Below are 576,716 nucleotides of genomic sequence, written 5' to 3' on the forward strand. Positions count from 1 at the left end.
ACACACACACATATATACACAAACACACACACACATATATATAAATTCACTTAAAAAACCATAGGTTTCACACGTTATAGTTAGGTGGATATTTCACTCGTAAAAAAACAATGAAATTCCCCCGTTATAGTTAGTTGAGATAACTATAACTTGCGCGCCCGCAATCCTCTGCTCATGACGTCACATATTACATCACTCATGACATGGTCAGTGGCATCACTCATGACATCACTGATTACATCATCCTTGTGATAGAGTGGCGGTCGTGCGAGTTATAGTTATCTCTAACTATAACGGGGGAATTTCATTGGTTTTTTACGAGTGAAATATCCACCTAACTATAACATGTGTGAAACCTATGGTTTTTTAAGTGAATTTGCAAGGTTTTTTAAATGCTAATTCCTAACTATAACGTGTGTGAAACCTATGGTTTTTTCAGTGAATTTGTACGGTTTTTTAAATGCTAAGTTATGTATGTATTATTATTTTTTTTATATATTTATTTTCCAATAAACTACGTATTAAATATATATTTTTTTAATGGTTTTTCACGGAGCGTGCACCCCCGCGATTTACATTTTTTTTTTTTTTAATGTTTTTTCTGCCTTCGGGGTCCTTCAGGGACCCCCTGACAAAGGCTAGGGGGTCAGGAACTCTCTACCCTGCCCCCTTTTCACGTTCGCCACCTTCCTTTTCCACTCTCGCACTGAAAACAAACAAAATGGCGGCCGACACTTTCTGATTTCGACCGATTCAAACGTTGACTGACATGTAACAACGAATCAGAATTACGCTTGCGCACGTTAGGGTGCGCGCACGGTGCACGCACGGTGCGCGGCTATAGATATGTATGTGCTTTTAAATGCAATTTTCTCAGGAACTACTGAACAGATTGACTCCATATATGCAAAAGGCACATCCCTGACCTGAGGACTACCTCTTTGCCAAATTTCAAGTAATTCTGTTCAGCCGTTCGGGCTGTACCTTCGACTAAAGGTCCTATGGGAAAATGCATGGGGAAAACGCGTTTTGGGACCCCCCTTATTTCTCGGCCCCTGCTTGACGAATCCCCCCAAGACTTTCAGGGTAGGAGCTGAGCGGAGCGCCCCATTAGTTTTGAAAATTTCACGAAGATTCGTCAACCGGCGCCAAAGTTATTCAAAATAGAATTTTCAGATTTCCTATGGAAACACGGTCCTAACTATAACTATCTACTGGCGACCGCCAGTAGATAATATACACACACACACATATATACACACACACATATATACACAAACACACACACACATATATATATATAAATTCACTTAAAAAACCATAGGTTTCACACATGTTATAGTTAGGTGGATATTTCACTCGTAAAAAACCAATGAAATTCCCCCGTTATAGTTAGTTGAGATAACTATCACTCGCGCGCCCGCAATCCTCTGCTCATGACGTCACATATTACATCACTCATGACATGGTCAGTGGCATCACTCATGACATCACTGATTACATCATCCTTGTGATAGAGTGGCGGTCGCGCGAGTTATAGTTATCTCAACTAACTATAACGGGGGAATTTCATTGGTTTTTTACGAGTGAAATATCCACCTATCTATAACATGTGTGAAACCTATGGTTTTTTAAGTGAATTTGCAAGGTTTTTTAAATGCTAATTCCTAACTATAACATGTGTGAAACCTATGGTTTTTTCAGTGAATTTGTACGTTTTTTTAAATGCTAAGTTATGTATGTATTATTATTTTTTTTATATATTTATTTTCCAATAAACTACGTATTAAATATATTTTTTTTTTAATGGTTTTTCACGGTGCGCGCACCCCCGTGATTTAAAAATCTTTTTTTTGTAATGTTTTTTCTGCCTTCGGGGTCCTTCAGGGACCCCCTGACAAAGGCTAGGGGGTCAGGAACTCTCTACCCTGCCCCCTTTTCACGTTCGCCACCTTCCTTTCCCACTCTCGCACTGAAAACAAACAAAATGGCGGCCGACACTTTCTGATTTCGACCGATTCGAACATTGACTGACATGTAACAACGAATCAGAATTACGCTTGCGCACGTTAGGGTGCGCGCACGGTGCGCGCACGGTGCACGCACGGTGCGCGGCTATAGATATGTATGTGCTTTTAAATGCAATTTTCTCAGGAACTACTGAACAGATTGACTCCATATATGCAAAAGGCACATCCCTGACCTGAGGACTACCTCTCCGCCAAATTTCAAGTAATTCTGTTCAGCCGTTCGGGCTGTACCTTCGATTAAAGGTCCTATTGGAAAATGCATGGGGAAAACGTGTTTTGGGACCCCCCTTTTTTCTCAGCCCCCGCTTGACGAATCCCCCCGAGACTTTCAGGGTAGGAGCTGAGTGGAGCGCCCCATTAGTTTTGAAAATTTCACGAAGATTCGTCAACCGGCGCCAAAGTTATTCAAAATAGAATTTTCAGATTTCCTATGGAAACATGGTCCTAACTATAACTATCTACTGGCGACCGCCAGTAGATAATATACACTCACACACACATATATACACACACACATATATACACAAACACACACACACATATATATATAAATTCACTTAAAAAACCATAGGTTTCACACATGTTATAGTTAGGTGGATATTTCACTCGTAAAAAACCAATGAAATTCCCCCGTTATAGTTAGTTGAGATAACTATAACTCGCGCGCCCGCAATCCTCTGCTCATGACGTCACATATTACATCACTCATGACATGGTCAGTGGCATCACTCATGACATCACTGATTACATCATCCTTGTGATAGAGTGGCGGTCGCGCAAGTTATAGTTATCTCAACTAACTATAACGGGGGAATTTCATTGGTTTTTTACGAGTGAAATATCCACCTAACTATAACATGTGTGAAACCTATGGTTTTTTAAGTGAATTTGCAAGGTTTTTTAAATGCTAATTCCTAACTATAACGTGTGTGAAACCTATGGTTTTTTCAGTGAATTTGTACGTTTTTTTAAATGCTTAGTTATGTATGTATTTAATTTTTTTTTATATATTTATTTTTCAATAGACTACGTATTAATTTTTTTTTTTTTAATGGTTTTTCACCGTGCACGCACCGTGCGCGCACCTCCGTGATTTTTTAAAAAAAAAATTCAAATGTTTTTTTCTGCCTTCGGGGTCCTTCAGGGACCCCCTGACCAAGGCTAGGGGGTCAGGAACTCTCTACCCTGCCCCCTTTTCACGTTCGCCACCTTCCTTTTCCACTCTCGCACTGAAAACAAACAAAATGGCGGCCGACACTTCCTGATTTCGACCGATTCGAACGTTGACTGACATGTAACAACCAATCAGAATTACGCTCGCGCACGTAAGGGTGCGCGCACGGTGCGCGGCTATAGATATGTATGTGCTTTTAACTGCAATTTTCTCAGGAACTACTGAACAGATTATCTCCATATATGCAAAAGGCACATCCCTGACCAGAGGACTACCTCTCTGCCAAATTTCAAGTAATTCTGTTCAGCCGTTCGGGCTGTACCTTCGACTAAAGGTCCTATGGGAAAATGCATGGGGAAAACACGTTTTGGGACCCCCTTTTTTCTCGGCCCCCGCTTGATGAATCCCCCCAAGACTTTCAGGGTAGGAGCTGAGCGGAGCGCCCCATTAGTTTTGAAAATTTCGCGAAGATTCGTCAACCGGCGCCAAAGTTATTCAAAATAGAATTTTGAGATTTCCTATGGAAACACGGACCTAACTATAACTATCTACTGGCGACCACCAGTAGATAATATATATATATATCTACACACACACATATATATCTACACACACACACACACATATATATATGATCAAGATCGCTGTGGGTTCGAAACGTGTCATGCTGGTGATGTGGTGCAAGGGAGCGGAATAAACTCGATTGCACGTACCTGTGGTCCGTCCTCCGTTCTTGAAAACGCCGGGAGAAGAAACGGGGTATGGAGTTTGCTTCATATATATATATATATATACACACATATATATTTTTGGGGAGAGCAGGGCAGCAAATTCTTGCTGGTATCCCAAAAAAGAACTTTTACATACTTGAAACTTCATTTTTTATTCTTCATTGACCGATGTTAGTGCTGACATCTTAGGTCAGTCAATAAAAAGTAAAAGAAAATGTTGCCCATGTCATTCTGTAGCTGATTTTTACCGGTGCTGCTTTCCTTCAACCTAAAGCGTTGGTAAAGCCAGAAGGCCACAAAGGCAAGACCTGCCAGCTTTGCCAATGCCTGTTTATATATGAAAGAATTGCTTCTTAGAACTGAGAATGAGTGTGTTTGCATGTGAGGAAAGGTGAATGCGAGGATGAGTCAATGTGTTGCCGGATGTATGACTGTGTGCACTGAGGTATGAGTTAAGGGAATTGACTAGCCATATGCACATGTACCTGGATGAGAAAGTGAGCAGCAGAGGTAGGAGGAAAAAGCAGACTTCTTCCACAAACGGGACCATTGTAACCGTCAACATCCTAGTCTTGGCCACCCATTCACTCATGCATCCTCTTACCTAGTCATCAAGCAAAGCACTCATTTATTAGTCACACTATAATCCTTTCACGTGCACACACACCCATTCTTCCATTGCAGCTCCCTTCCATGTTTTCACTCATTCTTTCAACCATACATGCACTCACTCAGGCATGGATTCATGCACTGATGCATCCTTGCACTGATCACACTCCCCTTCCTCCACCCTCCCTTCCAGGCACTCGCCTTCTCACCTCTACACTCATGCAATAATCATTTTACTCATCTATTCTTTAATTCTATGTCAGGACCGGAGGCTCCGATTATGCTTCTCAATCTTTACTAGGAAGCTCACAGCAGCCAATAAAAACAGAGATAAAAACCACGTGACAACCATAGAGTCTCGTCCATATAAGGTCCCTGTCAGCACATAGAGTCCTCTTTCTTTGCTGCTCCGCAGCCAGTTAAGTACCTTGTGTTTATTCTCTCTTAAGTGTGGTGTTACTATGGTTATTGATGCGCTTGTATGCCGCGGCTATTGTTTCTGTTCTATGATGCGCTGTCTTTGATGCGCGATCGCTGTTAACGCGATTTGCGTGGTACGAGGTGTTCACCTCGCTGATGTTAATTTCGCTGCCGGTTGTCTTTCAACTAGTGGGGTATTGACGCGCTGCGAGCGCTTACCCGTGTAGTCCGTTTGCTTCGGTGAGTTCGTTTTCCTCACGTCGCTCGGGTTTCGTGGAGCGGGAGGTTCAGGGGAGCGGGGACGCGCGTCTGCCTGACGCGCAGTCCTCTTTTACTGATTGTGTGAGCCTGGGCCAGCGCGCATGCGCGGCGGCCATTTTTGCCCACGAAAATCATTCGGGCTTAAATTGAACACCGGAGCAGCGTGTTGACTGCTTATGACCCCGATTTATACCGATTTTCGGCGAAAAGGCTCGCTTTTTTGGCTCCCCAGACACCCTTCTGTTCTGCATTCAGTGGGGCTGTATAATTCAGCATAGGCTTTGCCTAGAGTGGGGTTTTGTTGTGCAAGCCCTCCCTCCCTCCACATCTAAAAATTAACATTTTGAGTCACCATTGGTGGCTGTATTGGGGCTTGCCTGGGGTTACCACTCCCCCTGATCTCCTGTGTGGGACTCTTGATTGTGAACTTGACGGACATCACAAGCAATCCTCAGGGTCGTTAATTGCTCACTCTGTGGCAAATATGTCTGAGTACTATGAAGAGGATTATTATTATTATGATGATGAAGACCCTTCAGGGTCTATGGAATATGACCTCGTGGAGGCATTGGACGCAGGTGTGCAGCATTCAGTCAATTCGGCTTTGGTGAGAGCGATTGCGCCTTTGAAGCACCATCTTTGCTCTTACGCCAAGAAACAAGGCTGGCTTCCATCCTCAGCTTCCCGTCCTACACCTGGGGGTAAGGGAAGAGCGAATCCCCACGCTGCGGATTTCGCTAAGCTCGCAAGATCAATGGCGGAGCAAGAGCGTTCTACTCCTAGTAGAGAGGCGACAATTACAGAGATCTCCCAGGAGGATGATGGTCAGGACACCACACCTGACCCTACCACGGATGAGGATGAATCCCCTCGCCCTTCCAAGAAAGCAAGGAAGGAAAAGCATTCTGGTCCGTCCACATCACCTAAGGTTCTCACGTTTGAGCCAGCGGACATTATCCACCCTAATTCCTCATCCTGGCTGCCACCCCAAGAGGTGGCGGAATATGTCCAGACCCATCTACGTCAAGCGTTTGACACGGACGTGCGGGCACGACTGCGGTCGGAGTGCCCTCGGCCTGAACTGGCGGATAAGGTGGCGGCTACCCCGGAGGTGGATCCGTCCATGTTGACTTACTTGAAAAAGTATTCGAAAGATCCTAAGAAAGGCTTGGACAGGTCCTGGCGATCCTACCAAGATAAACTGCTGGACGTCATAGGCCCTCTGACAAAGATTCTCGAGCTCGGCTTTAGGGCCAAAGAATCCTCCATTGCAATTAGTCCTGATGAGTTGATTGGCTGGGCGCAGCGGGCAGTGTGCCAACTGGGCAACGCTAATTGTGCATTGTCAACGGAGCGGCGCAGGTCCATCCTCTTAAAGTTGGATCCCAGGCTGGCCGAGTTATCTACGTCTGAATCGGGTCCACTAGCTCAAGGTCTCCTTTTTGGTCAGCCTTTTCTAAAAGAACTGACCAAGTTTGTAGCCACATTTAGTGGGCTTGACAAGGCCCAGGGTTCTTTAAAACGGGCTTTCCGCCCGGTTTTTGGCAGGGCCGGACGCTTCCGGGGGCGCTCGTTCGGCCGGGGGTATAACCAAGGCGCCCAACGTGGCCAAGAAAGAGGAGGTTATCAGGACAACACAGCCAATACCTCCAACTTTTACCCCTCGCGACGTTCCAGAAACAGGTTCCGCAAAGGTGGCAGATTTGGAGGAAACTCCAACAACCAACATGATGCCGGAAACTCAGGTGAGCCTCATTCCCTTTTCGGAGGTGACATTGGGGGGCAGAGTGGCATGTTTTCTAAGCAAATGGCGCGAGATTTCGCAAGATGCATGGGTGTTGCAGACGGTACAGGGGTACAGGCTGGAGATGTACGCCTCCCCTTTGCAACACTCCCGCCCCCCCCCCCCCCCCTCTGTATTTTTCCCGACAAGATCAGAACTTTATCACGGCAGAAATCAATTCCTTGTTGCAGAAGGGCGCGATTGCGCCCTCCGTGATCCACCCTCACGGTTTCGTGAGCACTGTCTTTCTCGTAGAAAAGAAAGGGGGCGGTTCCCGCTTGGTGTTAAACTTAAAAGAGTTCAACTCGTGGATTGTTTACAGGCACTTCAAGATGGAAGGGATCCATCTGCTGCGCGACCTTTTCCAGGAGGGGGACTGGATGGTCCGTTTGGACCTGAAAGACGCGTATCTCTCCATTCCCATTTTTCCCCCCCACAGGAGGTTCCTGCAGTTTGTCTGGGGAAAGGTATGCTACGAGTACAAGGTCCTCCCGTTCGGTCTGTCGTCGGCACCGTGGTGCTTCACGAAGCTCCTGAGACCAGTGGTGGAATCTCTCAGGGCCCGAGGAGTCCGCCTCATAATATACCTGGACGACATAATTGTTTTGGCGTCCTCCCCTCAGACGGTCCAAACACACCTCAATTGGGCGATAAACCTATTGCAAGGCTTAGGGTTCATTGTCAACCCGCAGAAATCAGTGTTAACTCCCTCTCAGTCCATCGAATTTCTGGGGTTTACGATCAATTCAGTAACGTGTCAACTCTTGCTGCCGATGCCGAAGGTCAGGGCAATCAAGAAAGAGTTGCGGTCCACCCTGCGCAAGCAGACGACGTCCTTGAGATCGTTAGCCCGCATAGTGGGGCTCCTGGCTTCTTCCATCCAAGCGATCTTCCCGGGCCCCCTTCATTATCGGGCCCTTCAGAGGCTCAAGATCCGCCATCTCCGGAAAGGTCTCAGTTACTCAGAACAGATACCTCTCTCAGAGGAGGCGAGGCTGGAGATGGATTGGTGGTTAAACCACATGGAGGCCTGGAACGGCCGGGCGCTATTCGGATCGACCCCGGACGTGGTAATCGAATCGGATGCCAGCCGGTGGGGTTGGGGAGCCCGGTGCGGCACGTTGTCCACGGGTGGTCGCTGGTCGCCGGAAGAACTTCAATTGCATATCAACTGCCTGGAACTGTTGGCTGGTTCTTTTGCGATCAGATGTCTTTCGCCTCAGAAAGCAGATTGTTGTATCCTCCTCCGGATGGACAATATCTCGGCGGTACGTTACGTCAACAAGCTGGGCGGTACCAAGTCGCGAATGTTGGCGGAGATCGCCAAGGACTTCTGGCAATTCTGTCTGCAGAACAGAATTTCGGTTGTTGCGGAATACCTGCCCGGTTCCAGCAACCAAGTGGCCGATTGGAATTCCCGCCATCTGCAGGACTCCAGCGACTGGATGCTATTGCCCACGGTGTTTCGGCGCCTGACCCATCTTTGGGGCCCTTGCCAGATAGACCTTTTTGCGTCCCGACTGAACAGACAGGTTCCCCAGTTTTTCAGTTGGAGGTCGGATCCGGAGGCGTTAGCCACGGATGCATTCCTGCAGGAATGGCCGAGGTCCCTCTGCTACGCATTTCCCCCGTTTCTCATGATCCCACGGGTTCTAGCGCGAGCAAGAGCCTTTCAGGCGGAACTCATATTGATCACTCCTTTATGGAGGGCTCAAGCTTGGTTTCCGGTGTTGCTAGACATGAGTTGCGCGATCCCGATTCTTCTTCCCCAGTTGCAGAACCTATTGCTGGACCCTGTTCAGAATCCTCACCCTTTGGTGGCGTCGGGCCAGCTTCCTCTCGTTGCTTGGCGGGTTTCAGGGACAGGTGGAGTGTCCCGGGCCTTTCACGGGAAGCTAGTAACTTCATCAAAGAAGCTTGGTCGGCCAATACCCACAAGCGATACTCCTCATCTTGGAAAAGGTGGTGTGATTGGTGCGCTCAACGGGACGTGGATCCCGCTAAGGCACATGTGTCTTTAGTGGTCAACTTTTTGGCCTCTATGGCGTCCTCCGGGTTAGCGTACAGGACGGTCAACAACTTTCGGTCCGCCATATCGGCGGGACATTTACCTGTAGAAGGTAAACCCATTGGGGAACATCCTTTAGTATGTAAATTGCTGAGGGGAGTCAGGATGGTGAAACCCCCTTGCCCAAAGTACTCTCACCTGTGGGATGTTTCTCTTGTCCTCAGATTCCTGGAATTCTGGCCATCCAATAGGTTCTTGTCCCGTAAACAACTCTCGGCTAAGCTGACTATGCTCTTATGTCTCGTTTCTTGCAAACGGGTTTCTGACGTCCGAGCGCTTGATTTAGCGGGGCGTAGATTTACCCCGGAGGGGGTGTCCTTCACTTTGTCTAGGAGAACGAAGTGTAACACTACTTCAGTCACGTACCCGGTTTTTCCTAATAATCCTAAACTGTGTGTGGTGCAATGTATTAAGGATTACGAGGTGAGTACTGAGGAATTTCGTGCTAATATGCAGGGGCAATTGCTTATTGCTTTGCAGAAGCCTTTTCGCCCAGTGACTCCAGCTACCTTATCGCGGTGGATGCGCTGGCTCATGGGCGAAGCAGGGATTGATATCTCCAAGTTTGGGGCCCACTCTGCGCGCGGAGCCATGGCTTCCAAAGCATTTGTAACGGGTGTCAGCCTGGCAGATATCATGAGTGCGGCTGACTGGTCTAATGAGAATATTTTTAAAACGTTTTACTATAAGCCTATTGTCAATGTTGCTTCAATGGTGGTGGCTCAGCTTTAAACAAGCATAATCGGAGCCTCCGGTCCTGACATAGAATTAAAAATTTACGAACATTCGTGACAAGAATTTTCAATTCTATTAAGGACAACGGAGGCGAGGATTATCCCACCCAGAGATACACATTGTTGGTGTAGTGCTATAGATTGCATATTCGCATTTGAGATTATGATGCTTTATTTATTTGATCATGCTATGTATTTGCATTGCTCTGTGTATTTTTTCCCACCCTAATTTCTCGTGATGTACTGCTGTTGTTATAGCAACCTCGAGCGGTTTTTACGGGGTGTTTCCTTTCTTTCAGGTAATGACAGCAAGTAACCCTGACTATGGTTTATCGGCGATGGGACGCTTCGCAGTTTGTTGTTCCGCTCTCAAGCGAGTTGTCTGGACCGGGATCCAGTGAGAAGTTCGGCCCCGTTGGGCGCACAGTTCGTTGGTGGGAGAAGGCCCTAGCTATCGGTGATCCTCAAGAACAGGTCGTGCATGGACTTATCTACTGTTACAAAGAAAGAGGTCTCTATGTGCTGACAGGGACCTTATATGGACGAGACTCTATGGTTGTCACGTGGTTTTTATCTCTGTTTTTATTGGCTGCTGTGAGCTTCCTAGTAAAGATTGAGAAGCATAATCCTCGCCTCCGTTGTCCTTAATAGAATTGAAAATTCTTGTCACGAATGTTCGCAAATTTTTAATCCACCCTCAGTGATCTACACGCCCATCTCAATACACGTTCATTAAAAAAAAAATCCCGAACTATTGGCTTTGCCAGGGTTTGTTAACAAAGCAATGAGGGGAGAAATAGAGGGGGGATGTTTCTTCCACTCGCCTGCGTAAACAAATTACAGTAAATAGAAAAACGTTTCCTTGCCTTCCGTTGTGTCATCACAGAGAAGGTAAAACTCCCTGGCTCAGTTTCCAGTTGTTTTTCTTTTAAACACAGGATACTTCGAAGACGCGCAGCAGTAAACAGACACATTAACAAAGAGAGAAATGCCTCACTTCCTGGATACAAGCTGCCTCGCGAGCCCCTTCACTTCCTTCTGGCCTGTGGGGCCTGAGGCATGAAAGAACAAGAGGAAAAAGACATGCATTTACGCCTATACGTTTCCTCATGTGTTTGGAGTAAATGTCTTAACTTTTAGGAATTCTCAAAGAATTCAAGGAGTACTCCAGAAACTCTGCAACAGTGGTCTTTACCGGGCTGCGCCCACAAGCACATCTATTTCCATATATGGAAATGTGCCTCAGACGGGCTTGTGGACGTACAAACCATTCTTCCATTTTCCCCAATGAAGAAACCCCACCCTCTGTACCCAAACTAATTGTAGGGGTGTACCATCAGCAATTCTACTCAGAAAACAAATGTAATCATAGAATTAAACTAAAAGTATTCTCCGGTCGGGAACTACCTACAAATTGTAGATAAATATAAGATATTCGGATGTGTGAGTTTGTGGGTGTTCACCAACATCTGCAGATGGACCTTCTTAGGAACACCCCTAAATTTGCTCCCAGCCATAAATTTGCACACAGTGAAATTCCAAAACACTGATCTGATCTGATTGATGGGCAAGAATCAGGAATGATGGAATTCTAGAACTGGATTTTGCATTGACAAATTACATTTCTTGAGCTCCTAAGTTACATGTAGGCGGACAAAAACATTTGCGAAATGGGCCCATGTCAGATAGAGGGAGGTGGAGGAAGTGCAAGTAGGTAGAAGTGCTCCTCTGCAGGACTGTGAGACCCCACCACATGCCAGAAAAAAATGAACAAGACCAGATGCACAGAGAATTGTAGTGCTGCAGCATTTGCACAGCTTCAGAACACTGTAAGGGATGTTACAGACTCCCCAACTCCAGGGAACCGGGGGTCTTTCAGACGTTGTAAGAGACAGAGGTCTGGAAGGGGCCAAGAAAGGTCCTCCGGTAGCCTAGGCTACTAATAATTCAATTGAAGTGTTAGTCAAAGACTGGAGACAATGTAGACAGTCCCATAGGACTGTAGAACTTAATATATGTTAGGACACAAGGTTTTCAATGGCAACTCATTTATTATCGTCATAAATAGAGTATCATATACGTAAGTGATAGATCCAGTGCTCACACAGAATTTTGAAAGTGCGTGAAGTGAGGGGAGTGATAGTGAACATTTAAAAATACATTGCATTGAAAAAGTGACAGTAAAAATCTTAAATCAATTGAGTACAGAAATGAGGTATTTTTTTAAGAGGTCGACGGCGTTTCGATCACATATACTTGAGATCATCATCAGGACATAGTAGTATGAGCAACATGAATCTGAGAAAGGAAACAGAGTTTCAAAACCTTGGTCCCAAGTGTATGTACAAGCTGGTCATTTTTCACAGCTAAGGTAACGGGGGCCACTATCATGAATGGGGCCATGCATGTGTATCAGTATGTTAAAACAAGGGGATGTCACGCTCGGTCTGCGGTTAGTGTTAAAGGCGGCAAGGCCAAAGGGGCCAGAGCTGATGACGTAATTAGCACTCTTAACAATAAAAGGTGACTTGCTCTATGTGACATGCTTCATTCCAAATAAAGGTTTTTTAATCAACATAATGTGTTCTTGTTTATGTTTGATTATTATTGTTTGATTATTTTATTGGTTGCTGCATATCACTCAGGCATATCAGAACTATATTCTAGAAGGCTAATAGAAAGCTTCGGGAGACAAGAAGTGCACAGAGGCATCTTCCCAATGGACCAAGACAAGAGAGCTAATGGTGTGAATTATTAGACTGCAATATTTGAGTGAGCCCGTTTCCCAGCTTAGGTATAGTGGACGGCGGTTCCAGAGCTTTGAGTCTTGAGTGAAGAGGGATGGTCCTCCAAAGCGCCTCGAATATAAGTGGAACTCTTTTTAGCACGTATAGAACAGATGTCTGGGTTCCTCCATGAATAGAAGGCTACAGGCCTTTGATATTGTTGGATAAATTATTGTAGTTCTATCGTTTTATATAAAATGTCACTTTCCAGTCTACCTGGTGGTAATCAACAGGGTCAGACTGGCCTGTAGGGCAACCTGCCAGTGCCTGAAGGGCTGGCCTGACAGGTCCGTGTATGAGCGGTTATTTTGGCTTTTTTATGGACCTCTTTTATTGTCGGTTGAGTAAGTTTTTACTGTTGATTTCCATGATATTACCACAAACATTACCTGCAGCAACCACAAATACGCACAGTTTCCCATACCTTGCAAAACAACTACAAAGTAGCCCTGGGCGGAGCTAGCGTAGTGCCTCTATGCGTAGCTCCACGGAGTTTGGAAAAATCTCTGTGGAGCTACGCGTAGCTCTGCTCCGCTCCCACCCCGCTCCCAAATGCTTTAAAAAGGTATAAATAAGGCACTGTCCTGTTTTTCTGCATCCTCCCATGGCTCGCCGCTCCCCTTCCTGCTCCTCTCGCATCCTCGATGTCCTTCTTAAAAAAAAGAACACTATGTTGTAAGGCTTACTCGTGCGCATGCGCACGCGCAACACGTACAACATAGTGTGTTTTTTTTAAAGAAGGACATCGAGGACGCGAGTGGAGCAGGAAGGAGAGCGGCAAAGCACGGGGCACTGCAGACATGCAGGTAAGTGCCTTATTTATACCTTTTTAAAGCATTTGGGAGGGGGAAGGAGTGGCTAACTCCGCCCCGCCACAGAGGTGGAGTTTAGCCTACCTCTGCATTGGTCACGGAGTGCGGAGTAGGCAAATCTACGCAAACTCTGCTGGTGGAGCGCAGTTACCCGCCTAGGGTTACTACAAAGCATGTTTTTAGAATTTCAAAACTGCTTCGATTTGCAAATCTGCACCACTTTTTTAGCTATCTGATTTGCTAACCCGGGGAACTTTTATTTTGGTTTCAGGTCCTATTTTCTGTTCCAATATGACCCCGGTAGTCAGTATGAAATAGCAAGACTGCAGTACTTAATTTGAGCTGGTTGTTGCAGGTGCGGCCCACCTCACTCATTTATGGAGACTGGGATTTATTTTTCATTAGCAGACTTTGATCCAAGACATGAGAGAGGAATGCAGAAGAGAGGCAATGTAGGTGGAAGAGAAAGATGGAAAAACAGTAACAAAGGAAAAAGGAAAAAAGCAGTGATGAAAAAGCTCTTTTATGAATGAGATAAAGGGGAAGGGAGGGCATGGTTGGTGGTGGTGGATGAAAATGCATGAGGTAGGATCAAGAGTTGACAGCTTTGGTATTCAACATCTTGACATTTCGTAACGCCAGCTTCTGAGAAAAATGTTTTGGGCCCTGGCGATTATTCTTTTTTCAAATTAAACACTACAAATCTTAATAAAATCTATTAAGTGGTGAACCCCTACATTTTCTGTGTTGATGGATATGCAGAAGTAATTGTTTTAACATGTTTGATCCTGTTGGCTCTCTATCTCGGCAGCAAACCTTTCCACCTCCATGGCTGTTGCCACCTTCAAAATGTAATCTCACTTATTTTCACCCAAATTGAACAGGTGTCAGGAAACTCCAAACAACATTTTACCTACCAGACCCCCTCAGTATTTTGCTGCATGGGATGGTTAATTTTGCAGCAACATTTAAAAAAAACTTGTGATCCCAGACCCCAAAATTTTCAGTACCTTTGCAGCAGGCAGAACATGTGCGCGTCACAAAAATACCGGTCCTTGGAGTCTGTCACTGTTGAAAACTCTAACAAGTTACAGATCATGACCTGGCAGATTGCCCAGCAGCACTGTGCCTCGAAGCAGGAGGGTGTCTGATTCCAGAGGGTGCACACCTAAATTTAAAAACTCTGCTCTCTCTTGCATCTGACAACCAATATTCCAAAGGTGCACAGACAGCAGGGGGCGAATGGAGTGGCGGGGACACAGGAGACTTAGGAGCATCCTGGGGCTGCTAGGGAGGGGTGTTTCCAGTGGCAGCTCCTCCGTAATGGCGGAGGAGTGTCACCCCAGCATATGAAAAATAAAATGATCATAACAGAATGTAATTATTTTATTTTTCACTGTGAGCCGGCTCCACTGAGGTTAGTACGAGGCCATCCTCAATGGAGACCAGGAGTGGTGGGCAATGTAGGTGCGCATGTCGGTTTGATCCGGCCAACTTAGGACGGCCAAACCGACATGCGCACTTAGATTTCTCTAACCCAGCTGTGTTTCACATCTATGTGGAGAAAAGGCACCGGCTCCATGTGTCAGACCAGCCTGCTCAGGCCAATCCTGGCGCTTCTCTCATGCTTGTTATAGCATGACAGCAGCGTCTGGATTGGGTGGGGAGCCTGTGCAGAACCAAGAAGCTGTGAAGGAGCACTTATGCAGCAGCCAGCAGCGGCAGTGGCAGGTAAGTCCTTTTTTTATTATTATCCCCTGCGTTGTCCCACCATTCTTTATTGGCAGCAGCTGCTGCTGCTTCATGTTTCGGTCACAGGAGAGAGGAGACGCAGGAGGGGGTAGAGGATGTAGAGGAGCCAAGGGGCAGCAGGGCGAGGAGGAGTGCCACAGAGCAAAGGGAGGGGGCAGGGAGGTAAACAGAGAGCTGGACGCGGCCTTTCAAAACAGGAGGAGGGCCCTGAGCATTTCCAAGGTGTTTACAGGCAGGCAACAGAGGAACCTAGCACCTCTGCCCAGCCAGACTGTTGCTCACCTCCCTTTTTATTGGTGCGTCATAGCAGTGGCATAACGCAAATTGATGGGGCCCGTGCAGAATGTGATGAGGGACCCATGCGTCTAACAGATTGCACAGATATTCATTCGTTTTGGGCTCAATGGGGACCCCTGAACGGTTGGTCCTACCTTACACTGCAGGGGCCTGCTCGGTAAAGCAGAGTGGCTTTCCCGAGCATTTAAACTATTTCTTATTCCATGCCATTTCACACGTTCTGCAAGGCATGGTTTATAGGGTGAGGTGGCCCCCTCCAAAACAAGAAACCCTGGGGGCCCCCTACACCAAAGGGGCTGCGGGGGCCTCCATTATCCCCCTGCAGAACAGAGCAGAGCCAAAAAACAGGGGGATCAGCCTCATTTTTTAGACTTACAATTTTTGCAGACACTCTTGTAAAAATCATGGGATTTTTACAAAAGTGCCGATTTTGCTATTGTTTTTGGTAATCGCAAAATCACAATATCCTGAGGGGGGTCTGCTAATAGAAAATCTGAAAATAATGGAAAGGGTCTTAAGTTTTATTGGTGACCAGAAGACCGTGTGTTGTATTGTTTCCTCAAGCGTAAAATAACTCAAGATTTTAAAACGCGAGAGATAAACAGACATATGACCACGAGAACACACATTGAACTGTCCTTGTTTTTATTTGAATCATCTATTAAAAATTCTTTCGAAAAGACGAATTCCTTCAGTTGCAAATTAAACACAGAGCCCATTTATCAACAATGCCAATGAGTCTCATTATGTCACCCACGCATCTTTTTTTAATTTTTCATATGATTATTGCGTGACACAACTACATACTTTGAAGTATTCACATCTAACAAAGCAACTTTTATTCTTTTGAAACATTTTACTCCCAAAAAATCACTGTGACCATATGTGTGCCCTCCGTAATTACCACACTAAGCAGTATTTAAAGAAATAAAATCAAGTGGGTCCTGAACATGAATCTACCCTAGCAATGATAGGGACAATCAGTGTGATGCATGAAGAACAATAAAGCCTGATGAAGGTCTTTACAGTTCTTCACAGTGAATTGCGAAGACTTTTAACCGTAGATTACTAATTTAACCTGTCAATGTTTGACAAGCATGAGACCGCCAATAGACCCCATCAGTGCACCAACAATGGACAAGTGACTTAGCTTCCCACGTAGCATTGACTCCACCTCTCCGGTCATTCATTGAGGCTAGATACAGGACCAGGACATTTTCTCTGCCTTTTGCCACAAGTTAGAGATTTACTCTAGTCCAGAGCAGGAGTAAATACAGTGCCATGGTGGGACTGACCAGGGATCACCCCCAAATGTATGGTGGTGTTATAAGGGAAGAGGTTTCTATATGGGACAACGATGTTTTCTCCATGGAGAAAAAATGCAAAGTGCAATTCAATTCATGGAAGCCATTTTTCACACCCATATTTGTCCATTATGTATAATTTGCACATTAAGTAGGACATGCCATCGCTTGTGAGAAAGTGGGAATCTTTTAAAGTTTTCTATGAGCCCTCAGGACTGACAGAGCTATCATGCTCTTGGATACCCCTATCAAGGCCCCAAAAATCTGAAATTTACTCCAAACGCTGGAGGAAAACTAACATTACGGTAAGGCGCACGTTCACCCAGAAGGGTATCTTGGTGCTGAATACCAGATGTTCATTGTTACCCAACTCAAAGGTACTCATTTTATCTACCTTAGAAGGATGAAAGGCTGTGTGGATGCCGGGACTCGAACCCGTGACCATGAAGTCTAACACAGGCCACCAAAACGGGACACATTAGACCATTAGGACACCAGACCTGGCATATCTACAGGAGTACATTTTCATTTTTTTGTGTAGATCGCTCCTACAGCCTTAAATTAGGAGAAAGTAGCATGGGATTTACCCAGGTGGTATCCAGGGGTTAGAGAAGGCCACACACCTCTTGATGCGTATCCCCTCATCAGAAGAAGGCCTAACGCAGTGTATTGAATAACAACAGATAAAAAAGATAAGAGGTATTGCCATTTTTTCTTACAGTGTATCACAACTGTTTCAGTCTTGTCTAAATCAGGGATTTTACCCGGATAAATCTCAGAAAGCAATTAAGAATTTTTATAATTTTTTTCCCTATATAATAACTTTACTCCCATTAAAAAAATGTACTTTATAAGTATAGGTAAGAAATATTTTTTCCCTATGTCAGGTACACGTTGCCTGCCCAGGGCTTGCAGCAGGGCCCAAGACTAAAACGTTCTGTTTTTCTATGAATCACATACAATTTGCTTGCCCAATGTACAACGTTAGGACTTTACACATTTAACGCGAAGAAATGCTTGTGAATTAGCAAAGCGCATTAGTAAATGGCACAAGGGGTTCAACCGAAATTGTGTACGGATGGTGTTACTTAGATTTCTCTGAACGCTTTTAGACTAACTCAAAAACTGATTTAAAAATGTATCAGAAAAGTACCCGTTTAGGTTCACTTCGATGTCTGAAATAAATTCCAGATTTATTTCAGACGTCGCGAAAATTTTCAGAAGCACTTCAGGGATTCCCAGAAATACTCCAGAAAAACGATTGTGAGTTGGTATTTACGACAATATGAGGGCATTTTCGCATTTGTAAATGGACAAAGATTGTATGTGAAAACGTTTTTGTTTTTTCCTTATATGGGAAACCGTTCCTCTACATTCTCACCAAGTTTAGGGATGTGCAATGAATTCCCACTCTGACTCCGGAAACTCATTTACTACTTCCCGAGACAGGAGTGGATCTCTCACCCGCTCATTGTTTTCAGGGTGGAAATGGCATGTGGCAAAATTTGGGGAAATCCCACTAATGTGTGGTCGATATTTTTTATGATCATTAATTCACTTTTTGTGAATTACAAACGTGCTTTTGCACTCGTGAAAAGGGCAATGTGGGAATGTATGTTGAATGTACATATTCAAATATATTTTTTAACTCAGGCTAGTTATCTTTAGAACCAATGACTCGAGGTATCTCCTTGCTCATTCAATGATTCAGTGTACCTTGGGTTTTAAACAGTGCAAGACTGTCCTCTTGTGGCCACATTGGAACACTACTCATGCATTTTCTTTCAATTGAGGCGAATTTATGGACGAATGGTGGATGGGTAGCTTAATTTTTCAGGCCAGATCAATCTCCTAACCTCCTCCTGCTTCTTCCTTCTAAAAATCCTGCGCAAGATCATTCCTTTCATTCCATAAGAATTGAAAAAACTGCTCTTTTTCTTGGCATTGACAAAGGACTATCCAGTCCTTGCAGAATGCTGCAGCGCAGGTGCTGCTACCTATCCGTAAATTTCACCCTATTTTCAATAGCATCAGGGACCTCCACTGGCTACCGGTCCAGCAAAGAATTGAATTCAAGGCTCTCTGTCTGGTGCATAAAGCACTATACGGTGGAGGGCCTCAGGACCTACAGAAACTCTTTTCCTGGCAGGTCCCATGACGGGACTTAAGATCACAGGCAGAGGGCTGAATCAGGTCCCTAGAATTCGAAGGACAACATGGGGGTGGGGTGGGGGGTTGAGGGGGGAATCTCTCCCATCGGGCAGCTAAGTTTTGGAATACGCTGCCGGTTGCAACCAGACTTTAATCTAAAAGACTCTTGTTCAGGAAAATGCTTAAGACCGTGCTATTTCTGCCAGGTAAGGTAGTAACTATTCCCCCATTCAGGTTGAGGGGCTTGTTAATTGTTTTTAGCACCAAGACGCCTCGGCATTCATTACACTTTATAAATGTTTACTTACTTACTTACAATACTTAGCGGCAGATATACCAAGATTCACACAACACAGGGAAGTGATCAGAATTGCAGAGCTGTTTTGCGTGAAGGGGAAAGAGCGGGAAAGAGCTGAGAAGTGCACAAAGCCCTGTCTACAAATGTTAGTAGACAGGGCTTTGCTTCAAAATCATAGGGTGGCTTCATGGGAAACCCCACGTACCACGCATGGTATGCCCCCTTAATGGAAATCAAAGCTAGTGCTAGATTTACTTTAGGGCTACTTCCCAGTGTAAATGAAGTTTTGGGTTAGAAAGTAAATCCAAAATCAAAGGGCATATTTACAACAGAATGGCGGAGCGCGGCTTTAAGCCAAAATTGGTACGCCGTGCTCCGCCATTCTGAAAACGGAGGGATGTGTCGTATTTACAATGATACGGCATACCCCTGCGTTTTCTCTAGCGCTTGCACTAAATTCAGCTGAGCGCGGCTGTAAGCTAACATTGGTAATGCTGCCCTCCGCCATTCTGAAAACGCAGGGATGCATCATATTTACAGTGATACTGCATACCCCTCCATTTGCTCTAGCGCTGGCGCTAATTTCAGCTGCCTAACGCCAACACCATAGTGCAAGGGTGCCTGCGTTGAGGGAATGATTGTTTCTGTGCAGAAAGGTGTCTCTTCCTGCACATATACAATCACTAATGGTTATTTGTAACTCCTATGTGTCCTGCATTGTGCAGCACACATAGAAGTTGCAAATCGTAAGTTTTTAGTGATTGTTTATGTGCAGGAAGGGGACACCTTCCTGCACATAAACAATCATTAATGGCGATTTGCTGTTTCTATGTGTGCTGCACAATGCAGCTCACATAGAAACAGCAAAAACGAGGTGAAATTAATAATTTCTCTTCATTTTGCTATATTAAGATCAGGTTATTTTTGGGTCTTCATTTTGGCACTGTCCCATATTTACACCACCCTTGTAAATGGGGACGTCATCAAAATCAATGGGTGTTGTGGCGGAACGCTCACTGCAACATCCCTTGCCCGCCCCTTTCACGCTAAGTGTAGGATAAAAGGGGGCCTTATTTACAAGGCGGTGTTAAGCCACGTTAAGTGGCTTAACCCCACTTTGTAAATAAGGCAAAGGGTTTATCACCACAGTAACATCACAAAAGGTGACTTTCCTGTGGTGATAAGCCCTCATAAATATGCCGCCAAGTTTGCAGCCGATTGCATCACTTTTGTTACGCAAGGCTGATGCAAATTTATAGTAATACTGCCGTCTTCTTTTAAGAGAGCAAAACATTTCCTGTGGAGTTGTAACTTATCCCTGCACAATAAAGAATTGTGTTTAGCCTTCTTATGATACATTATCTAACGCTTGTTATGTGGGACCTGAGACACTACTTTTGTATTTTTCATTGAGTGCCTGACACTCTACTGCCTATTGCTTACTGAATACTCTCATGAACCATTACAAGACGCAGGTCCGCACCACGAGTCTTGGAGTGCTGTACCATGATTGGCTCTTCTGGTCACACGTCACATTCAGCTCTTCCTTGCCCTCTAGCCAGGTTCACACTATAAGAGTTCCCATGAATAGATCCACGTGTACACATGCATAGTGACCCAGATGGCAGGCCATTGAAACACATAACCACAAAGCAGGAGCTATGGTAGTGCACTGAAGGGATACCAGAGGATAGATCAGCAGCAAACATCTGCCACAGGACCAGGGGCCAGGAAGGAGGGTTACGGAAGACTGCAGGACCGATAAAGGATCAGCCACCAGCCTGAGAGGTAAGGTATTACTCACTGGCCGTCTATACTGTTGATTGGAAAGTTAGCGCTGGCTTCCCATGGGAGAGCTGTGGTCAAGCCGCTAATTAAAAGGCTTAGACGCAATATAATATAACATTTACTGTAATGTGGTGTTATAATGTGATATGGACTTGTAGTACTGCTCCGCCCATCAACGTTGCTTCCCATCCCCCTTAAGTGCGATCTCCAGAATCAGGCTCTTCTAACCTAGCACTGCATATGGGGTACACTGAACCCACTTCAAACTGACCCACCCACAAGAAATCCAACAATCTCTCTGGTAACCCCTGGAAGGACTTAGCTAGACACTGACGAATCTCCAGGGGCCCCCATATTCTTGTGCATCCAGTACCTCTCATTCTTGAGAAGCAGAAAGTGCAGATTAAGGACCTGTCCTTCTAATCATTCCATGATGCGGCTTCTTTTCATGTTCCTCTCTGCAATGCCTTGCAATCATTTTTTCATGGGGAAAGAAAGCAATTGCCTGCCATGCCTGCGTTTTCTTTTTAAATGTATTGCATTCAGTAGCTGAATCAGACAATGTCTTCGTTTCTTCAGAGAAGATATTGGGAAATATATTTTTGTTCGACATATTTGCACCAGTTTTTCCTCTGCTGTCTCTTCTCTCATGATGAGAGTTTTAACTACTACAAGGAGGTTTTTCTAATCATATCAGGGCTGTTCGTCACATAGCAAGGATTTTTATGACTAATGTACTTGTTATAGGTTGAACTTTTCCAAGGATTCCTACAATATGTCATGGATGGGCCACTCTTATTCAGGGATAACCAGCATATTGCTAATAATGCCCATAAATATTTCATTAATTGGCTACCATTACATCAGGGATAGCCAGCATGTCACCAAGAATTCCACAAAATATATCAATTATGGGCCACCATTATGTGTGGAATAGTTAGCATGTCACAAAACAAGACCATACATATGTCACTGATGGCCATTATTATGTCATAGATAGCCAGCATGTTTCCAAGAATGCTATTACATAAGCCACTGAGGGGTCACCAGTGTGTCACCCATAGCCAGAAAGTCAGCAAAAATTGCCATAGATGTCCCTAGGAACAGTTGAGGCCCATGCCACCAGACCTAACACACACATACAGGAACATAGACACACGCTCACTCACAAACATTTATGTGCACATGCACTCAAATATGCACATTTACACCCATGCTTACTCAGACATATTCACCCATGTATACACCCACAAACACAACATTCTTTCCACTTGAACAGTCAGCCAAAAATATATCCTTTTTGCAGTGCCGCCTTCCGACTGCCTCTTAGACTCACTATGGGCATAAGAGACTGATGTAACCTTCAAGTTCTAGGCACAGCAGTAGGGGTGAAGCAGACCAGTTTGCCAACCTCATCTCCATGACTAGAGGAAAACAAATTCCAAGTGAGCCTAAATGTCGTCATACAGAATTGGGCCCCCGCCTAAACATATCCAACATGGCCCAACACCTCCACTTCTCCCACCAGTCTTCACATCCACCTCAGACCTCTCAGACTCATGCTGCCCTTGTCAGGGCCCAACACTATGTACTGCAAGTGTCAGACTTGGTCTGTCACTGAACCCAAGTCTCCAACCACAGGAATAAGTTTGTAGGTCCACGGAGCTATTCCAATAAGAGTTTGCAGAGAGTTAGAGCAGTCGTGGAATTTTGCAGTAGTTTTGTTAGATTTTACTCGAGTCTGGTAGGATTTTCTGGGAGTGTCATTAAACTCTCATGGGACTTGTAGATCTCGTGGGATTTGAAGAAGGAGCTGTAAAAGCGACATCTGTTCTGTCATGCCCGTTTAGCTTTGAGCCATCATGAGCAACAAACACCAGTGCGAGAGCAACCGACATATAGACAGTTCACTTACCTGGGGTCTAGTGGCTCATCATTCCATCTACAGCTGTGTCTTATTCTTCCTTCTACGAGATCCTGGTATTTTTCTTCCTCTGCAAACCAAAACAATCTTCAGAAAAAGAATAATGGGTATGTTGAGTTTACTAGAACTAACTTAAGGGAGGGTACACCCAATTCTCCTATCTTCCACCTTCTGTAGAGTGGTATGCCTGAATGTTAACAATATCACAAGGAAGTGTGAGGATGGCACCAAGGTAAATTAGTGCCCACGCCAGATTTTTGGATATATATCTATATATGTTCACCAAAAGCGGTTCTCCTTCACGGACCACCCACACAGCGGCACAAAGAACAGACAACATCCAAGTTTCTTCAAGCAATTTTAATGACCCACAAACACTAGAGCTCCAACCTTGCAAAAATGCAACTGGCGCATTCCGGCCACCAACTCGGTTAACTAACATAAGCAAAATATTTTCACAGTTGTTCAATTCTGCTACAACCATTTTCTTAAAGTGCATTTTTATATATCCAATATTTATCTATTTCACCATGTGCAAAAAATTGCCCAATTCTCCTACACCTACAAATGTGGATCAGTGGGACTGCAATATCCCACTGATCCACATTTAAATTCATTCATTGTGGATAAAACCAGATTATAATTGTCCCACATGATTTTGCATGTAGTACACAAGACATTATTAGACCTCTTCTCTCTAAATTCTCAGGGGTCATAAGTACCTTTAGATGCAATTAACCCGTTTCACATTTCCTGGTCAATTATTAATCAAATTAAAGTGCATTCTGCTTATAAAATGCACCATGAACATCCTACTAATTTCTACTTATTTGATCCTTGTATTCACCCCTTCATTACAAGTGATCTCCTCAATCCCCAAATAAACTGCCAAAGTAACGGCTACTAAACCTTGTTGGGGGTTCTCATCTTTCAAATTATACGTAACAAAATCTGGTATAAAACCCATCTAAAAGTGCACTGTGCTCGTAAAGTGCATGTTGATAAGATCTAACCAAATTCTCATTGGAAAGTGGGCATATTTAATAACCTCAATGTGCAAATGTGCTACTAAAGTACATATATATTGAGTCACAAGGACCCCATTAACACACTTCTCCTGAATATTACAGGAGAATGCACAAAAAAGACTTACATCATTATCTTGGAAAGGGCATAGTGCTTATAAAGTGCTTTTAGGGAGCCAAGTCATTAGGGCACCATCACTCCAAATCTCATATGTGGTACAAGGAGATATGTTGTTCATCATCACAACATAAAATAATCAATGTATGATTCTCTAGTACTTCACAGGAAATCATCGTAAAATTACATGGATATCCACCCTAAATGTCATACATCTCCAAATTAAGGTGCATAGACCATATACAATTCATGGGATTATGGTGGTATCTCATTCAATATCTAAATCACAAATGTGCATATAGTTCGGCATCAGTATTGTGGCCCCAAGTAGTCTCTGTTCCTATTGACAGTATCAGTCGAGATTCTTGCTTCCTTAGTTCTTTTACTCAATCTCCTCCCATCGGGTGGGGCCGAACATGCTTAATTCCACAAAAGCTAAAGTTGATAATGATCGATTGTGAAACTGTTCAAAATGGTTTGCCATTGGGTAACTCCTATCACTATTCTTTATGGCCCGTATGTGCTGCAATATTTTCAATTTCAGCTTATGTATTGTGCTACCCACATATAACTTATTTCAGCCACATTTAAGGGCATAGATTACATAATCTGTATTACAAGTGATACGATCACTGATTTTTACTTCATGCCCCTCAAACGTCCAATAACTCTTGTGGTTCGAGCCATATTTGCATGCTTTACAGGAGTTACATTTTACAACGCATCCCACGTTTGATGAAAGCCAATTTTTTGATGTTTCTTTTTTCAAATAATAACAGCTGGAGGTCAAAATGTCTCCCAGAGATTTTGCTTTTTCAGAAGTTATCCAAGAGCCCTTATCCACAATATCTGTTAGATCAGGGGTACTCATAGTACGACCCGCGGGCCGCCAGCGGCCCGGCAAGCCTTTCCTGGCGGCCCGCGGACCTTGCAGACATCGTACCAGTGTTTTTTGTTTTTTTTAACAGTGTCAGCAAACACAGACTCTGCTCTGTGGGGGCCCGGGGATTCAAGCGATAGTCCGAGTGGTGGTGCTGGGGCGCTAAGAGGTGAAATACAACAAAGCCTTGTTATCATGCAAATGGTCTCTTAAAGACCTCTGAAGTACTCGGGTGGGGCTGTGTGTGTGCCCTGGAAGGGAAGCTGCCTCAGCTGCTACACAAGAGGAGGGGGGGGCGAGGGGGGAAGGGGAGAGGTGACAAAGAATGACTAGAGAACAGCAGGGTGCGAGAGTCCGGTAAGGGGACAGAGAGTGACAGAGGGCAGTAGGGAGAGACAGAAACAGACAGAGACAGATAGAGATAGAGACTAACAGAGACAAGGACAGACAGAGACAAATAGGCAGAGACAGGGACAGACAGATAGAGGCAGAGACAGATGGAGAGGGAGACGGAGAGGGAGACGGAGAGGGAGGGCGACAGAGAGAGAGGGACACGGAGAGAGAGAGGGAGACGGGGGAGTGAGGGAGACAGAGGAGGTAGGGAGACGGAGGACGGAGGGAGACGGAGGGAGAGGGAGGGAGAGGGAGAGAGACGGAGAGGGAAGGAGAGGGAGAGAGGGAGGGAGAGAGGGGGAGGGAGACAGAGAGGAAGGGAGACAGAGAGAGAGGGAGACAGAGAGGGGGAGACGGAGAGGGAGAGAGACGGATAGAAGGAGAGAGGGAGGGAGATGGAGGAGGGAGGGAGATGGAGGAGGGAGGGAGATGGAGGAGGGAGGGAGGCGGAGGGAGAGGAAGGGAGACGGAGGGAGAGAGAGGGAGACGGAGAGGGAAGGAGAGGGAGAGAGGGAAGGAGAGGGAGAGAGGGGGAGGGAGACAGAGAGGGAGGGAGACAGAGAGAGAGGGAGACAGAGAGGGGGAGACGGAGAGAGACGGAGAGGGAGAGAGATGGATAGAAGGAGAGATGGAGGGAGACAGAGGAGGGAGGGAGATGGAGGAGGGAGGGAGATGGAGGAGGGAGGGAGATGGAGGAGGGAGGGAGACGGAGGGAGAGGGAGGGAGACGGAGGGAGAGGGAGGGAGACGGAGAGGGAAGGAGAGGGAGAGAGGGAGGGAGAGGGAGAGAGGGGGAGGGAGACAGAGAGGGAGGGAGACAGAGAGAGAGGGAGACAGAGAGGGGGAGACAGAGAGAGATGGAGAAGGAGAGAGACGGATAGAAGGAGAGAGGGAGGGAGACAGAGGAGGGAGGGAGGGAGATAGAGAGAGGGAGAGAGAGAGATATGTGTATGCCGGGTCTGGTGGCTCAGTGGACGAAGGCGTCCGCTGCAGGGACCTGTGTTCCACCTCATGGTCACAGTTTGTTTTTGTTGCTCTAGCCCGCCCCCTCCCCCAATGACCCCGCCCCCAAGGTGCGGCCCTCGGCCACAAACCACACTGTAAATTTGGCCCCCAAGAGAAAGTTTGTGAGTACCCCTGTGTTAGATGTTCATCCTTTTTTAGAATAATGCCATTTTTGGGGAGAATATTCTTAATGTTTGATTGCGCAGTATTGTACTCCAATTTCATGACATTTGTCTTTTGGATTACTGTCCCATGAATATAACACTTGATCTATTGTTTTTTCATCAACACTTTACCTGGCATTATCCAAAACACTACCCGCTTAGCCCTTAGCATTTGACTATATGGTATGCTCCACTTTAGTGCGTTTGGGTGTCCACTATTAGCGTGTAACAGGGAGTTGGTCCCTGTCGGCTTCCTATGAATCCTCGTCGTAAATAAATCATTTCAACCGTCAAGGCTATATCCAGAACATCACAGTGGACTCCACTTCGAGTACTTGTAAATGATAGATTTAATTAATTGTTGTTCAATATTTCTAGGTCGACTTCACTGCCTTCCCATAAGATGAACAAATCATCTATGAATTGGGTCCACATTGTGATCTTCCCAGTAAAGATGTCATTCTCTTGGGCCCCGGTACCTCCTTCTCCCACCACCCCATAAGCAAGTTTGCATATGTGGAGGCAAAGGAGGTGTCCATCGCCGTTCCCCGTTGTTGCAAGTAGTACTTGCTATCAAAGATGAAAACTTTGTGCGTGAGACAGTAATTCAACATTTCCAACAGCATTTGTGTATGGTCATATCATTCTATGGGGCGATTTCAAAAAGAATACGCACACCAGAATCCCTTTGCCATGCTCAATCAATGTATATAAAGAGACTATATCTAGTGTTACCATTATATATCCATGTTTGCATGGCATTTAATCTTATTTTTTCAAGAAATTTGTACTATCCTTTAAATACGATGGTAAGCGTCTTACATATTCCTGCAGGAACAGATCCAAGTACCTAGAGCTGTTTTCTAATAGGGAGCCACTAGAGCTGCCTATGTGCCTCCCTGGTGGATTCGTGGTGCAGTTGTGAATTTTAGGTAGAAGATATAAAGTGGCAATGTTTTAATTTTCCACTTTTAGGTATTGCAATTCATCCCAATCCAGGAGATTCAAGTCATACCTATATCTTAATTTCAGATGACATCCTTCTCTAATGCCTTTAAAGGGTTTCCATAAAGACAGGTGTAATGTGCCCTGTTGCTCAGTTGTCTCCTGACTTCTGATTCATAAGTACATTGAGCCATTACGACAATGATTCCCCCTTTAACAGAGGGCTTTATGATCAATGATGAGTTATTTTTCAAATCATTAATATCCTTTCAATCCTTAAAGGAAAAGTTACCCTTTTTTGGATGATAGTGCCATTTTCTAGGGAGGTCAGCAGTCGCGGCTGCTACCTCCCACCAGCAGTGGGGGAGGTGGGGGGCAGACTTGCAATTAACATCCCCTGGCACTGAATGCAGCCTCAAGTGTGCTAAGTTGGTTTGCAAACGGCAAGGTCTAATGTCCTGCGTCAGTTATCCTAAAATAGACAATGAGGATAAATAGATATTCTGAACGTTGGCATCTGAACATTTTACACTGTATGCCTTCATTGTTTCATGTATTGTGTATATGTACACTGGGATTTGTACATTCTCACCATGTAAATGTTGTTTAATGTAGTTTTAAAAAAAAATATTTAATATATGTATTATGGCAGCAAATTGAAAAAAAAGGAAAGAAAATTGCTTGATTGGAAGTAACGTAGGGTATTTGACAAATGAGTATACTAAACTAGAGATTGTCCTTTGTGTTGTGTGTGATTTCTTTTAAATTATTTTGTTTTCACATTCCTGCAAAACAATTTAGCACACAGTGGCTGCCAACTCCTGGAACGGTGGCATGCACAGCTCTCTCCAGACGTCTCCAAGTGTGGATGTTCACTCCCGTAAGCTTGCCATACCATTTTATGTGCTTAGTCCAGCCTACCAGCACTGAATGGGGACCCAGGTGACAGGCGGCAGTGCTGAGGGGGGAGATCTACTATACAACAGAGGAAGTATGCCGTGGGGGTGTGATAGCTCAAACTCTGATCTGCCTGCTGGGTCATTCCTGTCCGCCCTTAGCCAATCATTGATGTTCACTAGCTGTGAGGCCCAGTAATATAATTTAATGTCTGCCCAGCCCAGTCCCCTGTTGAACGTGGAAACCGTCACTTTGTAAAGGACACCCTATGAGTTTTCACCGCCCATAGGAAACTGGTGATGTGGGTCTGCAGTTTGGAAAAGAAAGTGTGCAGCAATTGATAGGGGTAATGCTGCAGTATGTACAGGAAGCAGGGAAGGGACATCGACAAAGGTAATTTAGACCATATCCCATATCCCCATGTCTCGACCCTCCCTGGCTAGTAGCAGAATGATATTCAGTTCTCAGTATCGCTGCTGGTTAAGAGTCACCGTCATGCCTAAATATCTAAAACTGTCCTCCGACACTGTAATCTGGAGTCCACCTCGCTCCCGTCCAACCCCCCTCGGAGAGGGGGGTTGGATCAACTTCCCCCAGTTTATCCAAAGCATCGTCATAAGTGGTCTGGATTTCCATGAGCCGAGGGAGAGGTTTCCTTGGCCTGTGGAGTAAGAGAAGAGAAGCAAGTTGTCAGTGTATAATGATATGCGATCCTCCGCCCCCCCCCCCCATCCTCTCAAATCCACTCAAACTGACATCCATTAGGATGAGCTCATCCAAAGGCTCCAAAAACAGGGGGGGGATCAGCAGTGGGGAGAGCGGGCACACCCGTCGATTGTCCTTCTCTAAAGTGAACCTCCAAGAGCACGCCCATCACACAGACCTGAGCCCACAGATATGTGTAGGAGTTGGACACCCACCGACAGAACCGGGGACCAAAAGGCATCTAGTCTAGAACTTCAAAAAGAAAGTGCCAGTGGACCGTGTCAAAGGCCTTCTCTATATCACCTAGTAGGAAGGCCACATTGCCGGCAGCTCTCCATATCGTACAAGGACCATATGCAGACAACAGAGGCAATGTTTGGTACTCCTCCCCAGCATAAAGCCATGTCTGGTCAGCACGGATCACCAAGCCTATTGCCGTGACCAAACATGAAACCAACACTTCAGCTAAAAGTTTTATCTAGAGCTCTATAAGGGAAATGGGGCAATACAACACACAGTCCATCTGAGTTTTATCTGGTTTCAGTATCACCGTGAGTGTAGCTCCCCTAAGGTCCCTGGGTGAGCACATCGGCATACAGCTCCATTAAGTGTGGGATCAATAACAAGGAATAGCACTTGTAAAACTCTAACAGACACCTATTAGAGCCCGGGGCCTCTCCAGAGGGCATTGAGGAGATAGTCTGCTGCACCTCCTCTGCTGTGAGGGGGAGAGACAGCTCACCACTCTCTGAAGCCAAAAGAGCTCACACTGGCAAGTCGTGAATAATGGGGAGGGCCCTTTCCTGGATGGGGGATTCCCAACTAGTGTACAGAGCCCAGAACTGTGAAGCCAAACCCCCCACTATGAGATACGTGCTCCAGAGCATCATACCCTAAGAATTGAGCAGCATGGAACCTAGACTGCATGGACAATCCACCGTCGCCAGTCAGTATATTAGCCTGCCGGCCTTATTCCCCCATTTCATACACCCACACCTGAGAGTGGAGCCAGCCAAGCCTCATCGAATCCAGCAGCTTCCATTGAAGCGTCAGGTGTGCCTGGTTGAGACTATGCTGTGCAGACTGTGAGGGGGAGGCCTGGCCCTGCTGTTTGAGGCTGGAAATCTCATCCTCTGTCACGTCCCAGCGTAGATAGTGGGAGGAACGCGTTAGGTATGAATGAGAGTGTGTTTGTTTTAACTGTTTCACTGGGGACTACCTTTCCCATGAGTCTGTGGACCGTGTCATAGCAATGAAGGCAGGAACGTACTTAAGCACAGACCACAGACTGCCAGGTGCTTGCCAATCAAGTACTTCCGGATCGCCTGTCATCGTTACCGGTTGTGCGGACGGAGGTCCGCGACTCGTATTTCCAGTGGATAACAGTGCCCCCAAGGAGTACAGGATACGCTGCGAGCCCCGCCAACTTTCCTTCCTTTTTGACTGCGGTATCGTCAAACGCGCTGTGACCGAGTCTGGAGCCGACGCTCGGCTCCTTCCCCCAAGAGCGGGTACCCGTGCGCGCGCTCCATACGGCAACACGGAGGAGCGCGTCGGTGAGCCGGCGCTCACGCCCGCCTTTGTGACCTGTCCTTCGCTGTGACTTCGTATGTAGCAAAGCGAGCCAACGCTCGTCGGAGAGCCGCTTGAAAGGCTCGGATACGTCTTAAGTTTCTTTCTGTTGTTTTGGGGGGATTTGAACAGCCACTGCTTCTCAGAGGAAGTCCTGCCAGCGCTCTCGGACTTCAGGGGGCACACACTCAGCGACGCTATCATCCCTTCCAGCAGGGGGAGACCTAGTGGACATCGCCTTGGAGCGCTCTGAATGCCACAGAGGTTCCAAGCTGTCAAGTGAACTGTCTCCTGCTCCACGGACCTTCCACAGCTAAGTGCCATTCCTGTTTGTGTGTACTGTTACGGGCATCGGTGCGTGCTTTACGCAGGTGCCTCACTCATTAGTTCTCTTGCCACAGTATATCTTGCATTAAGAGGTGTGCAGCAGATCCGCCACGTAAGTGTGCCTTCCTGCGTGCATAATAGCGCGCTGCCTTCCTGGGGGGTTGTTAGCTTACGTGTGTGTTGTGTCTTTTTGTTTCACTGCAGGGAACACGGGGTAGGCAGCTGGAGGTCCTGAACTGAACTGAGGTCCATGCTACGCGTCTCCCCCCCGGGTGTGATTTCGCAGCTGCACGTTTTTGTTTCCTTTCATCCTTTTTTCCCTTTCCCCTGTTATGGAGCAGTCTGTTGAGTGACGTCTATACCTCCTCAGGGGCTGCTCCGTGAAGGGGATAGGGTTACCACGCATCATCCCTCGCTCCCGCTGTATCCGGCTTGGAAAGGTTAGTGGTCTGACAGATTGGCAAGCCCACGATTACCTACAGCCTGAGCAATGGAGGCCTCCACCATACTCACGTCAGTGTTAGAGACGCTGACCGCTTTACGCATGGAGGTAGACGCCTTTTGAGGGGAGAGTCTTGAGTTACGGAATGAGCTTAGCTCTATGAGACGGGAGGTGGCTGGTTTATCCCGAGAAGGTCCAACGGGGAGCAGGGGAAACGGATCCTACATTAGGGGATGGACTCTACCTACTCCTGCAACAAACCACGGCACTGACCCTAGACGAGCAAACCATACGCTGGGTGGGAGCACACAAGACACAACAACACCCTCAGTGCACCTGATACAGCCTATGCAGTTGCCCCTTGCTCCACCCAAACGGTTCTTTGGGGATCCGAAGAAGTTTGGAATATTCCTGAGTCAGTGCAGGCTGCACTTTATGTGCAAGTCTGCTGTGTTTCCCAATGACCAGGCCAAGACGGCCTTTATTATGTCCTACTTAGGGGGGTAACGCCGCTAGCTGGTCCCTTCCTTTGATAGAGAGGGACGACCCAGTCTTGTATAATTATTCGGATTTCTGCTCCGAAATGCGCAAGCTATTTGACAGAAAAGCGCACCACCTGTCCTTGGACCGTGAGTTCCTCACCCTTACACAGGGCTCGCAAGATCTCCTCACCTACATTACTAACTTCAACCGTCTGCTCGTAGAAACCAATTGGCCAGTGGACAAACGTGCTTCCATGTTCTACCAAGGACTCAAAGGTGTACTGAAAGACGTGTTAGCGCAAGTTGTGCACATGCCGGACACGTGTGAAGAACTGATTGATCTCACAGTCCAGTTGGATCATTGGCTCCAAGAGCGAAAAGGGAACAGATACCGAGCGGAAGTGAAACCCTACTACTCACGTCCCAAACTGACTGCAGAAGAACGCTCGCACGCCAGCGATGGAACCGAACCCATGCAGATCAGTGGGATACGTGGCCCCTTGAGACAAGAGACACAAACAGAGACTGTGCCTCTATTGTGGAAAGCCGGGACATTTCATTAAGAAATGCAAGACGTGTTCTCGACTCGGAAACAAACCTAACCCGGGGGTCCAGGACCTGCTGGTGGTTGGGTACTCCGCCGGAGACTGGGGAAACTGACGCTCTCAAGCAAGAAGGAGACCCCTTGTTTGAGGCCCCAAGAGGAAGAGGTCTCTTCAGCCGCGACTAACACGATCTAGACTGCAGTGGCCCACCTGAATATTTGTGTGTCTTTGGAGCTACCCTCCGGTGGAAGCATAGCGGTTCACGCCCTGTTGGACTCCGGGGCTACTGGTAATTTCATCGACCAGCAGTACGCTCGGGAGATAGGCATTCCTTGCATCAAGAAGGAGGTGCCCGAACCGGTGAAGGCCGTGGATGGTTCTGCGTTAACATCCGGCCTAATACGTTTCCACACCCATCCTCTACTAATGCAAGTGGGTGTGCGTCACTTCAAGTATATCCAGTTTGACCTCATTGATGCCTCCCACTTCAAGCTGATACTGGGGATGCGATGGCTCATGTACCATAACCCTTTGGTGCAATGGACAGCTCGTACCGTCTCTTTGAACTCCAGTTTTTGTACGGAACACTGCACCAAAGACATGGTGGAAGTCACGGACCCGGTTGGGAGTCCTGCGAGCCTACTCACCATGGGGGTCAGCAACAAGACCGTATGTTGTGCCTCTTCCTTACCTGAGGTATACACACAGTATCGTTCCGTCTTCAGCAAACAAGAAGCAGGACGGTTGCCTCCGCACCGGACTTACGATTGCATGATCGATCTCGAACCAGGAGGCCTTATACCCTGCAGTCGCGTGTATGCTCTGACAGAAGCAGACACCTCGTATTTACAGCAGTACCTGAACGAGTTGCTGTCCAGTGGATTTATACGCCTATCATTTTCCCTGGCCTCTTCGCCGCTCTTCTTCATACCTAAGAAGGAAGGCGGCTTGAGGGCCTGCATCGACTATAGAGCCATCAACAGGGTGGCTATCAAAAACCGGTACCCTCTACCCCTGATACCTGTGTTGCTGGACCAATTGAAGGGAGCCAAGATATTCACCAAGCTGGACCTAAGGGGGGCTTACCATCTTGTGCGGGTGCGTCAAGGGGATGAATGGAAGACCGTCTTCCGAACGAAGTTCGGTCTATTTGAATACCAGGTCATGCCCTTCGGGCTCTGCAACGCACCCGCCGCCTTCCAGTACTTCATGGATGAGGTCTTACGAGGGTTGTTGGATGTGTTTTGTATTGTCTACATAGACAACATTCTTATCTACTCCGCTTCTGCGGAAGAACACGTCCGACATGTGTCTGCAGTCCTGGAACGGCTACAACAGTTCGCTCTATACGCCAAGCTGGAAAAGTGTTTGTTTCACGCCACAGAAATCGAGTTTCTGGGATACATCATCGGGCCTAATGGCCTTTGCATGGACACCAAAAAGATACAAGCCATCGTACTGTGGAAATCACCCTCCAACGTGAAGGCCTTACAGAGTTTCCTAGGGTTCGCAAACTTTTATCGGAGGTTCATTAAAGAGTTCTCTCGCATCATACAACCCTTGACGTACTTGCTAAGAAAAGGTGTTCCATTCCTCTGGACCGACGCGGCCAAACAAGCCTTCCAGAGCCTCAAAACATGCTTCACTCAGACACCCAGATACTGCTCTTCCCTTTGTGGTGGAGACGGATGCGTCCCATTATGCCATAGGAGGCATACTCTCCCAACGACATCCAAGCACGGGACAACTACATCCAGTATCCTATTATTCGAAAAAACGAACATCTTGCGAAATAAACTACAGCATCACAGACAAAGAACTGCTGGCAATTAAAAGGGCGTGCGAGGAGTGGAGACACTATTTGTTAGGGGCCAAGCACACTGTAGAGATCTACACGGACCACCGCAATCTACTGTTTCTAAAAACAGCCAGAGCCCTGACACCTAGACAATTGCGCTGGTCGCTGTTCTTCTCGGACTTCGACTTTACTATCAAGTACCGACCCGGACCCCAAAACGGGAAGGCCGATGCCTTGTCGAGGCCGGTTTCAGCCCCAGATATCGAGTCCAACAGACGAACCTTCTGTGATATTACATAAGGCGTCCTTTCCGGAAGTGATCTTGGCTCCAACGACCACCCAAGACTTCTTGAACGACGTACGAAGAAACGTAGAACAAGTCGATATCCAGGCTTGGATAGACAAAGACCCCACGAACCGCACGACCCACGACAATTTGCTATACCACGACCACAGGTTATTCGTACCTGGGGATTCCTTGCAACGTCAAGCGCTACAGTGGGTACATGACTCCACGTTGGGTGGGCATCTTGGAACACTAAAGACCATCCAAGCGATGAAAAGGCATTTTTGGTGGGACACTCTACAGGCCGACACCGCTGCATACGTCTCGGAATGCTCCATATGTACTCAAGGGAAAGCCCGACATAAGAAGCCAAGCGGACTACTGCTACCCATTAACATACCCCCACACCGTGGCATACGCTGTCCATGGACTTCATTGTGGACATGCCACCCGGTGCGGGTCATAACACTATATTGGTGGTTATAGATCACCTGACCAAAATGTGTCACTTCATAGCCCTGACCAAATTGCCTTCGTCGGTGGAGTTAGCCCAAGTATTCCTTCAGCATGTTGTACGCCTACAAGGAATCACTGCAGTGCTCATTACAGATAGAGGATCCCAATTCACTTCCCGGTTCTGGAAGGCACTATGTAGCATCATGAAGGTGGATGCCCGTCTGTCAACTAGCTACCACCTGCAGACCGACGGCAAAACCGAAAGGCTGAACCAAACGCTCGAGCAATACCTCAGATGCTTCACCTTGCAACACGAAGGGGAAAGGAGAACACTCCTTTGGACAGCAGAATTTGCGTACAACAACGCCGAACATACCTCGTTAGGTTGCTCACCATTCTTCTGCCTGATGGGCCACCACCCGAACATGTTACCCTTTGAGTTGCCTGCTTCCTCCGGTCACCCCACCATCCATGACCATAATGCACATCTCTATAGAGTTCTACAAAATGCCAAAACACATTTAGGCAAGGCTCAAACCCGAGACAAGAACTATGCTGATAAAAAACGTACCCGCGAGCCTGCTTATGGGGTGGGAGTATGGCTTGATACCAAGCACCTTAAACTAAAAGGCAATACACGACTGAAACCCAAATACATAGGGCCTTACCTTGTTAACAAAATAATCAACCCTGTGGCCATTAGGTTGCGACTACCCCCTTCCTGGCGTATGCACCCGGTTTTTCATGTGTCATTGGTACGATCTTGCCTACCACAGACCAGACTACCTCCTAGGCCCCCGCCTATAGATATTGACGGGGAAGAGGAGTACGAAGTGAATTGTATACTCGATTCCAAACGAATGAGGGGAAGAGAGCATTACCTCATCGATTGGAAGGGATATGGGCCTGAAGACCGATCCTGGGAACCCAAAGCCAACCTGCACTGCCCTGACATACTCAGACGTTTCCACGCGAGATTCCCCGCAAAGCCTGGCGGCCCCTTCGGGATGCCGGCCATGGAGAGGGGGTTCTGTCACATCCCAGCGTAGATAGCGGGAGGAACACATTAGGTATGAATGAGAGTGTGTTTGTTTTAGCGGTTTCACTGGGAACTACCTTTCCCATGAGTCTATGGGCCGCGTCATAGCAATGAAGGCAGGAATGTACTTAAGCACCGCCCACAGACTGCCAGGTGCTTCCAAACAAGTATTTCCGGATCGCCTGCCATCGTTACCGGTTGTGCGGACGGAGGTCCGCGTCTCATATTTCTAGTGGATAACAGTGCCCCCAAAGAGTACAGGATACGCTGTGAGCCCCACCAACTTTCCTTCCTTTTTGACTGCGGTATCGTCAAACGCGCTGTGACCGAGTCTGGAGCCGACGCTCGGCTCCTTCCCCCAAGAGCGGGTACCCGTGCACGCGCTCCATACGGCAACATGGAGGAGCGCGTCGGTGAGCCGGCGCTCACGCCCGCCTTTGTGACCTGTCCTTCGCTGTGACTTCGGATGTAGCAAAGCGAGCCAACGCTCGTCGGAGAGCCGCTTGAAAGGCTCGGATACGTCTTAAGTTTCTTTCCGTTGTTTTTTGGGGATTTGTACAGCCACTGCTTCTCAGAGGAAGTCCTGCCAGCGCTCTCGGACTTCGGGGGGCTCACCCTCAGCGACGCTATTATCCCTTGCAGCAGGGGGAGACCTAGTGGACATCGCCTTGGAGCGCTCTGAATGCCACAGAGGTTCCAAGCTGTCAAGTGACCTGTCTCCTGCTCCACGGACCTTCCACAACTAAGTGCCATTCCTGTTTGTGTGTACTGTTGCAGGCATCGGTGCGTGCTTTACGCAGGTGTCTCACTCATTAGTTATCTTGCCACAGTATATCTTGCATTAAGAGGTGTGCAGCAGATCCGCCACGTAAGTGTGCCTTCCTGCGTGCATAATAGCGCGCTGCATCCTGGGGGGTTGTTAGCTTACGTGTGTGTTTTGTCTTTTTGTTTCACTGCAGGGAATTCGGGGTAGGCAGCTGGAGGTCCTGAACTGAACTGAGGTCCACGCTACGCGTCTCCCCCCTGGGTGTGATTTCGCAGCTGCACGTTTTTGTTTCCTTTCATCCCTTTTTTCCCTTTCCCCCGTTATGGAGCAGTCTGTTGAGTGATGTCTATACCTCCTCAGGGGCTGCTCCATGAAGGGGATACGGTTACCACGCATCATCCCTCGCTCCCGCTGTATCCGGCTTGGAAAGGTTAGTGGTCTGACATCCTCCAACCCTAACAGTTCCTATTTTCTGCATCTATTATGCCCACCGATGGATGAAAAAGCCAGGCCACTGAGGACCACCTTAAATGCCTCATAGAGATTTGCGGGGAACGATTCTGTACCCTTTTTAAGTTTGAAATAGTCCGTAATATTTCCCCTATCTCTTTCGCAAAGTACCCATCCTTGAACCACCAGGCATTCAACTTTCTCAGACCCCACTCACCCTGTCATACACCAGTAACCACCAATTATACCAGGGAATGATCAGAAAGCTCCCTCAGAAGAATCCGGGACTGAGGTAGGCAACCCACTTCCGAGGCAGGCATCAGGAAGTAATCTAGGCAGGAGGAAGTGCCATGGGAGGGGGTCAATAAGTGTACTGCAACTCCAAATAAAGGTGCAACCACCAAACATCAACCAGGCCCAGCATCCTTGCCCAGGAGCGAAGGCGCGTAGAACGCGTGAGCCCCGGGGCAGATGTTGTGTCTGCCACCAGATCCATTACTGCTCTGAAGTCCTCTCCAAGTAATGGTGCGGCCTCTGCCAAATGTTTTGCCCACTGCCTCAAGCGACCCCTCTAGGAACTGTGGTAAGGCATACACACTCCCCAGCATCTATGCTGTAGCATCCTCCCAGCCTGGGTATTCACCAATGACTACTCCACACACAGAGCTTAGTATAACATGCCTTTATTCTCTTGCTTGTAGCTGCAAACTCAACATTCTAAACCTGCATTCACTTCACTACGCTAATTATTACTTCCCAGTTCTACGGAGTCCATCAGGAGCCACAAGGGTTCCGTCATTACTACACTGCATCCCCCATCTAAGAAATACAAAATATATATTTTTTTTACAAATATATACCAAGTCATAGCTTTTCAATCACTCTTCGTGGTGCTTTGATCACACTTTCTGACCGTGTCTTCGGAAACTGGGAACAGGCAGTACATGACTGGCATTGGTGATGTAAAAACGGCAGCAGTCAGGGGTTCTTTACTTGTCCTGTCAGACCCAGTCTCTACACTGACATCAAGGCCTAACGATTGATGAGCCACATATTTGAAATGCGAGGAATCTCGTGTAATGGACTTTCCAGAATGTTGTGCAGTCACCATGTGTCCTTTGCTGGTCACAACATGAAATGTTGTAGCATCAAAAGGAGCATCAGGCTTTCGGTTTCAATGCAGACGAACAAGCACCCGATCTCCTCTAGTGAATGTAATGCCTTTTGAATTTCTACCCTTGTCTCCATAGGCCTTAATTTTGCTCTATGATCCAAGTCTTTCATGCGGGTCTCTTCCTCAGTGTTTGATCTTCTGTTGGTCCATTGTGGTAACTTGGTCGTCATTGCCCTCCCGAACATTAAGGTTGCATGGCTTTCACTTGTGGTCGAGAGAGGGGCAAAACGGTAAGCTCAAAGAATCGAATTTAAAACAGTCTTAAGGTCCAGTTTTTCTAGTAGAGCACTCTGTACAACTTTCTCAAGAGTGCTCATGAAACATTCGACAAGGCCATTGGCCTGTGGCCAAAGACGTGTGTTCTTCTGATGCTTCACATTAAGATGACTGAGAAAGTCTCTGAATTCTTGACTGTTGAAAAGTGGGCCATTCTCAGCCTTTGAGATTGCAGGAACGCCCCAGGTCATGGTGATGCTGTCTAATCTCTCAATGACACGTTCTTGAGTGATAGATGAGAGATCTTCTATCAATTGAAAACGGGAGTATTCATCAATGACCATCATCAGATGATATCCGTTGTAAAGAGGACCAAAGAAGTCAACGGCATTTCTTTCCCATGCATGTGATGGCAAATCTGACATGTTTAAGTGGTGTTGAGTGGTTTTTAATGACAGGCAGTTGCATAGATGACAGGCCAATTCCAAGATGTCTTTCATGGGACACTTCCATTATCTGTTGTCGCAGACTTTCCAGAATGATGATTCTCAAACCTCTTGGAATAATACCTACCTGAGTAACGGACAGTTCATCTTTGACATTTTTAAACTTCTGGTATTCACTGTCCCTGGTAAGAGGTCAAGAGTACTGGAACCATACTGATGTGTAATAATGTCTTTCAGTTTCAGCATGTCACTATCTTGGCTTATGGTAGTGACAATTTGTTTCAATGAAATAGCAGCTGAGGGGCTGGATTTAACGATGACATTTATGTAGGCTTCAGCTATCTTAAAAGGGGGGCCTGGACACTGTAGAGGCACTCATGAGAAGTAGTCGGTAGGGTTCTGATCTTTCCCTGGACGATGGTGTAGTTCTTTTCATGCAATCTACAACCCCAACGTTCAATGCAAGGAGGCGTTTTTGCCTTTGGATTGCTAAAAATAATCAACAATGCTTGATGAGCTATCACAAGCGTAAAAGGCTTCCCATACAAGAAAACATTGAAGTGTTCACAAGCCCACACCACTGCTAAATTTTCATTCACTGATTGTGTGATTGTGAATAAACACTTTCAGTTTGGGAGAAACTTTGACTTGCATATGCCACAATACATCTTTGAGCATTTGGGTGTCTGCTGTGCTGGGGGAACAACCTTTACAACGCAACTTTTACAACGCACTACACTTACAACGCATTTTTTACAACGCACAATCCATTACAACGCATGACATTACAACGCATGACACTACAACGCATTTTTAAAAACTACCTTTACAACGCATTCCATTACAACGCATACTACCATTACAACGCATACCATTACAACGCATAATATACCCTATACTATCCAACACTTACCCTACTGTTGCACCCCCTGGAGTTAGAATAGTAATTTTTACCCCTATACTATCCAACACTTTCCCTACTGTTGCACCCCCTGGAGTTAGAATAGTAATTTTTACCCCTATACTATCCAACACTTACCCTACTGTTGCACCCCCTGGAGTTAGAATAGTAATTTTTACCCCTATACTATCCAACACTTACCCTACTGTTGCACCCCCTGGAGTTAGAATAGTAATTTTTACCCCTATACTATCCAACACTTACCCTACTGTTGCACCCCCTGGAGTTAGAATAGTAATTTTTACCCCTATACTATCCAACACTTACCCTACTGTTGCACCCCCTGGAGTTAGAATAGTAATTTTTACCCCTATACTATCCAACACTTACCCTACTGTTGCACCCCCTGGAGTTAGAATAGTAATTTGTACCCCTATACTATCCAACACTTACCCTACTGATGCACCCCCTGGAGTTAGAATAGTAATTTTTACCCCTATACTATCCAACACTTACCCTACTGTTGCACCCCCTGGAGTTAGAATAGTAATTTTTACCCCTATACTATCCAACACTTTCCCTACTGTTGCACCCCCTGGAGTTAGAATAGTAATTTTTACCCCTATACTATCCAACATTTACCCTACTGTTGCACCCCCTGGAGTTAGAATAGTAATTTTTAACCCTATACTATCCAACACTTACCCTACTGTTGCACCCCCTGGAGTTAGAATAGTAATTTTTACCCCTATACTATCTAATACTTACCTTAAATGCAATTTAATATTATGCGTTGTAATGGTATGCGTTGTAAAGGTAGTATGCGTTGTAATGGAAATGTGTTGTAAAGGTAGTTTTTAAAAATGCGTTGTAGTGTCCTGCGTTGTAATGTCATGCGTTGTAATGGATTGTGCGTTGTAAAAAAATGCGTTGTAAGTGCATGCGTTGTAAAATTGTGCGTTGTAACGACATACATCCGCTGTGCTGTGCAAGGATGGTGCCTAATCAAACACGGCTTGCTTCAACAACCTCAGTATGAAGCTTTAGATCAAAGTATGCCATTTCAACATTCTCAATAGCTTGTTTTATTTTCTGGAAGCTATTCTCGCATTCATGTAACCAGAAATAAGAAGCATTCTTTTTTGTCAAGTCTCTTAAAAGCGCACTGACAGTGGCAAAGTCTCATATGTATCTAGAGAAGTAGCAGGCCATGCCAAGGAATGACAACAACAGGGACGGATCCAGCCCGGGAATCCACAGCGAGGTGACACAATGCCAAGCAAAGGAGGAAAAAACCAATAAGTTTTGAAAAAAGAACCCTCACCCACCAACCTAGTTGAAGACATGTTTCATCTTTGGGTTCCCAGCTGGGCTGCTGAATGCAACCCAGCTGTGCTACGACGACTGAATTACAGCGGATTTTTTGTGGAGGGGGTGAGTTTTTTGGTGCAGTTTAAAAAATGCCTCAAGGATCCTCTGTCAAGGTAGAACGATTTTATTCCTGAGGTCCCAGGACATGGTTGAAAAAGGTAGGGTGGATATTATAAAGACTTAATTGGTATTCTGTATTCAAAAGAAATGGTCGACATGTTTCAGCCTTAACAACAAATACAAAGGCTTTCTTCAGGACCAAGAAAGTGAATTGCGACCAAATTTTAGTGACCACGTGAGTTATATCAGCACACACACTAAATTGTGCTGTGAGTGCAGGGGTGCAGCCGTACTTACGATTCCCACCGTCAGGTGTATAATAAGGGTTACGTATTTTAATAATTATTTATGATCCCGGTGGGGGAGGACACCTGTAGTCACACAATCGTCAAGGTCTGGAAGTCATTCTCTTTCAATTGCCTTTTTTGTTTGACGCATATCCACGCAGATTCATACACCTCCTTCAATGTCCTTTTTGGGTACTACCACTATGAAAGAAACCCATGAAGTTGGACCGGTGGAACACTCGATATTGTATTTGAGTAAGGATTCAAACACAATTCAAGTTCTTTTTCAACAGCTTTCTGTGAGTGAAAGGCAATTTGTCTGTGTCTTTGAACAATAGGACGGACATCGTCTTATAAAAAAACTATTTTAGTCCTCATATTTGACAAAGGCTATGAGCGAGGTCTTCCTGAAGGTCTGCAAGATCTGGGCGCTAAATACCTTCCAAGATCTATGCTGAGGGGAGTGAGGCCTTTTCCACTCACAGTTGATAAAGAATCTGGTGGTATCCACCACAGATCTCATCAACCCATTAAGCTTGTCTTAATCCTTGGACAAAAAAACAAACAAACAAAAAAAAAAACAACGATGTCATGCATGCAAATAGCAGGAATCAAGAGAAACAAAGGGGGCCCACATTTTTTCTTTCTTAGCTAAACCCAATTGGCAGTCTAGTCGTGCTATATATCTTGCAAAGATTATCCAGCCCACACATGTAGGGGGAAGATCAGAGACCCATTTCACACAAATATCCCTGCGCGCAATAGTCATTAAGATAAATAATAGAGATCTGATGTGTTCCCCCCTGTTATTTTTATCCACCCCAAATATAACCAAGGGAAGGCTTACCTCAAATTTGCAACCCAGAAGTTCTTCTAATACATTACCCACTTCTTGCCAGAAGATCTGGATGACTGGACAGTGCCAAAAGAGATGTAAACCGTCTGCATTTTCCAATTGACATTTCGGACAGCATCTTCTTTTTGTGCCTCCCATCTTGGCAAGTTTCTTGGGGGACCAGTAGGCTCTGTAAAGGGTGAACAAGTGATTCCTGCTAAGTGGATCTGAAGTTACAGAGGCCCAAAGTGTAGCAGCTGATACTTGCCATGCGTTTTAGCTATCTCAGCCCGGCAGGTCCAGCTTCCAGATTTCCTTGGCTAAGATCCCAACGTTATCATCTCCTTGAGCTAATACCCAGTACCACTTGGAGACCTCCTTCTTCTACTTTTGTGTTTTCAATAAGTCTTTCTCTGCCTCTGACTCCGTACCAAGGTTTGGCTGCATTCGTGACCAGCTGACCAACTGGTAATACTTAAGTCTGGATAATTTAAAATCTGTTTTCTGGCTTAGTTTGGACCATGTTAATATCGTGCCTTCCTCCATAAGTTGGCCCCATCTTAAAAAGCCTGAGTTTACCAAAGTACACTAAGTCTGCTCATAATACTTAATAAATTATTCAAACAAACAGAGAAAGCGCAACAAACCAAATTCTAACTCACCATGTATTTTATTTTCATGTCAAATGGCGAGGCAAACAAATTGCTATACACTCTACGTTAATATTTACGTGTACGGGTTGCTCCGAGTGGAACGTGCGAGAAAGGAGGAGTGCTCAAGTGTGGAGTGATGAAAAGGAAAAGAATTCAAAGACTGGTTGTTAATCACCGTCCTTTATGGCCTGGCCACGTTATAGATAAGCAATTTGCAATTACAATTTTTTACATAGAGATATATTCCCATGTGGCACGTTGGATATGGAGGTTGGGGTCCAGGCCTTTTATTGGAAGGGTCACCAGTATCCAGCCAGCCTAGGCGGTACTAGGATGCTGACTCCATGCGGCTCAAGCCTTGGAATTTACTTCCCGCTTGAATGAGGATCGTCCCAACTACGCGGACCACCCTCTACCCACTGTCCAGATTGATCGTTTAAAATAATTGAAGATTACACATCAGTGTACACGCGAACCTACCTAGGTTTTGGCAGTACGGCCACAGGATTACTTGGACCGCCACCTTTTGGAATTGGAGTCGATCCACACCCCGCGAACCACAGAGAGGGGCACTACGGAGGCCCATCACCCTGCCCTGGGTTACCCTACTCCGTTCTGAAGAAGACCCGCATAGCCAAGGTCTAACTTACCCTTATGGCCCCAAGACAGGTCGAAACATTGACGACCTTCCAATAAAAGGCCTCGACCCCAACCTCCATATCCAACGTGCCACATGGGAATATATCTCTATGTAAAAAATTGTAATTGTAAATTGCTTATCGATAACGTGGCCAGGCCATAAAGGACGGTGATTAACAACCAGTCCGCCCATTCTCAATTGTACCACTGTTTTTTCCTTATGTCACTACTTTGAATTCTTTTCCTTTTCATCACTCCACACTTGAGTACTCCTCCTTTCTCGCACGTTCCGCTTGGAGCAACCCCTACACGTAAATATTAACGTAGAGTGTAAAGCAATTAGTTTGCCTCGCCATTTGACATGAAAATAAAATACATGGTGAGTTAGAATTTGGTTTGTTGCACTTTCTCTGTTCTTTGTTTGAATAATTTATAATGTATTATGAGCAGACTTAGTGTCCTTTTGCATGCTCGAGAAATGATTTACTGAAATACCAAAGGGTTACTGATTGATCTCCTTTTCAAAAATAAGGTTTAGGACCACTGTCTTTTGTACCAGACTATACCCAGGTCCAAGACCAATTTGGGTGACCCCATTTTTTGTAATGCCTGAGTTTACCAAAGACAGAGCTAAATTATCCATCATACATGGTGGTGTTCCTGGGGAGTTCCAGATTGGAGTCATAGAATTATAGTAAGGAATCCCTAGAATTTTTTCAACCTGGATCCAAACTTTACAGGCTGCCGTTAGCGTCTTAAATTAAATATTTTTAAAGAATTTTACATGGGCAAATTTAAACTAAAATCCTTTGCTAACTTCTGCTAGGTTGCTTATTATAGCTCTATATCTCATTGGCATATCCTTAGGAGTCATCAGTAATCACCTAGAGTTTTTCAAAACGAAAGCCAGGGAGTGCTATGCCTTCCTCCAGTTTTTTCTTCCTAAGTTTTTTCCAGGAGATTCTCACACTTTTATTCTTCCATCTAAAACTGCTAAGTTGGCCATGAATATTTTAAAATCAGGGGGACTTAAAAAGCAGAGGGAGAGTAATAAATATAAATGTATATTTATGGAGGATTGTCATTTTGAGAGTGGCAGGAAATCCCAGTTTTTCAAAAGCTTTTTAGTTTCGTGCATAAGTCGAGTGAAATTTACCAATGCCAAGTGTTCCAGATCTTTTGTTACTCGTACGCCTAGATATAGGACGGACATCTTCATTTAAGCTCAGTTGAACTTTCATAGTCTTGAGCTTTCCCAACCCATGAAACAACAAAGGGAATTGACTTACTATTTTGTGATGAGCATTCATGTTATAGCTCATGCATAACAGTCCCATATCAGCAGCTGCTCTGAAACTGAGTAAACAGGCGCATGATGTTGTACTTTGAAGTACATGAATGAGTGCTTGTACTTTGGTTTTCATGTGTTTCATTGTTACCACAAATTAACCTTTACTTTTTAGTGGCATCAATGCAGCCCACATATGCACTTTGGTTTTGATTGCTTAAGTAGGGGCAATGGAAACAGTTCATTATATTTCTCCTCAGGCATAATTTTTATTGGCACACTATTATCGATAATGAAAGGTATTGAACAACCATTGACTTTCAGCATGATTTTCTGACAAAGTTTGAATGATTTTGGTTATCTGTCATGTCGACTTCTCTTAGACCGGTATTTTTCTTTACATGCAGCGAGTCCAAAATGCGCATGTTTGTCTTAGGTAAACATCGACATGGCACAACCATGTTTTCACTTTCACTTGGCATTGATACAGAAGAACTGTTTGACGAAGATTTAGATGTCGATTGACTTTGTTTGGTGTCGGTTTGCCTCAGCTGATGTGGTCACTGGGCCTCATGGGCGTGCGTTGAGCATTCGGGTGACCATATTGTCTTTTATCGCTGTGATACACTTGCTTATCCTTCGCCTTGCAAACCATTAAAAAATGGTTCTCCTTTCCACAGCCTTTGCTGATTTGCCCAATGGCGGGGCATTTACCTCTGAGTGGAAATGGGAACCCACACATGAAGCACAACTTCTTTTTCTGTGGAGATGTCACTGAATCAATGATTTAATCAAATCAAATGTCTCTATCCAGGCAATCCACCTGTTGCCAATATTCAGCTTTTTGGTGGCATCGAATGGAGGTGGTGGTTTCAAGAAGGTGGCTGCATTGTAACCATTGGTGGAACTTACTGTTGTGGAGAGTAAAGCTCTTTCTGACGCTTCTTGGTGATCTTGTTTATGCAAACCATCTCTTGGGCCTTAAGATGTGCTGGCCTCTGGATCATCTTTGGTTATGACAGGAAATGTGACTCTTTCTTGGTCTCCATCGGAAAAGCAAACTTTCATGATTCTGATCACCGCTCTCGGCTTTCTGAACTTTGGAGACCTTGGGTGTTGTTTTGATCCCCACTCTGCAGTTTTGGTGGGATGCGCTTCCGTGTATGGACAGCTCTCCAAGCACAACCCTGGGTGCTTCCGCTGGAGTCACTACCTCCAGCGCTGTGGCATGATGACTCTCTTTAATCAGTTCTAGTAAGAAGATGACTGTTTCTTGTATCACTTTGCCTTTAGGCGTCTCTTTGTGCTGTCTGACACCTGGTTCAAATGCCTATGGCATTATCACTCCATGTGATGTACGGGTTTGAGTTGCATAGTAGCACAATACCTCTCTTTGCGGCCTTGCCAGCAGGTTTTCGGCCAACGAAGTGTAAATGTTTCAGTGATGCTTTTGTTATCTTTAAATGCTTTATGTGGACTGGAATTGCACTTTGACTCCACATCCGCACTTCGACGTAGGCACAGGTGGCACACACAAGCAGTTTGCTGGACTACGGCAAACTCTGTGGGAGAGCACTGTCGATCTGGTTACTTATTGCACCCTCATCGCCAGTTGTACCATCCTCCCAGCCTGGGTACTCGTCAATGACAACACCACACATGGAGCTTAGTATAACACGTCTTTAGTCTTCTGTGTGTAACCACAAATTCAACATTCTAAACCTGCATTCACTTCACTATGCTCTAATGCTTACGTCACAGTTCTATGGGGTCCATCAGGAGCCACAAGGGTTTTGTCATTACTAACTCACACGACACTACACATGCCACACCATCAAGCGTACACGCAGGATCCCAAATCGCTCCAAGGAGTCTGTGATCACCTCCCGCACCACCAGTGGGAAAGACTTCTGCAGCAATATGGCCACCCCTTAGGTCACATTGTGTAGTCCGAGTGGTAGACTCTGGAATACCCATGAGGCCCCAAAAATTCAAAATGAGTGCCCAGCAGGTGCATTTCTTGAAGTAGAAGAACCGGTGGGTGGTGCTGTCAGGTGTAGGCCAGAACTGCCCCACGTTTTATCTTATCATTGAGGCCATTTATGCTCCATGTGACTATAGTGTGTTCCTATGTGGAACCTATGACTGTGTCCATGCTAATTTCAACCTATAATACCAATAATAAATCTCTGGAAGACCGGAAGGGGGCCCTATGCCTCGAACACACTGAAACACATTACTCTGCAACAAACCCAGGAAACAACCCATTTGGGGTTCTGCAATTGGCAAGAGCCAAATGCCACCACTCCCTCTCCCTACACTCCCCACCCAAGAAGCATCTGTTGTCCAACTGTATAAACAACCACCACCTCCCTCCCACAGAACACAAATAAACAAAGACCGGGGGAGTAGGCTGTCCCTGACACTTACTATGAGTCAAAATGTTCTGTCAGCCAATGGAGCCACTCAAAGCGCCCAGCTGTCCACACTACCAATATTGTTCCGCCTTGACCTGCATCCTGGGTCCACTCTACGGTGGAGGGCAGCCAATGTAGTATGAAAGGTCTTATTCTTATCCTCTTCCACTGACAGCCCCCTCCACCTCTGAAACACTCTTCACTGTGTTGCGCAAGTCTTGGCTGAGGAGGGACAAGTCCATGCTAAGCTCGGATGGCCTGCAAAATCAATGCCGTGGAGTATGGATGGGTCCCATCCAGCTGTGGACCTTCCCCGCCACACTCTTTCCTGTCCACTGCGGGCTGGGTGAATTTGTCAATTTTCCCATGGACAGGGTGGGTGGGGAGGAGTGCCTTGTCCTTGCCCATAGCACCACCCTTAGTCTCTCTGTTCAGCTATGGGCTCCGATAAGGGTCCCAGCGGGCCAAAGCAGGCTGGGGGGAATGGGAATGAGGAGATAAGATGGGGGGAAGGGCAGCAAGAACGATGGACACGCAGAGTTTTACTATACCCGTCTGTAGCCCCCAGATAAGTCAAAGTAGGCTCACAACTCCAGTTAACAGCATCCACTGATATTCCTGTCACACTGCTCTCCTTGGGGTCTCCAGCCCAGTCGTCAGCACTGCAGCACCCTGTGGCCCTCAAGGCCCGAAACACCGGTCAGAGCCCCACAGGTCACTACGGATGGGCATGCGCAGATTCCATGGACCCCACTTAACGTCCCCTCCTTCTGGCGATGAGTATCTGCCAGTTGGGCACCTCCAAGATGCTCTGTTGGGCCCTCCATGGGTACACCTGTCCTTTGTGGCTCTCCCCAGGCTACCATTTGGCTTGCCTCTGTCGGCACCCAGGAGCTCAACTCTGTTGCTTAGCCTTCAGCAGGCACGCCCCGGCCCCCCTAGCCACTCGACTTGCCAATGTCGGATGATGTAGGGGGTAATGAGGGGGAAAGATGGGGGAAGATTGAAGGGACCCATGATGCGCTGCCCGAAGCAGGCCCCCCAAGGCCTCCGCACCACCTAGCAACTTTGAGTGGGCCCGCCACTCTGGGCATATCCTGGCACTCCAAATCACCAGGGGGGCCACCCACCACAGCCACCAGCCCTCGCTGCCACGATTACCGCTGGCCCCGAGCGCCACACCCAGACCTCCGCTGTTCCCTCTGTTGCATGACCGCTCACATGCCGCTCGGTCTGACAGAGACCCTGGGCCAGGGCCTCTGTCACCGCCCTACTTCCAATGTTGCTTCAGGCCCAATAAACGGCAAAGTCGTCAACCAGGGAGACGGGACTTCCCTCCACTGTCTGAACCCCAAAGTGAAAGGCACAACGTGCTGGATAAGAGCGGATTGTGTCGGGCCGGCAGCAGAGCTCAAAACTTTGCTGCTGCTATCTTGGCATCTTGGCATCTCCTTGTGTTAGCTGACCACTCCCCCCCCCCCCCCCCCCCCCCCCAGGTACAGTCTCTTTCATAGATTAATCTCTTTCTGGCATTGAAAAGCTATTGTTACACTTGTTTCTAGGACTACTGGACTTCGACAAATTGAAATTAACCTCAGACTGAATTTGGTCCTGACAACCATTTGTCTGGAGGCAGCCATGTAAGAAAGAGAAGTAGGCTGGCCCTGGAACAGTATTTTCCTGAACACTATTAGGCGTTTATTCAGAGAAAAGTATGACATCCTCTCACGGTCAGACTGGGGTGGAAAATAAGCCCAGGCATCAAATTAAAAGAGGCCCCCATTAGCAAATCAGCTAGGCAAAAACGTAGCCCATATTTGCAAACTAGGACAGTTTTAAACTTGTACAGAAAATCTATATAGGTTTTTTGCAAGGTATGGGAGACGGCGTGTATTTATGCTTGGTATAGGTAATGTTTGTGTTAATAGCAAGAAACAACAATAAAGACCGACCCATCAGACTATAAAACAGACGCCCAAACAGCCAGAAAACCAGCCTATGCACTCACCTGTCAGAGCAGCCCTTCGGTCGATGTCAGATTGCTCTATAGATCAGCCCGACCCCGTTTCTTGTCCTAGTAATGCTGGACCACTCTGGTTACCTATAGGAATACTCTGTAGTCCCGCATAACTAGTCTTTGGTTTGAACTGCTGCTAAAATCTAAGTCAGGGTCAGATTCTTTAATCTCTAAAAAGAAAAAAACCATGAGAGGAACTTTTACTTAACGTTAGAAACTTGGCTGGAGCGAAAATTCCAAGCCTCTGATATGTATGCAGGTGCAGTGCATACCGAACCAACATCACAACAGTATAGTTAGAAATAAAGAGCTTTAACGTGTGCAACAAGCTGAAGTAAAATATTACAGTTTAACAAGATAGAAAAAAAACGTTTATATCCAATCTTGGTACCATTAGATCAGGCTCTCCTAATGACCCTCTACCGGCTTCCATAATGCAATTACTCGACCCCGCCCACCTCCAGGTGATCATGGACGCCCTTAATTGCTCCCTCACAACTTCTACTGTTCCTATCACCTGGAAACATTCCATGGTTGTTCCCTTGTTGAAAAAGCCTGACGCCGATTCTCAAGTATTGTCTAATTTTCGCCCTATATCTCTGATTCCGATTTTTTCTAAGTTGCTGGAAAAACACATACATACGCATCTTGTCAAATTTGTGGAAACCAACAATCTCCTTCACTCATCTCAGTCTGGTTTTCGTGCTGGTTTCTCCACTGAAACCACTCTTCTTGGAGTGTCAGAATGATTGCGCCACCTATTGGACTCTGGTGAAACAGTAGCGCTCATTCTGTTAGATTTAAGCGCTGCGTTTGATACCATCTCTCACCCTATCCTAATTAACACTCTGGAATCCTTTGGTATTTGTGGTTCAGCTCTTGACTGGCTATCCTCCTTTCTCACGGATCGCACTTTTCAAGTGTTTTCTGCCTCCGATAGTTCTAACACCTTCCCTTCACCATTTGGAGTCCCTCAGGGCTCCATTTTGAGTCCGCTGCTTTTTAATTTATACGTTAGGCCCCTGGCCGACATTGCTGTCAACAGTGGCCTAACTCTATTCACCTACGCTGACGACTCTCAAATTATTTTCTCACTTTCCAAATCTGATCCCTCCTCTTCTGTTTCTACTCTTCAGTCGGGCCTACGCCAAATTGCTGCCTGGATGAACAATAATTATTTAAAGCTTAATGCAAATAAAACGGAGGTACTTATCCTAGGCAAACAGAAAGATCTTTGGGGTGCACGTCACTGGCCTAATGAGCTGGGTCCTCTTCCCCGTCCAGTTGACCACGTCCGTAATCTAGGATTTTTCATCGACGACTCTCTGAGAATGCACCACCACGCCACTAAAGTGTCTGCCACCTGTTTTGCTATTCTAAAGTGGCTGCGCAAAATTATTTGGATGCTGCCTAAGGATACTCAAAAAAACGTCGTCCATGCCCTTATCACATCCCGCTTGGACTACGGTAACGTTTTGTTTTTAGGTGCAAACAAGACAATATCCCGCAGGCTGCAACTCGTGCAAAACTCCGCTGCTCGACTTCTATGCGGAATCTCCAAACACGCTTCCATCTCCCCCCACCTTCATGCTTTGCACTGGCTCCGTATTGATAAGCGTGTTGAATTCAAAGCCCTTTCCTTTATGCACAAAATTAAGTGGGGCTGTGCACCCAACTACCTCCAGTCTCTTGTACATCAGTATGCTCCAACTCGCACTCTCCGCTCCTCCTCCCTTGAGAAATTTGATGTGCCTCGGTTCAAACTCTCTAGAATGGGTGGTAAATCTTTCGCTGTTTTGGGCCCCTCTCTCTGGAACTCGATTCCTATTGCCTTGCGCAGAGAGCCATCCTACTCCCACTTTCGCTGTGCCCTCAAAACCTGGCTTTTTACTCATTAAATCTTCTCCTTTCAGCATTGTCGTCCAGGCGCCGGGAAACCCTTTTTGGGTAGCTGTTGCGCCTTACAAGTTAAATAAATAAATAAATAAATAAATAAAAAACCAAAACGTAACCATGATGGACAACAGGGTCAAATACCAACTGCTAAAAGAAAAATAAAACCCATTAACATTCAATGGAAAACATTATTCACAATCAAAACGATTTAAAAAAAATCAAAATCCATGATAAACACATTACCAGCAAAAGTGATAGCCAGAACTTGTTGCATTGAACTTCAAGAGGAAATGTATATTTCTTCGGACACACAAGTATTTGCAAGGGAGTGTTCGCATCGATCTAATATTTCTTTCTCATTGTTAAGGGGCCACCATATCTCCTGATAACTTTCTACTATTGAAAATGTACACTGTGTAAAACTAAGGTGTGACATACTTTTTGTTTACAAATGAAATTATTAAATCATTGTCACATCATGTTATGAAACACAAAAGCTCATACATTAAGTATTGGCTTTAATCTAATTATGAGAGGCGACAGGATTGCATCGGCTCCCTAGGAAAAATTCACTGCCTATCATGTTTTTGACTTAAACATAGACTACATTTCCTCCTAATATATAACTTCATATTTCTTAATGAGCTGACGGTTTCTCAAATCTGCACTATTTTGCGCTGGGGCTGGCTACTCGAAAACAAGCATTAGCAACACAATGCGATTGGCATGCCTGTAATACACAAAATAGACACATGATGGCGCCAAAGTTCCACGCATACAAAAAAGTGAAGCAGAAAATGCGGTCCCTTCACCTGTGACCTAATAGAGTCCATTAAATGTACACATTTGTAATATGCAATGGGCTGGCAGCATCAACCTCTTCAGCGTGCCACCAGATAGATATAGCTGTGTGTAGTCAGCCGGTAAAGTAGACCTCTAGTTTAATGTATATCTCTCCGATTAATATTTTTAAAAGGGAGACAAATATATTTGCTACCTCTTCTATTACATCTATTAACATATGGTTCGAACTCTAAAGCATCTTTGAAGTTCTGATGAATGACTTGCCTGAACGTTCCATCCACCTAGACTACCTGTATTCTAAACATGTACCTACCAAGCTTACAGTGCATGAACAGTTTGCAATGGACAAGAGTCTTGCAAACTTCTTGAGTTTACGGACTACTCAGTCATGACATTTGTAGACAGAAAAAGTGATTTAGCTCCTTTTATGATAAAGTTATTTCATTTTGGAGCTTTAAGATAACAAGACCTTCACTTTAATACATTCATAAAGGGTGGGACTTGACTCAGTTATTGGCCCCTATGGGTGATAACTGAATGATGTCATACTGTAACTATGTAATATTCCTACTGATTCACTAAAGCGTCTGTATGCAAAGCATCTTTGGTGCCAGATGAGTGACAAATAAATTGCTATTTTTCATGAAAATTCAATTTTCTGTACCATTGCTGACTGTTATTCGATCTATTGTGCTAAAAACTGCCATCATCAAAAAATAAAATAAAAATCTCAATGTTTGTTATCGTCACGGTGAGGATATAAATTACTACGCAGAATATATGCACAAAGAGAGAAATCTGAGCAGCGAGACAAAATCTAATTACAGAAATATAATGTAAATCCATCTCCCATGACATAGAAAAAGTAATTGTACCTTGGCTTAAATGTATATGATGCTTGTATGACCTAACGGAAGACTATTTTAATTTCTTTTTTAACACTGCCATCTTGTGGTCGTTTTGTATTCTACTTTGAACGTTTAAAAGATTTCCGAATATGTAATAAAGGCCAAGTCCAGAGTCACAAAGCCCGCAGGCCAAGTAATTCTGTGAATTTTCAGACTGTGGACCGTCCGTCACCCAGACAAATGTTAGGAGCCACAAGTCAGAACAGTGCTCAAGTGTGGAGTGATGAAAAGGAAAAGAATTCAAAGACTGGTTGTTAACCACCGTCCTTTATGGCCTGGCCACGTTATAGATAAGCAATTTACAATTACAATTTTTTACATAGAGATATATTCCCATGTGGCACGTTGGATATGGAGGTTGGGGTCCAGGCCTTTTATTGGAAGGGTCACCAGTATCCAGCCAGCCTAGGCGGTACTAGGATGCTGACTCCATGCGGCTCAAGCCTTGGAATTTACTTCCCGCTTGAATGAGGATCGTCCCAACTACGCGGACCACCCTCTACCCACTGTCCAGATTGATCGTTTAAAATAATTGAAGATTACACATCAGTGTACACGCGAACCTACCTAGGTTTTGGCAGTACGGCCACAGGATTACTTGGACCGCCACCTTTTGGAATTGGAGTCGATCCACACCCCGCGAACCACAGAGAGGGGCACTACGGAGGCCCATCACCCTGCCCTGGGTTACCCTACTCCGTCCTGAAGAAGACCCACATAGCCAAGGTCTAACTTACCCTTATGGCCCCAAGACAAGTCGAAACATCGACGACCTTCCAATAAAAGGCCTCGACCCCAACCTCCATATCCAACGTGCCACATGGGAATATATCTCTATGTAAAAAATTGTAATTGTAAATTGCTTATCGATAACGTGGCCAGGCCATAAAGGACGGTGATTAACAACCAGTCCGCCCATTCTCAATTGTACCACTGTTTTTTCCTTATGTCACTACTTTGAATTCTTTTCCTTTTCATCACTCCACACTTGAGCACTCCTCCTTTCTCGCACGTTCCGCTTGGAGCAACCCGTACACGTAAATATTAACGTAGAGTGTATAGCAATTCGTTTGCCTCGCCATTTGACATGAAAATAAAATACATGGTGAGTTAGAATTTGGTTTGTTGCACTTTCTCTGTTCTTTGTTTGAATAATTTATAAAGTATTATGAGCAGACTTAGTGTCCTTTTACATGCTCGAGAAATGTTTTACTGAAATACCAAAGGGTTACTGATTGATCTCCTTTTCAAAAATAAGGTTTAGGACCACTGTCTTTTGTACCAAACTATACCCAGGTCCAAGACCAATTTGGGTGACCCCATTTTTTGTAATGCCTGAGTTTACCAAAGACAGAGCTAAATTATCCATCATACATGGTGGTGTTCCTGGGGAGTTCCAGATTGGAGTCATAGAATTATAGTAAGGAATCCCTAGAATTTTTTCAACCTGGATCCAAACTTAACAGGCTGCCGTTAGCGTCTTAAATTAAATATTTTTAAAGAATTTTACATGGGCAAATTTAAACTAAAATCCTTTGCTAACTTCTGCTAGGTTGCTTATTATAGCTCTATATCTCATTGGCATATCCTTAGGAGTCATCAGTAATCACCTAGAGTTTTTCAAAACGAAAGCCAGGGAGTGCTATGCCTTCCTCCAGTTTTTTCTTCCTAAGTTTTTTCCAGGAGATTCTCACACTTTTATTCTTCCATATAAAACTGCTAAGTTGGCCATGAAGATTTTAAAACCAGGGGGACTTAAAAAGCAGAGGGAGAGTAATAAATATAAATGTATATTTATGGAGGATTGTCATTTTGAGAGTGGCAGGATATCCCAGTTTTTCAAAAGCTTTTTAGTTTCGTGTATAAGTCGAGTGAAATTTACCAATGCCAAGTGTTCCAGATCTTTTGTTACTCGTACGCCTAGATATAGGACGGACATCTTCATTTAAGCTCAGTTGAACTTTCATAGTCTTGAGCTTTCCCAACCCATGAAACAACAAAGGGAATTGACTTACTATTTTGTGATGAGCATTCATGTTATAGCTCATGCATAACAGTCCCATATCAGCAGCTGCTCTGAAACTGAGTAAACAGGCACATGATGTCGTACTTTGAAGTACATGAATGAGTGCTTGTACTTTGGTTTTCATTTGTTTCATTGTTACCACAAATTAACCTTTACTTTTTAGTGGCATCAATGCAGCCCACATATGCACTTTGGTTTTGATTGCTTAAGTAGGGGCAATGGAAACAGTTCATTATATTTCTCCTCAGGCATAATTTTTATTGGCACACTATTATCGATAATGAAAGGTATTGAACAACCATTGACTTTCAGCATGATTTTCTGACAAAGTTTGAATGATTTTGGTTATCTGTCATGTCGACTTCTCTTAGACCGGTACTTTTCTTTACATGCAGCGAGTCCAAAATGCGCATGTTTGTCTTAGGTAAACATCGACATGGCACAACCATGTTTTCACTTTCACTTGGCATTGATACAGAAGAACTGTTTGACAAAGATTTAGATGTCGATTGACTTTGTTTGGTGTCAGTTTGCCTCAGCTGATGTGGTCACTGGGCCTCATGGGCGTGCGTTGAGCATTCGGGTGACCATATTGTCTTTTATCGCTGTGATACACTTGCTTATCCTTCGCCTTGCAAACCATTAGAAAATGGTTCTCCTTTCCACAGCCTTTGCTGATTTGCCCAATGGCGGGGCATTTACCTCTGAGTGGAAATGGGAACCCACACATGAAGCACAACTTCTTTTTCTGTGGAGATGTCACTGAATGAATGATTTAATCAAATCAAATGTCTCTATCCAGGCAATCCACCTGTTGCCAATATTCAGCTTTTTGGTGGCATCGAATGGAGTTGGTGCTTTCAAGAAGGCGGCTGTATTGTAACCATTGGTGGAACTTACTGTTGTGGAGAGTAAAGCTCTTTCTGGCGCTCCTTGGTGATCTTGTTTATGCAAACCATCTCTTGGGCCTTAAGATGTGCTGGCCTCTGGATCATCTTTGGTTATGACAGGAAATGTGACTCTTTCTTGGTCTCCATCGGAAAAGCAAACTTTCATGATTCTGATCACCTCTCTCGGCTTTCTGAACTTTGGAGACCTTGGGTGTTGTTTTGATCCCCACTCTGCAGTTTTGGTGGGATGCGCTTCCGTGTATGGACAGATCTCCAAGCACAACCCTGGGTGCTTCCTCTGGAGTCACTACCTCCAGCGCTGTGGCATGATGACTCTCTTTAATCAGTTATAGTAAGAAGATGACTGTTTCTTGTATCACTTTGCCTTTAGGCGTCTCTTTGTGCTGTCTGACACCTGGTTCACATGCCTATGGCATTATCACTCCATGTGATGTACGGGTTTGAGTTGCATAGTAGCACAATACCTCTCTTTGCGGCCTTGCCAGCAGGTTTTCGGCCAACGAAGTGTAAATGTTTCAGTGATGCTTTTGTTATCTTTAAATGCTTTATGTGGACTGGAATTGCACTTTGACTCCACATCCGCACTTCGACATAGGCACAGGTGGCACACACAAGCAGTTTGCTGGACTACGGCAAACTCTGTGGGAGAGCACTGTCGATCTGGTTACTTATTGCACCCTCATCGCCAGTTGTACCATCCTCCCAGCCTGGGTACTCGTCAATGACAACACCACACATGGAGCTTAGTATAACACGTCTTTAGTCTTCTGTGTGTAACCACAAATTCAACATTCTAAACCTGCATTCACTTCACTATGCTCTAATGCTTACGTCACAGTTCTATGGGGTCCATCAGGAGCCACAAGGGTTTTGTCATTACTAACTCACACGACACTACACATGCCACACCATCAAGCGTACACGCAGGATCCCAAATCGCTCCAAGGAGTCTGTGATCACCTCCCGCACCAGCAGTGGGAAAGACTTCTGCAGCAATATGGCCACCCCTTAGGTCACATTGTGTAGTCCGAGTGGTAGACTCTGGAATACCCATGAGGCCCCAAAAATTCAAAATGAGTGCCCAGCAGGTGCATTTCTTGAAGTAGAAGAACCGGTGGGTGGTGCTGTCAGGTGTAGGCCAGAACTGCCCCACGTTTTATCTTATCATTGAGGCCATTTATGCTCCATGTGACTATAGTGTGTTCCTATGTGGAACCTATGACTGTGTCCATGCTAATTTCAACTTATAATACCAATAATAAATCTCTGGAAGACCGGAAGGGGGCCCTATGCCTCGAACACACTGAAACACATTACTCTGCAACAAACCCAGGAAACAACCCATTTGGGGTTCTGCAATTGGCAAGAGCCAAATGCCACCACTCCCTCTCCCTACACTCCCCACCCAAGAAGCATCTGTTGTCCAACTGTATAAACAACCACCACCTCCCTCCCACAGAACACAAATAAACAAAGACCGGGGGAGTAGGCTGTCCCTGACACTTACTGACACTTACTATGAGTCAAAATGTTCTGTCAGCCAATGGAGCCACTCAAAGCGCCCAGCTGTCCACACTACCAATATTGTTCCGCATTCTGGGGCCACTCTACGGTGGAGGGCAGCCAATGTAGTATGAAAGGTCTTATTCTTATCCTCTTCCACTGACAGCCCCCTCCACCTCTGAAACACTCTTCACTGTGTTGCGCAAGTCTTGGCTGAGGAGGGACAAGTCCATGCTAAGCTCGGATGGCCTGCAAAATCAATGCCGTGGAGTATGGATGGGTCCCATCCAGCTGTGGACCTTCACCGCCACACTCTTTCCTGTCCACTGCGGGCTGGGTGAATTTGTCAATTTTCCCATGGACAGGGTGGGTGGGGAGGAGTGCCTTGTCCTTGCCCATAGCACCACCCTTAGTCTCTCTGTTCAGCTATGGGCTCCGATAAGGGTCCCAGCGGGCCAAAGCAGGCTGGGGGGAATGGGAATGAGGAGATAAGATGGGGGGAAGGGCAGCAAGAACGATGGACACGCAGAGTTTTACTATACCCGTCTGTAGCCCCCAGAGAAGTCAAAGTAGGCTCACAACTCCAGTTAACAGCATCCACTGATATTCCTGTCACACTGCTCTCCTTGGGGTCTCCAGCCCAGTCGTCAGCACTGCAGCACCCTGTGGCCCTCAAGGCCCGAAACACCGGTCAGAGCCCCACAGGTCACTACGGATGGGCATGCGCAGATTCCATGGACCCCACTTAACGTCCCCTCCTTCTGGCGATGAGTATCTGCCAGTTGGGCACCTCCAAGATGCTCTGTTGGGCCCTCCATGGGTACACCTGTCCTTTGTGGCTCTCCCCAGGCTACCATTTGGCTTGCCTCTGTCGGCACCCAGGAGCTCAACTCTGTTGCTTAGCCTTCAGCAGGCACGCCCCGGCCCCCCTAGCCACTCGACTTGCCTATGTCGGATGATGTAGGGGGTAATGAGGGGGAAAGATGGGGGAAGATTGAAGGGACCCATGATGCGCTGCCCGAAGCAGGCCCCCCAAGGCCTCCGCACCACCTAGCAACTTTGAGTGGGCCCGCCACTCTGGGCATATCCTGGCACTCCAAATCACCAGGGGGGCCACCCACCACAGCCACCAGCCCTCGCTGCCACGATTACCGCTGGCCCCAAGCGCCACACCCAGACCTCCGCTGTTCCCTCTGTAGCATGACCGCTCACATGCCGCTCGGTCTGACAGAGACCCTGGGCCAGGGCCTCTGTCACCGCCCTACTTCCAATGTTGCTTCAGGCCCAATAAACGGCAAAGTCGTCAACCAGGGAGACGGGACTTCCCTCCACTGTCTCAACCCCAAAGTGAAAGGCACAACGTGCTGGATAAGAGCGGATTGTGTCGGGCCGGCAGCAGAGCTCAAAACTTTGCTGCTGCTATCTTGGCATCTTGGCATCTCCTTGTGTTAGCTGACCACTCCCCCCCCCCTCCCCCCCAGGTACAGTCTCTTTCATAGATTAATCTCTTTCTGGCATTGAAAAGCTATTGTTACACTTGTTTCTAGGACTACTGGACTTCGACAAATTGAAATTAACCTCAGACTGAATTTGGTCCTGACAACCATTTGTCTGGAGGCAGCCATGTAAGAAAGAGAAGTAGGCTGGCCCTGGAACAGTATTTTCCTGAACACTATTAGGCGTTTATTCAGAGAAAAGTATGACATCCTCTCACGGTCAGACTGGGGTGGAAAATAAGCCCAGGCATCAAATTAAAAGAGGCCCCCATTAGCAAATCAGCTAGGCAAAAACGTAGCCCATATTTGCAAACTAGGACAGTTTTAAACTTGTACAGAAAATCTATATAGGTTTTTTGCAAGGTATGGGAGACGGCGTGTATTTATGCTTGGTATAGGTAATGTTTGTGTTAATAGCAAGAAACAACAATAAAGACCGACCCATCAGACTATAAAACAGACGCCCAAACAGCCAGAAAACCAGCCTATGCACTCACCTGTCAGAGCAGCCCTTCGGTCGATGTCAGATTGCTCTATAGATCAGCCCGACCCCGTTTCTTGTCCTAGTAATGCTGGACCACTCTGGTTACCTATAGGGATACTCTGTAGTCCCGCATAACTAGTCTTTGGTTTGAACTGCTGCTAAAATCTAAGTCAGGGTCTGATTCTTTAATCTCTAAAAAGAAAAAAACCATGAGAGGAACTTTTACTTAACGTTAGAAACTTGGCTGGAGCGAAAATTCCAAGCCTCTGATATGTATGCAGGTGCAGTGCATACCGAACCAACATCACAACAGTATAGTTAGAAATAAAGAGCTTTAACGTGTGCAACAAGCTGAAGTAAAATATTACAGTTTAACAAGATAGAAAAACCAAAACGTAACCATGATGGACAACAGGGTCAAATACCAACTGCTAAAAGAAAAATAAAACCCATTAACACTCAATGGAAAACATTATTCACAATCAAAACGATTTTAAAAAAATCAAAATCCATGAAAAACACATTACCAGCAAAAGTGATAGCCAGAACTTGTTGCATTGAACTTCAAGAGGAAATGTATATTTCTTCGGACACACAAGTATTTGCAAGGGAGTGATCGCATCGATCTAATATTTCTTTCTCATTGTTAAGGGGCCACCATATCTCCTGATAACTTTCTACTATTGAAAATGTACACTGTGTAAAACTAAGGTGTGACATACTTTTTGTTTACAAATGAAATTATTAAATCATTGTCACATCATGTTATGAAACACAAAAGCTCATACATTAAGTATTGGCTTTAATCTAATTATGAGAGGCGACAGGATTGCATCGGCTCCCTAGGAAAAATTCACTGCCTATCATGTTTTTGACTTAAACATAGACTACATTTCCTCCTAATATATAACTTCATATTTCTTAATGAGTGACGGTTTCTCACATCTGCACTATTTTGCGCTGGGGCTGGCTACTCGAAAACAAGCATTAGCAACAGAATGCGATTGGCATGCCTGTAATACACAGAATAGACACTTGATGGAGCCAAAGTTCCACGCATACAAAAAAGTGAAGCAGAAAATGCGGTCCCTTCACCTGTGACCTAATAGAGTCCATTAAATGTACACATTTGTAATATGCAATGGGCTGGCAGCATCAACCTCTTCAGCGTGCTACCAGATAGATATAGCTGTGTGTAGTCAGCCGGTAAAGTAGACCTCTAGTTTAATGTATATCTCTCCGATTAATATTTTTAAAAGGGAGACAAATATATTTGCTACCTCTTCTATTGCATCTATTAACATATGGTTCGAACTCTAAAGCATCTTTGAAGTTCTGATGAATGACTTGCCTGAACGTTCCATCCACCTAGACTACCTGTATTCTAAACATGTACCTACCAAGCTTACAGTGCATGAACAGTTTGCAATGGAAAAGAGTCTTGCAAACTTCTTGAGTTTACGGACTACTCAGTCATGACATTTGTAGACAGAAAAAGTGATTTAGCTCCTTTTATGATAAAGTTATTTCATTTTGGAGCTTTAAGATAACAAGACCTTCACTTTAATACATTCATAAAGGGTGGGACTTGACTCAGTTATTGGCCCCTATGGGTGATAACTGAATGATGTCATACTGTAACTATGTAATATTCCTACTGATTCACTAAAGCGTCTGTATGCAAAGCATCTTTGGTGCCAGATGAGTGACAAATAAATTGCTATTTTTCATGAAAATTCATTTTTCTGTACCATTGCTGACTGTTATTCGATCTATTGTGCTAAAAACTGCCATCATCAAAAAATAAAATAAAAATGTCAATGTTTGTTATCGTCACGGTGAGGATATAAATTACTACGCAGAATATATGCACAAAGAGAGAAATCTGAGCAGTGAGACAAAATCTAATTACAGAAATATAATGTAAATCCATCTCCCATGACATAGAAAAAGTAATTGTACCTTGGCTTAAATGTATATGATGCTTGTATGACCTAACGGAAGACTATTTTAATTTCTTTTTTAACACTGCCATCTTGTGGTCGTTTTGTATTCTACTTTGAACGTTTAAAAGATTTCCGAATATGTAATAAAGGCCAAGTCCAGAGTCACAAAGCCCGCAGGCCAAGTCATTCTATGGATTTTCAGACTGTGGACCGTCCGTCACCCAGACAAATGTTAGGAGCCACAAGTCAGAACAGTGCTCAAGTGTGGAGTGATGAAAAGGAAAAGAATTCAAAGACTGGTTGTTAATCACCGTCCTTTATGGCCTGGCCACGTTATAGATAAGCAATTTACAATTTTTTACATAGAGATATATTCCCATGTGGCACGTTGGATATGGAGGTTGGGGTCCAGGCCTTTTATTGGAAGGGTCACCAGTATCCAGCCAGCCTAGGCGGTACTAGGATGCTGACTCCATGCGGCTCAAGCCTTGGAATTTACTTCCCGCTTGAATGAGGATCGTCCCAACTACGCGGACCACCCTCTACCCACTGTCCAGATTGATCGTTTAAAATAATTGAAGATTACACATCAGTGTACACGCGAACCTACCTAGGTTTTGGCAGTACGGCCACAGGATTACTTGGACCGCCACCTTTTGGAATTGGAGTCGATCCACACCCCGCGAACCACAGAGAGGGGCACTACGGAGGCCCATCACCCTGCCCTGGGTTACCCTACTCCGTCCTGAAGAAGACCCGCATAGCCAAGGTCTAACTTACCCTTATGGCCCCAAGACAGGTCGAAACATCGACGACCTTCCAATAAAAGGCCTCGACCCCAACCTCCATATCCAACGTGCCACATGGGAATATATCTCTATGTAAAAAATTGTAATTGTAAATTGCTTATCGATAACGTGGCCAGGCCATAAAGGACGGTGATTAACAACCAGTCCGCCCATTCTCAATTGTACCACTGTTTTTTCCTTATGCCACTACTTTGAATTCTTTTCCTTTTCATCACTCCACACTTGAGCACTCCTCCTTTCTCGCACGTTCCGCTTGGAGCAACCCGTACACGTAAATATTAACGTAGAGTGTATAGCAATTCGTTTGCCTCGCCATTTGACATGAAAATAAAATACATGGTGAGTTAGAATTTGGTTTGTTGCACTTTCTCTGTTCTTTGTTTGAATAATTTATAAAGTATTATGAGCAGACTTAGTGTCCTTTTGCATGCTCGAGAAATGATTTACTGAAATACCAAAGGGTTACTGATTGATCTCCTTTTCAAAAATAAGGTTTAGGACCACTGTCTTTTGTACCAGACTATACCCAGGTCTAAGACCAATTTGGGTGACCCCATTTTTTGTAATGCCTGAGTTTACCAAAGACAGAGCTAAATTATCCATCATACATGGTGGTGTTCCTGGGGAGTTCCAGATTGGAGTCATAGAATTATAGTAAGGAATCCCTAGATTTTTTTCAACCTGGATCCAAACTTTACAGGCTGCCGTTAGCGTCTTAAATTAAATATTTTTAAAGAATTTTACATGGGCAAATTTAAACTAAAATCCTTTGCTAACTTCTGCTAGGTTGCTTATTATAGCTCTATATCTCATTGGCATATCCTTAGGAGTCATCAGTAATCACCTAGAGTTTTTCAAAACGAAAGCCAGGGAGTGCTATGCCTTCCTCCAGTTTTTTCTTCCTAAGTTTTTTCCAGGAGATTCTCACACTTTTATTCTTCCATATAAAACTGCTAAATTGGCCATGAAGATTTTAAAACCAGGGGGACTTAAAAAGCAGAGGGAGAGTAATAAATATAAATGTATATTTATGGAGGATTGTCATTTTGAGAGTGGCAGGAAATCCCAGTTTTTCAAAAGCTTTTTAGTTTCGTGCATAAGTCGAGTGAAATTTACCAATGCCAAGTGTTCCAGATCTTTTGTTACTCGTACGCCTAGATATAGGACGGACATCTTCATTTAAGCTCAGTTGAACTTTCATAGTCTTGAGCTTTCCCAACCCATGAAACAACAAAGGGAATTGACTTACTATTTTGTGATGAGCATTCATGTTATAGCTCATGCATAACAGTCCCATATCAGCAGCTGCTCTGAAACTGAGTAAACAGGCGCATGATGTTGTACTTTGAAGTACATGAATGAGTGCTTGTACTTTGGTTTTCATGTGTTTCATTGTTACCACAAATTAACCTTTACTTTTTAGTGGCATCAATGCAGCCCACATATGCACTTTGGTTTTGATTGCTTAAGTAGGGGCAATGGAAACAGTTCATTATATTTCTCCTCAGGCATAATTTTTATTGGCACACTATTATCGATAATGAAAGGTATTGAACAACCATTGACTTTCAGCATGATTTTCTGACAAAGTTTGAATGATTTTGGTTATCTGTCATGACGACTTCTCTTAGACCGGTATTTTTCTTTACATGCAGCGAGTCCAAAATGCGCATGTTTGTCTTAGGTAAACATCGACATGGCACAACCATGTTTTCACTTTCACTTGGCATTGATACGGAAGAACTGTTTGACGAAGATTTAGATGTCGATTGACTTTGTTTGGTGTTGGTTTGCCTCAACTGATGTGGTCACTGGGCCTCATGGGCGTGCGTTGAGCTTTCGGGTGACCATATTGTCTTTTATCGCTGTGATACACTTTCTTATCCTTTGCCTTGCAAACCATTAGAAAATGGTTCTCCTTTCCACAGCCTTTGCTGATTTGCCCACTGGCGGGGCATTTACCTCTGAGTGGAAATGGGAACCCACACATGAAGCACAACTTCTTTTTCTGTGGAGATGTCACTGAATCAATGATTTAATCAAATCAAATGTCTCTATCCAGGCAATCCACCTGTTGCCAATATTCAGCTTTTTGGTGGCATCGAATGGAGGTGGTGGTTTCAAGAAGGCGGCTGCATTGTAACCATTGGTGGAACTTACTGTTGTGGAGAGTAAAGCTCTTTCTGACGCTTCTTGGTGATCTTGTTTATGCAAACCATCTCTTGGGCCTTAAGATGTGCTGGCCTCTGGATCATCTTTGGTTATGACAGGAAATGTGACTCTTTCTTGGTCTCCATCGGAAAAGCAAACTTTCATGATTCTGATCACCTCTCTCGGCTTTCTGAACTTTGGAGACCTTGGGTGTTGTTTTGATCCCCACTCTGCAGTTTTGGTGGGATGCGCTTCCGTGTATGGACAGATCTCCAAGCACAACCCTGGGTGCTTCCGCTGGAGTCACTACCTCCAGCGCTGTGGCATGATGACTCTCTTTAATCAGTTCTAGTAAGAAGATGACTGTTTCTTGTATCACTTTGCCTTTAGGCGTCTCTTTGTGCTGTCTGACACCTGGTTCACATGCCTATGGCATTATCACTCCATGTGATGTACGGGTTTGAGTTGCATAGTAGCACAATACCTCTCTTTGCGGCCTTGCCAGCAGGTTTTCGGCCAACGAAGTGTAAATGTTTCAGTGATGCTTTTGTTATCTTTAAATGCTTTATGTGGACTGGAATTGCACTTTGACTCCACATCCGCACTTCGACATAGGCACAGGTGGCACACACAAGCAGTTTGCTGGACTACGGCAAACTCTGTGGGAGAGCACTGTCGATCTGGTTACTTATTGCACCCTCATCGCCAGTTGTACCATCCTCCCAGCCTGGGTACTCGTCAATGACAACACCACACATGGAGCTTAGTATAACACGTCTTTAGTCTTCTGTGTGTAACCACAAATTCAACATTCTAAACCTGCATTCACTTCACTATGCTCTAATGCTAACGTCACAGTTCTATGGGGTCCATCAGGAGCCACAAGGGTTTTGTCATTACTAACTCACATGACACTACACATGCCACACCATCAAGCGGACACGCAGGATCCCAAATCGCTCCAAGGAGTCCGTGATGACCTCCCGCACCACCAGTGGGAAAGACTTCTGCAGCAATATGGCCACCCCTTAGGTCACATTGTGTAGTCCGAGTGGTAGACTCTGGAATACCCATGAGGCCCCAAAAATTAAAAATCAGTGCCCAGCACGTGCATTTCTTGAAGTAGAAGAACCGGTGGGTGGTGCTGTCAGGTGTAGGCCAGAACTGCCCCACGTTTTATCTTATCATTGAGGCCATTTATCCTCCATGTGACTATAGTGTGTTCCTATGTGGAACCTATGACTGTGTCCATGCTAATTTCAACCTATAATACCAATAATAAATCTCTGGAAGACCGGAAGGGGGCCCTATGCCTCGAACACACTGAAACACATTACTCTGCAACAAACCCAGGAAACAACCCATTTGGGGTTCTGCAATTGGCAAGAGCCAAATGCCACCACTCCCTCTCCCTACACTCCCCACCCAAGAAGCATCTGTTGTCCAACTGTATAAACAACCACCACCTCCCTCCCACAGAACACAAATAAACAAAGACCGGGGGAGTAGGCTGTCCCTGACACTTACTATGAGTCAAAATGTTGTGTCAGCCAATGGAGCCACTCAAAGCGCCCAGCTGTCCACACTACCAATATTGTTCCGCCTTGACCTGCATTCTGGGTCTTCTGGTCTTGTCTCCGGAGGGCCCACTCTACGGTGGAGGGCAGCCAATGTAGTATGGAAGGTCTTATTCTTATCCTCTTCCACTGACAGCCCCCTCCACCTCTGAAACACTCTTCACTGTGTTGCGCATGTCTTGGCTGAGGAGGGACAAGTCCATGCTAAGCTCGGATTGGCCTGCAAAATCAATGCCGTGGAGTATGGATGGGTCCCATCCAGCTGTGGACCTTCACCGCCACACTCTTTCCTGTCCACTGCGGGCTGGGTGAATTTGTCAATTTTCCCATGGACAGGGTGGGTGGGGAGGAGTGCCTTGTCCTTGCCCATAGTACCACCCTTAGTCTCTCTGTTCAGCTATGGGCTCCGATAAGGGTCTCAGCGGGCCAAAGCAGGCTGGGGGGAATGGGAATGAGGAGATAAGATGGGGGGGGGGAAGGGCAGCAAGAACGATGGACACGCAGAGTTTTACTATACCCGTCTGTAGCCCCCAGATAAGTCAAAGTAGGCTCACAACTCCAGTTAACAGCATCCACTGATATTCCTGTCACACTGCTCTCCTTGGGGTCTCCAGCCCAGTAGTCGGCACTGCAGCACCCTGTGGCCCTCAAGGCCCGAAACACCGGTCAGAGCCCCACAGGTCACTACGGATGGGCATGCGCAGATTCCATGGACCCCACTTAACGTCCCCTCCTTCTGGCGATGAGTATCTGCCAGTTGGGCACCTCCAAGATGCTCTGTTGGGCCCTCCATGGATACACCTGTCCTTTGTGGCTCTCCCCAGGCTACCATTTGGCTCGCCTCTGTCGGCACCCAGGAGCTCAACTCTGTTGCTTAGCCTTCAGCAGGCACGCCCGGCCCCCCTAGCCACTCGACTTGCCTATGTCGGATGATGTAGGGGGTAATGAGGGGGAAAGATGGGGGAACATGGAAGGGACCCATGATGCACTGCCCGAAGCAGGCCCCCCAAGGCCTCCGCACCACCTAGCAACTTTGAGTGGGCCCGCCACTCTGGGCATATCCTGGCACTCCAAATCACCAGGGGGGCCACCCACCACAGCCGCCAGCCCTCGCTGCCACGATTACCGCTAGCCCCAAGCGCCACACCCAGACCTCCGCTGTTCCCTCTGTTGCATGACCGCTCAAATGCCGCTCGGTCTGACAGAGGCCCTGGGCCAGGGCCTCTGTCACCCCCCTGCTTCCAATGTTGCTTCAGGCCCAATAAACGGCAAAGTCGTCAACCAGGGAGACGGGACTTCCCTCCACTGTCCCAACCCCAAAGTGAAAGGCACAACGTGCTGGATAAGAGCGGATTGTGTTGGGCCGGCAGCAGAGCTCAAAACTTTGCTGCTGCTATCTTGGTATCTTGGCATCTCCTTGTGTTAGCTGACCACTCCCCCCAGGTACAGTCTCTTTCATAGATTAATCTCTTTCTGGCATTGAAAAGCTATTGTTACACTTGTTTCTAGGACTACTGGACTTCGACAAATTGAAATTAACCTCAGACTGAATTTGGTCCTGACAACCATTTGTCTGGAGGCAGCCATCTAAGAAAGAGAAGTAGACTGGCCCTGGAACAGTAATTTCCTGAACACTATTAGGCGTTTATTCAGAGAAAAGTATGACATCCTCTCACGGTCAGACTGGGGTGGAAAATAAGCCCAGGCATCAAATTAAAAGAGGGCCCCATTAGCAAATCAGCTAGGCAAAAAAGTAGCCCATATTTGCAAACTAGGACAGTTTTAAACTTGTACAGACAATCTATATAGGTTTTTTGCAAGGCATGGGAGACTGCGTGCATTTATGCTTGGTATAGGTAATGTTTGTGGTAATAGCAAGAAACAACAATAAAGCCCGACCCATCAGACTATAAAACAGACGCCCAAACAGCCAGAAAACCAGCCTATGCACTCACCTGTCAGAGCAGCCCTTCAGTCGTTGTCAAATTGCTCTATAGATCAGCCCGACCCGGTTTCTTGTACTAGTAATGCTGGACCACTCTGGTTACCTATAGGAATACTCTGTAGTCCCGCATAACTAGTCTTTGGTTTGAACTGCTGCTAAAATCTAAGTCCGGGTCAGATTCTTTAATCTCTAAAAAGAAAAAAACAATGAGAGAAACTTTTACTTAACGTTAGAAACTTGGCTGGAGCGAAAATTCCAAGCCTCTGATAAAATGTACGCAGGTGCAGTGCATACCGAACCAACATCACAACAGTATAGTTAGAAATAAAGAGCTTTGGGGGGGCGTGGCTTGGACGCCGAAGAAGATGGCCGCCTAGCACGGGAGCTCCGCTATGCCGGGACGATGTTCCGCGATGTCCTGCGCTCTCGAAACCGTGACATGAGCGTTTGCGCTGAATTCCAACGTTGGAGCCTGCCGCCTGTCTTTTGAGGTCTGCATTTTGGATTTTGGTGCCTGCGTGCGTCACTAATGCCGCTTTTTCGATCCTCCTCAGTGCGGCCGCCATTTTGTGTATCTCGGAGCGCTCAATGCATTCACACAGTCTGACATAAATGCTGCCTGCTTACTTTCCTAATGTATGTTTTCCACGCATTTTTGAAGCCTTTTTGAGGAGACACAGGAGTGGTTTCTGCACAGGAATGCTATGGAGGTTTGATATTTACTTCTATTTTACCTGCTCCTCCACTTGGTTTTACCAGCTGCGAATTTCTACTGAGGTGATATTTTATACCCTTTTTTGCGCTATGTGTGGAATGGCTGTTTTTATGGCGCTAACTTGCTTTTGGGCACTACATTTTATTCTTTGACTTGCCTTCACTACTTTTTTGAGGAGATTCTTCAGGATTACGTTTTTGAACCATGTGAAGTGGCACTGGACTTCCCTTTGTTATAAATGCCTTCATCTGGTGCTGCGCTCCTATGAGGTTTGATGATAGCTGTGGTGGTTGCTCGTGCACATTTTTTGTTCAGCTCTCATGGTTTTTTTGAATAAAATCCACTCTCACCTCGGCGTTTATTGAAGCGCCGCACCTTTTTCTGCCTCAGCTTTTTCAGCAGGGACTTGAATGTTTTTTGCGACACTTCGCTCAGTTCAGTCTTGACCTCACATCTGTGCTGCCTATCTGCACTGTACGGTGCCCGCCTGTCAGGGTCAGGAAGTTTCTTTTTCTTCTCTTCCTCCTAGCCTTGGTACATTGGGTTACCTGGCCCCTCAATACCTATGGGCAAGTTACGTAATCCGAAGTTTGTTTTTGTGCCCTCAAAAAACGCCTCTGCGACGTCATCTGCCTCCTCCTCAGCTGCTGATTTGTCTTCTACTCCAGACCAAATGGCGGCTTCAGCTCCTAACCGTGCTTCCTCCTCGCAGTCCTCTTCAAGTAAGGTCTCTTCTCCTTCTACATCTTCTAAACGCTTGAAGCAGGATTCTCCTCCTCCGGACAAACCTTCTTCTCCTATCTCTCTGGAGTTACTCCTGGAGGAGATCCGTGCTTTACGCCCATTTGTTGAGGAGACTAATAACAAAATGCAGAACTTTGAACTAAAATGGTCAACTATGGATAACAGAGTTTCTTCGGTGGAACAGCAGGTTTCAGAGATCCAAGTCAATTCTCAACGTATTGCCTCATTAGAGAAGTCCGTCCTTGCCCTCCAGCGCCACACTGAGGAGTTAGAAAATAGAAATAGGAGGAATAATCTGCGCATTTATGGCCTTCCAGAGTCCCTGGAAGGGGATGATCCTGTTTCGTTTTTCTCCTCCTTCCTCCTGAAACTTTTGGATTTGCCTGCCACTACCTTTCTTAGCATCCAAAGAGCTCATAGACTTGGCCCTCGCTCCTCCACCTCACCCAAGCCTCGTGGAGTTATCACTCTCTTCTTAAAGTTTACAGATCTTCTTCTGGTCCTTTCTGCGGCTAGAGCCAAGCTTCATGGTTAGGTCAGAGGGTTTTTCTTTCCCAGGATGTTTCAAACGCAACTGCTGCAAGGCGGAAGGAATTTTTGAACCTTCGTGCCCCTCTACGCTCTCTTGGAGCCAGATACGGCTTATTCCACCCTTGCATCTTTAAAGTTACTCATCAGAACCAAACCTGGACTTTTCAAGATCCTGCGGAACTTAAAAACTTTATTCACATTCAGTCTAATGCTGGCATGGATACTTCTACTGCTTGTGGTTGAATGCTTAACTCTTTTTTTTTCTTGCAGGTTTTATCTAAAAGGTTTTTGCATTGCTTTGTGTCTTATTGTGCGTGTCTCTTAGATCAAGTTTTTTTTTTTTCATCTAACAGATTGTTGTTTCTTTCTTTTCCACGCATGTTGTTTTATTGTTTTTTCCTCCATCTGATTTGTTCACATCCTCTTTTTCTTCATCTAGGCAGACTGATGTGTTCTCCTTCACTCCATACGGTTTGTCTTTTTCGTCTTCCGTCCTGACTCGGTGTGTTCTCCTGGTTTTGGGTGGTCAGTCTTCTCGAATCCTTCCACAACCCCGCCACCTTTTCTATGTCCCCCTCAGGTATGTTACCTTCAGTCATCCTTTTTGGATATGTACTGTCTCTTCTTGTACTTTTTTTCTCTTGTCCTTTATCTCTTTTCTCCCTCGTCTTTTTCAACCTGTTATTCTCTTTTGTCTCTTCTTTATTTGTATCATGTTTTTATCTTTCTGTTTATATTCTCCCTTCTGTTTCTACCTCCCTGCATTTGTTGCGTTTTTCCTTTTTGTTAGTATTTATTGTCTTTGATATGATATCTCCTTGCGTTTTCATTGTTGCTGTAGGTACTGTTTCTATTCATGTTCTTTTGCGTTTAAATTCAGAGTATTTTCCTTTTCTCTCCCCTGTACTGGTTGATCAATTCCGATTCTCCTTTGTTTCTCTTTACCTCTCTCCTTCTTTTCTCAACCTACTTTATCGATACTTCTCAAAGTTTTCTCCTTTTCGACTTGTCTTTTGCGTATGCCTCTTCTTCTTTACCTCTTCTATTCTATTTGATTCTATGTTATTTGTTAATTCAAAGTTATTACCTGGAATGTAAAAGGTTTCATTAACCCTATTAAGCGGCAGAGAGTTTTGTCCCATTTGGCCTCCTACAATCCAGATATTGCTCTCTTGCAAGAAACTCACCTTAATGATGTTGAATCTCTGAAGTTAAAAAGAAGTTGGGTGGGTACAGTTTTATTTTCACCCTCTGACAACAAAAAGAATGGAGTTGCTATCCTCTGTCACAAGAGGCTTAAATGTACGGTTCTGTCCCAGGAGACGGACTCTGAAGGTCGTTGGATACTGGCCAAATTACTGCTAAACTCTATCCCTTTGACTGTTTTTAATGTCTATGGGCCTGTACAAGCAGACTGTTCTTTTTGGCCTTTGATTACAGAGAAATGTGTTCAATATAAGGATGTATCATTTGTTTTTGGTGGTGATTGCAACCAGATTGTTGACCCATTCCTTGACCGTAAATCCACAGTCCGTTTCACACCACACAAACCCCACAAACAATTTCTTAATACTATTTCACAATCACACCTTATCGACTCTTGGGGTCTTTCACACCCTGACACGTTGGATTATTCCTTTTTCTCTCCTCCTCACTCATCTTTCTCTCGCCTTGACTATATTTTCCTCTCTAAATCTTTATCTCAGAATGTTCTGTCTTCTTCCATTGAACCTATTGTCATCTCGGACCACGCTCCCATCGTGACAGATTTTGACCTACTCCCACCACATCCTAAACCCTCCCGTTGGCGCTTTAATAGTGCACTTCTTACAGATCCCAATTTTTCTTCTTCTTTTCGCTCTTTCGTTGAGGAATTTTTTTCTCTTAATTCAGACCCTAGCATTTCTTCCCACACTCTGTGGGATTCCTTTAAAGCCTCTGCGAGGGGTTTCATCATTGACTTTGTCTCTCGGAAGAAGAAACAGTTTACTCAAAAGCGGAAGTCCTCCCTGGCCCATATAAAATTTCTGGAGCACCAGTTCTACACTTCTTCTGATAAACTTATGTCACCAGATCTCCTGCGAGCTAAACTAGAATTCAACAAATTAACTACGGATAATGCTTCTTCGATTCTTCTTCGCAGTAGTGCACGGTATTACGGAGGTCGCAATAAATCTGGTAAGCTCTTGGCCAATTATCTTAAATCCCGTAAGGAGCGCACTCTTATAGACTCTATATATTCTTCTGCTGGCAGTCTTCTCCACAAAGACAAAGAAATCCTTGAGCAGTTTCAATTGTTCTATCAGAATCTCTATACCCCAGAGTGTCCTCCCACTCCTTCCCTTATTCAGAGTTATTTTGAGAAACTCCCTAAACCGTCTAATTCTCACCTGAATTTTCCGGACCTTGACCTCGATCTCTCTCTCCATGAACTCTCTGCAGCCTTGACATCCCTTACTAAAGGCAAAACCCCTGGCCCTGACGGCTTTCCTGTGGAATTTTATTTGCACTTTTCAGACATTTTACTACCTAAACTTTTAATCCTCTTTCAATCATTTTCCTCATCTGGCAAGGCTGAAGGCACTTTTCAAGATGCTACCATCTGTCTGATCCCCAAAGAAGGTCGCAATCACCAATTTTGTAAAAATTACCGACCGATTTCGTTAGTTAATGTAGACTACAAAATCTTTGCCAAATTACTTGCAATGCGCCTAGACCCCCTTATGCCTCATCTCATTGGCAAAGAGCAATGCGGCTTCGTTAAGGGCAGGCTTACTTCGGACAACTCTCGCCTTTTTCTTAACGTCCTAAATAAAGCTCCCTCACTTTCAACCCCTCTTGCTGCTATCTCTGTTGACGCAGAGAAGGCCTTTGACAGGGTTGACTGGTCTTTTTTGTTTGCTTCATTGCGGTGGCATGGCTTTGGTCCCAAATTTATATCCCTTATCTCTCTCCTATATTCTGCCCCCAAGGCCTCGGTACTTGTGAATGGACAACTCTCTCCATCTTTTAATCTTCAGAGGGGTGTTCGCCAAGGTTGTCCTCTTTCCCCACTTCTTTTTGTCTTATCTCTCGAACCCTTTTTATCCTCCATTCGCAATAACACTTCCATTTCTGGTTTCCCATATGGCTCTAATCAGTTGAAACTTTCTGCCTATGCGGATGACATCTTATTATTTATTTCTGATCCTGAGTCCTCCGTTCCCCCCTTGTTATCCGAGTTTCACTCCTTTTCTTTGGTTTCCGGTTATAAGATCAACTCGGACAAAACCGAAATTCTCCCTCTCACCTCATCCTGCCTCCCCCATCTTTTCACTGCTACTGGTTTTGCCTGGAGTAGCTCCAAGATTAAGTACCTTGGCATTCTGTTTTCCAATTCCATCTCATCCTCGGTTAAATTGGATTTGTCGGCAGTTATTTCCAGGATTGATCAGTCGCTCTCAGCCTGGAATCCCCTCTTTCTTTCCTGGTGGGGTCGTTTGGATTCAATTAAAATGATGATTGCCCCTATTTTAATTTATACCTTCTCTATGTTACCGGTTCATATCCCTACATTTTACTTTAAAAAAATTGATTCTCTCCTTTCTCGTTTTCTTTGGAAAGGTAAGAAATCCAGAATTTCTATTGCCACCCTCCGCAAGCCTAAATCTAATGGTGGGGTTAACTTCCCTGATTTCCGTCTTTATCATAGATCCTTTTCTTTACGTCAAGCTTCGAGATGGATCTCATCAACTATTTCTCCTTTTACGCCCCTTTGGCTTCTCATTGAACAATCTTTACTATTACCCTTCTCCTTTGCTGAGGTGATGCGATTCTCTGCCAGGAATCCTTTTTCTCTTTGCCCCCTATTCAAACATACCTCTTCTCTTTTAAGTCCTTTGGTTCTTCCCTCCGAGGTCACACGTACATCCTTCTTAAATTCTCCTATTTGGTATAACTCTCTTATTCTTTTCAAAAATAGACCCATTTTTTGGAGAGCATGGAGGGTAAAGGGCGTAATGTGGGTCAACCAACTTTTTGACGGTGTATCCCCTTGCTCTTTTCCACAATTTCAACTTTTATTTCGGTGCCCTCGTTCCTTTCTGTGGAAATTCACAACCCTCATGGCAATTATCCTTGATCGTTATTATTCTCTTCCCTCCTCATCATCATCGTCACCTCCTCCTTCTCTTCTTAATATTCTTGCTACACTCCCTAAAGCATCTCTCATCTATAAATCTTTTGTATCTCCTAATCCTAATCGTGTCAAATCTAAAGTGGAGCTTTCTTGGGAATCGGATTTTTGTTGTACTTGGCCGATTGCTCTGTGGGATAAGTTGTGGTCCAGATCTTTAAAAATTTCCCGCTCTGCTTCTCTTACTCAATCCTTATTTTATCTGTATCACAGGCTCTACCTTTCTCCCCTTTCTTTATCCCGCTTTTCTCCCTCCTCTGACTCTAAATGCTGGACCTGTGGCTCTTCTGATGCTGACCTTTTTCACATGTTTTTTCTGTGCCCAGTTGTTTCTACCTTCTGGGGCAAAGTGTGGTCATGCCTCTCTCGTATCTTCCCTCTCCCTTCCTCTTTCACAAACTCTTTTCTCTTTTTGGGTAGCCTCTCTGATTCCTTGAATCTCCCTGCTCATCTACACGGTCTCTTTGACCTGACACTTGCGCTTGCCTTCCAACACATTTCTTCAAACTGGAAATCTCTAGCTTCTATTTCCTTACAAGACTGGTGGAATTCATTATGCCACTTTCACAGATTGGACGTCTCCTTTGCCTCCACTTGTAAACCTGTTCGTAATGTTGATTTTTTCTGGTTGCCTCTTACCACTTATTTGGACTGCTTGGCCCTAAAGAAACCTATATGTCTCAATGCAGAAAATTTTAAACCTCCTTGAACGTCTAGAACTCTCTCCTCTTGCTTTCCAGTATGGGTTTTGTTTAATACTATTGCTTGTTTTATGATGGTAATTTTGCATCGCTGATTTATACGATTTGAATATGTGTCGTAATTATTAGATAATGTATGGTCTATATTATGTTCTTTATGTCTTCCTTTCCCTTTCCCCCTCTTTTCCTCCCTTATCCTATCCCTCCCATTGCCTCCCTCAATGTTAAAATTCTCTTAAAATGCTTTGTAGGTTTTTAACAGTGATATTAGCAGTGTTAAGTTTTTCAATGGTTTCTGTATTATTGCAATGTATGCTGATATCTTTCTTTTGTTATCAACTCTTTAATAAAAGCTTTCAAACACAAGAAATAAAGAGCTTTAACGTGTGCAACAAGCTGAAGTAAAGTATTACAGTTTAACAAGATAGAAAAACCAAAACCTAACCATAATGGAGAACAGGGTCAAATACCACCTGCTAAAAGAAAAATAAAACCCATTAACATTCAATGGAAAACATTATTCACAATCAAAACGATTTAAAAAAAAATCAAAATCCATGAAAAACACATTACCAGCAAAAGTGATAGCCAGAACTTGTTGCATTGAACTTCAAGAGGAAATGTATATTTCTTCGGACACACAAGTATTTGCAAGGGGGTGTTCGCATCGATCTAATATTGCTTTCTCATTGTTAAGGGGCCACCATATCTCCTGATAACTTTCTACTATTGAAAATGTACACTGTGTAAAACTAAGGTGTGACATACTTTTTGTTTACAAATGAAATTATTAACTCATTGTCACATCATGTTATGAAACACAAAATCTCATACATTAAGTATTGGCTTTAATCTAATTATGAGAGGCGACAGGATTGCATCGGCTCCCTAGGAAAAATTCACTGCCTATCATGTTTTTAACTTAAACATAGACTACATTTCCTCCTAATATATAACTTCATATTTCTTAATGAGCTGACGGTTTCTCAAATGTGCACTATTTTGCGCTGGGGTTGGCTACTCGAAAACAAGCATTAGCAACACAATGCGATTGGCATGCCTGTAATACACAGAATAGACACATGATGGCACCATAGTTCCACGCATGCAAAAAAGTGAAGCAGAAAATGCGGTACCTTCACCTGTGACCTAATGGAGTCCATTAAATGTACAGATTTGTAATATGCAATGGGCTGGCAGCATGAACCTCTTCAGCGTGCCACCAGATAGATATAGCTGTGTGTAGTCAGCCGGTAAAGTAGACCTCCAATTTAATGTATATCTCTCCGATTAATATTTTTAAAAGGGAGACAAATATATTTGCTACATCTTCTATTACATCTATTAACATATGGTTCGAACTCTAAAGCATCTTTGAAGTTCTGATGAATGACTTGCCTGAACGTTCCATCCACCTAGACTACCTGTATTCTAAACATGTACCTACCAAGCTTACAGTGCATGAACAGTTTGCAATGGACAAGAGTCTTGCAAACTTCTTGAGTTTACGGACTACTCAGTTATGACATTTGTAGACAAAAAAAGTGATTTAGCTCCTTTTATTATAAAGTTATTTCATGTTGGAGCTTTAGGTTAACAAGACCTTCACTTTAATACATTCAAAAAGGGTGGGACTTGCCTCAGTTATTGGCCCCTATGGGTGATAACTGAATGATGTCATACTGCAACTATGTAATATTCCTACTGATTCACTAAAGTGTCTGTATGCAAAGCATCTTTGGTGCCAGATGAGTGACAAATAAATTGCTATTATTCATGAAAATTCCATTTTCTGTACCATTGCTGACTGTTATTCGATCTATTGTGCTAAAAACTTCCATCATCAAAAAATAAAATAAAAATCTCAATGTTGGTTATCGTCACGGTGAGGATATAAATTACTACGCAGAATATATGCACAAAGAGAGAAATCTGAGCAGTGAGACAAAATCTAATTACAGAAATATAATGTAAATCCATCTCCCATGACATAGAAAAAGTAATTGTACCTTGGCTTAAATGTATATGATGCTTGTATGACATATCGGAAGACTATTTTAATTTGTTTTTGAACACTGCCATCTTGTGGTCATTTTGTATTTTACTTTGAACGTTTAAACGAGTTCCGAATGCTGTAATAAAGGCCAAGTCCAGAGTCACAAAGCCCGCAGGCCAAGTCGTTCTATGAATTTTCAGACTGTGGACCGTCACCCAGACACATGTTAGGAGCCACAAGTCAGAACAGTTGACCATAATTACTGGTAGATGGTTTGTATCTATCTTTTTCAGGCCAGTCATGTCAAACAACAGTATATTATTAGTTAGCATGACTCAATAAGCGTAACATTCTTCCATACCATAAATTCAATTTGATTTCAGTTTTTATAAATCATTTATTTTGGTTAAAAACATAAAACATGTTTAATATAAAAGATATAATAAAACTAATTTACAATAGAATAAATATTGACCAAGCTATAATCCCTTCCTGATATTTATAAAACTAGACTGGGCAAGCCAGAGAATAAACAGGAAGAATCCAAATATTTTGCAATTCACACATGTTACATAATACGTATTATGCAAACTAAAACAAGACTCTTTATAAAAGGAAAATGCATGTCTAGCTATTTTATTTGTAGTCCTTTCATTTTTTATATAGGCAACAATACTATTCATGCTGGGATGTTCATAGCATAATTGTAAGGCAAACACAAAACTGCAAGTTTCAAAATGCAAACTTCTGTTGGTTAAAAGCCTGGACTGGCTGAAGATGTCCCACAAGACCCATAGCCACTAGGAACCTATAATGAGCAACAGCATCTACTTTCAACCTGCAATGACTGTGATATTTCACAATGTACACCAAGCAAATGCAAAACAAGATTATTTTATATTTTAACACCGCACTGAATAACTAAACGTGCAACATTTGTGGCAGGCGGAAGCTTCAGTGGAATGTTTTGGGATCACGTTAGTTTTTCAAACAACAGAAGATTTAGCCTTGTCAGAATGAAAGAAGTGCAGGAGTTTATTAATACATACTTGTTCAATACTACAGCTACAATCTTATTGCATAAATGTAGTAGTTCCCCTGTGGTTAAAAATGGAATCTACACGCTGACAATTTGACCTTTTTGACGTATGGACTTTGAACCTTGGAATGTTGAGAGCTTAATTAAAGAGAATGGAGTTGCACAGGGCCAATAATGGTTGGTATAGGCCTTCTAATCCAACTTTCCAATGTTGGTTTGTCTGCTTCTCCCTTCGCAACTTAGAGCGTTCTGCCCTCAGTAGCTAGAATGTTCTAATAGCTGTATAGCCCTTTTGCCTTGGTCTACACTAGGTCTTATGGGCCCGCTCTCTCATTATAGGTCCTTTCCTGTGGCACAGGCCTACAACTCAGGTTTAGGGCTTTTAACAACTGGTATGGCCACTGCAGCTATTATGGGACTATATGGGCAGGTTTCAGGGCTAGCTCTGTGATTTTCACAGGTCCAGGTTCACTGATGAGTTTGTCATTTAGTCATGTTTTGAGTGGGCTTCAAAGGCTCCCCCTTTGTGCATTAACGCAGATATCTTGAAACTACGCCCTGTAACACAAGTTTCTTTACTACTAGCAGTGAGTGCTGATGGGCCGGAAATGGGAGATGGGTGTGCTGGGGCATGTTATACCCATGGACGACAACTCAGCAAAAGCAAGGGTGGCGGAAGTGACATCACACCCCATTTGAACTATACATCCACTCACACACATGCATGCTTACACATTAACACACATGCACACACTCTCACATAAACACACACTCACCTGCACGCTTACACACAACACGCATTTAAAGCATGTTTTACTTACCTCAGCTGCCAGGGAGGGTTATAATCTAGCTAATTGTACTCCATTTTTTATTAAACCAATAGTGATTAATACGAGGAGGAGCCTAGCACGCATCCAAGATGGTCGCGTGAGCACAGGGCTCCCCGGACCGTCGCTGCTCCTCGGAACTTATCCTGACTCTATCCTGACTTGGTTGACGGATTCTGGAAGATGAACGTTGGCTGAACCCTAAACTCTTTTCAGAAACCAAATCGGACCTGGGAGACCTGATCTATGGTGGTTTGAACTTTTGAGGCCCAACTGATGGCTGTGCCCGGTGCGAAGGTGAACTGTGGAGCCGGGGCATAGTTGAACAACAACGGCATCGGGGCTGTGCCGGCGGCCGTCTCATCACTTTCGGTTTCACTTTTGGATCTCTGAGTGGCTGGACAGTGGAGTTGCTTTGTGCGGCTGGGTTTTTACTCGGCCTTCGCTTCGTGCCTTTGCCTCCGCCTGAACCCAGTGTGCCCATTGACTTTGATCCTCTCGCACCGCCACATTGCGGTCCCTGGTACGGCTTGTGTCGGCTTCGCCCGTGCCACTTTGACGCTTGCTCGGTGGTCCCCCTCGGCGAGCGTGGTTCCACATGGGAGGCAGAGGGGATCCCGAGAGGCGTAAGACCAAGACATCCCTACGTGGGGGACCGGTCCAGACCAACAACATGGACCGCTACACTCAGGGTAAAGGGTCCCCTGGGATGGCCGGTGTTCTCCCGGATGACGCTGGGGGTGTTCTGTCCGCCCCTCCGGATTTGTCCCTGCAGGACATCATGGGCGCCATTAATGGCATCAAGGAGACCATCGCTCAGCAGTACGAGGCCTTGGCCCGTAAAATCGACACGGTGGCCATTGATGTTACGCTAATTCGGGCGGATCTCTCTAAGACCAATGAGAGGGTCCAGTCGCTGGATTTGCGGACGTCCACCCTTGGTACGGATGTGTCGGACCTGCAGACTGCTCTCGGTGACCTCAAGTCGACCAACGACCTGATGGCCCGGCGGCTGGAGGACTTCGAGGGACGGGCTCGACGCAATAACATCCGCGTCATAGGTGTTCCGGAGACCTCCGACAATCGCCCGGTGGATCTTATGGTTGAGGAACTCATCCTCAAACAGCTTGCCCCCGCTGGCCTGAGTAAGTTCTTTGCCATGGAGCGGGCCCATCGAGTCCCAGGCGGTCGGCCGCGACCGGGAGCTCCCCCGAGGCCTATTGTCGCAAAACCTTTTCACTACAGAGACCGAGATGCGATTCTGCAGGCCTCACGGGTACATGGCCCGGTCCGATATGAGAACTCATCCGTTAACTTTTTCCCGGACTTCACCCAACTGGTCCAGAAACAGCGGATGGGTTTCCAGGGGGTGAAGCGCCGTCTCCGGGACCTGGGTCTTAAGTACTCAATGCTTTTTCCTGCTAAGCTCCGAGTGGAATACGAAGACCGGGCTACCTTTTTTGACTGTCCTGCGACTGTGAGTGACTGGCTGGATTCTCTGCCGGACCGGGGTGACCGGCCTGGGCCTTCTGGTGGTGCCGAGGGTGGCGGGCCTCCTTCGGAGTGACTTTTGGTCCTTGACTTTGACATTTTGTTTTGTTCGGCTGGGTTCTACTTCTTTTGTACATTTTGTTTAATTATGATCTATGTTGGGGGCGGGCAGGGACGGGTCCCTTTCCTCCTCCGGGGTCTTTTCGTAGAATGGGGTTTGTAGGGCGACAGGCACACTGCAAGTTGGGGTGGTTTTCTGGACCGCAGGGGTGCAGGGTGGGGGGAGTTGAATTTGGGGGGGGGGTTGGTGGGTGGGAGGGGTTGTTTGGATTTGTGTTTTTTGTTTTCAAGGCGAGGTATTGGCTCTGTTTCAGTTTCAGGTGTCGCGCTATTTGCTGGGGGACCTTTGATCTATTGGAGGGGATGGGGGGGACGGGTTGAGACTGATGTCTTGGAACGTCAACGGATTGGGGGATCGTATCAAACGGGGTGTTGTGCTGCAGTATTTGCGTCGTTTGACTCCTGATGTGGTATTCTTACAGGAGACGCATCTGGTTGGTAATGTTTGTCATGCCATGAACAGGGGGGGATACCGACTCGTGGCCCATTCCGGTTTCACCACTGGCTCTAGAGGGGTGGGCATTCTCCTACGATCTTCACTTCCGCTAGAGATCACCAGGGTTGTCCTAGACGATAGAGGGCGCTATGTAGCTCTGATTGGGAGGTGGGAGGGACAGTCCCTTTCCTTGGTTTCGGTTTATGTTCCCCCGGGCCTCCAGAACTCCACTTTCTCAGACTTGGGTCGTATGCTGCTTGAGCTTCCTGACAGTCTTTTGCTTATGGGTGGGGATTTTAATTCGGTTGTTTCGGGTGATTTGGATCGCCACCCGCCCAGGGCCCTCCCTGCTGCCCAGGCGTGGCTCGGCGGACTCTTGGATACCTTCGGTCTGGTGGATTGTTGGAGGTTAATGCATCCGACACAGTGTCAGTACACATTTCACTCTGGGGCCCATGGGAGTCTCTCCAGATTGGATTATTTTCTTATGCCCGCGGCCCAGACTGCCCGGATTCGAGAGGTCAAGCACTTGGCCCGGGGTATCTCTGATCATTCCCCACTGTGGTTGCTTTTCGACACCGGGATGCGGTCCGCTGGGCGGATCGCCCCTATTAACCCTTGGTACTTGCGAGACCCCAAGATTCGTGATAGCCTTGTTAAGTCGATTGATCAGTATTTTCTCGAGAATGAGGGGTCGGTGTTGTCCTCAGTGTCCCTGTGGGAAGCCTTCAAAACAGTGCTCCGCGGGCATGCCCTATCCCAGATAGTGGAGGCTAAGAGGGTTAAGAATGAGGCGGTGGTGAAGCTGGAGACTGAAATATCGGGGCTGGAGGCGGCTTTGGAGACGGGTGTCACTCAGGATGGGCTTCATGCCCTCAGCTTGAAGCAGTTTGAATATAAATCTCTTGTCACTGACGCTGCCAAGAGCATGTATAGGGAGCAACAGGGTAGGTTGTATGATGCTGGGGACAAGGCGGGTAAACTGATTGCTTGGTTGGATAAGAAGGAGAGAGTGAATCGTGTGGTCCCAGAGCTTCGGGTTTCGGGTGGAGTGTGTGTGACTGACCCTGGTGAGATTGTGGAGTGTTTTGCTGACCACCTCCGGGCGGTGTACTCCCCGGTGTCTGATAGAGATGAGGATGACTCTCGTCTCTTGCTGCGGGATATTGCCTTGCCCGGCCTATCCGTCGAGGACTGTGAGCAGATGGATGCCTCCCTGTCTGTCGCCGAGATTGCTACCGCGATTCGTTCCCTTCGCTCGGGCAAGGCTATGGGCCCCAACGGACTGCCGATTGAACTGTATAAACTACGCCCGGATAAAATCGCGCCCTTCCTCCGTCGTATGTTTCTGGAGTCGCTCGAGCGGGGTTCCTTTCCCGACGACCAGCGTCTGGCTACTATAGTTGTTATTCCCAAGGACGGTAAGCCACGAGACCGCTGTGCCTCATATAGGCCTATCTCCCTACTAAATGCCGAACCGAAAATCCTTGCCAAGGTTCTCGCTAATCGCTTGCTGGGAGTTATCTGTGATTTGATACATCCGGATCAATGCGGCTTTATCCCTCATCGTAATACCGCTCTCAACTTGCGGCGTCTACATGGCGTCCTCGCTAGGGCGGAGTACTTCTCTGAACCAGCCATATTGGTTTCCTTAGACGCCACGATGGCCTTTGATACCATCGAGTGGCCGTTCCTTTGGGCCGTATTGGTGAAGTTTGGCTTTGGGGAGGGATTTATTGGTTGGGTGAAGCTCCTCTATTCTGGTCCAATGGCTCAGGTGGTTGTCAATGGGCGGGTTTCTCGGCCCTTCGCGCTCGGGAGGGGTACTAGGCAGGGGTGCCCGTTGTCCCCTCTGCTCTTTGCTCTCGCCTTGGAACCGCTCGCTGCCTGGCTCCGCTGGGAGCCCTCGATCAGAGGGATCCGGTGGGCCCCGGGCTTCGAGGATCGGGTCTCGTTGTACGCGGATGATATTCTTCTGTACCTCACCTCGCCGCGGAAGTCGCTCAATGTGCTTTTTGATGTCCTTACTTCCTTCGGGAGAAATTCGGGTTTGATAATTAACTGGTCCAAATCTTGCGTGTATCCTATCTCCGGTGGCCTTCCTCTTTTGCCGCCTCGGCTTCCGATCCAAACATCTCAATCCGGCTTTAAATACTTGGGGGTATACGTTTCGTTGGATCCGGCGGTCCGCTATGAGCAGAATCTCCTGTCTCCCCTCCGGCGTTTGAGGGCGGACACGGCTCGGTGGTGTAAGTTGCCCTTGTCTCCACTTGGTCGCGCAGCACTGTTTAAAATGATGTCCCTTCCCAGATTTCTTTACGCTCTCCAGAACTCCTTCGATATCATTCCGGCGGCCTACTTTAGGGAAGTGGAGAGTTTGCAGAGGAAACTGGTTTGGGACGGTCGTGCGCGTATCGCTTTGGCAAAGCTGACTCTTCCCTGGTATGACGGGGGCATCGCGCTTCCTGACATTAGAAGGTACTATTGGGCCTCCCAGCTGTCTGCCATTAACCATGCTACGTACGCTCCTGGCTCGAACCCGGCATATGAGATGGATAAATTCCTGCTTCCCGGCGGTAACTATAACAGAGCGCTTTACTCTCGATCTGCCGGAAGGACCCTCACGGGCCCTACTAGGATTGCGGTACGTGTGTGGAAGGCGGCGAATGTAGCTGTGGGCTGGAGTGAGCGGTTAACGTGTGCTACTCCTCTATTCGCCTCTGAGCGCTTGGGAAGCCTCTGGACAACGAAAGGCTTTGAGCACTGGGATACGATCGGCATTAGCAGAGTGGGGGACCTATGGGTTAAAGGCGCGGTTAAATCCTTTGCGGCGCTTCAGAGCGAGTACGAGCTTAGTGAAAGGGAGTTCTTCCGCTATGCCCAGGTTCGGCACGCCCTACTCTCGATCTTTGGGGAGGGGACCACGGTCCCTGTTTCTTCGCCTCTCGAGGACCGTATACTCGACGGACACGTCCCCGACAGTACTATCTCCCTGATTTATAAAAAACTAATAAATAATCGGGCTGATCTCTTGGTGCGTCTTCGGGAGGCATGGACGGGAGATGGGGTGGAGTTGGACGACGAGGACTGGCAGTCTGCGCTGTCATCCCCTAAGGAGGTTGCCATCCCGGCCCGTCTCCGTCTGGTCCAGCTTAAGATTCTCCATCGTGTCTATGTGACGGGTCCCCGTTTGGTCTCGATGGGGTTTTCTGATGACGGGCTCTGTAAGCGTGGCTGCGGGCTCAGTGCCACCTTTCTCCACATCCTCTGGGAGTGCCGCGAGGTGGCGGAATATTGGCGCCAGGTGCATGATGTTATGAAACGAGTCACTGGGGTCGCTCTGCTGCCGGAGGTGCGCCGATGTGTTCTGAATGTGTGGGAGCCCAATGACTATAATGCGGCCCAGGCTCGGTGGGCGGCCCTTGGGAACATGATCGCAAAGAGAGATATTGCGCAGCTTTGGGGTTCTCAACGGCCTCCCACCGTGTCTGTATGGAAGGAGAACATGGACTGGTGCATGTTCAGGGAGAAGACGGTGTATGTGGCTCGTGGTAAACCGGGGGCGTGGGGTAGAATCTGGGGTCAGTGGAATGTGTATCGAGGGACTATCTGTTCTCCCCCCCTGGTGGATACGTCTGAGGTTGCCTTGTCCCCCTGATCCTTGAGGGTTCCTTGCTTACTCTGTTCATCTGAGTATAGATTTGGTTTTCCCGTGGCCCCCCCTCCCTCTCAGACCCCCCTTTTATTGACCACTCTAGGGTGGTCCTATGTGGAGTTCCTCTGCTATGGTTAGACGCCCTTTCAATGTTTTTCGCCTTGCTTTTTGTTTTTCTTTACTTTGGTTGATAGTTATGTAAAAAGGGTGTATCCTGACTTCCTTTATGTGCAGCTTGATCTCCTGTCATTTAGCGGAGCCCCTGCGGGCCTGTCATTGTTTTTGAACTGCTTGATCATTTCTGCATACTAGCGGCCGGCCCAGGAGGTTGTAGGCCCATGCTTGTACCCTTTTTCTCTGCACAATAAAATTTTTGTACACAAATTGGTCGCACACTGCTCGTCACACCAGCAAGTTGCCCCAAAGGACTGTGGTAAATGAAATGGCGACGGCGGGTACGCCTATGCCACGATGTGTAAAGAGAACAGTATGTGTTGCATTTAGCCATCCCTGGACACGTGTTTCGAGGTAGTTGCCTCTCGTCAGCAGGGAGTAGGACAGTGTAAAGGGGTGCCGTGTGGACTGCCAAAATGTAATTAAAAACAGGTCAAGTACCTCTCATGGCGCGCAGGTGCAGATCCAAGGCTCGTCAGCCCGTTAGCTCAAGGGAGCCGTAATAATTTGTACACAAATTGGTCGCACACTGCTCGTCACACCAGCAAGTTGCCCCAAAGGACTGTGGTAAATGAAGTGGCGACGGCGGGTACGCCTATGCCACGATGTGTAAAGAGAACAGTATGTGTTGCATTTAGCCATCCCTGGACACGTGTTTCGAGGTAGTTGCCTCTCGTCAGCAGGGAGTAGGACAGTGTAAAGGGGTGCCGTGTGGACTGCCAAAATGTAATTAAAAACAGGTCAAGTACCTCTCATGGCGCGCAGGTGCAGATCCAAGGCTCGTCAGCCCGTTAGCTCAAGGGAGCCGTAATAATTTGTACACAAATTGGTCACACACTGCTCGTCACACCAGCAAGTTGCCCCAAAGGACTGTGGTAAATGAAGTGGCGACGGCGGGTACGCCTATGCCACGATGTGTAAAGAGAACAGTATGTGTTGCATTTAGCCATCCCTGGACACGTGTTTCGAGGTAGTTGCCTCTCGTCAGCAGGGAGTAGGACAGTGTAAAGGGGTGCCGTGTGGACTGCCAAAATGTAATTAAAAACAGGTCAAGTACCTCTCATGGCGCGCAGGTGCAGATCCAAGGCTCGTCAGCCCGTTAGCTCAAGGGAGCCGTAATAATTTGTACACAAATTGGTCGCACACTGCTCGTCACACCAGCAAGTTGCCCCAAAGGACTGTGGTAAATGAAGTGGCGACGGCGGGTACGCCTATGCCACGATGTGTAAAGAGAACAGTATGTGTTGCATTTAGCCATCCCTGGACACGTGTTTCGAGGTAGTTGCCTCTCGTCAGCAGGGAGTAGGACAGTGTAAAGGGGTACCGTGTGGACTGCCAAAATGTAATTAAAAACAGGTCAAGTACCTCTCATGGCGCGCAGGTGCAGATCCAAGGCTCGTCAGCCCGTTAGCTCAAGGGAGCCGTAATAATTTGTACACAAATTGGTCGCACACTGCTCGTCACACCAGCAAGTTGCCCCAAAGGACTGTGGTAAATGAAGTGGCGACGGCGGGTACGCCTATGCCACGATGTGTAAAGAGAACAGTATGTGTTGCATTTAGCCATCCCTGGACACGTGTTTCGAGGTAGTTGCCTCTCGTCAGCAGGGAGTAGGACAGTGTAAAGGGGTGCCGTGTGGACTGCCAAAATGTAATTAAAAACAGGTCAAGTACCTCTCATGGCGCGCAGGTGCAGATCCAAGGCTCGTCAGCCCGTTAGCTCAAGGGAGCCGTAATAATTTGTACACAAATTGGTCGCACACTGCTCGTCACACCAGCAAGTTGCCCCAAAGGACTGTGGTAAATGAAGTGGCGACGGCGGGTACGCCTATGCCACGATGTGTAAAGAGAACAGTATGTGTTGCATTTAGCCATCCCTGGACACGTGTTTCGAGGTAGTTGCTGGGGTGAACCACTCAAGAACTCCATCAGAGACCATCAGTTCAACAAGTACTTACTTGCACCCACTGGGGTGAACCACTCAAGAACTTCCTGTACCAGCTTCCCTTGGGGCGACCCGGAGGAGGGGCTAGCGGAGTGCGGTCCATTGCGGTTGTTTATAAAAATGGCTCACTCGAGCTTTGAGCTGACGAGCTCCTGGACGACGCACCTGCGTGCCTGTGCGGGCACTGAGGCCCTTGACGGTTGCTTGGCGGCCCTCTCTTCCACCCCTAACTATTTTCTCTACTGAGGAGGGAAGTTATCCCGAAACCCGAGCCATGTCTCGGGCGATATTTTATAACCCGGGACATGTATCGGGTCTAGAGATCATCAGTTCAACAAGTACTTACTTGCACCCACTGGGGTGAACCACTCAAGAACTCCATCAGAGACCATCAGTTCAACAAGTACTTACTTGCACCCACTGGGGTGAACCACTCAAGAACTTCCTGTACCAGCTTCCCTTGGGGCGACCCGGAGGAGGGGCTAGCGGAGTGCGGTCCATTGCGGTTGTTTATAAAAATAGCTCACTCGAGCTTTGAGCTGACGAGCTCCTGGACGACGCACCTGCGTGCCTGTGCGGGCACTGAGGCCCTTGACGGTTGCTTGGCGGCCCTCTCTTCCACCCCTAACTATTTTCTCTACTGAGGAGGGAAGTTATCCCGAAACCCGAGCCATGTCTCGGGCGATATTTTAAAACCCGGGACATGTATCGGGTCTAGAGATCATCAGTTCAACAAGTACTTACTTGCACCCACTGGGGTGAACCACTCAAGAACTCCATCAGAGACCATCAGTTCAACAAGTACTTACTTGCACCCACTGGGGTGAACCACTCAAGAACTTCCTGTACCAGCTTCCCTTGGGGCGACCCGGAGGAGGGGCTAGCGGAGTGCGGTCCATTGCGGTTGTTTATAAAAATGGCTCACTTGAGCTTTGAGCTGACGAGCTCCTGGACGACGCACCTGCGTGCCTGTGCGGGCACTGAGGCCCTTGACGGTTGCTTGGCGGCCCTCTCTTCCACCCCTAACTATTTTCTCTACTGAGGAGGGAAGTTATCCCGAAACCCGAGCCATGTCTCGGGCGATATTTTAAAACCCGGGACATGTATCGGGTCTAGAGATCATCAGTTCAACAAGTATTACTTGCACCCACTGGGGTGAACCACTCAAGAACTCCATCAGAGACCATCAGTTCAACAAGTACTTACTTGCACCCACTGGGGTGAACCACTCAAGAACTTCCTGTACCAGCTTCCCTTGGGGCGACCCGGAGGAGGGGCTAGCGGAGTGCGGTCCATTGCGGTTGTTAATAAAAATTTTATAAAATTAAAAAAAAAAAAAAAAAAATAGTGATTAATACACTGTTATTTACTATTAGAGTAATAAAAAAATGATAAAAAACAAGGAGATTGGAGCCCCAACCGATCTTCATAAGGACGAGGTGCCCCTTTGTTTCTGGCAGACGGGGACTTCCCTCCAGTGTCTCAACCCCAAAGTGAAAGGCACAATGTGCTGGATAAGAACGGATTGTGTTGGGCCGGCAGCAGAGCTCAAAACTTTGCTGCTGCCATCTTGGCATCTTGGCATCTCCTTGTGTTAGCAGACCACTAACCCCCCCCCACACACACTGCCCCCCCCATTCCCCCCCCCCCCGGTACAGTCTCTTTCATAGATTAATCTCTCTCTGGCATTGAAAAGCTAGTGTTACACTTGTTTCTAGGATTACTGGACTGGACAAATTGAAGTTAACCTCAGATTGAACACTATTATGACTTTATACAGAGAAAAGTATGACATCCTCTCACGGTCAAACCGGGGTGGAAAATAAGCCCAGGCATCAAATTAAAATAGGGCCCCATTAGCAAATCAGCTAGGCAAAAACATAGCCCATATTTGCAAACTAGGACAGTTTTAAACTTGTACAGAAAATCTATATAGGTTTTTTGCAAGATATGGGAGACTGCGTGCATTTATGCTTGGTATAGGTAATGATCGTGTTAATAGCAAGAAACAACAATAAAGCCCGACCCATCAGACTATAAAACAGACGCCCAAACAGCCAGAAAACCAGCCTATGCACTCACCTGTCAGAGCAGCCCTTCAGTCGTTGTCAGATTGCTCTATAGATCAGCCCGGCCCCGTTTCTTGTACTGGTAATGCTGGACCACTCTGGTTACCTATAGGAATACTCTGTAGTCCCGCATAACTAGTCTTTGGTTTGAACTGCTGCTAAAATCTAAGTCCGGGTCAGATTCTTTAATCTCTAAAAAGGAAAAAACAATGAGAGGAACTTTTACTTAACGTTAGAAACTTGGCTGGAGCGAAAATTCCAAGCCTCTGATAAAATGTACGCAGGTGCAGTGCAAACCGAACCAACATCACAACAGTATAGTTAGAAATAAAGAGCTTTAACGTGTGCAACAAGCTGAAGTAAAATATTACAGTTTAACAAGATAGAAAAACCAAAACGTAACCATAATGGAGAACAGGGTCAAATACCACCTGCTAAAAGAAAAATAAAACCCATTAACATTCAATGGAAAACATTATTCACAATCAAAACGATTTAAAAAAAATCAAAATCCATGAAAAACACATTACCAGCAAAAGTGATAGCCAGAACTTGTTGCATTGAACTTCAAGAGGAAATGTATATTTCTTCGGACACACAAGTATTTGCAAGGGGGTGTTCGCATCGATCTAATATTTCTTTCTCATTGTTAAGGGGCCACCATATCTCCTGATAACTTTCTACTATTGAAAATGTACACTGTGTAAAACTAAGGCGTGACATACTTTTTGTTTACAAATGAAATTATTAAATCATTGTCACATCATGTTATGAAACACTAAAGCTCATACATTAAGTATTGGCTTTAATCTAATTATGAGAGGCGACAGGATTGCATCGGCTCCCTAGGAAAAATTCACTGCCTATCATGTTTTTGACTTAAACATAGACTACATTTCCTCCTAATATATAACTTCATATTTCTTAATGAGCTGACGGTTTCTCAAATCTGCACTATTTTGCGCTGGGGCTGGCTATGGCTACTCGAAAACAAGCATTAGCAACACAATGCGATTGGCATGCCTGTAATACACAGAATAGACACATGATGACGCCATCGTTCCACGCATACAAAAAAGTGAAGCAGAAAATGCGGTCCCTTCACCTGTAATCTAATAGAGTCCATTAAATGTACACATTTGTAATATGCAATGGGCTGGCAGCATGAACCTCTTCAGCGTGCCACCAGATAGATATAGCTGTGTGTAGTCAGCCGGTAAAGTAGACCTCCAGTTTAATGTATATCTCTCCGATTAATATTTTTAAAAGGGAGACAAATATATTTGCTACATCTTCTATTACATCTATTAACATATGGTTCGAACTCTAAAGCATCTTTGAAGTTCTGATGAATGACTTGCCTGAACGTTCCATCCACCTAGACTACCTGTATTCTAAACATGTACCTACCAAGCTTACAGTGCATGAACAGTTTGCAATGGACAAGAGTCTTGCAAACTTCTTGAGTTTACGGACTACTCAGTTATGACATTTGTAGAAAGAAAAAGTGATTTAGCTCCTTTTATCATAAAGTTATTTCATTTTGGAACTTTAGGTTAACAAGACCTTCACTTTAATACATTCATAAAGGGTGGGACTTGCCTCAGTTATTGGCCCCTATGGGTGATAACTGAATGATGTCATACTGTAACTATGTAATATTCCTACTGATTCACTAAAGCGTCTGTATGCAAAGCATCTTTGGTGCCAGATGAGTGACAAATAAATTGCTATTTTTCATGAAAATGCAATTTTCTGTACCATTGCTGACTGTTATTCGATCTATTGTGCTAAAAACTGCCATCATCAAAAAATAAAATACAAATCTCAATGTTTGTTATCGTCACGGTGAGAATATAAATTACTACGCAGAATATAGGCACAAAGAGAAATCTGAGCAGTGAGACAAAATCTAATTACAGAAATATAATGTAAATCCATCTCCCATGACATAGAAAAAGTAATTGTACCTTGGCTTAAATGTATATGATGCTTGTATGACATAACGGAAGACTATTTTAATTTCTTTTTGAACACTGCCATCTTGTGGTCATTTTGTATTTTACTTTGAACGTTTAAACGATTTCCGAATGCTGTAATAAAGGCCAAGTCCAGAGTCACAAAGCCCGCAGGCCAGGTCATTCTATGAATTTTCAGACTGTGGACCGTCACCCAGACAAATGTTAGGAGCCACAAGTCAGAACAGTTGACCATAATTACTGGTAGATGGTTTGTATCTATCTTTTTCAGGCCAGTCATGTCAAACAACAGTATATTATTAGTTAGCATGACTCAATAAGCGTAACATTCTTCCAAATTCAATTTGATTTCAGTTTTTATAAATCATTTATTTTGGTTAAAAACATAAAACATGTTTTAATATAAAAGATATAATCAAACTCATTTACAATAGAATAAATATTGACCAAGCTATAATCCCTTCCTGATATTAATAAAACTAGACTGGGCAAGCCAGAGAATAAACAGGAAGAATCCAAATATTTTGCAATTCACACATGTTACATAATACGTATTATGCAAACTAAAACAAGACTCTTTAAAAAAGGAAAATGCATGTCTATCTATTTTATTTGTAGTCCTTTCATTTTTTTTTATATAGGCAACAATACTATTCATGCTGGGATGTTCATAGCATAATTGTAAGGCAAACACAAAACTGCAAGTTTCAAAATGCAAACTTCTGTTGGTTAAAAGCCTGGACTGGCTGAAGATGTCCCACAAGACCCATAGCCACTAGGCACCTATAATGAGCAACAGCATCTACTTTCAACCTGCAATGACTGTGATATTTCACAATGTACACCAAGCAAATGCAAAACAAGATTATTTTATATTTTAACACCACACTGAATAACTAAACGTGCAACATTTGTGGCAGGCGGAAGCTTCAGTGGAATGTTTTGGGATCACGTTAGTTTTTCAAACAACAGAAGATTTAGCCTTGTCAGAATGAAAGAAGTGCAGGAGTTTATTAATACATACTTGTTCAATACTACAGCTACAATCTTATTGCATAAATGTAGTAGTTCCCCTGTGGTTAAAAATGGAATCTACACGCTGACAATTTGACCTTTTTGACGTATGGACTTTGAACCTTGGAATGTTGAGAGCTTAATTAAAGAGAATGGAGTTGCACAGGGCCAATAATGGTTGGTATAGGCCTTCTAATGCAACTTTCCAATATTGGTTTTTCTGTTTCTCCCTTCTCAACTTAGAGCGTTCTGCCCTCAGTAGCTAGAATGTTCTAATAGCTGTATAGCCCTTTTGCCTTGGTCTACACTAGGTCTTATGGGCCCGCTCTCTCATTATAGGTCCTTTCCTATGGCACAGGCCTAAAACTCAGGTTTAGGACTTTTAACAAATGGTATGGCCACTGCAGCTATTATGGGACTATATGGGCAGGTTTCAGGGCTAGCTCTGTGATTTTCACAGGTCCAGGTTCACTGATGAGTTTGTCATTTAGTCATGTTTTGAGTGGGCTTCAAAGGCTCCCCCTTTGTGCATTAACACAGATATCTTGAAACTACGCCCTGTAACACAAGTTTCTTTACTACTAGCAGTGAGTGCTGATGGGCCAGAAATGGGAGATGGGTGTGCTGGGGCATGTTATACCCATGGACGACAACTCAGCAAAAGCAAGGGTGGCGGAAGTGACATCACACCCCATTTGAACTATACATCCACTCACACACATGCATGCTTACACATTAACACACATGCACACACTCTCACATAAACACACACTCACCTGCACGCTTACACACAACACGCATTTAAAGCATGTTTTACTTACCTCAGCTGCCAGGGAGGGTTATAATCTAGCTAATTGTACTCCATTTTTTATTAAACCAATAGTGATTAATACACTGTTATTTACTATTAGAGTAATAAAAAAATGACAAAAAACAAGGAGATTGGAGCCCCAACCGATCTTCATAAGGACGAGGAGCCCCTTTGTTTCTGGCACTGATTTTGCCAACTCTGAGTCAGTCAGTCGCAAATGCAGTGCTGGGGTCGCAAGGGGCAGGCTAGGGGGGCACAATTGCAACCCCTGAAGCACATGAGTGACCCTGAGGCTCCCTCCTCATCCCAGGGAGTTTCAGGTGTAGCACACCACTGCTGTTTATCAGCTGTTCTTCGCTGCTGGAGCTTTCTCCAGGCTGAAGGGGCAGGCACACACTTGGGTGTGTGATGAGTTATGCACCATCACTGTCTTGCCTGTGCCAACCAAAACAGGTGACTCAGAGGGCACATGAATCAGCTGTCGAGATCTGTGCTCACCCTAAAGTTTAACGTTTGAAGTCCTACAAAGATAGTTTATGAGTTAACGTGACAAGGGGGTGGTTTGTAACCTGCAAGTTACAGCTGCTAACAGAGGCAGTTTGAGGAACGGACGCAGATATCTCTAATTTTGATAGTATTGCTAAATAACGAAATCCACTTGGATTAACATTCTTTTTGCCTATGAAAGATTTGAATCACAGTAAGATAGTTCATGAGGTTAATGTACGTGTTGCCAGTCCCACCTCAATTCGCAGTACAAAGACTTGGGAACTGCATCTGTTGCAGAGATCTGTATCCAGCGTGCAGGCTATTCTTTCCAATCCCAAAGGCTCAGTTGGTGTATGTGCCTGCTGCAGAGAGCCCTGCCAGTTGTGAGTTCAGAGCCAGAGGTTGGTGCGCAGCAGCCCGAGCTGCCCACTTGGGTGGGAGCTGGAGATCTGGGTTCCTGCCTCGGCGACGGCTCAACATCCGCGATTCTGGGCAAATCACCCCGTGCCCATGGACAGCGCGGGGATAATCTCACAGGTGATAAGCTGCGCTATATAAATCTACAAATTTAAATGAAAAATTTAGGTTGTATCTCAAATAGTATAGCTGAGTAAGTTAAAGCGTACATAAACAAAAGGATCCACCCACAGGTACAGTAAATCAAGAGTCTCCCGTTTATACAATATGTATCCCACGGTCGTGGAGAATACACATCAGTTTTTAAAATACCCCTCACACACCAAAAGGGCCCTTGGTGTCATGCTTCATCATAGGGGTCTTCCCGCCCCTCTACGGGACGGGGCGTGCTACGACCTACGTATGCGTGGGAGCACTGTTCTTAATGAGACTACTATGTGTAGTGCAGGGGTGTGCAAGGAAGGGTCAGGAGTGGATGGAGAGTGATTTAAAAAATACCTGGCTCTCTGGTCTAGGAAAATTTATTCTGCCGTCTAAGCTGGTATTAGTAAAAAGGTGGGGGGGAGAGGAGGGTGTATGCCTCAATGAGCTAGGCCTCCTACTGGTGTCGACATGTTTCGAAGCTTCCCCATGCTTCTTCATCAGGACCTTAAGGATCCCTTCCTACGACGCACTGTGATGTGTTAAAAATCAAAATAGTGAGTGAAAAAAATCAGAATGGAAGTAAATAGCCTCCAAAAGTTGGTAATGCCCCAGTGGGTCTTAGATACTCCTATTAACTTGCTGCAAAAAGAACAGTATCCTCATGAGCTCAAATACCGAGTGGTAGGAGTGCCAAATAGGCTGCGCCTCCAAGGATCAGTGTCCTGCCCAAATAACCACCCCGGTCGGCTCCGTCCGTGCTAACAGAGGCAGTTTGAGGAACTGATGCAGATATCTCTAATTTTGATAGTATTGCTAAATAACGAAATCCACTTGGATTAACATTCTTTTTGCCTATCAAAGATTTGAATCACAGTAAGATAGTTCATGAGGTTAATGTACGTGTTGCCAGTCCCACCTCAATTCACAGTACAAAAACTTGGGAACTGCATCTGTTGCAGAGATCTGTATCCAGCGTGCAGGCTATTCTTTCCAATCCCAAAGGCTCAGTTGGTGTATGTGCCTGCTGCAGAGAGCCCTGCCAGTTGTGAGTTCAGAGCCAGAGGTTGGTGCGCAGCAGCCCGAGCTGCCCACTTGGGTGGGAGCTGGAGATCTGGGTTCCTGCCTCGGCGACGGCTCAACATCCGCGATTCTGGGCAAATCACCCCGTGCCCATGGACAGCGCCGGGATACTCTCACAGGTGATAAGCTGCGCTATATAAATCTACAAATTTCAATGACAAATTTAGGTTGTATCTCAAATAGTATAGCTGAGTAAGTTAAAGCACCAGCTTTACAATTCCTTTTGTGTCCTTCCAGTCACAGATCTGAATAACATCAACACAGGACCCGATTTAGAGTTTGGCAGATGGGTACTCGGTCACAAATGTAACAGATATCCCGTCGGTTCACAACTGGTAGCATGTATTGCCCCTAAAAAAGGAATGCCGAGAGGGATGCACCATTGCCATCAATCTTCGACAACCTTAAAAAAGAAACCCACAGAATCTTTAATTGTAGCCCAGGTGGTCTATATCAAGAACAAGCCACTGAACTATGTCCTGGGAACATGGAAGGGGCAGAAGAAGGGGAATTACTGGGTAAGGTGCCCAATGCCTGCCATAGTGTCAGACCCCTCAGAATGTGCTGCTATATGGGGAGCCACAGGCAATACTGACCTGAAGAAATACAAGCAGCATTTCAAGCACCACTAGAGACCTGCTACTCCTGCAGAAGAAGGGAAATCATCCAGTACTGACCTGAAGAAATAAAAGCATTATTTCAAGCAACACTAGAGACCTGCTACTTCCGCAGAAGAAGGGGAATCACCCAGTACTGACCTAAAGGAATGCAAGCAGCATTTCAAACATCACTGGAGACCTGCTACTTCCGCAGAAGAAGGGAAATCACCCAGTACTGACCTAAAGAAATACAAGCAGCATTTCAAGCAACACTAGAGACCTGCTACTTCCGCAGAAGAAGGGAAATCACCCAGTACTGACCTAAAGAAATACAAGCAGCATTTCAAGCATCACTGGAGACCTGCTACTTCCGCAGAAGAAGGGAAATCACCCAGTACTGACCTAAAGAAATACAAGCAGAATTTCAATCAACACTAGGGACCTCCTACACCTGCAGAAGAAGGGAAATCATCCAGTACTAACCTGAAGAAATACAAGCAGCATTTCAAGCACCACCAGGGACCTGCACCTCCTTCAGAAGAAGGGAAACCATCCAGTACTGACCTGAGGAAATACAAGCAGCATTTCAAGCACCACAGAGACCTGCTACTTCTGCAGAAGAAGGGAAATCACCCAGTACTGACCTGAAGAAATACAAGCAGCATTTCAAGCAACACTAGAGACCTGCTATTCCTGCAGAAGAAGGGAAGCCATCCAGTTCTGACCTGAAGAAATACAAGCAGCATTTCAAGCAACACTAGAGACCTGCTACTCCTGCAGAAGAATGCAAATCATTTAGTACTGACCTGAAGAAATACAAGCAGCATTTCAAGCAACACTAGAGACCTGCTACTCCGGCAGAAGAAGGTACATCATCCAGTACTGACCTGAAGAAATACAAGCAGCATTTCAAGCATCACTAGGGACCTGCTACTCCAGTAGAAGAAGGGAAATCACCCAGTACTGACCTGAAGAAATACAAGCAGAATTTCAGGCACCTCTAGAGACCTGCTACTCCTGCAGAAGAAGGGAACTCATCCAGAAACACGTGCCCAGGAATGCACAGCAATTCCAGCACTGACTGCACTAACTGGTGGTGAACACTCCCTTGCATATCATTTGCAAAAATGACCATGAGTTGCATTTTCCAGGATGAAATGTGTAACTTTAGCAGAGATGTCAGCAGTATACCTCCCTCTTCCCCCCCTCCACTGCTAAAGCATTTCAAGCACCTGTAAAGAGACACTCTACTTCCTGCTGAAGATGGGCTATACCAGCAACGCATGTCTAACTATGCACAAAAATACCAGCACTGGCTGCACTACCTGATGAGGACTTCCTTAGTTTTGAGTAATGCTAATTATCATGAACTGTATTCAGCAGAATGCATTGGGGACAGGGGCTACTGCCATGTACCAAGGGTGGTGTGGAGGGGCGGAATGCAAAACAATTCAGTAATAATAAAACACACTTACCTTGAGACGTGACGCACCGGCCTCCTCCACTGGTGGTCTCTCTTCCACAGGGCCCAGCCAACTCCCCTAACCAACCCTGAAACTGCTCTCACCAGCATTAGAGCAGCAGTAAGATTGGTAGGAGCGGCCTCACTCAGCGCTCTCAAGAGCACTGGAGGCCTGTGCTTTCTCTAACCCAGCTTTCTAAAACAGCTGGATTAGAGAAGTTTAAAAGGCACATGGCTGGCTGGCTGTCACAAGACGGCTGGACAAAGAGACATGCACATTTTAAAGCGCACAGTTCCCTGCTGCCACTCGGCAGCACTGGCCCCGCCCAGTCCTGTCACTCAGTTCAGGATGGGTCGGTTGCTGAAAAATAAAATGGTAATAAAGAAACTTTATTACCATTTTACTTTTCAGCTCTGGCCTGGTGCATTTTCATGTGTGGCGACACTCCTCCGCTCAAATGGAGGAGCCACCCTGATTGCGGATCTTTTGTAGAGATGCCAGCTGTTTGCTCTCTCAACACCCTTCACTGGTAAAGCTCCTCCTGGAGGAATTATGCTGATGAGTCTTTGGAAGCACCTGCATGCTGTGGAGTGGTACTGGCCTAATGAAAGACAAGCAGCAGTTCAAGCTGCTTGTAAAGAGACCTGCTACTTCCTGCTGAAAAATTACCCAGCTACATGTGTCCAGGAATGCCCAGAAATCCCACCACTGACTGCACCAACTGGTGGTGAACACCTCCTCATTTATCAGTTACTGCAGAACTGCACTTACCTGAATGCAATGGGGAACTTTTGCTGAGATGGTTGCAGTGTCCCCCATTTTTATAGTTTTGGTAGATCAGTGTAGTATCTTACCTTTTCCATGCAGTTCTCGACACCAGATAAGACGGTGTTGAGATGCAAGATTTCCTCTCATAGGAAGTTTCATGTCTCACTTAAAAATTATTTCATATTTACATTCAATGATGTAAAACTATCTGTATGTTTATATTTAATTTACAGGACATGAGGAGAGTCATGTGCATTGCAGTTGATGAACTTAAACAAGTGGTATGCCAAACCTTCCCATTTTTTAAATTCCTTAAACTAAACTGTTCATAAGTCTTTCTGAGTGATAATTGTATTGCATGCCTTTCATTGCTAGGAATTTACACTCACATGACAAATGTCACATGGCAGTGCTCGAATTTTCGTATCCTGATGAAGATCCCCTTCAAGGGAAGGGTCAAAACTTTAGTAGGGTTGTCGAAGACATGAGGTATTTGATATTCTATGTTATGAACACAACTAACTTCTAGTTAGTGATGTTTTGAAGTGTGTACTCACTGCAATGTAAACTTGTGTTTCATTTAACCACTTTGTCTATGTTGCGCTTCATATATTGATTTGTGTAAATATTTTTACTTAAATTAAATACCGGTAGTAACAATATTTTTATGTATGCTTTAGGTGCGGCCCTACCTTTCTAAATCACATGGACCGTGCTGGGCAGGCCTCATATCAAAAGAAAAGCATACAGTAAACTCCAGGGACGGCTCCTCCGCTAGCTAAGGCAGAGAAGCTTTGCCCCACTGCTCTCAGAGAAGTGAAAAAAGGAAAAATAAAATGATAATAACATTGTTATTATCATTTTATTTTTCGTAGCTCCAGGGCTAGGTTAGGGCGGACGGGGCTGGGGTCACAGGGGGAGAAGTGGCGGACACACTCTAAGTGTGCATGATGGTTTGCCAGCCGTCTTGAACCAGCATAACAGTCATGCACACTTTGCATGTTCCCCACCAGGTTGTAATGCGCAGCCTGGTGGGCGAACATGCACAGGCTCATAGTCCCTGTCTGACTGCTGAATCACGGTGCTCAGACCAATCACAACGCTGCATTGTAGAATTGTGATTGGCTTAGGGGAGCCTGCGTGCTTCCTGCTTCCGGGACTCACCAGGAAGAGAAGCAACAACAAGAAGACGCGGGACCCAAGAAGGGAACAGTGCCTGTCATAAAATAGCATGACTGATAGAGATAGTCCAGGGGAAATTGTGGTTCAAGTGTCAAACCGGCTCTGCAAGGAAACACCTACCCACAGAAAGAAAAACGTTGAGGACCATGGCAGGACCACCACAACAAGTTACGGATATATCTTCGAAGAGTCGAGATGCTGAGAAGTGCTGTGGAGGAATTAGTGATTACAGACACTGAAGACATGAGAAAAACAACACAGGAAGAAGGGGAAGGAGCCAGAACCAACTGAGAGTCTTTCAAGGGGAGGGGCCAACCAACAATTCACCCTTAGTGAAAAAATGAGATGCAAACTCTAGGACTGACAACATTCTGGGCAATCAAAAGCTAGAGAAGGAAAAAGGGTCAATCAGCAGAGGATGCGAAGAGGCGAGAGGAGGCTCAGGTGGAACAGAGAGCAGGGGCGGGGGGCTGATGGGCTTCCTTTCTCTTTGTTGCAGCCAAGATTGCGTCCAGGAGTAATGGGAGAGGCTTTCTAAGGGATCGCAGAGCAGTGGATGGCGACTGAAGGGCCTCTCTTTTCTTTGCTACAGAGACTCCAGAACAGAAGACTGAAACTGAAAATAGAGTTGACATAAGAATTGAAATCTGCATCATTGTAGAACTCTTTTGAACTGATTCAATAAAAAATGATGTGCGTGAAAACCATACAGAGAGTGAACCTATATTTGAACCCTTAAGACTCCCCCATGACTTGAGGCACTCCTGTGTTTCTGACCCCTCCTGGCACTCTTATGTCTATATATTTGTGCAAATATCATGCTGATTTACTTTCCCCTCCCTCCTTCCTCCCGGATCACTTATCTTTCCTCCCCTATCCTGTGCTATTGCACCTTTCCTCGCCTTCCTCCAGCCTGCCAGTCCCCTGCATTCCACCCAGCTGTGCTGAACCATTTGATTGCTTCCCCTTTCTGCAGCTTTACTCTCCACCTATATTAATCTTTCCCATCTGCTTCTATCTCCTACCTTTCCCTCCTGGCTATGTACTCATTTCCCCCTCTCTTTTTTGCTTGGTTTGAATTACACAGTAAAAATGTTGTGGGAAAAGGCAATGTCCTCATTATGTTGGCTATTTAGGCTGGTGCCTTCACATTTTGTGCGGATGCCACATCAAGTCTAAAGGGAGCGGTAACTCACGAGGAAGGATCACTGACAAAACATTGGCCCCTCTCCTTTGTGTCACTCTGGGGCTGTTCAAATCAAGAAGCTTGGCTTGTGTCATCTTCTGATTTGGAAGCACTTGGTGTTTGTTACTAGTTACTATCAAGATAATTTCTTAAGTTCCCGCCTGGACTATGCCAGTGCGCTGTATGTGGGGATCCCGGCATATTCCCTTAATAAACTTCAAGTGGTGCAGAATGCGGCTGCTCGCCTTCTGGGAGAGATAACCTTAAGGAATAGCATGCGAGGTTATCTACGCTCTCTCCACTGGCTTCCTATGAGGGCTCGGGTGAAGTTTAAATCTCTCACTATTGCCCACCGTGCTCTTCACGGTCTGGGGCCACTCTATTTGCAGAAACGGTTCTCCTTTTATGTCCCAGGGAGGCTACTGCGCTCCTCCGCTCTTAGGCTGGTAAAGGTTCCTCGCTTCTACCGGCACCGACTAGGTGGTGGTTCCCTCGCCGTTCTGGTGGCCTGGGCTTGGAATGCCCTACCGCTGGCACTTCACAGTGTGGAAGATCCGGTGGCTTTTAAAAAATTGTTAAAAACGTATCTTTTTGTCTGAGTTCTGGTTATGCTTTCAGTTTCTCTATGCTCGCGCCGGGACACTCCTTGGAGTAGCTGTGCGCGTTAGAAGACTAATTAACATAACATAACATACTGTGATATGAAGGAGGTTGACTGTGAAAATACAGTTTACTTGCATTGCTCTCCACACATATTGACTCCAGAAAAATTACTAACAACATATAATCAAGGTGAGCATACATAGGGAAGTGTATGTTTACTATTCGTTTCCCTTACCTTCAAGACATGTTAGAGGTAGCTATTCAAAAAAACTCCATATTTCGGTGGAACATCTATGTAGAACTAACTAACCCGTTCTAGAGTGGGTCCCACATGAAATGAAAGATGGCATGATTGACAACAAAGGTGAACTCTTTACTGTGCATATGTACATGAAAAATCCCTAAGCATTCCAATTTCACCTCCGCCCACAAGACGAAGATCCGCTGTTCTACTGACGAGATGCAATGGATTGGGGCCAATTAATTTATTTTTCATCGTAACTTGAAAGATTTCAAGAGATTGGACATTTGAACCCTTTGCATTTTACTGATAAAAATTTGATAAAATTACTGTTATTGCGAAAGGATGCAATATTATCAACTTAACTGTTTAAAAAAAGGGATCTATTATTAAATCAAGAGTTTTAACAAACAAATCATGAGATGGTATTCTGGAAAGCATAAAAAAATGATAAAAAGTTAAATTTTTACATGCACGATGCTCATCTTCCCTGCACATTTTGAAAAAGGTGAAATATCATTACTGCTGCTGCCTGTCCTGATTTTCATAGAGTATAGGACGCTGTTGAAAAGTTCCAATGGAATAATAATAAGAAGCCGATAAGGTAAGTAGAGGTCTTTATTCTGGCCATCCACTCTCCAGAGTGAAGGGTTCACCAACATTCTAAAGTGAACTCTAAGGAACATACCATAGTGGCTTGAAAGGAGGGGTGAGGGGAGGACTGTACCAAAAGGGAGAAGGGGTAAAAGAGGGAAATGAGAACCAGATTACAATACATCTCCCTTCATAGGGAAGGGTGAAACAATAGCATTAAAAAGTGAGAACTAACAGCATATAGAGTCTGTGAGCTGACAGCATTACCAAACTAATCAGCATTTACCAGTCTGTCCCCGCTCCATGTCTGCCCATTCTCAAGGCGTACCACATTTCTGCCTATTTTTTCCAACCGTTGGGAAGGATAACATTTGCTCTGGCCAGCCTGAACAGGGGTAGGTTTCTTCACCATTACTCTCTTGTTGATTCTGAGGTTGTGCTCTTTTACCCCATGTCTTTGGTCATACCAGTTTTTGTAATTAGCTTGATGTTGCTGGATTTTCCTCTGACTTTCCTTATCGCTGTTCTCAACTTTTTTTCCCCCATCCAGCCAGAGAGGGTTCATTTTGTGGCCTGGCTCTCTTCCTCTTAGAGCCAAAAAAGGAGAAATTCCGGTGATGAGATTAGGCGCGGTGTGGTAAGCCCATATGCATTCCCTGAGAGAATCATCTATATTGTGGCCGTTAGTGATGGCAAGTTGTATATGTTCTTTTGTCATGCGGTTCGTTCTTTCCACTAAGCCATTCACTTTTGGGCAGTAAAGTGCAGATTTTTCAAGCTTGATGTTTAATTCCTCAAGGAATTTCTTCATCTCTTGGGACGTAAACTGCACCCCGTCATCAGTTACAAGAACAGCTGGTATACCTTCATTTGAGAAGACAGTTTTTAAGAACACGGTGAGACTGTTCGTTGTTGTAGTGGATGTGAATTTGACATTTACCCAGTGGGAGGTGTAGTCTACCAAGACGAACATAAATTTCTTTTGGGACCCCAATGTTTCCATTTGGTCAATTATATCCATAGCAAGTTTGGTCCATGGCACCATGGGTACTTCCACTGGGGACAAAGGGACTTTATGTAGGATCTTAGTTTTGTCGCTTCTTGCACAACTGATGCATTCTTTGACTTTCACCTCCACCACTGAGTCCATCTTAGGGAGCCAGAAATTGTTTCTCACTTTGTTTTTTGTGATGCTTCTTCCTAAATGTCCTTTGTGTGCCAGGTCTATTATTTGTTCCTGAGATCATAAGGCTGCACTATTTTCTTATTGCGATATACTTTATCGTCAGTAATGGTCAGTTTGTGTCTTACTTCCCAAAATTCTTTCATATCTTCATCAACTGCATTGTATTTTTCCGGCCAACCATTCACTATTAATCCTTTCAGTGTGTTAATTTTGTCGTCCTTTCTCATGCCCTCTTCCCATTCTTCCTGAATGGCCCAGAAACACGCCAAACCTTCACTCTCAATAACTGAGTAGTTACGTTCTGTTTGACTCAAGGTGCGAGATGCGAAGGCTATGATTGTCTCGCCACTCTCCCCTTTTTGTGATAATGTTGCCCCTAATCCTTTGTTAGAAGCATCTGTGCTCAGTATGGGTTTCTTCTTATGGTCAAAGGCTCCCAGGGCCGGTGACGCCATGATTTCCTTCTTCAATTTGTCTACCATCTCACAGTGCTTCTCCTCCCATTTGAATTCTTGTTTTTTCTTTAACAATTCTCGTAACCCATCGCATTTCTCTGAAAACTGAGGAACAAACTCAGCCATATACTCAATAAGGCCCAAAAAGACTTGAGTTCCTCTTTGTTAGTTGGGTATGGGCCATCTCTCACTGCTTGAAGGAAACTGTGTTTAGGCCTAAACCCTTCTTGGGGGATGGTGTGTCCCAGGTAGTCAACTGATCCTACTTTAATCTTGCATTTGTCACGCTTCACCATCAGCCCTGCGTCTGCTAAACTTTTGCACACAGTTTTGAAAATAGTATCATGTTCTTCGGCAGATGACCCGTAAATCAATATATCATCTTGGAAGCACATGGTGTTCGGGATACCACTGAGCACCTGCTGCATCATTTTTTGGAAAACTGCCGCAGCAGAGGCAAGTTCAAATGGCATCCTAACAAACATATATGCTCCAAAGGGAGAAGAGAATGCTGTTAAGGGTCTAGACTCAGGGTGTAGTTCTACCTGATGGTATGCCATTGACAAGTCGATGACTGAGAAAAACTTGGCATTCCCCATGGTACTCAACATTTCATTTATATAGGGGAGGGGAAATCTCTCACCCCAAATATTGTCATTCAGGCTGCGCAGGACAATGCAGAGGCGGATGCCTTCCCCGTTGGCCTTATGAGCTATGACTATGGGTGCCAACCACTCAGACAATTCGATGGGTTGTATGACGCCCATTCGGCTCAACCTGTCCAGCTCATTCTTAAGAGGTTGTCTCATGAGAAGAGGAACAGGGCAGATTTTATGAACCACAGGCTTAGCTCCCTGTTTGACTTTTATCTTATGTTGAAAGTCTCTCAAAAGTCCCAGTTCATCTGAGAATAGTCCCGGAAATGAATCACATATTTACACCAGTCAGAGTCTTCCACTAAAATAACTTGATCTCTATTGTTGGGGTCAAGTATAATGCCCAACTCCTGCTGGTGTTGCCAGCCAAGAAGATTAGACCCTTCTCTTACCAGATATACTTTGCCAACAGTGGAACTCCCTTTAAAAAGAATGTGTGCTTCTATCATACCTACCAGTGGAATAGGATCTTTGGTGTAGCCCTCGGGAGAAATGTCAGGTTTTGTTATTTCTGTACTTAGTTCTCCGAAGTATCTTTTATAATCAAAAATATTTAATAAGGTAAAGGGTGAACAAGAGTCTGCAAACATTTCTACAGGATTGTTGTTGAGTAGCACATTACATTTAGGATAGTCAGGTCTGGAACAACTACTTACACCTTTCACTTGAAATACAAATATCTGTGGTTGTGCACTCTCTACATTAACTGCCTTGACTTGGCTGTTGTCCCCATCCCTACAAACTCTGTCTAAATGGCCTCTCCTGTTACACTTCTTGCATGTGACACTACTGGCAGAACAGTGTGGGCTGTTGGCCAAATGATTATTACTTCCACATCTATAACATTTTAACCCAAGGTGCTCTCTCATAGGCTTATTGTAGGATTCCCCTCTGTTCTTTATTTTAAGAACGTTACTGTTAGACTCTTCCATGTGTACAGAAGCAACTACTTCTTCAGTTACTTTTATTTCCTTCATGCATTTGGCTGTATGCTCAACAGTTTGAGCTAGGGAGATTGCTTCTTCAAGTGTGGGTTTTTTGGCTAGTAACTTCTCCTGTATCCGACTGTTGCTCGTGCATCTGACTAACTGATCTCTTATCAGAGAGTCATTGAGTTCGCCAAAGTGGCACAGTTGGGTGAGACCTCTTAAAACTGCTATGTAGCTCTTGATAGATTCATTCTTTCCTTGCACACGGTTAAAAAAATTGTGGGGCTCAAGAACAACATTTATTTTGTCCCCAAAATGTTTTTCTAACTTCATAAGAGTAATGTCGTACACATCTAGGTCATCATCCTCCGGTTCTGGTAATGTCTCATACACCTTGGGACCCCTAAACTATGCAGTAAAATGTGTTGCTTGCGTACTGCCGAGAACTTTTCTCCTCCCATGGCAATCAAAAAGGACTCAAATAATTTGGTCCATTCTTTCCAGTGAATCTCTGGTTCTCCACTTTCACTTAAAAAGGATGGTGGTTGACTAATGCCTGGGATTCCCATACTGAGGAGAATAGGAGTGCAAAAGTGGAAAGAGGTAGAAAGAACTTTTGGATGGAGAATCTAAAGAGAACAGTAGGAAGGAAGACAACAATAGCAGGAGAGAGAAAAGAGCGAGACAAATACCAGTACTTGTGACAAAACTCAAACAGAATGGAGGTTCAATGATGCCAATGTATACTCTTAAAGTGCGGAGGGTGAAGGACTTAAAGGAGAAAATGAAAAAGACTTGATAGTAGCCGTGACCAAGGGCACGGCTCCCCTGTGGAAGATGGAGTATAGTGTGTATTACTGTGAGGAATGCGCAGAAAGTCAAGATAGTACTACAATACAGGTGTGCGTATCACCGTGACAGGTGTGCGTATCACCGTGAGAAGAATGCACTAAGGGTCCGCATGTTAGAGGACAGAGAAAAAAATCAATGGAATGCGTTGTGCCAAAGAAAGAAGCTTGATAGGTGTGCGTGACACCGTGAAGGTAAACGCACAATAAGTTTGTGGTGTGCGTATCACCGTGGCGGGAACGCACAGAAGGCTGTATAACTGGGTATGTCTGAGGTGACACGCACTGAAGGAAAAAGACACTGTCTTGGCGAACGCTGTAGTATGAGGCAAGGGCAATGGCGGCAAGAAACACAAAGAAGGCCTTACTTGGTGAAGTGCAGTACTGTTAGAGATTCCAAAGGAACGGCTTGCCACAGCGTGTCTCGGGCTTGTGCAATGCCACTTAAGGAGAACGGTGCAGAAGGGTTGAACAGCAGGAGGGAGCACCGTGCGGCAAGTCGGGCACTGAAGAGGCTGGTGAGCAGATGAACCAACCAATAGGGCTCTCCTCAAATGTGGCAGTAAGGAGGCTGGGGCGCCGGAAGCAAAACTGAGGGCTCACGGACCACAGCTGACAGGATTTCCTCACCGCTGACAGGAAGGTCTATACAAGCAGACACCGAAGGTGGAACAGCTGGTAACGGAGTGGAGGGCTCACTGAAGCCTTAGTCGTGGCCAAGCAATGTACATCAAACCCGGACAGGAATTCATTGATGAAGTAACTGATCTGATTACCTCCCCGCTGAAGACAGCTTTTGCTGGATGACACCGAAAAAAGGAAAGGCTGGGACGGAGTAGGAAGCTGCCTGAACAGTAGACGGTGGTTCAGTAACACGCGTAGAACTCCGGTGAGGCTTGCGTGAGAGGGCAGTGTAAAGTCACCTCAGCGAGAGTTCTTCAATGCAGCCAGGAGATGAGGGAAAGCAGCTTGCCACGCTTATTTTCCCTTACGCTAATTTTCCCTTCCATAGGGGATGCAGATGTAATGGCAGATTAAGAACCACAGCCAAGAGCAACTGACAGGGTTGAAAACTGGTACAGATGAGTACTGAAAATTTCTTTGGAGAGAGTACAGAAAGGGGAGATGACCAGACCAGCTACCCCCTGCGCAGGATCGTCGCCAGTGTTGAAAAGTTCCAATGGAATAATAAGAAGAAGCCGACAAGGTAAATAGAGGTCTTTATTCTGGTCATCCACTCTCCACAGTGAAGGGTTCGCCAACATTCTAAAGCGAACTCTAAGGAACATACCATAGTGGCTGGAAAGGAGGGGTGAGGGGAGGGCTGTACCAAAAGGGAGAAGGGGTAAAAGAGGGAAATGAGAACCAGATTACAACAGACTCTTTTTTTTTTTTTTTATGAGAGATGCCTTAAGTGTGACCAGTATGCCCAGACATGGGTGCCATACTCACTATGCCATTGGATTCAGTCTGCTCCTCACTGACCAGACCCTGATAGGCTGAAATTGGTCTGGGGTTGCTTGTGTTCCTGTCTAATGGAGACATGGCCATCAGGCCAGCCTGAGTGTTTACTATTGGAGAAGGACCAGGTTAGATTTGCATATTGCTGCTCTCAGTCTGTCGTGGCATGGTGCCAAAAAGGAGAATAGACTGGATTGCAACCCAAGTAATTACCTGTAGCTGAGATTAATTCAAGCATTCCACCTATCAACATTTTGTTTTTCCAGACAACTTGTGGCAAGTTGTTTGTTGTGACTTGAAAGGGTTGTTTCTACACCTCGGTCCAGGACTGTGTCATAGGTCTTTAAGTAAGGCAGTGTGGCCGGACTTGACATAAGCTTCCTACATTTTAAAGCCATTCTTAGACAACAGTGGAGCTCAATGATGTTCTGAGGTGGGCTGGCCATGTAATGTATGAGTCTCAATTCCTGCAGCCTCTGTGGGACTTGCCTCAGTCACTCATGCTCTTCCGCCAGCCATTTTTTCCAAACTGTGTTATGTAACAGACACTGGCAAGATAACAATACTAAGCCATTTGTGTCTTCTCAGGCAGACGAATGTTAAAAATGTGGTGAAGTTACAGGTTCCCTCATGGGTGTATTTGGTTTGAGTAGGAATTTCAGGAATAACTTTCAAAAACAACAATGGTGAAAGTTCAGCAGGCAGCCATCCCTGTGATGGCTGTGATTCCTACTGGGTCGCAAACTGCGGCCTACCTCATTAATATTCATCAGAAAGATTGATTTGAGACCCACAAGGAATCCCTAAATAAAACTCAATGAGTTTTTTTTTTTGGTAAGCAAATTTTTATTGATTTTACAACACATAAAACAATTCAGCCAATACACGGAAATCACGAGTTTGAATCCATTCACAAAAGCAATGTAACCCCCAATCATGAACCCCGTAAAAATTACATAGACAAGATTTGGAACCAGGTTAATCAGGACCCTCCACATTCCCCAACCACTACCCCTTGGCTTTGAAAAGGGCTTTCTCTTGGATCGCGCACCAGTTCACCCCTCTATGCCACCTCTCCAGGGCTGATGGGTCAGGGCTTTTCCAGGCTGCAGCTATGTCACACTTGGCCACCATCATAGCTGTATTAAATAACTTGTCACTCCTGGACCCGTCCAGCCCATCAGTGATCCCCAGCAAAGAGTGACATGGATCATGAGGAACCTCCCAGCCCAGTACCTCTGTTAGCTCCACTTCAATAGATCCCCAGAACTGTCCTAAGCGGGGGCACAACCAAACCATGTGGAGGAAGTCGGCCGCGGAATGGTTACATCTCGCACATGACGCATCTGGGCGCAAACTCGCTCGGTACAGGCGTAAGGGAGTGAGGTACGCAGCGTGTAAGTAGTAGAGCTGAATCAGCTTGAGTTTAGCAGAGACGGTGACTGTTCTGGGGGCCATAAGGGGATAACGCCAATCCACCTCGTCAAGGGGGCCCACCCAGTTCACCCATTGACCCCCCAACCTATCTAGGGATGTGGGGGTGTTGTTAACTAGGGTGCGATAAATGCGGGAGACCCCCCCCCCTTACCCAAGTCTTCCAGCATCGTCTGGGCCTCAGTGGGGCTATATTCGGGGAGCCTTGTGTCATCCGTAATATGCATGTGGAGGGCGTGTCTCAACTGCAAATATTTATAAAACTGGGACGAATGTAGGGAGTAGCGAGTTTGTAGCTCCTGGAAGGACAGCATATGGCCCCTGGCCCATACATCCCCTAGCTGGGAGATGCCAATAAGGTCCCAAGTTTTAACTTCCCCGTCCATCGAGGGTGACGGAGCGAGGCCCGCCAGGCCAACAACACAGAGCGCATCACATCTGGCAGTCGGGTTGGAATGGGCCCCCCATACATCATGGCTTGGATGTCCGCAAGCCCCAGGTCACTCAGTTCAAGCCTGTGGCTGGGTCTGACCGGCCCCCATTGAACCACTCGTGGACTACCAGGAGACATACCGCCAAAAAATACAGATACAAGTGTGACACCCCATACCGTCATCGTAGGAGGGAATCTGGCAAATAGACAGAGCCATGCGTGGCCGCCCTCCGCTCCACAGAAACTTGGTGATTAGACTGTCCAGTTCCTGAAACCAAGTCCTGGGAAAACAGAAGGGGATATTCTGCAGGACGTAGAGGAATCTGGGGATGATCATCATTTTAAACAGGGCCACCCTCCCCAGGGGGTTCAGAGGTAGCGCTTTCCATTTAAGGAGGTCATCCTTGGCCTTCTTAACAGACGGGGCCACATTGAGGGACCAGCCCAGCTCGGGAAGCAGAGTAATCCAAATCTCCAGATATTTAAAGGACTGCCTCTGGAGTGGTATGGTAGACAGCCAGTCAAAGCACTCTCTAGAGAGATGCAGGGGGACCAGCACTGATTTCCCGAGATTTAACCGCAGCCCTGAGGTCTGCTCGAAAGAGTGCAAGATCTGGAGGCAATGTGGCCTGGAGGAGGCTGGGTCGGACAGGAAGACAAGGACATCGTCCGCGTATAAGGCGATCTTGTCCGTGACAGTATTGGGCCACTCGCGTCCACGGAGGCGGTCTTCAGCCCGCACCAGAGACGCCAAGGGTTCCATCGCCAGGGCGAATAGCAAAGGAGAGAGGGGACATCCCTGCCTAGTGCCCCTGGCAATGGGGAAGGCCTCTGACAGTACCCCCCGTTGAACAGCACTCGCGCTCTCGGTGAGCGTACAGGACCCGAACCACAGAACGGAAGTGGGGCCTGAACCCCATCTCAGTCAGCACGCCCTGCAGGTATGTCCAATCCACCAAATCAAATCCTTTTTCAAAGTCTATGGACAGGAGTGCCAAGTATGGGGTAAGCAGGTGCCGGTGTGCCAGAGCTAGTTGCAGCCTGAGGAGGCAGTGGCGGGTCCCACGCTGAGGCATGAACCCACATTGATCCGGGTGCACCAGTAAGGCCAAGTAGGGTTTCAGTCGTTGGGCCAGAATGGTGGCATATAGCTTGATTTCGGTGTTGAGGAGGGATATGGGACGATACTCTGCACACATTCGGGAGGGAGGCTGGGATTTAGGGAGAACCACGATGGTGACAATATCCATTTCCGACGGAAAGGAACCTCTCTCCACGGCTTCTTTGAATAAGCTGACCAGGTGGGGTGTTAGGGTGCCTTAGTATGCTGCATAGTACTCCTGCGGAAGGCCATCCGGATCCGGGGTCCTACCCGGGGAAACCAGGGTTATCACCTCTTCAATTTCTTCCAATTTTGAGCGGGTGTGAGGAAGGCACACCCTACCCCGGTCAAGGAGAGCTGCAACGGACAGCTCGGGGGTGTGTGCTGTGTACAGCCTCCGGTAGTATGCAGCAAAGGTATTTGCCGGTGCCACGGGAGCACAGTGCCCCGCCCCAGTTGCATCAACCACCTCTGGGATGATACGATTCGCCCTGGGATATGTGGCCAATCTGTGTAAGATCGTGCCGTTCTTGTCCCCCCAACTGGAAACTCTTGCTACCGGGGACCTCCAGAGGAGCTTGGCCACATCTAAGGACAGTTGTTTAATGTCATGATGGCTAATTGTCGGGTCTGGGCAGCGTCCTCTGACCTGGATAACAGCTGTTCCAAGCGAAGCGCCTGCGCTTCCTTGGAAGAGATCTCCTGCAACTGTGATTGCCTCTGGAGCTTCAGCTGACGTTTTGCGATACCTTGTATGGTCGCCTTCCCTGCCTCCCATAGGGTGCCCGGGGAGGCTACAGAGCCCTTGTTGGTGGTTGCAAAGTAGTGTTTAAGCTCTTTCCCCACCGCCTGCTTGAAGTCTTTATCCTGGAGAAACCAAGCGTTCATCCTCCATGTTTGGCGGGCTGAGGGAGGGGGGACCCCTGTGCTCCAGGAGTATCGGGGAATGGTAGGAAATGCCTCTGGGCAGGATGCGGACGTTGAGAATCGTAGAACAGTTGGGCGCGGGGACAAAGATCGCATCAATGCGCGCTTGGGTGTGGTGAGCCGCGGAGGTATGTGTAAATCGGGTGCTGCGTGGGTGCCATGTGCGCCATGCATCGCAGAGCCCCAGGGACTCAGACCAGTTTTTCAGTTGTTCGCACTCGCCGCCCGGGTGGCAGATGAAGGCTCCGTTGTGTCGAGGACCAGGGCTAAGACTGCATTAAAGACACCCGCAATTACCATATTGTCAGCGGGCACCTCATGTAGCAGGGCAGTAGTGTGTGCGAGTGTGGGCGCGAGCATGGAGGGGGGGGGGGCATATACCGAAATGAGAGTGAGAGGGGACCCAGCCAGTGATCCGCAAATTGTCACAGACAAGCCTTGAGGATCATGTATCACTTGGGAGAGGACAATATTACTTGTGATTTCAGTCATGGTAGAAGTTGAAAGTTCTGAAGCCTTCTTCCACAGGAGTGTATATGCTTACTCTACTCAAAGGTGTGCATAAGTCGGGAGAGGAGTTGGCCTAACGGCTAGGCCGGTCGACCTTGAATCTGGGGAACTGGGTTCGGGTCTCGGCAATGACGCTGAACATCCTGTGATTCTGGGCAAATCACTTCATCTCCCAGTGCCTAACAAAAATGAATGTGTCCTTATGTAATTCAACTGGAGCTATGTAAAGCGCTCTGATACCCAATTCGGGTCAAGCTTGCGCTATATAAAACTCTATAAAAAAATATATATATGAACTCATTATAATATTTACATCCACGGGTCATTAACCTTCACTCTAACCCTGATCAATATTAAGCATTCTATCATATTCATATTAAGTACATGTAAGTATCCTAAAATGTAACATCTAAAGCTAAGTATGTTGAACTTAACCAATGTTACATACCTAATTGTCATAATTAAATTAAAGAAATGAACACTTACCATAAGGCTAATGTTGGGTCTAATCCGAGTCAATTTAAATATTTAATTATATTAATTTAATCCAATGACATTTAAAAAAAAAATAAGCAGCCATTACCCTAACCCTATTCCTTGGTAAGACCTTAATATTAACCATAACCAAATATAGAAAATATAATATCAATTAAATAAAACTACATTCAATTAACCTTTACATGAGGTAATGTTGCCGACTGTAATGGCAAACAAAAACGAAGAAGTGGAAATTGTCGAGGTAAATGATATTGCAAAGGTGAGACAAGGTAATGTGCTCGAGCTAACAGTATGTCTCCTGTGTGTGGTTCTACACCGGCCTGTTGCCACTGTGGTCTTGGTCATGTAGGAGAATTCCACCCCTGTTTCTGCTTCAGGGCCGTGAGTCTTCTGACTTACTCGTGGACCGGGGGTATGTAAAGCATTCATGTGAATACTGTTGGTGCCACAATCAAAAGTAAGGGTTATTTTGCCTAATTTACATCAGTTTTCTCCTACTGGAACCCCTCCCTCTCCCAACCCAACAAAGAACGGGTCATGTTTGCAGGTACCACTTGTCGCTTAGGGGTGCTGACGGAGGCAGCTTGATTTATGGTAGGGCCTACTCTGCTTGTTTGTATTGGTGTTTTATTATAAGATGATGTGTTTCGTGTGCCTGTAAGAATACGCACAATTCTAGGCAGAGCTTTTCTGGACCCGCAGATTTAGGTGGTGCGAGTATAGGAGTGTGAAAGACCTATTTATTAATCTCCTGACAGGCCGACATCGAATTGATTTGTTGCTTTTCAAGTGGCCACAAGCCTGCTACTGAAAAGCAACAAGCCCTCTGGTGTGCTTGTTTGGTAATTTAATGCCCGCTAGTCAGGCATGACGTTACTTGTACAAGATGGCTCGCCATTGTCACCGGCCCAGTGTCAGATGCTCCAAGTGGAGATGACTTGTCTCGCGCGGGTTAATACATGTGTTTCCAGTGCTTTGAAGGACAGCTGCCAGAAATTGCAATTTTCTGAATGTATAAAACATGTCATGCAGTAGGTACTGGTGCTTCAGAGAAGTTTTTTCTACTTATGAACTTTATGTTCACGAAATAATCGCACAGTGCTATCTTCAGGTGAATAGTTTAGGCACTTTAAACAATTGCTGTGCTTTTCAGAATTAGTTGTGTTGCCAAGGAGCAGTAACTGTTACCTTGCTTTTCGGTTCCCCCAGTTTTGAGTTTGCACTAATCCTCCTGTTCACCTTGTGTATTGTGCAGCAACCGAAAGACAAGAAGGCTAGTGCTTGCAGAATGCTTATGGGTTCTTATTCCAACAATTCTGGCATTTTTACTCGTAATATCAAATAGGTTAATTGCAGTTAAGGACCTAGAAGAAGCACAAATGTGGAACTGCTAATGATCCAGAACTTGGCATGTAGACTATTCCTAAATAAAAAAAACACAACCACGTCCCCCGGGCACTGATGCCCCGCCTTTATATTCTGAAGCAGTAAAACAACCAGTTCCAGGTTTTGTGTCCCATACATGCAGCCTTTCATTGCTACTCATAAGAAATGGTCACACACTACCCATGAGAAATCTGTTATCCAGAAATGCTGCCTGCTCCTACTAAAATAACCCCAGGTATCGGAAGCATTGATTAAAGCTCTGATAGATATGGTCCTCCTGTAAAATTAGCTAGACTTTGTTTATGAGTTCATCTTCTTTCAGTTCAGTAAACACTTTAAAAACCAACCTCTTTAAAAAGGGCCTGTGGCACTTTCTTGTCTGAACCAAACACCACCCTCGATCCCATGGATTGGGCAACTCCATCAAATAGGAGGACCCTTCCAAGATCAGATTGTAGGAATCTCCCAGTTAGCTGTAATTCCTGGACTGAACAGAAAGAAAAGACTAGCTAGCACCCTGGAGTGTCTGAAACGCTGCCAATCCACCCCGCTGCTCGCCGTCCTTTTTCCCCCGCACCCCCCCAGTACCTATCATGGGCGCCAATCTGAGGGATAGCCCCGGGCGCCAGAAGCTCTAGCTACGCCTCTGAGACGAGCCTTGAGGATCATGTATCACTTGGGAGAGGACAAATGGCAGTGTACGCCTCAGGAGGATGGCAACCCCTTGTGATCCCCTAGAGAAGGCGGAGTTCCATACCCTATCATAGCCATAGTGAGCTAAGAAGGAGCAGCAGTTACCTATGAGGTGCGTTTCTTGAAGCATGAGGATATCTATGTGGAGACGCTGCGTGTACCGTAGGACTGCTGTGCGTTTGTGTCGGTCCAACAAGCCATTGACATTCCACGACAACACGTGGAGAGACGCCTTGGGGGAAGTGTTATCTGTCATGGTAGGCGTTTCCTGGTCTAGGCTGAGAGTGTGGCTTTGGGTACACAAACGCGCTTGGGAGCCCGCGGTGGTGTGAGCGTTCGCTTGCTACGGGGGCACACCCATCCCTCCCACTGATAACGTGTCATTCCGTGGTAGCTGAAACAAGAACCAACAAAAAACATAACAACGTACAGGGAAAAACTTTCCCAAACCCCTCCCTTACCCCCACCCTACACTTCAGGAACAGAAGCATCTGTCGACCCCTCAAAAGCAACACCCCTGTAAACGGGGCGAACAACCAAACTAAAACGCCTGGGAATGGGGAAGAATGGAGGACCCCTCCTCGTGATCGGATGCATGTTTACAAGACCATCGGGAAGTTAGGAACAGATCTGAGTCAGAGCGTCATCTCCGGCAGCGGAGCAAGGCCCGGCGGGCAGAGACCGGTTCAAGCAGGGTCCCTCCAAAGCATCGGGCTATAGGAGAGGTCAGTGTCCGGGAGGTCAATCACGGAGGATCAGGATGCAGCATCGCTGCCGTCCAGTCGGCCAGCGGAACCAGAGCGCCTCCCCAGTTGGCTCTCCCTCTTCGACCTGGAGTGGCTGTTGTGAGTGACCCGGTAGGGAGTCCGAGCGGGCCCACTTACGTGGAGGCTGAGGAGCAGAGGGAGCGTAGTGGCCAAGCCCGCCCCCGCATCCCCCCCACCCAGGGCACAACCCTCAGCCCGCAGAGGGCGCTCTTCCATCACCCATGTCCAGGCCTCCTCCGGGCTGTCAAAAAACAGTGTCTTGTTCGCAAATACTACCCGCAGGCGAGCCGAGAAGAGGAGCCGATACTTAATGTTAAGTGCCCTCAGCTTCTGCTTGACCTCTCCGAAGGAGCGACGCTGGCCCTGGACCTCACGGGTATAGTCTAGGAAGATCATAATGGCGCAGTTTTCGTGGAGGAGCCGGTGTTGCTTACAGGCTTCAGACAAGATGATGTTGTGATCCTTGAAGTTAAGAACGTGCATTATGATCGGGCGGGGAGGAACACCCGGCATTGGTTTGGGGGCCAAGGACCGATGAGCCCGCTGTATTGCAAACCAAGGGGATAGGGATCTCCCGGGGATCCACGACCTCAGCCACCTCTCCAGGAAGTCCACTGTACGACCCTGTTCCACTCCCTCCGGAAAGCCCACCAGGCGGAGGTTGTTGTGTCTGGACCTGTTTTCAGCGTCCTCCGCCTGGCGGTGCAACTCCTGAGTATGAGAATGAAGACGGGCCACTTGCCCCTTGAATTGCTGCATGTCATCTTCCACAGAGGAGATCCTGGACTCTGTCTCTTTAATCCGGGCGTTCGCGCTGCAAAGGTGCTGCCTGATGAGAGTCATGTCCACCCTCACTTCTGGGATCTTGCCCTCCACCGAGGTCTGGGATGTGTGAATGGCCTGGAGGATGGCGGGCAGTTCAGCGGACGGAGGAGCCTCCTGCCCAGCCTCTCCCCCCGGGGTGGTGAAGCGGTCCATTTTTGCCTGGGTGGCAGGGACCTTCGTTGATCTGTCCGATCTACCCATGTTCGGCCCCCGGGGAGGGACGGGTTCTAAGGACCCCCCAGCCGGGCCCCACACTGGAAGGTTGATGAAGCAACGGAATCGACCCAGGGAGCAGTCAAATGCAGGCAGCCGATGTGACGACCCGGGACAGCCCAGTCCACCTCCCAAGAGGTGCAGACAGCGTAGAGGAGCCGGAAGGAAGGGTCGCGCTCAAGGGCCAGAGGCTGGACCCCCTCCACTGGAGCCACAGAACGGTCCACCGGGGCAAGAAACACAGCAGATGAAGAAGAGATTCAGGAAGGGCACCAGATCCCGGACGGGGGGAAGGGGTTCGATGCGTACAGTTGCCCCCTGGGATGTGTTGGCAGCCCAAGGGGAGACTGGGAGTCCCACGAGTCCTGCTTCAGAGACTATATTCGCAGTCCCACGGGAGCCACCGGACCTCCGTCTACAACCACAGAGGAACACCGCCGCCCGAAATGGCGGCCGAAGCGCTCACACCCATGCCCCGGGTCCAGGAGGGTAAGCCAGAGGGCTACGCTGCCACCATCGCCGTTCAAAAGGGGGCCAGCTCCCCCACCATCAAGTCCTGTGCGGCCCGCCAGGAGCGGGGGGCGAGGGAGGAGGGGTGGAAGGAGCCACACCAGCCAAAGGCCCCCCGCGCCCCACCTGCTGCCCGATTGACAGCCGACCCACACCCCCAGACCAGACACCACCATGCCCCCACTCCTTACCTGCAGGCCTGTTCAAAGGATTGCGACCTCCAGCAGCCAATGACTGGCAGCACCAGCAGCAGCGGCCCGGGCGCCGGGCCCAGCGGGGCTCAGATGGGGCCTCCTCACGTGGACTCAGGCAGGGCCTCCGGAGTCAGCGACGTCCACCCAGCGCCGGGGGGCGACAGAAGAGCACCTCCTACAGGAAGCCGCCCCTCGTGGCAGTCCCCAGCACCAGCGATGACCAATTTAGCTTTTTAAACGGCCACCTCCCTGGTCAGCATCCCCGCAGGTCTAGTCTTGCCACTCCGGTGACACTGGGCCAGATAGCAGGGGGTGGTGTGAGGGCACCGCCACCAACAGTGCACGTAGCAAGCACAGGGCAAGGCCACAAGGGCAACAGGGGATCACCTCCCCTCAGGCTGTGTTCCCGCCGGGCCGCAAGAGTCACAGCAGTCAGGCAGAATACAAGGCCGACAGGGCCACCGAGAGCCCCAGGACCAACAGAGGCTCACCAGCACACCACACCGTGGAGTATGTCCCAATACTCCGCACTCCTCAGGCCAGGCAACAGGAAGGATTCAGCAGTGCCCTCGGGAGCACCACAGACGGCCAGAGAGCACCGAGACCCCTCACTGCGCCGCGGCACCACACACACTCCAGCTCCACCTCGGGGGACCGATCAGCGTGGGACGACAGCGCCAGGCCTTCAGTGTCTCTCCTCAGCTACGCAGGGCCACTGACACAGCGCCGGCAGGACCCACAGGGGAGGCGTTGGTGCGCCCTGGACAGAGGGGGGACCCGCCATGCAAGGAGCCCCCCCCACAGGCAGGCGGGGCCGGTCACGGACCGGCAGAGGATCTGGATTCCACGCGGCCACGGCCACCATCTTGAAGAGCTCAGCCCAGCGGGTCCGGGAAACAAGATCAGCCCTGACCGCTCCAAGTTCAGCGCCACACGATTCAAAAGGAGCTGCAGAAGCCCCCAGGCATCCAGTTACGGGGCACAGGGTGTTAAGTGTTCCCGATGGCGTCGGATGGTCGAGCGGATGACGGAGGGGTCCGGAGCACACCTAAGGTGCGACTGCCATCTTGACGCTCGTAGCCACACCCGAGTTTTATACATTAGGAATACCGATTTCCTAATTGCGATTCTGAAAGAATTCCAATTAGGAAACTGGTATTCCTAATGTTTGTACATCTGACCCTTAATCCCTCTGTGCCTAAAACTGTGAAATGTAATGTGTGTAAAATGCATTTGTAGTCCCCTCTTGATGCACACAATCTTGTGGATCATTTCACGAAATGTACAGGGCTCTATTGCTACATGGCTAGGTTTGGGCTTTATAAATACAAATACATACGTAGACATCAGATGCACCAGCCATGTACTTCAACTCGGAGCAACCATCGCAGGAGCTTCCACTTCACTTAAAGCCTGAGCCAAATGTGGTGAATGAATGTGGCTGGCAGCATCATCTTCCATCATGTCACCATCTCTATTTTCTGAACTTGTGCAACACTGAGCGCAGGCTATGAGCTCAGTTAGGGCTGTCACTTTACTTGACTATCTAACAACGGGGCCTTCATTATGTAGTGAAGGCAGCAATTTAGATACATACATTGCTATGTTAGCATAAGCGCGTTAGATGTTAGAAACACCATCTTGCAACTTTTTGCTGCTTTTGCACACGACACTACAGCGACATGTTATTATTTGAAAACTGCTTGCTTGCCTTTTCTTCACACGAGAACTGTCTGTTGTTCACATCCCTAGACGTGCACGACGACCTTGGTCTGAACATTGTGTGCAGAAACACACTGAGCCGCTAAACAATGTATGTTTTTGAGTTCAGGTTGATCGGCCCACTCTCTAGCCATAATACGCACACAGCTGCAAATACCTGAAAGTCGAGAGCCTTTAATATTGCAGTTTGCATGCATTACACACACATTCTGGAGAAGAACTTTTCCAGGCGCAGAGCAAGGCTGATCCTGCAATGTGATTCACCTAAGCTGATCTTTACGGTATGGGGTTCCCCATTCAAACCTAGAGACCTTCTATTAGTCTAATAATACTAGCTTACTAGTGAAGGGAAGGTGGCTGTATTCCACTGTCATTTATACTATGATTTCTCCCTTCATTTTCTATGGTATTGTAACAATGCTGATGGTTTTAATTTTAATCATTTGTCTGCTTATGTTAGCCAAAGTACTGCATCTTAGGACACGTAGTTTATAAAATAAGCCTTTTAAACTTTACAGTGTCTCTGATTACTCTTGTTGTGGACTTATATGAGAATAATAACGAACAGGTATTTCTGATTTCCACCATTCCTGAGAGTACTCTAAGTCGCTTGTTCTGGGTTGTCTATACATTGGGACCTCCGAGAGAATACGGATAACGAATGGGACACTGATGCTAGTCGGATTGGGGTTCTGGGTACTGAGGTGAGATTTTGGTACACCACAATTCACTGAGGTCCTGGTTTCCTTCGCATAGTTCTGTGCATGAGCAGAATCCCTGCAACATGGCGCACCTAACGTTTGGTCTTCTGATTTGAAATGCCTTAGTAGTGCTAATACTAGTCCACAACACCCTCACTCTTGTTTCCGGATAACGGGAGTGACGGATTTAACCTACCTATTAGTACGATAGGTTCTCTCAGGCTTGTTAATTAAAAAGGTTTTTTTCTGAACCCTTGTGCTACTGTAAAATCCATTGTTGTTCTTCTCTGTGTCCTTATGGCGGTCGATATTGCAGCACATAGCCGTACACCTCTGCGGCGTCATTTGACGCAGTTTGGGGTGCCGGACGATGGGATGGCTGTTATTTTTGTGGTGAGTGCCGATGCGTCCTACCCTTATGAGTTGTTTTACTCTTGGGTGACGCTGCCGGGAGTTAATGCGGATGATGGTACATTTCATTCCTATACTCACACGCGCCTCCCAGTAAACTACACGCCATATAGGACGCAAGAAATTCCTATTTCGGCCTGGCAGCATCGCATTTGGTTTAATGGTGCCCTTCCCCATGCGGTTAAACCGGTTAGAATGGGCCCTTTTTCAATTCCAGGGCCCACATGGCCGGCGCTGGCCGGATTTAAACCTCATCCCCGCTATTTGAATGTTGCGGTGGATGAGTTGTGTCCTCCATACAGCCCTGTTTACAGTATATAGGGCTTTAGTGCAATACGTTTCGCGCAATGTGCAGGTGGGAGCACCTGCTGTTGCGGGACAGCCAACTGGCCAAGCCGCGGTTGTTATTAGTCCGGTCATGGTTAATTCGGTAATGGGCAAGCGCCCTCAGAATAAGGACGATTTGCCTTATTGGCTTGCTGAGAAATTTGACCAGTTGGAAGCAGTATTTCCGCACTCTACTCCTGTGGAGAAACACAGGATCCTCACCATTAGTTTGCAGAAAGACTTAGTCCCTGAGGTGTCCGATTGTGACAACTGGGGTAAGGTTTTTGCAGCGGTCTACTCGAAATGCTTCGGCAGCCCATCTATGGCGGTGCTTCCCTCCGTCATTAAACGTGTTCAAGATCACCACGGTCCGGAGGCGGCCGTCGAGTTGGGAATGCGGCTTGTCGGTGTGTTCGACATAGTTGCCTCTCTCGTCCTTGGTAATCTCAAGGGTGATGCCGTACAATTTCAAGTGGCTAATGGCTTAACCCGCGTCAATGAGCTCGATATGCCCCGAGAGTTGCCTAAAATTATTGCGGAAGCCTATAAGACTATTGGCCGCAGTAGTTTGGGGATTAAGCCAACTATAGTCATTCCTGACTTGATACAGCAGACTAAGGTGAGCTAGTCTGTTAAAGACGATCATCCAACTTTTCCTAAACAAAATTGGCGAACAAAGAAACAGGGGAAGCTGCAACAGAAACAGGGGTCTCGTCCTGCGTCTCCAGTATAGGCGACTGGTGAACGCACATACGATTTGTGCGATCGCACTAGTATTAGGTCACCTGATAGATTTCAGGTTACTGAACAACGTTCTCCTCATTCTTCACAGGAAACATCCGTCTCACAGTCCGGTGGCGGAGAATGGGGCAAAGGACGGGGTGCCCAACAAGGACGTGAGCAACACCGTCAGCCTGACGGTAAAGGCAAGCAGGACGAGTTTGCACGTCAACATCCCCATTTCAGAAGAAGAAGGTTGCTGCACTAACAGCGAGGTATGCCACAGATAGTGAGAACGCAGCTTCGGAACCTGACATGGGCACTAACGCTGCTCGACAGCGCAGCGAAGGCTACAGTAGTGCGGCAAGCACTGCGTCCATATCTGGAGGCGACAGCAACTGACACGTTAATTACTGTAGAAACTGCTGACACTAGAGTGGCTCCCTCTGACATCCTATATGACATAGTCCTCTTAATTGAAGGTGACATACAACGTACAATACAAGGGATTTTTTGGGATAATCTGACCTCTTCCTGTGACATTCTCTTGGCAGAGGCGGATTGGCCCGCCGGCGTTCATTTTAGATGCTCCTAGAGGGGAGGAGGTAATCCTCCCGTCCTTTGCGCACACAGTGCCAAAGGAGCACGCTGAAAGGTTTGCCGAAGAGTGGGCTCAGGTGCTTGCACCGGCTTTGTATCGTAATCAGGTAGGCTGGGATAAATTGTCTCCCAGCCATGAGATTCCCTTGCGGTCTATGCCTCAACCACAACCCCAATATCCCATGCGCCGCGAAGCTAGATCTCATGTCGCGGAAATCCTTGAGCAATTGGAATTTCAGGGAGTTATTGAAACATGTGTGTCACCAATGAATAATCCTTTATTCACTGTAACGAAGCCTGATGGGTCGTACCGCCTAGTTTTGGATTACCGGCATTTGAACTCTCATTGCCGGACGTGGGCGGTACAGAATACCCACAGTTCTGCTCTCGTTGATAGTCTCGTGAGAAAAAGGTTTAAGACCACTCTTGACATATCCAATGGCTTTTACAGCCATAACCTGTCCTCTATTAGTAGTCAGTGGACAGTGTTTACTTCTGGCGGCAAACAAAAGCAGTTTAAGAGATTAGCCATGGGCTATAAAAACAGCCCTGGCGTCTTTGCCGCACGTGTTGTCTCTCTGTTAGAGAGCATTGACCCTGATGCGTACTCGTATGTTGATGATATCTATCTCACAGACGACGAGTTGTGGCCGCATCTGTGTCGCGTTGAACGTATTATTGTTATGTTCGCAGACTTCGGTTACAAATTGAACTTTGCGAAGTCTCACATTGCAGAGTATACAGTGTTGTTTTTGGGCTACGAGCTCAACAATGAGGGTCGAGGATTAGCTCCTCACTTTCTGGAAAAGTGAGCATGCCTGCGTGCTCCTACAACATTGAAAAAATGACAGTCTTTGCTGGGCTTTCTGAATTTCGGTCGTACGTACATTCCCGATTATGCCCAGCGTATCAAGCCACTATATGCCAAATCGAGCTTGCTGCCAGAGCATTCAGCTATTTTGCAATCTTTGCAGGCTGATCTTCTTGCTTCGAAATATTTACTGACACGTGATAACCACACTAACCTGGTGATAAGAATTGTGCCAGGAGCAGTGGGTTTCACGTACTTAACATTCAAAGAGGGAGATACCGTCCCCATTGCATACAAATCACACTTGTACACTTCGGCTGAACTGCGCTTTTCCACGGTTGAAAAGGTTTTGACTGCGGTGCAGATGGTGATTCTTAAAGAACGAGCGCTGTCGCAAGGAAAACATATGTTAGTGGTTACACCATATCCTGCTCTAGAGGCAGTGACGAAAGACAGTGTACCTAATTCTAAAGCTTTGCATCCGCTTTGGATACAATGGGCCACTTCTTTGACATCGCCAGATGTCACCTATATCTTCGGTGCCTCATTGCAGACTCAGGAGTTTTTGCAGTATGAATTCGTTCATCTGGCTCCTCTGTCTTTGCGCCCGCTCGAAGATTACCATTGTGTCATTTACACAGGCGGTTCGGCGCAACCGGCGACGGAATCGAAGCATGCCTATTCAGCAGCCTGCGCAATTGTGGCGGGTACTTTCATGAATGGTGAATTCCAGTCTGATGTCGTGCATACGCAGTCATTGGGTGATTGTACTGCACAGTTGGCAGAGCTCCGTGCTCTGGTGCTTGCACTGGAGTTTGCTGATCCTCGGGTTACTACTCTTATAGTGAGTGACTCGGTTTACTGTGTTCAGTTCAAAATGAATATCGTGACTCCAAAGGTAGCACAATTAAGCATAAAATGCTTTGAGTTTGAGTGGCAGAACTTAAACAACATCTGCCTCTCGTGAATGTAATTCACACTCTTGGTCACCAGCGAGTTGGTGTCCACGCTGTCGGCAACAGCTTAGCTAACGAGGCAGCGAAAACAGCAGTGGCGACATATCTAGTAGCAGCAGTTACAAGATCCAAAAGTAAGATCGATGATGACATTTTGGCAGCTATTGCTGCTACAGAGAAGGGAAGTAATTACCCGAGAGGTTTTCACTCTCAGTACCATTATCACTTAAGTCCTGATAACGTCCCATTAGTGAGAATTAACGACGTTGGTGACAGATTGATTCCCAACGCGGACTGCAGGCCGTCCTTGATAACAGCGGCTCACAAGGGTATGGCCTCTGCCCTTGCCGGCGTTGCAGCAACTGTTACTCTGTTACAACAACGTTACTGGTGGCGCGGGTTATATAAACAGGCCCGCACTTATGTTCTTGACTGTGACATTTGCCAGCAGATTAAACTTTCAACTGCTGCGCGCCCACCACAAACTCAGTTGTACATATCTAATAAACCACTTGGGTGTGTTTATCTAGATCACTGTGGTCCTTTCTCTTCTGATACTGTGTATAAGTACATCTTAGTTGCAGTGGATTTGTGCACGTTTTCTTTATGTATGGCCACAAAGGAGTGCTGATGCTCAGACTGTCATAAGGGATTTGCATGTCTTTGTGGGAATTTTTGCGTGTGGTACCTTTCATTCTGCTCAGGGCCCTGCGTTCGCCTCTAAGGCGTACAAAGAAGCCATGAGATCCTTTGGGGTCCAAGTCAAATTTTCGTCTCCATACCGGCCTGAGGGTAATAGTGTAGTGGAACGAATGAACCGTGACTTAAAGCAGTCCTTAACAGCCAGGGTTTTAGGCACTGGCCGGAACTGGTTAGCCCATTTGTATAACGTTCAACGTGCACTTAATAATCTCCCTAGAAGGTCTCTGGGTGGGCGGACCCCATACATGATGCTCTTTGGCATAAAAATGTTTGTCCTGGACCTTGATGGTCTAGATATGGCGGCGTCTGCCGCACCCTTTGACGTAGATGATCACTGTGCTGTGTTACAGAGTCTACAAGAGACCAGAGACAGTCTCGCGAAGGAACACTTGCCCTCCACATCTGATGCTGCGCTTCAGATTCCGGTAGTCGGCCGGCTACCTCGAGTTGGTGACCTGGTCCGTGAGAAGGTGGAGAACAAGAAGGAGTTCGGCCCCTCTTATCGTGCCCCGGTTCCAGTGCTTGGCGTGCAGGGTACAAGAACAGTCATTTTACCTCCACTTCCTGGTCGCAAGGATAACAGGTACATCTCCATTGACAATGTCAAACTACAGCGAGTGGCCGATTCTTCTTAGTATGACTCCAGCGGTCTCTTGCCCTGCGATGCTGAGAAATTCTGTTTTGGCTCCGGCTTCTACCACCATGCCTGATATTGCCATCGAGATGCATACAGTTACTGCTCCTTTGTTGCTACCACCAGCTTGTGGTCTACCTGAAGATACTGAGTATGCTTATACTGCAGATGTAACATTGCCTGTTTTACAATCAACCGCAGTTACCCAGTCACGTTTCTCCTTTGATACTAACTCTAGGACTACCAGTGCCCCATCAAAAGTTTCTATTTTTGCTGTTTGGTTTAAAAGACATTTTTTGATTCCCCCTTGGACTTACATTTGGCGGATGCTCATATGTATTTTTTTGTTTATGTCCATCGGATTTGTGGTGGTATTTTTTCGTCTTGTGAACGGACACTACCTAAAAGATAGATCGACAATTAGACTAATTGATGGAACTTTGGCCCCCACTCCTCATCACACATCATGAAGAGAGACCAGACTTTTGTGAATATTACTGCCTGGCCTGTATTAGATGGGATTGCGTGGGATGCTGTTAAATTTCAAATTCATGGACCCACTGAGGTTATTAATTTTCCGAATGTGTTTCGTGTTTCTATGGGTGATGTGGTTAAACAAAACATCCGCTCTGATGATTGGGACGTTCAGGCCATAGAAGCACTGTTTTCTGATTTGAAACATTATGCCGCTTTTGATGCTGAAGATTTGTATTTAGATACTGCTAATTACGGGGAGCTGTTTTGCTATCAACATTATGGCAATCATTTCCTACATAAAGCCAATACGTATCGTAATTTTGTGAATTATACGCAATGGGAACATTGTCCAACGCCAATGCTAGGCAGCTCCAGCACATTGGTGAACAAATTTGCCTATTTTATTGATTTCAGTGTTTCAAAACCTGCCGCCTTTTATTTTAAAGTGGCAGCATAGTCTGCCTCGAAGGTTAGGCTGACACACTAAATTATTGTATTCCAAATCCTTTATGGATCATTTGGCGGTCAGGGGTTATGATCTGTGGAACGCTACTGTTGATCTTAAATCTGTTTGGGGTTCTAAACCATGGCAGGTACAAGGAACAGAAGCTTTGCATTGTGCCTGCCTCATCCCGAACCACATATTATTTTTGAATTCAACTAATTTTCAGACCACCTGTTTTGGATTGGCTACTTCTAAAAAGCTGAATTCCCCCTCTATTCCAGATCTGGGTGCTTATCCAAATTGGGATAATCATACAAATCTGTCCCTTGATGCGTTGCAGTCATACATTACTAACACATCATTCAATATTTGCAAGTTAAATTCGGAAGGATGGTTAACTTGGCAGACAAGCTCAGATTCCTGTCAACATCGGTTTTTGGGTCTGCAGCCTGGGTATATGCAGGTTCACGTAGAACCCCGCTTTGAATCTTCTCATTCTGTTACTACCTACTCTGTTGGGAAGTTATGCCAATCTTGGCTGCAACATTCCTCCTTGGCATCTGTTAAACTTCATTTATCTAAATTACATGACAACATAGATTTGAATGATTTTGTTAAGGGTCCTGTGGGTGGCAGGTCCAAAAGATGGGTGTATGCTATTTATAACGAGGTTTGGAAGTTATCACAAATTCAAGCTGCTTCCAGATTGAGAGCTATTGATCAAGCCAATTTGGAGAAAGTACTAGCTGTTATAGATAATAGCATTAACACCCTTTCTTCCAGAATTTACACGTTAGATAATATTGCTTCATCTGTCGTTGATATTGTGCAGGATGATATGTCTGTTTTGTATCATGGTCAGAATCAATTGCATTCTATAATGCAGTTTGCTTGGACTTTGCAAACGTTAAAGGCTGGGAAAGTCCCCTGGGACTACATGAATACTTCATCTTTATTCCTTCCCTTTAATCTAACTGCGAAACAACAATTCATGTCCATGAAAGATGCAACATACTCATTACTGCATATTGAAAAGTTAGAACCTTTGCCTTTCTCAGTGGCCGAATTGAACTCAGCTGTGTGGCTTATCCATGGGTTAATCACATTGCCATTTCCTTTGTTTAAATTCAGTTCGTGCATGAAACATTATGCCCTAGGCAGATATGAACCGTTGGGTACTGCTTTCCTGCATGACGTTTGGTCACTCCCATTTACATACAGGTGCATGAGAGAAGGTAAAGAAGTTTATTTGAAGGGTGAGGAATGCTCTTTCACACCTTATCACTCTGTAGTCTGTAGGCACATCCAAGTACATGGCGCGTGCAATGTGCAAGTGCCTAATTTAGCATGCGTCCTGAAAGGGATTCCAGTGCCACCTATTACACCCTCTTTCACGTTGTTAGCTAACGGTAGTTATTTGCTTTTAAATAACGAGGCTTGCTGTGGGATGCTAGTGGGAATTCCTTACATTGTGACTGTATCGCAGAGAGTAGTCTGCTGTAAAAATGTCCTTTTCCCACCCCCGCATGGGCGGCTGGATGTATCCATCTGGCCTTCCATTCTAACCTTGAAAGCAGAGTTCAACAAGATGAGCAGAATAAGGGCTCTATTGTCTCAACAAGAAGTCGCTCTGACTTTGTCCCGTGAAACATTTGTCCTTCACGTAGCCAACATCCGCACCGAGGTGCAGGCGCTTTTGAATACTGATCTCCCACTTCATTTTGATGCCTGATTCAAACTATATTTAATGCCTCGTCAACAATTGGCTTGGTGCATTTTTTCAAAATTTTGGGCTCCGGCCTCGTGACCTCCTTCCAAACTACTTTTGGTGTGATACCGGCATTTTTTCATTCTATTTTTTCCAGCGTCTTTGGCGGGCTCCCGTTGATTCTCGCCCTCGCGGCTGGTGTGCTGTTGTTGGTCTGCTTACTGCGCAATGGCTGCACAATTTGTATCACGAGAAAGCCTGTCCCGGCTGCTCCATCTTCGTAACCGGATGCTTGAATATTACGGAACTTTACCACTGGCTATCCTGAGCATAGCCTATGGATTATCCTTCCGGTTTTCCTACTTCACATGCGTACAACCTGTTTTTCATTGCCTAGATTGTCCTTTCGAATGGGCTCTGGATTTGTGCTTGTCAAACTCGGTGTCTCCTGCCCCGGATTATGATCGACTGATGAGTCCATTAGTGGCTCATGAGTTGGGCTGTTCTGGTGTCAGGATTATGGCCTGTGGAGCGGCACATGGGGTCCTAGGGAATTGGGTCATAGGAACCGCAGCATATGACTTCTTGGCAAGAAGTTATCTTGAAGAACACGCCAGTTGTCCTCTGATTGTGCTCGAGACCCCAGTTGTCGAGGAACATGTATGTTGATTTACCTTGTTCGACTGGATGACGGACACTTTTGCAAATCGTTCCAATGACTTCTTCTTGGAAGCTGTCACTACGTACTGTGCTTACACATTGATGGATTAACTTGAATGTCGTCCAGCTTCCCTTGCACAAACCACACATTTTTTTGTGTGTTCCAACATCTGGGCTCATTGAGCCTTTGCATGATATATTGACTTACCATTTTCTTTTTTTCCCCTTCATTTTGGTTTTTTTTAACGTTTTTTTTCAAACTTTCACTCCTCTTTATTTGGATTTCCAATACATGCACTTGGTTCCGCTCTGTCGAACTTGAACTCTGCGTTCCTTTTTTTAATCCCTATTTGTTCATGGTCCGATCAAGGGGGGGTGTAGTGAAGGCAGCGATTTAGATACATACATTGCTATGTTAGCACGTTAGATGTTAGAAACACCATCTTGCCACTTTTTGCTGCTTTTGCTTTTGGGACTTTCCCAGCCTTTAACGTTTGCAAAGTCCAAGCAAACTGCATTATAGAACGCAATTGATTCTGACCATGATACAAAACAGACATATCATCCTGCACAATATCAACGACAGATGAAGCAATATTATCTAACGTGTAAATTCTGGAAGAAAGGGTGTTAATGCTATTATCTATAACAGCTAGTACTTTCTCCAAATTGGCTTGATCAATAGCTCTCAATCTGGAAGCAGCTTGAATTTGTGATAACTTCCAAACCTCGTTATAAATAGCATACACCCATCTTTTGGACCTGCCACCCACAGGACCCTTAACAAAATCATTCAAATCTATGTTGTCATGTAATTTAGATAAATGAAGTTTAACAGATGCCAAGGAGGAATGTTGCAGCCAAGATTGGCATAACTTCCCAACAGAGTAGGTAGTAACAGAATGAGAAGATTCAAAGCGGGGTTCTACGTGAACCTGCGTATACCCAGGCTGCAGACCCAAAAACCGATGTTGACAGGAATCTGAGCTTGTCTGCCAAGTTAACCATCCTTCCGAATTTAACTTGCAAATATTGAATGATGTGTTAGTAATGTATGACTGCAACGCATCAAGGGACAGATTTGTATGATTATCCCAATTTGGATAAGCACCCAGATCTGGAATAGAGGGGGAATTCAGCTTTTTAGAAGTAGCCAATCCAAAACAGGTGGTCTGAAAATTAGTTGAATTCAAAAATAATATGTGGTTCGGGATGAGGCAGGCACAATGCAAAGCTTCTGTTCCTTGCACGACACTACAGCGACATGTTATTATTTGAAAACTGCTTGCTTGCCTTTTCTTCACACGAGAACTGTCTGTTGTTCACATCCCTAGACGTGCACGATGACCTTGGTCTGAACATTGTGTTCAGAAACACACTGAGCCGCTAAACAATGTATGTTTTTGAGTTCAGGTGGATCAGCCCACTCTCTAGCCATAATACGCACACAGCTGCAAATACCTGAAAGTTGAGAGCCTTTAATATTGCATTTTGCATGCATTACACACACATTCTGGAGAATAACTTTTCCAGGCGCAGAGCAAGGCTGATCCTGCAATGTGATTCACCTAAGCTGATCTTTACGGTATGGGGTTCCCCATTCAAACCAAGAGACCTTCTATTAGTCTAATAATACTAGCTTACTAGGGAAGGGAAGGTGGCTGTATTCCACTGTCATTTATACTATGATTTCTTCCTTCATTTTCTATGGTATTGTAACAATGCGGATGGTGTTAATTTTAATCGTTTGTCTGCTTATGTTAGCCAAAGTACTGCATCTTAGGACACGTAGTTTATAAAATAAACATTTTAAACTTTACAGTGTCTCTGATTACTCTTGTTGTGGACTGATATGAGAATAAGAAAGAACAGTTATTTCTGATTCCCACCAATCTCGAGAGTACTCTAAGTCGCTTGTTCTGGGTTGTCTATACATTGGGACCTCCGAGAGAATACGGATAACGAATCGGACACTGATGCTAGTCGGATTGGGGTTCTGGGTACTGAGGTGAGTTTTTGGTACACCACAATTCACTGAGGTCCTGGTTTCCTGCGCATAGTTCTGTGCATGAGCAGAATCCCTGCAACAATTATAGTCCTGTTTTTGTTTCAAATTGAAACAAATATCAAACAGCAAGTCAGACCTATTGCTTTTGCATACAGAAATAAACACAGGATTATAATGAAGGGGTCCTTGTCATCCAATCTTTGTTTAGCATAGAAACAAAAGCAGGGCTATGTTGATGGCCTACTTTCTTTTTTTGTAAAAAGAAGATCAAATGGCAAGGAAGTCAACATTGTATTCCTACTCTTCCAGACACAATGTTTCTTTTTAAATTCCAAAACAAACTGAAATCTAAGACAGCACATATTTAGATTTGAGTTATTGAATTTTGGATTTGTTCAAAGGTTGGTCTCTGAATAAATAACCCTTCTAGAAAATGTGGATTGACTGATGCTTAGCAGTTTGTTAGATACTCTTTGATTAGTAGGTCAACAGCTTCTGATACCCCTCAGCAACCAAAAATCCAGTGAATAATCTTTCATTAAAACATGATACACCGGAGATCAGAAACCCATAACTTAACACACAACCGAATTGGATCAATGTACAGCAGGCAAACTGGCTGAACATGACATTCCTAACACCCTGTGACCAGGCAACTTCAGTTCCTTCCCAAACCCACCTTAACCCAATCTGCACCTATAAGCATTGAAGTTCAACAACCCTCCTTATTGGCAGTTCCCAGGGGCGTAACACAGGCCCCCGCAGCTCCCACGGTGCGTGGGGGGCTCCCAACCTCCAGGGGGCCCCCTCAGCACCGCACTTCAGCCGGAGAACTCCAGATTGAGTCCAGAGGAGGCCCCTCCCCGTACTCTGCAGGGGGGCCCTCTCAAGTTTCGTTACGCCTGTGGCAGTCCCGCTGCAGAAGATATAGTCCCATATGCAGTTTGTCCGTTTGTCCTGTAAGAGACACCCTTTAGAGCCACCAGTTCATGTATCCTTTTACTAACTGTAGATAAAAAACAACTAAAGAGATAATGTCTCCATCTTTGAGAGACAGATTCCTAACAAAATATTGTTCTACTGTTTCTGGTAGAAGAGCCAAGAGACTTCTCAGGAGCGGGACTGGTGGACAGACATCCACCTAGAATTCTGGCATTACAGTGACCAAGAAGGGAACGTCAAGGGTCATAAACAAGACCTGTTATCTTCTCTAGCTCAGTATTTAGTCTAACATTTCACACAATAACATTTCACACAGCAACAAAATTGGTACATAGAACCATGGGGCAGAGTGCATAACATACATTCAGATCAAATAGTTCTGTTCAAGAGTCATTGCGCCAGTTAGGACCTCGCTGGTGAAGAGAGAAAAGCAGCTAAAATTTAAAAGAACGTCTAATAAAAAATGGGGCATGCAGGCAGGAATTCTACATCGCAATCTGATAAGTGCGACAGTAATTACTTGCACCCGGCTACTCGCAGAAAGATGGCATTTCAGAGCTTGTATAAACTCCTGGTGAGATGGAGATACTGGACTGCTTGGCAGAATTGTGATCCAGTGAAAAGGGCCTACAGCCCTTAACTGTTCATGTGGGGTTAAATGTTCCCATTGCTCAGCCCTTCCCATAAATTCCTAGAATAAGTGTAAAAGTTTGGCTATTTTTCACATCCAGAGACAAATTTATCATTGTATGCATTACCCTTGCATCACACATGGTGACACATGGGCAACTCAATACCCAAGGCCACCTTCTGTGGCCCTGTGTGCCTTGCTAAACGAAGAGTAATGCAAGGCAGCGCAAGTCGCTGCCTTGTATCACTCAGCCCTGGGAAGGTGTTCCATAGGTGGGGCCCGGCTGTTTCCATGCATACACCCATGGATTTTGGCGCATTCCTAGATTTACCAAGAATGGTAAACCTGGGTAATGAGTCAAAATATTACGCCTTCCCGCAGATGGTGGAATGATGAGAAATATCTTTCTTTATCGTTGTAATTTTTTCTCTTTAAGTGTGCTGCATTCTGCAATCCTTATAAGAAAAGGCCTCTAAGGATTATTTTTGTGCAGGAAGGTGTCCCTTCCTGCGTAAAAATACCCCTGCCTGTAACCAGGCACTCTTGCACCATGGCACAAGAGTGCCTGTGTTGGCTTTGGGCTGAAGATTGTGCACCAATACAGGCAGAGAGTAGGAATGCAGCATATAATGGTAAATATGGCCCATTCCTGCCCTCTTCCTTTCACCCAGCCCAGCAAGTTGTCTTTCTGAGTTGCATGAAATATTGATAATTAGAACATTGGAATGTTGGGAGCTCGATTGAAGACAATGGAGTGCTCCCTGCTTTCACGGGCCCGCAAAGCAACATTGCAATGTTGTTTTCAAAGGCCTCTCGGAGCCTGAGGGAATTTAAACCCCTCGAACTCCGAGAGGCCTTTGTTTTATTTGTTGTAACATTCTGCCCTCTCCTTCGGCTCAGGCCTTTAACGCTGGAACAGACCTTTAATAGCCGGTATAGCCCGCTATGGCGGGCTATAAGGCTATAATATCGCCCCCAATACGCATGCTTACCTTGGCTAGTTTGGCTCAGGCACTTATGTGGTTCCAATGCCCGAACAAGCACGTATAGTTGCTTCACAAAGTCAAAGACAGGAAGACGGAGAGAAAGTATGTAAACAGAAGTTTAGAGAAGAGCCAGATGAAGGAAGAGAACGGGGAGGTGACGGAATAGTCTGAGGTGGCAGAGGAGCTACACAGCAAGGGAAAAGGAGTTAAAGAGTCAGAGAAGGACAGGCGAATAAAAGGGAAAGCTAGTGAACAATAGAGAAAGAGGCAGATCCAGAGTTAAAGTGAGCTGAGGTACAGTGAAAAGAAAATGTGAATGGAAAGAAGGCAGGAGGAGAGAAAGAAAAAGGTCACAAGGAGCAAAGAGAGAACAGAGTGAGAGAGACAAGTTACGGAGAACATTGATGTCTTTAAAATCCCATCAAGTTTTGATTGTCTAGTAATACCCTTTCCAAATTATTTCCACACAATTTCATAATTTATCCCACAACCCTTCTTGGAAAGTGATTTTAAAAGCTCATCAGTTTTTTGATAGCCCAACTTGATTTTAAATGCATACTTTTGCACTCCTTATTTCATTATGTGATATCCCCAAAATCCTGCAAAATCACCTTTAAATTACTATTAAATTTGGGACACTGTTCCTGTCCCAGTCTACTTTCAAATGCATACTTTATAACTTGGCATCCCAAAGAAGATCCCTTAAGGTCCCCTGTATAATGTTTGTCAAGTTTTGATAAACGTTAATGGTCCTACATAGTCCGCAAATGCTCCAAGCTAACAAAGGTACCTGAGTGCTGTCTAATAACATGTGTCCCACAGTTTGGAGTGTGGGATGTTATGGAGGGGGAGGCCCACGCCAAACTAATAAGCAGAGTAAAGATAAGAATGGGAGCACTGAGAAAGATATGGCACTCTTTACAAAAGGAGGGTTCATGGTAAAGACTGTTTATTTTTAGAAGGGTTATTTCTTTATTTTATTGGATTTAATTGCCTAATTCGGGTAGGTCCACTTGTTTGCTCTGGTCATTGTATTTGTATGTTTTGGAAATGGTCGTCTATGCTTTCAAACAAAGCAAGAGATTTTCTATCTTAAAAGCATCAACTTGCTAATTTATCTGATGACAAAAATAATTTTCTTTCCGGATCGTCAAAGACCCTTGTGTCAGTTTTACAAACCTATACCTTGGTTTTCTGCCCGTGTCTTTAGAGCGAACAGTAATTCCTGCAAGGTTGTCCCCGCTCTCATCTGTGAGCACCTGGTGGAAGAGCAGGCACGGTTACAAGCACAGTCTGTGCCTAAAACTCACTCTTATTCAGAGACAAGCATTTGCAGACAGTAACATGGCCAGACATACACAATCCAGTACAGACACAGGCACAGTTAGAATTCTATCCTACAAGCAGACCGGAACAATCAGTGATGGGCACAAGTACAGGCATAGGTTGGCACATGCAAGAATAAACAGGCACCCTAAGTACAGGCAAAATGACGAGCATTGATAGGAGCTTTCTCGAGAGAGTACCAGGCAGGCAAGGTGACCAGACTAAGTTAGAGGATGCTGCCCACACCACCTCAAGGACATCAAGTCGCCTACAGAAGTTCCCAAGTGAGCAGGACAGACATCAATCTCCACTGCAGAGGTCATCCAGGGCTTTCACATAGATGAACGACCTGCTACAGTGTAAACAGCCGCAGCAGGTGGGAGTCACTGAGTCGCAGCCTGTGGATGTCTCACTGCTCTCATGGATATTATGTAGCCTTCTTCACAGCTGTAGCTCAGCGTAGAGCTCACAGCATCTCACAGCATAGCAGTTCCATCCTTTCTTGCACACAGCTGCTTCCTAAATAATACCTGATGAAGGCCCTAACTGCTGCATTTGGAGGTGACCGCCACGCTGCTACACATAAATCTAGAGCCTTGATGCTTCTTACGTGAACTCCTGAGAGCGAGAGAGGTAGGGCGCCCCAGATCGAGGTGCTTATTGCCTGTCTGCAGGCGATGTTAAAGGGGTTCCTGGTGGTGTAGACATGAATCAGGCGAAACATTCACACTCATAACCTTCGAATTGATAAGTTGAGAGAAAAGCCAATCACAGTGTCAACTCCAGCATGCAAAAAATAGGATCAGTATGCCATGACTACACCGATGGGCACCTCTGCATGATGCACGCCGTTAAAGTTGAAGCTAAGCATACTGTACCAGCGTGCCTCGGGCTAAGCTTTTTGGATACCAATGCAACAGGTTATCACTTTCGGAGGAGAAGCTCTACAGTGCAACAACTAGTCACTACAGAGTGATTCAACATGATATTTTGCTTATAGTCTCATTCCTCTATTTGGTCACCAAAGTCTTTGTGATTCGCAATATCATGACAACATGTGGTAGGTGATACTTTATTCCATTTATATTATCATTCGGCATGCGGGGAGGGTCAACTGTTCCTTACCCACAGAAGCTCGGAATCTATACATGTTATTGAAGCAAGCAGAAAAACAGGAATATATGAAAATCACCAGCAGCCATGCAACAATCCTGAGGAAGTGGGCAGCTGGGCTGTGCCTAGGGTCTGCGAACAGAGGGATCAGAAAGCAAACTCATGAATTCAGTTAATGAGGAGATTAAAGATTGGAAACTCTTTTTAGATGTCTGAGTGCAGGAGACAGGCCTCATGGCTGGACTGTGCATAGCAAACAGGCAACTGGACCAAACGTTGCAGAACAGCGACATGCGTTGAACAATGCATCCTAAGCTCCTCTATTTTTGAGAAGCAAACACTTCACTGAAATATAATAGTTCTAACATCGAGAACATGAGAAAATGTCACGTTGGCCCTGCAAGTCCTTGAAAAGAGGAAATCCTATTGTGGGAGCTCAGCTGGAGCATGGAAAATTCTGCAATTACTGAAAATTATGATGTATTTTAAAAAAAATATTCTTCTTCACTTCTTTTTGCTGTCTTCGCCACGAACTTTTAAGATGCACTCCACGCCGTCCCGGGGTCTCAGGGTACTGGTGTCCATGATTCTGCACGTCTGCCCCGGCGCCAAAGTGAATTCAAACCTTTGCAGCAATTTGGCCAACACTACCTTGGCTTCCATCTGAAAAACGAAAAAACATATTTTAAACTGTTGCATAAAGTTTAATACTGCCATTGTTTTTTGGCGGTCATAGTGTCCACGAGGCGACGTGACTAGAAGATTCTACAATGGCATATAATAATGGCCACTGAAACTGCACGGGCTAACGCCTTGGGTGTTATTGTCCAACCTAATGGTATCCTTCAAATGACCTTGACTGGAGGAACTCCCTGCCAGCAGTCACACCAAGTGACCAATCCTGGAAATAGAAAACAATTACACAGAGAATCCCCACACCTTGAGGGAGGGGAGGAAGGGTAGTAAGGGAGTAGAGTCGGGGCCAAGCGGCAACAGTCAGCCAGCAAAGATGATGTGACCTACTTCAGAATACATTACAAGAGAGGGTAATGACCTAAAGTGTACACTCCAGAGATGTATATCTGTCCAGCACATTTCGTGGTATGTTATGTACAAGACGCTTAGGTGGGTAATGCACATGCTGGTGAGACCTGTCTAGAATCTCGGGCGACAGGCTTGAATCATCATGGAACATCTTACAAAGTTAATGTACAGCTACAGAGAATTACACATCACACCTGGATACAAGATTCACATTCCACGTAACATATTACAGTGGGCTAATGCATTTGTTGAAGAGATTCTATGCAACCTGAAGGTCACAAATTAAAATCATGGCAAAACTGATTAAAGAGTTATGCACCAACTGCAAACAGCTGCTTGAAGCCCGCAAGGCATAATTTTAAATTTGTGCAAGTTTGAAGCCAGTTTTATTTTTTATTCTAAGGTTAATAGAGCGATTCTACTGGGTAGTAATAGCTGCTTGCTAATTAGTGCACAAAACAATTCCATTTCTATTTTGCGATATGTAAATGCTTATGAATATTGTTATTATGCACACATGACATTCCAACAGAAATTGCATAGATCTACCTTTGTTACATAGATACAGAGTTTGAGAAAGTTAAAATAATTTCAAATCATCCTATCTCTCTTCCTATTGCAGTGTGTCATCCTGACTGTCTTCCTGTTTGCCCTAGTAGGGCAAGAAGATTGGGGCCAATGTGTGGGTGACAACGGGGCTCTGTTTAATCGCTAACAACTGCTACCAGCGAGGAAGCAATGCGACTCTTCCAGCACTGGTGGTGACTGAAAGGTTACATGCAGATCTCTGTGGCATGCTTTAGACCTGCAGATCAACCATTCTCATACTGTATGTTTAATGCTGAGCCTGTCTGTGCCAAAGATAGGTCTTCTGTGTCTTCTAACAGCCAAAAGGACTGTTTCAAACTACTGTATCATGACAGAGGGTTAGAAAAGAAGATAGCATAAACACTAGAAGAGGTGGCAGACCAGGGCTGAGGTGAACTCAGCTGGACCACAGGAGGATTGATTTCCAAATTGATTGGGGCTTCTGATGGGACAAGTAGCGCAAACTGAGGTATGTCTGACAAAGCCAGGAAAGAGCCTCTTGGGGAAATATTTCTAGACTGAACCTGCCTCAGCCCTACCAGTCTTCTACGGACTGCAGACACATTTGGAAGACTCAGCAAAATGTTGGTGCTCGTGCGCGATTTGCAATTGCATCATGTCAGTGACAGGTCCCGATCAACTTTAACAGATGTAAAGAATTCTTCCCCATTGGATTATCTTATGCAGAATGTACAAGAAAGCACCATGAGTTGTCATGTTCAATGTATACAGCACTGCCCCTTTGGAGGAGTGGCTGATAGGTAGTAGTATATAAGGGGTAATATCCCCATGGGGAGAAGTATTCAATGTATAGCTTCTGTGCCCATAAGTAGTGCTGAATGATATCTATGGAAATGCTTCAATGATAATGATGCTTGCTGTACTGGTAGTGATGTACAGGGAGTAAGAGTTGGTTAAATGTCTAGTGATGTACAATGTATAAGAGGAGGTACCATAGATAGTATTGGGCAATACACAGATGTTGACCATATGTAGGTGTCTGCCAAGTACACGCAACACCACATAGAGATCTTCCACTTCTGCCAACTAAACCCCACAAACTAGAAGCGCCAGCAGGGATTGGTCGAAGAAACAGTACGCAAGACCTGAAATGTAGAGCCAGTGAGTCAGTTAGAGGCTCAGGACTGAGATGGAGAAGACAGACAGTATGTGCAATTCAGTTAGCTCATACCTGTGAAAACACCTGTCCGAGGCAAGAGCGGGGACCCAAGACGAATGGAAAGTAACAGTAGTCAGGCCTGTGGAAAAATGCAACATGATATATGAAAAAACTCATTACTGATGAATACAAATAAAATAAATAATTACTTGTTAAACCCACGAGTGACAGTTGCATGTGAATTTAGCGTTCCTGAAAAGTGTAGCTTAAGTTTGCTGGAAACTGAAGAGCTGATACCAGCACGAGGCTCCTCACATTAACTGCCCGTATGAACTATTTATGTAAAATAAATGCAAAACTAATATCTCCTCCTATTCCACTTTAGTTCATTAGCGTACGACAGGTACGTTCTGAAGTAAGAAGATACCTACAATAGGAAGTGTATAGCACTACTCACCTGTAACAAATTATAGGGAGCAAGTAGTGACATAATAGTGCCACCTACTCTTCATGCTGCTGTGTTTCAGGGCTTCTCCTAACACAACCTCACCGTAGAGCAAAGAAGAGTCCTGACAGGCAGCAGAAAAGCAGACCGGTTGTGCAGGCTAATGCCTCATTACATACTGACTGAGCGCCAATCTATCACCAGCCGCCCAAGCTCCCCTCTCCCAAGCGCAGGTCTCCTGACCGCCCAAGCACCCTCTTTCCGCTGCCTCCTCATCACATACCTGAGGAAGTGCGACCAATAGCCAGGCTTTGCGCACTCTAACCCAGGATCACCGCCATACATAGCAGAGGCCAGCAGGGGCCAGCTCACCTCTCCTGTGCACAAATATGGCCAGAGCTAAGTACCAGAATTCAGATTTTCAGGCAGAAGGTTGCATCCCTCCAGATGAGAGCAGATTAGTCTGGGCATTGGGAAGTTTTCCCGAAACAGCAGTATTTTAACTCTGAGGCCAAAGTGGGGAACTTGATATTCAAAAGTATATTACTTTGCTTACTCCTGTGTATTTGAGCGTGGCACACTGGACAGCTGCTGAGCTGCTGACTCTGGTTTTAGTTGGGCCCAGTACCTGAAGATGCTCCAGGCCAGTGGCACTTAACAGGGACCACAGGGTCATGAATGTGACTCTCTGATCCACTGGGAGCTAGTAGACGCCTTTGAGACTGGGGTGAGGATATATTGTATGTACTGATTAGGCACCTTCTTGCAGCATGATTCTGAATCCTCAGCAATTTCTGAATTTTTGTATCAACCCAACTGAGATGGGGAGACGTTTATGCTCAATTAGTTTGCCAATTTTCTGCTGAAAGCACCAGGAAAGGGACAAAAACTGGGCTGATATTTTATGAGTTTGTGAGTTGAGCACAGACACCCAGAGTCAACTCGACTGAGACTTTCAACATCCTTCGTATTGGCCACTGAAAAACCATCAGATGGTTATGAATGTTGGCCACAAACGTCTTAACATTTAAGTCGGACCTTGATGTGAAAGGATATCTGGCGAAGATTGTGCTACTATAAAAGATCAGTGCCTGTATTTGTTGGAAGTTGGTTGACAGAAAATCACTGCTATGCTAAAAAGGCAGTTCTTCATCAGTTCTGCATCAGTCGAGAGGTGGCAATTTATACATCCCATCTTCATAATTCTCAAATACATAAACATCGCACAAACCACTATACATTTTTACCAAATTATTATTTAGGTCAAGTTCATGCTTATCTCTCTTATGGAACCCATGCTACACCCACAGTGTGCCAGAGAGAAAGCCCCTAGGATGTCATTGCAACACCTCAACACAACTTGCTGACGAGCAAAAGGCCACAGTGGTAGAAGGAGCAATATGGAACTGAGAAATCTGGAATAGCTCTTTTCCCTTGAGAGCATAAGTGATAAACACCTCAAGTGTGGTAGCCAAAACACCAGTGAAATCTGGGCTAATGTGATATGTACTTAGCAGAGTTTCGCTTACTTGGGAGCATCCCGATGAAACCTCTCTGGGTTGAACACAAGCGGGTCTTTGAAGAATTTCTCCATCCTTCCCATGATGTAGGTGTTGAACTGTACAAACACAAAGGATGCATATATTAAGTTTCCATGAATGCTTTTTGATTCAACATTTTATATTTGCCTTCTTGTGGCTTTGACAACTTCTCTTACGTCTGATATGGGTTTCCCACCTCTTTACATGTCATTTATTCTCATCGAGTTTGGCTGCAGCTTTCTGTGTGACAAAGGCACAGACAGAGAAGAGTCTGCCTGCTCAGATACACGAGTTGGAGCTCAAAAACACATCAAAAACACAGAAATGCGCCCTGGGCCTCAGTAGCAAAACGAAATATTGCGCAGTTGTGGGGGGCGGCGTCACCCCCCAAAAGAGTGAAGTGGAAAACAGACATGGACTGGTGCATGTTTATGGTAAAAACTGTATACACAGCACGGGGTCAGCTGTTTGGAATAAATGGAATGTTTACAGAGGAAGTATATGTACCCCCTATCGTTCCCTCAATCGAAGATTCTCTCATATGCTAAATGTGTTGTCTCCTTATGCTAGACCTATTACCAATTGTCATGTCCAGAACTGTGAACGCGGATTTGTCTTGATTCCTCGCAAATGCCTCTGTATTGTCGAATTTTAAATGTTTAATAAAAAGAAATGTTAAAAAAACCCACAGAAATGCCATTCAGTAGAGCAGAGTATTATGGTCTGTTTTCCTCCTCTGTTTAGGAAAGAATGTAGTGACTTCATGTTGAATTTCTGTGAGGCAGTGCACCGAAGCTGTGGAGCTGTCTTGTCTCTGGTGTGGGTTCCTCATGACTAAGTTCACTTTGCTGTTATCCGAAGACACACAGATCCCTTTCTGTGTTTACACACACATGACCGAAAGTTCAATAAAGTACAGGTTAAACTCCTAATGGTCAAGGCATACGGGAACATGGAGATTAGCCTGTCAGGTTAGTGTTCTGGTGTTCCAGCATACGTCAGAGTCCACATTCTTTTCTCCCGCTGTTCCGGGTCGTCTTGGGTTTGGATGTACAAGAAGGTGCATTTGCAGTGACTTTAGGCTAACTCTCCACCTGGCCTTTGTATTCCCTCATGCTTTTTTCACTCTCTTTGGTTTCCTTTCAGTTCTTTACATTTTACCCTCATTCAGTTAATGGGTAGCTGTTTGGTGTTGTGTTTGTTCCCTCCTCTACATGTTGAGAAGCCTTCTGTCTATTGGTCTCCTATCAGATTGCAAGGATTTACCGCAATCTTCCTCAGCGATCATTAGAGCATCTTTGCTGGGTGTAGAACTGAGCAGAAATATCTTGTGGTCCCTGCCTAAAGAGCACAGTTACACTATTCCTCTACTCAACATGCATGTATGTTGCCTTACTAGTAAAGGCGGTCATGTTCAAAACCCTAAACGCACCTATCGAACACTAATTCCCCACCCGGCTTCCTACTTCAGTGATTATCACTATATAGGACCCATAGAACCACCTGGACAGCCATCCTTTCTCCCTCTTCCCATTCGCTTATTTGCCTTCTCCATCTATGGTATAAGGCTGTATATTAGTACCACTCACAATGGTTAAGGAAGGGTTTGGATTACGTTGTATTCAACCTGCCTGCATTTTTTGCCAGCTGTCTGCATTTTGTCCATCTATGGCATGGACCTAATCGCTTTACATGGCTGCTCCTTGAAGTCACAAGGAAAGCACTGTTGTTACACAGAGGTCATTGGATAGGAGTACATTGTTTATTAGTATCACTCAAAATGGTGAAGGAAAGGTTGGCTTTACAATGGATTCAACCCACACTCGGACCATGGCAGGATTATTGTGCATAACAAGTGGTGACGAGGATCATTGATATGTTCAGGGGGCTGATGCCTTATGGAGCACCACCAACTCCTGATCTCTATATTCCTGGCTACGTTTTTAATGTCTGATTACCAACTAAGTTTAAATTAGCAGAAGGATAGTTGTACCGCCGTTTACAAGACTGAGGAGGAAAGGAAGAGTCGTGTAAAAGTTCTAAGGAAATCTTCGGTGTTAGGTACACAGGAAATAAAGCTGTTCCTTGATTGGTTTCAAGAGCGTGGACGGGATTGGATGCTCTCCATCAGTGACGTGTGTAAAGGAGAGAACTGGCTGGTAACCGGATGCTAGTGGCATCCCACACAGGCACTCATTACATGTGTGATATAACTACACTTAAGCATCATTGCACTGGTAGTCCTCTTATATGGCACAATAACTGAGGGAACGCTTTCAGGAAACGTAGTGTGTCATGTCCTCAGTGGCGTTCAACTTACCGCAGCTACTATATATCACAGGGAGACACTAAAGTGGGTTTGTGGACAATACAAAAGTTGTTGGTGTACTTTGGGGGAAGCAAGCCCAAGTGTGAACACCTGTTAGTATTTCAGAGGGAGTATTATGTGAAGCCGTTGAACAATCATTGTTAATTTTCCTATGCACCTTCAGAGAAGGAGGTTATTTTGTTAGTTTGTTACTTTAGTTATCTTATTGTTTATTTGAGCTACTTCTTTTAGACTTTTTTGTTACTGGCTTTCACATGTGAGAATGCGCCTGAATAAGTGATATTAGCATCTCAAAGAGGTGAGGATTGTGTCATTGTTGATATGTTTCCTCGGGTGCTTGAAGACTGGAGAGAGTTACTTTGAGATTGTCTGCCAAAAACTATATTAAAGGGATTGGCACAGCCAGTGGTGCATACAGCAAGAAGCGTTCCGAACCTGATGAGAAAACCTGTTAAGGAGGAATTGATGATGTTGAAACGTGCGGGTGTGATACAAGAGACTGAGGCATCATAGTGGGTTTGGCTGCCAAGGAGAAGGATTATAAAGGCATCAGAAGGTGTGTGGACCTCCACAAGCTGAATACAAATGTATGAACTGATCACCAGCCCTAACCTTATATATCAACATAAATTAGTTACTTACCTGCAACTCTAGTTCGCCAGTATTGTTACCTTTCATATATTCACATGCTTGAATCATTCCCTGTTGTCAGGCTGGGAATAACCATTAACCTTAAAATAGCAATAAACCGTGTTAAAATGGCCATAGGCCTCAACAATTTTGTTTGTTTAGTAGCACACACACCTAATTTGAAGCAACTTTAACTTCAAAGTTTTCTGTTGCAGCTCCCTCAAATAAAGATGGTGCTCCTTTCGGAGTGGGCAGATGGGTGGTTTCTGAACAAACTCTTCCGTCTGGCCGGAGTGTACAATCTGCATCATCCAACAGTCCGTTGTTATGGACTCACATGTGGGGTCAAAAAGGGAAGTTCTAGGCCTATCCATTGCCGTGGGGGAGTTAGGGAATGCAACTTTGAGAATTCAAGCCATTTTTGGTTGTCCTGGGAGAGAGGCTAAGTGGTGCTCTTTTTCCGCATAGAAGATCTGCCATACCTTGCCTATTGTTTCTGTTGAGTGTATAAACTTGCTCATATCTGTGCTGCTTTTGGAAGTAACAAAGGCGGCCTTGACCCCTATATTGATTGAACCCTCTCCTATAAGTCTAAAATATTTGTGAGCCATAAAAAGGTGTGAAGCCAGAACAACGATATTGGAGCTCTCACAGTAATTTTGCTGCATCTGTATTTGTTTTTAATATTCTGCGAGGCATCATCAACTTGCTTATCAAAGAGGGTGGTTACATCAAATGGCAAGTCTAGAATTTGTGCTTGAACTTCTGGGTGGAAGGCTTTTGTTCACTGCCAAACCACACATCATAGAACAGCCGCTACTATCAGTTGCCATAAACCTGCTTTGGCCTCTTACCCTCTGGTACAAGGTCAATTAGTGGTAAGATGGCATGCCACATCTGGCCATTAAAATGACCTAAGATTGTTAAGGTGTTTACAGCTTTGATTGATGTAGCCACCGTGGACCATCTCAATAGCCGAAATTATCACTGCACTCTCCGCCCATGTCAGGGGGTAGAGAGGAAGGTGTGATTGCTTTCTTTTTCCTATGCTAAGCCGCAGATACTATGACAGAGTTTTGGTTTGGATGGCCAGTGAAGAGGGCCAGAGCTGTGTCTGGAGCAATGTACTTTTTCTCCAAATGGTTTCCCACTTCTGACACTGTGATTGGTGTTTTCATCAACTCTTACACCTTCTGACCAAACAGATCTAGTAAAGGTATGTACCTCATCAGTTTACGTGGCAGCTCCTGGAAGCCACATAGATGCACTGCTACTTACAGAGGTTATTGGAAGATAACATTTATCAGTCACTCTCTCCATTAGCACATGGAAATGGGCTATGTCGTCTGGAGGTGAATCTTGTTGGACTGGTGATTTGTCACCTTGCTTAGGTAGGACATAATCATCCCACTTTGTGACAGCTACATCATTAAGTAATTTGCCCTCTTCCTCCGTATGTGAATAGGGAGAATCAAAAGAGTCATTGCCTCTTATATCCCAGTCATATGATGAGAGTTATTTGGAAGGTGGTCCGCCAGAAGTGATGGTGGTGGTGATGGAGGTTTTGGTGTCAGGGGTGGCAGCAAAGGGGGAGTGGCAGGGGTGGTGGCGGAGATGGTGGCAGAGGTGGGGCAGGAATGGGTTGACCAGCATGCTGCTGAGATAGTAGTCTTTGGAAGGTATCCAGCACCTGTTGCAATGTTGTTAAAATGTCATAGGTACTTGCAACATCTCAGGTTCTTCAAAGCCAGGACAAGGGGTATTTGTTTGATGAGAATGATCAGTTACAAAAGTCTGTGGCTGCTAGTCTTTGTCCTGATAAGTGTCCTCATCATCCATGGCAAATTCTGGGATGTAGTGGACATCTAAGTGCAAAGGCTAGCAGCAGTCTCCGACTACATCTGGTCACTGAAACATCCTGTTCACTGAGTTCAGCCTTCACTTCAGAATCCAGAATTTGCGTGGGAAGGCTTGCTGGCACTTCAGTAGGTGAAAAAGTGTCTTGCATGGAGAAAACTGTCATTGACGGTTATCAATATTGAGGTGGGCGCAGATGGGGGTCTACGTCGGTAGTGGGGACTTTACTGACAACATCAGTGATGAACTCGGCATCAAATGGGTGCTATTCATCGCTAAAGGTTTGGTCATCGGCAATGGTCTCGACGTCGAAGGTGTTGCCATCAATGACGGGGATCTGATTGTCAATGATGGTATGTTCCTGGAATGATAAGTCCTGTGGAAGTGTAGTTGAAGACTATGAATGTTTCTTGGACATCGACAATGACGAAGTCACCAACGGACACTGGAATTCAGTCAGGACATTTAGAGAACTGGATTCTTGCACAGATATTTGTGCAGGTTCGTGTCTATCATCTATGGAACTTTTTTCGGAGGAAGCTATAGTCGCATGTGTAGAGGAGGCTCAGGTGCTTTTGGATGCAAATCCAACTCTGGGAAATCTATGTTTCCTTATTGTTTGTGCAGCCTTCATGGAAGTGCTTGGAGAAGCATGTTATTATCCCCAGAGGAGAGCGTATTCCCCTTCTAAGCAGAGTATTTTTTCATTTCCAATACACAGAGGCCCAACGTCCCCTTTCTGTCCTTTAGGGTTTTGAAGACACGGTTCTATATATTTCTCAGTGTGAAGGCTTTTGAGCTGGTTAAAGGCAATAAGTACATTGCTCATGTGGGTCATCAATGTAGATTTTCCTCTTGACCACAGGTAGAACAGGATGATGATGATGATGTTGAATTTGTAAAGCACAGCAATACCCTGAGGAGTCTAGGCGCTACCCAATAGCATATGCAGATTTAACTCACAAGGGTTGGAATTCAGCCTTAAAAAGACAGGTTTTTAGGCCCTCTGTGGTGATGTCATATTATTAGATGACTTGCAGAATTCACATGTCATCCAGAGTGTTGGCAGACTTCTGATGTTCAATGTTCTGAGATTGTCAGTTACCACCTGTGCCTAAGCCATACCAGGGACGGCTCTCTGTATCTCCCAATAAACCTCTGCCAACAACTCTACTCTGCCTCCTCATCTCTTCACTGGCGACAGAAGATGGGATTTGGAACTACAATTCAACTCACTGCAATTCTACTTTAATGTGAGTTCCGATTTCCTCTTCTTACTGTTCCCACCGGAATCAACCTTCTCTCTACAAGTCAACAGTGAGTATTTTTTTTTATCAATTATCAAGGCACTTGCATTTGGGATCATTTTTACACAGAGAGCCGTACCCTTTCAAGCCCGAGAACACTGCTTCATTGAATTTTACAGCGTTTTCACTGTTATTTTCCATGTACTCACACGCATTTGCGTTCGCATTGCACTGGGAGGAAAAATAGACTTTACTTCTATTCACGGAGAAATCACACAGAGCTACACGCATTTGCGTTCGCACCGCACTCGGAGGAAATATAAACTTTACTTGAATCTTACCGAGCCAAACTGCGAGACGCTCTCGCGCTTTGCTTCGCTCGAGCCATCTGCACGCTCTTAAAGCTTTCAAGCGCACGACTCAGCTCTCACTGGCTCGTGGGTCCGTCATTGTTTTCTTCCTCCACTGCCTTCAAGTCCTGTGACGTACTGCGTGCCAACACTGAACGTCTACACACGCTTATACGGTGGAGCGCAGCGTACAACGTCAAAGCTACAAGAGCTGTTTGTCCCGTTTCGCGCTGACGCGCACAGCATTTGCGTGTCAATTTCATCTTCGTGTAACAACTTTCACATTGCGCTAACGCGCACAGCATTTACATTTCAGATTCCAAGATCTCTGCAGCTTTTCAAACCAGAGCGTGGGAGTCATTTTGTATTACGCTGACACGCACAGCTTTTGCGTGTCAATTCATATTATTAACAAATTCACTGACACGCTCAGCCTTTATTTCACGAGTTACTTACACTATATTAATGCACATAGTGTTTGTGTGTCGATGTCTACAATTTAGCTGATACGCACAGCTTTTGAACAAAAAGTTAATTTTAGCACAAAGTTTCTTCTTAATCACAGAATTGTCGTTGGATTTATTTCCTTTCTTTTTCTTTTCTTTGTCTCTATCTCTTTACACTTTTCTCACAAAGTGTCATTAACTGTTTGAACACCATCTTCACAAGGGAAGGGTATCTTGAGGATAAAAGATCTACCCCATATATAAGGTTTGAATTTTTCTACACTCCAAACACAAGCTAGGAGCTCTTTTTAATTTACAGAGTACTTCTGTTCAACCGGACGGAGAGTTCTGGAGGCAAATCCGACTGTGTATTCCTTCCCATTAGCATATTGTGAGAGAATAGCACCTAGACCATACTCAGAGGCATCAACAGTAATTACTGTTTGATTTCCTTCTTTGAACGCTTGTAGAGCAGGCGCTTGAACTATATGATTTTTGATAGATTGAAAACCTTTTGACATTCGTCAGACCATACATAGTTTGCACCTTTCTTAAGCAGAGCTCTAAAACACTCTGTGGTCTTGGCAAAGTCTTTCATAAACTTTGAATAGAACTCACAAAGACCTAGGAATGACATTAGTTGTTCTTTGTTCTGAGGAGGGGGAGCATCGACTATACTTTTTATAAGACCTGGTCTGGGTTTGATGCCATGTTCAGAGATTACGTGGCCTAGATACTCAATCTCCCTTACTTTGAAAATGCATTTACTCTTTTGCAGGGTGACACCTCTATTTGTTAAGACATTGAACACTTGGTCAATGACGGCATCATGTTCAGCTTCGTTTTGAGTAAAAATGAGAATGTCGTCTTGCAAAACTACTACGTTTGGATTATGTTTGAACATTTCGGTCATTAATCTTTGGAATACGGCTGCTGCCGATGCAAGACCAAAGGGGAGACGACAAAACTGAAAGACACCATCTGGAGTGACAAAAGCTGTGAGATGTCGGGACTGAGGATGTAATTCAACTTGATGGTAAGCAGCTTTAAGATCAAGTTTTGTGAACCAGGAAGAGGACCCTACTCTTGCGATAAGTTCTTCAATACGCGGAAGGGGAAAACCATTGACCCAAATAGCTTCATTGAGGCTCCTCAAATCAACACACATCCTCAAATCCCCAGATCTCTTTTTTGTCAAAACAATGGGAGAAAGCCAAAGGGTGGACTCAACTTTCTCTATTATGCCTTGCTCACATAAGGATTGTAAATGCTTATAAAGATCACTTCTAATACTTACAGGGACATTGCGAAGTCTATGTTTAATTGGTATTGTACCTTCTTTGATCTTGATAAAATGTTGTGACAAAGTGTTAGTACTTGAAGGTACTATTGAATCTCCTGTTCTCCCTCCCGGCAGAGCCTGGCAAAAAATCGGTATGGACTTTCTCGGTCCATTTCATGTTCTTCCTTCTAGTTCAAGATATTTCTTAGTTCTAATTGACCATCTCTCTAGATGGGTCGAAGTTGAACCTATCTCTGTACCAAATTCAAAAAGTGTCATTAACTGTTTGAACACCATCTTCACAAGTGAAGGGTATCCAGAAGAAATTCTCACCGATAATGGTGTGCAATTTGTGTCACATGAAATGACTTCGTTTTTGCGTTCCTGTGGCATAAAGCACACCAGAACTCCACTCTATCATCCGCAAAGTAATGGCAAAACAGAAAGGTTTAATAGAGTTGTGATAGAATGTGTACAGGCAGCCTTTAGATTTAAATTTTGTGTTTTTCAAGCTGTTAAAGATCTTGTTTGGTCATATCGCACCTCATCTCATGTTGCAACAAACTTTTCTCCGTTTGAACTTATGAGGGGCAGGAAAGCGTCTTGTCAAGTGTACCCTTTTTGGATGGTAAAATCTTTTCATCAGGGCAGTGATATGAAATGTTTATGGGAATCTGCATGGAAAAGATCAAGTGAAGTCTGTTCTAAATCTTGTGAATCTTCAACTAGAAAAGATTCTCACAGACTATGTACTGGAGATTGGATTAGAGTCAAAAATCCAGTTTCAGTGAGGAAAGGATTTTCCAAATTTCTTGAGTCACAACAAATCATAGACATACAAAATAATGCTGTTAAGTTGTCAAATGGTAACTGGTGGAGCACTTCTCGTATTGCAAAGGATCCTTCATTCTTTCCCAACACCAGTGAATGCAATCAAAATGTTTCAGGAGGGGATGGTGTCAGGAAAAGCACTAGAATTTGTTGTAGGCCTCGAAATCTACAAGACTATGTTTAATCCTTAATACTTGTTTAAAAATGTGTTACTTTCTTAGTCCTCATGTTCCAGTTGTTCTCCTTATGTTTCCCTAGGGTTTGTTTTATTTAAAGGGGGGAAGTGTGGTGATGCCATATGATTAGATGACTGTCAGAACTCACATATGTCATCCAGAGTGTTGGCAGACTTCTGATGTTCAATGTTCTGAGATTGTCAGTTACCACCTGTGACTAAGCCATACCAGGGACGGCTCTCTGTATCTCCCAATAAACCTCTGCCAACAACTCTACTCTGCCTCCTCATCTCTTCACCCTTTCTAAACTTTAGTAGGTTTTTCTCTCCGCAGAGGGAGGTTGGTAGAGAGTTCCAGAGTTTTGCTGTTGTGGTGGTAAAGCACTTACCACCCCACCTGGCCTTTTTCACTCTAGGGACAATCAAATTCCCAAGCTCGGCTGACCTAAGGGGCCTTGCAGGGATAGAAGGTTTAAGATGATTTGCCAACTGCATTGGCTCCATATTTTTCAGGGATTTTAAAGCCATGCAGAGAGATTTAAACTGGATCCGCCTTGCTACCAGCAACCAGTGAAGGTGAGACAAAGCTGTAGTTATAGAGTCAAATTTGGGGATTCCTAGGAGTACCCTAGCTGCAGCATGTTGTACTATCTGCAATGTTTGTATGCTGGTTTTGATGCGCTGGTAAGCAGTGCCTTGCAGTAGTCCAGTCTTGATTATATCAGTACAGATACCACAGTTTTCCTTAGTTCTAGTGGGATTGAGGGAAGTATTGTCCTAAGAATTTTATAGATAAAGAAGCAACCAGTTGTGGTGAAATTAATCTGTGCTTCTAAGGACAACTTAGTGTTCATATTGACTCCTAGGTGTTTAGCTTTTGGCACTGGCGCGGGTAAAGGGCCGAGCTGAAAAGGCCACCAACTATTAATCCAGATGAGAGGGTTGCTGCCGAAAACCAGAACCTCCGTTTTGGGGGAGTTTAGTTTCAGACAATTGTCTGTCATCCAATTTCCTATATGGCTCATTCAATCATGAAATCTAATGGCTGTAGAAATGGATGAGCCGCTCACTGAGACAATTATCTGAGTATCGTCAGCAAGGGCAAAGCCATAACCTTTTTATCAGTTTGGCAAACGGGTGATGTAAAGATTAAAAAAGCATAGGGCTCAGGGAAGATCCCTGAGGGACACCACATGGCTACGAAAACTGCGGAGATCGCCCAGACAGAAAGGAACCTGGCAGGGAGAGGGCCTTATCCCTCATCCTGATGGAAGCTTAGAAAGTCCAACAGCAGCTCATGATTAACAGTATCAAAAGCTGCTGATAAATCTAGAAGGATCAGGGCAGCGCTCCCTCCGCCATCAAGCATCTGTCTGAGCTCCTCAGTAGCCACAATGGGTGCCAACTCTGTGCCGTAGTGCGCACATAAGCCAAACTGAGAGAGGCTGAGGACTGAGGATGTGAATGGAATTCTTTTCGCTCTGTCATGCGTGGCAGCAGGGGACAGATGCAGAGTTTTCCTGACTCAGAAAGATTAATTTTCCTTAAAAACAACTTACAGTACTCTGAAAGTAGGGCAGGTTCAGTCCCAGGGCAGACCAGAAAGCGATGTGAGCATAAGGTCACCTAGAGGTTAGAGTACAGCTCTTCTCGAGGACTGGCTCACATATGAGGAACAGCAGAAAGCTGAGCTATAGGGGCCTCCAGGGGGAGTAGGAGAGGTGACATTGCCATCTCATTGGTTGAAGTTCGGGTTGCTTGAAATGAGGTGGATGCACTACTAAACATGCCCTGTTGTTGAGGCCTATGGCCATTTTAACACTGTTTACTGTTATTTGATATTATTGGGGATTCCCAGCCTGACAATGTGGAATGGTTTAGCATGTGACTAGAGGAAAGATCCAATGCTGAAGAGCTGGTACAAGTTTTCAGAATTATGAAAGTGCCATCTGTTACCATTAGTTCATGTTGCAGGAGGAATCGAGAAATCTCTTTGAATGTCATTTGGGCTCAAGAGGGTTCCTGAGGCCATTGTGGGAGTAATATTCTTTCAGGACAGAGACAGGAAAAGTCATGATAAATCGGTGACGGACATATTAAGAAAATTGGAGAAGATCAGACTAACAGTGAAGTGTGAGAACTGTCAATGCGGTGTGGGTTCAGAATCACATTTGGGGCATATGGTTTGAGATGAGAGAATAAGTCTGAAGGTAGATCTAGCTGAATTAATTATGGAAGAAGCAGCCAGTTTTTACTGACAAAAGAACAAGAACATGTCTGGTACTTTCTGGGTCTTGCGGAGTATTATTCAAAGTTTGGTCTTAACCTTGCAAGCTTTGTTTGATGCTTGACCATGATTAAGGGCGACACATGATGCACACATTTTAGCCAAAGTTGAGGCAAAGATGATAAGGTAAGAATCAAGCAACTGAGGGCTGATTTGTTCAGCCAATGCTGTAAGGGATGACGTAGAGCAAGCAACCAAGGAAATATTGATGTGAGATTGGGTAGCAAAGACTAAAGAAAGGACTCATGTAGTTCAATGACAATAAATATATAAATCAATGACAAGAAACCAAGTCGAGAGATGTTCTGCCTGTTGTGTCATAAATCATGACAATATGGATAAGGTTATCTTTATGGTAAATCTGGGACTCCTCCCATTAACAATTTGTGTACAGCTTGTCACACAGAGCCTGGCTCGAAAACTACTTCCATGGTTGTTAATTTCAGAGCAAAGCACAACCGTGCAATGTGCATCAAAAACAGAATTCCTTGATCACCATGTTTAGGTACTTTTATCTTCTTGAAAGAATGAGCCAGTTTGTGAGTCCTGTGGTTCAAGGATCGGCGCAAGGATACTGATAATAGGGAAGAGTCTGCGGATTAAGAGTAACAGAGTGATCATAAAGGTAACTTTATACTGGCTGACAAACAACACTAACAATACATTCCCTACCTTGGGATGTCTCTGAGCAGGTCTTAAACTGGTAAATGAGTGGATCTTTAGAGCTTTTTGAATTCCACAGCAGGAGTGGGGCAACAAAAAAACAAAAGTAAGTTCAATGACTGTGGCTTCTGTTTAGAGAATTGCCAACATCCTTTGGACTTAAGTTTAATGCTTTAAGGAATCTGAAGATAAAACGAGTTGCTAATGTTACCATCCTGTGTGGAGAAGTTCCCTGAAATGGCTTTTACTGAAGTCTCTGACACATTACAGTGATCAGATATTGAATCTGTGTGATTTTTTTACCAAAAGTGTGAATTCTTAATCAAAAAGTCTTCATAGCGGTTTAGAGAAAGTTTTCAGTTTTTTCCATTCATCCTACAAAACCTCTTTTACTGTTGTATAAAAACAATTAATAAATGGTGAAGGAATTGGAAGCAAAAGGTTTTGCCAATTATAATGTGTATGTTTAGTGCATTGATCTTAGCCCACAAACCTAATTGAAATCTACTCCAATTAGCACAGTTCCTTTCACTTGTTACATAAACCATGCCTACATTTTCCTTAAATCTATCTTGTAGACTCTATGCACAAAGATACCAGGTTAAGTAATCTCTCCTTAGAATATTTTATTTTCCAGTCTTTAAAGTGGGGTTGGTAGCAACAATATGTAAAAATGTAAACTTCAGATTTACACCAATTTATTTTATTTCCTGATAGTATTCCACAATTACCTATTAACTCCAACAAGTATATGATGGTCTTCCAAAATTACTCATGAACTAGAACGAGTACATACCATTTTGTTTCTGGATTGCACACCAAAGCAACATGTCAATATCATCCTACATATGTGTTTGAAATTCTCCCAAACTGGAATCTTGGTAAAAGGGGATACTGCCAAATAAAATATAGTCAAGGGTTCTCTGGCTAACTTAAAAAGAAAGGGCAACAGGGGGCATCCTTTCCTCATGCCCCAAAAACAAGCAACATCGCTCTGCAATTAAACCATTGTTGCACACTTTTTCCACAGTAATTGTATGTATGATTTTAAAGAACCGTAGACTTTAACAACGGATGTTTGTCTGTTCAGCCTCTTCAAAGTCACGTCAGCAGATGAATACTGACAAAAAAGTTATTCAAGTCATCAGTTACAGGATGTAAGGTTTCACCCATAGAAGTGGCCCTAAAATCCAGCAAAGTGGGGAATGCCCCAGATTAGGGGACTTCTGGAAAGCAGAGGGGAATTGTCTCACTGAACTCAATAACTTCCCAGGGCCACCTTAGAACTAACTAACATACTAGATATATGGGAAGAAACACTTTTACAGAAATATCAGAAAATTCTGTACAGACTGAATCTTATGGTGGCAGGGAGCAAAATGGCCAGACAATGGGGTGTTATACATGGCCTGGAACTGGAACAATGGAAAGCAGACGTGAATTGATGCAGGCTGGCTGAAAAGCAAATGTATGAAGGGAGAAAATGTCTGATAAAATTGGAAAAGATATGATCAACATGGAAAGCATACGGGGACTGATGTGAACGGTAAAGTGTTGAATGACATGGACGCTATTGGCTCCCAGTGGAATACTTCAAAATAAATCTGGGTTCAGTATCTGACATGTCTATAATGTGGGAGGCATTTAAAGTGGTTATTAGTGGATTCCATAATTCTAAACACAATGGGGTACCCCCCTCCCTCATGGCGCATATGTTCGAATTGGAATGTGATAATAAAGATTTACAGCACAGCCGGCAATTTACATCTGATTCAAACACTTTTGCAGATATTAGATCAAAGATCTCAATACAATGAAGTGGGGTGGTGACGGTTCTGGGAAAAAACATGGAGGCTTGCAGATACGGAGAGGGTGAACATCCAGGTAAATCCTTAGCCAATTTTCTTAAGAAGCCTTGGGCAGCAGGAGACACTACATGCATTAGAGATGAAAGGGGTGCTGAGCATCTCAAAGCAGTGGGGACAGTACGAGAATTCTGCTCCTATTACACCAATCTTTACGATTCCTCTAAACATGCAACTACAGATTAGGTTGCAGTCTACCTGTACCTCTACCAATTCATTCAGACATTGCGTGGCTGAATGAATTGTGATGTGAGTAGCGGTGTCAACCATTCTTAGTTGCAGAAATCAATGAAATGATCGAAGTACTCCACACTGGAAGGGCTCCCGCTGACCTGCCAGCAGAATTCTACAAAGAATAGCAAGATACTAGCTCCTCATCTCCTCACCCTGTATGCAGGAGCATATGTGAGGAAGGTGCTCTCCCTGACACTGTGAGAAGCTTTGATCATTACCCTCCTTAAGCCCGATAAACCTCTGGAAAAACTTGAGTCATACAGGCCTCAGTCTCTCATTAATTGGGAAGTGAACATATTGTCCAAGCTCATCGCTAGCAGACTTATCCACCTGGATAAGCCATGGCTGTCCTGGGTAAGAAAAACACCCAAAGACCTCCATGCACAGGGAGATAATCTCCCTGAGAATCAGGGCACATTCTTTTTAGCTTTCAAGAAACAAACTCCTGCTTTTAGTTTAGGCTCCATTTAGATGAAGGCAGGCAGCTTGCCAACAGTGGCGGCTCCTCCGCTCAGGCAGAGGAGCGTCGTCCCACTGCTCATTGAAAAGTGGAAAATAAAAATAAAATGATAATGACAAGAAGTTATTATCATTTTATTTTTCTTTGCAACTCCAGCCAGGTTAGGGCTAGGGACCCCGCCATCAGAGGGAGCATGAGTGGTTTGCACTCCCTCCCTAAGTGCGCATGACAGCTTTGCCCCCGTCTGGGGCTGGTCAAACCATCATGCATACTTGGCAGGTTCTCCACTGGGCTGTGTTGCACAGCACAGTGGAGAACATACCCATGCTCCCAGCTTCATTAAAGGCACTGAAACTTTGCTGAGTGGGTAGGTACCATGTTTGTTGTGCCCACCTGGAAAAAAAGGATAGCGGGTTCTGAAGATAGTCCAAAAACACTGAGGTCCCGTGCGGCACTTTTGCGCCACTAGAGTGTCACTCTGGTGGCGCCATGCGCCGCAGCATATTTACAAGGCTACGCAAAGCCACTTTACGTGGCTTTTAATAAACTTGTAAATATGTGCCCCTTTCGATCAGAACCCACACAACACCCATGAAATCTGAAGAATTCCCAGATTTATGAGAAATTGCAAACCTGGGAATGCGTTACATTCTAACGCCACCCCACATGAGGCGCACCAAGAAGAAATGTTTTCATGTCTTCTTTTTCCCCCTCTTTTTATGTGTTCTGCATTGTCCAGCCCACACAGAAAGAGGAAATCGCCTCAATTGATTGATTTTGTGCAGAAAGGTGTCCCTTCTGCACAAAATCAACCAGCCCCACAACGCAGGCACCCTTGCACCATGGCGCAAATGTGACTGCGTTGGCGCATGGCAGCTCATTGCACCAGTGCAGGGGAAAAGGACAGGAATGCGCTGTATCTCATAGATACGGTGCATTCCTGCTCTTTTCTTTTGACGCAGGGCAGTGCAGAAAGATTCTTTGCGGCGTTGCCCTGCGCCAAAACCTCGTAAATGAGGCCCTTAATCTGTTCATTTTTACAGACAGTATAGAAGGGGAAACGGCATTTACAACGCAGGCTGATCCACGTGTGCCATTTCCCTACAAGCGTAAGAATGCTTGCCTGAACCACGCATCTAGCTTAACCATGCATATGAGTGGTTAAGGCAGATAGCGATCTAGTGTCCAAATTGGCGGGGAGAGGAAGAGTAAGTGTTGGAACAGGAAGCTCTGGACGTGGACAGGTAAGTGGGGCTGGATTTGGGGGGGTGTATTTAGGGGTGGGGGTCGGTTTTAGGGCTCTGGGCAGGGTGCTGGGGTCGGGGTCGTTTTTGGTAGGACGCACGGTTTAGGCCTCAGGGCAGGGGGGAATGGGTAGTTTTAAGGGCAGGGGGTTGGTTTTATGGCTCAGGGCGGGATGGGAGAAGTAGAAGGATAGAATTTTAAGGTTTAGGGTGGGGAGGGTCGAGGTAGTGGTAATTTACCATGCATATCTCTTTAGAAAACATGCCTTTACAGGGAAATTCATTGTAAAGACATGCATGGTAAGGGAATGCGTGGTTAAGATGCATTCGTTCTTAGGACCACATTCAGCAATGTGTGCTTCTGTCATATAACCATGTTGAAGTGTAGTAGACATAATTTAATTTAGTACGTTTTACAACTCATTCTTTAAACTCTCAGGACAACAGGTGCATCTCTTGGGTTGTCAGTTCAGACAACCACTATCCATAAATGCAGTCTTCAAAAATACAGTGGATAAGAATTCAGGTTGGAAATGTCAGAACTTGTTTTTTCTTCCGGAGTTTCAGAGCGCTTTACACGAGCACCAGTTGAGTTACACAAGGACTCATTTATTTTTGTTAGGCACAGGGAGATTAAGTTGTTTGCCCAGAATCACAGGATGTTGAGTGTCATTGCCGACACACTAACCCGGTTCCCCAGATTTGAGATTGCCCGCCCTAGCTGTATGGCCACATCCTTTCTCCAGTAACACAATAAAGTCAAATTTAAATATTTGGTAATGCTTCTAACCTACAAATGATGTGTGTATCACCCTAACTTACAGACACTGAAACACCGCCTGGAATGTGAACTCCTTCAATTACTGCATCTTCTGCAAGATAACGTGCTGTGCCAGCGCCAGGTGGGTACAACCTCAGGCTCTCCTTCAGAACCTATTGACGTAAACGAAAAGACAGAAAAATAGCTGTGAACAGAATTAGGAGAATCTGTTACAAGGTTGCAAGAATTTATCACAATGCTATGTAACTCTGTCCGAATGAAATGTATCACACTGGCAGGGATTTATCACAGTGACCTTGGAATCTACCACAAGGACATGGAGATTTATTACAGCGTTGTGTGAATTTATCACATGAGCATCATAATCTATGACACGCAAAATTGGAATCTCTCTTTACAGTACAGGACTCTATCTGGACAATAAGTGAATCTACCACAATGCTTTGGGAGTCTATCATAGAAGAATGGGAATCTTGGCTGTAGGAAACGTGCACTAGTATGTGTGATTATTCATTCCATTATGGAAATACATTGCAAATGTTTAGGGATATGGGAATCTATCACAAGAATAAGGGACTCTATCATCCGACACAGGAATTCATCACAAGCTTATGCTACTCTGTCACAAGGATATGAGACTAGCCATCCATTTTCTCAGCTTCCAACATGGTAGTGTTTTTCTGTATCTCAAAGTGGCTTGTTTAGATGAAGGAATAGAGAGAGATTTTTAATATAATGATGACCATGCTGGCTATGTTAAACAGGCAACATCTGATAACAGCAGCCGTGGTCTGCCTTCGAGCCACACTGGAAGGACCATGTAGGGAACGAGGGTGGGTACACCTGGCAACCTTCATCCGCCTATTTAAACTGCAGCTCCCTCTTGGCTCCCAGGTTCTGGGTCCAGCTAAAGGAGCAACAGCATTTACTGGGAGACACAACTGCAGATGGCTCCGTGATACAATCACTCTGCACTTAGTACATTGAGGCTGTGTCCATGGTGCAAGCCCGTCTGTAACAGGAGCTAGTGTTCGAGCAGGAATGAAGGCAGATTGCTTCATTGAGACAATAGCTAGGGGCAACAATTATCAGCATGTTGTAAAAAGATGAATACATCTAACATCTCTACCGTGTAATGCTACAACATCATTAACCTTAGCGATAGGCATTTTCTTTTTTGTTAAAGTATTATAAAGTTTCACTTTGGTGCAGTCACATCACAATTGGTGATGAGTTATATCAGTACTGGAGACAGCAGTCGATTTTAAACCCATAGGCACTTTCTGTGTTCCGTTGCTGGATCCAGCCAATGGTTGCATTTTTCTGGTCAGGCGATGCAACCGTTCTATTAGTTGGAAATTAGGATTATCGAGAGAGGAATATCCTAGCCCTTGGGCAGAGGAGGAGAAAGTGCTCATACTGTGCTGACCTTTATTAAAATGACTGTCTCAAGAAGAAAATGTTCAGATCTTTCCTGGACCTTTCTTGTTGGCTGTCTTGTATCTCAAAGAGATGTCAATACCATTCCACCATCACAATTCAGAAGATTCCATGTGAGTGAAGAAATCTCCAGGAAAATTACTTCTCTCATAAGGATAGCAGGGTGAAGGTAATTCTGCCAAAGCACTGAAGAATGCTCCAAAGGAGGAACTGACATTTCTTTCATGAATCACAGATTTTCGCTAATCAAGCACCTTCAAACTAGACCATTAGAGTTCTTATTTTGACCAAGCAAAAGCGATGAATTTCTAGTACTGAGTTTTCAGTAAGTGCAGACCAATATCCAAGAAAGCCCAAAGTATTATGCAAAGGGGTTAAAATGTTATTTTTTATTGTTTTTTTTGTTATTCTTTGCTGTTCTGGGAGCAAAGCTTACCAGGATGAAACATGTCCTTGCTACCTGGTTCTAAAGTCTCTGCAGTTTCAGTATTATAGTAGACCTTGAAGGGATCTATAATCACACTAGTTCAATTCATGATTTGGTCTTCATTAACGGGACTGTCTCCTAGAGGGAAGTAGTTAGTAGGTCATGCTCTTGTCCATAGCATTGATGTCCGACGTGGTGATGAAGGTGGTCTCGGCTGGAATACTGATCAAGGGGTGTCGAGGAGGTGATTGTCACGAGGTGGGTGGACTGCCATTTATCATCTTTTCCTTGACTTTTGCCTGTTAGGGTACGAGGGAGATAGGCCAGTAGTTGGCTGGCGTCTGCATCTACTGAGAGTTTCTTGAGAAGGGGGAAGTACTGTGCCGTGTGCCCAGGCATCCGGGTAGGTGGCTGTGATGATTGAGTTGTTCAGGATAGGGATGAGGGCTGCGCTGATGGAGTCCAGTCCTTTGATGAAGACATGGAGAGGGCAGGGGTCATATGGTGCTCCAGATTGTATGGATGGCATGGTTGTTGCAGTTTTTTTTGTTATGTTATGTTAATTGTTTTCTAAAGCGCTCAACTCACCCTGGGGCATCTCGGCGCAGCCTAGAAAATAGTAGTCTGAAGATAAAAAGCCAGAATGAAACGAGGAAGCCTATTAAAACAAAAAGGCTTTCAGATGTTTCCTAAAATACAGTAGCTAGAGATTTTACGCAGGGCCGGAGGGAGCTCATTGCAATATCTTGGCGCAAGATATGAGAAGGCTCTACCCCCGGTGCGGGTCAGGCGTATTCGGGGAACCTGAAGGAGACCCAATGTGCTAGATCTAAGTTCCCTGCAGGGGGAATATTTTAGAAGTTTCTTTTGCAAGTAGAGAGGGCCTCTATTGTTCAAAGCATTATATGTGAGACAACAGATTTTAAAGAAAGATCTTTTTTCCACTGATAGCCAGTGCAATTCCCTAAGCAGCGAAAACGAGGGGGAGCCTGAAGGACAATTAAGGATCATTCTGGCTGCGGTGTTCTGTACTACTAGTAGAGAAGAGGGGTGAAACCCCGAAACCGGTCCTAGGATGCCTGATTCCGGTCCAGGGAAGACATGGCTTGGCAGTTCGGGCTGGACTGTTCCCATGAGGCACAGGGTCAAGACTGATTTGCATATGGCCATGTCTGAACTGGGGTGGTGTGGTGAGCAAAATATCGATGGATTAAACCCAGATCTGTGACTGGGGGTGAATGTATTGCCAATGTGCAACATTCCGTCCATCATCTTGTGTGTTTTGCTGTTCACCCTATGTGGGAAGGGTATGCCCAGACGTGGGTACCATGCTCACTACCCCACTGGAGTCAAGCTATCCTGGCTGAAGAGGGGTGAAACCCCGAAACCGGTCCTAGGATGCCTGATTCCGGTCCAGGGAAGACATGGCTTGGCAGTTCGGGCTGGACTGTTCCCATGAGGCACAGGGTCAAGACTGATTTGCATATAGCCATGTCTGAACTGGGGTTGTGTGGTGAGCAAAATAACGATGGATTAAACCCAGATCTGTGACTGGGGGTGAACGTATTGCCAATGTGCAACATTCCGTCCATCATCTTGTGTGTTTTGCTGTTCACCCTATGTGGGAAGGGTATGCCCAGACGTGGGTCCCATGCTCACTACGCCACTGGAGTCAAGCTATCCTGGCTGAAGAGGGGTGAAACCCCGAAACCAGTCCTAGGATGCCTGATTCCGGTCCAGGGAAGACATGGCTTGGCAGTTCGGGCTGGACTGTTCCCATGAGGCACAGGGTCAAGACTGATTTGCATATGACCATGTCTGAACTGGGGTGGCGTGGTGAGCAAAATAACGATGGATTAAACCCAGATCTGTGACTGGGGGTGAATGTTTTGCCAATGTGCAACATTTCGTCCATCATCTTGTGTGTTTTGCTACTTGTAGTTTAGCCAGTAATGTTTCTCCCACTTCCGCCAGCAAAGCATTGCCATAGTCCAGACAACTAATTACCATAGCCTGAACTAGGGTCCTGCGATGGAAGGTGGGCATATAGGGAATGATTTTTCGAAGCAGTCGAAGACTGTGATAGCATGAGCTGGTGGTAGCCGCGATGTGGTCCTTCATGGTCAGAGCCTGGTCCAGCTTTAAGCCTAGATTTTTTACAGATTGTTTGGGAGTAGGAGCTGTACCCAATTGAGTGGTGATGCTGGGCCAGATGATTAGGGTGGTCCTCTGGATGTTGGTTGAGATGGGTAGGAGGGCAGTAAGGGTGTCAACTTTGGACTCTAAGATGCTGTACATTCTGGTGATCTTGTTGCTGAAGAATAGGGACAGCTGGGACCAGAGGTCCAGAGAAAGGTTTACGCTGGTGGAGCATGCTTCTGGAGAGGTGAAGTTTTTACTATGTGGAAGTTTTTCTTGGCACTGTTGGTGCTGTTTTGGACGCGGTCGGTAAGCGAGGAGCATTTGCTGGCTGTGATATGCTGATGGTAGTATCTGACAGTGGATTTATAGGTGCTCTTGTCAGTGCCATTGTGACTTTGTCTCCATCTGCGTTCAAGTTGCTTGTAGTGGCGCTTGGTGAGCCAGGCTCTTCTGTGAACCAGCTCACTTGTGGTTTGGTTCTCATGGCTTTGTTTGCTTTGAGAGAAGCTAGGATGTTTGCACAGGCAATGATCCAGGCATTGAAGTTAGAAATGGGTTCCGGGAGATTGTTGTTGTGTTGGCGGTGTAGAAGATCAGAAGACCATGACACTTCTGAGATCTTGTTCCAGTGCCATTGTGAAGATTTGACAACAGTGTTTCTCCAGTGGTTTGGTATGAGTATGTTGAAGTTGATGATGGTGTGGTCAGACCAGGTGATTGATATGGGTTGTCTGCTGTGGAGTTGCTGAAAATGTTGAATATGGTGTCTAGTAGGTATGTGGAGCCTTCCACTCATTGGGTGAGTTAGAGGTTGGACAGGTCCTTGAAGAGGTTGGTCGTTTTGGGATATGTGAGGTCTTACAGGTGGTAGTTGAGGTCCCTGAGAAAGATTAAGGTGCTCAATTCAAGCATCAGAGGGTGACAAAGTCCACAATGGTGCTGACAAAGTTGGTGCCTGGTCCATTAGGGCGGTAGACCAGGGTGCCACTCAGGGAGCAGTTGGGGGATATGAGGAGTTTAAAGGTAAAGTGTTCCATGTCACTTGTTGTGCTTTGTGGTAGAGCATTGGATGAATTCCTTGAAGATGATAGTGATTCTGCTACCAGGTCAATTTGTCCTGTTCTGTCCTGTGATCTCGTAACCGGGGATGATTGCCATGATAATGACGGGGGCTGACAAGTAAGCCAGACAGGTATTGTGATGAGTATTTCCAAAAGTGTTTCTCATCCTCCTTGTGCCACAGAATTCAAATCATGCCTCACTGAGGAGGCTTAAATAGGTCGAAACCAGTCTGGAGTTGCTTGTTTTCCAGTCTGAAGGGGATCAGACTTGGCAGTTCAGGCTGGAATATTCATACTGAAGCAGGACCACAACTGATTTTTATATGACAGGTTTCTGCCATGGGAGGCAAAATCCAATGGGCTGAAATGCAGCCAGAGTGATCACAAAAGACTGAGAATAATTAAAGCATTCTACCAATCAGCTTGCTGTTTGTCACATAGAAATCAGGCAAGCCAAAAGGGACATTATTCAATTACAGTTCTCAGAAAGCATTCTTCAAAATCTATAAGATCAAATATATTGTTTTTATCTCTTAAGCATACTAAGATGCTATACAATACCCTAGCAACAGGGTCAAAAGAACAATTCAGGAAATTATTCTTTGGCTTAATTACTACAAATGTAACGTGCAGTGGAAGATACAGCAGTACTACAATAAGTAGTGAGCCAGCACTGGAACATGTGAGTAGTTATAAGGTCCATTCTTTTAGTGCGAGCTAAGGGTTTACCTAAGAGAGACTTTTTTTTTAGCATTCCTGTCTGGAAAGCGTGTGGCATTCATACATGATTGTAGGCCAATGTACTATAATGCTCATGTTTAAAGCCTTCCATGACCCCTGGCAAGAGCTGATTATGACGCAAAGAAAAAGCTTGGTTTCTCCGAATGAACCCCTGTCGTCTGTTATTTAGAATCACAGTGTTGATGAATACCCTATACCTTTGGAACGTTTTAGACTGCAATTCAGATATTGAAATCACTGCACAGAACCTTTACTTTGCACTGCTGTCTCCCTTACTGGCTTAGGAACTCACTACCCCTTAAATTAAATGGCCATTTATGCTACCCATCAGATCGAGGCAGAGAGAGGACAGGATGTCATCAGTAGAGCAGTGGCTCAACGACTAGGTTGCTGCTGTCAAGGTGAAATCCCTGAAACTTGCTCTCATTTGAGATTAGGAATCCATAGGAGCACAGGCTTCAGTAGTAGGGTTTGACCGAGTTGGTCACTAACTCAACTCTAATAGAACCTGCTCTCCTGTATGAGAAGGGAAATGTGCAGTCAAGTACCAACAATGACTTAGAGTAACAGGGACAGGGTAAAGATAGGCAAGTAAGGAGTTTTTGCAGGGCCTCGGTCAGCAAAAGTCGCAGCATCAAGCACAATCTATTTGTATAAGCCTTGCTAGATGTTTAGGCTCTAAAAGGTTTGTAAGCCCTGCCCCTCGCCCTTCTGATGGGCCTGGTTGAAAGTAACAGGGGAGGTGTTTTATGGAGCAAGACAGCAAGGTATTGATGTTCCTTTTAGGAGAGACAAGAGAGGGCACCTGTATGAGGACGTTGGAGAAGGATGGCAGACCAACCAGGTTTTTTCTTTTTATGGGAGAAGCTGTGGATGGAGTCAGTTCACCCCAGATATTTCTAGGGTTGAGGATAGTAGAGAGGTGTGAAGGAGTTATGAGGGTTCATTGGGAAGAATGATAAGATGTTGAGTACTTGTTATCTGTTTGCCCTAACATTGTGGTTGTACGCGTGTCTATGATTGTGACATTTTACCAAAAATCTAAAGTGATAAAATGCTCAGGGCTACGTTGACCCAAATGCCTCAGTCTGAAAAGCATTCTTTGTAGTAAACATCTTAGGGCCTTTTTTTATATTGGTGATAAGAATACTCCGCCACAATGCGACAGAGTACCATTACCTCCAATATAATGATCCACTCACGGAATTTAGATGATGGCGGATCATAGCTTGGGAACGGCGGAGCCTACCACATCTCAGCAAAGGACCAAGCTTCTTCGATGGCCTGACGGAGTAGGGGCCATGGGAGAAATGATGATATGTATGCTCGCCCAATTTAGATGGGCAGACATATAGCTGTTTTTACTGGGCATCACCACCAGGAAAAACCCTAGCGGTAAGGGGCAGTAAAAAACAAAAAATGCCCCTTTCACCACAGGAGATGGTACTCCTATGGTGAGGGGAGCATTGCTTTTTTTTATATTCAAAAACAAAAACCTACTTTGGGTATATGTTTTTAAAAATAAAAAAAGTTTTGAAACTTTATTGTATGCTTCATCATGTTTGACGGAGTCATACAGCAAAGTTTCAATACATTGTGAGGAACCGCTTTGACGTCAGTTCCCATCAATGGGTGAAATGTCCGTCAGGCTGATGCTACAGAGGGCTGGGGGAGATGCCACGTGCATAAGGGAGAGAAATTAAAAGAAATCTATGGTGTAGCAAATAGGGGAAGGAAAAGAGATACACAAGAGGGCAAGTGATGCAAGAAGGAGAGCTTCAGGCTCCAGCGAGATTAAGAGTGTATGAGCACCATTCTATTGGGATGTTAGGACATTTTCATTTCTGTTATCCTCAAGAGAATGGTGGGTGTTTAGGAGTGTCTTTGTCACCTGGTCCACTCCTTGGTAAAACATGTTTGTTGCCTGCATTCATCTGCTTCTGTTTTGTTCCTGGATGCTCTCTCAACGTGTTCCTCAGTGTTGGTATGACTACAATCTTTGCATTTGGATTGTCCTTTGGGATTGAAAAGGGTTTGCTCTTGTTAGTCACGGAAGGGAATCTCTTTGCCCATTTTGCTGTCTTCAAAAAGCCTTGTTTGGTACCTGTTCTTTTTATGGACTCTAGAGTTGGTTTTCTTGTTATGTTCTGTATGAGTTGGCTTGAATGGACTTTTCAAAACTACTATCATACTTATGCGTTTCCTGTATCGAACAATAAGTATGTATCATATGCGACTAATTTAGAGTTATATAAGATCTCTATTGAAAGAGTTTTAAGGCTCTCCCATTGTGCCAATTGTTTTAATTTTTTTGTTCCACTTTTAAAGGAGTCCTAGTTTCTGTGGTGGATTATAAATTGTGGATTGGCATTCATCGCGGGAGTAAATGGAGTTTTCCAGCATCCCTAGAATGTCTCATCTTGACTTGAACTAGGGTGATGTGGTATAAGTTTATGGGCCCATAATAGGTGCTTTGTTTTGATATTGAATTAGCTTTTGAAGAAGCTGCTCAAAGGTAATGGGAATTGTAAGAATCTAGGGTAGCAAGAGCCTTTTTTAGTTTAATATGTGTGCAATGTGACTATGTTCCAGTGTGTGATACATACGCTTAAAAAGCCTACTGCTGGATCTTATGTTACTGCAACACTCTAAATGCAATTCAATCTGTGAGAGGATTGACAGAGTAAAACCTTAGCATCAAAGCAGAACCATTCAACGGAAGATTAAACAGTGTAGAAATAAAGTCTGTAAGAATGGATTAGGGTTTCTACCTTATGTGCCATCTTTATACAGTCCACAACCCTGAGTATCCTTTGGCATACATGTTTATATGATTCAATTATGCTCCATTCAGACAGTCTAATGAATGGAGTCCAAAGACACACTAGACGTCAGTTGAAGACTTGGCTTTCTAATGAGGTATTTAATCTCTCGCTCGTAGATTCTCTCCCTTTTCTGACCTGTTAGTGCCGGGACACTCTATCGAGTAGCTGTGAGCTTTATATACATATTTTTGATTGTATTTGATGTTATGCTCTGGTGTGCCTAACGCAACCTTGTGTTATAAAATGTCAGTACCAAGTTCAATGTTGGATCTATTTGTACACGAGCAAGCGCTCATTTTTGAAGAGGTTCATTTAATGTTGGTATCATTAACAATGAAGAGTTACTTGTTGGTAGAGCATGCAGAGACCGAGGGGGTGGCCCAGGTCCAGTGTCTCAATGGCCAAATGGCCTAACAGCAATGCCCATGATTTGTGGGAACAATTTACAATAACATAATGTCAATTAGTTTCAACAGTAAACTGAATAAATTAAATCATCTGTGAAATATTAAGGACCCCACTGGTAAGAGACATTCTCCTGCTGGCAGTGATCCAGTCAGGCTACGCATTGGTCTTAAACACACAGCATTCTTCTCATCATAAATGAAAGAGATCCCTACTTACCTGAGACATGTAATGAAACTTCCCCAGGTCTTCAAAATCAACGTCTCTTCTTAGGCCCAAAACCTCATCTACTTCTTCTCTCAAGCTGCAAAAGCAATCAGACCAGCGTCAGCTTCATCCACAATTAACGAGTAAAAGAGGCCTTTCTGTATTTCAGTTGTCCAATGAAATATAGCTTGTACTGAAGTTTGGCGTGAGCCGAGGCAGTTCAGGGAGCCTGGGAGATGAGCTCAAGTTGGTGCCTCTGCCTTAGTATTACTTGAAACTCTATTTTGTGCAAATGTCCTCATCTCCCTTCAGCTCTAAATATGGCCTATAAAATGGACTCCGAGGTGGAATTCCATTACATAAAGCACTATGACTCATTGGCCCAGCAAACTAATACATTGTACGAAAATGTAACAGCCATGATGTAGGTCATTACATCACATAGAACTGCGTTGGGAGTCGCTGCATCACAACCACTACATCGCAAGTCACTACCTTGGAAGTATCATAACATAGCTGGTAAATAAATCTCTATATCTCCTCCATTGATTTCACAATCTGCCCAGCACAATAGAGGCAGTGAGTGTCCTCAGACTCAGGTCACCCATAACAAATGCCAAAAACACTGCAACGAAAGACACTCATCACTCCAAGTCATGGGTATTTGTAAACATTTCTCAAGGGGCTACAAAGTATGGTATATGAAGTGACTGAGGGCCGCACTGATACCAGCAAGGTGTAGGTGGGGGTGAGGAATGTGTGTAAGGTGGGTGTAGGGGAAGCAAAGCATGTACATCTTGTGGCTGAACTGCACAATGGCAAATCAGAAAACCTGGGATCAACCCCAGCTTCCCCACTTCACCGACTTGTCCGATCCTTTGCAATTATATTTTTGACTTTCCCTCCTTTTTCTTCATTATCACATGGAAGAGAACCTCAAAATGCATGATTTCAAGACGTGTGCAGTACAAAACCTTGTCTTGAGTTTGATTTATTACATTATAATGTTGTCCATGTTTAATAGTACCCCAGGCCACCTGTAGGATGCACATGACAACTGACTTCCCTCTTAGTTCACTATTGGCATTGTTGTCTCGGTGGGTGGAAGCAAGAATGTTTCTAAATACATGTTTGAAAACTTTTAATTAAAAAAAACCTCAATTCGATCTGCTTTACTAAGGCGAAGCACTTCTACATGTTAATGAAATACACTTTTAAAAATTTTGAAGAGACTTTATCTTATTTTTACATGTTTGTTCTAAGATGTCTTTAAAAATGAAGGAGTAGTTGCACCTGTAAGACATCTTCACGTATGTAAAAGAACTTTTCAAACTTATTCTGGTTAGCCCTCTGGACGCACAGCTCAAAATCGATAGAGCACATAGGGTGGGTCCCCCCCGCTCAGACTCTGCTCCCCCATCAGACATCCTAGTCTGCATCCAAGACTTTCGCACTAAGGAGGAGATCCTCCGCAATGCCAGAGCGTTGCACCCGATTACGTTTTGGGACCAAAACCCCATTCTTTATCAGGATCTCTCCGCACTCACGCTTCAGAAACGCAAGACATTTTGGCCTATTACCTCAGCTCTCGGCCAGCGCAACATTGCTTATTCTTGGGGTCATCCATTTTGCCTCATCTTTCGCCATGACGGCAAGTTTTACCAATTGCGCTCCGTGTCAGAGGCAAGCTGGCTGTTGGGCATAGATATCCCAGGTGACAGAGATGGTAGCGATACCCCGGAGCACGGCAATGGAGAGACTCAGCCACGATGGAGGTGACAGAGGAGACGCCTCCGTCCCAATCGGCCGGACCCCGAGGTCATCAGGAAAAAGCGACATGCCACGCTGGATGCCCTACCCGGACTACTTGTCAAATCGCAGGCCTCGTGAGCGGCACTTGGGCCACTTGTTTGCTGCCTTGCAGGCTACATTACAGGCGGTCGGCGGGGGAGGGTGGATGTCTTCTCCAGCAACGACATTACCCCTGTGAACACTGACTTCTGGTATTCCACGGAAGACGGACTGCATTTCGGACTTCAGACCCGTTCAGGTTGTGCCATGTTTTTGAGGTACTTTTCTTTTTCTCTTTTCTTTCTTCTTGCTTGGGGTTCCCTGTCCATAGCCTCCTCGGCCTTGCAATGCCAACGTGATTGCACTGTGCGCTCCCTACTGTGGCACCCTGAACACTACATTCAGTTCTATCCCATCTTCAGAGACAAGCGGCAGGCTCAATCACAGATCCTTCTAGGCGCCTGCTGGACCGTGCTTTTGCGAATCCTATTTTTCCCTCTCAGCTTCCCTCCTTGTTTGGGATCCCTGCTCACAGGCCCCTGCGGCTTGCGCCACCACAATAGCTGCCACGGACGTCTATGGTTGATGCCAACCAGACCAGATGTTCAGCTCTTCCCGCCACTAGTCACGTCCCTGGCCCGGACGAGTTTTAGATGTCACCTAACACTCTTAAAATCCTCATGCTAAATGTGAGGGGGCTCAACAATCCAATCAAACGTAGGGTGATCATGTCCTATCTAGACAGTACCGGTGCTGACGTTTGCTTCTTACAGGAGACTCACCTACTCCCCAAAAATCAACACCGGCTTAGGTCCCGGGCTTTCCCCACTCAACTCTTCTCCTCCAGACCCACCAAGACAGCAGGGGTAGCTATTCTGGTTTCCCGATCCTTTAGAGGGAAGGTGTTGCAGAAAGAGGCAGAAATCAAGGGCAGAGTACTCACTTACCAATTCGCGGTGGGCGACCACACGCTAGTCATAGGGTCCATATACGCAACCAATGAAGGTCAGGAACGTTTCTTGCAGGGTGCCCTGAGCAAAGCCATGGCCACGCCCATACATAAGCTTTTATTGGGGGGGCGACCTCAACCTAGTTTTTGACAATGACCTGGATAGGTCAGCGCAGTGCACAGGTCAGGTGGGCGCTCTCTCGCGCCGGGCTAGCCAGGCTGGATTATCTGGGCCTGGTGAACCTATGGCGACGCCGACACCCCTGTCTTCAGGAATATTCTTAATATTCTCACGCTCACAGAAGCCTATGCACGACTTTACTACTTATTAGGCTCTAGCGCGCTTTGTGACACCATAACAGTGGTTGACATTGTCACGGCAGCACTGCCGGATCATGCGCCAGTAATGGCTGCCCTGACATTGCCCCCGTCCCAACCACCCTCCAGGTGCTGGTGCCTACGGGAAGCTCTTCTCCAGCTCAAGGACGTAGTTGACCAAATACAGCGTACACTTGACGACTACTTAGCCCATAACGACAATCCAGACACACAGATGTCCACGCGGTGGGAAGCCCTGAATGCGGTTGTAAGGGGTGAGATAATAGCCATCTCATCCGCAGACAACGTGGAGCGCAAGCGTAAGAGAGAGGAACATACTCAAAAGGTTCACAAATTGGAACACATGCACCAACGCACTGGGGCCTCCCGAATCTGGTTCTACTATACGCTGGCCCCTGTATTGACTAGGCTTTTCAACTCCTTTGCGACGTCAGGAGCCATCCCCTCATCAATGCTGGAGGCTGCAATCATAGTCATCCCTATACCGGGGAAGGACAAGTCTAGCTGTGGGGCATATAGGCCTCATTATATATCGACCTGAAGCTGTACATTGGGATCCTGGCTGCTCAATTGTCGCCCTATATGCCGGGGCTGATAGACCCGGATCAGGCCGTGTTCTTCCCCCAGCGGCAGACCAGTGACAGCACTAAGAGGTTGCAGCACCTCATAGAGAAGGCCACGCGTATCCCAGGGGAGTATATGCTTCTTTCTATCGATGCCGAAAAGGCATTCGACCGTGTACACTGGCCCTATCTTGAACAAGTATTGATTCGCATAGGCCTAGGCACAAAGATGAGGACGCGCATCACCTGCTACCGCTCTCCTACAGCATCGGTAAGGGTCAATGGGCACACCTCCACTCCATTCCCCATCAATAGGGGCACCCGGCAGGAGTGCCCGCTGTCGCCCCTGCTATTTGCCCTCTATATGGAAACGATGGCGCAGAGGGTCCGAGAAAACGCACAAATCACAGGCATTCGCTTTGGAAGCGATGTACACACTATAGGTTTGTACGCAGATGATTTTCTTGTCACTTTAACGGACCCGGTGACCGCCCTCGGCACCTTCCTGGGGGAATTAGACTCTTTCACAGGCGTCTCCGGGGTTAAAGTTAATATAATGAAATCCACGCCTTGAACCTCTCACTTTCACCTCTGACCTTGGCATCTCTCCAGAGTAGTCATCCGATACAATGGTCTGACAGGTCAGTGCAGTACCTGGGAATCCATCTAGCCCCTACGTTGCAGGCTATAACGACAGTCAATTATGCCAAACTACATGCCCAAATCCGCTCAGATTTACAACGCTGGAAATACTACCCCATCTCCTGGCTGGCACGAATCGCGACCATTAAAATGACGATACTCCCCAAAATTCTTTACTTGTTCCAGACACTCCCTCTGCAGCCGCCCAATGGCTGGCTGAGCCGTGTACAAGCGGAACTCTCTCACTTCATTTGGCAGGGTCGTAAACCGAGACTGAAGAGAGTTGTCTTTACTTTTCCTTCCGATGATGGAGGCCTAGGGGTCCCGGATATTGCACTCTATTACAAAGCGGCACAACTTCGGTAGCTGGTTGAGTGGAGGCGCACGGAATCAGAGAAGCATTGGCTCTTCCAGGATTGTGCCATGGCTGGCACTTCTCTTATGAAGATCCCCTTCCTTAGGAAGCTGCAGAGACCCCCCCAACCTCTACGCCTCACACGCCCTATATTATCCACATGGGACCAGACCTGCAGGAAACACAACTTGACGACCTTCCCTTCCCCTCTCACGCCACTCCTTGACAACTACTTTAGCCCCGGGGCAGAGGAGATATCCTTCCCCCTGTGGAGATCTGCAGGAGTTTGCCCCTTGGGTGAACTATTTGACGCCGATGGCTTCATCTCCTTTACACAACTGTGAGCGGATTATGGCTTCCCGGAATCGGAAAGGCTACATTACCTGCAGCTGCGACACTGGGCACAGCATCCGAAAGTGAAGCCCCATGCCCAACGACGCCTTACCTCCTACGAGAGATGGCCTATCACTCGACCCTCTGACAAGAAATTGATCTCAGATCTATACAAAATGCTTCTCTCACAATACACGCATACATATCACGCTGGCCGTGTGCGCTGGGAGAGGGATCTCGGCCGAGATCTCAGCACTAAAGAGTGGGAGGGAGCGTGTTTTAGGGCACGTCACACTGCAAGTCACACAGGTCTCACTGAAACTCTAACTAAACTAGTGTATTTTTTGATATTATACTCCAGAACGCCTTCACTGGGCCGACCCCGCACATAACCAAGACTGTTGGAGGGGAAGCGGGGAACTTTAGTAAATCTCCTATGGGAGTACGAGCAGTTACAAGGCTATTGGCCTCAAGTATTGGACGAGATTGACAAACCCTGGATACAGAACTTCCTAGGTTCCATGCCTATGTTCTACTGGGCGTCCCGACCCCACTTACATATCCCCTGAGGTCTAGGAGGGGGTGGCAGATAGCGATTGTACTGGACAGAGCCACTCAAAACATACTAATACATTGGAGGTCCACCCGCATCCCCACACACACCGGGTGGCTCCAACGGATGTGGCACGTTCTGGGGATGGAGAAAATCTTGCTCACCCTGGCAGGGAAGGGTTCGACATTTAGTGACCTCTGGCGGCCATTCTTGACACTCCTAGCCCAAGAGTTCCCGGGAGCTGACATGCCCTAGATACCTTCGCCTCCTACGGCTGGCCCCTCAGGGAATGACTTCCGAGCAGGCCCGGCCTTAAGGGTGCTGCTGCGCAACGACACAGTGACAACTAAGCTATAGTGGACAGGAAGGGGGTGGTAGGAGGCTATTCTTTCATCCTTTCTCTTTCATTTCTTCTCTCTATCGGGATGGGGGTGGGTTCGTACTGGTTATTTGTTGTTAATTTACTATGCCACTATATGCACAGATTGCACGCTCCGAGTTCATTGTAACTCGCATGTGGTGCATGATTCTCATGTAGCCAACGGCCATATGGGCAGGTGTGTTATGAATAATAAATAAAAAGATTTAAACCTGAAAATGAAGGCGTTTCTAAAGTTAAGCGGATCCAGATACTTTAGTTACTCTCATTTCTTTAACTGCTGGTAACATGTAAATAAATGCTTGCCACTTTATTTAACATCATTCTGATTGTTAGTGCTCAGTAAACACTAGCCCAGCACCGCTTTTGACCAGGGGGCAGCATGTAAAGGCCAGGAGGGCCGTAAGTGGCCTTCGGGCCATACTTTAAGTATCACTGCTCCAAGTAATGCTGCTGGTGTTTATTTAGTGCCCACTGACCCAAACCATAGGTGTGTTCATGGTAAGAGGTGTGGTGCAGCAGCCAGAGTGGCTGACTCCGGACCACAGGGGCTCACGGTTCGATCCCCGGCACCGGTGCCTGGTTAGCCCAGCACCTTGTGACTCTGAGCAATATCTCACTTAATCTTCCTGACCGCCCAAGCACAGGGATACCCCACCTGAGGTTGCTGGGTGCTTTACACATGCTGGTAATCGTCATCTTGCCTTTGCATCGTATATAAACCATGTTATTGATAACAAGCAAAAGAAAATGCAACCAGACTGGAATATGAATTAATGATTAAACATCAGAAACATGCAATACACCAACAATTTATTATGATGAGAAATAATCTGTCTTGGCCACAATATCAAACCTAAAAAAGTTGGAAGAGGAGGCGGGACTAGTGATCAAACACTTTGAATTGATTGTAAGATATCATGATATGTGAACATTTTGGAGGGATCAGGGTCTGTTAGAACAGTAAGCATACTTAGATCATAAAACAGAGAAACAACAGGATGACCACTGTTTACCTTCTGCTGAAGGTTCACAAGAACGCCATGTATCCACCAGGGAGACTTATTATCTCCTCAGCGCTGTCCATTCCCAGCCAGTGGCTGGTGCACAATGGTTAAAAGAGAGTGCTAGGCCTTTGGCCAGGCCCTTTGTTTTTTTTTTAGAAATCATGGATACTTAACAGGATTTGAGAATCTGTGACAAGCATCAAACCATTAAGTTTGCCTTGAGATCGCAAATAAGATTTCTGCCTTGTGAATCCCCGACACATAAAATGGTAGTGTGGGACTACAGTACCAGGAGAAGTAAAGCGGTCCCCAGCTGCCATTCTAGGTGTTGGGGATTCTTGAGTCAGAACACCGACTCACAAAACCATGACTTTTTGTGCTTTAAAAAAAAAATACTTAAAGAAATGGGCCCCGTTGGGGGTCTCCCCCACTGTGGCCAGGGGTCTGGGTGTGACTACCCTGCATCCTTAGAGGCATTTTATTGTCATAAGTGCAGAACACATTGACTGTGTAAAAGTCCTGTAATGGCTGCTGCAAGAGATTTTTTTCTTCTGTGGCAGGTCTTGTACCATGGATCGAAAAGGGATGACGGGAGAAACGGCTCCAATCAGATTCTTTTTTTCTTTTTAATTCACTGATACTTGAATAATTGGCAAGTCCCAAACGGCAGAGATATACAAAAGTGTTAACCCTTTAAAACCTACCTACTAATTTCACCTCCGTACACAGTCTTGTAGCCTCACTCACCATACTACATTAACTATAACTTGCCCTTTCCCCATGCACTAGTTATACACTTGTATGTTACATTATTTATATTATGTGAAATCATGGCACTCACAACAACCCTTATCACATCTTATATAACATAATTTGTCATAACACAGTGCATGGTACAGTGATGAGTTATAGTTAATGTAGTGTGGGGCGTAAGGCGACAAGACTGTGTTTGGATCTGTGTGACATATTAAATGGAAGGTTGTGTGTAAATTAGAAATTTAAGTGATAACTGATAGTGGGTAGATTCTAAATTTAACCTATACCTTTAGAATTTCTTATGTTTGTATATTTTAAGTTGGGTTTGTATAGAAAGAATAAATAAGTTTTTCGTAACCATAACTTAGCTTTAACCTTTGGTTTTCCATTGAATTTAAATGGTTTATATGTTTTAATAAAAATGTGTTTCAAATCGTACTGTCGAGCGTCATTTAGTTGAGCGTTGTTAAGTGAAGTGTCATAGAATATTCAGGCACATGCATCAATGTAAAAACCGGTCGCAAACGGGCAGATTCTCAGAATCTGCTCCTTTGCGACCGGTATTTTTGCATTTGGGATGCATCATCCCAAATACAAAAATCGCTATTTAAGGAATCTCTAAATTGCGATTCCTTAAATTGCGATTGCATTTAAGAAATCCCAAATTGAGATTCCTTAAATGCAATGCATGAAAGTGAAAAAATTAGCGATTTCGCTAATAGGGGGAGCAAATTACCATGAAGTTGAACTTCATGGTAATTTGCTAAAACTTTGAAAAAAGCACTTTTGTGCATTTTTCAAAGTTTCATGTTGCGCACACACATGCCCTTAGAGCATGTGTGTGTGCAACATATGTGCACAGATCAATTTCAGAGGTGCAATAGGGTGTCATTTTGACACCCTTGCACTTGCATGAGCAATTTGCGAGTACCTACTGGTATTCGCAAATTGCTCATGCAATCTCCAATTCATTCCTATGGGCCTGGAGGCCCATAGGAATGAATGGGACGGCATTCCTTAATTGCGACTCGCAATTTGCGAGTCGCAATTAAGGAATTTATAGGAATCGCTATTTTTATAGCGATTCCTACATGCATAGGCTTTTGCAATTCCTTAAAAATCGCAATTAAGGAATCGCAAAAGTCTTTGTTGATGCATATGCCAGATTGTGGAGGACAGTGTCATGGAATGTACTATCATAGAGAGTAGTGTTGTCCAGTGGAATAAAGTGGAGCAAAGTAGAGTGGAGTGGTGTGGTGTAGTGTGCAGTGAAGTAAAGTGTTATACAGTGGTGTACTGTATAGTGGAGGGTCTTGTTGTACAGTAGTTTGAACAGGAGTTTCTAGCATAGTTTGACTGTGGTCCGTTATCTGCGCATTGCTGTGTTCAGGTTTACGCTCTTAAATATAGGTAAGTAGTCAGGGCCGGACTGGGAACCAAAACCGGCCCTGGCAAAGTGCTCGGCCGGCCCCTCGGGGCTTGGGGCTGCCGCCGAGCTCTTTGCCAGGCCCGGTTTTCGGACGATTTTGTTACAGGGCCGATTTTGCAGCTATGCTGCAAAAACGGCCCTGTAACAAAAACGGCCCCCAGGGGCCCAAAACCGGCCCCCACCCGTGCGGCGCACCGGGGGATTGCCCGGTGCCCGCTACGGCCAGTCCGGGCCTGTAAGTAGTAGGTTTTATTGTGGTTCACTACCTATGACCACTTTGTTAGAGTACAATACATACCTAATGTCCTACTATGGATAGTCTTTACCTGTATCAAAACCCTGACAGCCACTAAAACTACATTGTGAAATGAAGTGGATAGGAGTAGGAAACTGGGTACTGTTAACACTGTTTCCTCTATGGAGAGAGTTTACTCTTAACCACACTGTTTGCAGACAGTGAAACTCTCATGAGAAATACACCAGAGTGTAATAAAAAGTATCTGCTAAGAACAGTATACACTCTATATAAAACATGTCCAAAGAACATCTATTTACTTTAATTAACCACGGTCTGAAGGTGCCAAAGATCATACTACCTGCAGCTTTCATACTGTGGTGAAGACTTTACATATAAAACATCTTCTAAAGCAAAATAAACACATTACATAGGTTAGTACCTGATGCTCACAGTTTTCTAACTTACTGTACAAATTGTCATGCCCAGATGAATCAGTCAATAACTCAAGGCTGCTTACAATACATAATATGTTTTGCATAGAATGTTTGCGCTGTAGAACCAAAAACCTTTTGTGGAACATGCTGAACACAAGTTGTCAATTGTCACACAGAGTTAATCTTCAATACAAAGAATTATAATGTGTTCAATACCTCCACACACCTATGATGCATTAGGAGCACATGCGTTTTGTGAAAACCTATGTCCATTAGCTGGACACAGGCTGTACAAAATTAGGTAGAAAAGCAATATGGTAGTTATCAGCCACTATGTAAACCATAAAAAAAAATAACGGACACACTCATTTGATGATGTCATCAGTGATGTCACCAATGATGTCATCAATGATGTCATTTGAGATGTCATAGAACATGTCATGAGTGATGTATGTATATGTGAGGTCATAACCAGTGCATGGCAGGGCCGCAATTTATAGTTAGCTCTGTTAACTATAGTGAATTTCTGTGTTTTGTTTTAGTTCAAAACACTAGTGTTGTCACTGACATATTCACCTAACTCTAAAGTCATTTTATACTTTGTTTTTTTCCAGTATATATATATATTACCTTCTGGCGGTCGCCAGTAGGTAGATATAGTTAGGACCTATTTTCCATAGGAAATTCGCAACATTCTATTTGGAATAACGTTGGCGCAGATTGACGAATCTTCGCGAAATGTTCCAAATTTTGGCCAGCTCCGGTCCGCTCCTATCCTGAAAATTTCACGGTGATTCGTCAAGCGGGGGCTGAGAAAAAAGGGGGGTCCCAAAACGCGTTTTCCCCATGCATTTACCCATAGGACCTTTTGACGCAGCTACAGCTTGAACTGCTGAACGGAATTACACCAAATTTGGCAAAGAGGTAGTCCTCAGTTCAGACTTGTGCCTTTTGCTAAAATGGTGTAAATCCGTTCAGTAGTTCCTGAGAAAATTAGAGGTAAAAGTACATATATATCTGTGGCCTCGGAGGATCCGCGCACCCAGCGCGCACCCTGCCGTGCACGAGCTGTATTCTAATTGGCTGTCAACACTCCAGATCAGGAAGTGTTGGCAGCCATCTTGTGCCTCGGTAGAACCGAGGCACAAGAAACCTATAAAACAAACCCGAAAAACGCAAAAAGGGGGCAGGGTAGAAACACCCTGACCCCCTAAGCCTGCTTAGGGAGTCCCACAAGGACCCCCAGGGCCAAAAAAGCATTTTTTTAAATAAAAGATTCGCGCACCCAGCGCGAATTTCGGGCGAAAAAAAAAAAAAAGTGTGGAGCTCCCGTGCTTCTTTGGTAATTGGCCAAATCCCTGGGGCAGAATTAAAAAAAAGTGTGGGGGGGTCCCCCCACACTGCCCCGGGGACCGCCACCCCCCGGGGCTCAAAGATAGCATATGCGGGGGGGGCTCACGGCCCCCCGCAGCCACCCCCCGGGGCTTCTTGAAAATGGGTGGGGGGGCTCGTAGCTCCCCCAGCCCCGGGGACCGTTAGCCCCCGGGGCTTGAAATAATTTGGGATGGGGGGGCTCTCAGGCCCCCCCAGCCCCGGGGACCGCCACCCCCCAGGGCAACTTGTCAATGTGGGAGGGGGCCCCCCTCCTGGAGCCTTGAATAGGCCCGGGGGACCGCCACCCCCAAGGGCCGGCTCCTGCAGTGTCCCGGGGTGCCCACCCCCGGGACACTGTAGTTTGCAATGACAGGGCAGGAGTCGTGAACTCCCGCCCTGTCATTGCAAACTGCTTTGCTTCATTGAAGCGAGAGCAGGGAAACTTGCTCTTGCTTCAATGAAGCAAAGCTGATTGCTTTTCCACATGGGGAGCAGCATGTTAGCTGCTCCCCATGTGGAAAAGCAATGCCGACTCCCGCAAGATGCGAGGAGCCAGCTGGTACCGTGGGGGGATTGGGGACCCCCCCACAGCCCCCAACAGAGGCCAGGCCCCGGGGGAGGGGGTCCCTGGGGCCATAAGTGGCCTGGGAGGGGGGCCACGTGGCCACCCTCCCAGATTAAAAAAAATACAATTGCCGGCCCCGGGGGATGGGGTCCCCGGGACCTTAAAGTGGCCAGAGGAGGGTGGCTACGCAGCCCCCCTCCATAAAAAATTATAAAAAAAAAAAAAAAAGGGCCATGCCCCGGGGGATGGGTTCCCCGGGGCAAATTATGGCCTCGGGAGGGGGGCCACGTGGCCCCCTTCCCAATTTTTTATTTTTATAAACAAAAATTGGGGAGAGGCCCTGGGGGATGGGGTTCCCAGGGCCAAAAAAATGGAAAAAGAAGGGGGCCTACACAGCCCCCCTTCTAAAAAAAAAAAGAAGAAAAAAAAAAGACCGGGATCAGGACGGAGGCCACGCCCCCTCCTTACACCACTCTGCAAACGCGCCCCCTGGCGCGTTTGCAGAGGGGGAACTAATTCCCCTTGAATACTGGGGGTCCCTGGGGGCCAACTAGCCCACCAGGAACCTCCAGTATGCGCCAGGGGGCTGCGTTGCAGAGCGGTGTAATGAGGCCACGCCCCTTTTTACACCTCTCTGCAACGCAGCTCCATGGCGCTTACTGGAGGTACCTGGTGGCCTATTTGGCCGCCAGGGGACCTCAGGATTCAAGGGGACTTAAACCCCCAAATTAAAACGCGCCACGGGGCGCGTTTGCACAGTGGAGAAGGTAGGGGGTGGGGCCTGAGGTGATACTGTGCAAACACGCCCTGTGGCGCGTTTTAAGTTGGGGAATTCATCCCTCTTCAATCCAGAGGTCCCCTAGGTGCCAACTAGCCCACCAGGCCTCTGAATTGAAGAGGAATTAATTCCCCAACTTAAAACGAGCCACAGGGCGTGTTTGCACACGTCACCTCAGGCCCCGCCCCCTTCCTTCTCCATTGTACAAATATTCCTCTAAAATCAGCCGAACTACGAATTCCGATTTACTCACCTGTTATCAGGAGAGAACCCAGTGCTGCATCTTTTAGCCCAGCACTGACCGTGAAAAGAAATTCTGAGCTTACTTACCAGTAACTTGTATTTCCTTCCATAGGAATCCATTGTGTGGTTTTCACCAGAAAAGTTTCGAAGTTTCCAATTTTGAAACTTACAAATATTCCTCTAAAATCAGTTGAACTACGAATTCCGATTTACTCACCTGTTATCAGGAGAGAACCCAGTGCTGCATCTTTTAGCCCAGCACTGACCCTGAAAAGTAATTCTAAGCGTACTTACCAGTAACTTGTATTTCCTTCCATAGGAATCCATTGTGTGGTTTTCACCAGAAAAGTTTCTAGACTAAGTGTCTATTTTCACAAACTAAAAATATTCCTAAAAAATCGTCTGTATGTCTTAAACACATTCTTTCAACTGTTTACAGGAGATTGGCCAGTGCTGGATCCAGGATCCACCACTGAGTAAGAAAAAGTAATGATAACACTACTTACCTGCTAAGTGAATTTTCTGCCATAGGATAACATTGGTGATTCTATGTGAACTTTTCCAAGTGTCAACTTTTAAAATACAATAATATTCCTTAAAAATCACTACTGTAACCAAAAGACTTTTACTCAACTGTTTACAGGAGATGTCCAAGGACTGAATCTAGGATCCAGTTCTCTGGTTAGAAAAGTAATCCATAAAGTAACTAATTGCATTTGACTAGAAATTCCCATTGAGCTCAATGTTGCATTGTGTTTGAAATTGTGTTGCCCATTGCAACAACTGTAACTACTGTACTTAAAAGTTTATTGCCTATTTGCAAAGTATTTAAACTAAAGTAATTCATTCTGAGAAAGTATATTTTGTATTGTAATGTATAATGTAATTAAAAAAATAAAATATCTAAAAATAAACAGTTCACAAAATGTAGTCAATAAGTATCAAAATAATCAGTATAACAATTAATACATTAAAAAATTTCATTTACAAAACCTTTGAAATTCACCGAAAAAACCATAGGTTTCAGGCCTGATATAGTTAGGAATTAGCATTTAAAAAACGTTTGAAATTCACTGAAAAAAAAACATAGGTTTCAGGCCTGATATAGTTAGGAATTAGCATTTAAAAAACCTTTGAAATTCACTGAAAAAACGATAGGTTTCAGGCCTGATATAGTTAGGAATTAGCATTTAAAAAACCTTAGAAATTCACTGAAAAAACAATAGGTTTTAGGGGTGTTATAGCTAGCTGGACATTTCACTCGAACAAAACCATTGAAATTCCTCCGATATAGTTAGTTGTACTAACTACATCTCGCGCGCCCGCAATCCACTGCTGATGATGTCACATATTGCATAATTCATGACATGGTCAGTGACATCACTGATGACATCTCAAATGACATCAGCTCTTTTTTTTTTAATTTGGATAAAGTTGAACAGCATAGATAATATCTTCTATAAACTTATAAACAGTTTAAAATGTTTAAGGGTTTTTCACGGTGCGCGCACCCCACGATTTTTTGAAAAACAAATAAATGTTTTTTTCACCCTTCGGGGTCCTTCAGGGACCCCCTGACAAAGGCTAGGGGGTCAGGAACTCTCTACCTTGCCCCCTTTTCACGTTCTCGACCTTTCTTTTTCACTGTCACACACAAAATGGCGTCCGACACTTCCTGATTTCGACCGATTGGAATGTTGACTGACATCTAACCACCAATCAGAATTACGCTCGCGGACATTTGGTGCGCGCACGGTGCGCGCATATAGATATTTATGTACTTTTAACTGCAATTTTCTCAGGAACTACTGAACAGATTGACACCATATATGCAAAAGGCACATGCCTGACCTCAGGACTACCTCTTTGCCAAATTTCAAGTAATTCTGTTCAGCCGTTCGGGCTATACCTTCGACTAAAGGTCCTATGGGAAAATGCATGGTGAAAACGCGTTTTGGGACCCCCCTTTTTTCTCAGCCCCCGCTTGACGAATCACCCCGAGACTTTCAGGGTAGGAGCTGAGTGGAGCGCTACATTAGTTTTGAAAATTTCACGAAGATAAGTCAACCGGCGCCAAAGTTATTCAAAATAGAATTTTCAGATTTCCTATGGGAACTCGGTCCTAACTATAACTATCTACTGGCCGCCAGTAGAATATTATATATATATATATATATATATATATATATATATATATATATATATATATCCGTAGCTTGCTGCAAGAGCAGCCCCCAGGCCTGCAACGTTGGTGCTGTCAGTGGCGGCAGCAGCCACTGTGATATAATCCAAATCTTATACTCCAATAGAATCCAGGAATAAGAAGACAGGAAACCGCACAAATCCTTTATTGTGCGCTAGCTTTAGAAGGACGACGCGTTTCGGCGTTTGCCTTTGTCAAGTGAGAAAGATATATATATATATATTTTTTTCGCGTTTCGGCTTTGCAGCTACCGTGAGAAAGGCTGCAAAGCCGAAACGCGTCGGTTGACAGACTGGCTCTGTTCGTGAAATAAACTGGAGAAACAAGGATTGATGTGTGCGACTGAACTTTGTGGGAAAATTAACTTTGGCCTTGGGTCCGGCCCGCAGTCTGCACCCGCTGTTGAGCGATCTGGCGCCACTGACCTCATTGCTGTTGAAATTGATATATATATATATATATATATATATATATGTAGATAGAGATAGAGATATTTATTTCAGAGTGGCGGCAGCTACCCTGTAGTTATAGTTAGGGTTACCAGAGAAAGGAATTCTGCAGAATTTGGGTTGCTAATAACTTTGTGCTCATTAGATGAGGCCAGTGCTTAAGTTGAGCCAGTGGTTTCTGGTGCTCGGCACTGTCACTTAATTGTCAGCACCGTCTTTAGTGACAGTCTACCACAAGTGTGTTTCATATGTCAAAATACATAAATATAGCCTGAATTGTATCACTTGTAGGAGTGAGATATGTAGTTGTGTTGGTACTGTCATTGGCAGCCCTGGGAGGGGCAATGGGTGGTGCAGGCTGCCGTAGCCTCCCGAGATGGGCCTTGGCACGTACTTTTTTACAAATGAAGCTCTGGATGAGGCACATTGTGCGGGATATTTAAAGAGAAAGATTCCAAAAAGGTAATAGAAATGTGAAGAAAAGGGAAACGGTGCGACTCATAGCAAAAGAACACAGGATTTCCTGCCATAAAGAAGCCTCTTAGAAACACCACAAATTCCCGGAAATTAACTAGTCCATAAATAATCACCCCTGATTAATGTCAAACTGAACTCTCAGAACCGTTTTATGATCTAGAAAAAGAGGGCAACTGCCCAGTGCCCCTACCTTTCAAATGCCTCCCTGGTAAAGTGGTAAGGGCAGTCTAAGCCTTCTGTAATTTACCTTCACAGAAGTTTAGTGCACATGCTCGACCTTAACTCTCGCAATCTGAGGCAGCGGGTTGTAATTACAATCACAAAGGACCTTTCTGCTTTAGGTCTCTCGCCTTACTTCACATTACATCTTCTACTTCACCCTTCTCTCTTGATCTTTCTCTCCTTTCACAGCTCGCGCCACCTCACCAAATTCTACCTCACTACTCTCTCAAAACACCACTCACTAGGCCTCTATCATGACCTCAACTCTCTCTACTGCAGTCTGTGCCAATCTCTACAACCCTACTTTTAACTCTACCTCTTACAACCCTCTCTGTGTTTAACCTCCCCCCGCTCACAAGCTCACCCCAGTCTTTCGACTTCACCTCTTTTCTCTCTAAACATCATTTTCTTTCTACCATTCAACTCTTCTTTTACCTTTCTTTGGCCCTCACTACTCTCTTTACCTGACCTGCCTTTAAATACCTCTTCTGATTTTACCCCTCTCTGGTTTACCACTCTCCCTGTCTTGCATAGTTATACCTTTCTCACTGTCTCACCGATGGGTGTATCTCTGCCTCTACCTCACATCTCTTTCTATTTTATCATTCATGCCTTACCCCTCAGTGTACCCATCCCTCTAACCCTCTCATTCTAAACTTTAGTCTCGCTCTCTGTCTTACTTTGCTCTTATCTGCACCTCTCTCTCTTCCTACCTTTTTAAGTTTCTACCACTCTGTATAACTTGGTTTCTTTTCACCTTTCTGTTTATTTTATGTCTTCTCTTACCTCACCTATCCCTCTACCACAACTCTATCTCTAACTTCCGTCTCCCTCAACATCACCTCTCGTGCTACACTGCTCTCTCTCCAATATCTCTCTCTCCCAGTAGAATGGCATTTTTGTATAATGCAATATTTATGTAAGACTTTATTTTTGTATTTGATATTCTGACATAGAACCATATCCAAGCAGCTTGAACTTTCGCTGTTTTTGCGTACCCCATTTCCCCATGTGGAAAAGGATATACCACAAGTATGTGTTATGTCTACAGTCTTTGTATAGCGATATTGACTTAGGCTGTTTGCAAAATGTGTTTCCACAAGCAAAGGAACCGTCAGGATAGGTGACTTGAAACATTGCTCTTGGAAACATGTAAATAGACGTAAGAAGAGCTAAGTGTTAATATGTGATTGTAGATAGGAGTGAGTGAGGAGTGAGAAAAATTAGGAGGAAGAGCAAGGTGGAAGATAGAGTTAAGAACAGCCAGTGGCGAAAGGTATGGGGAGGATAAAGGGAATTAGAGAGATGCATGGATGTGGTGAGATAATGTGATCAAAGTGAGGTGGGGACAGAAGTAAGAGGACAAATGGCAGATGTAATAACTGAGGTGGGTGAATGGAAAAGCACAGAAATGCAGGTGAGCGAAGCAAGTAAAGGGGAGGGGCAGAGAAGTGAGAGTGAAACAAGTGGAAGTTAGTGAAGATGGGAGAGAGGGATGAGAAGAAGTCAAAAGTAGACATGATAGCAAGAATGGAAGAGAAGGAGGTAAAAGTAAGACAGAGAAGTGTAGAAAGAGGTGAAAGAAGTATAAAAGGTGCAAGAATAACATATTTAGTACATTTCTCTATTGGTCCTGGTATATGCTATATTCAAATGCAATTCAAAATAGCAATCATGCAAAGTATAACATTTTTGCCAATATCATCTTCAGTGTCCATCAGCCCCTATGTCTTCATTCCCATTTCCCCCAACATTCCATCTGAGATTGCTTCCATATGCCTTTGTCAGTATGTGTTTAACAACCAGCCTCCCCACCCCAACAAACTCCCCACCCCCCTCACTACCACCACCACAGAGGATGGTTTCTCTTCTGCATATTACCGGATTGCTTCCTGGTATTCCTTCCTGATCATCAAAAGCACCACAGGTGGGAGGACTGGTAAGTCACAGATACCAAGTGTAATATTTCAGCTGCAAACTCCTTATATTATTGCAACGTTGCTAATAGTCTTCTCCCATGTTATTCCGGAGGCGGTTCTGTTCTCACACATTTTTACCTACCTTCCTGGTTCATCACTACGGAAGGGGTCCTAATCCTGAATGTTCAAGTACCGGGCACTGTGCCATGGACAGAGGATCATACTCGCCCTGGAGTGTGCCTTTCTCTTCTTTATTCCGCATTTCCCTTACTGGTAATAGTGGTTGGCAGTATATTTGGCAACATCAGTATATTTGGGAATGATGTGGAAGAGAGGGCAATCAATCAATCAGGGAGTTTATAAAGTGAGCTACTCACCCATGAGGGTCTCAAGGCGCTTGGTGGGGGGGTGCAGCTCTGGATCAGTTGCAGAGCCAGGTCTTGAGGTCCTTCCTGAAAGTATGCAGGGCAAGGGAGCGTCTGATGTTCACAGGGAGCTCGTTCCAGGTGTTGGCTGCGATGCAGGAAAAGGCTCTCCCATCTGTTCGGTTTCTGCGGATGCGGGGGACCTCTGCCAGGGCAAGGTCGGCGGTGCGGAGGTTCCTCTTGGGTACGTGGAAGGATACTCTCTCGTTGAGGTATTTGGGTCCGATGTTGTGGAGGGATTTGTAGGCGTGGGTGAGGTGTTTGAAGATGACCCTCTTCTCGACGGGGAGCCAGTGGAGGTCTCGTAGGTATTGGGTCATGTGTTCGTGACGCGGTGTCTCGAGGACGAGTCTGGCTGCGGCGTTCTGGATGGTTTGGAGTTTGTGTAGAAGAGTTCTGTTGATTCCGGCGTATAGGGCGCTGCCGTAGTCCAGTCTGCTGGTTATGAGCGCGTGGGTGACGGTCCTTCTGCAGTTCAGGGGGATCCATTTGAAGGTCTTACGGAGGATGCGCAGGCAGTTGAAACTAGTGGAAGCGACGGCGTTGATCTGGCGGTTCATGGAGAGGGAGGAGTCGAGGATAATGCCGAGGTTTCATGCGTGGTCTGTAGGGGTGGGTGGATTCCGGAGGGAGGAGGGCCACCAGGTGTTGTCCCAGGCGGAGGTGCAGGGTCTGAGGATGAGGACCTCGGTCTTCTCCGAGTTAAGCTTGAAGCAGATGTCCTTCATCCATGCTGCAACGTTCTTCATTCCTTCCTGTAAGCCGAGTCTGGTGTCTTCTGGTTTCTTCGTGAGTGAGAGGATGAGCTGGGTGTCATCGGCGTAGGATAGAATGCTGAGCCCATGCTGTCTGACAATAGCGGCAAGGGGGACCATGTAGATGTTGAAGAATGTGGGGCTGAGCCATGATCCTTGGGGTACTCCACAGTTGATATCGGTGAGTTCGGAGAGGAAAGGAGGGAGTCTGATCCTCTGGGTTCTGCCGGGGAGAAAGGATTGGATCCAGTCGAGGGCGGCTCCTTGAATCCCTGCGTTGTGAAGTCCGGCTGCGAGTGTGCGATGTGAAATGGTATCGAAGGCTGCAGAGAGGTCTAGGAGGATGAGGGCCGCAGTGTGTCCCTGGTCGAGTAGCATGCAGATGTCATCAGTGGTGGCAAGGAGGACGGTCTCGGTGCTATGGTTGCTGCAGAATCCAGACTGGGAGGCGTCTAGGGTGGAGTTCTCTTCGATGAAAGCGGTCAGCTGGGTGTTTACGAGTCTCACGGTGACTTTGGCCAGGAAGGGGAGGAGAGAGATGGGCTGGTAGTTTTTCAGGTCCGTTGGATCAGCGGTTGGTTTCTTGAGGAAGAGTTAACCCTCTGACCGCTTCCAGTTGTTTGGGAAGTTGCCGGATCTGAAGGAGGTGTTGATGATCCGTCCTGGTTCGGGTGCGAAGGCGGCGGCGGCCCTCTGGAAAATGTGCGGTGGGCAGGGGTCCGCTGGGGCTCCTGAGTGGGTTATCTTCATTGTCGCGGTGATGTGTTCGAAGGTGGCGGGATTCCAGGTCATGATGTATGGCTTATCGGCGGCCGTGGGGGGGGGGGTGGTGATTTCTAGTGCCTGTTCGCTGAAGTTGTCGTCGAGGACCTTGATCTTCAGATGGAAGTAGGAGCTGAGCTTGTCGCAGAGTTCCTGGGAAGGTGTGACGTACAAGGCTTCGCTGGGGGGTTTTGTGAACTGCTGTATGACGTTGAACAGTTTCTTGGCAGGGCAGGGACTCATATTGGACTCATCACCAGCCAGAAACCTGACACTTTAGTTATGATTGCTCTTGGATAATCCAGAGCTTAAGTATGAATTAAACAAATCACGTTTTAATTACTATTTAGCTCCCTTTATCAGGAATGTCTGACATTCAATTACACATGGTCCACAAGTATTGGATCCATGGTAGATTTTCATAATAACTACCGACAATCTAAAAGACCCAAATGACATTCATTGTTGGCAAATGCACTGCCTGTGGCTGTCCTGAAAATCTGACATGAATTGAATCCTTGTGGACCAATATTGGATGTCTTTGAGAGATATATATATATATTATATATATATAAAAGTGAATACAATTTTTTGCCTTGATGACATGGGGAGAGGTGTGGTTCAGCGGCCAGAGAGGCTGACTCCACAGCGTGGGGCTCATGTTTCTATCCCCGGCGCCGGCTGCAGCTCAGCTCAGCATAATGTGACTCTGGGCAATAGCTGACTCCATCTCCTCGACGGCCACCAGCGCCTGGATTTCCTTAGGGGTGATAAGTCGTGCTTTACAAATCTGGAATTATAATTTTACCTTATCAGACAAGCCAAATGGATATCAGCAGTAAAACATTCACTCTCATCGGAGAAAATGCACTTATCAAAGTTCAAAACGTAGACTTTTGTGAAAATATATGTCCCTTTTGACAATAATGATAGTTATGGGGGTGTGGCCTGAGTGACCAAGACCTGCTCCTGTCGCCTAACTAATTATCCAACATCATCTGGCCTGACAGCGCTCATTGGAAGTATTGTGAGAGAGGGGTGGACTGGTGTGCTGACCAGAAAAAGACGAACTAAGAGGCACGGGGATACCCCCGAAAACATGATAAGCTATGGGGCGGTTGGTGGGCACATCATGGACTAACAGAGTAACGATGTTGACATTTGATGATGCATGTACTATGTCTACATATCTGATTCATAATGTGGTGGTACTGATTGATTGTTGGTGGGTGATGCTGCAAACTGATACAAAATGGCTATTAAAAAAAATAATGACAGTTATAGTTTAAGAACGAGAGTCATCTTTTTATTCAGGTGGTGTCGCCTTCTTTGCACATATACTTTAAAATATTTCTCTCAGACATGACAAAGACTTACTGAGCCCTTATTTGTGGGAGCCTCGCCAGTTCCATGATTGTGAAGGCCAGTTGGTTGGCTGTGGTCTCCTGACCTGTGTGATTTAAAACATTCAATCCAATCATTAGTGGGATCTTTTCAGATGGAAAAATCGCCCACATAGTAAAATCAGTGTTCTTTGCTAACAGCAAAAAGTTAAAGATTATTTTAAAGCACAATTTAGGCTATCTATCCTTTTTGTAAAAGCCCAAATGTCAATGATAATGTCATTGCTTTTTAGTTTGGCACTAGGGGAACAACTATTGCATTATTTCTCCATGAAAATGGGTCATATAGCAGGAGGATAAAAGATTTAACGCATATCCTTGTTCTGCCATGCTTCTTTTGCTTTTCATGCAAGGAACAGCGACCACTAGTGTAAGACTGGCATAGCAACCTTCTTTCAGGCAAAATTATGTTTTATTGACATCATCTTATAGTAGAAGCCACTCAAGAGGCACACATTCCTAGCAAAATGAGATGAAGAAGTTCATTGATTGCAATTCTTTGTTATGTAAATAATTATGAGGAATTCAGGAGGAAGTGAAGATGAAGTTATGCCTCCTTTCTAGGGTTCCACTAGTCATGACAACCCAACTAGGATGGTCCCCCTAAGCACTTGGTTGCCTTGCTACTGGAGCAGGAGGGGACAGCCATCAGACAAGAAGAGATCAGGTCTCCATGCTTCAGTTTGGATACGTTGATCTTCCTCACTGGCCAATCCTGTAGGCAAAGTCACTGTGACTCTGTGTTACTTTCATCACTGTTGACACCAATCTCCCAGGTTACAACACGTTCCATTCATCTACCTACCAAACCAAGCTCCCGCTCCTGGCGAGAAAAAGCTGAAGTTGCTAGAATCCTGGATTGGTGGCTGAAGCCTACAAACCCTGGAGCTTGAGTGCCAATCCCCTCAGTGCTTCAGAAATGCTGTTTGCATACACAGAGAATCTTGATTTCATAAAAGACAACGGATGCTAACATTATGCGATAACCTGTTATTGCTGCCTGACATGCAGCCCTTTAGAGAACTTAAAATACATCATAAACAAAACATTACAGTTTTAGAACAGTCAAGACAGTATATAACTCCGTGTCACTAAGTATAGTCTTCTTTTAGGCTGTGACTAAAACCAAAGATGCTCCTTGTCTTGACTGAAAATCGTTCTTCCTGCAAATAAATATCTGAAAGAGAGAAGAAACCAAGTAATACCACAAAAACTCTTTCTGAAGTCAATAAATATTTACCTCTGAAAAGAAACATATGAAGTTAATGATACAATCACAATAAATCATTGTTTGCAACCTTAATTATACATATGAAATGAAACCAAATGGGAGTGGTGGGTTGGATAATGTTAGTCTCTGTTGTCTTTTATGGGATCAAGATTCTCTCTGTAAGTAAACTGGAGAATTACTGTTTCATTACAAGACCTCAGACTACCATTATGCATGTTTAAAGCTCCTCAGCACCACACTACTCACATGCTCCACTGGTTTAAGATAAAAGCTCGTAAACGTGCTAGCACTTGACCAGTCTCCCCCTTTCAGAATATCTGCAAGTGTACCACCTGCACAAAACACTTTACTGGACATCGCAACCCCAGATGAGTGTGCCCCAAACTCGGATAATTCAATTCCTGCTTCGGACATTACTGCTCTTACCCACAGTGAAATAGTTGCTGTTGAAACTGCCCCATAGGGCTTTAAATAGGAAATTAACAACTGATCCTCACCATCTGGTCTAAATTCCAACATTCTTTGCTAATAAACCCTCATGTAACTCACTACACACAATTTCTTGCAATCTTTAAAAAAGGGATAAAATATGTTTTCAGGCATGGTTTTAGTTCTTTTCCAAATCTCAAAGTACACCCCATCCGGGTATTCAAACCTATTAAATACTTCTAATGCCTTAACATCAGAGACTCTTCTAAAAGAGATTAGACAGAGTAGAGTTGCAAACTTCTGCAATATTTGTCTCCTAGAAAGATATAAATTATCAGGCCAGGAGACAAAAAGGTGAAAAACAAGATTAACATTATCATACCTTGTCATAGGTGGTCACCTAAGTCTTATCCCCATCATTACTCTGCAAACCAAAGTATCGCTACCAACAGCAAAGTCATTTACCAAGGAATGTCCTGCCGAAACACTAGATCTATAACGGTTAACAGTTCTATAAGACCAGCCTGATTTGAACAACTCAGCAAGGTAGTTTGCCATGTCTACTGCAGGAGCCTCTACGGGATCCAAATTAATCTGCAAGCACTAACTACACTACATCCTCTATACTCCTGTGTATCCTTTCCAGGTACCTGGGGCCCATGACTCATCCAATAGATTTTTAGCCTCTCCCAAAAGGCCAGAGTATCTACCAAATTTCCTGAAATCCTCTGAACAAGAAGGTTCAAGTTTCCGTCTACCACTAAAGGCTGCTCCTATCCTTCCTGCCCTAACAAACGGCCTAGACTCCCTGGATTCAAAAGGAGGACCTCTACTGCTAGTTCCATTACTTCAGGGTAACAAGCTTTCAGTCGGTGTTGTCCCTAAAGAATCTTGAGTTCCAATCTGCTCGCTTGTTTCGATGACCTGGGATAAACTGCTTTCAAGAGAATTTTGTGATCCCAACAAAAATACCAAATGCCCTCGCTAGATCTGCAAGTTGTTTCGATCTTGCTCCCACTAGAGGATTGATATATGATACAGCTGTGAAATTGTCCATCCGGATCAATATCACGCTGTTTGCTAAAAGAGAACTGAAACTCATCAAAACCTTCAGCCCTGCTAACATTTCCAAACAATTTATGTGTAAGGATAGCTTCTCCTTGGAACATTTCCCCCCAGTTTCTACATCCCCTAATCTTTCTCCCCAACCAAGGTTGCTTACATCTGACTATACAGTAATTTACGGAACATTCCCAAATATTGCTTTGCTGTTCCAGCTCTCCAGGTTGTTCAACTACCAATGTAAGTCCTTTCGAGCTTCCTGGGACAGGGGAATTACATCTGCATACCAAAGACATTTCCGCAAACCTAGGGATTTCAGTCTCTGAAGAGCCCTGTAATGCAAAGGACCTGAGGAAATGGCCTGAATGGAGTATGGCAAAGGTCCTAGCACTCTTGCTAGACCCCTTGTAGTCACAAATTCCTTCACCAGAACCTGAGCTATCTCCTTCTTGATCTTTGCCATTTTTCCCTGAGAGAGACAAAGCTGGGTCAGAGTAGTATCCACCTGAAATCCCAGAAATTCAAAATTCTTGTTAGAGCCATGATTGACTTCTCCAGATTGATAATGAACCCTAAGGCCTTTAAGAGATAAGTTGACCACTTCATGTGCTTCAGCAATTCCCCCTGATCCTGAGACATCAGTAACATGTTGTCTAGATAAATCAATAAACGTACTCCCTTCTTTCTCAAGAAAACAACTACAGGACGCAGTACCTTGGTGAAACACCAAGGGGCTGATGATAGACCAAAGGTAAGACAGGAGAACTGGTACAAAATACCTCTCTAGCTGAACCCTAAATACTTCTGTGAATCTAGGTCAATGGGAATTGTGAAGTAGGTGTCTTTCAGATCCAACTTCACACACCAGTTTTTTGCATGTAAAATGTCTTGCAGAGGATGGATCTCCTCCATCTTGAAGTGCCTGTAAATCAAAAACCTGTTTAATTCCTTCAAGTTTTTTGTGGGTCGCCAATCCTTGTCATTTTTCTTCATTAGGAAAACAGTATTTACAAAACTGCTTTCTGAGTTTGTGAGCTTGAAAATTGCCCCTCTGAGCAAGGGGAGTAGGGTTAAATATTTCCCCACCGAAGTGTTTTTGATAGCCTTCGAAGTTGAAGGTTAGTCCAAATCGTCATCGAGGAAATCAGTCTCAAACATCTCCTGTGGATCAAAAACATACTCATCCATCTCATTATCTACCTCATTATCATATATATAGTCATCATCAGTATTAATACTGCAGTCTTTTGTGCCATGAACCCTACTCATTCTATTTGTGCTGCGAGGGAAACCCAGATCAATTTCGCCAACATGGTCGCTCCTGCTAATCGCGACGCTATGGACACCACGTCTGTTGTAGCGCTCAGGCTACCCAATGTGTGTTCCTCACCCATAAGGTGTTTGGATTCTTTAGTCGCTTTACCTCTTTTTTTAATAACCAAAGGGGTCTCCTCCTCAGAAAAGGAGAATAAAATCCTCCTCCCATCACCTGCCAGCCCACCTCACCTCTATTGTTCCAGAGGGACACGTGCAGCTGCTGTCTCCTTGGGGTGTCCAACTGCTCTTTGGCTGCCGGTCCTTTGACCTGCAGTAGGATCTTCACTGTGGGCTGGGCATGGCTCTAGCAGCCCGGCCAATCCACACCTCCTGGGCCTGCTCTCCAGCGGGTCCGAATGGGGCAAAGTATTCTTGCGTTGGGTCCTTCGGCGTGTATCTTCCCAGCGACGACGTCAGGGGCATAGAGCTAAACCAAAAGCTTCACCATGGGCTAGGCCGCTGGCGGTCCTACCCGCCCACACCTCTCTCACCTCCTACCTGGCAGATCCTGAAGGGGCGTAGTCTTTTTTCGTGGTGGACCCTCCGGCTTGTACCTCTCCGGCAAAGAGATAAGGGGCGTGACGCCAGAAACCACGTGCTCCACGGCCCTGCAAGGCTTGCTGGGCTGCTGCAACTCCGCTGCGTGTCTGCTTTTAAGCGGCCTCCTTCCAATCACCAGAATGCCACACCCAGCAGTTATTTGATTCCTGGGGAGCGGAAGAGGGATATTCCCCCCTTCCAGCAGCAAGTTTTCAGGGCTGCCGCTCATCACCCAGCTCGCCTCCACTCCCACCTCCGCATCTTCTCGACAATCACCGCAAGGTGGGCTCAGCATCCGCTCCTCTGCCCCACCAGGGGCAGCTGGAGGATCCCGTGGGAGCCAAATTGCTCACCAGAGCACCACACCCTAACAATTGTTGAATTCCTGGGGAGGGGTAGAGGGATAGTCCCCCCCTTCCAGCAGCAAGTTTTCGGTGTTGCTACTCAGGCTTGTCGCATCCCATGCAGCGGGCAGACTCCACTCCCAACTCAGCTCCTTCTCGGCAATCATTGCATGGTGAGCCCAGCATCCACCTCACTGCCCAACCTGGCAAAGGAGGGTGATCCTCCATGAGCCAAGTCTGCCAATCCATGAGGGTGGTCCCCTCGGATGTAGATGGATTTATCGTATCACGGCCGAAACACAAAGAAGCTCGACCACTATCTTCGGCTACCAAGCCACGTCCCCAACTTAAAAAAATGTTAAGCACTGTTAGAAACGGGGGTTCCCGGTAGGCTAGGGCACGCGCCAGAGCCAGGCAGAAACCCACGGTCTAGTCAGGGAGAGGGAGGTACACCCTGAGGATAACCCCTGCTCACCCCCTTGGTAGCTTGGCACGAGCAGTCAGGCCTATCCCAGAGGCAATGTGTAAAGCATATGTGCAACACCCACACACAGCGGCGACACACTAGGCACACTACAAAAGAGACTCCACACAAGGTCATATAAAAATAGCCTTTGTATTCTAAAAACACATTAGAATCACAATCACAGTTATATATATATATACACACTGTGCCAACTGGCACCAGGTCACAATTTACAGGGGATTATGTACAAGGCAGCACCAATCGGGTCGCTGCCAGAACCATCACAAAGTACAAACAGTAAATGTAAAACCACCAGCAATAAAGGTATAACAGCCAGTAGCTACTGGTGAATGAATGAACCTAGCACTATACCATGATAGGTGTAGATCACATTTAGATCAGGCATAACCTAAAACCCCTTAACCTGATATTAGGCATTCACATTAGCATTAGGTGTAATCATAACGTCTCATAGGGCATAAACAGTGAATGCAAGACCATCAGTAATAAATGGATAACACTCAGTACCTACCGGCAGGCTAATAAACGTAGCATCAACACCCTATGCGAAAAATAAACATATCAGGCATACTCATTAGGCATAGAAATACATTATACCACAATCATGGGGAATAGATCACATTTTGGCCAGCACCAGCACAAACACACTCCCACTAGAATGACCATAGTCCGTACACACATAATATCACCATTCCCTTGTAGGGCCCCCCTGGATATGTAAAGCAACCATGCCCCTCGCTGTAGCTGCCCGCTTCTGAGGCGCAGCTGTGTCTCAAAAACAAGCACTGGCGAGTGGGAGCCCCCCTTTTGGGGACTCTAATGTAAGAATGCCCACTCCTGGGATGCAGCTGTGTACAATAAGGCAAACAAGACCCTGGTACTAGCATTAGGCGGGGTGGAGCCCCACTCCAGGACTACTAAACTCAAAATGTCCCCATCGCGGCGCCACTGAGGAAACTGGCCCCAGCACTGGGGAGGAACTGGTCCCCAATGTTGCAGCAGCCCTCTGTCAAGCGGGGCAGCTGTAGAACCAGCATGGGCACCACGGGACCCTCAGTGCGACCACAGGGGGCGGGCACCGACAATGTGCCCCGATGCCATCCCCCACCAAGCTAGAACTGAGCCCCACTCACCGGGCTCTCTGGAGGACTCTGCAGGTCTCCAATAGGTCGACCATGTGCCCTGACAGGTCCCGCTCTTGGGGCCCCTTACAGGCTTCACCAGGGCTCTCCTGGTGCCGACCTCGGCACCATCGGCGCACTCAGGCAGCCCCGCTCACTGGGCTGGCTCAGGACTCCCTCGGCATCTCTCCTCTCCTTACAGCGTGCGGGGCTCCCACAGCCCACGGGGCTACCGCTCAGGGAGACGCCACTTCGGGACCTGGCAGGCACGCAGGGCTCCCACCGGCATACGGGAGCCCTGCTCAGGTACTGACTCCCATGCTTCCTCCTCCACGCAGCCCGGCTCTCTTGGTTTCCGGCGAGCTCTGCTTCCGTGGTTGGCCCCGCCCACCATTAGGCGTGACCCCCGCCTGATTTAATGGTCACCGCGCGATCGTGGCAGCCATGTTCCTTCAATGTCCTGGGTCGCGGCGGTGATTTCTTGGCAACGCTGGGTGGGAACCCACTAAAAAGATGATTTCCCATGCGGCAGAAATGCGGGGTGGGCAACCGCGAAGGATGGCAATACGGGGTAGGCTCCCGTTACGTTAAAGCATAAAGCGATGTGGGCACGCGCTCTTCCTGGTGCAACGCGGGGTGGGCACCCGCTCTTAAAAATAGCATAAAGCAGGGTGGGCACCCGCTCACAGCAACGTAAGTATGGTGAAAATGCGGGGTGCGCACCCGCTCTTCCTTGAAACGTGGGGCTTTCCCTGGCATACAGGAGCCCCACTTGAAATGTGAATTCTTCTCCTTGGGGGCACAGAAACGGGGGTTAGGCTCCCGCCGTGGTTAAAAAGGTGTCCACATGCGGGGGGTGCTCCCGCTAGTTTCAGGATAAAAGGGGGAATCACACACGCCGGGATTCCCTCTCACCACGTTGGCAGCACAGCGCTGCAGGTCACCAGCGCCCCTTATTTAAAACTGCAGGCAGAGAGAAAAGTCCTTTGGGGCTGGAGTCCAATTGTAGCGCCCACGAGGTGCTAGGAAATAGGCACAGGCTGGGCAAAGGTCAGCAGGCAGTAGGGCAGCTCAGCCCAATGAAGTAGCAGTTCCTAAGAACAGTCAAACTTAGCAAGGTGGCAATCCTCCCGGAGCAGCAGCCTTTACTCCAGCAGGGTCTCTTCCTGGGTCCTGTAGAAGGCAGAGGGGCAAAGTTGGGCACAGATGCCAGCACGCAGGGTTCCACGGCGGTTCCTCCTGGCAGAGTGTCCCCTCCCAAGTCAGCACACGCACAACACCCACATGGGGTCATAGCCCTGCGTATGGAAGGGAGTAGAAGCTTCTGGAAGGGTCTAGTGGTTGGGGTTTCTGGAAGGGTCTTGGAAGTTCCAGTCCCAACTGGCACTGGGGGGGGGGGGGAGGGGGGGGGGGAATTGTTAGTAGGGGGCGGAGCTAGCACTGTACCGGACAGGAACAGACCTATTCAGGGACAGGGGATCTCTCCGCCCACTACTCCAGTAGCAGACCTCCCATTCAGCCTGACCCTGCCTCCCTGGAGCCACCCACTTCTCACCAGCCCGGTCACTTCTAGAAACAGACATGCAGGCAGGCACACAGCACACAGAGATGCCAACTTCTAAAAGTGGCATTCCTAAAATAGTAAAAATAAATCTGCGCACATCATTGCGCAGCATTTTTCATTTCCATGCCACACATACCAAACATGCCATACTTATTTTGTTTTATTTAGGAGTTATCCCATAAGGGGGAATTCCCAATGTTAGCCTATGGAGGGCAGAGAGCACACGCACTCTGCACTGCTAGCCAGTGCTAAAGTGCCCAGAGTCCTAAAACCACCAACGCCATGTTAGAAAAAAGGCTAGGTGGAAGGCAAAAAGTTTAGGGATGACCCTGCAAGAAGGGCCAAGTCCAACAAGCACATAAACATGTTATATTGTTTAGAAGTTACTACTCAATTCTGGTTATGGCACACTAAAAGGATTCAGGGTGACATAGACCGGCGAAAGCAACAAAGCAAGGAATCTGCTCCTTTTATTTAGACTTACAGAGCCAAACACCTAACAAAGGGGATCGCCTATAGTTAACAGTATGCTGAGATGCTACTCAAACATGCAAAAACTGCGCTAACTCCAGTTGCCAGTGTACTCTCCTGCCTGGGTTCGTCCCTTGCAGCCTACCTCCTGCACAGACCTCACAAGTATTGTTCTCCAAGGAACAACTGAAATGGATTCAGAGTGGAAGAGTACAGGAGGTTTTTGAAGGGGTTGAACTTTGTTGTGTTGTTCAAACACATATCAGGGAAAAACTTGTAAAAAAGGGAGCATATTCGAAGCAGATTGCAAGATTTTGCACTGAAACATTCATTTGCATTACAAGGGCACAGTGGTTTGCATAGTATAGTGGATTCATCAATTCACCAAGGGAAAATGCAGGCAGTATCCATTCAGGGGATGTGCACCAAACCAAGAATCCCGCCTCCAGCTTATATGCTTCCCGGTTTTCTGAATCTCCTTAACCATCTCTTGAAAGACCCTGGTGCCCTCACTAGGGACCAGACCTCACTAGTCAATGACTCACTGAGCACCAGACTAGGTTTCACCTTTCATGAACAGTCACTTCCTGAGGCAAAGCCACCAATGAAGTCTCCATAAAGCCAGGGGCACAATTAGGGTTGCAATTCACACGGGGTGCGACCTGGCTGGCAGAGGGCTCCAGATAGAAGTCCATGAAACACACCCTTCAGCGACAGTGGGAAGATTTCCAGACTCCTCACAACACCGCCTAAACCAGACAAATCTACAAGAATTGTGATGTAGCAGCCCCAGCCCCTCTGACCTACCCAATGCTGGCATACAACGCACAATGTGGCAAATTAGGATGATGCAATCCCACCAGGAGTATCGGTGTCCACAAGGGGCCACCCTTGCAATCCCATTAAACACATTGATCAGGTTGTCTACCTTGCTCCTTTCAATTTCTCTGACTGAAAAAGCCAGTGGGTGAATATCCAATATATATTTTAGGTAAAAATCTTTTCACAGAATGTAATAAATGTATGATTCTCTGCGTGCAAAGATGAACTTATATTCATCACACATTTGCAGACCTTCCTGAATATCCCATTCTCAACCCATTGCCAATATGTAAACTTACGCATGGCTGGCAGATTCAGCTATTTAATCAGAACAAGGCCAACGTAGGATGAAGCCAATTACTTCCAATAACAATTTACCATGGTTCAAGCATGAGAGTGGGAAAAATAGGGCAATTTAAAACCCTATATACTTCTCCCTACACCTAACAAGATGGCTGCCAAACCATATTCAGGATCATCCAGAAGGGTTTTAAGCAAGATCTGCTCCTCTCTGGCTAAACCCCAATCGAAGGGGAGTAGAGAGTATCCCATAAGACCAATTGAGTGTCTTTAAACAAATTAGCACTTTACCTAACTGCAAGAGTACTACAAATATAAACTCGCCACATTATTATTACCACATACAGGGGCTCCCTCCGTATCTTTTGCTAAAATTCAAAATCCTATCACTATTATGGATACAATTTAGCTTCCTTGGGCAATTGGCATCCCACCATAGGCGGACTTGCAACAGGTACCCAGATAATCAAATGCATTTACCTTTTCAAGGAAGGTAGGGCCAGATGTACAACAGTAGGAATACCCATTTCCTAATTGGAATTCGCGCCAAATCGCAATCAGGAAATCGGTGTTCTAAATTTATTAAACTCATTGAGTTTCAATCAAGGATTCCTAGTGGGTAGCAAATCAACCTACCTCATGAATATTAATGAGATAGGTCACAGTTTGTTATCAGGAATAACAGCCATCACAGAGATGGTGTTCTGCTGAGGTCCAGTCTCTCACGCAGTTCTGCTGAGGTCAGCAGGCCACCATGACTGTGATTGCAATTTAATACAAGCATTTGCAATGCAATAGGTCTCGCATTAGTTAGTGACAGTTTGAGCTATTGGTGTAGCAAATGAAAAACTTTGTTAGATTTATTTTTCTGTCCAAAATTATCTCAGCAGTAGCATAAGCAATATTTGAAATTCCACGAAGCAAGGAAAGTGTGCAGTACCACAGGCTGTTACTATGACTCCCTGTGGAGTTGTAAAGGGACCGCTATTAGCCAGTCAAGGTACTATGGGACAATATCAATACATTGAATTATAACTACATTGGGTATAACTTACTTTATTACAAACATATATACTAATAATGTGCCGCCCAGAGCATGCTTTTTTCAAGTAACTGGGAAATGTATATACACTTCATCTCAAAGTGGCCAGTCTGTCTTCAGTAAGCTCCATAAAGCGAGATGTACAAGTACAGGTTCACCTTTAGGGGGGATCACGTAGACATGTACCAAACTAATGAACTATAACGATCGATACAGGCCGGAAAAGCCCCAACACACCACCCCACCCAATGATGGAGGGGTACAAACTTAAGCAGTTACGTGCTGGTTCAAGCTTTCCCATTTCTGGCTAATGATGTCCAAGTAGCCCCCTTTTCAATGGAGTTAGGTAATGTTCTTCTAGGCCCTACGCTTAACTTGGAAAGTTAAAATGCAAGATCTGTAGCGCACACCTTCCCATGAATGACAGAGCCGCTGGAAAAAATCGACACACTAAAGGGACATAACTTATCAATAGAAGAGCAACAATATGGGCGGACTGCTTGAAAACATGAGTACTGTGGGCGGATCAGTAAGATGGAGCAGATACTGCCAGCAGTGGTGAAAAATAGTGCTTATTTTTTTTCCTAACAAAATTAAACTATAAAAGTGTTGTTGCAACACTACAAAACAAACATTGGCATAGACAATAGGTCTCGCATTTGGGACCTTATAAGTATTTAGTTATGCAGCACAATATCCTTGGTGCAACAACATCAACTGTTGCATGGCTAAACACTTATAAGGTCCCAAAGGCGAGACCTATTGGCTATGCCAATGCTTGTTTACTTTGAACTTCTCAGATTTTATTGATGAATTAGAAGCTGTCTGACAGAGGATTCCTGGTCATTTGGCTCACACAGTGCAGGCCTGTAATTTAATAAATAACATTAACAATGTTATCAGAATGTCTTGAACCCATGACTAAGACAGGATGAATCAAATCTTCAAGAAACATTGAAGATGTATACATCAATCAGATATCATCAGACTGCCCCAACATGAAATTTTAATTTCTTGTGTACTTTTTTTTTTAATCTAGCTCACCTGGAAATCTAAAGTGCCAATTTCACACTAGGCCAGCCTTTTCCAGAGCGGGTGACCCAGGGGTGAAGCTGTCCAAGTCGCAATTTGTTGAGATCTGCATAGTCCAGAATTATTTATGTTACGTTACATTACATAGTACAGATGGCATACTGCACTGACTCTGTGCTCGCTGTAGACCTTGGTCTCCAGAAGATAGACGCTTTAAGAAAACATCAAACATAAAGTGATCTTCCTGGCATTAATGTCCTCTAACCATGTACACCTCAAGATGGGTATTGGCTACAGAGAGAATTCAGTGGTAATGTTCTCGGTCTGATGTGCCTAATGCAGAAACAGTCGGAAACCATGGTTGTGCAACAGAAGAAAAGCAGCAAACATTCACTAAGCCAGACTTCTTTGGCACACACCTTGATGGGAAATGCTTAACCGTCTTTTCGTCAGGTGTGGGATGCGGAGCATTCCACGTCCCCTCTTCTGAGTGGTGCTAGAAGCCATGATGTCCGCTGCCTGACTTACGTCCAGATATGCGACAAACCAGTGTTAACAACTTGGGGAGGGGAGCTGAAAGTTTCACCTTAGTTGCACTGTAACACATCAAAGCCTCAAAAAAAGAGAAGCCAAATGACCCCCACATACAGACACATAAAACATACTGCAAAGAAAGATGGGGGATTTGGTAAACAGAGGCAGCACTCATACAGCTGATCTATGGTACCTGGCTCGCTGTGCACAAGTTCAAATAAGGGAAGTGTCTTTAAATGTGCGGTATTATGACTATTCGGGCCCAGAAGAAATTCAACCACAGGATAGGTCCCCTGAGTGAAAGACAGGAAAGCCACAACATTAGAGCAAGCTCACCCCACCCTCCGAAAAGGATTTTGTTGACCCTTTATTTTAATTGTTTTCATCAAATACAAGCAGTACACATTGCACTGTTTATTTTCATAATCGTTCGAAATGCTGTGTACCAAGAATGCATTGTTTTCTGTGCTGATTATTGGATTACTTCCATTAATAATATCATCCTGGGTGTCTAGGTCTAAACTGGCTCTTTGAGGGCCACCCTCCGAAAAGGATGCCTGCATGCAGAAGCTTCCACACAATGTGCCTACCTCTGAGGGACTTCTGTAGGAGGATTATCCAATGTGAACTGCACCCTTGGGGTTGGGCAGGAGAAGGTGATGTGGAGATAATAACAAAAACAAGCTAGCTAATCCCTCGTTTGAACATACTCTGGCAGTCGTGGTGATGAGGGACGGAGTATACTATGTAAAGTGCACTCGAATTGGAGTATCCCCGCTGCCTGTTGGCAATTGTTAGCGCTCTGCAGATATTCCGAAGTGCTCATTGGCTGTGGAGACAGCGCGTGCCACATGTGATGTTGGTAAATACACAGTCGTCCTGTGACGTTTGACGGATCTTGTGCGGGTTGGAGTAGGCCGATCTGTTCTCTGGTAGGTGAGTGTCTTAAGGGGAGGTGGTCAGGATCTGGCAGTTAGACGTTAGACTGGTGGTGACAGTTTGCCGCGGCGCGTGCATGCCCTCCTACTTTGATGTGCGATTGTAGGGGAGGGGAAAGTTCTGGGTTTGACTCCGAATGGTGAGTTTGAGTGATGGTCGGACACAGGAGCCAGGACATGGTTTTCCTGCAGCAGCGGTCGATTTCCGACTGACAGCCTACTGTGAACTGAACGGCCAATCCCCGTTGATTGTTTTCTTAAAGTGCTGTCCACGTTTCTGTAGCTCAGCGTTGTCGGTAAATGACACACGAAGCGGGCTTCTATAGTGTTATGTTATCTGTAGTGGTGTTCCACCCTCCTCCCAGTCAGTGGCGTAGCTAGGGGGGGGCGGTCCGCCCCAGGCGGCATTGTTTTGGGGGCGGCGGCCACGCGTCACTGGTGGTCCGTGGCTGCGGCCTTTATAATTTATTTGGGGACACTCACTGACACTACTGTCAGTCACTACAGTGTTCCCAAATAAATTATAAAGGCCGCCACCACGGGCCACCAGTGACGCATGGCCGCCGTATTAAGTGCAACCACACATGCTTGTAAGCTGCCTGCAGTGCACGCACCGCGGTGCACGACATACCGCGTTTGTGGGTCCCGTTCCAGGGCCGTCAATCTTGTAGCGCGCAAAAGCGCGCTACCAATGACGGCCCTGTAAATGGTGCCGTCCTGCCCCCAAGAGTGTTTCTCTGCCTGTGGCCGGGTGTCCCAGCACCTGCTGCGTGGGGGACGTGCGAGGCTGCGTGGTGGACGTGCGAGTCTGCGCGGCCTAAATAACGTGGTCTCGGCCGCCGCCGCCGCTTCCGCATTGGGGTACTGGTAGGTTCGAGGCTAAGTTACGATGCAGCAGGCGCACGGTGAAACCATCCTTCTCGGTTTCTAGTTAATTATCACACATCTTCAGAGGCACATTGGCCTGCCTCCTTCTAATTGATGTGACCCTCTGCACTTGGAAGCTGTGACAGGGAGACCTGGAAACTGAGCAGGCCTTGCGCAAATAGTTGGACCTGGACACCTGGAAAGAAGCACAATCCTACGAGCAGAAATCCAGGTACTGTACTTTGATGCCGCCGTGAGAGCACATTGAGAAAGTGTGGTGTTTTGATTGTATAAGGATGCACTTAGATCAGAGGCGCAACTAGAGCCAAATTTCGGGGGGGGGGGGGGGCTAAGAAAAAATTTCGTGGGGGGGGGGCTGAATCTGTTAAGCCATAGGCAGAGTGGAGCTGCAGGGGCTCTTAGAAGGGGTGAAACACCAGCGAGGCCTCATTAACATGCAAATGGTCTTTTAAAGACCTGTGAAGTGCTCAGTGGCGTAGCTAGGGGGGGGCGGTGGGGGCGGTCCGCCCCAGGCGGCATTGTTTTGGGGGCGGCGGCCACGCGTCACTGGTGGTCCGTGGCTGCGGCCTTTATAATTTATTTGGGGACACTCACTGACACTACTGTCAGTCACTACAGTGTTCCCAAATAAATTATAAAGGCCGCCACCACGGGCCACCAGTGACGCATGGCCGCCGTATTAAGTGCAACCACACATGCTTGTAAGCTGCCTGCAGTGCACGCACCGCGGTGCACGACATACCGCGTTTGTGGGTCCCGTTCCAGGGCCGTCAATCTTGTAGCGCGCAAAAGCGCGCTACCAATGACGGCCCTGTAAATGGTGCCGTCCTGCCCCCAAGAGTGTTTCTCTGCCTGTGGCCGGGTGTCCCAGCACCTGCTGCGTGGGGGACGTGCGAGGCTGCGTGGTGGACGTGCGAGTCTGCGCGGCCTAAATAACGTGGTCTCGGCCGCCGCCGCCGCTTCCGCATTGGGGTACTGGTAGGTTCGAGGCTAAGTTACGATGCAGCAGGCGCACGGTGAAACCATCCTTCTCGGTTTCTAGTTAATTATCACACATCTTCAGAGGCACATTGGCCTGCCTCCTTCTAATTGATGTGACCCTCTGCACTTGGAAGCTGTGACAGGGAGACCTGGAAACTGAGCAGGCCTTGCGCAAATAGTTGGACCTGGACACCTGGAAAGAAGCACAATCCTACGAGCAGAAATCCAGGTACTGTACTTTGATGCCGCCGTGAGAGCACATTGAGAAAGTGTGGTGTTTTGATTGTATAAGGATGCACTTAGATCAGAGGCGCAACTAGAGCCAAATTTCGGGGGGGGGGGGGGCTAAGAAAAAATTTCGTGGGGGGGGGGCTGAATCTGTTAAGCCATAGGCAGAGTGGAGCTGCAGGGGCTCTTAGAAGGGGTGAAACACCAGCGAGGCCTCATTAACATGCAAATGGTCTTTTAAAGACCTGTGAAGTGCTCGGGTGCGGCTGTGTGTGCGCCGGGAGCTGTCTCAGCCCGGGCTGCCACACACGAGGGGGGGGGGGGGGGGGGGCTGAATCCCTTTGAGTCCAATGGGTGTTGCGTGCCTCACTTAGATGCTATCATGATATTATGTGGTTACACCGAAATAGTGTGCCTCGAGGTTACTCCGATGTATTGCTCAATTATGATGATAGAAAAGCGTACTGACAATTTGACATAAATAACAGTCATGATTTGGCTATGATGTGCATTGAGGTTTTGTGCTAATATAGTACGTTGAGATATGTGCCATTATGATGCCATGAGAGGACGCGGATATATTATGCTATTGTTAGGCAAAGAGGATGCACTGATATTCTGTGCTGTTATGATACTGTGACTGATACATTGTGCAGTCATGATGCTACAGATAGTGTAATGTTACGGTGATGCCGTGTAGGTTAACTGTGGGGCAGTTTTACTAAAATCTTGCGCAACACAGCACAGCAGGCAAGAAAGCAAAAGAAGAAGAGAACAGGAGAGCGCCATATTTAAAGAAATATGGCTCTCTCCTCCCCAGTGACAGTGCCCTTGGTCTGCGGGCTACGGCGTGCGCTGGCTTGGCTGTAGGAGGAGTGGGTAATGCCATGTATCGTGGAAAGGTGATGAGAGCGGACAGTTCTGCTGCTGTCAGGTGACAGGAGGTAAGGCCTGTGTGATGGAGGATTTTCTTTCTTGCTTTGCCTCAGGGCGCACATGTTTTGCCTGTGGCACGCATGCCAGCAGCCATCAGCCTGTTCTAAGGGTTAGTAAGAGGTGGCCCCAGAGTTCAAGATGCCCTGTGTTGGATGTTAGGTCACCTGCCCTAGTATTTTATTTTATTGGATTCAGTTCCTGCAATGGGAATCCAGTGTAACTTAGTAGTTAATGTAACTTAAGATTTGACACAGTGCTTCTCGAACCTGTACAGTTCTTTTAAGGGAAGAAGGGGTTAAAAAAAAAGCTCACTCCTGATACTTTTACAGTGTGCATGCATACTCCTGAGTCCTCTTACTGGCTGTTCACGATCAAGCTCTTATTTGTATTTCTAATAGAACATTTCTTTGTACAAATTTTATTATAGCATGCGCACAAAATAATGTGTTGAGAACTGACTGAATATGCAAGGATGGTAGCACTTATTTCATATGTTTTGTCAGGGGCTACTCACATAATGCTAAAGGGAGGGGGTGTTTATAGAGACTTTGCTACTGATCAGAACACGTGTGAGCAGTTTAATAATTATTATACATAAGGATGTGTTAGTAAAGACTCCTAAAAAATAAAGAGTACACCTGGAGTTTGTTGTGAATTTAATGGGTAAACGGTACGCCCAGGGCTCTAAGTGGGTTGAGAAAACTTGGGGAGGTGGGGGAGTGGGGGTCTCTCAAAGAGGCTTTACCTATGTAATAAAGGGTGTGCTTAAACAGTTAAAAATCTGTTCCGCCTGAATGGCATTTTGGTGCTTCTTTATGTAATTGCATCCAAGTATGTAATAGAACTGGCATGCACTTAAAACAAGCCCAGACTATTGGCTTTATCAATGGTTGTTACCTACAGTAGATGAATATGTGACAACAATGACTTTGTGGTAAATAATAGTGAAAATACCGCAGTTCTATAATTAGGACACTGTGAAATTACTATACCATGCCATTAGAAATGTTAAATAAAACTTTTTGTAAAATACTTACTTTTATTTGTTATGTGCTTGAACAAATGTCTAGAAGCTGGTAATGCTTGGCAGCAGCTGCCCATGCAGCAGCATTAATCACTGCAGACATTTTAAATGTAGAGCCTACCCTCTGTCCTTTACACCTCTTGCCCTGCTGTGGATCCCCATGGCGTGCACTTTCAGATCACTAGCAGGTGATCGTATCTTCTGATTAGCTCCTTCGTGGCACCTGCATAACAAAAAAGTCTCTCTAGGCAGCCCTGCCAAGTTCCACACACATCAGGGGTGAGGCTAACGCATTTTAGTGTGGTGTTCTGCATTACCGCACTAAAACACAAATTCACGCCTCTAAAGCTCCTCTCAAACCACCGCGCTGACATGCAGACACAAGCGGGATGGAGCACCGCCCAAGCGCTTCATGATGAGCAACTGTGCGCTGGTCTGGCACAGTGTGCGTCTCCAGCACTGGTACTGCACACTGTGCAGAAAAGATTTCATGTACTATCCTGGGGGCTCAGACAGGCTGCCTGGCTGCAACATTATTGCAGCTGCTGCAAGACTCAGTCCCGACCGGCTGCTGCGGCCTCCATGTGATTTCACATCACATACTGCAGCAAAGTGTATGTCCATATGGCAGACTGATTCTCTCTCTTTTGAGTGCAGGTCGTGGCAGTTGTTTCTTTTTAGTTTGATGCTTCGCTCTGTGCCCCAGTAATTGGTGCCTCAGCATGCGGAGCGCAACGCCAGCATTCACAATCATTGCCCGGTGAGAGGTGGTCACACATTCTTATCTCAGAGGCAGGATCGTCATGTAAAGTAAGTATACAACTGGATCTGACTGCCTCTAGTAGTGCGTCCTCCGGAATCTCGTGGCAGCCCGACTCACTTAGGTCTGTGTGAATCATTGTGCATTTCTGATTTTAATACCAATATGTTGATTATGAGGTGCTAAGCAGCCCACACGAGGTGCTTATCTGTGCATTGCCGCTCTACAGATTGCACAGAGAAACATATTCACGTCTGTTTCAATTCAATGGCAGCAAAGTTACATCCACTGCACCATGTCAAATCTCAATTTCCTATTACAGTGTACCGAAATGTAAATACACATCTGTCAGTAGAGATTTTAATGGAAATAATAATTTTACTTCTTTTTACTGTTTTTGTGCCATAAAACAATGGCTAGTACATGGGACAGAGGGGACACCAGACTTAGAGCCACTGTGGTGCATTGCAATTGTTACTGAAGTGTGAACTCTCAGGCAGCGGGCACCGCTCACTCAGCTATTGATGATTATTTTTATGGAATAGAGACTGAGTTAAGTCTTTTTGAGATATTGGTGCTTCGCAGCACTTTTAAGATAGTTTCTCATTGCTCAAATGGGTGTAATTTCTGATATTTATAAGTTTCCCTCTTCATTGCTTGATTTTGCTCACAAGAAAATGTCCCTCATAATTTCACTGAAATTATGAAAATGTCACACATAGCAATCTGAAACTTTAGCAGCTATGTCTAGTTTTACATCAAAGGCTGATGATTGCTAGTAGTGCCACCAAGTAAAGATTTCTTTTCACTCCCAGAGTGATGGCAAAAATGAAGAGTCCAATAGGGACCCGTCTCAGCATCTGTTTTTCAGAACTGCTGGTGCTTGGCACTGGCAGGACCTGGCTCTCTAAAAGTACTTGTAGATTAAGATAGTCTCCTCATCTGCATACCCAGGGCTTTAAGAGGGCCCAGCAAATCCTGGAAAACTTGAGACCCACCCCCTGTCCAGCCTAGTTTTCTATTTCTGACCTCGAGCTTCTGGATTGTAATTAAAAGAAAACTGCAATCCTCACCATGAACAGAAATAGGCTGGTGGAGGGCTGCAATGGCAGGGATTACTTTGGGCTCTTTTAAGCTCCTGCTTTTTTGCACTGATTTACCATCAGTTACAATATGTATTTGTGGTGACAGAGGGTCACAGTGGGAACTGGTCATCAAAATGAGTGTTATTAATAGAATTTAGGCATGATTGCTGAAGCCCATTGTTGCCCAGTGTACCTCCTCCTACTAAATGTATATTGAATGGACTTTAGAATTAATTTAAAAATGTTTTCTGAAGGCTAGTTTTGTAAAATCAGAGTTTCATCTTTGGGCTGGTTTTTGGGCTGATGCTGCTCTGGTTGGGCTGAATTTGGGCTTGTACTCGGGTAGCTTTGGGCTTGGGACGGATCTCAAAATCTGGCAACACTGCTGGCCTCTCCTGAGGAGTCAAGTCTGGGGCAGTGGCATTGCTGAGCGATTTCTGCAGGCTGCAGTAGAACCAACCTCTACGGGAGAGACCCTGCCACCACTGTGAATACTGGAGCCTGAGGGCGGTAAGAGATAAACGGTTGTCACGAGGGGAGGAAAGGATCTTTGGTGAGTGGCAGGGCAGTGGGCACAAGTCCTATAAAAAGAAGAGGGGGGACTAACCAAGTTAGGCAGTCAGCAAATGACATCATGACACGTGCCATCCATAGCTGCCAAGGTTTCAGATTGCTATGTGTGACATGTTCATAATTTCAGTGTGGTTATGAGTGACATTTGACACTTTCTTGCAAGTAAAAATAAAGCAATGAAGATGAGGAACCATAAATATCAGAAATTAGACCCATTTGAGCAACGAGAAACATTTAGAAGATCTAAAACTGCTGCAAACGCCTGCTTCAGCTGACTATAATTAAAATGACAGCTATGGACCTCTAGAAAGCAAGTCACATGGCTCCTCTAAGAATTAACACCAAAAAGAGCAAGGACCTACGGTTAGGCTGTAGAACCACTGGAGCGAAGCTGTGCAATAAGAGCCACTGACAATACAAGACAACAGTTTAGTAGAGAACACAGATCTTTACTGGACCCCACCAATGTAGAAGGGGCATTGCTGGGTGCACATGAGGCATTCAGAGTTGTAGTGGCATGAGCATCACCAGAGCCTGCCCTGATGTCCTGGCAAAAATATCTCTAGTGACACACAGCGAGGGACAAGTTACACACCAAGTGTAAATACACCAGACGACACTTCAGGCAAAGATTGCATTTTTTTTTCTGCCCATGGCAGAGAAGCAGCTTGGTCTTCAGTCGGGTATTTAGTCCACCCTGCATTGCTGTTTAAAGCCTGCAGCACTGCAGGTGTCGAAAGACCCCTAAATCTAACACCCCAGCTTCAGATCCAGATAAAGCAGGTAAGTGCAAAAGTAGTCTGTCTCGAGTCACAGTCACGACGCACGCTGATGAGAGTACCTGTCTGTGAACATGTGGCATTGCGGCTGTTTAGAGAGCTCAAATAATAAACCAGGCGAGAAGAATCGCTAAACTCCATGCTGCTCTCTCTGTCCCACAGGAGACCTGGGCCCAGACTATAACAGGGTGTGAGAGACCCTAACACAAATCTCAATTGCCTCAGGCCTATACCATAAATTCATTAGTCAGCTCACTCACGGACTCCGTCCACCACAGTGAGCATGTGTGTGATAGCATGATTGCTGGGCAAGCCTCGGTAGAACCTGTGAGACACCCATAGTAGTCACAGTCAGGCAGGATGACAAATATGTTTAAAAGTATTTTAAAAAATCACACCAGTTTAATTAAGCGAGTGGCCCCAGGGTGCTGTGCGCAGCCCTCTACAACTGCAAGTTCAGATAGTTAACACTTACTTGCACTAGTTAATAGAGCAGTGTAAAACTAGCATTCCAATGATACATGTGAGAAGCAGTTGTGCCCGAAATTTGACAGTGAGGTGAGATTCAAAATTCGATTCCGAGACTTAAGCTCACACAATCACAGGGCTACAGATGCCAGGGGCGGCAATCTGAGGGATAGCCCCGGGCGCCACAAGCTCTAGCTACGCCCCTGGAAGTGCTCGGGTGCGGCTGTGTGTGCGCCGGGAGCTGTCTCAGCCCGGGCTGCCACACACGAGGGGGGGGGGGGGGGGGCTGAATCCCTTTGAGTCCAATGGGTGTTGCGTGCCTCACTTAGATGCTATCATGATATTATGTGGTTACACCGAAATAGTGTGCCTCGAGGTTACTCCGATGTATTGCTCAATTATGATGATAGAAAAGCGTACTGACAATTTGACATAAATAACAGTCATGATTTGGCTATGATGTGCATTGAGGTTTTGTGCTAATATAGTACGTTGAGATATGTGCCATTATGATGCCATGAGAGGACGCGGATATATTATGCTATTGTTAGGCAAAGAGGATGCACTGATATTCTGTGCTGTTATGATACTGTGACTGATACATTGTGCAGTCATGATGCTACAGATAGTGTAATGTTACGGTGATGCCGTGTAGGTTAACTGTGGGGCAGTTTTACTAAAATCTTGCGCAACACAGCACAGCAGGCAAGAAAGCAAAAGAAGAGGAGAACAGGAGAGCGCCATATTTAAAGAAATATGGCTCTCTCCTCCCCAGTGACAGTGCCCTTGGTCTGCGGGCTACGGCGTGCGCTGGCTTGGCTGTAGGAGGAGTGGGTAATGCCATGTATCGTGGAAAGGTGATGAGAGCGGACAGTTCTGCTGCTGTCAGGTGACAGGAGGTAAGGCCTGTGTGATGGAGGATTTTCTTTCTTGCTTTGCCTCAGGGCGCACATGTTTTGCCTGTGGCACGCATGCCAGCAGCCATCAGCCTGTTCTAAGGGTTAGTAAGAGGTGGCCCCAGAGTTCAAGATGCCCTGTGTTGGATGTTAGGTCACCTGCCCTAGTATTTTATTTTATTGGATTCAGTTCCTGCAATGGGAATCCAGTGTAACTTAGTAGTTAATGTAACTTAAGATTTGACACAGTGCTTCTCGAACCTGTACAGTTCTTTTAAGGGAAGAAGGGGTTAAAAAAAAAGCTCACTCCTGATACTTTTACAGTGTGCATGCATACTCCTGAGTCCTCTTACTGGCTGTTCACGATCAAGCTCTTATTTGTATTTCTAATAGAACATTTCTTTGTACAAATTTTATTATAGCATGCGCACAAAATAATGTGTTGAGAACTGACTGAATATGCAAGGATGGTAGCACTTATTTCATATGTTTTGTCAGGGGCTACTCACATAATGCTAAAGGGAGGGGGTGTTTATAGAGACTTTGCTACTGATCAGAACACGTGTGAGCAGTTTAATAATTATTATACATAAGGATGTGTTAGTAAAGACTCCTAAAAAATAAAGAGTACACCTGGAGTTTGTTGTGAATTTAATGGGTAAACGGTACGCCCAGGGCTCTAAGTGGGTTGAGAAAACTTGGGGAGGTGGGGGAGTGGGGGTCTCTCAAAGAGGCTTTACCTATGTAATAAAGGGTGTGCTTAAACAGTTAAAAATCTGTTCCGCCTGAATGGCATTTTGGTGCTTCTTTATGTAATTGCATCCAAGTATGTAATAGAACTGGCATGCACTTAAAACAAGCCCAGACTATTGGCTTTATCAATGGTTGTTACCTACAGTAGATGAATATGTGACAACAATGACTTTGTGGTAAATAATAGTGAAAATACCGCAGTTCTATAATTAGGACACTGTGAAATTACTATACCATGCCATTAGAAATGTTAAATAAAACTTTTTGTAAAATACTTACTTTTATTTGTTATGTGCTTGAACAAATGTCTAGAAGCTGGTAATGCTTGGCAGCAGCTGCCCATGCAGCAGCATTAATCACTGCAGACATTTTAAATGTAGAGCCTACCCTCTGTCCTTTACACCTCTTGCCCTGCTGTGGATCCCCATGGCGTGCACTTTCAGATCACTAGCAGGTGATCGTATCTTCTGATTAGCTCCTTCGTGGCACCTGCATAACAAAAAAGTCTCTCTAGGCAGCCCTGCCAAGTTCCACACACATCAGGGGTGAGGCTAACGCATTTTAGTGTGGTGTTCTGCATTACCGCACTAAAACACAAATTCACGCCTCTAAAGCTCCTCTCAAACCACCGCGCTGACATGCAGACACAAGCGGGATGGAGCACCGCCCAAGCGCTTCATGATGAGCAACTGTGCGCTGGTCTGGCACAGTGTGCGTCTCCAGCACTGGTACTGCACACTGTGCAGAAAAGATTTCATGTACTATCCTGGGGGCTCAGACAGGCTGCCTGGCTGCAACATTATTGCAGCTGCTGCAAGACTCAGTCCCGACCGGCTGCTGCGGCCTCCATGTGATTTCACATCACATACTGCAGCAAAGTGTATGTCCATATGGCAGACTGATTCTCTCTCTTTTGAGTGCAGGTCGTGGCAGTTGTTTCTTTTTAGTTTGATGCTTCGCTCTGTGCCCCAGTAATTGGTGCCTCAGCATGCGGAGCGCAACGCCAGCATTCACAATCATTGCCCGGTGAGAGGTGGTCACACATTCTTATCTCAGAGGCAGGATCGTCATGTAAAGTAAGTATACAACTGGATCTGACTGCCTCTAGTAGTGCGTCCTCCGGAATCTCGTGGCAGCCCGACTCACTTAGGTCTGTGTGAATCATTGTGCATTTCTGATTTTAATACCAATATGTTGATTATGAGGTGCTAAGCAGCCCACACGAGGTGCTTATCTGTGCATTGCCGCTCTACAGATTGCACAGAGAAACATATTCACGTCTGTTTCAATTCAATGGCAGCAAAGTTACATCCACTGCACCATGTCAAATCTCAATTTCCTATTACAGTGTACCGAAATGTAAATACACATCTGTCAGTAGAGATTTTAATGGAAATAATAATTTTACTTCTTTTTACTGTTTTTGTGCCATAAAACAATGGCTAGTACATGGGACAGAGGGGACACCAGACTTAGAGCCACTGTGGTGCATTGCAATTGTTACTGAAGTGTGAACTCTCAGGCAGCGGGCACCGCTCACTCAGCTATTGATGATTATTTTTATGGAATAGAGACTGAGTTAAGTCTTTTTGAGATATTGGTGCTTCGCAGCACTTTTAAGATAGTTTCTCATTGCTCAAATGGGTGTAATTTCTGATATTTATAAGTTTCCCTCTTCATTGCTTGATTTTGCTCACAAGAAAATGTCCCTCATAATTTCACTGAAATTATGAAAATGTCACACATAGCAATCTGAAACTTTAGCAGCTATGTCTAGTTTTACATCAAAGGCTGATGATTGCTAGTAGTGCCACCAAGTAAAGATTTCTTTTCACTCCCAGAGTGATGGCAAAAATGAAGAGTCCAATAGGGACCCGTCTCAGCATCTGTTTTTCAGAACTGCTGGTGCTTGGCACTGGCAGGACCTGGCTCTCTAAAAGTACTTGTAGATTAAGATAGTCTCCTCATCTGCATACCCAGGGCTTTAAGAGGGCCCAGCAAATCCTGGAAAACTTGAGACCCACCCCCTGTCCAGCCTAGTTTTCTATTTCTGACCTCGAGCTTCTGGATTGTAATTAAAAGAAAACTGCAATCCTCACCATGAACAGAAATAGGCTGGTGGAGGGCTGCAATGGCAGGGATTACTTTGGGCTCTTTTAAGCTCCTGCTTTTTTGCACTGATTTACCATCAGTTACATTATGTATTTGTGGTGACAGAGGGTCACAGTGGGAACTGGTCATCAAAATGAGTGTTATTAATAGAATTTAGGCATGATTGCTGAAGCCCATTGTTGCCCAGTGTACCTCCTCCTACTAAATGTATATTGAATGGACTTTAGAATTAATTTAAAAATGTTTTCTGAAGGCTAGTTTTGTAAAATCAGAGTTTCATCTTTGGGCTGGTTTTTGGGCTGATGCTGCTCTGGTTGGGCTGAATTTGGGCTTGTACTCGGGTAGCTTTGGGCTTGGGACGGATCTCAAAATCTGGCAACACTGCTGGCCTCTCCTGAGGAGTCAAGTCTGGGGCAGTGGCATTGCTGAGCGATTTCTGCAGGCTGCAGTAGAACCAACCTCTACGGGAGAGACCCTGCCACCACTGTGAATACTGGAGCCTGAGGGCGGTAAGAGATAAACGGTTGTCACGAGGGGAGGAAAGGATCTTTGGTGAGTGGCAGGGCAGTGGGCACAAGTCCTATAAAAAGAAGAGGGGGGACTAACCAAGTTAGGCAGTCAGCAAATGACATCATGACACGTGCCATCCATAGCTGCCAAGGTTTCAGATTGCTATGTGTGACATGTTCATAATTTCAGTGTGGTTATGAGTGACATTTGACACTTTCTTGCAAGTAAAAATAAAGCAATGAAGATGAGGAACCATAAATATCAGAAATTAGACCCATTTGAGCAACGAGAAACATTTAGAAGATCTAAAACTGCTGCAAACGCCTGCTTCAGCTGACTATAATTAAAATGACAGCTATGGACCTCTAGAAAGCAAGTCACATGGCTCCTCTAAGAATTAACACCAAAAAGAGCAAGGACCTACGGTTAGGCTGTAGAACCACTGGAGCGAAGCTGTGCAATAAGAGCCACTGACAATACAAGACAACAGTTTAGTAGAGAACACAGATCTTTACTGGACCCCACCAATGTAGAAGGGGCATTGCTGGGTGCACATGAGGCATTCAGAGTTGTAGTGGCATGAGCATCACCAGAGCCTGCCCTGATGTCCTGGCAAAAATATCTCTAGTGACACACAGCGAGGGACAAGTTACACACCAAGTGTAAATACACCAGACGACACTTCAGGCAAAGATTGCATTTTTTTTTCTGCCCATGGCAGAGAAGCAGCTTGGTCTTCAGTCGGGTATTTAGTCCACCCTGCATTGCTGTTTAAAGCCTGCAGCACTGCAGGTGTCGAAAGACCCCTAAATCTAACACCCCAGCTTCAGATCCAGATAAAGCAGGTAAGTGCAAAAGTAGTCTGTCTCGAGTCACAGTCACGACGCACGCTGATGAGAGTACCTGTCTGTGAACATGTGGCATTGCGGCTGTTTAGAGAGAGCTCAAATAATAAACCAGGCGAGAAGAATCGCTAAACTCCATGCTGCTCTCTCTGTCCCACAGGAGACCTGGGCCCAGACTATAACAGGGTGTGAGAGACCCTAACACAAATCTCAATTGCCTCAGGCCTATACCATAAATTCATTAGTCAGCTCACTCACGGACTCCGTCCACCACAGTGAGCATGTGTGTGATAGCATGATTGCTGGGCAAGCCTCGGTAGAACCTGTGAGACACCCATAGTAGTCACAGTCAGGCAGGATGACAAATATGTTTAAAAGTATTTTAAAAAATCACACCAGTTTAATTAAGCGAGTGGCCCCAGGGTGCTGTGCGCAGCCCTCTACAACTGCAAGTTCAGATAGTTAACACTTACTTGCACTAGTTAATAGAGCAGTGTAAAACTAGCATTCCAATGATACATGTGAGAAGCAGTTGTGCCCGAAATTTGACAGTGAGGTGAGATTCAAAATTCGATTCCGAGACTTAAGCTCACACAATCACAGGGCTACAGATGCCAGGGGCGGCAATCTGAGGGATAGCCCCGGGCGCCACAAGCTCTAGCTACGCCCCTGCTCCCAGTCACTCATGTAGCTTACCCCACCCCGGTCTGTTCTTGTTGCTCCCTCCTCTCCCTCACCTCCCTCCTATGGCTTGTTTTATTTCACGGCTTTGAGCCGTCGTGTAAACTTTGATTTAAAAAAAACAGGCCACTAGAGACACTGTGAGGTGGTAAATCCCTGGTGAAGGAGACAAATACAGAGGGTATTTAATGCTTCCCCCTTGCTAGTTATTGTGTATCAATCATCATGTTGTGTTTGTCTGCTACTGCCGAAAACACGGTGCAGTAGGATACAGGCCAAACACCTGTTAGGTACTTGGGTGTGAATGCAACACTTTACTCTTTAGGCACACTGCACATGTTTCTTCCTGGAGTAAGGCTGTAAACATCGCCATGGTGGAATCTGTATCCAGCGCTGCAGGTAGCAGCACAATGCACTTCTTTGCTGAGTGCACCACTTTGTGAACTAATAGCAGTGCTTAATTTGAGACAGTGGTTTCCGGTGCTCAGCACCAACACTTCATCATCACCGGTGCTTTTCATGAGCACCAGTTAAGGGCATATTCATTTTTGGTGGGCACTGGGTGATTAAGTGATTTTCCCAGAATAATCACAGGATGTTAGGCCAAGTCTGTAGACTCAATGCTGGTTCTCCAGCTCTGAAGTCGGCGGCTCTGGCTGTTACGCCACATCATCTCCTCTCGTTCATGGTTAGTAGTTGGTTCTGTTTTAGACGGCGCTAACAGGAGCAGAGGGCTGGTGCAAGGCACGGGTTCGCTGTGTTTCTGTGGCTTATTATTGCGACTGTTAAAAAAAGCCTTGGCGTTACATGGGTGCGGCTGAGAACACTGCGTGTGCAAAGGTTGTGTTCACATACGAGTGAACACTGCCTGACTGAGTTCATGATGGAGCATAAAGGAAATGTGCATAGTGTGTGGCTGCACGCGTGTACACTGATTGCCGGTATTTGTTTTAATTACCTATGGGGGGCACATGTGTCCTGACTGCATAGAAGTGCACACTACTATTGTGTGCCTACTTACGTCATAGCTGCCAGCAAGCCTTCCTCCTTTCATCTGTGTTGCTCTTATGTGCGCATATGTTGTGGCTGCATGTAGGGGTTAGGTGGATTGTCTGTACATGTGTTGATCTTGTATGATCTTGTTTGCGTGAAGAGTGAAAAATGTGTTTCTACACGCATGCGTACACCACTGGCATCAGTATTGTGGTGGTTGTATATGTATGTTGTAGTGGGCTAAGAGCACGCAAGTGTGACCGTGTGTTTGTTTCTGTGTACACGTGCATAGTCTGTAAGCATTATACCTCTGTGTTGGTTATGTAGAGATCAGAATGAGTGAATGCGCACATGTGAGAGGCACCCTGTCTTCACATACGTATTTATAGCGTGAACACAAGCGTCTGCGTGTTGAATCCGAATAAAGGGTCACTGCACATGTGAGAGAAAGAAAGAGACATTGAAAATATTTGCACCAGTCTGAAGACGATCGCATAATAAATCGCCAGAGTACACTAAGGAATTCATCATTCCATGTCGGCATGTGTCAGTTGATTTAAACTTACTTCACACTCTGTGAGAGGCCAAGTGTATGATTGTTCTCCGAGAGTGCCCGAGTGCAGGTATGAGTGCGCGCACATGCCTGTGAGAGAGCTTGTGCCACACTTCCAGTCGACGCACCTTTCTGAGCACTGTAATGGTAAATCAGATGGTATTCGATATCCCAACCTCAGGAGGATGGAAGGTCAAGTTGGACTTCCCAGGAGTCAAAGCATTGGCCTTCCTGTTAATGCAGATGACAGGAACGAGTATTTAACTCACAGAGTCGTCTTGCTGTCCAGAAATGTAGAATTTTTCACGTTTCAAGGAATAGCATGTTGTCCTGGTTTCCACAAAAGCTGCCTTTAAGGAAGCCTGCATTCTGTAGCTTATATCAGTGGTTAGTGAATGGTCAGTGTGCCCCAGCCAGAACAGCGTGGAGGAGTAGCAAAATACAGAGACAGAGAGAGGAAATGAAAGACACGAGACAGAGGTTGAGCAAGGCACAATGGAATGAGATTGATGAGAGGTCTATGAAGTAAATAGAACATTAACAAGGCGGGGATGGACATGTTGGAAGAAGTGTCTAGTGAGAAGTACAGGCAAATGAAACTGACGAAAACAGAGAGGGAGAAGGGAGGGGGGAGTGCGCGCATGACTCCATCAAGACCTATAGAATAATAGAAAAAAAATCTATTTCTTTACTTTTGCAGCAATCGCGGCACCGATGCTTTACATTTAATTATGTTAAAGTAAAGTGTGGATGCCGCGATTGCACAAAAGTAAAGAAATAAAGAAAAACATGTATTTCTTTACTTTTGCTACAATCGCGGCACCTGCGCTTTACTTTTAACATGGTGAAAGTAAAGCGCGGGTGCCGCAATTCTAGCAAAAGTAAAGAAATACATGTATTTTTAAATTTCTTTACTTTTGCAGCAATCGCGGCACGGTGCTTTACATTTAACCATGTTAAAGTAAAGCGCGGGTGCCGCAATTCTAGCAAAAGTAAAGAAATACATGTATTTTTAAATTTCTTTACTTTTGCAGCAATCGCGGCACGGTGCTTTACATTTAACCATGTTAAAGTAAAGTGCGGGTGCCACGATTGCCGCAACTGCACAAAATTAAAGAAATTTAAAAAAACATCTATTTCTTTAGTTTTGCTAGAATCGCGGCACCTGCGCTTTACTTTTAACATGGTTAAAGTAAAGTGCGGGTGCCGCGATTGAGCACTGTGGAGCAAAAGTAAGCAAAGCTGGCGACAGCGGCCGTGGCCTGCTACAGTATAAAGAGGCATGAGGCTGACGAGGGAGTGGGAGAAGGGAGGGGGTAGGGGAGGGTATTAACGCGAGAAAGCCAAATACCAGCTGTGCACGTCGCGCGCGCTTGTGCGTGTAACAGACAGCTGGTGGCCTGCAAAAGCCTGTGGTGGGTAGCACTTTGAAACCCGCTTCCTAAATGTCTCGCCAGGACAGCGCATGCGCTGACTCAGGCGAGACCTAAAAAGGGCACAGTTGTTAGAAAACGAAGCTAGAAAAGTGGATAAATAGTATCCTGGGCTGAACCGAGAGAATAGTCCAAACAGAGGACCCAGTTCAAAAAACAAATAAAAGGCTACAATATAGAGGGCTGGGGAGAATGAAGTCCATCATCCTTTCAAGGAGAAGAGTAATTGACAAAGAACTGGTCCCCACCACAATTGCTCCACATGCCAGTGTTTAATGAGGCACATGAAATGAAGCGTGCTCCTCCGTCCACCTCTACCACCTGTGACCACACAGAAAGGACGGACTCACCTAGACAAGTCAAGGCTTGAACTGGAAGCTGCTCTTCTAAATGGAAATGCTATACAATAATCACACAAATTAACATTTCAGCTCCTAAACTGATCAAGGTAGCTAGAGGCCAAGGCTTTTTAAACAGGATTTAGGAGTTCTCAGGTTAACCAAGGTTTAATCAGTATTCGGTCCTTCCACTACCTCTCGGTGAAGTCAAAGGCTGAATTGAACCTTTAGACAGAACAAGAGCCCTTGGGGAATATACTAACCCCTTACTTGTGCTTGTACATGGGACTTAAATATGAAATAATAATAAAATAAAAAAATCAAGTATGGAAATTTCTGACAGACAAATAGTTGAGATTCTAGAAAAACGAATGCTCAGATGAGCAAGGCTATTTAAAATTGAGATCATTGCTTTGAAAAGACTACAATTACATTTAATTTTTGAATGCACCCTGTCAAAATGTAGAATGTACATTATCGTTATCACAGTGTATGTTTGGAAGAGGTCATTTGACAATTTGTTTACATCAGATATTTTGCCTCTTTTTGAGTTAGCCTTTCCCCAACTGAAAAATGCTTTTCTAACAATATAAATCACGAGATCGGGTGAAATGAGCTCACACGACATGAGAAACACAGACAGAAGACGAGGCTGAGGGATAAATGAAAAGTTTAAGAGGGATGAACACGGGTAAAACAACCTACATCTAAAGAAACTATCCTGCATTAGAACAGGTGACAAAAGCAAAGCACTTTCATACTTTTGAATAGAGACAGAAAAATAACGGTAAAAGGCAGCCACTGCAATTAACCAGAAGGCTTCTCTTTAACCCCGTGTAGTCGTCATATCATGCTCGGATTTATCACATCTGTCTGTAGCTAGAAAATCTGTCTCTAGCTAGAAAAGCCACTGAGAAGTGATACCAGCAGTGCAAGGTTTCACTCTGACTGAAGCAAACACCTTCAGCTTGAAATTAACAGTTTAGCAGTGAGGAGTGCTCAAAGAGCAGCTCTGATATGCACCTTTCCTAATAGTGGACAGGGGTGGGTGGGCGAGATATGCAGTGAGGCAGCGACGTAAGGTCATTTGGGGCTTTCCTTTAAATACAGTAAGATCTGCAGCAGGAAGTAGTCAAAATTAATGAACACCTGGATAGAGACCGAATGTGAGTCTCAAAACACAGTGAAATAAATAGTTAAAAAAAAATCAAGTCATTAAGCTCCGAATAGAGCAAATACATAATAATGTCACTGCTTTGAACAGGCGCTCAACGCCCATTGGGCTCGAAGGGCTTCACCCCCCCCCCCCGTCGTGTGGCAGCCCGGGCTGAGACAGCATACCCGGTACACACACAGCCGCACACGAGTACTTCACAGGTCTTTAAAAGACCATTTGCTTTTTCATTAGGCTTTGTTGTGGTTTTCACTCCTTCCTAGAGCCCCTGCATCCCCATTCGGTCTATTGCTGGAAGAACTACCCCCCCCCCCCCCTAAATGTTTTCTTAGCCCCTCCCCTTCCCCCCCCCCCTCCGAAATTTGGTTCTAGTTGCGCCTCTTTGGCGCTGAAGCAAATACCAAGCACAGGGGGTGTTGGGAGAATAGTTCCTCCATTTTCGAAGTTCCGATAATGTTTTCTAAATGTTTGCATTTATATGCATATCATGTCAAATTGCAAAATAAATCATAGCCCAATCTGCCCTGGGCTAGCTGCTCTGGTGTCATGAAACTCTTACATTATACTAGTCGATAAATGGTGCATGTCTGCTTCCGCCTGATACAGGAAACCATGTTGTGCATGGGTAAACGAGATCACAACAAGCCTAAAGGCAAAATGTCATCCTACCCTGCCTTGTACTAACATGCCGGTAGGAGCATCCGGATGCATTAGTCAACTTTGCAGAGTTCTCTAAGAAGTGCTCCCAGAGGTGGAAGGTGAGTACATCACGAACTGACCCACACTTCCGCCACAGTCCTGGGCGGGGTAGTGGAAGGCACTACGAAGCGGAGGTGGGAGTGGTAGAAGCTTGTGCTGAGTGTTTCATCACAGTTCTGGTCTGAGGTAGTGGAGGGCAGTCTGAGGCTGAGCTGAGTTCTGGGTGGGGTATTGAAGGGGAGTACGAAGCTGAGGTGGGAGTGGAAGAAGCTTGTGCTGAGTGTGCGTGAGTTCTGTAAGGCTGCCCGGGGGGGGGGGGGGGGGGGGTTGCACAGCCGCCTTAGTGCCACAGGAAGGCAGAGGGGTGGGAGGTCTAGTCCCTGGGTCCTGCCAGGGGAGACCCCAGCAGATGGCTACTTCCGGCGGGGGCGGGGAGGGGACAGGGGTATTTATACTGTCTCCGCCCCTTCCTCGCCCTCTTATCCCTCTCGTTCGCCTTGCCCGCCCCTCCGCTTACCCAGCATCCGGAGGTACAAAGGGGGGGGGGTTAGGTTTTCTAACATGTTACTTTGTGTTACAGGAGGAGTTACAGGGCGATCCAGAGTCTGCACATACCAAGGGGTACATCATGCAGCAGCACCGCGGGGTGCTAAGCCAGGATACCCAGGGATGTTTTAGAGTTGTCCCCTGGAAGAACGACGGCGCCCCGTTAGCCGACAGGCGGTTGTGGGTCTGAGCAACCGGGGGCTGCCATGTATGCTCCGCCCACCCCTCACGGGGGGGGCGTGAGTAAGCAAGTGGACTGGGGGTCCACGGAAGAGAGGGGTGGCACCTCCCAATATTTGGTATACACCATTTGGCGTTGCCATGGTGACTTTAGGCTTATCAGACGGGCACGCGGCATAGGGGCTGGCCTGCCCTGGGATCGCCCGTAAGATAACCCACCATGTTTGCATATTGGTTATGCTAATAAACCTGCAGCAATATTTCTCCACTTACAATACAGTGTCGTGTGGTTTATTTATGTACTTATGTGTTTTGTGACAACTGTTGCCGATATTGGCACTGTTGGACTTGGCCCTTCTGGCAAGTTCACCCCTGAAACTTTTTGCTTTTATTGGTGACTTGGTGATAGTGGTTTTTGGTTCCTGCGCACTTTCCCTGGGTCCCAGGGTAAAGTGCGTGGGCACTCTGAGTGCATGTGGTGAGATAGGCCTGCCCTCCCATAGGAATGCATGGGGAATGTATGCGTCCCTGGTAGTTCCTGATGCGTGGGGTGTGCATGGTCGAGTCTGGTATGTACAGATTCGTGTGGTTAAATGCTGCGCAATGATGCGTGCGGCGTGCGTGTAGCTAGTATGGAAGTGCCACTTCTAGAAGTGGGCACTTCGGTGTGCAGTGTAAAATGTGTGCCTTGTCGCGTGATTGGCTGGCTGAGGTCATGTGACGGGCTAGGGATTCCCCAGAGTCAGGAGGAGTCACCCGGTGGTGAATAGGGAGATCAGCAGCTAGATGGGTGGGAGAAGTACACCTGGGTCCTGAATAGGGCAGGGCTTTCCCCACACAATGCTGGCTCCGCCCCCTGTGGTGCGACTGACGACCCTAGCCCTGCCAGTGAATAGAGTGAGGGGCTGAGCACATCAAGGGTGCTCCCCAACCAGCTGCGACTGGATTTCCCCCTCACCCTGAACCCAGAACAAAGGGATTTGGTGTATAAAAGAGGGGCTGTGACCCCATGAAAATGTTCTTGCGTTCCGTCTTGAATCTAACAGGGGCGTGCTGCTGCTGGGGCCCAGGGGAAGGCTTGCCTCCCTGAGCCCTGCCCAGCCCCTGGATGCCTAAGGAACTCCTGGGACCTGCTTGGATCTATCTTCTTGGCCCCAGGACCTTTGCACACTTCTAGCGCCTAGTGTGCGCTTCCTTGCTTCTCCTAGCGCCCTGGGAGCACTATAAGGATTTACTTCAGGCCAGAGGAGCGCTGGAGCTTCGCAGCGCTGAGCTGCATGTTTTGACTTCGGAGGGAGCCTACCCCTCGTTGTCCGATTGTGCTTTCATTGGGAAATTGCGGGTGCCCACCCCGCTTCATGGCCGCCTTTCTAATTTCTTTATGTACAGAGCGGGTGCCCACCCCGCGATTTGCCGTGTCCGGCGGGTGACCACCCCGCCTTATGTCGTGAATTTAGAGGGAGCCTACCCCTCTTATGAAGAAATCACCGCCGCGTCGCGCTTCAAATCCCTTCCGGGCCGCTGCCCAGCGCGACCCGGAAGGCAGGCAAAGCTGTTCCTTTGTGGGCGGGGCTTCCGGGACGGAAGGGAAGCCCCACGAGAGCGGAATTCAGCGCCAGGAGTTCGGCGGGGCTCCCAAGAGCGAGGGAGAGCCCCGCGTTGCCGGCAGAAGGGAGGTGAAGAGAGGAGTGTTGATGGCAGGAGCCCACCCCGCGGTGAGAGGCCCGGTCCCGAGACGGGGACCGGGCGAAGCCAGCCTACGAGCAAGAGAGAGCCCGGTGAGTGGGATGGCTGAGGGGAGGTGAGATCGGTGCCGACCCTCTGAGCGGGCCCACCTGACAGCGGGCCGCTCCATCGGGAGCAGGTTTGTTTAAAGGGCCCCAGGGGTGCCCGCACCTTACCCTGACGGCCGTACGGAGTCAGAGCGGCCCCGTCTAGCAGCGGGCCGCTCCAACATTGGGCCTCACTATTCTTAGAGCCCCAGCTGGCTCTATTGTCGGGGGCATTATTTTCTCTGAGCCCACGAGGCTCCAACGTTACTTGGGGGCATTTGTTGTTAAGAGCCAGGAAAGGCTCCAACGCTAGGGGGCATGATTTGTTTCTTAGAGCCTCTGTGGCTCCCACGCTATGGGGACATGTTGTCTTAGAGCCTAGGTGGCTCCAACGTTTTGACATTGGTTCCAGGGCCCTTGAGAGCCCAGGCCCCTAGTTGCCTTCCACAGCTGCGCAGCACTTAGTGCCAGCTGCAGCGTTTAGGCCCTGCTTTGTCCCCAGCTGCCCAGCAAGTAGTGGGCAGCTGCTACGTTTAGGTTCTGGTGCGACCTGGGCCCTAATGTGATTGAGGTATTATTGCGACTCATGCTGATGTGATTTTGGTGCTAGGAAATGTACGGTGTAGTATGTTTTGCGCACCCTGTCTTCATGCTTTTGGTGCTAGGAAATGTACTGTATATAGCATGTTTTGCGCACCCTGTGTCTTATACCTCTAAATGTGGTTAGTTCTGCCTAGGAGGTTGTTTTACCTGTTTAGGTTGATGGTAGGGAGAATGTACTTCCCTGTGCGATGTGCGCCCCTAGTATAGTTATACTTAGGTGGTTAGGTCTAATGCGTTAGACCAATGAGAATTGCATAATGTGATTTATGTCCCTGTGATAGATGCAGGATAGGTTTTACACCTGATGCTAGTGTGATGACGCTGAGGTCATTATTGCGCCAGTAGAGACTGGTTGTGCTCTACAGTTACTTGGTGTTATGTTCTACGTTTACTATTGGTGATTTGTGCTATGTTCTAAGTGCTAATTCCTGACAGTCGTCCATGTGGCCCTGTCCCCTGTATATATAATCCCTTGTAAATTCTGCCCGTGCCTGTTGGCACATTGTAAAGTGTGTGTTTTATCTAATGTGCTTGGTATAATACAAAGGCTATTTTTATATAATACCTTGTGTGGAGTTTCCTTTGTGGTGGGGCTTGGGTGTTGTTGCTGGGTGCGCGCGCAAACGCTTTACACATTGCCTCAGAGATAAGCCTGACTGCTCGTGCCAAGCTACCAAGGGGGTGAGCAGGGGTTATCTTTGGCGTGTAACTCCCCAGCCCTGACTAGAGTGGTGGTTTCTGCCTGGCTTTGGCGCAAGCCTCAGCCAACCAGAAATCCCATTTCTAACATTGGTGATCAGCGGTGGGATTTGGACTTGCGTTTGCGCTGTACCGCAGCGGCAACTGGCCGCACTACAAAACTCTGCATTTAGATAATCACATGGTATAGGGATTATTGTTCTAAGTTTGTTTTTAAATGTCATTTCTTTGGAAATGTGGTTCTTGTGCAATGTGAGTTAGGTGTCCCTAGCTCGGGAGGGTAGATCATCCCCCTTAGTGCATTGTGTTTTCTGGATTCACCAGTAAGGGTGGGATCCAGTGGTGGCAGCAGATGTGTGTCCAGTGCATGTATTCCCATTCCCAGTTCCCGGGGTAGTGGTACCTGTGTCACGTGGTGGTCAGGTTGAGAAATCAGGGGCGGTAGAAACTGTCTTACCAGTCTTGGGAGGGGTGGGGATGAATGTGTAATGCGCTGGATGAATGTGAATGTCCCATTCCCAGTTCCCGGAGTAATAGTACCTGTGTCACGTGGTGGTCAGGTTGAGAAATCAGGGGCGGTAGAAACTGTCTTACTAGTCTGGGGGGTGTGTGTGTGGATGAAGGGTGTGAGTTCTCTGAAATAAGGAGCTTGCTGAATACTTTGGTGTGAGTTCTCTGAAATAAGGAGCTTGCTGGTTGATTGGGTGTGAGTTCTCTGGGATAGGGAACTTGCATTGGGGAGTGATTCCAAAAGTAGTGGCTGAGGTGTCTTCCAGCCCAGCGTGGTGGAAGAGGTTCAGAGTAGCCCAGCTAGGTCTCGGTGTAGGGGCTCACGGCCTGTCTCTGGGGAGAAGGAGTGGGTGGGACTGCGTGTCTCCAGGTGCCCGAAACCCAGTGTCAGGGCCTGGATGGTTTCTTTAGGGAACATCAGGTCGGGGGCCTAGGCTGTACCAATAGGTCATTTGAGGAGGATCTCCCAGTGTCTAGAGGATGTGGAGCGTCTGTAATCAGAGCTCCAGTAGTCCTGGTGTCTGGCGGTACCGCTCCAGTTGGGAGGGTGCGGAAGTCCAGAGTGAGGGGTGAGAGGGGGAGGGATTCCCCAGTGGGAACCAGTAGGTCAGGGACCAGCCAGGAGGGCTGAGTCGCCACTGAGTGACCGTGGTGTCGCCACTTCTGTCCTGGGGCATCTTCACGCACTGTCAGAGGGACAGGAGGTCGTGAGCTCTGCGCCAGGCAGACTGTCACACGACACGCTAGGTATGTGTCACCCTCGGGAGGGTATATGTACTCCCAGGAAGTCCTGGTTCTCCGGGCAATTGTGAGGTGATACCCCCTTGATAGCAGGTGGGGTACAGTTGTGAGGGGTGAGAGGGGGAGAGGTCCCCAGTGGGAACCAGTGGGTCAGGGGGCCGGCCAGATGGGCTGAGCCACCAATGAGTGACCATGGTGACGCCACTTCTGTCCTGGGGCATCTTCACGCACTGTCGGAGGGACAGGAGGTCGTGAGCTCTGCGCCAGGTTGCTGGGGCATCTTCACGCACTGTCAGAGGGACAGGAGGTCGTGAGCTCAGCGCCAGGTTGCTGGGGCATCTTCACGCACTGTCAGAGGGACAGGAGGTCGTGAGCTCTGCGCCAGGCAGACTGTCACACGAAACGCTAGGTATGTGTCACCCTTAGGAAGTCCTGGTCCGCTAGGCATCTGACCAAAGGGTACGTCCCTCGGTTGGGGAGCCAGTAGCCGGTGTTTCCGGATCTGGACGTAAGGACGACTGTAGTCAGTGTCCTGGCCGGTTTGCCTTCTAGGGGTACCACTCCAGTTGGGAGGGTGCGGAACTCTGGAAAGGGGTGCAGAGTGAGGGCGGCCTCGCCTCTGACCCCGGTGCAGCCGGCGAACTTGGATCCCAGGTGGTAGACCAGTTGGTGGAGAGAGGTCCTGAACTGGTGGGAGAGTTGTGTTTTGGTGGGTGCTTCCCTGGGAGGGTGCAGAACCCCAGAAGTAGAGGTAGGGTGGGGCATTCTTGCCCGTGACCTCTGGTCAGCCTGAGGGTGCAGACCCTAGGTTGAAGGATCAGTGGTAGTTGGGAACTACACTGAGAGGGAGAGTGGAGAATGGCTTGTACGCCAGGGGTTACTGCCCCCCACTCTGGGTTTGGCAAGGACCAGTGGTATCTGGGTGGCCTAGGGCCAGGTCCTGGCCGTGGACAACTAGGTAGTACCAGTGGGGTAGCCTAGTTGGGCCTGCGTTCTTTTCGGTTGTTTTTTTTTTCAGATGGAACCATGTTGATTGAGAATGGCGTAGAACCGGAGAGTGTCCCTGCAGTGCGGGCCTGCGTCCGTGTTCTATCGCCCCAAGCAGGGAAGTCCATCACGGTGGTGATTGGTCTGCCCTGCGTTTTGGCTGGAAGGGGGTTGTGTTGGACTTGGCCCTTCTGGCAAGTTCACCCCTGAAACTTTTTGCTTTTATTGGTGACTTGGTGATAGTGGTTTTTGGTTCCTGCGCACTTTCCCTGGGTCCCAGGGTAAAGTGCGTGCGCACTCTGAGTGCATGTGGTGAGATAGGCCTGCCCTCCCATAGGAATGCATGGGGAATGTATGCGTCCCTGGTAGTTCCTGATGCGTGGGGTGTGCATGGTCGAGTCTGGTATGTACATATTCGTGTGGTTAAATGCTGCGCAATGATGCGTGCGGCGTGCGTGTAGCTAGTATGGAAGTGCCACTTCTAGAAGTGGGCACTTCGGTGTGCAGTGTAAAATGTGTGCCTTGTCGCGTGATTGGCTGGCTGAGGTCATGTGACGGGCTAGGGATTCCCCAGAGTCAGGAGGAGTCACCCGGTGGTGAATAGGGAGATCAGCAGCTAGATGGGTGGGAGGAGTACACCTGGGTCCTGAATAGGGCAGGGCTTTCCCCACACAATGCTGGCTCCGCCCCCTGTGGTGCGACTGACGACCCTAGCCCTGCCAGTGAATAGAGTGAGGGGCTGAGCACATCAAGGGTGCTCCCCAACCAGCTGCGACTGGTTTTCCCCCTCACCCTGAACCCAGAACAAAGGGATTTGGTGTATAAAAGAGGGGCTGTGACCCCATGAAAATGTTCTTGCGTTCTGTCTTGAATCTACCAGGGGCGTGCTGCTGCTGGGGCCCAGGGGAAGGCTTGCCTCCCTGGGCCCTGCCCAGCCCCTGGATGCCTAAGGAACTCCTGGGACCTGCTTGGATCTATCTTCTTGGCCCCAGGACCTTTGCACACTTCTAGCGCCTAGTGAGCGCTTCCTTGCTTCTCCTAGCGCCCTGGGAGCACTATAAGGATTTACTTCAGGCCAGAGGAGCGCTGGAGCTTCGCAGCGCTGAGCTGCATGTTTTGACTTCGGAGGGAGCCTACCCCTCGTTGTCCGATTGTGCTTTCATTGGGAAATTGCGGGTGCCCACCCCGCGTCATGGCCGCCTTTCTAATTTCTTTATGTACAGAGCGGGTGCCCACCCCGCGATTTGCCGTGTCCGGCGGGTGCCCACCCCGCCTTATGTTGTGAATTTAGAGGGAGCCTACCCCTCTTACGAAGAAATCACCGCCGCGACCCGCGTCGCGCTTCAAATCCCTTCCGGGCCGCTGCCCAGCGCGACCCGGAAGGCAGGCAAAGCTGTTCCTTTGTGGGCGGGGCTTCCGGGACAGAAGGGAAGCCCCACGAGAGCGGAATTCAGCGCCAGGAGTTCGGCGGGGCTCCCAAGAGCGAGGGAGAGCCCCGCGTTGCCGGCAGAAGGGAGGTGAAGAGAGGAGTGTTGATGGCAGGAGCCCACCCCGCGGTGAGAGGCCCGGTCCCGAGACGGGGACCGGGCGAAGCCAGCCTACGAGCAAGAGAGAGCCCGGTGAGTGGGATGGCTGAGGGGAGGTGAGATCGGTGCCGACCCTCTGAGCGGCCCCACCTGACAGCGGGCCGCTCCATCGGGAGCAGGTTTGTTTAAAGGGCCCCAGGGGTGCCCGCACCTTACCCTGACGGCCGTACGGAGTCAGAGCGGCCCCGTCTGGCAGCGGGCCGCTCCAACATTGGGCCTCACTATTCTTAGAGCCCCAGCTGGCTCTATCGTCGGGGGCATTATTTTCTCTGAGCCCACGAGGCTCCAACGTTACTTGGGGGCATTTGTCGTTAAGAGCCAGGAAAGGCTCCAACGCTAGGGGGCATGATTTGTTTCTTAGAGCCTCTGTGGCTCCCACGCTATGGGGACATGTTGTCTTAGAGCCTAGGTGGCTCCAACGTTTTGACATTGGTTCCAGGGCCCTTGAGAGCCCAGGCCCCTAGTTGCCTTCCACAGCTGCGCAGCACTTAGTGCCAGCTGCAGCGTTTAGGCCCTGCTTTGTCCCCAGCTGCCCAGCAAGTAGTGGGCAGCTGCTACATTTAGGTTCTGGTGCGACCTGGGCCCTAATGTGATTGAGGTATTATTGCGACTCATGCTGATGTGATTTTGGTGCTAGGAAATGTACGGTGTAGTATGTTTTGCGCACCCTGTCTTCATGCTTTTGGTGCTAGGAAATGTACTGTATATAGCATGTTTTGCGCACCCTGTGTCTTATACCTCTAAATGTGGTTAGTTCTGCCTAGGAGGTTGTTTTACCTGTTTAGGTTGATGGTAGGGAGAATGTACTTCCCTGTGCGATGTGCGCCCCTAGTATAGTTATACTTAGGTGGTTAGGTCTAATGCGTTAGACCAATGAGAATTGCATAATGTGATTTATGTCCCTGTGATAGATGCAGGATAGGTTTTACACCTGATGCTAGTGTGATGACGCTGAGGTCATTATTGCGCCAGTAGAGACTGGTTGTGCTCTACAGTTACTTGGTGTTATGTTCTACGTTTACTATTGGTGATTTGTGCTATGTTCTAAGTGCTAATTCCTGACAGTGGTCCATGTGGCCCTGTCCCCTGTATATATAATCCCTTGTAAATTCTGCCCGTGCCTGTTGGCACATTGTAAAGTGTGTGTTTTATCTAATGTGTTTGGTATAATACAAAGGCTATTTTGATATAATACCTTGTGTGGAGTTTCCTTTGTGGTGGGCCTTGGGTGTTGTTGCTGGGTGCGCGCGCAAACGCTTTACACATTGCCTCAGAGATAAGCCTGACTGCTCGTGCCAAGCTACCAAGGGGGTGAGCAGGGGTTATCTTTGACGTGTAACTCCCCAGCCCTGACTAAAGTGTTGGTTTCTGTCTGGCTTTGGCGCAAGCCTCAGCCAACCAGAAATCCCATTTCTAACAGGCACTATGAGGATGGGCGGTGCTGGCAGACTACCAATTAGGAGGAAAGCAGTTTATTATTTGCACTTCAGTGAGGGGTGGAGTTTTGACGTTTTTGTAGTAACGATAATAGCGCAAGCCATTTGAAAGACAGGAAATTTTGCAGCGAAAGCAGATCTGCATGTTTCTTGTCAAGGTGCCGGACGCTATTTTTTCCTATTTATTTACTTTTGGTACAATGGTGGCACTCGCGGAATGTTTAAAGCTAAACCGTGGTGCCGCCATTGTAAACTAGAAAGTCACCTGGATGAACCAATGCCAATCTAGCATAGCCGTGCTGCCCAGTATAAACGGGTACAGATATGCTTTTGTGGATACGGAGTTGACCGTTTCCTGGCAGTGTGCTAGTTAAAAGTTATGGATTGTAGGTGTTGGAGGCTAAAAGCTCCCGATGGTTGTGTGTCTGTGCCTCAAGCTATCATACCTGCTGCTCAGTAAGACACAAGGTCTTGAACCATTCTCTTCTTCGGAACCTATATACATCAAAGGCATGTGGCAGGCTAATTATAAAGTGCGTAGCTTGAAGCCATACGATGTTATATGCGCAGCTAAATAAATAAATAAAAGCGGGCTCTGTGCTAAATATAAAGCGCGGTGCCCGAAAACATAAATAAATAAAAGCGAGCCCCGCCATACAAATTATGCACGCACCAAAATAAATAAATAAATACGGGCGCCGTGCCAAATATACAGCGCAGCGCAGGAAGACATAAAAAAACATAAACAGCGGAACGAACACTAGTAGGGAATAAATTAAACAAGTAGTCCTCAAAAAACACATAACGCTTACAAGTGTAAGGAAACCGTATTTGGCCGGTGCTCCACACATAAAACCGGAAGTGATGTTTTGGAGTGCTAATCAATAGGGAGCCAGTAAAAATAAGCGACCCAGGAATTAACCAATCGCAAGCAGGAGGTGGGATTACACTTCATATTGTGATGACAGCAGGTCTTGCAGACAACGCTTGCGTGCTGACACTCGACCTAAAAAACAGGATGCGTTTAAAAAATAAAAAAAATAAACCTTGAAGTTTAATTTTTTAGCAGCCGACAGTGGTCCGTGGGATCACTGCCTGCTCTTAAAATATTTATTTATTTACATTCTCGAAGGGGTACCCATTCCTCTTTGCAAATGGGGTACCACCAGTTTGAAACTGTTGGTAAAGTATTACTGTTTTGTTACTAGACTTTGGTCGCAAAACATACATACCATACCGATTCGGTATTTGGAAGGGACACCTTAAACACGTCCCTTCCAAATACCAAATCGTAAATGCAAAATGTGATTAAGTAACAAGTTACCGAATTGCATTTTGTACATTTCAAAAATAAATTTTCCAGTCGCAAACAGCCCGATTATGCTGACCGGAAAAATGCTTAATATATCTGGCCCATACCTATTAGTCTAAACTTGCTGCAAAAACTTTTCAGTGATGTATGATCATTGCCCTCAATTTAGTAACATCAAATATAGGTAACCTGACATTACACTACTTTGCAAAGGCAGTCAGCACCACTGGAGCTGTTTGGAACACTGAAAAGCTTTGCGAGAAATACAAAAATATCCTAATAGTTTCCCTAATAAGTTTGGGGAATAAGTTTGGATTTTGACCCCTCCTCGAGTATTTATTTAGATCGTATTTATTGATGTCTTTTGTATGGTGCTAATACCCCTGTGCAGCCTTATGATTCGACTTCAGTGTTTACTCCACCTCTTTCCTCTCATGATAAGACTCATAGTTGTAAGGCTCTGCTTTGTACCTCACCTTTGTGTCCAGCGTTCTTGATAACTTTTTACGGCCAACATGTAGATCACATACCAAGGTGCTTTGAAGCACATTTTCACTATAGAGTATTATATGAAATAATATAGTCAGATCAACACATAATATGCATTAAATCAGAGTCATCCATTACCTGCTATGAAGAAGGTGATAAAATTATCCAGCATCAGTTCATCGTCATAGTCTCCTTCCTCCTCTAAATTAAAAGGTACACGTGGAGACAAACAATTAACATATAGGTGCAAGTAGTTGCTGGAGTTCCGAGCTATACAACACGTATATTGAATCACATTACCACCTGGTCTCAAATGCAGAGGCTGAACGTTAGCTACAGGTTTTCAGGCATTCTAGACTCAAAAACGGACGTGACGTAATAGGGCTAATTGTTTTCATTGTCTGACATTAGGAGTGAGCTTGTGTTGACCGGTGTTAATTAAAAGTTATTTCTTTCACATCTCATATTTGTCCATTTTTTATCGGGTACTCCATTTAGTTAGTGTCTTCAACCTTATGGTGTTAAAAGAAGTTATTGTCCCCAGGATCGGGCAATAAAACTCTTATTGGCAGCATGCATGAGGGCATTAATGGCTGTGCAATGCTCCTTCCACTCACATAATCCAAGGGAACAATAAAAGCACCATTGTTTGGAAAATTAAATAACAACATTAGCAGATTAATAAACTATGTATGTATGAAAAATCAGATTTGAACATTTTAAAATACTATGTAAATGTGAAGGAATTGGACATTGGATCCTAGAAATTTAGTTGACATCCTTAGCTTGATTGTTGGGACTGGCCAAAGTACAACAAACAGATTCCAGTATGAACAATTGGAGGCCTCAATTGAAGCACTGGTAAGCGCCGACAAGAAGAGAGCATGCATTTAGAGAGTATATAGACAACAGTTTAAGTTTAGCACATTGATTCATCTTTTAGAAATAAAACAATATTTTTAAAAGTTCTAACCTTCCTATTAAAATGTCGATGTTTTTATTTTGTTTGTGAATGAAAACCTTTCATATTTTTGTGTATTTGTTTGATGCATGCTTGTTTCTGTATTTTTGTGCATTGTTTTGAAGTTCAAATAGTATAAATTGCTTAGGCAAGGCACCCCAGCTTCCAGCCGTGATTCAGAGGGAGTCCACAGAACTCAAAAGGTTAAGAACTGCTGCCCCAGAGCTTAAACAGTAGGTGTTCTCACCCCTCATTCAGTTTCGGCAGGTGAAACTTGGACTTTAAATGGAAGAAAAGGCTCTGAAAATACCAGGACATTTGGATTTTAAGGTTGTATGGATAATGTCCAATTTTGGAGGAAAAACCCTAATAAGTGTTATTTATTGCATATGATACATAACATAACTCACATTATCATTATTTATCAGATGAGATAAATACCACTAATAACACATGTTCACCTGCATTGAGGGCCTAAGCCACATATGCCCTCACACATCACAAAGCATGGTCGGTATACTTACCAGCGCTTTTCAAGATCCTCGTCAGGATATCTTGTGGGACCTGTTCTCCATTCTGAACAGCCTGTTTCCTCTTCTGGATGCATTCTTTACCTGTTTGGCGCAGAAACGCTGCAGATTCCTTCACTGTATGCACAAAACGCCAATACTGAGGCAGGTACTGGGGGAGTCGGAAAGGCAGTTTGTTAGAAATTTGGTTACTGGTTGACCGGGGTGTGAGCATCACAATCCTAGTCAGGGTAAGACACAAGCAATCCCAAATTAACCTGTGATCAACCCCTTGGTAGCTTGGCACAGAGCAGTCAGGCTTAACTTAGAGGCAATGTGTGCAACATTTCAAACAGTAAGACAGTAAAACCTCCACACAATATGATCCCATACCAGATTTGGAAACTAGAGCAAAGAACAAAATGACAAAGATGCAATCAATAGAACTGGAGTTATGCATTTAAAAAAAATAAACTGTAAAATAGCGCCTAAAACATAAACCACCAACCGGAGATATCTGGTCACGCTAGACCGGGTCAAAGTCAAAAGTTAAGGCTGACCGCAATGAAGCAAGTTGCAGTCCAAGATTAGGCCAGCTGAAGTTTTATCTTCTCAAGTTCTGTACCAAGATACCCGTTCGCATTGAAGAAAGACGCTGGGAGCAAGAAGAGTGTTGCTGGTGGTGTTCGGCGTGGCGCAAGTAGCAGGTCGAGTATCACAGATGGGCGGACTGGTACTTTGCGTTTGCTGTCCTCCGCGGGCGAACGATATTTGATGTGCAAAGAGACAAGCTTGTGGTGGCTCGTGCTGATTTTTGGTGGGAGCGGTGCGGTTCCGCTGCGAACGGGCCCGTTCATGGTCACGAAAAGACCAAAATCTTGAATTAATGAGCTCAAGAGCCACACAAAGGGTCCAGGATCTGAGAGGCACCTCTTCGGGGTCAGGAAGTCGATGAAGATAGGACCAGGAGCTATTGGGGAGCCTGTTTTGTCCCTGGGGCTCAGGTCAGGAGGCTAGCAGGTTAGCCCTTTGAGTTACTCTGGGGTGCTAGTTTCAAGATGGGTTGCAGTTCCAGTTCTTCATCCCCAAGCAAGAGAGCATCAGGAAGCAGGTCAGCACAGCAAAGCAGCAGCTCAATCAGAGTAGCAGTCCAGCAGAGCGGCAGTCCTTGTAGCAGCACAGCAACCCTTCTTCCTGGCAGAGTATCCACAGGTCCAGAAGTGTACTGCAGTGGTGGTGTCTAAGGTCTTTCTTCTATACACTAGTGTCCTGGTTCTATAAAGTGGGAGAAGCTTCTAGACAGTGTCTTTGAAGTGCATGGAATTCCCTACCCCCCCTGCCCTGGAGCCAAGCTGGCTGAAGTGACAATGCAGGGTTGTTTGTCCCTTTGTTCAGCTGTAAGTGAGGCTGAGACCAGTTCCTTCCTCCCATCTCACCAGTGATGGCACATTCAGCCACACCTATGCTCCCATTGTGTGTGGCTGTCTAGTAGGAATACACCCAAGCCCAACTGCCAACTACACTCAGTCATGTGACCAGAGACAGGCTGAAGGCACCAAATGGCTAAGGCAAGAAAAGGCCAACTTTCTAAAAGTGGCATTTTCAGAATTGTAATTTAAAATCCAACTTCACCATAAATTAGGATTTAGAATTAGGATTTCAGAGACCCAAACATGAACTAATTATCTTCTCCCATTTTGGAAATTACATGTATAAAATGGAATAAGGCAACTCCAATGCTATCCTATGAAAGAGATAGGCCTTGCAGTAGTGAAAACAAATGTAAGAGTTTTTCACTACCGGGACATGTAAAACTTAAAAGTACATGTCAAAAGTTTTAAACACATTGCACCCTGCCCGGTGGGTTGTCTAGGGCTACACTAGGGGTGACTTATATGTATTAAAAAGGAGGATTTCGGCCTAGCAAAAGGTTTATTTTCCTAGGTTGAAATGGAAATTTAAAATTGCACACAAGGGCTCTGCAATGGCAGGCTTGAGACATATTTAAAGGGCTACCTAGGAGGGTGGCACAATCACTGCTGCAGGCCCGCTAATAGCATTTCATTTAAAGGCCCTTGGCACATGTAGTACCACTTTACTAAAGGCTTATTAGTAAATGAAATATGCCAATTGGGTACATGCTAATTCTACCAAGTTTTAAGGAGAGAGCATTAAACACTTTAGCACTGGTTAGCAGCAGTAAAGTGCACAGAGTCCTATGGCCAGCAACAAAGAATTCAGCAAATAAATAGGAGGAGGAACGTGAAACACTTGGGGATGCCCCTGCAGAAAAGGTCAGGTCCAAAACATTTGATCACACAATTGATGCTTCATCAGCTCTATAAGGACATGTGGGTGATTGTGCTTTCGAACACTAAGGTCACAGTCACAACCTTCAATGCTTTTTTCTTCGGTATACCGTTTTATTTTAATTGTTTCATTTATTTTTAAATACAGAACAAAGACATAAAATGTGTTACCGATATGCAAGTGCATTAACAATATAAAATATACATAAAATTCAATAAATGATCATTGATGTACAAAAAGTAACATCACAAGGCAATGAAAAGAAGAGTAAAATATATACCAGATTATGGGTCTCCAGCCTTTTTTGTAGTGAGAGCTACTTCTGATTAGTGAAAATCATTGTGAGCTACTGAAGGCCAAGCCACTCGTGCAGTGTTACAGACACCACCACACCCAGTTTCATTGACTTAAAACCTAATAACCTTAGAGTCAGATACTATGGTTGGAACAAAATACTATAGCCAGGGGCATTAAGACAGGGCTGCTATGTGTGTCAGTGAGAGCGTGGTCTTTGGGGATGTATTAACATATGTGCGCATGAATGGGATATTCGTGTGCTGGTGTAAAGGAGAGCCTGTATTGTATGTACCTGAGGCACAGGACATACCTTTCGCCTCATGTGACACCATTACATGTTTAACACAAACATACAACCATTTTTTTGAATGGGAGAAATTTAAAGTGAAGAAAAATGCTTTACAAAAATGTTCATGATTTGGAGTAAAAAAAGTACACTCTAAATTTCTCCCTCTTAGAAACAATGGCTGTATTTTTCAGGTATGAATATGACACGATGTCTACCAGCCACTGGTAGCAAATGCAACACTTTGAAATTGGAGAAAATTTTACATTTACAACCATCAGGCATTTTGCACCCAGAAGCCCCGGACATGGTGCCATACTTATAATGAAAAATACAGACATATGTTTAAATAAGAGGAATTTAAAGGTAAGAAACATGTTTCATAAAATATTATGATGTAATTGGCTTAATTGAAAGTGGAGAACAATATAAATACTTAATGTTTCATAGAAATATTTTTCTTCACTTTAAATTTCTCTCATTTAAAAAAACATGACTGTGTTTTATTTTTTAGTTATAAATATGGCACTGTGTCTACTGGCCACTGGGAGCGAGAGGCCTGATGTTTGTAAATGTGTCACTTTGAAATGGGAGAAAATTAATTCCGGCTCCACAGTCAGAAGCAGGACAATTCAAGGAATAGCTTAGAGAAGGGTGGCACATTAGATGCTATAGAGATTTCTTACTAGGAAACTTAGATTGTTTTAAACAATTTAAGGGGATTCTGGATAGGTATGAAAGCAAAGTCAGAAAATGGCAGCATGGTGCTCAGCCATTATGAAGCTCAGAGATAAAGAGAAGAGCTGAGTGAGGCTGTGTGTGCATCAAGAGTCCAACTATTGATCAACCATGCAAAATCTAATTTGACTATATCAACTACTGATCCTTGTGTTTACATTATGTGGATCATCTGCCCAAATGAATGATGAAGTCTCACAGGAGAAAGGAGCCATTTTAGATACACCTATTGATTTGAACAAAATCCCGGATACCTGAAGGATTCTGAATATATTTCCAACTCAGGTGACAGATGAAGAAGGAGGTGGGGCTAGGACACATTTCAAGAGCAAGCATTTGAAGGACTCATAATGTGGGCCCTTACATTCTTTGCTTGTGAGATGGGACTATCCAATAACTATCCCCTCCTCACTCCCGTTAGCTACAGCGACCCTACTTTTTTGACCGGCAAGTTGTATTATTATCATCGTGAGTTTGAAGATATTAGTGCAGGAATGGCTGACAGCCAGCTCTTAGTGATGATGAGAAGTTGAAGGCTGTTGATATTGACAGCAGTGGTATCATCTTCATCTGTGCAGCCAAAAATGCACCAGGGTCATGCTCCAAGAAAGGAGTCCATATCTACACTTGTCCACAAGTTAGGCTCTAACTTTTGGCTGAGGCCACACAATGTTGCTCATGCTGCAGCTCTTTTAGATGGGTGGCAATGGGATAGGTGAGCAGAGGTCTGCTGCTTTGGTGTACTGAGCGCCAAGTCTGGATAACTTGCGCAGTGTACTATATCAGGACAATCACTGTTTTCTACGCCCCAGACACAGTAAGTTATCTCTCTGGTTCAAGACCTTCTGTGATGTTGAACATTCATTCCAGTACTATTTGCTCCCAGGTTAATCACTTCCTCCTGCAGTGAGTTCCACTCAGGAGAACCATTTTCTCCTCATTCATAAAGACACACACAATACCCAGTCATCTTTTAATTAATGCCATAGTGGCAATATTGAATTTCTACATCAGCAGTTCCCATTTCTGTTCCCAAAGCTTACATTGCTTTTTGTAGCAAGTTTGCAATACTTTACAGAACAAGAATTCCTCAGCCCACTCAGGGAGGAAAATACAGAACATACTTGTGCCACAGTTAGGGACCAGATAATGTAATTACAGAACTATAATTTCATTAAGTTAATTACACTGACAGTGCTCTTCACAGCAGCCTTCCCAGCACGAGTGCTTGTTTAGTGGCACTCAGATGTCCCTGCTGGGGAAGGTGCTTTGAAGTGCTCTGTCAGGAGTCCAGGCAATCTATTTACTTTGCATGCAGCTAGCATTAATGTGGGGACCTACATAGTTCTTCTAAAAGCAACTGTGCTTTTGGCATTGGGCTTTGTTGTCACCCACGAAGCATCAGATCAGTCCCAAATCTTCTCTGTAGCTATCTAAAGTGGGTGAATTTTACTTGTTTCGAATTGGTCCCAAATGATTGCCCACCCTTACTGTTAATCGTACCTAATATAGTCGATCTCTTTTGTAATATTGCTACAGACTCCATACCATATCACACCCCCAACCTAAGAATTTCCAAAAAGGCAACAACCTCTACCTGTGGATGCTCTGTGACTATAAATGCAACAGACATAGACCAAGGCCCAAATTTTGGGTTTGGAGGGTGGCTATTGTCCACCAGGCATGCAGAGGCAGTAACCTAACACCATAACAAATGGGCAACTTTGACTGACACCTTTGGTCCTGAAGAAGGACAGGCATATTGCAGTTAATAAGGCGGCTGCAAGGCAATCGACCATCACAATCTGGATGAGATGTCTCCAACCAATCGATCGCAAGCTACCCGTAGCTCTCAGACACCTTCAGAGTTGCTTGCAGCATTGAGATCATTTTTCAATAAGCACAGGGTCACACTTTCCTTTTAAAGTTAAAGGAAAGGATGTGTTTATTTTACATTACTATCATCAGGTTGTAGATGCTGAGAATGAGCAGTGCTCAGTCAGATTTATGATTCATGGCGGGGCACAGAAGGGAAGAACTGATGCACCAAGGTATTTTACTCTTAAATAGAAGTCCTTGTCAACTCAATATTGGTGAAGACAAAATGATGTTTCTGAATGATTTTAAATGGGAGAAAATTAAAATGGAGAGTTAACTTAATGATTAATTCAACTCTTCATTTTAATTTTCTCACATTTCAAAGTGTTGCATTTACAGAGAGCAGGCCTCTTGCTCCCAGTGGCTAGTAGACACTGTGCCAAATTTATATCTGAAAAATACAGTAATTGTTTTAAATGGGAGCAATTTAAAGTGAAGACAAATATTTCTATGAAACATTTAGGCTCTGATTTAGATTTCACGGACGGGTACTCTGTCACAACGGTGACAGATATCCTGTGCGCCGAAATATAAATCCCTTTATACCCTACGGGATTTATATTTGGCGGATGGGATATCAGTCACCGTTATGACGGAGTATCGCGCCGGCCAAGATCTAAATCAGACCCTAAGCTTTTATTTTTTTGTCTACTTTTAATTAAATCAATTAATTCTTAATATATTATGGGGCATGTTTCTTCACTTTAAATTCCTCTTCTTTAAACAATTGGTTATATTTTTCTCTTATAAAATTGGCACCATGTCCACAGGCCACAGGGTGCAAGATGCCTGCTGTTTCTAAATGTGACACTTGAAATGAGAGAAAATTTAAATGATGAGTTTTTATGCAATCCATATATAAATTAACTCTTCAGTTACATTTTCTCCTGTTTCAAATTGCAGCATTTACACAAAGTAGACATCTTGCTCCCAGTGGCTGATAGATATAGTATGATATGTATAGCTAAAACAAAAAGCCATTTTTTAAAGTGGAAGAAATTTAAAATGAAGAACATTTTTCAATATTAGGAAAATGTTTGGCACAACATTTTCCTACACTTTAAAGTTCTCCCATTAAAAAATGGTATGTCCTGTGCCACAAGTACATACGGCACAGGGTGTCCCATACATATATCCCATTTATATGCACTAATTTTCATACGTCTCCAAAGACCACGCTATCACTGACACATGTGGCAGCCCTGTCATAGTGCTCTTAATAAAAGTATTTGCTTAAACCATAGTATCTAGGACTACGGACATTAGGCTTAAGTCAATGAAGTTGGGTGTGGAGGTGTCTGATAAAATTGCGCAAGTGGCTTTGCCTTCAGTAGCTGAGTTTCACTGATCAGAAGTAGCTCTCACTACAGAAAAGGCTGGAGGACCCTGATCTGGACCATAGTGGTGAGGCTGATATTAAGCTCATGATGTTCCTATTACTGTTCACACTGATAGAATTTAATCCTGAATTCACTAAAGTTTTGAGAAAACACACATCTATGCAAACCTTTGCAGCATGCAATCAATCAGTCAAAATGTCTACTGGACAACTAGACACTGACATACAAGAACTCAGATCAAAAGAAGTAAAAGTCAGGGTTAGGTGTGATGGTGTCTCTTACCTGGGTGTATGGCTTCGTTAACACATGACGAAACCCCTTCAAGGCTGTTTCAATATGATGAGGAAATGGTGTTTGGTGCTCACCTAGCAGATTGAAATCCAGACCAAAAGCTACCTGCATATAATTGAAAAATGACAACTTGCATTATTTTAATACGTTAAAGAATCTTCAGTTGCTCCTGCTGGCTCACCCATCAACCAATTGTATTGCAAAATATTAGAGGAGGGGTTGGGGTCTGCGGCAACTGTTCCTTACTCCTCTAAATACACTCCTGCCAAAGCACTTGGTAATAGAACGTAGAAATGAACTCTTCTCCTGAGTTCTCCTGTATGTTGTTGAGATGATTAGTGACAATCTTAATAAAAGACCAAAATGAGAAAATACGGAAACTGCCCTGTTTCAGTACATCAATGGGCTAATTAGTTTGCCAAAGAAGGAGAGGAAAAAGCTTTAAGTAATGTTCAAAAGGATATCCTAGGAATGCCATCAATTTTGTGCAGTAGATCCTTTAGTTTTATGTTCTATTCTACATAGGAACATATTAGTCCCCATGTATAAACCCCTCCCAGTATAACCCCATGCATTGTGCCAGTATTACGTTCTTCTTTGGTAGGTGTAAAGGTGGAAACTCCAACTGTTTCAAAGGAAGAAATGGGTTGGAGAACAGTTTTGTGAAAACCTTACACTTATGAAGTGATCCATATACATGGGTAATTCAGCTTTAAATATGGAAATGATGCTTTGAATCCACTGAGGATGGAACAATTTTCAGAGAGGGGGTCCGGCCATCAATGTTACATCACAGAAGTTACAAGAATTGAGAAAAATCAAAGCACTACAAAGGACAAGTGCAGCACAGGAGCCACGTCCATTAAGCAGGGTAATGGTAGGGTTGTAGTATATGTTCAGTGGTGCATTTCTAAGCACATTGTCACAAATATATGAGTAACAGATGTATTTATATGTACACAGAGTGTGTTTGTTTTTCATTGAAATTTTCTATGGAAATGGCCATTAAATTTGCATCAGGCATGCGGCTTTACTGCCAAATTTATATGCTGCACAAACTGTCACTTGTGGAAATCTTTAGTTTTCACACAAGTACATTGTCTTTGTTTGTTTTTGATGTTATTAAAATCTTGCTATCCCTCACAATTGAGAATTAGAAAAAACAATAATATTTTTTACTCTTTACTTGCATCAGATATACTTTCAAATATTTTTAAACGTTCATTTTCAAGTATTCAAATTTTGTTGTGTGTCATAAAATATCTGACATACTGCAGTCTTCTCCTTTCACACTCTCTTTACCCCAGCGGGGTTGTCACTTTGGGCCCGTATGATGTCGGCAGAAGGCCTCCGACTAGCTGTCGGAGGGTTTCCGCCCGGGACCGTAGGTTTCAATCTGACAGCCGTATTAGGATGACGGCGGGCGGAGTGAAACCTGTGGGACGATTCTGACGGGCTCAAGGAGCCCATCAGAGTGCTGTAAACCACCATAATCCCCTAATGACGGTGGAGCCAGGATCATCTCCACCATCGGGATTATGATGGCACTTTCCGACAGCCTTTTCATGTCAGCCTTTCCGACGTGGAAAAGCTGTCGGAAGGTGTCTTTGTGGGCCTCTATCTGGGCCCCATTCCCACCCTGGCCCTCTGCTATGGGGACTGTCCCCCCTAAACATCCCTACACTGTGTGGCAGGCAGTGCCTGCTACAAAGTGCAGGGATGTTTCAAAACATCCATTTTACAATGGTAGCTTGCGCTGCGGACCTTTTCCGCCAGCTGCACAAGCTGCCATTTTAAAATGGACTTTTCCAACCGTAGGATGGTCGCATCCTAATACTGAGGTTGGAACCGGTGACCTAAGGTTGGCCGGTTCCAGACCTCTACAATGTCGGGCGAAAGTAAGTCCGCCCAACATCATTTGTTGCAAAATGAACTCACTTTACAGTAAGAACAGGGACACTTAAACCCCAATCTCTATGTTAAAAAGAAAAGATTAAGGAGCAGTTAGTTTGTCAGAGGCAGTGCCGGACAGTTGACCTCTGCCTTTGAATGCATAGCAAATGCTACAAGATTATTGATCTAACTCTTATTGAACTCCTAAGGTAATTCTGGGGGTGCTGTAGCACCCCTAGCAACCCTAGTTCCAGCACCCCTGTTTGAATCAGGGCCCATGGGGGTGTGGAGGTGATCTGCAGGTCATCCAGCAGTGTGTGTCCATCATTGTGCTTATTGTGGGAAAGTTGCCGAGACAAAAGGTTACTGCATTAAAGTGTTTTACGTCACGGTAACCCTTACAATTCTCCAAAGAATGCTCAGAAAACCAGAAGATGGTGAATGTAGGAACTAACTACTTTGGTGCCTGAATTCTAATTTCAGGGTATGCAGCAGTGACTTGTCACAGATGTGGACAGAGGGAAATCATGTATTTGTGTGAGTGAGTGACAGAAGTATGTCTAGTGTCAGGGGTGTGTCATAGCCCACTCATTGTCAGGTATTACTTGCCCTTTCCCCTTAATTTGAATCAACCTTTTTGGTTCAGGTCCATTACCAGGGGGCAGGTCATTTATAGTTGTAAGCACCCCCAGCAAAGAGAAATAACACTAAGCTTCAGATTTCCCAAGAATCACACTACAACATCATATTAAAACACATTATATGAATAGAAAAACATGAGATGGGTTGTCTTACGGAGCAGTAGAAAGATAGAAGAGTGCAGATTGTTAGGGCTACTTAAAAAATGTCAATATTGATGTAACTAATCAACATATGTAAGGCCTTCAAAACATAAGAGAGAGAGTATGTGTCTTCAACAGCAATGTGGGCATGTAAAACTCTGAGGTGAAATTCAACAGACACTTCAAATTACCTGACCGAAAGAACTTGTATCCAACTATTTACTACAGAATATATTTTGAGGGGGGTTTAACACCCTGAATACGCCCGCCTGGAGCTACGCCCCTGATCGTACAAGTTAAAATTATGGAGTATCAAACGGAGAAGGACATCAGCTCACTGTGGTCTCTGACTTACAAATAAAGCCCTGTACATTACTTCCTTTATATATTTGAACTTGTACTCTTCCAGTTTCCAAAATGATCCGCTCTGGCCTTGCTATGATTCCACAGAGGACTTGCCTTAGTGATAACTTCCAGGGTGAGTAGATTGAGGACAGCATGCATTCCCACTTGTTGTCCTTTCTCTGCATTCTCCATCAACTTTTCCATCAGGTTCTCAGCTTTCTCATTCAATGTTCCCATTATCTCCTTGAGGTACCTTTCAAATAGACGTAAAGAAGAGAATTCCCATCACTGCTTGCAGTACCAACAAAAACGACAGATGAAGAGCAATATCTCGCTGCTTCAGGGAGACACATGGGGCTAGAAATGTTATGGTGGTCTCAAAACCTGGCTGCAATTTGCGACCAGTAGTTCTGTAATAAATGTTGAATTTTGCAAAACAAATGTATATACTAGTCAGTCAGTTCATAAAATTAGAATGAAAGGGAGTTGCTATAGATTGCAAATTGAGATTCACTCCGATTAGATGTGATCACAGAGATGGTGGCCTGTAACGCCCAACGAAACACAATGTCTGCAAATGTACTTAGATAAAGGAACTTTATGTTAAAGCTACGCAATAGCCTTCAAGAAAACAGGGATGCCATTTTTAAGCTTCTCTGTGACTTGGACCACTGCCTACTCCGCCAGAAACGTTATCCACTATTGACAAAGAAGAATTGGTCCAAAGTGGCCACTTTCCGTTTTGTGAATGAGTTACCACCCCAAATTGGGGTTACTAAAATGTATTCAGATAAACAAGGGCAATGCATGATGGTGCCAGGTTTGCTGTATGATATTTACAATACCCACCGCCTATGTGACACGATCACTGGTGGTGACTTTAATGCAGTCATCAATCATAAGGTTTAACTGTAGGGCTCAAGGAATCGAGCCGCCTTGCTCCAAGATAGTTGCACTTGGATTGAGTAACATATGGCGCTCCTGGAACGCTTAAACTAGAGAATGTGACTGTCAATCAGCATCTCGCCAGTCTTTTTTATGCCCTCCTCCGATTTATCTTGACTCTCGGATGCCTGCATTGTACCTCGTGGTAGATCATAGTGTGCAGCACTGGAGTTCTAAAGTGGAGGTAACTGCAGGATGCAGCGTGGCATTTGCCACCTCAGTGCTTGTTGGCTAAACTGATAACACTTTTACAGTGTATCTTGCGGAAGAAGCTGGGTTCAATTTCAATGTGATACTTATATCAAACCCCCTGAGCCAACACACTTTAGGAGGCCTTCAAGTCTATCATTTGTGAGCGGGTGATGTGCCTTCTACAAAAGCAAGAGAAATGTAAGGGAAAGTGTTTGTCAGGCCAGATACTGAGCTTCTCCACCGAGAAGAGGACTTTACTCTTGCTAGTGATATGCTCCTTTTCAACCACATAGAAGACTCTTGAATTCACTACATCAGATGGCTGTTGAAGTGGCCTGAGAATCCAGGATGATTTCACAGGAATAAAACTAGTAAACTGCTGTACTAGCATAGGATAACATAGTGCGGATGGTCCCCGAGCTTTGCCTGTCCACTGGGACTCTGTTACAAGAGGTGGGGCTATCACCTATACCTTTGTGGATTTCTATGAGGAACTTTAACATGGCATGACCACTAAATAACAGACTGGACAGCCAGCAACAAATTAGTAAATTTAAGTTCCCAGTGTAATGTTGGTGACTCCTGTCCAACGCTGGACCTTCTTCTAAAAATTGAGAAACTGTTCTATCATACCTCTAGCCCTGAAGATGCCAGGGTGAAATGGCAGACCACCTGAAATCTTCAGATTCCTGTCCTCCATCCTGATGCCTCACTTGCGCACAATGATCAATGAAGCTGTTCAGAGGAGAAACCTCTTCGATGATGTCTGCATTGCAACTATTATAGTCGTAGCCAAAACAGGATGTCTGCCCGACACGTGATTCCTGTCGGCTAATCTACCTCATCAATGTTGAGGCCAAGGTCCTGCAAAGGCAGTGGCAAACCATTTGGTTGGAGTGATTACAACTTTGATAGACCAAAATTGCTTTATACCCCAGAAGGCAACCAGACATACAATACTTTGGGGGCCATATGTACGAAACTCCCAGTTTGCATTTCTTAAATAGCGAATCCTAAGAAATCGCTATTTAGGAAATGCAAAATTGAATGTACATAAATAGCAATTTCCTAATAGTTATTCCTACAGAGTCTTGATCGCTATTAGGAAATCGGAATTTAGGAAATGCTAAACCATTTGTTCCTAGCAGGAAAGCGCAAATTTGGAAATGCAAAACCAAGGGTGCCTATGGGCCTAAGGATTCCTTGATGCATCCAAAAAATACGTTGCTCATGTAAAGCATACAAATGCCCTAGGGGCGAGTGTGGGCTCTATAGCACTACCAAAAACTGCAGTTTTGGGTGCTTTTTCCTAATGTGCACATGGTTACCATCGACTGTGAGTCCATGGTAATGGCATTTCCTAAATGCCCATTTCACATTTTGGAAATGCTATGCACATGTACTTAGGGAATTGCAAAGAGAAAATCACTTTGTACATATGGAAAGGCAGAATTGCATTTCTTAACAGAATGAAATTGCGTTTCAGTTCATTAAGAAATGCAATTTCCTTTGGTACATATGGCCCTAAATGCCTTAACTATGACAGATGAAAAGGGCAACTGAGAGGAATGTGTTCTCCTACTGGTCTATGATTTTACTCATCAGAAGAGACATCTTCAAATATTGTGCAATGAATTAAGCATAATATATTCCCTTGAATCAAATCTTTTCGACCAGGAACAGAGAAAGTGGTCGGACTCTCCACCTTTTTTTAAATCCTCCTTTTGTCTTCTCACGGATCATCTCTCACACTCTTCAGTGTCTGCCTGTGCCCACTGGTTCATCCTGTCACCCAGTTAATCTTCTAACTATGCTTAAAGGCCCTGAAGTTCAAGTAGGCTTTTTCAGAACTCGGCCCAGAACTGGGCCAAAGATATTTCACTTTGAATGTACAATAACAATCTCATATTAAACGCCGATAAAATGTGATCAAAAATGTGTGGTAAAGGCACTGCGTGATAATTTCCACATTGTAAAGGCTGCTTCCCTTGGTGCTTGGGCTTCCATCTTAATAGAATTACCAGCCTCAAAGGGAATAACAAGATCTACTGAACACAGCAGATCCATTGTCTTTGACCCAGGGACTCTGCCAGCAGAAAGCTTCAGAAACCTCTGGGTAAAACTCTTTGGGGAAAATTCATTTTTGCGTAGGCTCTTAGGGTTCCACTTGTCATGCCATGGATCTTCTTCAGCCCCGGAGCTATTGATGCCGTTGGTATTGGTAACTCAGTGAGAGGGGTAGATCAAGTGCTTAAGTTGAGCTAGTTGTTTCCGGTGCTTGGCACCGGCACTTAATTCTCAACCTTTGGTACTTATGTCAGTATGCCACATGGTTGCACCATCTGGCGAATTTAGAAATGAGCAATACAACAGTCATGTATTAATTCAACTTACATTAAAAGGTACTAATATTTGCTACCCAATCCATCCTTATAGTATCAGGGGCCTGAAATATTCTGAACTGTCACACTTGTAGGAGTGTGATGGTTATAGTTGGATTGGTATTGTCATCGGCAGCGCTGGCATAGGCAATGGGTGGTGCAACTTGCAGTGGCCTCCAGGCACTTGTTTTTTTTTTACAAATTAAGCCCTGAAGTAGATGGAGGTGGTTTATACTGGCTGAAAATCCATGGAAAGGGCTAAGTGGGCCGGGTCCTACCGATGCTGAGCACCCGCAGTTCTAAAAAGCAGGTGCTGAGACGGTCCCTATCGGGCTCTCCATTTTTGCCCTCACCCTCAAGGTGAAAAAAAAAATCTTAACTCTGCAGCAGTAGAACCCTTCGCTGCCTTTGATGTAACTTCAAAGAGACTGGTAATAATTGTTTCACAGTCTCATCATTTCAGAACGGAGCATTTTCAATATCATATACAATGAAGCCATAGTTGTTGCTTATTTAGCTTATGCAACTAACAACCATTGACAAAGCCAATACTCCTGGCTTCTTGTAGGTAGAATGTTACTTGTTGTATTATATATCTGGATGCAATGACAGAGGCGGCAAAATACCAGTCGGGCGGCACCCTATTCTAAGCACAGATTTTTAGCTCACATGTTTTCAAGCCACGCCCTTAATTCCATCGGCAACGCCCCTTTGAGAGACCCCACCCCCCAGTTTTTTCATCTCATTTAAAGCCCTGTCCATGGATCTCATAACAACAGCCTTTGTGCTTGGTACAGAGCACATATTAACTGAAGCTCGCACCTTCTCTCTTCAGTTTTCAGCTATAAAGCCCTTCAAGCTTGCCCCTATCTTCATCAGCAAATTTGCTAATGGTCTCCTGTTAGAACAGGAAGAAGCTCCAAGACCGTTCATTTTCTGGAATCATTGAGTAGAGGTGGAATTTGCTTCCAAGCCCCTGATATCCATAACTGGTCATTCATCTGTATGGAAAACCCTTAAAACTTTGCTGGTTAAGGTCTCCTTCTATGCTTTTATTGTCACAGCTTCGACAAGTGACAGCTGCACTTGATACAGTCAATTTGACACGTTCACTCACTGCGTTCAAGTCCCTCAAATAAAAAGCCTATATGCAAAGTAAATAATTACAACAAATCCCATACAGCTGGAAGAAGTCTATCCCCTGAAAACATCAGCTGCTAGAAATGTTTTTAAGTAACCTAGAGATCCTTCCTCAAAGACTGTCCAATGTACGCCTATTGAGGAGTTATGATGAAACATGTACACTAATTATCTTCTATGTATTTTAAGTTTATATTATTAGTGGAATGTAGGCACAAATATTTAAGGCATGGTAGACTTAAGCGTTCCATAAAAGATAAAATGGCTTGCAGCTTCTCAGGCGTGGAATTTTATGATTTCTTTTCTAATAAGTTATCTGAACTTTGCGTACAAGGTATATTTATCCGGGAGTCCGTGGCGCCTTTGTTACTCCGACCAGTGATCCACTATGACAGCAGCTAAACCGAGACCTCCAGTTTTCATTGTTCTCTATCTTATGAACAGGAGGTTTCTCTTTAATGCTCAATTGATGATTCCGACCCCCTCAATTGATGATTCCGACCCCCTCAATTGATGATTCCGACCCCTTCAATTGATGATTCCGACCCCTTCAATTGCATGTATTACAGCTGCAATGTACGACGAGGATGGAAAGAAGGTGCTTATTTTAACATTCTTGACTTTGCTCATCAAACATGCTGTGCTTTTAAATTTTCATTTACTAAGAGAAATTGCCCAAAAGACAGTGTTTGTTGCTCAGTAAAGCTAAACACGGAATTCGTGGTTTTAGGACAGTCTATTTATGCCTTAGCGCATGATTTGAAACTCTTGGAGACTTACGTCCGGCTGAATGCAGGGTCGAAGATTCTGCGTTGCTTGTACCAGTGTTCGTGATCTGTATCTGTTAACAATCCTTTACCCATAAATCTGAATGTAAAAAGAAAAAATACACTTTGATCGAACATATAGCTAACTAAACTACTACAACAAATATTAATTTCTACTGTACCATGATAGCACATTTTTATTCATCCTAAACTCTTTACCGGAAAGCAGGACGCATACCTCTAGGCAACATGATTTGAGTCAAGAGGTTACATTAAACAAATAAGGCAAAAATAAATAGAACAAGCATTAGCAAAGCCAATTGGTCGCAACTATGCAAGAGTTTTAGGCTCTGCCAATGTGTTTAGCTATGTTGTACACCAGCGTGGTTGCTGTTCCGCATGGCTAAAAGTTAGTGGCGTAGAGAAGAGTGGCATGGAGTGTCATAGAGTGGACTGGCAAAGAAAGGAGTAGCGTGGCAGAGAGTATTGAGTATTGCAGTGGCATTAAGTGGAGTCGCAAACAGTGGAATGGCATACAGAGTACAGTGGACTGATGCAGAATGCATTGGTGTAGAGTGTTTCAGAGTATAGTGGCGTAGAGTTCACAATGGGATGACTTGTGTGGCTCTAACCAGGTTCTGTTACCCAGAATCCCTTGCAAACCTCAAAATTTGTCCAAAAAAAACACATTTTCCTCACATTTTTGTGGTGGAAAGGTCTGGAATCTGTGTGGATCCACAAAATTCCACCCACCCCACGTTCCCTGAAGTCTTCCGAGAAAAAAGGTACCTCACTTGTGTGGGTAGGCCTAGGGCCCGTGATAGGAAACGGCGCAAAACGCAACGTGGACACACCACATTTTCACAGGGAAAACTGACCCTTTTTTTGCAAAGTGCCTAGCTGTAGATTTTGAACCCTAACTCTGCCAGCACCTAAGTAAACTTAGCAAACCTATACATTTTTGAAAACTAGACACCCAGGGGAACCCAGGATGGTGACTTGACTGGCTCTCACCAGGTTCTGTTACCCAGAATCCCTTGCAAACCTAAAAATTTGTCAAAAAAACAAAATTTCCTCACATTTCTGTGGTGGAAAGTTATGGAATCTGCGTGGATCCACAAAACTCCACCCACCCCGCATTTCCCAAAGTCTTCCAAGAACAATGGTACCTCACTTGTGTGGGTAGGCCGAGTGTCCGAGACAGCAAACGGCGCAAAACGCAACGTGGACACACCACATTTTCACAGGGAAAATTGACCCTTTTTTTGCAAAGTGCCTAGCTGTAGATTTTGAACCCTAACTCTGCCAGCACCTAAGGAAACCTAGCAAACCTATACATTTTTGAAAACTAGACACCCAGGGGAACCCAGGATGGTGACTTGACTGGCTCTCACCAGGTTCTGTTACCCAGAGTCCCTTGCAAACCTAAGAATTTGTAAAAAAAAAAAAAAAACCACGCTTTCCTCACATTTCTGTAGTGGAAAGTTCTGGAATCTGCGTGGATCCACAAAATTCCACCCACCCCATCTTCCCTAAAGTCTTCAGAGAAAAATGGTACCTCACTTGTGTGGGTAGGCCTAGGGCCCGTGACAGGAAACGGCCCAAAACGCAACGTGGAAACACCACATTTTCACAGTGAAAACTAACCCTTTTTTTGAAAAGTGCCTGGCTGTAGATTTTGAACCCTAGCTCTGCCGGCACCTAGGTAAACCTAACAAACCTGTACATTTCTGAAAACTAGACACCCGGTGGATTCCAGGGAGGTATGGCTTGCAAGGATCCCCCAACGTTTTCTTAGCCAGAATCCCTTGCAAACCTAGAATTTAGCCGAAAAAAATCACTTTTACACACATTTTTGTGTGGGAAAGTTGTGGCATCACCTGGCTGACACAAATTTCCTAGCACCCAGCGTTCCCCCAGGTCTCCCGATAAAAATGGTGCCTTACTCGTGTGGGAGACCCAAGTACCTCTGACAGGCAAGGGCCCAAAATGGATTGAGGCGACATCAAAGTTGCCTATCACAATACAACCTGGTTTTGCAAGGGGGGTCACCTGGGTTTTTGGCCCCATGCTTAGCGGCCAGCTAGGGAAACCTACCAAACTCACACATTTCTAAATACTAGACACCCGGTGGATTCCAGGGAGGTATGGCTTGCGTGGATCCCCCAACGTTTTTTTACCCAGAATCCCCTGCAAACCACAATTTAGCTGAAAAAAATCACTTTTTCCACACATTTTTGTGTGGGAAAGCTGTGGCATCACCAGGCTGACACAAAATTCCTACCACCCAGTGTTTCCCCAGGTCTCCTGATAAAAATGGTGCCTCACTCGTGTGGGGGGCCCAAGTACCCGCAACAGGCAAGGGCCCAAAACCTAAAGGCCTAAAGGCTCATTTCAGTTTCAGTTTCAGTGCGCGCTGATCGTAATTTCACTGAAACGGGTGGGCGGGGGGGGGTCATCCTCGGGAGCTGGGGAAGCTGTTGCCCAGCTCTGGAGGCTACAGGGAGAAATAGAAATCCCTCTGGTGCCTGCACCAGAGGGATTTCCGTTGCCATGTTCCAGGACAGCCGGGAGCCGTCCTGCGCACATGAGCACCGTGGCGCAGGACGGCTCCCGGATGTCCTGCGCACCGAAGGGGTTAACCAACATTCCTCACCGGTTACGCGGTAAACTTTTCCAACCTCTAATGTTTTGCATATAAGAAGGATACCTATCAATTGTAAATTGAGACTGTCCTTAGACTGTGTGCCTGCAACTGTTCTCCCGGCCGTAATGTTTAATTAAACAAACTGTTACTGTTTTGCCAAACGCGTCTTGTCTTCTGTTTTTTAAGGGATTTTGAACTCAAGCAACAGAATAATGCAAAGTACATTGGCGTAAAGTGCAGTGAAGCACAATATAGTGGTGTAAACTGAATTGACATAGAGTGTTGAGCTGCAGAGTAGAGTGGCGGAGAGTTCAGTGGCGGAGAATGCAGTGTTGAAGAGTAGAGTGTTGTAGAGTGCAATGGTGTAGAGTGGCGTGGTGCACACTAGAGCAGAGTGATGTAGACTGTAGTAGGATAGAGTGGGGTAGAGTGGCATGGAGTAGAGTGGTATGGAGTAGAGTGACAGTACAGTGGTGTGGTGTAGAGTAGAGTGGCATACAGTATAGTGGTACAGAGTAGAGAGGTGCAGAGTGAAGTGGCGTAGAGTGCAATGCCATAGAGTGGAGTGGTGCAGAGTAGAGTGTTGAAGAGTGCAGCGGTGTAGAGTGCATTGGTTTAGGGTGCAGTGGCGTACAGTGGTATTGATTACAGTGGTGCAGTGGAGTAGAGTGCAGTAGCATAGAGTGCAGTGGCGCAGAGTAGAGTGCTGCAGAGTAGAGTGCAATGGCATGGAGTGGCATCGAGTACAGTGGGCTGATGTAGAGTGCATTGGTGTAGAGTGTTGCAGTATAGTAACGTAGAGTGCAGTTGCATTGATTGCAGCAGCACAGAATTCAGCAGCATACACTGCAGCACCGTAGAATGCAGTGGCATAGTTTAGAGTGGTCCATAGTCGAGTGCATGGGTGCAGAATGGAGTAGTGCTGAGTAGAGTTGCATACAGTGCAGTGGCGAAGAGCACAGCGGCATACAGTAGATTGCAGTGGCAAAGGGTGGTGTAAAGTGCCGTGGAGTTGAGTGGAGTGATGCAGAGTGGGCTGCCCTAGAGTGCAGTAATACAGAGTAGAGTGGCATAAAATTCAGTGGCGGAGTGCAGTCTTGCACAGTAGATTGTCGTAGAGTGCAGTCGATTAGAATGGCACGGTGTAGAATGGCATAGAGAGCAGTGACAGAGTCATACAGAGTAGAGTGCTGTGGCAAGTGCAGTTGTGTAGAGTGTATTGGCGAAGAGTGCAGTGGTTTAAGGTAGATTGGCATAGAGTAGAGTGGTGCAGAACGGAACAGAGTGGCATAGATAGATTGTTTTAGAGTAGAGTGCAGTGGCGTAGAGTGGCATAGAGTGGAATGGTGTAGAGTAAAGTGGCAAAGAGTGCAGTGGTATAGAGTGCTGTGGTGCAGAGTAGATCAGAGTGGCATACAGTGGATTAGCATAGAGTGCAGGGGAGTAGTGCTGAGTGTTACAGATCAAAGTGTTTTGGCGCAGAGTTGTGCCATAGCGCGCAGTGGCATAGAGTGCTGTGTTGCAGAGTGACAGAGTAGAGTGGCATAGAGTGGAGTTGTGCAGGGTAGACTGGAGTGACGAAGACTCTAGTGGCATTGAGTGGTGTAAAGTGGAGTGGTGCGGAGTAGAGTGCAATGGCGGGGAGTGGTGCAGAGTGGAGTATGCATGGTGTGGTAGCACACTGCCAATTACAGACAACACATTTTCAAGTGAAATGACCATTACATTTGCAGACATACGGTTTTGCTTCCAAGGCATGCCGGCCCTTCTGTGGCACGACTCCCACAGTGACGCCCTGAGGGTCTGCTTTTGGCTATGAACTCTCCGATCGAGGCCCTAGCCACACGAAGGTACTGTGGGTGTGCTGGGCCTTTTTAAAGCCACAAAGCTGTCCTGCGCTCCTTTTCGTGTGGCTCTAGGTACATTACCATGAGCGGTCCAAGTGCTCCCGGAGGGCTCCCGACACACTTTCAATTGTGGCCATCATTTTTCTGTGTGCTCGATGGAGACCTCTCTGAAGGACTCAAAAGGGAGTGTGTATGCCCCACTGGTCTTGAGGGGCCATCCAGACACTTCCGCATTGAGGACTGTGAGGGATGTCTACAAATACACCACATACTGATAAAGTTCTTTGCTTTGGTCATTTCTTTCCAGTACCTTAAATTATCTTCAGAGAAGTGAAACGTGTTACTAGCACTGTGAATATCAAATACGTTTTTTGGGATAAATTGAAAAGCATGCATTGAATTTTTGGTTGTTTTGTTCAGATTTTTATCAGATAAACCTGCTTTATTTTTCTAAACCAGTGCGGCGTCTTTCTGTGTTGAATTCATTGTGCTACTGTGTGTGGGTGTTGCACAAATGCTTTACACATTGTCTCAATTGATAGGCCTGTCTGCTTCTTGCTAAGCTACCAGAGGGTGAGCACAGGTTGTCTTTAGTGTGTATCTAGCTTACCCTGATGAGAGTGGTGGGTTCTGCCTGGCTTGAATGCATATCTTAGCCAACCAGAAAACCCTATTTCTAAAAAGGCCACTCAAAGCCACGCAATGTGGCTTTGCATGGCTTCATAAATCTGACTCAGAGCCTTGTGGCACGCATGTACCACTTTGTGTGGTGCAAACGTGATGCAAGAGTCTCATAAATTTGCCCCTTAGATACAACAAAGGGCTTGAAATGCCTGCACTAGGCTGATTGAGCCACAAGCATGCAACTTCCCTGGACTTTGATAATATCTGCAGTCCAGGATATAGCTAGATGTGAAGAGGAGTCGACTGAAACTTGGATCCATGAACTCCTGCAAACCAGTAATTGAGGGATGCACATAAGTTCACCAACCTAAGTTGATGATATAGAGCGCAGAAGGGCCCCTTCTGAACCTTGCATTCAGTCAAGGATTTAAGGCCTGCTGGAGCATTTGGTGAAACCACCATAGGGTACAGGAGGATTAGATCCTCACAAGGCTCCCTTGATCCTATTTTTGTCACTAGTTTACTGTCTGGTAAGGTAAGGTTAGAAGGTAGGTATGGTTAGAAGACATCTAGGATCAATATGACAGTGTGCAGATATCCCAGTTCCAAGCAAGATCACAGGAACATCAGAGGCTGTATTCTATACAGGGCACACTGCCATAGTCTGCACTACGGTGCACATTTAAATGGGTACACTGGGCGCAGACCTGGTCAGTATATTCTATCATAGATAACATGGTGTCACCCAGTGCAAAGACAAACTTGTGCCTGCCCTCTGTCTTTCACACGACAGGCCGCACCCAGCCTGCTTTTGAAATGAGGGAAGAAATCTCCCTTGCTGGTAGGTGCAGTGAATGAATGCACCCGCCCACCCACCCACAGGTTGATGTATGGTGTGTCCATAGGTCCCCCTATGTCCCTTGCAAGGGTGGCCCAAGATTGCACAATGACTGTGCACTACCTCTTTGTGGCACACAGTCAGCATGCCTTCTGACAGATGATTTGCCTCTCCACCCACATCCAGAGCACTGCATGGGTGCAGAGGCAAAGTGTGGCACATATATTGAAATGTGTGAGATTTTTAATTTACTATTGTATTTGTAGTTTCTGGGCCCAATGGACCAGGAGGATGCAATTAATATATCTAGTAACGTTATGTGGCAATGGTTTGGGCTTCGTGCCAGAAATGCATATATATCGCGGCGACTCTACGAGTCAGAATGTGGGGATTTCATAACCTATTCGTTTTATGGCTGAACTGCTATCAAGATAGTAATCCACTTTAACTCAGTGTCGTAGCAAGGGTGGGGGGGCGGCGGCTCACCCCATGCTCTTACCTGCGTCTGTCGCAGGGATTGCCAGCACCCCCCACTCTTACCTGTGTCTTCAGGGTGGCAAACGCAGGGACTGTCACAGGCGGCACAACTTCTGATTTAACTCCCTTGCAATTTTTATTGTTCACGGAACCATAAGCTACATTATGTAATGGGAATCTATACTGGGCATTTCTATTGTGTGTTCCCTAGTTGTATTCCCTGCCTGTAATGTTGGCAGCCGAGGCCAATTTTGTACTGTTACAATGTTGTAACACTACACATAGGGGGAGATTTCCAAAGATTTTGCGTCGTGTTTGCGTCACAAAAGTGCCACAAAACGGCACAGAATCTTTTTTTCTAAATTTACTTTCCAGCGCTGAACTTGTTTAGCTCTGGAAATAACGTAAAGGTAATGTGAAGCAGCACATAGCGCTGCTTCGCATTACTTGGCGCCATGGGGGCATGCCAAGGGTGGTGCATGGGCTTTCCCATGCAACCACACAAGGTTTCTCACGCTAAACGGAATTTACTAAATACAGTAGTTTGGGTTTAGCGTGAGAAAACTGCGCCTTTCTCAACTAGGTGCAAGGAAGGAGAAATGCTTTCATTTCTCCTTCCTTTTTTGACTTTGCATGCATGCTGCACTGTGCAGGACGCATACAAAGTGGGAAAAGCTTTCCCTCGTGTCTAGCCATAGTATTTTGTACAGGAAGGGTAGCCTTCCTGTACAAAAACTATGCTAGACTCACACACACACCCTAGCGTTATGGTGCTAAGGTGCCGCGTGGCGCACTGCAGCTGTAATCAGCGCAGGCGCAAGGGGAAGGGGAAGGGGAAGAGAGAGACATATCTTTGAAAATATAGTGCTCTCCTACTCCTTCCCGGTCGAGCAACGCAGCACAGTCGTTGCGTGGAGATTTGGTATATCTCCCCCATAGTCTCTTACTGCTGCTTCTTCGTGGCTGGATTTATTAAGACCCTTGTGACCTTCCACAAAGCCCTTTAGTCCATTGTCATTTTCAGACTGTCTCCTTTCAGTGCCAGAATACTGTTTTTTATTGATCTAGATGATTCATTATCAACACATTACCAGGCACTAGGATCTTCTAATTTGGTTTACTCTGGTTTTAAGTGCCGATAGTGATTGTTTTCCATTTGTACCTATAGATGAATGTCTCACAGTGAGTCACAGTGTGCATGGCATAAGGGAATGCGAACTTGCATCAAATCAAAAATTGGGTTACGTTGGCGCCTATCGTGTAATTTTGGTCAAGACCTTGTTAGGCTGCCTATGGCTCACTCTGTGCAACATACATGATGTACAGTGCCATATATGCTGAATCAAAGGTAAATTCGGGATTAGAAGTTCAGTAAAAGGCCGGTCCAGGTTGTGTCTAAGTGATATGGTAGACAGGTATTGCTTCTCAGTATGTGGTAGAAGGCTTCTACAAAGGCAGAATCTGCCTCTGTTGTAATTACAGATAATGCTGTGGGTCATACAGCAAATGATGACTATTATAGGTTTGTAAGTGAAGATTTAAATATGCTACACTTTGATGCAAAGTAAACAGTAGCACACAAGTATTAGGGGATATTAAAGGAAACAACATTAAAAAAGACGAAGGTAACAGAGTAACAATCATCTAACTTTAAGAAACATTAAACAAAAATTGTGCCATTAAATGAAACTAAAATACAACAAATGAAGAAAAAATGAAAGGGAAAAAGAAAATCGCACCATCAAAATATTCAATTTAAGAATGAATGCAGAAAACTTGTTCTAGATTCAAATGTGAAAATATTCCCCATGACAGAGTTCCCATAATATACTTTTAAGAGAGAAAACACATCGAGGTATACTCAGGAGAAAAAAGTGCATTTGGATATCTGCCTGAACGTACTTTGATAAAAATCTCTATTCAAAACATTCCTAGAAGCACGCCTGGATACTGTGCCAAGCAGGTTTCCAGTCATGCTACTTAGAATGTCATGCTGCATCCTCCACGGGGTCCTATTCAACCTGCCTGGAACTCTATAGCATGAGCCCTTCCGAAACCACGTTTCAACCATTTAAAGGGTGTGAAAGTGTCGGATTGGAGTTTGGTAATGCCCCTGAAACCAGCGGGCGGCTCCTCCGCTTAGCGTCGCCCCACTTCTTTTGAGCAGTAAAAAATGAAAAATAAAATGATAATAAACGTTATCATTTTATTTTTTCTCCCTTCTCTTACTTCCTGCAGCTGAGCCAAAGGCAGGGAAGTACATTCCAGTACATCAACACAGCGGCAGGAAGGAGGAGTGGTGGCACTGCTTCAAGTGCGCATGACAGTTTGGCCGGCCATGAAAGGCCAGCCAAACACTCATGTGCACTTTGATCTCTCCACCTGAGCTGTGTTTACAGCCAGGTGGAGAACAAGCAGAGGGTCATAGACCCTTAGCAAGCGCTTTACTAGGGTGCTCACACCAATCACTGCGCTACTCTCATGCTAGGTAATACCAGCATGAGAGCAGCATCTGGATTGGTGTAGGGGACACTGTGGCAAGCCGGGAGTCGAGGAGCAGAGGTCAGAAGAGCACCAACGCTGTAGAACGCAGGTAAGCATTATTTATTATATTAATTTCCCCCGTGCTGCCACCCTACTACTTAAATACCGTAGCAGCCGCCACTGCCTAAAACATACATTTGTTGGCATCCCCAAAGTTTCAAGGCAAACCACGCTTGGAATGTCCCCTTACCACACCATTAGTGGAATTTACAACTGAATATTTCCAGCATTTGCATTGGAAAGAGCTGTTGTAATGAATCCATTTAGCCCTTCCAGAAATCCTTTAGTGAATTTCTGTTTGGTGGAGGTGGAGGTATTTTCGGCCATAAGCATGTTTGACAGCCAAAAATCAATTTGTGAACAGTGATGTTGCATGCAGGCTGTTGGTTGGTTGTAACTGAGAATATGGAATGTGGTTAGGTATTTGACTTCCTGACTCATGGGGGCTCTTTGAGAGCCAGTAGTAAAGCTGGAGGAGATTGTTGTGAATGCTCTAGACTCCAATTAAATTGTTTTTACCTACTCTGGTGTATGCCTGTACCTTCTTAAGTGTAGATGAGAATTTAGCTGTATCATGCTTCAATTTACTCATATGACAATGAAAAAGCTCTGTTCCATGTGCTACTCTACTTGTGGGATGATTAGACCTTTTTTAAATTTCAAGATACATTTTATTAAGGTTTTAAATGAGTACAGTTACGGTAAAGATATAAAGAGGAAAGAAAAAAAATTCCTGTGGGGATAACATATAAGGCAGTTCAAGTCACTATTATAGTTTACAGCACATACCATAACTAGTGTGTATAGTTGTAGACAGTATGTTGTGGAGATGTGGGTTTTTAATGATGTTTGTACAGAGGATTAGGAGGAACTGATTGATAGTTGGCCATCCGAAGAAGGTGACCCCTGCTGATTGTATGGTTTATGATAGAAAAGAAAGGAAATGATAGATAGAAGAATAGAGAGAAGATAGGCCAGGCAGGAGGAGAGTGGGAGTGAGAGGTAGGTTGTTTAGGGGTGGTGGATTGTTCGGGAGGAAGGGGGATGCATTCTAGAGGCATTACATGGCAATGCTACATCGGTAACTGGAAGCCAGTAAGCTAATGCTCTCTTCTTAGAATCATCAATTGCTCAATTAAGCCAAGCTTCCTTGAATGGGCACAGAAGTGGGGACTATTGAAGGAAAGTAGCCCTCTTTGACATGGTCACCCCCACTTTTTGTCAGGTAACTGATGCGATTTCGACTGGAAGTGCACTGGGTTCTTGCTCGGTGACAGACCTCTTTCCCCAAATTGTACAATTGTTTCCCAATTGGCAAAACCTGTAGCCCCCTCTGTAAGTGCCTAGTAAAGGGTGCCAGGTGTACCAAGGGCCTCAGGTACTAAAGAGGATGCCACCCTAATGGACCCCTCACCAAGCACATGCAAGGCTGCCATTGCAGGCTGCATTTCTACGTGCAGTCAAAAGTGAAAACACGACATGTCACACAGCGCTGTGTGCCATATCCCTTAATACTGCATGTAATATTTGTAAGACACCCCTAAAGTAAGCCTTACAAACATAAGGCAGGGTGCTGAATATTACATGTGAGGGCATACCTGCATGAGCCGATGTGCCCCTGTGCTGGTCAGACCTATTACTACCTGTGCACGCGGCCCGGGAAGCCATTTTTAAAACATGTGTTGGACACTGGTGAAAATGAGATCCCCAGCTACATGATGGATTCACTGAAAATAGGGATGTTTGGTATCAAACATCTCATATTGGTGAACCCACACTGATTCTAGTGATGGATTTACCAATAAATGCACCCAGAGGGCACCTTGGAGGTTTCCCCTGAAAACCTATAGCCTCTGGTGTGCTCCCTGAATGGTTTCTGCCAGCCGCTCACCAAAAACATGGTTCTGACCTCCTAGGCTGAGAGCTACTGCTCCTAGGAGGCCCTGAAAAAAAGCCTGTCCGGGAAGAGGGTGCAACTCCCCCTCCCACGGTATGACCTGTCTATTAGCCTTCCTAGGCTGTCAAGTTTCCAAAAACTGCCGCCTTTGGAATGCAAAGATGTCTCCCCTTCATAGGAGAGGAAGCTGACTTCCTTGTCAAGAGCCCCGTTTGGCACCTGGACAGGTGGGAAAATTAGATGGCCGAGTAGGCGTGCCACCCCCAGGCTAGTTCCACCCCATAGGTGGGCTGAACTGAGGTGGACATGATTTTTCAGAAGTGTTGATGCTCATATCGCACCGATGGCCCTTCACAGTGCCACATGATGTGTCCATTTTTCCACTAATGTCTACATGTACTTATACACGTCTTGAAATAGTCATACATTCCAGTTCTTTCAAAGAAGATATGTACTCAGGATATTTCCTGAAGACTATCAGTGCTCGTCATGCAAAGCTTTCTTGCAGCGGAGTTGTACAAATATCAGCATAAGTATTGCCTGTCTACCATCCGCATTTTCCATTTCTCAAATGAAAATAATGGGCTCAGGGTTTACACAATTATTTCATTGTCATTCTTTTGTCCAGTATATAAAAAGCGTGAAAGCGCACAATACTGGTGGAAGCACCAGGATTCTCCCTGAAAAAGCTACAGCCACGAGGCAAAGTGTTTTGACTGCGCCCCTAAAATACTTGGCCTCAGATGTGTATATTTATTTCATTTGTGCCTCTTTTGTAACAATCACAATTTACTTTTTCACCTCTGAGCTGGTAGGAGCTGGACGAGGGTCCTATCAATCAAGGCTGATAGCGAGGAGAAAGCACACGGACGGCGGGGTCCACCTTCCTGCCTCTGGTAAATAGAAGCTGAAAGAAGAGTGGAAATGTAGGCCTCTATGGTAGGGTTGGAGCTGATGCATCTCTGGTCCACATGCTGATGACCACGAAGTCATCAGTAATGACAGGGAGGTGCAAAGGGTTCTTGACCATCTCTGTTCGGCCAAAGGCTTAACAGGAAGTTGCACTAACCATTCATTTCATGCTATTGTGCCGACTAGATTGACACTGCATATGTTGGCTTGTTCCAACCCCGCAACAACACACACTCTGCTCTGTGGCTGCATCATGCTCCACCACCTGCTAGACACCCACCCTGCAGGCCACTACCCTCCCAGGCCCGTAGTACAGCAGGCTCACAGGACCCCAACATGGCAGACATGGAAGAAAGGCACACGACCCAGAAGCACAGACACTACACAAGTCTGCATCCGCCCCATGATCGGCTAGAGACTGCAGCTGCCAAGCTTGTTCTGTCCTTGTGCTGCTGCCACTTCCACTTCGATTTCAGTCAACCTGTCTCTATGTAGCCAGGGAATAGGCAGGTGAGATTTGTGGCACTGGTTCTGTCCTGATGTGGGCTGGGCTGTTAAGCAGCTACAGCGGTGACGAAGTGCCAGACCCTTCTGCTCCAAAAGAATGAGTGCAGCACAGATTTGTAAAGAAATCAAATACTCGGGCGTGTTTTGACGCCAGAAGAAGATGTCCGCTCTCCGCTGAGGCTCCGCGCGGCTCGGGAGGGGTGCCGACCTCCACATGGACTCAGCACGATTTTGGCCGCAGGAGTGGGGTTCCCTGAGGTATGAGGGCCCCCTGAATTACATAATACGTTTTTCGTTTGCCTGGTGAGCATCCTTTAGCTCATTATTCCATAACTACAAGTGGCGCGTTTCCCTCACGGTGCTCGCGACCACTATGTTGATTTTTTCTTTTCATAATAAACTTCATTTTCCCTCCTAAACATCCAATTTTTGATGGCATTTCTTATGCCTCGCAGTGCTTTGGCATATATATTTTGTTTCCTATGGGCATTGCTAGTTGAAGAGATCTACTGGAAGGCAGTTTTTGAACAGATTTGTTTATCGGCTTATTTTCTCTGACAGGATTTTGTATGGCATCTCCTTGCAGTGAACTTTCTCCAATGCTATAAATACAGGATAACTCCTTTATGAGCAGTATCAGTTCAAGTATTTAGCTATTGCACATACATTTGAAATACAGTTAGCAATTTCTAGGTCATTGCATTTTCTCTCTCAAGCTCAATATCTTCCTTACTGTCATTTGAATGATTAAATGTGGGCGGATCTCTATTACTTCACGCAAGCTTGTTTTGTTTATGGGGAGAACAAAGTCAGTGAGACGCACTTCCACTTCGGCACCTCTAATTGAAAGATTATAACCTGTTCAACATATTTCGATCTAACATGGAGGAGGGGCCTTGCAATACCATGACCCCTGCAGTGGGTACAACATCACCGTCTAATATCCCACTTTCAACGACCAAGCTCATGCCCAAACCAACGGTCTTCATTGTTCTTTCATCTGGCAAACGTATTAAAATGGATCCTCCATCTCCTGTCACTTCTCCTCCAGCCACTTCTTTGGACTTGCTTCTTGAGGAGATTCGAGTTCTTCGCCCGTACATGGAAGAAACCAATAACCTTCTGCAATCCTTAGATGATAAATGGTTCAATATGGAAAATAAGGTTGTGCAAGTGGAACAACAGGTTGACTCTATATAAGTTATGGTAAACCAGATTCCCACTATGCAATCAGCAATTATAACTCTTAAACAGCAAATTGAAAATCTTGAATACCGCAACAGGCGTAACAGTTTATGTATATATGGTCTGATCGAAGGTCTGGAAGGTTCAGACCCTATTTCATTCTTCAAGTAATTTCTTCCAAATATTATTGGCATCCCTGACACCCTGTCAAGAATTCCTGTCATGCGAGGGGAGGAAAACGGTAACCAGCGAAAACGGACTACATCTCCCAGGATGCTTAGCGGTTGAGAGGTTATGTAAACAGGAGAGCTGTTACATAACTCAAGGAAAACACGCCCTTATGTAAACAGGAGAGCTGTTACATAACTCAAGGAAAACACGCCCTTATGTAAACAGGAGAGCTGTTACATAACTCAAGGAAAACACGCCCTTATGTAAACAGGAGAGCTGTTACATAACTCAAGGAAAACACGCCCTTATGTAAACAGGAGAGCTGTTACATAACTCAAGGAAAACACGCCCTTATGTAAACAGGAGAGCTGTTACATAACTCAAGGAAAACACGCCCTATAAAGGGAGGAACCGGGAGGTACAACGCTGTCGGATATTGTGTTTACACCGACGTACCTGCTTAGTGAAGAGCAGTGTTCCGGAGTGGTGCTCCAGTAAGGCAAGAACGGAGGTAGGTCGAGTCGTTACTCCCTGGGCCGTGTCTTGCCCCATCGTCACCTGTGAAGGACCCGGAAGCTCTACCGGATAACCATTGAGCTTCGCTTTTTGACTCGGCTGAGTCAAAGCGCAGTGGCGCTTTTGCTGGTTGGAGTCGTAACTCCCAGCCCGACCAGAGATACAGGGACTGCCAGCTGTAACGCACACCAGGAGGTGTTTGCCGCGTTACAGACTCGGAAGTCCACGGGATCGATCGAGCGGCTGCTCTCGGTTCAGTCTTCTTTGCTTGTGATTGGGGTATCGGTGACGCATCACCAGGAGGTGACTCCGCGTCCCGGTGCAGTCTGAGGAAGAGGTTGAGCGGCTGCTCCCTTCAGGTAGAGACCCCGGCTGGGTGTTTCCCTGACTCCTCGATTCTCCCAAACACTCTTCGTGCCCCTCACAGCCTACCGATTGGCATTGTCGGCCATTTCATTTCTGCCCTCTGTTGGCATACGCCGGGATCGGCGTATATGCAGAGGACGGTTAGGACCATCCGTGCTGTGGGCTGGTAACGTACTTAGCCTGGAGGATTCCAGTGACTATAACCTTTGTTTATTCCTTGTATTATTTTTGCCTTCATTAAAATAACTAAACCTTCACAAGTGGTTGCGTTCTCATTATCGTGTCTGTTAAACGATCCTGAGACGTTCAGGGCGTTACAAAATATCCGACCTTAATAAACACTAACTGTCTCCCGGTCGATAACAGACATGGCAACACTTGATGATGTGCTGGCTGCTTTAGCGACCGTGCAAATTGAATTGGCTGCCTCCAAGCAAGAAACAGCCGATGTAAAAGCCAGACTGGATGCTATCCAATTGGACCCGCTCACGCCCAGCACCTCCCTCACGAACCAGACCCCTGCGGTAGTAGTGGAAATGCCGGTAGCCGTCCCCTTGGCAACACCAGAGAGGTACAGTGGGGATCCTAACACAGTGCAGGTATTCCTCACACAAGTGGCGCTACATTTATCGTGCAAACCAAGGGCGTTCCCCACGAGTCAGGCTCGTGTGGCTTTCCTTATATCCTATTTGGCTGGAAACGCGGCACAATGGGCCGTACCTCTGGTGAGCAGGGACGACCCCATCTTATGTGATTGGGGTGCTTTTCGCGAGGAATTCCTGAAGGTCTTCGACAGCAGGGCTGACTCGTACACGGCGGACCGTGAAATGCTTGAGTTGAGACAGGGATCCAACGACCTGGTGCAGTATCTCAACGCGTTCCGAAGGCTGGTTGCGGAAACCAAGTGGCCTGTTGCTAAACAGACGGCGCTCTTCCATCACGGGCTGTGCGAGGAGCTCAAGGACGCCGTGGCTCATATTGACCCACAACCCAAGACATGTGAGGGCCTTATCAACCTGGTATTACGGCTGGAACATAGGCTAAGTGAAAGAAAGGGGGATCATGGGAGAAAAGGAAAATCCCTTCCATCCTATGTGACAGTGGGAAGTCCTGAAACTGCCACCGCATCCAAGGGAGAACCCATGGACATCGGCGCAATACGAGCGAGCCTCACAGCCACGGAGAAAGAGTCACGCCGTAAACAAGGATTGTGCCTATATTGTGTCAAAAAAGGCCACTACGTACGTGAATGCCCTGCCAAACCGAAGACGTCACGTTATCGGGCCAACCGGTCGGTAACAGCCGTGGTGGACGTACCGGCGGAAAACTAGAGGACTCCCAGACCAAAGAAGGGGCATCTCGGAGTCACTCATCCATCCCTTCACTTTCCAACTCGGTCACTAAGGGACAACGACACCTGTTTCTCACGGTGCACGTGGGAGTGCATGACCAGTGGATACCCGTTGTGGCCATGGTGGATTCAGGGGCCACTGGCATGTTTATGGACCACAACGAGGCATGCAGGCTAGGGCTAGTGCTTCTTCCCAAAGCTGTACCCGAAGACGTCTATGCTGTAGACGGAAGGCGATTGGTGACGGGGCCCATCGGGCAGCACACGGGGGTCCTTCCGATGAGATGTGGGAGGAACCATTTGGAACAAATCGATTTTAACATCATCCGAGCGCCCCAATATGGCGTCATATTGGGATTACCGTGGCTACAGAAACACAACCCCTCTGTGGATTGGCCAACACATCGCATCGAACTGACGTCACCGTATTGCATCCTGCATTGTGGAATAAGAACGGAATCCCTTGACGCAGATGAGAGCGGGAGTCAGACGGTGGCTACAGCGGCAGAAAAAGATGTGGCTCTCCCCCAGGCTTATCACAGTTTTGAGGATGTATTTGATGAGGTGAAGGCGGAAGTGCTATCACCACATAGACAGTTTGACTGCCAGATCGACCGGGTGCCAGGGGCCAGCGTTCCCAGCGGCAGGCTGTATGCCCTGACGGAGCCTGAAAACGTGCATCTCCGGGGGTACCTGGATAAACTCCTCAAGCTAGGATTCATCCGCCCGTCCAAGTCTCCGGCCGCCTCGCCACTCTTCTTCATCCCAAAGGCTAATGGGGAGCTGAGAGCCTGTGTGGACTTTAGGGCATTGAATGCGATAACCGTAAAGAATCGGTACCCCTTGCCTCTCATCAGTGTACTTCTGGAACAGGTCAAGAAAGCTCGTATCTACACCAAGTTGGATTTGAAAGGGGCATACCATCTGGTGCGCATGAGGGACGGAGACGAGTGGAAGACCGCCTTTAAGACCAGGTTCGGCCTTTTTGAGTACCTCGTCATGCCGTTCGGTCTGTGCAACGCCCCGGCAGCCTTTCAGTACTTTTTGAATGAGGTATTCAGAGAGGAGTTGGATATCTACGTGGTCGTATATATCGACGACATCCTCATCTATTCGTCCAGTGTGGAGGAGCACGTACACCACGTCAAAGCTGTGCTCCAAAAGCTGAGGGAAAACATGCTGTTTTGTAAACTCAGCAAGTGTGACTTCCACGTCACATCCGTGGAATTCCTCGGAGTGATGCTGAGTCCAGAGGGACAGGAGATGGCAGAACGAAAGATCAAGGCGGTGAAAGAATGGCCGGTGCCCCAAAGCGTGAAGGACGTCCAAAGTTTCATTGGCTTCGCCAACTTTTACAGGCGGTTTATAGATGGATTTTCAGGATTGGTGGCCCCAATCACACAGCTACTGAGGAAGTCCAAGGAGTTTGTCTGGTCCCCTGAAGCGAACACAGCCTTTGAGGCCCTGAAAAGCGCCTTTGGTAAGGCGCCGGTGTTGGCTCACCCCGATCCGGATCTCCCCTACGTGGTGGAAGCGGACGCATCGGATGTGGCGCTGGGGGCTATCTTGTCCCAACGCAACCACGACACAGGGGTGCTTCATCCCGTTGCGTACATGTCCCGCAAACTCAACGACGCCGAACGCAACTACCATATTGCGGAGAAGGAGCTTCTCGCAATCAAGGACGCCTTCACCGAATGGAGGCATTGGTTGATGGGGGCAAGACATGTGGTATCGGTGTACACGGACCATCGGAACCTACAGTTCATGACGGCCACAAGACACCTTTCTCCCAGACAGCTGCGGTGGATGATCTTCTTTGCGGGGTTCAACTTCCGCATCACATATCGGCCGGGGACGGAAAACCGGAAGGCGGACGCCCTGTCCCGTCAATCTGCAGTTAAGGAACCATTGCCTGCGACCGAGCATTCCATCATTTCCCCGAGGATGGTATTGGGGGTTATCCAACCGGTTACTTTCCTGAGGGGAATAAAGAGAGGGATCAGGTCATTCGCATGGCGGAGGTGGCTCCTCAGTCACAGAGAATGGCAGCTGAAGGACGGGATACCCCTGAAGGGCAGGTGCCTATTGATACCCACGCCTAGGCTAAGGAAACAAGCATTCATCTGGTGCCATGACTCTCCATGCGCAGGTCATTTGGGCTTTGAAAAAACGGGGGCTAGCATGGGACGGCATTTCTGGTGGCCAACCATGAGAGTGGATGTCAGGAGGTGGGGACAGGAGTGTCCTACGTGTGCTACCATGAAGGCCGACCATGGCCGAACCCAAGGGCTCTTACATCCACTTCCGACCCCGGATAGACCATGGGATAGCATATCTCTGGACTTCGTGGTGGGCCTACCGGTAGACCAGGGGATGACGGCAATACTGGTGGTGGTGGATTACTTGACGAAAATGGGGCACTTCATCCCCTGCAAGAGAGTCCCTACGGCCGGGGAATTGGCGTCACTACTCCTAAAGAATGTGGTACGACTGCATGGATTACCTGGGGTGATCGTGTCGGACCGGGGGTCGCAGTTTACTGCGCAATTCTGGAAGACTTGGTGCACTGCGCTGCATGTTAAGACCGCCCTGTCCACCAGCTACCACCCTCAAACGGACGGCCAAACCGAGCGCCTGAACCAAACGCTCAAACAGTATCTGCGATGTTTTGTGGACCAGGGCAGGGAAGAATGGGTCGACTTGCTATGGGTTGCAGAGATAGCCTATAACAACGCCACTCACAGCTCCACACAGTCATCTCCGTTCTATAGCAACTATGGCCAACATCCCAGGTTCTTGCCATTTCTACATCCGTTCAGAGAGGACAGGATTCCCGCCACAGCGGACAGGGTGGCACACATAAAAGACACGTTGATGCGCTCAAGGGCTGTTCTAATAGAGGCCAAGAGAAGATACAAGGCTGCGGCAGACAGGAAGAGAAGGCCCGGGCCACTGTACCACACTGGAGACTACGTCTGGATATCCACAAGAAACATGAGGTTTCGAAAGAACAGTGTGTTCCATCCCAAGTACATGGGCCCCTATCGAATTACCAAGTGTATGGGTCCCGTGAACGTGAAGGTGTGCTTGCCCCAGTCTTTGCGGATACACCCTGTCTTTCATGTATCATTGCTCAAACCAGCACCCTCCAAGCCGTCTGGGACACCCAGGCCGGTATGCGTGGAGTCGGAGGTGGAGTATGAAGTGTCGGGCATACGGGCGTCCAAATGGCGCAGGGGGAAGCTGTGGTACCTGGTTGCGTGGAAAGGCTATGGCCCAGAGGAGCAGTCATGGGAACCGGCTGAAGGGGTTCATGCTCCGCGCTTGGTCTCCTTGTTCCATCGGCGTTTTCCTGCCAGCGCTGGACCCGTGGGGAGCCGCTGAGAGGGAGGATGTACTGTCAAGAATTCCTGTCATGCGAGGGGAGGAAAACGGTAACCAGCGAAAACGGACTACATCTCCCAGGATGCTTAGCGGTTGAGAGGTTATGTAAACAGGAGAGCTGTTACATAACTCAAGGAAAACACGCCCTTATGTAAACAGGAGAGCTGTTACATAACTCAAGGAAAACACGCCCTTATGTAAATAGGAGAGCTGTTACATAACTCAAGGAAAACACGCCCTTATGTAAACAGGAGAGCTGTTACATAACTCAAGGAAAACACGCCCTATAAAGGGAGGAACCGGGAGGTACAACGCTGTCGGATATTGTGTTTACACCGACGTACCTGCTTAGTGAAGAGCAGTGTTCCGGAGTGGTGCTCCAGTAAGGCAAGAACGGAGGTAGGTCGAGTCGTTACTCCCTGGGCCGTGTCTTGCCCCATCGTCACCTGTGAAGGACCCGGAAGCTCTACCGGATAACCATTGAGCTTCGCTTTTTGACTCGGCTGAGTCAAAGCGCAGTGGCGCTTTTGCTGGTTGGAGTCGTAACTCCCAGCCCGACCAGAGATACAGGGACTGCCAGCTGTAACGCACACCAGGAGGTGTTTGCCGCGTTACAGACTCGGAAGTCCACGGGATCGATCGAGCGGCTGCTCTCGGTTCAGTCTTCTTTGCTTGTGATTGGGGTATCGGTGACGCATCACCAGGAGGTGACTCCGCGTCCCGGTGCAGTCTGAGGAAGAGTTTGAGCGGCTGCTCCCTTCAGGTAGAGACCCCGGCTGGGTGTTTCCCTGACTCCTCGATTCTCCCCAACACTCTTCGTGCCCCTCACAGCCTACCGATTGGCATTGTCGGCCATTTCATTTCTGCCCTCTGTTGGCATACGCCGGGATCGGCGTATATGCAGAGGACGGTTAGGACCATCCGTGCTGTGGGCTGGTAACGTACTTAGCCTGGAGGATTCCAGTGACTATAACCTTTGTTTATTCCTTGTATTATTTTTGCCTTCATTAAAATAACTAAACCTTCACAAGTGGTTGCGTTCTCATTATCGTGTCTGTTAAACGATCCTGAGACGTTCAGGGCGTTACACACCCATTGCTCAATATTCAGAGAGCACATCGTTTGGGTCCTAGCCCATGTTCTACAACTTCATCTACCAAACCAAGAAGTGTTATCATTTATTTTCTAGAATATACTGACTTACTAAAAGTTCTACAAGCAGCCAAAAGCAAAGGGCGAATATCCTGGCAGGGCTCTAAGTTTTTCTTTTCACAGGACTATGCTAAAGAAACAGCGGATAGGAGGAAGATGTTTTTGGACATGAGACCAGCACTGCGGAATCTTAATGCCAGATTTGGCCTGTTTCACCCATCTATGTTTAAAGTAACATATGAGAACAAGACAACAAACTATGAAGATCCTGTTTCACTACAGCACTTTATAGACAATTGTAGAGAAGAAGCCATGGATGTTACCACACTTCCTACTGTATGAGAGTTATAATGTGTTATTACCTGTTTTAATCTTTCAGGCATTTATTATAAGTTAATTTTCTGACTGCAGTTAAACTTGGATTGTTTATTTTTCATGTTCCCCATGTTAGGTGCGTCTTCCCGTTTTTTGGTCAGTGGTGTCATTTTCCTTATGTGGTTTCACCACCCTAATTTTTGGTATGTCTTTTTTGATGTATTTGTTTTTTATGGGTATGGTCTTCACTTCTTCTCTTTGCACCCCTTTTTTTCTTTTTTCTTCATTATCTATATCTGTTCCGACATTCTTTCTATTCATTATATCACTGTCTTTATTTCATTCTTTTCTTGTCTTTTCTCCATTTCATATAGTTTTTTTCTTATATGCTCTTTTTTTCATAATCACAGACTTTACTCAATATGTACTTAGTTTTTGCAAACATTTTTCTTTCTGTCTTTTGGAACTTACACTATGTATATGATTCTGTTCTATTCTATTATTGTTAATAGTTATCTGATCTATCTACGGTGCTTTATGCTAATATAGATGGCTGTACAAATTCTTTCTTGGAATGTTAAAGGTTTAGGTTCTCTTATAACACGTAATAGAGTACTAACCTATCTTTCTAATTCAAAATGCGACATTGCTTTATTGCAGGAAATTCACATTTTAGATAAAGAAATAGTTCAACTTAAATGACAATGGGTTGGCCATGTTTTTGCTTCCCCAGGTGATGGGAAACGTAATGGTGTTGCCATTCACAAGCGCCTAGATGTAGAACTACTGTCACAGGACAAAGATGACTCAGGTAGATGGGTATCTGTTTCACTATTAATTAACAAAATACCTGTTGGACTTGGCCCTTTTTGCAGGGTCATCCCTGAACCTTTTGCCTTCCTCCTATATTTTTTCTGACCTGTTGTTGGCTGTTTTATGACTCTGGGCACTTTACCACTGCTGATAAGTGCTAAAGTGCATATGCTCTCCCTATTGTAAATTGATGTATGGATTAGTGATTCCATGATTAGCTGGTTTGGGTTACTTGTCAGACCCTAGCACAGTGCACCAGGAGTGCCCAGGGCTGGTAATCCAAATGCTGCTGGTGGGCTTGCAACACTGGTTGTGCCACCCAGAGAAGCATCCTGTAAAAGTATGTTTCAGGTCTGCCATTGCAGAGCCGCCTGAGTGCAGTCTGGAACTGCCATGCTGACTAGGCAAGTGCACCCACTTGCCAGTCCCTAAACCTTCCCTTTTCTTCATATCAGACACCCTTATGGTAGGCCCAAGGGCAGGGTGCATTGTAAGTATAAGGTAGGACATGTCCTGGTGTGTGTGGCATGTCCTAATAGTGAATTACAGCCATTTTCGTTTTTCACTATTGCAAGGCTAACTGTTCCCCATAGGCCAGAATGGGCAGTTTAATTATTACATCTTATAATCCTAACTGACTCAGGGAACATGGTAGAAATTCAAGTTTAGTATGCCTGAACTCAGAATGATAAAATACATCTTTTAGTGAAGTTGGTTTTAACATTCTGTGTTTGAAAATACCACTTTTAGAAAGTAGGTATTTTCTTGTCTAACCATCCAAACCTGTCTCTTCTAGGCTGTGGATTCCTTGTCTGGAGTTTGAGTGACAGGGGCTGGGGAATGCCCAGAGACAGGGTGAGTCAGCACAGGGCTGAATAGAGAGATCTCCATGTAGATGGGTGGGAGGAGTTACACCTGGGACCTGAATAGGGCTGTGCGTTCCCTCCACAATGCTGGCTCCACCTCCTTTTATGCGTCTGATGTCTCTGCCCTGCACTGTGAAAGGAAAGAAGGAGTCATGTAAACAGAGTGCTCCAGGACTGACCAGAACTGGTTTGGACTAGGCAAAGGCCTCTCTGCCTTCAGAGAACAAAAGGAAACTGTGTATAAAAAGGGGACCCAGAACTTTAGATCACTTTGGGAACAAGAAGAAACCTTTGCTGAGGAGTGGAACCAGAGAGACTGAGGAGAGACTATCCCTGAACCTGGGGGATTGGCCTGCAGTGGTTGCCTGACTGACAAAGAAAGGAGAAAGGACTTTGTGTGCACTTTATTCAACTTGTGAAGGATCTCCAAGGGCTTGAGAGAAGAGCTTGCCTCCTGCTGAAGTCTTCAACCACCAGCTCCCCAAGTGTTCTTTGGAAGTGCCTGTAGCTGTATTTTGGCCTTCTGAGGGACTGTGTGTCGCAAGGAGCTGGAAGCGCGCCTCAAGAAGAAGCATGTCGCCGTAGCAGCCGTTGCCGTCGCATCACTGAACAAGGGTGTCGCCGCTGTAGCTGTCGCATTGCACCACATCATGAGAAGCGCCCGCAACACCGAAGAAACATGTCGCCGTCGCAGCCGCTGCCGTCACATCATTGAACAGGGGTGTCACCACTGTAGCTGTCGCACTGCACCGCATCACGAGAAGCGTCTCGCACCACCGAAGGAGCGTGTCGCCGTCGCAGCCGCTGCATCACTGAACAAGGGTGTCGCCGCTGTAGCTGTCTCATTGCACCGCATCACAAGAAGCGTCTTGCACCACCGAAGAAGCATGTCGCCGTCGCAGCCGCTGCATCACTGAAAAAGGGTGTCGCCGCTGGAGCTGTCGCATTGCACCTCATCACAAGAATTTAAATGTAAATGTAGATGTACTTGTATAGTGCACGACTACCCGGAGGCATCTCGGCGCTTGTACGAATACCGCTGAGGAACCCTTCCTGGCCTTTCCCTGTGAAATGTCCACAACTCCTGGTTGTTGGGGCCGTTGTGGAGATTATGCAAGCTATTGCCCAGAGTTGCAGAGTGGGACCCATGATTAGGATAGGCACCGAGGCGAGAATTATCAGGTCTGAGGAAATTGAGCCCAAGACCCGCCGAGGTGGGAATTGAACCCTGGTCCCGGACCAGTCTTCTGCATCAGAGTCTGCCACTCTAACCATTGAGCCACACTTCTCCACCTCGCATCCACGGAGAAGCGTGCTGCCGTCGCATCACTGAAGAAGGGCGTCGCCGCTGCAACTGTCGCATCGAGCGGAAGCGCCTCGCATCGTTGGAGAAGAGTGTCACCGCCAAAGCCGCTGTCGTCGCATCACTGGACAAGGGTGTCGCCACTACAGCTGATGCATCGAGCCGAGACATCTCACAACATCGGAGAAGCGTTTGGCATCTACAAGAAGACGCCATTTTTGTTTCTTTGCACCAGATCTTCAACGCATCACCACCTTTGCGTGTAAGGACCTACTGCATCACCTTCCCTGCAACACTTTCGTTGCCCTGTGTGTCGTATCTTAAGGTACATTGACTCAAAGTGTCGCATTTAAGATCTAAAGAGAACTAAGCCAATTCTACAATTTTAAAGTAACAGTATTGTGGATTTTTGTTGTTGTCTTGTGTTAAATCTATATAAAGAATACTTATTTTTTATATAAAACTTGTGTGGTGTCCATCTGTAGTGTTGTCACTGGATTGCTGTATGTGTTCACAAATGCTTTACACACTGCCTCTGAGATAAGCCTGTCTGCTCGTGCCAATCTACCAAGGGGGTGCGCAGGGGTTATTTTAGGAGTGTACCCCTTACCCTGACTAGAGGCAAGGGTCCCTATTTGTCACAAATACCTACCTGTGCCAACTAGAGACCCCCATATCTAACAATACCTATTACTCTATTTAATCTTTACGTACCTACCTCCCCTAACAATTCCTTTTGGCTTGAAATATTGTCTAAATTGCTGACTTATAAAGATGATTATCTACTGGTAGGGGGTGATTGTAATATGGTTGTTGATCCCATAATTGACCGTAATTCTAAATCCAAATTTTATCCTTCTCTTATGCATTCTACATTTACATCTACTATCAAACAACGATCCTTAATAGATGCGTGAAGGCTATGTAATCCCACACTTTTAGAATATACCCTTTTCTCTCCTGTACATTCTTCTCAATCTAGATTAGTTCACCCGTTTCTCTCAGCCCCTTGCACAACACATCACACATTCACATATAGGTCCTATCTTGATTTCAGTTCATGCCCTAGTATTTTTAAACTTAGATCTCCTCCCCCCAACTCATGGTTCTAGAAGGTGGAGATTTAATAACACTCTTCTGTTAGATCAGAATTTGGCCCTAAGGTTTGAATCCTTTGCTACTAACTTTTTTCTTGAAAATGAACAACCACATATCTCCCTACAAATTATATGGGACGCTTTTAAAGCTGCATCTAGAGATTTTATTATCTCCTTTGTATCCCGTAAAAAGAAATCCTCTTTAATTACCCTCACAACAAGTTTCAAACAATTAGAAAACTCTATCACATGAACTCTAAATCCTGTCTGGAAAAACGTATTAAATTAAAATTCACTTTTAATTAAACTTCCCATGGATAATGCCAACTCATTTTTACTTAAAGCTTCAGCCAAGTACTGTGGAGGTCAGAATACATCTGGGAAACTCTTGGCTAATTATCTTAAGATAAAAAAGTAACGTACCAAAATCAGTTCGATTCTTACTTCATCTAATCATATGATCTACAAAAATGAAGACATATTGGCAGAATTTACTCATTTTTACCAGACCTTTTATACTACCAATTCTCCAACATCCCAAAATGATGTCTTGTAGTATTTATCCTCTATCAATCCTCATTCTCATCTTAATTTAGATTTCTCTTCTCTGGATAAGGCGATTCAAATTTAGGATATTCTTAATGCGATCCATGTCATTAAACGTGGTAAAGCGCCAGGTCCTGATGGCTTCACTATTGAGTTTTATTCTCATTTTTCTCACTTCCTTCTTCCCAAATTACACCAATTATATATTTGCTTTATAAATTCTCAATCCTCTTGTTGTTCTTTTCAAGATACTTTAATTTGTCTTCTTCCCAACAAAAATAAAGATCCCACACTGTGTAATAATTATAGACCTATCTCTTTGGTCAATTTGAATTACAACATGTTTGCAAAAATATTAGCTCTTCGTTTAGAACCCTTAATGCCTCAACTAATCGGGGGGGGTAACAATGTGGTTTTATTAAGGGCCGACATATTGCAGACAACATTAGATTATTTTTTAATGTCTTTAGCAAATCCAAATGTTACAGTCTTTGGCAGCTATTTCTTTAGACGCTGAGAAGGCGTTTGATCGCGTAAGCCGGCCCTTTATCTTCTCTATGCTTTCCTTGTTTGTCTTTGGTGCCACTTTCATTAATTATGTCTCCCTTTTATATTCATCCCCTACATCTTCAATTTTAGCTAACGGCCTTCTTTCATCTCCATTTTCCCTATATCGTGGTGTTAGCCAAGGTTGCCCTCTTCCTCCCTTCCTTTTTATTCTCGCTCCTGAACCCTTTTTGATAACAATTCGTACACACTGTCAAATTTCCTGCTTTCAGTATGGTGTAAATCAATTGAAGGCTTCTGTCTATGCTGATGATATTTTGATTTTCCTTTCACAACTGCATCCTCATCACCAGCTTTCTTATTGGAGGTGCAGTTTTTTGCTTCGATGTCAGGATATAAATTAACTACTGACAAGTGTGAAATACTTCCCCGAAATAAATTATGCTTCCATGCAGATTATATCTCTTCTAATTTTCGCTGGAAACCAGATAAAATCTAATACCTTGGTTTATGGTTTATGCCTAATATTAAAGAAACTGTATCACTTAATTTAAAACAGTTGCAATAAACTTTGAAATATCATACTTCCAGATGGAGCCCCTTGTTTTTATCTTGGTGGGGTCGCCTGGACGTAATAAAATTGATGCTAGTACCCGTAATACTTTTTTACATCTCCACTCTTCCTATAAATATACCTCATTCCCAATACAAGATAATATACTCCATTTTATCAAAACTTTTATTTAACAATAAAAAGACCTGCATGTCCCGTCATAAACTCAAAAGACCCAAACTTATGGGAGACTTTATGTCCCAGATTTCCATTCTTATCATACTGCATTTTTCTTCAAGCAATCTCAATAAATCTCTTATTACAGGAAGACAAGGTGTCAAATCTACTGCCATGGACTAATATTGAGAAGTCTTTTCTTCACCCCTTTTCCTTCAAAGAATTCCTGTCCCTCTCACATAAACCTTTGTCACTATCCCTTTATCTTGTTAACAACATTTCAAGAATTTTCCAACCTATTTTCTTTTCTTATAAAAATGCTAAGGATCAATTCTTGCAATCTTCCATTTGGTACAACAAATCACATTCAAATTAATAAAAAAGCAATTTTATGGAAAGATTGGCACGCTAACTGACTTCATTGGACGTCTCAACTCCTTCATGGTGATATGTGTCTCTTTTATTAATGGTCAGACACATTTTTCTCTACTTTGTTCCTATAAATCTAAAAATAAATCTTTAATCGCGGTGATTCAATCCACCTATAACAATCTCTTATCTAATCATGCATCTTTTTTTTCTCCTCCACCTAATATATTTTCGATTTTGGATTCTGCTTTTTCTGCTTCTCACTTATATAAACAACTCCTTCCTCATCCAGTCAATGGAGACAAAACGGAAGTAGAACTAGCTTGGGAGGCAGATCTTCAGGTTTCTTTTCCCATCTCTATTTGGAACAAGATTTGGTTGAAAATAAGTAGGTCTTCCAGAGCAGCTAACACCGCACAAACATTGCTCTATATTTACAACAGAATTATGTTTACTTCTTTTTCACTACACAAGATAAATTCAACTCTTCCCCCTACTCGCTGGTTCTGTGCAACAAACACAGCTGGTTTAAAACATATGTTATTTGACTGCCAACATAGTCAAAATTTTTGGACACTGGTTTGGCAACAAATAAAATCTTTCATACGCAAACCACTTTTACCTTTGTTACTATATTCTTAGGGAGCGTTTCTAAAGATTGGAATTACCGAACAAGAAATATTTACATAATAGATTTGCTCCATGCCGTTGCCTTCCAACAAATCACCAGGGAATGGAAGAATTCTACTAAGGTACCTTTATAGGGCCTGGTGGTATGCAGTTTGTTACAATAATAGATTAGATAGAGCATATGTCTCCCCAATTTCCCTCGCTATTAAAGGAGATCTCCTTTGGCTACCCATAACTGCTTTTCCAGATAGTTCTGCTAAGTCTGCATGTTCTCATAATCCCCGAATTGAGGAAATTCCTAAACCGCCATGAATAGTTTTCTATAATATACGAATAGGTAATTGTTAGTCAGCCTATTTTTCTTGCTCTCGCTTTTGGTAATATTTATTATACTGTGATTGTACTGATGTCGGTAGTCTGATAAATATCACTCTTTTCTCTCTTTTTCTTTCTATCTTGCATATTTTATTGAACTGACAATTTTGTAATAAATGATTTTATCTTATGTATTATTATAATGTGTTTTGATTATTTATAAATACAATTGTTTTCTTAAACTTAAAAAAAAAAAGAAATCAAATGCTCAAAATACATACAATTATTTGCCTTTTCCCAGGTGTTTCTCTGGGCATGCACTACAATTTAGAAACACCGTCATATAAATTGCAATTTTGTGACTTTGAGAAAGAAATTAAATTAAAAACAATTGCGGAGTCCTGGTCTTACACATCACTTACACATACAAAATATCACAGGCTGGCATGAGATTATAACATTGCAGAGAGATACACCACAAAAAGAACCTGTATTTCAGTAGTGAATATTTAAATAATCAGGGCGTAAAAATCTGTCTTCTATTACTTAGGACATTTCCAGACCCAGCCATTAGGTGGTGGAACAATGCACCATGTAATAGGTGCATCAGACAGTATCACACTGACCCATGCTTTGTGTGTAACACTCAGATTGGCTTTATGTACAGAAGGATAAAGGATTGAGCAACGAACCATCTTTTTATGGTATCATTGAATGCAAGGTAGCAAAATTGTTGTAGGAAGACTCAACTTTGATGCTATTTCCCCTAAATATTACATGACATCAGTGTGGTGGATGGAAAATTGAACGCTTTACTCCACCTGCACAAGGAGACAGCTGCTGTTTTTGTGATGCCTATACACAATGTGAATGTGGATGTATGGTTTTGAGGCTCGTGTTTTTCTCAGCAGAAATTCAATTGGAGCATCATAAAATGTAGGACTCACTTTCCTTATAAATAGTGTGATGTGTCTGGCTAGAATGACCTGAATTACACGCTAAGTTTAGGACCACAGAGGAGTTAGACCTGTTCAATTACAATGCACAATGAGTTGCATCTGTATTAAGTTTTACCATTAAGGTAGCGATGAACGAAGCACCTTGAGTTCTTTACAGGTTCCCATGATTTGTACAGCTGCATGTGTAAAATAGGAGAAGCAAAGATACTTTATCATCACCCCTTTGGTCCAGCTTAAAAATACTGCACAGGGTGTAATATACCAGGTACATCTTAAAAATAATGCACAGGTGTAATATACCAGGTACAGCTTAAAATAATGCACAGGGTCTTAATTAACACATACAGTTTCAAATACTACACAGGATGTAAATACCAGGTACAGTTAAAAATAATGCACAGGGTCTAAAAAACCAGGTACAGCTTAAAATACTTCAAAGCGTCTAATATACCAGGTACAGCTTAAAATAATGCACAGGATCTAATATACCAGGTACAGCTTAAAATACTGCACAGGTTGTAATGTACCAGGTACAGCTTAAAATAATGCAAAGGTCTAATATACCAGGTACAGCTTAAAATACTTCACAGGGTCTAATATACCAGATTCCAACTAGTAAGATTGTCATGCACTGACAATCAACTTCTTTTAAGAGGCTGTGGAGAAGACACAGTATTTTATTTTATACTATATGAACGTGTCGCAAGTTTTAGAGACTTTTGGTGGGGCTCAGAGAATGCCTAGCAGAAGTAGCATGTGTGAAAGATGGCCAAACTTTCCTTAAGTATTAGCAGAAGAGGCCTCCTCTGTATAATTCAAGAAATTCTGAACCATGGAACTAATGACAGCAGGTAGGGACATTGCTGGATACTGGTGCCGTAGGAGGTTTCAACATTAAATAAACAAGCATTGAAAATGCAATTGGTCTCGCCTTTGATTAAGTTAAAAACATTTGCTTTGCTAATGGTATTGTATAGCAAAGCAAATGGCTTTAAGTTAATGAAAGGCGAGACCTATTGCATTTTAATGCTTGTTTCACTTGATCCTACTACCCAGATTTCTGTCAACGTTCTTGTAGCCCAAGCCTGGGCCTGAGCTTATGTTCGTTTTTGTTGAAACATATTTCTGCGAATCAGTGATTTGTTCTGCGTACAATTTTGTGTGTACCCAGGGTCTTACTCTTTTTGCTGCCACCTCAAGTTTAGTTAACAGAACAAGAAGATATTTGACTTGGGAATGACAGTCATCCATTCTGTGGGGTCATCTGTGTGGGAGAATGTGGCCCAGGGCGCTCAGACGTGTTTGGCAGGACCTAAGAGCGACACATTATCGGCCTTGGAACATCTGCTGCTGGCACAACTGCCACCACCAGCTCAGGGAGGCCTCTACACACACTCACAGCTACGGTTATTGGTGGTCGTATGTAGGGGTCCGAGAGGAACCATGCAGGGGGTTCGGATTCCAAACCCAACCTAACAAAATGTCTATATCGCCCTATAGCTTAAGTGGATTAGATTTTGAAGCAGTGAAAGTGTAGGGAGTAATGGATCCACAGAGATACTAGGTAAACCCCTGCTTTGGGTCCCAGCGCAGCCAAACGTACACGCACATGCAAACATTCATACTATCAAGACAAGTGAGAGGCGGAGGCATATAGAAGAGAGGGAGCTCACGCCTGTGATAAATATATAGAACGCTGCTGCATTTCTCTCCTGCTAAAACGCCCTTTTTTAGAATCCTTGGCTCCCATTGCAACCAGTGGTGCTCACAGATGCAGCAGCTTAGCTTCACCCACACCTGCCAACATATAAATGAAGCCTCATGCCGTGTAATCGTTGCCAGGTGCATATGGACTTGCATTTTGATTGGTTATAGGCGCTCCAGCGGTTGTAGGGCTGCGTGAGAAACCATTGCAAGTTGTGGCTGCCTCATCGGTTTGTAAGGGGTTAATGACCTCATCTGTGTACAAGTTGTCACCTGCAGTGATCATCTAGAAGGCAGCGACAGCACGTAGAAAGTGATCAAGGCGCTAGATAGTTATAATCGTGGGACAGTGGAGCCCCACGCCTGCTGCCCTGTATCTGATGCCTGCACGAATGACAGCTGCTCCCCTAATGCATGTCTAGAAGATTTGAATGAACAGATGTGTTCACGAGTGCATTGTGTGCACGTTGATGTCAGCCTGCGAAACTTCAAGTTTCAGAGACCTGTGAAAGCTGTGTGTCCACCTGCACGAGCGATTCCACGCGCCCTCGCTGACTTCCAGAGCCTTGGCTTTAGCTCAGCACAATCCATGCAGCCATCAATCCGTTCGCGGCAGATGCTGTAAAAATGTGTGAGGCCCAGCGACTTCTGTGAGTGTGGGGAGCGAGCACTGTTGATTTGAAATGCCCTCGCGGGGCCAGACCTGCATGGGGGTCCTCTGCAGATGCCTTCTTGAAAGTGAAATTCCAAAAAGTTGGGGGGTATACCCATCAATCACCCTCCTATACCTGGGTAAGGCAAACACAATATAGATAAAGCTGTATGTAGGAACAAATAAATCAAAAATTATTCGGAAGAGGATACTTTTAATTACCCTTTCTTGTGTATATAAATTCACATCTCATTCTTCATTTTTTGGAGCATGTATAACAGACATATATTTACAAAACACAACCTAAATACAAAAAACGCAAGTACGCTACTATCCAAAACTGAGTATTCATTTAAGGATCCACCTTTCAATAGTGTGGACATCCATTATCTCCAGAAGATTTTTTAGGAGCCCTCTGTGAAACCAAAATGTCATTTTGGTTTCGCAGAGGGCTCCTAAAAATTTGGAATGTGTTGGGACTTATGAGTTTTACATTGCTTTTGAACTTCTGGAGATAATGTTTTTCCTATGCAATGTATATGCTCTCATGGATGTCCACACTATTGAAAGGTGGATCCTTAAATGAATACTCAGTTTTGGATAGTAGCGTACTTGCGTTTTTTGCATTTGAAGAGCGAGAAGTTAAAAAAAAAAAAAGACGCCAAAAGTGAAAGCAGGGGTGCGTGCGCACACCGTCAAACAGATGGCGCTGAAAGCTGGCAGCTGTGCACGTTCACGCTCGTGTGAACACAAGCTTTAGGCCAGCAAAAGCCGGTGGGTAGCACTTTGAAAACCCACTTACTAAATGACTCGCAGCGCATGCGCTGGTTCAGGCGAGACCTAAAAATGGAAAGCCAACATGGATTGATGCAGGTCAGAGGAAAAAATGTGTACATGGGAGTAGAGGGTGCCCAAGAAATATATAACAAGTTATGGAGCAAATGTGAAAAAGATCGTGGATTTACTTGACGATTGAGGGGTGCCCCATCCCCTTGTTTTTTCTACAGGTATGGAAACGCCGTGTCAATGGGGCAACAAGGTGGCCTAGATGTTCCTTCATGGATATGTCCTGTCACAAGACAGTTTTCTAAGTGAATTTCAATGATGCAATAAAGCACCTAAGCTGTAACAAGTTGTGTTGTGTTAGACCAAAATTAAAATAAATTATAAAAACTATCATTGTTTTATATACTTTTGAGTTGGCTGCCATGTTGCGAGATGCCAAGTGGCAATGAAACATGGCAGTACCAGGAAAGTTTAGAAAACAATATTTTCTACGTTTTCCAAGCTCTTACGTAGTCTGCCATGTTTGAAGCAACATGGTGATGCATGTGGTCACATTGGATGATGCAAAGTGAGAGCTAAAAGGGTAGGCGTTGGGGAATCGTAGAAGGACCTGAGGGTTGGAGAGCAAATGAAGGGCAAGAGTGTGAAAGAGAGTGGGAAGCATCCTACAGGGGGACTAGGGCAAGAAAACACATGTGCATGAAGTGCTAAACGTAAAAAAAGTTCCCTGAATGTAAGTAGTGGAAAGATACACGCCACCCAATCAAAAGGATGGTAAAGAAGCTTTGCTTATAGCAGGGGACACACAAAAAACTCCCAGAATAACAAGTATGCAAATAAAGTTGACAGGAAAACCAATCAATAAATTAGCAATGAGATGACCCAAAGCCTACTGGCTTCTTAGCTTTTACAATGATTCTTAGAAGTCAAATGGTTTACATTACCGTACTCCAAACAAGGAAAACAGTCTGTCGTAAACAAATGGATCTTTGAGGTATTTTGGAGACATAAGGAATTTCTGTAAGGGAAACATTGTGGTAAGATGAAAATGCACCATAAAGAAGGCCCCTAATAGTGTAAACGTGCAGTGTGTTACAATCACTACTTACGAAATACTATTCGGCCAACAAAACAAATGTTTAGTAAATGGAATCGAAAATTGTCCAGAAACAGAAAAGTAACAACGCATTATATTTTTGGGATACTTGTATGTTTATTTTTGTTTTTACCAGCAGTTGCCATTGAAAAACTTATTCAAAGCACCGGAAACAAACAAAAGCATCATGATATTAGGAAAGACAGCCATAAAGCAGACATCATACTAAGCTCATCTATGCATACATAATACGAACAGTAGTAAGACAGCAATTTAACAGAGAGCATGAATAAAAAGTGAGATCGATCTTCACTTCAGCACCCATCACCAATGGAACACAGAAGGAAGAAACAAGTAAAGCAAGGTGGGGAGGTGGTAGGGATAGGAAGATGTAATCAGTCTATTTTATTACCTTAACAGCTTCTGGACTTATGGCATATATAGCGACCCGGTGGAAAATATTAATCCGGAATACAGGTCCGTACTGCTCCGCCCTATTGAGAAGACACAACAGGACACATGTAATATCAGCTCAGGCTCACTCCATGCCACTAAGGCTAGCATAACACATCATTCGGACAGCACCATGCCACCCACATAGAGAAGTCAGGGTGAAGGAGAGAGCGCATAGATGATAAAGAGCAATGGGACATTCCTAAACCATTCTCCCCCGAGATACTTTTGATGTAATCACTTTCAGCGAATGCTCTTCAGTGCCCTGAGCATCCAAAACCCACGGCATACAGGAGGAAGCCCCAAAATAAAGTAAATCAATGAAGAAATGCTTAGGTTGATAAAGTAAATCTATGAAGACATGCTTAGGTTGTATAAAGTAAATCTACAAAGATATGCTTAGGTTGTATAAAATAAATCTACAAAGACATGCTTAGGTTGTATAAAGTAAATCTACGAAGATATGCTTAGGTTGTATAAAATAAATCTACAAAGACATGCTTAGGTTGTATAAAGTAAATCTACGAAGATATGCTTAGGTTGTATGAAGTAAATCTACGAAGACATGCTTAGGTTGTATAAAATAAATCTACGAATACATGCTTAGGTTGTATAAAGTAGATCTACGAAGACATGCTTAGGTTGTATAAAGTAAATCTACGAAGACATGCTTAGGTTGTATAAAGTTAATCTATGAAGGCATGCTTAGGTTGTATACAATAAATCTACGAAGAAATGCTTAGGTTGTATCAAGTAAATATACGAAGACATGCTTAGGTTGTATAAAGTTAATCTATGAAGGCATGCTTAGGTTGTATAAAATAAATATATGAAGACATGCTTAGGTTGTATAAAATAAATCTACGGGGCGTGGCAAGATGGCGGAGAGATAAGATGGGGTCTACCTCCTCTCTTCCACCTGCTGAACTTTAGCATCAGCCTGGGCCCCATAACCTACCAGAGGGCGCTGACCAGTGGCCGGGGGTGAGACGCTGCATTGGTGGCCCGAGTCTGACGTCTTCCCACCCCGCGGCAGTGGCACTATCGGCGCCGGACTCCGGGCAGCCTGGTGAGCGCCGAGATTGTCGACGCGGCCTATGGTGCTGCCACGCCAGCAGAAAAGGGGTTGCCTCGCGACTGCGGAGATTGCCGGCGCTGCCGCGGCATTGGAGCGGTGGTCGCTGCTGCGGCACAGGACCCCAAGAACCCTCCCACTGCCTGGATTGAGTGACCGGTGGCGGCAGACAGACGGGGGAGCGGCGGCCGCGGTCCCGCCCACGGATGTGGCAGTCTGCCAGGCCGCGACTGGAGGAACCACGGAGGCTGTGGACATTCTGGGCGGCCGGCGGTGCCAGTCCAATCAAGCACAGCTCACGACCCCAGCTGGAAGTGGCCACCTGTACCCACAAGCCTCCAGGGCCCGGGGAGTCCCGGAATCCGGCCATTTTGCTGTGGGAGTCCGTGGCTCAGCGTAGTATAGTCGAAGGAGGAGGGGCCCCGGAGGGCTCCCGAGTCTGGCCGCAGGCAGACTGCATCACCAGAGGGTGCCCAGACCCCCGACCTTGACGTGCAGCGCCATCCAGAGGTCCACATTGGCGAGTTCCATTGTCTCCACTTCTCCTGCTGCCACATTCGAGGGGGCGATCGCCATCTTGCAGACAAAGACAACAGCGCTGCTGGGGTGAGTGTGGAGTGCCCGGACAACTCGGGGGTAGCTCGAACACGTGTGGTCCACCCCGTCTGGCGTGGCTTGGGTCCACCGAAGTGAAGCTGCGCAGCGGACCAGAGCCGGCGGTGGCGAGTCTTGCTGCCTATCTGCCCCCCAGCTGCGGTCCCCACTTCCTTTACCATCCGGGCACAGCCGACCTCTGCCGAGAGCAGGTTCACCTTCCAGCCTGGGCCTCGAGGCCCCCTGAGCCTACCGCCTACTGACCTGGGCCCTGTTGGCTGCCTCATCTGGAGCATCCCTGACGGACTGCAGGCTGCTGGGCCACCTGGAGGGGGGAGAACCAGCAGTCCGGGGACTGCGGCCGCTAGGCCCAGCGTCGGACAGTAACAGTGGAGGCCCACATCGGTGGGTAGCGGAGATACACGGAGATTCTGATCCCACGCACCCTCCCTTTCTGAGCTGAGAGAGCTGGCACATAGGGCACATCGTTGGCCGGCCTTACGCGCCCTGCCCAAGCCATCCATCCCTGTGGCCTCTGGGACCCGGTGCACGGTGGTGGGCTGGCGAGCCAGGCGGCGTTGCGGGGGGACTTTAGCGACCTCTCGAAGCTGAAGCTAACTGGACTTTATAGAGCAGATGTCCCTACGACACTGCGGCGATCCCCACGTGTCAGACCAGGCCAGCACAGCGGGGGAACACCGAGCATGTCAACTACCAGAGGCAGGAGGGATAAGTCGACCACGAAAGAGAACTCCCTCAAGGACCTGTTCGCCCAGGCGCAGGGCAGGGGGCGGGCAGCCTCCGGCGGTGCTGACACGTCAACACAGATGGCTTCCAATTCAGATGCACTGGTGACACGTGCTTTCCTCGAATCCCTGTTTGCCACCCTAAGAGACGATATCCAGATAGTGAAGCGCGATCTCACAGCGGAAATCAAAGACATTCGCAAAGATGTAGCTGATATAGCGTGCAGAGTGGCATCTTTGGAGGACAGGAGTGATGCGCAAGATACAGAATTGGCGGCCATGCAGCAGGAAGTCCTCCGAATCCATGAGCAGCAAGTGGAAGTCCAATCTCATCTTGAGGATCTGGAGAATTGCTCCCAACGCCACAACATTCGAATTCGGGGAGTGGGCACCAACGAGGAGGCGGGTGACATCTTCAGATACGTCTGTGACCTTTTCAACCACATTCTGGGTAATCCACCCGACTTCGATCTCAAACTGGACAGAGCACACAGGGTTGGCCCCCCAGAGCCACGACGGCCCCACCAGCGGACTTCTTGGTGTGCGTGCAGGATTTCCGCACCAAGGAAGAGATCCTCCGTAACGCCCACCTGATGCAGCCGCTTACCTTCCACAACCAGCCGCTGGCCCTCTACCAGGACCTCGCCGCCATCACACTCCAAAAAGCGCAAGTCCTTCTGATGTATCACAGAGGTCCTTCGCCAGCGTAACATCCCCTATTCCTGGGGGCACCCGTTCCGTCTGGTGTTCCGACAGGATGGGAAACTGTTCCAACTCCGTTCCCTGTCCGAGGCGTGCAAGTTGCTGGGGGTTCCCCCTCCGGAGGACACCGACGAGGGAGAGTGTTCAGATCAGGGCTCAGGTGACGGCCGTCCAAGGTGGAAGTGGCAGCGCAGCCCATGACGCATTCGGCGCCCGGACCCGCTAGTTGTCAAACAGGAGCAACAGGCCGCCCTCGCGGCACTACCGGACGCTCTGGCCAAATCTGCGACAACGTAATCGACCCCGGCTGCCAAGACGCATTTCATATTCAAGGTTTTGGGGGTTGGGGGAGGGTGGAGAGGTTCCCTTTGGTCACGCAACGACCTCAACGACTCTCTTTCTGCTCATCCTCGGACGACGGTCTATTGACCGACCTCATTACCTCTTTACTCGGTTCGGCTGGGCACTTGCGGTGCCCCACAGGATCCCTTTACTGCTCATCCTGGGATGACGAACTACTGATTGAATCCATGGACACTTTATTCTCTCCTTTTTGGCGCCAGTTGTGCCTTGTTTTCACTTCTCCAACTATTATGGGCCTTTATTTTTTTCTTCGCTTTATCGGTCTCTCTCGCTGCCCTTTATTTCTGGGGGATGCCCGGTCCAGAGCGCGTCACAAGCCCCTTACTCCGGCGAGAGCATTCAGACGCCCTGGTAGTCCTGCTGTCTTGATCCACATCTTGATGCGAGATGCCGCCACTTTCACTTAAAGTTCTCACGTTTAATGTGAGAGGCCTCAACAATCCCATTAAGCGCAAGGCACTCCTCTCATATCTGGAGAGTACACAGGCGGACATCTGCCTGTTGCAGGAGATCCACCTCCTCCCCAGGGACTGCTACCGGCTTCGATATCGCGCCTTCCCGACCCAATTTTTCTCTTACGCATCCTCTAAAACGGCAGGGGTAGCCATACTGGTTTCCAGGGCTTTTCAGGGGAAGGCATTCCAGAAGGGGATAGAGATCAAGGGTCGGCTCCGCACCTATCACTTTACTATAGGGGGGCACAAGGTGGTTGTGGGCTACATCTATGCCCCTAATGAGGGACAGGAACGCTTTCTGCAAGACGCCCTAACTGCCGCCACTGCAACCCAGGAACACCACTTATTACTAGGGGGGGACATTAACTTAGTATTTAACAATGACCTTGACAGGTCGGCGCAACGCGCGAGCCAGGTGGGTGATCCTCCTCTGGGCGCACCACACTACACGACCTAGACCTCACAGACCTCTGGCGACACCAACACCCTCACACATGGGCATTCTCGTACTATTCCAATGCTCATAAAACTTATGCGAGGCTCGATTACTTACTTGGCTCTAAAACTCTCCGTGAGGCTACACTCTCCACAGACATACTTACAGCTTCCCTGTCGGATCACAACCCAGTAGAACTCATGCTGGCACTCCCACTGACCTACCACCCGACTAGACACTGGCGCTTCCGGGACACTTTCTTACATAGGCCAGCCTCGGTCACACAGATACAACGCGCAATAGAGGACTACCTATCGCACAATGACACACTAGACACCACCCTCTCCATGCGCTGGGAAGCTCTAAAAGCGGTCATTCGGGGGTAGGTGATTGCTATTTCCTCCGCGGACAACGCGGACCGCAAGGCAAAGCGGGAGGAGCTGACCCAGAAGGTGCGGGAACTAGAACAGATGCACTAACGAACTGGAGCTCCCCGCATATGGCGACAACTCACGGCAGCCCGGAAACAACTGACGGCTTTAAATTGGGACAAAGCAGAATACGCCGCGATGCGGTTACGACACTCCTTCTACACAGGCGTCGATAAATGTGGCCGTCTCCTTGTGCACTGGCTCCGCGAGGTCCGCTTACACGAGGGTATACAAGAAATCAGAGATGGCAAGGGCAATACTTGCTCTGACGACGCGCCTATTGTTGACACCTTCCGCAAGTTTTATGCCCAACTCTATGATGACCAGCCTCTGGACAAGGCGGACATCGACTCCTACCTATCCGAGGCCAATCTCCCCACCTTTACTCCGGGCCAGGAAGCCCATATCGAAAGGGAGATCAGACCGGAGGAGGTTATTTCGGCCATCGCCCGTCTGAAACTAGGTAAATCTCCCGGCCCTGACGGCTACACAGCATCCTTCTATAAGCAATTCTGTGGGACTCTAGCTCCCTTGCTCACCTGGCTTTTTAATTCTTTCGCAACATCCGGGGCCATCCCTCCTTCCATGTTTGAGGCGGCGATAGTCGTCCTCCCCAAGCCCGGGAAAGACAAGACAGAGTGCGGCTCATATCGGCCCATTTCACTTTTGAACATAGATCTGAAGCTTTACACCAGCATCCTGGCGAGCTGGCTCGCCCCTTACATGCAGGGAATAGTGGACCCAGACAAAGCCGGGTTTATACCGCAACGGAAGACAAGCGATAATACAAAACGGGTCACGCACCTCCTTGAAAAGGCCTCCCGCATACTGGGGAAGCACCTGCTCCTCACGATCGGCGAAGAGAAGTCTTTTGATCGGGTCCACTGGCCATATCTTGAGCAGGTACTGGTACGCATAGGCCTTGGGGAGAAAATGAGGACCCACATCTTAAACTGCTACCGGTCCCCAAAGGCAATGGTGAGAATTAATGGGCATACCTCCACGCCCTTCTCAATCCACAGAGGAACGCGACAGGGCTGCCCCTTGTCGCCTTGTGAGCCTATGGCGCAGAGAGTTAGAGACCACACGCTGATCACGGGCAATCGATTTGGGGGGGATACTCACACCATCAGCCTTTACACGGACGATATGCTTGTCACTCTAGCGAACCCCGGGAGGGCCCTGGGCGCGTTCCTGGAGGAACTAGACACCTTTGCTGGAGTCTCTGTGTTCAGGGTCAACCTGACCAAATCTATTGCGATGAATCTCTCCCTATCCACACAGGAGAGCCAAACTACAGACTTGCTTCCCTCTTCGTTGGTCGGACGACACTGTCCCACATTTGGGCATACATTTGGCTCCAACCCTGCAAGCCATGAGATTAGCAAACTTTTCATGCCTCCGCACGCACATCCGCTCCGAACTTCGCTGGTGGAGACACCACCGGATCTCCTGGCTGGGATGCATTGCGGCGATAAAGATGACAGTGCTTCCTAAAATTCTTTATTTATTTCAAACACTCCCCCTGTCACATCCCACTGTCTGGCTCAAGAAGGTTCAATCGGACCTCTCACTTTTCATCTGGCAAGGGCGCAAACCACAACTTAAACGGGCGGTCAGCTTTCTCCCACCCCATGAAGGGGGACACGGGATCCCGGATCTCACCCTCTACTACAAGGCTACACAGCTTAGATATCTGGTCGAATGGAGCTGTTCTGAATCTGAGAAAACTGGCTCTTCCAAGACCGAGCAGTTTCGGGTACCTCTCTCATGAAGGTTCCTTTTCTCCGGAAAGTTCATCGTCCCCCTAACCTCTATGCCTCGCAGGTGACACACCCAATCCTAACAGTCTGGGACCAGACGTGCACGCACCACGAGCTCACGACCTTTCGCTTCGTCGCTCATGTCGATCTTGGATAATCCGGACTTTGGCCCTGGGACGGTTTCTCAGTCCTTTCACCTGTGGCAAGAGGCCGGATGCCGTGCGCTAGGTCTCCTATTTGTAAAAGGGGATATTATCTCCTTCCCACAGCTCCGGACCGACTACAGTCTGCGACAGACAGAGCGTATGCGCTACCTTCAGGTCCTACACTAGGCCATGCACCCTGACAACCGTACACAAGTGGCCAGGCTCCTTACGCCATATGAACGGTGGCTCATAACGAGGACCTCAGATAAGAAACTGATTTCCGATCTTTATAAGATGCTACAAGCCAGACACTCCCACATTTACCACATGGGGAGGGCACGATGGGAGCGGGACTTGGGGCGTAATCACACTCTCGAGGAGTGGGAAGGGGCATGCTATAGGGCATGCCACACATCAACACATGTGGGCTTCAATGAAATCTTCAAAAAATTAGTTTTCTCATTGGTACTACACCCCACAGAGACTACACCAAGCTGACGCGACACAGAGCCCTGACTGTTGGAGGGGTTGTGGTGAAAGGGGCACAATAGTACACGTGCTATGGGATTGTGTACATCTCCGGACCTACTGGACGCACATATAAGACGAAATAGATAAACATCTCGACACGGAACTCCCCAGACTACCTGCATATGTCCTCCTAGGAGTGCCCAACACCTCACTTATCCCCTCAAATCTAGACGAGGGAAACAGATAGCCATAGCTTTGGGTACAGCCGTCCAAAACATCCTGATGCACTGGAAAACTCCCCGCACACCTACACCCACGGGCTGGTATCAAAGACTCTGGCAGGTCCTGGGAATGGAAAAGATCTCTCTTACTCTGGCTGAGAAGGGCTCCTCCTTCAGCGATCTGTGGCAGCCCTTCCTCACTTTGCTCGCACAAGAATTTCAGGAGTTGTCATGCCCGAGATATTTACGTCTCCTGCGCCTTACCACTCCAGAAGCTGCCTTCTAGGGGTCATGAACTCCAGGTCTGTCACATCACCTGGCCCAGCGCGCTCTCACCAACTTGGACCGTGGACGGGTGGGGGGTGGTCTCTATCCTTTCTTTTCCTTTCCTCCTTTCACTTCTTCGGGCAATGGGTAGGGGGTGGGAGTTGATTGTTCACTTTGGAAACTGTTATGTTGCCTTTTATCTCAGCCGGGCCCTGCCTGACCCTAACAGTGAGCACTTTTCTTTTGCAATGCTTAATAAAAAGAATTAAACCATAAAATAAATCTACGAAGACATGCTTAGGTTGTATCAAGTAAATCTACGAAGACATGCTTAGGTTGTATAAAGTTAGTCCACGAAGACATGCTTAGGTAGTATAAAGTAAATCTACGAAGACATGCTTGGTTTGTATAAAGTTAATCTACAAAAAAATGCTTAGGCTGTACATGGACTTGGAAAGAAAGGATTGAGCCAAGCACCTGATTGGTTAATGAGGAAGCACAACACTTGATGAAAGCACTGCACCGTCCCTGCATGTAGGTCACGTTTACAGGCCTGATGCAGAAGAAATTATTTTCCACGATGGTGACAGCACTGGGTCACTGGGCATTCTTTCCCTAAGTAGCAGCTACATTGCTCTGGCCAGATCCGGTCTTGAAGGCCATCGACAAGGTGTTTCACACTTTTGAGCAGAAGGTTACTCAGGAACAAAGCCATTGTTTGCTCCAGAGACACCAGAAAACCTTCCTGGTTGGAACTGCACCTTTCTGACAGGGTGCAGTGATCCTCCAGCTGCCTCTGCTAAGGAATTAAGCTTTCCTCTCCTTCTCCACAATGCATTGACATCAGCGCGTTGAATCTGGAGCTTGAGCACTCCTTGCACAGTTCCTTGACGGCCCAGCAATTTTCAGACAACAATAAATTTGTCAAGAACTCAACTCTGGTGATTAATGTATCTGCTGGAGAGAGATCAGTTTTGTCATCATAAAGGAGCATAGTGGGTCATTTGTCTGCTGCAAAGAATGTGTACCATGGAAATCACAGAATTGTATTTGATGTACTAAGCTTAGTGGGTCACTGATATGGTCAGAGAGATCCTTTGGTTACTTGTAGTTCATAATTTCCAATCCTAATATTGCACAGTAAGCTATAAACTGTCATCAAAGCGCTGCATGCAAACTGCAAGGCATAGATTTAGAAACTTCTGTTTTCTTCCCCAGGCTTTCCTTTTCTCAAGGTTTTTAAAACGGGTTTGTTTGGATAGGAGTGAATAATGAAATCTAATTACGCCAACCACTGTGATATGTTTTTAATCCTGAGTTTGTGTTTCTCCAGAGCAAGCACTCTTAAAATGTAGTTCCTGCTGGTATGGATGAAAAGGGACTCCTGAGCCAACCTAACATGGCGGACGCTAGTAGCTAGAGCTCCACTTGAGAACCCCTAATTATCCTGGTAAACCTAATTATTCCCCGCTGCCCAGGCACATTCGAGCCGCGGAGTTGAGCTTGTATTGCGGCGCGTCGCCCATGCACCCTGTCTCGTGTGGGCGGACTGCTGCTGGCCGGAGCTACGGGCACTGTGGGCCTCGCCGGTGAGATGTCCTTCGGGCGCTACGGCCGCAGGCGGGGCCTCTGATCTGCAAACCTGCGCTGCCGGGCCTCTCCGCTGCGGAGCGGCGCCTGACTCCCTCGGCCGTAGCGGCGGTGTAGCCGCTGCAAATGTGAGCAAGCCTCCGGTCCTGGCTGGATGAGATGAGGTGATCGGGCGGTGCGGCCCAGCAGGAGAGGGCTTCTGGAGGTGATGCGCTGAGGCCTACAGATGCGTGTCACGCATTCATGTCCTCTACAAGGTACTGTGCCCCGGGCTAGCTGGCCCCTATTGAGCCCGCCAAAGCTGCACTCATCAGCTGGGTCCACACAGAGACCTGCCGGCGCAACCCTCCAACTGCTGGCCAGAACAACACTCCTACACACCTGCATCGCGACTGAAGTGGCTGGGCTATCCTCTACCCTACACACAACTGTGGTTGCTGCCACGACAGCGGGGAGGCTGACGAACACGCAGCTGGATCGCAGGCTTTTCCCTTTTAAGCCTGCTACGGCCTACACGACATTACTGAACACATATGCCCGTCCTACTGAAGTTCCCGGGGGCGGCAAACTGGTGGCCGCGCTCATGATGTACGCCCAAGACCCACTGTTCTGAGAGGAGCGACAGACGCAGGTGAGCAGGAGGCTTTGGAGGGCCGGTGGACGGATGCGAGGGTGTTCCCGGTGATTGTTGCCCCAGAGAACCTCCCCCACTGGACAGATCCCATGTACATGGGGGCAGGGGGACTCCATCATTGCCACCTGACACTGAGGGAGAGCAGAGCGGCCTTGCTGTGTCGCGGGCGCGGGGGTCGGATCGGGCCTAGGCCGTCACTGGGCGAACTGTAAAACCGGGAGCCTCAACTGCTGCCCGCGGGCGAGATTGAATAGTTTACTGCATCTTGTAGAGACCTTTTGGCAGTTCATGCCTGCTGCCTTTCCTCAACACTGCTCTGCTTTCAAGGGGCTGCCTCGCTCTGCTTTACCGCCTCATCCCTCTAGCTGCAGGTGAGGTGCTGGGGGTGCACCCCCTCCCACCCTTCTCCCAACACGATTTGCTGACGGTGATTACTCTCTACCACCTGCGCTACATCAAGGGGAAAACTGAGTCCACACGTGGGCAGCAGGTCCTCACTAGATGGTGATTAGTGTACACACCAGGCCTCAACACCTGCGAAGAATGGCAGAACATTGCAATACTCGCTACCACACTGCGGGAGAGGCTCTCAGGGGACAGACTACTGGCGCGAACAGGACTGCGTGCCCATTTAAACGGTTGGTCCTTCCACCACCTGTCGGCACGAGGGGACTTTACATGAGAAAGACCCTTTTCGCCTTGCCGCAACCCCAAACACGGATCGGACGCCTGGTGCTGTACTTCCAGCCCTCCGTGACAGTTGGTCACCTTGCGGCAACATAGTAGGAGTCGCGCCACAGAGCTGTACTAAGTGGCAGCCGTATTAGTACTGAGACGCGCACCTCGCCCGTGCCTCCCCTCTCCCCTCCCCTGGGCTGATGCAACTAGGGTGAGGGTAACTGTGCCAGATACCAGATACCTCTGGCTGGCACAACAGACCTGTCCCCCCTCCACACGTCAAGCTGCTGGGAACGGTCGTCAGTTCACCTTGTGCAGTGCCTGCATCGTGAGATAGCGAAGAGCTGGGCGCGCTAAATTCACCGGGGACCTACGGGGACGCTAGAGAACACCGAGGTTCACAGCAGAAGCACATCACCAGAAGGGCGCATACGAGGGAAAACTGGACATCTAGATCTGCCCATACAGCCGCATACCGGATGCCAACGGCGCAACAGCTGGCGATGGGTCGCCTACACGCCACCAACCAGCACCTCAATGTGCGCAGCAACAGTGCAGATCAGTCAACGACGCAAGGAGGAACAGCAGCTGAAACGCCACACGCTGCTTTAGCTTCCAAGCTAGACTCGGTGCTGGCTGCAGTAAAAAAGATAGGATCCTCATTGGACCAGACCCGCGCCTCGCTTGAGTCCAAAATTGATAAAGTCACATCAGACTTTAACTTGCTGCGTGCCGACCACCAGAAGCTCGGAGACAGAGTGTGCTCGCAGGAGCGGTCAATTGCGGAACTGAAACCAATCACTCAAAGTCATGCGGCCGCCTTACAAGACCTTATTGACTGTGTACATGACCTGAAAGACAAGGTGGAGGATGCAGAAGGGTGCTCCCGCCGCAATAACATCCGTGTGGTGGGTCTGCCGGAGGGCAAGGAGGGGCGAAACCCAGAAGAATTCGCCAAAAACTGGATTAAGGAGCTACTCCTGGATGGTACACTATCTGCCCACTTTGTAATCAAAAGTGCTCACCGAGTCCCTGCACAGAAACCACCGCCGGGCGCCCGCCCTCGCCCCTTCCTATTCAAAGTCCTCAAATACAGAGACAGAGATTCAATCCTCCGGGAAACCCTCAAACTGGCAGACATAACAGTAGACAATAGCCGCACTATGTTCTTCCCGGACTTCACAGCACAAGTGCAACGCCGCAGAAGTGTATACACAGCAGTGAAGAAACAGTTGCGTGAACTGGGTCTCATCTACTCACTCCTTTTTCCAGCCAAATTGCGGGTGGTCGCGAACAGAACAGCACGCTTCTTTGACTCCCCCGCTGACACCTGGGACTGGTTGGAGGAATCGGGCCTACTGTCTGGGCCAAGGCCTCCTGGGGACAACGACCAAGGATGTCGGGCAGGAGAAGACGTTGACGCGGCGGGTGGAACAGACCCCGGACAGGAGCCATGGCGGTCTCCACCTCCCCCAACTTGACACAGAGACAGGCTGAGAGACAAGAGGCTATCCACATGGCGGCGTTGTTGGGACCAGTAAGCTCCAGCCCTGCTTGCCTCGATAGTCCATCGAGGCTCTCTGACACTGGCGGCTCCACGTTATCCAGGCTGGACGGATCCGAAGAATGTCGAATGCCAGAAGTCACCCCGCAAACGGCGGACGAAATTATATGACACAATGAAAACTTACAGCTCGGACACATCAACCTCAAGTATCTGCAACGCCAGCATTGTATTGTACTATGCTTGACACTCTAGTTGGTCACTTACCCCCTACAGGCAGCAGGGGCTGTCACGCGTACCATGCACATCGCAGCAAGCGGCTACCGCTGCAGCTCGGGCGACGCATCGTGCGCACTGCTCACACTGCTCAGCGTCACATATTGGCACGGGGAATACTGGGTTACACCCTGACACCAAGGGGAAACTCGACACACACCATATGCGTGCCACCAGTACCCACACTAGACGTCCCTTGACCATAGAGTTTTTCCTCTCTATCTTTAGCCCCTGGTTGGGCCTCATAGTTTGGACGAGCATCACTTCAGTGCTCGCCCCCACAGTTAAGCGCAAGTTAGCTTGTTTTCCATCTCCCCCCTGTTTTTAATGTTTCTGGGTTGGAATAAACGGACACGCCACACACATCAATATGCCCTGCCCCTCCTGCTCAGTCTTGTCTGCCAAACAACTATACCATGGTACAAGTCAATATAATCACATGAAATGTGCGCAGTATACACACACCCACACGCAGATATTCCATTTACACCTATTTGTGGCGCAGAGCTGTTGACATTGCCTTCCAAGAGACGCACATGTCGCATATAGAGCTAGGGCGACTGCGAGGTAGATCGAGGGGCCATATATACGGCACAATCTACTCGGCCCATGCGCGGGGTGTCCTTATCTTGGTGAGAGCTGGAGTCCCATTTGTAAGTGAACAGACGCTAGTTGACCCGGAGGGCAGATACGCATTTGTTAGCGGGAGACTCAATGGTCAGCAGATTCTCCTGGGTTCCGTCTATGGCCCCAATGTCAACCAGTCCGCCTTTTTAGTCAGCCTCACAGGGAAACATGCCAATTGGAATGGGGTTCCCTGGCTCATCGGAGGAGACTTTAACTCAGTGTTAGATGTCGAACTGGACAGATCATTTCCGCCTCTCACCAGGACCACCGCAGCGTCCAACGCGCGAGCCCTCGCAGACTGGCTGACTTACCGGGCACTAATAGACATATGGCATGCCACTAATCCTGATACTCGGATCTACTCGTATTACTCGGCGGTACACAAGTTACACGTGTGATTAGATAGGATTGTGGGGTCTCCAACACTGCTCCCGCTGATACACCATACAGAATACCTAGGCCGCACGCACTCAGATCACAACCCCCAACTCTTACAGCTTAACTGAGAATCTGGGCGCCCTCCCACCCCCATCTGAAGATTACAAACGGCGGCACTTGAGGACCGGCCCTTTCGCTCGCCGCTGGGGACGGCTATCCTTGATTAGTTTGAACTTAACGAGGGTACCACCAGGGACGAGTTAGTGGAGTGGGAGGCCTTCAAGGTCACAATGCGTGGACACTGTCTGGCCACGACCTGGAACATACGTAAGACTTTGCAACATGACCTAACTAAAATAGAAACACAACTACTACGGTACGAGGCACATGGCGAGGAAAGGGGTAGAGACCACCATCACCTAGAAGCGTTACGCACACAACACTCCGAACTGCTGGAGTGCCTCCGCTGCCATAACTACGCAGCGCACACAGCCCGCACGCATGCCACTGCTGACCGCGCGGGGCGACTCTTAGCCTGGCTCACCAGGCAGAAACACGTGCCAATAAGCGGCATACGGGCTGATACTGGTCTACTAGTGCTTACACACCGCGAAATTCACACAGCTCTGACACATCACTATAAGCAACTATACCAGTCCCACAAGCTACAAGACCCAAATGCCCTCTCATCCTTCCTCGACCGGATACAGCTGCCCGAGACATCTCCAGAGCACACAGAGCTCCTAGACGCTAGGATATCCTTAGAGGAAATCAGGGAGGCAATCTCGTCGCTGGCAACGGGCAAAACCCCGGGGCCTGGCGGCTTCCCGGCGAATATTATAAAGCGTATCAAGTAACATTAGTGCCGCGCTTGCATGCTCTTTTTGCAGCCTCGGTGGATGTGAGGCACCTTCCCCCTTCACTCTGTGAGGCACACCTCATCTCGTTAACAAAGCCTGACAGAGATCACACCGACATGGACTCGTACAGACCCCTCGCCATCCTCAACTCTGATTACAAAATACTGGCTAGAAATTCTAGCGGACAGACTGGCTCAAACAGTCCCCTCTTTGGTGCATGTAGATCAAAATGGGTTTGTACCATCCCGTAGTACCTCACTTAACCTACGCTGCTTCTTTCGAGTAGCGACCTACTCCACATGCGAATGGCCGCAGGCAGGCTGCCTTGTACTTGACCTTGAAAAGGCTTTCGACTCCCTCGAATGGGACTACATGTTTGCGACCCTTGAGCTGTACCAGTTAGGCCCCACGTTTTTGCAGCTGACTCAACTACTTTACACGAACCCGGCGATGAGAGTGAGGGTGGGCCGCTACATTTCTGAGGCCATCCCAGTGCAATGGGGCACAAGGCAGGGCTGTCCGTTGTCCCCTCTCCTCTTCGCACTGGCGATGTCCTTGAGAACCCAACTACAGGATGGCATCCCAATAGGCGACGAGGTACACACAGTGTCGTTGTACGCCAGCGACCTGTTGATATACTGCAGGGACATCAGTCAGATCCCGGAAGACCTAGCCCGTGTACTGGGGGAGTTTGCAACTATATCCGGTCTAAAGGTTAATGCCGCTAAATCCGGGGTGCGAGTGCAATGGAGCGCAGACACGTTTCGTTACTTAGGAATACGAGTCTATCGGCAACCGCAGGACCTCTTTGACGGCAATCTAGGCAGGGCACTAACAGCCATTCGCTCTCAGATGCGATTCTGGAGCACACTCCCCCTGGCAGTCACGGGCAGATTGGCACTGGTGAAAATGGTGGCCTTACCAAGGCTCCTGTACTACTTTGTCAACCTACCTAAATATCTACCAGCCTCCTTCTTTACCCAACTAGAACAGACAATCAGGGACTTTATCTGGGGCCTCAACCGGCACAGGGTAGCGATCACAAAACTATATTTGCCCACAGATCAGGGGGGTTTAGCGGCTCCTTGCTTTGAACACTACTACCTCGCGGCTCAACTCCAATGGATCGCCAGATGGTTTGTAGACCAACAACGCAGCGACACTGCATCCACCATACACTCTGCTACAGATCTTTACGCTTGTCAAGAATTCCTGTCCTACGAGGGGAGGAAAACGGTAACCAGCGAAAACGGACTACATCTCCCAGGATGCTTAGCGGTTGAGAGGTTATGTAAACAGGAGAGCTGTTACATAACTCAAGGGAAACACACCCTTATGTAAACAGGAGAGCTGTTACATAACTCAAGGGAAACACGCCCTTATGTAAACAGGAGAGCTGTTACATAACTCAAGGGAAACACGCCCTTATGTAAACAGGAGAGCTGTTACATAACTCAAGGAAAACACGCCCTATAAAGGGAGGAACCGGGAGGTACAAGGCTGTCGGATATTGTGTTTACACCGACGTACCTGCTTCGTGAAGAGCAGTGTTCCGGAGTGGTGCTCCAGTAAGGCAAGAACGGAGGTAGGTCGAGTCGTTACTCCCTGGGCCGTGTCTTGCCCCATCGTCACCTGTGAAGGACCCGGAAGCTCTACCGGTCAACCATTGAGCTTCGCTTTTTGACTCGGCTGAGTCCAAGCGCAGTGGCGCTTTTGCTGGTTGGAGTCGTAACTCCCAGCCCGACCAGAGACACAGGGACTGCCAGCTGTAACGCACACCAGGAGGTGTTTGCCGCGTTACAGACTCGGAAGTCCACAGGATCGATCGAGCGGCTGCTCTCGGTTCAGTCTTCTTGCTTGTGATTGGGGTATCGGTGACGCATCACCAGGAGGTGACTCCGCGTCCCGGTGCAGTCTGAGGAAGAAGTTGAAGCGGCTGCTCCCTTCAGGTAGAGACCCCGGCTGGGTGTTTCCCTGACTCCTCGATTCTCCCCAACACTCTTCGTGCCCCTCACAGCCTACCGATTGGCATTGTCGGCCATTTCATTTCTGCCCTCTGTTGGCATACGCCGGGATTGGCGTATATGCAGAGGACGGTTAGGACCATCCGTGCTGTGGGCTGGTAACGTACTTAGCCTGGAGGATTCCAGTGACTATAACTTTTGCTTGTTCTTTGTATTTTATTTGCCTTCATTAAAAGAACTAACCCTTCACAAGTGGTTGCGTCCTCATTGTCGTGTCTGTTAAACGATCCTGAGACGTTCAGGGCGTTACAAAATATCCGACCTTAATAACACTAACTGTCTCCCGGTCGATAACAGACATGGCAACACTTGATGATGTGCTGGCTGCTTTAGCGGCCATGCAAGTTGAAGTGGCTGCCTCTAGGCAAGAAACAGCCGATGTAAAAGCCAGACTGGATGCTATCCAATTGGACCCGCTCACGCCCAGCACCTCCCTCACGAACCAGACCCCTGCGGTAGTAGTGGAAATGCCGGTAGCCATCCCCTTGGCAACACCAGAGAGGTACAGTGGGGATCCTAACACAGTGCAGGTATTCCTCACACAAGTGGCGCTACATTTATCGTGCAAACCAAAGGCGTTCCCCACGAGTCAGGCTCGTGTGGCTTTCCTTATATCCTATTTGGCTGGAAACGCGGCACAATGGGCCGTACCTCTGGTGAGCAGGGACGACCCCCTCTTATGTGATTGGGGTGCTTTTCGCGAGGAATTCCTGAAGGTATTCGACAGAAGGGCTGACTCGTACACGGCGGACCGTGAAATGCTTGAGTTGAGACAGGGATCCAACGACCTGGTGCAGTATCTCAACGCGTTCCGAAGGCTGGTTGCGGAAACCAAGTGGCCTGTTGCTAAACAGACGGCGCTCTTCCATCAAGGGCTGTGCGATGAGCTCAAGGACGCCGTGGCTCATATTGACCCTCAACCCAAGACATGTGAGGGCCTTATCAACCTGGTATTACGGCTGGAACATAGGCTAAGTGAAAGAAAGGGGGATCATGGGAGAAAAGGAAAATCCCTTCCATCCTATGTGACGGTGGGAAGTCCTGAAACTTCCACCGCATCCAAGGGAGAACCCATGGACATCAGCGCAATACGAGCGAGCCTCACAGCCACGGAGAAAGAGTCACGCCGTAAACAAGGATTGTGCCTATATTGTGGCAAAAAAGGCCACTACGTACGTGAATGCCCTGCCAAACCGAAGACGTCACGTTATCGGGCCAACCGGTCGGTAACAGCCGTGGTGGACATACCGGCGGAAAACTAGAGGACTCCAAGACCAGAGAAGGGGCATCTCGGAGTCACTCATCCATCCCTTCACTTTCCAACTCGGTCACTAAGGGACAACGACACCTGTTTATCACGGTGCACGTGGGAGTGCATGACCAGTGGATACCCGTTGTGGCCATGGTGGATTCAGGGGCCACTGGCATGTTTATGGACCACAACGAGGCATGCAGGCTAGGGCTGGTGCTTCTTCCCAAAGCAGTACCCGAAGACGTCTATGCGGTAGACGGAAGGCGATTGGTGACGGGGCCCATCGGACAGCACACGGGGGTCCTTCCGATGAGATATGGGAGGAACCATTTGGAACAAATCGATTTTAACATCATCCGAGCGCCCCAATATGGCGTCATATTGGGATTGCCGTGGCTACAGAAACACAACCCCTTTGTGGATTGGCCAACACATCGCCTCGAAATGACGTCACCGTATTGCATCCTGCATTGTGGAATAAGAACGGAATCCCTTGACGCAGATGAGAGCGGGAGTCAGACGGTGGCTACAGCGGCAGAAAAAGATGTGGCTCTCCCCCAGGCTTATCACAGTTTTGAGGATGTATTTGATGAGGTGAAGGCGGAAGTGCTACCACCACATAGACAGTTTGACTGCCAGATCGACCTGGTGCCAGGAGCCAGCGTTCCCAGCGGCAGGCTGTATGCCCTGACGGAGCCTGAAAACGTGCATCTCCGGGGGTACCTGGATAAACTCCTCAAGCTAGGATTCATCCGCCCGTCCAAGTCTCCGGCCGCCTCGCCACTCTTCTTCATCCCGAAGGCTAATGGGGAGCTGAGAGCCTGTGTGGACTTTAGGGCATTGAATGCGATAACCATAAAAAATCGGTACCCCTTGCCTCTCATCAGTGTACTTCTGGAACAGGTCAAGAAAGCTCGTATCTACACCAAGTTGGATTTGAAAGGGGCATACCATCTGGTGCGCATGAGGGACGGAGACGAGTGGAAGACCGCCTTTAAGACCAGGTTCGGCCTTTTTGAGTACCTCGTCATGCCGTTCGGTCTGTGCAACGCCCCGGCAGCCTTTCAGTACTTTTTGAATGAGGTATTCAGAGAGGAGTTGGATATCTACGTGGTCGTATATATCGACGACATCCTCATCTATTCGTCCAGTGTGGAGGAGCACGTACACCACGTCAAAGCTGTGCTCCAAAAGCTGAGGGACAACATGCTGTTTTGTAAACTCAGCAAGTGTGACTTCCACGTCACATCCGTGGAATTCCTCGGAGTGATGCTGAGTCCAGAGGGACAGGAGATGGCAGAACGAAAGATCAAGGCGGTGAAAGAATGGCCGGTGCCCCAAAGCGTGAAGGACGTCCAAAGTTTCATTGGCTTCGCCAACTTTTACAGGCGGTTTATAGATGGATTTTCAGGATTGGTGGCCCCAATCACACAGCTACTGAGGAAGTCCAAGGAGTTTGTCTGGTCCCCTGAAGCGAACACAGCCTTTGAGGCCCTGAAAAGCGCCTTTGGTAAGGCGCCGGTGTTGGCTCACCCCGATCCGGATCTCCCCTACGTGGTGGAAGCGGACGCATCGGATGTGGCGCTGGGGGCTATCTTGTCCCAACGCAACCACGACACAGGGGTGCTTCATCCCGTTGCGTACATGTCCCGCAAACTCAACGACGCCGAACGCAACTACCATATTGCGGAGAAGGAGCTTCTCGCAATCAAGGACGCCTTCACTGAATGGAGGCATTGGTTGATGGGGGCAAGACATGTGGTATCGGTGTACACGGACCATCGGAACCTACAGTTCATGACGGCCACTAGACACCTTTCTCCCAGGCAGCTGCGGTGGATGATCTTCTTTGCGGGGTTCAACTTCCGCATCACATATCGGCCGGGGACGGAAAACCGGAAGGCGGACGCCCTGTCCCGTCAATCTGCAGTTAAGGAACCATTGCCTGCAACCGAGCGTTCCATCATTTCCCCGAGGATGGTATTGGGGGTTATCCAACCGGATACTTTCCTGAGGGGAATAAAGAGAGGGATCAGGTCATTCGCATGGCGGAGGTGGCTCCTCAGTCACAGAGAATGGCAGCTGAAGGACGGGATACCCCTGAAGGGCAGGTGCCTATTGATACCCACGCCTAGGCTAAGGAAACAAGCATTCATCTGGTGCCATGACTCTCCATGCGCAGGTCATTTGGGCTTTGAAAAAACGGTGGCTAGCATGGGACGGCATTTCTGGTGGCCAACCATGAGAGTGGATGTCAGGAGGTGGGGACAGGAGTGTCCTACGTGTGCTACCATGAAGGCCGACCATGGCCGAACCCAAGGGCTCTTACATCCACTTCCGACCCCGGATAGACCATGGGATAGCATATCACTGGACTTCGTGGTGGGCCTACCGGTAGACCAGGGGATGACGGCAATACTGGTGGTGGTGGATTACTTGACGAAAATGGGGCACTTCATCCCCTGCAAGAGAGTCCCTACGGCCGGGGAATTGGCGTCACTACTCCTAAAGAATGTGGTACGACTGCATGGATTACCTGGGGTGATCGTGTCGGACCGGGGGTCGCAGTTTACTGCGCAATTCTGGAAGACTTGGTGCACTGCGCTGCATGTTAAGACCGCCCTGTCCACCAGCTACCACCCTCAAACGGACGGCCAAACCGAGCGCCTGAACCAAACGCTCAAACAGTATCTGCGATGTTTTGTGGACCAGGGCAGGGAAGAATGGGTCGACTTGCTATGGGTTGCAGAGATAGCCTATAACAACGCCACTCACAGCTCCACACAGTCATCTCCGTTCTATAGCAACTATGGCCAACATCCCAGGTTCTTGCCATTTCTACATCCGTTCAGGGAGGACAGGATTCCCGCCACAGCGGACAGGGTGGCACACATAAAAGACACGTTGATGCGCTCAAGGGCTGTCCTAATAGAGGCCAAGAGAAGATACAAGGCTGCGGCAGATAGGAAGAGAAGGCCCGGGCCACTGTACCGCACTGGAGACTACGTCTGGATATCCACAAGAAACATGAGGTTTCGAAAGAACAGTGTGTTCCATCCCAAGTACATGGGCCCCTATCGAATTACCAAGTGTATGGGTCCTGTGAACGTGAAGGTGTGCTTGCCCCAGTCATTGCGGATACACCCTGTCTTTCATGTATCGTTGCTCAAACCAGCACCCTCCAAGCCGTCTGGGACACCTAGGCCGGTATGCGTGGAGTCGGAGGTGGAGTATGAAGTGTCGGGCATACGGGCGTCCAAATGGCGCAGGGGGAAGCTGTGGTACCTGGTTACGTGGAAAGGCTATGGCCCGGAGGAGCATTCATGGGAACCGGCTGAAGGGGTTCATGCTCCGCGCTTGGTCTCCTTGTTCCATTGGCGTTTTCCTGCCAGCGCTGGACCCGTGGGGAGCCGCTGAGAGGGAGGATGTACTGTCAAGAATTCCTGTCATACGAGGGGAGGAAAACGGTAACCAGCGAAAACGGACTACATCTCCCAGGATGCTTAGCGGTTGAGAGGTTATGTAAACAGGAGAGCTGTTACATAACTCAAGGGAAACACACCCTTATGTAAACAGGAGAGCTGTTACATAACTCAAGGGAAACACGCCCTTATGTAAACAGGAGAGCTGTTACATAACTCAAGGGAAACACGCCCTTATGTAAACAGGAGAGCTGTTACATAACTCGAGGAAAACACGCCCTATAAAGGGAGGAACCGGGAGGTACAAGGCTGTCGGATATTGTGTTTACACCGACGTACCTGCTTCGTGAAGAGCAGTGTTCCGGAGTGGTGCTCCAGTAAGGCAAGAACGGAGGTAGGTCGAGTCGTTACTCCCTGGGCCGTGTCTTGCCCCATCGTCACCTGTGAAGGACCCGGAAGCTCTACCGGTCAACCATTGAGCTTCGCTTTTTGACTCGGCTGAGTCCAAGCGCAGTGGCGCTTTTGCTGGTTGGAGTCGTAACTCCCAGCCCGACCAGAGACACAGGGACTGCCAGCTGTAACGCACACCAGGAGGTGTTTGCCGCGTTACAGACTCGGAAGTCCACAGGATCGATCGAGCGGCTGCTCTCGGTTCAGTCTTCTTGCTTGTGATCGGGGTATCGGTTACGCATCACCAGGAGGTGACTCCGCGTCCCGGTGCAGTCTGAGGAAGAAGTTGAAGCGGCTGCTCCCTTCAGGTAGAGACCCCGGCTGGGTGTTTCCCTGACTCCTCGATTCTCCCCAACACTCTTCGTGCCCCTCACAGCCTACCGATTGGCATTGTCGGCCATTTCATTTCTGCCCTCTGTTGGCATACGCCGGGATCGGCGTATATGCAGAGGATGGTTAGGACCATCCGTGCTGTGGGCTGGTAACGTACTTAGCCTGGAGGATTCCAGTGACTATAACTTTTGTTTGTTCTTTGTATTTTATTTGCCTTCATTAAAAGAACTAACCCTTCACAAGTGGTTGCGTCCTCATTGTCGTGTCTGTTAAACGATCCTGAGACGTTCAGGGCGTTACACGCTCTTCCATTCTGGTACACGCACACGCCCCCCGGAACCCTTATATTTGAATGTGGCCTATAGGTGTTATCGACGGAGCCTCTACCTAACACGACATGCCACACCTTATGCCCCCGTCCTCCCTTTGGAAGGCATCCCCAGAGGTCCGGCGGTGTGCACAGCTGCTGACTTGCATCATTGGCATGAAGATGGGATACGGACCTTAGGTGATCTCTATCACGAGGGCTCACTGATTCCTTATGCGACACTAGCAGCAAACAAGGAACTTCCCGCAGGACAATTCCTCCTACATTGCTCACTGGTGGCCACCCTTACAGAGAAATGGGGAGAGCTAGGCACTGAACCACAAATGCACCTCACTATCCAATATCTCCATGTCATGGGACGAGGCAGACACCTGGTACGTTAGTTTGCCGCTTCACTGCATCATCACGCGGCAATCAACCTAGATCCCCTCAGACGCAAGTGGGAGCATGACCTGGGATGCCAACTCTCAGATAAAACCTGGACACAGATATTGGCCAGCCCACTCGTATCCCACGAAATATGCGACTCAGGCAATTACAATACTTCATTACGCAACGTGCATACTTAACGCCAGCTAACATTAATAGATACTTCCATCGACCGACTCCACCTGTCCCCGCTGCGCGACTCTTGATGCAGACCTGGTGCACATGCTCTGGGGCTGCCCCAACCTCAGCACCTACTGGAGAGAAGTGGCAGATGCACTCCGTGCCTGTACGGAAAGAGAGCTACCCTTTGAGTGGCAAACATATCTGCTGCATGTCTTCCGTAGGACACGCAATACTAAGGTCACCTCCCGGTTCCCAGATCTGGGCATAGCCACGGCCAAAAGACTAATTACAAAACGATGGAAAGCGTCAGATCCCCCACAAGAACAGACTTGGAAATGTTCCACCATTGCGTGGGCCAGAGCAGAAGGCATAGCGATCAAGCGGGAAGAAATAAAGGGTCTCAGGAAAGTACCTATAGCTGAAAACTGGGATATGATCCTGGCAACACTACAGCAATCCACAGACCTGCCAACCCAGTCCCTTCAGACACCTGACCTAAACAGCCAACACCGCGCACGCGACCCTCACTCATAGACCACATTTCCACAACCGATCATGCGCCACAAGCTAAATGATACTACTTTGATGCTCTTGCACATCATAAACTTATGGCAATGGCATTGCTAAGGGGCACCCTCGGAGGCATAAATACAGCATTCTATATACTCCAACCTACGTGAGCATTCCAACCCTACTCCAAGTTCAACACCCCATGTACACAGTTATTGCCACATGAACAGCTTAACCAATCTATCTGCATCGAATTGACTATTTAAACATAACCAGCTCCGCAACATGTGCATATACACTAGATGTATTGGTTGTGGGAAAATACTGTACTATAAGTAACCGTATGTTAAAATACTATGACGAAAACAGCTTTTGAAACCTCACTGTCGTATTAAATGTATCTTGATGTCCAGTGATGCACATCATCTAATGTCGCTACACACTGCAGAAAAGATGAAAGAACTGCTCATGTATTTGTTTACTAAATGCCAATAAAAACAGATTTAAAAAAAAAAATGGATGAAAAAGGACTCCTGCTCGCTGTAGTCCTCTTTGTCTTATGTGACATTTTCTATGCACTGATTTACACACGTATGATCCATTGTCTCAGTATAATGTGTATGTTATATAAAGTGATCTGACATCCTGCACTGGTAAGAGTAGTGCTATAAACAAATAAAATAGCTGTGGGTGAGGAGCTATGTATAGATGAGGGGCACTGTTGGAGGGTGGAAGAGAGGGAATCTGTGGAAAAAGAAGTCATTGGGCACCAACAAAGATTGTCGCACTGGATACCACCAGTGCTAAAGCCGTCCCTCACTACCTCATCACAATATTAGTGCCACATGTTTTCCTCCCCCCGACATCTTCCGTGTACAGGGCCTATTGGCTGCTTCTCTGAAAGAAACATTAAAACTATGAAAGATGTCTCTGATAACCCATACTATGAAGCTCATAAAACTAAACAGAATCGTGTAATTTTAAGAGGCCTCTTTGATCCATGCTGCACCTAAATCAATCCCGTCCCTATTGTGAGTGACACGTAGATCCATGGAACCAGCCCTGGCCCCTTCAGGGTGTGGCGTTAGCAGCCACTTAAGCACCCGTTGCAGCATAGTTTGGGTCGATCTGGTGCCAGTATTGAAAATGCCAAAACGCAATGCTCCTTTGCCTAATGCACATCAAACCTTATTAAGATGCCATAATGATAATACTCAAATTGCCTGTTATCGCTTGAAATAACAAACTACAAAGTAGCAAACACCGCTGTTTACTTGGAGTCCAATTGTTGTCTACAGAGAATATTAGTGAGATCCCTGTACAAAAGCAGTAATTATTTTAACAGTCTTCAAATTTGGAACCCAAAGGTTTAAGGTTGTAGGATTCTGGATCAAGTGATACTTTTAGTCCTGTCCTCTATAAAGGACTAGATTAATTAATTACAACCTAGGACATCCAAGAGCCAAGGTGCCTGCTGGGCTTATGTGCATCTGTATGTATTCCGTCCATTCATAAAGACCTATCTCACAATAATATATGGTTTTTAATTCACTCGACAATGCCCTCCTTGAGCAATGGACGATTTCTACACTCCCAATACATATTGGCCCTCAACATATTGACATTAGAACGATGTACAGGTTTTTCAGACCTGCATGACCTTTAACCTTCAAATTGCAATGTTTTGCATTGGTGGCCTGACATCTTGCCGTTGCTGCCACAAATCTTCAATGTTACACAATTAAAAAGGTTTGAGCAAAAATAAGAGTAGTTGCAGGGCAGTTACCGGATGTATGGCACTGGAAGGGTAAAGGTGGTAGATAGCTAGAAGGTGTGGGGGTTGCTGAAAAATGTGTCTGGTATCTCATTTGCACTTTTCGGAAGGATTAATCGTCATGCTACAGAGAGACACGCGCAAGGAAACCCACCTTTCTTGGAATTGTGGATTTAGGAAACAGTCCTGGGTGGTTATTTTTGCCTTTCAAAGCTTTTCGGTGCTCCCCTCCATTAAGTACCCCTACCATGTTCTTCCTATCCCTGAAGCCCACCTAAAAAGGCATACAGCTTCCTGGTCAATCCCTCACACTCTAAAATGCTCCTTTGTGCGCCTTCTGCTGGCTTTACTGTCATAATACTTAATTCATTATTAACACCCGTCAATCCCACATATAAATAGGGCACTCTCTCTCTGAAGTTAAGAGTTAGCAGGACCAGTACATTATAAATAACTGTTTTCTTACCTAAACAATACCGTTGCCAATCATGGTTTAGCTCAGCCTAGTGAAGTATCATCTCTCACTTAATGCTGTTGGTTGTTTGGGTGTATCATTCCACCTCCACTTCAGTACTTGCATTAAACAGCATGAGGGACTACTTTAAAACCATAGCCATCTATGCTTGCTTCTTCTGGTTCCCTCCCGTCTGTCTCCCTCTGATGTGCTACTGCTGCATATATTAGCATATTAAACCCTGACTTAATGGCTTTGCCAATGTTTGTCCTCCTATGGAAATCAATCACACCACTGAGAAGGGACAGTGTTTAGGAGAGACTTTTGTCAATAATCCCTGCACTTCAATAGGCACAGCTGCGATAGTGTGCCTCTAAATTTTTTTTATTTTTTACTTTTGTAGCACTGCTTCACTTTAGAAGGCATTAGAGTGCTTTGGAAGTAGCTGATGAAAAACAGTACAGATGTAGATTCTTGATAAGTGAGAAAGCAAAAGTAAAAAGGCAAAAATAAAGATATAAAGATTAATCTTAGCATGTGTTACACTGCTTACATACTGCTAGTGGAAATATAATGCAAGGATACCGTGCATCATTGCGGAGAGAGTACCGAGAGTAAGAGGAAGAAAGGGGATACTGAACATTTACGTCAATTCAAGTAGAGCCAGAACAGGAGATATTGCCTCCCAATAGCACAGTATCAGATGACTACTGAAATTGTACAATAGCACATGGCACATGACAATAGAACATGGCAATATCACATATCTATTGTCCCTAATAACACCTCACATTCATCCGCCGCACTCCTTTAGCCACAGGCAGCAACTGCAACATTTTGAAGAGACTGTGCTTTGGGCTGGCTTATGTAAACAACACTAGCACTTCTAAAGCATCACTAAGCGATAGAGCTCTCCACAAACCGTTGACTCCGATATTATCACATGGATTCAGAACCCCTATACTATCCCAGAGATCCAGGGCTCTTACACTATCCCGGAGATCCAGGAATCCTACACTATCCCACAAATTCAGGGTTCCAATACTATTTCACAAATCTGATACTCCTATTCTGTCCCACAGATCCAGTGCTCCTACACTAACAGATCCATGGCTCCAATACTTTCTCACAAATCCAAGACTCCTATGTTACCCCGCTGATCCGGGACTCCTACACTATCCCACAGATCCAAGACTGCTATGAGATCCCATGGATCCAGGGCTCCTATACTATTCCAGAGATACAGGGCTCCAATACTATCTCACAAATCCAAGACTCCTATGCGGTCCCACAGATCCATGGCTCTTACACCATCCCACAGATCCAGGGCTCCTACACCATCCCATAGATCCACGGCTCCTACACTATCCCACAGATCGAAGACTGCTATGAGATCCCATGGATCCAGGGCTCCTATACTATTCCAGAGATCCAGGGCTCCAATACTATCTCACAAATCCAAGACTCCTATGCAGTCCCACAGATCCATGGCTCTTACACCATCCCACAGATCCAGGGCTCCTACACCATCCCATAGATCAACGGCTCCTACACTATCCCACAGATCGAAGATTGCTATTCAATCCCATGGATCCAGGATGCCAACACTATCCCACAAATCCAAGGCTCCTATGTTATCCCTCAAATCCAGGACTCCTACACTATCCCACAGAGCCAAAGCTGCTATAGAATCCCATGAATCCAGGGTTCATACTACCCCATAAATTCAGGGCTCATACACTATGCCACCGATCCAGGACTCCAATACTATCACAGAGAGCTAAGGCCCCTATACCACTCCGCAGTTCCAAGCCTCACACGCTATCTCACAAATCTACAGCTCCTGTACTATCCCACATATTCAGGGTCCCTACACAATTCTAAAGAGCTAGCATTTCTGCACCCTACCACATAATCAGTGCTTTCACTCCAGCCTACTGAGCATGCATTACTAAACAATCCCACAAATGTTGGCTGACAAATCCTAGAGCAAAGAGAGCTAGGATCTGTGCCTTGTGTCTTTCCTCCTGTCCGAAGCACTCCCTGAATACGAGCCAAGTCTTTATGGGCACATGCCATTGTTGGCTCCAGAAGGATCAAAGGGGCATCACCAGAGCTACCACCCAGGAAAGAAAAAGAGGAGTCTTATGTTTTGGAAACGGATTCCAGGACACCATACCTTAGGTGAGGGCCAGAGCATGATCTTCAGCATCACGAGGAACTCCTCCTCAAAATAAATAACACAAGTCGCAGCACTCAGAGAACCGAAGTGGGATGTGCCTTTTTACCACCCAGATTAAACCTCCTACAACTATCTCTTCAGCTGTGGGGCCGCACATAAATATACTTAGGAAGGAAAGACAACATACGAGCTTTACATTTCTCTCACTCTACTACCAACAGGTTAACAGAATTTCTCCCTCACAGCCAAACACTGATTCTTCTCAGAGCAGCTGCCCCAATCCTTTTAATTTGTATCTCCTACCCCTTCTCACAAACTTTTTCGTCACTCGCTGCCCCCATACTCGTCCTCTCCCCTGACACTACCTTGCCTCTGCGGCTCCAATCTTCCTTTGCAGCCAACCAGATGCCTGGTTTGCTACCCATAGTGCACTACCACTTTGTAAGCCTCTTTTTTACTAGTATATTTAGGAAGATTGCTCTATTTGCATGGTTGGTTTCTCTCACATTTTCTTATCTCCGAGAGCTACATTTCTCTTTTCTTGTCCTTTTCTTCCACTGTCCTGCATGAACATCAATTACGGTAGCTAAGGTCCAGGTTAGCAACGCTAAGTCTACTTTCTGGGATTTAAAGTCATGCTCAATTGTTAGTTGGACTTGCAAATAGGCTCCTATGCACCCTAAAAGGGCAATACGCCCCAAACGAGTCTGGTAAGAAATGTTCATGTAGCTTCAGCGTTAGTCTTCTCTTTTGTTTTGGCCTGGCAAAAACATGCATTCAGAAGTTATGGTGGTTGGTCATCAGCAGTAAAACTAGACTTTCAACTCCATGTTCAAGAATCAAAGGGTGAATTAGACTGGTCCATCTCGCTACTAACCAAGAAAGATAACTTTTGGTGATTTCTTTAGATACGGATTAGTTGCCTGCTCACACAATTCGCCAGGATGCTTATTGATTTATTTTATCTTGCTTTTTTAAGTTGAAACTGTTGTTCCCAGTCTTATGAGAGATTAACAGTGCCTCAAAATCTTCACATTTCAGCCGCAACAGGTGGGAGGGGGGCAGAAAGCAGAAGGTTCAATGAAATGTATGTTTTTAATAATGTGGCAGGCATTAAAGCTCCTTTCCTACAGGCAGAATGTCTTAAAAGAAAATTTAGAGATTCTAGAATTCCTAATTGGAAAATTAACTGGAGTCAGTCACGTGTGAAGCAGACCTCCACATCTTATAGAATCTACTTCGATGTGTTTTGGCCTTTCAGAAGTAAACAGCTCTGGCTACATCTAATGAATTCTGGATGAACCAGAAGTCCATTGTTGCGCTCTTCAAGCTAAAAGAGTTGTGTATGGAAATTAGACTAAAGCACATTCTAGTCAATCTGTACAATAAGTTAGCTCTGCACTTCCTACACTGATCTAATTTAAGGAATCAATAAGGGGAGTTAGGTTTAAACATGAAGGGAGAAGAGTAGAGAATGCTCCAGATTGCACTTTCTTGTAGGTGCCTTCAACATTAATCACTTGTGGGAGAGTGGAAGGAACCATGGTCCTTTTGGTTTTACTGAAAACTAAGTTTGATTTCAAACACCTGAGGACTGCCCACATTGACATAGTAAGTAGAAACACTGGAAGGTGACTTCAAACGTCAGCAAGAGACCTACCATTCAAGGAATTTGTCATGGATGACCTGGTGTTCTTCCATTGATTTGCTCAGTGTGGCAGTATGACCCATTATAAAGCTGAAAAGGGAAGAAAAAACACGTTGGGGATTTCAGTCATACTATTCAAATCTCATTGCAGAGTTAAGAGAACACAGTGATTGCAAGATATAGGGTTGTTGAAGCCACCTATTGCATTTTGATCATCTGTCACACAGAAAGTTTATCTGTGATGTTGAACTATGACCTTACACTTGTCAACTGCAAAAAATCCACTTTCAAGTTACAATGCATCAAACACAGAAATAAATGGCATATGATAAATTCATTCAAGTAAAAATCACAAAAATCCACAAACCAGGAACTTACACTCCAGGCTGGCACCAGTCTTAAAAATTCCTGTTAGAAGGAAGAAAAACATTGGTGGCACTACCTTCTCTATTCAAGCCCCAAAACTATGGAACCCCATTCTTGCAAATTCAGTGCCCCCAGGAATTACTGAGGGGGCTAATCACAAAGGTAAACTTACATATGCGTAAATCTAAACGTTAGTTTACTCTTCTAATTTTGAGTAACTTTATTACTTTTGGTTACTTACCATTTACACAAGTATGGGCTTACATGTCCCCACCACCTCAGAGACAGTAAAAACGTCATATACAACCTTAAAATGGCTACTGATTGTGTCTTTATTACCGTATGTGATGTCCAGCTTTCACTTTAAAGCTCTCTCCATTCACTGCCCAGTTTTCCTCTCAATTAGAAAGACACCTCTAGTTTCACTTTCCAGGGACGCCTTTAATTCATGGCTACCATCAAATCAGTACCGTTGGCCAGTATGACCATCCCACCATAGAATGATGTACCTGTTGCCACAGACCTTTTTCCCTTGAAGTAGCTTCCCAGAATAAGCAGCGCAAAGTTTTACATTTGGCAGTCTAGACGCTGCAGGTGTGGGAAAGACCGTGCCTCTGCTTTGCTAACGGTTTAGCAGCTGGCTCCCCAACCTTATAATCCCCCCTCCAAATATAGGAATGTATTCTTGCTCTACCATTTGACCACTAGATCCTACTTGGTCTTTTACTCTTTTTTCCATTTCAAGTAACTCTCAACTAAAACCTACTGGTAGGTATGGCTTGGAAGAACACAAAGAGGGCATCTTTCTGGCAATCCCACTCACAGCACCAATAACAAGCTGTGGCAAAACCAACAGTTCTCGCCTTTTTATGGCATAACCCGGCCCTTTCGCATTGTCAGGGGTTTTGCTGGTGCTTATTTGCCTATTTAGAACAGCATTGACAAAACCAAAAATGTTAAAGCTGCTGCAGTGTAACGCTGCATATGCGCACTTGAGTCACCATAAATACGCATGCATGCATCATGATTTGGCTGCCATTTTTTAAAACCCTTTAATGTACCATTCAAAGATGGCAGATGCCAATCTCAGAGGAGCAAATGAACAAAATGTGTTCAAAGGCATGTCTCAGTTAAAGGAGTGGGCGGTAGCAAATTGCAGTTCCAGGCTCTCAAAAATTGGAGGAAAAAATATTTTTCCTCTAAAAAAGAAATTAACAGGGAGGGGGCAGGAGTGCACTAAAGGGGTGGGAGAGGGGGGTGCAAGTCAAAGCAGCAGCGGGAGAACAGGGAATGGGGGAGCAACGGAGGATCTGAGGGCAGAGCATCAGCTGCCGGGGCTGTAAGGGGAAAGCTGCAAATGCTTTGTTGGTGACTGCTGCTGCTCGGTGGGGGCAAGTGCCTACAATGTTAGCTTCCCACTTCTAACAGATTTTCACCTCTTTCTTTTCTGGATAGTAATGACTGGCCCTCCACAATGAAATTGAGCAATCAGTGTGCCGATTTTAACACATGTAATGATAATTTGGGGAGAGAGTGGGTTCTGGGGGGTTTACTAAGTCTAATGTGGCATCACTGGTCCATGAACCGGATTGGTATTTGGAGAATGTGATGCCCTCTGCAGAATAGACAACTAAATAATTATCTCTTGGAAGATTACTGGCATAGCTTGTTTGCATATTACCTTAAAAATCATCAAGTTACTCTCATTAGCAATATATAAACACTAGAAGGACAAATAGTGATGGCAGCCAAATGTGTTACCATCATGTTCTATAACAGCATCAGTGTGGAACACCCATCCGCACATCCTTTAACTAGATTCAGTGATTTGGGTGACGTTGATCTTCCCAAGCTGATGAACAAGGACAGATACAATTTGATTGCTTATATAATTACTAAGGATATTTTGGTGTTAATTTAGGGTCTTTAGAGGAGGAAAGGAGCTAAACTGTTAGGCATCCTCCTCTACACCCCAGTGAGATCATGAAGATAATGCACTAGTCCGTATTTTATTATCCATATAGAGATGTAAGGCAGTAGGACTTCCACTAACCTACTTTTTCAATCAAAAGAGACAGAAATATTTTAGGGAAATGCTTTGCAATAAACTTGTGCAACCTCTTTCTCTTTTGGTTCATGTGACTTAGAGGGGAGACAGAAATTACAACGCAGCTGTTACCGCACGTTACCATTACAACATTGCCGTTGTAACACTGCCAATACAACGCTGCCATTACAACGCGAGTGCCATTACCACTTATAACCATTACTACAATTTTTTTACAATGAATATTCTTTTACCATGCACACCTTTACAACAAATTTCTTTGTAAAGACATGTGTTTGAAAAGTACGTTTTTTGTAAAGGTAAGTATTAAGTGTTTTTTTATATATATATATATATATATATATATATATACATATATATATGTGTATATATATATATATATTTATATATATATTCACTTAAAAAACCATAGGTTTCACACATGTTATAGTTAGCTGGACATTTCACTCGTAAAAAGCCAATGAAATTCCCCCGTTATAGTTAGTGCAGGCAACTATAACTCACGCGACCGCAATCCTCTGCTGATGACGTCAGATATTACATCACTGTATTTAGACACTTATTTACCCATATCTTTTTTTTTTTTGTATAACATTTTTATTGGCATTTATAAACAATAATACACGCAGGCACAGGCGGTATCGCCATTATCATAGAGACTTGCATATCAGGAGCGCCCAGTCACAGCCCTTTCGGTCTCTTAGTCTCGTGGGCCCTCAGGCCGCTCGCCTCTACCCTGAGTGGGGCTGCAGGTATGTGTCCGGGACCAGCCTCTGGGTATGCCCTACTGGAGCGCGCAGTGATCGCCTCGCCGCATGGGTGCCGTGCAATGTGATTGAACCCCTGTGAGGGGTGTCGCAGAGGCTATAGGGTTGCAGCCATTAAATAACCGTGAACTAACTGGGGGCAGAGAACTAGGGAATGGGGGTGCACTATGTCGCCTATCAGGAGTACTTGTAGCTATGCGCTCGAGAGCTGGACCATCGTGTGGGAGAAGGTCGGGGTGGTAACGGACGCGGAGGAGGGGAGGGGGCAGGGGAGGCGGGAGCATAGATCATAGCCTATGAGGAACCTGGCGGTGGGACCTGTGGTGTCTGCCTCTGCGAGGCACCGGGTGCTTGGACTGCCTGCGCATTCCCCAGGGTGGGCTCCGGAGTCGTGGGTGCCCCCGGGGGGTCAATCAGTCTTGAACTCGCCGCAGCCGCTGTTTCCTGCGCGAAAGCGTGCATTAACATGGCCCAGGGCATGGAGATCGGGTGTTTGCGCATCCCCCGGGCCTCCTCCGTTCTGAGTGTGGTTTCCTCCGCCTTGCCCCACTTCTTGACTGCTCCCACCCATGCCGCTAGAGGGGGCCCCCCCGGCGTCTTCCAATGCATAGCAATTCATCGTTTGGCGAGGAGCAACACCAGGAAAGCAAACCTCCTCTCCACTTTCTGATGTTTATGTCGCCCATGAATACCCAGCGCACACGCCTCCCATGTGTCCAGGTCCTGGAACCCCGTAACCGTTTTAAGGGCAGTGTGAATTGTGTGCCAGTAACTGTAGAGCGTCGGACAATCCAAAAACATGTGCTTAAATGAGGCAGCAGGCTCCAGGCATCTAGGGCAACCAAACACACTGTCAGGGAAATATTTCTGCAGCTTTTCGGGGGTGAGATACGCCCTGTGCAGTACATGCAACTGTATGTTCTTAAACCGATAGTTGCGGGACACTTTTTTTGTGTATTCCAGAGCCCTGGTCCACTCCCGGTCATGTAGAGGCCTTTGAAAGTCATCTTCCCAGTGTTCTCTAAGGGTCGCCAACGTAGGACTCCGCAGGGTCCGTACCGCTTTGTAGATCCAAGTGACAAGATGGCGACCTGACCCCATCTGCAGTATCGCATGGATAACCGGGTGCGTGGGGGGCTCCGTATCGATCCCCCTCCACTGCCTGCGGCAGTCCGTGAGAAGCTGCCTGTGCCATAGGAACTGCCCCCCGGGAAGCTCGAAGTCCCCGACCAGTGCATCGAAGGTCTGCAAGCTCTCCCCGGAGAACAGCATCCCCACTTCCGTCACCGCATGATCCGTCCACACCTGCATCATTTGCTCTGTGTAGTACGCCCGACCCCTAGGGAGCCCAACCAACGGCAGCAGCGGAGAGTACAGGGGAGTATCCCGACTAAGTCGGTGAACACGTGCCAAGCAGACGCGCGCCGTCATGACCTGGAGGGGCCGGGATAACGGCGGTGCTGCACCCGGCAGCAGCATGCGATGGACAGCGGGGATTGGAATCCGCCCCGTCTCAGTGAGCAGCTCCTCTTGTGCCCGGCCTGCCGTCCAACGCGACACCCACTGTAATTGGGCGGCAAGGAAATACGCCTCGAATGAGGGAGCCGCCAACCCACCCTGGTCAAGGGGTAATTGCAGTTTTGCCAGGGCTATACGCCGGCGGCCGTTGCCCCAAATGAGGGTCCCAAGCAGGGTATCCAGCTCACGGAACAAGGATCGCGGGGGAACCACCGGAAGATTGGAGAAGAGGTAAAGCAGGCGCGGGACCAGGATCATCTTCGCGACGGCTATCTTTCCCGGGACAGCCAAGTGGAGACCCTTCCAGAAATGGACCAAGGATCGGATGTTGCCCATCAGTGTGCGGTAATTCCCCTCATAGATATCTTGCGGCGTATGATATAGCTTAACGCCGAGATATCGAACCGCTTGGGGACTCCACGAGATATCAACGTCTCCTATTCGTATCGGACCCTGGGGCACGACTTGTGTTATGGGATAGACAGTGGACTTGGCCCAATTCTCCCTAAGGCCCGTCACCTCCGCAAAATCATGCAGGATGCGTGATATAGGGGTCAATTCAATCGTAATGTCCCGGACATATATGAGTACGTCATCAGCGTACAGTGATACTGCGTGGGTAGAATCGCCTATCGGGATGCCCCACTCCTCACTCGCCCCGCGCAACAGGGTCGCCGGCGGCTCCATCGCCAATGCGAATAGTAGGGGGGAGAGAGGACACCCCTGTCTGGTACCACGTCCGATCGGGAAGGAGTCCGAAATGAGAGGGCCTATACGCACTCTGGAACTGGGCGAGGAGTAGCTGAGCCGAGTGTAGGCCTGCAGTTTGGGTCCTAAGCCCATGCGTTGCAGGACCTGAAACAGGTAGGCCCAGGAGAGCGTGTCAAACGCTTTTTCGAGGTCCAGCACCAGACACGCTGCCCGAAGGAACCGTTCCCGCACCTGGTCCTGCACGTGGAACAACCGTCGGATGTTAGAAGAGGTGTGCCTACCAGGCACAAATCCACTCTGATCTGGGTGGACAAGCCGTGGGAGGATCGTGGTGTACCTGTCCGCCAGGGCCTTTCCATAGATTTTGTAATCCGCCAACAATAGAGTTATGGGTCGGTAGGAGCCTAGCTGATGCGGGTCTCTATATGGTTTAAGGAGGGATACTATAACGGATTCGCGCATGGAGTGAGGTAGGACCCCCGCGTCTAGAGCTGCCTGGAACTGCAATTCTAGTTGAGGGACCAACTGGGACGCAAAAGTATGGTAAAATTCAAGTGGGAAGCCATCCAGGCCAGGGGCCTTGTGAGTGGCTAGCGCCTTCATAGCGTGCCGAATCTCGGCCGCCTTGAGAGGGCGATCTAGGTCCAGACGTGTATCACGGTCTATGCGGGGAAGCCGAATACGGTCCAGGAATTCAGCCAGGGCGTCATCCGACACCGGGGGATGGGGGCTAGTGTACAAGTGCATGTAATGCTCTTGAAAGGCCTTGAGTATCTGACCCTGCGAATACACCAAGGTACCCTGGTCGTCACGAATGGCCGTGATGGTCGGGAGGCTCGAATCCTGCTTTATGAGCCACGCTAATAGGGTGCCCGCGCGATCGCCTTCTGTGTGGGCCCTAGCAGCGTATGCCGCGAAATTAAACCGACGCATGCTTGCCAACGCTGCGGCGTACGAAGTCTCGACACTAGCTAACGCTGCCGGTGTGGCTTTAGCGGGGTCTGTCTCCTTAGTAAGCGCGGCCAGTGCCCCTTCCCCCTGCTGAATGTCCCCCTCCAGAACCCGCCGGACCCCCGCAATAAGACGAATGCAATTGCCACGCATTACAACCTTAAAAGCATTCCATTCCGACGCTCGCGTACTGGCCGTGCCGGCGTTCTCCCTGAAATAATGACTGATGTGATCCGCAAAGGTTTGTCGGAAGACCGGGTCTTCAAGACTGTCCCGAGGGAGGCGCCAAGCGGGGACGGGGGGATGCGGCGGGCGCCATTGCAGTGTTATCGTGTGGGCGTCATGGTCTGATATAGTTCTACCCAGGTAGTCAGCGTCCAGAACGGTAGAGAGGATGGTGGGGGAACAAAGGAAACAGTCCAGGCGCACTCTAAGGTTATGCGGTCTGGAGTGGAACGAGTAAAGTTTAGCGGTGGGGTTCCGAGTCCGCCAAGCATCCGCCAGAGACCAATGACGCATCCAGGTTGTGAACCGTTTTGCCTGCGTTACAATGGGGGAGGTGGGGAGGGGCGGGTGGGATCTGTCTAAGGTTATGTCTTGTATGCAATTGTAATCGCCCCCCAAGATCCACGGCACCTGCGTGTATGTGCTTAAGGGGTTGGATAGCGTGTCCCAGAATTTGGATTGATCGACGTTCGGCCCATAGATGCTGCCTAGTAATAACGTCTGGCCGTCTAACCGACCGAGTAATAGTACATAGCGACCCTCCGGATCTATTACGTGTGACAATTCCTGAAAAGGGACTCCCGGGCGCACCCATATGAGGGCACCGCGGGCGAATGCGGAGTAAGTTGTGGCATAAAGGGCCCCCCGCCAGTGTCTACGCAGTTTCATCACCTCCCCCGCCGTTAGGTGTGTCTCCTGCAGGATTGCAATTTGTGCCTGGTGACACTTGATGTATGCGTATATGGAGTATCGCTTGCGCGCCGTATGCATGCCTCGCACATTCAGTGTAAGAATTGTGGTTTTACCGGCTTGAGCCATCAGTGCATGTGTCTAGTTCACGTCGCAGGACGGGTCAGTCGGGTCCCCCAGGGGCCCCCGGCTCAAATCCCTCCATCCCACCCCCGTGGGTCCAGCGCATCAACGCAGCAGCTCAGCGGCGCGTGGGTAGGGACAGAGTGCAGAAGGTGTGCGTGGGAAGGGAAGGGGAAACTAGGGTGAGGCGAATGTACCTTGCCCCAACGCGGGGGACATATCGCCAAGCACGATACGTCCAAACTGACTCCCGAATTGCATGAGAGCATGAACCTATTAGTGAAGGGGGGGTCGGCTGGCGTCTGCTGAAGGCTCTACAAGCGGGCTGTGCGCGGTATCTATGGCTAGCCACTTGGGCAATGTAGGCGCTTCTGGGGATGAAAGTGCCCGAGGCAACGGGGGGAACGCTAGGAACGCTGGGCCGGCAAATGTATGGGGCGGGGAGTATCACCCCATGCTGCGGATGTGTGGCCCTCTATACGGAGCCAGTCATATCAGGTCATCTGCTGTTCGCGGGGTGACTGAAGGCAGAGCCCCCGAGTCCACTCCGGACTGTGTCGCCTCACTGTCCTCTTCCTCCTCTGACGTGAAGACATGGGGGCACGCTCCAAGTCCGTTGCCGGGGAAGCCGAGCAAAGGCCCGCCGCCGCTTTGAGGGCCTGGCGCCGTTCCTGAACGATCTGCTCCAAGTCCGGTGACCCCAAAGTGTGTGACAGCCCCCCGGTGGTACCTGGGCGGTGTCGTCTCCGTGAGCGCTGCCTCCTGGGTCCCCCCACATTCGCTCGTTGTTCTTGAGGGCGCCCGGTCCGCCGGCTCACAGTACAGTTCTGGTCCGCCCAGTCGTGCGCCTCCTCCGGTGTTGTGAAGAAGTGGGTGACACCGCCGTGGATGATCTTCAGGCGGGCCGGGAATAGGAGAGAGTACTGTATTTTTTCTTCCCTAAGGCGCCATTTCACCTCCAGAAAGGACGCCCGTTGGCGTTGGACTGCACGTGAGTAGTCGGGAAAGATCATGACAGTTTTATTCTCGATGCGTAGCGGGCCTGCCTGCCGGGCCGCTCGTAGTACGGCATCCTGGTCCCTGAAGTGGAGGAATTTGGCCAGCATCGGGCGAGGTGGGGCTCCCGGCTGTGGCCGATGAGCCGGCACGCGGTGCGCCCTCTCAACAGAGAAGTAGGCTGTGCGGTCTTCACCGGGGGTGAACAATTTAGTCCAGGTTTCAACATACTCTACCGCATCTGCCCGTTCAATTCCCTCCGGCAGCCCGAGGACGCGAATGTTGCAGCGTCGAGACCGCCCCTCCAGGTCATCAACGCGTTCTTCCATGGTGGACATGCGACTCATCAAAGCGTGCATCGAGTCCCGGTGTGTGTCCACCATAGGTTGGATGTCGGCGACCGCTTTTGCGTTGTCCGTGACTCTATCTGCTAGTTTACGGTGGTCATCACGGAGGAGACTGACGTCCGTAGTTAGGGTGCCCAGCTGCTGCTCCAAGGAGAGTCGCGACTGTTCAATCGCCGCCAGGACCTGATCCAGCTTGGTCGACAAGGATGGCTCTCCATTCGATCCTGCGGCCACCGGGGCCCCTCCACGCGCGCCAGCCGGGACCCCTGACGCTGCCCCTGGGGTCGACAGCACCGCCCTAGACTTGCCCATGATGTCCACCGGGAGGGCTACCGCAGGCGCGGAGCGGGTGCAGTATCCGGGCTAGGTGTGGTCGTGACCGGCCCTGGGCCCTCCGGCACTCCGCTGCGACTCGTCATCAACTGGCGTTGCTGCTGGGCCGTATCGCTTGTGGGGTAGGTAGGGCCGCGGAGGGCAAAGCAGCCGCTCGAGTGGCAGAGGTCTCCCACGGTGCCGTCGCCAGTCCCCTCTCGCCTGCTGTCAGAGCCCTCCTCTGTGTGTCCCCAGGACAGACTCCGCCGCCGGGTCAGCAATGCTCTGTCTGGGAGACTGAGTCGGCTTCAGCGCCTCGCGGGTCCCCCGCCGTCTCCCCCGCACTCCAGTCAGACCCCCGGGGGGTCGCTGCTGTTAATGCGGGATCCGGGCAGCACCCCCGGGTCTCAGGAACTGGTGTGCAACACTCCACGGTCTCGCCGCTCCTCCTCCCAGGTCACTATACCGGGATGCCACCGGCCGCCATCTTAAGGTCAGGCAGACGTCTCCGCAGTCACCACCGGAGGCCTCCTCACGCGGGAGTCAACCCCCCCCCCCCCCCCGGCGCCACCTTCAGACCTGTGCACCACTGCGCGGGCCCACCTGTACCTCGGCCTCCAGTGTCCCACAGCACAGCCGCTTCCTGGTCTCTCTCAGATCGCCTCACAGCCGCGCCGGTCGACAGTGGCGGCAGTCCCCGCCGGCCGATGCCTGCATCCACAACACCCCTCGTCGGGTCTCTCCGTGTCGCTTCTCAGCTCCGTTGGCGCCCCGACTCACCACCAATGTCCGCCACACGGGGGGGGGTAATGGGGGGCTCACCGGCACCCCCGAGGCACTGGAACCCGTGGTCCGCCACAGTATCGCCCCCTCTCCAGGCAATCCGCTCCCGAGGCAGTCAGACAGCCCCCGCGGGGAGCGAGATCTCCACCTCCAGCGCTCCGACCCCTGGCCCGTAGTTCGTCAGCGGTTGCGGCGGAGCCGGGCGGGCGCCATTTTGCGATCAGCACCTCTTGGTCCGAGCAGCTCCCGCATCGAAGTCCTGGCACCCAAGAGCCGTTCCGCTACCGGGTCGCCAGCGCCGGACTCCCCGCGCCTCAGGGCAGCTTCAGAGATTGATAAGGCGCCCCCAGGCTCAGCGAGAACAGGCGAGGTGAAAGCCTGATCTCGGAGCCTCAGCAAGACGCGTCCGTCTCGGCGGCCATCTTAGCCACGCCCCCCTTATTTACCCATGTCTTCTTCCATTAATCTTTAGCTATACATATATTACAAATATTTATTTTTCAGAAAGACACATATGTCATCAGTGATATAATATCTGACGTCATCAGCAGAGGATTGAGGTCGCGTGAGTTATAGTTGCCTGCTCTAACTATAACGGGGGAATTTCATTGGTTTTTTACGAGTGAAATGTCCAGCTAACTATAACATGTGTGAAACCTATGGTTTTTTAAGTGAATTTGCAAGGTTTTTTAAATGCTAATTCGTAACCATAACGTGTGTGAAACCTATGGTTTTTTCAGTGAATTTCAAAGGTTTTTTAAATGCTAATTTATGTATGTATTTTTTATTTTTTTTATGGGATTTTTAGCGTGCGCGCACGAACCTCGCTTAATTTTCCGTAAAAAATTTTTCACTGGTTTTTTCAGCGTGCGCGCACTGTGCGCGCACTCCGCGATTTTTCGAAAAAAAAATAAAATCTTTTTTTTGCCCTTGGGGGTCCTTCTGGGACCCCCTGACAAAGGCTAGGGGGTCAGGAACTGTCCACCCTGCCCCCTTTTCACGTTCTCCACCTTTGTTTTTCACCCCCTCAGACTGCGAGAGACAAAATGGCGGCTGACACTTCCTGGTTTTGACCGATTCGAATGTTTACCGACATCTAACAACCAATCAGAATTACGCTCGCGCACGGCAGGGTGCGCGCGTATAGATATTTATATGCTTTTAAATGCTATTTTCTCAGGAAATACTGAACAGATTTACACGAGACCTTCAAAAGGCACTTCCTTGACCTTATGGCTACCTCTCTGCCAAATTTCACGTAATTCTGTTCAGCCGTTCGGGCTGTACCTTCGACTAAAGGTCCTATGGAAAAATGCATGGGGAAAACGCGTTTTGGGACCCCCGTTTTTCTCGGCCCCCGCTTGACGAATCACCCCGAGACTTTCAGGGTAGGAGCTGAACGGAGCGCCCCATTTGTTTTGAAAATTTCGCGAGAATTCATCAACCGGCGCCAAAGTTATTCAAAATAGAATTTTGAGATTTCCTATGGAAACTAGGTTGTAACTATAACTATCTACTGGCGACCGCCAGTAGATAATATATATATACATATATGTATATATATATATATATATATATTCACTGAAAAAATCATTGGTTTCACGGACGTTATAGTTAGATGGACATTTCACTCGTACAAAACCAGAGAAATTCAACAGTTATAGTAAGTTGAGCTAATTATAACTTGCGCCCCGCAATGCACTGGTGATGACGCCACATATATCATCATTAATGACATGGTCAGTGACATCGCTGATGATATCTCAAATGAAATCGCTGATGACATCTCAAATGAAATCACTGATGACATCATCCACGCGATAATCTGATGCACCTCTTCAAACCCTAATATAACCTTTGATACACCCTCTCCAATATACAAACTACCATTTTCGAAACTATAGACACACCAATACCAATTACTACATACCCACTCACTGATTCCTAGCTCTACACACACGTCCACTCATTCACCCCATATAGTCACTCATGCATGCAGTCACTTATCAATACAGCACTATCATTTACACTCATACAAATATACAGACACTCACACATCACCACTCATCCATAGTTACTCACCCACCTGGTTAATCATGCAAAGAATCATTCACACTCCCATTTACTCACCTATACAGTTATACACACACCACCTCACTTATTTATACAGATACTAACACATACTTACTCTCTTATACAATCACTGATACAAACACACACTCATCCATAAAGCCACTCTAACAATCACTCACTCTCACATATAGTGATTTATATACTCCAACACTCACATATACTGCCTTTCACATATGCAGTTACTCACACATGTACCACTGAAACATCCATTCACTCACCAACATACCCATACACACACTCACCCACCCATACAGCCCTTCACAGATGCACTCTTGAACCCATATACCCAGTGAATTACCCACTCACACAACACAGACACTCAGACAACCAATCAATAACCCATATAGACACTCATGTAGCTACTCACCAACCCATGCAGCCGCTTACACACCAACTGGCAGACTGATACAGACATTTACACAGTTTACTCACTAACATATGCATTCAGTAAGACACGTTTACTCACTCACTTATACAGTCAGTCACGCACCTACTAAATCATCTATTCAGACTTTCCTACACCCGCTCATACTTCAATACACCTAGGTATATATATATATATATATATATATACACATATATATATATAACATATTTAAACTTTACAGAAACACAAAGTCACTGGATGATGTCATCAGTGATGTCATTTGAGATGTCATTTGTGATGTCACTGACCATGTCATGAATAATGTAGTATGTAACGTCATCAGCAGTGCATTGTGGGGGCACAAGTTATAGTTAGCTCGACTAACTATAACAGCCGAATTTCTCTGGTTTTGTACAAGTGAAATGTCCAACTAACTATAACGTCCCTGAAACCTGTGGTTTTTTCAGTGAATTTCTATGATTTTTTAAATGCTAATTTTATAATGTCCCTGAAACCTATGGTTTTTTGAGTGAATTTCAAAGGTTTTTTAAATTATAATTTCTAACTATAATGTCCCTGAAACCTATGGTTTTTTCAGTGAATTTTAAAGGTTTTTTAAATGATAATTTCTAACTATAATGTCCCTGAAACCTATGGTTTTTTCAGTGAATTTCAAAGGTTTTTTAAATGATAATTTTTAACTATAACGTCCCTGAAACCTATATTTTTTTCAGTGAGTTTCTAAGGTTTTTTAAATGCTAATTTCTAACTATGCCTACAGAGGTAGAACGTGAAGAAAGGCGCAGAAAGAAGCAAGAGAAATGCAGAAAGAGGCAACAGAAGTTCAGAAAGACGAAGAAAAGTGCAGAAAGAAGTAGGTGATATGCAGAAAAAACCAACAGAGGTGCAGAAAAAGGCCTTGTTTCAAAGTCATCATGTGTCCCCAACTTTTTACTGACTAGTACTGGTGGTAACTGACTAGAGCCAGTGCTATGCTAAAAGACACTTAGAATACAGTGAAAACACCTACATACACTAGGGAACACTATGCGTTGGGGTACCCCTGTGATTGGCATGACCTCCTCTGTAAGGCCCTAGTACATAATAGGGCATGGGAATTAAAACTACCTCTAAATCAGAGGCGCAGAAAGATGCTTCTTCAAGTAGTAGTCACGTTTTCAGAGTGGTAGAGAAAGGGTGCTGGGCCTCTGACCAGCGCGCAGGAATTCCACTGCATAGGACTTACAGGAGGTACCAGGAGGGGTTCTTGGCCCCCAAAGTCCCTCAGGAGTAAGGTGGACTTCATCCCCCATCCCTTAGTCTGCCAGGAGGCGCTTTTGCAGAGTGGCGGAGAAAGGGGGGCATGGCCTCCAAAGACTTCTTAGCAATCCCACTGTGTGGGACTTACTGGATGTAACAAGCGGGGTACTTGGCCCCCAAGGACATCTTTGGGGGCCAACTACCCCTCCTATTACCTCCAGTAAGTCCCCCACAGCAGGATTGCTAAGTTTTCATAACAAGCCACGCCCCCTTTGCCCACCACTCTGCAAACGCGCTCCCTTGAGCACTCTTGGAAGGGGATTGAAGTCCTTCACTGCTGGGGGTCCTTTAGGGGTCAGCTAGCCTTCCACTTACCTCCAGTAAGCCCCACACAGTAGGATTGCTGAGAGGTGGTCACAGGCCACGCCCCCTTTCTTCACCACTCGGCAAACGCGTCTACTGATGCGTTTGAAGTTGGGTGATTAAGTCCCCTTTCCTCATGAGGGTCCTTGGGGGCCAACAAGGCCACCAGGTACCTCCAGTAAGCACCACACAGTGGGATTGCTGAGCAGCGGTCCAAGGCCACATCCCTTTTTACACCACTCTGCAAACGCAGCTCCTGGTGCACTGCTGCTTGGGGGATGAAATCCACTTGTGTCCTGAGGTCCTCAGGACACAAGAGGACCTCATCGCCCCACCAGCAGTGCGCCAAGAGGCGCGTTTGCAGAGTGGTGTAAAAAGGGGCATGGCCTCGGACCACCCCTCAGTAGTCCAGCTGTATGGCGCTTACTGGAGGTACCTGGTGGGCTAGTTGGCCCCCAGGGACCTTCAGGAATGAAGGAGAATTAATCCCCATACTTAGAATGCGCGTGGCCCCCCTACTGAGGCCACTTATGCCCCCGGGTACGCCATTCCCTGGGGCCAGCCTTATTTGTTTTTATATCACAAGGGAGGGGGCGAGTGGACCCCCTCCTGGGCCCGTTCTGGCCCCAGGGACCCCATCCCTTGGGGCCTGGCCCCACCGTTGGGGACCGTGGGGGGAGCTTTAATACCCCCACGGTCCCAGCTGGCTCCCCGCCTCCTGTGGGAGCGGGAATTGGTTTTGCACAAGGGGAGCTGCTGACATGCAACATCCCTTGTGCAAAAGCAATCTGCTCTGGTTTTTGGAAGCGAGAGCAGGTTTCCTGCTCTTGCGTCCAAAAACCAAAGCAGGAGTTTGCTATGACAGGTCAGGAGCCGTGCTCCCGCCCTACCATAGCAAACGGCAATGTCCCGGGGTGGGCACCCCGGGACATTGCAGCAGCCGGCCCTGGGGGGTGGCAGTCCCCAGGGCCATCAAGGCCTCCGGGGAGGGGCCGCGCGGCCCCACTCCCAGCATTTTTAAAGCCCCAGGGAGGTTGTGGTCCAAGGGGGTCCGTAACGGACCGCTATATAAATGATTAGTGCCCCGGGGAGGTGGTGGTCCCTGGGGCAGTGTGGGGGGGCTCGAGCCCCCACACACTTTAATTTTGAATATAGCACCGGAGAGTTGGTGGTCCCCGGGGCGGCCTCGTAGCCCCCTGCATTTAAATCAGGAAGCCCGGGGAGGTGGTGGTCCCCCGGGGCTTGGGGGGGCCCGCAAGGCCCCCTCCAAAATAATTAAATACTCCAGGGAGGTGGCAGTCCCCGGGGTTTGGGGGCCCACAAGGGCCCACCCACATAATTAGGAATGCCCCGGGGAGGTGGTGGTCCCTGGGGCAGCATGGGGGGCAGGAGCCCCCCACTCATCTTTTATGAAAAAGCCCCAGGGAGATGGCGGTCCCCGGGGCTGCAGGGGGGCCATGTGCCCCCCGCATATCTTAAAGAAACCTCAGGGAGGTGGTGGTCCCCGGGGCTGTGGGGGCCTCACAGGCCCCCATACCATAATTAACAATTGCCCCCGGGACCTGGCCCACCCGGGGGCTTGAAACAAACAAAGCGCGGGAGACCGCAATTCATTTTTTAATACAATCTCATCTGGATTCACGCACACAGCGCACATTTGGCCAATTTTTTTTAAAAAAATGCTTTTTTGGGCCCTGTGGGTGCTTGTGGGACCGCCTGACCTTTTCCTGCTTTCTAACCTTTATTTGACTGTTTTCTTGTGACTCACTTCTACCGAGTCACAAGATGGCTGCCAACACATTCTGGTTTGGAGTGTTGGCAGCCAATCAGAGTGAAGCTCGTGCCCGGTAGGGTTCGCGAACCCTCCTCAGTGCTCAGATATCTACACCATTTAAAAAAAGGGTGCTTTGTGAACCAAGAGCTAACATTTTGCCGAATTTGGTGTAATTCTGTTCAGCAGTTCGGGCTGTAGCCGTGTCTAAAGTTTCCTATGGAAATGGAAATTAACATGGGGAAAACAAGTTTTGGGACCGGCCTTTTTTTCAGCCCTTGCTTGATGAATAACCCCGAAACTTTCAAGACAGGAGCTGACCTGAGTGAACCATTAGTTTCGAAAATTTCGCAAAGATTCTTCAAACGGCGCCAAAGATGTTGGCAAAAGAAAAAAAACGTTTTTAATAGAAACAAGGTCCTAACTATAACTACCTACTGGCGACCGCCAGTAGGTAATATATATTTAAATACACACATATATATTTTAGGGAAAGGCCCTTTTTTGTTGGAGCAATCTTAGAATCTAGGGTGGGTAGTGGGTGGCAAAGGTCATTTTAGGGTTTAGGGTGGGTTTGGATTTTTGGGTGGTAAGGGTATTTTAAAGGTTTAGGTTGGGATTATGTTTTTGGGTGGCAATATTAATTTTGGGGTTTAGGGTGGGTATGGGTTTTAGGTGGCAAGGGTAATTTTTGGGCTTATGGTAGGTATGGGTTTTTGGTTGGCAAGAGTATTTTTAGGGTTTAGGGTTAGTGTGGGTTTTTGGGAGACAAGGGTAATTTTAGGGATTAGGGTGGGTACGGGTTTTTGGGTGGCAAGGGTATTTTTCGGGTTTAGGGTGGGTACGGGTTTTTGGGTGGCAAGGGTATTTTTAAGGTAGGTATTGTTTTTTAGGAGGCAAGAGTAATTTTATGGTGGGTATGGGTTTTTGGATGGCAAGGATAATTTTCGGGTTTAGGGTTGGTATGAGTTTGAGGGGTTGTGCATTTTGAAGACGAGTTAAAAAACAAACAAATTCCTTATATTTATTTATAATTACATATATGCATGTATATGTGTGTATATATATATATATATATATATATATATATATATATATATATATATATATATAACCTACTGGCGGTCGCCAGTAGGTAGTTATAGTTAGGACCCCTTTTCCATAGGAAAACCTCAACATTCTATTTTGAATAACTTTGGCGCCGGTCGATGAATCCTCGCGAATTTCTCAAAATAGGTGGGGCGCTACGCTCCGCTCCTACCCTGAAAGTCTCGGGGGGATTCGTCAAGCGGGGGCTGAGATAAAAGGGGGGTCCCAAAACGCGTTTTTCCCATGCATTTTTCCATAGGACCTTTAGAACGAGCTACAGCCCGAACGGCTGACCACAATTACTAGAAATTTGGCAGAGAGGTAGTCCCTAGGTCAAGGAAGTGCCTTTTGTAGGTTTGGTGTAAATCTGTTCAGTAGATTCTGAGAAAATAGCCTTTAAATCAATATATATATCTGAGCCCGCTTACGGTACCGCTTACCGTACGCTTACCGTAAGCGTACGGTGGCGTGCGCGAGCGCGATTCTGATTGGCTCTTAGATCTTAGTAAACATTCGAATCGGCCGAAACCAGGAAGCGGCGGCCGCCATTTTGTCTCTCGCACTGAGTGTTGTTTATCAAACAAGATGGCCAAAAACATGTTACGGGGCTGTTTTGACAACTCCCTCCCACATAGTCATGTTGAGGGAGTCCCCAAACATCCCCCAAGAGCAAAAACGGTTTTATTTTTTTTTCGGCAATTTCGCCGAGTACGCTTACCGTACGCTTACCGTAAGCGTACGGTAAAAAAAAAAAAAAAAAAAAAACACTATCCACACCTACCCCACCCCCTGTGCTTTTGGTGGCCGTAGGCCACCAAATGTACAGGGCTTATTAATAGGTAAAAAAAAAATAATTTTGGCAACATGAAATTATAAAATCGAAATAAAAAAAACACTATCCACATTGACCCCACCCCCTGTGAATTTGGTGGCCGAAGGCCACCAAATGTACAGGGCTTATTAAAGTTGATAAAAACCGTGCACGGAACGAACTGCGTTAAGTGGGCGCGCACGTCTCGAATGGCGTAAAGTAACTTAGCATTTAAAAAACCGTACAAATTCACTGAAAAAACCATAGGTTTCACACACGTTATAGTTAGGAATTAGCATTTAAAAAACCTTGCAAATTCACTGAAAAAACCATAGGTTTCACACATGTTATAGTTAGCGGAAATTTTACTGATAAAAAACCAGTGAAATTGGCCCGTTATAGTTAGTGCTGGCAACTATAACTCACGCGACCGCAATCTTCTGCTGATGACATATGTGTCTTTATGAAAAAAAAATATTTGTAATATATGTATAGCTAAAAATGTATGGAAGAAGACATGGGCAAATAAGTGTCTAAATACAGTATTAGCATCAGCAGAGGATTGCGGTCGCGTGAGTTATAGTTGCCAGCACTAACTATAACGGGGCAATTTCACTGGTTTTTTATCAGTAAAATTTCCGCTAACTATAACATGTATGAAACCTATGGTTTTTTCAGTGAATTTGCAAGGTTTTTTAAATGCTAATTCCTAACTATAACGTGTGTGAAACCTATGGTTTTTTCAGTGAATATATATATATATATATATATATATATATATATATATATATATATATATATATGTATAGATGTATAGGGTTTGTACTTATCTTTTACATGTTTACCAAGTGTATGCCTTTACTGTACATGCGTTTACCACGGAAATGTAAATATTATGCATCTAACTATAAACCCTTTTTATATACACAGAAAGGGTTTATACGTACCTGTAAAATACTTACATTTGCGTGTTAAAGGCAAATGCATGGTAAAAAAAACTGCATTGTAATGGCAATGTATTGTAAGGGCACGCGTGGTAATAGAATTTGTTGTATCGTCATACATCCAAATCAAAGGGACTTTGTCCTACAAAGACACTCCAATCATAACGCATGGTGGACGCCTAGCACACCAGTGCACCACACTGACTTGACAAACATTCCCCTTTGTATAACACAGTCCTAGAACTTCTCCCTGGCTGCAAGATTGTGATAAAATAACGGTTTAGAGGAGATCTGCTTTGGAGCCCAAGATATAAAACTCTTTAATTGAATTATGCTTTTCCCTATGTGTCCAGGCTAGAAGGGACAATCGCCAATTTACATGACCAGGTCAAGAGAACTAGTATTGGGTCAATTGAAAGGTTTAATTATTAAAATTCAGATTATACCAATGACAAAATACGATTCCATGTTTTTTAAAAAGTGGTTTTAAAAATCTCTGCTGGTAGACCCTTAATACGGGAAAGACAAATATACCATGTTTGATAGTGTGTATACAATTATAACATTCAGTGCAAATTCTTTCCTTCCAAACTACAATCTGCAATGCATCCCTTACAGTTTTTAACAGTAAGCATTTCAACCTACAAAGCTTTATACACCTACGCACCCCGTGTTCAAGGTTCCAATGCAATTACGCATGGGGTACTGCTGCCTGACATGATTGAGTGACACTCAGGAAACTATGTTTCGAGCTATATATAACCATATTATTCTCCATTGCTGAATTTGCCATAGTAAGCTTTAAACATCTTTTAAGGTGAACATAGCTCATATTCTGAATTCCTGATTTACAGCTAAAATATTAGTTAGAGTCTGTCAATGCAGCTGACTTTGGAGATGGTGCAGGCCAGCAGGGGTAGCCAATGGCGTTCCTTCAGGATGGGCGTAAAGTGATTATATTTTTTCAGGTCCAGAACGAGACATGCTGTCGTTGCCCAAAGTGGTGCCAGTGTGGAGTCTGGGAGGCCATGGAGCAAGGCATTATTACCATCCAGAGTCGAGGGATTGAACACCAGTTCTGAAGTTGCTTCCTGGAAAAAACGGTTGAACTTTAGAATAAAGAGCCAGTACTAGGCTGTGTTCGTTTTTTTGTCAATATGTTCCATGAGGGGGTGATTGATATCCAGGGTGAATCCAAATGACCTGCCATGAGGTGAAAGTTGGAATTTGAAGCCATCTACGTCCATGCCATTGAGCCAGATTTGTACTGTTTGTTTGTTGTTCTTGGCACATATCAGGAATTCTGGCGGTTCAACAACCTGCTGAGCATCTCCCTGAGTATTATTGTTAAATTAACCTAAATTCATGAGAACGTTTATATCCATTCACGCCAATATTCAAGACCTTCTCTTTCAAACATAGACTTGTCCCTCATCACTGCTGTCACTCTGTCATTTACTCTTCAAACTCTAAACTCCAGGGTAACCATCTCCCTAACACAACCTGGCAAAATATCCTTTTCTTCTGCATTTTCTGCACTTCTACCTGAAGGAAGGTAGTATTAACTATATGTACATACACTATTTTTTATACTTATTTTCTGAAACATTTTTTTGACATTTCTCAGTATTGTATTGCGAGTGTAGAAGGGATCTTTTTGGTCCTGACGAAGAAGCAAGGGCAGGGGTTCGAAATATGTTGACGACATAGGAGAAACTGCTCATCATAGCATTGTACCTCCAAACTATTCCCCACTTTTAATAATACTAGCTCCAAGGAATATTAAGGTTTTGTAGTCCATAGAGCCAGGTATTTTTTAATATAGAATCACTTTTTCACAAGCTCCTGACCCTTCTACTCTCTTTCCTACACAACACATAGTTTTTCAAGAACAGTGCTCCTGCATAGGTGTAGGTCGTAGCACGCCCCGTCCCGCAGCGGGGCAGGAAGACCCCGTGATTAAGCATGACACCAAGGGTCTTTTTGGTGTGTGAGGGGTATTTTAACAAAGCTGTGCGCTTTCCACCACTGTAGGAAACACGCATAGTCTGGGAGGACACGGTTATGTATCAGCTTGAGGGTGTATCTTTTTTTTTTTTTTTTTTTTGAAACCGTTTATTGCAATCTCAAATAGTTACAGGTATGGGCCTACAACCGTCTGGCCGGCCGCTAGAGTGGCAGAAGCATATGACATATATACAGAAAAATCTCTTGGCGGTGCAAAAAGGTAAATCAGGAGATATCAGTAGTGCAGGCCACATAACTCCGAACCCACAATACGGTTTCCTTTTGTCAAAACACAACAACACAAAAACCACACCCGCAAGGCAACCCGCAATCCCAAGTGACAGCACGCGCTCCTTAAGTGGGGGACCCCAACCAATCGCCAAACTCTGAAGAGGGGAATGAGAACAGATCAGGGACTGGGGAACCACGTGCCCGTGGCTGGGGGAGGGGGTCGGCTAGGGGGACGGAGCTGGTGAGGCAGCCGGCAGCAGTGGCGGCTCGCAAATACCCCCGCGATAGGCGTTCCAGGGGCCCCAGATTTTCACCCACGCCCCAGGCTTACCCCTCGCAACATACACCACCTTTTCACGAAACATACACCAATCCATGTGTTCTTTCCAGGCCGACACCGCCGGGGGCCTCTGGGATCCCCACAATTGAGCAATGTCACGCTTAACTATCATGTATCCCAGAGTCACCCACCGCGTCTGCGGTACCGAGTAGTCAGTTGGCTCCCACACATTCAGCAAGCATCTCCTCGCTTCAGGCAACAGCGCGACACGCGTAACCACTCGCAGGACCTCGTGCACACCACGCCAGAATCGCTCCACCTTTGGGCATTCCCACAGAATATGCAAGAAAGTTGCCAAAGCACCACAGCCACGCTTACACAGTCCATCCTCAGCAAAGCCCATACGTAGAAGCCTTGGCCCCGTCACGTAAACCCGGTGGAGGATCTTAAGCTGGACGAAGCGAAGGCGAGCCGGGATGGCCACCTCCTTCGGAGAGGCCACCGCGGAAATCCAGTCCTCGTCGTCCAACTCCAGCCCATCGGCAACCCAGGCCTCGCGGAGGCCAGTCAGCAGGCCCGATCGGTCGTTGATCAGTTTTTATATATAAGGGAGATCGTGCTGTCTGGGACATGGCCATCCAGCACTCTGTCCTCCAGGGGGGAAGACTCCGGAATGGACGCGACATCCGGGAAGACGGAGCCCAGCGCGTGGCGGACTTGTAGGTACCGAAAGTACTCACTGCCTTGCAACTGAAACTCCGTCTGCAGCGTCTCGAAAGTTTTGAATCCCCCCCTCGTCCAGAGATCTCCCACTGTGCTGATGCCGATCGTGTCCCACTTCTCGAAGCCCTTCGAGGTCCACAGGGAGCCCAACCTCGCAGACGCATATAGCGGTGACGCCCGGGTCAAACGGTCCTTCCACCCCATAGCTGCGTTAGCCGCGTGCCATACACGCACCATGACACGCGTCGGTCCCGTCAGGCGAGGGTCCGGCGCGCCAGAGTAGAGCGCTCGATTGTAGTCGCCACCGGGCAGGAGCATCTTGTCCATTTCAAATGCCGGGTTCAGGGCGGGCCCGTAAAGGCCATGATTAATCGCAGCTAGCTGGGAGGCCCAGTAATACCGTTTAATATCCGGGAGGGCAACCCCCCCATCGTACCACGGGAGCGTCAATTTAGCCAAGGCAATACGTGGCCTCCCGTCCCAGAACAGGCGACGCTGCAAACTCTCCACCTCACGGAAGTAGCGCGCCGGGACCAAGTCCATAGTGTTCTGGAGAGCGTACAGAAAGCGCGGCAACGACATCATCTTAAACAAGGCCGCTCGGCCGAGCGGCGAAAGCGGCAGACGCCGCCAACGCACCACGTCCTCCTTCAAGCGCTGGAGGGGGGGCAGCAAATTCCGCTCGTAGCGGGCCTCCGGGTCCAGAGTAATATATATACCCAGGTACCGAAACCCCTGGGAGGCAATCTGGATCGGACAGTCCCGTGGTAGGACCGGAGCCTCCCCGGCAAGCACATATACACAGGATTTCGCCCAGTTGATGACGAGGCCTGAGTTGCGACCGAATGAGCGCAAAACATCAACTAGGACGATCAGTGATTTACGCGGGGAGGCGAGATATAGAAGGATATCATCAGCGTAGAGGGACACACGGTCCTCATGCTCGGGGGTCCAGCGGAGACCACGGATAGAAGGGTGCCACCGCAGCCACTCCGCCAGGGGCTCCAGGGCCAGTGCAAACAAGAGAGGCGACAGGGGGCAACCCTGTCGCGTGCCCCGTCCCAGTGCGAATGGGGCCGAAACTCGTCCATTCACCACCACCTGCGCCAATGGGCCGGAATACAACAACTTGACCCAGCTGATGAAGCCCGGTCCGAAGCCAAACTTCGCCAGCATCGCCCAAATGTATGGCCACTCGAGCGTATCAAACGCCATGGTGGCGTCCAAGGACGCCAAGATAGCCGGTTCCCGCACGAACGGGACACGCGCTAGCACCCCGTGCAAGCGTCGCAGATTAAGGGCCGTGTTGCGATGGGGTATGAAGCCGGACTGGTCTTGGTGGACCAAATCGCCCACCACGCCGACCAGCCGGTTGGTCAGCACCTTGGCGAGGATTTTGGGCTCCGCGTTCAAGAGCGAGATAGGCCTATAGGATGTGACCCGCTCACGGGGTCTCCCCTCCTTGTGGATCACCACGATCGTGGCCAGACGCTGGTCCGGCGGAAGGGAACCCCGCGAGCGGGCCGCCAGGAACATCGCGCGCAGGTGGGGCGCCAGTACATCCGGTCGCAGCTTATACAGCTCGATAGGGATGCCATTGGGGCCCATGGCCTTGCCAGATGCGACCGAGCGGATAGCAAGGGCAATTTCGTCCGAGGTGGGAGGAGCGTCCAGCGAATCCCTGTCCTCCACCGAAAGGGAGGGCAGCGCGATGTCCCGAAGCAGGGCATGGGAATCCTCCTCCGAGCAGGGAGAAACCGGGGAATACACCTCGCGGAAATAATCCGCGAAGCAGGAGACAATGGCGTCCGGCTCGGTGACACACACACCATCCATCCTCTCGATCAACGGAACCACACGACTAGCTCTCTCCTTTTTGTCCAACCACGCAATCAATTTACCAGCCTTATCACCCACATCATACAGTCGCCCCTGTTGCTCTCTACTGAGGCCCCTGGCCGCCTCCGTGACGAGGGCCCTATAGGCCGCCTGCTTGAGGTGTAGAACATGCAATGTGGCATCCGTCTCCCCGCTCCCCAGGTCACCCTCTAGTTCAGTAATTTCGGCCTCCACCCGGGTTACCTCCTCCCGCTCGCGCCTCCGGGCATGGGAGATAAAGGAGAGGGCCTCCCCTCTGAGAACTACCTTAAAAGCCTCCCACAGGGAGATAGCCGAAGGGACAGACCCCACATTCTCCTCAAAGTACCGCGACAAGGATTTGATCAATTCGGCTCGAATAGTGGGGTCGCGCAGGTACCAGGCATTGATTGGGGCTACCCTGCCCTCCCCCCTCGGGAAGACATCAAAGTGCAACAATAGTGGGGAGTGATCTGAAATACCCCGCGCCAAATGGCGCACCTCTCCCACTCTCCCGGCATAGGCCGCAGGGACAAGGACATAATCAAGCCGCGAGAGGCTACCATGGGCACCCGAGTGGAAGGTGTATTGCAGCTGCGCGGGATGCTTTAGTCGCCAGCAATCCACCAATCCTAGTGTATCTAAAAGGCCGGACAGCCACGCCTGTGCCCGGGGGAGGTCCCTGGGGGGATGACGATCCATAGACCCAGAAGCCACCGCATTGAAGTCCCCCCCAACTACCAGAAGCCCACCCGGGAGGTCAAGGAGGAGGCGCCCCAGGTCCGCAAACGTGGTGGATTGCAACCCCGGCGGAACGTACACTGATACAAGAACGACCACTCTGCCCTCCATTCTACCCACCAAGACAGTGTAACGTCCCCTCTCATCATGGCGCACCTCATCAATCTCCAATGGGAGCGAGTTCTTAATCATGATGCCCACCCCCCGCGAGCCCGAAGTGAAGCCCGAATGGGCCACCAAGCGATAGCCTCGCCGATTCATGGCATGAAAGGAATTACCTATAAGGTGTGTCTCCTGCAGGAAGACCACATCTGGTGAAATTCGTTTCAGATACTGCAGGACCACACCACGCTTAATCCTATCCCCCAGTCCGTTAACGTTCCATGATAACACAGTCAAATCCCTACCCCCCATCATACATGGAAGCCATCAGTCGTCCCCCAAAGAGCATCTCGAAAACAACAATACAGTAAAGGGTTCGCCTTGCGGTGCAAACAAACAACACTCCACCCCCGCCCACCCATCCCAACAGAACTCCTCCCTCCCTGCACCCCTGCATGAGCCCAGACAGCCCCCCCAAAGTGCAGTGTGCCTGTCGCCCCATAGATGAAAAACTAACTAGTCCCCCAGAGGAGGAGGGAAAGCCCCCAATGGACCCCGTACGACCTCCATAGGAGGAGAACATACATGATCAGTGAATGGTAACAGGAATGTTGTCCAGAGCAAGGCCTACTATTCACCCCTCAGTTCTGATCCGGCGAGCCCTCCCCGCCAACCGCACCCCCCCCACCCCCCCGGCCCCGATCCCCAGGCAGAGTATCCAACCAGTCCCCAGCCGCCTCGGGACGGTCAAAAAAGTGCGTGCGACCATCCACCTCCACCCTCAGCTTAGCTGGAAAAAGCATTGAGTACTTAAGGTTCAGGTCCCGCAGGCGACGTTTAACTCCGAGAAAACTCAGTCTCTGCTTTTGGACCGCCGGAGTAAAGTCAGGGTAGAAATTCACGTCCATATTATCGAGCTTGACCGGTCCCTGTAGCCTAGAAGTCTGCAGGATAGCGTCTCTGTCCCGAAAGTTAAAAATCCGGGCAATGAGAGGCCGCGGCGGGGCTCCGGCCTTAGGTCTTCCTCCGGGGACCCTGTGAGCACGTTCCACCGCAAAGAGTTTACTCAGCCCCCGGGGCTGGAGACGGGTGAGGATCAGGTCTTCCACAAACAAATCTGCCGCCTCCTCCTCTCGTCGCTCCGGCACCCCGACAATGCGAACGTTGTTCCTCCGGGCCCGACCCTCGGAGTCCTCCAATCGACGGTCCATCAGGGCGCTCGCCTGGCCAAGCCGGTGCACCTCCTTTTGGAGGGCCGCCACGTCTGTAGTGAGACTCGAGGTAGTGTGGGCCAGGGAATCGACCCGGTCATTCGTTTTAGACAAGTTGGCTCTCACCAGGCCCACATCCACCAGGGCCGAGTCTATCTTCTGCGCCAGAGTATCAAAGCGCTGGTCCACCGAGGCCTTCATCTCGGCAATGGCGCCCATGACGTCCCGGAGGGTCAGATCCGCGGGCTGAGCAGACGCCTCAGCCGGGCCCGCGGGGGATGTACGCGGTGCCTCTGGAGATCCCTTCTGGAGGGTGTATCGGTCCATGCTGTTAGACTGATGTGCTGGGCCACGGCGGGTCGATTTCACCTTCGCCCGGTCGCCATCTTGCTTTGTGGACATGTCGCACTCCCAAAGTCGTGCCAATCTCCTCGAAAGGGCCGATAAACCAGTTCACGGGTTCCGGGGGGGGGGTGACCACTGGACCGCAGGACGACTCACAGCCGGCGGGTCAGCCGGGCACCGGGACAAGGCCACACCACCGCACCCCGCTCCGCAACCCTACCTCGCTTGAGGGCAAGGAGGGCGCGAAAGCGAAAGCGCGGGGTACGCGAGTCGCCCAGCCCTGCCCGCCGCTGTTGTTCACTTTGTCCCCGGATCGCCCCACAACTCCAATCCGGGGGGCCGGCGCGGAGAAGGCCGCAACCTTCGATCGGTGCTCCCACCGGTGTCCGGGGTCCGATTCGAAAACGGAAAACGGGTGCCGCCTCAGCTCGGGTACACAGACACAGTCCCCTCATCAAAGACAGGATATAATCAGGATTAATTCAGGAGGTCGCGGAGGTCCTCGGGAGCTTCGCACCTACGCGGCCATCTTGGTTGCGCGCTAGGCTCCTCCCATCTTTTTGTTTTTTATACATTGACTAGAGGAGGACATATCCACCTCCATCGCTCTTCTGAGCACAACCTCTTCACTCCCCCTTTTGCTTTTTTGAATGCATTTGTAACCTCCCATTACGACTAGACTTTTTACTGGTATTGTTACACGGTCTGCTTTATAAGTCGGCGAACACTATTTTATTGGGGGTTTTAGCCAGCTCAGGCAATCTGTTGTCTCTGGTTCGCACTCCCTCCCTCCCGTCATTGCCACACTTAGGTGCCGATTCGGATCCTGGAGAAACCGGGTACGAACCGTCGGTCGGAGCGTTTTCTCCGTCCGACTCGTACCCGGGAAATAAACATTACAAACATGCAAGTACGATTCCCACGGAAACACCATTTCCGTACGAATCGTAAAAAACACCGACCGACGAAAAAATACATACCAATGTGATCCGAGACAGCACCGACGTGACGTCGGGACGCATTCAGGCTGCGGTTCACGAACCAGGAAGTACGATCCGCACCGACGTCACCACACACGGATAAAATTCTCCGCCTGCCAAAAACTGCCGGGAAATCAGGACGACGCGCACAAGGAGCACCTGTACGCGACGGACAGCCATGGACCCGAACCTACGTGTCATCCCATCCCTCATAGCAGTCCACCTGCTCTACAGGAACCGACGCAGATGCCGCAGAAGGTCAGAACACCACCCAGGGGGAAAGGGGGGGGGGGGGCAGGGGCAGGACACATAACCCCCACCCAAGTCACAAATTACACATGTCCTGGACATACCTGACCTGCAGAACCTGGTCACCTGGAGGGGGTGGGGAGGGGGTGGGGGCGTGTCCAGCAACGCAAGCGTCCGCCACAACGGAAGTGGATGTTGACGCGAACCGGCAACACAACAATACCGGTACGTACCGTACCCACGCCTTAAGAGCGTGGGTACGGGTCGTACCACGCCCACCACTACGTCACCCCAACAATGTCGGTACGACCCGTACCCAGGCCTTTAGAACGTGGGTACGGGTCGTACCACGCGTACCCCTACATCACCCCAACAATGCTGGTACGGCCCATACCCAGGCCTTTAGAACGTGGGTACGGGCCGTACCGCCATTGTTGGGGTGACATAGTGGTGGGCGTGGTACGACCCGTACCCACGCTCTTAAGGCCTGGGTACGGTACGTACCCAGGCCTGCAAATCGTGGGTACGGGAATGTACGGAGCTTACTCCCACCCATGAATGAATGGAGCGTACCCCCACCCGTGTATGAATGTAGCATACCCACACCCCACCAGTGTATGTACGGAGCGTACCCACACCTGTGTATGAATGGAGCGTACCCCCACCCGTGTATGAATGTAGCGTACCCACAACCCACCAGTGTATGTACGGAGCGTACCCACACCCGTGTATGAATGGAGCGCACCCACACCCATGTATGAATGGAGCGTACCCACACCCCACCAGTGTATGTACGGAGCGTACCCCCACCCGTGTATGAATGGAGCGTACCCCCACCCGTGTATGAATGGAGCGTACCCACACCCGTGTATGTCCCGACCGTACATGCCCAGACATAGGAGGGGTGGGTGCAGAGTCCTCCCAGCAGTGCCCAGACATAGGAGGGGTGTGTGCAGAGTCCTCCCAGCAGTGCCCAGACATAGGAGGGGTGTGTGCAGAGTCCTCCCAGCAGTGCCCAGACACAGGAGGGGTGTGTGCAGAGTCCTCCCAGCAGTGCCGAGACATAGGAGGGGTGGGTGCCTATCACTCCCAGCAGTGCCCAGACATAGGAGGGGTGGGTGCCTATCACTCCCAGCAGTGCCCAGACATAGGAGGGGTGGGTGCCTATCACTCCCAGCAGTGCCCAGACACAGGAGGGGTGGGTGCAGAGTCCTCCCAGCACTGCCCAGACATAGGAGGGGTGTGTGCAGAGTCCTCCCAGCAGTGCCCAGACACAGGAGGGGTGTGTGCAGAGTCCTCCCAGCAGTGCCCAGACACAGGAGGGGTGTGTGCAGAGTCCTCCCAGCAGTGCCCAGACAAAGGAGGGGTGTGTGCAGAGTCATCCCAGCAGTGCCCAGACATAGGAGGGGTGGGTGCCTATCACTCCCAGCAGTGCCCAGACACAGGAGGGGTGTGTGCAGAGTCCTCCCAGCAGTGCCCAGACATAGGAGGGGTGTGTGCAGAGTCCTCCCAGCAGTGCCCAGACATAGGAGGGGTGGGTGCCTATCACTCCCAGCAGTGCCCAGACACAGGAGGGGTGTGTGCAGAGTCCTCCCAGCAGTGCCCAGACATAGGAGGGGTGTGTGCAGAGTCCTCCCAGCAGTGCCCAGACATAGGAGGGGTGGGTGCCTATCACTCCCAGCAGTGCCCAGACACAGGAGGGGTGCGTGCAGAGTCCTCCCAGCAGTGCCCAGACATAGGAGGGGTGTGTGCAGAGTCCTCCCAGCAGTGCCCAGACACAGGAGGGGTGTGTGCAGAGTCCTCCCAGCAGTGCCCAGACATAGGACGGGTGTGTGCAGAGTCCTCCCAGCAGTGCCCAGACATAGGAGGGGTGGGTGCCTATCACTCCTAGCAGTGCCCAGACACAGGAGGGGTGGGTGCAGAGTCCTCCCAGCAGTGCCCAGACACAGGAGGGGTGTGTGCAGAGTCCTCCCAGCAGTGCCCAGACATAGGAGGGGTGTGTGCAGAGTCCTCCCAGCAGTGCCCAGACATAGGAGGGGTGGGTGCCTATCACTCCCAGCAGTGCCCAGACACAGGAGGGGTGTGTGCAGAGTCCTCCCAGCAGTGCCCAGACATAGGAGGGTGTGTGCAGAGTCCTCCCAGCAGTGCCCAGACATAGGAGGGGTGGGTGCCTATCACTCCCAGCAGTGCCCAGACACAGGAGGGGTGTGTGCAGAGTCCTCCCAGCAGTGCCCAGACATAGGAGGGGTGTGTGCAGAGTCCTCCCAGCAGTGCCCAGACATAGGAGGGGAGTGTGCAGAGTCCTCCCAGCAGTGCCCAGACACAGGAGGGGTGTGTGCAGAGTCCTCCCAGCAGTGCCGAGACATAGGAGGGGTGGGTGCCTATCACTCCCAGCAGTGCCCAGACACAGGAGGGGTGTGTGCAGAGTCCTCCCAGCAGTGCCCAGACACAGGGAGGGTGTGTGCAGAGTCCTCCCAGCAGTGCCCAGACAAAGGAGGGGTGTGTGCAGAGTCCTCCCAGCAGTGCCCAGACATAGGAGGGGTGGGTGCCTATCACTCCCAGCAGTGCCCAGACACAGGAGGGGTGTGTGCAGAGTCCTCCCAGCAGTGCCCAGACATAGGAGGGGTGTGTGCAGAGTCCTCCCAGCAGTGCCCAGACATAGGAGGGGTGGGTGCCTATCACTCCCAGCAGTGCCCAGACACAGGAGGGGTGTGTGCAGAGTCCTCCCAGCAGTGCCCAGACATAGGAGGGGTGTGTGCAGAGTCCTCCCAGCAGTGCCCAGACACAGCAGGGGTGTGTGCAGAGTCCTCCCAGCAGTGCCCAGACACAGGAGGGGTGTGTGCAGAGCCCTCCCAGCAGTGCCCAGACACAGGAGGGGTGGGTGCAGAGTCCTCCCAGCAGTGCCCATGGAAAAAAAGGGTGCAGTACCCACAGATACAATGCCCACAATAGTCAGTCAGGTGCTCAAAGACCCTGCAGAACACGTAACATGTGTGCGAGGCTGGGAGTACACACATACATAGTGTGTAAAAGGGAACATGTCCACATGAAGTAACTTCAATATACTCCACACACAAGTACAGTGACCACCAAGGATGCCACAAATGATGCAGGTGGAGACATTGCCCAGCATGCATGGCCAAAGTAGAACGGATCCGTCACACACCAAGGATAGGTATACACAGCTCAGCACAACATTTAGGAAACACCCTGCAGGGAAGATGTCAGGGTCCACCGAGGAAGGAACACACCTTGGGACAATGTCACCATGCAGTAAGAGCATACATGAACAAAGTTATTTGGCAAATACCTTGTGATGGCACACAGATACCAGGGTCCATCCCATGAGCAGCACACCACTACATTTGCCAGACATCTAACACATTATCCCCACCCCAAACATGGAGCAGCACCACCAACAGCAATACCAGAAAAGCAGTAGTGTGCAAAGGGAAAAAAAACATAGCTTTATTCAGCATAACATTTTTTGTAATTAAAAGTTGAATATGTACAAGGCCCATAGGGCAGTCCATAGTTCAATTCCTGGTGGGGTACACATAGGGACGCGTGTCCCCTAGCTTGCCTGCACAGTTCATACCTCCTTTGCTTCCACGGGGGGGGGGCATCATGTGGGGGGGAAGGACCAGGCACCGCAGGGACAGGAGGGGCAAGGGTAGGTGTTGTTGGTGCAGGGACAGAGGACTCCACCACAGGGGGTGGGGCAGCGCCAAAGGTGGAGGTCAGAATGGCGCTGCACACAGTTGCAAGGTCCCCCAGCGTCTCCCCTGCACCCGAAGGAACCACAGGCCCCAAGGAGGGAGGGGGGTCGGAGGGATGGGTCGCAGCGCTACTGGGGGAGGGTGTGACAGGGGGGGGGGGGGGGGGGACTCAACCACCCTGACCAGGGACTCCTTTGACCGCTTGCGGGGTGATGTCACTTTGGGGCTCAGGGACAGAGCGGCCATGAAGGAGTCTTTGGTGGAATCCTGGCCAGGAGAGCTGAGGGGAGTGGATTTGGAGGTAGTGGGTTGTGATGAATGTGGACTCCCACTGTGGCTGCGTGTCTTCCGTTTGCCCCCCGACCCAGTGGGTGTGCCTACTTCACCCTGTGTGTGCGTGACAGGAGGTGTGCGCTTGGCCTTCCCTGGTGGTGTGGTGCCTGTGTCTGGTGGGGTGCGTGCATGGCTACGTCTGGATGTGCTTTGGACAGGCATGGGAGTGGGAAGTGTGGATGGTGCAGGGGTAGGGGGGGGCGTAGCGCTGCAGGAGACCCACTGCTGCAGTCAGTGTCGAGTCAATGGACCTCAGCATCTGGCGTTGGTCAGACTGCGCAGCTGAGATGCCCTCCATGTATGCCTCCATCTGGGTGAGCACTCGTGTGTGGCCATGGAGGACATTAAGCATCGCAGTCTGACCAACCTGCGACTGGCACAGGATGTCCACAGACTCGGCATTGGCGGCAGCAGTGGAGACAGGGGCAGGGGGTGCGGTGCCTGGCAAGAAGGAGACACGTGGTGACCTAGCACGGCGGGAAGGGACCAGAGCAAGTGGGAGGCCGGTGATGGGAATCGAGGGGGCGGGTAGAGATTGAGTGCTGCTGTCAGCTGTGGGAGCAGCCTCCGCCCCCTCTGGGAGATCAGCCTCGGACCTGTCAGCGTCATAGTCGGTGGTGTTACTGGACAGGTCCTCCGCCTCACTCCCCTCGGCCTCCGTGCCACTCGATGCGCCAGACAAGACAGCACTGCTGCCACTGGTGCATGCTCCCTCCTCACGGTCCGTGCCAGTGTCTCTCTCGGAGTCCCCCGACGATGCTGTGGGCAAGGTGAAGAGACAGGAAATGATCAGACACCTGTATACATATGTCACATGAGTCAAATCGACATAGGTCACAGTGCATAGCCTGAAAAGCAACATGAGTAACATCTACAACACAAGGTACATATGTAGGCCCTGCAACACCCAGCTGGTTGACCCACCATGCCACTGAGAAACAATGGAGAGCATGACCTAACAGCAAATTACTTGTTATCAAATAGGACAGAGGAGCCAGGCTCTGGGGACAATAGTGCACAGCATCTGTACCACACAGCGTTGACAAAAAAGGGATGAGCAGGAACCATGTCTATTAACTTTTTGCACATGCTGCAAAGCCAATACATTAAAACATGCACAACATGACTGGGTCACTGCACTTTGAGTGTATGTCCAGACAAACATCACACACAGGCCAGACCTAGCAGGGAGACTTCAGATTTGGACATGTGGGCCTTGCCCGCACAAAGCACCCCCTACCTGAGACAATGTGATTGTGACAGAGGAAGTACTTACACCTCTTACTCTGGGATAAAAACACATGGCCTGCACTAAATCCTGATTGTACACAAACTACCCCTGGTGCGCCTGTCCACATATATCATTGACAATCAACCATCATCAGATTGTCGTTCCAAGATACACAGGCACTGCCCACTGTGAGTATGCACAAGCAAAATTGGGTCACACTGTACAGTGGACACATGTAGCACAGTTTACGTCAATACAGATGAGGCCAGGGTACAATGCCACAGAGCCCAACCTATGCCGAAGACACAGAAAATGTCCACATAGTTGGATGACACACATGATACCTAGGAAAAGGTGCCCCAGGGCACGGTAGTGGCCACACACCTCCATGGTCCTGGATGGATATGACTGCAACTGAAGCAACCGTCCCTGCATTATGCATTAATCCCACTCATGGACATCATGTCAGAGGGCACAACATTGGACATGCATGCTTGAAGGCAGTACACTTTAAAGACACACTCCTATGTTGGGACTCAGCATCAGTGCCAACTGACATGGACCCCACAATGACTGAACTGGCCAGGGCACAGCCAAGGTCCCAAAACCTGTTACACTCCACCCCCACACATGATGCTGCAAGCATTGGGCAATTGGATTGACTGCCAGCCTAGATTACCTTGTGCAAGAGTGACTACACATAGACCAGGGAACACATGGCAAGGAGGGGAAGGGAGGAAGAACAGCACCGGTTTACTTTGGGGAACTGGTGATGCACTGCACATGTAAACCCTGGCAGTGTATCCATGCAACTGCGCACTTCCAAAAGCTGGTGACACACAACAAACACACATGTACCTACCCCCTTCCTGCTGCTGCTTCTCCTGTAAGCGCCTTTCCAAGTTGGGGAAGACCACCGCCAGCACACGCTTCTGGATGTGGGTCAGACGCCGGCGCCCACGGTTCTTCCGGCTCTCAGGTGAGTCCCCCAGCAGGACCCGTGCAATCCTCCTCTTCCAGCACCGGATATCCTGCCAGCGTTTCCTCACCTGGGCTAGGCGCCGCTTCCGACCCTCCGTATTCCTTACGGCACTGACGGCTTGCTTCCATATCTCCCCCTTGGCATGGACACCTACCTGTGAGGATGCAAAAGTGAGAATACTTTAATTCACCTGAGCAATGACACAGAGACACACATATTAACAAATTGTCTTCTTTGAACAGGCCATGGTATGCAGGCAACTCATTGCACAATTGTCATAGGGACATAATCCACTGTGGAAGGCAAAATGCACTACGTGGCATTGAAGGTACACAGGTGGCATGAGGGGTGCCACACAATCAATGATCCTGGATCACACTGTGCATCACAAGCTACACAAGGATTATGTACAGCACCTCAAAGCAGTCACATGCCCCAGCCCACTGACGCTACCTCAGCAGAGTACACAGACACACACAGGCACAGGACAATCACCTGCCATTGCCAACTGCGGGTACAAACCTCACTCTGCCCATGTGCCACTAGACTGGGGGGTGTCACAGGTGTGGGGCTGGCTCAGCATGGCAGTCACACAGCACTGCTCCCTGCTCACATCACATGGGCAGGGTATATCCATCCCTCATGCAGCTGGTGTGCAACACTCCCCATATGCACTCACCCACATGACAGGGGACTTACACACACACCAATGTCCAGGGGACGAACACATCATTTGGACACTCACAGCACAGGTACACTAAACAAACACACATCTATGGGTACTGTCACCTGTCACACTGGGGGGACCAGAGAATCACATCAGGACTATAGCAACAACATTCCCAGGAGGGGTAGCCAGGCAGAATGTGGCATGCACCATGCATTGATTGTCACAGTAAGCACAATGCAAGTGAGGAGTGCACACAGGAACCACAGCATGCTCTGCATGGGAGACATGAGGCCTTCCCCACCCTGTGACCCACTACAAACAACATTGCATGTCTGTCACACAGGGACACAATGGCAGAAGTCACAGTCACAAAAAAGGGGCACAGTCTAAACTAGTGGAGTCTGCACTCACCTGCTCCCCTGGTTGACCATACAGCATGGTGTACTGTGGGAGGATCACATCCGCCAATGCCATATTCTCCTCCATGGTGAATGGCTGGGCCCTCTCCACAGACCTGGACATGGTGCCAGAGGAATCACGAGCAGCAGCAGTGTTGTGGAATGAAAGGATGTGCAGGCAAGTGCTCTCTCATGGGACCTGGCTACCTTATATCTGCCTTGCTGGCCTGTTTCATTCACAGGAGTACAGAGTGATTGGTCAGTCACATTAGCATCCTACGTTTCCTCCAATCCCTGTCAACCTACCCCAGTGAGTGGCTTTGCATGGTTTAAAAATTGAGCATGATGTCAAGTCAACAACCACTTTGCAACAAAGTATATTGTTTCCAACCGACTTCTGCTGGCCACCTGATGCAATAATTCAAACTTTAAACTTGGTCTCCATGACAACCAGCATGCATTTCGGCCCTTATACTTGTCCCTCATGTGTCCCCTATGTTATTTCAAGATATACACACAGGTACGGTCCATTCCATGGCCCTAGGGCACCCCAAATGCAGTGATACGGACCGTACACGCGTGTGTAGGGTCCCTATCACTATGGGAGTGCTGGCGTATGCGTACGCCACAGTGATACGGACCGTAAACGCGTGTGTAGGGTCCGTATCAGTATGGGAGTGCTGGCGTATGCGTACGCCATAGTGATACTGACCGAGTGTACGGTCCGTATCACTATGGCGTGCGCATACGCCAGCACTCCCATACTGATACGGACCCTACACACGCGTGTACGGTCCGTATCACTGTGGCGTACGCATACGCCAGCACTCCCATAGTGATAGGGACCCTACACACGTGTGTACGGTCCGTATCACTGTGGCGTACGCATACGCCAGCATTCCCATAGTGATAGGGACCCTACACACGCGTGTACGGTCCGTATCACTGTGGCGTACGCATACGCCAGCACTCCCATAGTGATAGGGACCCTACATACGCGTGTACGGTCCGTATCACTGTGGCGTACGCATACGCCAGCACTCCCATAGTGATAGGGACCCTACACATGCCCTCAGAACGTATGTACGGTGCGTTTCACACCTGACAGTGGTGACAGGCGGCACACAGAAAGGAATTGAGCTGTCATACTTGGCCAAGGCTGGACATCAAGGCATTGTCTGTGCAGTACTACATGTGTCAGGCACAGGTGGGTCAGACTGTGATGTGGCACTATACTCCTGAGGTGTGAAGCTAATTAAAGTATGATGAGCTGTGTACACGTCATGTGTGATGGTGCCCTATGTGCCACACATCCCCTTCACTCCTTTGACATGTGTGCATGTAGTACAGACTTGTTAAGCCATGCGTCACTGGCATGGCACAGTCACCGACACCCGCAAATGTCCCCTGATGCCAGGTACACGGAATATTACCCCTGACAAGTGAATGCCCGCGTTGCACGCTGTAACTATGTCATGTGTGTGTCATGTGTTCCCATAGGTTTGCTGTAGGTGTTTGGTCAAATGCATCTGCAGTTGCTGCAACCAACATGTGTCTGTGTGTAGATGGGCATGGCACACTGTTACGCACACCAGCACACATGTGTAATCCGACGTAAGGTGTGTATGTATGCATCGACACGGAGTTTCAAAACAAGGACATATCTGCATACTCTCAATGTATGTGTGATCAGTCTTGACATGTAATCCTTCATGGCAAGCTGTGTGGTCTGTCTTTTTTCTATGACATGTGACCTGTGCCTCTAGTGTTCCGCAACCTGTCTGTACAATAAACATCCTTCTTCTGCACATATTTGGATGTCTGTAACTCCTGTAATGCGTCTGCCTGCTCACTTACACTGGCCCACAGCTAGTTTCATGGCATGGCATATTGAGGTTGAGAATCAACGTTTGTAGCTGGCTCTTGGTAGGAGTGTCACCTGCCTGGCATACGTGTCCAGGGCATATTGCACAGACCTGACTCTGTATGTAGCGTATGTGTATTGCCTGTTGAGCATGTGCTCGGTACATTGACATTGGTGGTGTACTGTACTCACTCTTCGTTGTCCCTTCTAATTCACTGCAGGGCTCCACCTCTCCCTCGACCAATTCCGGACCTGGCTGACCTGAGGGAACATGACTGTATACGCCGATACCGCTTCCCCCAACGTTTGATTGAGGACTTGACGACACGGCTGGCACCACACCTCCACCCGCTACACAGGTATCCTACTGCACTGACACCCAAGATGAAGGTGATGGCAGCCCTACATTTCTTTGCCACGGGTACCTTTCAACATACCATTGCCCATGTCGGTGGCATATCCCAAACCATGTTCAGCCGTGTTCTGCATGATTTTTTAGAGGCCATGTTGGATCTCCTGGATGAATTCATAAAGTTCCCAACTCCTGAGCAGTTGACAGGTGTCAAGCGTGAGTTCTATGCCCTGGGAGGGATCCCCATGTCATTGGGTCCATAGATGGAACACATGTGGCTTTGGTACCACCACAGGCACAGGAGGTAGCGTATAGGAACCGCAAGCATTACCACTCCATTAATGCCCTTGTGGTGTGTCTTGCCAACATGGTGATTTCACAGGTCTGTGCTCGTTTTCCAGGATCAGCACACGATGCCTACATCATGAGGCGTAGCAGGGTGCCTGAAATGATGCTGCAGCTGCGCAAGGAACGAGCATATATTGTTGGTGAGTATACTCTGTCAGTCCTGTATTTAGCGTCATCTTCCTGTCTTACTGCTTCTCCTGACCCACTGTTGCCTGTTTCCATGTAGGGGACGCTGGCTATCCCAACATGCCATGGCTGATCACGCCTCTCCGCAACCCCAGCACGGCTGCCGATCACCGCTACAACAACGCCCATGGGCGGACCAGGCGAGTGATAGAGAGGACGTTTGGCCTCCTGAAGAGCCGATTCCGTTGCCTCCACAAGACCGGTGGCGCACTCCCATATGCACCGGTGAAGGTCTGCAAGATCTTCCTCGTGTGCTGCATGCTGCACAACATGGCAGTGGAGAAAGCTGTGCCACTCATCCTGGATCCAGATGAGCAGGACCATCCACCCGTGGAGGATGAAGGGCTTGGTCACAAGGCAAGTGATGTGGAGGAGGAGGAGGTGGTGGAGGACATCTGGAGTCGGCTCATACGCAACTTCTTTGCTTAGTGGTGAGTTCCAGTGTCTGAGTGTGCACGCATTGGACCGTGTGTGGCATGTGTTGCAATCTGTGTGTCCATCTGCATGTCTGCCAAGTGAGTCAGAGGTGTGTTTGGATGTGTCACTCGAGTGATGGTGCAATAGAAGAATGTTTTTCCAGAGTCATCATTGTCACCTAGCATGTTGACAACCTTATACGTGTCGAGTACATGCACATGCATGCGGATGTGCTTCTTTTGGCTGACTTCTGGTGTGTCTCTCATCCACAGGTACTTGCGCATGCTGTCTGCTGGTGGCATTGTTGTGCTCCTGCTATTCCTCATGAACACAGCAACATGTGCTGAATCAGCGTTACATGCACGGACAAGTTTGAAAATCTCCTTAGGGTAAGGTATGCAGCACGGTTTTTTGGGAGTGGTATTTGTTTTGAATGTGTGTGCACTGCTCCTGTTCATGTTTGGATACTTTACATACATGTAGAATCACCATGGGGCACATGACATGGAGCTGAATTCACCTGAATTGATGGTCAGACTTGGTGACAGTCATCTGTAATGGGATTGTGGATTGTGATGAAGCCATCAATGTGTGTAACACTGCCCTCGGAAACATACGGGTTGCACCGGGTTGACATGGTGTGTGAATTCCCCATTAGGGGCTCAATGGTGTATAGCAGCCTCTCCGTGAGCAGCAGGGGGTGTTTAGCTGTAACCCGTCACTTGTGTGCCAGTGCTATGGATTTCCAGCATCTGTGGTGCAAAGGGGGTGCCAGTGTTGGTCCCACGTGTTCATCCACATGACCTGTGTATGTGTTGACAGAGTTGCATTAGCATTCCGACACACATGACTAATAAAGGTGTCCCTCTGCCTCCAAGGTGCCTCATCTCTGTCAATGGTGGTCTGTTGCCACTGTGCATGCGGCATGTCTGGCATTGTTCTCAGAGATGGTACATATGAGTCTATGTGTATAGTAGCAAGATGCAAGCTGTTTGTCAGGGATTAGATTCTGTATTGTGCATGATATCCATGGCTGTGTAGGTATTGTGGCATGTCAGTCTCCACGACGGCCACTGTGCTGCATGTGAATCCATTGTGTGTGTGTGTGCCATGTTGAACCAGACATTCCTTCCTTGACATACACCTTTTGCATAGTTCCTTCCTGAGATCCTGGTCTTTGTGTGCTACTTGTGGCATTGTTTTCTTGACATGGCGCATGCTGCTGCAGGCCCTGCAGCAAGGGCACCCAGTGTCCACGCAAACGAGCTGGTGTTCATCATGGATTGCTTGCTGACATGTGCTATGCTGATCAGCAGCATCTGTGCCTCATGCGGCAGCACACTCTGCATTATGCACAAGATCCCCAGTTCCATCAACCTCAAGGCAAGAGGGAAACCATCCCCCAAGTCAACTACGACATCCGTGTCTAATCCTACCCTGCACTCTACGGACATGTGCGTTACAAATCCCATGATACTTGTCCACATCCAGGGTGCATCTGCACAGCTCTGCCACTACATCCGGCGACCAGGCCACATCAACGTCCAACAGAGATGGGGGGAGTGGATCACTGCCAGCTGCAGGATGACCTTCTCAATCCACGCACACACTCAGGATGCAGCCCACAACCAGAACACAACCTTGTGGCACTGTGATCCAACACCCAATTGTGCCATCTCCATGCATCCAACCTTGACCGGCCCACCATTCTCCACATCCACCTGACTCAAGCATGCAGGACATGGTTCTGCCACTTGTCTACACATACCTGGGACTCCCACCCCAGGACACTCCACATGATCCCTGACCTCTGCGCATGACTGTTGCTCTTCTAAATAGGTCTGTAGGCACAGTTGTGCGGGCACCCCCTCAGCTGGTTGGGCCCATCACGGGTGAGTATGGTGCTCCATGTCTGTCTTGGATGATACATTGTGACCCATGTGTGTCCTGTGCCAGACTCAGACCCCAGGGTATGGATGGTTGGAGTTACTACTGAAATCAGGCATGGTTTGACTTTACAACACACACATGTAGTGGAATAATGCTAAATGGCGGCATCATCTGGTGATTGTGAAGATTTTTATTTGTGGTGGGGCACGTGTTTGGGGGGATGACAAGAGGTGCTTGGCGGGAGTGTAGAATCCAAAGTTCACAGGGGGAGTTGGTATCCTTGCCATTGAAAGTCATCAGAGTCTATGCCACAGTCTTTGTCTACATTGGTCAGACAGTGACCAGCAAGGCCATGTGGAAGAGAATGTCATTTGCTGATGTGCTGCTGTTGGGCCAGAGGGCCAGGTGCCAGGCCAGGTGACCTGGGAGATGGTGATGTTCCGCTGACTCTCACGGTCTTTTGCGTGTACGACCCACCCTCCTCCGGGGACCCTCAGAAGCAGGCCGTGACGATGCTTGTGATGCTCCGTCGGATGAATCCTCCTCCTCCTGATCCCTCCCTGTGGGTGGTGATGTTCTTCGCCTGGTGGCACAGGGAGGGTTGCCCATGTTTTCGGCAATCCGACGGAGTACAAAGGGTCATTTCCGTTTGCACCGCCACAAGCTCAGCCTGTCTTGCCTCCATCCGTCCTTGGTGTCGCTGTTGACAAGCATGTTGCTCGGCCTGCAGGGTCTTCATCTCCTCGAGGGTCCCCTTGATGTCTGTGAGGGTGGACGCAATCTGGACCATGCCCCTGGCGTCATGCCGGTATGAGTCGAGGATGTTGCTGACGTGTGACATTACCGGTTCCTGAGCCAACTGGTCAGGTGCGCGCCTCCGCCGTCCTCCACTCCCACCACCCCTGCCCACTTGCACCTGGCCTGCCGTTGTGGGCACATCGGGTCTCCGGGACCCCTGAGGGATGGCATTTGCGGTGTCGCATGGCTCCTCCTGGGTGCCCGGAGAACCTTGTTCCTCCTGGACAGACTGGCTGTGTTGTTGTGTGCGGGCAGGGCTCCTGGGTGTCTCCTGGGATGTAGCAGGAATGGGGGTGGTGGTTGGCACAGTTGTACCCGACGCAGTTGCTGCAGGTGGTTGGACACCAGAGGGGCCAGGTTGGTCTGGGTCATCCACGGAGTGGTGAGAGTCGTCGCTGCCGGTGGGGTCTTCTTCACGCAGAGCCTGGTCCTGTGAGTCTTCCCCCCCAGTGTTGGAGGGAGATCCACGACGTTGATCTGTGTGTGAGAGAGACAGTGTTAATTGTGTTACATGCGACATCCATGTTTCATTCATTTTTGAGTTGGCACAGTTCCTCTGGGTGGTTTGATTTGGCTAGCATTCCTCTCACAGTGCACTTGTGCATGGGTATGTCCCTTGGCCACAGCTTTCGACACTTTACCTATGTGTGACACAATCTTAGTTGATGCATCTTTTGGGAACGCAGTCAGCAGTGTAGTGAGCGGGCGTAGCAAGCCATGCAGAGCCGCCTTACGTGTTGCACTGTACGTGGCCAAATGGTGTTTTTTCCATGCTATTTGAGAATGCAGGTAGGTAAATTAACCATTTGTGACAGGGTTCTGACAAACACAGTGGGTGGGTATACTGGGTGTAAGGTTATGTTTGTGCCTGCAGCACGGATGTACTCGTGCACAGATTGACACATGGCCCAGTGTTTATCAAAGGTTGAAGGGGGGGTTCACGCACTGCCAAACCTTGTCTTCATGCACACAGTCCACCTGCTGACGAGCAGACATGGCCACACCACCCAAGGGTTATTTGGTCTCCCTCTGTCTCCCTTTCTCTCTCCCTCTGTCAGCCTCCTCCCACTGTCCCTCTCCCTCTCCCTCTATCTCCCTTTCCCACTCCCTCTGTCAGCCTCCTCCCTCTGTCCGTCTCCCTTTCTCCCTCCCTCTGTCAGCCTCCTCCCTCTGTCCCCCTTTCTCCCTCCCTCTGTCAGCCTCCTCCCACTGTCCATCTCCCTCTGTCTCCCTTTCTCACTCCCTCTGTCAGCCTCCTCCCTCTGTCCGTCTCCCTTTCTCCCTCCCTCTGTCAGCATCCTCCCTCTGTCCGTCTCCCTCTGTCTCCCTTTCTCCCTCCCTCTGTCAGCCTTTGTCTCCCTTTCTCCCTCCCTCTGTCGGCCTCCTCCCACTGTCCATCTCCCTTTCTCCCTCCCTGTCAGCCTCCTCCCTCTGTCCGTCTCCCTTTCTCCCTCCCTCTGTCAGCCTCCTCCCTCTGTCCGTCTCCCTTTCTCCCTCCCTCTGTCAGCCTCCTCCCACTGTCCATCTCCCTTTCTCCCTCCCTCTGTCAGCCTCCTCCCACTGTCCATCTCCCTTTCTCCCTCCCTCTGTCAGCCTCCTCCCACTGTCCATCTCCTTCTGTCTCCCTTTCTCCCTCCCTCTGTCAGCCTATTCCCTCTGTCCGTCTCCCTCTGTCTCCCTTTCTCCCTCCCTCTGTCAGCCTCCTCCCACTGTCCATCTCCCTTTCTCCCTCCCTCTGTCAGCCTCCTCCCACTGTCCATCTCCCTCTGTCTCCCTTTCTCCCTCCCTCTGTAAGCCTCCTCCCTCTGTCCGTCTCCCTCTGTCTCCCTTTCTCCCTCCCTCTGTCAGCCTCCTCCCACTGTCCCTCTCCCTCTGTCTCCCTTTCTCCCTCCCTCTGTCAGCCTCCTCCCACTGTCCGTCTCCCTCTGTCTCCCTTTCTCCCTCCCTCCGTCAGCCTCCTCCCACTGTCCATCTCCCTCCATCTCCCTTTCTCCCTCTGTCAGCCTCCTCCCTCTGTCCGTCTCCCTTTCTCCCTCCCTCTGTCAGCCTCCTCCCACTGTCTATCTCCCTCTGTCTCCCTTTCTCCCTCCCTCTGTCAGCCTCCTCCCTCTGTCCATCTCCCTTTCTCCCTCCCTCTGTCAGCCTCCTCCCTCTGTCCGTCTCCCTTTCTCCCTCCCTCTGTCAGCCTCCTCCCACTGTCCATCTCCCTTTCTCCCTCCCTCTGTCAGCCTCCTCCCACTGTCCAACTCCCTTTCTCCCTCCCTCTGTCAGCCTCCTCCCACTGTCCATCTCCCTCTGTCTCCCTTTCTCCCTCCCTCTGTCAGCCTCCTCCCTCCCTCTGTCTGTCTCCCTGTGTCCACCTCTGTCTCTGTCCCTCTCTCTGCCCCTCTCCCTCCCTCTGTGTGTCACCCTCTGTCACCTCAGCCCAGTTTCCTGGGCACACACAGTTTGCAGGTCTTTCAAAGGCCATTGACTTGTTCATGTGGGTTTGTTTCTTCTCCGCGGGCACCCATTGGGCGGAGTGTCTGAGTCTGCGCTGCTGCTGTGGCGGTGTGTGCTGACACTCTTTCAGAGTGATGTGTCTTCATTAGCTGCTGTTATGTGCAAATTGTGCCTTCATACCCATGTTGTCCTGCAACGCGGCCACTATTAGCAGGCAAAACAGTACTGTGTGGGGACACACTGTTTGTATGGCTGTGCCCTAAGCCATATGGGCTGAGGGCATTGTTGTGTGCTTCAGAGTTGCTCTATGTTAGTTTTGAGGCCCACCCTCCCGGCATCGGGGACATCCTGTCTTGTGTTGGTGTTTTGTGTGGCCTGTGACTTGGCATGGCCTTGCTTGGGGCATGGGGCATGGAGGCGCTAGTGGCATGTGTGTGTTTTTGGAGTGTGGTTGTGTACGGTGCAGGCTTTGGGGGGGTTGCGTGCATGATTGGTATTTTGGTTGTGTATGGCGTTCCCCCCATGTGAGGTGAGTTGTTTGTGTACTCACCAGGCTCTCGGACTCCTTCTACTCCGTCTACTCCCACCGGCGGCAGCGTGGCCATCACCTTCTCCTCCCAGGGACGGTAGTGTACCGGTCTGCAGGGCGGCCCTCCTCCAGTGATGTTGGCCTGGTTGTGCTCATCCGTCATTTTGCGGCGGACCGTCCTCCGCAAATCGTACCTCCTGGCTTGGCACTCATGCCTGGTCCTTCTGGTGGACCCAACAGCATTCACAGAATTGACTATCCTCTCCCACATGGCAGATTTTTCGGATATGCTGGTCCGTCTGACCAATGTTCCAAAGAGCTGTGGCTCGACTCTGACGATTTCGTCGACAAGGACCTCCAGCTCCTCCTTTGTGAACTTTGGATTCTTGTTAGTGGGCATGGTGTGGGGTGTGGGTGTGGATGGTTGTGGGGGTGTGGGTGTGGATGGTTGTGGGTGTGTGAGTGTGGTTGTGCAGGTGTGTGTGTGTGAATGTGATGAGGGGGTGTTTGTGATGGTGGTTGTGTGAAGGAGTGCAAGTGTAAGGTGTATAGATGTATGTAGTATGGTGCAGTGCGTTGTCTCTGTGGTCTGGCAGTAGGGGATCTGTTGCAAAGGATTATGGTTTGTGTGTGCTGGGCCTATTTATTGGTCCATTTGTGGGTGTGGCTGTGTTTGAACTTTGGGTGGGTGTGTTATAAGGAGCTGTTTGGGCCTCTGTTTAGCTGTTTGTCAGTTGCAGGTCAGTGTATAGGATGTATTTGGGTTTGTTGGATATGTTTTGTGGTGTTGTGTGCTTCGAATTGACTCTCCTTGTGTTTTTTTGGTTTGTCCTGGTTCAGTACGAGTGTTTTTTGCGTCTGTACGGTGCGTACATGGGCCATGTTTTTGTACAGTGCTGTCCTTTGCTATGGCTTAGTACGACTCGTACATGCGCGATGTTGGGTGAGGGTGCTGGTGTGTGGGCCTGGGGTAGGGTGCGTACAGACACGGGCAGGGTGTTGGTCCGCACCGTCCATCGGTGGTGGTGTTTCGCACCGTACATACAGGGGGGGCTGGGTGTACGGTCTGTACATACACTGGTGGGGTGTGGGTACGGTCCGTACATACACGGGTGGGGGTACGCTCCATACATACACGGGTGAGGAGTTGGTACGCTCCGTGCATACACGGGTGAGGGTACGGTCCGTACATACACGAGTGGGGGTACGGTCCGTACATACACGGGTGGGGGTACGGTCCGTACATACACTGGTGGGGTGTGGGTACGGTCCGTACATACACGGGTGGGGGTATGCTCCATACATACACTGGTGGGGTTTGGGTACGGTCCATACATACACGGGTGGGGGTACGCTCCATACATACACGGGTGGGGAGTTGGTACGCTCCATGCATACACGGGTGGGGGTACGGTCCGTACATACACGGGTGGGGGTACGGTCCGTACATACACGGGTGGGGTGTTGGTACGCTCCATGCATACACGGGTGGGGGTACGGTCCGTACATACACGGGTGGGGGTACGGTCCGTACACACACTGGTGGGGGTTTGCGCGTACATCCGTGGCCGGGGGGCGTTTTGCACGTACATGCGGGGGATGGGGGGGGTTCGGTGAGTACATACGAGGGCTGGGGGGGTTCGGCGCGTACATACGAGGTCTGGGGTGGGGTGTTCGGCGCATATGCGGGCACATGTCTCCATGGTTGCTATAGGAGTTCGGTCCGTACGGTGTTTTCTCCATCCAGTTGTAAAATCGAAAGGACAGGAGTGATCGTACTTGCGCGGTCGGACTTCATTTTTCTGATTCGTACAGTAAATTGTCCGGGGATGTGTCGGACACATTTTCCGACCCGAGGACGTGTGGGGAAATTTTCCCAATGCGATTTGTATGGACTTTTTCCCATGCAAATCATACTTGGCAGTTTGTACGCTACTTGTACGATTCGTACGGTAAAAAATCCGGATACGATTCGTACTGGGAAAATTTTTTCCAGGATCCGAATCGACCCCTTAATGTCCCCAGTGCCGTTACCACACCACCACCTCCCATCCTCCATGCATGAGCATTCCTCATTTTGTTTCCCTTACATCGTCATGCATACTTTTAGTGTGGCGCCTGTCTAACGAGCGCTGCCCTTTCTTTTGCTTACAGCTTCGGCCCTGCATCTCCCCCATCCACAAAACAAGGAAAGGGTGCAACACCACAGGCTGTTACTAGGTGTCCCTGTGGAGTTATAAATAGACCTCTATTAGCCACATTAGGCACTGCACCCACAGGGGCACATAGTAATAGCCTGTGCTGCAGCACCCTTTCCTTGCTTCGTGCATTTACTTTTTTCTTACATGCATTTGGCCTCGTGGTTCGGTGATAGCTCCCGCATTTAGAATAAAATAAAAGATTTGCAATGCAATTGCTCGAGCATTGCTGAAAGTTTGAGCTATTCACGTTGCATTATTATTAGCAACGCCAGTAGCTCAAACTTTCAGCAATGCAACACCTATTGCATTGAAAATGCTTGTTTAGGACGTTAACTGGACAGACCAGATGTTTTCTTTCTCCCATACAGCAGCTTGAATATCCATTGTGTCACAGAATGAATCGATAAACACATTTCTACGCAGTTCTTAGCGCACCACACATGCGGAACAAGGGAGTAAAGGGCTGCTCCCAGAATGCCGATGCTACATCATCATCAGGATTCACATAACCAAAGTTCCAGCTGCAGTCAAATCACCATCAAGATCACAGTCTACAGATTATACAGCTAATAGATTTCAATTCTCGTTTTCTTAACTCCTTCATCTGAGGGCTACATTTTACAGGTGATGGTAGTACCAGGCTCCCTCTGGTTAGCCCCTTCCACAAGAATGAGGCCATTGAGTTGGGTCTGGTCTACTAAGGTCAAAGCCGCAGTCATGAATTCAGGGGATGGCAGCTTGGACTGAATCGGAGCAGAGCCTTGATGGCGGGAACAAGGTACACTTTTGGGAATGTGAAGGCAGCTGCACTCAGCTTTGGTGGGAGCAGGTTGATAAAGCCCTCCAAAAACTCATCGTGGGTATCTGACCCACTGTGCACCTATGAAGCCCATGCTAGATAGGCAGGCGCGCCATTTGGTGTAGTCAGCAGAGAGGATGTAGCTGCAGGCAGCCATGTGGGCTCTGGGTGTATAGTCCTGTGGACGAAAACCTATCTAGTGATGCTCTCTCTCTCCACAAGGAAATAGGCAATGAGGTGGGAAAGCGACAGGCGGCCCCAGAAGTGAATGTACACGAGCATCCACCTACATGGAGGAAACACAGAGGATCTGCTGGGTTGCTGGATAGTGCTAGTTAAGGGCCACTGTGTGGAAATGGCATGACAGAAAACACACAGTTATAGATCCTGGAACAACTTAAGTAATCACCAGCCAGGAGACATTCCTAACTATCTGCAGAAAATCTTTTCTCACAGGCTATTAAACTGTTTTTAGGCTACCTCAGTGCTCACTACAACTCGTGCTACAGCCAGCAGCAAAAAATGGAACAATCAAGACATGGCTCTCATGGAGGCCTAGAGGTCAGAGAGCACAACACAATATCTATGCGGTTTTATTTCCAAATTTAAGAGAGTTATTTTTGATGCTGTAGGGTCGTTTGTCGTAATATAGGCCCAAATATGGAGCTTCCACAATTATCAGATCCACTATATGAAACAGCACTATGTCGTCAAAGTAGATATATAGGTTTACTATACTTTACCGGACATCTACATACGTTGAAGATATAGTGGTAGTCAGTATTTTGGATGCAATATTGTTGCTGGTCGATATTTCAACTGCAAAATAGGGGGTTCCTCAATCAGCTGTAGTTTTCGTAGTCATAAACGTAAATTCACACTAAGTACGTATCCAGGGAAGTGGTTTAAAGTTCACGTTGCAACCACATTCCTCGTATGAATAGATATTTCTTTAGCCTCACTTTGAAGAATTTCACCGTTGTTTGCCTGCAGCTTGTCAGCATCAAATGTAGTTACAATACCCTCATCACTTCAGTGAGGTGCTCCACATAAAACATTTTAATAGGTTACCTTTTGTTATGGAATCCAATTGCATTTCAAAAGCACACATTTTGCCATTGGTACGGCTTTGTAGCCCTTTCGGTAGCCAGTGCCCTTCCAGATAGATTTGTCATCACAGACAGGAGTCTAATTCATGTTAGTGTGATGTGTTATGGGTGATTTTGTCAGGTCGTTTTCTTGGTAAGGTGGGTGGTCTCTCTGAGCTGTGGATGTATGATTTTGCTCTTTTGACAATTAGGTCGGGGGACGTGTCCATGCTCGGTGGAGAAGAGTGTGTGTGTCTCTTTGTGTGATGCTTCTTGGTGGCAGGTGGTGTTGGGTACTGTGATAGCTGTCAACATGGCATATCTGGGATGTATAGTAGTATAAGAGTTCTGTCCAATGTGTTCTGTTGGATGTCACTGTGAGAAGGTGGCCTGATTATATGATGTCCACTAGTTCTAGTGGGCACCTTGTATCAGTCCAAACAACCCCTTATGGTGAATGGTTAAAGACAACCTTATGTGAAAGCTATCCTAGTGGTAGCTATGGAGAGCAGCCTTCAGGCTAAGTCTTTAAGGAATGTAAAGCAGCTTGTTTTACCAGTCTATAATCTCTTGAATGATCAAATGAAAGGACAACCACATCATTATATTTAAAATATATGTATTTAAGATAACCCACACCCCTCTAGTCTCTTTATGAGACTGGAGTTCGAAGGACTTAAGTTACAAGTGATCAAGCATCAGTAAAAGCACAAATATGCTTTTGGGCCCTAGGGGCGTACCAAACCATATACCAAAAAAGTGGTATAAGAGCCACGACTGGAATAGGCACTAGGCCTATTGCCTCTAGAATCGCTGGGACCCCAAAGAACCACCCAAGGTAGTGACACAGGGAACTCATGAGAGCAGTATGCAGTGTGAAAACACAACCGCATGCACTATATACTATAGTGGGGAAGCTTTCTGGAAGCTCCACCCACTCTCCGCCCATCTTTTTGATTGGCTTACATCCTAAATGCTGCCTTCTGATTGGTTTTAGGCTTGTTAGTCCCTCCTCCTGAAGGCCATGTTGTCATTTGTATCCTTCCCTGGCTATTGGCCCCTTTACTCCAACACTATTTTCTGCCCTTGTGTCCCCCCGCCCCCTCCCTCAGTTTGTGACTTTTCGCACCACCCTCACCCCCCCCCACTCCCGTTCGTGCCTTCTTATTAGCTCGCACTCCCATTTCTAATGCACTACGTCTCGCGTAAATGCGATTCGTATTGCATTGCAAATGCTTGTTTTAAAGTAGTGCGCAGTCATTTACAGGCAGGCACGACGAAGCCGTAGTATACCAGAAGTGACATCCCTGGGGTGCACCGGAAAACAACCCTTGGTTGCTCCGGAAGTCTTGTTTTACGTGGAGCTTGAGCCAGCACGCTAGCACTGCTCTGTTTAGTTTCCTGTTACCACCCCCTCCCATTGTCCGCGTTCCTTTTGTTCCCGCCCCCCTTCCACAGTCTGTTGTCTCGCAGCTCGTGGGCCATGGATATGCTTTTGGTAACTGCTGCCATCACTGGTAATGGCCACGGGTTCCGGTGAGTAGACAATGTCCTTGCGCATCTCATATACATTAAACCTACGGCGCCGGTGGCTGAGGTGTACCAACTAACGGCATGTGCATATAAACACCACCAATGGCCACGGGGTCAGGTTTACATACTAATGCCACGTTCAGGGGACATTTACTAAACCTGTGGCTCAGGTGTGCTACCTAAGGCGCGTGCCTATGCAATCCCTTGTGCATCACTGGTGATGGCCGTGGGTTAAGGTGTGCACACAATGGCCTGTCGCATCTCATATTCATTAAACCTACGGCGGTGGGGACTGAGGTGGAGATGCCGTTGAGGTCAGCGTGTACCACTATCGCACCAGCTGCCCGTCCTGGGAATTTACCACAGTGAAGCGGACACTGGGCTCGGTGGGCTGCCGACATGCCCCTCAGGGAGAACTTCCATGGGCGCCCCTGAAGCAATCCACTCGTATTCCGGGTAGCACAGCTGGGCCCATGCCAGTGGAGCTGCCAGTGTAGAGGTGCCATTGAGGTCAGCGTGTTCCGCCATCTCATCGGCTGCCCGTCCTGGGAATTTACCACAGTGACGCAGACACCGGGCTCGGTGGGCTACCAACAGGCCCCTTGGTGAGAACGTCGATGGGCGCCCCTGAAGCAATCGACTCGTATTCCGGGTGGCACAGCTGGGCCCACGCCCATGGGCGTCCGCAGGGAGGGGCAAGGAGGGGCGCTTGCCCCCCCCTGGATCACCCGGCCCACGCTGTAAAGAACCGCGCATAAGGTCAATGACAGCCCCCCACAGTGTTGCCTGTCTGCAGCAGGCCCTGTTTGATGAGCAGGAAAACGGCTGCTGTTCGGCCTGATCAACAGAGAAATTCCGGGCCTGCCTGCACCCCCAGCTCAAAGTAAGTCATAACCTCTCCTGTTTTCTGTCTCTCTCTAGCCCCTCACTTGCTGAAAACTGTGACTCGTCTGCAAGAACTGCCTCTTACCCTCTCTTTCCTCTCATTTGCTTCATTCGCTCCCCTGTGAAATCGATCTAAAAAGGAAGCAATGGTTTTTTTTGGGGACTGTCTTTTTCTGACATTTTCTAATCCAAAGTGCAGCATCGGAATGGACGTTAGCACGATCTATGTGCACCCACTACAGCAGACACTTCTTATTTATAAAAATACCTGCCCGCTGGACACCTATATAGGGATTCCGCTTTGAGAAGGTACTCTCAGAGCAGAGGTGTGCTATGTACGTGGCAGTCACACCTGCTTCATAGAATGCTCTGTACAGCACTCTCTCCCGTACACCATACCATACGATATGTAAATATTTTGCTTTAATGGCACTTAGGTGAATCTTTTTGATCTATGTGGGTGTTTTAACCGGAGTCCTTGGAACAAGCAGCGCTTGCATTGTAAAAGGACGGAGTCCCGCTCTGAATGTGCCTCGGTCCCACACAGAGCAGCACCACAGCGGCCAGGTGCACTTGGGGACGTGAAGGCTTCGGAGCCAATACGCCTAGACATCCCCATGGTCACGGGAGGCTGGAGACCTAGCACCCTGGCTTTCACCCTTACCCCCTGGTGGTCGAGGCTACAGTAATGCGTATTTTAAGGCGTGGCACGGACGGGCCTTCGAGGCTGGGGCGTGGTGCACTGAGGGGGTGGGCACCTGACCTCGGCTCTCGTCCGTTGGGGCTGTGTGTGAGGGCCAGATCCGAGAGAGGGAAGGAGCGCCCAGGAAGGGGCCTACTCAGAGCTCCAGCCAGCTAATGCCCTGGTACTGAGAGGGGACAGACACCTGTGTGAGGAACGCTTCCACCTCAGGGGGTAGGAGGCCTGAAAAGTGTGTGCTCTGAGCTCCTACCACAGTCCTGAACCAGAGGGTCTGGAGGGGGGTGGGGGTTGAGTAAGGGGAGACACAAGCCCGTGGCACCCCCTGTAGATGGTGCAGTGTGTGTGACAGGCATTCCAACCTCAGAGGACAGGAGGCCAGGATGAGGCCTGCTCCGAACAGCTTCAACAACAAACAGACCTGAACACGAGGGGGTGACGGGGATAGGGGGCACCTGCCCCTAGCACCCTTAGGAGATGATGCGTGTGAGACCTGGACCAACTTGAGAACAGGAAAAGCAAGGAAAGGGCCAACCAAAAGTACTAACTATAGCGCTGTGCACAAACAGGGCCTTGCAACCAAAGGTGTGTGGGAGAAAAGTTCACCCCGTAGCATGGAGCAGTCGCCGGCCACTTAAGGGCACAGGGCCAGCCCCTGCTCCACCTGACTCCAACAGTGCCCTGTGGAGGGAAAAAAATATACCACACTGTCTGGGGAAGTTTGAACGCATTTGAGTATGTCAGGACATTATACTTGATAGGCAGCCACCACTATCACGTCCTGGTAGGATCCATCCGTGCCACCTGCCTGCCTCCCTCTAAGCTCCCATTCACCTGTCTGCCTCTACCATCCCATCCACCTGCCTCATCTAAGCTCCCATCCACCTGCCTCTGTAACCTACCATCCACCTGCCTTTCTCCCATCCACCTGCCTGCGTCTAAGCTCCCATCCTGCTGCCTCCTCTAAGCTCCCACCACCTGCCTCTAACCTGCTATCCACCTGCCTGTCTCCCATTCACCTGCCTCTTCTAACCTCCCACCCACTTGCCTGCCTTTAACCTACTATCCACCTGCCTGCAAACTCCCATCCACCTGCCTTTCTCCCATCCACCCTTTTACTATTTCCACACCACTCTCGACTCTGATGACCAACCCGCTGTTATTTTGTTTTTATTTATTTTATTTATTTAAATGTGCGCTGCATACACACGACTGTGCATGGACTGTTTGTTAGGTGCGATGCTCTATTGCCTCAGCCTCTTTGTATAAGTTTATTGTTATTTTAAAGGAAATTTATTGAGCGCACGTACACCCAAGGTCTCTTGGCGCCGAATTGGAAACTACCCAGAAGCAGTCTCTGTGGCTCTTTGCACACACCCGGATAGACATGAGTGCACATGGTGTACATATTACACAGAATATCTATAGATGAAGAATACTTGTGGAGCTCAGCAGTGCCATCGAGGTCGCCTGTCTGTCACGTGGACAGGAATGACCTAGGAAGTGCAGCGAGCTTGGAAAATAGCAAGGGGGCATTTAGAGCTACATGGCTCCTCCTGTGCCCCAGTGTTTCTTGTGCCCCACCTGGCACACATCATGTCGGAGGATGGTGATGACTTTAACATTTTGCCCCCCCCTGGAAAAATTTCTGCGGACGCCCATGCCCACGCCACTCGAGTTCCACCTTCAATCCATCACTTTTGCCAGCAAAACAAGACCCCGCTCTTTATAACTACTCTTAATCCCGAGACGCCCCTTTAACAGGAAATTCTCCAAGGCATGCAGGTTCGCGATATGCAAAAGGTAGGAAAGGGAATGGATACTGACTTGTTCAGAATTGTGCAATAATCCCCAAGGTGCAGTGGGGGGGTGGTGTTTGTGTATGTTTGTTTATCTTTAAGAGTCTGGCTGTATATTAATCTAATTGTAACATGTTGTATACCTTGGGGTGGGTGCAAGCGTGCAGTATTTAATTGCGCAAGTATCCACCCTGTGTGTGAGTATGTAGACGCAGTGTCCATGTTTGTCTGTCAGTGTGTGTCTGGGGTCCCGTGTGTGTCTAGGGTCCCATGCGTGCGGCGCTCCAAGTGACGCAGAAGAAGGAAGGATAATATGTTGCATGGCTAAATACTTATAAGGTCCCAAAGGCGAAACCGATTGCATTGCAAATGCTTGTTTGAATGGTTAGTGCTAGCATATCTGGGTTGTTTTGGATTTGTGTGATTGGCTATTGCTTGACACCACCTCAGCACACCAACTATTTAATCAGCAATCAAAGTTGGTGACATGAGCAGAACTTATGCAATCTTTTAAAGACCCAGATTTTACCTAATCGTCTTTGGCTGAAAGATGTCAAGTTTAAATAGGAACTCGTGCTCAATGACCATCTCAGACTGTCTCCAGTAAAGTGAGCCCTAATTGAACCATGTCTAAAACCCTTGCTAGACTAGCCCCCTAAAGATCTCAGGGCGACTCATGAAACGGTTTATATAATTTTTTTTCTATTTTGGGGTTTTATATAGTGTGGGCACATAAGATCAGACAACAAAATCACACTGAATTAGAAAAATCCAGATTCCACAGTTTCTTATCCCCATATATGACCGGTAAGGGAATCAATTCACAAAGCGAAATCATATACGCTTAGAAATTCTTTCAAAAAAATATTTATTTTAGTGTTTTTATGTACAACATAACACAGGCTTATAGAGTGGGCAATGGTAGCATGATTACGTCATCGGTACAATACGTTGTCACACAGTCGACCTCCAATTAACATAAAAATAACAGCCTAAACAGTTGCGTCAGCAAGGTTCCCTATTTTCTTGTTCCACACCAGTAGGTAACGAACAGGGTATTTGATGGTCCAATGACAGCATAGTCATGTCTAAAAAGAGAAAATAAAAGATATGTGGAAGTGTGGTGTGGAAATTCGGCAAGTAATAATGGCCATGGACGTCCCACGCCTGTTCCCCGCATGCGTCTCAAGGAAGCGGGGGGGAGGTGGGGAATCCGGTAACAGAGGGAAGGGGGATCAGCCAAAGTGGGGGAGACAGCACTGTGTCTCAATTTGTATCTCACAGGAGGGTCTCCTCCTAATGGCCAGTGTAGGGGGTTTCTAGTGTACATGGAGGCAAACAGACTTGCCCCACATGAATCCAGGTGACCTGTCTAGTGTCACAGGGAAGAAATCAGGGAGGGTCCAGGTATCAGTCAGGGTGGGTGATTATAATGTCTTCCCTCCTTGTTCCCAATGCATACTTCACAGCACTCCTTATCTGTTGTGTCCCCTCCCCCGGAGCGCACAATTGTAAGCGCATCCGTCTCTGCACGTGTCCATTTCAATGGTGTACTTAGCCAACATTTAATATCTGGGGCTGTGGACACCTTCCATGCAATTTGACGTTTAAAAAGGATAAAAGCTAAATTAAGAAGCCTGTGAGGTGTTTATCCCCCTTGGCCTTTGGTCGGATTCCCAAGAGACAGGATTCAGGTGTGGGTGAAAGTGTGTGGTCTGAAATCACGGCTATGGTCTCCGTCACTTCCCCCAAGCTCTCTGCAGCTCTGTGCACACCCAGACCTATGATAAAAACCCTGCATCAGATGTTCCACACCTGGGTCACTCAGAGGATGCTTCAGGGAACATGCGTTTAATGCGGTGTGGTGCGAGGTAAGCTTGATTTATTTAATCAAACTGCATCAACTGAAAACGTTGACTGTGGGACACCCCTTTGACTTGCTGGAGCGCCTGGGACCATTGCTTATTCATTAGTGGTTGTAGCAGGACTGAGGTCCACCCGGCCCTTGCCCCCTCGGTCACCCCCTGCCTGGTAAAATGTAATGCATTGTAGAGGACGGTAATGGGGGCACAGTGATTGGGGTGGTTGTGCTTCGCAGGCGCCCCTAGTGGTGTGTAATGCATGTTACACCAGAAATTGATGAGCCACCACCCCATAGGTGTCCATGAGGCCCTGGAAGGACATAAAGCACCCATCATGATAAAAGTTCCCAAGGAGATGGATCTCTGCCGCCTTCCATGGCATTAAGTGAATACGTTGAGCCTTCCGTCGAAGTTCTGGTAGCTGCCATACCCAGATGAGCGGCGAGTATCGCGGTTTATGTCCCTTTCCACCCACATACTGTTGCCAGCTCAACCGGGTCACCTTCATATGGCATGACTCCAAATACATATGGGTCCCGTAATCCGACAACCATGTATACATCTGGGTTTCCCAATAATCCTACGAATGGCCGCCCTCTCGGGACAAGCAGCTGTGCTCAGCTAACGCATCAGCCATTTGGCTGTGCAGCCACATAATATAACTTGCAGTTGGGGGCACCTAGCCCTCCAACTAGTTGCAGCCCCTTGTGTATGGGGAGCGCCTTCTACCTGCTCCACATATGAGCTCCGCCAGGGTGCTATGCAGATCTCGAAAGAATTACCTGGGAAGGAAAAGTGGCAGCTCCGAGAAGTAGTATAATAGCCGGGGTAGTACCAGCATCTTAGAAATTGCCACTCGTCCCAGTGGAGACAGTGGCAAGGACATCTAAAAGGGGAGGGATTTACAGACCGATACCAGTGCCCTATCTACACTGCCCTCCCTCAAGTCTCTGGCCACATGATACATTTGGACATCCATGTAGTTAAACATACCACAAAACCACTTTAGTCTAAAACTCAGTACTATCTTCAGTTTAGGTTCAGGGGAACAGGCACAACCTCTCCCAGGTCACCTTAAGATCTGATACCACGCTAAATTCCTCCAGCACTGCTATCAGGGCCGGGAGCGAAGTGGCAGCGTCCCGCAGGTACACCAGTGCGTCGTCCAAATAAAGGGAAACAATATGATGTTAACCATGTTCTAGTATCCCCTATTGCCACGCCTGCAGCCACACACTGCAGGCCAGATGTTCCATGGCCAGGGCAAAGAACAAGGGGGACAGCCTGCTGATACTCCTTTCCATGTCAAATATGTCAGAAATCCTCAAGTCTGTTGGAAGCCGCGCTTTTGAGTTCTTATACAAGGTGCAGATCCAGGCGAGGTATTTCGGTCCCATGCTCATGCCCTCCAGAGAAGCCAATAGGTAATCCAACCCCAGGGTATCAAATGCCTTCCCTATGTCCAAGGACATCGCTACCTGTCCCCGGGCACCAACTGTGGTAAACTCCACCATGCACAACAGTTGGCAAATGTTTAGGAAGGTACTACGCCCAGTATAAAACCCAACTGATCTTCATGTACAAAGGTACCAATGACGGGGAGTAACCTGCTGGCCACCACCTTCCCCAGTATCTTATAATGTAGATTTAAAAAATATAGGGTGTGGTAAGAATGAACGTCTAGGGGGTCATGACCTGATTTGAGAAGAACCGCAATCAGCACTACCCTGAGTGATTCCGGAAACTGGCCCAACAGTCTTGCCCCATCAAAGAGGTCTAAGAGTTTCTGAGAAAGGTAACTTCACAGCAAACAATATCTCCATTTTGCCAAAAGGGGTCATCTCCCAATCTGGGTGTCAAGTCCAGCCCCCGGGCAGTTCACTCTGATGCGTTCCCCGAGTCCCTTGTGTCTGCCCCAGTGTCTTTTTTGTGATCCAGCCCTAGGGCCTCGAAAGGCCATGTTGCAGGGCCTCTGCAACTGCCTGTGCTTGATCCCTGGCAACCTGCTCTTAGGTGGGGTGACTGCTGTTCCCTCAATGCCTCCTGCACCGGGGTGCCAGCCACTCACTGGTCTCTTGGTCGCCATCAGTGTTGTTCACCAGGCCCTGGGCATAGAGCCATATCCACACATCTTAGGGGGATGAGAAGAAACAAGTGGATTCACCGTCAATTACCTTAAGCATCACAGGGCAAAGCAGAGCATATTGCAGTCTCAGATCTCAGGAGACATTGCTTAACCACAGAATACGAGTTGCACTGTTATTGCACTTCCACTGTGACGTCTGAACAGGCAACGATGAGATCACTCTCAAACCTCCAGCGACCCTTCGATCTAAACAACTGCAGTATCAGGTCTCTATCTCTATAATTCAGGAGGCACGCAATAACTGGCCTCGGGCAAGCTCCCAGGGGCACCAGTCTGCCTGTTTTTTGATGCGCTTGCTTCACGGAAAAGAATTTCAGCACTTTACCTTCCAGTACTGTATTCATCAACCAGTTCCCTCAAAAGAGTTCCGTGCTTGGGCGTTCAAGCCGATCGGGGTAGCCAGGAAAGTATATATTGTTGCATCTGGAGTGGCCTTCCGCACCCTCTGCTCGTTGGTGAAGGGAGGTCCCTTCCACCCTCATGTTGCATAGCTGGGTTTGGAGGTCCAGCAACGTGGCCTGCATGGATGTCAGTGAGGACTCGTCCACCTGCTCAGCCAGCTTCCAATAGTCAGAGAGGAGCAGGTTTACATCCAGGGAGACGGCATCGATTTAATTTCCAATGAGGTTTTAGTGTCCAGGATAGCATGCAGCACCTTCTTGAATTGGGTGGAGTGGCTGCGGAGGGTAACTTCTAGATTCATGGCACTGTTAGGGCCCTTGGCCAGACTTCTGGCAGGATTAGTCTTCACCATCATGTCCTCCCCACCCCCCAGTGATTGGAACCCAGAGAAATCCCACAGTCCCCATGGATGGGTTCCTGGAGTGATCCAGACATTTCTATTCTCGACTTTCTGGACACTGTTCCACCGACAGGTATAACGAGCTCACATGACTTTATTGTAGTGCGGAGGCAGCAGTGTTAATGTCACCCTGTGGGTATGGGGTGCAGTGCAGGCAGCAATCGTGGGGGAGGGCGGGTCTGGCCACTGTTATTTCTGAGACGTCATTAAGAAGCAGAGCAGGGCACATCCAAGGAGTCCTTGATCCATTCCCTCTGCGCTAATAGTCACTCACCCCGCACACTCCAACCATGGGGCCAGGCATCTGGGGCCTTCCTCTACCGTCCTCCCAAGACCAGGACCCCCAGATGGTCCCATAGAGGCAAGCCTCATGGTACTCAGGGGTCATCCCCGGACACGACCCACTTAGGACAGGGCCTCAGCACCTCCTCTGGGGCACCTACCAAAGGTATGGCAATTTGTAGGCAAGTGTGAACTGGTGAACTGCTCCACAGGGCTCTTCTTCTCAGGCTGCCAGGCCGTCCGATTGAATCAGTGGGCCTCGGCGTGGTAGCACTAACTCGATTTCGGAGAGAATTAAGGAGACCTTTGTGGTCTATGTTCAGCGGTGAGACCTTTGTGGTCTATGTTCAGCGGTGAGACCTTTGTGGTCTATGTTCAGTGGGGATGTAAGCTTGAGAAGGACTGAGATGCAGGGCTCTCCCCAGTTAGTTCTTGGTCTGTAGAGCATCTTTGATCACAGTCACAGTTGTATTTTGTGCACTGTAAGTCTCCTACAAGCCAAGCTAGATTGGTTGAATGTTTAAAAAACTTATAGTGGAAATACGCTCTTTCACTTACACATTTTATGTTCATAATTGTGCACATTGAGCCCATGCGACACATGAATTTGGTAAGCACTTGTGTAAGTAAATAGGCGACTTACCATAATTTAGCTTGAGGGCCATTTTGGATTATAGCTCTGTGCAGCCTGAATGGAAATGCATGGTCATGTTATGATTTACTTTCAATTGTTTGGGATTATTTTATTTAAAAATAAGCACCTTTTATCAGTACAATGAGTTTCTATGATATTTCAGCAGTAACTCTGTTGATTTAAAAGGGTACCGCCATTTTGCTTTGTAGACGGATGTTTACCCGTGGTTAGGCAAACAGCAGAGCGGTGAAGGGCAAAGGGGGAACCTCAAGTACACATCTCTAGTGTATTGCTTCATTTGCATAAGCACGTGATTACAAGCGAACATTATATCCATGTGTAAAAAAAACATCACTGACACCATTAGCATTTGGAAATACTGAGGAGATTCACGCAAACTTACCTGTCCCTCGGAGGACCCGGAATGTGGTCGAACTTTCTGTGGATGTGCCGCTGACCGCGGCACCCACAGGGGTCCAATAGAGCGGTCAGCGCTCTGGTGTTGGCTGGGCACCAGAGCCCCTCCCCGCCCCCCCCTCGGGGGTGGGGCAGGGACTCCGGTGAGTCCCCCCACTTCCTCCCCGGGTGTGACGCGATAGGCGTCCCTTCTGGGGTGCATCGTGGCTCAAGGGGAGGCTATATAGCCCTCCCCCGCCATGAGGTCGCCCTCTTTGCCACGCTCGCCGCATCCCTCCCTTCCGCTTACCCGGCGTGGTGGTGGCAGGGGGGGTGGTAGTGAATATTTTAATGTTTTCATTTTTGTTACAGGCGGAGTTACAGGGCGATATGGAAGCAGACCGGTACAAAGGATACCTCTGCGCGGCACCATAGGGGGTGCCTGAGCCAAATCCGCGGAGCCTCATGGGAGGATCCTGGATGCCGGGTCAGCGCCCCGCTAGTACTTTGGGTGGTTGTGGGCCTGAAGAACCGGGGGGTTTGCTATGTGACGCTCCGCCCTGGAAGGGGCGTGAGTAAGAAATTACTAACGGGCACATGATCCTGTAAGAGAATCACGGGTAGGGCAGCAGAGGCTGGTTTCACTCCAGTGCTGCCCGGCTCATCAGGTGGGCAGGCGGCCCAGTTGGTTGCCTTCCCTTGGATCGCCCGTAAGATAACCCACCATTACATAACGGTGTATGTAATAAACATGCGCCATTTGTTCCCAATCTAACAAACTGTGTTGTGTGCTTATTATTGGGAAATGTATATATAATTTGGGAGGGGCGTGCAATGGATGCCAATGACGACACTACATTCCAGGTAGCAGCAGTATGCTGAGAATAAGACGACAACCAGAAATGACCAGGCGGGGTAGAGAAAATGCAGCATTTTTGCAAGGAAAGTAAGAGGCTTTCTTAGTCTGACTGACTGACTGCTCTTTTTGTCGATTCCAGCTTTTCCCTCCCTCTTCCTGGTCTGCCTCAAGAGGACACGCCCCTCTCGATATTAAAAGGCAAAGTACAATCGACACCTGCCAGAAAACCTTTAGCACTGTTTGTAAGTCTGACTAGCAGCAGACTTTGAACATCAGGCTGCCTGCTGTAGCCACAGAGTAATATCAGCTGTATTTGAAGAGCGGGTGAGGTTTTGTTATCAGGCAGAGCTGGACTCACTAAGAGTGGCGTTGCCTGTATGTAGACTTCGAGGGGATTTTTAGGGTGATGTTTGCATTGCATTTATAGATCGCTTACAACCCCTGACGAGGTGTCTAAGCGCATTTCTGGCGAGTAGCACGCTACTGCGGAACTCATAAATGATAAGTAGTGAATTTGTATATGGAAAATATTAAAGTAATTTGAGTGGTGGATATGTTAGTTAGTTATTTGGATTGAGAAGGATAGAGGAGGAACAGAGGGAAATATGTTTAAAAGGGATAGATTGAAACAGGCATATGAGACACTAAAATTCAAGGAGTGAGAGACAGATTATGACCTGTGCATGTTGCTACTGATTCATCCCAAATTGATAGTGGTCCAAGTGTTGTGGCTTTCTGTCTGACACAAACATGTGAAGTAGCTTTCAGTTTTTTAGGATTATTTTATTTAAAAATAAGCACCTTTTATCAGTACACTGAGTTTCTACGATATTTCAGCAGCAACTCTGTTGATTTAAAAGGGTACCGCCATTTTGCTTTGTAGACAGATGTTTACCCGTGGTTAGGCAAACAGCAGAGCGGTGAAGGGCAAAGGGGAAACCTCAAGTACACATCTCTTGTGTATTGCTTCATTTGCATAAGCACGTGATTACAAGCGAACATTATAGCCATGTGTAAAAAAAACACCACTGACACCATTAGGATTTGGAAACACTGAGGAGATTCACGCAAACTTACCTGTCCCTCGGAGGACCCAGAATGTGGTTGAACTTTCTGTGGATGTGCCGCTGACCGCGGCACCCACAGGGGGCCAATAGAGCGGTCAGCGCTCTAGTGTTGGCTGGGCACCAGAGCCCCTCCCCGCCCCCCCACCCTATCGGGGGTGGGGCAGGGACTCCGGTGAGTCCCCCCTCTTCCTCCCCGGGTGTGACGCGATAGGCGTCCCTTCCGGGGTGCATCGTGGCTCAAGGGGAGGCTATATAGCCCTCCCCCGCCATGAGGTCGCCCTCTTTGCCACGCTCGCCGCATCCCTCCCTTCCGCTTACCCGGCGTGGTGGTGGCGGCAGGGGGGGGTGGTAGTGAATATTTTAATGTTTTCATTTTTGTTGCAGGCGGAGTTACAGGGCGATCTGGAAGCAGACCGGTACAAAGGGTACATCTGCGCGGCACCATAGGGGGTGCCTGAGCCAAATCCGCGGAGCCTAAGGGAGGGTCCTGGATGCCGGGTCAGCGCCCCGCTAGTCCTTTGGGCGGTTGTGGGCCTGAAGAACCGGGGGGTTTGCTATGCGACGCCCCGCCCTGGAAGGGGCGTGAGTAAGAAATTACCAACGGGCACATGATCCTGTAAGAGAATCACGGGTAGGGCAGCAGAGGCTGGTTTCACTCCAGTGCTGCCCGGCTCATCAGGTGGGCAGGCGGCCCAGTTGGTTGCCTGCCCTTGGATCGCCCGTAAGATAACCCACCATTACATAACGGTGTATGTAATAAACATGCGGCATTTGTTCCCAATCTAACAAACTGTGTTGTGTGCTTATTATTGGGAAATGTATATATAATTTGGGAGGGGCGTGCAATGGATGCCAATGACGACACTACATTCCAGGTAGCAGCAGTATGCTGAGAATAAGACGACAACCAGAAATGACCAGGCGGGGTAGAGAAAATGCTGCATTTTTGCAAGGAAAGTAAGAGGCTTTCTTAGTCTGACTGACTGACTGCTCTTTTTGTTGATTCCAGCTTTTCCCACCCTCTTCCTGGTCTGCCACAAGAGGACACGCCCCTCTCGATATTAAAAGGCAAAGTACAATCGACACCTGCCAGAAAACCTTTGGCACTGTTTGTAAGTCTGACTAGCAGCAGACTTTAAACATCAGGCTGCCTGCTGTAGCCACAGGGTACTATCAGCTGTATTTGAAGAGTGGGTGAGGTTTTGTTATCAGGCAGAGCTGGACTCACTAAGAGTGGCGTTGCCTGTATGTAGACTTCGAGGGGATTTTTAGGGTGATGTTTGCATTGCATTTATATATCGCTTACAACCCCTGACGAGGTGTCTAAGCGCATTTCTGTCGAGTAGCACGCTACTGCGGAACTCATAAATGATAAGTAGTGAATTTGTATATGGAAAATATGAAAGTAATTTGAGTGGTGGATATGTTAGTTAGTTATTTGGATTGAGAAGGATAGAGGAGGAACAGAGGGAAATATGTTTAAAAGGGATAGATTGAAACAGGCATATGAGACACTAAAATTCAAGGAGTGAGAGACAGATTATGACCTGTGCAAGTTGCTACTGATTCATCCCAAAATGATAGTGGTCCAAGTGTTGTGGCTTTCTGTCTGACACAAACATGTGAAGTAGCTGTAGTGATGTGGGCGCTAGGAGCCGACCACGTGTGTTCTAAGCAGATTTGAGGGGGAAGCCGACCACAGGGAGGTCTGCCCCCCGGTATTTTGGGGAAGGTGCTTCATTCAGGCGACGGCACAGGGTTTTTGGGCCCTTTTGTGCTATCGATATAGCCCAACATTTATAAGCGGACGTTCTGAGGTAACCAGCAACCATTTTGTCAGGGTGACACTGTGGCTGGTACCGAAGTGTGTTTTCGTGTCATGCTCTCTTTGAGTGGATTAGCAGTCTATATATCATTGGTGGTTTAGTGGTGTTAGAGGCGTACACTTACCTATTCTGGTTTTGAAGGAGCCGGGTACCACATTCTAGACTTACTTTGGAACCCTAGGCTGATGTCTCTTTGTCTGCATGAAAGTGTGGAGGGGAGGAAAATTGTTAGCCAATCAATCATTACTGTTCCTATGAACTATGACTCTGAAGAATCACAGACTCCCAATCGAGTTTAGTAAATTTATTACAAACCCAAGAACAATTAAACATACAAGCACCTCAAGACGAGGGTGTAGAAATACATTGGAAATAATACAAAACCAAAAATATGAGTGAAGTTGAGATGGTGCAGCATGCACAGAATAACCAGTTCCAGAATCAGGATACATGATGGCTCCAATATCAACATTCCCCTTCACTTGAGGTTCGTAGGTAAAGAGCATTACGCTATCCCTACACTACCACTAACATGACATCCTTACTTAGCATTTCCCAGGGAAGTTCTGTAAAGGTGTCAGCCTGTGAAGGCTTCCTATGAAGTCCATTATGTTGAATGGGTCAAGTAGCATAAAGCTACAGAGCTCGTTAAGATGCTCTCTTTCTCAAGGCAAGGCAGAAGTCCCCAGACTCTGTCCCTAACTTAAATACACAAGCTTGCAGGTAGCATCCCAAGATGCAACGTGACATCACACCATCAAAGCAAGCCACCTTCTTGTAGGTAATTTTCCACGTGGCAGCGATGCTCCCAGGCCTTTGCTCGATGGCCTTGATTCCCAGGCGCTCTCCGATGAGAAAGAACACTGTCTCCTCCCTAAGCCTAACTGCTAAAACAAAGGTGTTATTCTACTTAACAAGGATGAATTTCCCACCTGCTGACATGCAACTTCCATTGTGCAAAAGCAATCTGCTTTGGTTTTTGGAAGCGAGAGCAGGTTTTCTGCTCTTGCGTCCAAAAACCAAAGCAGGAGTTTGCTATGACAGGTCAGGAGCCGTGCTCCCGCCCTACCATAGCAAACGGCAATGTCCCGGGGGTGGGCACCCTGGGACATTGCAGGAGCCAGCCCTGGGGGGTGGCGGTCCCCAGGGCCATCAAGGCCTCCGGAAGAGGGGCCGCGTGGCCCCCCTCCCAGCATTTTTAAAGCCCCAGGGAGGTGGTGGTTCCCGGGGGTCCGTAACGGACCCCTATGTAAAGGATTAGTGCCCCAGGGAGGTGGTGGTCCCTGGGGCAGTGTGGTGGGGCTCAAGGCCCCCCACACTTTAATTTGGATTATAGCCCCGGGGAGGTGGTGGTCCCCCGGGGCTTGGGGGGGCCCGCGAGGCCCCCTCTAATATAATTCAATACTCCGGGGAGGTGGCAGTCCCCGGGGTTTGGGGGGCCCACAAAGGCCCCCCCACATAATTAGGAATGCCCCGGGTAGGTGGTGGTCCCTGGGGCAGCATGGGGGGCAGGAGCCCCCCCACTAATTTTTAATGAAAAAGGAATGCCCCTGGTAGGTGGTGGTCCCCGGGGCTGCAGGGGGGCCACGTGCCCCCCACATATCTTAAATAAAGCCCCGGGGAGGTGGTGGTCCCCGGGGCTGTGGGGGCCTCACGGGCCCCCACACCATAATTAACAATTGCCCCCGGGACCTGGCCCACCCGGTGGCTTGAAACAAACAAAGCGCGGGAGACCGCAATTCATTTTTTTACATAATTTCATCTGGATTCGCGCACCCAGCGCGAATTCGGCCCAAACATTTTTTTACAGCTTTTTTGGGCCCTGTGGGTGCTTGTGGGACCGCCTGAGCAGTTCTAGGGGGTCAGGGTGTTTCTACCCTGACCCCTTTTCTTGTTTTCTAACCTTTATTTGACTGTTTTCTTGTGACTCAGTTCTACCGAGTCACAAGATGGCTGCCAACACATTCTGGTTTGGAGTGTTAGCAGCCAATCAGAGTGAAGTTTGTGCCCGGTAGGGTTCACGAACCCTCCTCAGTGCTCAGATATCTATATATTTATTTTCTGAAATTCTCAACAAATACTGAAAGGATTTACACCATTTAAAAAAAAGGGCGCTTTCTGAACCAAAAGCTAACTTTTTGCCATATTTGGTGTAATTCTATTCAGTAGTTCGGGCTGTAGCCGTGTCTAAAATTTCCTATGGAAATGGAAATTAACATGGGAAAAACGAGTTTTGGGACCGCCCTTTTTTCTCAGCCCCTGCTTGACGAATCACCCCGAAACTTTCAAGACAGGAGCTGACCTGAGTGAACCATTAGTTTAGAAAATTTCGCAAAGATTCTTCAAACGGCGCCAAAGATATTGGCAAAAGAAAAAAAACTTTTTGAATAGAAACAAGGTCCTAACTATAACTACCTACTGGCGACCGCCAGTAGGTAATATATATTTAAATACACACATACATATTTTAGGGAAAGGCCGTTTTGTTGGAGCAATCTTAGAATTTAGGGTGGGTATTAGGTGGCAAAGATCATTTTAGGGTTTAGAGTGGGTTTGGATTTTTGGGTGGTAAGTGTATTTTAAAGGTTTAGGTTAGGATTATGTTTTTGGGTGGCAATATTAATTTTGGGGTTTAGGGTGGGTATGGGTTTTAGGTGGCAAGTGAAATTTTTGGGCTTATGGTAGGTATGGGTTTTTGCTTGGCAAGAGTATTTTTTGGGTTTAGGGTTAGTGTGTGTTTTTGGGAGACAAAGGTAATTTTAAGGTTTATGGTGGGTAAGGGTTTTTGGGTGGCAAGGGAATTTTTCGGGTTAGGGGCGGGTACGGGTTTTTGGATGGCAAGGTTATTTTTAAGGTAGGTATTGTTTTTTAGGTGGCAAGAGTAATTTTAGGATTTAGGGTGGGTATGGGTTTTTGGATGGCAAGGGTAATTTTAGGGTTTAGGGTTAGGGGTTGTGCGTGTTGAAGACGAGTTAAAAATATATTTTTTCTATATATTTATTTATAATTACATATATACATGTATATGTATATCTATATCTATATAGATAGATATAGATATATATATAGGGTTTGTACTTATCTTTTACATTTTTACCAAGTGTATGCCTTTACTATACATGCCTTTACCACGGAAATGTAAATATTATGCATCTAAGTATAAACCCTTTTTCTATACACAGAAAGGGTTTATACGTACCTGTAAAATACTTACATTTGCGTGGCAAAGGCATATGCATGGTAAAAAAAACTGGGTTGTAATGGCAATGTATTTTAAGAACATGCGTGGTAATAGAATTTGTTGTATCATCATACATCCGAATCAAAGGGACTTTGTCCTACAAAGACACTCCACTCATAACGCATGGTGGACGCCTAGCACACCAGTGCACCACACTGACTTGACAAACATTCCCCTTTGTATAACACAGTCCTAGAACCTCTCCCTTGCTGCAAGATTATGCCAAAATAACGGTTTCGAGGAGATATGCTTTGGAGACCCAAAATATAAAACTCTTTAATTGAATGATGCTATTCCCTATGTGTCCAGGCTGGAATGGACAATCTCCAATTTACATGACCAGGTCGAGAGAACTAGTATTGGGTCAATTGAAAGCTTTAATTATTAAAATTCAGATTATACCAATGACAAAATACGATTCCATGTTTTTTTTAAAAGTGGTTTTAAAAATCTCTGCTGGTAGACCCTTAATACGGGAAAGACAAATATACCATGTTTAATAGAATAGCGTGTATACCATTATAACATTCAGTGCAAATTCTTTCCTTCCAAACTACAATCTGCCATGCATCCTTTACAGTTTTTAACAGTAAGCATTTCAACCTACAAAGCATTATACACCTACGCACCCCGTGTTCAAGGTTCCAATACAATTACGCATGGGGTACTGCTGCCTGACATGATTTAGTGACACTCAGGAAACTACGTTTCGAGCTATATATAACCATATTATTCTCCATTGCTGAATTTGCCATAGTAAGCTTTAAACATCTTTTAAGGTGAAGATAGCTCATAATCTGAATTTCTGATTTAGCCAGGGAAATGTGCTGAAGTACAACTAAAATATTAGTTAGAGTTTGTCAATGCAGATGACTTTGGAGATGGTGCAGGCCTGCCGGGGTAGCCAATGGCGTTCCTTCAGGATGGGCGTAAAGTGATTATATTTTTTCAGTTCCTGAACGAGACATGCTGTTGTTGCCCTAAGTGGCGCCAGTGTGGAGTCTGGGAGGCCATGGAGCAAGGCATTATTACCATCCAGAGTCGAGGGATTGAACAGAAGTTCTGAAGTTGCTTCCTGGAAAAACGGATGAACTTTAGAATAAAGAGCCAGTACTAGGCTGTCTTCATTTTTTTGTAAATATGTTCCATGAGGGGGTGATCGATATCCAGGGTGAATCCAAATGACCTGCCATGAGGTGAAAGTTGGAATTTGAAGCCATCTATGTCCATGCCATTGAGACAGATTTGTACTGTTTGTTTGTTGTTCTTGGCACATATCAGGAATTCTGGCTGTTCAACAACCTGCTGAGCATCTCCCTGAGTATTATTGTTAAATTAACCTAAATTCATGAGAACGTTTATATCCATTCACGCCAATATTCAAGACCTTCTCTTTCAAACATAGACTTGTCCCACATCACTCCTGTCACTCTGTCATTTACTCTTCAAACTCTAAACTCCAGGGTAACCATCTCCCTAACACAACCTGGCAAAATATCCTTTTCTTCTGCATTTTCTGCACTTCTACCTGAAAGAAGGTAGTATTAACTACATGTACATACACTATTTTTCATACTTATTTTCTGAACCTTTTTTTGACATTTCTCAGTATGGTTTTGCGAGTGTAGAAGGGATCTTTTTCATCCTGACGAAGCAGCCAGGGGAGGGGTTCGAAACATGTTGACGACATAGGAGAAACTGTTCATCATAGGATTGTACCTCCAAACTATTCCCCACTTTTAATAATACCAGCTCCAAGGAATATTAAAGTTTTGTAGTCCATAGAGCCAGGTATTGTTTAATATAGAATCACTTTTTCACTCATTCCTGACCCTTCTACTCTCTTTCCTACACAACACATAGTTTTTCAAGAACAGTGATCCCGCGTAGTCGTAGGTCGTAGCACGCCCCGTCCCGCAGCGGGGCGGGAAGAGACCCGTGATTAAGCATAACACCAAGGCTGTGTGCTTTCCACCACTGTAGGAAACACGCGTAGTCTGGGAGGACACGGTTATGTATCAGCTTGACGGTGGATCTTTTTGTTTTTTATACATTGACTAGAGGAGGACGTATCCACCTCCATCGCTCTTCTGAGCACAACCTCTTCACTCCCCCTTTTGTTTTTTTTAATGCATTTGTAACCTCCCATTACGACTAGACTTTTTACTGGTATTGTTACACGGTCTGCTTTATAAGTCGGTGAACACTATTTTATTGGGGATTTTAGCCAGCTCAGGCAATCTGTTGTCTCTGGTTTGCACTCCCTCCCTCCCGTCATTGCCGCACTTAATGTCCCCAGTGCCGTTACCACACCACCACCTCCCATCCTCCATGCATGAGCATTCCTCACTTTGTTTCCCTTACATCGTCATGCATACTTTTAGCGTGGCGCCTGTCTAACGAGCTCTGCACTTTCTTTTGCTTACAGCTTCGGCGCTGCATCTCCCCCATCCACAAAGCAAGGCAAGGGTGCAATACCACAGGCTGTTACTAGGTGTCCCTGTGGAGCTATAAATAGAATAGACCTCTATTAGCTACATTAGGCACTGCACCCACAGGGGCACATAGTAAGAGCCTGTGCTGCAGCACCCTTTCCTTGCCCGTGCATTTGCTTTTTCTTACATGCGTTTAGCCTCGTGGTTCGGCGATAGCTCCTGCATTTAGAATAAAATAAAAGATTTGCAATGCAATTGCTCGAGCATTGCTGAAAGTTTGAGCTATTCACGTTGCATTATTATTAGCAACGCCAGTAGCTCAAACTTTCAGCAATGCAACACCTATTGTATTGCAAATGTTTGTTTAGGATGTCAACTGGACAGACCAGATGTTTTCTTTCTCCCATACGGCAGCTTGAATATCCATTGTGTCACAGTATGAAACGATAAACACGTTTCTACGCAGTTCTTAGGAGCTCACCACACATGCGGAACAAGGGAGTAAAGGACTGCTCCCAGTATGCCCATGCTACATCATCATCAGGATTCACATAACCAAAGTTCCAGCTGCAGTCAAATCACCATCAAGATCACAGTCTACAGATTATACAGCTAATAGATTACAATTCTCGTTTTCTTAACTCCTTCATCTGAGGACTACATTTTACAGGTGATGGTAGTACCAGGCTCCCTCTGGTTAGCCCCTTCCACAAGAATGAGGCCATTGAGTTGGGTCTGGTCTACTAAGGTCAAAGCCGCAGTCATGAATTCGGGGGATGGCAGCTTGGACTGAATCGGAGCAGAGCCTTGATGGCAGGACCAAGGTATACTTTTGGGAATGTGAAGGCAGCTGCACTCAGTGTTGGTGGGAGCAGGTTGATAAAGCCCTCCAAAAACTCATCGTGGGTATCTGACCCACTGTGCACCTATGAAGCCCATGCTAGATAGGCAGGCGCGTCATTTGGTGTAGTCACCAGAGAGGATGTAGCTGCAGGCAGCCATGTGGGCTCTGGGTGTATAGTCCTGTGGACGAAAACCTATCTAGTGATGCTCTCTCTCCCCACAAGGAAATAGGCAATGAGGTGGGAAAGCGACAGGCGGCCCCAGAAGGGAATGTACACGAGCATCCACCTACATGGAGGAAACACAGAGGATCCGCTGGGTTGCTGGATAGTGCTAGTTAAGGGCCACTGTGTTGAAATGGCATGACAAAACAAACACAGTTATAGTTCCTGGAACAACTGAAGTAATCACCAGCCAGGAGACATTCCTAACTATCTGCAGAAAATCTTTTCTCACAGGCTATTAAACTGTTTTTAGGCTACCTCAGTGCTCACTACAACTCGTGCTACAGCCAGCAGCAAAAAATGGAACAATCAAGACATGGCTCTCATGGAGGCCTAGAGGTCAGTGAGCACAACACAATATCTATGCTGTTGTATTTCCAAATTTAAGACAGTTATTTTTGATGCTGTAGGGTCGTATGTCGTAATATAGGCCCAAATATGGAGCTTCCACAATTATCAGATCCACTATATGAAACAGCACTATGTCGTCAAAGTAGATATATGTATAGCGAAATATATAGATTTACTATACTTTACCAGACATCTACATACGTTGAAGATATAGTGGTAGTCAGTATTTTGGATGCAATATTGTTGCTGGTCGATATTTCAACTGCAACATAGGGGTTCCTCAATCAGCTGGAGTTTTCGTAGTCATAAAAGTAAATTCACACTAAGTACGTATCCAGGGAAGTGCTTTAAAGTTCACGTTGCAACCACATTCCTCGTATGAATAGATATTTCTTTAGCCTTACTTTGAAGAATTTCACGGTTGTTTGCCTGCAGCTTGTCAGCATCAAATGTAGTTACAATACCCTCATCACTTCAGTGAGGTGCTCCACATACAACATTGTAGTAGGTTACTTTTTGTTATGGAATCCTATTGCATTTCATAAGCACACATTTTGCCATTGGTACAGCTTTGTAGCCCTTTCGGTAGCCAGTGCCCTTCCAGATAGATTTGTCATCACAGACAGGAGTCTAATACATGTTAGTATGATGTGTTATGGGTGATTTTGTCAGGTCGTTTTCTTGGTAAGGTGGGTAGGTCTCTCTGAGCTGTGGATGTATGATTTTGCTCTTTTGACAATTAGGAAGTGATGGCTTTGCCAATTCCTTATGCATTTTCTAGGTCGGGGGACGTGTCCATGCTCGGTGGAGGAGAGTGTGTGTGTCTCTTTGTGTGATGCTTCTTGGTGGCAGGTGGTTTTGGGTACTGTCATAGCTGTCAACATGGCATATCTGGGATGTATAGTAGTATAAGAGTTCTGTCCAATGTGTCCTGTTGGATGTTACAGTCATATCCCAATAGGAAGCGATCATGTTAGCAATGTAATCGTCTGGCTATCTACACGGCATATCTGTGATTTGTTGGATGTACATAAAGTGTTCTCTCTAATGTGCTCTATTGGTGGTTCGTATGTCATTTTTAGGTCTTGCCTAGCGTTGCAATGCATGCGCTCCTCGCTTTGCGAGGCATGCAGTATATACTATAGTGGGGAAGCTTTCTGGAAGCTCCACCCACTCTCCGCCCATCCTTTTGATTGGCTTACATCCTAAATGCTGCCTTCTGATTGGTTTTAGGCTTGTTAGTCCCTATTCCTGAAGGCCATGTTGTCATTTGTATCCTTCCCTGGCTATTGGCCCCTTTACTCCAACACTATTTTCTGCCATGTGTCCCCCCCGCCCCCTCCCGCATTTCGTGACTTTTCGCACCACCCTCACCCCCCCACTCCCGTTCGTGCCTTCTTATATGCTCGCACTCCCATTTCTAATGCAATACGTCTCGCGTAAATGTGATTCGTATTGCATTGCAAATGCTTGTTTTAAAGTAGTGCGCAGTCATTTACAGGCAGGCACGACGGAGCCGTAGTGTACCGGAATTGACATCCTGGGGTGCACCGGAAAACAACCCTTGGTTGCTCCGGAAGTCTTGTTTTACGTGGAGCTTGAGCCACCACGCTAGCACTGCTCTGTTTAGTTTCCTGTTCCCACCCCCTCCCATTGTCCGCGTTCCTTTTGTTCCCGCCCCCCTCCCACTGTCTGTTGTCTCGCAGCTCGTGGGCCATGGACATGCTTTGGTGACCGCTGCCATCACTGGTAATGGCCGCGGCTTCAGGTGTGTAGACAATGTCCTTGCGCATCTCATATACATTAAACCTACGGCGCCGGTGGCTGAGGTGTACCAACTAACGGCATGTGCATATAAACACCTCCAATGGCCACGGGGTCAGGTTTACATACCAATGCCACGTTCAGGGGACATTTACTAAACCTGTGGCTCAGGTGTACTACCTAAGGCGCGTGCCTATGCAATCCCTTGTGCATCACTGGTGATGGCCGCGGGTTCAGGTGTGCACACAATGGCCTGGCGCATCTCATATTCATTAAACCTACGGCGGTGGGGACTGAGGTGGAGATGCCGTTGAGGTCAGCTTGTACCGCTATCTCACCAGCTGCCCGTCCTGGGAATTTACCACAGTGAAGCGGACACCGGGCTCGGTGGGCTGCCAACATGCTCCTCGGTGAGAACTTCCATGGGCGCCCCTGAAGCAATCCACTCGTATTCCGGGTAGCACAGCTGGGCCCATGCCAGTGGAGCTCCCAGAGTAGAGGTGCCATTGAGGTCAGCGTGTTCCGCTATCTCATCGGCTGCCCGTCCTGGGAATTTACCACAGTGACGCGGACACCGGGCTCGGTGGGCTGCCAACAGGCCCCTCGGTGAGAACGTCCATGGGCGCCCCTGAAGCAATCTACTCGTATTCTGGGTGGCACAGCTAGGCCCACGCCACTCGAGTTCCACCTTCAATCCATCACTTTTGCCAGCAAAACAAGCCCCGCTCTTTATAAACACTCTGAATCCCGAGACACCCCTTTAACGCGAAATTCTCCAAGGCATGCAGGTTCGCGATATGCAAAAGGTAGGAAAGGGAACGGATACTGACTTGTTCAGAATTGTGCAATAATCCCCAAGGTGCAGTGGGAGGGCGGTGTTTGTGTATGTTTGTTTATCTTTAAGAGTCTGGCTGTATATTCATCGTATTGTAACATGTTGTATACCTTGGGGTGGGTGCAAGCGTGAAGAATTTAATTGCGCAAGTATCCACCCTGTGTGTGAGTATGTAGACGCAGTGTCCATGCTTGTCTGTCAGTGTGTGTCTGGGGTCCCGTGTGTGTCTAGGGTCCCATGCGTGTGGCGCTCCGAGGGTCGAGGTCCCGTGCGCAGGCTTGCACCAGTGTTTAGGAAGCCGAGCGGTCTTGGTACCCCAGGCACAGCTCCCGCCCCTCCCTCTTCCTCCAGACATCCCTTATCACAGCTCTTGCCCTCACTCGCCCCAAGCCTTCCTTTCCTGCTATTACCCCAGTCGCTCCTCCATCCTTGTTCTACCCTCCACTTCGACCATACTGTATCTTGAATCTCCCGCCCCCTACCCTCCCGACCCATTTAATTACCTAGCATTGTGGTTATCTGCTTATATGCTTGCTTGATTCTCCTTTGTGTGCATCGTGTTGGAGCTTGTGCAACACTTTCACTGCTTTTATGTTGCTTAAACAATCCAAAGTGACGCAGAAGAAGGAAGGATAATATGTTGCATGGCTAAATACTTATTAGGTCCGAAAGGCCAGACCGATTGCATTGCAAATCCTTGTTTGAATGGTTAGTGCTAGCATATCTGGGTTGTTTTGGATTTGTGTGATTGGCTATTGCTTGACACCAAGTCAGCACATCAACTATTTAATCAGCAATCAGTTGGTGACATGAGCAGAACTTATGCAATCTTTTAAAGACCCAGATTTTACCTAATCGTCTTTGGCTGAAAGATGTCAAGTTTAAACAGGAACTCTTGCTCAATGACCATCTCAGACTGTCTCCAGTGAAGTGAGCCCTAGTTGAACCATGTCTTAAACCCTTGCCAGACTAGCCCACTAAAGATCTCAGGGCGACTCATGAAACGGTTTATATAAAAAACAAAATCTATTTTGGGATTTTATATAGTATGGGCACAGTCCTACTGACAAAGGAGAGCTTTATTGGCTGTAAGGTATAATGTGTACTAGCAAACAGGATAAGATCAGACAACAAAATCACACTGAATTAGAAAAATCCAGATTCCACAGTTTCTTATCCCCATATATGACCGGTAAGAGAATCAATTCACAAAGCAAAATCATATACACTTAGAAATTCTTTTTTAAAAATATTTATTTTAGTGTTTTTATGTACAACATAACACAGGCTTATAGAGTGGGCAATGGTAGCATGATTACGTCATCAGTACAATACGTTGTCACACATTCGACCTCCAATTAACATAAAAACAACAGCCTAAACAGTTGCGTCAGCAAGGTTCCCTATTTTCTTGTTCCACACCAGTAGGTAACGAACAGGGTATTTGATGGTCCAATGACAGCATAGTCATGTCTAAAAAGAGAAAATAAAAGATATGTGGAAGTGTGGAGTGGAAATGCGGCAAGTAATAATGGCCATGGACGTCCCACACCTGTTCCCCGCATGCTTCTTAAGGAAGCGGGGGCGGGGGGGGGTGGGGGATCCGGTAACAGAGGGAAGGGGGATCAGCCCAAGTGGGGGAGACAGCACTGTGTCTCAATTCGTATCTCACAGGAGGGTCTCCTCCTAATGGCCAGTGTAGGGGGTTTCTAGTGTACATGGAGGCAAACAGACTTGCCCCACATGAATCCAGGTGACCTGTCTAGTGTCACAGGGAAGAAATCAGGGAGGGTCCAGGTATCAGTCAGGGTGGGTGATTATAATGTCTTCCCTCCTTGTTCCCAATGCATACTTCACAGCACTCCTTATCTGTTGTGTCCCCTCCCCCGGAGCGTACAATTGTAAGCGCGTCCGTCTCTGCACGTGTCCATTTCAATGGTGTACTTAGCCAACATTTAATATCTGGGGCTGTGGACACCTTCCATGCAATTTGACGTTTAAAAAGGATAAAAGCTAAATTAAGAAGCCTGTGTAGGTGTTTATCCCCCTTGGCCTTGGGTCGGATTCCCAAGAGACAGGATTCAGGTGTGGGTGAAAGTGTGTGGTCTGCAATCACGGCTATGGTCTCCGTCACTTCCCCCAAGCTCTCTGCAACTCTGTGCACGCCCAGACCTATGATAAAAACCTGCATCAGATGCTCCGCACCTGGGACACTCAGAGGATGGTTCGGAGAATATGCGTTTAATGCGGTGTGGTGCAAGGTAAGCTTGATGTATGCAATCAAACTGCATCAACTGAAAACGTTGACTGTGGGACACCCCTTTGACTTGCTGGAGCGCCTGGGACTATTGCTTATTCATTAGTGGTTGTAGCAGGACTGAGGTCCACCCGGCCCTTGCCCCCTCGGTCACCCCCTGCCTGGTAAAATTTAACGCATTGTACAGGACGGTAATGGGGGCACAGTGATTGGGGTGGTTGTGCTTCGCTGGCAACCCTAGTGGTGTGTAATACATGTTACGCCAGAAATTGATGAGCCACCACCCCATAGGTGTCCATGAGGCCCTGGAAGGACATAAAGCACCCATCATGATATAAGTGCCCTAGGAGATCGATCTATTGCCGCCTTCCATGGCATTAAGGGAATACGTTGAGCCTTCCGTCGAAGTTCTGGTAGCTGCCATACCCAGATGAGCGGCGAGTATCGCGGTTGATGTCCCTTTCCACCCACATACTGTTGCCAGCTCAACCGAGTCACCTTCATATGGCATGACTCCAAATACATACGGGTCCCGTAATCCGACAACCATGTATACATCTGGGTTTCCCCAAGAATCCTACGAATGGCTGCCCTCTCGGGGCAAGCAGCTGTGCTCAGCTAACGCATCAGCCATTTGGCTGTGCAGCCGCATAATATAACTTGCAGTTGGGGGCACCTAGCCCTCCAACTAGTTGCAGCCCCTGTTGTATGGGGAGCGCCTTCTACCTGCCCACATATGAGCTCCGCCAGGGTGCTATGCAGATCTCGAAAGAATTACCTGGGAAGGAAAAGTGGCAGCGCCGAGAAGTAGAATAATAGCCGGGGTAGTACCAGCATCTTAGAAATTTCCATTCGTCCCAGTGGAGACAGTGGCAAGGACATCTAAAAGGGGAGGGATTTACAGACAGATACCAGAGCCCTATCTACACTGCCCTCCCTCAAGTCTCTGTCCACATGATACATTTGGAGATCCAGGTAGTTAAACGTACCACAACACCACTTTAGTCAAAAACTCAGTACGGTCTTCAGTTTAGGTTCAGGGGAACAGGCACAACCTCTCCCGGGTCACCTTAAGATCTGATACCACGCTAAATTCCTCCAGCACTGCTATCAGGGCCGGGAGCGAAGTGGCAGCGTCCCGCAGGTACACCAGTGCGTCGTCCAAATAAAGGGAAACAATATGATGTTAACCATGTTCTAGTATCCCCTATTGCCGCGCCTGCAGCCACACACTGCAGGCCAGATGTTCCATGGCCAGGGCAAAGAATAAGGGGGACAGCCCTGCTGATACTCTTTTCAATGTCAAATCTGTCAGAAATCCTCAAGTCTGTTGGAACCTGCGCTGTTGAGTTCTTATACAAGGTGCAGATCCAGGCGAGGTATTTCGGTTCCATGCTCATACCCTCCAGAGAAGCCAATAGGTAATCCCACCCCAGGGTATCAAATGCCTTCCCTATGTCCAAGGACATCGCTACCTGTCCCCGGGCACCAGCTGTGGTAAAGTCCACCATGCACAACAGTTGGCAAATGTTTAGGAAGGTACTACGCCCAGTATAAAACCCAACTGATCTTCATGTACAAAGGTACCAATGACGGGGCGTAACCTGCTGGCCACCACCTTCCCCAGTATTTTATAATCTAGATTTTAAAAAGATAGGGGATGGTAAGAATGGACGTCTAGGGGTTCATGACTTGGTTTGGGAAGAACCACAATCAGCACTACCCTGAGTGATTCTGGAAGCTGGCCCAACAGTCTTGCCCCATCAAATAGGTCTAAGAGTTTCTGAGAAAGGTAACTCCATAGCAAACAATATCTCCATTTTACCGAAAGGGGTCATCTCCCAATCTGGGTGTCAAGTCCAGGCCCCGGGCAGTTCACTCTGATGCGTTCCCCGAGTCCCTTGTGTCTGACCCAGTGTCTTTTTTGTGATCCAGCCCTAGGGCCTCGAAAGGCCATGTTGCAGGGCCTCTGCAACTGCCTGTGTAGCTCCCTGGCAACCTGCTCTTAGGTGGGGTGACTGCTGTTCCCTCAATGCCTCCTGCACCAGGGTGCCAGCCACTCACTGGTCTCCTGGTCGCCGTCAGCGTTGTTCACCAGGCCCTTGGCATAGAGCCATATCCACACATCTTAGGGGGATGAGAAGAAACAAGTGGATTCACCGTCAATTATCTTAAGCATCACAGGGTAAAGCAGAGCATATTGCAGTCTCAGATCTCAGGAGACATTGCTTAACCACAGCGTACGAGTTGCACTGCTATTGCACTTCCACTGTGACGTCTGGACAGGCAACGATGATATCCATCTCAAACCTCCAGCGACCCTTCGATCTAAACAACTGCAGTATCAGGTCTCTATCTCTATAATTCAGGAGGCAGGCAATAACTGGCCTCGGGCGAGCTCCCAGGGGCGCCGGTCTGCCTGTTTTTTGATGCGCTTGCTTCACGGAAAATAATTTCAGCACTTTACCTTCCAGTACTGTATTCATCAACCAGTTCCCTCAAAAGAGTTCCGTGCTTGGGCGTTCAAACCGATCGGGGTAGCCAGGAAAGTATATATTGTTGCATCTGGAGTGGCCTTCCGCACCCTCTGCTCGTTGGTGAAGGGAGGTCCCTTCCACCCTCATGTTGCATAGCTGGGTTTGGAGGTCCAGCAACGTGGCCTGCATGGATGTCAGTGAGGACTCGTCCACCTGCTCAGCCAGCTTCCAATAGTCAGAGAGGAGCAGGTTTACATCCAGGGAGACGGCATCGATTTAATTTCCAATGATGTTTTAGTGTCCAGGATAGCATGCAGCACCTTCTTGAATTGGGGGGAGTGGCTGCGGAGGGTGACTTCTAGATTCATGGCACCGTTAGGGCCCTTGGCCAGACTTCTGGCAGGATTAGTCTTCACCATCAGGTCCTCCCAACCCCCCAGTGATTGGAACCCACAGAAAACCCAAAGTCTCCATGGATGGGTTCCTGGAGTGATCCAGACATTTCTATTGTCGACTTGCTGGACACTGCTCCATCGACAGGTATAACGAGCTCCCAAGACTTTATTGTAGTGCGGAGGCAGCAGTATTAATGTCACACTGCGGGTATGGGGTGCAGTGCAGCAGCAATCGTGGGGGAGGGCAGGTTCTGGCCACTGTTATTTCAGAGATGTCATTAAGAAGCAGAGCAGGGCATATCCAAGGAGTCCTTGATCCAGTCCCTCTACGCTAATAGTCACTCACCCTGCACACTCCAACCATGGGGCCAGGCATCTGGGGCCTTCCTCTACCGTCCTTCCAAGACCAGGACCCCCAGATGGTCCCATAGAGGCAGGCCGCGTGGCATTCAGGGGTCATCCCAGGACACAGCCCACTTAGGGCAGGGCCTCAGCAGCTCCTCTGGGGCCCCTACCAAAGGTATGGCAATTTGTAGGCAAGTGTGAACTGGTGAACTGCTCCACAGGGCTCTTCTTCTCAGGTTGCCAGGCTGTCCGATTGAATCAGTGGGCCTCCGCATGGTAGCACTAACTCGATTTTGTAGAGAATTAAGGAGATCTTTGTGGTCTATGTTCAGTGGTGAGACCTTTGTGGTCTATGTTCAGTGGTGATGTAAGCTTGAGAAGGACTGAGATGCAGAGCTCTCCCCAGTTCTTGGTCACAGTTGTATTTTGTGCACTGTAAGTTTCCTGCAAGCCAAGCTAGATTGGTTGAATGTCTAAAAAACTTATAGTCGAAATACGCTCTTTCACTTACACAATTTATGTTCATAATTGTGCACATTGAGCCCATGCGACACATGAATTTGGTAAGCACTTGTGTAAGTAAATAGGCGATTTATCATAATTTAGCTCGAGGGCCATTTTGGATTATAGGTGCAGCCTGAATGGCAATGCATGGTCTTGTTATGATTTACTTTCAATTTTTGGGGATTATTTTATTTAAAAATAAGCACCTTTTATCAGTACACTGAGTTTCTACGATATTTCAGCAGAACCTCTGTTGATTTAAAAGGGTGCCGCCATTTTGCTTTGTAGACAGATGTTTACCCGTGATTAGGCAAACAGAAGAGCGGTGAAGGGCAAAGGGGTACCTTGAGGCTCAAGTACACATCTCTTGTGTATTGCTTCATTTGCATAAGCACGTGTTTACAAGCGAACATTATAGCCATGTGTAAAAAAAACACCACTGACCGCATTAGCATTTGGAAATACTGAGGAGATTCACGCAAACGTACCTGTCCCTTGGAGGACCCGGAATGTGGTCGAACTTTCTGTGGATGTATTCCAGGTAGCAGCAGTATGCTGAGAATAAGACGACAACAACTGTGCAGAGAGGCGCGAGGCAATAAGTGGCCAGAAATGACCAGGCGGGGTAGAGAAAATCCAGCATTTTTGCAAGGAAAGTAAGAGGCTTTCTTAGTCTGACTGACTGCTCTATTTGTCGATTCCAGCTTTTCCCTCCCTCTTCCTGGTCTGCCTCAGGAGGACACGTCCCTCTCGATATTAAAAGGCAAAGTACAATCGACATCTGCCAGAAATCCTTTGGCACCGTTAGAAAGTCTGACTAGCAGCAGACTTTAAACATCAGGCTGCGCGCTGTGGCCACAGGGTAATATCAGCTGTGTTTGAAGAGCGGGTGAGGTTTTATCAGGCAGAGCTGGACTCACTATTAGTGGCGTTGCCTGAAGACTTCGAGGGGTTTTTAGGGTGATATTTGTATTGCATTTATATATCGCTTACAACCCCTGACGAGGCGTCTAAGCGCATTTCTGGCGAGTAGCAGGCTACTGCGGAACCCATAAATGATTAGTAGTGAATTCGTATATGGAAAATATGGAAGTAATTTGAGTGGTGGATATGTTAGTTAGTTATTTGGATTGAGAAGGCTAGAGGAGGAACAGAGGGAAATATGTTTAAAAGGGGTAAATTGAAACAGGCATATGAGAGACTAAAATTCAAGGAGTGAGAGGCAGATTATGACCTGTGCATGTTGCTACTGATTCATCCCAAACGGTCTGATAGTAGTCCAAGTGTTGTGGCTTTCTGTCTGACACAAACATGTGAAGTAGCTTTCAATTTTGTAGGAATTATTTTATTTTAAAATAAGCACCTTTTATCAGTACACTGAGTTTCTACGATATTTCAGCAGCAACTCTGTTGATTTAAAAGGGTACCGCCATTTTGCTTTGTAGAAAGATGTTTGTTTACCCGTGATTAGGCAAACAGCAGAGCGGTGAAGGGCAAAGAGGAAACCTCAAGTACACATCTCTTGTGTATTGCTTCATTTGCATAAGCACGTGTTTACAAGCGAACATTATAGCCATGTGCAAAAAAAATACCACTGACAGCATAGCATTTGGAAATACTGAGGAGATTCACGCAAACTTACCTGTCCCTCGGAGGACCCGGAATGTGGTCGAACTTTCTGTGGATGTATTCCAGGTAGCAGCAGTATGCTGAGAATAAGACGACAACAACTGTGCAGAGAGGCACGAGGCAATAAGTGGCCAGAAATGACCAAGCGGGGTAGAGAAAATGCAGCATTTTTCCAAGGAAAGTAAGAGGCTTTCTTAGTCTGACTGACTGACGGCTCTTTCTGTCGATTCCAGCTTTTCCCTCCCTCTTCCTGGTCTGTCTCAAGAGGACACGCCCCTCTCGATATTAAAAGGCAAAGTACAATCGACATCTGCCAGAAATCCTTTGGCACCGTTAGAAAGGCTGACTAGCAGCAGACTTTAAACATCAGGCTGCGCGCTGTAGCCTCAGGGTAATATCAGCTGTATTTGAAGAGCGGGTGAGTTTGTAGGTCTCGCCTAGCGAATGCAGCGCAGCTGCTTCGCTTGGCGAGACTCTTTCTATTGTTGCCGCTTTCTGTGCCGAATGGGGGCTTGGGGGGCAGCCGAGCAGGGCGAGGATTGGGGGGGGGGGGGGGGGGGGGGCGGCCATTTTGTATGTTTTTTTGGTCTACATTTGGGACTAGCCCAATTGTAGCCCAATATTTGAAATCGTAGCCCAATAGTGTAACCTAAGCGAATAGTGTAATTTCGCGCCTCCCCAGCCACCATTTTAGGTTTGGTGACCTGGTGGCTGGGAGCGCTGGCGCTTAGGTTTTTGTCAGGATTTGGTCAGGCCTGGTGCGGTAATTTTAGCATTGTGAGCAGTTTCTTTGGTCGCGATTTTAATATGGCTGGTGGCGATTATTGGGTGATCGAAGCCCTGAGGCTTCTCAAGGAGGCAGTGCGGATGGATCTGTTGGCCCCGGAGGCGTCGATTGCCCTGCACCCGGTGAGTCGCGCTTCGGCCGGGGTGGCGGCAGCCGTCGCGGCTTGCTCGCCCCCCCGGAAAGCCGGTGTGGGTAAGGTGAGTGCTGGGGGCCGCGCATATGTCAGGAGCACAGCCCCTGCTGTCCCTGAATCATTGGGTGGTGTCGCAGGAGGCGCGGGAGTGTGGGCGGCCGGTAACGGTGCGGTACGGCGCGGCGGGGAAGCGCGTCTCGCGTCTCCCCGCCGGGTAGTGTTTCCGTTGGGGGCCGCTCGTATACCAGGGGAGAGGACCCGGCGGTGTCTGCGGCGAGTATGCCTGCAGGTGGGGGCCGCTCGAATAATAACGGAGCGGGCCCTGCTGGGTTATTAGCGGAGTTGCAGCAGAGCAGCGCGCTGCTCGAGAGCCCTGTCCGGACTGCGGGGAGGAGGCGGGGAGGAAAGGGGACGGTCACAGGAGGCACTATTGAGGCGGGAATGAGAACTCGGAGGGGGAGCGTGTCGCGTGCCCCCCCCTCCCCCCCCCCCCCGAGGTCCCAAGCTGAGAGGGGCCGCTCCTATGCTAGGAGAGCGGCCCAAAATTTTATAAATAGGCAGGTGGCACCATGTGAGGCACTGGGTGGGCTGGGCAGGCACGTGAGGGAAGAGTCTTCTCGGTTGCTGGGGTTTGGGGGTGATAAGGCTTCTCTGGCTGCTGGGAGGGAGGTTGGGGAGGGCGGTTTTGGTGCAGGCTCGCGTGGCAGGTGAGGTGGGCCCCAGGGGTCAAGTGGTGTTTGGGGTTGGGTCAGGGCAGGAAGGGGGTGGGGCGGATGGGGGAAGAGTCCCCTTTACTGATAGAGTCTGAAGGGAGTGAGCGGGACTGGGCGGGCCTTGACCTTTTCTCGTCTTGGGAGGAAGGGGTGTCTGGGGCACAGGGGACGGGGGAGCAGGGGGGGGTTGGTCAGGGTGTGGGGCCTGGGGTCTTGGGGGGAGGGGTTGATGACCATCTGGCCCGTTTAGCTAGTGGGGGGGTGCGACGGGCAGCGGGGGGTGACGCAGGGGAGGAGGAGGTTGGGTCGAGTTTTCAGAGGGGGTCTGGGGAGGGTTTCTGGAGTGGAGTGACGGGGAGGGTTGGTGGGGGAGGTTGTGGAAGTGGTAGATCTGAGTGCAGTGGGGCGGGCATGGGCAGCTAGCACTTTGGGTGCAAGTAAGAGGGTTGGGATGGGAGGCTGAAAAGAGGTAGGCCCAGCACACCAGACCATCCTTTTCTGTTGCAGGTGTTGGAACGACGACATGAGCATCACGGGGTGCCAGACTTGGTAGGGCTGGGAGCGACCCCTTGGCACCAAGGAGAAGGGAGGGTGGAGACTCGGGTGGCATACCCAGTACCGGCACGGGATCCCGGCGTGGGAGGCATAAGTAGGCCCGGAACGGGCTCGCCAGCCCCGACACCCACGGGGTCACAGCGCCCCGTGGGACAACGCGGTCGACGGAGCAACGTTGGACAGGAATTTATTCGAAGGGTTCATTCTGCGCCACCAGCGGGGAGCGCTGGGGGTGTGAGGCAGGAGGAGTTAGATTATGAGGAGGATAGTATGGAGGAGGGAGAGGTGCGAGATGTTGACGTGGAGGGAGAGGGGGGCCGAGTAATGTTGTGTCTAGTATTTTGCAGGTGTCACGACGTCCGGCGTTGCCCACGGGTCGGACAGCGAAATGGGAAGACGGCTCGGCCCCTCAGCCAGGATGCAGGGTGGAACGGCGGACGGAGTCCTTGGCGCCAGGTAATCGATCTTTGCTCGGGCGTCCTGTGATGGTGTCCGTGGGCGGATCTGAAAAGGAAGGGGGGGAGCGGGGGAGGTTGAACAAAGGTGCTTACGTGGTGGACGTTGGGGTAGGAACCGAGGATTCTGGTAAGGGTGCGGTTAAAGGGTCAGGTAAGAAGGTCAGAGACGTGGAGAGCATGACGGACAAGAAAGTGACGGGGGACGTTCAGTCAGGGGATGGGGAGACCAAGTTGGAGAGTAAGGAGGTGAAAATTAAACGGTTGCCATACATGGGGGTTACTAAACCGTTGGGTGCGCATTTGATGTTGTCTGCCAAAGAAAAGATTTGGAAAGGGGAATATGTTGAGATGCTCAAACTCCTTCATAGGGAAGTGAGGGCAAAGGAGAGTTCTAAGGAGGAGGAATTCGAGTTGGCTAAGAGGCCAAAGGTGCAGTTGGTGATAGAAAATTGGACGGCGGTGTTTCTCATATACGCTAGCGTCTATTGCGAAAAATTCCCGGATCGGTCGGTGGCCATGTTTAAATACATGGACGTCATCAGGAAGGCTCAAATTACGGGTGGTGGCTATGCCTGGGCGCAGTACAATGAGAAATTCCGGGCACGCATGGCGTGGGACCCGGAGGCAAAAATGGGAAGAGCTTGATTCGGACTTGTGGCAACATACGATGGGGCTATCGGGGTCTGGTAAAACTATTTTTACGGCTAGCGGGCTCCTGCTTGTGTATCGGCCCTTTTGAGGAGGCCCCACCCGTGGGGCGGAGGGGGGAGCAGGCAGAGGACAGCCGGGGGCAAAGGGGGCTTGCTGGGATTATAACAAAGGGTTGTGCACAAGGGAGTACTGCCGTTTCCGTTACAATTGCTCAGGGTGTGGAGGAAGACATGCTTTGGTCAACTGTTGGGGCGGCCAAGGGCAGGCGCACGGCTCACAGCAGTGGCAGTCGGGAGGATTTAAGGCAGGGGGTCAGCAGCAGCAGCAGATGGGAGGGGGGCGAGGGGCTAAGGGGCCTGGGCCCAAGGGCTCGTACTCCGGTTAATGTGGAGAACTTGTTGGCACCCTTGCGGGGGTATCTGGAGAGGGAGGCTGCGGAGCGGTTGCGATTGGGGTTTCAGGAGGGTTTCAGACTGGGGTACGAGGGGCCAAGTGTGAGGAGGTGGTCGGACAATCTAAAATCGGCAAGAGAGCACTTGCAGGTAGTGCAAGACAAGCTTGATAAGGAGGTGTGTGAGGGCCGCATGGCGGGTCCCTTTCACGACTGGCCTTTACCTAATTTGATTGTGTCACCCATTGGTGTGGTGCCTAAAAAAAAACAAGGTCAGTTTCGGCTCATTCAACATTTGTCGTGGCCTGAAGGGAGTTCATGATGACGAGCGGGAGACCGCTGTGTCGTATTCATCGGTTGACGTAGCCATGTCACTAGTAGTGACCGCGGGCGCAATAGCAATGATGGCAAAGTGCGACAAAGTCGGCTTTCCGGCTGCTTCCAGTTCACCCGGATGACTGGGATCTTTTGGGCATCCAGTTTGGCGGTCACTGGTACGTGGACAAAGCGTTGCCGATGGGCTGCTCTGTGTCATGCACGCTTTTTGAGTGTTTTAGCACGTTCCTACAATGGTTGTTTACGGCACGCACGGATCAACAAGGAGTTACGCACTACCTGGATGACTTCTTCTTTGTAAGCACCTCAGGCTCCACGGACTGCCAGACAGCTCTGGACAGTTTCAATGAGATCATGAGGGAACTAGGCGTGCCGTTGGCTCCCGAGAAGACGATGGGACCCAGCATGGCCCTTTCCTTTTTGGGTATTGAATTGGATTCACGGTTGATGGAGGCACACCTTCCTGTAGACAAAAAGCAGCAAATGTTGGGGCTGCTGGAAATCATGGTGGCAAAACAAAAGGTCACGGTGAAGGACATACAAGTACTGCTAGGTCACCTCAATTTTGCCTGTAGGGTGGTCAGAGTAGGGCGGACTTTTTGTAGGTGACTGTGTAGGGCATTGGCGGGGCAGAGGCCTCCACATCATCCCGTACGATTGTCAGCGGGAGTGCGGGAGGATTTGAGGATGTGGCAGTTTTTCTTGCAACATTTCAATGGCATTCCTTTGATGAGGGAGGCTGACATGCTGTGGGATGTTCAGATTTTTTCGGATGCGGCAGGGAATACTGGATTTGGTTTGTACTGGCAAGGGAGGTGGTGTGCAGAGCAGTGGCCTGAGGAGTGGTTGGAAGGGGGCAGGAGCATTGCTTTCTTGGAATTGTTCCCTCTGGTGGTGGCAATTACACTCTGGGGGGACCTCTTGGTACACAAGAAAGTAACTTTTAGAATTGACACTATGGCAGTGGTGCACATTGTAAATCGCCAGCCTGCCCGAGATGAGCAGGTTCTGAAGTTGTTGAGGGTCTTCGTGCTGGGCTGTTTGAAACATGATATTGCTTTTCGCGTGGTGCATGTGCCGGGGGTGGACAATGACATTGCGGATGCTATGTCTCGTTCGTAGTGGGGGAGATTCCGTGGGCTCGCCAAGGATGCGGACAGGACCCCGATCAGAATGCCGCACCAGCTATGGTACGTAGGCAACACAGGATGTGGCAACTGGTTCTAGGTTCCCTAGCCCACTCCACGAAAGCCGCGTATCTTGCAGCTTGGGAGAATTTCTTACGTTCTGAGGCACGGCGGCGGGCCTTGTTAGCGGCTAGGCAGGAGGATGTTATTCAGTTTATATTGGATTTGGTGGCGAAGGGTCTTACGAAAGTGACGATAGCAGGCAAGCTAGCGGGAATTGTTTTAGTCGGGAAGCTATTGTGGGGCTATGCCCCTTCCGCAGGGGAACTTGGGGCTTGTATGTTGGAGGGTTGGGCGCGGGAATGTGGGCGCGCATCCCGGTTGCGGAATCCTTTGTCATGGGAACTGTTGCAGGGGTTGATTGGGGTTTTGCCTGGTTTTTGTTATGACCTGAGGGAGGTGATACTTTTCTCCACACTGATGTCTTGGATGTTTTTCGGGGCTTTTCGGCTCTCGGAGTTGTTGGGGACCACAGCGGAAAAGGGGTTGTCTTGGAGGGAGGTTTCTTTTAGTGCCAACAGCGTTCACATATGGCTGAGGAAGGCTAAGATGGATCAGAGAGGCAGGGGAAAATGGGTTGCTTTGAAAAAGGGGCTGGCTCCGCAGATTTGTCCTTTTCAGTGGGGTTTGAGGTGGAGGTCTTTTTAGGGGGCTTTGGGGGTTTGGTCTTTGGGCATGGGGATGGGCGGTGTGTCAAGGCTTCACAGCTTTTAGCGGTACTGCGGAAAGCTTTGGACAGGCTGGGGATCGACAGCAGGGATTTTGGGACGCATTTGTTTCGTATTGGTGCAGCTTCAGAAGCTCACTAGAGGCTGGGAACGAGGGGACATTATGAGGTTGGGCAGGTGGTCTTCGGACTGTTATCAACGTTATGTGCGCAGCGTACCTGGGGGGTTATAGCGTATTTGTTCTTTTTTTTTCCTGCTGTTCACTCATGTTTCTCGTTGCAGGTTCGGTGATGGGTCCCCTTGCCAGGGAGATGTCCATTTGGATTGTCAGCCATTCTTTTGTGAAAAGGGCGCAGTTCCAGGCCCGATCGAGCTATTTTGGGGAAAACCTGGGGTTCAATAAAGAGCTTTTTTCTGTGGGTTGGCGTGGTAGGGGTGGTATGCGGTGGAATGAGCTATTGCAAGTGTTTAACTGGATTTTTGTGGCGGGTAGGTGCCCAGATGTTCTGGTACTTCACTTAGGCGAAAACGACATGGTCAGGGAGACGGGTTTGGCACTTATGTGTGGCATGAAGAGGGATTTGGCTTTGATTAACGCTCGGTGGGCTGGTTGTCCTATTGTCTGGACGGAGTTTGTTCCTCGCAGGGTTTGGAGAGGGGCCGTTATGCCGGGTGCGGTGGATAAGGCCAGGCGTAAGTTGAACACGGAAATGGTGAGGTTTTGTAGGCAGACGGGGATTTGTAGAATTGCGCATAAGGATATTAGATATGATACGCTGAAATTCTTCAGAGATGACGGGATCCATTTATCACGGCTGGGGATGGATTTGTACCTATTAGAATTGAGAGAGGTATTGGCCAGGTTACTGGGTGTTTATAGGCGTTGAGAAGTGACTTGTTTTTGGTGTTGTTCGGGGGCAGAAAAAGGGGGAGGCGGCGTCGCCGCCTACACTCCCGCCTTTTTCTGGGTGGCGGGGTGGTTGACAGTTGGCCAGGATTGGCTGTAGTTTTTTGTTATATGTTGGTAGTTTGTGAGCAGGAGCAGGGATAGGGTAACCAGGTAGGATAAGTTTATATTAGAGGTTGGTTAGTTACAGTAGCACAAAGGCAGGTAGGGATTAGGGTCAGGGGAGTTTAGGATTTGGAAATGATACATTGTGTAGGATTGGGTAAGAGTATGGTTATGGACTGTTATGTTGTATTTCGTTTGGTGGGGGGATCTACTGTGGGGATCGTAGGGGGAGGAACAAGGGGTCAGGATATTCATGTATAGTGAGGTTCTTAGTTGTGGAAGGCAGTTGCCAGGGGTTGGAATTTGTGATATGCACCTGTTTCAATAAAGCGGCCTTTTTCACACACAGAAAGTGGTCTTGTGTCGGCTTGCTCCCCCCTTTATCTCCCAAGGGAGACAGGGGATGGCACGCGCAGACAGGCGATGTGCACGCGTATGGACATGAGATGTGCACATCTCCTGTCCCCGGAGGCTGGCGTTTATACATCTGCCAAAGAGGAAATAAGATAAATGTCTTAAAAAAAGAAATAAATTAAACGCAGAAGAAACCAGCGAGGCTGTATCTGCAGATAAGGCTACAGAAGACCTCTATGCTGTTAACAAGCTGCCGGTGACCCCCCTGACCTCGTTGTCTTTCTTGTTGATGTATTTCTGCCTCTAAAATACTTCAGCTTAAGTCAGGCTCGGTCAATGAAGACCTGGTGCTCACGCTTATTCTGAAGCCGATGTGTTTTAAGTGAGTGCAGTTTTCTGGATTGCTTTATTTGTTCATTCTCCAGACCCCCCCTTTGTGGCTGCACCGTGACCGGTTCGAGGGACTCCTTGGACAGTGTTGTGGTTCATCATGCTAAGCGTGTGCGTCGCATTGTCAACATGTTACAATCATGTCTGTGATAGAAAACAACAAAAGAGGCAGTAATGTCTGGAGGGATAGAGAGCAAGACAGCGTGTCTGTGTGTCAGAGAGAGCGCAAAACCACGCTCCACATTAACACACCACTGTGCTAGTCTGTAGCGCTGTCAGCCTAATGACCTGCGGTGGAAGAGGTCGGATGTGGCTGAATGCACAGACGTGCTTCAGCGGGTACCCCGTGAGGTGTAGTCGTGAAATTAAACTTCTGCTTAGTGAAAAATCGGACAGAGGTCCCCGGTTTATTGCTTCTGCATTCACGGGAAACATGTAACAAACATTTGCAATGCACTAGGTCTCGCTTTACTGTAAGTTTGAGCTATTGGCGTTGCAAATAATAATGCAATGCCAATAACTCAAACTTTCAGTAATGCGAGACCTATTGCATTGCAAATGCTTGTTGTTATCAGGCAGAGCTGGACTCACTATGAGTGGCGTTGCCTGAAGATTTCAAGGGAATTTATAGGGTGATGTTTGCATTGCATTTATATATCGCTTACAACCCCTGACGAGGCGTCTAAGCGCATTTCTGGCGAGTAGAACGCTACTGCGGAACCCATAAATGATTAGTAGTGAATTAGTATTATGAAAGTAATTTGAGTGGTGGATATGTTAGTTAGTTATTTGGATTGAGAAGGATAGAGGAGGAACAGAGGGAAATATGTTTAAAAGGGATAGAATGAAACAGGCATATGAGAGACTAAAATTCAAGGAGTGAGAGGCAGATTATGACCTGTGCATGTTGCTACTGATGCATCCGAAAATGATAGTGGTCCAAGTGTTGTGGCTTTCTGTCTGGCACAAACATGTGAAGTAGCTGTAGTGATGTGGGCGCTAGGAGCCGACCACGTGTGTTCTAAGCAGATTTGAGGGGGCAGCCGACCACAGGGAGGTCTGCCTCCAGGTATTTTGGGGAAGGTGTTTCATTCAGGTGACGGCACAGGGTTTTTGGGCCCTTTTGTGCTATGGATATAGCCCAACATTTATAAGTGGACATTTTGAGGTAGCCAGCAACCATTTCGTCAGGGTGACACTGTGGCTGGTACCGAAGTGTGTTTTCGTGTCATGCTCTCTTTGAGTGGATTAGCAGTCTATATATCGTTGGTGGTTTAGTGGTGTTAGAGGCGTACATTTACCTATTCTGGTTTTGAAGGAGCCGGGTTCCACATTCTAGATTTACTTTGGAACCCTAGTCTGATGTCTTTTTGTCTTCATGAAAGTGTGGAGGGGGGGGAAAATTGTTAGCCAATCAATCGTTACTGTTCCTGTGAACTATGACTCTGAAGAATCACAGACTCCCAATCAAGTTTAGTACATTTATTACAAAGCCAAGAACAATTGAACATACAAGCACCTCAAGACGAGGGTGTAGAAATACATTGGAACTAATACAAAACCAAAAATACGAGTGAAGTTGAGATGGTGCATCATGCACAGAATAACCAGTTCCAGAATCAGGATACATGATGGCTCCAATATCAACATTCCCCTTCATTGGAGGTTCGTAGGTAAATAGCATTAGGCTATCCCTACACTACCACTAACATGACATCCTTACTTAGCATTTCCCAGAGAAGTTCTGTAAAGGTGTCAGCCTGTAAAGGCTTCCTATGAAGTCCATTATGTTGAATGGGTCAAGTAGCATAAAGCTACAGAGCTCGTTCTAAAATGCTCTCTCTCTCAAGGCAAGGCAGAAGTCCCCAGACTCTGTCCCTAACTTAAATACACAAGCTTGCAGGTAGGATCCCAAGATGCAACGTGACATCATACCATCAAAGCAAGCCACCTCCTTGTAGGTAATTTTCCATGTCGCAGCGATGCTCCCAGGCCTTTGCTCCATGGCCTTGATTCCCAGGTGCTCTCCGATGAGAAAGAACACTGTCCCTCACTATCAGCATCACTGTTCAATGTATCCTCTCCTCCCTAAGCCTAACTTCTAAAACAAAGGCATTATTCTACTTATCAAGGATGAATTTCCCACCTGCAAAAGAAACAAATTCCACATGTACATGAAGTTCACTAGCGAATTTAATAAGAGAGCTTCTAGGGAGAAATACAATTCAGGCCTACAGAAATCGACCAACAAATGAAATGGCACATAATTTTATAAAGCACGCGTATAAATGAGCGTTATTACTGAGCACATTCAAATCAACACATTACACAGGCACATTAATTGTGAGACCTCATTAGCTACATATATGAATCCTACAGATTAAGATTTTCATCTAGCCACACATCATTTCAACGTTGATTTCTTCACATTTACACAGAATTATACCTAACATTTCATTTTTCACGCTATTACAGTACACGATCCAATGGCCCAATGTTGACACAATAAAGGATTATACGCAGGCGCGAACTACCCATGATTATAACGCACGCCTAAAACTGAAAGAGCAAGATCGCCCTATAACAGTCTCCAATGACGACAAGGTAGCCCAGGCAATGCAACTCCTCGCTGAGGCTGATCGCCTTAATCTGGTATGTGAATGGGGTGCCGCTATAAGGTGGTAAACCCGCTCACACAGCTGTGGAGGGGTCGTGATGGCTGTGTTGGCCTGTTCACCGCCGCACTGGACCCCTGCGGAGCAGGACGTCAGGTGAGTTCAAGGTGCCGCTCCCTTGTAAGGAGAGAGGCCCCCAAGAACAGAGGATTAGCTTGTGGGGCGGGAGACAGGCATGGAGGTTTTCCTGGCTCGGCTGCCTTTGAGATGCGGTGCAAGGAGGCCCACATTGTTGAGGCAGATTTGGGTGCAGCACACAGGGCTTCCCCGGTGCCTAGGGAGGCCTTGTATTCATTACAAAAAAGGGGCAGGGCCGCTACACGCAGGCCTCCGCTAAGATGCTGGGATTAGGCCACAATATGCAGGGAAGCCGGGTTCCTACTTATACATTGAAGAGAGGTGGGTGAGAATGGAGGGATGCACATCTGCAATTACTGCCAGCTTGGCATGAGAGCAGGGAGGGAGGGAGTGGAGGGTGAGGTTGATTTCCAGTCGGTATTCAGGGAGTTAGTGGGCGAAGAGGCTGGGTCCTCAGTCTCAGAGGGGTCCTTGAAGCAGCTAGGGGATCACAGAGAATCTATTTCAGGGCGCTGGAACCCCATTGATTGGGAGAGCAATAGCTGGCTGCTCAGGGTGACAGCTGGGTTGCAGGCCCAGTAGGCGCAGTATGAGCAGAGTAGGCAACAAGGCGTAACAGTTGGGGTTACATCAGAAGGACCCTGGCTGTCGGATTTGGAGGAACTGCGGGAGCAGGGGGGCCAGAGGTTGAGTGATGAAGCCATCCTGGCAGTGTCTATGGCTGGGCTAGTTTGAAGCGATCAGGATCAAGATGAAGACATGGGTGAAACATTCCTGCCTGAAAAGTGGCAGAGGGCCACAGTCTGCCCAATCAGGGAGGGTGCAGGGTACAGGAACAAGTACGGGGGCTGGGGTCCTTCTAGATACCGGTCTGTTAGACACCACGTTGCGCAGCAGCTAGACTCGGGTAGGTCAGTTAGGTTGTCAGGTTTACTATCTTATCAGTCTAGGGTTATTACCAGCACACTGGGCCTCTTATTTTCAGCAGTGTGACGTTGGAGCTGATGTAGTGGACTCAGGAGAGCCTAGTGCGACTCACTAGCCCTGATGAGAAGGGGAGGCGAGGTCCCATGCAGCCAGCTGGACACTAACGATGGACAACAAGATCACTGCCTCACGAAGGTTTAGTGTGGCCTCGGTGGTGCAATGGGCTGGAGGGTTAAGTTGCCGGCGCCTTGTGACCGTTACAGGTGAGTAGTCATGCTTAACAAGCTACCTCATTGATTAATTGAAGTGTAACTCCCAGCGGTACAGCACATGGGGTATCTCGTCCCACATCATCATTGGTGTTAGGAAAGCAAGGTATGGCCCCCCCAACATAAGTTGGTTCATAAGACAATGGAACACTATGGTATGCGTGCCCCAGACTGAGCTGTTGAAGATGACCAGAGGTTGGTCGAAGCAGAAACAGGGACTGTTAGTAGGCTTGGGAGGAGAATTTGGAGGAAGAGAAAGTGCAAGATGAAGAGGATGTGCAGTATGTGGAATCTGGATGGTGGCAGAACGGTGTGGGGGTACCACTAATCAATCTGTTATGAGTTTTCTACAGGAGACAAGGGATCGGAACCCTCAAAGCAGTCAACGTGGACCTGGACGTCCAGACAAGATGGCGAAGCGGCAGGTCCCTGTGCGGGCACAGACTTTGGCGTCAGGTAAGGTTCCTCTCCAATGGTATCTGCTGGAGTGGAGGCGAAGGAGCCTCAGGAGCCTCGGGAGAACAGGGAAACCCGCTTAAGGAAGGGCCTTTATGTGAAGGACACCATTGTAGGCACCAAGGACCACAGCCTTGGGGGAGCAGGTGGTCGCAAAAAAAGAGGTTTTAGGGATGGTAGAGCAGACTGAAGTGGTCAAGGTTCAGCCTGGGTCACCCAATTCAGACTCTGGGGAGAGGAAAGATGACAAGGCAGAGGAGACGGGTAAAACAAACCGGAGAGGAGCGAATTGAAAGTTAAGAAACTGCCCTATATGGGTCTCGCTAAGCAGTTAGGGGCACACCTTATGTTGGCGACAAAGGAGAAAATATAGAGAGGGAAGTAAGTAGAGATGCTGAAACTCCTGCATAGGGAACTAAGGGCAAATGAACAGTCAAAAGAAGAGGAATTTGAGCTGTACAAGAGGCCGAAGGTGCCGGTAACTAGTGAGAATTGGATGGCAACGCTCCTCATTTATGCTAGTGTATACTCCGAAAAATACCCGAAGAGGTCAGCTGCATTATTTAAATATATGGATGCTCTCAGGAAAGCTCAAATAAACTATGGAGGCTACATGTGGGCGCAATACGATTTTGGACCCACATGGCTGTAGATCCGGAAGTGCAGTGGGGGGAGATTGATACAGATTTATGACAGCACACCATGGGTCCAAGCTAGTGCTAGTGCTGCTGCTGCTGCTGCCAACCCCAGACACTATTCTGCTCTCCTGCTGCTGGGCTCAAGCAGGGGAAGGTAGAACAATAGGTTTCCTCTCACAGGGAGTTGTGACCACCTCCCAGAGAGGATTTAGTGTATTTGGCTGGAGTGGGGTACTTGCCACAGCCACCAGACTGCTTTGAACGGCACATTTGGTGCCCTCCTTGCATGCTCCAGATGGAACCAGTTCTGGGAGCCCTTGGCTCCCGCTCTGGCATGAAACTGGACAAAGGACATGAGAGTATCCGGGAAGCCTCCAGGGTCTGCCAGCAAGCTAGTGCTGTTGCCAACCCCAGACACTATTCTGCTCTCCTGCTGCTGAGCTCAAGCAGGGGAAGGCAGAACAATAGGTTTCCTGTCACAGGGAGGTGTAACCACCTCCCAGAGAGGATTTAGTGTATTTGGATGGAGTGGGGCGCTTGCCAGAGCCACCAGGCTGCTTTGAAGGGCGCATTTGGTGCCCTCCTTGCATACTCCAGATGGAACCAGTTCTGGGAGCCCTTGGCTCCCGCTCTGGCACGAAACTGGACAAAGGACATGGGAGTATCCCCCCTTATGTCCAGCCCCTCCTCTGGGAGGGACCCCTGAGTCATCCTAACCGCTTTCTTAGGGTATAATAGGGCTTACCTTGGGGTGGGTCCTCAGAATCACTGTGGGACAAGACTCAAGCCTGAAATTATGTCACTCTTCGACCATCTGGACACTTGGACTTTGCGGACTTCGCCTGGAACCAAGACTGCATCACAGAAAAATCCTGCTGCTCCTGGTCTCACCGTTCAGCAAATCTTCTTTGTCATCTCTGTCTGTGCTTCATCCAGGATCTTCAACAGACCTGTGGGCATTAAGGACACTCGAAGTAATCGCCCTTGGATTGAAGGAGTCACTCCCCTGAATCTGTAGGCACCGCAATGAAGCTGACCTGTCTGCTGCTCCTGGCGTCTCTCTGACTTTGAAGGGCACAGCAGCACTAATAGTTGTTCTGCAACTCCCTTGAGGCCTGAGCTGTCCTCTCTGCAATTTTGAAGCCAGTATCCTTCGTCGGAATCGCTGGGACCGAACCCTTGTGCACCATGTTGACATGCCGTTGCCAAGGCCTGTTGGCTCTGCACTCCAGAGATTTTCAAGCTACAAGAAGCTCCAACCTCCAGCATCTCTTCCTGCCAAGATCCGAGTCCTCACCACATCCTCTGCACCATGGGCCTTCATCTTTGGTGAGCTGCTAGAGGTCCTCTTCCAACTCCTGTGCCCTTGACCTGTGGGTCCTATCGAGGGTCTTCTCCTGCTTCAGTGGCCTCTCCTGCTTGCTTGGGACCTACTCTGACTCTCCTGATTGTGGTGAGTCCATTAGACCTTGCTGGTCCCAACATTGCTTCTTCTTTGCTTTCCACACCTGTTGTAGCTGCCAAGGCTTGTTGGTGTTCCTGCCAGAAACCGAACCTCTGGTTCTCTACTTCCGACGTAGGACAGCTTATGCACAGCTCCTGGTCTTTCTCAGCATCGCTTGGTCCTCACTGCTGCAGCGACAAGGTCACTGTCAACTCCTTTGAAACGTCATTCATCAGTGGGCATTGCTCTTCAGTGCCTCCTGGTCACCTTCAAGTGGCATAGACTCTGTCCCCTTTGCTTGCAGGTTCTTCTCTTCAAGAATCCACCCTTGGATTCCACTAGACTTTTGCACAATCTTTGCCAGTGGCATCTTTACTCAAGTTCTCCATTGTGGTCTACGGTGGTTTCCGATGTCAATTCAAACCTATGCACCCGGCTTCCCTATTGTAGGTATCCTCATTCCTGGGGTATCCACGGGTGGGGTGACTCTCCAACCTTCTGTCTTCCACGGGGTTTCTTCAGGGTCCACTGGGAAGTTATTTTTTTCTTTAACACTGCAACCGTGACTTTCCAGTTGACTTCCATTGAGTATGCGGCTTTGTTTTCTCTCTGCACACAGCCTCCGGGGGGGTTCCTGGGTACGTACCTTGGGTGGTTCTGTTTCTCCCCAGCTCTTCTAAGTCTCCTGGTTCAATTTCTGACTTCGGTCGCATTCCATTTTTTTAGTATATGGTTTGTTCTTCTACTGGAGACCACTGTGTATTGTGCTTACTTACCTATTTGCAATAGAAGTATTATTGTGTATTTGTGTTTATAACTCCGGGGAGGAGATAAACCAATATGTTAGTGAGAGTTGTGTAATAAATAGCCATATTTTTATATGTACACTGTGTGGTTCTTCTTCATTTAACCTACACTACATGATTAGATCTGGTAAAACAAGCTGCTTAACACTCCTTCTGGATAAGCCTGAAGGCTGCTCGCCACAGCTGCCTCTTAGAGAGCTTTCTAATGTTGTATAAGACCACTAAAATCACCATAGGGTTTTCTTCATTAGTGCAAGGTGCTTCACTTAAATAGGTGTGCACCATATACTAAGCTAGCCTCCTACAGGGAGCGATAATGGCAAAGAACGACACTAAGCCGGCTTTCTGTTTGCTGCCAGCACACCCTGCCAACCTCAGCTACTGGGAATATAGTCTGAGTGCAAATGGTACTTAGATAAGGAATTGCCAATGGGCTGTTCAATTTCATGCACTGTTTTGGAGTGCTTCATCACGTTCCTGCAATAGCTATTTACACAGAATACAGGTCATCAGCAGATCATGCATTACTTGGATGATTTCTTCTTCTTGGGGAACCCCGGTTCCACGGACTACCAGCAGCTGCTAAGCTTTAAGGAGCTCATGGTGGACCTTTGGGTGCCTCTGGCACCATAAATAACGAAACAGTGGGACCTCGTACAGTGCTGTCTTTTCTTGGTATCGAGATTGATTCAGGGGCCATGAAAGCTAGATTACCACAGGATAAACAAATGACTATGATACAGTTTTTGTATGAAATGCTGGCAACCAAGGTCACTGTGAAAGAGGTGCAGGTTTTTCTGTGGCATTTGAGTTTTGTTTGCCGGGAGGTGAGAGCGGGGAGGACATTTTGTAGGAGGTTGGGCTTAGCTCTATCAGGCTTGCCATTACTGCATCACCATATTCAGCTATCAGCAGAGGTTAAGGAGGACCTACGGATGTGGAAGGTCTATTTGCACTCATTTAATAGGATCCCATGTAGAGCTTTGACAGAAATAGACTGGAATGCGAAGATATTTTTCAGATGCTGCGGGTGGTGCTGGCTTTGGTCGTTATTGGCACGGACAATGATGTGCAGAGGAGTGGCCAGTGAAATGGAAGCGAGGTGGCTGCAGTATTGCATTTATTAAATTTCATCCCCTGGTAGTAGCAGTGTGTTTATGGGAATCTCAGTTGTCGCATAAGAAGGTTCTATTTCGGATTGATAATGTCAGTCGTCCAAGTCTTAAAATTGCTGAGGATATTTGTGTGGAGGAACTTGACATTGGACATTGTTTTTAGACCCAGACATGTGCCCGGTGTAGACAATGACATTGCCGATGCTCTGTCTTGTTCACTGGAAGAGATTCCATGGGCTGGCCAGGGAGGAGGACAGAGTCAAGAGCCAGATGCCTCAGGAATTATGGACAACAGGAGACAGAGGATGCTTCAGTTGGTAGGGAACTCTTGCGGTTTCTATGAGGGCAGCTTATTCACAGGCTTGGTAAGAATTCATAGCAGGTGGGGCTAAGAAGAGGCTGGAGGTTTGAGACAGGATAGAGGACGTGGTGCAATTTAGCATAACACTGATAGACAAGAATATGCAATGCCATAGGTCTCGCATTTACGAGAGTTTGTTATAAATGACAATGCCTTTTATTTGTGTTGTTTTTAAAACCGATAAATAAAAGACATTGCCATTTACAGTACCAATAGCTTAAACTCTCGCAAATGCAAGACCTATTGCATTGCAAATGCATTTGGCAACCGTGCAATAAAGATAAATATAAATAAACAAAGCATTAGGAGACAGTGTGTCCTTCCTGCTCGGAGGCTGTAATTAAAGCCTAACGAATAACAACACACGTACCAGGGGGTGTCCTCATGGGCAGTTACAAAATGAGACAAGGCGCTACTAAGGAGGGACTACCAAGCCTATTGACCAATGAAAAGCCACAGTTTACAGTGGACAATGAAAAGCCAATGAAAAATATGGGCGGAGAGTGGGCGGAGCTTCACGTCCATCCCTGAATATAGCATGCTTCCCAGAGCAGCGGTTGCGCTGCCCAGGCTCGACATAAAAAGGTCAGCCTAGAGTCACTATAGCAGGGAAATTAGGGAGCATAGCTTTTGTGGGGTTATGCTCCTTCAGCGGGTGAGCTCACAGCAGGATTTTGGAAGGTTGGGCCAGGGAAGCAGGACGGGTTGGTCCGAAGAGGAAGCTTTTGACTTGAGATACATTTTGTGAGGTGCTCCCCATATTGCACAGGGTTTGCGTTAAGGGAGACAGTGTTATTTTTGACATTGATGACTTGGATGTTCTTTGGTGCTTTCTAGGTGTCCGAGCTCCTAGGGGGTAGGGGAAGTCGTGGTGTACTTTGGGATGAGGTGCATAGATGCGCTGAAGGACTTCAGGTCTGGGCCTACAGGTCCAAGACAGATCAAAGGGGTCATAGCAGGCATTGTGTTGCAGGCAGTCAGCAGATTTGTCATCCACACAGAAAGAATAAGGGGTAGGAGGAGATAATGTCCCACTTCGACCTCCACTCAAACGTTTAACAAACAAAGAGAAGAGGGACCATATAATATCAATCGCTGTGATCAGGGAAAGGGGGACGACACCTGTGTGTCTTAAAACTGCCCTCAGACACAGTAAACTGTGTCATGCTTCATCATAGGGCTGCTAACACACCTCCGCGCAAGCCAACGCTGGAGGTGGAGCAATATGGAGGGGGAAAACAATACAACACAAAAGATACTAAAGAAAATGGGATCATAAGTGAATAATGGTGCAGAAATAGTGGTTATCCTCAATCCCATTTTATTCATGGATTCCCTGTCCAGAGTAAAAATGTCAAATGTAAGACCAGTGGATGGTGGTATGGAAGGCTGTAATGAGTCACCTACCCCTCCACTCTGCAAATAAACGTCAACATGTTTCAGCGAGCTTGAAATAAAACCCCGGCTTTCATCAGGACTCACAAATGCAAATATCCCTTGAGTACTAACCCTACCTCCTTGATCCAAGGGTAGAGGGTAGGAACCCTTCAATGAATTCTCCCAACTAATATGTCGGAATGATTTCCGTGGGGAACCTGTAACAGAGTCAATGAGAACACGTATCAAGCAAACAGTGCAGTACCCCAGTGTATGGAAAAACACACACAAACAGAGTCAATGAGAACACGTATCAAGCAAACAGTGCAGTACCCCAGTGTATAGAAAAACACACACAAAAACATTCATATAAGTGTCCCCCAACCTGATCAAAACATAGCCAATCATGTGTGGGCGATATACCCCCGTCTCAGACCAACGATATACAATTATACTGTGGCCCTGCGGTGTATCTAGTAGTTCTATGCATCCCACATGAGTGCACACTCTGCACTTGTTTACTTATAGAGGGTTCAGTGCAACTTAAAATGAACAAGGTGAGCCGTCGCTAGACCACTTCTCTCCCAGCGCAGTGTAGGCACAGAGCCCTGTGCTGACACCAGCTGTGTTAATCCTCCCCGCCGCCGACTACGTCATCGCGTATGTGACAACGTAGCACGGGGAGGGGAAAGAAAGACTAGAGCGCTTCCTAGGAGTGCCATTTTGGGGGTCTTCCTGAAACGGAGCGCATGCGTGCCATGCCACCGCTTATCAGCTCCGATCCACATAATGTGTTTAAAAGAAATCTTGTCAGGTAAGGCATAAATATCATGACGGGACCAAAGCATGCCAAGAGTCCACATGTACTAAGGGATCGGGAGGATGAGAGGGGCCAACTAGATTGTCAGTGAACTTTATAAGAGCAATGTGTTCCTGCTGCCCACTGCAAATCTGCCCCACATGTGTCTACAGGGGTTAGGTGGGTTCAACTAGGTCATATAAGTTTTCTCCCCCATATGTACACAGAGGGATATATTATCCTAAATCCGTGCTGCCAGCCAATGTTACACCAGATGTTCCAATATGTGGACCTGGATCATTGGTACCTGGAGTCGTAATGATGGAGACCAACAATGGGAAAAGAGAGATAGAGTAGCTGGTGTGTGCTCTAGGAGCCTCAGAGATTATGTAAAGTGGACCAAGGTATATCATCATTCAGGCCCTTGATATAGCTACGGGTCCTATAGATCCATTTCTGTTCTCTTATAAAAAGCGCAGTTGGGTTTATCAATAACTGTCCAGAAGAGGTCCTCCGCTGAGTGCTTATTCTCCTTATAAGGAGTCGTCAAGCGACTTATCGTCTTTTAGCATCTGATGGTTGATATATGCGCCATTATTCTGGTCTTCACCTTCCATGTAGTCATCCCAATGTAGATCAGGTTACACAGGCATCTCAGCATGTATACAACATAGGTGGAATTACAATTTGTGTGTTTACGTTGTTCCCATGGAAAGTTAAGGCTGACATCCACTGTTTTGGTGTTAGCAGTGAGGTGGCAAACATCACATCCCCCACATCTTATGTGTCCCGTCACCGGTGGGAGGGTCCATGCACCTTCCCTCCCTGCTGTCAGGCGTGGTCTCATGGGAGTGGTAGTGGGTCTGGTGTGGACAAGCAGGTCCTTGATATTCTGGCTCCTTTTAAAAGAGAATAAGGGTTTCTCCAGATGTAAACCATTGGAGTTGAGGATCCTACAATTTCGTAAAATGATCCTCTTAATATTGTTGGAAGCGTTGTTAAATGTGGTGACACAAATAGTTTTGTCAGTGGGAGGTTTTTCCACAGTCTCTAGTAGAGCTTCTCTGTTGCAGGTGGTCGCTCTTTTACAAGCCCTTTTCACCGTCCTCCGTGGATACTTCCTTTGTTGTAATTTGTTAGTCAGGGCGTTGGCTTCTGATTTGAAGTCCTCAGTGTTAGAGCAGTTTCAACGGAGACGCAGAAACTGGCCCACAGGTAGATTTTCCCTCAGGGGCTTAGGTTGAAAGCTTTCGTATAGAAGGAGGCTGTTCCTGTCTGTTGGCTTGTGGAACATCCCCATATGTAAACCTCCTTCGCAGGGGAAAATTACCCGATCCAGGAAGGGTAGTTTCTCTTTCGTGATGGTCGACATGAAATGTAGGAAGGGGTTGCGGTGGTTTAACCAATCCAGAAATTCTTCAATGGATTGGGCATCCCCCTCCCAAACCAGGAGAACATCATCAATATAGCTCCTCCAAACCTTGACGTTGTCTTTCCGTTGATTCCCAGGGGCATAGATGTATTGGTTCTCAAATGCTGCCACATAAAGCCCTGCTAGACTTGGGGCAAAAACGCTCCCCATGGATGTCCCATGCGTTTGGAAGTAGTAGGTCCCCTGAAATTCAAAGAAATTTCTGGTGAGTTCTATTTCAGCAAGGTGTAGGATGAATGGCCTGGGGGTGCTGTAATCCCAGTCCAAAGTGAACAGGATTTCCTCCACTACATGTAAGGTCTCCCTTTGGGGGATGTTGGTATAAAGGGACTCCATGTCTAGGCTCACCAGGAACTCTTTCTCTGGATGAAATTGTTGGTCCTTCAGTAAATTAAGTACATCAATGGTATCTTTGAGGTAGGCTGGTCTGCTCTGAACAACTGGTTTTAAGAAGAAGTCACAAAACGGTGAAAGAGGCTCCAGCAGTGAACCAATCCCAGACACTATGGGTCTTCCCGGTGGTGGACGTGTCGGCTTGTGCACCTTGGGAAGGGTGTAGAAATAAGGCATCACAGAGTCTTCCTAGCACAGGAACCTGGCCTCTTTCTCAGTTATCCACTCATTGTTAACTGCTTCCTCAATTACTGGGGCATTCTCTTTTCTTATGTCCTCAGTTGGATCTCCTCTTAGTATCTCATAGTTCCTCCGATCTGCCAAAAGCCTCAGACATTCTGTTTCATAGGAGGTTTTCTTCTGAATCACAATGGCTCCCCCCTTGTCTGCCGGTTTGATCACAATGTATTGGTTGTGCCTGAGCTCTTCCAGTGCTTCTTTCTCCACTTTGGACACATTTTTGTAAGTGTTGTTGTGTTGTTCACGCAGTGCTTCCACGTCGTGGATGACCGCTTGTTCGAATGCTTCAACCTCTATGGGAAGTCTCCCCACAGCTGGTACAAATTTAGATTTGGGGCGGAAGGTGGTATCCCCTGCGCGTTCTGTGTTCTCTACTCTGTCATCAAAAAAAAAGACTGAGTCTGATGTTGCGGAAAAAAACAGCTAGTTCCTGGCGGATCTTGAACACATCTAGAGTGTTGGTAGGTACGAAACCCAGTCCCTAGTTGAGGAGGGCTTCCTGGGGATCCGTGAGGGGGTATCAGTAAGGTTCATAAAGAGAGAGCACTCCCTGCTGGTTCCCGGTGAGGGGTCTCTCACCATACCTCTGGTTACCCTTTTCTAGGTACTCCCATTGCACCCCGATATCCCCCTTCTACTTGCCCCTGCCTCTCCCTCTGCCTCTTCCTAAAAAAGGGTTCGGCATTTGTGGGTACTGTGTCATCTGGCCACCCTGCATCCCAGGGAATTGCTGTTGGTACATAGCTGGCCACCCAAAGTTTTGGTTTGGGAAATTGGGGTATATGGGGTTACAGGGGGGACGAGGACCTCCAAAGAAACCTCTCCCTCTGCTCCTCCTGCGTGGTTTCCTCACATAATCACTATCATCACTGCTAATGCCGGTCCTGTCTGAATTTTTGCTCTCCCTGAATGTGCCTTTCTTCATGTATTCTACTTTTTTATGGATGTACTCATCCAGAATGTAGGGGGTAAACCTTTTCTCGTGAAAACCTCTTCAGATCTTCCTGAAGTTTGTCTACCTTTGATCTCAACAGGTAATCCTTATACTCTCCAATCTGACTGTTGGCTTTCTCCAGTTTTTTCTTATAGGTCGCCAGAAGGATACTGGCCTTTATTCCCTGTTCGCTAGCCTGGATTTTAATGTAGAGGGTGTCTGCTGTCCTTTTAGCAGTATTAATGATAAGGATCAGCCTGTCCCTCGTACATTTCCAGGCTATCAGGGACCAGTCATTACAGAAAATGGGGTCTTCCAAGAATATCAAAGGCTCATTCAAAACCAGAAGGCCTCGAGGGGCAGCATTGCCCCATGGGTATTCTGTTAAAATCGCCCCATGCAGGATGGCTTTGACATTGGATCTCTTTAGTTCAATTAGGGTGTCCCACCCTTCTCCCTGGGTGAGGGCTTATGGTCGTTTCTCTTAGCAATGATGGGCCTGAGAGGATTTCTGCAACTGCATCATCCCCAAATGCCAGACCCTTTTCTGCTGCCAAGACTCCCCAGCGTATTGTCGCGTGGGGTTCACCAAAGTTGGTATGGCAGTGTTAGGGCCTCAAGAACAAAAAATACCCCTGCGGCTAAGCGGCCCGCAAGAATCATCCACACAGAAACAATAAGGAGTAGGAGGAGATAATGTCCCACTTCGACCTCCACTTAAACGTTTAACACACAGAGAGAAGAGGGACCATATAATATTGATCGCTGTAATCAGGGAAAGGGTGGAAGACACCAGTGTGTCTTAAAACTTCCCTCACACACAGTAAACTGTGTCATGCTTCATCATAGGGCTGCAAACTAACACACCTCCCCGCAAGCCAAGTTTTAGCTTATCAGCTATTAGCCATGTTGCGCAAGTCACTGGGTCTCCTGGGCTTGGACGGCCGAGGTTTCAGTACACATTCTCTCCGAATATGCATGGCAACAGAAGCGGGTAGACTGCGTTGGTGTAGGGAAAGAATTATGGTAGTAGCGTCTGGCATTGCTCGCGGGTGTGGGAGACGGGCGTGAGGGGTCGCGGGGGTATTCGCAGGGGCTGGGGGATCACAGGAAAATTAAATTAAACTTATCCTTCCGCCTGGTCCTGAGTCTTCTTGGCTACTGCTCTCTTATCTCCAACAGGAACAGGAAGCAGGCAGCCAGGCTCCCTCCCCTAAGCCAATCACAATGTCGGGACGGCGCCCAACCAGGGGCTTATGAGGTGGGCATGTTCTTCATGCAGGCTCAGCCTGCATGGAGAAGGGCAGAAGGCGCATGACTGGTTTGGGCGGCCCAACCAAACAATCGTTGCACACTCGGGAGTGGGAAATCCACTCCTCCCCTGCCCTGCTCAAAGAGCAGAGCAGCCCCAACCTCCCGCCCGCAATGCGCAAAGCAAACATAAAATGGTAATAACTAAAAGGTATTACCATTTTATGTTTTGGCTTTCTCTCACTGCGAGAAAGCAGTGGGGCGACGCTCCTCCGCTCTAGTGGAGGAGCCGCTCCTGGATTATGAGTGTGGGTCGTTGGTCTTCTGACTGTTTTCAAAGCTATGTTAGAGGGGGATTTGAGAATACAGAATAAATTGTGCGGGTTGTCAACTTTGTTTCTGTTTTTCAGGTGTGGTTCCTGGCCCGTAGGCGGTTGGTTTGAATATCTGGATTATGGGCCATTCTTTTATGAAATTGGACAGGCAGCACACAAAGAACTTCACCCATGGGGCTTATTTGTTCTTCAGTCCTGCAATGCATTCTGTTAGTTGGCATGGGAAAGGGGGCATGCGATGGAGGGAGCTCCTGTCTTGTTTGAATAAGTTGCTGGTTCGTGGTCAGTCCCAGACATCTTGTTAATACATGTACGCAAAAATTATCTGGTGGTTAGTTCTGATAAAATCCATGAAAGAGGACTTGAAGACTTGTAGACAGTGGGCCAGATGCCACGTGTTATGGATTGAGCTTTTGCCTAGGAGGGTGTGGCGTGGGGCTCTGAAGCCTGCAGCGATGGACAAGGCTAGAAGAAAGCTTAAGGAGATGCCTTCTTTCTGTAGGAAATTTGGTATAGACAGAGTAGTACATTCAGATCTGCGATTCGAGGATGTGGAGTTTTTATGTGGGAATCGTGTACACTTGCCCATTATGGGCATGGAATATTATTTAATCCAGTTAAAATTGGTGCTGGCTAAAGCATTGAAAATTCACTAGTAGGCTACTGGGGTTTATGGTTGTTTGACAGTGGTAATTCAGACTGAAAGGGAACGGGTAGACAAGTTCATGTCTGGAGGAGCCAGGAGGTTATAGGTTATGTAAGAAGTTTGTAAGTTAGAGGTTAATAGTTCTACTAAAGAGGGATGGGAGTTTAAAGGTCCCATGTGTAGTTTTCAGCTTTGAAGCAAGTACACAGTTACAGAATGAAGTTGTTGGGGAAGGGGGGATATTTCGGGGTGGCGTTCGCTTAGCATATGTGAAAAACGTTTTTATTGTGAGGTTACATTTTTATAAGGCAATGGCCCAGGTTACATTTGTGCAGTGCATCTGTTTCAATAAAGCAGCCTTTTCCCACAAACCTGGTGTCAGTGTTCAGTATTCCTCCCATTCTTTCCCAGTGGGGATTTTGGGGTGGGGGGGGGACGGGGGGGGGGGGGGGGAGTAGATCAGATCTGCCCCCGGGTATTTTTGGAAGCTGGTGCAGTTTTTGGACTTTTTTTGTGCTATGGATATAACCTAACATATATAAGCGGAAATTTTCTGGTAACCAGCTACCATTTTGTCAGGGTGATTCAATGGCTGATACCTGTCTAGTATTGTTTTCGCCCATCCACCAGTCCCTATGGTTTGGGGTTTGTTGGGGTTACAATGGGCAATTTCTTATGCTTGAAGGACTGGCTTTGTTTGACACACGTGTGAAAGGGATTCGGTCTTATGTTCAGTTGTCGCTTTGAAGCTGGTGCAGCCGCGGTTTGCGAAAAGTTGCGAAGTGCCATGGATATGGAGTTTTTCCATGGGGATGGTGTACACTTGCCCTTTATGGGCATGGAATTATACTTAATCCAGTTAACATTGGTGCCTAACACTTTGAATATTCACTAGTAGGCTGCTGGGGGCTGGGGGGCAGAAAACGTAGTGCTGTTATGCCCCTACTTCAACTGGTTGGTGGTTGGCGAAAAGTTGCCACGGTTTACAGAAGTTTATGGTTGTTTGACAGTTGCAGGAGTCAGAAGGTTAAAGGTTATGTAGGAAGTTTAGTTAGTTAGAGGTCAATAGTTGCACTAAAGAGGTGGTTGGTAATTCTCTCCCTCTTTCCCAGGTTAATTGGAGGGGAGGGGGGAGTTTGTTTGCACTCACAGCGGACACCCAGACATTGATATAGTCTGGCGTCCTGATGCTCAGGGGTCAATATAAGTAAGGCTCTGTTTCACCTTCGCCCCAAGGTACAGCAAGAATAGAGGCACGTCAAAGAGGCCTGCATCATTGAAAGAGTAATTGGCCCCACCCCGTGGGTGTCCACCATTGTGGCTGAATAAAAAACCCTAAACAGCCAGACGATGTGCTGATCTGCATGGACATGATGGTGCCAAATGTGGCCATCAAAAGAACGCGCCACCTAATGCCCAGAATAGACAACATCATAGGGGGACTTGCAGGATCAAAGTGGTTTTCCAAGATGGATCTCAGATCGGAAAATCACAAAATACCCCTACATCCGGACTCCTGTCCCATAACTACATTCTCAATCCATGTTGGCCTCTGGAGGTTTACCCAACTAAATTTTGGCTTTTCGAGTGCCACAGACGTTTTTCAACATCATAAAAGAAGTGCTTGCCGGCCACCCTGGTGTCCTTAAAGTGAGTGATGACATCTTTGTACATGCACCGAGCCTAGACAGTCACCTTATGTGTCTTTGCGCTGTGTTCCCATGGCTAAGTGAAAGAGGCCTGATGTTGCACTGTAAAAACTTTGAATCCCTACAAAGAAGTATCAGTTTTTTCAGCTACCAGCTCTAGGGACAAGGCATCAAACTTAATCTGGCAAAGATTAAAGACATTCAGGATGCTCCTGCACCCACCTCAGTCTCCGAAGTCCAGAGTTTCCTCGGCATGGTGACATATTGTGAGCAGTTCATACAGAACCTGTCAGACCTCACTGCTCTCCTCCGTGAGCTTACAAAAGCATCCAGCACCTGGGTGTGGGGCGATAAGCAAGCCTTCCGCAATACCATATAGGCACTGTCAGCCAGGAAAATACCCACCCCCCCTCCCCTCCGGAAATGGCCCTTTCTGAGGGTTCACAACCAAACCTTTTGCCTTCCTCCTCCTCTTTTTGCTGAATTCGTTTTTGTTAGCGTTTAGGACTGTTGGTACTTTACCACTGCTACCCAGTGCTTAAGTGCATATGCTCTCTCCTTAAAACATGGTAACATTGGCTTATCCACAGTTGACATATTAAATGTACTTATAAGTCCCTAGTAATGTGCACTATATGTTCCTAGGGCCTGTAAATTAAATTCGACTGGTTGGCCTGCAGCACTAATTGCGCCACCCACTTAAGTAGCCTTTTAAACAAGTCTCAGGCCTGCCATTGCAGAGCCTGTGTGTGCAGTTTTAAACTGCCATGTCGACCTGGCAAGTTAACCCTCTTCAAAAACCAAAGGAAATGATGGACGGAGTGTTGAACATTGCAAGCACTCACCCCCAGTCAACTGATCTGGGTTTAATCCATCACCGTCCTTTAGCCCACTCTGCCACCCCAGTTCAGACATGGCCATATGCAAATCAGTCTGACCCTGTGCCTCATGGGAACAGTCCAGCCCGAATGCCAAGCCATGTCTTCCCTGGACCGGAAACAAGCTTCCTAGGACCGGTTTCTGGCATTTCAGCCGTCTTCAGCCAGTCTTGCTTGAATCCAGTGGCAAAGTGAGCAAGGGACTCACGTCTGAGCATACCCTGCCAACTTATGGCGAACAAAGCAAAAACCAAAGGAAATGATGGACGGAGTGTTGAACATTGCAAGCACTCACCCCCAGTCAACTGATCTGGGTTTCATCCATCACCGTTCTTTAGCCCACTCTGCCACCCCAGTTCAGACATGGCCATATGCAAATCAGTCTGACCCTGTGCCTCATGGGAACAGTCCAGCCCGAATGCCAAGCCATGTCTTCCCTGGACCGTAAACAAGCTTCCTAGGACCGGTTTCTGGCATTTCAGCCATCTTCAGCCAGGCTTGCTTGAATCCAGTGGCAAAGTGAGCAAGGGACTCACGTCTGAGCATACCCTGCCAACTTATGGCGAACAAAGCAAAAACCAAAGGAAATGATGGACGGAGTGTTGAACATTGCAAGCACTCACCCCCAGTCAACTGATCTGGGTTTAATCCATCACCGTTCTTTAGCCCACTCTGCCACCCCAGTTCAGACATGGCCATATGCAAATCAGTCTGACCCTGTGCCTCATGGGAACAGTCCAGCCCGAATGCCAAGCCATGTCTTCCCTGGACCGGAAACAAGCTTCCTAGGACCGGTTTCTGGCATTTCAGCCGTCTTCAGCCAGGCTTGCTTGAATCCAGTGGCAAAGTGAGCAAGGGACTCACGTCTGAGCATACCCTGCCAACTTATGGCGAACAAAGCAAAAACCAAAGGAAATGATGGACGGAGTGTTGAACATTGCAAGCACTCACCCCCAGTCAACTGATCTGGGTTTAATCCATCACCGTTCTTTAGCCCACTCTGCCACCCCAGTTCAGACATGGCCATATGCAAATCAGTCTGACCCTGTGCCTCATGGGAACAGTCCAGCCCGAATGCCAAGCCATGTCTTCCCTGGACCGTAAACAAGCTTCCTAGGACCGGTTTCTGGCATTTCAGCCATCTTCAGCCAGGCTTGCTTGAATCCAGTGGCAAAGTGAGCAAGGGACTCACGTCTGAGCATACCCTGCCAACTTATGGCGAACAAAGCAAAAAAGCAAAGGAAATGATGGACGGAGTGTTGAACATTGCAAGCACTCACCCCAAGTCAACTGATCTGGGTTTAATCCATCACCGTTCTATAGCCCACTCTGCCACCCCAGTTCAGACATGGCCATATGCAAATCAGTCTGACCCTGTGCCTCATGGGAACAGTCCAGCCCGAATGCCAAGCCATGTCTTCCCTGGACCGGAAACAAGCTTCCTAGGACAGGTATCTGGCATTTCAGCCGTCTTCAGCCAGGCTTGCTTGAATCCAGTGGCAAATTGAGCAAGGGACTCACGTCTGAGCATACCCAGCCAACTTATGGCGAACACAGCAAAAACCAAAGGGAATGATGGACGGAGTGTTGAACATTGCAAGCACTCACCCCCAGTCAACTGATCTGGGTTTAATCCATCACCGTTCTTTAGCCCACTCTGCCACCCCAGTTCAGACATGGCCATATGCAAATCAGTCTAACCCTGTGCCTCATGGGAACAGTCCAGCCCGAATGCCAAGCCATGTCTTCCCTGGACCGGACACAAGCTTCCTAGGACCGGTTTCTTGCATTTCAGCCGTCTTCAGCCAGGCTTGCTTGAATCCAGTGGCAAAGTGAGCAAGGGACTCACGTCTGAGCATACCCTGCCAACTTATGGCGAACAAAGCAAAAACCAGAGGAAATGATGGACGGAGTGTTGAACATTGCAAGCACTCACCCCCAGTCAACTGATCTGGGTTTAATCCATCACTGTTCTTTAGCCCACTCTGCCACCCCAGTTCAGACATGGCCATATGCAAATCAGTCTGAGCCTGTGCCTCATGGGAACAGTCCAGCCCGAATGCCAAGCCATGTCTTCCCTGGACCGGAAACAAGCTTCCTAGGACCGGTTTCTGGCATTTCAGCCGTCTTCAGCCAGGCTTGCTTGAATCCAGTGACAAAGTAACCCTCTTGCCAGGCACAAACCTTCCCTTTTAATACATATAAGTAACCGCTAAAGTAGGCCCTGGGCAGCCCAAAGGCAGGGGTCAGTGTACTTAAAAAGTAGGACATGAACGTTTAAGTTTTACATGTCCTGGCAGTGAAAAACTCTTAAATTTATTTTTCACTACTGCAAGGCCTATATCTCCCATAGATTAACATTGGATTATTTTATTACAGTTTGTAAGTGTAATTTCAAATTGGGAAGTGATGGGACCCCGAACTGTGGTGGCTCTGGAATCACAATTTAAAATCTTTATGGTTGTTAGACCTGTCAGCCCTTTGGGTGGTCCCTCCTCATCATTATTTATTTTGTCCCACTTTTGCCTCAAACCCTGTGTGAATTTTTCCTTTTTGGGAACCACCAGACTTTTTCGTGTTGCTACAGATTCAGGGAACCATTTTAGCTACCCCTGAAACTTCTGTCTGAGGGCCTGAAGCACAAAATGGTGGCCACCTGTGACATCACCAGCATCCACTGGAACCTACCAGCACCTTCCAGAACATTCCAGGAGCTTCCAGAACCCTGTGACCGTTGGAGGCGGTTTAGAATGTTGGGAGGATAAGAGAGGCAGTTGGCAGTTGGAGCTGGCAGTTGGCACCTGACTGGTGAAGAGAGAGGAGCACAACAGTGAAGGAGGAAGGAGTGAAGCAGCAGGGGTGGAAACTTGTGCCTGGAGTGGGGTCCATAAACCCACCCTTGATACTTGTCCCTACTGATGGATCCCAGCCTATAGCCCTGTGTGGGAAGAAGACAGAAGAAAACCATCCTAAGGACCTGGACAGCAGGAACAGGCCTTAGAACCAAGAAAACAGCAAGATTCTGACCTGAGAACTGGTTTCCCTGGAGTCCGGCGTCGAGTAGCCTGAAGACCTGGAGCCCGAGGTGGAGAAGCGGCGCTGACTGAAGTAGCAGACGTCGTACCCGGAGCCGCCTGAGGTCGTGAGAGGGCGCCGACGGGGGTCGAGAGGAATACCAGAGGTCGAGGAGGAAGTGAACCGAGGTCGAGCGAGCGGCGTCATCGGAGGAGTGAAGTCCGCCCTCCGGAGTCGTCGGAGACCGAGGTAGAGGTGAACCGGAGGTCGGGAGTGAGGATCGCACTCCGGAGTCGCCCGGAACCTGAGAGGAGGAGCACCGGAGGTCGGGGGTGAGGATCGCACCCCGGAGTCGCCGGAAGTCGACATCGAGGCCAGGCCGGCCGACGTCATCGGAGCCGAGAGCGCCATCGGACCGGAGCCGCCCGAAGTCGACATCGTGAAGAGACTGCCCGACGTCGTCGAATCGGAGGTAGAGATCGAACCGAGGCCGCCGACATCGGACCGGAACCGCCTACCGGCGTCGTCAAAGAACTGACATTGTGCCGAGGCCGCCGAGACCGAACCGGAACCGCCTCACGGCGTCGACACGACTCCAGCGGCGTCGGAACATCAGAAAAAGGGCAGTAAGTGGAGTAGAGGGCGCCTAAGGCCCTGTGGAGACCTGGGAGACTGCTCTAAGGGGCTAGGGAGGTGCTGAAACCCACCTGACTGTACCTGGGGTGAACTGGGACTAACCTAGAGAGGTTGTGTGGAGAAGGAAAGCCAGGGCATTGGTATTCCCCCCTTTGATCTACCTCAGTTTAGGCCTCAGCCTTGTCCCAGCCAGGGAGTAGCCTCCCCCTCAAGCCTTCCACAACCCTACAAGCTGTGCCTGGGCCAAATCAGCCCTTAAGAAGTGAAGTGTCATCTGATTATATGAGGGGTGCTGTATACTTGTAATTATTTATTGGGGATACTGTATTTATTGAGTTTTTACCTATTTATTGCTGCACTATATTTATAGGTCCACAGGACTTGTTGGTGTACAATATTTATTGGTACAGTATTTATTGCCTCAAAGTATTTAATTGTCTGTATATATTGCACTTGTATTTATGCCCTGTTATTTATGATCACCCCTATTTATTTCATCAAACAGCCAATATTTATTTGACCTGCACTAATTGAAACTTGTATATTGTGATTGACCTATTTATTTTTCCAATCAGCAACTAAGAGAAAAAGATAAAGAAAGAATATTTTCATAATTTTTACGGTGTAGAGTCGTTTTTGGAACGGATGCACGCATGGTTCTTGTATGGGTATATTGTATGCTTAGCACTGCGCCTGTTTCCTGACCACTCGAGCCAAGCTACCACAGTGTGTTCGGGGAGTCCACCACCACCCTGCGGAGTGGGAGTGGGCGTTTCCAACATAAATTGGTGTTCAGTGGTGGGATAGAGCTGTGCCTACATATACTCAACAATAACTGTGGGTAGTCCATAGGCCTACACCGGGAGTTTTCTCACAGCGGCCTTCCAAATTGTGGGTTTTTGTTTTTTCCAAATTTACTCTGGTGGTGGGAGGAGGTATTACTAAAGGTACCCCCCTGCATTGTTACTGCACAAAACCTGACCTCTAACCTGAGTGGGCAAGATGGAGTTTGTACTGGAAGATTTAGAAACGTACACTGTGGCCCAACTCAGGGAGTTTTGCCAGCGGGAAGGGGTGTACTGTCCCCCAGGAGCAAAGAAGGGTGCACTCCAAACCAGCTTAAGGGCTTGGGGGGAGGCACGCCGAGAAAGCAAGGCTGAGGAGGAAGACAGGGATGGAGAGCCTAACCCCGAGGGGGCTGAGATGTACCAACCTGAGGTGGGGAACCTGTCAGCAGGGCCCAGGACACTTTCTAGGAAGGGCAGCACTGTCTCTAGCGGGGGCTTATCCAGCGTGGAGTTAGCAGATCGGAGAGAGAAAAGACAGCTCACATGGGACTTAGCAAGGCTGGAAAAGGAGAAAGAGGAGCAGAGGATGGCCCATGAATTGCGACTGAAAGAAATAGATCTTCAGATTTTGAGAATCGGGGCACAACCTGTTCCTAATGGTGGCAGCCAAAACCAAGAGTCCACTAGGGAATCCAAACCTTACCTGCCAAAGGACATTGTAGCAAGCTATGGGGCGGGTGACGACATCGCCAAGTGGCTCGCAGCCTATGAGGTCTCATTGAGGGCCCATGGGGTTCCAGTGAAGTATTGGGGAGGGGGATTGTACAAATACATGCCTCCAGCTGGTAGGGATGCTTTATTGGCCCTCGAAGAGGAGGAGCAAACCCACTACCCCACCATGAAACTGGCGCTCATCAGGAAGTTTGGACTAACTCCGGAAAAGTACAGACAGAAGTTCAGGGGTAGTCACAAACTGGGCACACAGAATTGGGTGGACTTCCTGGACTATGCAAAGAAGGCACTGGAAGGTTGGATTCAGGGCAGTGAAGTAAGGAACTACGAGGAGCTGTTTGACCTAGTACTGAAGGAACACCTACTCGAGAAATGTTTCCCTGAACTGCGGCAACACCTGGTGGATAGCAAGCTGACCAGCCCCCGGAAGCTTGCTGAGGAGGCGGACATTTGGGCTAGTACCCGGGTGTCCACAAGGGGGACTGGAGGGGACACTCAAAAGGCCGGACAGGGCGCCCCCCAGAAGAAGGAAGGAGGGGAAAAGAAAAAGGAGTTCTCCAAAGGCCCCCAAAATAACTTCCAAGGGAAGGGAACAGGATTCACCTCTAAGGCTAACCCACCCAGAAACCCTAATCCTGGCCAGAGTCAGCAGCCAAGGGTTGTCCATTGCTACGAGTGCGGTGGCGTTGGACACTATAAAGGAGATCCGAAGTGTCAGAAACGATCACCCCCTCCCACTGGAGGAAAGCCCCCCGGAGTAGCTAGTGCAGTGCTCGGGGAGGAGATGCCCTTAACTAAGGGAAGGGAGTGGGCGGGTGTCACTTTAGTGTCCCTGGGAGAACGGGAGATGGTTCCTAAGATCCAGGTGCCCGCAAATACCGCAAAGTATGGGCAGTGGATCACCATCAACGGCCAAAGAGGGGAGGCTCTGAGAGACACAGGAGCCAGTATGACTATGGTGCGTAGCCAGCTGGTGTCTCCAGAGCAGGTAATTCCCGATGTACTCCACCCAGCCGCGATGGCTGACGGCAGAACAGGTCACTATCCCGTGGCCGAGGTTCCCTTTGAATGGGGGGGGGTTGCAGGTTCACTTCGAGTTGCCGTAAGCCCTGCCGTGCCAGTCGATTGTCTGCTGGGCAATGACATGGAGCACAACGCTTGGAAGGAGGTGGAATACCGGACTCACACCGAGATGCTGGGTACACCTGACTGGGCCTGTGTTAGCACAAGGTCCGAGACTACCCGAAGAGGGAGTTCATTCCGGCTGGAGCCTGGAACAAAGGCCCAGCCAGCTGCCAGTCAAGGGAAGAACCGAGGACAGGAGGAGCCTGCCTCGGCGTCTCCACCCCGTAGGACGGATAGGCCACCGGAGGTGGTGGACCAGGAGTCTGCGGAGGGGGACGTTACCAACCTGGAGGACCTACCCATCCCGGCCGAGTGGCACGTGGAGGGAGGCCCGTCCAGGGAGGAATTCTGCCAGGGCCAGAGGGAGTGCCCTACCCTTGAGGGGCTGAGGCGACAGGCTGAAGCCCAGGCAGCAGGGAACGTTGAAGGGAACTACAGTGTTTACTGGGAGGATGGCCTCCTCTACAGTGAACCCAAGGCACCCCTACATGGATCGTCACGAGCCTTGGTAGTTCCTCAACGTTATCGAGCCTTCCTTTTAGAGTTGGCTCACGAGATCCCCTTGGCAGGACACCTGGGGCAAGACAAGACCTTCGCCCGTCTTGTCCCACACTTTTATTGGCCTCAGATGAAAGTGTCGTCCGATACCTACTGCCGGACATGTGTGTCTTGCCAAGCCAGTGGGAAAACAGGGGTGAAGCTGAAAGCTCCCCTGGAACCACTTCCTGTCGTTAGCACCCCCTTTGAAAGGGTGGGCATCGACATTGTGGGTCCATTAGATCCACCGACTACAGCTGGTCACAGGTTTATCCTGGTTCTGGTGGATCATGCCACACGGTACCCAGAGGCAATACCTCTGAGGACCATAACAGCACCTGTTGTGGCTAGGGCCCTGATGGGAATCTTTACCCGAGTGGGTTTTCCCAAGGAAGTTGTGTCCGACAGGGGGACCAACTTCATGTCAGCGTATATGCGGGCAATGTGGAAGGAGTGTGGAGTGACATACCGGTTCACCACTCCTTACCACCCCCAGACCAATGGTCTGGTGGAGAGGTTTAACAAAACCTTAAAAGGCATGATCAGAAGTCTGCCTGAAAGCCTGCGGAGGAAATGGGACGTCCTCCTACCCTGTTTACTTTTTTCCTACAGGGAAGTGCCACAGAAGGGAGTGGGCTTCAGCCCCTTCGAGCTTCTGTATGGGCACCCTGTACGTGGACCTCTTAACCTGGTGAGAGACGGATGGGAAAGAACTCCCAGAAAGCTCCCCCAGGATGTGGTGAGCTACATGCTGGCCTTCCGGAGCCAAATGGCTAAGTTGTGGAAGCAAGCTTCTGACAACTTGGAAGCCAGCCAAGCAGTGATGAAGGCGTGGTATGACCACAACGCTCACCCGGTGGAGTTGGAGCCTGGCCAGAAGGTGTGGGTGATCGAACCCGGAGAGCTTAGTGCCCTCCAGGATCGCTGGTCAGGACCCTTTGAGGTGTTGGAGAAGAAGGGTAAGGCTACCTACTTGGTGGACCTGAAGACCCCTCGTCAGCCCCTGCGGGTGCTGCATGCCAACCGCCTCAAACCCCACCACGAGAGGCCCGAAGTCATCTTGATGATGGTGACTGACGGAGGAGAGGACGTGGAAAGCGAGCCTCTCCCTGATCTGTTTGCGTCTCAAGAAAAGGATGGGTCGGTGGAGGGAGTGATTCTCTCCCCATCTCTAACTCCTGAACAGCAGGAGGACTGTCGCCAGGTCCTGGGGCAGTACTCTTCGTTGTTCTCCCTTGTCCCGGGTAGGACTCACCTGTGCGTCCATGACGTGGACACAGGGGACAGCCCACCTGTGAAGTCCAAGATCTACCGGATGTCAGACAAGGTGAAGGCCAGCATTCATAGTGAAGTCACTAAGATGCTGGAGCTAGGAGTGATTGAACCTTCTAGCAGCCCCTGGTCTAGTCCGGTGGTGTTAGTACCAAAAGCTGCACCACCGGGTGCCCAACCAGAACTGAGGTTCTGTGTGGACTACCGGGGGCTGAATTCAGTGACAAAGACTGATGCACATCCGATCCCTAGGGCGGATGAATTAATTGACCGGCTGGGAGCTGCCCAATATCTAAGTACCTTTGACCTTACCTCTGGGTACTGGCAGATCTCTTTGACTGATGGAGCAAGGGAAAGGTCAGCCTTCTCCACGCCCAATGGCCACTACCAGTTCTGTGTGATGCCCTTTGGGCTCAAGAACGCACCTGCCACGTTTCAGCGCCTGGTAAACCAGATCCTCACCGGAATGGAGAGTTTCTCTGCTGCTTATCTGGATGACATAGCCGTCTTCAGTAACAGCTGGGAGGATCACTTGCGTCACCTGCAAGCTGTTCTCCAGGCCCTGAGACAAGCTGGATTGACGATCAAGGCCAGCAAGTGCCAGATCGGGCAGGGGTCGGTAGTGTACCTTGGACACTTGGTGGGTAGGGGAACGGTGCAACCCCTCCAGGCGAAGATCGAGGCCATCATGGCCTGGGAACCCCCCAAGACACAGACTGAGGTCCGAGCATTTTTGGGCCTCACGGGATACTATCGCCGCTTCGTGAAGGGGTACGGTACCATCGTAGCCCCTCTCACGGAGCTCACGTCCAAGAAACAACCTCGACGGGTAGTCTGGACGGAGGCTTGTCAGCAAGCCTTTGAGAGATTGAAGAAAGCCATGTGCGAGGCCCCGGTCTTAAGGGCCCCAGACTTTTCCAGGAAGTTCATTGTCCAGACAGATGCATCAGAACATGGCATTGGGGCAGTGTTATCGCAACTCAACGAAGAGGGTCTGGATCAACCCGTGGTCTTCCTATCCCGGAGACTACTTCCCAGGGAACAGAAGTGGAGTGCAATAGAGCGTGAAGCCTTTGCAGTGGTATGGGCTCTGAAGAAGTTGCGGCCATACCTGTTTGGCTCGCACTTCCTGGTTCAGACCGACCACAGACCCCTTCGTTGGCTGATGCAAATGAAGGGGGAGAATCCCAAGTTGTTGAGGTGGTCTATTTCCCTACAGGGAATGGACTTTCAGGTGGAACATCGGCCTGGAGTGGACCACGCCAATGCAGACGGTCTCTCAAGGTATTTCCGCCTTAGTGATGAGAACTCCCAAGGGGTTGGGTAGCTCTCCCCACTTTCAGCTGGGGGGGACGCGTGTTAGACCTGTCAGCCCTTTGGGTGGTCCCTCCTCATCATTATTTATTTTGTCCCACTTTTGCCTCAAACCCTGTGTGAATTTTTCCTTTTTGGGAACCACCAGACTTTTTCGTGTTGCTACAGATTCAGGGAACCATTTTAGCTACCCCTGAAACTTCTGTCTGAGGGCCTGAAGCACAAAATGGTGGCCACCTGTGACATCACCAGCATCCACTGGAACCTACCAGCACCTTCCAGAACATTCCAGGAGCTTCCAGAACCCTGTGACCGTTGGAGGCGGTTTAGAATGTTGGGAGGATAAGAGAGGCAGTTGGCAGTTGGAGCTGGCAGTTGGCACCTGACTGGTGAAGAGAGAGGAGCACAACAGTGAAGGAGGAAGGAGTGAAGCAGCAGGGGTGGAAACTTGTGCCTGGAGTGGGGTCCATAAACCCACCCTTGATACTTGTCCCTACTGATGGATCCCAGCCTATAGCCCTGTGTGGGAAGAAGACAGAAGAAAACCATCCTAAGGACCTGGACAGCAGGAACAGGCCTTAGAACCAAGAAAACAGCAAGATTCTGACCTGAGAACTGGTTTCCCTGGAGTCCGGCGTCGAGTAGCCTGAAGACCTGGAGCCCGAGGTGGAGAAGCGGCGCTGACTGAAGTAGCAGACGTCGTACCCGGAGCCGCCTGAGGTCGTGAGAGGGCGCCGACGGGGGTCGAGAGGAATACCAGAGGTCGAGGAGGAAGTGAACCGAGGTCGAGCGAGCGGCGTCATCGGAGGAGTGAAGTCCGCCCTCCGGAGTCGTCGGAGACCGAGGTAGAGGTGAACCGGAGGTCGGGAGTGAGGATCGCACTCCGGAGTCGCCCGGAACCTGAGAGGAGGAGCACCGGAGGTCGGGGGTGAGGATCGCACCCCGGAGTCGCCGGAAGTCGACATCGAGGCCAGGCCGGCCGACGTCATCGGAGCCGAGAGCGCCATCGGACCGGAGCCGCCCGAAGTCGACATCGTGAAGAGACTGCCCGACGTCGTCGAATCGGAGGTAGAGATCGAACCGAGGCCGCCGACATCGGACCGGAACCGCCTACCGGCGTCGTCAAAGAACTGACATTGTGCCGAGGCCGCCGAGACCGAACCGGAACCGCCTCACGGCGTCGACACGACTCCAGCGGCGTCGGAACATCAGAAAAAGGGCAGTAAGTGGAGTAGAGGGCGCCTAAGGCCCTGTGGAGACCTGGGAGACTGCTCTAAGGGGCTAGGGAGGTGCTGAAACCCACCTGACTGTACCTGGGGTGAACTGGGACTAACCTAGAGAGGTTGTGTGGAGAAGGAAAGCCAGGGCATTGGTATTCCCCCCTTTGATCTACCTCAGTTTAGGCCTCAGCCTTGTCCCAGCCAGGGAGTAGCCTCCCCCTCAAGCCTTCCACAACCCTACAAGCTGTGCCTGGGCCAAATCAGCCCTTAAGAAGTGAAGTGTCATCTGATTATATGAGGGGTGCTGTATACTTGTAATTATTTATTGGGGATACTGTATTTATTGAGTTTTTACCTATTTATTGCTGCACTATATTTATAGGTCCACAGGACTTGTTGGTGTACAATATTTATTGGTACAGTATTTATTGCCTCAAAGTATTTAATTGTCTGTATATATTGCACTTGTATTTATGCCCTGTTATTTATGATCACCCCTATTTATTTCATCAAACAGCCAATATTTATTTGACCTGCACTAATTGAAACTTGTATATTGTGATTGACCTATTTATTTTTCCAATCAGCAACTAAGAGAAAAAGATAAAGAAAGAATATTTTCATAATTTTTACGGTGTAGAGTCGTTTTTGGAACGGATGCACGCATGGTTCTTGTATGGGTATATTGTATGCTTAGCACTGCGCCTGTTTCCTGACCACTCGAGCCAAGCTACCACAGTGTGTTCGGGGAGTCCACCACCACCCTGCGGAGTGGGAGTGGGCGTTTCCAACATAAATTGGTGTTCAGTGGTGGGATAGAGCTGTGCCTACATATACTCAACAATAACTGTGGGTAGTCCATAGGCCTACACCGGGAGTTTTCTCACAGCGGCCTTCCAAATTGTGGGTTTTTGTTTTTTCCAAATTTACTCTGGTGGTGGGAGGAGGTATTACTAAAGGTACCCCCCTGCATTGTTACTGCACAAAACCTGACCTCTAACCTGAGTGGGCAAGATGGAGTTTGTACTGGAAGATTTAGAAACGTACACTGTGGCCCAACTCAGGGAGTTTTGCCAGCGGGAAGGGGTGTACTGTCCCCCAGGAGCAAAGAAGGGTGCACTCCAAACCAGCTTAAGGGCTTGGGGGGAGGCACGCCGAGAAAGCAAGGCTGAGGAGGAAGACAGGGATGGAGAGCCTAACCCCGAGGGGGCTGAGATGTACCAACCTGAGGTGGGGAACCTGTCAGCAGGGCCCAGGACACTTTCTAGGAAGGGCAGCACTGTCTCTAGCGGGGGCTTATCCAGCGTGGAGTTAGCAGATCGGAGAGAGAAAAGACAGCTCACATGGGACTTAGCAAGGCTGGAAAAGGAGAAAGAGGAGCAGAGGATGGCCCATGAATTGCGACTGAAAGAAATAGATCTTCAGATTTTGAGAATCGGGGCACAACCTGTTCCTAATGGTGGCAGCCAAAACCAAGAGTCCACTAGGGAATCCAAACCTTACCTGCCAAAGGACATTGTAGCAAGCTATGGGGCGGGTGACGACATCGCCAAGTGGCTCGCAGCCTATGAGGTCTCATTGAGGGCCCATGGGGTTCCAGTGAAGTATTGGGGAGGGGGATTGTACAAATACATGCCTCCAGCTGGTAGGGATGCTTTATTGGCCCTCGAAGAGGAGGAGCAAACCCACTACCCCACCATGAAACTGGCGCTCATCAGGAAGTTTGGACTAACTCCGGAAAAGTACAGACAGAAGTTCAGGGGTAGTCACAAACTGGGCACACAGAATTGGGTGGACTTCCTGGACTATGCAAAGAAGGCACTGGAAGGTTGGATTCAGGGCAGTGAAGTAAGGAACTACGAGGAGCTGTTTGACCTAGTACTGAAGGAACACCTACTCGAGAAATGTTTCCCTGAACTGCGGCAACACCTGGTGGATAGCAAGCTGACCAGCCCCCGGAAGCTTGCTGAGGAGGCGGACATTTGGGCTAGTACCCGGGTGTCCACAAGGGGGACTGGAGGGGACACTCAAAAGGCCGGACAGGGCGCCCCCCAGAAGAAGGAAGGAGGGGAAAAGAAAAAGGAGTTCTCCAAAGGCCCCCAAAATAACTTCCAAGGGAAGGGAACAGGATTCACCTCTAAGGCTAACCCACCCAGAAACCCTAATCCTGGCCAGAGTCAGCAGCCAAGGGTTGTCCATTGCTACGAGTGCGGTGGCGTTGGACACTATAAAGGAGATCCGAAGTGTCAGAAACGATCACCCCCTCCCACTGGAGGAAAGCCCCCCGGAGTAGCTAGTGCAGTGCTCGGGGAGGAGATGCCCTTAACTAAGGGAAGGGAGTGGGCGGGTGTCACTTTAGTGTCCCTGGGAGAACGGGAGATGGTTCCTAAGATCCAGGTGCCCGCAAATACCGCAAAGTATGGGCAGTGGATCACCATCAACGGCCAAAGAGGGGAGGCTCTGAGAGACACAGGAGCCAGTATGACTATGGTGCGTAGCCAGCTGGTGTCTCCAGAGCAGGTAATTCCCGATGTACTCCACCCAGCCGCGATGGCTGACGGCAGAACAGGTCACTATCCCGTGGCCGAGGTTCCCTTTGAATGGGGGGGGGTTGCAGGTTCACTTCGAGTTGCCGTAAGCCCTGCCGTGCCAGTCGATTGTCTGCTGGGCAATGACATGGAGCACAACGCTTGGAAGGAGGTGGAATACCGGACTCACACCGAGATGCTGGGTACACCTGACTGGGCCTGTGTTAGCACAAGGTCCGAGACTACCCGAAGAGGGAGTTCATTCCGGCTGGAGCCTGGAACAAAGGCCCAGCCAGCTGCCAGTCAAGGGAAGAACCGAGGACAGGAGGAGCCTGCCTCGGCGTCTCCACCCCGTAGGACGGATAGGCCACCGGAGGTGGTGGACCAGGAGTCTGCGGAGGGGGACGTTACCAACCTGGAGGACCTACCCATCCCGGCCGAGTGGCACGTGGAGGGAGGCCCGTCCAGGGAGGAATTCTGCCAGGGCCAGAGGGAGTGCCCTACCCTTGAGGGGCTGAGGCGACAGGCCGAAGCCCAGGCAGCAGGGAACGTTGAAGGGAACTACAGTGTTTACTGGGAGGATGGCCTCCTCTACAGTGAACCCAAGGCACCCCTACATGGATCGTCACGAGCCTTGGTAGTTCCTCAACGTTATCGAGCCTTCCTTTTAGAGTTGGCTCACGAGATCCCCTTGGCAGGACACCTGGGGCAAGACAAGACCTTCGCCCGTCTTGTCCCACACTTTTATTGGCCTCAGATGAAAGTGTCGTCCGATACCTACTGCCGGACATGTGTGTCTTGCCAAGCCAGTGGGAAAACAGGGGTGAAGCTGAAAGCTCCCCTGGAACCACTTCCTGTCGTTAGCACCCCCTTTGAAAGGGTGGGCATCGACATTGTGGGTCCATTAGATCCACCGACTACAGCTGGTCACAGGTTTATCCTGGTTCTGGTGGATCATGCCACACGGTACCCAGAGGCAATACCTCTGAGGACCATAACAGCACCTGTTGTGGCTAGGGCCCTGATGGGAATCTTTACCCGAGTGGGTTTTCCCAAGGAAGTTGTGTCCGACAGGGGGACCAACTTCATGTCAGCGTATATGCGGGCAATGTGGAAGGAGTGTGGAGTGACATACCGGTTCACCACTCCTTACCACCCCCAGACCAATGGTCTGGTGGAGAGGTTTAACAAAACCTTAAAAGGCATGATCAGAAGTCTGCCTGAAAGCCTGCGGAGGAAATGGGACGTCCTCCTACCCTGTTTACTTTTTTCCTACAGGGAAGTGCCACAGAAGGGAGTGGGCTTCAGCCCCTTCGAGCTTCTGTATGGGCACCCTGTACGTGGACCTCTTAACCTGGTGAGAGACGGATGGGAAAGAACTCCCAGAAAGCTCCCCCAGGATGTGGTGAGCTACATGCTGGCCTTCCGGAGCCAAATGGCTAAGTTGTGGAAGCAAGCTTCTGACAACTTGGAAGCCAGCCAAGCAGTGATGAAGGCGTGGTATGACCACAACGCTCACCCGGTGGAGTTGGAGCCTGGCCAGAAGGTGTGGGTGATCGAACCCGGAGAGCTTAGTGCCCTCCAGGATCGCTGGTCAGGACCCTTTGAGGTGTTGGAGAAGAAGGGTAAGGCTACCTACTTGGTGGACCTGAAGACCCCTCGTCAGCCCCTGCGGGTGCTGCATGCCAACCGCCTCAAACCCCACCACGAGAGGCCCGAAGTCATCTTGATGATGGTGACTGACGGAGGAGAGGACGTGGAAAGCGAGCCTCTCCCTGATCTGTTTGCGTCTCAAGAAAAGGATGGGTCGGTGGAGGGAGTGATTCTCTCCCCATCTCTAACTCCTGAACAGCAGGAGGACTGTCGCCAGGTCCTGGGGCAGTACTCTTCGTTGTTCTCCCTTGTCCCGGGTAGGACTCACCTGTGCGTCCATGACGTGGACACAGGGGACAGCCCACCTGTGAAGTCCAAGATCTACCGGATGTCAGACAAGGTGAAGGCCAGCATTCATAGTGAAGTCACTAAGATGCTGGAGCTAGGAGTGATTGAACCTTCTAGCAGCCCCTGGTCTAGTCCGGTGGTGTTAGTACCAAAAGCTGCACCACCGGGTGCCCAACCAGAACTGAGGTTCTGTGTGGACTACCGGGGGCTGAATTCAGTGACAAAGACTGATGCACATCCGATCCCTAGGGCGGATGAATTAATTGACCGGCTGGGAGCTGCCCAATATCTAAGTACCTTTGACCTTACCTCTGGGTACTGGCAGATCTCTTTGACTGATGGAGCAAGGGAAAGGTCAGCCTTCTCCACGCCCAATGGCCACTACCAGTTCTGTGTGATGCCCTTTGGGCTCAAGAACGCACCTGCCACGTTTCAGCGCCTGGTAAACCAGATCCTCACCGGAATGGAGAGTTTCTCTGCTGCTTATCTGGATGACATAGCCGTCTTCAGTAACAGCTGGGAGGATCACTTGCGTCACCTGCAAGCTGTTCTCCAGGCCCTGAGACAAGCTGGATTGACGATCAAGGCCAGCAAGTGCCAGATCGGGCAGGGGTCGGTAGTGTACCTTGGACACTTGGTGGGTAGGGGAACGGTGCAACCCCTCCAGGCGAAGATCGAGGCCATCATGGCCTGGGAACCCCCCAAGACACAGACTGAGGTCCGAGCATTTTTGGGCCTCACGGGATACTATCGCCGCTTCGTGAAGGGGTACGGTACCATCGTAGCCCCTCTCACGGAGCTCACGTCCAAGAAACAACCTCGACGGGTAGTCTGGACGGAGGCTTGTCAGCAAGCCTTTGAGAGATTGAAGAAAGCCATGTGCGAGGCCCCGGTCTTAAGGGCCCCAGACTTTTCCAGGAAGTTCATTGTCCAGACAGATGCATCAGAACATGGCATTGGGGCAGTGTTATCGCAACTCAACGAAGAGGGTCTGGATCAACCCGTGGTCTTCCTATCCCGGAGACTACTTCCCAGGGAACAGAAGTGGAGTGCAATAGAGCGTGAAGCCTTTGCAGTGGTATGGGCTCTGAAGAAGTTGCGGCCATACCTGTTTGGCTCGCACTTCCTGGTTCAGACCGACCACAGACCCCTTCGTTGGCTGATGCAAATGAAGGGGGAGAATCCCAAGTTGTTGAGGTGGTCTATTTCCCTACAGGGAATGGACTTTCAGGTGGAACATCGGCCTGGAGTGGACCACGCCAATGCAGACGGTCTCTCAAGGTATTTCCGCCTTAGTGATGAGAACTCCCAAGGGGTTGGGTAGCTCTCCCCACTTTCAGCTGGGGGGGACGCGTGTTAGACCTGTCAGCCCTTTGGGTGGTCCCTCCTCATCATTATTTATTTTGTCCCACTTTTGCCTCAAACCCTGTGTGAATTTTTCCTTTTTGGGAACCACCAGACTTTTTCGTGTTGCTACAGATTCAGGGAACCATTTTAGCTACCCCTGAAACTTCTGTCTGAGGGCCTGAAGCACAAAATGGTGGCCACCTGTGACATCACCAGCATCCACTGGAACCTACCAGCACCTTCCAGAACATTCCAGGAGCTTCCAGAACCCTGTGACCGTTGGAGGCGGTTTAGAATGTTGGGAGGATAAGAGAGGCAGTTGGCAGTTGGAGCTGGCAGTTGGCACCTGACTGGTGAAGAGAGAGGAGCACAACAGTGAAGGAGGAAGGAGTGAAGCAGCAGGGGTGGAAACTTGTGCCTGGAGTGGGGTCCATAAACCCACCCTTGATACTTGTCCCTACTGATGGATCCCAGCCTATAGCCCTGTGTGGGAAGAAGACAGAAGAAAACCATCCTAAGGACCTGGACAGCAGGAACAGGCCTTAGAACCAAGAAAACAGCAAGATTCTGACCTGAGAACTGGTTTCCCTGGAGTCCGGCGTCGAGTAGCCTGAAGACCTGGAGCCCGAGGTGGAGAAGCGGCGCTGACTGAAGTAGCAGACGTCGTACCCGGAGCCGCCTGAGGTCGTGAGAGGGCGCCGACGGGGGTCGAGAGGAATACCAGAGGTCGAGGAGGAAGTGAACCGAGGTCGAGCGAGCGGCGTCATCGGAGGAGTGAAGTCCGCCCTCCGGAGTCGTCGGAGACCGAGGTAGAGGTGAACCGGAGGTCGGGAGTGAGGATCGCACTCCGGAGTCGCCCGGAACCTGAGAGGAGGAGCACCGGAGGTCGGGGGTGAGGATCGCACCCCGGAGTCGCCGGAAGTCGACATCGAGGCCAGGCCGGCCGACGTCATCGGAGCCGAGAGCGCCATCGGACCGGAGCCGCCCGAAGTCGACATCGTGAAGAGACTGCCCGACGTCGTCGAATCGGAGGTAGAGATCGAACCGAGGCCGCCGACATCGGACCGGAACCGCCTACCGGCGTCGTCAAAGAACTGACATTGTGCCGAGGCCGCCGAGACCGAACCGGAACCGCCTCACGGCGTCGACACGACTCCAGCGGCGTCGGAACATCAGAAAAAGGGCAGTAAGTGGAGTAGAGGGCGCCTAAGGCCCTGTGGAGACCTGGGAGACTGCTCTAAGGGGCTAGGGAGGTGCTGAAACCCACCTGACTGTACCTGGGGTGAACTGGGACTAACCTAGAGAGGTTGTGTGGAGAAGGAAAGCCAGGGCATTGGTATTCCCCCCTTTGATCTACCTCAGTTTAGGCCTCAGCCTTGTCCCAGCCAGGGAGTAGCCTCCCCCTCAAGCCTTCCACAACCCTACAAGCTGTGCCTGGGCCAAATCAGCCCTTAAGAAGTGAAGTGTCATCTGATTATATGAGGGGTGCTGTATACTTGTAATTATTTATTGGGGATACTGTATTTATTGAGTTTTTACCTATTTATTGCTGCACTATATTTATAGGTCCACAGGACTTGTTGGTGTACAATATTTATTGGTACAGTATTTATTGCCTCAAAGTATTTAATTGTCTGTATATATTGCACTTGTATTTATGCCCTGTTATTTATGATCACCCCTATTTATTTCATCAAACAGCCAATATTTATTTGACCTGCACTAATTGAAACTTGTATATTGTGATTGACCTATTTATTTTTCCAATCAGCAACTAAGAGAAAAAGATAAAGAAAGAATATTTTCATAATTTTTACGGTGTAGAGTCGTTTTTGGAACGGATGCACGCATGGTTCTTGTATGGGTATATTGTATGCTTAGCACTGCGCCTGTTTCCTGACCACTCGAGCCAAGCTACCACAGTGTGTTCGGGGAGTCCACCACCACCCTGCGGAGTGGGAGTGGGCGTTTCCAACAATGGTGAAGTTAGATTTTGAAAATGCCACTTTTATGAAGTCAGCATTTTCTTACTTTAGATATTTGGTGCCTTCTGCGTGTCTCTGAATACACCTCTGGGGTGGGTGACAGCTGAGCTTTGTGCATTCCCTCTAGACAGCCACACACAAGGGAGCTTGATGTGGCTAATGGGCCATCTGCACCCTGAGCAGGATGGGAAGGAGGAGCTGACACACCTGAATAGGCTGTGTCCTGAAGCCACACAAAGTGCTGCATAACCCACTGTTGTGAGTCTGGAGCCAGGGCAGGAGGAGCAGGGGATTTCTGCACCACAAAGGCCTCTCTTTGAAGTTTCCCCTACTTCAAAAACACAACTGGGCAGAAGTAGTGAACCTCGGACACCACCAACAGAGTACACTTATGGACTTGTGGATACTCTGCCAGGAAGGACTGCTTTGCTACTACAAGGACTGCCAATCCACTGGATTCTTGCTTTTCTATGCTTTCCTGTGCCTGCTGCCCTCTTGGCTGGGAGTGAGAAGGACTGGATCTGCATCTCTACAACCCAGAACCCAGAGTGACTCAAAGGGCCTGACTGGTCTCCTGTTTTCTGAAGTCTCAGGGACATAAAAGACTTCCAGCCAACCTGCTCCTGCACTCTGCCATCTGTGAGTCTGCCCTGTCAAGTGGTATCACCCCAGTTCTGGACACTTGGAAGTGGGCCTAAGGTGCTCTGCTCTCTGTGGTCCTCATCAGAACGGCTGGCAAGCCCAAAAAAGCCCCTCCACACAGCTGGCAGCCTCACCAAACTAGACACCAGGCAGTGCAAAGCCCTGCAAAGACTCGCTGTGCAGCTGCCAGTCTATCGGAACCGACGCACAGAGACGCCAAGCACTGCAAAGCATCGCCACGCAGCTCCCCGGGATTGACGCAAAGCGATGCCTAGCCCCGCAACGCCTCGCCACACAGCCCCCAGGACAGACACACAGCAATGTCAAGTCCTGCAAAGCCTTGCCGCACAGCTTTTTGGAATGGACACCAGATGACGCAAAGCCCTGTAAAGCAACACCGTGAACCAGGATTTAAGGTTTTGTGTTCAGCGAGCCCAAATAGGACCCTGTAGCCAGCCCGTGCTCCATTGTGGTTGGCCTGAACTTGTGACTTTGTCTCGGTCTGGCACAACCAGATAACCACAGTTGGCGCTTTGCACTTTTATGCGCTATTCTTATCTAAATCTTTAAAATTGCGTATCGCAGGATCTACTTATTACATTTTTGTTGTTTTGGTCTTGTTCTATTTATAACATCATCATCTATTAATCGAAACTGGCGTAGAGTCATTTTGCGGTGTTTTCCTGTGTTCCTGTTTGAAGTGTTGCACAAATACTTAACACATTGCCTATTGTGTTAAGCCTGTCGGCTCTGTGCTAAACTACCAGAGAGTGAGCACAAGTTAATTCATGGTGTGTATCTGACTAACCCGGACTAGGAATGTAGTTTCCTGCTTGGATAGGGTGCATACCTCTGCCAACCAGAAACCCAATTTATAACACCCCCATTAACTTGAACACATGTGGAGGGTTCCTCACGGCCCATGACACTACAGTGGCTACTGTTGTATCATGATACAACTCCTGTAGTGTTCCTTCCTGGTGGCTCAAAGTCACACAGAAAGTACCCTCTGGAAGAAATAGACTTCACAGTCCCATTTTGTTTGTGCTGATGTCAGTACCACGCACCTGATAATGGAGACTTCCACAGGAGCAGAAGAACTTTTCCCCAAATCCCAAACTCCACTGCAAGCGAATGATTAAATCCACTCCCAGTAAAGAGGGGGAAAGGGAATGGGAATAACAAGAGACTCCACTGCTGTGCCTCTTCCTCACAGGAATATTAGCGAGGGACTGCTTGGCATCTGCAAACACAAATAACCATTAATACTTTACTGAGCCCCTCCATCAACCCAGGCTGTTGTTACTACTCTAGTGCTACCCCTAGTGTATCTCCCTTACCTGGCTAAGCTTCTCTTTCTTACTTTTTACGTTGTTTACTTGCAACTGTTGAAATTTATACTGCTTTTAATTCTCTCTGTTGTCTCTTCCATATACAGCTGGCAGCCAGCGAAATTGTTGGTAAGTTTAATATATATAGATATATTTTCTACATACACGGTAAGATGATGCTAAATGATTTTTTAAGAGTCTTGACTGAAGCTGCTCTAGCTGTCCTTAGTAGTGTTACTCTTTTCAATTTCCAGTGGCATTTCTCACACAGTCATGTAAAAGTGTTTTTTTACTATTCCTCGCAAGAGAACAAGGTTGGAGCAGGTTATACATCTCTAAATGAGTCTGGTTTGCCACTAACAACCTCACTAGAAGACTCTGTGAACGCGCCGGAATATGACACCATATGATCTCTTCTTTTGCCTTTCGTTCCTCAAAGGTAATGCTGAACTAGTGCTGAATATTGCCATAACGATTTTGCTCTAACTTTGTGTCTTCCCAAGCAAACCAGGTAGCGCACTGTGAAATAGTCTAGGAATAGATTAACTGAACTTACTGACTTCTTAGATTCTATTACAGGACCGGAGGCTTCGTATTATGCTTCTCTTTCTATTTATTGCTACTCACAGCAGCCAATGAAAACTTGTATTATGTAAACAAAAACTACATTTCCCATGATGCATATATTACATCACATCCTGCAATGCCCCATAAGAGCCACCATCACTGGAACTTGTCCTCTTTCTTTGCTGCTCACGCAGAAAGTTAAGTGCTCGAGAGTTTTATATCGATTCAAATCTGTTCTGTGATGCTTTTATTAATCACTCCAGCACGCGCTGCTTCATGTTTATGTATTTAAGTGAATATATTTCATCCGCTTTGCTGTGCGACTATTGTTTAAGCCCTCTGGGGTGCTGGGACACTCCTGCTGGGAGCGCTGACTAATTTGCATGCCAGGCGGCCGCTTGGGCTCATTACTTTTAGTGCGCGTGTATCGCGCTAGTAGCTGCAGACTTTCTGGGCACGCTGCCCGCTTCGTTGTTAGCGCTTCAAGCGCTTTGCATGTTTGATGTTTTGGCAAGTGTTGGTACCGCTCCGCTCACGGCGGTGTTTTAAATAAATAAAATTATAGCGCGAGGCTCCCCTTATCAGCCGGTGCGCTTGGAGCCTGTCACTTTAGTTCTTTCATCACGTTTCCACGTGCGTAGCCCAATTGGGCTATATTTTGGTAGGACTGGGCTACGCACGTCGATACTGCCCATTTTCTTTCATTTTTTGTTTATTACACCGGGGATTTCACCACTGAGCATTGTCTTATGCCTGGCTGGCTGTAAAAACAATTTGGGCCTGGAGGGAGCACACCTCCTTGGACAATATTGGCTCTTTGGCTCCACTACGCCCTGAGGGCTGAAAGAACTGTGATACAGCTTATGCTGAGGAGCTAGGTACCTTTTCTGATTTGTGCTGTGGGTTGGCTCCCCCCCTTTACTCCTCCTTACTACTTGCCTGATGAGCAATTATATTTATAAATTTGGTTCAGCAATGGAGAATTGGGTCCATTATGAGGAGGGGGTGGGTACCCCTTCCATTGAAGAGAACATTGTTGAGGCCCTGGACGCCTCGGTCCAGGAGTCGGTCAACAAGGCCCCGGAGAAAGCAGTTCCGGGAACTGTGCAGCAAGCGTTAGCTACTGCATTGAAACCTATAACCAAGCACCTTGAGAAGTTAGCGAAGTGCCATGGCTTCACTGCCCCGGCAGGTGCTCCCACAGACGGCTCCCAGCCTAAGCCTTGGCCTCATTCTGCTTCTTACTCTTCGCTTCCTCGTCACGATGCTGACAAAGATAAGGGTCAGGATTCCGATACAGATCCCGATACGACCAGCTCTGATACCCCAGACGATTCCCCTCCTAGCAAGAGAACGAAGAAATCCAAAAATGTGGAGGTCCCACAAGCAATCCCTACTCCATTTACATTCAACCCCGCTGACATCGTCCATCCCAGGTCTTTGGATTGGCTGCCCGCCTCTGAGGTGGCGGCGTATTTGCATGAAAATCTCCCGCAAAAGTTTTGATAAGGAGGTGCGCAACAGACTACGCTCCCAATGCCCTCGACCAGACATCTCGGATAAAGTGGCCGAAACCCCTGAAATAGATTCTAGCCTTTTGACCTTCCTAAAGAAGTTCGCAAAGGACCCCAAGAAATGTATCGATCGCGCCTGGCGAGGGTGCCAGGATAAGCTCTTGGATGTAGTCAGTCCTCTGGCCAAGATTCTGGAGATGGCCTTGGAAGCACAGGAATCGAGGAACACAATAGATTCCCATGTGTTGGCGGGGTGGACCCAACGAGCCATATGTCTTCTGCGTAATGCCAACTGCGCCATTTCCACAGAGCGGCGCAAATCCATACTCATGCGCATGGACTCTAACCCTAACTGAGTTGGCAGCGGCAGAACCTGAACCCTTGGCGGACGGAAACCTTTTTGGGGACAGTTTCGTCAAGGATGTGGCCAAGTATGTGGGCACATTCACGACCTTGTATAAGGCGCAGTCAGGAATAAAACGAGTCTTTCAGGCTGGGATTTTCAATAGGGCCGGATGAGGCCGGGGACGCTCGTTTGGCCGTCAGTTTTCACAAGGTCCTCAGCGAGGAGATTTCGGTCGTGGCAGGGAAGAGTGGGACTTTACCCGTGGAGGAACCTTCTACCCCACCAGGCAGCGCTTCAACAAGCGGTGCTTTAATAGAGGATCCTATCGGGGAGGCTTCCAGAACACCGAATCTACAGGTGAGTGCCCCGGACCTCTTCCTTCTACCCTTGGGGGGACGTACTCAATTTTTCTATCACAATTGGGTTCAACTATCTCAGGATGCCTGGGTCTTGCAAACAGTTTAGGGTTTCCAACTAGATTTTTTCCAGACTCCCTATCAGGCCCATCGGCCCAGACAGCTTTCTTTTTCCCGACTAGAGTGCCATTTTATAGATTCCGAAATCGAAGGATTGCTGCAGAAACGCGGAATAGCGCCTTGCGACGAGGGCCCTCGCGGTTTCTGCAGCAATATTTTTCTGGTGCAGAAGAAAGGCGGAGGTTACAGTTTGGTACTCAATTTAAAGGACTTCAACCATTACATGACTTACAAGCATTTCAAGATGGAGGGTACCCATCTTTTGGCAGATCTCCTGAAACAGGGGGACTGGTTGGTCCGTCTGGACCTGAAAGACTTTTATCTGTCTATTCCCATTTTTCCCCCGCATCGAAGATTCCTACAGTTTCAATGGCGGAACCGGTGGTACGAATATTTGGTCCATCCTTTCGGACTTTCCTCGGCACCATGGTGCTTCACCAAGGTTCTGAAGCTTATCTCAGGGAACAGGGGCTATGCATGATAGTCTATCTAGATGACATCCTCATCATGGCGCAATCTCCAATGTTGGCAGCTCAGCAGTTGCGCATGACCATTCGTATCTTACAAAATCTGGGGTTTGTGATCAACGAAAACAAATCTCTTCTGTGCCCTACCCAGACGATAGATTTTCTGGGGTTCGTCATAAATTCTCAGACGGCTCAGCTCAGTCTTCCACGCTCCAAACTTCGAGACATCAAGAAGGAGCTGTATTACCTATTATCCAAACACTCAGGGTGATTGCCAGGATAGTGGGCCTTCTTGCGTCGTCCATTCAAGCAATTTTTCCAGGACCCTTACATTATCGGGCCCTGCAGAAACTCAAGATTCAGCACTTGCAGAAGGGTCTCTCTTACACAGACCTAGTACCTCTTTCCCAAGAGGTACGAGAGGAGATCCAGTGGTGGCTTGCTCACGTAGAGGGGTGGAACGGCAGAGCCATTTTCGGCTCTCTGCCGGAGGTCGTCATAGAGTCCGACGCCAGTCGTTGGGGTTGGGGAGCGCGCTGCGGAAATATTTCCACAGGGGGACGTTGGTCCCTAGGCGAGCTAAATCTCCACATCAATTGCCTAGAACTCCTGGCAGGGTCGTTTGCGATCAGGACACTATCACCCAAACAAGTCTTGTGTTGCATCCTTCTGCGGATGGACAACATCTCGGCGGTCCAATACATCAACAAACTGGGGGGCACGAGATCCTCAATGTTGGTGGAAATAGCAAAGGACTTTTGGCATTATTGCCTGAGTCATCAGATTTCGGTCATAGTCGAGTACATTCCGGGTCAGTCGAATGTAGTGGCGGACTGGAATTCACACCATCTCAAGGATTACAGCGACTGGCAGCTCCAACCCCAGATAGTTCAGTGGTTGCAGGAGATCTGGGGTCATTGCGAGATCGACCTTTTTGCCTCCAGACTGAATCGTCAAATGACCAAGTTTTTCAGCTGGAGGCCGGACCTGATAGCTCTGGTGATCGATGCTTTTTCACAGGATTGGACTCCGCATTTGAATTATGCGTTCCCACCCTTCATTCTAATTCCCCGCGTGTTCACACAGGTGATGCGTCAGAAGGCGGAAGTGATTTTGGTAACTCCCTTGTGGAAGTCGCAGTCTTGGTTCCCGATACTGTTGGAGGCGAGTTGCGACTTCCCCAGCCTAGGAGGATCCCATGGTCCTCAACGATGCTCCAGGGCCCTCATGGGGAGATGCACCCGATGGTAATATCGGGGCAATTGTCCCTGATGGCCTGGAGACTTTCCGACAACGTTGGCAAATGCCAGGTTTTTCAGAACAAGCTTCAGACTTCATCTACCAAGCTTGGGCCCCCTCTACCAAGAAACTGTATTCTTCAGCCTGGAGGTGTTGGGTTCGTTGGTGCGTGGAACGACACGTGGATCCCGTGGGGGCAGACTTACCCTATGTTGTAAATTTTCTGTCCGAAAAGGCTTCTGAGGGTTTGGCATATCATTCTGCTAACAATTTTCGTTCAGCCATATCGGCGGGCCATTCTCAGGTTGAGGGCAAACCAGTAGTGATGCATCCTTTAGTATGTAAACTCTTAAAAGGTATTAGAGTAGCTAATCCACCCAAGCCGAAGTATTCTTCCTTGTGGGATGTCTCGCTAGTTCTTTCCTTACTTAATCAATGGCCCAGCAACAATATGTTGACAAGGAAACAACTTTCATCCAAACTGGCCATGCTGTTATGCCTGGCGGCCTGTAGACGTTCTTCAGACGTTAAGGCTCTAGATATTACAGGTAGAGTATTTACTCCTGAAGGAGTTTCTTTTAATATCACGTCCAGGACTAAAACTGTCACGCAACGTAAAATATCATGCCTTTCCTGATAATGCTAAGCTTTGTGTAGTTCAATGTCTGAAGGCCTATGAAGAAAGTACCAGGTCTATTCGGCCTGATGGTGTGGTGCAATTATTAATTGCCTTGTAGAAGCCTTACAAGCCTGTCACTGCGGCTACTATAGCCAGATGGTTAAAATATGTTACGCAGGAAGCATGTATTAATACTCAAATCTTTGGTGCACATTCTGTCCGAGGCGCCATGGCCTCTAAGACGTTCATGTTGGGTTCAACTGTTCAAGATATCATGCGTTCTGCAGATTGGTCTTCTTAGTCGAGTTTTAAACAGTTTTATTATAAACCGGTGGGTGCTATATCCTCTGTGGTCTTTAATCAGCGTTAGACTAGCATAATACGAAGCCTCCGGTCCTGTAATAGAATAAAAAATTAGCTAGCATTCGCGCCAAGAATTTTCAATTCTATTAAGGACACGGAGGCGAGGATTATCCCACCCGGTTACATTACAGTATTGTAATTATTACCCACCCGTTTGCATTTATATTCTGGTCACGCAGAAGTTACGGGTTGTTCTATCTCTCCTTCTTTCAGGGTCTAAGAAGAAGATGGATTAAGTGTAATCCTGGTAGAAGATGACGTTCCTCCCAGCTGGTCTGGTTCTTCCACGTTGGAAGCTATTGTTGGACTTCGGTTATATTGTTGGACTTTTATGTTCGAAGCAAAGAAAGAGGACAAGTTCCGGTGATGGTGGCTCTTATGGGGCATTGCAGGATGACGGTTGAAGTGTGCAGCGTGCCCGCGTGAACACAAGAACACTTCTCTCCTCGTGGAACACTAGAACCCTTACTCTGAAACAGGGAGAACTACTGGCGGCCGCCATTTTGAATAGGAAAAAATAGAGCCTGCACCTTTCTGCACTATCTTCAATGGCGTGAATCGGTGAAGCTGATCCCACGGCTAATTCTGCAGTTTCTTTCGTTTTAGACCTCCCTGGGGGTGGAATGATGAACAGAGAAGCCCAGCCTTGACAGTTGCTCTCTAAGGGAGAATCTGAATAAAATACAGGGTCCTCGCTATAAGTAGCTCAACAGATGCAGTAGCATCGGAGTCATTGGTGGAAGTGGCCTACTATACTGAATAGGGGGCGGGACCAATTGCATTAGGGGGCATAATGCCCTTGCTAAGCAAATAATCAAATAAGAATTTGAGAACCAATGCAACGCTATCCTTTTTTCTCTTATCGCCACAGTCTTGTGGGTGCCCACTTAACCCTGACCAGAGGTTCAAACTTCCCCTACTTTATCTAATGTTCTTGATGTCGTACCATATAGCGGAGTATATCAATTTATTTTAACCAATTCGCACTGCTTTTCCTTTCTTGGCTCCAGAGAAACTGACAAAAAGTTGGTAATCCTTTTGCTATCTCAGACAACGATCAACGTAGAAGATAAGGGATCTTTTGGGGTCAAAATCTGGAGCCATTCTACCTCCTAGGAGAGATTAGGCATTGCATAGAAAGCCGGCAAGGTAACGGACTGCTCCATGTAAAATGCGTGACTACCTTGCGCATGAACGCTACTTTTGCCTGGAGGTCAAGAGAGCCAGAACCTCTCCTTACAGTATGGACAAGTGGTCCTCCAGGAGGGGTTGCGGTGTAGGTGGCTTGTCCTGGGGGACAGACAAGAACGGTAGGGGGTGCCAAGTTGTATGATCTGAATCACCAATTGGTCGAACGTGGCACTTTCTCAACCGGGGAGGTGAAAGGACACTCAACCTCTGACCAGGCGATTGTGTGCCCCCAAGGCAAATTAAAGCAGTTTTGAAGCAGCTGCAGAGGAGGGACGAGCGATTGTAAAGACCATTGTCTCTGAGGACCTGGACGTTCACAGGCTGTTACCCTGCCTCAAAAGGATTGTTGTTGCTCCTGCTGTGGCCCTTATTGGCGCCTCTGCTGGTAATCCCATGCAAAGTCTCAAAAGGAGTGAGTGGTCTGGGGGAAACAGGCAGCAAGGCCAAAAGAGTGAGTGGCCTTTCTCTCTTTAAAACGTTTCAAGGCCGAGTCCACCATCGCTCCAAACAGGGAATAACCGTCAAATAACAGAACTATTAGAGACTGCTGGACGTGTGAAGAAAAGCGTGTGCAGTGTATCCCGACATGGCAGCTCACTACCACATTGGTGCAGACTGTACTACCTAGACAGTCAGTCATATCAAGGCCAGATCTGATGGTGTATTTCTTTGCATCCTGACCATCCAAGATTAGTTGCTGTAATACGACTTGGACGTCTTCCGAAACTACTGGCAAAACCTCTGCCACTTTGTCCCACAATTTGTATGCATTGTACAAATAGTTGCCCAGGAGACAAGATGTACTTAAGGATCTCGGGGCAAGGCTGGAATATGAAAATATACGTTTTGCTAATGCTTCCATTTGCTATGACTCTCCAATCGGGGAAGGCATTTGGGTTTAGTGCAGTACTAAACTCTCTGGGGTGGGATTTTGAAGTAGAAAATCTGGATCTCTGCTGGTAGCAACTATGCCACCTTACCACCTGACTACTCTTACTAACTGGGGAGGCGGGTGAGGGAGGAGAGGCAAGGTCCTGGCTTTGTCCATGTGCCTACTAGCACATCCGTCAATGTGCCTCATTGAACGGCAGGAGAGGTTCCTGGCTTGTTTGTGCAAGGTTAGGGACTTCAGTAAACACATTCTATTTGACCTCTTCAGTTGGCAGGATGAGGTCTAAGATATAACCCTGACCCTTCTAATCACGGTTGAGAGTAAGGCAGCATTGTAATAAGCATGAACTTAATCATCATCATCAGCACGTGGTGGGTATTCTGGTTCTGAGTCTGATAAAAGTATGCAATCCATGTCCAGCGGCTGTGTTGTCAGCCTGGCATCAGAATAATAACCGGTGGCGTCTGCCTCAGCGTCGTAGATAGGATCGGAGGCGAAGCTGGCCTCAGAGCCAGTGGCGTTGGCGCCGAAGCCAGTTATGGAGCTGGAGCCAAAAGGGGACCGGCGTCAGGTCGAGGTCAAGTGGAGCGATTGGTGCCAGGGATGGATCCATCAACAGGAACCAGACTGGCATACACCTCAGATAGATGCGGCCTGAAGGTGCTCCAGAGGGACCTGGTGAGGCACCACAAATTTGATCCATGGCTAGGAAAAGGTGATGGAGCTGTTGTGGAGTTGCTAACTGTTCTGGAATAGGCTGGCTTGGGACCAGAGAAAGTATTGCTTCCAGACGTGGTGTCCGAATTCATGGCCTGGAGCGCCACGTGTTTCCAAATGATTTAAGTGGCGGGACAAAGGTGTCTCTTTGATGGGATTTCTCAGACTTGTCTGAGCCCCGTGACCTTAGTGAAGACTATTCACAGAAGCAAGAGCACATCCCCGCTCACGATTTCGACTAAGATTGTGTCTTCAGCTTCCTGAGGGCGGCACCGGCAAGATTGGCTGTTCGATCCCAAGTAGCCTTTCTATTCATTTTGGCACAACACTTGCAAGACTTCTAGATGTGTTCGGTGCTGCAGCACAATAGATAGTCATCTTACAGGCATGACACGGTTTGAACTCTGTAAGTTTAGGGCTGACATGCTGAACACTGTAGGAATTTGATATGGCATGGAAAGAAAGGAAATGATGTCAGTGCATGGAGGTGGCACATATATAGAGGCTCAGAAGCCATAGTTGGGGCAGGATTGATCTGTCATGGAGCTCTATGATGCCACCTACCGATGCATGAGTGAACTGCTTCAAAAGTTTCCAGATTCAGTCAGACGCCTGGGATATTCACAAAGGGAGGAATCAGCAGTTAAACGTTTCTATAAAAAAAATCATATGATTCTAGGCAGATCTCTTAATTTTCCTGTGTTTAATGTGTGTGTTGTGCAATCCCCAATTGATTTACACGATCTTGTACATCATCCTACCACCCCTAATACAATTAAAAGTCCTCCGTTCCTTGACAGCTGGGTTCACACTTCAGTTTTTTTTTTTTAAACATAGTTTATTGGTTTTTGCACATCCACATAGAAAACCTTACACAATTTGTTTCACCATACTTTCTGCAAAATAAGCGCACGCCTCCCTCCCAATTATACAACACCTAAGACAGGTTCGTAGAATCCCTCCCGGACTATGCAACGCATAAAACCAATTATCTACATAACAAAACTCTACCCTTAACCCCTAAGCAAAACACTTCTAGATTCCCTCCCCCTCCCTCAATCCTCCTCACCAACGCATGCGACAATCCCTGCCCTCTAATGTCGTACAGCCCAAGGAATACCAATGTGTCAGGTTATGTGATGTGCCCAGTTTGCTCCGGGGGCACTCCCTCAGCCCCGGGGCGGTCATCTCCCTCCGCGCCAGGTTCATAATCTCGCAGCGCCTGCACTAGCGCCTCCCACGCAGCTGCTGCCTCTAGCGCCTTTTCATCGCTGCGTCTATGAGCCCATTGATACCGCAGCGCACCCTCGCTGGTGGCCCATTTAATAAGCTCCCCCTTCCACCGCTTGCTAGTGGGCCCCACTGTTGCCTTCCACCGCTTCGTAATCTCTCGTTTCGCTAATATAAGGCCCATGTCTACGAATTTGCTCGTGATTTTAGTTTTGGGCGTGTGCGGGAACCAGTGCAGTATACTAGCGGCCATATCAAACTCCAGTCCCCTCTCTGTTACCTCATTCAGGGTATCTCCCACCTCTGTCCAGTAAGACCCCAGCGCTGGGCAAGACCACAGCATATGATCCAGTTCCACCCCCGTTCTCAGGCATCTGGGACATGCCGCCTCCTCAACTTTAAAATATTTCTGGATTTTTCCCGGCGTCAGGTATGCTCTGTGGAGTATGTAGAAGTGCACCAGTTGGAATCTTGCGTTTCTAGTGCTCTTCCAAGCCCGTCTCACTAACTGTGCCCAGGTCGTCTCAGGGATAGCTCTGCCTAGGTCACCCTCCCATTTCCCCCGAAGGTCAGCTAGCGGCTGTAGGTTTTCAAGGAGCATTCTAGAATATAGGCACGTGACCGCCTTAACAGTTCCTGCTGCCATCATAGCATACTGGCAGGCCATCGACGTCTTAGGCTCCATCAGCCCCTCCCTCCAATGTGCCTGCATCGCTCTGGTAATCGCTGCGTGCAGCAGGAAGCCTCCCCTAGGCAATTCAAACCGCTCTTGGAGAGTCTGGTAGGGCAGCAAAACCCCGTTTTCATAAAGGTCTCCTACCAGCTGTAGTCCCGCTTCTTCCCAAAGTTGTAATTGCGACTAGTCTCCACCGTGTGGTAACGCAGTCAGCATCCCCAGTGGCATCTCCGGCGCGTACGGATGTACCACCCCCGCACGTCTCTGGGAGCGATTCCAGCAGAGCCTAAAGGTTAACTCCTCCGTGAGGAGGTCCCGGGCGTCCAGCCTCTGCTGCAGGGTGATGTAAGAAAGGACGTGGCGTGGCGCTGGGTTCACACTTCATACCAATACAATACATATTGAACTGGTTAAGTCCCTGTGAGCCTTGTGGCTGAAGCCCAAAAACATTTTTATAGCCCTGTACCTAGACATTCCACAGAAACCCAGTGGATCTCATCAGGGTATGAAGCCCAATTACCATGCCCATTGTCATGGAGCATCTCATTGCCTCCAAAAATTTTTAAATCAACTTGAGTCTATTGTTCTGTGGCATCAAGGCCATTTTGGGTAACAGCGTCGAAATTGTCATGCATGTGCTCCAGTAAGTGAACTGTAGCTAGGAACACCATATCCCATAAGGTATGCCAAGGAGGTAACTGGAATATGTTGGGCTAAGAGTTAAACTGCTGGAGACAAAAACGTTCTTCCCTGTGGCTTGCAAACATTTGAACTCCATGTTGCTGGGCCTTCTGATGCTCAGGTGATGAATGTATGAGTAGGCTTTTGGGGAAGGATTCTTGGAGGGAGAAGATGGATTGGATGGAGCACACTGAAATTCTGATGGCCCATCAAGAAGACATTTTAGTGTCAAGAGGAGGCTACAGATTATTATCCTTCCGGCCATCATCTGCAATGAGGAGGAAGAGTGTGAAACAACCCAAATGATAATGAAATCTAGCAGAAGTTTCTGACCTTGCAATCTTTGCCATTTGTCAGATCTCAGTCTCTGGCAAATGTTGAGCAGAGTGCTTGCAGGCCTTCTGCAGTAGGTGGTCTGTCATAGATGTTGGAGCTGCCAAGGCTGGCGACATGGGTGTTTCAGCTAAAGTCATCAGCTTCAAAGATGCAGCAGTTCTCAAAACAGGCTCGGCTGTAGGGTCAGAATGAGAAGCTAGAGGTTAGGGGCTGCAGCTACTAACACTGCACCAACATCAACAGTGCTGCAGGATTTGTGGCAGCATCAGGCGGTGTGCTGGGGGGCCGTGGTTGAGAATGGGCCTCCAAAAGTCTTCCATTTACTGCTGAGAAGCACCTAGGGTGTTTGAGGGAACTTGTATCGTATGGGCAGAAGGACTGGGCCTGCAAAGTGTAAGATGTCTCCTTAGACCGCCTACATTTCCCCTTGTATGATGAAAAAGAGAATCGATCAAGCTTTCTGGGTGCCTGTGACATTCTGAAGAATGGGCATGGGACAGTGACTGATACAAAGTACGCATCTAAAAGGCTCCCCTTCAGGTTAGCAAGGACCAGCTTGTCCTTAAGCTCACAGATGACCTTCAGGTGCATGATGGCACAAGGAGTTCAAGCCTTTAGGTCACTGGAGAAATAGCAGCACCCCATATTGACAATTAAGGGGTTTTTCACATATGTTCTTGTGACAGTAGTTACAGGTCTTATAGCCTGAAAAATATGGGCGGGGTAGTGGGCCATTTCAAAATATATACTACATGGAAGCAATTGCACAATTTGAGCAAGTGTAACATAGATAAACCTTCTCTAGGAAGATTGAAAAGCACATTGCTATTGTTGGACCTGGCTAGTTATGCAGGGTCATCCAAGCTTTTTGTCTTTGCCGTCCACTTTTTGCTGAATTCGTGTTGGTTGGCCTTAGGACTCAGTTCACTTTACCACTGCTAACAAGTGCTAAAGTGCTTGCGCTCTGCTCAAAACATGGTAAAATTGGCTTATACCGAATTGGCATATTTAAATTACATATAAGTCCCTAGGAAAGTGCACTACATGTACCCATGGCCTGTACATTGAATGCTACTCTTGGGGCTGCAGCACCGATTGTGCCACCTATAAAAGTAGCCCTGTAAACATGTCTCAGGCCTGCCATTACACAGCCTGTGTGTGTAGTTTAACCGGTCATGTCGACCTGGCAAAATAAACCTTTTGCCAGGCCCAAACATTCCTTTTTAATACATATAAGTCACCCCTAAGGAAGACCCTGGACAGCCCCAAGGGCAGGGTGCAGTGTATTAAAAAAGTTGGACATGTACTCTTAGATTTTACATGTCCTGGTAGTAAAAAACTCTTAAATTCAGTTATTAATTACTGCAAGGGCTATCTCTCCCATAGGATAACACTGGAGTTGCCTTAATACATTTTATATGTGTAATTTCCAAATGGGAAGAGATAACTGGTTCATGTTTGGTCTCTCTGGAATCATAATGTAAAATCCTAACTTATGGTGAAGTTAGATTTTAAATTACAATTTTGAAAATGACACTCTTTGTATTTATTTGCCTTAGCCATTTGGCGCCAGCAGACTGTCTCTGGTCACATGACCGGGTGTAGTTGGCTGTTGCGTTTTGTGTATTCCCCATATACCACCACACACAATGGCAGCTTAGGTGTGCCAGGATGGGAGGGAGGAGCTGGGCCCAGCCTCACTACACCATAATAGGCTGTGCCCTGTCTCCACACAAAGGGCTGCATACCCCTGGAGTTAGTCTGGAGCCAGGGAATGGAAAGGCCTCTAAAAGCTTCTCCCCACTTCAAAGGCACAACTGTGTATAAAAGAAGGACATCAGACACCATTACTTCAGTACATTTCTCGACCTGTGGATTCTCTGCCAGGAAGGAGGACTGCTGTGCTGCTACAAAAACTGCCACTCTGCTGGACTCCTGCTTTGCTATACTGACCTGCTGCCCTCTTGCCTGGGTGAGAAAGACTTGACTTGCATCACTTGAACCCAGAGAACCAAAAAGCCAGTTGGCTGGCCTCCGGATTTGACGCCTCCGGGACATAATAGGCTTTGAACAACATTGCATCTGCACCTGGAATTGGCCATGTGAGAGTCTACCCTGCCAAGTGGTGCCACCCAAACCCTGTACCCCTGGAGCCTTTGTGGATCCAACGGAACAGACGCATCACCTCGGCTGTGCAGAGCAACACTGAGCAGAACCGGCGCACCTCCTCTCCTTTTTGGATTTGACCCGTCGCAAAGACTCGCATCGCTGCCGCAGCCTTCAGAACTGACACTGGACTTTACATCGCAAGCCTCATCAGCGGGACCTTCAACGTTGATGTAACAATAACTCGCACCAGAGGCTCAACGCATCTCGGAACTGATGCATCTTTGACAAGGATCCATGCATCACCACGCAAGCCAGGATTTAAGGTACTCTGATCAGCGGACCAAGCGGAGTCCCTGCAGCTGCCCTTCACTCCATCGTGGTCGGTCTGAACTTGTGGCTTTGCTCTGGTCCGGTGCAACCAGATATTCACAGTTGGCACTGTATGCCTTTTGGAACTATTTTATCAACAAAAACAAAATGCAATATCTCCGGTTCTACTAATTGGATATTTGTCATTGTTGATCTTGTTTTATTTATAACATTAAGCTATATTTTTCTGACCTGGTGTGGGATCTTTGTGTGTGGTGTGTTTACTGTTTGAAATGTTGCACAAATACATTACACATTGCCTCTAAGTTAAGCCTGACTACTCTGTGCAAAGCTACAAGTGGGTGGGCACAGGTTAACTTTGGGTTTGCTTGTGCCTTACCTTGTCTAGGATTGTGGTTGACAAGGGCTCACAACCCAGTCAACCAGTAACCCTATTTCTAAAAGCTATATTGTACCAAGAGCTAACTATGTGATTGGAGAAAAGTCTTAACTCCCTGTGATCTAGAATGAAACAGATATGTATGACACCCTGTAATTTAAAGGAACTAAGAAAACTATGTATTGATGTGTATCCTAACAAGACATCAGTTTTGGATCGAAAATCTGCAATGAATTCAGAGTATTTCTAATGTGTCAGGGCACACCCTATCTGAACAGCCCAGAAGACTAAAATTTACTGACCATTTGGTCCTTCAATCAAATATTCATACCACAGATTTGTTTCAGAGAACTTATATAGCAGGCATGCGTGAAAAACACAAAGTATAAACCAATAACGAATACAGAAGGCTAGAAATACAAATTGTTTTATTTACACTATACTCCGACATGAATGGTGACATCTGTTGGAAAAAGTGAATGAAAGGTATGGGCAGAAACACTGGGGGGGGGGGGGGGGGGGGGGGAGGGGACGGGGGGAGGAAAAATGTTAGAAAATTGGGAACATCAACCTGATTTTACCCATCAGTTGAAGATTCTGAACATTCTAGAAAACATAATTGTGCAACTTACAGAGGTCTACTCAACAATGTAATTTCAGATATTGGTGCAAATTAAAGGTCAACCAAATGACTTCATGCTCCTTTAGAGTGGAGTCATCTGATGATTTTGTCAAGTCTGCCCACTTTCATTTTTGTTGAGTGAATAACGTGTTAATATTCCCACCACTTTTTCCAAACTTTTCCATCTTCATGATGCTTTATGTTCTATTTTCTGGATATTGTGTACTAAAGTGACATTGTTTGCCCCGAATCTGATCTAATATCCGTGTTGTTCAGCAATCTTTTTGGATTTCTGCACAGGTCTTGATTATGTACATTAGGTCAGTTACAGCAATTTACATACATTATGTACTGTGCTGCAATTTAAGAAGAGCATTGGTCTCTTTGCTACATTTTCCGATTATTCTTGCTATTGCACCTTATCAGCCATCCAATCCACAGGTTTAAAATGCCCTGCCATTTGGGTGTTGAGAATGGTGAATGAGCCTGAAGCCAATAGAGATTTCCAAGAAGTAGGTATATGAGTCCACTGCGGACTCATATACCTACTTCTTTTGAATTCTAAAATGGGTTTACAAATGTCATTTTCTGCATGAGGTATTTTCCAACTGTTGTCGATAAGCCATTCTACCCCATTAGTCTTGGTCCACAAACTAAACAAGATTTCCATATTGGTGCCTCTCTCTCCTTTACTGACACATTTCAGTAACGTTAGCAGTAAACAATTAACTTGATGCATGATGGCATTAGTCAATTTCCCTGAGGAAAATTTCTCAAATGTGCAGCAACTGAACGTTTGTATAAAGTTCCCATGAGTGTTCCTAGAAATGTTTGGGCTCCAGCTTTTATAACTAGATCGAATGAACTGATTTTGTGATGGTAGAATTGGGCATTCGTTTCAAGTCTTTTATTGTTAGGCTTATGCTGCTAAGCAGATCCTGAAGAGATTTACAAGTACACTGCCAAAGACCGAAAACAGTCAATATCCCATTATCCACGTTAGTAGATAGTGATTAATATTACTAAACTTAACTTTTTTAAATCAAAAAAGCCACGAATTGTTTTGTCAGATGTGGGGTAAAAGAAGCACACATTGGGTTATATTCAACTTTAGGGCGGGAGTTGGCTTTAAACAAGAATACATTTCTTTTGAGGGTAACTGTAGACAGATTTTTTTTATTTTAAAGTATGTTGGTAGCCATTTGAGTCTGTTAACACATGTTAGCCAATAATGTAATAATGCTCATCCTGAGCTATTTTAGTATACAGTGTTTCTACATTATAGGTAGCAACCTATAACAACATTCTTTCTTCAGCTGTATTGGCATGATCCGTTTTTTAGGCTAATGCAATTTTTAGCTGCTACATTTCAGGACAACAGAAGGCTCTTTCTTAAAGGAAAGAATCTTTGTTCTCCTGAAAGTTAACAAATCAAAAATATACATTAGTCCAAGAATAAAATAATTATTGCAAAATTGCTTGTTACTTTAGGTTTCTAAAAAGACAACCCATATATTTTGATTTGCTAACACAGTGTTCTCCTTTAGTTGTCAAACAGATTTCCGGAAGAGGAACTAAGTTGAGCGATTTCAAGCTGCTGTAATGTTAGCGTGCAGCAAAGACTACCCATATGTAAACAAATGAATCATTATGCAATAAATACCACACCTATAAAAAAGCAGTTGGTATGCCTGTCAGTATGTCCTACAAAAGGCATTATGCCCTACTACAATCCAAGATGTATCCGTTTCCTTCCTATGCCGCACCAAAAGCCTAGTTGTCCATTATGTTGATTAGCACAGTGGCCAAAAAACACAAAAGAGTGTACAATATGTTAAATGTAGGCTCTTGATACACAACATAAACCATTGAGAATTCAAACCAATTTTGAGCTCCATGTTTAGTAAGTTATAAGTTAATGAACAACTTGACATCTTCCTAAGGAAGGAACCATATCGCTAAGCATGGAAAAATATGCCATCTTCAATAAGCATACTTTACATCAGGGCAAGTGAAACGGCTCCTGTGATGCCACTGCCACTGTTGTATCAGCACATCTTCAATGCTTTGCTTCTGCTCTTGATTGCACCGCATGTAAAGCTAAGTACATCACTCTACCACACTAATTTTGCCTTTGGTGCCAATTCTGTAAACAGCATTTAAAAATGTCCTAGAGTCATAGCTCACAGAACAGCAAAGTGCAGTTTTAACTGTTGTATGAGCTGTTTAGAGTTAACATGATCTGGAAAAGCTGCTTGTGCCTTTTGAGCCGCTACGTAACTACTCTGAAGATCTCCAACCTGAAAGAAAACAAAAGATGAAGACATGTCAATGAAGAGCTAACCTGCCAAAGCAACATTGGGCACAAAAAAGAAACAGAAAATTCAAATAAACAAGTCATATTCTGACATGGGCATAAGCTATTTGAGGGTTTACACAATGGTAGAAAGGACTTAAAAGCCATTAAATATTAGTTTTGAAGTAGCGGATGAGGTTATCTAAGGAAGTTTGCTAGCCTCAAATCTTTTCTTTATTACGTGTTGACTTTTAAAAAAAAACAGTGAATGCAAATTTCAAGCAATAGAGCTGCTGTTGCTCCACTCAAACTGTATATTTGCTCTCTAATTTAAATGCAGAAAAATGATAATTTTTCAGGAAGCACAAATACGCATATGAAAAAGAACCAGATAAACTGCCATTCGAAAAGAAGAGACACAAGGACGACAAAAATGCTTGAATGCACAGGGAGAAGTATCGCTAAAGCAGATAAGGGGTAGGGAGTTTGTATACTACTGCCGACATGATCATAAAGCTGTTGCGACTTTCGTACTAACCAGTTCTCTAAACCAAATCAATACAATGATGGAAGTAAATGTATGTGAAGAGCACAGGTTATAAAACGGTGCAAGGTACAAGTCAAAGAGAGAGAAGCTCATGAGAAAAGGAGAGGGCATGATAGAAACATACAAGCTAATTACCTTTCTATAAGACTCTTTCTTGTGGATACTCTAAAAGCAGATTACTCACCTTTTGAATTCGGATACGTGCCAGACTGGATCTGTAAGCTTTTCCTTGAATAGCCCTTGCATGCCGGCAGGTGGTGCCACCACTGAACACTGCAGCTCAGTCTCACCTCCAGATGTGACAACACAGAGAGGCATATAGGCGCCACCCCACACATTTCCATCAGTTCATTTGTCAATACTTCCACGCCATCAGAAACGGAGTATCTAACAAATTGAAATGTCAATAGTGTGTGGTCTCTAAATTGGAACCGTATAATTTATCAGAAGTAAATTCCACAGAATGGGGAGAAGGCTAGGCAGTGAGGAATCTGTGGTTAGATACTGTATGGGAAACAGCGTTTACATCGCATGGGCTACAAGGCATGCGATTACACGGCAGTTGTTACAACAACTGCGTTGTTACAACGCAAGTCATTACATAGTAAGTCGTTTCTACAACTTGCTGTAGGGGGTGCGCAAAACTAAGGAATAGTATAATTTACTATTCCAACACCTTCCCTACTGTTGCACACGCTGGAGTTGGAATAGTACATTATACTATTCCTAAGTCCCGCGCCCCCCCCCCACAGCAAGTCGTAGAAATGACTTGCGATGTAATGGCTTGCGTTGTAACACTGCAGTCGAAACGACCGCATTGTAATTGCATGCGCTGTAGCGCATATATTCATACAGTATATACCAGAAACAGCAGTACCGAAGGTATGTAACTTGTTCGTCTGATGGATACTTTAAACTGCCAATTCTTAACCTTTTGAATCAGTACTAAAGCAGTACACCCCCTAAGGCATTAGTTCTTGGGGACTTACACCAGCAGACTCAGCAGACAAAATGACACTTCCTGCAGACCTGAGAATTTATACAGTTGTACAAATTGGTGGATTGGCAGATGTCTAGCTCTAGAAGGTCCCATGGCAAATCCGTAGTCACAGGTTTTACCATGGTGGAATAAGCAAGGATGCCCTAGGGGGGATTGTTTTTGCCACAGTTCATCACAGACAAAGTCAAAGGACAATCCCCATGAAATGGTATGTTTTGGACTGCCTTTCTTTTCCTTGTACTAGAGATGAGGCGGAGAGAAGAAGGCAGGGTGCATGAGGGACATCAATAGGCAGCACCACTTTCAGAAGTAAGAATCCCAGAGTCCAAGGCATCACATTGGTAGGGAAAATGTGGCGTAATGAAAGCAGCATGGGGAAATATAAAACATCTTTTAAGAAACGCATCCCAATTGATGAATTGAATAAAGAGGACTGCTCAGGCAAACAAAGAAAGGCCAAAAGGGGCGATAAGTAACCATGACATGAGCCCACAGGAAAGTCTCTCCAGGCTAGAGACAAAGAAAAAACATCATCAAACATTTTGTCCTGAAGAGGATCAACCTGTCTGTTTTCACAGTGGGTGACAAATAAAGACTGGGGGCCAGACTAGATGGCCAGGACACTGACCGTCAATGATATCCCTTGTGGTCCAGCCACCACCACACCCTCAGAGACCCTATAGAGAGGGTACAGGACCCTATTCCTCTCGGCTTGTTGCAGTAACAAATGATGACTCTGCTCTCCCTCAGGCCCATGACATGCCTGAAATAGTAGGGAGAAAGACTTTGAAGGTCAGGCATAAAATGTGCAGCACCTTAAGATATATATGGTGATGGTACTCCATCTGCAGCTTGAAGCTTTTTATCTCTGCATCATCCAGGTGAACTACCTAACCCAATGATGAAAAGTCCATCACTACAGTGAGCTGCCTCATATGCCAGGGTGGGCTCTACGATCCCCTACTGAAGCTTCTGGGCGTCCGTCTCCTATACGCAAAAGTTCTCTGAGAGGCATCCTCAGTATTAGTCCCATTGAAGGCGAAGGTTCCAAAGGCAGAGTCAGCTTTTTCCAGCAGGAATAAGGCAAAACAAGTATGCAGGAGTCGAGGACACCAAGAAGCCTCATAAAAACCTAGGCCGGAACCAAAGCATGGGCCTAAAACATCAGGTTCATAGCCTGAATGTCCTGGGATTCCTGGAGACGCAGAAAATCCTTTAAGGCACTGGGTCCAGAGTGGTCCCTAAAAGTAAATTCTCCTGCGAGTGGTTACGCATGTGGCGCTGCTGCCTGAAGCGAGGAGATGCCTGTTGAATGTGTGGGAACCTACCGACTACTCGGCGCCACAGACGTGGTGGGTGACCCTGGGATATATGGTGGCCAAGCGTGACATTGCTCAAATGTGGGGATCCCAGAGGTCCCCGACTGTCTCGGCTTGGAAGGAACATATGGACTGGTGCATGTTTCGGGAAAAGGTGGTGTATGTGGCGAGAGGTAAGCCTGGGATGTGGGTGAAAGTATGGGGCCCCTGGAACGCCTACCGCGGGGGAATCTGTGCTCCGCCGTTATTGCCTGATCCGTCGCCTGCCCCGTCCCCTTAGCCGACTCATATCCCTGGTACTGGGCATTGAGTTTACCCAGCCCTAGTCCTGATCTCTTCCCCTTCTTGATACTCCTATGGACTGGTAGGGTCCCCCTTCCAGGGGAGCACATGCTGCTATTCCAGATTGTGGATTGCCTTGTGGGTTTGTTTTTCTGGTTGTTCTTTAAGCTTAAAATGAAACCGTACAGTGGGGTCCGGATGGTGTGGCTATCAACGCTGATAACTCCTGTGCATCTTCCTTGCCGCAACATGTGCTTTATAATGTGTATCATATGCTCCTTTTGTCTACTAGCGGCCGGCCGGAAGGTTGTAGGCCCATCTTTGTAATTTTTTTGAGTCTTGTAATAAACGGTTTCAAAAAAAAAAAAAAAAAAAAAAAAAAAAGAAAAAAGAAAAAAAAAAGTAAATTCTCTGTACTTTTTACGCTCATGCCAGGGGAACTTATGCACGACTCGATTATTTCCTAGTGACTCGCTCCCTCCTCCCGAGAGCTCAGGACTTGACGATCGCACCATGCGGCCCTCACAGCAACACTGCAATTTCCCCCCACTCTCAGACTGTCGTATTCCTGGAAACTTAGGGACTCACTCCTCCATCGCCACGACGTTGTTGCACGCCTCACAAAAACGCTGGAAGACTTCTTAGCTATAAACGATACACCAGACACCTCCATCGTCTCCCTCTGAGAAACCCTCAAGTTGGTAGCTAGGGGCGACCTCATAGCAACGTCAGCTGCTGATAACAGGGCACATAAAGAGAAGAGGGATGAGCTCTCCACACAGGTACTCGAATTAGAAGGGATTCACAAACGGACGGAGGATATGGAGGAAACTGAAAGCAGCCAGGGCGCTGTTAGCTAGCCTTGATCTTGATAGTGCAGAACACGCCGTGCTCCGCTTGAAGCACACATTTTATGTCATGGGGGATAAATGTGGATGGCTATTAGCTGATAAACTGTGCGCACAGAGACAGGCTGCAACAGTCCCACTCATCTTGACTGACACAGGCGTCGAGCACACGCGTGGTGAGGAGGTAGCAAACCGTTTCGAGATTTTTATGCAAATTTATACACTGCGCAGTCCCTGCCTGAACAGAATCCCTCCAAGTATTGCCAGGGCATAACTCGTTATAAGCGAACTGCGGAGCAGGAGGCGACCCTAGACAGTCCCATTAGAATAGAGGAAGTTATCTCGGCCATAGCCTGACTTAAAGTCCTTAAATCCCCCGGCCCAGATGGATTCACGTCCCTTTTCTATAAAACTTGCTGCTCCCTTATAGCTCTGATACGGACACGACTCTTTAATGCCATAGAGGACACTTAGTTCTTAGCGTAAGTGGCAGTCCTACCTAAACCTGGCAAAGACAACAGACTCTGCGCCTCCTATTGGCCGATATCTCTCTTGAATATCGATTTCAAGATTTTTACGGGCATCCTCGTGGCCCGGTTGGGACCTCTGATGCCAGGATTGATAGACCCGGATCAGGCTGGATTTGTGACGACCAGACAGTGCAGCGATAATACTAGCGGTTGTTACACCTGTTGGATAAATCCCACCGGCAGGAGGAGGTGCAGGTCTTCCTGTCCATAGATGCCGAGAAGGGGTTTGATAGAGTCCACTGGCCCATTCTAGAGACTGTCCTGGAGAGGTTTGGGCTGGGGCGTCGCTTCAGACAATGGGTTTTTAGCGGCTACCGTTGCCCCTTGGCCACTGTCAGGGTAAATGGCTTCACCTCCGACCCCTTTCCTATCTCCAGGGGTACGCGCCAAGGTTGCACGCTCTCCCCATTGTTATTTGCACTTTACATGGAGCCGTTTGCCCAACGGGTTAGGACCAACCCACGGATCCAGGGGATTCTTTTCGGGGGAGAGCGCCATACTATCAGCCTTTATGCCGATGATGTGGTCGCCACGCTGGAGACCCCACATATCTCAGTTCCGGCGTTCTTGACCGAACTCGAGGAGTTCTCAACTGCCTCTGGTTACAGAGTTAATGTGATCAAGTCCCAGGCACTGGGCTTCTCACTGTCACAGATCACCACCACGGTTCTTACCCATGCATGCCCTATGCAATGGGATCAAAAGACCATGCCATACTTGGGTATCACCCTGTCCTCCTCCATTGCCAAGACGACTTTTCTGAACTACTCTCGGCTGCTCCACCAGATCAGGCAGGAGCTCAGGCGATGGCGGGCGTTCAATCTCTCATGGCTGGGTAGAGTTGCGGCACTTAAAATAAACATACTCCCCAAAGTCCTATACCTTTTCCAGACTCTACTGATTGAGCCACCTCGGTGGTTTTAAAACAACTACAATCTGAGTTTATCAACTATGTTTAGGCGGATAAGAGACCGCAAATCACCAGGGCTCTGAGCTTTTGACCCCACGGAGAGGGGGGGGGGGGATTGAGGATTCACGATCTTGATCGATACTATAAAGTTACCCAGATACGCTCTCTTTTAGAATGGGCTCAGCCTGAATCTGAGAAGAGCTGGCTCATCATGGAGCGTGCACTAGCGAAAAAAGGCTCTCTGGAAGATCCCCTTTCTTCGCAAGGTTTCCAGGCCAATCGGGATGTATGGTTCCCCAGTGGGCACACCACGCTAAACGCCTGGGACGCTACCGATACAAGCAACGGCCTGACAACTTTCCAGTCGCCCCTCAACCCTATCACCGAAAACCCGGATTTCTCCCCAGGTCTTGATTGGAACGCTTTTAGCCACTGGGGTCTACTAGGACGGAGGTCATTGGGGTGCTTCTTCAACACAGAGGGACCTTGACCCTTTAAGGACTTTAAAACTAACTATGACGTACCTGAAACTGAACGCTTCCACTACTTCCAAATACGGCACTGGGCTATGCACCCCCGAACTCGCCCCGGCGCGGACAGGCCCCTCACTCAGTATGAACGCTGGCTACACTCAAAACATTCTACAAAGCGACTCATCACAGAACTCCACCATATTCTGCGTCCCCCAGAACTGGTGCTAAAGTCAGCGGGCCAAAGATGGTGGGAGACCGTGCTGGGCCGGACCTTGACACCTAAAGAATGGTCAGACGTTTACTATAGAGCCCGACACACAGCACGTACTACATCTAGCATCGAGACAGCTACTAAGATCATGACATTTTGGTATCTCACCACCTCCTGACTCCATAAATTAAACCCAGATCGCCCCCCTATTTGCTGGAGGGGCTCCGACGCTGAAGGCACACTCCTGCATCTGCTGTGGGATAGTCCGAACCTTGCCTCCTACTGGACACAAGTGCTGGACGTGATAGATAATCACTTTGACACAACACTCTTACGCTTTCCCGCCTATGTGGTCTTAGTAGTGTCTGATAGACTTACCTTTCCCCTCAAATCCCGCAAAGGCAAACAATTAGGCATAGCCTTAGGGGCGGCACTACAGAACATTCAATCACATCGGGGCATGGATAGGATACCAACGTTGCAGGGATGGTTGCATCATTTGTGGTTTGTTCTTGGCATGGAACGCATTTCTTCTATGCTCCAAAGGGACGGGGCCTTCTTTGCTGAGATTTGGCAGCCATTTATTACCTTGTTGTTCACTGAATTTCGTGCACTCTCCTGCCCTAGATATCTACGACTTTTACACCTTCCTGAACTGCACCAAAGCGCGAGTTAAGCAGTATGGTCATGTGCAATGGAATGTGGGGTTTGCTTTCCCCCCCTCTTTTCTGTTGTCTAGCTATTCTCCTGGGGGAGGAGGTGGGAGGTGGGAGGGGGTGGTGCGGGAGGGCGGGGGGGTTTGTTTTGGGGCTATCCTGATGCTCTGCGAAGCAACATGTTGGATGCCAGCCGGTGACATGGCCTTATTTTTTGCTACATCTTGCTTGTTCATGGTTCAATAAAAAAGAATTCAAACTAAAGTAAATTCTCTGCAGGCTTGAAGATGGGATTTTTACTCATTGGTAGAAAAACCAAAGGTGGACAACAATGAGGCTATCACTTTCAAATGGATTGGAAACGAGCCCTTGTCAGACCCATCAGGAAAAATACCTCCATTCCATGGACTGAATTAGCCAATCTTAGGCCTATATCCCTACTACCATTCCAAGGGAAACTGATTGAAAAGCATGTCAACCACCATCTGTCTAATTACATCGAACTTGCTGGCGCCCTGGACTACTCTCAGTCAGGGTTCAGGCCTAAACACAGTACGGAGTCCACCCTTCTGTCTGTTACTGATGACTTACATATGTACCAGGACAAGGGCTTCTCAGTGATCCTGGTTCTTTTAGATCTATCAGCAGCGTTCGACACCGTGTCACATGCCCTCCTTATTGACCGTTTGTCGAACGCTGGCATCAAGGATAAAGCCATTGACTGGTTAAAGAGCTTTCTTTCCGACCGCTCCCAGAGAGTCATCATGGACACCTATCGCTCAGCGGAGATTGAGATCTCAAAAGGGGTGCCTCAGGGCTCTTGTTTAAGCCCAACCCTTTTCAACATCTATGTGGCGCCCCTGGCTAGAGTGATGCGGAGATATGGTTTTATCCCAATATCATATGCTGATGATACTCAGCTCCTCTTCCCTTTTAAGACTCTCTCCGCTGAAGTAAAAAGCTCTTTTTCTGCTGGCATGAAGGCGGTGGCACACTGGATGTCTTCCAACTATCTCCAGTGTAACGTCAGTAAAACTGAGGTAATGCTGTTTGGTGAGGCTAAAATATTATGGACCCCCGACTGGTGGCCACTTGACCTAGGAATAGTTCCCAAACCCAAACAGGTCGTGAAGAATCTAGGGATCCGTTTGGATCAAGATCTGCTTTTCAGACAGCATGTTAACTACACCTCCGGAATCTGCTTCCATACCATCAGTCTGTTTCCCCCTCCTACCTGACTCCTTTAGGAGAACCCTGGTCCAGACTTTGGTTCTAAGTAGGATTGATTACTGTAATGGCCTGTTGCTCTCTGCCAACGAAGGCGTATTGGCTAAGCTTCAGGTCATTCAGAATACGGCAGCTCGCCTTGTCCTCAACGTCCCCCCAAGAACCGCTTCCAAACCCCTCCTGGATCAATTACACTGGCTTTCGATCCGTCAGAGAATAAAATTCAAGATATGCTGCCTGATCCACAAATGTATAAATGGACAAGGACCCGTCTATCTTCAAAACAAATTTGCCCCCTACACCCCACTTCGATCACTGAGGTCTAGCAACAATCTCTTTTTAGTGACTCCCCGTGCAAAAAAAGCTAGACATGGGAACAAAGCACTATCGATCACAGGTCCCACACTGTGGAATAAACTCCCTCTATCTCTGAGACAGTGTAAAGAACACCTCACTTTCAGGAAACTCCTGAAAACTGTGCTGTTTAGAAATGAGATCTAGCTCCTTCTCTTCTTATCTTTGTCTTACCGGCTCCTGAAAAGCGCAGAGATACTCCAATCGGAGTTGATTCCAGCGCTATATAAACCAACAAATAAATAAATAAATAAATATGAGAGTGACGAAGACAAGGCTGTCTTTAGCTACCAGTCAGGTATGGAAACTCCTGACCTGGAAATGTGAGTTACGACCAACATCATCACTTTTGTGAACACTCGGGGGCCACGGTAAGGCTGAAAGTGAGGATGCTATTCTGGAATAGTTCCCACCCTACAACAAATCAGAGTAAATGCCTGTGGGGCTGCAGGTTTGGTATGTTCTGCAAGTCTAACTAAACCATCCAGTCTTCGGGATCCAAGGTCACAGGACCTGAACAAACGTCAGCATTTTTAACATCTCCATTCTGAGAAAGGTGTTCTTAAAATTGAGATCTAATATCGACCTCAGTCCCAGCCCTTCTTGAGAACAAGGAAGTACTAGAATGTTGACAAATGGCATTCATTTAAGACCATGCAAGTGTAGTAGAGATGTCAGGAGAAGGCAGAGGATTGAATCAGATGTTTAACTGTCCACAAACAGATAATAACTTTAGCAAAAAGAACAGAATTAAATCCTCCGTGTTTCTTTATTGAATTCAAAGGGGTTGACCAACAGGAATTGTTACAGAGCTAATCAAATAATTTGAATTTGAGCCAAATATGTGCAAAAACGTGTTTTGCTAAATACAATATCCTTGAACCAAAAGGCTGCCAAAAGGGGTCTTATCATAAACCGTGGTTTACATATCCATACTTTATCAGTTCATAGGCATAACAATAAGTGCACTTGCATTAGTGCCACTCAAAGTGAGAAAAGGCTGAAGGTGGAGAAAGAGTGTTGGAACTGTTGTGCAAAAGACTGTGCGTCTCTGCTGGACACACTAAGCGATAACACGAAGCACCAACAACAACCCATCATTTTTGAACTCTCACATTTAATAGCAGTGGCCATCTTTGATGCATAACTTCTTAGTGATCCATGGCATCCTTGCTTGGTACTCAAGTAGTAGATTTGCTGAAGCCAAGACCTTACCGTCTGAAAACTCTTACAATTTGAGAATCGTTTCCACAGACGCCTTGTATTCTGGGACCTATTTAGCGAAGTATTCTAAGGATGCAATCGTATTCAGGAAGTGACTTGAAAATTTATATTTGGAAACTATTCCATTTAATAAGCCATGAACTAGAAACAAAACATTGACCATAATTTGAAATAATCTGTTGATCAGCGCAACTGGATCAGAATTAAGTGAAGTAATCTGATAGTATCCTTAAAGCTCAAAACTTTTATAAAGCGTGTTATCTGCATGGTGTATTCATGTTATTGATAATTCAAGGAGGGCGAGGAAAAGTTACTTACATGTAGTCTTAGTGTACTGTGCTGGGTGTTCTCTCTAAAGGCACAAATAGAATATCCCTGTGTACATGCACGATCCCCAGAATGCCATTTTAATAACATTTTTTACCAAGAAAATATGCCTCTAAATGCAACATTTACACCGATCACCTTATTTTGGTTTTAAAAAGTAAATGAGGTGGAAATTCACAATAACTGCATCATTTTTAAAACTACCAAATCAAGGCAAAATGTATCCTCTCGTAGCCTGGGAACACACTGCACGTATTAGACATTGCAACTTTAAGAAAGAATAAAATACAGGTAATGATCACTATCTTCATACCATATTCACCGTAGTCTTTTGAAACAAGGGGTACAGAGTAGAAAGTTAAATCACTCTCAATCCCAGAGGGGTTGTCAAGGATGATTGTGAATAGGAACGACAAATTGCACAATGATGCCTGACCTACCTGAGTACCTGTTCTGGAGTCAGTGCCTATGAAAGAATACTTAACAAAAGTATGCAATGACCTCCAGGTGGCTGTACAAATATCTGGAATAGGCACATTCTACATGAGATCAGTAGTAGTTCCTTATACTAGAGTAGAATGCTATGGAATGTGTATTTTCATAGGACACATTATCGCATGTGAGGGTATCTAGGCGGTTACAGGTGAGACTAGCCTTGTGGATACTTACTCGAATAGTAAGATATTCAGTTTCCTGGGGAACTCAAGAAGCAACAGAAGGCATAGAAGGCCGTTTCACGCTTTGGGAGTGATGTATGAGAAAGCACGGCCTTGTGATCTGCTTTTGTGTATGCGCAGAACATGTGCTAGTGAGAGGCTGGCTGTGCAGAAGTGTATGGAGGGTTAGTGGAACTGCATGGGGCTCTTCAGGTAAGCTGGACCTATGTAGTGTTTTGTATGTGTGGGTGATAAGTTTGAACTGTGCGTGCTTATGTATCTAGATCCAGTGAAGTTCCCTCAGGTGTGGTGTGACTGGCATGGTAGGCTGAGGACTGTTCTAGCAGCTGCATTTTAAGAAGTGTATAATTTGTTTGTGAGTTGGTTGGCGATTCCTGCATAGAGGGCATTCCTGTAGTCCAGTCTGTTCGTGATGAGGACTTGGGTGACAGTCTTACCGGTGTTGTTGGTAGCCACTTGCATATCTTTTGTCAGCATCCTCTGGTGTGGAAGCAGGACGTGGTGACAGCGTTGACCTGGACAGACATTACCAGCTTATGGTTTAAAATGATCCTAAGGTTTCTTGATTGCAGACGGTGGCTTGGAGTGGGTTTGAGGTGTTAAGGCCACCCGGAGCCAAAAAAGTACCAGTTTGGTTGGTCCGTGTTCAGCTTCAAGCAGTTGGTCTTCATCCAGGTGGCCACTAGGGTCATGCAGGAATTGAAGTTGTTCCTTGTGCTGGGTGTTTCGTTCGAGAAGGACAGTATCAGTTGCATGTCATAGGCGCAGGTGAGTATGCTGATGTTGTGTCCATGGATAACGCCTGTCAACGGAGCCATGTATATGTTGAAGAGGATTGGGCTGAGGAGGAACTCTGTGGGACTCTGGAAGTGAGTTACCGGGCTTGAACTAGGAACTCTGCGAGACTCCACAAATGAGTTCTCGGGCATCTAAAGAGTATGGCCTCATGTCGACTATTTGGGTTCTTCTGATGAGAAAGGTGCTGATCCAATATAGGGTGAGTCCTTGATGCCAGACTTGTGAAGTTGTCTGGTCAGTATGAGATTGGAGACTGTATTGAATGCTGCAGTGAGATCCAGTAGGATGAGGGCTGCGGTTTCTCTTCCATCGAGGATCATCCTGATTTTGTCTGTGCTGTGATGGTCTGAATCTTGATTAAGAGGATTCAAGGAGCCGGTGGTTGGCGTAGTGTCTGTTGATGTTTTTTTCTAGGAACTTGGCTGTGTTTTGTAGGAGGGAGATCGCTCGGTAGCTTGCAAGCTTGGATGGGTCTGCTGAAGACTGCTTTGGAAGGGTGTTGATGGCTGCATCCTTACAGGCTTCCGGGAACGTAGCTGTGTTGATGGAGGTGTTGAGAAGAGCTCTGCTAGTAGGGATGGAACCTTATGCTTAACTAGAAGGCACTTCTTCACCTGCTAGCAAGTAATTAAGGTGAAATGTAGATATTAAATGTGCAGACCTCAACCACAATTTATGTGTAGCCATTTGGACTGCTAAATGGATTTGGTCTTGTCCAATTAATAACTCAAGGCTCTTTTAATATCCTGAGTGTGACAAGCTCCTTCTGTCAGAGATGAATGATGCAGAAAGAACAAAGGGATAGACATCTTCTGATGAATATTAAAGTCTGAACTTACTTTGGGCAGAAAAAAAGGGGGATTGATTAGGGAAACTTTGTTGCAGTGGAAAACCAGATTGGGTTCCTCCAAACATTGAGCTTGAAGCTCACTCCTCTTCTGACAATGCGGAAAGCCTCTTTTCATCAGATGTGATGGAAGTCTGTTCTGTGAATATGTTCAGAAAGAGGGGCTGGCATCAACTTGGAAAGGAGAAGACAATGTTAACCTCCCAAGGAGGAGATTTCCTCCATAATAGGAAAAAGTTTAATTAGACCCTGTAGAATATCCTTTATCGCTGACATGGTTATAAAGGATTTAAGGATTTTAATACATGAGAACTGAAAGCCAGATTTGTCCAAATAAACAGAATACTGTCTCTTCTCGGCAAGTCCTCGGGCCATCTGCTTCTGAAGACACCATGCATAGAACCTCTTTTATTTAAAGGCATATAAAAAGTGGATGAATAGTGCCTTTTCTTCCTTTAATGTCATATAACAGTACTCCTGAAGATTCTAATGGCCATATTGTAGGTACTTAGAAGCTAAGCAACCAGGTTTACAAAGGGCAGCCAATGATGAAAAGTCCTGCATAGAAAGCAAAATATTTATTTGTGGGTGTTTACCTAGCTTTATAAAGGTAGCTTATAAAGTTTAGGTATTACTACTGTAGGACCATTGATCCATGTCCCAGGTTCAGTGATCATATATTGCTTTAAGGGTTCAATTTAAAAAAAAATTTTTTTTGAAGTAACAGCCCACATCAGGTACAACCTGGAGGCTGGAATGAAAGGAGTCCTCACCATGCACACGAGTACAGAAGGAAATAGACAAAAGCAAACTGCCTGTGTCATTCCACCTCCCACTTCCCTTTCCCACCAGCCCTTTGTGCACCTGGCGCAAGTCATATGTGAATTCCTCTGAGGTCCTGCCTGAGCCATCTAGGATCGCTGAGCAAGGACTATGTGTAACACTATTGAAAGGTATAGGCAGGTAAGCTAAAAAAAGTCCATGGAATGGAAATCTAGGATTAGAGACATAAACGATGTCAAATTTCTTGGTGTCCCAAATTAGGCACACTGAATTCTTTTCCATCTTGAGTATCTCCCAGAGTAGATGCATACACTCCTGTTGAGTGGATAACCTTGATTTAACCCAGCCCCCACGTCCCTTTTACTCTTCCCAAGCCTCCTCCTACTGCTATGACCCCAAAACACCAAAAATGTATAAATACTTCCCTCTTCTATCTCTCCACTAGCCTTTTATATTCAAATAACAGACTAGCATGTCCACCTCTCAAATTAATTACATATTTCACTATACTAATTCACCACTCATCCTTTATGGGTTCCGGAGTACCGTGCTACTCGTCAAAAAAGCACTTAAACACCTCATCAGGGGTAGCAAGCGCTATATAAATGCAAACCTTTTTCCCTCTTCTATCCCTCCACTATCCTTCTGAATCCAAATAGCTGACTAACATATCCACCACTCAAATTACTTTCATATTTCACTAAACTAACTCACCACTAAACATTTATGGGTTCCGGAGTAGCGTGGGGCTCACCGAAAATGCGCTTTGATGCCTCGTATGGGGTAGTAAGCGCTATATAAATGCAATTTCAATACAATACATTGCCAAGATGGCATGTTGAGCTGCAGATAAGGATATGAGCATCAGTCTGTCCCTCAGAGTGCAGCAGGATTAAGAATCTATTAGGCAGCCCTAACATCATGTAGGATAGATATCTGGGTGCATCTGTGTAAAGTATGCCATCACTTACATCCAAGACTCCTGTCCAGAATGCTTACAGTCTTAGGCACCCCCACAAGTGCAGAAAAGTGCCACCCCACATCCTCACCAACATCTATCTGAACAGTGAGAGTTCTACTAGTGTAATTTGATCGGAGTGTGGTACCAATAACTATTTTCACCATAGCCTCCCTGATCAAAATGGTCTGTTCAGTGATTTTGCTCTTGTATAAATTTGCTCTCATTTCTTCCGACTCTCATTTCCATCAGGCCACCCGGGGTTCCTTCCTGATGGTGCTCACTTCAATTATGAGCATAGAAGTATTTGAAATTAGACCCTTGTTGCACCTCCTTTGATACCAACCACCCTTCAGAATTTGTTAGACGCCTGCAAGCATAACGTTTGATAGAGGGTTGCAAGGCCCAGAGGCTAATTTGCTAGCATTAGAACACTTTCTCTTTAGGGGATAAAGAAAATGTGGGTTAATTTGTCAAAGTCTATGATTCCCTGTTTCATCAAAGAGGTCCCTTATACTTATATATCCGACTGTCATTAAGGATTGTAATAAAAGTAGGGTCTAGTACGGAGTGTACAACAGATTTCCCACAATCAACATGAATTGGGAGGACCACCAGGTCACTTATAATCTCACCATCCTGCCTAACATCTCCAAAGTAGACCTGGTAACAGAGGAAGACTAAAGCTGCTATGCACTGAGCCTCAAGTCCAGCCACAGCACCTTCCCTATGTTCGCGCCCGTTTTTATCTGTTTCTGAGGCTATCCAAGCTAAAAAGTGGTGCTAGAACACTGGATAATACTTCAAACTGTTCAGCAGTTCCAGGACCCCAAGCCACAGATATTTCAACACCCTACGTCTCGCAGACCACTTGTTTTCTAGTTTTGAAATACAGGAGAAAACTTTCTGATCGGTTGGTCAATGTTCTTTTTACTGTTGTAACTTGGAAGGCCGGAGAAAGTGGCTGGAATATTGATCTCTTATAAGCTGCAAAGAAAATAATGGAATCTGTCTTCATTTAGAGCTTTCTATTTTCTTTCCTGAATAGTTGGGCAAGATCTGGTCAATGCTGAAATCAGGTCAAATGTACATGTTGGGCACCGCAATCATGAAAAAAAGAATCAGTAATCTTACTAGCCAATTGGGGGAGTACTCCAGTTTCGATAACCGGGGAGGGATGGAGGAACTGGTCAGAAAAATATGCTTTGACACACTGGCCAGCGTGAATGTAATACTTGAACGATAAAGTTTGTTTTCGATGGTGCATTTACTTACCTGGTACTGTAGTGAAGGCCACAGTTGAGTTGGAGGCATCAATTATCTGATTCACCCAACATTATGTGCTTGCAGAAAACACTGATTTTTGGCAGACACTTGTCTGAGACACAAATTATATCCAAATAGAAAGTAACTATAATGTCCGAAACAAAATTCGGCCTTTGAACCAGGAGATGTGTTGAGGGATAGTAATGAATGAATGGTTGCAGGGGTTAAGGGCAAGATGGAAAGGAAGGACAATGCACTTTGGCGGTTTCATATGCTCCTGTTTCTATGGTACCAAAAATAGGTATTATCTGGGTTTGTCACTGCTCAGAGGTACAAGACATGTCTATTCTTTGTCCCTTTCTTTTTAGGTCTCGCCGAGTCAGCGCGCATGCGCTGCTCGGAGAGACTTTAGTAGGTGAGTTTTCAAAGTGCTGCTGGCTGGCGACAAGCTTGCGTTCACGCGAGCATGCACGCGCGAACCGCCAGCCTTCAGCAGCACTTTGAAACTAACGGCGGCAGCGGTGAGGCTGTGGTAGCGCTTGAACGGCGTGGGTGCTTCCGAGCCCCCGGGCCGCTGGAGTGCGCATGGCACGCTCCGCTTTGGGGACTACTCCTGCCCCCAGGCATCTGTACTCTGAGGCTCTTCTATAATAACCTAAGATTTCCAACTTTTTTATTGATTGAATATACTTTTAACATTGTTTGTTTTTCTATAAGTTTAATAAACCTGTTTTTATTAAATAGAATTTATATGTGCACAGGAGTACACAGTGAGGTCACAGAGTTCTCTGGAGAGCTCAGGTGTGCAAGCATACACGGACTGCTGAATCTTGGGGCAGATGGAAAATATTCTCAGAATGTGCAGCTTCAGATTTCGGCGATCCGAATGCATGACTCACAGACATAAAACACAATCAGATTGTGTAGCTGTAAAAAAAGATGCAGGAGCCAGTAAAGCAAAGAAGATTAAAATGCACAGATTTAATCTATTACCAGACACCAAAAACAATGCAGTGCAATTGTCCTTCGTGTAACTTTCCAATTAAGGTAGTTTCATGTTGTCCTACAAAAATATTGTGAAATGCACCAAAGTTTCAGGTACCTGTTAACGAGGTGATGGCATTACAACACTGTTCCCACTCAGTAGCTACCTGTGAGCACCCGCCCCTTGCTTAATATTGCTTAAGAGTTCGACTTGTTCCCAGACATTACCATGTAACCCACTACACTGACTCTAAGAACTTCATCTAACATCGCTGACTTTTACTGCTCGCTCTAGCAGACCGACCTGTCACCAAAGCCTTCTTAACCCCAGCCAGTTCCCTGCCAACACAACCTGTGGCAGTCTAAAGAGACACTGTAGTAGTGATCAATGTCCCAAGGGCATGCTTGGGGTATGAAAGTCTTAGCTTGCAGCCTTTCATCTCAGTTCTAGGGGACACAAGTGAGTGGCCAGAGTATCAGGCTCACACTCAAGAAATAAAATTCGGTTTGTTACTGATGAAGTTCAAAAATTGAGGTCACATTTGTAAACTTCCAAGTTATAACGTCCATCCTCAGCGAGCTAGGAGGTCTGTTCCCTTAACCTGGAACCTTATTCCCAAAAAAGTAGGAACAATACAGGCGGAGAGCTCCGCCTCTGCATGAATCTATTTTTTCTGGGAAGGTTAGGTGGCTTTCTATGCAGGCTGCTGTTATTTCTGTACAGTTTTCCAGAGTGAACATCTCCGCACAACGGGAATGGGATCTCCTCTGCTAAATAAAACCAGCAGACACAACTGTACAAGGATTGGAAGCTACTCCGGGCACAAGCGCACCAGCTACACGTTTTTTTATTCCTCGAGTGTCCCTTCTGAAACGCGCCTGACTTCAAAATGGCACCTCCCGCCGATCGTCACTGGGGGTCTAAGTTATAACCTAATAGTATTGAAACAGCAAAGACCACAAGATGGCCGCCACTGTTGACCTTACCACGATTTAATTTGACTCCTGGACAATCAAACAACTGGTCATCGACCAGACCTTGATCTTAGCCCTCAACCGACCTGTATCCTGCACACCCTTTCAGGACATTTACCCTGTGAACTTTCCCTCGACCGCTGAGACCTTGCTACCTGACCGATGCCTGCTGGAGCTACCCCGATAGCTATAGGGGAGATGGACTGTGGATTCCCTCCTCGGCCGTCACCTACCCAGCCGGACATTGGGCAGACCTTCCTTCGTCTCTCCTGCCGTTATCTTCCCCCTACCCCCTTCCCTCTTACCCCTATCCTACCTGCATCCTGCACACCCTTCAGGACATTTACCCTGTGAACTTTTCCTCGACCGCTGAGACCTTGCTACCTGACTGTTGCCCGGTGGAGCTACCCTGATAGCTATAGGGGAGATGGGCTGTGAATTCCCTCCTCGGCCGTCACCTACCCAGCCGGCCATTGGGCAGACCTTCCTTCGTCTCTCCTGCCGTTATCTCCTTCCTTCCACCTACACCCTTACCCCTATCCGCTCTATTTATCCTTCCTTCATACTATTTAAATGTGTTTTGTATAACCGATGTAACCTGTAACTGTTTTTAACTGAGTAATAATGTGATTCCTAATGTAAAGCGCTCTGATACCCACGGGTCTAGCCAGCGCTTCTAGTAACTTCTAGTAACTGATGTAACGTGTAACTGATGTAATTTTGTAATTTCTGTGGAACCTTATGTAAAGCGCTCTGATACCTCCGGGTCTAGCCAGCGCTATATAAAACTCTCAAAATAAATAAATAAATAAATAATGCATTTTTTTCTCCCAAGGGAAAATATTTTTCCATGTGAACAAAGCACTCCCCCCGACTCCCCAACAAATGTGGGGGTGATATGTTCTTACCCTGGACAGGTAGTCCCCTACCCTTTATCTGGAGCAAATATATGACCCTTTCCTGGGTGAAAAGGAGCTAGAGAGGAGTTTGGGAATGCACACAGACCTATATTTGTGGATGTCCCAAGTTTTCAAGACTTCCACGCCATTTAACACTTAGTGACATTTATTGCTGTGTAAATCTCTTACTCGTGGCCCATAAATGGATCTTTGGCTGTCAGGAATCTTTTTATGAATTCTTTTCTGGTGTAAACATCTACATTCGATCATTGACATATGTTTGCAACCAAATTTAAATTTGTGAATTGGGCCCATGGTCGTCCGAGTCATAAAAAACAAGCACTGGCATAGCCAATAGGTCTCTCTTTTGGGACCTTATAAGTATTTAGTTATGCAGCACAATATCCTTGGTGCCACAACATCAACTGTTGCATGGCTAAGCACTTATAAGGTCCCAAAGGCGAGACCTATTGGCTATGCCAATGCTTGTTTTCCGTCAGTTGAACCTCAGGCATCAAAGGTTAGAAAAATAGGTATTTGATGTTATATCACACAGAATACACCTATGTATGGATGATATTATCGGACGTGGGGAAACCTGTAAACTATACCCGGAGACCTGAAAGTCTGGGGGTCTGTATGAGGCCATATGGGGGTTAAAAATACAACTTGAGAAGTCAGAATTGATAATTGTGGGCTGGAGCTGTTATCTTTGGTATTATTTGAGTTACTCTGCTTTGCTGGGCGAAAGGAAAGATAACGTATTTGGGGATATTTGGTTAAGGGACGCTACAAAACAAACTATTCAAAGCTTTATAGTAGACATCAACAAACATTTATAAATGCAATAGGTTTTCCCTCGTCTAACTTTTTCCCCAAAACCCCAGCAATGACCAAACCATTTGTCTAAGGTTTTGTAAAGGTTTGCTAACCATACACACTAACACACCCATTACATGTTCCTCTCCTGTATGCGACTGTCTGACTTTTAGTATATTCACAATTATTTACATTTGTTTCTTGGCATCATCTTAATATGGCAGACCACTATATTGTAAGTATTGCCACCAATGTGCCAGGGTCAGCATGTTGCCCTAAATTGCCCTCGTTGCGCTAGGGCAGGCATGATGCCAAGGATTACCACCATTGTGCTGGGCTCAGCATTTTACAAGGAATTACTACCTGTGGGAAACTGGGTTTTAGTTGCAGTAGTACCCCCCTTTTTGCCTGTTATTTGATGCAACTTCACAGAAGTGCACTGGGGACCCCCTACACCAGGACCTCAGATTTTAACGGACACAAAAGAAAGAGTGGACAAAGAAGACTGCTGGCCTGAGAAGCATGACTGACTTGTTGCCAACCCTGCCAGCTGCACCCAAACCTCATGGAGCAACTAACACATTCTTCTGCTGTGGAGACTCCCAAGAAACGTGGAGGGCTGTCAGTGCTTCGCCAATTACCAAAGAAACTTCCTTGGAGTAGAGGAACTACTCCCCTGCAGCCACTGACACCGAAGAAGCAATGCCTGGTACACCGACCTACGGGGACTAACGACGCTGCACCTGCCCAAGAAGAAGTAGTTGTCCTGCTACAAGTCAGATCCATCCTCCCTCCAAGTATGGAGACTCCAAGACCAATCGGAATTGCAATACACCAATACATGGGGTCCCTGACCCCTTGCAGCAACCAAGGTTTGTTGTGACCAGATCGGACACCAACGCCATGGAAAACAACCTGTACGTCGAAGGACTTCAGGGACAGTAAGACCCACAATGAGAGTGGTCCAGCTGTCCTGTTTGCCCCCTTCTGCAGAAACCAAAGACAAGAGGGGTCCTTGACCGCCGCCAACTGACAGCTCAGAGCACCCCTGGAACTGCACTCCAGAGTCCAAGGGAGGTGACGGTGCCCATGGGGCCCTGAGACCCACAAGAGCTGAGCCCATGCTTGGGTTTGGCCAGACTGGATGTGCAGTCACTGCCTTCAGCTTTTTTCTGCAGGCCCCCTTCAACTGCGAGTGACTCCGGCACCGAACCCAATGGGAAAAGACACAACCGAGCCACACAGCCGAGGAGAAGTGGACTAACAGTGTCCCTACATGCCTGAGCACCACAAGGGTCGAGCCACGCCCTGTGGGTTCCCCTGGACTGGTCCCCCAGTCGGAGCTTGTAGCCTCTTTCTGACTGGACTGTTCAACATTGAAGTGAATGGGACGCCCAATGCTGTAACACACCTATGCATCTGGATGTCCTAGAGCCTCCTGAGGTGACCTGTTGTTTTGACCTTGGACCTTGCCCCATACTCACTTTAAGTCCAGGAGAACTGTCCTGTAAGTCACTGATAGGTGCCCAAATGCACTATATTTTTTTCCCCCATAGAATAACGTTACTGCTTCCAACAATTGCACTGTCAACTTTTGAAAACTGTAAAAATTCATAACTCGAAAAGTACTTGCCTGATTACAATGATCTTGGTATCTAATTTCCTATAAAAGTGTGTTATTTGTATAAATTGGTGTCGGATTTCTTTATTGAATGCACTAAATAAAGACCCAGCTTCCTACACTACCAGCAGAGGAAGGTTCCCTATTTGCTATGTTACTATCAAGCACCACAGCTTCTAGTAGAGTGGTCCTGACCTAGCACAGAGAGGCACTGGTGTTTAATAGATCAGACGAAAGCGGGGATCCACATTTGGAAAATACCTTGGCTTCCCAAATCACATCGACCGCCAGGTGTCTACATTTACCCCATAGTTAGGGCAACAGTGAGTGCACGGGACAGGGTACAGCTGACATGGAAACTCTCTACCTGCATATCACCACAGATGTAGAACCTGCATGTATGCTGGGCAGGAAAGCTCCAGGAATTCCTGGGATAGGAAGTGGTTCACCACAGATACATACTATATGAAATCCGGATTTCCCACCGGCGCTGCAAGAAGCAGCATTTTCACAATGGCAAGTCACCAACTTTAAGACAATAGGGGACCTATTTGGTCAAGCCAGTCCCATGGACTTTCCCAAATTCAGGCTAACCATGGCATTCCCTTCACTGCACAGCAGCAATATAGTGCAATTAGAGACTGAGTTATACAACTACACAAACTACCACACACAAGCAGACCCCTCACTTCCTTTGAGAAGTGGATCCTCACCAGTAATACAGACAAAAAACTCCTCTTTGACATATATGATTTCCTTAACACTTCAACAGCTAACACGAGATCTGCGGCACAGCAACAGTGGGAATTAGAATGTAAATGCTCCTTCAATCCTAAGGAATGGGCAGATGTTGTACACTGGGCATGCATATCTGCTGGTAGTGCCTCTGGCAAGGAAACTCTACTAAAGAATTGTGCATTATTGGTATTATACATCTGCTAGAACAATTAAATGGAAGCCAGGCGGGAGGATGGCTGCTCACGGCAGAGGGGACACTTAGGTAAACTGACACACATTCTATGGCACTGCCCTAAACTTCAACAATACTGGGCAGATGTCCTGGTGGATATTAACGAGATGCATGACACAGACATACCCAAGTACATTTTGTTGGGCCTAAGCAATGCACTAACTTACCCCTTGCGATCTGCAAAGGGTCGCGCAGTCACCCTTGCCCTTTGCGCAGTAAAACAGGTTATGTTTTCTAAATGGGGAACTGATGGCACTCCGGCACAAACGCACTGGCAGTATATGCTCTGGAGACTTCCTAGCATGGAAAGACTGACGGCAGCAGTAGAAGGCAAACTGATGCATTTTGACAAAATGTGGGGCCCATGCATACACTTCCTATGCCAGGAATTCCGGGAGCTTTCCTGCCCAGCATACATACAGGTTCTACACCTTACACAGGCAACATCTGGCACTGATGCAGGAGAAACTACAATGCCTAGCCGGTGCTACTCCCCCGCAGCCTGTACACATAGTGTCCTGTAACACTAGAACCTGAGGAGCAGACGCCTCTTCCTTTCCCACTATATTCTTCCTTTCCACCCCATCCTTCCATCCCTATTGATCCCCCCCTACCTATTTTGCTCTTTTGACTATTCATTACTCTTTTGTACCTCACCGGCCTATGGATGTAGTTGGGGGTGCTTATGTAATGTTTTCAGAAAACTCAATAAAAAAGATTAGAACCATAAAAGCCACAAACACCTGGAAAGAAACACTTTCAAAACACTTATGTCAACAGGCACTGCACCTCTTTGACCAACTCAAAATTAGACTACAACTGTACCTCAGTTTCCTCTATTCACACCCCATAAACAAGTATTAGACATGAGCCTTGTGACCAGACATACATTATGCACGCTTAATATATCAAATACTGATGTGGTGTACAATTTAAGGTTATTCTTGTGTTTAGCATACAAGTATTCTGAGTAAACTGTAAATTTGAGATAACCTTTTCTACTGTAGGCAGTCAACCTGAATGATCCATGACGATGTACCAGAGTTGCAACTCTCAAAATATTGTAATCCTACACCTTTCCCCACAGTTTATATCCCTGCTGTATTTCTAAATTGCCCACCTCACTGTTACCGCCACTTTGTTCAACATTTTGATGCATCTCTTTAAAACGTGTGTTACCACAATACCGTACATAAAATAATGAATGACAGAAGCTACAAATGGTAGCAACAACTGTCGAAACAGATCACCTGTGAAGGAAATGTAGGTTAAACAACTGGCAGTAGTGTTCAGGGATCCTGAGATGCCGTAGGGCATCATGAGAGCTCTCACACTGTTTGTTCGCAATATTTACCTCTTAAAATATTTACCTTTTAAAAGACATATTGACTATTTTGTACTAATTTATGGATATACATTTTTAAACGATTTCGGAAATGTTCTTCACCTGCAGAGATTACTCTAAATGGCTTTGAATGTTGATGAAGATCTCATGATGGTCAATTGAATTGGTTAGTTATATTTTCCATTGTGGGGAAAAAAACAAGGTTGCAGTTGAAAAGAACAGTAAAATGGTACATCACCTGATCGGAAAGTGCTGCAAAGTTGAAATGTGGTTCATACATGTGTGGTGCCAAGGAAGAAGCTGTCTGCAGGAGTGCTCGTGCCTGGGGTAGAGAGGAAACAAAACAAGAACAAAACAAGGGGACAATTATTTGGAAGAAGAAAAGAAGCAAAAGAAAACATAGAAGATTATCTGGATGCCTTTTTGAAAACACCTAGAGGTTTAGGGCAAAGGATTTGGGACCAGTAGACACTAGTTCTGATCCCGCTTACCCCACTGACAGACTTACCCCACTGACACACTTAGCAATCATCTGCAAATTTCCTGACCTTCCCAAGTATTATTCCTCTTAGCCACAAACTGTGAAAGCTCAGAACTGGCGAAACCTGGGCTTATCTGACCTCTGATAGACCAAAAACCCTTTATACTGCTTAGGTCCTTGGGTAGCAAGGCAGGTGAGAGGTGAATGACCACAGCTGGAGATTGTTCCCTCAGACATCACGGCTACACAGTTTTTGCCAAGCCTGTAAAGACCCAGAGTGTCCACTGGCATCCTTTGTAGATGTGTTTGGTCTTTGTCATTTAGCTAACAATGCAGAATGCCTTTCCACTTTAAGTGAGTGAAAACCAAAAAAGAGAAAAATATAGACAATAACAAATAAGAATTGAACAGTGTCATACATTAAGGAATAGAATAGCGTCATATATCAAGGAAGGAAAGGGAAACAAATTGCAAATGCAACCCTACAAGAATTCTGTAATAAACTTGCAGGGTCTTAGAGCTTGTTTGTTAAAATTGTAATGATTAGCAGGCAAATACACTAGTTAGAACATTTAAAATATTTGTGTGCACGGACATCAGTCAGCCCCATGAAGTCAAAAGTTCAGCTGGCTGTGTATCCATGGCGTTTGAGACAATGAGCCAAAACAAATTGTATTATGAAGCTCTAGCTCGAATGAAGTTATTCCCCCAAGAAAGCTATATGAATAATACTATGCATGCACATTACCAATATAGCTGCATGTTCTAAATTGCCTGAAGATTCAGGAGTAGACCATTAGCAATATCAAGTGTGTTCCCATAGTCCAAAGTGAATCCTATGAGGGTAACCACAAAAGGTAGAAGATCTGTTAGCCTATTTATCTGAAATGAACAGGCCGCGATCACCACCAGTTCTTTGTTCCTGCACCTAAAAGACTGAGCCGATATGAAAAGCTAGGTTCTGTACCACTGCAACCAGAGAAGATTACATGCCCATCTCCGCAGACCAGTATGCAAGGCTCCAAATGTTCATGCTTCAAATATTCATATTTTTTAGCACCTAATGTTAGCCTATTTTCCCATCCACACTTTGGTCTTAGATTAGAAGATAAAGCCCATGCTCTGAAGTTGAAAATAAGATGTGTATCTTCAGCATGCCTGTAAAACCAGAGGCCAACAGAGCAGATGGAGGTCGCCAAAGGAGCCATAAACATTTATTATGCAAGGTAAAAGAGCACAGCCCTGGGGACACAACAGGAATTAATGAATGCGTCTGAAGACTTGCTGGTAGTCAGTCTTAAGAGGTAAACCAGGGGTGAAGAGCCAATAAAAAGAAGAATAAAAACAAAGTCTAAATAATTTTGTCCAAACTGCAGACAACTGTTCTTTTGTAGAGGTAATATACACAAGTTCCTGCAGAGTTGCCTCTAGAAATGTATCACAGCTGTTCAGAATTAGCTTTTCAGTATTGCAGATGCTATCTGGCTTGGGTGACTTGGAGGGAAATCCCAACACTAGGGCTATAACCAAAAGGAGACTTAACTTTAATCTACACTAAAAGAGATATGTTTCTGTTCTCTTTGTAATGCATTGGTCATCACACATCACATGCCAAATTATCGATTACACTCCTCTGCGTACATGGTGTAGGATTTTCATTTCAAAGGATGGATTCTTCTTCGTGTAGATACCCTTAGTTGATACTCTGGAGAATAAATAAGCAAGACATCTCCCTGAAGCAAACAATTTGTCCTTTCCAGACTCCGCACCTAATTTTGAGGTCGACAGATGGGTTACTCCATCTCAAACGTGACAGATATCCAGTCTGCCATATTACAAATACATTATATCCAGTGGCACTTGTAATACGGAGGACAGGATATCCATCATGTGTGTGACAGATTAACCCGTAAAACCAACTCTCAATCAGGCCCTTGGTATTGAGGCTGGCTTTCCCTCTGCAAAGAAATTTAAATTGCTGCTTGTTGTACTATCAAGCAGGTATGCCAAGTATAGTACTGTGAGTATCTCTAACAAATTCAGTTTCCTTTAAGAAAGGCAGAAAAAAAGGTTGGTACAAAAACCAGCAAAATCGATTACTTTTCAAATCCTACACACAAAGGGACAGAAACTGGATTCAGAATTGCACTACAACTATGAATACCCGTGGTAATCTATCACAGATCAATGTGTATGTCTCATGTAAATTGGTCTAATCCTATTTGAGGACAAAGGCCTTCACCCAGCCAAGGGTGGCATGCTTCATCATAGGGCCGCTGTTTGTGTGGGCTACAACCCTCGTACAAGGGGAGCTACTGAGGTGTATAAGGGTTATAACAGGAACTTCTATGGGGAGGGGTTGGTGTGGGTGTGTAGAAGAGTGATATCTACAGAGGGGAATCAGAGATCTGCTAATACTACCTACTGGTGGACTTTTATTTTTTATTCCTGTCATCAGTGAGTAGAAGATAAAAGAAAGGCGGGGTAAATGTTTTCAGTAAAGGGAGGTCAACATGTTTCTGGGTATATAGCACCTTCAGAAAGAGGTGTAAAGGCATTCTTCAGGACCGTGTCCCTTTGTGCTAACACAGCACAGTGTGTGAAAAGTGATAATGGCAAACAAGCATTGATACATGCATTAGGTTTCACCTATGTGATCAATAATAAGCTGCTATTGTTGTAAATTGTAGCTTGCTGAGTAGCTGTACAATGTAAGTTACAGAAAGTCTGTTAAAGTGTTATGACTTGTTTATCTACAAAAAGGCAATATACTGTGCTGTTACTAGTGGTATAGTGCAGGTAAGTAATAGCAACATTTTTGAAAACTGCAATGAAAGAGTGAAATAATAGAAATAATTGATCTGATAGCAATACTATGTGCTTAGAGGAGTTCTGACAACTTTTGGGACAGGTGCCACTACACGTGCTGCACCAGTCAAATCATGCCCCTAGTGCCTGCATGATAACTGCATTTATGACTGCCTGTTTAGTAGTAAAATATAGCAATATTTGGTGTTTAGAGGAGTTATGACAACTTTTAACCCCGGTGCCTCTGCACCATTTATTCATGACCCTATTGCCTGTAAGGTAACTGCACTTGTGATTGCCTGTTTAGTAGTAAAATATTGCAATATTTTGTGTTTAGTTGAACAAATCAATCCAATAATGCCTACAAAGTAAGTTACTGAGGCATGAATAGGAAATGCCACAAAGGTTCTAAGGATAAAGCATCTGCTTCACGCAACTAAGTAATAAAAAGTAAGCATTATAGCATACTTTTAGAAGCTGTCTGCCTTTTCCGTGGGAAGAGATTTTATATTGACAGTGAATGAGACTTAAACCGTGTGAACAGCTATAATAGAAATATAGTAAATGTAGGCAGTCATTACAAATAAAAAAAAATTAAAGTTCCAGACAAAAGCGAATGAACACAGTAATTTTGCCATGGGAATTGAGAAGAACACCCTTTTAAGATATATTAAATACAAGAGATTTAACAAGCACAGTGCAAGCTCTGTGCAGGCGAAACCTAAAAAGGGAATACAAGACATAATATCGATCAGTTACAGAAGCGAGGAGGCTTGCCAGTCAATCGTAGGGACAAAACACAGTGGTGTACCACACAGTACAGCAAACAATGTCCCTGAATTGGCACAAAGAGAAACAAAGTTCTAATCTACATTGAGTTGAGATATTGTCTCCATTCAACCTCTAGACAGGGCATACACAATCTACAGAGACCCCCAAAAGTGAGATATGAGTGCTTAAATAAAGATACAGTTCATAACACAACATAGTGTCTGGTTGGTGAAGGGGATATTGCTATGTTAACTAGGTGCACAGGGACCAACATGCTCCCATGGTTTCTCAAGAAAAAGGGAGGACCTTTTTGGAAAGGAATCAGTTAGTAAATCTGGGCAGAAGTGGTCAATAGGAATGCTCTTATTCCAAGCAAAATGTAACCCACTCATGTAAACAGTCAAAATCATGAGTAACTGATCAAAAGGTGTCCAATGGTTAAGGTGTGTGAGACGTGCACGAGCATTACAGACCAATACCAGTCCGTCTTGTAGTGGTAATCAGTACAAAGTATCAGGGAGGAAAAAAGGGTTTACTTGAAGGCTTCTAACACTGGCCAAGAGAGCTGTCTTATAGGTAGAGGGGAAGGTCCATGTGAGCCCGGGTGTAGTTAAAGAGCACTGCCAAGAGCTTTTCTAGCCCGGTACATCATGATGTCATTGACAAGCACTCGTCCAATGTGGGGTTGGCGGGGATTGTGTAGACCCCTTGATATATGTTGTCCAGTAATGGTGTGATACATATAATGCTGGACACTGTTAAAAAGAAAGACAAACTCGGAGAGGGACGAGCTAGTCAGTTGGGAAGAAAGTTCATGTGATCAAAGGCTGTCAAGAAGGTTCTACAGGCATGTGCCTCTTATGTTTAAAGGAAAAAAAAATGCTTGTTCTTTTTTTTCTTTTCCTGTTTTCACAATTAACGCATAGTTCAATGGTGTCCTTTCCAATATACTCTTCTCCAATACCAAAATACCGTGGGAGCCATTGTGTAAAGTCTCAAAAAGAGTTCTCTTTATTAATCAATTGAAATGAAAATGCGATTTTTTTTTTGATAAACAAGTTTTTATTGTTTTCATGTGCAACAAAAAACAGTGAGCCTTTCAGACCAGCCTTATACATTAGTCCCCTCTGGGAATCAATCCCCTTTACCGCCCCCCACCCCCGAACCACCTCCCCCTTCCGCCCCACCCCACCCCACCAATCACAATACATTCCCTAACCATTTCCCCCAAACCCTGCGATACTTTTTGTGGCAGCCCCGAGCTTGGTAAAGAATCCGCTCCTGCGCCGCACACCAGTCCACCCCCGCGCTCCACCTGGTCAGACTAGGCGGCTGCGGCTGTTTCCAGGCTGCCACAATGTCCCTTTTTGCCACCATTAACGCTGTCATGAAAAACACTTTTTCAGCACGCGTGCCGTCCAGGCCGTCAGTGATACCCAGTAGGATGTGTTTGGGGTCGTGCGGCACCTCCCACCCCAGGACCTCCGTCAAGTCAGTCTCTATACCACGCCAATACCCCTCCAGTTCCTGGCCGGACCATACCATGTGGAGGAAGTCAGCCGGGTCAAAGCTACAACGAGGGCAAGCTGCGTCGGTGGAGAGGCCCGCGCGCCGCAGGCGCGCTGGTGTAAGGTAGGCCATGCGCAGATAGTAGATTTGAATGAGTCTCAGTTTGGCGGATGCCGTCACTAGCCTGGGAGCCATAAGGGCTTCCCGCCAATCGATCTCGTCCAGGGGACCCACCCATTCCTCCCATCGCTCCTTCAGACCCTCCTGGGGCACAGGGGTATTGTTAACAAGGGAACAATATATTCTGGATATGCCTCCCCTTCCTAGGTTACCCATCAGGACCTGAGCCTCCGGGGGGTTATGATCCGGCAGCCGGATGTCAAGCGGGGTGTGGGCCCGTATGGCGTGTCTCAATTGAAGGTACCTATAGAATTGGGACGGGTGGAGAGAAAAGCGCGCCTGCAGTTCCGAATATGAGCACATGCGTCCCCCCCGCCATACATCTCCCAACTGGGAGATGCCGAGTAAGTCCCACGGCTCAAAACCCTCCAACCCCGCAACCTCCCGTAACCATGTCCCATGCCAGAGAGGGGTGGCGCGCGTCAGCTTCCCGGTCCATCCGGTGTGGCGGAGCGCTGCCCGCCAAGCCAGGAAGACCGCCCATGAAAATGCGATTTATACAGCTCTCTAATCCCCGAGGTGTTTAGTCGCTGGGCTCAATACAGGTAGATGAGACAATAGGAGGGAGCTTAATGATGAAAGAGCCAGGTTTTTAAGGCTTTCCAGAATGAAAGCAGATCAGTAGTGGTTTGCAAATTCAATCGGAAGAGAGTTCCGAAGGCGAGAGGTGCTGGTTATAAAACTTCTTCTTCCCCATTGAGTTTTTTAAAAATCTGGGAACCACCAGAATAAAGGCTGAGGCGGAGCAGAGTGTTATGTATGGAGTGTACCAGCAGAAACTATTACTGAAGAATTTAGGGCCCTTACCATCTAATGCCCTAAAGAAAATGCAGAGAGCCTTAAAATCTATCCGTCTTTTGACAGGAAGCCAGTGTTGATGCTAGAATGCTGAGGAAACTGATTGACATTTGGGAATGCCCAGAAGTTGGGCTGCTGCTGCATTTTGTAGTATCTGAATTTTGTTCAAACGTTTTTTTTTAAATTGACAAAAAGAGCATTACAATAATCTATTCTTGAGAGAACAAGATAGGTGGTCAGGGTTTCTGCAGGTCTTTAGGAATGAAAGGGAAGATTTTCCTGACAAGTTTGTTAGTGAAGAACAAGGCTGAAGTGGCAGAGTTTACATGGCCCTCAAAGAGAGTTTTCTATCAAAGATCACTCCTACGTTCTTGACTTTAGAAGAAGGAATAGGAAGTGTGCTAGGTTCTGCTGGCCACCATGAAGGGGACCACAGAGAGGAGTTTCTGCCGAAGAGAAGAACCTCAGTTTTTCCAGAATTAAGCTTTAAGCAATTGTGGGTTATCCAGTTCCCGACCTGAAGCATGCAATCGTGGAAACGTGAAGCTGTTTCTACTGGGCCACTCACCACAGACACCATGATTTGGGTGTCGTCCATGTATGATAGTGCTGAGAACCCAAAGAATCTGATCAGCTTGCCCAGCAGCACCACATAAATATTAAAAAGGGTGGGGCCCAGGGATGAGCCCTGAGGAACACCGCAAGTCAAGGAGAAAGGGCGGGAGCTAAACTCTCCCAGTGTTACAAATTGCTTTCTGTCAGAAAGAAAAGATTTCAAGAGGGCAAGAGCTTGATCCTTGATACAGATAGACGATAGACGGCCGACAAGGAGATCATGATTGACGGTGTCAAACGCCACCAAGAAATCTAATAAAATCAAGGCGGCGTTTCCTCCTGCATCAATAGTCTGACTTATTTGATCTGATGCCATGATTAAGGTAAGTTCTGTACTATGGTGGCATCTGAAGCCAAACTGAGATGTGTCCAAATGGTCGTGTTCCTCGATGAAGGCTGTCAGTTGAGAATTGATTGCTTTCTCTATATTTTTTGCTGAGAACGGGAGACGGGAAATAGGCCAGCATTGTTTAGATTTCGAGCATCCAGATTTGACTTCTTAAGGAGGGGGAGAATAGAAGCTAATTTCCATTTTTGTGGAAAGTAGCCGGTACGGAGTACCTGACTGAACATTGTCGTAAGGTGTTCTGAAATGATTTCAGGTGCAAGAAAAATGATTTGTGGGGAACATGGGTCCAGGGGGGAACCTGATTTTATTTGAGTCACAAGTCTCAATACTTGAGTTGGGGAAAGAGCAGAAAAGAAGAATAGGATCCCATGATCTTCAATACATCAATGAAACAGCTCAGCCAACACGTTTCGTCCTCTGAGAGGACTTCATCAGGGCTTCTGTATTTCTTTGCAGCAGTATTACATTTAAGTTCAAGATGAATCAGTTTTCCCTCTTATTCTTCAGGCACTCGTATTGCTCCTATAGTATAGTAGGGAAATAACAGAAGGCCATAGATAAATAATGTAGCTTAATATCCACACCCCATGGGGTTATGTAAGTCCAGACCGAATTATACGACGTGCCACCTCCGTCAAGTACCTTCTTCTGATTTCGGTTTTTTAGAGGAGTATATTGAGAGTGACACCATTGAATATGTGTTTATTGTAAAAGGAGGAAAGAAAAAAGAGAACAAGCTCTATAATATAATTGTTGGCCTCTTGAGGTACACCCTTTTGTGTTCTTTTCTGTTTAAATGTATCTATGGTTTTAGAGTAGTTTGAGTATTAGAGGTTGAGTGCCTACTAATAATACGATACAAGATTAGCACTTGTGCTGCTATTTATTACCATAACTACTCTTACTCTGAGATTATTTGTGCCTCTTATGTGATAATCATCTCTATAATAAATGAGGGGAATATTAATGAATGAGAGATTTAGAAACTGTGCGGCTACTCCAAAGAGTGTCCTGGCGTAGAGTAGACAAAGCAAAAGCAGGCAAACAGGGCACACAAGTAAGCTGGAAACGGGTGGGTTTTGACAGCTTTCCTGAATGATAATGAAATGTATCATAAGAGAATAATCTGATAAACAGACAGAGCTTCAATTTCGAGTAGGATGTTGTGTTCACCTGGTCTAAGTCAGTGTAGTAATGGAACATCATAGTAACTGTTGCGCAGGAAACAAACAAGAATTACCCATATGATTCTGAAACAATGTACAAAGGTATGTCAACATTGAGTTTCATAAGGTGGGTTTTTAGTTTAAGCACCCAACATTTTTTTTTTGTTGTTGTGAGGAAAAGCTGAATACTTAGCGACAAGTAATCAGGTAGATGACTACTTCCCTGTTGCTGTTGGTGAACCCTCATAGTTAAAATGTGAGGAAAGTCCAGCACTACCTTCTCTTTAATGATTATATCGCTGTTATATAATTATGTGTAAACTGATTCTTTCAACATTTAGCGTGCATTACTCATCTAATGCCTGCCTAGCATGTGAATACATGATTAATGGCCAGGTTAATGTGACCTGAACATGAGTAAGCACAGCTATTTAAAAGATATACTACCTTTTCAATCAATATTGCATCTTGTAATTATACATAAAACTTTTAATTTTTGATTCAGAATCACTGTTTAAACCAAACATTTCCAAACATTTACTTCATTGCAATTTGTGCATTTCAACAATCACATTGCTTTATGACAATATAACAAACAAATCCAAACTTATTATACAAATGATAATAATGATAATGAATACATTTCTTGGTCTTCGCCCAATGCATTTCGGGACGACCTAGTCCCTTCGTCAGGGGAAATATCTGTAGAAAAACATGTGTGTATTTCATTAGCGTGCTGCGCATTTACGTGTTCAATTCACACAGCGCTGTTTACGTTAGTCAGTCTGTAAATAACTACCGACCAACTATGGTGCGTATTCAACCATGACTGTATGTTCTTTCTAACTCCCAAAGACACCACTTGAAAAATCACTATAAGAATCACCGTATCCCAGTGCCCACCACCTTAGCAATGTATGATACCCAATTGAGGTAATATAGAGTTCTACTCAGGATTAACATGCCGTCGGTTCCTTATGAACATCTAATTTCATAGTTTCATAGGACCACTTGCACCAAGCGTTTTTTAATACATTTGCTGCCTGTCGAGGGTTTCTTTATCCTTTTGCCCCATTCCAAATCTACCATGCGCCATAGGGCAAGCACTCCTTTTTCCTCGGTGATTAATCACTTTTTAGCTTTTTTCTTTTGGTTTTACGACTCCAGGAAATCACAGAAGGGTCTTGGGTTATAAGGTATTAAGCAAAAACACACTTTTGCTACATTTTTTGTCTCTTTTAAAATTGTATATAACGAATGGACTAATTTGTGTGTTTTTTTCTTGATAACTAATTGTATGACATCACCACAATGAGATATCTAGCTCGAATTCCCTCAATTTATGTTTAAAACGTTTTTATTGAAACAAAACAAACCATGGGGGAGGGGGATAGGAGGTTAGGGTTACATACAATACAGTAAAAGAAAAAGGTGCAACTCAAGAGGGTTGGCGAAGGGTAGCTCGGTGGTCCAGAGGAAAAGCACAGTAAATAAAAGGCAAGAAATGCAATCTGTGGGATCCCTGCGTGCATATCCAACACCCCAAATCTGAGCAATGAAAGCCAGCAGCAACTCAACAAAGCACAATCCAACCCCCCCCCATCCCCCATCCCCCCAGTAAAGAAAGGAGGAAAAAAAAAACAATACCCCAACCCCCCCGTCCTATGGTCCCGCGCCAGGTTTATCCGCCCCAAAAAGCCCCCCCCCCCCCCCCCCCCCCCGAGGACCCCGTCTCACATGTAATCTAGTCCGCCGGGATCACCGGCGGCGTCAGCCTAAGATACCTCGGACAGGTGAGCTCCCGGAATTCGGTGGACAGCAGCGCTAGAAAGGGTTGCCACAGTTCTTCAAATTGGTCTATCTCCCCCGCCACCGTAAGCGACAGCTTCTCCATTCCCAGCACATGCCAGAGCCTATGCAACCAACCCGTAATGGAGGGGACAGTGGTGGTGCGCCAGTGGATAAGGATGTTCTGGACCGCAGACCCCAGCGCAATCGCGATCTGCCTACCCCTGCGGGACTTCAGTGGGTACATTAGGTCATTGGGGAGGCCCAGCAGGACATACGCCGGAAAGCGCGGCAGCTCTATCCCAAAGTGCTTATCCACCTCGTCCAAAACTTCCTTCCAGTAAGCGGTCAGCACGGGGCAATCCCAAAGAATGTGTGAAAGGGTACCCTCCTGCCCGCAGCCCCGCCAGCACCCCTTGTCAGTGTGTTTATGCATTTCATACAGTCTCTCCGGGGTGTAGTACCAATAAGTGGACACCTTAGTAAAGGTCTCCGTAAGGCCCGTATGATATGCAGAGTGCCGCGCCCGATACGCAATTTTGTCCCATTCCTTGTGGCTGAGTGTCCTACCCAATTCTCTGTGCCAGCGCTCCCTCCCCGGGTTATAATAGTGAAACGGCCGGGGTTGTAGGTACTTGTACAGATCGGTAATTAGCTTAGCATCGGAGGTCCGGGTAGCCAGCCACCTCTCATACGGTGTAATTTGACGAGCAGCGGTGTCACGCACCTGGGGCTGGAGGGCCCAATGCCGAACCTGCATGTAGCGCAATCTGTCCAGCTCCGTCAGGCCGAATTCCTGGCGAAGTTGCTGAAAAGGAATCACGCCCTCCGGTCCATAGATCTGGAAGAGCACCCTGCAGCCCGCATGCACCCAATGGGAAAAAGCTCCCGGCTCCATCCCTGGGGAGAAGTCCGGGTTGCCCACTATGGGTGTGAACGGCGAAGGGAAGGTGGTGAGGCCCCGAACCTCGCAGACTGCATCCCACACCCTCAGGGGGACCCGCGTAACAAAAGAGGCGTAAAGGTTAGGGGGGCGATGCGCGCGGCGCAAGAATGGAACCTCTTGTAAGGTGCGGCCCGCCACTGCCTGGTCTTGAAAAAGCCAGTGTTTGTCGGACTCCCACCTGTTCCACTCCACCAGATATCTCAGCTGTGCCGCCTGAAAGTACTTACGGAGGTCCGGAATACCGAGACCCCCCGCCTCCGGAGCAAGCGTGGAGAGGGACCCTCTTCATCCGTGGCTTGCGGCCCTGCCAGACAAAGCGGGAGAGGTCAGCCTGCATTTGTCGTATCCAGCCCACCGGGGGCTGGAGAGGTAGGGCCCGAAAAAGATACAGTATCTGGGGCAACACCGTCATCTTAACCGCCGCGATTCGCCCCAGCCAGGACAGTAGGCCCTTGCTCCAGCGGCCAAGCTCCTCCTTGATCTTCCTGCTGAGGGAGGTATAATTGGCCGTAACCATCTCCGGTAATGTGGGCGCCAGCAGAATCCCCAGGTATGGCACCGTGGACGAGGACCACTGCATGGGGAAGAGTCGCTGAAGGTCCCTCCTGGTATCCGCAACCAGGGACACATCTAACGCCACCGACTTGCTCATATTCATTTTGAAGCCGGCCACACGTGCAAAGGCGTCCAGTTCCTGGAGGCAAGCAGGCAGCGACCTCCTAGGGTCGTCCAAGGTCAACAGGACATCGTCCGCATAGAGACTAACCGTGTGGACATACTGGCCCATCTGGACCCCAATAGCATCCGGGTTGTTGCGAATCCTCTGAGCAAACGGCTCCATGTAGAGGGCAAACAAAAGCGGCGAGAGGGGGCAGCCCTGCCTCGTGCCGCGTTCGATAGCAAATCCACCGGAGCTACACCCGTTGACCCGCACCGACGCTGAAGGATGCTTATAACAGTTGAATACCATGGTGCGGAACATATCACCGATTCCCAATTTCTTGAGAACCAGCTCGAGATACGGCCAGTGAACTCTGTCGAAGGCCTTCTCCGCATCAACGGACAGCAACATCCGCTCCCCCGGGATCCGCGAGGCCTTCTCCAGAACATGCGTCACCCGCTTGGTATTGTCAACCGTCTGTCTGCCGGGTACAAAGCCAGCCTGGTCCGCCTCTACCAATCCGGGGAGGTGTGGACCCAGCCTGGACGCTAGAATCCCCGTATACAACTTGAGGTCGACATTTAAAAGCGAGATGGGTCGATACGAACCGCAGCAGGCCCGGTCCTTCCCAGGTTTCGGGATTACCGAGACCGTCGCCCTCAGGAGATCCGGTGGGATGGCTCCCGGTTCGGAGAAGGAATTAAATAGCCGAGTAAGGACAGGGGCCACAGCCGTGCAAAAAGTCTTATAAAACAGAGACGTGTACCCGTCCGGGCCTGGGGCCTTACCATGCTTCAGCCGCGCGATAGCGGAAATCACTTCCTCAACATGGATATCCCGCTCCAGGTGGTCCGCCTGAGCAGGATCCAGCACCGGAAGGGCCACTGACTCCAAATAGTCTTCGGCATCCCGCGGCGAGGAGGGCTCCTCAGCATACAGCGCCTCGTAGAAGCCGCGGAAAGATTCCGCTACCTCTGCGTCCCCGGAGACGACCACCCCGTCCGTACCCACCAGTTCCCTCACGACGCTACGCTGCTGCGTGACCCGGAGCCGGTGTGCTAGGAGCTTACCACATTTATCCCCCCCAGTGTAGAAGGCATGCTTCAAGCGCAAGGCGGCATACTCCGCCCTATCAAGATCCAGTGCCGACAGGAGTTTCCTCGCAGCCTTCAACTGCCTCCACACCCTTGGCGCCCCCGTGCGGCGGTGGACCTGCTCAAGCTCCCGGACCTGAACGGTCAGCTCGTCCCTTTTCCGTTGCCGCTCCCTATTTTCGGCTGAGGAGATGGAAATAAATTCCCCCCGGAGGACTGCCTTCAATGCCGCCCACTGTGTCGCTTGTGAAGTGTCGGTGTTGCTATTGTGAGTTAAGTAATCCTGTATGACCTCCCCAATGCGTTTCACTACAGACTTTTTGTGTAAAAGGGTATCCCGGAGGCGCCACACCCCCCTAGAGGGGGAGGCCGCCGGCCACTTGAAAACGCCAGCGACTGGTGAATGGTCAGACAGGGTCAGGACCCCAATGTCCGCCGCCGTGGCGGCGGCGCGCATCGGTCCACTTACCAGAAGATAGTCCAGCTGTGAGTAGGTTCGGTGTGCGTGTGAAAAGTAAGAGTAGTCCCTATCAGTGGGGTGCATGGAGCGCCAAAGGTCGTGTAAGTCCATTTCCGCAATCCGGGCCTTCACAGCCTGGGACAGTTCCCCCGTCTGCGGGGAGCGCTGCGCCGATCTGTCCATCACAGAATCGAAGACAATATTAAGGTCTCCCCCCAAAATGACGTGGCGGTCGGGAGAAGCAGTGACATCCACTAACACGGAGTCCAGGAAACGCTCTTGGTGGTCATTTGGGCTATAAACGGAACCGACTGTAAACGCTATGCCTCCTAAGCGCATGCGATACGCAAGAAGCCTCCCCTTCTGTTCAGCACACTTATACAAAACCTCCCCCCTAAAGGAGCTTGCTAGAAGAATGGCTACCCCCACTGTCTTGTTCGCTGCCGAGGAGAAGAACTGGGTTGGGAACTTAGCAGAGCGCAGCCTATGGCAATCCCGGGACAATAAGTGGGTCTCCTGCAAGAGGCAAATGTCCGCCTGCGTCCCCTCCAGCAAAGATAAGATCGCTCTGCGCTTCACAGGGTTATTCAGACCCTGAACATTAAGGGTCACTACCTTTAGGGCCGACATTCCTCCCGGGGATCAGGAACGCCGTGCAATGGGCAGGGGATCAGCGGGTGGGGCGCGCGGGGCAGTTGCGCGGGACAAGCCAAAACAGACCAAGCGTGGGCACGGACGACATCGGACGGAACCTCCCTAACCCCAGAACAACCCCTACACCCACCCAAAACACAACCCTGGCAACTAGCCAAATGCAAACTTAAACACCCCATTGTCCCAGTCAAGCCCCAAAACGGGCAAGTCCATAGAAAAAAGCGAAGTGGACGTCCAGCCACTCACCTCCATCCGCTCCCCCCCGACCCCCCCGTCCCATACCCAGCATTAAAGAAGCTAGAAGCATCTCCCCCCGGAGTGAGTGTTAGGCCGTCAAGGCCACGCCGGTGGAGCCGGCCGAGTCCCTGGCTGCCGCCCTCAAAGCGTCGGCCATGTCCGCCCTGATGGTAGGGGAATCAGGACGCCCTGCGCTGGCCGCCGATCGTCGCCTCGTCGACCTCCGCCGGCTCCGTCTCTCCGAGGGCCTCCACGACGGTGTAGCCCCTTCCTCCTCCGCCGCCGTAAGCCCCAGGACCCCACAAATGTCCTGCAAGGAGCGTAGCTGAGGTAGCACCCCATTCCACCGGAAGATCAGGCGGAAGGGATGTCCCCAAGAGTACGGCGTCTCGTGTTCGCGCAGAAAGTCAGTGGCAATCCTGAAGGACCTGCGTTTCTGCAGCGTGATGGCGGAGAGGTCCTGATAAAGCGCTACAGGCCGCTCCCGGAAAGTCAGGGGCTGTTTCCTGCGGGCCTCAGTCATGATGCGTTCCTTCAGCGGGAAGTCGGGCAGGAAAGCCAAAATATCCGGTGGAGGTGCCGATGACTGGCGCTGCCGGCCAACCCTGTGTGCCCTATCAATGCGAATAGGGAAGTCCGCAGCTTCCCCCAGGATCTCTCGGAACAGGTCCTGCAGGTAGCCCCCCAGGTCGGACCCCTCGTCCGCGGACGGCACACCACGCACTCGAATGTTGTTCCTCCGTGACCTGTTCTCAAGGTCCTCAGAGTGGGCCTGGAGCTCAACACACTGCTCCCGGAGGCGGAGAACGTCCTGTTGAAGATGGACTATCTCCTCATCCCGGCGTTGGGCCTCCGTCTCCACCGTTTCAACGCGCTCGCCAAGGCCCTCCACTTCCCTACGCACTTCCCGGACCTCGCTGGCCACTTCCCGCTTCAGTGTCTGGAAGTCCTCTTTGAGGGAGCTAAACAGTTCTTCCATAAAGGACCTCGTGACCGGTGGCTCCCCCCCAGTCACATCCGCCGAGGCCCGGGAAGACCCCGGCGAGGGCTGTGTTCTGTCCCGCAGTTGCTGGGCCCTGCCAAGCATATCCGGCAGGGTGCGGTCCCCCTTCTTCGAGCCGCCTCTTCCAGTCATCGCAAACGCTGCGGTCGACGGGTGGGCACAGGTCCAGCCGCCCCAGGGATGCCCAGCCACCGGCAAGCGCCCGACGTGGGGGTCCCCCCGCAAGCAGAGTCGCTGCGTCACAGGCGACAAGATGGCGGTTCAGTCCGGGCACCGCCAGCCGCGGGCGCCCATCCGCGACAGCAATGGAAGCTACAGTAGGGGGCTCCTCCTCAGCACGTCCCTCAGAGAGTCAGCCCGGCAGCAGTGGCGGTCACATACATCCACCAGCAAGGGCTCCGGTGAAGGCCAACACCACTGATCCCTCGGGGACAAAATGGCGGCAGGGCGGGGCAGGGCAGAACGGCCAGGCCCGGCGACACCACCGGGGCCCCCTAGAAACACAGCAATCAGATAAGTTCCACAGGCGGTTTCAGTCTGTCACACACAAGGGCCCAGATGGTCCGACCCCAACAGAGAGTCCGCCGTACTTCGGCCAAGGGACAGGGGCCCACACAGTGCGGGGTGTCGCCGACACAAGTCTGAGTGCCAAAGCACACGTCCTAAGTCTTCCGCACTGCCGGTTCCCAGCCCGCAGAGCTCCTTCCCCCTCCGTCGAGCGACGGGTCAGACTTCCTCCAGATCGCCAGCTTTCAGCACCAGGCCCAGCCGAGGCGCCCGGACAGCACTCCGATGCGCTCCGCCTCCCAGGCCCTCCGTCGCTCCTCGAACTCGATCGGACTTTTGGGGTACTTCCCCTGAGGCGATCCGAACCAAAGCGACAACAACGTGCGTGCCAGGTGCTCCGCCGCACTCCTCTCACACGCTGAGCCTCAGCGGGGGGAGAAAAGCGTAAGAAAAGGGCTCAAGCTTGGCCGGGCCGGAGGAGCTACGGGAGGAAGCGTCCGCTCACCCCGCCATCTTGGCCACGCCCCCGAATTCCCTCAATTTAGAGGTTTTTTTGCACAAACAGAACCTGCTTGCGGACATTATCATTTATTGTGACTTGTATATACTTTGTTTAGGGCAACTGAAGTACATTTACATGGCATCCTGATGAAGGCTTCAAGCCGAAACACGCGTAGGATCGAACACCGATAAAGCCATGACTACATGAAGTTGTAATTCGTCACTTTTCACAAATTCATTGTCGATATCTATTTGAGTTTATCTATCATGTTGGATTCCAGATACCAAGAAAATAATCAGTTGAAATAATTGTATGAAACATATGTTCCTTTCTTGGTTAGATGTATGAAGAAACATGAACAGGACATGTAATTTTTCTCTTTTTTACATTTAATGTGATACAAATAAAGTGAATTTCATATATATTTTTGTATTTTATGTCGCATACATTTTATTGATTTGTTCGCTTTGCAGGTTATTGTGATTTTAAATAATTGTTCCTAAATTGTTTTGCTAACAAATGCTAGAAGCACCCTGATTTAGGACTAAATTACAGGGGCACCCCTATTTTTCCAAACATTGTCTCCACAGCCTGTCTGTGCGGGGTTTCTCCTTGCTCCCTCTTTTCTATCTAGCCCACCTAGCTCTCTTATCAGTCCAATTCGGTTGTCTATTTCATGATACACACGTACTCTACCAGTCCCTTTCACCCGTTTCCTGGTGTCTTCTTTCAGCATTTGCTGTACTCTGTTCTATTTAATCACTTTTCTGGTGACAGTAGTTTACTCTGAGTACATCCTTGGCCCTCCAATTTGACTTACACTATGGATAAACTGCACACATTCGGGTTCTTGGACGAGGACTTTGCATCCCTAATAGGAGATTTAGCTGTCACCACTAGTTTCACTTCCTCTACTATACGAAGCAATGAAGATATTCATAAAATAACGGCACTAAAGAAGAAAACAAAAAGAATTGAGCTACATGGCCAATTCATGCTTGAATATCTAAAGGCAGGAGTCATCCCCCAAGGTCTCAGAATACGCAATATACCTGGGCTCTTTGTACAGATACGACGGTTCCTAGAAAGGTGGTCGTTAATAGCCAATAGATGTTCCCGGGATCTCATGATCCTAATTGTTGAAACAGCAAAAGAATTAGTTCAGACACTTTTGACAGAAATTTTAGAACTAGAGACAAAAATCAAAAATAACCAGGCTATTGAGGAAGATCAGCATAAGCTAGAAGAAGTAGAGAAGGAAATGGCTTCCTATACAGACTACTTGCTAAAAAGAAAAACTGACAAATTAAGAAAAGACATCAAATTCTTTAGTCAAGAAAAAGTCTATCCTTACCTAGCAGAACACTACTACCAGACAGAATCAATTGGAGAAGTCCAAGAACAGTCTAACTATTCCAGACCCCCTAGGAAAGTTACTACTTTCTCGGATACATCAGATTCCGACAATGAAACATACACCAGTTTCCAGCACAAGACCCAGTCCGAAATGCTCAAGGAACATATAGAGCAGCACGTCCTTTTTTATCCAGGCGCGGCAATCAACGCGCACGATGAAGAACCAGATTTCAACCCAGATTCAGAGGCACCTTCCAACAATCAGACAATCAACAATACCCCCCACCCCAAACGTACCCTCAATCTCAGAACTATTCACCAGCTCCCAACACTTACACCAACCAGGATCAGTACCTAGTCACGAGACATGCACAATACTGGCGAGACTAAAAGAAATTCCTATTTTCAACCTGAGTCGACATTCTCTTGATCAGTCCTCAGAATCTTTACTAACGAAAGGTCTCTCGTTTGTCCCACATAGTAACATCAATAAATTTGAAATCTTTAAAGACTTAATGGTCTTTTTTAGAAAAATCAGACTTCAAGATTTTTTTCTGGGACAGAGTGAAGATATGACACAAATCGAAAACAAGTCAGGTCTTAAACCTCCATCTACCTTCCTGCCTACATTAGACCAAGTAGCGCCAGAAATATCAACATTTGAACATGTGGTTTTCAACAAACTTACAACAGCTACACGATACATCTCAAAGCCCAAATGTAACATATCACGGGAAGAACATCAAGCATTGCAATCTTTGAGTTCTAACAATAAAATAACTATCAAAAGTTGCGATAAAGGCGGGGGAATAATTGTACTTGATAGAGACAAATACATCTCACAGATGGAAACTATGCTATCCAATCCACTTCATTATGCTCTCATACAAAAAGACCCCACTAAACTAGTACAAAAATCCATATTCTCCATAACCAATCGAGCACTACAACAAGATTGGATTTGTGAGAAAGAATGGCAATACCTTAATGTACAACAACCCAAAATGGCTGCCATTTATGGAGTTCCGAAAATTCATTAAAAAACCCATGACCCACCTTACAGACCGATCGTTACAACTATTGGATCAGTTACGGAGCCCTTGTCCAAATATGTGGACTCCCTCCTGAGAACCTATGTCCCACAGATTCCATCGTATGTTAGGGACACACGAGACATGATCAATAAGGTGGAGCATTTACAGTTTAATACCAACAGACACACCATGGTTACCATGGATATAGAAGCACTTTATTCAAATATCCCGCAGGAGGGAGCCATGGAAGCGGTCAGTTGGTTCATGAATACGTATGAGATAGACTGTCCCAAAATCTTTGTTTTGGAGTGTCTCCTTATAGTACTCACAGAAAACACCTTTGAGTTCAATGGGACACTCTATAAACAGACCAAAGGCGTCAGCATGGGGGCATCTTGTGCCCCCACAGTGGCCAATATCTTCATGGCCTTATATGAACAACGTTATATCTATAATGAAATCGCTCCATACAGTGAGTCCATATTTTTATGGTCCAGGTATATAGATGACGTTTTTTTCATCTGGTGAGATGACAACACAGACGTCACAGACTTTGTGTCGTGGCTCAATCTATGCGACAAGAATATAATCTTTGTGGCTAACACCAGTAATCAAAAAGTGGAGTTTCTAGATATTCTGATTCAAAACCGAGACAATCATCTAGAGGTAGACCTGCACATCAAACCCACAGCACATAATACCTTACTCCATTTTGACAGCTACCACCCCCACACACAAAAGACCAGTATTCCATTTGGTCAATTCCTACGACTTCGTAGGAATTGTACCAGTCTACTAGATTTTGACACTCAAGCTGAACTAATGAGAAAAAAGTTCGTAACTCGAGGCTATCCAAAGCGTTTAGTACGTGATTCATATAAAAGAGCCAGATTTTTTGACAGACAACATCTGTTAACTCCACAGCCTAAACGCACTAACTCTCGGATGGTTTTTGTAACCAGACATTCTACTATGAATGAAAAGATCCGCCATATCATCAACTCTAATTGGCACATCCTCAATGCCACAAAATCAAAAGAGAATGAAATCCCCAAACCCCTATATGCGTATAGGAAAAATAAGAACCTAAAAGACCTTATGGTTCGTTCTCGCCTGCCTAACATCACAAAGCAAAAGATCCAGACATCTCTGGCTGGTCAGATTAGCCCTGTAGGCAATTACAAGTGCCTATCGTGTGTAGCCTGCCAATTTGCGATAGAGACATCTAGATTTACTTTTAATAATGTACACCTTTAGCTGCAAACCTTAACCAATTGCAAAACGTCTAACATCATTTACCTACTTCTTTGTCCATGTGACAAAGGATACGTAGGGGAAACAGCACGATCCATGGCGACACGACTGACGGAACGCAGGTCAGCCATTCGCACACAAAAAATTCAAGCCCCTCTAGTGCGACATTATATGGAAGCACAACATAATGAGCACCAAATAAGATGGCTGATCTTAGAGAAAATCAACATCAATACAGGCACTGCTAGCACAAACATACGCAAGTGCAGAGAGGTGTATTGGATTTTTTCGCTCAGTACATATCAGAAGGGAATGAATGGTGACATCCCGTGGGATCAAGTCCTGAAACATAATTAGGACTAATTACCAGATCTATTTTTCCACTAAAACTACAGCCGGAAAAATTAGGGAAGGATCTCATCCACCATTCCGAGTAGGCTGGCAGTAACCCCTTTTTAACATCTGCTGTCAATTGACTGTACATATCTTTATCTTTGACCTCCAGGGCGTCCTACTTTCGGAAGACTGACAATTTTTAACATACATGCCGGTATCTTTTCACTGCAGAGTAATTTGTTTGCACCATTTCTTTTTTCGGACCCTATATGTATTATTTCAAACTTCCACCCTGGCATTCAGACAAACATATCGATGTATCCATTCATTAAGCTTCGATTCACCATTGCAAGATGTCTGTCATTCTACCATCAGTGAGCATCACGTCTTCTGGCATATCCGGAAGTCGTATTCTCGGTAGCCATTCATCAAGCTTCGATTCACCACTGTAAGATGTCGGCCACTCTACCATCAGTAAACATCACGTCTTCTGGGACATCCGGAAGTCGTATTCTCGGTAGCCCACCCAATACTTCCGGATCATCAGGAACGACACAGATCGCCTTTCAACATCGTATAAATAGAACCTTAGTTATCGGCACCAAAGTGGCCAATACATCCAGACGTCACTTCGGTTCCTGTGTACTCGGCTCTCCAGTTTAATATGGAAGATAGGGGGTCACCAAAAAGTAAGTACAAACATCGCAACATAATTATGTTTGCCAATTAAGATACAGTCTTCGCAATTTAGTCCATTGTTGTTTTTTCCCCCTTGACATTAAGATCATAGACTAAATAGACTCCCCATTCATTTTTTAAGGAATACTGTCATAGTCGGGAGGACCCTCCACCGCTGAAGTTTACCTACAGACACAAGTAAGCACAGAACCTTCATGTTTCACAATAGGTTGCTCTCATAGATAGAATATATATCTTAATATGTATATTTTTTCTTTCAGCATATATACCTCCACCAGTTATCCCTCATTTAATACTCGGTGAGCCCAGTACTATCGTTATCCAGACCATAATTAAGGTACATCTCTCTCTTTTTTTCATCTTCTCCCCCCCCTTTTTTTTTTATACTCTTTCTAGACTTAGAAACATCGTCTAGCAAGTTGTCGGCAGTTGTAGGTTTCATTATATTATATTATATATTCTTCTTTTCTGGTTCACAGTTCCTGCCACATGTGCAACCTGTAGGTTCGGTTGTCCACTTCCAAACGTATTGAGGGATAGACTAACGAGAGCAGGCTCCAAGGTACTACTACCCATCATTCATTTTTTAAGTACGAACCGACTACATGTACATCTGCTCTGTTATCCCCTTGGCACTCATTTATTTTTCCACCTGTTTAGGTAACCAAATCTATGCAGATTGGTTCTCACTCGTGAAACTGACATTTCCAAAACCTGATTGACATTTCCTTTCTTTGGATATCGATACCCAATTGAGGTAATATAGAGTTCTACTCAGGATTAACATGTCGTCGGTTCCTTATGAACATCTAATTTCATAGTTTCATAGGACCACTTGCACCAAGCGTTTAATACATTTGCTGCCTGTCGAGGGTTTCTTTATCCTTTTGCCCCATTCCAAATTTACCATGCGCCATAGGGCAAGCACTCCTTTTTCCTCGGTGATTAATCCCTTTTTACCTTTTTTCTTTTGGTTTTACGACTCCAGGAAATCACAGAAGGGTCTTGAGTTATAAGGTATTAAGCAAAAACACACTTTTGCAACATTTTTTGTCTCTTTTAAAATTGTATATAACGAATGGACTAATTTGTGTGTTTTTTTCTTGATAACTAATTGTATGACATCACCACAATGAGATATCTAGCTCAAATTCCCTCAATTTAGAGGTTTTTTTGCACAAACAGAACCTGCTTGCGGACATTATCATTTATTGTGACTTGTATATACTTTGTTTAGGGCAACTGAAGTACATTCACATGGCATCCTGATGAAGGCTTCAAGCCGAAACGCGCGTAGGATCTAACACCGATAAAGCCATGACTACATGAAGTTGTAATTCGTCACTTTTCACAAATTCATTGTCAATATCTATTTGAGTTTATCTATCATGTTGGATTCCAGATACCAAGAAAATAATCAGTTGAAATAATTGTATGAAACATATGTTCCTTTCTTGGTTAGATGTATGAAGAAACATGAACATGACATGTAATTTTTCTCTTTTTTACATTTAATGTGATACAAATAAAGTGAATTTCATATATATTTTTGTATTTTATGTCACATACATTTTATTGATTTGTTCGCTTTGCAGGTTATTGTGATTTTAAATAATTGTTCCTAAATTGTTTTGCTAACAAATGATACGCTTACGTGAATCAGCGTGGAGCAATCCTGAAATTAATCAGCCTGTAGAACCAAATGAAGATATGTGTAGCAGAATTTCATGTTCAGTTTGTAATGCATCTACACACGAAACACCAAAAGCCCGCATCATACCTTATAATGTTGATTATGCAGTTTTCTGGAAATACATTAACGCCACATCGTCACATGTCTTGATAATGTTGTCGGACACCAATATGACTCTCGTTTTTCTTTATCCAACTAATCTGTAACAACATAAATGCCCTTAACACCACGAAACCACTACTGCCTATTGACCGCGTAATTTCAAGCTTAAGGCCTTCCTTACCCATATGCAGAGTGTGTCACTAATCAATTTTGCCGCCAATCTGTCAGTAACCTTCGTTTCTTACGTTGACTAAAAACCTGCATTCGACAATTATCGCGAGGCTACGCTATGAAGATGCAGCGCTAAACCGTCGCCATATTGGAAAGTCTAAAAATAGTCGTGGTTCCGTCAAAGTCAGTACGATACGTCCGTATGAATGTCAGTAATTTAACTGCACTATAATTTAGATAAGCAAATTTAACTTATCATGTATCACAAGGTTCTCCATGGACATAAACTTACAATGAAAAACATCACTAATATTATTGCGATTAACTGAACCTCAGTGCTGACAGTTCTCGCGAGATTACGCGGCGAAGTAGCACTCAAACGCCGCCATCTTAAAGTGTCTAATGTTGATCATGATTAAATGAATAACATTATTATACATTCAATAATAATGATTACAATCATCGCATAACTGTAAACATATTACATTGTCTCAATATTACAGCGTGAATTAATAAGAATATGTCGCAAGTAGGTGTTTAACATAATTGCAAACAGTGTCAATTTATAAAAAACAGGACATCTCGAATTTGTCATTCAGCCCCATAGGTATCAGGGAATTTAACATTTTTATCCAAAAAGCTTCACGTTGTAGCACTCTTTTTGCTTTGTCAACCCCTTCCTGTTGAGAAAGTTGTTCTATTATGTGAAATTTTAATTGAGCTATGGTATGTCTCATTTCTACCCAGTGTTTAGCTATGCTCGAGTTTTGATTTTTATTTCTAAGAGTGCTTTTATGTTCTGATAATCTTATTTTCAGTCTTCTTTCTGTTTTCCCTACGTATAATAATCCACAGGGACATTTAATGCTGTATACTATATGGCTGGAGTTACAATCTGCAGAGTGTCTGAGTTTAATGCGTTCACCTGTTCGTGGGTGAGTCAGTGTGTCTCCTAGTAGAATATTATTGCAATGCATGCAATTGTGGCATTTAGTTGTACCTCTGAAGCTAATCGTAGTTTTAAAAGTTTTTTTAGAAAGTATTTCTTTTAGATTTTAGGTATGATGCGGCCTTTTGTTGTTTCGTGTGTAGATGCATTACAAACTGAACATGAAATTCTGTTACACATATCTTCATTTGGTTCTACAGGCTGATTAATTTCAGGATTGCTCCACGCTGATTCACGTAAGCGTATCATACATTGCTAAGGTGGTGGGCACTGGGATACGGTGATTCTTATAGTGATTTTTCAAGTGGTATCTTTGGGAGTTAGAAAGAACATACACTCATGGTTGAATACGCACCATAGTTGGACGGTAGTTATTTACAGACTGACTAACGTAAACAGCGCTGTGTGAATTGAACATGTAAATGCCCAGCACGCTAATGAAATACACACATGTTTTTCTACAGATATTGCTCCCGACTAAGGGACTAGGTCGGCCCGAAATGCATTGGGCGAAGACCAAGAAATGAATTCATTATCATTATTATCATTTGTATAATCAGTTTGGATTGGTTTGTTATATTGTCATAAAGCAATGTGATTGTTGAAATGCACAAGTTGAAATGCACAAATTGCAATGAAGTAAATGTTTGGAATTGTTTGGTTTAAACATTGATTCAGAATAAAAAATTAAATGTTTTATGTATAATTACAAGATGCAATATTGATTGAAAAGGTAGTATATCTTTTAAATAGCTGTGCTTACTCATGTTCAGGTCACATTAACCTGGCCATTAATCATGAACCCTCATAGTTGCCAGGAGTTAGAGTCCTAGCTCAAGTTGTGTCTTGGGTTCAGTGGATTTGCATACTCCGCAATGACCACAGGGATGTCTGCCACTTTAGGTCGTGCCATAGTGTTGTCTGGGAGTCAGAGAGGACCTATGTTAATTTACTGTGGATCAGCAAATCATTTGGGTTATAACTCCAGCTAAAAGAGAACAAAGTTTTTTCCAGGGGCAATTGTCCGATTATGAGGATACGCAAGTTCTTGTTGATGAATTTTGTGATGTCATTATAAAAGCTAGAAAACGTGTTGACACAGACCAATATCTAAAGAGACAGGTTTTGTGTATCTCTAGTAATGCTCATCTGATATTGTTTTAGCTCTTTTCCTTTCTCGGTCAATTAGTCTGCAGGAGGGGCCCTTTGTATTAGTTAAGTACCACGAAGTGTTACATGCGTCATGAAAGCAAGTAAGCTTGAGCAGTTTCACTGTGACGTAGGAACTGTCAGACCAGTACATTTTATTTCAAAGGTCTCTGCTGGTAACTATTAAACAATAGGAGTGAATACCCATCAGTGGGTTTTCTGAATGACTTGGTGAGCAGTCTGCTTTCACCAGGATAAAGTACTAAATCTAGGAAAGGTAGGCATTGTCAACTGAATGGGCTGGTGAACTTCAGGTGTAGGTTACAAAAGTTTGGCCACTGTATGAAGTCGGGAATAGTTTATTCATCTCCTTCCCTAAATGATGATGATGATATCAATATATTGCGTCCACATTTTGATCTGGGGGAAAATGGTCTCAAAGCAAAGTATATACTGGTTAGCCATACTGGGAACAAAAGTCCTGCCCATAAAAGTCTCGGTGGTCTGCAGGTAGAGCGGATTCTCAAACAGTAAGATGTTTTATTTCATTGCGCGTGTGTGCATTGTATTACAAACTGCACAGGCGTCATCGTATAGAACATAATAGGTTGTCTGTGGTTCTAAGGATCGCATCCTGAGTGATACAATTGCATGGGGATTCAACATCAAGTCCTAAAAGGAAAGGTCTAGTAGTGTCAAATTCAACATTCTCTACACCTCTTTGGTATATTTCAAGTAAGATGGCATCTCAAAAACCAGTCAGTAAATAGGTACAGCAGCTACAGGAGTAATCAGAAGTTTCATACAATGGGTTTTTCTGGAGGAGGTCTCGATTGTTTATTTATCTTATGCAATACATAAAAGTAGGGGGACCTTGGACTGGTGGCCTGTATGGGAGAGGTCTCCAATATACCTGCTGGGAGTTCCCTCTAGTCCTTGCTCCTCCCCTTCCAAAACAAGCATTTTCAATGCACTAGGACTCGCATTTACGCAAGACCTATTGCATTGCAAACAGGAGTGCCAGAGGGCGGAAATGCACGAACAACAGCAGTAAGGGGGGGACGAAAATGCACGGACTGGGGCGGGGGGGAGAGGGAAGAAAATAGAGCTCACAATCAAAATAAAACATTCTGTGCTACACTTGAAGTAAAGGAGCCAGTAGCCATGGAAGGATACAAATGACGACATGGCAGTCATAAGTAGTGACTAACAAGCCTAAAACCAATCGGAAGGTAGCATTTAGGAACGACAAAGACACAAGCCAATGAAAAAGATGGGCGGAGAGTGGGCAGTGCTTCCACTGAGCTTCCACTGAGCTTCCACTCTATACTAACTACTGAATGCCTCGCAAAGCGAGCAGCGCATGCGAGCTGCCGCAGGCTCGACCTAAAAAGGAAGCTGAGCTACCGGATGTGGGACGATATTGCCCTGCAAGGCACCCAGAAGATAGGGCCAAGGTTTAGGAGGACACCATTAGCTCGGATACCAATATCAGTTTCCTCGGTAGAGGGGGTTTGATGGATAAAACTGTCCCCATGAGAACATTGTTGGTTGTCGATGGCTGGAATATGAGTCTTCACTTCTTCTGTTCTAGTCTTCAGAATTGGATGTCTATTCATAGGTCCCTTTACACCAGACGTTGGTGCCTTTCTTGGTGGTTTTGTCTGTACTATCTTTATAATAGTCGTCAGTGGAATAGGGGTAAACACTGTTTTAAGAGAATCTAGCATCGTCTTTTTTTAGTTTTACGATTTTGCTGTGTGTCGGAAATTCTTTCTTCTCAGCAGCAGTCTTGACAATCTCTTCAGGTACTTTTACACCTCAATAGCCCCCTTTGTATTTATGAGGGTTGTAGCCCGCAAACACCCCAGTGGCAGTCTGAGGAGAGGCCCTATGATGAATCATGCGACCCTTGGGTGGGTGAGGGCCTTTGTCTTTAAATAGGATTACACAGACACATCTCAGACATATGCCTTGTTATAGGACAGATTAGCAGAAGTATTATTTGCTGTAATACTATCGTTAAGGGTCAGATTTTCCCTCCTTATTGCCTTTATGTAGGTACATAGTTCAGAATAGCTCTCTCATCAGACAATAAGGTCCAACACGTTTCGACTGCACCACTCTGGGTTTCAAAACCATATCCTCTTTTAGGCCAGAATCATAGTGACGATCTTTTTCTATGGAGATTTACTGTTGGCATTCATGGACATGGATTGCTCTTACAGGCCGTTCAAACATGTGACAGACATTACTGAGAACTAAAGCATCTCCCTCTGGAGACAGTGTGAGCACAGTGTACCAAGGCATGGAAGAAGGGAGGCAGACTTTGACTGATAAGATAAAAGAACTCTGGAATGGAAATGTTGATGCGGAAGGTCCATTAATGCGGAGGTAACGTATAAAGTAAAAATCTTGCACAAGACTGTAGCCCCGTGCTAGTTAGAAAGGGGAAATGTTATCAGGCTGCTGCTATCCAGGCCGAGATTAGATTAAGGTTGAGCAGGCGCATTAAATGACAGGTCCACTATCTGTTAGGAAAAAATCTTGTGGTAAAATCCTGAAACACTAATCTCAGAAACAGAAAACAAAAAGAGAAACCTATGTAAATGTATGATTTGATGCCAAGAAGAAAATCTTTGAGAGACATCCAACAAAGAAAGAGGAAAGATGATCCTAAAAAGTATGCTAAAGTTTGATACTCCACTGTTCTTGCCAGAGTTGGGACATTTTAAAATGTCAAACTGTCAGAGCTGAGATTTTGACCCCACTTCCAAAGTAATTGTGAGTCTTAATTCAATGCCTTATACTGTTCAGCTGAGCTACTGCTTTGCCGAATATTAGTGCGCAATGAAGACCCACTGTTGGGACCTCCACAGAGGGGCTCTTCTGTAAGCCTGTATCCTGCAGTTTGTGCATCATATCTCAATCATGGAATGGGTCACTTGTCTTTTTGGAAGGATAAGCGTCTCTGGAAAGACGACCTCACAATAGCACTCTGTAGCGGAAGTGCCGCTTTAATAAAGTAATGCAAACGATATTTCGTGAATTTGTACTTTTTAATTCATATTGAGTTCATATGATTATTCACGTTGTACTTTGTGATTCATACTGACGTGATGGTGGTTTGAGACCACAAAATTATAGTATATTCATCAAGTAATGTTCAGCCAATTATTTACAGATATCCCCGATGCATTTCGGGACATGCCCTTCGTCAGGGGGAATTCTACGAAAAAATAGATGAAAGAGGACGTAAAACAGAGATCCAGGACGTGTACTGAATACAAAAAATTAATGGAACTAGAATGTAGGTTGACGGATATATAACGTGAGAGCGGTGAATTAATAAAGGCATAGAGATCCGTGATCAGTGTAGTAAAACAAAAATAGGGTCGGAGGGTGGGGTAACACGTTAAGCAAGCTGAGTGTAGAACTGGAAAAAAGCCAAATGTCGATTATCACGACGTGAATAAAAATTAAATAAACAGTGATGCATGCAACATAATTCGAGTGGCGTAAGTGCCGGTCGTTGAAACAAAACGTGTGGTTAACAAGTGCAACAGAAGATAATCCCAAGGCTGTTAGCGAACAGAACAATACCTGATTGGCCACAGACGTGTGAGCGGTGAAGAAATCTCGTCGGAATGAGTGAAACTGAGTCACCTGAAACGCGGAACTAAATATGTGTAACCCGGAAGTAGTAAGCCCAGAAATAGGAAGTAGTAAGCCCAAAAAAACGGCGCGCGAGCTGGTCACGTGATTAATGAAGTTAAAGGAAAGACTAGCGTGAAGTAGAAACGAAAGACTAAATGTAAAAAAGGAGTAATGCAACGGTGAAAAATAATAAAAAGAATATCAGGATGGGAAATAAAGTACGTAAGTGAACAAAAGAAAACAAATAAAATTGAGAACGAAAGGTTACATATAAACATGAGTAAATGGAAAAACAAGAATAAGAATAGAGGAGGGGTGAAGGTTTAGAGAGGTACGGCGACAAAACTACATAAGGGGGTACAAAATCATAATTACAGGAAACAGCTGTATTCAAAACGTTCATTGAGCCCATATGGGTAAACTGAGTTCAATTTGTAAATCCAGTAGAGTTCACGTTGTAGTAGCACAGCTCCATTGTCTTTTCCTCTTTGCGTTTTGACTTGTTCCAGTATCAGGAATCTTAGTTGGCTACAGTTATGATTGTTTTCCATATAGTGTTTAGCAACAGTGGATTTAATGTTCTTAGTTCTGATATTGCTTTTGTGCTCAATGAGTCGCGTTTTCATTTTTCTTTCTGTTTTGCCCACATAAGGGAGTCCACACGGGCATTTGAGCAGGTACACTACATTGTTGCTGTCGCAAGTGGCTGTAACTCTGAGTTTGATGGGTGTGCCTTTAGAGGGATGCATCAAGGTCGTACCCTTAATGATGTTGTTGCAGCCGCCACAATTTAAACAAGGGATGGTGCCTTTAAATGTTTTTGCGGAGTCTGGAGGGTTCTTGTTAAGTAGTTGCTGTAAATTCTGTGTTCTTTGGTAGGCGAAGATTGGCAAATCATTAAAGATGCCTTTAAAGTCAGGCTCAGATTGTAACAACGGCCAGTATTTTCGGATAGTAGCTTTGATTTTTTGACTTTGTCTAGAGTATTTGGATACAAAAACTGTACGTGAGTCCTTTGGAGTAGTAGAAACTTGAGGGTGTAGTAGTTCTCTCCGATTTTTGGTTTGTGCTCTTTCCACAGCTTCACGAAGGATGGGATCAGGGTATGCTCTTTTCCTGAATTTGTCAATAAGACGATGGCTTTGTTCTTGATAGATCTCATCCGTAGATGAAATGCGTTTTATTCTCAAAAGTTGAGAATATGGTAAGTGTTTTTTGAGTGATTTTTGATGAAAGCTGGAAAAATGTAATAAGTTATTGCGATCGGTGCTTTTGGTAAACACAGATGTAATGAATTGATGGTTAGATATGGAAATGTCAACATCCAGAAAAGTGATCTGATTGTGGTTGATTTCATGGGTGAATTGAATGCGTTCATTTATGGTGTTGAGTTGGGTAATAAGGGATAGTAATTCCATCTTGGAACCTTTCCAAATTAGGAAGATGTCGTCAATATATCTGTTAAACATCAGTAAGTTTTTTGACCAAGCCTCCTGTGTTAGTATGTGATCAAGTTCAAAACGGTGCATGAAAAGATTAGCGTATGCAGGAGCAGCGCAATTTCCCATGGATGTTCCGGAAAGTTGAATGTAGTAGTTATTGTTCCACGTAAAATAGCTGTGATACAAGGTGAAATGCATCAGCTCAAGTAAGAAAATTTTCATGTCCTCATCTTTATCAGTGTCAATCAAAAAGGATTCAATGGCCTGTATACCCAGATTGTGAGGGATAGAAGTGTACAAAGACTTGACGTCAATGGTGCATAAGAGGAGCTGATCGGATTCCTGAATCCTTCGTGAAGCTGTGGAAAGAGCACAAACCAAAACTCGGAGAGAACTACTACACCCTCAAGTTTCTACTACTCCAAAGGACTCACGTACAGTTTTTGTATCCAAATACTCTAGACAAAGTCAAAAAATCAAAGCTACTATCCGAAAATACTGGCCGTTGTTACAATCTGAGCCTGACTTTAAAGGCATCTTTAATGATTTGCCAATCTTCGCCTACCAAAGAACACAGAATTTACAGCAACTACTTAACAAGAACCCTCCAGACTCCGCAAAAACATTTAAAGGCACCATCCCTTGTTTAAATTGTGGCGGCTGCAACAACATCATTAAGGGTACGACCTTGATGCATCCCTCTAAAGGCACACCCATCAAACTCAGAGTTACAGCCACTTGCGACAGCAACAATGTAGTGTACCTGCTCAAATGCCCGTGTGGACTCCCTTATGTGGGCAAAACAGAAAGAAAAATGAAAACGCGACTCATTGAGCACAAAAGCAATATCAGAACTAAGAACATTAAATCCACTGTTGCTAAACACTATATGGAAAACAATCATAACTGTAGCCAACTAAGATTCCTGATACTGGAACAAGTCAAAACGCAAAGAGGAAAAGACAATGGAGCTGTGCTACTACAACGTGAACTCTACTGGATTTACAAATTGAACTCAGTTTACCCATATGGGCTCAATGAACGTTTTGAATACAGCTGTTTCCTGTAATTATGATTTTGTACCCCCTTATGTAGTTTTGTCGCCGTACCTCTCTAAACCTTCACCCCTCCTCTATTCTTATTCTTGTTTTTCCATTTACTCATGTTTATATGTAACCTTTCGTTCTCAATTTTATTTGTTTTCTTTTGTTCACTTACGTACTTTATTTCCCATCCTGATATTCTTTTTATTATTTTTCACCGTTGCATTACTCCTTTTTTACATTTAGTCTTTCGTTTCTACTTCACGCTAGTCTTTCCTTTAACTTCATTAATCACGTGACCAGCTCGCGCGCCGTTTTTTTGGGCTTACTACTTCCTATTTCTGGGCTTACTACTTCCGGGTTACACATATTTAGTTCCGCGTTTCAGGTGACTCAGTTTCACTCATTCCGACGAGATTTCTTCACCGCTCACACGTCTGTGGCCAATCAGGTATTGTTCTGTTCGCTAACAGCCTTGGGATTATCTTCTGTTGCACTTGTTAACCACACGTTTTGTTTCAACGACCGGCACTTACGCCACTCGAATTATGTTGCATGCATCACTGTTTATTTAATTTTTATTCACGTCGTGATAATCGACATTTGGCTTTTTTCCAGTTCTACACTCAGCTTGCTTAACGTGTTACCCCACCCTCCGACCCTATTTTTGTTTTACTACACTGATCACGGATCTCTATGCCTTTATTAATTCACCGCTCTCACGTTATATATCCGTCAACCTACATTCTAGTTCCATTAATTTTTTGTATTCAGTACACGTCCTGGATCTCTGTTTTACGTCCTCTTTCATCTATTTTTTCGTAGAATTCCCCCTGACGAAGGGCATGTCCCGAAATGCATCGGGGATATCTGTAAATAATTGGCTGAACATTACTTGATGAATATACTATAATTTTGTGGTCTCAAACCACCATCACGTCAGTATGAATCACAAAGTACAACGTGAATAATCATATGAACTCAATATGAATTAAAAAGTACAAATTCACGAAATATCGTTTGCATTACTTTATTAAAGCGGCACTTCCGCTACAGAGTGCTATTGTGAGGTCGTCTTTCCAGAGACGCTTATCCTTCCAGTTTGATCCACACCTCTTCGATTAGGAGGTGGTCTCACCAGCACCTTAAAATTTTTACACAGATACGACCTAACTATCCTTATCTACCTGTGAGTGCAACCGTCCAATCTAATTTCTATTCTGATCCCTCTAATCGACACGGTTGGCACCCGAATAACCTTCAACATGTCCTATGATGATATCGCCAAACTCACCGCAAATAAAGCAGAAACTTTCGGTTTTTCATCTGAAGAGACAAGTAGGATTTACGCACTGATCCAGGACCCAGAATGCCTTACCACTAACACCGCTTCAACACAATCGATTATCAGACAGCTTCTATTCACAGCAAAACGGGAGATTAATCAGAGACTGCATGCTAGTACCCTTATTCGCTACCACAAAGTTCAACGCATACCTAGAGGATTACGCATCCCATTGAAGTCAACCCTTTGTAAAAACAACACGAGGTTCACTGAACGCTGGTACGCCATTCTAAATAAGTGTTCTTTAGACCTTATTCTTCTGATAGTTGAAGAACTATCTATTCTTCTTGAAGAACTGGACAAAGAAGTGACGCAACTAAAACAAGATTTGAGCGAAAAAATGACCCCCGAAGAAATGACCAAAACTCTTGAAGACATTAATGGTCAACTTGACAAGTATCAAACTGAAATCAACGAAACAAAACTACGGAAATTCAAGAGAGATACCGTTGATTATAAGTTGGGAGAGGTGTATACATGGGCAGACGTATATGCTACACGCAGACAGCAAAGACCTTATAACCGGTCTACGGATGGCGAAAAAACTTCATCTGACGACTCACAAACGCAACCCAGGAGACCTATGTCCAAACAAACAGCTGGACCAAGTAATAATCAACCATCTACCTCCACTGAAACCCCCAACGAATCAGTTCCTTTTTTAGGAAGAGGCTCATCCGCACGAGACGAACCAGGAGGTCCCAACGTAAGAACAAAAGACACGCCTATAGCGAAATCAACAAGGAGCCAGAGAACCTAGTAATTAACATCTCCAAAACAGCTCTAACACCACAACAAATTCAAACACTACAAAAGGGGTCTTCTTTTGTACCAACATATAACACCAACAATTTGGAAACTCAAGTCAACTTGTTCAAGTTCATGCGAAACCTTCGACTCAAACATTTTTTTACCAACGTCATCGAACCTACTACTACTCAAGACAAAGGAACGCTCATGGACTTACGCCCAAAAAGCAAATTCATGGCTCCTACAAGTCATAAAATTCTAGATAACTTTGAACTGATTGTAGGAAAAGAGCTAACCCAACTCTTTTCTGAACAACAACCGAAAGTCAGCAACCTATCCACTAAAGAACATAACACCATCCAACAACTGTCAAGAGACAAAAACATTACATTTTGCAAAGCGGACAAAGGCGGGGCTCTTGTTATCTTGGATACTTCTTTTTATACCGACAACGTGGAAAGTCATGTAAACGATTCTAACACCTATCAAAAACTTACGACAGACCCCACCACAGAATTTTCCCTTATTTTGTCAACAATCATCAATAAGGCATTACAATTTGGCACCATCAACGACAGAGACAAACGGTTTCTCTTAGTAGAACATCCAAATGTCCCGTATCTGTACATGATACCAAAGATTCATAAAAATTTGGAGAAACCACCATTCAGACCGATTGTCTCCACCAGGAACTCAATTCATGAACCTATTGGTAAATATCTTGATAGACATCTGCAACCGCTAGTTCAATCAATGTCTACGTACTTGAAGGATACCACAGACTTTCTCATCAAACTCAATCACATTCAGATTCAGGAATCCGATCAGCTCCTCTTATGCACCATTGACGTCAAGTCTTTGTACACTTCTATCCCTCACAATCTGGGTATACAGGCCATTGAATCCTTTTTGATTGACACTGATAAAGATGAGGACATGAAAATTTTCTTACTTGAGCTGATGCATTTCACCTTGTATCACAGCTATTTTACGTGGAACAATAACTACTACATTCAACTTTCCGGAACATCCATGGGAAATTGCGCTGCTCCTGCATACGCTAATCTTTTCATGCACCGTTTTGAACTTGATCACATACTAACACAGGAGGCTTGGTCAAAAAACTTACTGATGTTTAACAGATATATCGACGACATCTTCCTAATTTGGAAAGGTTCCAAGATGGAATTACTATCCCTTATTACCCAACTCAACACCATAAATGAACGCATTCAATTCACCCATGAAATCAACCACAATCAGATCACTTTTCTGGATGTTGACATTTCCATATCTAACCATCAATTCATTACATCTGTGTTTACCAAAAGCACCGATCGCAATAACTTATTACATTTTTCCAGCTTTCATCAAAAATCACTCAAAAAACACTTACCATATTCTCAACTTTTGAGAATAAAACGCATTTCATCTACGGATGAGATCTATCAAGAACAAAGCCATCGTCTTATTGACAAATTCAGGAAAAGAGCATACCCTGATCCCATCCTTCGTGAAGCTGTGGAAAGAGCACAAACCAAAAATCGGAGAGAACTACTACACCCTCAAGTTTCTACTACTCCAAAGGACTCACGTACAGTTTTTGTATCCAAATACTCTAGACAAAGTCAAAAAATCAAAGCTACTATCCGAAAATACTGGCCGTTGTTACAATCTGAGCCTGACTTTAAAGGCATCTTTAATGATTTGCCAATCTTCGCCTACCAAAGAACACAGAATTTACAGCAACTACTTAACAAGAACCCTCCAGACTCCGCAAAAACATTTAAAGGCACCATCCCTTGTTTAAATTGTGGCGGCTGCAACAACATCATTAAGGGTACGACCTTGATGCATCCCTCTAAAGGCACACCCATCAAACTCAGAGTTACAGCCACTTGCGACAGCAACAATGTAGTGTACCTGCTCAAATGCCCGTGTGGACTCCCTTATGTGGGCAAAACAGAAAGAAAAATGAAAACGCGACTCATTGAGCACAAAAGCAATATCAGAACGAAGAACATTAAATCCACTGTTGCTAACCACTATATGGAAAACAATCATAACTGTAGCCAACTAAGATTCCTGATACTGGAACAAGTCAAAACGCAAAGAGGAAAAGACAATGGAGCTGTGCTACTACAACGTGAACTCTACTGGATTTACAAATTGAACTCAGTTTACCCATATGGGCTCAATGAACGTTTTGAATACAGCTGTTTCCTGTAATTATGATTTTGTACCCCCTTATGTAGTTTTGTCGCCGTACCTCTCTAAACCTTCACCCCTCCTCTATTCTTATTCTTGTTTTTCCATTTACTCATGTTTATATGTAACCTTTCGTTCTCAATTTTATTTGTTTTCTTTTGTTCACTTACGTACTTTATTTCCCATCCTGATATTCTTTTTATTATTTTTCACCGTTGCATTACTCCTTTTTTACATTTAGTCTTTCGTTTCTACTTCACGCTAGTCTTTCCTTTAACTTCATTAATCACGTGACCAGCTCGCGCGCCGTTTTTTTGTGCTTACTACTTCCTATTTCTGGGCTTACTACTTCCGGGTTACACATATTTAGTTCCGCGTTTCAGGTGACTCAGTTTCACTCATTCCGACGAGATTTCTTCACCGCTCACACGTCTGTGGCCAATCAGGTATTGTTCTGTTCGCTAACAGCCTTGGGATTATCTTCTGTTGCACTTGTTAACCACACGTTTTGTTTCAACGACCGGCACTTACGCCACTCGAATTATGTTGCATGCATCACTGTTTATTTAATTTTTATTCACGTCGTGATAATCGACATTTGGCTTTTTTCCAGTTCTACACTCAGCTTGCTTAACGTGTTACCCCACCCTCCGACCCTATTTTTGTTTTACTACACTGATCACGGATCTCTATGCCTTTATTAATTCACCGCTCTCACGTTATATATCCGTCAACCTACATTCTAGTTCCATTAATTTTTTGTATTCAGTACACGTCCTGGATCTCTGTTTTACGTCCTCTTTCATCTATTTTTTCGTAGAATTCCCCCTGACGAAGGGCATGTCCCGAAATGCATCGGGGATATCTGTAAATAATTGGCTGAACATTACTTGATGAATATACTATAATTTTGTGGTCTCAAACCACCATCACGTCAGTATGAATCACAAAGTACAACGTGAATAATCATATGAACTCAATATGAATTAAAAAGTACAAATTCACGAAATATCGTTTGCATTACTTTATTAAAGCGGCACTTCCGCTACAGAGTGCTATTGTGAGGTCGTCTTTCCAGAGACGCTTATCCTTCCAGTTTGATCCACACCTCTTCGATTAGGAGGTGGTCTCACCAGCACCTTAAAATGTTTACACAGATACGACCTAACTATCCTTATCTACCTGTGAGTGCAACCGTCCAATCCAATTTCTATTCTGATCACTTGTCTTTTTGACATTACTGAATTCCTTCTTACCTGTGCAGGCTTTGTACGCTGTGGTCGGGCTAAAAAATCTGGCATCGTTTGACAAGTCTGTCTCTCTTGGGGATGCATGCCTCAAAGACCTAGGCCTCTGGAACTACATGGGCAGGTGCAACTTTTGACCGCATTGCCTTCTTTGATGAGGCCTTTAGGACCTCTTGTGCTTCAGTAAATGTGCTTTACTACCACAGAGGGCCTTATGACATCAATAATTTAAAATCAACAATTCCAAATATATATTGAACCATTGGAAACTTGGTTTAATCTCTGATAATGTTACAACAGAACCATTTTCTGATCTATTTTTAGATCTCTATCACAATATGAGCAAGGATTCAAGAGCTACTGCCATTTTCCACACTTCCAAACACTAATGTTTAAAAAAGCCTGAGACAAAGTCATTTAAATGTATGGGTCAATGCTTAACAATCAGGCCATTAGTATGATGCACATGGGGTAGCTTTCCAGAAGTGAAACAAGGACCAGCTGTACATAAATCAATCAAGCCTGACTCAAAAGGGCTATTTGGGAACCAACTGAAAGGTTGTACCTGTCCATCGATCATGCATGCTTTTCAAAAAATCTGATCATTCGCTACATAGGTACTTTTATTGAGTGGGGGGAAATTATGTACAATGGATTAAAAAAAATAAAAGTTATTTCTGATTTAGGAACTCAAGAGCCCACTTGTTTTAGTTTAACAATGTCAGATTTTGAACACTTATACATAAATTTCCCTTAACCATTTGTATATATTTCTATGTGATGTATCATCATTACTCTTCCTGCACAAGTACTTTTTTAGTACTGCATCACTACTCACACATTTGCTATATATTTGTATTTATTACAAAATGGGTTGAATAAAATAACACACATGCTTAATCCACTAATTAGTCAATAGTTGTCTTTCCAAAAACGTTCTTTTCTTCAACATCGCTGTGTTATTATGCCTGGGCTTCAAATGAACCCAATCCAATGAGAATTTATTATGCAAAGTGTACTTTGCATATGTACAATTAATCAAGTATACAAAGATGCGTCTGCATTTTTCTTCAACAATTGTTCTGGTGCCCAATGTTTTTCTTTACCTCAGCAGAATCTCCAGTATCACATGAATTAGAACTCTTTGACAGGATGGTTTTGCTGAACAAACAATTGCCACATTAGATTGAACACTAGAGGACCAACCTGTTCAAAGTGGTTTTTGCGCATTTCCAAAACTGCCAAATTATTGTATGCTTCGGCGTGGTCATTGTTATTTGCTAGGGCCAACTTGAAACACTGGTATGCCAAATTAAGGTCACCAATTCCCTGAAAATCAAAAGGACATTATTACCTGCATGGTCTCATACTGACATGCAAACAATCTCCATTCACCTTTAATTCTCATTAAGTGTCTCACGTTGGAAGTGTATTATTTAGCAACATCGCCAATTCCTAAGATCAATGACGCTGGAAAATATTCTACTAAGAACAATAAAGCTGTACTTTTACTCAACACTCTTTACATGAACATCTGTGGGTTCCAATAAGGCTAAAAACAAACCAGTGCAGCAGAACCCAAATAATAAAAAGTAAGATATATTAGTTAGGAGCTTTCGCCAGGTGCATTTCTGGCAGTGCCTTGAATCAAACCACAACATGGAAAGGTTATCTACTTGGCATCCTTGTTCTCCTTCAGGCTCATGCGCATATAATTATTACATTCATAAAAATGGACTATTAATGCTATGCATGCAATCTCAAAGAAAAAACAGATTGAAACAATAGGATACAGATAGGGTGGTAGTGTACAGTAAAGAAGTTGAACTGTCACCTTCAGTTGGATCAATGCTGCTGCTTGCTGCAGAGTCTAACAATACCATCTAAGTTATGCAGTATCAACTACGATCTTTTAATTTTTTCCACTAGCTTAGAATGGGGCAAAGACTAAATGCTTTAGCATATTGATTTCCTAACTCTTCAGTAGCCTTCCTCCTTGAATGGATAGGTGGTCATGTGTGTGCCCCATCTCATCATAAAAGCATCCATCACCTGTATCATAGAAGAGAACTACTCTTGACGGGCACTGGTATCTTCTTTTTTTAATAAGACATAGGGAGACAGAAGCACTGCTTGTGCTCTTCAGCTCCTCACTTTTAGGCACGATTCATCTTTGAGACGTGTTGGAACGGTCTTCTGTGCATCACAAATACAGGACGCTGAAGATCCACGCTGTTGGAGGTGGGCTGAAATGGGAAAAAACCCAGACATTTCTTAGGGGAAGTAGATACACTTTATTCCCAAGACCATACCTTTGTGATCAATGTGTCCAGGTATGTATTTTCTACTCCAGAAAGAAGTTTAGTTGCAGTAGTTTAATTAAAGGCACAGATGCTGGAATACTATGGAGATTGTTTAAATGTTCACTGAACATTCTGGTAGGTAAACAAATTGAGGGGTTGATCATCATCAAGTACGATTAGACAATGATTCTTATCTTTTTGAGATAGGCTGCTGTTGGGCATGGCCCTTCATAGTGGAATTACCTATAACCGTTTGCTTTTTCTCCACCTGGTTTTGCTGTTTCTCTTTCAGTGGCCTTAGGACTCTGGGCGCTTTCCCATTGTAATGCAATGTGAAACTACGCACACCCTTCCCAAACATGCTAGGAACGGGCACTTACTTGATTGGTTTAGGTGTTGTACCTGTGAGTGCCCTATAAAAAGGTACACTACATACCCAGGGCAGGTACTGCAGAGGCTGATAGTAGGATGCAGCACTGATTGTGCCACCCATCAGAATAGCCTTTCAAACATGTATCAAGCTTGCCATTTCAGGTCTGTGGGTGCAGAGTCACGTCTATGCTCGGGTTGGCATTTGTAACTTATTAGCCAACCCTGAATGGGCATTCAACTACCACTAGAGCACCCCTAGGGTAAGCCCTGAGGGGTGGAGCAAGTGGTAGACGAAAGGCAGGGCAGGTGCAGAGGTAGTCAAAAACCCCCATGTGGGTTTTTTCTACGTAGGAGGGCAGCTCTTCCCATTAGACAATGCATGGGCTTTCTGGATTCTCTTTTAATGGCCTTAGAACCCTGGGCACTTTCTCACTGTAAATGCAGTGTGAAAGTGCACACGCCCTTCCTACACACGTTAGGAATTGGTGCTTACTTGATGTTTTTAAACATGTGTCCGACGGCACTAGGAGCACCCCCTACACCCACCAACCACGCACGAAACCTAGGGGTCATCCTCGACTCTACACTCTCCATGACAAAGCAAGTCAACGCCGTCTCCTCCTCCTGCTTCAACACCCTCCGCATGCTTCGCAGGATCTTTAAGTGGATCCCAACCGAAACTAGAAGGACGGTCACCCAGGCCCTCGTCAGCAGCAGACTGGACTACGGCAACGCACTCTACGCAGGAGCCCCGGCCAAACTCCTGAAATGACTCCAATGCATCCAGAACGCCTCCGCTCGCCTGATCCTGGACATCCCCCGCCGCAGCCACATCACACCCCACCTGAAAGACCTGCCCTGGCTCTCCATCAACAAGAGGATAACCTTCAAGCTCCTCACCCACACACACAAGGCACTCCACGACACCAGCCCAGCGTACCTCAACAGACGACTCAGCCTCTACACCCCCGCCCGACAGCTCCGCTCCGCAGACCATGCCCTCGCCACCATCCCCCGCATCCGAAGAGTGACCGCCGGCGGCAGATCATTCTACCACCTCGCCGCCAAGACGTGGAACACCCTCCACATCCACCTACGGCAGACCGAAGACCTTCTATCCTTCAGGAGACTCCTCAAGACCTGGCTCTTCGAACAGTAGCAGCATCCCCCCCTAGCGCCTTGAGACCCTCACGGGTATGTAGTGCGCTTTACAAATGCTATGATTGATTGATTGATTGAAAGCCTGCTATTGTGTGTGCGCAATTGTACTTATACTCAGGGTGGCATTTCAAAACCACTGGCCAATCCTGAGGGGACCTTTCACTACCATCAGGGCACCCCTGGGTATGTCTTAAAGGGGTGAAGAAAATGGTAGGTGGAAGGCAGGGCAGGTAAACGTGTGTTCCCTGCCCTGGTAGTGAAGAATCCCCATGTGTGTTTTCACTACCTATGAGGTTTGCTCTTCCATAGTTCAACATGGAGGAATCATTTAAATAACTTCAAGCTGCAATAATGGCTTAAACTGGAGCAGCCTCATGTTTCCTATCATTGGATTCATAATGACAAACCCTCTCCTGTGGTAAAGAGGGATTTGTCATTAATAGCTTAGAAATGCCACTTCTAGAAAGTGCACCTTTTGTTGCTCTAAAACTCTTTGTGTGCCTTTTGGTTTGACTCCAGTCCACACTGGAGGAATGAGGGAGCACATCTGTACATTCCCCAGAGACAGCTATAAACATTGGGCATGCAACTGGAACGAAAAACCTCTGCCATTTGAGAGCCTGGCTGGATATATTAGAGGAAGAGGTTTTCGACACTTGGCCTCTGGGAGCCAGATCATGGGCCCACTAAAGATTAAGATCTGCATTCCACGGCCTCGTGGCAGATAGGAAAGAAATTTAGGGGAGGCATCTGTGGTTCAAAGGGAAACACGCTGAACAACCCCCAACTTCAAAGGCACACTACAGTATAGCTATTGGTACCATACTTTAGCAGGAGAGAAATAGATTTGAGGGGAAGTGGGACCAGAGATCCTAGAACTGCGTGGTGCATACAGCTAGAGGAATCTGTTGTGCACAAGGAGGACCGTGCACCCTTCATGAATAGTGGCTGGCCCGGGCGGACTACATGCTGCTGTGTGGCACCCTGAAGTGTACTCTCCAAGGGCCTGTAGGCTTGCCCCCTGTTCTCTAGTGGAGGTCTCAGGGACATAACGACCTCCCGCGAGGCACTCACACATACCAGTGACATCTGGAGAGAGACGCCCTCTTAAATACCTACGTCGTCTACTGGATCCCAACTGGTAGTGCGGTGTGAGCGTGGAACAAAGAATTGTGCCTGGAGACCGGATTGCCTTGTGTGGAGCCCCACAAAGTACTGACCGCATCTAAGGAGTGTGGCCCTGCATCGTGGGGCCTCAATGAGCATACCCGTCTTGTTGGTGGAGAGTGGATTTACCGGTTGCGGGACCCCGCTTGGCCCACATCGTTGATCGTGCCGCATCTGTCTTGTGCAACAGATTGGCTGCATGCTCATTGTGTGTGGTAGGAGATTAACAGATTGCGACCCTCAGAGGTGGGGGCGTAACCAGAGTAGTGCCTCATTCTACCTTGTGCAGAACTGCTGAACTTGCGCCTGTGTGTGTGACCGGAATGGTCTGGTGAAATTCAGATCATGCACCAGACGTTGTGCCGCATTTCCAGGGAGATACAGAATTTGCATCTTTTCATGCCTATGACTAGAATTGTCTGATGCAACTCGTACCAACGAACACCACATGATGTGCCAGATTTCCAGGGAGGTGCAGAGGAGCAGATTCATGTTCACTGGTGCCTGGGTGCTACTTTGATCGAAGTGTGTCAGACAGGGTGCCTCTTTCTTCCCAGAGGCTGCCCGCTTAATCCCGCATGCATCAATTGTTCCTTTCGTGCCCTCAGTGTGGCAGACTAACTACCCTCTCCAGGTACGGCCTGATGACTTTGTGTTACCAGGTAGTACTGCAGGGGCCGGGTTGGTGAGAGTGACTGACAGGGCTAAGGAACGCTTCAGAGAGCGATCAGATGTGGGTCAAGAGACTGTGTGACCCCCATGCTTCGCAGAAGTGGGCTGGAATCCCTTTAGTGAGCACACTATCGCCCTCAGCCCACTTCTGCTCTGCTTACCGTGGGCGAACTTCCCAAGTAGTGGCCAAACCCCCATTTGTCGACAACCGCCTAATTAGCGCTACTACCTATTCCTACTTTCTTCTCTGGGACCCTGATTGTGACTGCGGCCGCAATGGGCCTAAGATCCGGGGGAAGATTTTCTTTATCATCAGCATGGGACGGTACGGTGGTCGGGGTTAGCTGACTGTTTGAATAGGGCTTGGGTCACGGGGTCTGCATGTGCAATATCAACTGACCTGTCGGATATCAGTGCATGGTGCCGTATGTGTGAATGTGTTTAGTACACTCCATACGGGCCTGATATCTGTGGCACTGCAAATCGGTGCTGAGTGAGTGTGTGGGAGTGAATGGCTGTTATCACTTACACCACACGGCAGTGTTTACACGTTGATTCCTTGCTAAAAGAATACTATGTTTGAAATTGTTTTTTACCCCTGAGGCCTTGGCCTACGGTACTGCTTAAAAGTGTTGTAATCGTCTGTGTGTACACATTTCTGATATCGTTGTGACCTGGAGTGCACCCTATAACTGTGTGATATCGAATTATAACATTTGCTGGGGTGGGCTATGGTCTGACAACGTTTTGCACTGCATAAGGGTGCTGGGGGGTAAAATAGGATATTTCCCAAGTGTGTACATTACCAATTTTAACACGGTTGGATCTAGTACTGCTAGTGATATTTCCTAATGTGATTTATGCTCAGAAATACATAATGTTCATGCTGTGTTAATTATTGTGTGTGCTGAATACAAAATGTATTTACATACACCCCACATGAAGTCACTTTTGTGTTGCTCAGTGTATTCATTATGTGGGAGTACTGTGCTAATGCTTTACACATTGTCTCTGTGATAAGCCTGAATGCTCAGTGCCAAGCTACCCGAGGGTGAGCGCAGGTTATACACTGAGTTTAATCACCTGCCCCTGACAGGAGTGGTAGGTTGAGCCTGGCTAGGGCCTTGCCTCAGCCAACCAGAACGTGCCACTTCCAACAGCTGCTACCACCCCTCATGCATTTAGAAAAAGTGTATGCTGTGAGCTTCAGGCTGAATGGAAAGACTCCATTCTATCATGTTATTTGTTCAACACAAACCTCTAGGGAACCAAGTCCACTCAGAGAAGTTGGACCACTACAATGTAAAGAAATTGCTGAAGCCCAAAGATTTGAAATCTCATCTTCTGATGATGCATGATTCTGTGCTTCAAGAACCTCCTAAGCAGTTGATCCCGCTATTTTTAGAGACTTGATGTCTAGAACAGTAATTTGAAGATCTCTACATCTATTTCGAAGCAGGAATTATCAGTTACTTTTAAAATCATGCATTAACTTAGATTTACCTGCATTTGGACTATTAAAGCCTACAATGGAAACCATTACGGCTACTGCGTGGACATGTTACTGAAAAAGAGGCAAAAGAAGAAGAGAGAAGAGAACGTATTCAAACCTTTAGAGAGGATTTTGCAGTTTCTTAGTAGCAACTTTCAACCAGACTATAATTTGTGTAAAAGTATATAAGAGGAACTACATTTCTGAATCCTCTCTACACTCCAAGACAAGTAAAACAGAAGGAAGGAGAGATTCTGTAAAGAAAATAGTCTAGATCACCTTCATTCCTTCCAGGCAAACAGCAAGCACCACAAAAGCACTGGAAAAATACAACAGTTCGGTATTGGCGATCAAAGAACAGATGGCTGACTGAATACATAAAGGTAGGAGTAGTGGCAAAAGGGTTCAGGGAACAACACTTTCAAGAGAAGTCCAGTAACAAGGGGTTACACAGCAGGTAGGTGTTATTTGACGACTAGGCTCTAGGGCTCTTTTATGAAGTGGAGGAGGGATTGTCAATGATGGTTTCAACAGATTTGGTGCTCCACATCCTTGGAGTGAAACAGAAGAAATATGGTCTAATTCCTACAATAGCTAACCTTCAGCCTGGCAATGTTCGCACAATGCCTCATGGTTAACCCACTATATGTCTAAAACTTAGACAGCAAGCAGGACTGCAAGACCTAATTGGCTACCATGTACGTGATGCCTCAGGTCTTTACAATAAAGTGAGTAGGCAGAAGGAACAAATGTGATCTTGATGTTGAATCATGCTTTTCAAGAGGTCAGCCACAGCATCAAGGTCATTCTTCAGGGTGGAATCAAGGAATGACTGGCAGTAGAGCACAGTCTCCACTGAGCTGAGACAGGACCACTGCCTGGACAGCTCTTTTCAAGTAGTCCATTGTAAGGAATGACTTGACACTCTGGATCAAGCCCTTTTGATGGAATGCTATTTTGTTATTGGGTGTCATGTGCACCCTAAAGCAAAGGTGGAAACTGATGTTGAAGCACAGGGATTTCATGTATCCAACTGTAGTATGAATCCACCCGGATTCCAACTATCAAGCGATTTCTGTACTTGGTGTTTTCTAAAATTTGAAAACAAACTCTGTCTTAGTGGAGATATCTCTGACACTAGCAATATTCTTCAGCCAGGCAATATTGTAGCCAGACATAGCTGTGCGGCATTGACCGGAAAACTCTCAGGGGTACATACACAAGTTAGAACAGGAGCCCTGGGAGATCCGGTTTATTTTAAAAATAGGCCCAATTTTGGAGGAAATCACCTGGACCAGCTGAGCTCTGTTATTCAGGTATGACACAAACCGCTGAATAACAGTTGTTCAAGCCAATTCAGAATGTCAGGGTGCCAAACAGAGCAGGTTACGCTTATGGCGGCATGACTATTCCCTTTACTTGTTGAGACCTCAATGATGATATGTTTGTAGTAGGAAGGCTCTATGCTGGGATACTTGCGGTAGACAGCAGGGTGAGGAAGGCATCTCTTAAGGACTTCACCTATGGGAGGCTGAAATCACAATGGGAGATGTTGTGTGCAGAGCTGGTGGAAGTTGTTATGAGGATGAACACCTCTGTGCTGGATGCTAGGTTTTGACTTTGTGGTTAATAATGAGGGTGGAATGTAATGGTCTGAATGACAGACATGGGCAAGTGACATGAGAACAACTCAAAGTACCAAGTGTCATTTTTTTGCTGAAGTCTTTAGGGGATGACACATTGCTACATCATGACTGAGTCACCCTGTCAACATGTTGGAGGCTGATGTCTTGCAGGACCAAGATTCTAAAAATGTCTGTAGTGCAGCTGTTGTCAAGATTACTTTCAGTAATGAGACTGAACAGGTTGGCTTTTCTGAACCTCATCTGTGAGGTGCAGCTTGAGACTTGCGGCACAGGGAGCAATCAGGCCCACACTGGGGCAATATCCCCTTGCCGTCACCTTCCAGACAGCTCGTAGTCTGGTTTGAAGTACCGACGGACAGGTAAGGAGAGGAGAGCTCCGCGCTTTGGTTGAGGACTGTAGGTCCATCTAGCCAACAAATCTTTTTGTTTGTTCTGATTAAATAGTGAGGAGGCAACACCTCTCGCTCTGAACCTTGCATAGGGTATGTGCCTTTTTTTCCCCTGAACTCTGTTGTATTTGATGTTGGAATGAGCCAGGAGTGACTGTATAGATCGAGGTATTTGTCATGTTGAATCCTTGGATTATTGTATGTTTTAAACAAATCAACAAGTTCTGGAAGGAACATCTTTTTCAGTTACCTGCATTATCGTGTCCATGAGGGTCCGTGTTTTGAGGTCATTGATTTTTAAGTTTTTCATAGGTTTATTATATTGTTTAAATGTACATGTGAGGAGTTTAGACAGATGAGTATCAGTGTGCAACTTTTCTGTTTTTCCTCACATTTGAACAGAGCGGTGCCTCCATCTCCGAGCAGTCAGCCGGGTGAGGTGAGGCTTTTCTCCCACAAAAAGCTGGGTGAGCTTAATACAATACTTTTGAACATCTTGTTTGCGTGAAACCATTGCTTTGGGGTTTTTTGTAATGAGAGCAGTGCACAATGGGCACTGCTGAACAGTAGTCACTGATGCTGCGATTTATGTGTGAAACGTCTTTCTGATGGTCTGATTCTCTGAATTCTTTTTAGGAAAGAAGACATAGTTCTTGTCCGGTAGGGTGGCCATTGCCACAGTCTTACCTGATTATTGTTTTTCCACTTTTTGAGTATTGTTTTTCACGATCTATACACTAAACGTGTCTATCCTGCAGTAGCCTTTATTTCCACCACATTTAGGTCCTGAAGAAAGCCGGGTCAGTTGACCAATTCGGCTGAAACAGGTCGACCTCATTAGACTAAGCCAGGAAATAGTCAATTTTTTCAAGACTATTTGTTTTTTTTAAGTATGGCACCTGGACAATTCCTAATAAACATATTTTTTGCCCAGGTAGCCATTTTTAACTCACATTCACTTTAGAGCACTGCACATTACTAGAGTCTTTGTAGTTTGAACACACACCTTGGCAGGAGTCCTTCTTATTCGGGAGTACCAGGTTAGGCACCCGGCAGGGCCTGCTGGCTCGACACTGTGGGCCTAGACCTTGACCCCCTAGAGTCTCCGATGACGAAGCTCCGCCAGTGAGGGTGGGCTGATGGACTCTTGACTCCCGCCAGGTGATGAGCAAACTATCTGAGGACGTTTTTTTACATTCTTTTGCAGCGTTCAGTGGCTTTCTGTTCTTTATGAACGGACTTAGCACCTCCTGTTAGTTGTTTAAGTGCTGATTGGGGATTAGAAGTGTGGTAGTCCTTAAATTAATTCCCCTGTGACCCCTTGATATATTGTGTTTTTGGTTATTAGAGCAGCTACGGCTGTGGGTCTTGTTTAGACTTTAGATTTTTTAGAAGTCTATACCCGCTCCCTAAAGTCTTTGACCTCCTGAACACTTGCCCTACGATGGCTGATTTTGCAGGTTTAGCTTTTGATGATGAAACCCTTAGCACCATACTGTCTGATAATCCCAGCATTCTAGACTCCCTACCAGAAATGACAGGGAACCCTAAGGATGACTGGGTCACTTTACTGAATCTTAGAAAGACACAGTCACGAACAGCAGTCCATGGTCTAGTCATGGCTGAATATTTGCGAGGGAAGTGTGCCCCCACTGGTCTAATTGTGACCAACACGCCTAGACTATTTCTCACGGACAAACAATTCATGCGGGACTGGTCACTCATCGCCTGGCGGTGTACCCGTGACTGGTTAATTTTGATTATCAGCACGGCGAAACGCCAGGCAGACGCCATCCTTATTGAAATTCAAACATTAGAGGGACAAATTAAAACCACCATTACATCAGCTCTATACAAGAAACAACTGGATGAGACAAATAAGACTAACAAAGAATATAGAGATAACATTTTGATCAACAAAATAGATAAGTTCAAGAAAGACCTAGCCCGCTTTTCCTGGGAGAAAATCTACCCCTATACTAGTGACACTTATGTGGCCCCACTATTTAACAACAAAGGTAGGCGCTATGGGTCCAACTATTCATCATCTGGGTCCGAGTTAGGATCTAGTGATTCGGAGTCTTCAACAATCGGGGTACCCCAAGGGAGAGGAAGAGGACAATTTCGCAGACACAACAAAAGGCGTGGTACCCAGGGATTTTACCCAAACCAAGGCCAATGGTGGCCACCGGCTCCTTGGGGCTATCAACCACCCCCTTTTCCACCACACATGCAATCCTTCCCACCACAACAACAATTTTATCCCAACCAGTCTTTTTTAGACCAGGGCCAAGGTCGCACCAGGGGCAAACGGAGAGGCACTCCCACTGTCCATTGGCAACCAGATCTGACATTTCCGAACACTCGGAGCAGGATGGGGCAACCAGCAACAAACCCCCAACTCGACCGGCGAATGAACGATCTTGTAGTCAACCTGAGTTCAAGGACCCTTACAGAAAACGAACAGAGTGTCCTAAACAGAGGATTGGGTTTTGTGCCCACATACTCAGGCGATCCTTTTGCTTTGAGGTGTGAGCTGGAGAACTTTTTCCGAAAAATCCGACTCCATTTTTTCTTTAAAAACAGAGAGTCGGACGACAACATGTCTTCCAACTACGACATGAACAACGTGAACACTGGGCTACGTCCCAAAAGTAATTTTACGCCTTTGTCACATCAGGTTCCTTCCCAAGTTTCTACCTTTGAGAAGGCAGTGACTCATGATGTGATGGCATTATGTGACGCACGGTCTACTAATTTTTGTAACTTTACTAATAAGGACAGATTGGCCCTCCAGAATCTGACAAAAGACACGTCTGTTATTATCAAGCCAGCAGATAAAGGGGGTGCTACCGTCCTGCAAGACACTGCAACCTATCGGACTGAATGCCGCAGACAGCTTGAGGATACCAAATCCTACCGGATTTTGGAAACAGATCCCACACCCAGGTTAACTTTGGAGATAAAACAGCTAGTCGAGGAAGGTGAGGCAGAAGGGTGGATCACGCCACATGAGGCCAAATTTTTGGTAACCAACAACCCCGTGATGCCCTATTTTTACTGCCTCCCTAAAATCCACAAAAGTCAACGACCACCTCCTGGACGTCCCATTATATCTGGGATTGGCTCACTACTTGAGCCTTTGTCTAAATTTGTGGATTTTTTCTTACGGCCTATGGTTACCGAAATGCCTTCTTACCTCAAAGACACTTCTGATGTTTTACGGATTCTGCCAGAGATCGAGTTCAACATCAGTACCGATTTTCTGGCCAGTTTTGACGTGGAGTCCCTCTACACGTGCATTCCACAACAAGAAACTTTGGACTCCATCAGGGGACTCCTGGAAGCACGTGATCTGAATAGCATGACCCCCGTCACTTTCATCATGAAGTGCGCCAGAATAGCTATGACGGAGAATTTCTTTAGATTTGAAGACCAGATCTTTCTCCAGATTTCTGGCACCTCTATGGGTAGTGTTTTTGCGCCCAGCCTCGCCAACCTCTATGTCCATCTGTTTGAGCAAAGTCATGTACTGAACCACAGCAACCCTTATCGTCAACATCTGGTGCTTTGGAAGCGGTACATAGATGATATATTAGTGGTATGGCGGGGCACCAGCCAAGAGCTTTTGGCTTTTCACACTTGGCTTAACCAGCAAAATGCCTTTTTGAAGTTTACCATCGAGTTCAACCAACAACGGTTATCCTTCCTCGATATCTCCATCTTTTTCCATGAAGACACTCTGCAATGTGAACTATTCAAGAAACCCATGTCGAGGAACTCTCTCTTCCCCTTTGACAGTTATCACCCGAGGGCTCTCAGGGAGAATCTTCCCGTGGGCCAGTTCCTACGCGTGCGTAGGAACTGCTCCACTAGGGATCTTTTTGACAAACTTGCTAAGGAACTAGCACTCCAACTCCGGTCACGTCAGTACCCTAAGCGACTGGTGCGTCAAGCTTGGAAGAGAGCGCCAAACAACAATCGGGATGCGTTATTGGATGACAGCACCCCTAGGATTCCCAATGACAGGCTTACCTTTGTAACCACCTTCTGTACCCTTTCCAATCGATTACAGAAAACGGTACGTAAGCATTGGCATATCCTAAATGTGGCATCCGAAAACATCCCGCCTCCTCTTTTTGCGTTTAAGAAGGGTCCCAGTTTACGGAACAGCCTGGTCCACACACGACCACTGTCACAGTCCACACGTGACGCCAATACTTTGTGGTCACTACCCCCGGTACGAGGCCATTATCCTTGTGGCTCGTGCAGTGTCTGTCCTCAGACAACCAAAATAACATCAGTGGACATAGGGACGAGCCGTCCTTGGATACTGTAGAACCACACAAACTGTAATTCTGAGTGTGTGATCTATATGATCACATGCCCTTGTACTCTGCATTACATTGGGTATACCACACGTAAAGTAAAGCTCCGCATAAGTGAGCATAAGAGTACTATTCGGTGTATGAAACAGTCCACTTGTCTGACAGACCATTTTCTGGCCAAACAACATAAGGCCGATGATTTGAGGTGGCTTGTGCTGGAACGTCCTTTTATTCCCCAGCACGTAACAGATGTTCCAAGATTTCTTTTTTTTAAAGAACAGAGGTGGATTTTTAGATTGAAGACAGACACACATGGCCTCAATGACAGCATACCATGGGCTTCTATCTGAAATCTTGTCTGATCATCTTATTCTTGAAATCGACTGGTGCGTAGATATTCCATCAGATATTCCATCACATACGATATCCTTAACCATTGATAGGAAAGCTGATCCTATTGGATATCTACACAATTGTGTATAGGAGTGTTCAGTACTCATTCTACACAGACACATGTATATCTAGGCATATGCCATCCTTTTTGTACTATCTGTCTCTAGTGCTGTCGAGTACATCCATTGTTCTATTTACCTGAAAGTGAAAGGCTGCAATTGCTGGTCATCATGGCTGGCTATATCTGGTTTTATCGACCTTGTGTCTAGAGCATGTGTTTTGGTGGTAGATTGTCCCTGTGTTTCATCCTCTTTGTATTGATATTATACCTGATAAGCAGCCCGGGCTCGGTTGCTGCTATATATCCTAAAAGTGTATACAGGGACGGTGGAGTCCATCGACACAAGTACAACCCCTTCAGGTTTTCAAAGAGTAAGAAATAGAGCGGTTGTTTGTGCTCTTTACATTCTGCCACTACGAAGGTCCGAGTTCTTAGCTCGTGCTGACTCTGCCAGCGCAAATAATGACTCAAGTTGGGCTGTTCCCATTCCAATACGCATGCGCGGATACGGAGCCACGAAGTACTAAAGGTTCCGTTTACCGCGTACGAGCCGAATGACGAGCCTAATGTAGTGTTATTACCTGAAACATGGCTTCTACCGAGGCCGTGCCTCTCGACCTGTTTGTTCCGTGGAACACACATGCACCGCAGCGAGTGTTTCGGTGCTCACGCGTCTTTCTGTTGTCCTCTGACGCGCATGCGTGTCTTTGCAAAGGACACACTAGCCGTGCACCTTGACTTGACTAGTCTTCCTAATACGCATGCACCGAAGTGAGTGTCTCGATACTTGCGCCTGCCTCCTTCGATGCGCAGGCGTGTCTGTGCTCAGGACACACTAGCACCCGATTCCAATTAAGTGAGTTTGTTAAATTAAGGCGTGTATTTAAGGAGCTCCCACTCCCCTTGCCGTCACCTTCCAGACAGCTCGTAGTCTGGTTTGAAGTACCGACGGACAGGTAAGGAGAGGAGAGCTCCGCGCTTTGGTTGAGGACTGTAGGTCCATCTAGCCAACAAATCTTTTTGTTTGTTCTGATTAAATAGTGAGGAGGCAACACCTCTCGCTCTGAACCTTGCATAGGGTATGTGCCTTTTTTTCCCCCTGAACTCTGTTGTATTTGATGTTGGAATGAGCCAGGGGTGACTGTATAGATCGAGGTATTCGTCATGTTGAATCCTTGGATTATTGTATGTTTTAAACAAATCAACAAGTTCTGGAAGGAACATCTTTTTCAGTTACCTGCATTATCGTGTCCATGAGGGTCCGTGTTTTGAGGTCATTGATTTTTAAGTTTTTCATAGGTTTATTATATTGTTTAAATGTACATGTGAGGAGTTTAGACAGATGAGTATCAGTGTGCAACTTTTCTGTTTTTCCTCACATTTGAACAGAGCGGTGCCTCCATCTCCGAGCAGTCAGCCGGGTGAGGTGAGGCTTTTCTCCCACAAAAAGCTGGGTGAGCTTAATACAATACTTTTGAACATCTTGTTTGCGTGAAACCATTGCTTTGGGGTTTTTTGTAATGAGAGCAGTGCACAATGGGCACTGCTGAACAGTAGTCACTGATGCTGCGATTTATGTGTGAAACGTCTCTTTCTGATGGTCTGATTCTCTGAATTCTTTTTAGGAAAGAAGACATAGTTCTTATGTCCAAGCACGAGGGTGCTTGTCCGGTAGGGTGGCCATTGCCACAGTCTTACCTGATTATTGTTTTTCCACTTTTTGAGTATTGTTTTTCACGATTTATACACTAAACGTGTCTATCCTGCAGTAGCCTTTATTTCCACCACATTTAGGTCCTGAAGAAAGCCGGGTCAGTTGACCAATTCGGCTGAAACATTTCGTCCTCATTAGACTAAGCCAGGAAATAGTCAATTTTTTCAAGACTATTTGTTTTTTTTAAAGTATGGCACCTGGACAATTCCTAATAAACATATTTTTTGCCCAGGTAGCCATTTTTAACTCACATTCACTTTAGAGCACTGCACATCACTAGAGTCTTTGTAGTTTGAACACACACCTTGGCAGGAGTCCTTCTTATTCGGGAGTACCAGGTTGGGCACCCGGCAGGGCCTGCTGGCTCGACACTGTGGGCCTAGACCTTGACCCCCTAGAGTCTCAGATGACGAAGCTCCGCCAGTGAGGGTGGGCTGATGGACTCTTGACTCCCGCCAGGTGATGAGTAAACTATCTGAGGAAGTTTTGTTTACATTGTTTCGCAGCGTTCAGTGGCTTTCTGTTCTTTATGAACGGACTTAGCACCTCCTGTTAGTTGTTTAAGCAATATCCATAACACCAGGGACGTACCACTGACAGAAACAAATAGGTGAAAAACCTTTATGACCAAAGAGGCAAAACAGCAGGATTGCTCTGGTCCTCCTTTAGCCAAGGATGACCAATCATTGTTATGCCCGGAGAAGGGTATTAATAAAGTGAGGGTTAAGTGAGAAAGTAAAATGTAATTCTTTCCACAATTTTGTCTAGAGTAAGTCTCATGCTCCGATCTGGAGAATGCCAGATAAGGAAGTATGCAAAAAAAAAGTGGAAAAATGTGGCTGACTTTTCAAACGTCTGATGCAGATACGGTCTCTCTATCAGTCAATGTTCATGGAGGAGGCTTACAGATATAAACTTAGATCTCCAGCACTAAACTCTGCATTTTGTATTTTGAGAAAGGAGTTTGTTTGACACCACACAAATGGTGTCACAAGGATGAAGTGAGAAACTTGGCCTCAAACCAGTAGGATTGAAATGGAAACAAAGAGAGCTGGTCAAGCCTCAATCCAGAGGAACTTGGATTCAATTAGTAAGTTTTCCAATGCAAATCCCCTACAAACACTACTTACCTGGTTTACCCTTTTTAACTTTTTCACCTGAAAGCTGTTTGGGTCGGATGTAACAATTAAGCGTTTCAGTTGGAGAGATTCTTTTCATCAAAGTACCTCTTGAATTAATGCACTTTACAACCAGACAGATGATACTACTGTTGAGGTAGAGGACATTTTGCATATTTATCATCTTTGGAAAATCAATGGAGTCAGAAGAGTCTGAGTTCAAGCAGAAATTATCATCAAAAGCTCTCCAAGCCCTCACATGGTGGTAGCAGGAGTAGCACACGTCTGATGCCTCCATGACAATATAACAAGATGCGAAACTCATATGACCCACCTGAAAGTCCATTGAGTTTGGTCAAAAAAATAAATTCTGGAACCTGAGGATATGGGTCAGGGGTCTGTAGGGTGATGGTTAACCTAGTTATCAAGTCATTCCTTCTCTCGAACAGATTAAGCACAGGGTCATCACACACTAACAACACAAGCAACATGAGCTATCTCAAATAATCAGGACAAGAGAAATCAATAATCTCTTGAAGGGCTGTAGATTCAAGCCCGGAATATACACATAATAGTGGTCCACATTTGTGAAGAGGAACATGCCAAAGTACATGTTTTAAGAAAACAAAGAGGTCATTAACAACACAAATTTGGAAGTTACCTTTAGGCTAAGGGTGACATCAGTGTTACAGGTCCTCTCTTTGCACTAGAAATAAAATGCTAAATGCCATGACTCCAGTACCTAATCCTTTTTTTGATCAGAGGTCCTTAGTTATGCTTTTCTCTTCATTCTTCTCCTGTCTCAGAGAATTTAGACCACAATAGCCTTTGCATTGCCACATCACTGGTAGTTGCTGGACCTTAGTTTACAGGAGGAATCAGCTCCTGTCCGGAATAAACCACATCCTTCACAAAAACAGTTACACTACTGACAATGACTGCAAGACCAGGGCCGGCGCGATCGTTGCCACCGCACCGGACGCTGACTTGGGGTGGGGGTGTCATTTTTTCACATCTATTAACATTTTAAAAGCTCTTGCTGCCGCGTTCCCGGCCTCCAGCCATTTTCAGGCATCAATTAAAATGTCAAGGTAACTCCGGTGAATATCCTCTTCCTGGAAAGAGATCGGAGGTTTGTCTAGTGAAAGTTTTGACTCGTCTTAAGGTAGTGCAGGGGGTTAAAATGCCTGCTGCTAAGAACGTTTACCATGCAGATAACAAAGTGCATACAATGCTAATAGGTCAGTGAGCTACTGCTTCTGTAAGAGAGCTCCTTCTGTTACTTGTTGTTTAGAAGTTAAAAGCCTAATATAGAACATTGAGCTATTAACTGTCATCAATGTCATCAAAGAGCTGTATGCAAACTGCAAGGTGTATGTTAGAGCTATATGTTTTTTTCCCAGTCTTTTACTATGCTAATCTTGCCAAAAGGGTTCATTTGGTTAGAAAGGAATTCTTATTATCAAAGAGAACCCCTAACAATGGTATTATGTTTTACAATTTAAATTTGCGCTTTAGGAGAATAAGGACTCCAACTATATTGCCAACCAGTATCAATGACATGTCACTCCTACTCTACACATTGTAGTACTGTCTGATGTAACGTTTTCTATACACTGATTTACACACATGATTGTCTCTGTGCTATGTGGGTATGATGTAAAGTGCTCTGACACCTTACACTGGTATGAGTGGTGCTATATAACTAAATGAATCTGAGAGACAGTGGTTATGGTGACTTGAGGGGGCACTGTTAAACGATGCTAGTCAGGGAATCCGTGGCAGAGACGGTCATTGGGGGGGCGCCAATAGACACTGTCACACAGGGCGCCACCAGTGTTAAGGCCAAGACCATTGGATGCCTGCAAAATGGATATGTATATCTTCCTACAGTCTATTGGAACTCCTGATGTGGCAGACACCTGATGATGAAAGACACTGAAAGGTGATGGAAGGGTCTCTAAGATAGGGATAATGGTATTCCTATCATGTCTGCCAACAGAGGCTATATAGCGATGCCAATAAATTGGGCAATCCATTGGCCTGCTGCTGCAATGAGGCATATAGGACTCTGATTTAAGGACGTCGACCAGACTGGAGCAAATAGGGCAGTCGATGTAGGAACAAACAGCTTGACTAACTTTCTTGTTCCTTCCTCGAAAGAGCTTCAGCGGTTATGTCGATCAATTACGTCAGGATCCCCACGCGACCCGGCATCTCCTAAGCTTCTGGCCGGGAGTATTGAGATCCTTGAACCTTACATCCGACAGGTTTTGGACCTTTCTTTTGGCCTCGGCAGCGTACCTCAAAGCTGGAAACAGGCTGTGGTACTTCCGATCCAAAAGAAACCCAACCTTAGTTGGGATAGGCTGGATAATCTCCGACCCATTTCGCTCCTACCCTATATGGCTAAAGTGGCTGAAAAGGTGGCCAATCTCCAACTTATGGCTTTTGTGGACAAAGCCATCCTGCTTCACGCTACTCAGTTCGGCTTTCGGGCCCGTCACTCTACTGAGTCTGCGTTACTTTTGGCCACTGAGACCATTAGGAAAGGGGCTGATGAGGGGCACACTATGGCCCTTATACTACTTGACCTTAGTGCGGCCTTTGACACTGTAGCACACTTCACCTTGCTACAGTGTCTTAACAAAGGAGGTATCACTGGTTCGGCACTTATGTGGATTCAGTCTTTTCTTACTGACAGGAGTTTTCAGGTTAGACAGGGAGAACATTACTCTCGCATGTTCTCTCTCAACCAAGGGGTTCCTCAGGGCTCGGCCCTTAGCCCCACCCTGTTTAACCTTTATGTTTCCCCTGTTGCCACTATTGTGGAAAGACACGATCTCCAACTAGTGTCATATGCCGATGACACACAGCTGGTCATCTCACTGTCACGAGCTCCTGACGCCGCTGCATCCAGCTTCAGGGCCTGCATGCAGGAGCTTGCATCCTGGATGTCTAACAACTGCCTGAAGTTGAATGGGTCTAAAACTGAAGTGCTCGTGATAGGAGGTGCACCAAATGTGTGGTCATCGGCATGGTGGCCGGACTGCCTAGGACTTACCCCTATACCTTGTCAGCAGGCAAAAAATCTGGGAGTGGTGTTTGACAGCAAGCTTTCCTTCACGGCCCAGATTAATCGGGTGGTCGGAATCTGCTTCGGCATACTTAAGAGTCTTAGGAAGACTCTCGACTTACTCCCAGTTAGTGCTAGGCAGACTCTTGTTCATGCCTTGGTCACATCCAGACTCGATTATTCAAATCTTTTGTATCTGGGTGTGACAGCAAAATGCCTCAACCGTCTCCAGGTTCTTCAGAACGCTATTGCCCGTTTGGTATTGAGGCTTCCAAGAAGAACATCATCTAAAGTGGCCTTAAAATCCCTCCACTGGCTACCCGTCAGGGAACGGATTATTTTTAAGGCACTATGCCTATGCCACCGCATCATTACGTGTAAGGCACCCACTCCTCTCTGTAATCTCATTACTCCCTACAGACCTGGGCGGTCGCTCAGATCCTCGGGCACTGGACTGGTCACCATTCCCAAAGTTCGAAAGGCTAGAATGGGAGGAAGATCCTTCAGATTTTTGGCGGCAAAAAAATTGAACCTACTCCCGTTGGAGCTGCGCCTTGAATCCTCAGAAAGCAGTTTTCGTAAAGCACTGAAAACACATCTGTTCCGCACCGCACTGGTATGATTTCTTGCACGGTTCGCCTTTTTTGCTTCTCCTCTTAGCGCGGGGACACGCCGGGGTGCGTAACCATGCGCTCTACAAAACTCTAAAATAAATAAATAAATAAATCATGTGAAATAAACAGGGCATTTGTTGGGATACCTAAAGGTGATGTGTGCCTGATAGTAATGTGCATCATAGGCACAAGTCAGAGAATATGTGCTGAGTGCAAGCTTGGTATCGCTGTCTTGGGAACAGGCAATGAAATTAGATGCATCTTTGACAGCGGAAAAGCTGACAGAGGTGGGTTGGAGATGCAGGGTAGCAGAACACTGGGTACTGATGGCTTTCCACCAGAGTTTCACAAATGTGCACCTGCTCTCCTCATGAGGGAGGCACTGAGTGATGATTACCCAGACTGACTAATAGTTCTACAGACGGCTATTGTTCATCAGACAATAAACTAGTCAGCAGTGTATTGCAAGAAGACTCATGGAGGTGATGTTGGATCTGGTTCACCAGAGTCAGTAAGGTTTTGAACTAGTTAGAACAACATCTAATCTTATTTGGCTGGCACATGTGAAATATGCAAGGATAAGGAATATGACTTTGGCCTACCTTACCTGGGAGTACTCCAATTATTGTTTACAAGGGTCATAACCAGGATAAAAACTAATAACAACTAATAGCGTGATGTTGGGGGTCTGAGATTTGGGGTGTGGTACCAGGCATGCTATGGCCAGTCTTGTTTGCACTGGAGGGAATAGCTTGCGCTCTTAAGTGAGAACTGCAAATGATGGAATCCAGATATGCACCAATACATGGTCTCACTATATGCAGATGACACACTGGTATACTTAGCCAACCCCTAACCTGTGATCCTGAGACTGATGTGACTGTTGGCAGTCATTTGGTGCCATGATGTGGCTGCAGACCAATAGTTTCAAGTTCAGGCTGTTCCACTTGGGCAGCCAGAATGGGAGGCAAGAGGAGGATTTACCAGTCAGAGAAATACAGTGGCAGCCTGAAGCCTTCATGTAAATGGGGATACCAGTGGTGACAATAGGGAAGAGGCTCTTATTCTCAGTGTCATGTGAGTAATGGAAGCCATACAGGGGTCTGAATAAAATTTCCACTATCACTGATAGGTGAAATAGCAGCAGTGAAGATTGCGGTACTCCTGAGGTGCATCTATGTGTTCCAGGAAAACATGCATCTTGCTCCCAGTGGTGGTGTTAGACAACATGTTAACCACACTGTTATGGGCTGGTGCCCAACTCTGGGTAAAAATGTCGATATTGAAGCTCCCATACGAGGAAAGGGGCCTAACACTACCAGACCGCAAACTCTATTGCTTAGCAGCACAGCACCAGCACTTGCCACAGCAGCTGGATTCATCCCAAAGTCAGGAGCAGTCCCATAGGGGATAGAGATGTCAAAAGTTGTGGTAGCACAGGGCACAGTGCCTTTGATAAGATTAATGTTACAGGTGTGGCCTAGCAGCGAATCATGGATGGCACTCCATTTGTGTGGGAACTACCCAAACCTCAAAGCACATCCGTGACAGACCAATATAAGACAGCGGTTGAAGGAGGGCTTTGAGTACAGGGTGATATATGGACTGGAAAGAGAATTCTAATGTTAGAGTAAGTACATGAGCAATGTGAAGTGCATTTGTGGTAGTTTCTGCAGTATGCCTAGGTGATGGTGGCAGACGAAGGTCTTGGGATGGATTCCATGGTAGACTGCCGGAATCAGCCACTATGGTGGGACGTTATGCGCTGACAGAGGAATCAGACTAATATCCTAAAAGTACTGAGCACTTTGTAATAACCAAGTCCCATTTTTATAAAAACTAAAGATTAAATGAGGGAGACACCAGAGAGCCTTGAATACAAAGATAATTGCAACAAGTCTTCCTTATACTAAATTACTGACTACTAATGCTAGGTTCTACGACACACAATACAAATTTACGCACAGGACAATTATCACACAGAGAATCGAACAAGTTACTTACCTTCGGTAACGATCTATCTATAAGAAACATAGGTTAGTTATAGATTCCTTACCTTAGAATTACCCCCAGGGGTCAAGACTGGATCCGGAACGTTTTTCGTCAGAAGTACCCCTGCGGGTCGGAAGGTGACGTCGGTCGACTCTGCGTCCGGGGTCGGGGTCGCCGGGATGAGATTGCGGTAGCTACACAGACTTTCCATGCCAGAAGCGCAGAGCCATTCAAGACACTGACCACTGGTGCACAAAACTAGGGCCCTGAAAGGATGTCCTTAACCCTAGAAGTCAGTTCGTAGAACGGGGAGGATGGGTGGGGTGGTAAGGAATCTATAACTAACCAATGTTTCTTACAGATATATCGTTACCGAATGTAAGTAACTTGTTCATCTGAAAGAAACAGTTAGTTATAGATTCTTTACCTTAGAATAGATACCCCAGCAATACCAACCCCGGAGGTGGGTCTGTGAACCAAGTTCACACCAGAAAGTCCTGGAGAACAGAACGGCCAAAGAAGCCGTCTCTCCGGACCTGGCTGTCCAGGCGGTAGTGTTTGGTGAACGTGTGCAGCGATGCCCACGTAGCTGCCTGACAGATGTCATTATGGGGGACTCCTCATCCCAAAGCAGTGGTAGCTGCCGTCGCCCTAGTAGAATGGGTGCGCAGTCCCACTCAAGGCTCCTTCTTTGCCATAGAAAAGCAGGCTTTGATGCACAGAACGACCCATCTGGAGATGGTCCGTTTGTGCATGGCCCGACCTTTCTTAGCGCCCACGTAACCAACAAAGAGCTGGTTGTCCACCTGGAATTGCTTGGTGCGATCCAAGTAGAAGGAAAGTGCACATTTTGGATCTAGACGAAGCCTCTCTTCCTCTTTCAAAGGATGAAGAAAGAAGGTGGGCAAAGTGATGGTTTGGTCAATGTGGAAAGAAGTAACCACCTTTGGAAGAAAGGAAGGTCTAGTTAGTAGGACGACCTTGTCCGAATAGACAGCCAGAAAGAGAGGCTTGGAAGAAAGAGCTTATAGCTCACTCACCCCGAGGGCAGAGGTGATGGCCACCAGGAAGGCAGTTTTCAAAGTGAGAAGCCTGAGAGAACAGTTATGTAGTGGCTCAAAGGGAGCGCACATAAGATATGTAAGAACCAAGTTCAAGTCCCAGTGGGGCATTACGAAGGGGACAGGAGGAAAAAGATGAGTAATGCCCTTAAGGAATCTATGTACAATAGGGGACTTAAGAAGAGAAGGCTGATCAGGAAGCCTAAGGAAGGCTGAAATAGCCGAGAGGTAGCCCTTTAGAGTGCCCAGAGCAGAGCCCTGCTGGGCCAAAGAAAGAAGAAACAAGAAAACCACAGAAAGAGGGGCAGAAAGGGGAACACGCCTGGTAGGTGTAGCAGTGTGCGACCAATCTGGTTTAACTTTATATTCAGGCTCCCTTGAGCCGGTGGAGTCGACGGACTCATGGTTACGCACCTGCGCGCTACGAGAGGTACTAGACCTGATAACGATTTTAGCAGCTTACACAGCAACCCCACACATTTTCCTACTCCCTGCTGACGAGAGGCAACTACCTCGAAACACGTGTCCAGGGATGGCACACGCCACGCATACTTGCATTCACACTCGAGCATAGGTGTATCCGCCGACGCTGACCTTCAGGGACCATTTTCATTGGGGGAACACGCCTGGTAGGTGTAGCAGTGTGCGACCAATCTGGTTTAACTTTATATTCAGGCTCCCTTGAGCCGGTGGAGTCGACGGACTCATGGTTACGCACCTGCGCGCTACGAGAGGTACTAGACCTGATAACGATTTTAGCAGCTTACACAGCAACCCCACACATTTTCCTACTCCCTGCTGACGAGAGGCAACTACCTCGAAACACGTGTCCAGGGATGGCACACGCCACGCATACTTGCATTCACACTCGAGCATAGGTGTATCCGCCGACCTTCAGGGACCATTTTCATTGGGGGAACACGCCTGGTAGGTGTAGCAGTGTGCGACCAATCTGGTTTAACTTTATATTCAGGCTCCCTTGAGCCGGTGGAGTCGACGGACTCATGGTTACGCACCTGCGCGCTACGAGAGGTACTAGACCTGATAACGATTTTAGCAGCTTACACAGCAACCCCACACATTTTCCTACTCCCTGCTGACGAGAGGCAACTACCTCGAAACACGTGTCCAGGGATGGCACACGCCACGCATACTTGCATTCACACTCGAGCATAGGTGTATCCGCCGACGCTGACCTTCAGGGACCATTTTCATTGGGGGACCACGCCTGGTAGGTGTAGCAGTGTGCGACCAATCTGGTTTAGCAGAAAGGGGATCCACAGCCTTTGCTGTGCTCCATACACAAATGTATTCCATCAGCAGGCATACACCGTCTTAGTGGAGGGACGCCTGGCTGCCAAGATAACATGTTATGTTAATTTGGATTTGTTGAGCGCTTAATACCGGAAGGTCTCTAAGCGCTGCAAGAAGAACCACGACGGGTAGAGGCAATTAGAAGACAGTTACGTCCAAACTTCTGTGAAGAGAATGGTTTTTAGTTGTTTTCTGAAAGGAAGAAGGCGGCTTTCCGATTTGAGTGTCTATTTCATCTGCATTTGCCGCGCTACTCACTTTCTCCTCTCCTGACCGGTCCTGCTCTCCTCCCCTGCACGCTCTCACGTGGTCTAGCGACCGTGAGGGTGTCAGCTGCTGCACAGCAGGGCTGATTGGCGGGGAGGAGCCAGGGGTCATGGGGGCACAAAAGTTGCACGCTGGAGCTGACGCGCAGTCAAAGACGACGCGCTAGCCCAGGCAGTGCATGCTGTGTGTTGTAAGCTCTGCTCTTAACCGATTTTTAACTTTTAAAGCATTTTAAAGCATTTTACTACATTTTACACATTTGAGTGTCTATTTCCTCCGCATTTGCCGCGCTACTCACTTTCTCCTCTCCTGGCCGGTCCTGCTCCCCTCCCCGCATGCTGTCACGTGGAGGGAGTGCCAAGGATTGTGAACATCCGCCATGGCTAAGACCTCGGTTTTGTCTGGGTTAATCTTGAGTGAGTTGGCAGTCATCCAGTTGACCATGAATGGTAGAACATCTTTCGCCCGGGAGTGTGCTTGAGGAGTGTTTTCAATTTGCAGAATAATTTGTGTGTCGTCTGCATAATTGAAAACTTGGCACTCCATAGCCGCGAGGGCATTAATTAGAGGTCTGAGATTTATGTTAAATAGGAGGGGTGATAGAGCCGACCCTTGTGGGACTCCACATGGAATAGGCCCCCTCTCTGAGACCCAGTCACCCATCTGAATTCTTTGGGTGCGGTTTGTCAGGAATGAGGTGATCCATTGTATGACAGATCCCCCAATTCCAATTGTTCGTAATATTTCCAGGAGTAAGGCGTGGTTGACTGTGTCGAACGCTGCCGACATGTCAAGGAGGACTAGGACGCAAGGTTTTTTGTTGTCAGCAGTCAACCTGATATCATCAAGCACCGATAGCATCACCAATTCTGTACTATGGTGAGCTGTCCCCCAGGAGGTGGTGATCCTCTATGCACCTGGAAAGACTTTGCAAGACATCCTGCTCTAAGATTTTTGCAAGGAAGGGGAGTTGGGAAATGGGTCTGTAGTTTTTCATATTGGATGTATACGCACCAGCCTTTTTGAGCAGGAGGATAATTCTGGCTTCCTTAAAGTCACTTGGGACCGCTCTTGTCTCCAGGGAGAAGATCAGCAGGGCGAGGATTTCCTCCTCCATTTCTGGGAGAGCTACGTTAAAGATTCTAGGAGGGCAGGGGTCGGCAGGTGAGCCCGATTTGATCTTCATAGCAAAGCGTTGGAGGGTTTCAAGGTCGTGGGATTGGAAGGAGGAAAGGATTTCTACTATCTCTTCCCTGAGAGGCCTCCTCTACATTGGGTGGTTGCTTAAATGGAGAATTGCCAATCTCAGTCAGGATGTCCTGGATTTTATTGGAGAAATATGATAAAAAGTGATTGCATTGTTCTTGGTTGGATGGTGTCGACAGTGACTGTTTTTGGCTCAATTCTTTCAGGATTTTAAACGTTTCTTTTTGTTTATTGGTTGCTACTAGGATCCCGTTTTCATAATAATCAGCCTCCCTACAGAGGAGCACTTTTTTGTAGATGGCGATTTTTACTCTATACTCTGCTAGGGCTTGGGGTTCATAATTTTTGTGCCACTGTCGTTCGTGCTGACGGAGCGCACGTTTTAGGGCCCCGAGTTCTTCCGTGAACCACGGGGCGCCTTCGCCTTTATTGCCGATTTTTATTTTTATTTCTGGGGCAATTATATTGATGGTAGAACGAAGCCAGCTGGAAATGGCTTCGGACCACTCATCAATGTCCGCTGTCTCTGGCTATCTCGGAGGGTGCTTATTAGTGGCGGGCCCTCTATTTTTGACCAATTACGAACGTATTTCCAGTACGAAGGGGGTCGAGCATTGTGCTTAGTGAAAGGAAGTATCAGGTTGATACAATAGTGGTCAGACCATGCGCATGGGGTGATATCCTTTAGTGTCATAAGAGAGGTGGTGGACCAGACCAGGTCTAGAGTATGTCCTCGCTCATGCGTGGGAGTTGTTACTAACTGGGTAAGCCCAAGATTGGTGAGTGTCTCCTCCAGTTGTCGGTCCTGTGCCTCTTTGGGTTGTTGATCCCAGTGGAAGTTGAAGTCTCCCACCACCAGGAGTTGTTGGAAGCGTGAGCGGAGATTAGACACCCATTCGGTCAGGAGATCTACAAAGTGTGGGGAGCATTTAGGTGGGCGATACACAATAGTGATAGTTATACTTGATGAGTGGTGACAGACCTTGATATTCAGAGTGTCTGCCCCTTCTAGAGATTCACCAGACTTTTTTTCCATGGTCAGGTGCTTTTTGAACAGGAACACCACCCCACCTCCTCTTTCCCCACTGGCTTGTTATGCCAGAAGGCGTCATAGCCATCAGGCAGTGCGGCCAGTATGGTGGGGCCGGAATCTACGTCCAGCCACGTTTCAGAAAGGGCTAGTATATCTGGGGCCTCATCTTGTAGGAGCGTGAGGATCTCAATGGCGTGTTTCTGTAGTGAACGTGTATTCAGGACCGATAGTTTCAGGGTATCAGTGCCGCTGGGATGGTAGCCCGGGATGTGAGCTGGGTTGGGGTTGGGTGTCTCTCCCTTCTGAGGGCTGAGGAGACCTTCTCTCTTGAGTGCCGTTATTGTCTCGGTTTTCAAGGGGCAAGGTCTGTGATTAAAGGTTCTAAGTTCGATACCTGTATAAGCCCGCAATTGGCCAGGGGTCCTGGCCCCTGGACCCGGTCGGGCTTGCCTTAGGCATGCCTTCGGCGCCCACGCTGCACGCGTTCACTGCGCATCCGCTGCAGTGTGCGACTTTTGTGCCCCTTGAGCCCTGGCTCCTCCCCGCCAATCAGCCCTGCTGTGTAGCAGCTGACACCCTCACGGTCGCTAGACCACGTGACAGCATGCGGGGAGGGGAGCAGGACCGGCCAGGAGAGGAGAAAGTGAGTAGCGCGGCAAATGCGGAGGCAATAGACACTCAAATGTGTAAAATGTAGTAAAATGCTTTAAAATGCTTTAAAAGTTAAAAATCGGTTAAGAGCAGAGCTTACAACACACAGCATGCACTGCCTGGGCTAGCGCGTCATCTTTGACTGCGCGTCAGCTCCAGCGTGCAACTTTTGTGCCCCCATGACCCCTGGCTCCTCCCCGCCAATCAGCCCTGCTGTGCAGCAGCTGACACCCTCACGGTCGCTAGACCACGTGAGAGCGTGCAGGGGAGGAGAGCAGGACCGGTCAGGAGAGGAGAAAGTGAGTAGCGCGGCAAATGCAGATGAAATAGACACTCAAATGTTTAAAATGTAGTAAAATGCTTTAAAAGCTAAAAAGCGGTTAAGAGCAGAGCTTACAACACACAGCATGCACTGCCTGGGCTAGCGCGTCATCTTTGACTGCGCGTCAGCTCCAGCGTGCAACTTTTGTGCCCCCATGACCCCTGGCTCCTCCCCGCCAATCAGCCCTGCTGTGCAGCAGCTGACACCCTCACGGTCGCTAGACCACGTGAGAGCGTGCAGGGGAGGAGAGCAGGACCGGTCAGGAGAGGAGAAAGTGAGTAGCGCGGCAAATGCAGATGAAATAGACACTCAAATGTTTAAAATGTAGTAAAATGCTTTAAAAGCTAAAAAGCGGTTAAGAGCAGAGCTTACAACACACAGCATGCACTGCCTGGGCTAGCGCGTCTTCTTTGACTCGCATCGCAGACTTCGGGAAGCCGGATCAAACGATGTCAACTGCCGCCGCTCAATCTCCACGCAAGGAGGTAGAGGCTGGACAGGTTCGGGCGAAGGAGCGGCCCCTGCTGCTGCGACAGAAGATCCTCCCACAGAGGCAGTCGGGTCGGAGGATCGATGGCCATATTGAGCAGCTTGGGATACCAGACTCTTCTCGCCCAATCCAGAGCCACAAGAATGACTTGGGCCCGGTCGCGCGTGATCTTCTTCAGCACTTTGGGCAGAAGTGGTATAGGTGGAAAGGCGTATAGAAGATCGCAACTCCACTCGCGTCAAAAAGCGTCGCCTAACAAGTGCCGCCTTGGAAATTCCAACGCACAGAACTGCTGACATTGCGCGTTCTCATTGGTGGTGAATAGATCTAACAAAGGCACTCCCCACTGCTGAAAGAGACCTTGCACCACCTCCGAGAGAAGACGCCATTCGTGATCCATCATGCACCTACGGCTGAGTTTGTCCGCCCTGGAGCTCAGGGAACCTGGCAGGTGTTGAACCACCAGGGATATGCCCTGAGGTTCCAGCCATGTCCAGAGGCGGAGGGCCTCCTGACATAGGATCAACGACCCCACCCCGCCTTGTTTGTTGCAGTACCACATGGCGGTGGTGTTGTCTGTGAACACCTGCACTACTCTTCCCTGGATAGAGGGAAGGAATGCTTTGAGTGCAAGACGAATCGCCCAGAGCTCCAGAAGGTTGATGTGGAGCCCGGACTCTGCGGGAGACCAGAGGCCTCTGATCTCCACCTCCCCCATGTGGCCGCCCCATCCCAGAAGTGATGCATCAGTAACCACTGTGAAATCTGGTTTGGGAAGGGAGAGGGATCTGGCGCTGACCCAATCCTGGTTTGTGAGATACCACTGCAATTGGTGTGCAGTGCCCTTCGAGATCTGCACGCAATCGGACATATTCCCCTGATGTTGTGCTCACTGGAACTTCAGGTCTCACTGCAGAGCCCGCATATGCCATCTGGCATGATCCACCAGCAGAATGCAGGAGGCCATCAGACCCAGCAGCCTGAGGGTCATCCTCACCGAAACCCGGGATAGAGGCTGAAAGATCGGAATCATAGCCTGAATATCCCAGACTCGCTGTTCGGGAGGATATACCTGAAACTGCGTCATGTCCAGAACCACTCAGATGAAGAGATTCTTCTGAGAGGGGGTCAGGTGTGACTTCGGCACATTGCTGGAGAACCCTAGCAAATGTAGGAGGTCGTCCGTAGTCTAGAGGTGGGAGACAACCGACTGGGGCGAACCAGCCTTCAACAGCCAGTCATCCAGATAGGGGAAGACTGGAACTCCTGATGAGCTGCAACCACTGCCATCACTTTCGTGAACACCCGATGGGTGTTGGAAAGGCCAAAGGAGAGCACGGTAAACTGAAAGTGCTTGTGGCCTACCGTGAACTGCAGGTAACGCCGGTGGGCTGGCAGGAAGGGGATGTGAAAGTAAGCGTCCTGAAAGTCCAACGCTACCACCCAGTCTCCTGGGTCGAGGGCAGACAAGACCTGAGCAAGCGTCAACATCTTGAACTTCTTCTTCCGGAGGAAGCGGTTGATGTTCCTAAGATCCAAGATAGGAAGCAGGCCTATGTCCTTCTTGGGCACCAGAAAGTAGTGGGAATAACAACCATGACCTACTACTGGGGCAGGAACAAGCTTGATGGCACCCTTGGCCAAGAGTGCCGAAACTTCCTGTTGGAGAAGAGCCAGGTGATCCTCCGACATGCGATGGTACTGAGGTGGCATGGTTGGAGGGGTAGTCTTGAAGGGGAGGAAGTAGCCCCTTCTGACTATTTGCAAAACCTACCTTCCGACGTTATGGTGCGCCAGTGGGGGAGGTGATGGCAAATCACCCCACCCATTGGCATTTGGTGGCCATGAAAGGTCGGACTAGGAGGGTTTGGAGGCTGCTGCAGAGGGGGCTGTGGTGGACTGGCCAGCCCGCTGGCCCCCAGAACCACGTGGTGGTTTCCACGCCCCTTGCCACGCAGGGGCTTAACAGCTTGCACCGGCCTGTGGCTCTGGGCGGGACGTAGCGGGCACCCCTTCTATTGCCACAAAAGGGGCGAAAGGCAGACTGCGCAGGGCAGGTGGTGTAGAGGCCCAAGGGCTTGGCCTTAGCCCAAGAGTCCTTAAAGTGCTTCAGTGCATTGTCTGCCGAAAAGGCGACGGCCATCAAGGGGCATGTCCATAAGGGTGGATTGGACATCCCCGGGAAAACCAGTCGAACGCAACCAGGTGCAGCGTCGAAGGGCTACTGACATGGAATTCGTCCTGCCAAGTGCATTGGCGGTATCCAGCCCACAGCGGATGGCAAACTTTCCTGCATCTCTCCCCTCGGCAACTGCGAGGGAGAGCCCGGCCGGGCCTCCTCCGGGCACTGAGGTAGCACCTGCGCAACCGTATCCCACTCGGAGTGGGTGTAACGGCCCAAAAGATATGCAGTGTTTACCGACCGCAGTCCTAAGCTGGAGGAAGAAAACATCTTCTCCCCAAGATGGTCCAGCTTTTTGGATCCCCTATCAGGTGGAGCGGTAGGGAATCTGCCCTTGGAAGTAAAGGCTTGGACCACCAAGCTCTCAGGGGTGTGGGTTGGGAGAGGAAGGTGGGGTCACCCGGGGCCGGGCGGTGGCATCGAGCAATCATCCTGTCCACAGGAGACCCTGTGTTGGGCCTGGACCAGGTGCCCAAAAGCATGTTCGTGAGGGCTTCATTAAACGGGAGCAGGGCTCCGAACAGCTCGCTGCCGGTTGAAGCCCCTCTGTCAGGAGATTAGTCCTGACTGCCACTGTAGGAAGCTCGAGGTTGAGAGCCTCGGCCGCCCAACGCAACACCACTGCGTATGACGCTCCCTCCTCCGTAGCCACAGTAGGAGGAGACAATATGCCAAGATCTGGTGAGGTATCCAGACCACTGGCTTCCCCGAGTTCCTCTCTCCAGTCCTGTTCACACTCTTAACTGGTCAGTCAAAGGGTCCCCAGACCCCTCCCAGTCCTCCTATGGCTGCCAATATGGTCTCAAAGAGCCAGGGTAGAACAGAGTCCCATTCAAGCTTCTCCTTCAGGTAATGGATACCGAAGGGCGACATGTGTTTGAGCATGGAACATTGGATGGGAAAGAATTGTGTCTCATTAATGTATATGCTCCGAACTCTGATTGTGCAGACTTCTTTCAATTTGTTATGAGGGCAGCTGCGCCGTACATTGGGGAGGCAATAATAATGTTGGGAGATATAAATTGTGTCATTGATGGGAGCCTAGACCATGAACCACCCCCGACTACATACCAAGCCGCATATGATGGGAACACTGACAGACATGTAGAGGGAAATGTGACTTCTAGATATGAAGGGAAAGTATCCCCACAAAAAACAAGTCTCCTGCCATACAACAGCCACCAACACATTCAGCAGACTGGATTATTGCTTTATTTCACCAACACTCGCAGGAGAAGTGAAGGGGATAACGTACCAAGCATGATATATTTCAGATCACTCTCTGATTTTGATCAGCTTTGAAGGCCAGAAACCCAGAGCGTCCATACCCACATGGCGTCTCCGAACAGAGGCATTAAAGGACACGCCATTTGAGAAAGCAGTATCAGAAGCGTTAACGAAATACTTTGAGGAAAACTGGGGGACGGTCACAAATAGAGCAGTTGAATGGGACGATATGAAGGTGGTACTCCGAGGGGTATGCATACACACAGGGTACGACAACAACTACTGAAAGATATTAAGAAATCTGAGGGCAACCTGTCTAGGTTAGAAAAGAGACTACATGCCGAACCCCACATGTTTGGAGAATGACATGCGGTGAAGGTTGAATAATTGGAGACGTGCAAGCGTCTAGAGAAGTACGACCATACGGTGTTTTGACAGCGGCTTCACCACGAAGGTGACAAATCGGGCACACTATTAACTAGACTACTAAGGCGAGAACGAGACACGGAACCAATGTTGCACTTGTAAGACGCGGAGGGACAAAGGGTCCATAGGGAAACCGGAATCACAGAAATTCTGGCCAGCCACCTAGCTAAAGTGTACGGGCAGGGAGTCATACCTTTGAATACTGCTATCACAGAGTTCCAGGCCTGGATGGAATTACCCCACTTAGAGCTAGATACGGAAGAGGTACTAAGGGGCCCGATCACACGAGCAGAAGTTGTAGGGGCCATTAAAGGCCTAAAGCCTGGGAAATCACCCGGGAACGATGGGCTCCCAGCAGAATTTTACCAACAATATGCACTGATCCTGGCAGACAGATTAGTGGAAGTTTACAACGAGGCGTTTGTAGGAGAGTAGGATCTGCTTCTTATGGTTACCCCCACTTTTTGCTGCTGTAACACTGTTTTTTCGACTTTAGTCTGGCAGGGGCCCTGCTATTTAGGACCCCAGCCTAGCTGCTTCCTCTCTAAATAGATTCCTAGTACCTTAGGTACACCACAGATTGGATTCTGGGGTGCCCTTATAAGTCCCTAGTATATGGTATACTATGTACCCAGGGCATAGGTACCCCAGAGGCCTACCACAGGTCTGCTACTGCAACCTGGGTGAGGTGGTGCATGCACCCCTTACTGAGATATATGTTCACTATATCTCACCTATCACTCCACATATAAACTTATCAGCCACCCCTATGGCAGGCCTGATCAATCCTGAAGGCAGGTTGCTTGGTTTTGTGTGAGAGGGTGCCCATGCATGAGCAGAGCCCCTCTGCAGCCTTCGAACTCTCTTCTCCAGGGGTGTCTGTGATGCAGCCTGACCATATACTCTTAAGTGCATTATAACCAAACGGTAAATGCTAACTTTGGACTGGCTGCACGGAAACATGTCGTGTTTGGTGTCAAACACCTTGGAATCATACCCCCACACCAGTAACTGGTGTGGGAGTATGATCCCACCCTTCTAGAGGGAGACACATGACAGCGCCGGTATACCCGATACCAGCTTAACAGTGCCCTGGCATCACAAAATGGATGCTGCAGCCACAGACACGAGTCTGGCCTCCTGCTGCTAACCGAAACTCCGGATGGGGAGGCCTGGCCAATAGGTTTCCTGTCACAGGGAGGTGTTACCACCTCTCAGACAGGCTTTAGTGTATTGGGGCTGGGTGGGTGCACTCAGAGTGCTTTGAAGTCCTGCACTGGGGGCACATTTGGTGTCCCTGTGCATAGTCCAGCTCAAACCGGTTGCAGGGGCTACCAGCCCCTGCTCTGGCGCGAAACTGGACAAAGGAAATGGGTGTAGCCACCCCTCTTTCCAAACCCTCCCATAGGTGGGTCCCCTGAGATAGTCCAACCCCTTCCGTGGGTATAAAGAAGGAACCTCTGTAACAAGAACTTTAGATATTCCTGGACGAAACTCCGAAACTGAATCCTGAACCTTCGACGATCTGTTCAACGCCAGATGACTGAAGAATCTCCCTTGGGGTAAAGGAGTTACTCCCCTGCTTGGCAGGCACCAAAGACGCATCTGTCCGGTCTGCATCTCCGAAGCTCCCGCCGGATGCTGAAGACTTTGATACGTCAGAGGTGGATTTCCAGACTTCCCAGAGGCTGAACCGAGTCCCCAGCAAAGCTGAGACCCGTAGCCCTCATGGGTACCGTGTAACCGGAACCCCTGGACACGGTGCACATTTGCTAGTGCAATAGCTTCTCGATGTCCCTCGAGGCTGTGCATTGGGTTACTTATAGCCCAGACCCCGAGCAATGTATCCACCGAAGATTGCTAGCTTACCCACTCCGAGTGACCCGTGGGCCGCCATTTTGTGATTCCTCTCGAGGTCCCTTCGCAATCCCTTGTCCATCGACTTGTGGCTCCCTGAGAAGGGTAACTTTACTTTGATTGGGCTTTCCTGGTTGCTCCAGACATGCCCTGACTCTGGTCCGCACCGAAGCATCTTTCTCCTTTCTGCGTGGGTTGCTGTTGCCGAGGCTTGTTGTGTCCAATCCGGGCACCGACGCTGCAGCACTCGACATCTTTCGTGGGATAGCTCGAATCCAGCTCCTGGTAGTCTTTGATGCCTCCTGGTCCTCGTGGCTGAAGAGTCAAGCTTCACCTCTTTCACTTGAATCACCCGACATCGGTGGGCATTCGTCTATCGTGCCCCTGGTCACTGGCAAGTGACCAAGACTCTGTCCCCTCTGCTTTCAGGTTCGAAGGTGCTCCCTATGGGAAGCCTGGTAGACTGACCAATAGAAACGCTTCTGGAAGTAGGGCTGCCATAGATGAAATATCCTCCCAAGTATTTGGGTATGATCCTGGCTTTACCGGAGGAACGGTTCCTGAGCCTAACGTAGGCAAGGAAATGGAGGGAGTACGAAATTCAGTGAGCTTCTATAAAGATCTGTCTTTATCTCTGATGGGCAAGGTCGCAATCACAAAAATGGTCATTCTACCACACTGGTTATATTTCTTGCAAAATTAATTTTATAGAATTCTGCTGCACGCTGTTAAACAAATAGAGACCCTGCTAACATAACTGTTGTGGGGCAATATACGCAAGTGTATCAGCCTTTTAACACTACAGAGATCGTGGCAGTTGGGGTGGGGGGGGTCGAGGTACCCTGTACTGAATATCACTATATGGCCACGCAACTATAACATGCAGTCCACTGGCTGGATGACCAAGACAATAGGGAACAAGCATTTAAAATGCAATGGTCTCGGCATTGGTAAAGTTAGAGCTATTGGCATTGCTCATGACATTATTTTTGTTTATGTTTTTGTTTTTAAAACATTTAAAGAAACTGTATTGTTATTTACACTGTCAATAGCTTAATCACTCTCAAATGCGAGACCTATTGCATTTGCACCCACACACAGAGCCACCTACACACACACTGATTAAGCTATTGACATTGTAAATAACAATGCCGTTTCTCTACATGTTTTAAAAACAAAAACATAAACAAAAATAATGTCATGTATGGGCCAGGCATTTACAAGTAATCCAAGCTGCAAGGCAGAGTTTCTTAAATAGAGGTTTCTTGTCTAAAATGCTATGCAATCTCTCAGGCTATATTAAAGGACTTATGGAAATTGAAAGCTGGAGTTTAAGATAAGCCTTCAAACTGCCAAGCAAAGGCATTTGGCCCTAGCTTGATGTATGCACCCTGCAGTGCATGTACAAATAGTGTTGTGTCTTTAATTGTTCAGGATGGGGTGTCAAAGCAGATGTGAATACCTCTGCACTGTGCAATCGTGTGCAGAATACAACTGTTCCTGTCCAAGACTGCCGTTGTCGACAAACCACTGATGGAACCAGTGTAATCAGTCTGAAATCAAGTACATGAAAGAAACAATATCCAACTGGTAAACTAGTTCGAGGAATTTCTAGATGACCGAACACCTTTTCAGCAGTCCTGTCAATATAAGCCTGTGCTACAGTTAAGTTTTTTTTAAAAAAAAGATCACGGAATACAAACACGAGTATGACGGCATATCCGCCGAGGCTTTTATAACATCAGGAGTCAGGACACTCAATAGTCATGGTCCAACGCCATCCCACAAAATTATATATATATACATACATATACACACACACACACACACACACACACAATGCTTAAGTAAATCACACAGACAACTCAAAGTTCACATGGCCACAGATTTATTAATAGAAAAATGTAATCACCGTTCGCAGGCGGGTAGTACAAGGGGTAGGTCAAACTTTTATCACTCCATCCGAGTGAAACTCTTAAAAGCAGGTCGTATTTAAGGTTTTTAAAAGTATTTTCAGTCGATCCTTGGGTTAACAACTTGTAGATTCTAGGCTTAGCCCGCTACAGATATCTAGTTCATACCGGCCACTCCCCAACCATCCTTGACCGAGTGTACTGTGTCTCCTTTGCGATATACTCCAGTCTTTCCCCGCTAGCACTACTGTATGGCATCCCAAGCATGGTTTTCATCTTTTGATGGCTCTGCTTTTGCTGTCTATTTCCCACCAAGAAATGTAGTCTCCTATGCCCTTGGTCTCAAGGCTTGCAGTGTTGCAAGTCTACCTTTGTGGGTAGGCGAGGAACATTATTCCCCAGAGTCTGAATGCTGTTATAACCATGCTTCCAAAGTGTTGGCATCCCTTTGCAGATCCCCCAGTTTACTTCAGCATCTTGCTACCTTCTGAGCAAAGTTTAAATGCAGCCAGCTAGATCTACTTCTCCCAATATGTTCATTAGAAGCATGTCACACTGACCCAGTACAGGTCAACCTTGTAATCTGCTAAAAGCCTAAACTTTCAAGACCAGCCCATTTCTAATCAAATTAAAGTCCATTCCTCTGCAGAATTTGCCCATTTCAAAGTTTAATTTCCTCCTAGATTTTTCAACCACATATTGGAAGGTTGCTCCCCACCAATTGAATCGCAGTATAAATTTGGACCACGTTACTCATCAGACCAGGATCGAGGATATTGCAGTCTAGCCTCATCTCATGTCATTAAAGTCTCCCCCTTCGCAGTAAAGGCAGACAATTTCCTCCCTTGTTGTTAATCCAAATGGCATCAGTGAAAGCAAATGAAGAATACTGTCGGGGCTTGAAGCTGGCCAGGTCCCTCAGGGTCTTAGACAAGGTAATAATTAAAAAAGTAAAGTTAACGGGTCCCTTTTGGGGCCTGTATTTATGTCCTTCACTTCACAGGCAAAAACACTGATCGATTTCTTAGTCTTGCATTCCCAGATATTTACATTCTTTTGTGTAGCATATTACTCCTGTATTGTGCATGATTTGAACTGAGTACCCTCCAGGTTTTAATATGGGTGTCACGATTAAGAGCTATGCAGTTGAGGATGCAGGCAGTGCGAGTTTCGAACACTGCCTGTCAAAAAGGTGTTCAAAATACATGGTCATGCAGTTCTCAGCCTCTTTGAAGAATGAACAGGGAAAAGGTCACATATTCATATTATGTGCAAATATGCGTAAGAGTAAAAATAAATAACTTACCTGAACACCACTGCATTGCATTCCTTCTTCTTCTGGGCACAGGCTCCCAGACTGCACTGCGGGGACCCTGAGGCATTAAAGCAGCGTTGTGATTGGCCTAAGCACGGTCAACTTGGACTCCCAGACAGACTGGAAGCCTGTGCCTGCTCTTTCCAGCGCAGCACAGCAGCTGGGACTGGAAAGAGCTTCAGTGCGCATGACGGTTTGTCCAACCTGAGACGGCAGGCCAAACAGCCAAGCGCATGGTAACCAGATTCCTGGGGCGGGTTGGGGGATTAAAATAAAACGGGGTTAATTATTGTTTTATTTTGAGGGTGGTGGCAAGAGGGGGCGGCACTCCTCTGGCCTGAGGGGGTGGGGGCGCTGATGACGAGAGTGATTGACACTCTGAAGACCATTACCCCTTCCACAGACCCCAGTAATGTTTAATTCATTCTCAGTTTCAGAATTCAAACATTTTCAATAATATTTACAGCAAAATCATGGCAGTTACTCATCTTAAACAGCTAACCAACCTCCATTTTTTGGGGGGCATATTTATATTGCGCGAACCCAACCCGAAGGTATTGGAGCGCTTTACATGATCACCGGTTACGTTACACAACGACAATTTATTGTTTTGGGGTAGGCACAGGGAGATTAAGTGATTTGCCCAGAATTAAAGGATATGGAGGCTCGAACCTTGGTTTCCCAGCTCCAAAGTCGGCAGTCTAGCCGTCAGACCACATCCTCTCCCATTAGTAAAACCAGTAGTCCTGGCTGGTTTTAGATGTATGCCAGTCGTAGTGTTATAAATATATATTGAAGTAATACGAGAAATCTCAGAGAGACACCAAAACACCGTCAGGTGGCACACTATGGGAATCAAAGATTTTGTTTACATGTAAATCACACATTTACACATGCCATGCTTCCTTTAAAAGGCGAAGCCAAGACGGGGTCGCTTGTACAGTAAGGTGGACACAGTTTCAGGAAGATAAAGTTGGGGTTAATCGTCACTCTTTAAGGCTAGTGTGCTGTGATTTGCCGAAAAGTGAAGTTCCTCGCCTGTGAGAGACGCGTTGGCAAAAATGCAATTTGAAGATGTCAAAGAATACTGCGATTAACATAACTGCTTACTTCACGATTTCAAAAGGGGGACATGTTTAGTCACAACGAGGTATACGCTTTGAGCTAAGATTGGGGCATATACCGCACTACTCACACAGCTCCACACCCACGTACAGTACTCATTTGGAGAAGGTGCATTCTGGGAGTTGTAGTCCACCCTTGCCATTGTTAATGTAACAGAGTGCCAGAAGGAAAGCAGTAAGCCAGGAGTGTCAGCGCTCCTCACACCTGCCTTCTGAGTCGGGTTAAAGGCGACCATGGCTGGCTGGGTCCAGGGGGGCCCCGGGGCAGTGTGCAGTTTTCCCAAGTGCTGTGGCGGGTTCTGCAGGGCCGGTGCCTCCGTCCATCAGGCCAGCGCGGAGCTCTGCCAGCGCCTTCAGGGCTGCTTCCCACTTGGCTCCTTTCTTCGTGGGTCCGGTGCCCGAGCCCTCCACCGCTTCCACCCGGCAGGACATGGCGTACTCCCGCTCATGGGGCTGCCCCCTCTCCTCGAGCTGCGTGTACTGCGGCAGCCGCCATCCCTTGCTGGTGCACAGAAGCAGTAGACCGCCAACACAGCTTTTACCACAGACCGGAAACGGGCGGCCATCTTGCGTGAGGCTCATGTGACGTTTATTATCAATGTCGGTGGAAGTGAGAGTAGTGTCGTGCTGGACACTTTCTAGTGTACAGAATCAGAGGTACAGGGACCGGAGGTATAGAGCCAAGAGTCCAGGGGGCCTGTTGTGTCGGGTGATTGCCTGGGTGACGGGCCAGCACCGACACTGAGGGGAAAGTGTTACTGGGGCCTAGTCTTTAAAATAAGATACGGGAGGCAGGAGTGTAGGTGTTACTGGGTCTCGCCTGCGTAGCCCAACTGGTCTGGCGCACGTTCACGCGGACCCGTTGTTAGCCGAACATAGGCCATATCACCAGCAAGCAGACGAGACCTCTTGCCACAAGAGGGCACGCTCAAATACGAAACAGATAAAGAGGGCGTCCTCTGCCTGGTGCCGGGCTGCTTACAGCTTTGGAGGCAGTGGCACCACTCTGTTGAGACAACGCGGTCGTGTGAACGCATGACTACGATACAAACAAACTACGTGCAAATAAAAACTGCCATGCTTGAGATTGATATCCATGGCGTCCTGCATTCGCAGCAGATATCTTGTCTCATTTTATACTTAGCTAAAGAAGCGAGACTTCACCGCAGCGAGCCTTACCTGAAGAGTTGCCACCCGTGGAGTAGAGAACAAGCACACCACCGCCTTTCTCCGAGGCGAAGTAGAAATGCCTCGGAGAAAGGCAGCGGCGGTTTCGAATTCGGGGGCGTGTTTTTCTTTACTCTCCTCTTGCCATTGGCTGGAGGAGATAATTAGAAAAGTTGGAAAAAATACGCCCCCGAATCCGAAAAGGACGGGGCCTGTTCGGAGTGACGGACCTCTTCTCCAATGGCTGGCCAGCATTCAAGAGGCCAGCCAATGGAGAACAGGGGAGAAGAGGGGCAGGTTCAAGCCCCTCTTCTCCAAGTCATTATGTCTCGCGAGCGAGACTGCGCAAGCGCAGCCTTCGCTAGCCGAGACCTAAAAAGGGCTCCTGGAGGGGTCTTACAAAGGTGGTTCACTACCAGAGTTATTATTGCAAGGGAAGAGGATCCCTGGGACCACTCCGTACCTTATTAGACACGTGGCGGAGACATGGGAAAACACGGTGAGAAGAGTGGTGAAGCGAGCACCATATGCGCCAGACGCACCTTTGTGGGCGATCCCGGGACTCGCTAAGATCGCGGAGGCAATGTTGGTGCGCAGGTGGAGGGCAGGGGGATGCACGATAATGGATGATCTATACCACAACTGCCAGTTCATTACGTGGGAAAATGCAGAAGTTATGTTTGAATTGGGAGCTGGGCAATTCTTACAATATGCTAATATTTCACAAGTGGCCAGAGAGATTTGGCCATCGTTTCCAGAGGAGCCCTGTTAACGAGAACCCTTCAAGTAATGCTGCAAATGGAACGAGGGCATCACATGATAACACACTTATACAGGGCAATCAGGGAGGACTTGCCAACAAAATCCACTTGCACTACAATAAAAATGGGAGGAAGCGATAGGTGGACAAATCACTGAGAAGGAATGGGAGAAGATACACAAAGGGGTCAAACTGGGCAGCTCCAAAGCACGGTTCAAACTCATCCAATATAATTACATCCATCAGGCTTACCTCACACCGAAGGCCCCCAGCAAAATTTATCCGGAGCAGTCCAGTGACTGCCACATATGTAGGCAAACAGAAGCAGACATCGTTCATGTGGTTTGGGCATGCCCACAGGTGACTAAATTCTGGGAGGAAGTGTTGCAAAAAACAGAAATGGCAGCAGGATGGGAGATCCCGAGAGAGATACGTATAGCGTTATTGGGTCTGCTTCTTTCACCCAAAAAGAAGAAGCTAAGTAGGAAATTCGTTTAACTCTTGCAAAATATGCACTGCGATTAAATGGCGAAGACCAACGACCACAAACTTAGACAGATGGTTAAAAGACATGGTTGAATGGGCTACTGCTGAGCGAGTAAGAATGAAGCTTGTTAGGAAAGAAGAAAGATTGGCAGACGACCTAGTGGCGTGGTCAGGGATGATAAATGACCTACAGTCTAAACCGAACACGAGCTCACAGACTGAGACAATTGACTCACAAACTCATAAAGCATACACAAATAGGTATTATACCAATGACAACATGATATTCCCAAAAATTCCAAGGGAGGTCCGCTTGTTGAGGGAGTTACGTTGATATAAAAGGCATGTTCAAGTATCGGGTCACATAATGTGCTATTTATTTGTTCAACATTTCATGTAGGGCTGAAAGCTTCAATGTTGTAAAGCAGGCTTAAACAGCTGCAGATTACGTGAAATTAACCTACTGCATTCATGTTCGCTACTGCTGATGTAATCTAGTATTGCTATTTTCTGTGAAATGCCAATAAAAAAAAGTCAACAAAAAAATATTAGCCTGGATGGGGCAATCTGGTGTGAGCCACACCAAAACACAAATTTGTACCAATGATAGGCGTAATCAGTTTTAGTTGAGGGACACCTAGCTGCCAAAATTACATAACCACCTATGGAGGAAGGTTAAAGGTGTTCAGCTGTCGCCGCTCAATCTTCAATCATAAAGGTCGAGATTGTGAAGGCACGGTACAGAACCTTTTGACAGAAAGTCTTCCCAGAGGGGCAGCCTGATCAGAGGAAAGATGCTGAAGCCCAGAAGTTCTTGATACCATACTCTCCATTCTCACTCAAAGGCCACTAGGATGGCTTTGGCCCGGTCAACCCTGATCTTCTTCAGAACTCAGGGCAGAAGAGGTATCGCAGGAAGGCATACATGAGTCCTGAGGAACACTCTAGGTGAAACACGTTTCCAAGCAAGAGAAGCTTTAGAAACACCAACGCTGACATTGCAGATTCTCGGCGGTGGCGTAGAGATGGAAACAAGGTTCTCCCCATTCACAGAAGAGACCTTGCGCTACCTCCTGCTGTAACGCTACTTGTGATCTGCTAGGCACTGACAGCGGAGTTTGTCTGACCATGCATTCAATGATCCTGCCATGTGGGTCACCACCAGAAAGACTCTGTGGCGGTCTAACCAATTCAAGAGGCCTAGTGCCTCGTGGGGCAGAACCCAGACCCCACTCTGCCCTGCTTGTTGGAGTAGCACCAGTACCAGCCTCCCCCAAATGGATGGCCTTCATCTACAGGAGGCAGATTTGGAGTCTCTGAAGGAGAATAGATGGTCACATCAAGCCAGAAGCAACACAATCACCACTGACAGTTCTGGGTGGGGTAGGGAGAGGGGTATGCTGCTGACCAGTCACGGCCAGCAACCACCACTGCAGATCTCTTGCATTTTCTTCTGAAATCTGACCAAGGTCGGAGAGGTCCCCTTGATGTTGGGTCCACTGAGACTTCAGAGACCGCATATGCCACCTGGCATGTTTGACCAGCAGGATACAGAAGGCTACAAGTCTCAGTAGCCTCAGCGTAGACCTCACTGAAACTCAAGACAGGGGCTGAAAGATTGGATTCATAGATTGAATGTTCTGGACTCTCCTTACCAGGGGAAAGGTACAAAACCAACCGAATGGCTCTGATGAATGGAAGCATCTGACAAGGAGTGTGACTTCAGGATTTGAAAGTGAAACCCAAAGATTACAGAAGGTTCGCCATAATCTGGAGTTGGTTGATAAGTGCCTAGGGAGAGCCCACCTTGGACAGCCAGTTGTAGAGGTAAAGGAAGACTGGAACCCCGATTTCCAAAGGTGTGCGTTTACCATTATCATCACTTTTGTGAACACCTGAGGGGTGCTGGGGAGACCAAAGAGGAGCACCACAAATTGAAAATGCTCCTTTCTCAACTAGAATCGCAAATAGCACAAATGGGACTACAGGATGGGTTTATGGAAGTAAGTGTCCTGTAGGTCCAATGCCACCATCCAATTTCCAGGGTAAATTTGTACTTCGGGAGGAAGGCATTTAAAGGGCGCAGGTCCAAAATAAGACTAATGTCTCTGGTCTTCTTTGGTAACAGAAAGTAGCAGGAACAACAACCAGAATCTACTTCTGGTGCACCCTCTCAATATCTCCTTCGGCCAAAAGGGCTCGAACTTCCTCCCGTTAAACGGACAGCCGGGCCTCCGTCAGCCCTTCTGGGGATCGTGGAAGGTGTGGCAGAGTGGCACAGAAGGGCAAGGAGTACCTCTTCCAGACTATCTACAGGACTCACGTGTCGGACGTTCTAGTCTGCCAACCCGGTAGGAATCGCTGGATCCTACCTCCAACCGGCTGGCTGTGGTTTGGTAGGTGGGAGTGTTTCGGGCCATGGGCAGAGTGGCTCACTGACCTTTGTGATTACCGGAGCTCCCTGATTTGATGCAGCACCCTAATTCCTTTTCTCAGGTCCTTGTTGGCCTTGGGCTGCTGCCTAATATATTTTGGCCTTCTTCAGTTCCCGTGCTGATTTAAACACAGCTTAACTTTAAAGGCAATTCAATTGCAAGATGCCAGTTCTACACATTAGTGTTTGTGACACCTTATAATTGATAACAGTTGCAGCAATTTCTTTTCCTTTTCTCAGCACCTGATGCCCTTCTGAAATGTGGCCTTATTTGTTCTTCCCTTCCTCCGCAGCTTTTCCTTAAAGACAATTCATTTGCCCAATGCTGGTTTTACATATGGTACAAACAACCATTTCTTGAGCATCATAATTTATCCCAGCGTTTCACATATAAAGGTTTTCTCCTTACACCTCACTCATTGCAGAACTCTACATCCACTTCAATTAGCACCCCACATTACAAGATACAGCCTTCCATTATTGCGTATGCTCAGTTATCAATCCTTATGTCCTGATGACCCGTTGATCCACGAAGGGTTAAAACACTGTCAACAATTATCCGGTTAAAAAGACATCCTTTAAAGACTTTTTGAATATTTAATCATCTTTCAAACCTTTAATCTTTCTCTGTAAAACCTGAAATTGCATTTTGTCTTTCGACTGGTCTTCTCATATTTGCGTTCACCTTTCCGCAGTTTTTTTCACTTTTGAGCACTGTGTGTTCACTTACTACACTGAGCACCTATCTGTAAATATTTTAATTGTATCCTATTTTGTATATACATTAGCAAGATGAAAATATTTCTATACAGATTACTTGTGCCATATCCTGCTACTATACATTAAGTGCATATGGCAATATATTAATTTATATTGCATTAATTTGACGAGTTGGTTTCCAGAATGATAACTATATATACCTTGTTTATTTGATCTTGTGCTCCACTAAGGGCACGCTAAAGGGGATTGGTAGGTGAGACTGCTTGGGACCATGGACTGAGTGGCTCACCAACTGTAACCGTGGGATTCGATGGGCATTACAGCCCAGCCGCAAAACTGCTAAGCACCATGCTGAGCCAGAATTTGGCTGGTGGTATGGGGGTGCATCTGCCGAAATTGTGAAAGGAACGTTAGGGTTTATGCAGCTGATGAGGAGAAGCAGACTAGCCCAGGTAGTGTGTTCTGGCCCTGCTCACTTTGAACTTTGAACTGCTCCAGAGCGGAATCTGCCTAGTCCCTAAATAGGAGAGCCCCATCAAAAGGCAGTTCAATTAGGGACATTTGGACATCACATGAAAAACCAATAGACTGCAGCCAGGCAAGGCGGAAAATGGCTACCCAGGTGGAATAGTTTGTATCCAAACCACAACAAATTGTGAACTTGGCCGCATCACAACTGACCTGTATAACTTGGGACAGAAATGGTCAGAGGTCCCCCGGGACAACTGGGAGGACCTGAGACATTGCATCACAAAAGCATGGGAACAGCGGCCCAGCAGGATATAGCAGTGATATCACAGATATAAGTAGGCTTACTGATGCACATAATATAATGCTGATTGTTCCTTTGTGCAAGCGGAAATTGGTACGCATCAGAGGAAATTACTGATATGTGTGTGTTATTTAAAGAAGATGCATTTTATAAAATCTGGGTGTCATTAAAGTGTGAAATATGGCTGTTACTCCCTGACCATACATATTTTATTCGAAGCAGAGCATTACTGATGTGGGACTTTCCAAAATTGTTCATTTTTCCCCCGCCTGAGCAGCTTAAACAATTTATAAGCACTTCCAGGATTATCAATTGTTTCAAGGTGTCGAGGACAATAGCAGCTTGTAGGTCATCATACCAGTTATCCTCATGGTAAGGTAGACCAGCCTCATCATCTGTTTCATAATCCTAGTCTTAATCTGTGCCAAACAAGGCAGGTAGTGTTTGGGTAGAACGTCAGGTGGTACAGGCTGAGGTTTGATGGCAACCAAACGTGGTCTCAGTCAATGTTGTAGTAGTGGCAGCTTGGACCCACAGAGAACAATGGGCACCTCCTTCTCTGCTGTCGATTGAGTTGGCATTGGCATTCCAAGAACCAGCTTGGGTTGCGGAGCCAGAGATGGAATCTGCATGTGTGCAGAAGAAGTCCAGGGATGGGTTTGGAGGGTCCAACAAGCACAGAGGGCGCACTCACCAGTGGCAACCCAGATGGAGGGCCTTGTGGCACCGTGGGGTCTAAAGGCGCGCCAGGGGAAGTCAGAAGGGATCTGAAGAATCGGAGCATGGCTTTGAGGAATTCTTGAATCTTCCTCGTTCGCAGATGGCCCGGGAAACCAGGGTAGTGCCGGCACAAATTGAGGAATGTGTTCTGCTGTCGACAGTCTTTTGGATCAAGAGGCATGGGACGGTCTGTGCACCCTCTCAGGAGTTTGAGAGTTGCAGGAAGGGGCAGAATCCCATTTCAAATTGTTGTGCTTCTTCTTAAACATACCCCAAGATTTGGAGAGTGAAGAATATCGGCCCCAGAATAGACTCCTGTAGCTCCTAGACTGGAAAAGCAACAGACCTTTGGAAATCGGGGTCTTCCGATGCATGGTGAAGTAGAGCTTTGCCTCACTGTCCCATATGGCCTTTAGGTTAATCAGAGGGCAGTGACTGGAGGCCTTTGAGTCGTAGCTTGACCCCAAGCACCACAGGTAAACCTGGTGAGGATCTATGATACATTTACTTGCGACAGTCCATACGGAGCTGGAAACCGGTTGTCTTGGAGGAGACCTTTCCAATGCACAATAAAAACATTTTGTCCAAAAACTGTCTCAAAGAGTTAGAAGTACCTAAAGATCTGCAACTGGTGTGGAAAGAAAGGAATTGACATCAGCATGCAGGACTGGGGCCTATATAGGCTGCGCATGTTGGTTCCAGAGTGGAACAGCGTCACTGTGGAGCTGCAAGGTGCAACAAGGTCCTTCTCTTATGTTTTTGGACCCCATCTAACACCTGGGAATAATTTTTTTTTTTAAACTGAAATCTGGGGTTAAAAGTCACTATCAAAATACCCACATTCTATTAAAGGGTTAACAGACCTTTTTTGGAAATGCCAGGTACCCATTTTACTAAGCTACTCTTCCAAAATCTGTCCCAATTGAGGCCTCAACTCTAGAGAGGGCCCTCGGGGTCAGCCAACTCTTCTTTAGTCAATTTTCTTAACAAAATTAGACATCTTCTTTAATAACCCCTTTATCACTTTTCACTGTCGTACTTGTTTGAAGAAGAGCTTGATATCCTAATCAATGCTTGTTAATTTTAATGAAGACCCATGTTGGTGAAGAAACCTGTAATTCAGGTTCACAATCGGTAGGTATCTTGCATTGAATTCCTAAGAAACCTGCAAACCTCCCCAAAGGGAACAGTCCGCTTGGATCTGTAGGAAACAAATAAGACTCCTCCTTTTCTTTAGCTGAAAAAGAATGAATAATGCTTAACTGACACTGCCTTGTATTACATGTCTCAAAGAATACAGTCAGCCTTCCAGTCCAATTCTGATGCTTAGGCTGACCCGCATCTCCAGTTTCCTTTATTTCATTTTCCACTTTTGGAAACATGTTTGTTAATTGGAAAAAGATGAATTCTGGATCTTATGGGTTTGAACCATACATCCAAGTCAGGAATTTCTAGATGACAAATAAAAGCCATATATTTGAAAAAATCAGATCTCACCTTTTCAAAGATTTCGAGATCTTAAATACTCGGATATGCAGATATATTAAATACTAGGATATCCTTATTTACCAATGAGGAAAATTAGCACGTAAGCAATTGTGTTTATCGGTACATATCTGTCCCCTGTAGTCTAATACTTCAGCTTTTGCATTACTATGCCTATAGCAATTTCCAAGAGAATCTATTTCTCTCTTCAAATGACTAGGAACTGTAGCTATTGCTTTTCAAGCAATAATCAACATACATAAGCAATGATGGTCTCTTACCAGATGATAAACATACTTAACTTTTTTTCAGAACGGAAATAAACAGTTTTGCCTTTGCCTACTAAAAGTCCACTGATATTCCATGATGTAATACATGTTACCCACAATCATGGAGAATATGAATTATGTACTCATTTATTACTGCATGCTTCACCCACTCTATTCTTGTTCTTCAGAGGGCTGCGGTCAAAGAGGACTGGCAACCGGCTGGGTTAAAACGAATGGTAAGAATTCTCATGGGTGGAAGTAGGGGAATTTATGCACAAGTATCATCTGCTAGCATCATCACCTATTGATTAAATATGGAATCCAAACTTGAATCCTTGCAGTCACATCACTTAACACTTGACAATGCAGCTAGATTTAAGCCTCATTTTTCTTACCACAGCGACAATGCCCAAGTTGTACCAAACATCTGCAGTTTCTTCTTCATTTTCTGACAAGGATAAAGCCCGTTCAAAAGAAGTCAGAGTCAAATCATACTGCTGGGCATAGAAGCAGCATAGGCCAAGATTGTTATAAAGCTGACAGTTATAAACACCCATTTGAAGGAGACGCCTGAAGAATAAATACAGAAACAATTTCTTTAGTTAAGAATTTTATGCTAACTACTAATGTTGATTTTCTTGAATAGATTTAAGACATACTTCCACAAAGACAACGTATCCCATAACAACACTTAAAATGCATACACAAAAGGTTAAGAGGTATGCAACAAAAATTTATATTCAGAAATTAATACTGAATATAAAAAGTAAAAACTGTACTAAACTGAAACTCTCTAATAACGATTTATACAGTAAAAGATCACAAAAAGGGGGGTTATTTAGAACGTTATACAAATTGTAGGCTTTAATATAAAGAGATATAGGGTGGGTATGCTTTGGTTTTTTAAAAACTAAATAGCAGAGTTTTTGGGGAATTTCTAAGACAAAAAAATTAAGAAGGAGCAGTCTTAACTGGCCTATCCCATTTCCTTTCATAATTAAATATGTTACCAACTAGGGCAATCTGTGGGACAGAGAGGGGATCTTCGCAAGGTTGTAGTCTAAATGTATTGCTCAGTACCAATAATATATTATCTGTTTTAAAAACGGTGGAGGTATGGGAGATTTCCAATTTCACATCCAGTCTTTCATTGGTGCTGCGTACTTTACTCTGCTTTTTAGTTTTATTTCAATCTCTAAACATGGTTGAGAGTACATTCTGTAATTCTATATAAATTATACAGTAACCTCCCTTTTTGATACTTTAATGGTATGCACTAGAGTTAAATGATAGAAATAATTTCTTTATGTTCTAGATTGCGGTCTTTATTTTTGATTTAGCATATGGGAGAAAAACAAAGCATAATTATTAATAATCAAATTAACAAATGGAATATCATAATTCAGAACATGTTTCTTATGCACAGAAATATTCATTACGCTGTAATGATTAAGCTTTTAAAACATGGGGCAAGTACATGTCCAGAATTTCACAGATTATGTGAAACATATTGAAAACAAGGCCAACTGCACTAAAGCTGGGTAAAGAGGAGTTCAAACGACTATGGTTGATGTTGCTGTAACCAAAATATACATGCCTAAACACTGGCAATTCCAACAAGTTTGACTTTTTTTGTGTAAAGTTTTAGTGCAATGACTATGATGTTATGTTTAGTGTTAAGCAGCTGTATGATGTAGCCACTTAAACTTATTCCCTGGCCTCCTCCCCTTCTATACACTATACCTTCAGGTCTATCTTGAATTTCCCTCTGATGACTTGTTATATATATTTAGAAACCCAGACAAAAAAGTACTGAAGGCAGCAAAAGGCTACCTCTCCCACATCCTCTGCTCATTAACCCTTAACATTAGTCTACATGTCTCTTTTTATTCTCATATTATCATTACACAATAAAAACAGAAATACTTAAATATTTAAAGCAGAGTTCTCCATGCCAATTCAATTTGTTTTAATAAAAATAACTGTTTACCATTGTGCTACCAAAACACAGACTGCTCAAATATTGAATTATTTTGTGCAATTCACAATCAAATATACAAAAAGTTTTAAAATTTTCAATGTTGCTACCTTATTTGTATATGCTTTTTATGTGCAAAATCTGTTTTATTGAGTTCATACTTTAGTACACCATAACACGTATATATATATGCCATCATTGTTAGGTGTTGCAGATGTTGTATTAGGTACTGCACATGCGCGTTCATGCATTCTGTTTGTATTCGTAGGGCAGTATAAAATGCCATAGAAACAAGACTCGTAAGTACATTTTCGATTGGTCTCCAATAGGCGGGGAAGAGAAGGGGGAGGGAGAGAGGAAAGACATGTCCAATATAGCATAGCATACATTCTTGAACATCCCCCTATACATATACACTGTTACATACCCGCCCCTGGATACTCTGAAGCGTGCGGACTTACAGTTTAAGCGTTTATACTGGCGCCCACATACGGTTGGGTAACAAGATTAGATTCACAGGAGAGCAAAAAAGAAGAGTAAAACTTTGCATACATTAACTGTTGAAAGAAAGAAGTCACAAAGCGTGTGTAAGAAACCGATCAGTTCTTATCCTCCCCGCCAGTTCCATGCGCAATGTTACATATTGCTTGGTTTGTTAGTGGCTGCCAGCCGCTGTCCCACCCCTAGAACGTGTATTGGTATCTTGGTACAGTCAGCAGATATCTATCCAGAAGGAGGTGACATGGTTTACCTGCCATCCCAACATGTGTGTGTATTAGCTACCCGTGGCCTGCACCTCCGAGGGGTCCCCAGGTGGCGTGTCCACACTACGTTGCAAGGCCGTATAGAGAGCGTCCCAGTATGTGGCGATAGGGAGCTTACGCAGTACCAGGGTCTCTTCGCGTTTGATGGCGAGACTTTCTGCCTTGGGCCACGCAAGCATGGAATGCTGCCAAGGCCGAATATGAGGGGGGTCTGACGCTTTCCACCGCTTACTAATCAACCTCTTGGCCACTATCATTTCCAGGTCAAGAAACCTGGACGTGACCTTCGTGCTGGGTGTTCTGCGGAATTTGTATAACAAATAGGTTGTCCAATTGAAAGGCAACTGCCTACCGTACAAGTGTGCAGAAGCAAAGCCATGCCACTCCAGTATGCACCTGCCCGGGCGCAGCTCCAGAGCATATGCACCAACTCAGCCCCAGTTGTAGCGCACCTCGGGCATGTGGCATCTTCACGAGTAAAGTACTGTTAATTTTCGCAGGCGTGAGGTATGCCCTGTGAACTATGTATAGTTCAATCTGGCGAAAGCGCATATTCCTGGGTATGCATGTCGGGCTCTCGAGCACCTGGGCCCACTCCTTGTCGGTGAACAGGTGACCTAGGTCCAGTTCCCACTTGTGACGAAGTGTGTCAAGGCTGAGCGTTGTGTGAGTCCTGAGTGAGGCTGCAAACCAGTGTATTAGGTGTCTACCCTGTCCCATGACGTGTAAGTACTGCATGGTAAGATGCGTCCGCGACTCATTGGTGACATCTCCCCATGCTGCTGTGAATGTGGCCACAGTGAGCGGTGAGCGAGAAATTGTCCCAGCGGTAGTCCTTTCTCTTCTACGAGTGTCGTGCATGGGGTGAGCGACCCCTCACGGTATAAGTCTCCAAGGTTCTGGACACCCTGTTCTTGCCAGCCCCTGACTGCAGGAGCTGTAAGCACCGTTTGTCCGTTAGGTATTATTTCTAAAGTTATTGCCGGTGCATACGGGATCACGGTACGCGTTATATGGAGGATCCTGCGGAAACATTTATGGGCACCAGCGAGTAATAGAGATTCTGGTGGTCTTAGAAGCGCGCCTGGGTGAAAAAGCACTACTATTCACTCCAGGAGGTAGGGTGGTTGCGCAGTCGCAGTGTCTGCACAGTGACGACCTGACAGCCACCGCGCTATCCACTGCAGTTGAGAGGCCAAGTAGTAATGCTCAAGGCAGGGGGCCGCCAGTCCACCTTGGTCAATCGGCAGGTACAGCTTTTTCAGCGCCAACCTATGTCTGGCGCTGCCCCAGATGAAGTCCCTGATCTACTTCTCTAAGGTGGTGAAGAAGGAAGCCAGCACATATAGGGGTAGATTTGTGAAATAGTATAGGAGCCGCGGAAGGATCACCATTTTAGTGAGTGCTACCCTACCCGTCACAGCCAGTGGCAGCGTGCTCCAGAAATGCTTCTGCGATTTGATGGCAGGTTCCCATCAAAAAGGTCATCTGACTGGGGGTACTCATTTGTATATACTTTATTAATTTTATATGATTCATTTTCATTTTATTTAAATTTTGTAATACATTTGCAGCCCCCGATTAGGCCTACCGGACCCCTAGAGGTCCTCAGACCACAGGTTAAGGACCACTGGTCTAGAGAATATCACAGATTACTTTCTACACTTTTCTGGTAATGGTACCTATACTTTTCTTAACTGTGTCAGTAAGAACAATGCATGTACAACCAAAATCAAATGGTTTAAATGCCGGTGCACCGACAAGCTCAACCCCACAAATTCATTGTCATACCATTCACTACATAAAATATCCTGTCTCTTCAAGAGTGCATACAAATGTGTTGAACCGGATACTCGTCAGGTAGCATTTCCCTAGACTTTTTGCTTTTTCCTACTGGGTCCTGGGTTTCCTCTGGGCTGTAAATACGCGTGAAGGTGCCCGTGCCCTACCTATATGTGTGGGAGGGCGCTGATTCAAAGTACTAAAACATGGGCTGATCTGTCATTGCAGACAGGTGGGTACACAATGGCATCTACTGTGAGTAAACCTATGAGCAGATTGCGATTGTAGGCCGCTGCAAATGCGCACCCACACCTATGGTGTCTGTGACTGTGTGTGCCTCCTGCCAACGCAGGCTTGTGCGTGCACATAGACACACGCATTAGTTATACTTGTGTCCAGTTTGCTGTGCAGTTTCGGGCAGGCACACTTGCACCCCTGGTGCTGGGAACAATGTGACCCACCTGCCATCGCAGGTTGGTTTAAGAACTAGCGCATGTGCGTCCAGGAAGAGAGGAATGCCTATGAGTGTTTTCATTACCTAGGAGGCCTGCTCTTCCCGTAGGTTGACATGGGGAAGCGGTTGACATTACTTTGGACTTTAATAGTGGATTCCATTAGAGAAGCCTCATGATGTTTCATTTCAATGGATTCGTAAAGCCAAACCCTTTCCATTGGTTAAGGGGGTTTTGGCATAACTTGCCTAGAAATGCCACATATAGAATATGGACATGTTTATGCTTTAAGGGTCTCGGGGACCGTGGTGCTTGGCTCCAGTGGATGCCAGAGGTTGGAGGGAGCACATCTGTGCATTCCCCAATTGACAGCCATAAACTATGGGCATCCCATGGGAACGGCAGACCTCTGCCATTTGAAGGTCGAATGGGAGAGATTGAAGATAGAGCTTTTGACACTTAGGGCCAGATGTACGACCGGTTTTGGCATGCTCAAACAGGTTTTCCACCTGTTTGCGCATGCAAAAACCTACAGGGCCATGTATAAACCCTATTTGCGACTCGCTAAATAGGATTTGCGACTCACTATTAGGAAGGGGCGTTCCCTTTCGAATGGCGACCCCAAATGCCATGTATGACTGTTTTACTACGACAATTGGGGTCGCAAAACAGTCGCAGTTTACCACCCTTCACAGAAGGGTGGTAAACCACTCACCAACAGGAAGGGGTCCCCAGGGGACCCCCTTCCCCTTTGTGACTGGCTCTAAAAATATTTTTTAAGGGCAGGCAGTGGTCCCAGGGACCACTACCTGCCCTTCTAAAATGAAACAAAAACGTTTCATTTTTCTTTTTTTAAATGCATCCCGTTTTCGTTTAAGGAAAACGGGCTGTATTTAAAAAAAACTGCTTTATTTAAAAGTAGTCTCAGACATGGGACAATATAACTACAGGTGCCATCCTTCAGCAAGGAGGTTGAGATACGCTCGTGGGGATGTGGGACCGGAGTACCCGGACTACGTGGTGCACATTGTCAGAGGTCTCTGTGGTGCATATGGAGGATTACTGTCCCAACAGAGATTTGCCAAGTCTGCTCTCCAAGGGCCCGTCTGCGGGCCTCCTTTTTCCCCAGAGATCTCAGGGACATCAAAGATTTCCCGCAAGTGACCTACACCATCTACCTGTGACATCTGGAGAGTGGGGCACCATATCAAGTGCCCACCTCGGCTACCGAATCCCAACTGGTAGTGTGGTGTAAGCGTGGAGACTTGTCTCGAGATCGGATTGTCTAGTGCAGAGCCCAGAAATCACGCCTGCAACTGAGACGTGCGATTCCTTTAGTGAGGAGACTCCAACACTCAAAAGCATCTAAAGTTGGTGAGCGAATTAGCAGGTTGCGGGACCCCGCATGGCCCGTTTGGTCAGTCGTGCTGCATCTTTCTCTTGTGACACACCGACTGCTTCCTCACTGCGTGCGGTGTTAGATTATCAGGTTGCGACCCTCGGAGGTGAGGGTGTACCTGTTGTAGGGCCTCATTCTACCTCATGTGGCAGTGTTGAACTTGCGCCTGTGTGTGGTGTGTTGCCACCTGTATCATTGTGCATCGGATGTTGTGCCTCATTTCCAGGGAGGTGTGGAATTTTCAACTTATCGTGTTTGAAATTTGAAGTGCCTGGTGCGATCCATACCTACGCACACCAAACGCTGTGCCCGGATTGCCTGGGCACAACTCAGATCATCGTGTACCGATCGAAGTGCCTCACTCTATCGAGAGGCTCCCCCTGTGTTACTCTCCAATCAGCGTTCATTCCCCTTGTTGACCCTCATTGCTGTGGACCAACTGCTCTCTCCACACCTGGCCCCTCTCAAAGACAGCTTGGTGCCAACTAGTAGCGAGAGAGATTGACTGGGTTGCTGGAACGCTTCCAAGACAGTTCGAAGGCGGGTCAAGAGACTGTGTGACTCCTTTGTGTTTTGAGACCTGTAGGTAACATTCTGGAGTGGCTGCTAACCTCTCCCTTCTTTACGTCTACCTCCTAATTAAAACAGAATCATATTCCCACCTGCTTCCCGAAGACCCAGACCAACTTTAACTTTGGACCCGTGCAGCCTAGTGGCCGGCAAGTGGGGTTGGTTATTTTCCATCCGGGGATATAGAACAATCAGGGTGAACTAGAAGGCTGAGGGAGGCCGGGGTCACGGAGTCTGCAGAGGGTGAACCATCAACCGTCTGGGTGCCAGTGGCACCGCATTAGGGTGCTGAGTGAGTATGTGTGTGTGTGTGTGTAAGTACATGCCGTACGGACTGCCTGTTACCGGCCGCACCTCATAGTAGTGCGGAGTGGGAGTGTGTGCGTGATCATGTGCGGACTGCCTGTGACTTACGACACTGCACGGCACCTGCTTTAAGCATTGACTGTTGCCACAAACACAATGTCCCTTAACACTGGGTTTTTCCGTGCTGGCTCTGGCCCACGGTGCCAGTAAACGGTATTCTGTTTTCAGGTATGTACATAATCTTGATGTTGTGCCTCGCATAAGGGTGCGCTCTCTCTCAATAGGGGGGGGGGGGGTTAGGGGGTGGGAGGATATAACTTTTTTAAATTCATCCTGTGTGAAATTTCTTTTGCGACGCTCCGTGTATTTATTGCGAGTGGCTGCTGTGCCTTTGCTTTACACACTGCCTCTGTAGTAAGCCTGACTGCTCTGTGCCAAGCTACCGAAGCAAGTGTAATCAGCTGCCCTCGACGGGAGTGGTAGTTCCGCCAGGCTGCAGGCATCCCTTCAGCCAACCAGACTCTGCCGGTTCCAACAACATGGTTATAAATTTTGAATGATAAATACTAGGCCCAAGAAGGACTCCCTCACTATAGATACAATGAGGCATGCTTCTATTCTTCCATTTCACTCTGTCAGAAGAGTAGAACAGGATCCAAGCATGCCTGTGCTGCTGTCTCTGCAAAGCTTATCAAAGTAAGTATCTGGCATGGGTTGCCTGAAGTTATCTTAAGGAAATGTTACGGCTTACGACTGCAAAGGCTTAAGTGGAGATCAGTGACAAGATCTCTCTTCACAGTAAGTTCAGATCCATTCACCCCTGGACCATAGGCATAACTGCCATGTGGAATTCTGCACAGTGCTGTTCAGCTGGGAATTTTCTAAGTGAAAATCAAGAAGGTATTTTCCTCTAGATACATGTTTCTCTTCCTCAGAACACGGGGTTCACAGAAGCAGCATGTTGTCGGGGCTCTAAGGATACAATCAACGAGTGAGTAAAGAAAATGTTTATAGTACAATGCAAATGTGAAACTGCCCCCCACTGAGGAGAGTAGAACCTCCTAATTTACCAGTGTGGGCACAGATTCCACGATGCTATCGAACTCCTAAAAATTCTAATCTACAATTTATACTACACATATCCAATATTGAGATATATAAAACAGCAATAGGTTACTGTCAATTATTATTCAAGCTTTATTTAAAATTGTAAATATGTGTAATGGCACAAAGAAGACGTTACATAGTGTAGACGACTGATGTTCACCAGTGCCAATCTTTCACTGGTAGTTAATGATGCATGTATGAAAGTATATACATCTTTACATCCAACTGAGGCTGCAGGAAAACTTTACTTATGGCCAACACATTACTATAAACAAGAGAATTTCTGGTACAAGGTCGGCTGACCCCCTGAATTCTGTTCATACGCTTGTTTTTCCCACATTTTCAGCTAAGTAGCAGCAGATAGGTTCCCATATGTTTCTGGGATATGTCGTTTGCAGCAGAAGTGTTGAATATGTGTCTGAAAGATCATGACAATAAATCAGACCTCCCAACGACATTTTGATAGTCAGTACCAGACATCTTCCCCATCTCAGTGCCACTGGTCTCTTGGTCAGTGCTAAATTTAATCCGTAAACTTGCCGGTAGAGGCTAGTAGTTCTTTGACGGTTCTGAGCACTGCTATCAGTGGTGAAGGAGTGATCTCTCCTCTTACCATTTCAGGCAATGCTTTAAAAACACTCATCTAATGCACCAGGAGGATGGGGCATATCCTTTTTAAATGCATTAACTTTTCTGTCAAATTACATCTCATGCAGCTCTCACCTATATCATAACCAAAGACTGCTACTTCACAGGTGGATAAATAGAACCAACGTAACTATTTATAAAGACTGCTCATCCTTAATGAGAGTCCCTAGATCAATATCCCAGCTATATCTGTCCAATCATCCACTTACCACCGTTTCGATATGCAGCGGTCTGCTGTATCCAGTCGGGCCACCTGTTTATCCAGTCTCTTCTCTCCGACATGTGGCCCCTTCTGATAGAAAGAATGTCAATTTTCCAATCAATAGTTTGCAGATTTTTCTGCATATCTAAGAGTAGTGCTTTCTCGTCAGCCTCTCTATGTTCTTGCAGATGTCCTGGATCCCCTGTATGCAGATATTCTTACTTCTAAGTGCTTCCTGCTTCTAAATACTCATTCCTTGCTCATATAATCTGAAGACCTTCTCCATTTTTAAATGCTTCTCACTGTGTGCCATTGTATCATCCTCACTTTTCGATACGCAGCTTTCTGCTTTTTCAAGTTGGGCCACCTGTTTATCAAGTCTCTTCGACATGTGGCCCATTCTGATAGACAGGATGTCTACTCTCCAATCAATAGTACAAGGATTCTTCTTCACATCTAGCTCTATGGGCTCAAAAGAAGGGGCTAAAAGCAATGCAAATAATGGACACCCCTGTTGTGGCTCTCTTGTGATAAAGTAGAGGACAATTAATTATTAATCTTTAGCTGGCAGTGAGTATAGTAGTTTTTATTGTTATCCTCCCTAGGCTTCAGTTCTCAAGCACTCTGAGCAGGAACTTTCATTCCAGGGAATGAAATGTTTTTTCCATTACTAGAAATATGGCCACGCACCGAACTCTGTGATTTATTTAGCACATTAAAACAATAAAGGTGCATATATTAATTGCAGCTGACCATGCTGGAATGAATCTCACCTGATATGGTAACTTTAAGCTATTCATGTAAGGGAGAAGTCTTGCTGCTATAACTCTTGCTACAATGTTTGTGTCCATATTAAATTAAGACAGAGGCCTGTATGACGTACACCTAGTTGCAGATTTAAACATTTTCAGAACGGTAACAATGACTGCGGCTAACAAAGTGGAGGGCAGCACCCCTCTTACCCTTGTCTCCTCAAACATATGAAGCAAATGTGGAGCTAAAAAATGTGCAAATTCTTTATAAAATTAATCTGTTAAATCAACATGGCCCAGTGATATCCCATTAGACATGGCTTTAATAGAATTACAAATATCAGGTTCCATAATGGGGTTGGACAGACCTATATATATTCAATAGCCACACCACTGTAATCTCTTTTAAGAGTGCAGTTATCTTGGCCTTACTACTTTCACTTCTGGCAGAGCAAATCCTGCTACAGCAGTTAGCAAACGTTTTTGGAATAGGTTTGGTATCCATTTTCTGCAACTATTTCAACTATAACTCTGGCTCACTACTGAGGCCTAAACTGTGGGTCTCATGTGCTGCCCTGCCAATCCCCCTCTAAGATAAGATGTCTTCATTCATAAACTTGACTTCACAATTCAGTTTCATTGAATTCTACCTTTGTAGGTTCTATACCCTGCAGTGTCTCTTGTTTGTGCATTTTTCCAATTTCTCATTCTATCTTGTTTAACGGGTCCCAAATTGAACGAAGTACTCCAGATTGCTTGGAACTGCATAGTGTACTATAATCCAGGCACCGAGCATTCAGACAAAATACTGTTTAATAGCCAAGAGTATCTCACTGGAAAAAACGTGTCTAAAATGGTCTAAGACCAAATCCGCCATTATCCTTTATATGTTCCACTTGTATGAAACTGTATCTCGTGCATCGCCATATCAGAAAACGTACAAGGCAATACACTCTTCTCACATGTCTATGTACAAACATCCCAAATCACAGCCAGTAGTTAAGACAAGGCATCATGGACTGTAGAATGGGTATTCTTGTCTTTGGGGTGTCTCAGTATCCATACACCCAGCAATTATTTTGGATCTCAATGAGACCTTTGATGTCAATGAGGCCCATCAACGATATTGTGGTTGTTCTACATTTCAGAAGATCCAATTCTGGTTAACATTCCCAACACATATTGTTTTCTTCAGTCTAGTACACACACATGTATCAGATACTTTATAAAAAACAATCAGCGTCATTTAGATTAACCCCTTCAGCGCGGCGTGGATTTCCGCACCACGCTGAAGGTTCCGTGCGCGGGCGGGGCCATGACGGAGCGGTTCCGTCATGCGCACAGCGCAACCGACGTGCATGACGGAACCGCTCCGTCATGCGCGTCGAAGGGGTTAAGTCTGCGTGTATTAATAAATGTAATGTGTGTGTCTTCTAATGTAACAGGCAATATTTACAAGCAGTCCTGCCCATCCAATAGTGTGTATAAATGGTAAAATGTTATTCTTCAGTGCATCAGTATTGCAGTAGTTTTAGTTTATTAAATTAGCACAGTTAATTAAAACCATTGCAATAAAATATCATCGCAGCACTGTAACCACATTGAAAAACAAAGCGAAGCAGACCATCAAATTTCAATTCATACACATATTACTGGTGAGGCAGTCTAGTAGTTACTGTTGTAATTACGTGACAAGCTTCTAAAACCAAGGATAAAATGCTTTAGTGCAGAGACACTAGGGCAAAGTGCTGAAATAGTCTGTGATAAGTTTTTGGGGAGGAGGAGCTGGTAGGGCAGGGGCAGGAGGGGGAGAAAGCAGATTGTCCAAGAGTCTCACATATTTCCCAGACCTTGCAAGCACATGAATATCTGGGGAAGTAAAGCAGAGAGCAGATGCCTCCCAACATGTACTGATGCCCCTTTTTAGATATAAGGGTTTTAAGACAAGTCTTCTGGGAGCGTCAAGGGCGGGACAACAACACAGAAGATGCAGCCATGATTCAGACCTGTAATTACACAGTCTGCAACCCCCTCCTCATTGGTTGGAGCCCATCGGTTGAAAGCAGTGGAGCGCAGAACTAGGAGATGCATAAACATTATGTTTTTGCAGGCCACTGCTTTCAGACTATCAAGGAAGTAAGGTTGAGGTACCCCAAGAAGGTATGAGTCATTCAAGGGCAGCAGGATAGTTGACGTTTTTAGGACCCGAATGTCCATCTGATAGGAAATTTGTCTAACCTACTTGTTGATAATCCTTTTCCAGGCTGTGTATGGAATAGAGTCTGCAGTTAGTGATGTTTCGTCAATATGTAGCGTTCTTATGGCTTTTACAATTTGACGGTGCCATGGATTCCCGGGGCTGGCTAGGGTTTCTTTTAACCGGGCTTTAAGCGTGTTATCTTCAGCTTTCAGTGCCCTTATGTAATACTTCAGGGTATCAGCCAGTATTGCAGTACCCTGTGACTATGTGTTATAGGTTGCAAAGTATTAATCTGACTTTCACTGAATGGCAAATATCTTGTCTAGACCTGGGGCACAATGAGTCTCTTTTACCAAAAATCGACTCCAACATCAGGTCTATTGAAGAGGCAGCAATGTTTCTAGCATTCCTGTCATTATTTAGAGATATAGAAGGCATCTTGTTGAGTTATTCAAAGACTCAGAGCTAGGCAAACTAGAAAGCTCTGCACCTCCTGCGCTACCAATGGTGCAGAACAGAGTATGTCTCTGCCTGCATATGTCTAATCACATCTTAACAATTATCTTTCCCATGTTAGAAAAATTCAATGTGCAGTCCAATCCCCACCCACACTGAGATCCCCAACTATTAATGAGTATGCCCAACTCCACCAGCAACGTGAAAAAGGCACAAATGTTTGCAAAACTCACTTCAGGGCAGTAGAGCCAGCCTCCTCTGCTCTTTACTTTCACATCGGCTTGACCCGGTGCAGTCACTCAACCACAAATTACTCTCAGATCCCCAAAAATATAGTTGCAATGTTCAATTAACAATCCCACAATAATTTGCTAGGGACATATTTAGACCCATCAATTGAGGTTGAAAAAGTATACTTGCCTTAAACACAGCTGGGCGTGTATCAACTTAGTGGCACATTTCTAAACACTCATTGCTTACAGTATTTGCCCATTTAGCCCCTTTAAGTATTGCACAAGTCACCAGATACACATTCAAACAGTAAACACAGCATGGAAAACATATGTGCTTCAGGATTATCCGCAGTTACTAACCAAAGAACAGCAGGAAAGCATTTGGAAATACCGGTTATCTATTTGGCAGATCAATCAAAGTTATGTATTTGCAACATTTGGCCCATCATCCAATTCTAGCCTCCCCTCGATCAAACGAAGATTTCCGCCAAGTCTCCCATTTTCAGGGTTGAGCTGGTATTCTTCTTTGATCGCAGGAAGGTCTTTGAGGATTTAGGATAATTGTGTACATTACCATCACAGATAATTTTTAGTTCTGACGGATACAGCATGGCATACTCTCGCTACTGTAGTTTCTTCTTCACTGGGATGAATATGGATCTGGCTTCCTCAACTGCTGATGTGAAGTCAAGGAAGAATGAAAAGGTCATGTTTTTATACATCTGCTCCTTTTCTCTGACCATGTGCCAGATCACATCCTTGTTTCAATAATTCAGGATATATGCCAGTATGGACATTGGGAGGTGAGAGGGTCCAGGAACCAGACGTGGTGTCAGTGTGTGATGCTCCCGCTCCACAACAAAAAGTGCCTAAAGCTCTACATAAACAACTCCATGTTCCCAATGTTGGTAGACTTCGGAATCCCTTGTAAGCAGATATCCTTACCTCTAAGTGCTTCTCGCTTCAAAGTACTCATTCCTTGCTTGTAAAATATGCAGGACCATCTTCATTTTTACAAGCTTCTCATTGTGTGCCCTCATATCATCCTCACTTTCGGGCCACCTACTATCAAGTCTCTCCTACAAATCGCCCATTCTGATAGACAAGATGTATATTTTTCATTCACTAGTATGCAGATTCTTCTGCATATCTATCAGTAGTGACTTCACGTCAACCTCTCCATGTTCTGACTGATGTCCTTACAGTCCATCTGCTTGCATAGTCTGCATCTCGGTCCAGAGCGTGCAACTACTACCTGGGCTCAAATGGGAACTTTACTGGTTTGAGAATCTCCTTTCCACATATTCTAAGTTCTTGGCTGGCAGCCCAAGGGGTCACGGAGGCTGTGATATAGTGACTTTCAGTAAGTTGGCTTGAAATCCCAGAGATGTGTCACAATCAATGTACATTCTGGTTTCTCCGCACTAGATACTGTGCTGCTTGTAAAGTTTCCTCGTTAATAACAATGGGGTAACCCAGTTACGCACAGAACCTGAGGATAGATATGTTAAGCGAACAGAGGTTCTGCCTGTATAGTTTCCTGCAAACCCATAGTACTCCAGACCCACCAGGTGTCTAGTAAGCTCATCAAAGTTGAAGAGAGCAAGCCATTGTTACACTTTCATATTTCAGGCCGTCTGCTCAATTTTGCTCTTTAGCCAGGTAAGCAGATGTCCATCCTAGCTCTCATCATCATCATCTCCAATTTACAAGTCGAGTCATGAGGCCCACCACCACTTCTGGTACGTCCAACAGCACCCAGTTGTGTCCCGGTATCTTGCGCGCCACTCAGTGGTAATTTTAAACTTCTGAGGCCCTTCATCTTTGTCTCAATTGAGCTGTCACGAACATCCAGAAACAATGGTGACAGAGGGAGCCAGTAGCATTGTAGTAGCAGCTCCTTTACCCCTTTTCAACTTCATTCAAATGTCAGCTTCCAGATCTTACTCACTGCGCCTCCCTCCCCAGTGTCTAAGTCACAATACTCCGTCTCCATTACATCAGCAGCTCTGGGTACGCTGATTAAACTCTGAGGAACAAAAGAGCAGATTACATTGACAGAGTCTTTCCCTCAAGTGGCCACATTGGTCGACGGCTCGTTAACACCACACTTGACAGTATATATTATGATTCCAGTATGGAAGTCCAAGTGGGCCACGCTTCTCTGTGAAATTATCTGGGTAGAATATTATAGTATCAGCATTGGTCTCAGCTTTGCTCTTGCTATTCTAATTCACACAGGTAGTGGTGGGACTTGCTGCTAAATCGTGGCGAAAATCTCATAATAGAGAAGGTGATCTTACTTCTGATAATCTTGTATTTCCATCAAAATAATCTTCGGTAAATTCATGTATTATCTGCCCTACTCCGTGGGATTTGTACAGAATAACTCAACATCGATAGGGATTAGTACAAAGTTATTAAGCTGCGTAAGAGATTCAAGATGAATTGGCTTTCTGGGACAGACTGGTCAGCCAATATCCTTAAAGGCACAATGTAGTTATTTCTTTTGTAACTCAGCCACTCATGCATACTGCTCACTTTTCTTTAATTTCCCCCTCTTTTAAAAGGGAATAGTGTTTTAATGCTTTGTGCAGCTTTTTGCTGTCTTAATTGAACTGGATATTTTTAGTCAACGTTTAAAATACAGGTAAATTCACAAAATTCAATTTGCATTGCTAGTTTGTGAGAAGCATCTGTTGTAAACCTCTCCAAGTATCCTATACTGAAGTGGAGAGATTCAATATATATCAAAGTCAAAGTCAAATAGGCTTTATTTCGACATAAAATATCTTAAAAAGCGTACATACATTAAAGGTCATTTAGAGCATTTACTAAATAGAAAACATAAAAAACCCTAGATATTCTAAAATTCAACATTTTTTCTACATTTGTCTAAAAGGAAAATTATTTAAATTAGCTAAAAGAATTAAAATCATGATTAAACAATTTGCCTAAGTCTTTTTGACCGTATTCGCCATGCCCAACCTAAATACTTCGAGGTGGCGCATGCGAAGAATGGGCGAGTGTCTGTAAGTAAAATTCGTAATGCCACGTTACAATGTCTAGTGCCCAAAGTAAGGCACATCGGTTTTAACCATTTCATTCGGGGAACCTTATAGGCGGGGCACTCGAATAACAGATGGGGGACAGATTCATAACGCTGAGGGCAAAATGGACACCATGGCGCAGTCTGGTGTGGTATTTTCCAGTGGCATGTGAGTTCCATAACCGGGAGAAGACCTATTCTGAATTTGAAATACAGAGATCTATCCCATGGGGCAGTAACAATGTCCAGGTACAGTTCTCTGATAGGGACATCTTTATGCTCCACAAAATTTCTGGTGGATTTGCAGATCGTTGAGGAAGAATTCCTTTTACTTGCCACCCATGTCCAATAAATTTGTTTTAGCATGGATTTGGGCGGGGCCGACTGTTGGTGCCATGCTTCTTCCAGCCCCAGATTTATAAATAGAGCCTTGACGTCCCTTAGCCATTTTATTTTTGCCCAGCCGGGGCAATTAATTATCTCCCGTAGGCCATCCGCATAACTTGAGAGCTCTGGCACTCTCCAGATGCGGGCCCACAGTAACAGGGGGCGTAGTTTTGCTTGATCTTCAATCGCCCGGCAACCCATGTCCAATTGCAGGGGTAAAATGGGAACAGAGGGACCGAGAGACATTAGGCTTCTCTGGAAGGCATTCTCAGCTCGAGTTAGCACTTTCATATTTGACATCCCCCAGAGCTCCGCCCCGTAAAGTGCTGCACTTACTCCTCTGGCGGAGTAAATATCCATTACTGCCGCTATTGGTCTTGTAGATGCTGCTCTCTGTTCTTTCAACAGGGCCCCAGTCACTCTTTTTAAGCTCAACAACATTTTGGTCAAGTGGCAGTCCCATTTCATTGTATCCACCAAGCGAATGCCCAGATAGTCAAACGTTTTAGTTCTTTCTAGAGCAACGTGCCCCAATGTTGGAGGGGGGCCAAGCTTGTGTGGGGGATTCAAAATGAGATACTTAGTTTTGTCTGTATTAATACAAAGGCCTCGCTGCTTACAGAAGGTGTCAAATCCAGAAAGAAGCTGCTGGAGGCCCATCGGAGATTTTGACAAAAGTAAAGTATCGTCGGCAAAGAGTAAGGTAGGAATTAGGCGACCTGCCAGACGGGGTGCATCTGCTGGAGACTGAGTCAAAAAATCCACCACTCCATTTACGTATAAGGAGAACAGGGTTGGGGCAAGTACGCAAC

The 576,716-nt window shown here is 46.9% G+C and overlaps 2 protein-coding genes across 6 annotated transcripts in view; both read right to left on the minus strand.

Annotated features, from left to right (window-relative positions):
- Nucleotides 1-134,014: 134,014 nt before the first annotated feature.
- Nucleotides 134,015-388,704, minus strand: LOC146799131 (cholesterol 24-hydroxylase-like). 4 transcript variants are annotated; one of them, XM_085626570.1, is made up of 15 exons: nucleotides 388,319-388,704; nucleotides 308,659-308,736; nucleotides 279,460-279,541; nucleotides 278,896-278,969; nucleotides 245,952-246,038; nucleotides 240,628-240,766; nucleotides 237,485-237,598; nucleotides 230,369-230,525; nucleotides 229,022-229,084; nucleotides 186,054-186,126; nucleotides 164,749-164,833; nucleotides 155,530-155,640; nucleotides 138,796-138,884; nucleotides 136,894-136,960; nucleotides 134,015-134,732 (listed from the first exon to the last, which is right to left on the minus strand). In XM_085626570.1, exons 1-15 carry the CDS (start codon nucleotides 388,471-388,473, stop codon nucleotides 134,574-134,576), a joined length of 1,533 nt encoding a protein of 510 aa, XP_085482696.1. In that variant the 5' UTR covers nucleotides 388,474-388,704; the 3' UTR covers nucleotides 134,015-134,573. The 4 variants fall into 4 exon arrangements, with proteins under 4 accessions (XP_085482696.1, XP_085482697.1, XP_085482694.1 ...); XM_085626571.1 differs by having other exon boundaries at nucleotides 237,485-237,594; nucleotides 240,624-240,766; nucleotides 388,319-388,558; XM_085626568.1 differs by lacking the exon at nucleotides 388,319-388,704 and adding an exon at nucleotides 387,165-387,507.
- Nucleotides 388,705-450,641: 61,937 nt separating this feature from the next.
- Nucleotides 450,642-576,716, minus strand: part of TTC8 (tetratricopeptide repeat domain 8) — a 357,649-nt gene continuing 231,574 nt past the window's right edge. Inside the window, exons 11-14 of one of the 2 annotated variants that reach the window (XM_085626573.1) lie at nucleotides 560,015-560,189; nucleotides 513,127-513,249; nucleotides 475,195-475,278; nucleotides 450,642-452,110 (exon numbers count right to left, since the gene is read on the minus strand). In XM_085626573.1, the coding sequence (XP_085482699.1) occupies nucleotides 451,994-452,110; nucleotides 475,195-475,278; nucleotides 513,127-513,249; nucleotides 560,015-560,189 (499 nt within the window). In that variant the 3' untranslated portion in view covers nucleotides 450,642-451,993. The remainder of the gene's footprint in view (nucleotides 452,111-475,194; nucleotides 475,279-513,126; nucleotides 513,250-560,014; nucleotides 560,190-576,716) is intronic. The other variant, XM_085626572.1, reaches the window with a different exon arrangement.

The sequence above is a fragment of the Triturus cristatus genome, chromosome 9 (genome assembly GCF_964204655.1).
Source record: "Triturus cristatus chromosome 9, aTriCri1.1, whole genome shotgun sequence".
NCBI classification, from domain to species: domain Eukaryota; kingdom Metazoa; phylum Chordata; class Amphibia; order Caudata; family Salamandridae; genus Triturus; species Triturus cristatus.

Bases quoted from the DNA above. Each gene is read 5' to 3' on its own strand.
- LOC146799131 (XM_085626568.1), bottom strand. From the start codon at position 387,457: ATGTCGATTGTACTTTGCCTTTTAATATCGAGAGGGACGTGTCCTCCT. The intron at 240,767-245,951 runs GTAAGTCTCCAA...TCTATTTGAAAG, and splicing joins GACCCTGCATTCAGCCGGAC to GTACCTCAAGGAGATAATGG. The intron at 164,834-186,053 runs GTAAGTCTTTGT...TTGCTTTTGCAG, and splicing joins CTCCCACAAATAAGGGCTCA to CTTGAGAGAAGAAGTAGATG.